Genomic DNA, 564,700 nt, shown 5'->3' with positions numbered 1-564,700 from the left:
TGCAATAAGTTATTGTATTCTTACAAGTACAGTGAGCAAACCCGTACCAATCCGTTTATATTGGTTCTGCAATAATTAAATTAAGGTTGGCTGAAACGCAGACAGATGACTGTCTGTTAAAAAGTACTTGTATTTAAAACACTGTGTAGAATAAGTGGAGTAACAGATGTTTGTGCAGACACGTTACAGTATATGTTTCTAACACTCAAGTCCACTCAAATCCATTAAAATTGTGAAATTACAATTCAGTCAGATTCAGTTTGTACAGACAGCCAAATAAAACTGTTTAAAATACTCATCTTAATTTGGGTGAAGCTACAATTCATAGTGTGTGTGTGTGTGTGTGTGTGTGTGGGGGGGGGGGGGGTAAACAAGCAGCTCACTCTGAGCATTATTTACTTTAAAGGTAATATTACTGTATTTCATGTATAGATTCTTTTTAAAGCTACTTGAAGACATTTGCAATGCAGTTAGTCAGGTCAGGATAGCATGACAGATGTTTACTTGATTACACAGACATTATGTAGGACTAAGATAAGTAATGGATAACGGGTATCGACTTTAAATAACTGGACATGAATAATCTGAGCTTCTTTAATATTATAAAACAACATATTTCAAACTTACTAGACAGCTCTTTCGCTTGACAAAAGTGCCTTTAAAGGTTAGAAGAAAGGTAGAAATGTGAAATGTAAAAGTGAAATCAGGGGTTAAATGTGCAAACACTAACTTTACAACATTAAAACTATATTGTCCATTATACAAAATGATACTGGAAGGCAGAGGTTAAACTTGAAATCTTTATACGGTGCATGCTTTCTATATTTTGAAAATACACATCACACTTGCAAGAATCTGCTGACAAGAAATTGTTCATCCCCCCAATATTTGCCCAACAAACCGTTAAACTGACATTGATGATATAAGGAAAAATTTAATGGATTTATGACCCTACCTAGAAAATTTTAATCAGAATTAAACTTTTTGAGCCAGAAGGTAGGACACACATGCAAACCTCCCACAAAAAAAGAAAAAAAAGACAAAAAAGACAAAAAAAAAAAAAACAACCAAAAAACCCCCCAATTTTTTCAGAAGTATACATTTCAAATATATATTATATAAATAAACAGCTGGATTCACTGCAATATCAAATTCTGCACAGTCAGCTCAGCTTAAAGAAAAAGCAAAACATGCAATAAAGAACACATATGGCTGAACTAGAACCAAAAGAAAAATGCAGGAAATTTTTATTAACTTCAAGACTGTGACCCTACCAAATCTCAAAAGTCTTCGTACAGAATAATGCAACACTGAAACAGAACAAAGGACATTTATCCCCATGCTTGTGTTTCCATTCTAGGAAGTTCAAGATAGCTCGACATCAATCGCAGTAATAACTGTGTGGATCCAAAGGTCCTGATTATCCACTGTGGTGTCCACTAGGTAAACTGTCAACCTGCGCTCCCAAGGCTCACCTTTGACCTCCGACACATCTTGCACACTGTCCACCACTGCGACCAGTGCACGATTCTCTACATGATTTCTGAATAACATCGAGGAATCCTCTGACCATTGGTGCTGTGTTACGCCTGTGTGATCAGGAAAAGGAAACAACTAGTATGTGTACACCACAGATTTCATATAAAACATGGACATGTCTACTACAACACCCCCCCACGGACTTTTGCATTTTGGCTTCCACTCTACTGATTGGTAGTAGTGACTATGTTTGGATTACATTCGTCACACCTCTCTGATCTTTCAACTAACAAAACCTCCAAATAGAACTCTCAGTCAGCTGGTAAGTTGCTTCTGATTTTCCTAGAAGCAGGCTAAAATAGACCTTTGCAATTGCGGCGCCCAAACTTTGGAACAGTCTGCCTCTTCATACTAAGATCTCTCCAACACTCGACATCTTTAAAACCTGTCTGAAAACACTCTTTTCAGACAGGAAAAGAGTGTTTTCCTGTTAAAAGCTAGTGAGTAAACACTCTTTACTTACTAGCTTTTAATTTTGACTGAGGTTTTGTTTTGTTCTTTGTGTTTGTTCTACTTTTTACCTTTTTAAAATGTTCAACACTTTGGTCAAACTGTTGTTTTTAAAACGTGCTTATAAATAAATTGATTGATTGGATACTAGGTTGGGCTGTCAAGTTAAGTCACATGCAACAAGATTTACTTGTTGAACACTTCTTTGCAAGTGGCAAGCTAATTGTACCTACCAATGGAAGAAATAAAATTCAACCCCACACACACCGATACTCGTATCGATATTGAACCGTTCGATACAGTGCTTTTGGTTCGGTACGCATATGTATTGAACAATACAAATTTTTTAATTTATTTGATCAACTTTTCTTCTGACGATGCTGTCTGTGTTGAGCGCTCAGTGGATCTGTGTTAGACTATTCCGCCTAGGCTGCACTTCGAGCGCAGATCCACTGAGCGCAGCGCAAGCTAGCAAGACAGAAGCTAAGCTCATTGCAACATGGCAAATTGAACCTCCCCCACCCTCATTCAGATCTGGCCTTTGGAACTATTTTGGTCTTCATGTGAAGCATGACAAAAGTCATGGACAAAAGTAAAACAGTATGTCGGATGTGCCCCGCAATGCTCAATTACATGGGTGGGAACTACTGCGTTAGCGCAGTTAGCTCGTTAACGTGTTGACGCTGTCCAGCCCCACGCACGGGGCGATCCGCGGTAGCTCGTTAACGGAGATTTGCCGTGTTGTGGCGTTAACGTCATTTCAGATTAACGCTGACAGTACTAGTGGGAACACAATGAATATGACTGCACATTTATGCCGACATCATCCTAGTGCAAAGACAAGTGGAAGCAGACAAAAACAACAAGCATGCATGCTACAAACTTTACCCGAGTCATTTAGACCAGCGGTCCCCAACCCCCGGACCGGTACCGGTCCGTGAGTCGTTTGGTACCGGGCCGTGAGAGTTAAGGCTCAGGTCTGAAATGTATGGTTTTCAGGGTTTTTATCGGTTTTCCGTGTTATTTTGTTATCGTTAACTCAGTTTTCCTGGGTCTTTTCACGTGTGTTATGAATAAATTTTCTTTTTTTCCCCAGTACCGGTACTAGTTTTATTTTGTTGTATTTATCCACGACACCTTAAAGGTCGGTCCGTGAAAATATTGTCGGGCATAAACCGGTCCCTGGCGCAAAAAAGGTTGGAGATTGCTGATTTAGACAGCCGTTAGCACATGATTCTCCTTATGGGGACCTGATATGTTTAATATGCTGCTGAGAATATACCCCAGAAAAAGCGTATAGTATAGCTTTTATTTTGGAAAGAGTCATTTCTCTGTAATAAACTCTTTTCCAAAGATGAGTGATTTCTCGATCAGATAGATTTATTTATTTTTTATTACTTTGTTTCAGCAACATTAAATTTAAAAACTGTACTTTTGAGTTAAAATATATATTTATAATTTTAATGAATGACAAATTAAAAAGACAAACATTTTTTGTATCGAAAAAATGTCAAACCGTGAAGTATTGAACCGAACCGTGAATTTTGTGTATCGTTGCACCCCTAGTATCTATCTATATCTCTCTATATCTATCTATATGTAAAAAAAACAAAACAAAACAGTGAAGCTATATGAAGACAATAACTCACCTGCCAGTTGTGCAGTCATAGCCTGGAAGGGCAGCTGTCTGAACTCCTCTATTAAGGGCCTGATGAGCGTACTGTGGACCAGCTCATGCTTACCGTAGTCCAGCTGGTAGACAGACACCAAGCCATTGGAAAGACTCCCCTTCACCTTCACACGGTGCCAACTACATACAGGTAAGCATCGGTTAAGCCAGTGACCCTGACACAATAGCAACCTATTGATTTTAAACTGTGAACCTTGGCATCACACAGCAAAGCAGTTGAAGGTTTTCTTCCTAATATAAACTTATAAAGGAAGAATTCTTTAAGAATATATTTTATAATTTTGGAATCTCAAAAATATGCTACAAAGACAACAATGTGTTAGGGAAGGAGAGAGAATAAATGAAGTAGTTGATTTGTTTCGGAAAAACTGACAGACCTTTAGCAGCCATGTGTCAACTTACTTTTTGTCTATTTTGGCAGCATAGATGTGTCCTTTCTGGATGGTGGTGGTTGGGTTGGTCTTCCCTGTCTGGTTGTAATAAAGCATCATCTCCCCCATCAACACCACCAGCTTATGCAGGTCATGCCAAGCTTGCAGCACAAAGTAACCAGGGTGGCATGCCACTGGTATGAACACATCTATATTCTGACCAGGCTGAAAGAAGAGGACAAGGAAAATGACTTCTTGGTACTCCAGCTTTTTTTGGGTCTGGAATAACCCCAAACCCATATTCTTTACAAATTTAATTTGACCATAATCTGTACACCGATGTGAGAAATTGCTTATACACACACACACACACATTACATACTTTGGACAAATTTGAACAGCAAGATTATGTTGAACTTTTAACTGGAACAATTCTATTCATTTTCAATGCTTCAACGTTACAGTTTTATTGTTGGACTGTAGTAGAGTAACTGCATGTTTCACCATGCAAAACAATTGTTTTATTTTAAACTAAGCCTTGATGAGCTTCAGTTTATTTCTCTGAAACAAACCACTTTGGCTTCACCACGCTCCCTTCTAAACCAACTTTTTTCAGATTGGCTTCCCCTGGGAACAAAAGCATTTAAAGGAGAGGTAGGGAAGAGTTTTGTGCTTAAAGCCAGGGCTGTGTGCTTGAGACTACTATTCTTGCAGCGATCTTTTACTCCCAATAGAAGGTTATCTCATCTTCACGCACCAAGGGGAGATCCAGCGGAGGTGGCAGCTGAAGTAGTTGCGTCTGAGTTTTGGTGGTAGCATCCCCGCCCCCTGCTATGTGACATGCCTGGGGTGAAGCCTTCACAGTGGGATCTGTAGGATTCGAGACTGAGCTGCTGAGAGACGACCTCTCCATCACAGGAGTGAGACCTACAAGTTTAAACAGCACCCCATTCAAAATATTATATTAGAGATTATGTGCTTAAATAAAAAATAAAAGGTCAGGTCAAATGTTGACTGCTGGTAGGAAGTATTTCAGACCCAGAATGTTTATGATGATAATAATAATAATAATAATAATGGATTGGATTTATATAGCGCTTTTCAAGGCACCCAAAGCGCTTTACAATGCCACTATGATGTGCACCATTACCTGTATTCATGTTGCAACTGGTGATTGTGTTGTTGTTTTGTATTGTGAGCTTCTTCCACAACTCTGACTGGGCCAAGTGATGGTTGATGCTCTCGTCCAAATGCTGACCGTCAACGCCAATGAAAAGATACATATAGACAAGCGTGTCCTTTGTGTCCTGGTTTAATTTCAAGATCTGAAAATGAAAAGAATGGTTCAAAGAATACATGGACAAAATGTACAAATTGAGAGCTTAAATTTATCGTGACTGCTTTACACAGTTGCACTTTGGAGTTAACTGATATTTAACTGCACGTCTACTAATGAATCAAAATACGACAACCACAAGTCTAACACACTGTTAGAACCTACAAGACCCGTGATTTGCCCTGTGATGTACAGCACTAATACAGTGCCAGCAGATCCTTTATTTTGTGCATTTTGAGTGAAAGAGCCAACACAAATCATATTTGGTCCAACACATTCTCATTATCCATCAGAAGTTCATGGTTTGTGGATCCCCAGACCAGTGCTAGTAGATGCTGTCCATAGCTCTTCCACTAGCAATGCTGGTTATGGTATGTCTCAACAGTCAAATCTTTCCTGTTTAGAGATACTTCATTCCATTTACCTGAAAATTTGTCAAAAATCACTCCGGTCTTTCACACTGGCCATTATTCCAGAATGCAATTACAAGTTACTGTGCTTCAAAGTGAAGATTTTATTATCAGCAGCATTTACCAAGTCTATTTTTTGATGTAGATATTACCTTCATTTTACAGGCTTCAGAGCCCATAACAGCCTCCTTGACCCACAGAATGGCCTCTTGGCTCCAGTCTCCCTCAGGAACAGGAAGGTCAGCTAGGCGACATTTAATAGCCTGGGGAAGACCCAATTACAAACTTTTACATGTGTTACAAAACTCGTGAAGCCTGTCTGACCACTGATTTCTCCATCACCTAGAACAAACACAAGTAACTAACCTGTGGTGGGATGATAATGAAGTCTTTCAAAAGAAGAGGGGGGATCTCCCGAAGATCAGTGAGTTCTAGTGTTGCTGGGACACCAAAGTCAATGATGGAAATCTCCATCACTCTGTTACCGTACATGTTGGTGATCTAAAAATAAAAGCAACAGATGATGATGATGATCTTACTGGTCATGATTTTTGATATTCTCAAAATATTTCTTTAAATTATTTTTTAGTCTTCAAACAAATACATTGCCAATATTTGATTCCTACCTCAACTCTGGCCCATTTTTCTTTGTAGCGAGCTAGACAGAACTTGCCAATGAAGGGCCTTGACACCAGGAACTCAGATGTGATCTAGTAGGGGGAGAAAAAAAAAAAAAAAAAAAAAATTAACAGTGTTAGAAAGCTTCGCCCATTCCACAGGTGAAACGGCAATTGCAAGGAACTCATATCTGAGAGAAGTACAAATAATGAATAAAACCCAGTAAATGACAGACAAGTGTCTGAAGTCTTTGGTGGGGATCAAATGCACTGTCAACGAGATAAAAGACAGGAACAAAAAAGGAAGCCATTCGTGCTCAAAGGTCATCCTTAAGGAAAAACTTCCAACAAGAACATTTTTTTAAAAACTAGATGTTTTTTGCATTCATTGTTCTTTGTATTTAAAATAAATGCATGCTTCTGAAAAGCAATTTAAACAGCCAATGTGAGGTACAACAACTGTACAAAAACCTCATTGTCCCTGAGGCCCAGTATGGGGAATGTATTTTTCCCCTCCTTATCTTTATCACTACACTCTCTCAGCTGTTTATAACTTCTCACAAAAACACAAGCCGAAAAATACAATCCTGCACACATAGTATGTGGAAATACCCTTATTCCACTGTCTTCCACTCTTCCATGAATGTATGTACTATAAAGTATTATATACCTGGGAAATGAAGTAGGCCTCTGTTTCTTCTAGTAACTTGCTCAGTCTTGCAGTTCCACGGGAAGGGAGCTGGCAGTACAAGGTGCCATCTTGACACACATTTGTGACAGACACATCCTGATAGGTAACATTTACCTACAGGCAACAGTATCATATTAGACAATGCTGGAAAAATTCATCAAAAACTTGTGTGATGCAGCAATGATGATAATGGTTAGAGTCTCACACACAAAACAGTCTTTGCATTTTCATATTATTTCTGGCCATTTGATGAGCTAAAATGAGTGCATTATGCTTCAATAAATGAAACCCAGATTCATTTATTGAAGCATAATGAACTAACAATAAAATAACAAGCAGCAAGCTCTGCCTGAGGGCTAACAAATCACTTTGCTCCAAGCTGAATATAAAACTGCAGTTTCCAAACCACCCACACACGCACGCAAACACACACCCCTACTGTAACATAAGACACAATAAAGTACGGGTAACACAGCACCACTTAGTGGTTATGTTGAGTTTAAAAGAAAAATATGAAAAGGGGAGGAAAAATAATTACAAATCTAAGTCTTCCCCACTAGAATTAATTGTCCGACCACAAAAAAAAAAAAAAAAAAAAAAGAGGTAAATCCTCAATAATATGTAAACCTACAGACAGAGGGTTGTTCATGGTCTTGTCCTGTAGAACCTTCAGGCAGGCGGAGTTGATGTTGAGGTCGTCATCCTGTGAAGTATCATAAAGTACTGCTGTAGGAACTTCACTCTCTTGGCATGGCTCTAATGTTTCCATCAGCAGGATCTTTCCAACTGCCACATTATCCATAAGTGAGCGCACCAATGGATGGGAGCTGAATCCTTCTAGGCCTAACAGGAGGATAGTAAAGAAATAGAAAAAGATGAAGACAATGGCAAGACCATCAGGGTAACAGTGATTCCTAAAAACATTTTGTTCTCTATCTAGAGATTGAGTTTGTTCTGTATAAAACAGTTAAACAGAATTTCCTAATGTTTTACGTACCTGCAAGCTGAACATTAGTGGCTTGAAAGGGCAGGGAAAGAAAGTCCCTGTGTAGTTCCAGCAGATTTTTCATGTTAGTCTCTACAGAGAAGCCATAGTCCATGTAGTAAACCTGACAGACACACAGAGAGGTTCTTTGGTTTCACATGTCTTCGTATACATACACACACACACACACACGTACACACACACACACGTTAAATATTATAAGACTTTTGGAGACCTTTTAATACACATTGTATTGTGATGGAGCTTAAACAGCAGTCTCACACATGTTGAGACTGAACTTACAATAAAAACAACAACAAAAAAACAAACAAACAACCATACAGAGTATTAATTTTAAAAAGTAAGAATGCCCTCTTTGCAAGTGTACATAAAGTTGGTTTAGTTTAACATTAGAACCACAAAGGGGGTCATTTTAACCCCTTGGCATTTAAAAAAATCCTTTTACCTCTGTTAAAATAAAACCCCATCATCTCATATTCCTACACAGGGCTTATTCATCAAATACTGAATTTCTAGGTGTGCTGAATTTTAAACAAATATTTTAAAGATGCTATAACATGAGCCAGAGCTAGACAGATGTTATAGATAAATAAATGTATACATTATAGTATTTAGATTTTTAAAAAAAGCTCCCAAGGTGAGCATGGGATTCTGAACTAAAGCAGAGTGGGAAAGAGGTGGGAGTGTGCGACCAAACATGTGGAGAACTGGCCATTTTACTGACTGTACAGAGCAGCGAGGAAACCATAGCTGAACCCAACTGAGAGTGTACAGTATGGAGAACTAATCCGAGGGAAATACATTTTTTTGTTGCAAGAGAGGTCAAAATGACACTGGAGAAACCCATGCAAATATAAATATTCCAGTGTGTCAAGGTTAAAACACTTTCAAAGCAAACTATGTTGCCTATCTTAATTTGCGTAAGCATGCCACTTTCGTAAGCCACTTGTCCTTAAACTTGCATTTTTTTTATTTACATAGACTAACAGCCACACTATCAAACTCATCTTCTTCAACTAATTCTTAAGAAAGGGAAACAGTAGTACCATTAGATTTTAATCCGCCAATATGTGGGATCATCTAGACTGAGAATGAAACAAAAAGAAGAGCTTTGAATGACCTTCAATATGCCTGGAGAACTCTTCCTGAGCACCACTTCCAAGAAATTCCAAGAAATTCCAAGAAACAGAGTTCAGTCTGTGTTAAAGAGTAACATGTGGGCATACCAATATGGACTTTCAAGTCTGTTCAAACTTTATATGCTTTACTTCTATTCATGTTTCATAAATCACTGCCACCATCTCCAATTTTGTCAGCAAAATATAGAGAAATGAGACATGGATCAAGACTTTCGGACAGTTAAATGCTCTTACACTTATAAAAACTGCCTGATGGTTTAGCCAAATTAAAAAGCTTGGCTCTATCAATATAATTTACTGAGACGTATAAAGGGGATTAAAAAACAACAACAACAACAAAAACAGTGACATTGTGTGTCAGAAACTCTCAGGGTGACTAAAATTGTAGTGGGTGCAACTAAATATTTTAAATATAAACATTTAGGACTTTAAGGACTCATAAACACACTAGCACAGAACTATAGTTAAAAATAAATAAATTCAAGAAATTTACCTTGACCTTGTTGGGGCCTGTGACCTCTAAGACCTGTCCTCTGGCCATCTCAGCTCCATCCTCACCTCTGACGGCTACAAGCTGACCAACTATGGGATTAGACACAGGATGCTGAATGGAGTTTTGGCTGTAAAAGGTTTGCATGGCATCCTCCATGGCTTCCTGGGCGTTGGAGTAGTTCTCACCTACATACCTGAAGAAAGACAGATTTTTATCAATTCACTCTTCAATTTGTCATAATTTACTGTGGGGGAAAACATTTTTGTATTTTCAAATTAAATCCAAATAATGAAGGTTGCAAGACATGATTTTAGTCATAATAAATCACAAACAAACACAAAAAAAAGACTGAATTGATATTATGTAATAATAATAATAATAATAATAATAATAATAATAATAATAATGGATTGCATTTATATAGCGCTTTTCGAGACCCTCAAAGCGCTTTACAATTCCACTATTCATTCACTCTCACATTCACACACTGGTGGAGGCAAGCTACAGTTGTAGCCACAGCTGGCCTGGGGCAGACTGACAGAAGTGAGGCTGCCATATTGCGCCATCAGCCCCTTTGGCCATCACCAGTAGGCGGTAGGTGAAGTGTCTTGCCCAAGGACACAACGACCAAGACAGACAGAGCTGGGGATCGAACTGGCAACCTTCCGGTTACAAGATGAACTTCCCAACCCCCTGTACCACGGTATGTTTATAACAAAATTATTTTTCAAAGGTTTTAGATTTTTCTCTTCCATTTTGTTGACTGGGTTTAAATTATTTTTTAGATTTAATAATGCATTAAGAAGTACAAAAATGTCTGCATTAATAAAGTCTGTCTCACCTTACAGTAACGGCATTGGTGGTCTTGACTTCAGTAACCAGCACTGATGGGTATTGCACTGAGGGAAGAACTAAAGAGGGAGGAACCACAGGACTCAGGACCTTCAGACCAGAAGGAAGAGGATGCCTTATACCCTGCTGGTTTTCTCGACCGTCTGTGGGTTTTATGTCTGCTCTGCTTGATTTGTAGAGGATGGCCTGATCACAGGAAAGAACGAAAACATAACCATTGTTAGAATCATTGTTGTTTTAACTGCAAACAATCACCATTTTCACCCCTACAGTTTCTGTATTACCCATCAGAACACCTACTGCTGTTTACTCAACTTATACGTCACCTACACTGCATCAATCTCTTACCTTCTTCTTGTCATGTGGCGAGGGGTACTCCACATTGCATATATCAAGCAAAAGAGACAAGTTGTCCAGCACATGCTCAGGGAATGGCACCTTGTATGTCTCCATAAAAAGTTTGGGCATAGCATGGGCCCACAGACCCTGGCTGTATTTGGAAAGGAGCTCCTTTATTTTCTGACGAACATCAGCTGAGACAGCACACGGTTTTGATGGAGGACATGGTGTAGAATTAGAAGTGGGATTGAATGTGACTTGTGTACAAGGGCTTTCAGGTCTTGAGGGACATGAAGAAAAATGTGTGCTGGTAGTGCTTAAATTGTTGGGCGATGCTTGCGGAGTGCTGGTGGTGCTCTTTAAAGGAACAGGATATTTCTTGTTAGGCAGAGGAGGGTACACCAGCCGGTCGGCTCGGTTGGTGGAAAGTTCCTCTACCTTTGGAAGAAGATAAATGAGACACACAAAAAAGTGAAAATCTTAAATAAAGCCATTAAGCATACAATCAAAGACAGTAACACACCTCCAACTTACCCCCATCTCTAACACCCTTCTCTGTCATTCTAACCCTCTCCATGACCACCTTCACTAAATCCAGGAATCTTACATGTACTCCTGCCTGGCAGCTCCATTAAAAATCTTTGTCTAATAAATCCACTGTACCTCATTTGCACAATTCCAAACCATCTCAACCTTGCCTCAAACTTTGTCTCCTCAAACTTTGACTCATTTTTAATCTTGTCTATCCTGGTCATTCCCAGTGAAATTCTGAGCATCTTCAACTCTGCTACCTCCCTCTCATCTTATACGTGTGTATTCTGTCTTGCATCCAACTTTCTTCTTCACTCCAGTGCATACCTCCATCTTTCCAGACTCTCCTTCACCTGCTCGCTACTTTTACTACAGATTGCAATGTCATCTGTGAGCACCAAAGTCCAGGGAAACTCCTACTTGACCTCATCTGTCAACCTGCCCATCACCACTGCAAGCAAGAAGGGGCTCAGAGCTGATCCCTGATGTAATCCCATCCCCATCTTGAACCCATCGGTCACTCCCATTACACACCTCACCACCATTTCAGTGTCCACATACATATCCTATACCACCTCACATGCTTCTCCTTGCCACTCCTGACTCCTGACCTGACTAGCTGGCACCTTATCATATGCTTTCTCTACATCCACAGAGACACAGGGCCTGTCTCAATATGCGTACTTGTGCGTACTTGCGTTCTCGTGATACGTCATCAGTCGAAGACCAAGTACTGTTCCAATTCAAAGTACGCATCAAGCCGAGAACGCGAAAAAGTCCCGGATGTGTTCTCGCTCCGCCTGTTTTATCAAGCATGCATTGGTGGTAACTTGTGTGGACTTGGTACAGCTAAATATCCCAGAATGCATTTCGTCCAAAACTCAAACGCAGCAATGGTGGACGACCGGGGCTAAAAACTTTTAAATATTACTCTTTCTGGGTCACAAAATAAACTTAAGTTATTTTCAAGCTAGAATGTAGCTGTGTAAGCTTCAAATATCTGCTCGATTTATCAATATATCATATATTTCCAAACGTGCTCTGATGTTTTTGGAGACGTCTGTGACCCGCCAGCTCTATAGCAGATAGTGAGGTCGAGGATCACTAGAGCCGACGAGAGCAGCGGACTCCTGGCACATCATTTTCAACCCCCCCACGGTCTTTTCACTACTCAGGTTAAACAAACCCCAAACCCCAGCAGCTGTCTATTGTATTGAGTGTCCACTAAAATATAAATAAAAGCGTTCTAACATCTCACCTGCTTGTTTTTATTAAAAGATACATGTACACTATTTTTATTTTATTTCGCTACTAAGGTTAAACATGATATACAAGTCACTTAGATCACTTCTAAATGTTAGGTTTATTACAGTGTTTTATTTGTTCCTGAGTAAATCGGTTTGGCTGTGATTAAAGTTAAGCTTCATAGCATATTACTCACAGTTAAATTAAGAGGGGACGGCAGTAAAAACTCCGGACCTGTGACATCATCAAGTACGCTGGTGTTCCAATTGTACAAATCGTGAGTCCGTGCTCACGTTCTCGGCAAGTCCGTACTCCCATGCGGTCTTGGCAAGTCTGGCCTCCCCGAGAACGCGAGTGCGTACTCAGAATTGAGAAAAGGCCACAGTGAAGCTCCTTCTAGTGCACTCTTCTGGCAGGAAGCCATACTGCTGCTCATTGACTGCCACCTCTCTTAAGCTAGCTTCAACAACTCTGAGGCATAGCATTACTTTTTCCTTTGCTATAGGTCTGAAAACTAGTACTGGTAACGATTTCAACTAAAAATACTATCACTTCCTAAGAGTTTGTTAAAAAAACAAAAAACAAAAACTTGACTAAAAGTACTTTTTTTAAAAGGCATCACGATACGTCCACAACCACCTTTACTAACCCTTTTTCGGCATTTTAAACTACAAGTTTTCAAAATAATTGATTCTGAGACTGCAGAACTGAGTGTGAAATTGAAAACTGTCACTGGGTTTACAACCTAATATAAAACAAGACATTAAAAAGAACAAAAAAAACCCAAAATACTCAACTTACCATACACACGTGTGTCCACTTTACCATGTCCCTGAGCACCTGAGGATGGAGGTTCCGACTGAACGTATCACAATAGAGTTCTGAGAGTTTTGACATCCACAGTCCACTGTAGTACTTCTCCAGGAGCTGACTTATTTGACTCTGCACCAGCTCCACGTCATACTCACTATCCTGCATGGAGGGATTTGAACGATCATGTGTTGCATTGCCACCTATGGGTTAAAACTTTCTACTATACCATATTATCAAAACTATGCAAAAGTTATTTTCTTAAACAGAAAGCATCGGATGTGACTTCAGTGATCAAATAGTTCAACTGAAATAGTATAAATATGGATTCTAAGTGTATGTATTAAGAAGTATTAAGATTGTCCTGACCATCTAAAGAGCACTTTATATTCTAATATTGACAAAATTAACAGCAACAGACCGTACCTGGGATTGGCTGGGCATAGATACTCTCTGTAGGTTCACTTCTGAAAAATGTTTGAAAAGATAGAAATTAAGTAAATACACTTTGATACAAGCCAGTCTCAAAAGCAGAGCACTGCTGTTTGTTGTTAATCTTTATACATATGCTGTATTAACTTCTTAAATCAATCATGAGCACTAGAGCAAAACTTTGTTTCAGATCCTATGATTATTGTGACCATGTATTGTTCTGAGCACTATAGCTGATAAAAAGTCAAACACTTCAATATGGTGCTGGTTAAACTGTCATCTGTGCAGCTGATTACAAGAGTGATATATTGTGATGCTGCACAGCCAAATTCACTTTAACAAGCTTGGTACTGTTTGTACTTTTCTTTAGTAAAAGCAAATATATGCAAAAGCACTATATTTGTGTAACTCTTGTTATACTTGGATTCAACTTAGAAAGTTGTGCTATGAGAAGAAAAAAGAAAAAAAGAAAGAAAAATCTCAAATACCTTTGGAGTTCAGCAAGTTCTTCTCTTTCCTGTTAGCAACATAGATATCTTAAAGCACAATGTGATTTCATAACAATAAGCTGTCACTCAACAGTGATATTGTTTTTCATTCAATAGTAAGCTAAATAACTTGGCCTGGTGTCTCACTCAAATGTTTCTCAATTATTCTTTTCTTGGTTTTGTCACATTTTCAAAGCCATCAAATCTGACTTTAATGCTGATATAAGATTACTTGGGTCATGTTTTAGTTTAAACTAATATTATAACTGGAGTAAGGACACAGACTTTTGCATTCATGTAGCTATGATTCTTAAAGGCTATACATACTAAAATTACACAGTACATTTTTTTGAGGAGAGCTTGAGCTTAATTTGCCCACAAGTGTATCTTCACCTGTTAAGTGTAACACATGCTGGTTTTAAAGCTGGTTGAGGAGCTGGTTGTCTGTGTTCAACTGGTGTGATGGAGCTTAAACCTTGGTCCAACTTCCTAGCATTTGAGAAGAGTATGACAGAGTGTGACAAAGAATTTCTGCAAAGCTGAAATTACAGTTACATAAAGCTATTGTCTAACTATTGCTTATAATTCCTTGAATAAATAAATAAAGCAGATATTATTTACCTGTAGTCCCCTGAGGCACTGAAAACTCTATAGCCACCATAGGTCCAAGAACGGTTTTTTGGTGAATAACATTTACTATGGACTGAAGGTTGGCGGAGTGAAGTCCTTGGCCTCACTAAAACCAAGGAAAGAAAAACTAACCACATAAATAATGACCAATGTTTCCCCACAGATACAGTGTATGAAAACCTGCCCAATCATTATGACATTAATCTTTTTTTTTTCTCTGTCTAAGACGAGACCATGATTAATTAGTTGTTCCAACTAAGAAACACCTCCTACCATTGAGCATGTATGAGGTGGGAGGCTTGAATCTCATCTTGCAGTTCACAATCTGGGAGCGACCAGATTTCTTCGAGGTTTTCTGCCTGGCAACCAACTGAGCAATGTTGGCAGTCTCCTCATACACTGCAGCTAAGCACTGTAACTAAGGTAAAGATTAATACAAATTTGTTTAATAAAAATGTCTAGCAGTTATATGTCTCCCAGTTCTTTGATGTTTGATGAGGCAGTAGTGTAGAGGGAAAACATTTTTTAAACAATACACTCACCTGACCCATGCGGTACTCAAGTTTCACAACGGAGGGAATGCTTCTGAGGTAGTCCTCGAGCTTTGAGAAGCCCAGCTTCTCCAGAGGGATGTTCTCTCCACACAGTGACCGGTACTCTGACTGAAGGTTGTCAATTGACACACCGTCTTTGCTGGACTGGAGGACAGCCCGCAATATCCTCTTGACGAACTCAGCATCTGCCATCTTGGCAAACTAAGACTTGTACAGAACTGAGAAAAACAGAAAGCAAAACATGTTCTTAAAAAAAAACAAAAAAAAAACAAACATAACATTGTAACAAAAAGGTGAGCTTCGACAGCACATTTCTTATTTTCAAAGAGCTCTGATATATTTTACAGTTTGGATACTTTAAAAATCTACAAATCTTTGGTCCCCAAGTTAACATACCAACACGTTTGGGGAACACTCATTATGTCCGAAATCTTTTTTTTCTCCACTCAGGTTCATGAATTTAGCCTGTAAAGAAAGTCACAGAAGTGACCAAAGATTAGGTAGGAGTTTCAGGTGTCAAAAACCTCACCAATAAGTTTGGTGTGTGAGATTTTGGTATACCGCGTTTGTATCATTGATGCAAAGAGCAAAATCTCAGTGCGTCATTACTGGACTCCTTTTTAATCCTCATGGAGAAAAATGGCGCAAAACGCGGGAGTTGGCTAACGGCTAACTGTTAGTACAAAGTAGCTCGTTCGGAGGTCGGAAACAGTCCTTCATTTCGGCCCACAGTTGACATAAACCATACACCAGCGAAAAAACATCTATATTGCGCAATTAACATCAACTTAAATTTGGTAATTTTATCGACAGGGAGACGGTTAAAAGTTAATAGTACCTGCACCTGTTTTGAGTCGATAACCAAACGCCTGGAAACTCTTCTCTCGCGAACTCAAAATCTCGCGCACGCCCACAACTCCCAGTAGTTAATTATCGTGAATAGCACAATTTTGAACCGCCTCATATACGTTTAAACATTACGTCGCTTTTTTAAAATTTGTCTCGTAAACATTTAACTAGCTAACACATATTTTCTTACATCACACAAAAAAGGTTTAATAATTTTTTTTGAAAAGATGCTTTTAAGTGTTGTGGAAAATTTAAACTTTTATCGCAAAAAAAGACTATTTCACTATTCTCAAAGCAAATGTTTCTTGTAAATTTATTATTAGTATGCTGTTTTGCATCATTCATACAATATACCAGTAATTTTGCATCTGGTATAATTGTTCAAAAGTATTAATCCAAATAACATCAACTCTAGGATTTCTGGTATCATTTTATTAATTTGTATTTTGATTTTATTTTCAGCTGACAACCTACACTGGCCTTTCTATATATGTACTACTATAAAAAAAATTGTATGAATGCTCACTATTAAACACAACCAGACATTTAAGGAAAAAGTAGTGTTTATTAGCAGTTAGATTTTATGCTGCCAAGACAAAATAAAAATAACAAGCACAATAGCTGTGTAGTGTAGGTCAAGTAACTGTATGGCCAGCTCCAACTCGAGATGTTATAGAGGTTGTGACAATATACAAAGGTTTGTTTATCCTTGCATTTATACATTTATATTTTTTTCATTTGCCTTCACAGCAGATGCTTTCATTCTGAGTCAGGGAAAGAGATGGCATGAACTCATGTTTGAATTCTTATGCCAAGTCTGAGTAAAAACTATGTATTTGTGAAAAACAATACACACATAAAACCCACAGACCCTAGGCCACAGAACTCAATTAAAAAGAAGTACATTCACTAACTAGCAAATTAGTGAAGTTGTTTTAAACTTATTTATGGCACTCTCAGCTGGTGACATAACAGGTAGTGAGATTAGGTTAGTCAGATGGCAGTGCTGAAAAACTTCCTTCTGCTTTATAGCAAGTCTCCATTAAAGGTCTTCGTCATTCATTGGATTCCAGCTTATATTTTTTTAAAGAACCGGAATCAAATGTGTTATTAACAGTCTTCTTCTGGTGACAATTTGATCTCTGGTGGCAGCTTTGACAATGCCTGTTGCCTCTGTGTTTGAGATGCCAAAATCCAAGCCTGCAGCACTGTGTCTGCTGGGGGAGATGATGAGGAGAGGTGGTGCTTTCTTAGCATGATCAGGGGAGGGTTCCTTAGTAATGTGTAAAGCAAAGCCCAACGCCTCCTGGCCCGACTGTTCACAGGGGGTTCTGAACAAATGGAAAGTGATAATAAAACAGAAGTTTGAGAAAGATTAGATGACAGAAAGGTCAAAGCAGTATAAAGGTGTCTATAAATGGAAGAGACACACAGACACACCACTGACCTGACACATTATTGTCGAATGTGGAGTAAGCAGATGAATTGTGTCTCTGCAGCGTACTTGACACCAGCATCTGACAGAAAGATACCAGGACTGGGTTGTTGTGATAATGGTCAGCAAAGATCATCCCAATCCATGTAGTGTAGCCTGGATAAAAGGGGAAATACAATTATCACTATTCAGAGATACAAATTCACACACCATCAGACAGGGTATTGCAGTAACATAAGAACAAATGAGCACAAAGCTGTCATTTTTACACGTTTTTTACATGTTTTATTGTGAAATAACATCTTTTTTTGTTGTTGTTGTTTTTTTTACTAGCTTTAATCAATATTTGACTGATACCAATATTTGCCTTGAGACAAAGTAACTTGTAATTCTCATTGAAATGCTGCCATCTCGTGGATGCATCTGAATGTGGTCTTCTGGACATCAAATAATATGAATGATAAAATTATTTTTTATTATTACTGCAGTATATTAAAAATACCAAAGAGTTTAGGTTTGGCTGTGATCTTTTTTTCTTAACTATATGTTTTTAGTCGAATCTAAGCTTACCAGCATCCATGTTCTCATACCCCCTCTGCATAATAGTTCGGTCTATGCGAGACACCAACCATGTTCCCACCACAATGCTTAAAAGAAGCCTCAGTATGCAGGTGCTCATCCCCATAACCACGTTGTAGAAAAAGAAGAAGTAGTTGAAGCAGTGAAATGCCTTCCTAAAAAGGGGGAAATTGTGATTTCAAGTTAATGTGCTTTGAGTTAAATCCTTGTGTCTTATCAATATTTGAAAAATAATTGTTAAGTGATGTTAGTATTGGAAATCAATATATATCTATTAACTATTAACTATAATTCTTTATGACTCTGGTGGTCATCTGGTTGCTTGTGAATATGCAAATCTCCTTTAAAAAGTGCCAATAATGCTTTCATACTACTTTAAATATTTTGTGTCTGCTATCTAATGAGCCACTTACTGAGTATGTGAGATTTACGAGAGATTTTTGGATTTTTAAAATGTGGGTTAGTGAAATTACATCAGCCTTTTGGCATTTTTCTACCACGACTAATTGCTGCCAAATGAAAGATCTGAGTGTTGGTGTGACTCAAGAACACACTTTATATGAGATACACCTACCTGTTGTTGAGGGCTAGAGGTTTCTCTTTGTCTGTGGCATCTATTTTGTTCTGAAGGAAGAAGATCTGAACCAAAATTATTTGAAGAATCACCAGGCTAATTACAATGCAGATGGTCAGACTAAAAGAGACACAGAAAAACATTAAAGGTCAGCCAGAGTGCACATTAATTTATATATGTAATCATAGCAACACAGTTATAGAAAGAAAAAACAGCCTTACAATATAGTTCCCAGTGTGGAGAGCATGCTAAGCACTTTCCCATTCATTATAGGAAGAACCACCACGTAAGCAATCAGCAAAGCAAACAGGAAGTAGACAAAATGGACAATCAGGTAGCCTAAAAAAAAAGCAGAAATAATTAACAACTGTAAAAATATTTTCCTTATAATAGCTGCCTGTATAATAAGTCAGACAGCTTTTCTGTGATTAATTTCAACTATTGGCATAGATTACATCTACATAGATTTGCATTTTGATGAAATCTATTGTATGAAAATGATTCTTAAGATTTGGTTCTCAAGTCCTAATACAGGATGTCCTATGTAGATCAGGCCAGTTGTCCTTGTTTTGAAAGTTTACGGTAAGAAAAGCTTACCCCACAGTGTGAAAGCGATTTGCCAGCCCGAGTATCTTGCAATGGAAGCCTGGTAAAATTCATGGCACAAACATTTTTGTGTACTTTGTTAAGAATGCAATAATTTAAAATCACTTCAGCTCTACAGTATGTGTGTTTGCATCCAAGTGTTTTGCTTACCACACTCGTAGCAGATCTAGGCTTATGAAACTTCTCAGGAAGAAAGACTTTCTGTCCTTTCCAGAGCCTCCTTAAGTGTTTCCTAATGCAAAAGTAAGCTCATTAAATTACAGACAAATTCAGATCTGTTTGTCTGCTTGCTGGTAGTAGAAATGGTAGTCTTGCTGTAAACTAAATATAGCTAACAGTCATTATACCCGTTTCTTAAATTTCTTACCTGTAACATGCCAAAACATGGAAGGTGTAGGCAACAGAGTTAAGACTGGCAAAGATGGTGGTGGCTAGCCAGGATTCTTAAATAAACAAACAAACATAAATGCAAACATGCATAACTTTATATTACTGTATATTACTTTGTATTCTTATAAATGGCAATGAGCATTGTGTTCCTAATATTTAACAAAAATATTATTTAATTTTCTAATACAGGTTTATTTGGTAATTCCTACTGGCAATATTAACTCTCAAAACAGCAGGAAATAAAATGTGTCTGATATCCACTTTACACATGATATGTGATATATTAATCACAGGGTTCATAAATGCCCCCCCCCCCCCCCCCCCCCTTTAAAAGTCTGAAGGAACAACTTACTCCTGGCCACGACGATAAATTCTTCCAGCCGTGGTACCATGTATCCCAGGGATTCTGTCTCGTTACATGCAGTAACCACATCTTTCAGTGTATTTTTCCAAGTTTCAATTTTGTCAAAAGTAGAACTACTGACACTGTAGTCTGCTAGTGTCATCTAAAGGAATGGAAAAGACAAATAAATATAGGAGTCCCCACAGAAGAAGCATAAATCATTTAAATAACACCAAACAAAGGGAATCAATTAGACGATTCAAGAAAATCATAAAATATACTTTTCCGTACCGTATATAGGCCTATTAGGGATATTACAACAGTGCCAATGATTCTGCTGGGAAACTTGAAGTAGGGGTCCCACTCATAAACTCTCCTTTGGAACCAGGTAAGTGGCATACTGCAACACAAAGATGGATTAAAAGTTTCAATTTGTCCTGTTCTTAGGTTCAATAGCAGCTGCAGCATTTTTTTAACAGCACTGAAAATTCTCTACAGAACTGTGGCACGTGTGATTTTCAATTAGCTGGATTGTTAACTCTCACATTTTTGATACTAAAACCTTTTGAAATGGCTTGAACACACCAGACTGGACTTTAAATCAGTCTGAAGCTCGGTTTCTATAAAATGCAATCATTAAAACTTAACATCCAATGTTGAGTCACATTTTATATTAGAATGAAACTAGGATGCCGTGAAGATTTGTAAAAATACATAAAAATTCAGGAAATCTCAAATATCTTTCCCTGCTTGGCTTCTCATGTCTTTGTCTAGTCTAACTCTAACCCTCTGAGAGTCTCTCAGTCTTGTTCTCTAAAACTTAAAGAATTATGAATTTGATCAACTGGTCCCTTAAAGAAATTGACACCCCATTGAGAAGCTTGGGCTCGGGAGAGCTTCTCAATTGTCCTGCAGAAGTTTGCTGATGGATACTTGATGGTCGGTTGCGTTGTGTGCCTGGTGACACTCTCGATGGAGGAGATTGAACGACATCTACCTATTCGGAACCATGATAACAGAGTTCTGGCTGATCAGACCTGGTTTATCGAAGAACAAAGGAAGAGGTTACAGCTGTTCAAAACCCCACAAGGCTGGCCGACATGACTGATGATGGGCAAGCCATGAGTACTCAGACTGTGTTTATTGAACACAATATGGATAAGATCTTGGAGAAGCTCACAGCTCTTCAGTGGGAATTGATAGACTTGGTGACCAGTAACTTATTAGACCAACTGCGAAACTGGAAGGCAGTTGTTCACAGTCTATGCAATGAGGGGGGATGTCTATTCTGTTCTCTACTTTGTTCTCAAACTGATCTCACTTTAGGAGCTCAGTATCAGTATGGGTGGAGTTCCTTTTTCTCCTCCATTGTTCTACCTCTCTGACCTGTCTTCCCCATGTGATTTCTGTGTAATGTCTGTACGGTAGGAAGGGTAAGATGGTGCTGGTTGCCGGCAGCCTTAAACCAATTTCATTCGTGTACATGAGTGGGTGTATTTACCTATGTCCGGGTGTCTTTCGCAGCAGTCTCTTAACATGCTGAACCTGGTGTCGCTCAGTTAGCTCTGCAGAGTCCTGGCAACAGATTCAGACGTTTATACTCAGACAAAATTCACTATATTCATAAAAAATTGTAACTTTCTAATCTATTATGAAATTTTTTTTATTAAGATAGCAACTGACATCGACTTCAACCAAGGCAGCTACTATCTGGGTAGTATTCATTTTATTATCTTTGTATTTTTAATGTATGAATTTTGTTTTCTTTGTTCTTTTTTTTTTTTTAAATGTAAGGAAGTTTGTACTGCAGGCTATTGTTGTTTGCCCTGAAGCCCATTTCAATAGAGAATACCTGACATAATTTTTTATTGTAATTATTTTTAGTAAAATGTGTATGTGTGTTGAAAATACAAACTACACTGGTAAGAATAATAGTTTGTGTGATGAGGTAATGAGACTTTTTGTCCATTTTTAACCAATAAATCATTAAGTTCAACTTGAAGACCTTGGTGAATGTAAATCTAATTTTAATGTAATGTTAACACATCCCCACTCTACACCCTTACAATGTTTTATCAGAATATAAAAAATATTTGAGCTATTGTGTTCACAGGCAGAATGGGGCACATGCACACAAACCTGCTACCAACAACATAATATTCTTGATGGCAGTAATGACGTTATGTTTTACACGTATTTAGTAGGAATCATCACAATCCATGTATTGGTATTTCTGACCTCTTGTTCCATGTGCAGGCGTATTCGAATAGCTTTGACCAGGATGTAAATAAATCGCCCGAAGAGGAAGATTAGGGAGAGCATACGGGGCCACTGGGAAATCACCTTCTGGTATTTACCCAGTATCTTTAAAACCATAAACACAGACAATCATAAATGCACTAGGCAACTTTATAGCTAAATGTTCAGCAGAGTTGAATGTTTTTAATTAACATGGGTCGAATATTATGAAAGCTTGATGGACGGTACATTGCTGGGTTTCTTACCTTACCACTGGGACAAGTGACTGTTTCCCAGGCTGTAATTCCTATCCTACAACATAAAAACACAAATATGTAATACGGTTTTTAATAAAATTAAATCACCCACACATCAACCAGTTAATCCATCTATTTAATCTCCAACTTTTTTATTATATTTTGTGTTTTTAGTTCCTTTTTTAAATTAACCATTAGTTTATTTTTGTTTTAGTTTTTGAGAAGCTTTAAATGATGTTGTAAAACATGCATACATAGACTATGTCTGAATATTTACCAAAATAGAGAGTAGAGTATTCCCAGCACTGCCCCTGTCATTCTGAATGGTGTGGACAGACAGGCAAAGAAAGGCAAATACACCAAGCCCACTTCTAAAGCTCCAATCAGGTACACAAAAGCTGAGGATAACAGTCAGAACAGTGTATCTGTCAACACAATTCTTGGAAACTCTACAGTAAAAAAGTAAGAGGATAATTTGCGCAACATCTCTAAAATTAGAAATATCCTGTCTCAGAGTGATGCTGAAAAACTAGTTCATGCATTTATTACTTCCAGGCTGGACTACTGCAATTCATTATTATCAGGATGTCCCAAAAACTCACTGAAAAGCCTTCAGCTAATCCAAAATGCTGCAGCAAGAGTACTGACAGGGACTAGAAAGAGAGAGCATATTTCTCCTGTTTTGGCTTCCCTTCATTGGCTTCCTGTTAAATCCAGAATTGAATTCAAAACCCTGCTCCTCACATACAAGGTCTTAAATAATCAGGCCCTATCTTATCTTAATGACCTTGTAGTACCACATCACCCTATTAGAGCACTTCGCTCTCGCTCTGCAGGCCTACTTGTTGTTCTCTGTATCTATGAAGCGCCTTGAGACGACTTTTGTTGTGATTTGGCGCTATATAAATAAAATTGAATTAAATTGAATAACAACGTACCTCTGGCCCAGGATGGAACAGTGAACGGGACGTAGTTTTCAGAGAACAGGAGCAAGACGCTGCTTGATACGGCCCCAAAAGCAAAGCCATAAGACCAACGATTGCTGAGGCTGCCTACAGTATCCAAAGGGCTGAGGCACAATGATTAATAGAAAAACAACCATAAGTACAGAAAAAGCCATAGTGATGCTGTAGTCATACATTACAGACACAAGTAAATGATTCTTAAAGGATGTCAGTGAAACTTAGTAGGGGATAACCCAAAAAGTTGATTCTGGTCATCTGGACGTAGCGTTTTCAGTAGGACAACGGTTTCGTCACCCATCCAAGTGACTTCCTTGGTCTCAGCTGAATGCAGGTTTCCCCGACATTATAAACAGTGGTTCTGCATAATGACTGAAACTAACACTACTGACAAACAACGGGCGGACGAGTAATTGTTCCCATTGTTCCTCAGTGGTGCTGGTTTCAGTCATGAGAGGGAGAGTGACGAAAACTTTCTCCCACTGAAAACGAAGAACAAAATCTACTTTCTGAGAATTCCTTACCTAGATGATTACGTAATTCATTAATTTTTACACTAATACATTAGTTTAAAACTACAAACTTATGACTGATATTGTATAATAAAAGATAAGACACTGACTTGAGGACCCATCTGTTGTTACTACTCCTGTCGACTTACACAACTATAGCAAAACGTCGATCTAGGAATGGCAGTCTGTCGTCGATGGCCAGCCTCTGGGCTCGTTTCTGAAGGAATGACAGCACCCCTGCAATCAACACCTGGATGAAAAGATATCACATCATAAATACTATAATAAATAATAATGTCACGTTCGCAACTGTGTGAACAAGGAAATAGGGTGAGCATATGGATCTCTTATAAAGGCTTTATTTGATCCTTATATATTGCTGCACCAGTCAGTGCTGCTCACTTATTGTGGCAGCAGTTTTTTTGTATGTTGCTATGCTGTTACCCTGCATTCCCAGTAGCACTGCGCTATTGCTACTCATAATCCTTGGTTACACAATACTATGCAAAAGTTTAGAGTCACCCCAGACTTTCTTTTATTTTTTTAATGTTGTCTTCAGTAAAAGTGACTAAAGTTACCATTCAAAGTTAGAGTGCTAAGTTTTCTGTTGTGAGCACACACAACACTTATTCATTTCTTGAGTTAGGTGACAGTTTTTGGCTTGTATTTCTGGCCACTGTTGGGTGGAATAGTAAATATAATATATTTTTTTGATAACGTAGTAATTTAACACATTACTTGCGTTACAAATGTTTTTCAATTCTCTACAAAAAAAGTTAGTAATAAAAAAAACACCCCACCACGGATAATAGACATCTTTTGAATAAAACAGGCCTGGCTGAAATTAAGTTGGGACACTACATACTTGAGTTGTTCAAATACAAAACAAATTTCAATTATTAAGGGAATTTCTGAAACTCTGCATTATTAATATGGTCTTAATATAGGCAGTGTTGTAGTTGACCATGTCTAAGATGCAGTTTTAATGAATGAATAGCTTACTGCTGGTATGAGTGAAAGATGCAAGATTAAAGACACTCTTTGGTGACAATCCTCATCCGGGGAGACCCTGGAGAAACAACGGTACTATGAACACAATGTAACATAATGCACTGTAACACATGACAAATTAAGGAACACCTAGTTTGTTCCCCTTTGTTCTGCTGAGTACAAATTAATTTGATAGACTAAAAAGACACCAACAGGACAGAGCCTATTTAAACTAAAGTGCTGATCTGAGTGGAACAAGCCTTGCAAAACCTTACCAAAGCTTTACTTACTAAATCAGATAGAGATAAAAGAGCATTTAATAAAAAGGGTTCATAGTGCACTGATAAAGTCAGTTCAAGTTCTGTCCCTGTGTCTTTGTTTCAAACTCCTAGAATCAGTTTGTAAACTCGAACTGCGCCAACAATATACAGCTGATTATAGCAAAGTAAAGATCTGTAATGTAACACATTTAACATTTAGTGTTTAAAGTTTGTACTCACTCATGTTCCAGCAAGTTTCGAATCATCTTTCAATAAGTTGGTTCATTACTGTCCAGAAAGCTTTGTTTCTGCTGTGCTGTAAAGATAAAGCAGGCTGTGGAGTGATCCCACTTCTCCTTTTCCTGGTTTTAGTCATGTGACTAATATGAAGTTGACCTTTGACCTCAGGACTCAACACTTTTATAACTCTGCTGTTTTACTGTCCTCTGTGTTTTTTCTTTTTTCGTTTGCTCTCGTTCTTTGTCTGTCCAGTCCTTCCTCTTTCTGTCACTCTTTCTGCCACACACATACACTATCGACCACTGTGTTACTCAGTGAAAGGAGTGTAAACAGTCAGCTCACCCAGTTAGATAACCAAGTGTTCATTCACCTTGTGTCTTGACTTTACAAAGGAATGTTACACTGATTCCTGTCTCTAAATAACAAATCTCTCTCTTTTCTTCCCCATGTTCTATTCAGCATTGTCTTCAGGGAAACATTTGTTTAGTGCCTTTAGTTATTTGATCTTTCGTCTGTTTCACCCTCCTTATTATTGTCTGCTTTGGTGAAATGTGAATTTGGTGGATAACAAAAGAAAATACCCCAAGCACACTGTTGAATGATATTTATTGATTGCGGTAAGTATTTAAAACAGTTGGAATCATTTCACTTGATTCTGATTGGGCCCTTGACAGTGACATCACCAGGTGTGGAGGTCAGCAGCTCTGCTCTTTGACAATCATAATGTCCATCTTCGTTGATCTGATAAGAAAATAATAACGACATGACTGGGATGATTTATGTCAGATACCTTTTAGTTTAACATATGATAAAGATTGAAAATGAGGTCATGTTAACCACAGGTCACATTTCATCTGTGAACAGAGATAAAATGTGTCAGGAGTTACTGGGTCATGAACAGACAGAAAGAGGGAGAAACAGAGACAGAGATCTTTTTTAAAAGAATGACATCATCCTAAAATAGCATTACTTTCCTGTAGCTAAACCTGTCTGTCATTTGAGGAAGATTTAAGCCTATATAAGCCAAGATCATGTTTTATTTTATTCATTATCTGATAATAAAAAAAAAAAAACCCTGTAAGGATTTTATCTTATCTTAATCCTATCTTCTATAGTTTTGTCAGTATTTTTTTGGCAATATTGAATAAGAGCATTGCTGCTAAATTACCTGTTCAAATGTAGAACTTTATAATTTCCCATGACATAACTATTACTTTCCTAAAAAATCACTAACATCTACATGCTTATTACTGTAAAAGTGAATCAAGACTGAACTGGAAAGCTTCATTATTTGAATCATGAAGCAATTATTTGTCTAATTTTTAATTTTTTACAAACAGAGGGATGTGCAAGTATTATATCCTCCTCAATGCAGGCTTGGGTGATGTTGAAGCAATGTGTGAATACTGGGAGTGTAGAGCAGCTGTGTGTACTCACTGTCTCTGGGCACACAGCTGACACTCATTTGCATAAGTGTTTCCATCGCTGCCACATACAGGAGAGAGGTTCAAAGGACACGCCACAATCTCTGCCGTGTCAGGACAAGTAGGCTGGCAGAAAGGTAAACATTTGTCATTTATATTCTATAATAGATACAATAATACTAACAACATTTCAGCAACAAAGTTGTAGCTTCAGTTAAAACAAATCCAATCTCCGAAAGTACTCAAATATAAAGTTTCTATTTAAAAATATGTCACCTTTCTCATGAGTCCAGACCTCTCTTCTGCACCTTAAAAAAGCCCAAAGAAAACTTTAAAAAAATTATATTAAAAATAGTTCATATAATAGTCAAGAAATAAAGAAAGGCCAAAAAAATAATTTGGCCTTCAAAGAAGTACCTACACTGAACTGTGCACTAGAATGAGAAACTACTACTACTGTATTGTTAATATGTAAAATGTTCACTAAGTGTATGAGTGCATAGAATTTAATAACTAAAGTAAAACTGACACACCTGACATAACAGCCCCATATTGCAAAATGCGTATGCATATGTAACTAAGTATTCTGTATTTCCTATTTATAATGAAGTCAACTTAATTATACTTTACAGATATTTTTTTCTGTGACATTTGACTGTTGTTTTTGGTGATCAGTGTTGAAGTGCATAAACCCTTCAACTCAGTGTTGTAAAACAAAACTTCATTATGTCAGTGTGCTTCTACAACTGCAGCTGCTCCCCAAACTAACTAACCCCGATCTAACACAAATATAATTTCATTTAAAAGTACCCCACATACAGAAGAATGATTGTTTGTTTAGAATAGAGGGCTTTTCTTTGTTACCTGCAGTCACACAGATGAGCAGAAGTCCCAGAAAAACAACTCTCCCGATCATGATGTTGGTGGATGAATAACTGACAGGAACCCGTGAGTATGCTTCTCTTTTTAAAGGCAAATAAAATGTGTGTGTGGTGGGTGTGTATACGTGTGTGGGAACACAGCAGATGAAAATGGACACACAGACGCATGAAATCTCTAGAAACTTAGTCACCAGCACACATTAACCCACACACCCAAACATAAACTGATCTTTTGTTCATCCAGTAGCTACAAACTTCCATGTGACAAGCCCACCCTTTTTTTCTTTTTTTAATCTAGCACACAGATACTGTGAAAGCAAAGTCAAAGTAATCACATCATGAGCCTTTTTTTTTGAAAATGTATGAATTTATTAATGTAAAGAATAACTATACACAATGGGTAACAACCACAAACGGCCATAATACTTAAAAATGTAAACAAATAATAATATTGAGCATGAGAAGAGAAAAATCCCTACCTTAGTACTGTCTCGCTCTTTCGTTAACTTGCTACTATCTCTGCTTTTGACTATTTCACTCATTTCTCGCGATCACATGTAAGCCTATTCTCTATTTCAAGTTTCAAACAAATCCTTTTATGCAGTGGATTAACTTTGTTTTGTCTGTATTCCAGTGCAGAGATTTGTTTTTACATGTCTCTTTTGCCATGATTTCCACTTTAAAATAGTTGAAATAAAAGACTATACTAAACCTATAAAGTGCTCAAATTTAAAACAGGGGTTTGGTGGGATGGGGATCAGACCCTTGGTGTTGGTAACAGAGTCAGCCCCAGAGCAGTTATCCCCGAGATATTGGAACCCCCTTCCAAGATTCCGCATGAAACAGAGCACCTGTTATCACCTTAAAGCCTGGATTGGACTTCTGAACTATAAAGCATTACAAGCAAAAATATTAATTGACATGGTCCTCGATTTTAGCCTGGCTTACTGACTAGCTCTTATAAACAAAATATCTCAACAGCTTGTCCTATATTAGAGCTACTGACAGCACAGATACCTTCAGTGTGGCAGTTTATGGACGTGGACAGAGTAGAATTTGGCAACATGACCAGAGGATAGAAAGAACTTGCAGTCTAAATAAGACTGAATGAGAGCACAAGTTTGTTTCACGCTGTTGACAATGAGAATAGGAGGATTTTGACTGAGCTGATGGATAAAAGCACAACACAAACTTTTAAAAACATTTGCCTCCTCCAGATTATGCTGGTTGGTTAAGGATACATATTCATCTTCATTTGGCACAGATACTGTTTGTTCACTCCACTGGTAACATCTTTTTTTTTTTTGACTTGACGTCACAAAATTGCTACTGTACATAATATCCACATCGGCACTGGCTCAGGTCTGAAAAGCTTCCGTGGTACCCTCGCACTGATGTTTATAAAAGCACATCCTGGTCACACTCAGATCTGGCGGCATGCTTTGGTACACAGAAAAAAGGCCGGACAGTCCAGGTGTGTGGCCCATTGGAAAGCATGCACTATATATTTCCATTTGACTTTCAAAAATTCTTCAGTAATCCTTAGCCCTCCTTTGTCCGAACAGGACAGAATGAGTAACAACAAGCCAGCATAGCAGACTGTACATCTTGTGCATATAACAAAGAACCACAAGATTTATTTTTTTTTGTTGTTGTTGTTGTTGTTTTTCACGATGAAGGACACACTTTAAAACAAAACAGTCAAGTTTCTCTATACACACAAAGAAATTGGGCTTTTTTTGTGCTATGATGCATGTTGGTATCTGTCTTATACATTCCTTGGCAGCCTACATACATTGTTGTTTTAATGGAGTGCTCAAATTTCTGTCTCCACCAGTTTAGGCACTATGCTGGATAATGTCAAGGACACCAAGTACGACAAATAAAAACAAAACAACTTGGTTAGCAGTTCTTAATTGTTATTTGAAGAAAAGTAACTCTGTCAAGGTTATGTTTGCCTGGAGGAATTAAATTACCTTTAAAAATGTAATTAGTAAAAATTACTATGCTGATGATTGCACATTTGTGACTGAAAGTGGATTGTAAAAGCGTTTTTTTTTTTTTTTTTTTACCATCATTTGACATAGAAAAAAATCCCCCAAACTGCGCTTGGTAATGAAAAGAAATCTAGAAAGGTTTGACCCTGAATAAAAAAGCAGTCAGTCTGTTTTTAACCAGGTTAAAAAGGTTGAACAGATTTAACAGCTGGCAGTGACTGATCCAAATTTGTTTTTTTTATATCATCCTGATTTCTCCATACAGGCAAATATATAAACACCCTCACTGACCACAGCTAACTACTTTAGGAAAGGGGTTTAAAACTGAGAGATCTTCTGCCATCCCCTTGGTCTTGCCCATTGAGTGGGTAGCTAGGCTACACATGCTTTCCAGTCTAATACAGCATTAAAATTCTGCTGTCAGTTCAAGTGTTCTGAGTCTTTCCTTTCTTTCTGTCAGTCTAGTGAAGGAGAAGCACCTGTCTCCTACCCTCACAGAAATATCTCGTCATCTTAAACATAATTATATATATATTTCTTGCATTGATTTGCATTGAGCTTTCATTGTTTCAGTGTCTGTCACAATACCTGCAGTCTCTGCCTTTTTAAGAGGCTGTGCATTGAAATGCAGGTCCACTGAGAAATGATGACAATTGAAAAAGACTAAAAAGTAGAAAAAAAAATGAACGCAGTCTGTCTCCCCAGAGTTTAGTGGTCCATCTTTTCTCGGTCGTGGGGAGGGTGGGCGAAGCATTGCAACTCCCACAGATGGTATGTTGTGGAATCAGACACAGCTCTCCCTGGTCTTGTTGTCTGTGAGAAAAGAGTTCAGCTGGGAAATGTCCACTACAACAGCGTCCCGCTTGCTCAGATGGACATCTTTCAAGTGGTCCTCGTCACTTTGGTCCTTGGCAAAATTTACAAACACCTGGAAAAGGAGGGCGAAGAAGAGGAAAAACAAATGAGCATGCTTAAATTGAAGTTGGATGTTCATAATGATTGTTTGTAAGTTGGCTTACTTGGTCTAAAGTGGTCTGAGAAACAGAGTAGTCCTCTATGCTGAGAGTCTCTTTGTTCTTTGAGAGCAGGGAGAAGATTCGGGCGAGAGAGGTGAGGGATGAGGGAAGCTGGTACTGGAGCATGTTGCGGTGCTTCTCCTTCAACGTGCTCCCTGGTAGCTCCCTTTCTATGAAGTCCATTACTGGCCTAAGGTCTGGGTCTGGTCCCGCCACCCGTAGGATGATTGTGTAGCCATCTCCAAATCTAACAAGTATATTAAATATATATATACATTCAGTTTTTTTTTCCCTGCTATGGGGCTAAAGACCAGTCTTTCCTTCATATGAATCATTACTGCAGCTAACAGAAATACAGAATCAGGATTGCTGCCATATATAGTCATGAACATAAAATAATACCATCAATCTTGCTAAAAGTGTAAAACGACTTTTTGTGAGCTACAATGTAGTGAGAGGTGATTTTTGTGGTCTCACCTGTTTTTGAGGTGCTGCACGCTGCCCAGACAGCGGAACCTGCCGTTGACCATGATGGCCATCCTGGTGCAAAGAGCTTCACACTCCTCCATACTATTACAAGACACATAAGAAAAATATTCATAAGGGGAAAGAATGTCCAGGTAAACAAACACATGGACCGGAAGGGCCTGTCGAACCTGTGAGAGGTCAGGACTACAGATCGCCCCTCTTTGATGATGCTCAGGATGGCGTTCCAGAGAGCACGACGTGCCTTGGGGTCCATGCCTGTAGTTGGTTCATCCTGCGAACATGTAAGAGCAGGTACTCAGCTGGTGCTACACAATCATATTTACCACACAGTTCACTGACTTTAGGAGCTTTAACATTCAGCAATGCTTTATTATTATTATTATTATTATTATTATTATTATTATTATTATTATTATTATTATTATTATTATTTTCACTGACCAGAAACACAACAGGTGGTCCTCCTATTAGAGCAATAGCAGTAGACAGTTTCCTCATATTTCCTCCACTGTAGCTGCCAGCTGCCTTGTCCACATACTTCATCAAACCCAGTTTACGGATGCCCCAGTCTGCCACCTAGTGGAGGGTTAGAGTTTTGAGTGTGTTAAACTGTCTTCTGGCTGAAACATGACATCATGGCTGAAAGTGTTATCATTATCAGGTAAATTGTCTAGTTGAAATACAAAATAGAAAAAAAAAAAACCCCACACAAACAACAACACTGCACAAGTAGAATTATAGGTGTAGTTTACGTGTAAAAGGCAAATATGTATCACGTGTGTATGCTTGTTGCTGACCTCACAGACTTCCTTCTCGGGCACTCCTCGCAGGATAGCATAAAACTCGAGATGCTCTCTGCCAGTCAGTAAGTCATTGATAGCATCAAACTGAGGACAGTAGCCCATGTTCTGATGGACTTCATCTATCTCTGTGGTTACACTGCAGTAAGAGAAAATAGATAAAAGTGGGTTTTTTAAGTGATATGAAGAAAGAAAAAGAAACCTGAAATGTAACACCTTTTCATGAATTAAGTAGTGTTGTAATCTACATAGTGTCGTATGATAGGACGTCTTTTCTTGTCTCTCACCTCTTGCCAGCCAGGTAGGCCTCGCCACTTGTTACCACAGAATCTCCTGTCAGCATTTTGAAGGTGCTGGTTTTTCCTGCTCCATTCACCCCCAGCAAACCAAAACACTGCAGGAAAGAGGAAGAATATATTCCACTTAATATTTCACATTCAAAATGCCATCTGCTAATCCTTAACTGAAAAAGAAATTACTCATCCTCATATGTATAAAAGCTAAAAGACAGCAATACCTCTCCAGGAGGGATGCCAACACACAGCCGGTCCACTGCTGGCTTCTGTTTACGCTTGTAAATCTTGGTGAGCTGTCTGAGCTCCAGGATGTCTGACTGTCCTCCACCGCTGAGGATCCGCTGTCGCTCTCTTGCCACATCCTCGTCTTCCTCTCCAATGGGCTTCAGATGACTAGTGGATGACCTGAAAGTTAGGGAGGAAAGGAGTTAAGTCTGAGTGTTGTGATATAGAGAACAAAGTTTAATGCATTTAAAACAGAATAATCACATGTATGTAATAAGTTTCCCCCACCTGGCCTTGAAGCAGAAGTGATACTGAATGAGAACGGTTATACAGAAGAAGACAACACCCTCAATGGCCATTGCAAACAAGTTCTTTCCAACCATGTCCCAGGCCAGAGGAGAGCGGAACCGGTTTTCACCTACAACAGGACATACATTTTAGAAACAAACACTTATTTTTCGTACCTTGTCAAAAACTAATAAGGACACATTTATTGCTGTAGTTAACAACTGCCTGCTGTGTTTACCGAATCTCTCCAGAGCATCAGCCATTGCTTGATTCTTCACCATGTCAATAAGTCCTCTTCCCAAGCAGAAGTGAGGGAAGATGAGGAACACATTCTTCAGGATATCATTAATGCCACCGATCTCCTGAAGGAGGAATGAAGGCAGCATTTAGCCAAGAAAGGTTGAAAATTCAATGTCAGTCATTCAAAAACCTGCAACTCTAGATATTTTTGAGTAATTCCTTATAAATTTTCAAGTCTCCTGCTACTAATAACTGCTTACATTGCTTCCAAACAGCTCGAGAACAAATGTGGACACGCTGCCGTTGATTCCTATCAGTATGTTGACGCTAGTAAGAACCACGTAGGCTGTGCTGGGTATTTTAAAGAAAAATGAAGCTGGGTACATCAGAGGGGTGATTGACCATCTGAAAAAAGACACAAACAGAATTTTATATGAAAACAGGTTAAAGATAAACAAAAACGGAAAGAGACAAAGAAATTGTGTTTGTGCCTAATTTACCCATATAGTAGCAGCAGCAGAGCCAGCACAGGCAGATTGGTGGAGGAGACGTAGGCGTCTTGTTGGAAACACACAAAGATGATGATCACCAGTGTGGCGGGAACGATGTAGTTACACTGCAAATGGGATAAAAAGAATTTAATTTCAATAAGCTAGATGTTCTATCACGACTGTAGTCTGAAATTTTCAAGTCTTTTTTACACGGACTTGAGCGAAATGAACCTTAAGTTTAGAAAAACTAAAATGACTTACCATATCCCAGACAAAGTTGGCCAGCCAGTAGAGGAAGGGTTGCACTCCACTAATGAAGTGCATGTGTTTAGCCTTGTTCACTCTCTCTTGGATGAGAAAGACCACAAAACTGGCCGGCACAAAGGACATGGCGAAGATGACGCAAATGGACACGAGCACGTCCACCGATGTTGTCATCCTGGAAAAGAAATAACAAAAGACACAACGGGAGTAAGAAGAGGCCAAAGAGATAGTTAAACCTTTGAATTCAGCACTGTAGTCACTGTAATACTCACAACGCGACTTGTGAGAGCTGCTCCTTGGTGAGGTTGAGTGGATGATTGTAGGCAGTGATGCCAAACTTTGTGGGGTCTTTTCCACCTGGCAGACTCACCCGTAGAATGGCGTTGTTCATCACATTGAGGAAGGAACCAATGCTGTGCCAGCCTTTGTTGTTAAACCAAATCTGCATTAAGAAAGACAATTGTGAGAGCTTCACTTGATGTAACATTAGAGACTAATAAAAGGAGCTTAGACATAAAACAGCAGCTTGGAGATCAGCTAAGTGTTACAAGTCTGTAAGAGTAAAGAAAGTCTACAGCACTCATTTATTTTACCCCCTCTTGAGCACTTATTATCTTTCCACAGTCAAAGTAGCACTTAAAAAAACCCCACTTAGGTTCTAACGTTATAGTGCATTTGCTGTTATTTTGGACACCAAATAGTGCCAGACACCATTTGCATTTAAAATGTGAAAGTACAAGTATAAGAAAAATACACATTACTTGGTACTCTGTAAGAAAGAAAACATAGGGCAATAAATCTCACCAATGTGGAAGGGAATCTATGTAATGTTCATTATCTATGACATACTCAACATAAATAGCATGTAGGTTGAGTACTACACATTTTGTGTGCAAGCTGCAGGTTTAACAATGGCATTGTTGAAGGAATTGATCAAGGAGGCTTAACTGTAATGTCCAGAGCCACGTGCTGTTGTATAACTGCTGTCTCGTGTGTGCATGTGTGCGTGTGTGTGCTAACCTTGACGTTATTCTTGGTGTCCAATCCTTGGATGAAACTGGAAAGACTGTGAAAGAAACGATCTGCTGCAGCTCCCTGGAGAATGGGCGAGGCAGCAGACAGAAGAAGTGAGCCAAGTCTTTTTTAGCACATGTGTAAACTGACACTGCTCAGACTTGTAATAAGATACCATGTTTATCATCAGTACAGCTGTAATTATAACAGCACAGACAGACCGCCTGTAAGAGTCTTATCCCGACAAAATCAAAGCAGGCCATTATGGAACGGTTTATGGATTATGTAGTACATAATGTAATAAAATCTCTTACTCTTTCAAGATGGAAACGTCTCCTCAGCTGAGCAATTGCCCGATCAGTTTCATCTGTGTGGGCCAGAAATTGTGAACTCCTTGCACCTAATGAGAATCCGCCATATCTGCAATAGATTACAGCCATTTTAATACTTTGAAAGGACACAGCGGAGAAGCACTCACTCAGTATTATTGATTTGTGAAGGAACTAAAGATGCATCATGTCTGTTACTGTACCTGAACTCGTTGACCCAGATCTTGTTCTTAAGGCTGTAAGAAAGGAAAAGAAATTACTCAGTGCTTGATAGTTGCTTGAATGAGAACAATTTGCATTAAAAAAAAAAATCAAGGTAAACAATAATAACATGTCAGAGGAGTGTTACCTCTTGCCAATGATCTGAGCGTAGGTCTTAACCAGATAGTCTGAAACGTTTCTGCCTGTCAAATTCTGCAGAGTGTCTGTCTCACTGAGCTTCATCTGGATACAAAAACAGACAAATCAGTTATTTCGTGTTCATTATTCATCTACTTGGTTGCTCACACTTATTATATGACTTTTGTTTTAACTGGTTTTAGATTATATTTGCCATCTCAATTTCAATTATTTATTTATACAGAGCCAAATCATAACCACAGTCGCCTCAAGGTAATTTATGTTGTAAAGTAAAGACCCTAGAATAATACAAAGAAAACAGAAAATATAATCATATGACCCCCTATGAGCAAGTGCTTTGGTAACAATGAGAAGGAAAGACCTCTAACCTGTGGTGGTGGAAGCCCCCCAGCTCCAGATGGACACTCGGGCAGCATCCTCTTGCGCCCTTCGCAGCTGCACTCACACAATGGAGACGGATTCTGCATGGTCCAATTTCCTTTGTCAAACATGTCCTTCACACTTTGAGAGACTTGAGGGACCGACCACTCATCTTGAACTGCTGTGCAGGGAATGTCCCTGGAGCATAAAGAGGGCGCTCATATTAAAATCTCCAATTTGTCCATATGCATTGAGCATTCTTCCTGAAATTCTGACTGATTCTTACACAATCTATAATATAGATCTAAATATTTTTCCTAAATGTAAGTTAACTCACGGTATTGGCTGTCCTTCCATGCAGCGTGTTCCAAAGCCAGGTTCTGCTGTCAGAGCTCCAAGCAGATTGTTGGTATGAGGGTCTTCAGGCATGTCATTACTGCAAAGGCACAAACAAAACGCATTCCTTTTAATAACACAAGACATTTTAAACTATCTCTAAAAGTAGGAGAAATACATGTTAAAAGAACATCGTCACAAAATTCTAGTTAGCATTTACAGCTTTGGTAAGAACACTTAAGGATAGGCACCGTTATGTAATGTTTTACATCTTTAATGGGCTGAGGAAAATGGGCTATTTTGCAAAACAATGGATTAAAGTTCTTTGCAGACAGATTTTATCTTACCTGATGAAGGTAAACTGTTCTCCATACATGCCAGGATCCAGAGCCAGGCTGGGGTACTTTCCAAATGGAGGAACGATCAGGCTGAAGACCAAGGCAATACACACAAACACTGCCGGAAGCACAATCTGAAAGATAACAGCACTGATGTTAAAAGAGAAAAATACAGCTATTATTTCATAGAATCAGAATCAGCATCAGAAAGACTTTATTTATCCCCAAGGGGCAATTAAGTTAGTAGTTAGGAAGAGCCTCATGATTGAGCGAGGCATAAACATTCATATAATGGCTAACAGTGTGTGTAGAGCCCATATATGTGGGTTTAATGCCAGTATACCTGGGCAAAGAAGCCCTTCCTAGAGCGTCGAGCATAGAGGAATCGTTTCCACAGTAGTGCTACAAACTGCTGTCTCTTCAGACTCCAGCCTTTCACTTGGTATGACCCTTTGCCATCTGTTCCACTAAGCCAGTCGGTCTCACGGGATTCTGGACACAGACAATATGATACCCATCAGCAAAACTGCAGTGTGACAACATGGAAACATAACTTGTGACACATGGATTGTAATAACTTAATGTCTGCAAATTTGTAATTTTGTTTATATGTATATATCTGGTAAAATGAAACTTTAGGTACAAGCATAGGCTGAAAGATTTGATGAATGATAGCAAAAAAGATCTTTGCTATCACTGCACTTCATGCTGGGTAATCCATTTCTACCTGGGTCACCTTCAGAGTCATTGAAATCAAAGTCATCCTCAGTGAAGGGCTTCAGGCAGCTCTGGTGATCTCCGAACGCATGACGACGACGGGTTCTGGTGGGCACGACTCCATCTGCAGCCACATGAGAATCAGTGAGTTAAGCTAAACTATTTAAATTCCATTGTTTTGTCTTCTCTATGTTCCCTGATGCTTCCTATTTAAGATTCAGTATACACAGCATTTAATTTCTAATTATTTCATCTAATGTTTACCAACAAATGGTGTTATAATGTAGATTGCATAGGAGACGTTAGGTGTGGAAATGTTGGAATAAATATCCCAGATTTACCTGAGAGCTCAACTGAATCCACTCCACTGTCCTCAGCCACTTTCAAGAAAATCTGAAGAGTTAGAGGGAAATAAATTAAAATACTGGCTAAGGTGAAAACAGACTGCAAAAAAAATAATGCAGATGACATATAAATATGTAAAAAAGTTAACTCCAACCAAATGAAAATGTAGTATCTTACTTCTTCTAGGGTGGTATCAGATATTCCATAACTTGAGATTCCCAAGTCAGTCAGTCGGTCATCAAGCTCATGAAAGAGCTCCACAAAGGCGCCATCCTTTGCAGCCTGGTAGGGCAAGACATAGGCGAGTTCATGGCCGAGATCCTCCACCAGGCGAGCCTCAGCGACATGCTTGAAAATCACATTGGAAATGAGGGAGACATCTGTGGGGAAGAAAAAGCAGAGAGAGTGAGAAGTTCGTAAATGGACAGAGGTCATTTTACATTACAGCTTTCCTTTTTGGAGCTCAAACTGATAATGTGGGCTTAATTTTATAAGAAAGACAGCCACTTTGTTATTGATTCTTACCAATAGTAGTGGTTTCACTTTCTGGTTCACTGCCAAGACCAGCATCTGAACTGCTTTCTGATACACTGTCCTCCTGTTTAAAAGACAAGACAATGTTAAGAGGGAAGAAAAAGACTAAATCAGTTGTCCTTCATTAGCAATCAGCATGTATATTTTCTATTTTACTATAGTAGAGTATATTTCTGTATTAATGATACAAAAAGGTTTTTTTCTTCATTTGAAAAAGCTTAATATTGCTTTTTACATTTCTTGTACCTTTTCTGTTTTCTTGCTATAGGAGACGGTGCTGGCAGAATTCCTGCATGACTGTAGTGTCAAGTCATAGTCTCTCTTGACCAGGGTCAGGTAGTAGCCTGTTCCCAAGTGGGTCTTCAGGAAAAGAGAGGAGCCTACGCAACACAGCTTCCCGTGCGAAATGATGGCAATGCGGTCACCCAGGATGTCAGCCTCGTCCATGTGATGAGTGGACAGGATGATAGTGCGGCCTAAGAATAGAAAAAACTGAATTTGTCATTTCATTCTTGGGGGTGGATTTCTTGACTCAAATTCTATGTAAAACTACAAAAATAATAAGCTAAGACAATATCAGTTCTAGTTACCTTGTCTGTATTTGAGCAAGAGATCCCAGATGCCCCTGCGTGCGTAAGGATCAACACCAGCTGTGGGTTCATCCAGAATCACAACCTTTGAACCACCAACAAAAGCCAAGGCCACTGACAGCTTCCTCTGCATCCCACCTAAAAAGACATCAAGAAATAAAAGTCAGAGACAGACTTTCTGTAAAAGCGTTAAACAGGAAATCCCTTTGCACAACCTGCCCACTGTAATAAATCAAATTTAAACTGACCGGACAGGGTGCTTGTGCGAGACTTTCGTTTGTGAGGCAATCCAACGTCATTCACAATTTGTTCCATTTCCGCCTTCACCTTCTCCTCTGAAAGACCCTTCAGGCGGGCGTAGAACCAGATGTGTTCCTCGACTGTCAACCTGCATTACAGCAAGCAACAGTTCACTTAACAGCCAAAGCACAAAAGACTGAAAGTTTCCACAAAAGTCTGTCCCCCAGTAACGCATACGTACATGCTGAAAAGTACGTTGTGTTGAGGGCATACACCCAGATTCTGCCGGATTGTGCTGAGTTCAGAACGAATGTCTTTGCCGAGAATGTAGGCTGTGCCAGAGGTGGGTGGAAACAGCCCTGTCAGGATTGACCTTGATCAGAAACAAGAAGGAAACACAAAAATACAGTCAGCACTTCAGCTGGGCAAACTTTTAAATCCTTTATCAAGTGTCGAACTCTCAGCTCAGCAAAACTTGGGAGTACTGTAGACAACATGTGCACTATCTTACATAGTTGTGGTTTTGCCAGCTCCATTGTGTCCGAGGAAGGAGGTGATCTGTCCCTCATAGAATCTCAGGGACAGGCCGTCCACGGCCAGTTTGTTTCCATGGCTGTAGATCTTCACGAGATTCTCAATGTAAACACCAGGCTCTATGTGGCTTGGCTCTTCCTCAATGCAGACAGCTGCAAATCAGACACAAAAAAACAGCATAATTTATCCTGGTATTCCATCCAAACTTTACGTAGTTTAAAGTGCAGATGTGTTGTATATCTAAAAATTATGATAATAATGATTATGATATGTACCATCAGCGTTACCCTTCTTTGACAGAGGGGTGGAGATGTTCTTGTTCTCTTTTTCTCCACACCAATATGTCCTAGTGAAGGGAAAATACCAGGGCCTAGGGATCCCATACTGACCTGTAACAGAATGTATTGCTTGTCAAATAATTCATATTGCTCATGTGCAATTTGTCCGCTAAAGGAAAAAATACCCAAACTGCAAAGTTTTTGCACAACTCACCAGGGAACACAGCTTCAATGTACCAGGTCATTATTCCGTACAACACAGCGTCAAACAGCATGAGGCAGATGGAGGTGGTCAGGTTGTAGCTGTCTTCCTCTAGAGGGCTGGCAAGTAGGTTTGACCACTGTATTCCCACTCCTTGCTCCTCAAAGAGGGCAAAGTACTCACATCCAAAACCGAAAGCCACAGGAGAAAGGAGACTCTGTGAAAATGAAAGAGCATTCAAATTTTAGGACAGAAAATTATGCCTGCATACAGCAAGCTTGTTTTTAATCCCTATATTCAAACATAGAAGTAATATTTTAAGACAAAGGCACGAGGAAAGAGTACAAAATGCAAAAGAATCATGTTTGTATTCATAAGTGTGTAATTAAATCTATTCAACACACCACAACAATTTTTGCTCCAAAGCCCACGTAGTCCTGCCAGGCAACACAAAGCACGTAGGGCAGGTAGAGAGTGAAGTATATAATGCCACCGCAGGCGGCTGCCAAGTTGGCACGAGAAAACAGCGTGCTGATGAGAAAGCACTGCATGATGGTAACTACGCCAAACGATCCCAGGAAGAGAAACACAACGCCGGAGTCACTGTAAGGCAGCAGGTTACCCATCTGAGAAGGACGTCAGACAAAAGAGACAAGAAGAGAAAAGAATGATGTCAGTTGTTTTCCACCTTTTAATTAAATTTGGAGACATCATGGAAAAAGAGTGACTTAATTGTGCTGAGTATGAACATCTGCAATGATCAGTGTGAGTATGTTCACTTGTTTTCTATAATTTGCTGACATTCCTTCATGGTGACATATTGGGCATACGTGTGTGTGTGTGTGTGCCTGTGGCTGCACCAACCTTCAATAACATCACCAACAACCCAGCGCTGATCAGCAGGGGGATTAAACTGCTGATGAACCAGCTGAGCCAAAGGGTGCCGTTATTCAGTCCCATGATTCTCATGGTCTCTTTGAGGCGTGCCTCTTTCTCGTATACCACTCCCTTGATGATGATAGCTACTGAGTACATCCATGCCAAGGTCATGAAGAGAGGCATTGACCGACTCATCACACGCAGGAATCTGAAAAAGCGCATTGAATGTTACACACATGTCCTCTGTAGAACTGAAACACATTCTTTTTTTAACCACAGCATTCACTTACATATCATCAACGTAGCAGGGGTAGGGCATCTGCTGAATGTAGATTCCTGTCTTCTCCTTGGTGCCGGTGACAGCTCTGATAATTCCTTGTTCGATTACATCCTGCAGGTAGGAAAACCCACCCCAGACATACCGCAGGTCCTCAAAGGGGTCTGCCCTGGGACCAGGGTCCCAATATCTGCAAAACAAGATGAAAATCAAGAGGGTAAATGGTAAATGGTAAATGGCCTGTATTTGTATAGCGCTTTTACTAGTCCCGCCTAGGGACCCCAAAGCGCTTTACACACCCAGTCATCCACCTATTCACTCTCACATTCACACACTGGTGGAGGCAGCTACAGTTGTAGCCACAGCTTCCCTGGGGCAGACTGACAGAAGGGTCAAAGGAGGGTCAAATAAATAAAAACCGTCTGTTCAACACGGCCACTTACCCGTCTTTAATCTTATTTGTTCTCTCCACATTATCGATGTCCATACGGATTTTGTAATTGACATTGGGTGGCAGGTCAGTGCTGTTGTTGTGGGCAATGTCAGGAAACACGATTCCAGCCCAAAACCTCTGGTTATCAAGAAGACCCATGGACTTGTTGACCAATCGCTCCTCATTAGCCACTGGCTCCAGCTTGTCCAGGTTCACACACTGAAGGATTTTGATAAAGAATGGATTTTATTAGAGTTTAGCTAGAAACAGGCACTTTTGCAATAACTTTTATCTGAAAATTGTTCATACTGAAGACGCCGTCAGCCTGCAGACATCCAGTTCAAGTGTTAAATCCTTAACAGCTCCAAAACAAACTACTCCACTCTTACGAATGCTAAAAAAGTTTCAGCTCAAGTAGTCACACAGTTTCTCAGAATTACATTTATTTAAACTGGAAAACAGCAATGAACTTTACACCCGATTGCACAAACTCAGGTGCTTTTGTAACCACACCAGGATTGTTTAGCTGATTTGTTGAGAGCTCCTACAGATTAGCTTCAGACTTTTTTAGTTGACAGAAGCAGACTTGTACCAGATCCTCCCACAGCAAGTCTCTACTATGCCAACAGAAAGCTAGAAAGCGGACGATAACAATTAAAATACACCATATGCTACATATGTATGTCATTTTTGACTGTGTACGGTTGTCCTCGACACAGTTCACAGTGCAAGAAGCTTCACACATCATATGATCTTAAAGGGTGAAACAGTCAGTAGGTCAGTGAGTTGTTTGTGATTTTGCGGAACATGTAATTGACCCTAAGTGAGGCTTTTTAAGTAATTTGTATTGCATTTGTGCATTTAATAACATTATCCACAGTGGCTAGAGACAACAGGTCAGACAAAACCAGGTCAGATTCACATTGAGATTCACACTAAAATGATCAATTACAGTAATAAAATTATCTATCTATGGGAAGTAAATAGCTGTGAGGATCTGAAAGCAGTTCAAATGCACTGAACAGTGGAAGATGATGGCAGATTTGTAATGTGATGCCAAAAAATGTAAAATTAGCTGGGGGTTTTTCTGCATGCATGAAGACCTATTCTACAGACACAACTTCAGACTCACGTTATTATGGCTTTAATCCCAAAATCTCAAAAAACATGGCAGCACATGACAGTTTGGTGTGCACTTTTTGCTAATACATGCTTTTATTAACACTAACCTCCATGAAACGAGAAATGGTCTGTATGGCGTGGTTGGTTTCATTGAAGACATCTCTCCAGGTGTAGACCGATCCTGCGTGTTTTTTGTTAACTGAGGTCTTAGAGAGGAATGCTGCTATATCTGACACGCGCAACTCAGTCCCAATAAGCTGGGTGTTAAGGAACATAGCGCTGGCATTATTCTGGAGCAGGGTCTACAAAAAGAAAAAACAACATTTAATAACAAATAAAATCAAAGTAACAATGCTGATTTTGATATAAAAAAAATATTTAAGATGCTGGAAAAGCTGAAAGTTCTTTTGTTTCATTTAAATTGTCTTTTGACCTTCTTCTTTTTGTGATGCAAAATGCCAAACTGTGAAAAAATCCTGCATGCATTCTTGCTTGTTTGGGCAGTTTATCCCTGACAGCAACTTATCATTAAACTCAAAATGCAGCTCATTATCAGTAAGTAACATCAAAGTATTTTTACAACCCTTCACCACCAGGTGGTGCTTTATGTAATTCCCACATGAAAATGCTGAACAGATTTCTCAGGCACAGCCATGTTATAAACTACATGTCTTCTTATTGTGATATATTTTTGAGAACATAATAACAAGTAAACTGACTCCAATAGGATGAATCCAGAACGATGCTCACTAATCTCGGCAGAACAAGTAGTCAACCAAGCACATGTGTGGTTGGTCCGGCTCTTTTCTTATTTGAATGAGAACAAGTGTGGCCTAAATGAGATCAGTTCTTATTTTTTGTTTATGAGCTTTTTTTCCTCAGCTGCCAAATTCTCATTTCGATAGCTTCAAATAAATTCATCAAACAAATCCCAGAACATAAACACTCTTTGCTATTGAGGTCACATCAGATATATAATTATACATAATTACATTTCAGTAAAGGCGATCCTTTCATGTAAACAGGAAGCACACAAAGCAGACAGCTCTGATGTGTGCCAAAGGAAAATGCCCCTGCACGCACTCACCCTGACCAAGTCCATTTCCTCGCTATTCTCCATGAAGTTCCAAATCTTGGGCTTCATCTCCTCCCACATCCCTCCAAGGTCCCTCAGCACACCCAGCTCCTGGAAGGTCTTATTAACCTGAAAGACCCACCGAAGATAATTTCATTTAATGGTTCATACACACCTCTAATGGGGATTTTATATGTTAAGCGATAACTATACCTCGTGGATGATCCTCTGTGTTGCCGGAGTGTCTGGTGTATAAAGGATCTTCCCCATGAGAAGGGGCTTCAGAGCTCGCCAGATCATTCTGGAAATGGGACTGGACTCCAGGTTCTTCATCAAATTGTTACAATAAGGAGCTGAAAAATAAAAATAGAGACATTTAAATGGTGAACCTTGTATTTGTAACAACAAAATACTTGACTAACAAACTGTACTATTGTGAAACTAAATTGATAGGTGAGCTCTGGACACTTACTGGAGGAGTTATCGTAAGTGGAGATGGGTTCACTGTCATTATCGTTGCCGTGGTTTCCAAAAAGGGCCTTGTAGTTGTTGTCTTCATACCAGTTGAGAGACTTGATTTTGAGGCCCCCTCCCTCAGGATGTCCACAGACGATACGTGACACGGCCTGGTACATCTGATTTGGAGACCCTGTAGCATTTGCGGTAAGATACAGGATCTCCTTTCGCATATCCTTCCAACTCTTCATGCTGGAAAGCTGTAGTAGAGAGAGGCAGATAGAAATGTCAACATATTGATGATTGCTAGGTGGCAGTAGGTCAAATTAGAGATCTACTTCTCATGTCCTCAAAAAATCGGTTGACAATCTTTGGTTTGTCTACACAAATAGAGATAATGCTCCTGAAAAGACCTATTTTAGACACAAAATATCATCATCTTAAATATTAGAACATTTTTTATTTTTCAGGCAGGAGGCCTTTTTTTTTTTTTTTTTACCATATTGCCTTTTTACAGTAAAGTAACTGCATATATTTAAGACTGTCACTTTTATTTTTTTTAATTGTGCAGATCCACATGGTTGAAATTAATCCTGAATGACAACATGAGCGTGTTTAATGCACCACTGATCACTTCAAGTGTCATCCCACACGTGTTCGAAGTTGCTCTGCACACGGTCAAAGGAGCTTGCAAAGAAAAAAAAGCGTCTGGACTTCTTTAAGTTACTTGAAGACGTTTCACCTCTCATCCGAGAGGCTTCTTCAGTTCTAAGGTCAAATGGTGGAGCGTCCCAGATATAACCCTAGTGGGAGTGTCCCCCCACAGAGGGACAAAAGGACCCCCTGATGATCCTCTAATCGCCTGAGCCAAGGTGTGGAACTGGGTGTGGGTCCCAATCAGCCAGAGTTTCGGGTGAGTTCATTGTGAAACTTGATTGGGACCCACACCCAGTTCCACACCTTGGCTCAGGCGATTAGAGGATCATCAGGGGGTCCTTTTGTCCCTCTGTGGGGGGACACTCCCACTAGGGTTATATCTGGGACGCTCCACCATTTGACCTTAGAACTGAAGAAGCCTCTCGGATGAGAGGTGAAACGTCTTCAAGTAACTTAAAGAAGTCCAGACGCTTTTCTTTGCAAGCTCCTTTGACTACGATGACCTGGATGACTGAGAACCTTCACAGACATATTGCTCTGCACACATTTCTTCTTCAGGTATTCTCAAATGTCCTGAATGAGTAAACAGATAACGAGCAAATTGAAAATAACATGCCCACATCCTTATTTGAAAAGGGATCGTTTGTGACAACAGTAATGTAAAATGTTTGAGTGCCTGTGTGTGACGCTGGAGGTGTGAAGATATTGAAGGTTATCATCTCCTCTATGGTTGGTATTCTGGACGTGGAAGTCAAGTGCTGCACTGAGGGGTGGAGACACTTAGCACTTAGCTGTCTGCCTGCCTCAGATAAATTTAACTGGTGTTCCTGGTCTATCATTATGCCTGCGTATGTGTGTGCATGAGGAGAGGTCAGATAAAATGTAACACGTATTTCTGCACGTGACTTGCATGCTACTGCTGAGCGTCTTACATAAAAAGCAGCTGTGATGATGATATTTATCATAGTGTACATCTCACATGTGTACGTTTTGTAACAAATAACACAGAACTTGCATTGCATTTCAACAGCAGTTATCTCTGCTAGTTTTCTGCTGCTTATGCATGTGTTTTTAATGTGCACACAGATGAAAATTGACTTTTAAGTTAGATAAAATTTGTGACATTCACTCATCATTCAGTTAAAGATTTGTTTGGCATTGGCACAAAATGTAACAAATCTAAAATGACCAAGATTATTTTCTTTTGCATATCCTTCCAGTTTTAATCTCCAGAAAAACTGGAATTATTGTGATGTCAACATACATTTGCATTGTTACATCAAACTGAAGGAAGCAGGGAGTTCATTCTGGTTCACACTGAGGTTACTACAGGTCATCAGACAAGTCCACACTAGTTCACTGTTGAGTTTCCAAACTGGTCATCAGCTACCTACACATGCAATTATGTCACCGACTCGTGACAGAGAAGGATGTCTTTTGTTAAAGTACAAAAGAAAGAAAACAGACGAAAACTTCAGCAATTCCAGCGTCACACACGCACAAAAAAAAAATCAAGCATTTCAAGTCAACTCAAAGGGGGACTTTTGTGAAAGGAAGAGGGGTACTAGGGCATACGGTAAGTTTGAGCTTTGTGCTTTAAGCGTGGAGGATGAAGAAATCAGACCCTTTCTTGAAAAAATGAGATAAAAATGTGAGAAAGAAAGAAAGCAAGAAAGAAACTGAAGACAAACAAACAAACAAACAAGACAGTGTGTGAGAGGCTGCAGCAGGAGGTAGAAATGAGCACAGAAAGCAGAGGAAGGTACGAGAACAAAGAAAGGTTACTATCGGGCGTTCTCGTAACTGGCAAACATCCGCAGGCTCCACAAGTACAGCCCTATTATTCTGACAACTATTACTGAGTACATGCTCATTGACACAGAAACACACATGCACACACACAAACGCATATAAACACATTCAAGCCAGACAAGTAGAAACGCACACGCCTTTCTGAAATGCCACGCATTCCTGCTTTAGACTGAAAACCACAATTTTCTCTGTCATCTTTGTCACTTAATATCAGCTGTTTCATGTCATTTTTATTCATTTATTTATTCGCTATTTGCCAGGCAAACAAATATTCAACGTAGTTTTCAAACAAGGAGAAACTGAGCCGTAATTTAAAGACCTGTTGTGTCCTACATTTGCACTCGCTGAGCTCGTTTTGCATGCGGTCGCTTTGCAGCTGATCCTGCAGCCACATCAAATGGTCACATGCTTTCCTGCTCTGTCATGTACAAAGAACTGTGGGTGATGATTTCTGTCAGTATGTGTCTGTCTGTGCTGACTGGGTGCATATCAGAGTCTTTTAGGAAGTTTTGTTTTGTGGCTGTCAAAGTACATTAAAAAATATCAGGCTGTGCATATGTGTACGTGTGTGTTTGTATTTAACACTGCATGTAGCCACCAGGCAAAATTGATATATAGTGCGTACTTGCCTTGTGCTGAAAACGCTTTTGTGTGACTAAATTAATGTCATTTCCCTAGTGGGTTACTGCCCATGTTATCTTGGGTGACTAGGTGACTAATACACACATCCATCCAGGAACTTGCACAAAAATACACACACGCACATCCACACAGACATGGAGGCAGCAGAGAAAGATCATCCTAGAGTAACCCCACAGCTGAGTCTACACGAGGTTACTAAAGTTCAAGTTTCCGCTCAAGCACACAGCTATTTAGACGAGAACAGACCCTCGGAGGGCAATCCTAAAATAATTGTGAACATCAAATCACAAGTATAAAATACATTTACATAACTTTGTGACCCAAAACAATAGAATAGGAGTTGCAGGTGCACACAGTTGTTCTTTCTAATAACGTAAAAACACATAACAATACACTGATCATTATAAAGCAGGAAAGAGTAAATAAGCTAAGAATGTTGCTGTATGCACTGTAAACTGGGCTTCTTTGTGAAAAATTCTAATGAACACTGTACAAGTCAAAAAAGTTAAGTTAAAAGCTTTTCTCTTGTTCGTCTGGTCATGTCAGAGATTCAGCTGACTTTACAAACTCTAAAAAGACTTTTAAATCAATTTTTCACAAATAGTCTGCATTTGCCAGGCTTGCCAGAGAAGACAAATTCATGACCCCCTTTTCAATAATTGCCACCAATCATAATGAAGGTTTTAGTATAAATTCTAAGGGGGGGATTCCAGATTATTAGTGCACAAATGCCTGCCTCCTCAGCAAAAACAAAATAATCTACTTACAAACTGAGAAAAGGCTTCAGATAAAGTACTTAAGTAATTAGTTTAACAATACATTAAAAATTTAAACTCATCACGGCTAGCAGAGAAATAAAAGGCAGCGACTTGTCTGATTCAGACAACGACCATTATGTAAGTCTGACATGGACCATTTCTTTTTGCATAATTTTCCATGTAGTTATGAGATGCTGGTTGATAAGAATAGTTACATCTCATTGCTCCATAATGCCAGGCTCGCTCACACTACTTATCCAGTGTTTAATGAAAAGCCACGAGGTAGCTAAAACCCTGCCCACCTTGCCCAGTTATGTGAATATTTATGTTTTCAATGCAATTCAATTCATACCGCATGCATTTTTCATGCTGCGTGTACTTTAAAAAGTAGACATTTTTGAAAAAATAAACCCAAACAAACATTTGATAGGTTTGTAGCATAAACCTATTCGCTGGAACGTTCAAGACAATTTAACTACACAGCAAAGCAAGACACGAGTAGGCAAAGTTCTTTATGTTTCTCGTGCATGGGAGAAAACTGGACAAACGCCGTTCCATCGCTTGACCCCAGTTGCTCTCGTCCGCTCCCCCGTAACACTGCTCTTTTATTGAGGTTACATGAATATACATAGGTTCATTAACATATGACGTATACATACACACAAAGAGTACCTTGCCTGTGTGTTGTGTAAGTGTGTGTGTGTGTGGGGTCAGAGTGTGACCCCATAAACGACTTCCCTAAACCTGCTGGTCTAGAAGTCCAGCAGTTCATCTAAACAAAAGGCACTTAGAGTAAAACAGATATAGATGTGTTTGCTATACCATATATCAGCAAGAAAAGATACAACCTTGCTCATGATCCAAAGAGGTGTGTGATCTATGTCAGAACACTCTGGAGAGGAGTGAACGCACCCCCCTCTTCATGCTACACAGAGTTGTTACAGACCTCCTAGGATGAGACATTCTTTCAATCTACAAATGATTATATACTTCTAAGCATATATGAGTAGATATTTCTAAGCATAAATGACAATCAACAACATAAACCTGACACATTAAAAACATTAACATCTGTACTTTTTTTCATGAGGTTTGTCACAGGGCTGGTAATGTGGAAAAGGGCTTTTTCTTTGCTCCTGAAGAGAAATTCTGAAAATGCATTAAGCTCTTTATGCCGTTCAATAGTGATAAGCCTTGGCTTGAAACGCAGGCTGTGAATGATTTTTGTTTGGGAACAAGAGGGTACATGATTGCACGTCTCCATTCTGGCAGCTGCATACCTCATCTATCAGCCAGCTAAGCAACGTCATATAATCTGCTTCTAACAAAGTAACAGACTGAAAAGAATTATAGTCTTTTTTTGGTCATTATGCCACTGCATGACAGCAGTTCATTCCCAATTTCAGCAACCTAAAACATAACCAAGTCTCCAGTGACGTGTAAAAGTTTCTACGCAGCTGTGGCCAAAATGAATATAAGCATGGTAAATCACAGAGGAAGTTGTGCAAGAATGATTTCAGTTGAAATTCTTTTTTTAAAAAACATTTTTCATGAGATTATGCTTATTAATCATTTACACAGAACAGAGAGTGGAATAATGCAGCATCAGCTGCCAAGAAGAGGAGAAGACAGAAGTACATTGGTGTTCTTGCAGCTGCTTAGGAGGAACATACACCAACACATACACACACTTGCATTTGTGACTGGATCTTTATGTTTTGCCAACTCACCAAGCAGGGGCCTGAGAGAAAGAAGGTTGTGTTGTTGCTTCTCTCGTTTCTAACTACACTCCAGCAACGCTAAGATACATTAGCTCAGACGCGGATGTGAGCGTGCATGCACGTGATTCTATACTGCTTGTCTGCAATGATGTGAGACAAGTGAAGACAGTGCACCTGGTTGCTGAGCAAAGCTTTTACAGGAATATTTCACAGCCTGCTTACTTTTATCTAAGCTTCAACAAGATGCATTACTGCAGTTTTTTATGCTTTAGACTATAACTTATTTTCTGCTGTTTGTACAAAAACGTGATCTGTGGTGCAAAATCGCTTAAAAACAGAGGGACCCTAGTAAATCAGAGCACACTGTGTCAGTAGAGGAGATCTGATTTTATATGAGGTGTTATAAAAGACTCATATAAGAACAACCTTTTCGAATCAAGCTGCACAGTGTGCTTTCTATTACTTATTACTACCTCGACCCTAACTTTTAATATCTTTAGTGAGATTTGGTTCTTGGTAAGCATTGATTTTATAGGGGACTGAACTTTGGACACAAATACCTCAGTAACCTTGTTTGTTCGTGTTATGTTAACATGGGGGGGGTTACGTTATCTGTATACATCGGCGGTGTGTTTACCTCAACGGCCAGTGCTCCCAGGCTTTCCAGAAGATTGTCGGTTGCAGCTGAGACTTCCTGAATGTCTTTTGGATCAGACCTCACATCCCTCTGTGAGATACAAAGAGGACAGTTACTGTGCTGTAGAGATTTCTAAGGTAGCCTGCACAAATAAAAATAGATTGGCTATTTTCTAATTGCTTTTGTTCTTGCATAATATACTACTAATGACCACAGGAAAAGATTTATCACACAGGCAGAGAAAGGTGAGAAAGTTGTGGGGTAAAGAGGAGGAATAACATTTGGGTCAAAGGTGAATGAAGAGGGACCCAAGAAAGAACAACAGGTCAATGTTAGTTTGACCTAGGTTTCCATTTGTCAGACTGCTGTGAGTATACAAATGCGTGAGAGTGTTCTCATATATCACACTTAGTTGTCAGCTGCTGGAATGTCTGAAATTCGATAAAGCACAGGTGCTTCTGAAGACAGAATGGCTTTCTAAGAAGAGAGAAAGACAATTTAACTTTCTAGTAAGTTCTTTCTCTCTAAGTTGCTCGCTCGTCTACCTGACTTTCTCTTGCCTTAACAATTTCTCCACTGTCCCTCTGTTTTACACACACATGCATGCACATACGCATGCACAAATGGGGAGAAACTGCCTTATGCAAGTTCCGGTCTTCATATGATGCAATTCAAATTTTTTCCCGTTGGAAAAATTTCCCAGTCTTGCATCACTGTTTTAAAGACTCAATTAAAAAGACATACACATGATTTTTTGGCTTGATAAAATCACGCTTCTCTGAGCCAGAAATGTTCCTTATTTACACGCGAGTGAGCAAGACAACACCAGCAATGATTATTAACTTTACTGACAATGATGACATTCAGAGATATTCTCCATTTCTCTCCTCCTGTGTTTGTTTCTTGTTTGAACATTCTGTGCTGCATAATGTTGGCTGACCTCTTCCCATCCTTCCAATCATGACTCACATTTCTATCATGGGTTTGGAAGGAAAGGGCAGGCTTTTTGGAAACATGCAGGGAGAAGGGAGGTTAAGCTGAAAAGAAAAAAACAACCCCAAAGCAAACAAAAAATAGACATGGGAGCACAAAATATAAGAGACTGTGGTGATAACTATAATTCCTTTTGACCACTGACTGGTCAAAAGGTGTTTTTATAAAGAACATTTGTGATTCAACTTGCAAAAGAAGGCTAGGGACTTCTAAAAAAAGTACTTTGTTTGACTGAAAAACACTTTGGGGATATCTGAATAAATACATGAGCACTAGTAATAGTTTTACTATAACCATGAAGCGTCACAGTTCCGTGACAATAATGCATATTTTCCATTTTAAACAGGAAGGGCATGTCTTCCTAGTTCTGGGCAGGTACACAAGATACCACATCCCGGTCAAATATGTAAACACAGCTGGCAGATTTATAGTGCTGTACTCTGACACACTATTGAGTTACAAGTTTGGTGCTTTTTTTCATCTGTTTTCTTATGTTTCATTTTATGCCAGAAATACTAAAATAAGACGTTATATAGGTATTATTAGCAATATTACATTTGATGTCAAAATTAAGATCCATTCTAAAATTATCATTTCATGGATTTCAACTTACCCGAACAGGTTTTAGGAAGTCCAAGTTAGACAGGAAGTGGCTCTGGGCCTTGTTCAGCCAATCACTGGAACTCTTACAGATGATCTCTTGAGTCATGCGGGACACGTTGCGGTCAGCAATGTGGACAAACTCCTCCAGTGGTGTGGTGTTGCAGAGATCTCTGAGATGGAAGCCGAAACCTTTTGTGAGGACCTAAAAAGAGAGGAGGGAAAAAAGACAAAACAGGATTGAGATAATATAGAGAATAATGAAAAAGAAAGCATAGGTGAGATAATGTAACAGAATAATTTTAATGTCTGTGTGTGTTTTATATATTGAGTTAAGCTACGATGGATTTACAAGTAAAACTGCATCAAAACTTGGTGAATAACAAAGTTTCCTAGGTGACTGTTACTGGCTCTTATATGACTACTATCCAAAAAACACGCACAAACTGATAAATTCCTGAAAGCTGACCATGTAAGCAAAACAATGATGTTTCCAGAAAAAATATTATTGAGCAATTATGAGGTAAGAAACGTTCTGAATGGCGATGCTGGGTAAGCCAAGAACAAACTGGACAAACGTTAGTACTTGGAGTACCAGTACTCCAAGCAAAACTCAATTCCAAGAAATTCATTTAGCCTTAAAAAATTATCCCTCTTTTTCTCTTTTAAAAACTCACAAAGATAGAAAGCAGCTGCAGCCACAATTAAGGCCCCTTTTCCTCAAGACTGTAGAAATGTGTGTATTTGTGTCAGTGTCTTGTTTTGTAAATGTCCTTGAACATTTTTTGTTATGCCATCATGTCAATTAGACTTCAAAATCTGCACAGACAGACACAACTTCCAGTCTTTTCACTGGGAAAACATCAGTGCTTACAGCAGACAGGTCGATGGACTGGGAATCACTCTCACTTTATACAACAAAGGACACAGCAATATATGGCAACACATACTTCCTTGAATTTTCTCTCCTCTCCTTCAATAATGCTCTTTAAGAAATTTCTGACCAAAAGGACATCGCCCTATCTGATCAATAGCTGTCTGGGAGAGAGGAATGAGATGAACAGATGGTAAAACATGATCCCAGAGTGGGAATTTGTCTCTGAGCTTTGGTCTCTGCAAATGAGGAGAAATGTGGGGAAGGGAGGAGTGAAGAGGAGCGGCCATGTGACTTCAGCCCTCCAACTGCTAAGCAAGGATGATGTGATGTGCTGAGGTGGGAGCTGTTGTTGAGGGTAGGCAGATCGGTCAATGTATGTTCTATGGAGTTTGTTTGCATAGAAGAAGAAGTGTTCTGTGTGTTGACCTGCGCATGAGCATGTTCTGAATTATGGAAAATTAAACACAAGACGAGAGGAATCGTTTAAAAGTGAGGGAGGTAACAACAGAAAAGGGAGTTTTGAATGTAAAAACAATGGAAAATAATTAAATTACTGACTTAAAAAAGAAAAAAAAAAAATATAAGCATACATGACCTCATTTAAATTGTTTCCATTACACTGGGTTTAGAGAAAAAACAAACTGAACAAAAAGACTAATGATAAGGGGACAACCTCTTCACCCATCTGCCCCTCACCCACTCTGATTTTTCTCTCGGGTATTAAGGGCTTAGCTGTGCCACAGCAGAATCCAGTGGCCCAATAGACGCTATGAAGCCAAGGTCATTGGATTTATTCACAAACACTGAGGCCAGGGGTGGTTATGATTATCTCATAAAAAAGAAAAAAAAAACAGTGATACAAGTATTGGTAGTGGTTCTCAGGTTGTAAGAGAAGCTGCACGAAAACATTTAACCCATTGGTGAATGTTACTGAAGAAAGATTTTAAAATAAATAATAATGATTCTAGACAACTGTCTTCATTTACCTTCTCAAGATTGACATCAGCCTCCACTATATGCTTCAGGGCGTGACGAGGAAGTGACGCATTGTGATGCAGGAAGTGAGAAAGGGTTTCATCATCACGCAAAAAGTCTTTCAGCTTGAAACCTAAAGGAAAAAAATCCAGATATACTGATTAAAAATAATAACAATACCACTTTCTAGTGGTTGATTCTGACATAAAGACAAATAGCAGATATCCCAGGAGAAGAGGTTTAAACAAACTGCTTTCAAAAAGTTATAAGTTATCTAAGCACATATCTGCAAAGAGACTGTTTTTATATTGTCAAAATTCAATCTCACAATTATAAAATTTAAAGGCCTTAATTAAAGATTCAGTGACTCAATTATAAATGACCTCCACACACAGATAATCCTTTTTTTGGCTAATTCCAAAAAAAGATAAAGGAAATGAACAATGGTGGCTTTACCCAGAAACACAATGTCTCATCTGCACTCGTTGTACTTTGCTGCATTCCAGTGAAGTCAAACCATTTCAGAAACTGGCTTGAGTAAGCTGTGTGGTTAAACACATGCACGCACACACACTGACTTCTCTCTATTCCTCAGCTCCAGGTTTGGAACTCAGCCGGGGTTACTACAGGGCATTCAACTTTGGACTAAATATTGTGTCTTCTTCTCCTCTATAAGGATTTAGCTCCCCAGATTTTCCCATCTCTCCTTTCACACAGCGTTCTGCACTCTAACTAACATTTTAGACCATTTGAAAGCCGTCTATTTACTAGCCGTGAATGAAACTACTAACTAGAATAATCATGTAGCAAAAACAGGAACTCCTTCAGCTCGCAAGAATAGATTGTTGGTGGAACGACATACTTTCATATCAACTTTTTTCCTTTAAAAAAAGGTTTACGCATTCTTTTACCACCCTGCCTGATTACTGGCCGTCTATTCTGTTTTTATCTGCTTCTCATCTAGTCTGTTCTCAACTATAAATCAGGAATGCTTGTTTAAAAAACATCTTCCTACAACCCCTCTCATCTTCCATTCCTTTCCCATCATCTTAAGTAAATCTTTTTCTGCTCTCTGGTTTTTATAACAAGCACAGATGCAAACGCACACAAACTCATGCAGACAGGAAACACTTGTCTCGACTGAACTGAACATCCCCCGAGAGGAAATGAAAGGGAACAGTGTGTTTCTGTGTGTTTGAGGCCACATGTGTGGTGTCACTTTTTTTACTGCCTGCATATCTACGCGCCATAGTGTGTGAATTGTTTGTAAGGGTGAAAGTTTTAACATCTACATCCTTTTAAAGTCCTAAATACCCTTACCAGTCCTTATGAACCTATGCATGTACAACTAATTGTGTGCCTTTGTGTGTCTTTGTCTATGTGTGACCTCAAGTCCCAGCTGGTAGCAGCTAGGGAGCATTAATAAGGTCTAATCAGTGCCCCAGTAGGAAGTCAAAGCTCCCATGGTGCACCGCATCCAAAGACCCTTTGGGACACATCAGTGTGGATGGTGCAACCTTGTTGAAATGGAAAATCTAGCAGTACTTTGTGCAGTCAGCAACTTATCACTTATCAGGAACAGGAACAGTTTTTGAAGTATTTGTTTGTGTGTGTTTTTCCTGCGTTGGTGTCAGCCTGATATGAGGGCGAGTCCCATATTAACATTTGCAAGTCTGTACATGTTCCTGGCATTACCTATCAATCTTGTTTGTAATTAAACAGTACTGACATCACACACCTTTGTGACCGTGGCATCACTGGTCAAACTAGTTCAAAATCAAGCTGACACCACTCACATTTCTGTGATACCAAATCTGTCACAAAAACTCATCTAACAGACTTAAAGTGAAATTAACCTCAAGGGGGAAAAAACTTCTGGACTGTCTACGAGTATGTTGGCATGTGAGCCTATTTGTGTTGTAGATCGCTCTCCATTCACTGATTATTGATGTTACGTAATAAGAACTATAATCACTGTTCTGAACGTTTTTGAGTGTCTTTGCAAACTGTTGTTAAAGTCTCTACTTCAAAAGCTCGAGCTCAAAAAACATAACAACACTCAAATAAAGTGTGGAAGATTCACTATGCAATTCCAATTAAGCTTTACTTCTGTGAAGATTAGCAATATGGTTAAGAATCAAAATCAAAATATATTTACCTCTCATCTACTCTTATGATATTAAACACATTTCAAAAACATATTGCATATATAGAAATGGCAATATGCAGCATATTGGATATTGCAAATTACTGCTGAATTGTTTACTTTGATGTATTTGTCCATGTCATCTCACACCACAGATATCTGTTAGATCTGATCAATGAAAATAACATACAGTGTCACCCACTTGTCTTGTTATCTAAAGTCAAAAAGCTTATCCGTGTCCACAACACTTCACAATCCACCTTTATCGGTTAAGGTCTTATTGAAATGACCTCCCTACAAGTGCTGAATTATTAACCAACATGTGAGAGGCTCCACTCTCAGCTCTTTGATCTAGGCTGTTATTCTTATAGCATCACTCTGAAGCAGCACCAGCTCTGTTTGCCCTCTCTGGCATCACACAGCGCTGTCTCTGCTCTATATCAGCTCATTTCCTTTTGTGGATTAAAAGAGATACTGAGTGGAATATGGGATTGACGACTATCAGACCGCTGCGCTTTCACAAAGCATGATGAAGTGCACAGATACAGAGAAACTGTGTTAAAAAGAAACCCCATGGCTCCCTGTTCACTCCATTTAAAATAAAATGTAATGTAAAAATGTAAAAATAACGCACAGATAATATATATCACTGGTTTTTAAGGCATTCCAAAGAAATTCTGACAGAAAAAAGGAATACGATATCACACGCCACACAAGGTGTGGAAACTGGGAAATCTTTACAATTGAAAACTGCCAGTCCATATTTTCTTTGTGTGAGCTGATTTGTTCACAAACCATGCTTTGCTTTGTAGGAATCATTGCATAATGAACTGTATCTCCAGGCTAACAAAACAGCAAAGTCAGCTAAGGTACCCAAAATAACAAGAAACTGATTGCCGTGTTTTATTGCATAATTTATAATTGCTTTAGCTTCTCAGTATACCAGAAAATAAATGTACTTATTATTGCGTGAGTATAAAAGCAAGGACACACTAATGAGTCAAACAAAAGAGCAGCCAGATTAATTAGACTTCCTCGTTTCACATCACCAATTAAGGGAGGTTAGTAGTTACATCACTGCTGTTTAATGTTGTTATACACTGTCCTGAAATGCCTTTCTTGTGATCCTCCTTTTTATCCTTAAATAATGTTTTTTTTTCACAACATCATTATATGTTTCCCCCCTAAATGTGCAAACTTTATCGGTAACAGACAGGAAGAAACAATACTCCAATCCAGACGAAGTAGAAAATCCTTATTATGATTATGCTGTGATTGTCAGGGCAGTTTAGACTTTGCTACCACCAGCGACACATAAAAGTGGAGAAGTGCAACACCCACTAGCTGCTCAGAAAACAGGCCCATGACATCTGGTGGACTGAGATAAGGGGCCTCTGAGTACTCAGGGTACCATTAGTTGCACGAGCTGGTACACTGCAAAAGTGATCTTAAGTCACTTTATCTACGTTTAGCATATTTTTGTCAGTGTATTGATCTGCAACGACTGAAGTCTATCTCACTGCAGATCACAAGACATTACAGCTCTTACTTGTACCTGGAAATATATTCTTGGGTCTTTTTCAGAGTAAAAAGGGAGGAGGAGTGGGTTAAAGGGTGATCAATGATCAGTCACCTGATCCTCAAACACTTACTAACACAAAAAACACCAAATAATCAATGGCACAAACTTACGAGCAGTGTTTTTCTGAAGATTCCTGAGGGCTCTTAGCAGTCCCTTGTAGCCTTCATAGCTCTTATCATTCTGAGTGTACAACAGGATCTTCTTGGCATCAGTGAACAGACGGGAGATTCTGGTGTTTAGAGAAGGATGAGGATGGGATGAAACAAAAAAATGTGTTGTTTGAATTCTGTGAATCAGTGCATAAATTGTTAAATATTAATACATTTGACAGCCAAAGTACTCACATAGAATCATTAAAATTTCCCACCACCCCGGGATTCTCTCCAGGCGTGGGATTACGGAAGCAGGGGTTGTTGGCATTACAGATGATACCTTGTACCCAGGGCAGAGTACCTGCTGAAGGCATGGCCTTGTTTGGGAAGTGACCTACAAATTCAGATATAATTTGATGTAATAATATCAGCTTTTGTTAAATGAAGTCATAAAACAGATGACAGACACTGCAGAAGAAAACCTGATAGCATTAAACTACCAACTGGGAACATATACATCATTGCAACATCAGTATTAAAGAGTGCTGATTTTATCTTTAACATAATTTGAACTCTCATGAGCTAACATTACCGATATAACCACAATTGACAGAGGCGAACCAGTTATTATAATACAAAAGATAAGAAGAGAAAGCAAACCATTGTCAGAAAGTTGACACAACCATGACTAACTTTCTGTCATGAGTTTATTGGGTTAATTGCGATGCAACTGAATTGAAAATTTGAGGAAATTCTGTTGGAGGTGACAACTTTCCTTTTCAAAAGTGGAAAAATTTTTTTTTTTTACAAATACTACCAGGATTATTTTGTGTTTTCAATCAATGAGTTGCAATCTTATTGACTTAAATGGGGCCAAAGTTGTGAAACCAGCTGTATTGACAGCCGGTAATGTAATTCCCCAAGTCTTATCACATGTTCACTCAGTGCAAGTAAATATTGGCAAGTCCAACAGATTCTTCTATGAATAAAACAAAAATTCCCTGGATGAGTAAAGTAGTGATCTAACCCATTTGGCATAGTTTTCCTGAATTTTTTTTTTATAAAACGCAGAACAACTGTTAGAAAGTTCAGACCGATGATACCCAGTTCACTTAAAAGTAGGAAAAACTTGCAGAAATTTTTAAGATGATGCTTTTAACAACACTTACATTCATGTTGTTCATAGGGTGGATAATATATTCGGACTGATATCAGGATGAAAAAGATGAACAGGGGCCAGACGATCTCAATCAGCAACTGGATCTAAGACACAATGGATGATGACAAAGCTTAATCAATGAAAAGAAAGCAGGCTTTACAATCTTCATGTGAAAAAATAAGTTAATCATCCCAAAACAATGGGTAATCTATTTTTTACCTTGCTTTTGTGTGTTTGTGTATTTACAGTTCATCTAAGGGTATTTCTACTGCTTTAAGACAGAAAAATATCAATTGCGTGAGGAAAGGGGCTATCAGCTGTTGCTCTTCAAACATTAATCCCAGCATGACTCTAAAGTAAAGTATATGGGTTAATAAGAGGAGACCGAGTGAGACAGAGAGATCTGCTGGATTTAAGGACTGTGGGTTTGTCCATCTGCTCCATATGGCTTCCTCACTTCATCTGCTTCTGACACAGGCTTTAACAGCATGCTAGACATACAATGTAGGGATAAAGAACAAAGCCAACGTCTCAGAAAATGTACTGTATCCCATTGTTGCAAATAATTGGACAGAAAGTCACGCAGCTAAGCCGTCACTTTGAGCAGCATTTTCGACTTGATGGACAAATGGCTTAATTGTACACAGAGAAGCCTCTCCATTTATAATGGAATACTATTCAACACTGGGGAACTGAATTTCATTTACATAACTTTGAGTGTGTAGGCATCAACCAACACAAGAGTAACTGGATAATGGATCTGACACATAATTGTGTCATCAAGCTGTCTTCAACCGATTCACAGTAAACAACAGAACTTTTCTTTCCAAGTGGCTCAAAGGACAATTACACTGTTGCCATTGCATTGGGCTATGCAATGCAATAACCCGTATAAACAAGCTTCTGCAATGCTTTTATGACTAGGCATGTGACATTGGAAGATCACATTCAAAGATCACATTTAAAGTAAACCAACTAAAAAGTGAGACAAAGCATTGCTGGGAAATCATAAACGATGTATCTGTCTTTTTTGTGACGAACAATACCATGGGCAGTAGTAGGAAATTATAGCAACGATAAAACCAAACTGAAAGAAGAAAAATAAAAGGTACACAATTTCCTTGTGGGTACTGAATAAAAGGTATTTAACCCCCCAAAAAATTGGTTTAGTGAAACACTGATAAATAAGAAAACATTTTAAGAGTCACAACAAACAGAAAAAACAAATACCCAAATACAGGATTAATCAGTCAATTGAGCTACACTGCTACTTACAGTCTGTCTCCGTCGGTAGGTGAAGTTCTTCCAAAGCAGTAAACCCAGCTGAGTGGAGACTGCCATGTTGCCGTCTTCCCAACCTCACTGAGCACGCTCCTGCTCCTCACTGTGAATCCACACAGACAAGAAAGAGGATCAAACACTGTATACAGGACTCATCAATAACAATCTGCTCTGCGTGAAAAGTCCACTAATTAAACAAAGTCAGCTAACTGACTACCTAAACCTCTATTCCCTGTGGATAAAGACACGGATGACAAAAAATATACCCCACTGACGCACAAAAAAAAAAAAAAAACAGAACAGAAAGTTGTTACATGTTACATTAGCAAAACCACGATTACCAAGATCACGCATTTGTACCGAATATGGCTGTAAACTCGGCCTCGTCATGTGACAGTAGGCCATGAACATAGAAACAAGAAATCAAAAAATAATAATGATGGCAAAAACATTCACCTATTTAACAAACTGTTTCAATCTGAAACTCAGAGCCAAGTCGAAAGTTTCGCTACAGTCGACAAATGAAGCCAACTCTACTGACTGAGGAAGGGTGCTAAACCCCGCAAACTCAGGTCCACTTCATGTAGCCCCGTCTGTACCAAAGTTAAGTGACGCTTCTTCTGGGAGAATGACTGGGTGGGTGGGGGGCAAATTCGTCATCTGGTACGAGTTGTTAGCTACCACCCCCCCCCCCCCCCCCCTTCTTTTCTTTAATCACAAAATAAAATTAATCCTGTTAACGCTCAGTATCGCACACAATACTGCATCTCATTTAAAAGTTAACGTTATCACCGTAAACCCATTTATTCCTATTGTTTAAAACAAAATAATCCACTGATTAATCGGAGTTTCTTTCAAATGCTTGTGAAAATCTGCGTGGGTGGAAACTTTTCCCTGCCTATTTGTTTGCTCTATCTGCAGCTCGAAAAGTCCTTGGATATTTGCTCAGATGTGTTTTATGCAACGCGATCTAATGAGACTACCTATAAAGTCACTTATAGTTTTATTTCAGTTTCTTTTTTTTAATACCAGGAACAACTGATGATAGAAAATTAATCAATGTGAATAATTAAAACAAGAAAGCCTTGGAAATCTGAAACACGGCATTATGAAGACTTAGTAAATTTGTTCTCCTGGTGATCAAAAGGTAACATAAAAACTCTTTAATAAAGAACTTAAGAGTCACTGCTGCTCAAGGCTGATACAATTATTAATTAAGGTTACTGAAATCTATTTTACTTGATGTTAACTGCAGTTAGAGAGGAAGACGTTGTAGCATGTTCAACTATATCTACTTTCTTCTATATATAAAATGACATATCAAAAATAGTATAAGGGCTCATTCCTGACACCTCAACATTTCACTGAGCTCAAAAACTATTAACAGTAATGCACTTTATGTATTTTCAGATTTGATGGTTTTATTGGTGATGAAGTTGGATTATTTTTGGTGGGAGAATTAATGATGTGCTGTTTATTACGCAGAAGTCCTTTATACAGAGAAAAGCTGGCTGGATTTCACAAAGAGCAGGATGACAAAATAACAATGTCAAGGACAGGGTGATGTTGAAACATGATCTTAACTGATCTGCCTGTGGGCTGAAAAACCTTGTCCTTATTAAGCCATTCATACACTTCTCTATGGTTTTACACCGCATTTTTGCCATTTCAAGCAAATAACATTTTAGTCAATCTAACCACATTCTCAGGTGTTTTGCAGAATGAAGCGAATTTATAAGTAATCAGTAAATCCACTTAAATGCATTAAATGTCGCAATAAAAACTAACATGAACTTTGGGAACAGCAAACAATACTCTAACCCCTGTCCTTATTCAGCTGTACTCCTACATCTGTTTTCTCCATGAGTCACTTAATTTAATAACAGAACTCGGGGGCCATATATAACAGTTTCAGAGAAACAATGTAAGATACCTGGAACTGACGTGTTGAGAGCCTCTTCACTGAAAAAAAAAAAAACTAAAAGCAAAACATCAGCTGTCTGATTTTTCGTTATTATTTTAACGCTGTTGACCATTTGTGATGACCATTCACTGAGGAAGCCGGGGAGAATTCTGAAAACCCCGAAGACAAACAAACATCAGCAGCACGATCTTGTGTTTTATCACAACTGATGGTGAATGCGGAGAACAACATGTTTATTACCATATCAGAGACAGCAATGGTGCTGTAGCAGATGGTGAACTATGCATACAAAGCATTCTTTCTATGCATTTCGTCATTTAACACACACAGTGAATAGATGTCACTATACTTTTCTACTAAATACATGGGATTTAAAAAGAAAAACATATGTTTTGTCTTTTTACTGGCAGAATTTATTGTTCTGTAACTGCCCCCCCTCCCCTCAACTGAACCCCGCGTTTGCGTCCTTATTGCCAATTACAAACCTTTGCATTCATTTACCTTTAATTCTATCTATATTTTCTCCAATAATACAACCAGCTCAACATGACATCCCGATAAATCATTATCGATCAGTCCACCCTTCGGGATTTGTATGATTCTGAGACACGACGTGGTGGAAATGCGTCGCATACAGAGAGACACGAGCGGTTCTGCTTAGTGATGAGAAGCCCGTACAGTGCAGAGCCAATGCGCCTCTAGTGGTAGACACACAAAAAATGATATTTTTAATACTTGTTTACCATCAATTCTCGCTCACGTGTTATATCACTCTCACACATGATTTTTTCCCCCCTTGACTTCATTGTCTTGCTTTGTGTAAAACACCTGACAAATCACTCAGAGTTTTTAAAGAGAGCGTTTTCGATATTAAGAAAAAAAGAAATATAAAATCGTCGATGCTTTACTGGAAAGACGCGTTTATGCTTAGCTAAATCACGAATGAAAAAAAACAACCTACAGTAATGCATCTCGTCATCACTGCGTACATAGCTACACATAAAAAAACCTACATTCTCGTCACCACTGCGCACATACACATAGATTTAAAAGAAAAAGACTTTTTTTTCACTGACAACAAAAAACTAAAATAAAGGAAGAAATTATAAGCAGCATATAGTTAATAGTCATAGTTGAAATTGGCCACCTTTTGCACTACAACCAAATGTCAACGATATAGCAGACTTCAAATCATCGTCTGACAGAGAGTTTTGTGCTTCTGTTTCATTGTGTTACTGAGCTGAGGTTACTGGCGGTCATCAGCTTTGCGACGCTGACCCATAGCAGCAGCATCAAGTAAGCCAAAGTGAAGGCAGAAGTACGGTGAGCAAACCTTCAGCATTAAGAGGCAACAAATGGAAAGACAAAATATCGATGTAATAAAGACCACCTATACATACAACTGTTACCATGCAAAGCGCTCTGTCGTGGATTTGCGTTAATTGAGGAAGAATGTAGATATTTTTTGTTTGTTTTTACGTTTTTAGTTTTTCTTTAAGGGATCGCAAAGGGTTGCAACAAACTGCCTTTTATTTTTGGTATACCTCACCGGAAGTCCTGTACTTGACTATAGCTACCTTGACATCGCTTTTTTTAAACACCACATAAGACACTTGCGCCACAAAAGAGCAAAAATAAGGAAAGAAAAAATGCATTCACTTGTATTAAAAAAAACAAAAAAACAACAGTACTGACTTAAACTTAAAGTGTCTATTCAGGCACACTAACGTCACTGGTTAACTCCGCGACGTTAAAGCAAAAACGTCGACTAATAATTAGCCAATAATTAAACAATATAGATTTTCATCAAAGAAGAAAACTACATTTTCACTCACGTCGACTGAGAATATTAAGATGACAACATCTTCATAAATAGTAATATGAATTTTTTTTTCTTTAAAAGAGATATTCTCACACTCTTTGTTAAACAAAGAAACGCACAGTTTCTCACAAAAGTCAAAACTGCGCTTCCAAATCACCGACCTGTATCCTGCACGGTGTTTATATCCACTCCTTCTCATAAATTGAAATCCTTCGTTCAAAGGGTGAATAAAATGTTCTCCTCAGTTGTTACGGTGCACCGTTGCTCTCTCTCTCACTGGCTGACAAAATGTTTTTTTTTTCTTGTCCGCCAGGGTTTTATACCGCAGCTCGATGCGGAGCAGAGAAGAGCAGCAGCAGAGGTAACTAACGGTCACCGTTTGTTGCTGCTCCCATATAAGGAAAGCACGTGCGGAGGCAAAACATGTCTTAAAGGGCCAGCGACACTCGCGCGCCTCTGTGCACTGTGCCGCTTTTCAATAAGTGGATGATTCATGGAAAAATTCAATTAGCAACAACACTTCTTTTAGACTTAATCAGATTACTGACCATTGTTCTATATCCATTTAATAATAATAATAATAATAATAATAATAATAATAATAATAATAATAATAATAATGCGTTATTATCTCTTTATCTTGATAATTTAAGTAAAATTATGCACAGTGGATTGAGTTCAAGAAATTTAAAATGAGATAAGGTATACAACATAATCGTAAAAATGTAGAACACAATATATGCATCTATTAGATTCTGTAAATATAACATTTCCATATCCATATGTTGTGTGGATAATTGGCATGGATATATTGATAATTTAGAGAATGAATGTTTAAAAGGCCTATACAAACACAGAACAGTTTCTATTTCAAAAGGTCCTGTAGATAAACAAGGGAGTTGCAAAAATATTGGATTTTTCAGTCAACAAACTGTACACTTGTATTCTTCCTGAAAAGCAATACTATAGGTGAGTATTAATGTGGCTCTATCTGTATATGTGTATTCTGCCTCCTGGCCAATGTGTGCACAGATAGGCTCCGGCCCTCTGTGACCCTGAAAAGGATAAGCGGCTTAGAAAGCGCATGGATGTTAGCTTGTCATTGCTTCATTTCTAATTGCTGCTTTCATCCTTCAAACCTAAACCGGCAGGCTAAGACCACTCCAGGTCACGTGGAGTGATGCGGTAATGCACAATAAACAGTAGATGCTGTACAGCAACTATGTGCTGTAGTGATTTGGATAAGAAATGAGATTATCCTCTTTCAGAGCTGCAGCAGTGCTATCACAGTCAGCTGGGATAACATTGCTGGGGTAAGTAAATAGATCCACTTCAAAGGGATGCAATCCATCAGAATCCCCTTCGAGATGAGTTTTGATGTCTTTCACCGAACTCTGAAACTAGGAAGCTTTTATTTGTAATTCTTTGCTTTGTATTGCACTGTGGTCTCTTGATGTGACACATGTCAGATATGTTTAATGTGGCCTGTTCATAACTTACTGACTGACTGAACAATGTTAATATTTAATAACTTGTGTAACTTGACTAATCTCAAAAGTTTAATTATAGCTGCCACAAGTTGCTGCTGGTCATTCATATGCGTCTATCTGGCCACCACTTTCACTTTGATCAATGACTGTGCCCAAGTTTACAAAAAACAACAAGTTTCACATCATCCCTTTTTAAATGTTCTTTTTCTTTGAATGTAAAGAGAAGCAAAAACAGAAATTCTTGTAGATTCTGTTTAATCTTAACAGAATCTGTAAGTATCTGTAAACTCAGGCTCTTTAATGAAATGCTAATAACCAATGCCTTCCAATACTTTGCCTGCTCACTAGCCCCAAAACCTTTGTCAACTTGCTAAGTGTGGTTAAATATGGATAACTGGATAGCTCTGCTGTCCAACAAACTTCCATTCAGGAACAACTCTAAAACCTTTGCATGTCCACAACGTCAGTGACAATTGGCAACAACTTCTGCTGTAAGAAAAAACAAAAACATTTTTTGACAAATTAAACACCATCACTGTCAATTTTTTGCGAGACAAAAGTTTGGACTTTTCTTTATCTCTCTCTCTCTCTCTCTCTCTCTCTCTCTCTGGTCTGTATCAAAGGGATAAAGACCAGCAATTCCCTCCAACACTGATTCTATTTGTTTACTGGTAAGCCTTTGTTGATGTTTGAGAATAGCTGCAAGATGGGTGCATGATGTATTACACAGATTCTCTGATGTACAAAGAACATGACAGTCATCTGGCAATGACATGTCCTTTGATATACTGCAATGAATTCTGACGAAATGAACTGCAGAATCTGTCCAGAGTCTTATCGTCCTTTGTGATCTTGCAAACTTCATATTACTCAGCTTTAGAAAATAAAAGAAACATTATAAACCTCTATTTAACTAACTATATAACTATAACTGTTCTCTAAACATGGGGTGAAATGAAAGCACCATCTCCTGTCTGTCACAGTAATCAGTTACAGAATCTCCAGAATTTTGTGAATCAATGAAGATGGATCACAGTTATCTAGGTCATGCAGTAACAGTAATTAATTGACTCAGTTATACAATAACCTGTTTAGCGGTTTATTTTATCTGAAGACTTTGGACTAACTTGGGACAATTTAAACTGCTTCTGGGCTACAGAACTCACCCAGCAGGCATTACAGAGATCTAAATGAAAGCTCTTAGAGTATTTAAAGACAAAACAAACGCTTGTCTGACAAAGCCAAGTGGATCCTAAGATGCATGTCTCCTTCTCAGTTTACTGTAACAACTCTGGACAGTTCATTGTTTCATTAGAGTCTGTGTTTACGTTTTGTTAACTCAGTCAGTGGTAAACTGAAGGCAGCGTACACAAACACTAAGGTAATTAGTCTTTCAGTTAGATACATATAATGGTAATTAGCTTTTGACTGAGCTGCACACTTTAAGTTCTCTGGACAAATCGTTGTTTCTTTTCTCTTTTAAACAAAGGGAACTGAAATAAAATGTAAGATGTGTAATCTCTTTATTGAAAACAGCTTATTTTATCCATAAAGAGACACATTGTGACACAGTTCTGTTGTGTAAAAAGATGTAAAAAATATAGCAAAACCTTGCTCAAGTTTCCATAGTTTTTAAAAACATGTGTCTGCATTAAAATCGAGAGTCCAACCACAGCAAGTGTTTTTCTCAAAACTGATATTTCCAATAATTGTCCATTTTCTTTGGCTATCCAAAGTAATCTTGAGTGAAACCAACAATAATCTTCTATCTTTATTTATTCCATTGAAACAAAACAAATCATACACCACAATGTTTGAGACGCCCAAATCACCTTCCTACAAAGAGACAATTATACCAGTGTTTTCACAATGAAGACTGATATGGTGCCAAACCTTAGATCCATTAACCTCCACACTGATCTCATTCTAAATAATGCTTCAAATGTACTGACTCCAGCAGTTACAAATGTCTCACATGCGCTGACATGAGTCAGCTGGTTTCCTCAGTAATATGAGCCTCATTATAAACTAAATGGTAAGCAGACTGGTTCTTATATAGTGCTTTTCCAATTTACCTGAGCATTCAAAGTTCTTCATACTTCATAAGCTACATGAAGTTTCTGTAAACTCATTCTCCTATGATTCATTCACAGATGAGCCATATAGAGCAATATTCTCTAGACAGATCTTCACTCTGTCTGTACATGCAATTTATGAGGATGTTTGTTTGTGTATACATCATCCGACATTGCTTTTAAATATCATTAGTGTTGGGGAGTAACGGAATACATGTACCGCCGTTACGTATTTAAAATACAAAATATGAGTAACTGTATTCCGTTACAGTTACCGTTTAAAAAGGTTGTATTTAGAATACAGTTACTTTGTTGAAATAAATGGATTACACGGCGGTACTTTCCTGTTTCATATTGTGGCGGGTCAGGCCTGTTTGGGTTTTGTTTGACAGCTATGTTCTGTTGTTCCAGGTGGCAGCGTTGCGGTTGCCATGGTTACAGGGTTACGCTCTCTCTCTCTGCGTGTTTCCTGGGCGAGAGAGCGCCTGTTGTTGTTGTGCTAAGCTAATAGGCAGAATGCTACCGGTATAGCTCTAAAGAATGTAGCATCATAGGCAGTGTAGTCCGTGCTGCAGGGAGAATGGACTGCCATACACGTTATGTGTCTGTGAGCGAGGGAGGGAGAAAACGGAAAAGTACGAGCTGTCATGGAGCAAAAACGGGAGCTGGAAGCATGTAAATATAATAATAACCACTGCAGCCAAGAAGAGTGCCTGACGAGCCCAGTTGTAAGTAAGCTATTAAGACTCGACTGTACACCGTGTTCGTGTTTTCCTCCAAAAACAATAAGTTCCGTTGGAGCAGCCTTTCAACGCCTCTCTCTGTCTCTCGCAAGAAAAGTTGACCCAGACAACAAAGTAAAATTAGTTTTCGGCTATGAGCCCGACACAGAACCCACCGTATTAGCCAGAGGTCCCTTTACTACGGTTCGGAGCCGCGGACCTTCAGTAACAGTAATAAATCACAGCAATAGTACATTCATGTAGTTGTAAACAGCATGATAATATATTAAGTAATCCAAAGTATTCAGAATACGTTACTCTCATTGAGTAACGTAACGGAATACGTTACAGAATACATTTTGGGGCATGTATTCTGTAATCTGTAGTGGAATACATTTTAAAAGTAACCTTCCCAACACTGAATATCATCATTGTTGGTCATTTGATCTGCAGAAAGATGTCTAAGATATTTAACCTTATTACAGACAGTAAGATTATTATCTGATTATTTAAACTTGAAAATCTTTGATATTCGTCCTCTTTGGTTGTACAAATCATTGTGCAGTGTTCTGGCATTGTGTCTGTTTCTCTGTATTTCTATACTGTTTTCCACACCATAAGCACAACATGTGTGAAGAATTAAGAGACTACTAGGACTAAATACCATAAGATCATCTGCATACATAATATTACCAACTATGCACTTAGTTTTATAGGCTCTGAATGCCTTTGATAATTTGTAAACATGCAGATTAAAAACTATTGGGGACAAAATTGCTCCTTGTTGAACTCTGTAGCCCACCGAGGGGCCAAAATGATAACCCCGCACCCCCCATTTTTCTTGCAAGGTTTGTTTTCCATATCAATAAACCAGAATTCTCACACATAAAGACTAATGAATTTCTAATGTTCAAAAACAGTTTAATAAATGCACTGTCAAGAAAAGTAAGAGTTAATTATACAGCATTTGTAGAGGAATGTGTCTTGAAATTACAATAGTATACATTGGTGAGCAGGCAACGCAATAATGTATATATATCACCGGTACAAAGGTAACTAACTAACTATTTTTTTTACCAATAAAGAACATTTAAATGATCCAAGCAAACGGTCATATCTTCATGTGGTCACACGTCTGAATTAGAAGAGATTCCAGAAGCACATTAATTTCCTAAGAGCTTGTAGTATTGTGATCAAGTAAGCAAACTCACACTGTGTCAGCTATGGCAAACTATTGTTCTCCAGTCAGTGGTAATAAAGACACCAACCCTTTACATATAATTGCAATAAATGAAGCGAAGAACACTTCACAGGAATGACAGATATTCTGTTCAGTTTTCATGAAACTAACTTTACATCACACAGTTTCTCAATCCTCCTACCTCAATCTAATGAAAACAGGCATCTCCAACTATCCCTCTGGACTGAGCAGAGCTGAAAATGTTGTACTCGTGTGCACTGTTTAGATTTTGCTGTGTGATTTTTGAGTCAGTTTTATTCCTCTTATTCTTGCTGTCTTAAAATACTCTGAAACCAGACACTGTGACTTCTTATTTTTCCTAAATGTCATTGTCATAGCATTTTTGTACTTCCCACTGAAAATGTGAAAAAGTGATGGAAGGGAAATATGCCAGAAAATACTTTTTCTTATTGTGACTCATTGTGACTAAGAAATCAAGCCAATGTTAGCAGCCTTGTTTGTGCTAAGGCGCAATTTGCACAGATACTGTGATGGAAACTCTGAGATAATAATAAGGGTCCACAGTTATGGTGCACATCTAGTCAGTCTCTTAAGAAAAGGCATTGAAAATGGTTAATTTAATTAACTGGTTAAGTCCTTGAAACCATTGAGAAAGACCATAGTTATTATTACACGGGACTAAAGCCTTCTTTGAAAACAAAACATATCAGTGTCACTGGTGTAGTTTGCTGTTTCAAAAACACAACACAATCATCATATAAAGCCTGTTATCTGAGACACTTACTTGTGTCTAAAATGTGAAAAACACAAAGAGAAGCACATGGACTTAACAGGGGAACAAGGCTCCCATGTCAAGGTTGACCTGAGTGATGAGGTGAAGAAGCCATAATCTCTTCAATAAGGACTTCTCAAGAATTTCTTGCGGGCAGTTTTTACTCTGGGTTTCTGAATGTGGGTTTCCATTAAAATACAGCTTGTTGATTCTCTCACTTATGCAACTGAAAGCATATCTACTGATCTTTTCATCTCCCATTTTTGTGAGTAAATATTTTAACGTGTCTTTGTCTCAGTTACTGAATCGTTTCTTTGTTTCGTTTTTGAATAAGGGACCGAATGTGTCTCAGCTTCCTCGTTTTCGGGTTGACCGATAGTAACCCGGGTCTCTCTCTTTTTGCAGGATTTAATTAACATGCAACATGTTTCACTTTCAGCCGTGCAGCTCGTAAATTGTCCTCCTTGGAAAAACATATCGTAATTTTTAAGGAGTACCTATGCTTGAAAAATATGCGGGTCCAGAAAAACAGGAATAAAACAGGTCAGGATGAAAATGAAGAAGAACAGGAGGAGAAGGAGAAGGAGGATGATTTTGTCCGATAGTAACCCCGGTAGTGGAGGAAGGGAGGTTTGTCCGATAGTAACCTGGGCACAGAGAATGATGGAGAAAAGCAGAGTAGGAGGGGGTGGTGTACATATCACCTAAATTTAACTCCGCATCGCAAAAATGTGTCACATCTGTTTGCTGTGCTTTAAAGAAATTACTGCCCTAAAACTGCATGGTTTTTAAAACCGTGTCAGTGCCACATTACACCCGTGGTCTTTTGCACTAAGCAATGCGGCGAGATAAACACGACACGGGAATTTTTATTTATTTTTTTATATTTGCATATATTTATCTAATGATTGTCACAGATAACATTGAATTGGTCTACGTACAATAGGACACCTTTCTCCTAACTGTGCAGCAGGCTACAAAAATGACTCCCGTATTCAGGAGTTCTGTTATATCGACTCCCTGCATGCAACGTAGACATCTTATGTAACATTAAGGAGCTGTGGGAAATTTGATTGACAAAAACATTAGTAACATAACATAATAATGAGGTTTTTTTCCCACTTGTTCTAAATTCCGGACTATTGTGTTTTATTGTCTGGTATTCGTGTAGGGCAGTATCATTTATGATTATGGCAGCAAGTGTCACTGTTCCTTAAGTGCTCCACAGAGTTTACCTTCCTCTCTTCTCAGGGAGTGAAAAATGCAGAATGGCCTAAAGAAACATGCATAACAGAATCAGCGTAGTCTTTAAATTCATATTTGTCAGATGTCAGCAGACATACATATTTAGCCTATCTGGAAAAATGAGCCCACGTTAAAGATGTGTGCTAGTATCTACATCTAGATGAAGGTACTAGCGATTTATCTGTGGACATCATTAATGGAATATAACATCAGTGTGGAAGTCATTGCCTTTAGTCATTGCCTAAAGCAGGAGGCTGGCTGGAGTTATTAAAAAAATAATAAATTAGAGAAAGATACTTTATTCTACTACAGTCTGTGCCCTGTGATATTTTTTGTGTTTGACTTTTGTGTTAGAATATGTATATTTATCATATTTATTGTGTATGTTATTCATTTAAATATTTTTTAAAGGCCCAACAAGGGACAGACATATTTCTTTTTCTATTTCTATCTTTATTCTAACGGTTTTCGGAGGTTAAGAACGGCATTTGAACGCATCGCGGTTTGACCGCAAGTTACCTCGCACTGCAGCCGCCGGAGAACTGGGTGAAAGGGGAATGATGTCACTGCTTAGCCGACGGATGAGAACAATAAAGACGCCAAGACTACTGGAAATGGTTACTGGGCATAAATACAGCAGCGAAGACGCTTGAATAATTTATCACTTAAAGCATGTTTTAAATCTGAACAGGACACAGATACTAAGTTTACATTTCTTAAACTTACAGTATCATTTAACGTGGAGTCAGTTATACCGGATAGTCTTAGAACAGTTTTGTTTCCCTTTCCCTTTTCCTGTTTCATAATCATAAACAAAGAGGCTTTTCATCTGTCAACTAATGACTTGTTAATAGTTCACTTAACATGTTTGTTTTTATTTTCATTGCCACACTTCAACACTTATATAAAGATCCATAGCTGCAGATAATTTAAGATTAAATCTCAGAATCGTTGCTGTTTGTTTCCTTTTTAAACAAGTTGCGTGTTGTGGATCCAACCAGGTCCCATCAACAGCAGAAACTGACACAAGCTCAGCTCAGAATGAACTATATATGCTGCGAGGTCAATCCGTGCTTCACTGGATAAGTAATAAATCAGATTTAATTGGCTCTGATGTGGCAAGAAGTTCTAAGAGGACCGGGGGTTTTAAATCACAAGAAAGGGTCGAGAAAGGATCACAGCTTTGAATCCTTGACCTATGACAGAGTCAAAGGAATAAAGAAACTTTTCTGTATTGTAATTTAAAGATCTAAAGAAAAAAATCACCAGGAAGGCACATAAGTAAGCTTTGGGTGACTGTACAAATTTTGTGTTGAGTACAGTGCAGTCACTGAGCTGCTTTCTTGTGTGTATGTAAGGTGTATATGCGTATGTTGTTGTTTTTTGATCATGTGGGCCATTATCAGTTGCTATTAAATATCTCAAAATCTTAGCGACAAAAATGCAAACTGCATTGTTTTCCTTTATTTTGTCTCTTTGTTGATTTATTGCATAAACTCATGACCAGTAACTCACACACTGAATAATGATTGTCCGTGTAGCTGCAATGAAGCTCTTTAACTCCACTGGGGACGACCTACATATTCGCAGTTGTTGAATGAGCCTGTTGTTGTTGTTCCACTGGGTTTCAGATTTTTGATTTCTTTTTCTGGGAACCATCTGAAAGAATGTATTCTCACAAGTCATGACCCAAACTAATTTGTATTCTGTTATGTGCCCTATGTCCTGCTTTATTTCTAAGCAAGCATTTCTAAGCAAGTGGTAAACAAGTGTTCCAGCTTTTGGGACCAACTGTACAAATAGATCCATACACAATTATAAAATGTTCTATTTTTTGGTTCCCATTATAACATCTCTGCAACAAATCCAGCTATGATGAAGCTTATAATAAGCTTATTGGCTTCACAGCTTGTTTATACTTTGTTTACTCATCTCTAAAATGATATCAAAGGCCCTTTTGAAGGGTGTGAAAAGTTAAGTCTTTGAAATAAAAGCATGGGAAAAATATAACATTAACTTCATATAGTAACAAAGTGACAAGTGGACAACTGTAGTTTCTGGTATGGCTACTGAGGGTTTCTTCTATGTTAAAACACCCAACTTTAGTCATGAGAAGGACATGTTTATAGTCTGACACCAAAAAAGCAACAAGAAAAGGTTTAATTTTGGTTGATTTACAATTTTTTTTTAACTTTTACATTTTGCTAAGGGTTAAGTTAGGTTTATGGTGTGGTTGGTGTGTGCAAACACAGGCAGCTGTAGACAGTATCTCTCTGTTAGGCCTCGCCTCTGCTAATGTGAGTCGTTGACCTGGACATCTCAACTGTGTTTGTGGTCTTTGTTCTTTTGGAGCCTTTTAATGAGATTATCTGATGGTTATCTCGGCCTGTTGCAAGGTGCGAGCCATCCTGATATTTCTTTATCTTATTAGTCTTTTACTTAGCACTAATTACGAGGTATTTGGTGCTAATGACACTTCAATCTTTCATCAAAAAGACAGTGATCTTTTATTAACACTATATGGTAATAATATGGAGTTAAACTGGATAAAATTAGACCTACTGGCATGAAAAGACTTTACATCTTGCCATGTTTCATTATTTTGTGTCACCAAGATGATACAGTTATCTTCAGGCAAGGATTTGAAAACCTTTTCTTTTTAATGTTTTTAGGTCATTCTCACAGGAAACTTTAAAGATCAGTACCTACAGCTGATGGCATCATGTATACCTATGTAAAACAGCAATGATGATGCAATTCACTGTGTTCTGGGAAAACACTAAACAACTTTTTTGAAAGTTTTTTTTTTTTTTAAATAAATGGGCTACAGTTAATGTTACAGATATATAAACTCATAAATGAAACATTCATAACACCTCTCCTGTCCTTGACACATTTTTTAGATAAGATAAGATAAGATAGAACTTTATTAATCCCTCGGGTAGGTTCCTCTGGGAAATTTTTGCAATATGAAAAGAAATGAAACACATTTCCTTTCAAGTTCGATTGATGATAATACGAAAACATTCATCAAAAGGAATCATCGGGGTAAATACATGTATAATACATGATTTAGCTTAGGTGAAACTTGTTTGCTGAATACAGTATGTTGCATAATGTGTTTACAGTGTGCTCTTAGTAGGCTGCTATTGTAGACTTTTCTCTGACCTGACCAGAGCGTATGTGTGAGAATTTAAGGATGTTTATGTGAACATATTTATATGTGCATTCATTGCTTTGATGACCTTCAAAAAAGTTGTAAAATATTTTCTCACTCACTGCCAATGGGCTGTAAACCACACCACGATGTTACTTTTTGTCAGTTTATTCCTGACCCTGTACAGGAATTCCTTTCCTTATAAATGTGGATAATTTATGGCCACATGATCAGATATCCTTTTGGAATGCAACAAGTCTTGCATGTTTGGATAACTCTGAAGAAGACTCTTCTGCAGGTCACAGAAAGCAGGTCACAGAGACAAATTTATGCATTAGAGTTGCACTTTTACTCTAAGCTGCTTGCATGTTTTATGTCGTGATCACAAAAAGGACTTAAATGTAGACACACAAAGTAAACTGGAAGGTGAAATAAACAATAGTGACTTAAATAAAAGTTTTTGGCAAACAAAAAGCCTCTGGAAGAACAGATAAGTCCCAATAAAACCATCAAAGAAACATCTGCAAGAAAGCTGAAAATCTAAAAAAATGCAAGAAATCGTAAAATGGCCTGAATTTGTATAGCGCTTTACTTAGTCCCTAAGGACCCCAAAGCACTTTACATGTTCAGTCATCCACACACACACACACTGGTGATGGCAAGCTACATTGCAGCCACAGCCACCCTGGGGCACCCTGACAGAGGTGAGGGTGCCAGACACTGGCGGCACCGGGACATTTGACCACCACCAGTAGGCAACAGGTGAAGTGTCTTGCCCAAGGACACAACAACCGAGACTGCCCGAGTCGGGGCTCGAACCGGCAACCTTCCGATTACAAGACGAACGGCCAACTCTTGAGCCACGATCGCCCCCAGAGACAAAACATAAATCATACTGGGAATAATAAAAATCAGCTGTTGTGGATCTGTGCCACTGCTTTTTAGATATAGCAGAATAAGAGAAACTGGAGTCTAGTTTACCCTATTTTTGTGTTAAATTAGAATTTTAATGTAGATATTTTATGCAAACAAACAAAGCAGTCACAATTATAGTAATGGTTGAGTCAGTAAAATGGACTTTCTCACAGAATATAATAATTCTAACTGACCTCCATTGTGCTGAATGTGTGAGGAATACAGGAAAGGGACCTCAAACATCTAAAATGATATAGAAGTTATTATATGTGATTAGTCAGACAGTGGGCAAGTTTTCATATTTTGTCATTTGAATGTGTAAATAGTGTGTGTGTGTGTGTGTGTGTGTCAGTGCTGACTAGCCATCTGCCGCCCTCTGTTCTATATAACGGTCTATTCTTCTCAAACAGCTGGCGACCACACTGACCTCCGCCTATTCTCTCTCTCTGTCTGTCTGCTTTTCTTTTCTCAGTCTAGCATTTAGTAAGTATTTAGGTCCCTACACTGCATGTGGTATCCCAGCCTCACCATTTAACGTCTGTTTAAATGCTCTTTACTTTTTCAAAGGTAACGCTCGAGATCACATTTGTAACTTTGTTTCACTACAGAGCGATCTCACTGAAAACAATAAGTTGCTGTTGTGTTGTTGTCCTCCCTCAGTGTTGTGCTAAATGTTTAAAACACTAAGAGTGAGCCTGTAACACAGGGGAGTGGAAAGTAACAAGGCGACAAGGTTACTGGGTTCAAGATTAAATGTAACAAACCTACCAATGTCACACACACTGATTTAACTGTGGTCGAGACAAAAATTAAGGGTGTTTAGTCATTTTTGCTCGAGAAGATTTGAAATTGTGTAAAATGCATCTAAGTAGTGGTCAAAATATGAGCCTTGAATGTTAAAAAAACAAACAAAACGTGTTTCAAAATTCTTTTCAAAAAGCCCAGTGCAAGTAGAGGTTGAAGGAAGATGAAGTAGAAAGACAATGGGTGTAATTTGTTTGACTGAACCCAGGAGACCTGCTGGCTGATGCCAGCTTTTATAATGTAGAAGTAGGTTCACCAGTTTTCCTGATAATTTTTTTTAACTCAAAACAGATGAGTAACCTGTAGGTGGTGTCATTATTACATTATATCTATGCATGCAAGCAAAGCTAAAGTTAGCTATAAAAGCATAAAATATGTTATTGTTTAAGTAATTTTAATGTATTCTATGTTAACCGCTGGTGGTCTCACAGTCTAAAAAGGTGAACAGGAACATAATTTAAGAATGTTTCTGCAGAGATAACCTGTTTTTATGTGTTCAGATCAGTTCTTTTCATTTCCTTTTTTTTGCTCCTGTCTCTTTAAACATTTCACCCCTGCTGACAACTTTCAGCCATTTTAGGAATCTCTGCACACTGTTTGCAGGGAAGTAATGCTATGTTATTTTGACCCCCTCTTTCTGTTCTGCCTCTTTCACCCCGCCATTTGGAATTCTTGTCCTATATTTTTCTTTCTCTGATTCTGCTGTCGCGGTTGTTTTCTCCTGTCAGGGCCTCTGTCTGCTTGTGCTGATCAAGCAACATTTATGTCCTGTGCAAGTTATTCATGCTCACAGACACGCACATGCACAACCACACGCACAACCAGCAACACACAGGGAGTCTCATCAACCAAGTTCAATGCCATGCTCAGAGATAACTTATTTAGAAAAGCTAATGGAATTTATTTCCTAATAGGTTTTGGTTTCAGCTGTGAAAGTTCCCCTGCATGTAATAAAACACAGCTGACAGCTATTCTTTCTCAATCTTAAATGATGCTGTGTTGGGGAAGATGTCTCTGTAAACGCTTTTGAAACTAGGCACACACAGATGCAAGCACACATGCATGTACACAGACATATACAAACAGATTATTACAGCAAAGCTCTGCTGTCGTTCCCAAAGGAGAACCCGTGGCTATTTTTGGCAGTGTGGAGGACTTAATACTGAGCGAGAGAGGTTTATAGAAAAAGGATTGAATAACCCCCGTGATCCTCTCTAGAGTGAGAGAGACAAAATTATTGCTGGTAAGATAATTTGCATTAACACAAATGACAAAACAGAAGTTTAAAGTTATAAATATAGCAAAAAACCAAACAAACAAACAGTCATTTTTCTCAAGTAATTTTCAGTAGATAACTGGAAACTTGAAAACCAACAAGTCTATCTGTAGCCAGTGATAAAAGTATCTGTCTGTGGTACCTTCAGAGGTTAATTATTAACATGCACAGCTCATTTTATGTAATGTACAACAGGTGAAAAGTACAACACCTTATACTAGAGCTGAAAATTTTGGCTGTGTGAGAAACAGCCTGCTTTCAAAAGAAAAACACATTTGCTATTAAATGCAATATCAATTTAAAAAAAACAGAGATAATACCAATGAGAGGCCCAATGACAGCAACCAATCTTGCACAATCAGTGGCACATTGTGATACATAAAGTTGAACATTTTTAAAAGGCTACTTATTAACTAGAAAAAAATATGCTAGTGAACCTACAAGTTGCTCTGCTGATTAAAGACCAGCTGCTAGTTGACGAGAGACACCCAGAATGGCTAACCAAAGGCCAGACGGTCCTGATCCACAAGGATCTGTGGATCAGGACCTATGCTGTTCTGCATAGGCCTTAACCCCCTCAGTGAGATAATTGACAAGACTGGCTACGGATACCGACCACGGAATAGAGCAGTTGTCAGCCACCTCCTGTACATGGATGACATCAAGCTGTATGCCAAGAGTGAACGAGACATTGATTCACTGATCCACACCACCAGGATATACAGCAAAGACATCGGAATGTCGTTCGGGCTGGAGAAGTGTAGTCGGATGGTAACAAAGAGAGGGAAGGTAGCCAGAACTGAGGGGATCAAACTACCAGAAGGCAACATTGCAGACATAGAGGACAGTTACAAGTACCTGGAATGGGAACCATAAACCATGAAGAGGCCGCTAGGAAAGCTGCAACTACCAGGTACCTGCAGAGGGTCAGGCAAGTCCTGAGGAGTCAGCTGAACGGTAATAACAAGATCCGGGCTATCAACATGTACGCCCTGCCCGTGATCAGGTACCTTGCTGGGATAATAGGCTGGCCAAAGGAGGAGATAGAAGCCACTGACATAAAGACAAGAAAGCTCCTTACCATGCATGGAGGGTTTCACCCCAAGTCCAGCACCCTGAGGCTGTACGCTAAGCGGAAGGAAGTGGGCCGGGGACTGGTGAGTGTCAGCACCACAGTCCAGGATGAGACAAGGAACATCCACGAATACATCACGAAGATGGCCCCAACTGACAGCGTGCTCAGTGAATACCTCAGGCAGCAGAAACCCAAGAAAGTGGAAGAAGGCGAGGAACCATCATGGAAGGACAGGCCCCTGCACGGTATGTACCACCGGCAGATAGAGAAGGTGGCTGATATCCAGAAATCCTACCAGTGGCTGGACAAAGCTGGACTGAAAGACAGCACAGAGGAACTAATCATGGCAGCACAGGAACAAGCGCTGAGCACAAGATCCATTGAGGCTGGGGTCTATCACACCAGGCAAGACCCCAGGTGCAGGCTGTGTAAAGATGCTCCAGAGACAATCCAGCACATAACAGCAGGGTGCAAGATGCTAGCAGGCAAGGCATACATGGAACGCCATAACCAAGTGGCCGGCATAGTGTACAGAAACATCTGTGCCGAGTATAACCTGGAAGTCCCGAGGTCAAAATGGGAGATGCCCCCAAGGGTGATGGAGAATGACCAAGCTAAGATCCTGTGGGACTTCTAGATGCAGACGGACAAAATGGTGGTGGCTAACCAACTGGACATAGTGGTGGTAGACAAACAGAAGAAGACGGCCGTAGTGATCGATGTAGCGGTTCCAAATGACAGCAACATCAGGAAGAAGGAACACGAGAAGCTCGAGAAATACCAAGGGCTCAGAGAAGAGCTCGAGAAGATGTGGAGGGTGAAGGTGACGGTGGTCCCAGTGGTAATCGGAGCACTAGGTGCGGTGACTCCCAAGCTAGACGAGTGGCTCCAGCAGATCCCGGGAACAACAGCGGAGATCTCTGTCCAGAAGAGCGCAGTCCTGGGAACAGCTAAGATACTGCGCAGGACCCTCAAGCTCCCAGGCCTCTGGTAGAGGACCCGAGCTTGAAGGATTGACCGCCCACAGGGGCGAGTGGGGAATTTTTTTCCTTTTTTTATATATAAAATTCCAATGATGATGTCCAAAGCACATCATCATCATATATTTGCTTTAAGAAACTCTGCTGTTCCACAAGGGACATTATAAAAAAAACTCTGAAATTCCAGCAAAAGTACTTAATACTCTTATCACTGAACAGTGCAAACTGGCTCTAATCTGGGAGGACCTGGTGTGCAGCTGAACAAAAAATGCATCAGACTCTGGCCTTCTTTGCAACTCCCAGGCAAAGTTGCTAACATGAGGAAAAAGTCAAAAATTAAATAAAAATAATACTGGATGGAATATCAGAGGGGGAGGGGGGGATTGTAATGTTTTACAAAGAGACAGCTTAAGGTGACTAAAAAAGAGCATTGTGAAAATTGTGAGTTTGGGATATTTTAATGAAGGTAAAGTGGGACGTTTGTGCTTGATAAAGGCTACTGTATCATACTCCTTTCTAACACAGCACCACACCCTGTGGACAAACATTAATGAGAGCTGTTTTCCTCCCATAACAGGGCAGTGACCCAAAGCACTGCTCCAAAACTTGCAACAACTATTTAGAAAGTGAAGCAGTCATCTGACATTCTGTCTCTAGTGAATCAGGTAGCACACCAACACCAATAAATCGTTGTGGGACCCGCTTGACCATATGATGCATAATAACAGACAGCTAGAATGCCAGATGTGTGTAAACATGTGACTGATCATCATTGTGATGGTGATAGCTGATTCTTAGATTAAAACATGATCTAAGAAAAACATTTCAATTACATTTTTAAAGATTAGTTCTTCAAGCTTCAGAAATGTCTTTTATACACTTCAATTTCATGAGTAGATTTTCATTTTTCCAGTCCAGCGACTGTCAAAAACACACAATTCACTTTTATTGGACTTGCCTGCACATGTTTCAGATCCGCTACAATGTTAATGAAAGCAATTTAAACGAAAACCTAGTTGAGATCAAAAAGACGAAGCCGAGCAACTCAAACGAGAAAAAAAACGAAGGAAGCATGGAAAAATGAAGAAAAAGAGCAGAGGTGTATAGATTGTGAGAAGAGAGGACACAAATAGGGGACAGCAAACCAGCACAGCTGCCCCAGTGAAAAAAGATGAGCCTCTTTTTCTTTTTTTAACGTTCCTCCTCATGCTGCTCTCGCCGCATCCACGTGAGAGACAAGGGGAAGGAGGGGAGAAGCAGAGAAATGAGGAGAAAAGGGCTAAAAACCACTTCATGGCAAACCTGCGCCATCTCTCAGCCAAAAACCCTCCTTAAGAAATTATTTGATTAAAGACTTAGGTTTAAAATGTCTTGGTATAACAGTGAGGTATCTAGAAAATATTACAATTGTGCAATAAGACACAAAAAGCACAAGTTAAAGCCAAATATAAGAAAAAAGTTGTAAATAAATGTTGAATTGATAATAGGATAAATGGAAAGAGAAGTCTAAAAAGGAAAAGAAAAAATGTTAAGAATGGATATATTTGATAGCAAGATGATGACCCCAAAAGACATCTAAACGCACGTGCTTGTGCTAGGTTTTTTTTTGCTGTGAACCTGAGCTGGTTTGCTGAAAGCTGGTTTGGCGATTTTTGGCAAAGCCAGTGATTTGGGGATATAAATAAATCTGTTATGTGATGGCTTTGGCCAGTGGAACCCGGGAACCAGCTACAGGATTCCATCATGATTAGGTCAGCCTCTTAGTCTCCATGAAACCTGGAAGAATCCCTTATCCTGGTGTCAAATCCATGCACAGCACACTGAACAAAACACACTGATGTGTATATAATTAAATATATTTAACAAGCGAGTCCAAAAACTTTTGACAACATGACTCAGGCTGAGGCTAGTTATTTCTTTTACAGGAAAAACTTGCAGCAAGCAGCAGTATCATAATAAAGCCTTACCTAAGTAGTCATGCGAGCAGTTATTTTGTGGGAGTAGGCCGTTGCCTCGAGGAAATGCCTGATATCTCATACTGAAACTCCATGAAATTCTCTAGGTGAAAAGCAGGAACATATAACTCTCATTTCTTTCAGCTACATTTACCAATAGGGTGTGAACGTCTCTGCTGTCAGTCTTGTATTTCATTTCCTTTAGCCTGATGAGAGGACGATGTGTTCTCAAAGTAGTTTGCTTTTATATTCCTAAAATAGAACTGAAACTAGAAGAATGGTCTCCAATTTTTCTTCTTTGCACAAAAGGACAAAAAAAACTATTAAACTTGAAGAATGATGTCTGCAGCCTCACTAATAGCATTTTCTCTCATCTGTTCAAGTAGTCCTTGTGTCTCCCTCAAAGAAGACTGTGGTTGTCTTTACAGTTTTTTTGAGTTCTCTGGTCACTTCTGTCACATCATAACATTTAGCTATATAAATAGACAAAATCTATTGGTTGACATATATTTACTGATATATGTCAGTAAATATATGGTTATGTCAGTAAATATACCTGCTGATTGACATGGGGGTCCATAGGGACTAAGTAAAGTGCTATACAAATACAGGCCATTTACCATTTACCATTTCCAAACATACATATTGCTAATCTGAAAAATCTCATACAGAAAAGGAAACATTTTTCTTTCCTCACCTCTTCTCTCTACTATGGTAACAGCGTCTTATTCCTGGTAACACTTCACAGGCAGCATTTTCCCATCAGTGCTGTTTTTGTATGAAGGCCACAGTATCTTTGTGTATTCTGCTCTGGTTGATCCCAGGTGCATTATGTCCTCTCATGAAGGGCAGTCTTTCAGTTTAGTGTGCATTTGTTTTCCTGTGTGTTCTTGTAGAGTTTACGTATATGTTGTTGTCCATATTTGTTACATAATATAATTTCAAAATGACCATGAAGGTCTGGATCCGTGGAATGAGTCATCTTATTCTCTTTGGACTCCAGCTGCAACAGCAAGACCAGCGGCAATGGCAATGCTGGTCTCTAGCGCCATCTGCTGCACCACATTTGGAAAAGCACTTTTGTGAAACAAAACATCTGTATACATTTTCAGTTCACTTGGTTATTTCTATTTGCCTTTTTTAAAAACTTGTTTCGACCTTTCCCACTTTCTCATAATACATAAAGGTACAAAGATATGACGTATGAAGTAATGAGGCTTATTTGATGTTGTCTTTAACTCTTTAACTCACACAGTGTCTTTAACTCTGATCTTTAACTCCTGATGATCTAGTGAGATTATCTCTTGCATCAGTGCGAATGCAGAGTTGACATCAATAGTGTGAAATTAGTCACATTTACAGAGAAATACTGTCATCCTAGAAAAATACTCCATTGATTTAGTGTATTACATACTCTCACAGCAGAGTTAGAGCATTGCTTTTACTATAACAACAGATTTTTAAATTTGATTCAGTTCAGCTGAAGATTGTCAACAAATGTAGTGTATTTTACAAATTTGTCATACAGCTTCGATTTGGTCAGCCTGCTAAAATGCGTTTTAAGAGTTAAAACAGCCAGGTGATATAAGCAGTCCTCAGTTTATTAAATATCTTAGACTTCATGTTCACACAATCCAAGGAAATTTAATGGTAATATACTCATGGGGCCTTTGATGGTTTGAAGTATTAATTCACACAGCGAGAGGAATAAAGTTACATTAGAGACTTGAAATAAGATTGATAGCTGTTGTACTTCGGGTAAAATGGAACACTCACTCAAATCATCTACTGAAAAAGAAAAGAATCAGTTTTCTTGCCTTTCCTCATCCAAGGGTGTTCACTCTGAGGTTTTTTTCCCCCCAGTTGCAAAAATGAAAGAATTAACCAAGCAGAACCAGGCATTGATTTTTACATTTTAAATAGTCAGTGCTGCTTTAAGTAGTACTGAAACTTTTACACATCAAAATGTTTACTTCAATGTAAAGCAAAAATTTAGAATTTAGATAGAAAAATGTGGTACCAACAGGTTTGATGCAACTTTGCTCTACAACCTTTAATGAGACTTCCACAAAAACAGCAAAATTCTGTTTTCTCTTCTTTAATGTCACACATCTGCAGTGGCAGATGTGTGGAGCAGAGGGAGACAGGACCCAAGTGCAGACATAACTGTGAGTGAGCCTTTATTTACAGTGAGGACAGAATACAAACAAAAACAGAAAAATGTCAAAGACTAAACTAAAGTAAGCAACTACAAAAGCAATATAAAGGAACTAAAAACCTTGAGAACCTGATTGGAGACATGAAACACAGACAGTGTTGGGAAGGTTACTTTTAAAATGTATTCCAATACAGAATACAGAATACATGCCCCAAAATGTATTTTGTAACGTATTCCGTTACGTTACTCAATGACAGTAACGTATTCTGAATACTTTGGATTACTTTATATATTATCATGCATTTTACAACTACATGAATGTACTATTGCTGTGATTTATTACTGTTACTGAAGGTCCGCGGCTCCGAACCGTAGTAAAGGGACCTCTGACTAATACGGCGGGGTTCCTGTGGGCTCCGAAAAATAGCTTTACTTTGTTGTCTGGGTCAACTTTTCTTGCGAGAGACAGAGAGAAGCGTTGAAAGGCTGCTCCAACTGAACTTATTGTTTTCGGAGGAAAACAGGAACACGGTGTACAGTTGAGTCTTAATAGCTTACTTACAACTGGGCTCGTCAGGCACTCTTCTTGGCTGCAGCGGTTATTATTATATTTACATGCTTCCAGCTCCCGTTTCTGCTCGATGACAGCTCGTACTCTTGCTCACAGACACATAGTGTATGGCGGCCCATTCTCCCTGCAACACGGACTACACTGCCCATGAGGCTACATTCTTTAGAGCTATGCTTGTAGCATTCTACCTGTTAGCTTAGCACAACAACAACAACAACAACAACAACAACAACAAAAAGGCGCTCTCTCAACCAGGAAACACACAGTCGCAGAGAGAGAGAGCGTTGTCCTGTAACCATGGCAACCGTAAGCTGCCGCCTGGAACAACAGAACGTAGCTGTCAAACAAAACCAAAACAGTCCTGACCCGCGACAATATGAAACAGGGAAGTACCGCAGTGTAATCCATTTATTTCAACAAAGTAACTGTATTCTAAATACCACCTTTTTAAACGGTAACTGTAACGGAATACAGTTACTCATATTTTGTATTTTAAATACGTAACGGCGGTACATGTATTCCGTTACTCCCCAACACTGAACACAGAACACGAAAACCTGAGACAAGGAACCCTGGAACAAGCAGAGGATGATGCACAGGCAATCCAGCAACAAACAGATGAAGACAAAGGGCTTAAACACACAGATGGATAACGAGGGAATGAGACAAAGGAGGAGAGCACAGCTGTGAGAAATCACACACAACGAGACCGGGGGAAGGAAAACGGAAAATGCTAACATAGCACACGAGACTGTCAAAGTAAAACAGGAAACATGAGAGACGCAATCCAAATTATGTTAATCATATAAACTCCACAAACTGCATCTCGACTCCTACAATTTCAATGACCCTAAGACTAGAAGGAATCACATGTAATGTTACTCTTATTTTATTGTCTTAATGGGGCCCTATTTGTGGCTTCTTTTCTGTCTGGTATACAGTGCTTTACAAAAGTCTTCTATCACCCCTCACGTGTAGCAAACACAATAGGTATACATTATATAAGGATTAAACGTAGTTTAACAAGCTTGAAGGTCAATATTTGGTATGACCACCTTTATTCTTCAACACAGCCTGAACTCTCTTTCTTTAAGTAGTCTTCAAGAATAGCTATACAAGCTTCTTGAAGCAAATCCAAAGCTCTTTTTTTGTATGTTGGCTGGTGTCTGGACTCTTTTCTGTCCAGTTGATCCCACACTGTTTCAGTAATGCTAAGGTCAGATTCCAGCAAAGCCAATCAATGACTGATAATGTTCAGCTGGCTGTTTTCTCCCATGCTTGATCACAGAGTAGGTGGATCGACTGAAGGGATGGAGCGTTCAGGTCCTGTGTCAGGTCTTTGTTGGATTTTTCTCCCCTGTTTCTTAAAGACATAACTTTCTGATACAGTATCATCTGCTGTGGATAACTTTTTTAGGCTTGCCAGTTCTTTTTAAATGTTTTCGGAACAGACAACACGCCAGACTGACAGCTCTTTGGGAATCACCTTGTTGATACAAAAATGCCCTCTTAAGCCAATGTCAAAATTTGTTATCTTTGACATTTTTAATGATTTCAACTAAAGAAACAAATTATGTTTTTGCATCAGACACTAGTAACAAAGTGCCTAAAGCTACACTTTAAAATGAGTGAGTTCTTTGCTATGTTTTCTGTTATGTGTAGACACAACATTACTTCATCCTTTGAATTAGGTGCCAATTTTATGCTTGAACGACTCAGAGACCATTGTAAAATAATTCCTTTGAAAACAGTAGCTGATCATTTTCAGAGGAATGGATTGAACTCAAAATGACTATAAAAGCAGCTGATGCTCAAAGAAAAACACTGAAAGACCTTTGAAAGGCCTGGAGAATTATTTTTAAATTATTACTTGTTTATAACTTAATTTCTTTAAAAACCCAAGACAAAGATTCCATAAAATACCATTGTTGCTAATTTGATCATTTTCTTTTCAGGCTTAAATGAAAATTAAATCTGCAAACTTTTCACGTACTTCTCAAATCTCTCATGCAGTGTTGTAATGTAACACACACACAGCAGCAACACATGTAAGACACAGCAACATATGACACATGTTGTGTCCAAGTAATGTGAAGTACGCATATTAGCAAAGTATTATTTCCTTGCTTGCGGATTGTTCACATCAGCATAACTTCAATTTTATGCTCGTTTCTTTTAGATATTCAGGTAAGAGCAGAAACATCTGTAACCATGAGGCCATGCAACCTGACAACACTGGCCTGATCATATTGGATTCAGCCTCGATGGAATGACCTCCTTCAATGCATGAATACAGTCACTGTACAGGCATTTCTTTAAGTGAGTTGTGCCACATCAATGGCCATGCACTTTGTAGATTGCTTTGCAAATTCCAAGTAATAATATTAAGAATGGCATTCTACTTCAGGGCCTTTGCCTTCAGCTAAACAGTCAGATTTGATACAATCAGAATCAGAATCGTGTTTATTGGCTGATTCTGATTACAAAGGACTACTTTTGGAACTTGAGCAATTTACAGATCTTCCAGCAGAGGGTATTTGTGAGTAGAATTAGTGGCTCCTCAAAGTGCTGTATAAGAGAATTAGAGTAAAGAGAAAATATCCAGTTAGTAACAGTTCTGGGGTGAAAATGTCTTGCTGATGCCAATGGTCAGAGAGGAATGGCTGAACTGCTTCAAGCTAATAGGAAGGAAAAAATAAATCAAAAGTGACCAAACAACAACAACAACAAAAAAATGTCAGCAATAAACCAGATTGTGTCATCTTCATGTGGGTCATGAGGATCCAGGGTGTTGTCTTGCTCAATGCCAAAGCAGAGCAGTTTAAATAGGGAGAAGTATCAGTATCACACAGGAATTGTGTGATCTTGTCTTTAATCATAACTCAGTAAAGTTTGATACATAAAGTTGAGCTATTTTTTTTTCTCTCCATGCAACACCACAGTACATCTTTTAAAAAATTAATAAACAATTGTAATTGGATTTAGAGTGAACGTTTTTGTACAAGCACACAAAGCACGCTTGTAAGGTATGTTCAGTGTTAGAGCCAATGGGTACAAATCCTTATAATAATTTCACAATCTTTTGGGGACATCTTTTTTTCTGCACCACACTGTATGTTAGATTCGCAAACAAAGTTCTAAAATGAAACATTGTGCGATAGTCCTACATTTAAACTGTTGCTCTAAGCTTTTGGATGAGGTTAGGCGACTGCATATAAAACTGAGAAAACTGAATTTTGACATTTTTACATAAAAAGTTCCTCCCAAGAAAACATGAAAGAATAAATCGACTTGAACTCCAAAATAATGAATATCAGTAAGGTCAGCACTTATTTTCACAGAACTTAATCTATGGTAAGAAGCCTCACACTGTCAATTAAATCTGTAATAACTGGCACGGACACATTAAGGTGAACATCTCATTTTCAGGAGCCAGAAGTCTGTTCGTACCATGCATGCATTTCATATTTTATGGATAAGGGTGCCCACACATAAATAGGTATAATTAGGAGGTAAGGTGCTGAAATTAAAAGATAAACTTTAAAAGTCAGAGATAAAAGGTCAGAAGGTTGAATCCAATATGAGAAAATTAACAAGGTACTAAGGCACCATGTGTGATTTCTTAACAAAAAAAATCCTTGCAGGTACTCTGTATCTATAGAGTGGAAAGTTTTAATAGTAATCTATAATTTACTGGTGCCTTATTAACCTGTCCTTCAAATTGGCTGATAACATTTCAGTAAGTCAGTAAACTTAGGCAGGTAGACATGGTTAGGACAACCTGCTGACATTCCCAGAACAGGAAAAAGAAAGATGGTTTAAATGATTTTGATCACAGCATGGTTTTTGGTGTCACACTGGCACCGGTGGTCTGAGTATTTCAGAAACTGATGATCTGCTGGGATTTTTCCACACAACCATCTCTAGGGTTTACTGATAATGGCCTAAAAAAAGAAGATATCCAGTGAGCAACAGTTCTGGGGTTAAAAATGCCTTTCTAATGCCAGAGGTGAGAGGGGAATGGCCAAATTGCTTCAAGCTAATAGGAAGGGGAAAAAAAAGTCAAATTACACTGCAAACACACAACCTTGAAACAACTGGGCCTGGAACACTCCTGTCAGATAAGAACTGAAAGCTGAGGATAACCTTTTCACTGGCTCACCGAAATCGGACGATAAAATGTAGGAAAAACATTGCTATTGGTGTCAAGAAACATTTGAATGGTATCATAATTTGCATTAATCACGTGAAGGAACAATTCCATCCTGGTTTGCATCAGTAGTTTAGTATGCTGCTGGTGCTGTAATGGTGTGGGGGATATTTTGTTGGCACCTCTTACTACCAATAGAGCATTGCTTGAATGCCTCAGCCTGCATGAGTGTTGTTGCTGACCACATCTATCCCTACAGTGCACCCATCTTCTGATGGTTACTTCCAGCGGGATAACACACCAAATCAGAAATATCAAATTATCTTAAACTGGCTTCTTGACCATGACAGTGAGCCCACTGCACTCAAATGGCCTTTGCAGTCACAGACCTTCCAATGCAGCCAATGATACCATGATAACATGGCAGATGATGAATCTGCAGCTGTGATGCTATCATGTCAATATGAACTCTTAGGATCTCTTAAGAATATCAGTACGTTGTAAAAAGGTTTCCAGCAGGTTATGGACAAATATAACTGATCTTGCATGGAATCTGCTAGTACCTCTTAAAAAAAAAGAAGAAGCACAGGACAACCTATAAATGGCATACATTTAAACTGGTCATACATTGAAGACATGCCGTACATGTCATGTCATTCCAACATTGTACAAACCTATATTTTTATGACTTTATTTAAGAACCTAAAATACAAAATATATATAAATCATGTTTTTTAAAACATGCTTTAAAAATTTGAATCTACAAGTAACAGGAGAACATAAGATTTGCAAAGTTAAATCTGACTTATCATTTATATAACATCTAGGACTTTCAGATCTAACGCTGAATTTCTTCCTGTTAGCTACTATTTCAAATCAAATTTATATGGCTTGTTTATTAATTCATGGAATGAATTAATAAACAAGTGAATGAATTGAAAACAATGAATTTCATTAAACCAGGGATGGGTGATCAAGGTCAGTAGAATCTACTACCACTTGTTTGTTTTTAGATTCAGGTCAGTAAGCCTGATTACCCACAAAAACTATTCTCAGTTGGTTTTTGGTACTTCAGAAGGCAGAAAACACATTAGAGTGAAAAAATTTTGTAAAAGTAAAGATACTAATGCTTTCAAAATGGGCTGGGAAGAATAAGAGAGGCATAGTGTTTAGAAAGTTTGCTGAACTGCACTTTGTATTCGTATAACTTTTAAACCACAATCCTGTGATGTAAAATGCCCCAGTTTTCCATATTTGAATTTTTTTTTGAAAGAAGGCAATTCTGAATAGCTCAAATTTGAGGTTTTTCATATTTTTTCTACACAGAGTAGATAACTATTATCAAGGCTTCAGTCATCACAACATTTAAATTAATTTAAATGTTGAACATTTAAGTGGTCTAAACACAATCTTCAGTCTAACACAACTGAAGATTGTGTTAGACTTTCAGAATTATTGTAGTGTCTTGCTTTACCAGCACTGTTGCTGTTTAGTCGTTTGTAAAAGATTGTACTGTTTTGGGCTTAAGGATCTGTGAACGCTTCTCATGCTGCTAATAATAATAAAAAATCCTCCTAAAAAAACTAAACAAAAACTGTTACAGACCAAAGTTGTTTTACCTCTGTAATTATTCTTCATCTTGGAAACGAACACAGAAATAGGATTTACCGTCCAAGTAAATCAATTTTACTCATTTTATGTGTTAAAATGGGGCGACCGTGGCTCAAGAGTTGGGAGTTTGCCTTGTAATCGGAAGGTTGCCGGTTCGAGCCCTGGCTCGGACAGTCTCGGTCGTTGTGTCCTTGGGCGAGACACTTCACCCGTTGCCTACTGGTGGTGGTCAGAGGGCCCGGTGGTTGCCAGTGTTCGGCAGCCTCAACTCTGTCATTGGGTGGCAGGGTGGCTGTGGCTACAACGTAGCTTGCCATCACCAGTGTGTGAATGGCTGGATGACTGAATGTGTAAAGTGCTTTGGGGTCCTTAGGGACTAGTAAAGCGCTATACAAATATAGGCCATTTACCATTTAAACTCTGAAGAAAATAAAACCAGAGAGTTTTAATCAGTTCAGTTCTGTGGGTAACCACTGCAAGTGCCAAAGTAATACATATTTAGTAGGTTTTATTGAAAATCAGAGCAACAGAGTAATACAAATAACTAGATCCTCATTCGTGCTGTCGATACTTGCAATTTTAATCAAAGTTAAACGTAAGTAACAGCTTTAAGATTTGATGAATAAAAGATTTTTAATGTCTTATATAACTCCCACTAACCCTAACAAACAGACACAATTCATGAACAAACAACTGCCCTGGGTTCCACAAGACCAACACCAAGCAAGCACTGAGCAGATAAGCCTAAAGGGTGCTATGAGAAGTTTGCCAAGTTTTAATATATTGAGAAGAAGATAGTATCGGCATTCAGTTTAAAAATATATATAAAATATAAAATAAATATAAAAAATTTAAGAAAATATAAAAAAATATAAATCTTTGTATATATATATATATATATATATATATATATATATATATATATATATATATATATATATATATATATATATATATATATATATATATATATGTATGGTCCCAGTGGTAATCGGAGCACTAGGTGCAGTGAATCCCAAGCTAGGCGAGTGTCTCCAGCAGATCCCGGGAACAACATCTGAGATCTCTGTCCAGCAGAAGAGCGCAGTCCTAGGAACAGCTAAGATACTGCGCAGGACCCTCAAGCTCCCAGGCCTCTGGTAGAGGACCGGAGCTTGAAGGATTGACTGCCCACTGGGGCGAGTGGGGAATTTTTATATATATATATATATATATATATATATATATGCCTCTGTCGCCTCTGTCAGTGCGCCCCAGGGCAGCTGTGGCTACAATGTAGCTGCCATTGCCAGTGTGTGAATGTGTGTGTGAGTGGGTGAATGACTGAATGTAGTGTGAAGCGCTTTGGGGTCCTTAGGGACTGAGTAAAGCGCTATACAAATGCAGGCCATTTACCATTTACCATATGTGTATATTAATTAATCTGCTAGCATCTGCTAGCATTAATTATGTATATTAATGTAGCAGAGACATATAAGGTGCATGTATTTCCTGATGTGACAACAGCATTCCAGCAGGTTTCACTGGGTGCTGTGGGGAGTGAATGACAAGATAGCAGTGGAAGGAGATGTGATAAACCTGTAATTGGATGAATGCTGAATATCTCACTCCACTAGGCAACAGAAAATGAAAAAGTCTCCTACTAGCTAACCAATCACCAACTTTGCATATGAATAGTAAGAATATGAGAAATCATAACCATGGCTTTAATAATAACTACATCTAGAACATGAATTATTTATGAGGTGTAAATCCCAGACTGTGTGAGGGAGCCGGAACATTATGGACTACACGTGTTACCTTCTCGCCTCCTCTTCTATTTTCTCATTAAGTGTAGAGAGGAACAATAATCACAATTTTTTAAAAACAGTATTATTTTTTTGGTGCAGCTCAATCCTTTACTCTTCACATCTGTTCTCCATAAAATGGGCTTTTGCCTCGGAGGGAGAGAGAAAAACAAACAGGCAGCTTTTTGTTGAAGTTGTGATGACAGAACGTGGGCCAACGTTTACTCATCTTGGGAATGAAAGACTCCTCTGACTTTACAGAGGATTTAGAAGTTAGACAAGCATGTCCAAACACACACACACACGTCCATACAGCGAAGTAAAGCCTTCTGACTGAAGTCCTTCTCCTTCTCGTCTCTCCTTCTGCCACTTACTCCTTAATTAGTTTCGTTTCTCTCCCTTGTTCTTCCAGTTTCTTTCTACTAGTTTTTCTCCACTCTCACCTGCTTTCAAAGCAATACTTCACTTTGCAACAAATAAGTTTTCATGCAGTTTCAGCTAGGGAAAATTGAGCACTCAAGTGACTTAGAATAGAAACATGGTATTTTTCATTTTCAAGATGGAAATAAACTTGTCTCTTGCCTCTTTGATGATGTTTACTATCCAGTCATTGCCGCTTTATCTTGGATGCCCCGAATAGACACTAAGATCTAACTGCAAACCTCTTATTGCTGAAGGTTATCAGCCTTCATCCACCAAGGCAAGAGCTAAGGGGAAATATATATTTCAGTGCTGCTGAAAGACAGATAGACAATATCTGTTATGCAAAAACCTGGTTGAGTTTGAAGAAACTTTGCGGAGAGGTGAAGAATAGGAAAAGAGGACCTTGCCATCTTTGCATGGTTATGGATCAGAGGCAGATTCAGGAATTATTTTACCTTTTCTATTTTACCTTTTTTTTTGCCTTTAAAGCGAATTATGAAGCTGCCTGGTTCATTTCATAAAAACATAATGAAGACATAGAGCAAAGTGGAAGGCCTAACCTATTGCACAGATCTAAAAGGCTTCTATAAAAAGGGCATTTGGCCTCTTTATCAGTATCATTCAAGCTTTTGTTATGTTTTTAAGGCTATTAAGGTCTATTTCTGGTCTTATATTTCTTTTTAAAAAAAAAAATGTATTTGATTAAAAGCACAAAACAAATAAATAATGAATCAATTTTTAGGCTAAACTGCTCTATGATGTTACATAAATTATCTTTGTCAATCTGCAGTTAAATAACAACAAAAATGTCCTTTAGCTAAACAATAGAAAACAATAGAAAAAAGTAAATAATTAGTAATGAACTAATAACAGTGTATGTTATAGAAATACAGTGGTCATTTTGAGTTAATTTTATTATCTTAATGATTAGAATACTTACCCTCATATTTTCATTTTTCATTACATAGTTTATGCCTCCATATATCCAAAACAAAACACATTTGAGGAAAACAAAAAATCTTTTTTTTTCATTTTATCTTTACAATTAGCACAATCTATTGAGTTTTGGAACTCAGAAAAACAACCCAAAAAAACTACACCACCAGTAATTGCAGCATGACTATATTAATTTGAAAAATAGATATTTGATTGATTGATTTGATTTAGTATCAGATACGCTAGCATGAACATCACTTTTGAAGTTTTTTCTTTTTATTATTGCATTTACTTGACTGCATTATTACTTCAATAATGTGTATACAGCATTAAAATGGTGTAAATTGATAGTTAAGACCAATACCACAAGCAGAGCTATCTACTGAAGTAACATTGGAAAAATAATTAAGCTAAATAGAATAAAGAATAAAACATAAGCAACATAACATAACGCCACTTGGTATTGGCTGCTGTGCTACTGCAAAACATCAAGTCCTTTCAGAGTACATTCATTTACATACTGGACATTTAAGTGAAAAACCTTTGCAAAAACTCAAATGAAATGAGATCAAATGCCATTAGTAATTACAAGATTAAATCACGTAAATATCATCATCATCATTATCACCGCCATCATCATAATCATTTCCATCATCACTGACCTTCAGAACTGAATTTGAAACATTTCAAATATTTATAGCATTCAAACAGGTAATCAGAGCCACAAGCAGTTTATAGCCTACACAGACACGCACACACAGCATGCCTCCACAAAGTACATGCAGGTTAACAGCTGCTGAACACAGAGCTGATAAATATTTTAAGGGGTACACAGATTTTCTCACCAGCTTGCTTCCCCTGCTGATGTATTAGGTGGTGTTATGGCCAAAAAGGATGTGCATGACTTATTGATGTGACCGAGGAGACTGCTAGATGATGAATGATGGAAGGAAATAATAAGAATTTATGCTCATTATGAAGGGAAGGATTGCTTTTGTGTGCTCATTAACACTGAGTTTGTTTATGCATGCATTATGGATTAACTTAGGTCTGCGAGTTACCTCGATAAACTGATAAACTTCACTCCGAATTTCAGATCTTTTTCACAAACTTCATGAGCAAACACATATTTATAACTGGTGTTCTTTCCAACTTTGTATTTCTATGATCTGATATTTACACAGCCGTTAAAATATAAGATTTTGCTAAAGTTGTTGCCCAGCAGAGATAGCACAGTAGTGTCATTTTTAGATAAATGCCTGGAAATTGGAGTTCAATCTAGGACTTTCATGTGCCCCTCACGATGAGTTAGGTTTAGGTAGGTTCCTGTCACTGCAGTTTCAGGAAATTACAGTGGCTCACATTCATTTTGTGGGCACAAACCATAACTGCTAAATGCCTAACTAAATCCCTTGTTCCATCTTGACATTAGCATGATTAATATGGTGGGGACTTTCTGGCCTCAGAAGGGAATATGTCCTCTTAATGTGCAATACACGTGCGTGTGTACACACACACACACACACACAGAGGGTACAGTACAGTTTACCGCTAAAGAATAACATTTGTGTCTTGTCAGCATTTTCTTGTCACTGTATGGGGTCAGGGCAGCTGTGAAGACACTTAAGCTGACTATAAAACGTACTGAATGTACTTTTATATTGAGGACTGGCAGCAGGAGGAAACATTTACTGCAATACCAGCTGAGTGAGTTGAAAAATGATGAGAAAAAGTTGTTTTTATGAATGTCTATATGAATTTGCAAGTATTGATTAAACTTGGATACAATGCTTCCACGTTCCCATAACTACAAATTCATTTTGATTTTTTTTTTGTCTTTCTTTCTGGAGTTGCCATGCAAATTGCCAAATAAGAAGCACATTTATTGAGACTACACTTCCATTTAAAATGTTTCCCCAGTTATAAGTGTGAAGTTACTGACAAACATGACCTTGGTCATCTCAAACATCTGTGGAGAACAAGGGCCTTGCTGCACTTTTCTCTGTTCTGTGTGCCTTTGATAACTTCAGCTTCAGCTTCTCTCAGGACCTCAGGAGCTATTTTTTCCTTTCTTTCCTTCTTTCATTTCTATCCCTTTGTCGGACCCACTTCCTGTTTTGATCTTAGTCTGCTTGTTTTAGTCCAGCTTTTTAATCATGGTATATGACACCTAAACCATCTATTTTTCTCTTTATCTCACTATGCGCCATTCATTCCTCTCCTTAGATTTTTACCTCTGTCATTTCAGTTTTGCTTGCTCCATGCTGTTCTCCCCACAATGCTGTGTTCTCTTATACCCGCCGGCCTTGTGGTCCAGGGTGATTACAGTATTTATGTCTTTGTTATTCTTGATTTGCAAAGCTGTCCACAGCCATTGCTTAAATTGTTACGCTTCGTGCTCGTGAATGCAAAATGAATCCCAAGTGTTTCTCAGCAGCAGCTGAAGCTCAGTTTTACTTATCGTGACAATTTTTCTTTTCTGTCCCACAAATCCAAATGTAGTAGCCTGAATGCAGTGCCGATGAAGAAATTTGTGCTTTATAGATATATGCACACTCTGCCATGGACGTACCTGTGTGTGGCACTACGCTATTAAATATCGAGCATTAGTAGTGCCAGGAAATAAAGAACTTGGCTCAACCCATTCATTTAGATGAAGCCAATTAGAGGAGCTGTCTGGGGATAAGGCCCTCACTGGGCCATTTATATATACCACTAATCAGCACACACACACAAACACACACCCATATGTATAGATATGTGTGTGTGTGTGAGCTTTTTCATAAGATAAATGAGTGCTGCTTAACAGTGCAGTAAATACTGAGGTCTCACAAGGGTATTGCTCTCTTTATTTCCTGTGTAACTCTCTTCCTTAAACACATGCTTACATTAGGTCTACCACACTCTCTCTCTAATTAATCCCTTAACTTTTTCTTGGTGTCCTATTTTGCCTCATCAGACTTTAAGGGATTAATTTGAGAATTTAGGCCTTTTTAAAAAAAATATAAAACTAAGTGAATAAGAATGAAAAATATTCTGAATGAAAAAATACAAACACAAGAGAATGTGAACTATGAGTGGAAAGATTAGTCTTTATTGACGCAGATGCTGCTCTCATTGCCCTCAAAGCTGTTTTCTTTTAATCAGAATTGTGAGTGGGGGGAAAAAGGTGAACTGAAAAGAATTCATAATTTTAGAGCCTGATGATTTATCCCAGATCTTTTCCATCTTAGGATCTGCGCCCACTTTTTGTTAATGTTCCCGTTTATCTCTTCATGACTGCCCCTTATTGCTCTTCCAGAACCATTTTTTCCCCTTTATCTAATATTACCTTTGTTTTTTTCCTCTCTCAGTCTGCGTCTCCTGTTTTAAGCTGTTCAGGCGTATCATCATTTATCTTATCAGAATATACCATCATCATCTGTCACTGTAGGTTTTGTGGGATGTGAAAAGTGAGTGCGGCGTATGTGCATGTTTCAAAAAGATATTGTAAAGTGGAGTGATAAAACAATATCAACCGTTATTGATGACGAGAACTCGGATGTTTATAAAGGAAGTAAAACTTTACCAACAGCACCAACACAGGAATAAAGTGATTAATCTGCTTGGGTTGGTAAGTGCTTGCATTTATTTCAGACTGCCACTTCAAAAGCTGCCATAGTTGACAAAAGACCATGTGAATATAAACAACAGTGGTCAAGTTAAAATGAATCCCTAAAGACAGGTAGCGTGAACATAAAAAAGAAGGAGGGAAATGTGATTTTATTCTTCAATCAAAGTGGCAGGCACTTCCTTTTTAATGCAAGGAGCAATTTCAACTCAATTTAGTTTCCCATTAAAAATGTAATTGTGTCACCAGACGAGAAAGTGATTCAATCAAAACTTCAAAATCAAAACTAAAATGATATGAAAGAAATTATTGCTTTTTCTTTACTAGAGTGCTGGGTGTTTTATACCCATAGACATTATTTTCATGCCAATCCAAGTGCCCCCAACTCACTCTCCAATCTAATTTCCTATCATTTTCTCTGGGCAGTCACAAGTGCCATTATTTTTATGGTTGGAAATCATCAGGCACATGTAAGCAATTTAAAAAGAAAAAAGAAAAAAAAGAAGTCAAATCATATGGCGTATAAGAGAGCAAAATTGGTTGAAGTGAAAGTGCTTATACCTTTGCAATGAGAGTTTCTAAAGCACATCAATTGTTTCTTGAACTTGTTAAAAGTTACAGACTTTGTTTCAGCTCACACCATGGAACTGCAATTACTGCTGGTGGCAGCTCGCCGCAATCAACACTACAGAAATTGTTCAGGGAGAAGGTGTTCCAACTAAAGGTGCAATCTGTAATATATCCTTGCACACAGTGCCTGTAATTTCAAAAAGAGACTTTGTAAATGGACTGGTTCTCATATAGCGCTTTTCTACTCTTCTGAGCACTCAAAGCGCTTTACACAACTTGTGCATTCACCCATTTGCACAAGCACATTTTTCTAGGTGCTTTCTAAGTAATATTCACACACACACTCATACTCCGATGGATGCATCGGAGAGCAATTTGGGGTTAGTATCTTGCCCAAGGATATTGCAGACTAGGGGAAGCCAGAAATCGAACCACCAACCTTCCGATCAGCAGATGACTGGCTTTACCGCCTGAGCTATTTTGTAAATTCTGCTGATCAATGGCAGTAACTCCTCAGTTTGCGACTGCTGCAATTTTAAGATTTTTCAACAGGCACATCCTGCCTAACTGAAAAAAAAACTTTTCTAAAGCAACAAAGGTCTTCGCTACAATGGTTCGTTTGGCTATTGTGCACAATTTCATAGATATTTTAAAAAATTCAACAAGTATTTATTTATTTATTGTCACAACTGCATAAGATTTTGTCACTATTGGACGAGATCATTATAATTACCTTATGGCTCAGTCCTTCCTTTCTCTCTTTCTATTACCCTTATGCTATATAACCCTTTGGTCTACCAGTTTGAGCCAGAACCAACCGAAACTGTGATCAGCTAAAAATGAAAATGAAATGATCCTTCTTTTCTTTTATCCAATTCAAGGCCACACTGGGCGCAGGGCTATACTAGGGCAACAAGTCAGATACACCCTGGACAGCTCGTCAGACAGACAACAATTCACACTTACTGAAAACTTAGAATCACCAGTTAACCTAACATGTATTTCTTTGGACTGTGGGAAGAAGTCAGAGTACCCAGAGAAAGCCTAAGCAGGCACAAAGAGAAACTGCCAACTCCACGCAGAAAAGCCCCAGCTGGCTGGTGGATTCAAATCCTGGTCTTGCTGTGAGGTGACAGTGTTAATCCACTGTTCCACTGTGCTTCCCAAACTAAATAAAAATTAAAGAACATTTTGGATGCAAAAACAACATAGGCATTTGATTAACAATCACACCTCTACAAAATAAAGGATGTGATAGTATCACTGTGAAGATTTTGATTATTTGTGACACAATCGAGCACAGAGCATTGTCATATTGAACTGCCATCTTTTTTTTTTTGGATTAGGAAATTAATTTAAAACTACTGCAGCCATTTTTATATTTTATTTTCAACCAGACAGAAAAGTACAAAATATGTATTTACAGCTGCAGGAAATACCAAGAGATGTTATTTTCCCCACATTATCTACCTAGAAAACTTTTTCAGTTTTCAACAGTCATGATAAAAATATCACAGGAAAAGGAGGCTTAAAAGGTCCCTGTAAAAATGAGAATAAAGAAGAAATGAAAAGCATCAATAAAAGAGAAATTTGACATTACGTTACTCAAGTCACTTTGTTTTGTGTTCTTATGCTTTTCTGGAGTTTATCGTGAACATGAAAGCCAATATGGTAAAAAGTAAAACATGGATGACTGTCGGTGCAGATGTTCATGTAGTTTATAATGTCTGCCACTAGATGCTCCTGAAGAGACATATTTCACTGACAGAACCTTTAAGGTCCGCACCATGTTCTCATCCCTTACTGTGACTCAGACTTGTGACCTTCCAATCAGAAGCTGGATTTTTCAATCTCCAGACTACAAACAACCCAGCCTGGCCCTCTCTGTGACCCACACGACTTGTGTATAAATATAGATGCCTCAAGCCACAGTGTATGCGAGTGAATTGATTGTAACAACATGAGGCTGCTCGTGGTGGATTCAGGCCTCACAAGGGAAAGAATACAGAACTGGACAGCAGCATGTCTCAAACATGTCTTGAACCCGACTTTAATTTTATTGAGAAAACAAAGAATCTTTTATTTTTTCAGCTGGACACAAGCCACTCTCAGATTAGAGTTGCAGCATTACAAACAGAGAGAAGGAGTTGAAATTCAGTAAGCAACAATGGCACTGCTGTGATGCTAGAGTAGACTGTTAGGGGAGGAAAAAAAAATCTCACTATAATCATCTCAAATCACAAAGTGAGTCTGCACGCAGAAGCAAGGCATCCCATTCTCGTTAATTGAGATACTACAGCGGCAACCTATTTACCCAAATTAAATTTTGATATTGAGCATGGGCAATAAGTGAGGATTTTCTTTGGAAGAGAAGTGATGAAATTAAACTGTTTCATAAGCAGAAACAAAAGCAGTGCACTGTTATTAGTGGCACACTGTGAAGCATTCAGCATTCAGCACCATTTTTTTGAATATCTTGGTGGTGATGAACTCTAAAACATAGATCAAATTATCATTCAGTACCATTTGGAGGGAACTCTGAAACCTCAGTGGTTCAGTAATATAATTATTTTTTCAGATTTCATTATTTGCAATCTGTGAATGTGACAGGGCGAGGTGGGGGGAGGGAAGGAAAAATGAAGGAGAGGGAGGATGCAAAGATCTAACTACTGACGTTGCTAAATGTCTACATTTGGCCATCACTCATTCCCTGTGGTGTGTGTCTGTGCCTGTGTGTTTTGTCCATTAGTCACTGAGAGCTTTCTTAACGAGGTGCTCTTAATTGCCAGAGTCTGTTGTAAGTTACTTTTCCTTCTGTGCATCTCACCATCTTCTTTTCTTTTCTTTTCTCATGTAAAAAAAACTGTACTATTTGTATTGGACAGATAAATGTTTAAGTCATATGCACTTAGGTGGCCTTTGGAGTTTTCTTTTAAAAAAGAATATTTGGAAACCATCAGTGTTATTCACCAAAATGCATTTGTATTGCAATGTATTTCGTTCCTCATAAAATATTCACAAACCTGAAATACGCTTTTCTTGAAATCTTGAATATATATTGCACACATATTTTTCTTCCCACTATCCCTGCCCTTGTTCCATTACAAATAAACAAAATGTTTCTCTGCTCTTCTTTTCTCTTTGTTTTGTCACCTCATCCAGGCTAGGCAGAAGGCTGCCCTGCTATCGCTTTTTGTTTTTCCTGTTAAAGAGAATTGTTTTATCCCCACTGTCCCCAAGTGCTTGCTTAAAGGGTTTTGTTGGGTTCCCTTGTATGTATCATTATGTAAAGCCTTTATCTTACAGTATGAAATCCCATGAGATGACTTGTTCTTAAATGGTAATAAAAGGCTAAACAAATTTGATGTAAAATGTTTAAGCTGTTAAATACAATGTGTAAGGTTAAGTTTTTAACAAGTAATGTTAAAAATACATTTTTTTTAGATAAATAATGTTATGTAATGATATGTAAACCTGACAGCTTGGGTGGAACAATGTAACATGTTAACAATATATTAAAATTCAGCTTACATCCACCAATGTTAATTTAACGATTCATTGGTTGAAAACTGAAAAAAAGCCTTAGAAACCCAAAAGCTATCATTCTTACAAGTGTAGTGTGTATTTTTAACATTGAGAAAGTAGCATTTAAAGGTTTTAAAAAAATTATGTCATGTTTGTCCTTTGATCTCTACTTTAAGGTAAATAAATTGATCTGAAGGTCAAAGTGATAATAATGCTATTTAAAACAGTATTTCTAACTGCCAATGTTTGTAGTGACATCATATAAGCGTACAGAGAATGATATATAGGAATTGTAAGTATCACGTTCCTTTGGACCTCTGACCACTTCAATGTCAAATAAGGTCAACTTTCAAATGTATTTTATCTTTATGCTTAAAATTGTACTGCCTGTTTTGTATTGAGAACGTTTATGGAATTACACTGATATCTGTGGATACTAAATATTCGTGGAAATATGTCACATTTGACCTATGATGGTACCTTTTTTTCAAGCTAACCCCAAAATGCATTATAGGCTCAATAATCTTTTTAAAAAGAGAATTATATACATACACACATCATAGCTTGATGCATGGATTAAGAAAAGCTAAGCCAAGTAATGCTTGCTTGCTACATTATTGCAGGCCAAACACCCCAGGCCCCATTCTGCCACAGGCCGATAAACCAGGATGTTATGCACTTTATATATAAGCACAAGCGAGTCTCTTCACAAGGAAAAGCCAAGTGCCACTGAGTGACAGTCTGTCAGGATATCACTTCATTATTTGCATTTGGGTACTTTGAGTATTAGCATGGCAGTGTGTTTACTTATGCGTGTTATTGTCTATGTGTACCAGAATTCCTACATATATTCATGTCCACTTGGCAAAAAAGTGTGTCTTGGTGAGTCAGATGGTTATGTAGCATTATTGCTCCATTTAGATGGTTGGGACATATCCTGGAGTTGCTGTGGAGAGATATAACCTGAGTCATTGCACAGGGCCAGAATATGAACTAAATTAGTAGACTGGAGGGACAGAGAGAGAGAAAGAGATGTCAAAATAACCGTTAGGGAGAAGTCTTAATACTGTCTTTCAGCTTATCCCAGCGCTCCTACCTTCTTCATAAAAGACTTGCCCAGTGGTCAGTGACTGGTGGACAATGGCATAAAAAAAGAGCAACCACATAAAGAGCTATACAGTCAAACGACACATACATCACATAAATACAGCACAAAAATGATTGATGGCTTTATGTGTATATGAAAAAGAAAACAGTTGAAAGGTAAAATGGTCCAAACTTCATCATCTACTCCAATGTGTTGGATAATCTCCAACAGCTACTTTGAATAAATTAACAACTACAATTCCATCTGCCACTAAAACAAACTTTAATGCTTATGCAGTTTAATTATAACTTGATTTCAGCAGGGAGTGAACATTTTTGATCATTTTACCTTCATGATTGCACGTAGAAATTGGTGCTGACTATTTACACAAACTAAATATGTAAAAGCTCACATTTTTATGCATCTTTTCTCCTTGTCTCTAAACCAGACTTTCCAAAAGTGCCTGCCTAATTTTTCTTTATATGGTAGCTTTATGGATGCTACTTACCACACAATAGTCTCTGTTTTATTGGATGTGTGTTAAGGCTTTGAGTTGGCCAACTTGAAGCTATGATATTCTCAGTGTCTGTTGTTTGGATCTTTTCATTGTAAGGACTGATTTTTTTTTAATAGTATTATGACTGTTAGATTCTGGAAATCCAAGAATCCTGCCCTAGGCATTGATCTCTGGGATAAAGTGCCTTGCTGAGGGTTTCTTTTTCTACACCAACACTTTTTTTCTCCCCTCAGGGCTTCCCTTGATTCAAAGTAATCTTGTTGACCCTTGACTCGACTTTGTACTTTGAATCCAGTGCAGTACTCGCCTTACCATTTCTATTTTTCTCTCATTGTCTCTTTCCCCTTGATGCAACACAAATCCCGAGCCAACATTACTATTCTATTCATAATGAATGTCAAAGCAATGTTAACTTAAGAAACTGAAAGCTCCGATTCTTGCACTATGGGGTTTGAGATGAAGCAAAAATTCAAATTACTTTTGATATTTGACAAAAGAGGAAGTAAATATTGCTTTCTTCCTTCTCCCCAAGAACGGTTAGTTGGCAAAAATAAAATATTTTTCTCCCCTCATTTGTCAGAAGTAAAAATGTAATGGAAATTAAAATATGGATGAGTCATCTTATGCAGCTGGGACTTGCCACGAGGGAAAAATCCTCCAGCAGAAGCCAATATGAAATCATCTTTTGAGTTAATTGTCATTTTTTTTCCCTGATATAAATTCCTTCTTGTTATTCTAATACGCATTCTGTCAGTGCACTTAGTGAGAACTCTTCCTTTGAATAAATATGTGGTATGCAGATTTAGCATTTTCTATTTTACATTTTCTTCTTTATATTATTTTAGAATGCAGCCCAAAATGCAAAGGGACCTTAGGAAAACATAATGCAGATAAATTACTAAATTTAGCATCATCATTTCCATATTACCACCATGAGAATGCTCTCTCTTTAATATTCATATTTCCATATGGCTAGAGAATACTTGAGTGGATACCATATAGAGCAGATAACAATGATGGGCAGATGATAGCAGAATAAACAAAAGACAGTATCATTATCATTAGGATGTTAGCTCTGTTTCACCATCTTTAATCTTGGTTATCACTTTTCTCTTCTCTGTAAAGCACAGTAAACACAAACTTTGCAATTATTTAATGTGTTGGCTATTCCTCTTTTGCTCTTCCTCAGCTGCAAAACACAACTGAATAGAATAATAAAAAGTCAAGAACCAAGAACACGTCAACATGTCTCCAAAAAGATGGGACAGGGCCATGTTTAGCACTGTGTAGAATCCCCTCTTCTTTTAAGCACAGTTTGTAAATGTCTGGGAACTGAGGAGACCAAACTTTTGGGAGAGAAATGTTTTCCCATTCTTGTCTTATAGCTGCATGGTGTGCCAAATGTTATTACTTCTTAAAAGGTGTGGGCTACAGGCAGGCCAGTTCAGCACCTGGACTCTGCAGTATGCGGTTTAATATTGTCTTGCTGAAATATACAAGGGGTTCCCTGAAAAAGACAGTATCTCCATGGAAGCACATGTTGCTCTAAATCATCTATATACTTTTCATTAGTCCAGGCCAAAGGTCTATCATTAGTTTCACAGCCTTCTTATCTAAAAGACCTTACCGAGACCCTGCAATTCCACACCAAAGGTAGAGAATTAAGCTGATATTTGTTTGTGTTACATTGTTAAATTAAAAGAGTGGCACTGATGAGACATGTTTGAATTTTGAACCAATTTTCAAGAAGACATTTTTCAGTGATGCTCATTAAATGGTCACATGATCAGAATGGACTTATACCCTTTACACTGAAAGAATATTATGCATGAGTCTAGCCTACTCTGATAAAATTCATCTGCATGTGTCCCACAAACAGAAAAGAGTTTGATATAGGTGGTCCTGAGCAGTAGTTCTCTGTGCTTTCTGAATGTCATTGGCTGCTTTTTCATTTATTTTCAGTCTAGTATTTGTCGCTAAGCATTTTCAGAAGTTTTTTTTCTCTCTGATCCATTAACAGGGGCACCTGCGGACCACTTATGTGCATAAGTGGTCAGCAGGTGCCAGACAGCACAATGTAATGTATCACATTGTATATCACTGGAGCTGCAGTGTGCTTTTGTTTGAGTTGCTGCTAGCTGGTAATTTCTGTTTTTAAAATAACATAAATCTTAGTTTTTATAGTGGTAGTACAGTAGCAATTGTTAAAATATGTTTGAAGGAAAGGACTGAAAACAAAAGTCTACAAAGCCATGGCATTTATGGTTAGGAGTTTACATAAACTCATCATGGGAATGAATGTCATGATAATTTTGAGCTTTTAATGATTTCTTTGAGACATTTTTTCCCAGGATGCATTGATTATAACCAGGGGTGCACATAAGTGGTCCGCAGGTGCGCATTCGCTGCCAAAATAAAAGACGCGCACCCGAGAAGAAGTTGCAACGCGCGTTTGCTTACATATAAAAGGCACTGTTTTTGTCCGCTAGAGTGGGATTTTCACGCCATATTCTGCACCACATCTCTGTGCGTTCATCATTTCTTTGAAGCCAGCTCACCTCCTGCAACTACTTTTCCGAAAATACGCGCTTCTTTTGCGGTCCGGACTCCTTCTGACATTTCTTTGGAGGTGGAGAAACACCAAAGTAATTGCTTAAAGGAGCTTGCTTCTTTGACATCTTTAAGAGTTCTAAGCAAATGTCTGTCCTCGCCCAGAAAATGTACGCAAATGTGCGTTGCAACTTCTTATCTGGTGCGCGTCTTTTATTTTGACAGCGAATGCGCACCTGGGGACCACTTATTTGCACCCCTTTCCATTAATCATTTAAGGATAGGGACCTAACTCAAGGGATGAACCAATGTTCATCAGACAACTTAGCAGAGAGCCAATTTTAAATTGTATCTCTAGGCTCTTTGTTTCTAGCAGCATATTCCAAAAATATGATTTGTTCTCATTTCTTTGGGGTAGCCTACAAAAAAATACACTTTCTCCTCTCTTTCATATCCAGTTTGACAAGCATAAAATTGTATTTTTGCACCAGCAAGGTGATTCCAAAATGCTATTAACTAAAAAAAACTTGGCATATCTTAGCACTGTGTGCAGTTTGTCTTTAAATTGTTTGATGAAACTGGATGGGTGGAAGACAAAGGAAGAACTTCCAGGGCTAATTAATATCTGTAGGAGATAATTGATTATTTAAATAGAAGGAAATATAAACACAGAAAAATCTGGTTTTGATCCCCCGTGCAGTTCCATCTAGGAAGTCTCTCATTGGCAGCATCTTCATTTTAATTATGAACAATCCCAAACGTATTGCCAATACAGTAATAGCATACTTGGAGAGAAAAACACCCATTGGAACGCCATTACTCCTGGACTTACTTCCCACAGATCTCAACATTGTTGAATCAATGTGGGATCATCTCCACAGAGAACAGAACAAAAGGCAGCCAAGATCCAAAGAAGAGCTTTGAATGTCCTTCAAGAAGCCTGGAGATCTATTCCTGAAGACTGCTTACAGAGATTACAAGAAAGCTTGCCCAAGAGAGTTCAGGCTGAGTTGAAGAATAAAGGTGGTCATACTAAATACTTACTTTCAAAATCAGAACTGTAGAACTTTAGGAACTCTCTTCTTGCCTTTTATTCTGTATTTCCATGTACACTTGCACATTTTTAAAATTAATTGCTGGACCTATTTTTCATTTTTCCTATTAAAATATGAAGAAAACAGGAGTGGTTCAAATTTTTCCACACTGTGCTGTACTTTCAACTGATTCTTTTTGTCTTTTGCTTTGTGCAACTTTGTGTTTACAAACATGCTGCATCGAGAAGCGTATAAATTGATTAAAAAGTTTCTGTTAGAAAATATGAAGGGGTTATTTTTCTGATATTGTTATCCCATATAGGGCTTATAAGAGACTAATGGAAAACACACATTCACACTTGCAGCTTCTTGTTCCATACTCCTTCTTTTTTCCCAACATTACATCTACTTTAGGCAATTAGTCCTGACTAAAGTGTTGTTAGTGCACGCACACACACACACACACACACACACACACACACACGTTGGTGGGGTGCACCATGGAGAACAACAGCATCAGTTACCTGCCAAGCCCCTGAGAGGCACAGCAAACTCCACCTCCCCTCCTTTACACTACATCTAGATAATTGCCATAGAGCGCAGGCATCTACAATCTTCTGTAATGAACTCCTGCATCCCCAGACACCTTTCTTCTCCCCCTGACTCCTCTTCCTTATCCATTTTCCTCTTTAAACCCCAATCTCTCAACTGTCATTTTGTTCCTTGGCTCACCATTGCTCCCTCTATTCTTCCCTTCAGACACCTTGTCTTTCTTGTCTCACCTTGTCCGTCCCTAAACTCCTCATTTGTTGTCCTCTACTTCTCCTCCTAATACATGTTATCCCCATACCTCCACCTTTTCCAGCTTATTGGATACTTTTCTCAATTCTTCCTGCTTTGTACTCCTCCACTACTTTTAATAGGATGCCATTTCAAGGCCATTATTGAGCTAAACTACAGGGCTGTTAGCCTTACAATACTCAACACTCTAATATGGTCATATTTCACAGACTTGATTGTAAGCATCCAATTTATTCAATTTATACAATGACTGCTTTACCAGTATTTTGCTAAATCAGCAAAAGATATAAGTATTTTGCTAAATCAGCAAAATACAGTTAGGACATTCATTCTTTGGAATAATTTCCCCGAGGAGATCATATTGGAAAGCTCACTTTCATCTTCTAAATCCCTCTTAAAGACGCATTTTTACAAGACGGCTTTTTCATTGCCGCCATCTTGATCTATTTCAATGTTCTTATTTTTATTGTCCTATCAGCTTCTCCTAGTGATCATTTTTAATTTATTTTAATTATTTTATACTTGCTTTTACCTGTCTTTTTAATTAAAATAGTCTTTATTCCTCACGTTTATTCATCTTGTGCTGACAGTATTTCCATACCTTCTCCTCTTAGTTGCTGTTTGTTTCCAATCTTGTCTTGTGAAAAACTTTGTTTTTGAAATTTGCGATAAATAAAGTTTCTTATTTTTATTCTCACTGTCATTCTAAACTGTGCAGAGTACTTTCAGCTCATTGTATTGGTGTTATTAACAATTTTCACTTGGATTCACAGTTTCCAGCAAAGTTTTTCATAAGCACAAAAATATATATAGTTGTATTTTTGTATATATAGAGACATATTAATAACTAGCTTGAAATCTTTATATGGGAAAGTTAAACTAAAGCAATATAAACTACTCAATAGATACATAGTTTCAATTATTGAAAAAACTCACTGTATATGTGACACAAAGTTGTAACAAAATACTGTAAAATAAAAAAACGTCACATGCAAAACATTCATAGTGAAAAATACCCACTTGTTCAAAGCATTTCTGGTTCTCTATGACTGCCTGGTGGTTGCTGCCTAATGAATGCTTTCACAACAGTCAGGATGGTGGAAAAAGGGAAAATGCAGCAGGACAGAATCTGAGAAGCAATGGTAAAATACAATGAAAACAATTTATGTTTTCTATGGTCCTAGTATAACAGTTAACCACATAAAAATTGCAAAAAAGTAATTTAATAAAGAATCGAAAGCCTTAATTACAGCTGTGAATATTAGCAAAGCAGTTATAGTCTCAGTTGCTGAAGTAGTTGATTAATATGATGTTGTTGCTGTTTGCTCCAACACTTTTTATAGTCCCCAGGAATGCAAAGAGCCCAAAGTAAGCTAAAACAAAGTGAATATTGAAGTACCATAATATTGTTAATGTTGTTGTTGGTCAGATTGATATGTAAACAGGCAATTTTTTTGTTAAATGTAAAAGTGCTAACAGGTGTGTGTGTGTGTGTCATGTGTACTGTGTGTAATGTTCAGCATGTTGTGTAAGTCTACCAAAATCATCTTTTATGTTTTGATGGTTAATAAGCCAGAATGGGTTCTCAGAGAAGTCCAGATTTGTATAAATCTTTGAGTTTCCATTAACAGTTAGTAAGGTTACAGTGTCCTTTCCTAAATACATTACAAAATAATATGCATCCCCTCAAAAGCCCTTGCTCTGTTAGAATCTGATTGTGTATCATATTCATCCAAGATGGGTTGATCAAGGTGACATTTGCAGAGTCGAGTTGAGCGTGGCTCAGGGCCAGTGTTAGAATTGTTCCTGTGTCCTGGATTTGATAATGTGTCTAAATAGTTAGTACAGGATCATTTATCTCAATAAAGACACCACTCCAAAGACACGTTCTTGCCCTGAGACAGGAGAGTGGGGATGTATTTCTGGTACACTCACCGTGTAGTGGAATGACAACCAATAATTGATTACAGTGGCAATTAACTTTTAAATTACTATAGAGATGCAAAAGGTGGTTAAGTGGAACTTGAACTGGAGTGGTTTTACACTGTCAAGGGAGAGAGCAAATTATAAAGTGGTGTGTGCAAGTGAATGCTTGCACCTGTGTAGTGTTATGAGGGCTCAAGCACACACACACACACACACACACACACACACACACACACACACACACACACACACACGCACGCACATATTTCAGTCTATCCCTACTTTTCCTAAATCAGAACCTCAGAGACTTCCTTCAAAATATCCAGCTGCCAGCTTGATGTGCTTCTATATAAAGAAATGAGAAAGAGTGTTTGTGCCAACACTCCCACGCAAATAGAGGTGCACACAAACACAGTGTGACAAACAGTATGAAGGCAAAACTAATTATTCATAGCAGGCAGGAAGATATTCACATGGAGAACACATGCGCACACACAAATGGAGGGACACTTCTTGCTAAACAACCTGCCATGAGCCTAAACCATCGAGGACTGTAGCCTGACAGCAGATGTGATACACAGGAAAGTCTGCTTGTGTTATGCATGTTTGTTTGTGTGGGCCCGTGGAAGTTGCTATCAGTGTTTTGTTATGAAAAGTGAAAAAAAAAGTCTGAATGAGGATGTTTTAAGTAAGTTCTGGACGTTTTTAGAGAACTGATTGCAATCACAGAAGCTTTCCCACATGACAAAGGAAGAGGATCTGAGAGACTTAGAGATCATAAATATTACATCACACGTAGCTTACACTGATCACACTCACGCTGCAACCACATGAAGACTTGTCAGTTGCCAGCTTGTTTATGCACCGATGTGTGGGGCAAAAGCCAGTCTGTCAATCATTTCAGACACGCTCTTTGATTAAAACAGAACATAAAACAGCAGGCTGGTACTAACTCTATGACTCCTGAAAAAAAGCAGCATTCCTCGATTAGAATACAAACCGTTTTTTTTCCCCCTTTCATTTTGCCCCTTTTGAATAATGTCCAACATTGCTCTGTTTACAGCTGAGCTGCTATCCTTTTGTCAGAAGTATGAAATCAAACACTCTGTTCGTCTTAGTGCTGACAGCTCGGACCAAATCACAGACCACCTGACAAAATATACATTTGAAGTGCAAATTTTTCAAGAATATTCCTGTGAGATCTTTACTCATTTAGTTTTTGCTTGGCTTTTAAATGACATGTCTGTGCATGGATAAGAGAAACTCATCAGAAAGCACAGAATGAAAATTTAAAAGGGTTCTTTTAAGATGTTATTATCTACGTCAACACTTTACCCGTGAAACTGTCACAACAGAGACTGAACCTGCAGGAGATAGAAGGGCAAAAACATCACTATAAGAGTCAAAGTCACACCGCAGCACATCACATGCACCAGGATAATAGCTTGGTGAGCCTGATGTTCCTTTAGGGTAACAAATTGCAAGTTTGTGCAATAATTAAGGACTCAAAGGACACGGAGTACCTGAGAGTCTAAACCCACTTAGGTGGTCTATCCATCCACTTTTCTCGCTGTGTGTGTTTGTGTGTGCTTTTTTACCTAACTGAACTGCAGGGTCTTTATCTGTCCCACCTTTGAGGTAAAAGGCAGAGACTGTCTATTTATTATATGTAGCTCTGGAAACCTAATCTTTAAAAAGATTAGGCTGTCTATTTATTATATGTAGCTCTGGAAGCCTAATCTTTAAAAAGGCATGTTGGAGTTTTAGCTCAAAAAACATTCATACGAGGAAGGGACTTCTCCTGATGCAGAAGGGAGCACATTGGTGGAATTAAACCAATGATTTTGTTTGTGCTTCAGCAGCATAGAGCTTTGAAAAACCCAGGAAGTATCGGTGGATGTCTTTTGATTTGCAGCAATTGAAGTCACTCTTCACTGTTGATATTAATAAGGCAGGCAGATAAAAATTTGACTGGATTTAGTGAAGGTATATGTTGAAAATGTGCAAGCCTAAGCAGTACGAGGAAAATTTTAAAAGTGGAACTTCTGTTAAGGTTATGCAAATTTTAGGCTTCAAATGTTCTCCAATAGTAGGTCTGTATGATTGACATCTGCACAAGAAGTGTCCTTATCCAAGTTCATTTTGTATAATTGAGGGGAAAAAATGTTCTCCAGGTTAATCATCATATTAACAATCTCGTTTTTGGCACAGAGTAAAAAGTGAAGCTAAACTTATTAAATTAGAAAGTAAAGTTATGATATTAGCACTTGTGTGAGCCAATCATCGTAACGGTTATAGCTAGCTAGCAAAGCTATGCAGCTGCTTTTTAAACTTGATGTAACTAAAAATAGTGAGTCAGGAAATGCGATTCTTCTTTCTTCCTTTGTGGAAGCCGATGGTAGCAGGGACTTCAAAGTCTCCCTCTACTCAACAATGTGTTTATTGATCCTTTTTTCTCTACTCAAACATTTATACTTCACTCTGAGGAGAAGTGTGTATTCTGAGTGTCACACTAAAAACATTTTAGTCACATCAGTCTGAGGAAAAGACTGACGTGGTAAAAGGAGAAAAAGGTTCCCTTCGTAGAAGACATGGAAGAGCATGATTATGCCCACAAAAGCCAAGCTAATCATAGCCAAGTATGAAAAAGCTTGATCTAACAACATGCAACCAAGCAACGACACTGAGAATGAACTCGTAAAGAGATAAGCCATCTTGCGCCCCTCAATTTCTTTTTGAATTATGGCACAATATTCATCAGAGAGTTTTCATATGTGCTTACATCCTTAGTGTATTTCATGAGAACAGCAAACAGTGAAGCTCTGCTAAGCTGCTCTTCAGCTCTACTAAACCTAACTCAAGTACAATCCAAAGACTGTACTCGATACTCTGTGTTCATCTCTACATTTTGGAATTGCTATTAAAACAAAAAGATTTACACTGCTACTAAAAATTTACAGTTGGCTCAGTAAGTATTTGTGTAGAGCTTAATGTTGTTGTAATACCTCAGAATCAAAACTGTTTAACTGGAATTGAAACTACAGAAATTGTTGCATTCTTGTTTTTGGCAGTAGAACTCTTCCGGGGGCTGCTCAATGGATTTATCTGAAATTCGATCATGTACATGTACAAAAAACAAAAAATTAAAAAATAAATCCAGTGTTTGCACTTTTTTTTAACCAACCTAGAAAATAGCAGTGCTTCCCTGCATTCTCAGGCTGGCTCCTAAAGTAATTGGGTTTATGAGAGTGTTCATTACAGAGTGTTCTAAGCCAATTTTATGCCCTCATTTTAGTTACCCAAATGCCAGTGACACATTTGCCTTGTCATGTTGATTTCCACTGCTGACCATGAGGTGGCAACACAAACCCAGATATCAGGCGTCAGAGTCTTATCAAGGCCAATTCCATACAACCTTCCCTGTAATTCCCATCTTCTTAAGGTGTATGTGGCCACTACGTCTGATTATTGTTTTTTTGAATTTTAAATCAGATAATATTATAATACACAAAAAGCAGTCTGATGTCGATATTAAAGTAAAGTCAAGCATTTATGTTTGTTATTTAAACATGCAGATTTAATTAACAATTTTTACATTACATGGAAAAAAAATCTACTTTACGTTTGCGTCACTCACTGACAGGAGAAAGGTTCATAACTCCAAAGAAAGAAAAATGAATGTTCATGTAGTGAATTAGATCAAATGAAATGTAAGTCTGCTTCTGGCTTTTGCAGATAAAAGGCTTACAAGATCCATGTTGTATGACCAAAACATACAACATAGTCATCCCATCTTTGGGAGCCAGTCACTAAGATATCTTACCAAATTTTTTCAGCAGCAGGAAAATCAGTGGAACTCAAACTTTTTAACTGCAGTGTCAGCTCTCCATTTGGTTAATTAGACATCTGTCTAAGGAGCTTGGAAAGAAAGCTAATAGACTTCTTTAAGTTTCATGATGATGTTTCACCTCTCATCTGAGAGGCCATTTCAGCTCTGAAACCGATGGTGGAGATTCCTAGGTTTAAACCCTAGTGGGTGTTTTCCCTCAAGAGGGTCATTGATCCACTATTAATCATGTCTCTCATCAAATGAGCCAAGGTGTAAAAACTGCCCCAAACCATTGACAACCAGTGTACACCCTGTCAAACATACGCTCAGCAGTCACTTCATTAGGTATACTTTTTCAGCTGCTCATTAACACAAATATCCAATCCGCCAAAGTTGGATAAGAGAAGACTCGATTACTGTTGCCTGATGTCTGGAGTCTTGATATCTGCTAGAACAGGGGTGGGCAATCTCAGTCCACGAGGGCCGGTGTCCCTGCAGGTTTTAGATGTGTCCTCGAACCAACACAGCTGATTTAAATGGCTAAATTAGCTCCTCAACATGTCCTGAAGTTCTCCAGAGGCCTGGTAACGAACTAATCATGTGATTCAGGTGTGTTGACCCAAGGTGAGATCTAAAACCTGCGGGGACACCGGCCCTCGTGGACTGAGATTGCCTACCCCTGTGCTTAAAAGTTCAGATTTTATGGGATGTAGGGTTTGGTGTAAACAAGCATGCTGACCATGTCCAACCCTTTGTGACCACAGCGTACCCAAGTTGCCTGCTTTTAGCAGGATAATGTGTCATGTCACAAAGCTGATATCTCAGACTGGTTTCTTGACGATGAAACTGAGTTTACTGCACTTAAATGGCCCCACAGTCACTAGATTGCAATCCAGTAGAGCACCTTTGGGATGTTCAAATTCCAAATGTGTTTTAATGTTTTGGAGGTCACATTATTTACACAAGAGATTAATATTAAATGGAAAGGCTTTATGAAAGCACCCAAACAACAAAACAGCATGTTTGTTTAAACAAACACACTAATTAAAGCTGTAATGCTTGTTGTTGTAATTAATTACATTAACAATTGATCTGGCATTTAAATGTCCCTGTAGAGAACTACATAGCATGTGCAATCTAAGTGCTCTTTAAATGGAATTTAAAGAAAAGCACACCAAAAAATGGATATTATCGAGCATGGTGTGTGTGTGTGTGTGCGTCCGTGTATGTGAAATCTCCAGGCAATACTTAGTTTCGTTGTCCTGCATTTGTAGTCCACAGGTGTTACGCAGAGCTTTGTAGACCACATATACATGTTGTTGCTATGTATGGTTCCCTGTGGGCAAAATAAAAACAAAAAACGTCCAATTATTCAGCCAATCAGCATCGATGTATGCATAGTCACATCTGGTGAATTGCTGTTGGCTCTTTAGAAGACACAAATATGCCTCCATAGCCACTGCATTGGCTGAATTCCCATAATCCTTCTCTCAGTGTGCCCAAAGAGTTATGCAAATAGACACAAATATGCAACATGGCATCGCTGACCTACATTATGGGTGTCAAGAAATGAAAAGTAAAGTAGTAATATTTAAATTTCTAAAAGAAATTGTCAAATTCTTCTTCTTATTATTTTTTGTTGTTGAAGAATTAAAGGCCAAGACACTGTCCTCTTGTGGGGATGTGGTCAATTTCGAGCTGCTCGTGAATATGTTAATGCTTGTTGACAGAGTTCGGGTAACGAGTGCACAGCCTGAATGGCCTCTGATAAGGGCAATGTTATTTAAAGAAAATTTCAGGCTATTGCAGAAAAACTAGAACTGTTGGAGAGCTTCTTCAGATAAGATACAACATATGGAAAAAACAAACAAACAAGAACAGAAAACCCCTCAGCAACATAGCAAGATATTTCAACTTTTTCCTCTTTCACCTGGACTAAACAATTAGACATACAAATGCTGCTAGACTAACTATACTTATGTTGGCTTTTTATAAAAAAAAACCCCAACAACTTATGTCTGTGCAACTGCAAGCCACACATGGCACTATTAAAGAGGAAGATTTATTCAAGGAAGCAGTTTTGGCAATGACTGACCCAAACCTGGAAAACTGGTTGCTTCTTATACAAACTGCAATCAGATGGTTGCTAAGGAGAAGCATTTCCAACCATTGCATTGCACAGTTTAGCGTGGCATACAGGTTCTGTATTTTATTATAGTCATCAAAACTGAAATTGTCACCATTTTCCAAGGCAGAACGTATAGAAATGACAGAGAGCGGACCCAAGCGCAGGCAAAATGTAGTGGAGGTGACTGTTTAACAAAAGACGAGCCTTTATTATTGGCTGGAAAAAACACTACAAAGTAAAATGCAAACAGGGAACTGAAAACATGAAGGAAAACCTAAACTGGAGTTTAGCTAAACAAAGGAACAAGTGCAACATAGAAAACATAGCAAAACCTGACAATCGGGAACAAGGAGCCTGAGACATGAAACACTGAGGAGGAACTGCTGAATGAAAACACCGGGATGACAAACAGAGGTAACGCAGACGATCCGACAAAGAACAGAGGGAAACACACATTATATATACATACACACAAGGAAATAAGGAAATGACAGACAGGCAGGGAACACAGCTGAGACTAATCCGACAAGATGAGACAACGGGGAAGCAAAACTCAAAACACTGAACACAGGATGCGAGACTTTCGAAAGTAAAACAGGAAACACACGAACTTGGAGACAAGGATGACAAGAAGGAACACAAGTGAGGCACAGGAACACCTAAATCAGCAGTGCTGGATCAGGACACATCTAAAATCTGCAGGACACTGGCCTAGAGTTGGACACCCCTGCTCTAAATTGATAGTTTAAAATGTTTAGTTTGCAACAGAAACTCTCGCTAAAGCTAGCAGTAAAACCTGATTTTATCTCTTCCAGTGATCGTTACACTAGCAAAACCTCACTTTGAATATGCCGATTTAGAAACATCAGTGACTCTTGTTCAGCAAATAGTTTCTGGGTCCTATTTTACAACACTGAATTCTCTGAACTGTAAACATCTAGTCTACTTAGCTAGTAATTCTCTGTCTCCAAAATAATTATAATTGCTTTTGCACAAAGAAAAGACTGAAATTGATGGAGATGTAACTACCAGTTGGTTAATACCTCCTCTGGCCATGACATGGCAGGACAGACAATGCTCCCTTTCTCACAAACACACATACACCCCAATACATGCAGAATATAATTGAATAGCACTGTGACAGCCCTCACAGCCATTTGGAAGCACATACAGTAAATATGATCAGTTTCATGTACCAGTACAATTTGCACAGTGACACAATGAAACATTCTTTGGCAGAGCAGCCGTAAGTAAAGCAAACAGATTTATTAATGTGACATTACTAGTCACTGAAAGGGAAATAATGAGCCTTGGGCTTTGTTTTCACACCGTCAATAACACACTCAATACACCGAGTGCCTATTATCACATGCTGCTCCACTTGATTTTAATTTATCTTTTTGAGACCCAAAAATAACTTGGCATTCATTAAAGATTGAGAAAAAGAAATCAAAAGTATTATCTCACAGCAGCTAATAACATTTACAATGGGCTTGTTCTGAGACCCAGTAAGCCATGATAAGGTATAGATGATCCCGAATGCAGAATACCTGAAAATTTAGCTGTTAATCATTATCAACATGTCAACAAGTCCTCCGGGTAACAGGAACTTTTTTCTATAAAGGAAAACAAAATAATTTTGCCTGCAGGCTCTAATTTAATGATCAAAGTTTAGTAGAGCAATTTTCTTTCTTTCTTTCTTTCTTTCTTTTCAGGAGACATTTTATGCACATTTGAGTTACCTTTGTTAGCAATTGAACACCTTTTTGATCATTTATTTGCAGTGCATGTTTTCATTGAGCGTGTACATAGATATACAGTGTGTGCGGTGCCCGTGCGTATGTACACCTGTGTGTGAAAAATTGCTCTGCCACTGCTTCTCTGTGGGGTGGTTTTCATTTAAACAGGCTCTTATTCCCTTACCAAACACTGAGGCTGATGAATGAAAATTGTCCTTCCGTACATAGTGTATACTTCTGTGTGTGGGTGATGTAGTTTCATTATCTCACTTTTGACAATAATTTAAAGAAATAAACTTTGAACTAATTTACCTTAATAGCTATTAAACTGAAAATGTCCCCCTGCTCTCTCCTACATCTCACATGTTTATTTCTCTGTGTCTGGCAAATTTGTGCAAGCTTGTGTAAAATGGCTTGCTCTGTGTGTAGAATAATGCACATCCAGAAATACACATGCATATGTGTGCTTTGTATGCATGTGTACTGTGTCTGTTTACAAGGTAGAAGCACTAACAGGTTTATTGCAGTTTGTACAGCGTCAGTCTGTCAGTGATTGCTGGAGTAATTATTTCCACTTTGCATTGTGTTTGTGAATAATTTAACAGTGCCGAGTGTATTTTAAGTGAATGCATCCTTTTGTGTTGTAATATTTTTGTGTAAACTTGGTTAAGGGAATGAAAGAGATAAATAGAAATGGTACAGTGAGATGCAGATGGATAAAAATGACAAGTGCCAAATGTCTTCATTAAATTCTCATTTCTGGGATGTTTCATTCCGTCTGCCTTTCTAAACCTTTAATAGCATCTGTACTTTCGTCTCTGTGTCAGCCTCTTTTGTTTTCTTCATCTGTATCCTCAGCATATTTTCCTGACTTTCTAAACTTTGATCATTTTTGTTCAGAGAAACCAGGCCCTTCTCTAACACTGCATTGTTTCTGGGCCACATCAACAGAACAACCAGGCACAAACTTTCTGTTGCAGATGGCAGTTTTTCATTTTACATTACAAATCAGCAAATCATGATTATAAAGTATTTATAAACAGTTCTGGTGTGTATTCGGCAATGGCTGGTAAGTGTTTGCTGGTGTATAATTAGCCACAAAGAGGTACTATATATGATTCTGCACTGAAAACCTCCATGTGATTGCTTTAGTTGCTAGCAGGTTTCTATGGTAGTGTAGTCTGCATCAAAGTGTCTGCCACCATTCGCCAAATGTAAACAAAGCCGTAGAAAGTACATTGCAAACTTGAGACCCTAGTTCTTCAAATAAAAATTGTGCCTTATACTTTGTCTCTCTTCTACTGGTGTGAGAGCCTTTCTGTGGATGTGTGGGATTTTGTGTTCCAGTGGCAGAGTGTGCCTGAGGTCTCCACCCTGCTGATCACACACCTGACCCTCATACCAAATCACACACCTACAGGCTGTTGCACCGCATGCGGTATTGCAAGCTTAGCTCAAAACTATTACTCGTCTGTTGTTCAATTATTATTGTGCGCTTTACTCACCTTCATGCGTGAACTGTCCGAAGAGAAGCTGTGGATAGAGGATCTCATTATGACAGACACGGAAAGGAGAGAACTGGTGGAATTTGATCATGTAGAAGAATGTTACAAGCAACATAGTGTTCGCCACGGCTTCTCCAGACCCTTTCATGTCTGTAACATGTGCTCAGGGTTAACCTGTTCTCATCTCTGAAAAGCAAAGCGCGGCAGTGGACCCGCCAAATTTTATATTCTATGGCAAATACTGGTTGGGCTCCATGGTCCCAAGCAGTGAGCATAAGGCCCACCACAAGATGTAGGGCCTTCAGGCAACCCTCGTGAAATTTGTTTCTGATTGTCTGGTCAGAGACTTTCGCACTAGCGACCTGATGGGGGACATTCTGTAGGGCTCTTAGAGTGCTCATCCCCTTCCTCTCTGTACAAAAGAGCAGATACTGCTCCTGCTGGTTACGGCACTTCTACGTTCCTTTCCAACTCTCCTAGAGAAACTTCTTGTCTCCTGGAATCTCCGTCATGAGACTGTGCTGGGAAACACAGCAAACTTTGTATTGATGTATTGATGTGTCATTCTGGAGGTGTTAGACTGCGAAACCTCTGTAGGGTTCAAGTATTCCGAGTCAAATACAGAACTAGTGACAAAACAGTCAGAAACTGGTTTTATAGTGGTCTCCACCTGTAAAACCAGTTTCTGTTTTGGGGGTCTCATTGTTTCCCCTGTACTGCACCTGTTGTTAATTTCAAGAGCACCAAAGCAGCTGAATCTGATTAACAACCCCCTCTGCTACTTCACCAACCAGATCAACATCACAGAGGTTTTACTGACTTGATGCTATAAGTGTTTCTTTATTTTTATTTTATTTTTGAGCTGTGTACAGCTACTACCTCAACTCAAGTTCTCCCCAGAGGAAAGAACTAGGTGAGGGATGTGATATTTGGAGTGAGTGGGTACATTAACTGACTATAGGAGGTTAAATGTAATCACCAAGAATATGAAATGTGTAATTTACGTAAGGCAGCGGAGAAAATACTCTGATGCTTTGATGAAATTCCCATCTTTCTATAAATTAAAATAATCACACAATCGCAATCTAATCACAAAACAAAATACTTTAAATGCAGTAAAAATACCAGAAGAGCACTTATAAAGAAACAGCTAAAATTCTCCTTCTTCCACAGGGTTGAGAAAGATACAAGTGATTAAATTCTGAAGGTTGTTTTTATTTAGCAACTTAAATCAGCCTGAGTGCAAGCAGACCAACAACTGATGGAGAGTGAGTTGAAAATATTTGTTGGTCCACGCAAGAATATCATCTGCATTTATATTTTATTGAGATAACTGGAATGACAGTATCAATCTGATAAGTTGCTCTTTGAATTACAACAGTTGCCGAAATTGCTCAGTTGGGAGAGCGTCAGACTGAAGATCTGAAGGTCCCTGGTTCAAGCTTGGTTTTTGGCATGGTGGTCCATTGACATAATTTCCTTATGGATTAATAAAGTATTGTGATAATGTTGTAGCTTACATCTGGTGGTGAGATTTACACGGCAGATAATTAAAAAAATTACGATTAATCTATTTTCTTCCACTTATCTATGGCCGGGGGCAGCAGCCTAAGCAGAGAATCCCAGATCTCCCTCCAGCCACCTCTTCCAGCTTATCCAGGAGAACAAGATCTTCCCAGGCCAGACTTGAAGGTGCTAATTCGCATTCTTTCCACTGCACATTGGGCTACAAACCACTAGTTATGGTCCTGTAATGCCAACAGGATCACAATTTCTAGCAGAGAAGCCTAGAAATTCTGTCCATAAAAATTATGAACAGAACCAGTGACAAAGGATACCCCTGTGGACTCAACACCCACCAGAAACAAGTCCAACTTCTTGCCAGCAATGCAGACCAAATTATTGCAGTTGTTGTACAGTGACTAAATTGCGCATAACGATGGGCCACACACTATATTACCAAAGTATATCTCATATGACAATAAATGAGAACACTGTTTGTTTCTATATTTTCAATGTACAAAACCTTTTTTTTTCAACTGGGATGTAATCATTTCTTGATCATTACCAAACTAACTGGTACCTGGTTTATGCTGAACTACCATGGTACAGTTCCAATCAAAAGTTTAAGACAACCTGAAAATTGGCAAAAAATCATATTTTGCAAGGTTGGATCTTAACAAGATTACAAGTAGAGCTTCAACATGCAACAAGAAGAAATGGGAGTGAGACAAAACATTTTTGAGCATGCAATTTATTAAAAATTAATCCCACCTAAGATGTTTTTTAAGCGCCACAGAGGAGGGGGTGCCATAATGGTGTGGGGTGCTTTTCCTTCAGTGGAACAATGGAGGTCCAGGGGCATCAAACGGCCGCTGGCTATGTCTGGATGTTGCAGGGAGCGTCCCTCATGACTGAGGGCCTTCGTCTGTGTGATAACAACTGGATTTTTCAACAGGACAACCCTACAGTACACAATGCTGGCAGGACAAGGGGCTTCTTCCAGGATAATGACATCACTCTTTTGGACCAACCAACTGAGAACCTTTGGGGATGGATGGCAAGGGAAGTTTACAAAAATGGACAACAGTTTCAGAGAGTAGATGCCCTTCGTTCAGCCGTCTTCACCACTTGGAGAAATGTTCCCACTCACCTCATGGAAACTCTTGCATGCTGCAACGAATTTTGCACACGCTTATAAACCTTTTAATATCATAATCCAGAATCTAACTTTTTCAGTCTAGTAATTGTAATTTTAAGCGTTCATTGCTTTAGTAAAATAAAATACACTATTTGGAACCTATGCTAATTAGGAATGTGCTATAAATGGTAAATGGCCTGTATTTGTATAGCGCTTTACTTAGTCCCTATGGACCCTAAAGCACTTTACACTACATTCAGTCATCCACCAACTGGTGATGGGAAGCTAAATGGTAGCCACAGCTGCTGGATACTGGTGCCACCAGGCCCTCTGACCACCACCAGTAGGCAACAGGTGAAGTGTCTTGCCCAAGGACACAATGACCGAGACTGTCGGAGCCAGGGCTCGAACCAGCAACCTTCCGATTACAAGACGAACTGCCAACTCTTGAGCCACAATCGCTCCGTGAGTATGAGTTTCTATAAATCATAAAAATCACCTCATAAACAAAATAAGACCCCAAATAGGCCCACATTTTCAAGAAATTACAAGCTTAACCCTTGGATGCACAACCTACCAGTACCTACACTCTTCCACGAGTGGGGTCAAAAATGACCCCAAATAGAAACAATGCATTTTGCTATAAACTCGGTTGTTATTCTTCAAAATCTTTAAAACAAAGAGTTGTAACATTCTCATATTTGAGGTATTCCTCATAAAACATGTTTGTGACATGAGGCCCTTTGCATTTTTATTTATGTTTTCATTAATTTTAAGAAATTGGAGTTTTTGTATCACTAGTATCACTTTTGTATGCTTGCTCTGCATATACTGCAGAAGCTGGGCCTTCCCTTTGAAAGGCACAAGTTGTTCATCCACTGTAACACAGTCACTGAGGATGAATTTCTGCCTGCATTTGACCAGGAACAGCCCCATATGTAGGGGAAAGCTGCCATGTGGTTGCTGCCAATAGTCTGGGTCCTCTATATCTTAGATGTCAGATTCTGAGTCAAAGCCTCCAATGGGCTCTTCATCCCATCCATCCTGGATCATTTGTAGGGCAAGGTCCACAGGGATCCTTGCTGGCCTCATAGCAGCCATGTTACTTTAAATATTTTTTTTTAAAAAAAAAACATCAGAAAGGACAATGTTTGAAATGCACAGGAAGCTATAAACAGGGCTGCACATAAATGGGCCGAAGGTGAGCATTTGCTGTCAAAATAAAAGACGTTAAAAGACGCGTAACAGATAAGAAGTCTTATCTTATATACGCAAACGCGTGTTTGCGTATATAAGATGTTCTGGAGGAGGACAGATATTTGTTCAGAACTCTTAAAGATGTCGAATAAGCAAGCTCCGTAAGCAATTACTTTGGTGTTCCTCCACCGCAAAAGAAGTGCGTATTCTCTGAATTTCCGGGAATACTTTTATTTTGACAGCAAATGCACACCTGCGGACCACTTATGTGCAGCCCTGACTATAAATCATGTACGTTACTGTGTAAAAATTAATTCTTGATCCATCAGAAGTGTAAGTGGGTCAGTCAGAGTTGCTAAGAATGAAAGTTTCATAGAAGATTCCATAGGAGCTGCTTGGGGTCAAAAATGACCCCACTTGTGGAAGAGTGAGGTAGTGATACAAAAACTGCATTTTTTTAAATTAATGAAAAAATAAATAAAAATGCAAATGGCCTCATGTTACAAACATATTTTATGAGGAATACCTGGAATATAAATATATTACAACTTTGCATTTTAAAGATTTCGAAGAAAAACAACCCGTGGGGTCATTTTTGACCCCACGGGTGCATCTAAGGGTTAAAAAAGTTCCAACATATTTCCAAAGTTATAAAAATAATTAATTGCCATCTGATCTTTGGTTTAAGCCCTCTTTCTGCGCTGTAAAATAAATGTTTTATGGGATACTATTGAAAGGCAGGCAGACACACCAAACAGTGAGGAGCTCATTACCTCCTTGAGAAATGTAATAATTTAGACTATTTTTCCCAGTGAGGCAACCACCTGACTAAATATTTATATATCATGAAGTTAGAAATTAAATGCTAATCCACATATAAAATTAAACAAAACTATGTTGAAAGAATGGAAAGAAGGCCCTAGACCTGAGCACAAGCCTGTGCCTAAGGCTGTGCAAAGATGTAAGCATATATTTAAACAAGAAGCTGTTCAAAATAATGATGTATAATAATTTCAGAAAAATCTAAGAGATACATTTGCAGAACCAACAGAATAAAACTGCTTGGCCTTGAATGATTTATCACACTTAAAAAGCAATAAAACACCAACGCTGGAAAACAGAGAGAGCACTGATGTTGAATTTTATTTGAAATGAGCCTTAATGAGCCAGAAATAGTTGCTAAGCAACATCTGTTTTGACATTCCCAGTGTACATTTTCTGTCCCTATTTTCTTCTACTTTACCCTTTCTTCGTCAAAATATCATTATATAAAACCTATAACACTATCCAGTGTACGCACAGTGAGTAATAGTTCCTAATAGCAGTTATCTTGAATTTTGCTGGCAAGTTTTCCCTTTGAAGTTTTGGTTCCATGGTATTGCACAAAAACTCATCAAACAGAATAAATATCAGTGGCTTCTGAGCATATTGGAATGATCAGCCAAAAACATTGTCTCTTTTCGTCATTTCTCCAACTCCAAACTGGATATGGCCAGAAATATGACTGAACAGAAATGCTGATGCATAAAAAGAAGTGATTTAATGCTAAGTATATATGCCTGCAATTCTTAGAAAAGTATGCTGTTGAGTTAGTTCTATGTGTTAAAACTCTGTGGGGCTGCATGGCTCGTTAACACGTTAGCACCGTGCAGCCCCACGCACGGGGCGATCTGTGCTAACTCGCTAACTGAGATTTGCCACTTTAATGCGGTTATGGCGTTAACGTCATTTTAATGAGATTAACGCTGACAGCACTAGTTAAAACCTCATGTAACCATGCAGTTGTAATGCTGGAAAAGTACATGTCATGATTTTTTTTTAAATTAAAGAAATTATTACAAATATCTCAGTGGTAGCATATTTAGCAATTGCCTAACATACAAAAAAGTGTAAATGTCTTGCCCCAGTCACTTGCACCCACACACTCACTGCAACCAGTTGCTAGGGAAAAAGTTATCTATTTCCTGACCAGTTGGTGAGTGGCTGCTGGAGATGACTCACTCTGAAATCAGTTGCTAAAGCCCGAGTCACACAAGCCCATAAACTAGTTAGTAAACCTCTGGCAACCACTGGACTCTAGGGAAAAACCTGCTAGTTGTGGTGTTAAGGCACAACTTTGTTTTTAATCACTATCAGATTTTTGATTGATTTAGCCTGGCAGCAACCACCAACTTCCAGCAACCATTCGCCATCCTGTTAAGCAATATGCAATATTCCTTGGATAGGGCACACAGGTATAGACAGGTTTCTATGCATGTGTGACTAAGGCATTAGCTTATAATTTCATTGTGGTAATTTTAAATACTGGTTTTGCAGATTTTATTATTTTGTTCTGCTATTCTGTTACATGCTCCAAAAACTCACTCAGCAGCAAAATCCTGTACAGAAATTAATGCAGACAAACTGAACAGAGAAAACAATTCCCTCATTGTCCTTGCTTCACCAGTTATACACATATATTTTTATTTTTTCAATGCTATTAATATGTAAATTGATATCATCCTTTCTGCACAGACAAACACACAAAGGAGACACCTTCATACAAGTGCTGATTGACAGACCAGTATGAGGCACACACTTCTTCTATTTGTCAGCAATCAATGCACTAAATTAAATAGCAATCCAGGGGATTAACTACTGCATGCAAGAAGAGAGGAGGGGTGAAGATGGTGTACACATACACAATGAAGATGCTGACTTTTAACATTTGAAAAAACTACTTAATCTTGCTGTCATTGCAGATGTGAATACATGTGCACACATACAGTCAGGGACAGGAGGTGATATAACTACTAGAAGAGAATACAACTTGTCCTGGCCACACAGCTATCTCTGTTTCAGCTGCAGGCCACACACACACACACACACACACACACACACACACACACACACACACACACACACACACACACACACACACACACACACACACACACACACACACACAGGCCTTCATGTTCTTGTTTTCCCTCCCTTTCAGGCTCTCTCATACACTAATGGCCTAGTTTCAAACTGCTGAATTAAGGGTTTAGTGACTAACAGACTGTGTTTTTTGTGTGCGACCGCTTTAGGTGAGCAGACAATCATCATTATACTGCCATAAAAATATGCCTTCTCTCACTATTTATTCTGATCTGTCCCAGTCTGGGAGAAATAAGATCAAACTTAGCATTGCTAAAGTCATACAAGGATGCCCTAATTTGGCTTCACACATTCCAAATTGTATCATAAAATGCAAAAATCATGCACTTCTTTCATGTGTTTCTCTGTGATTTGTGAAGTGTTTTGAAGCTAGAAGACTGATTTGATCTACATGTACACAATTTTCTCATGGGTATGTTACATTTTCATCAGTTAGTTAAAACAAGAAAATTTCGCACTTGTGGAAATAAAGAAGATTAATACTGGCAATTATTTCCAGTTATCCTCTGTCTAAAGGAAGCTTCATAGTATAGTTGCTTACACATTCGCCTAACAAGTGAAAGGTTCCTCATTCAGTCCCAGGAGCAGACACAAATCCCTCGGGAGTTACGTCAGGAAGGGCATTTGGTGTAAAAAAAAAAAAAAAAAAAAATCTGCCAAATCGAACATGCAGAGCTACCCGCTCTGGCCCTTGGGATCTACTGTAACAGATAGGCTTACTGTGAATGGGATTTTTTCCTCATGCGGTTTGGGAAATATAACTCTTACTTGCTTTTTTCCCCTAAAACATTGATACATGATAAAGATGAACGTTTTCCAATAAATTTGACATTAAAGTAATGTTAACTAAGTTTTTAAATGTTCAAAAGTCATCATATCTATCCAAAGACTCAGATCAGATGGTGAAATTGTGGTGCTCTCAGTGATGTCTCCAGATTTGTTTGACACCCACTGAAGACTATTGATGGAAGTGAATCTTTCTTCATCAGATTCATTATGTCTTGTCTTTTATTTCTTTTCGTGTCCCTATGAGGCTTTGCATTGCAGCTTATGAGGAAATCATAGCTTTGGTTCTGCCTTGTGAGAACGAATCTTTGATATATGGTTTGGTATGTTTCATAGAGAATTTCTCTAAAAGCAGAGTTCCATGAAGCACAGCAAAGTGTTTTATTCAAACTCTGGTCTTCTTGTTTTGGCAGATCAGACTGATGATGTTATCAAAGAAACATAAAGAGGCTTTTAAAGTGTCAGTGAAGTCAGAATTCCAACAACAACAACAAAGAAAAGGTAAAATATTTTGGGAAATACTGATTTTGTCTGTTTGTTTGTTTACTGCATGTACAGACAAACTGTTTAACAAAAAAATTATTGCATTGAAAATCCTAATTTGCATGACCTCAATACATTTAATGTTACTACCTATTTTGCTGTACAGTATTTCTGATTTTTTTTTATTGTATTTGATTTTTCTTGACGTTTTAAACTTTTATATTACTATTTCTATGGAAGTTAGATAACTAACTGCCCTGTTAACAAACAAAAGAAAATGATAATTGAACACACAGACCTTTACTTTTCAAAGCACGACATAAGTGATGCTGTCATGGCTGCAGAAGCAGACATATGGAGTGATGAGAGAAGGACCCAAGTGCAGGCACTGATGACTGACTTTACTCCAAGTGAGCTTTATTTACAGTGGGAGAGGGAAATACAAACAAATGCTGAGGGGATAGGAAACAGGAGGGACACACAGCTGGGGCTAATCAGACATCATGCGACAGGGAGGAAGCAAAGCAGTAAACACTGACATAGGACAAGGACTGTCAAAGTAAAACAGGAATCACAAGACATACGCAAAGACACAGACTCAGAGAGACAGGCTTCACACTGAGACATGGCTGACTCAGGAACACAGGGAAGATAGAGACAAGGGTGACTAGACATGAGACGTGAGACCAGGACAAGCACAGAGAAGACATGGGAATGGACACAGACTAAGAAAAATATAAAACTACAGAGGAAGGAAGAATTAAGATCACTAAGCACAACAGAAAAATAACCTAAACCAGCACCAACAATAGTCAAATAATATTAAATCAAGATCTGAAACATAAATACTGGGTCGCAGCACCGTAACAGATGGAGAGGCTGAAGTGCAACTGATTATTTATTATTTTAATCTTGGCATGTGACATGTCTTGTTTGACTATTATTTTTCCAAAAACTGGAGTAAAGATTAAGCAAAGATAAAATAGTAAAGACAAAAATTAAACAAATATAAAGTAAAAGATGTGGTTTCTACCCCTTTCATCCTGAACTGAAAGCATTCCCCTCTTCTACTTTTCCCTGTTTCATGTATGGTCGTTGATGGAGGGCAGCCAGCAGTGAACGACCCTTTCAGCCACTCACACTCTGAGCTATCAAAGACTGTGATAGATGATGGGAAAGAATTCTCAGTGATGGATTTGGATCACAATGTGTTGTGACACATTGTACGGGGCTGCTGACATAAAAATCCCATTTCTTGATTTACACACATATAACATACACACACGTATACATAGATACACACACTGAGGATGACAGTATCAACTCACTGTGTCATCTTTCTCATTGACAGCATTTTTAAGTGTCTCTGCAGTTTTGAAAGAAAGAGAATCTCTATGGGTTGGTGTTTTCACTAGAGATAAGTTGCAAGAGAATTTGAGTATCTCCTGTGACTCTTCCCTTACCATCAGGTTATAACACCATCTTCCACTTTGGGAAACACAACTGTCAACTCCCCCCCACCCACCCCCACCCCCTCCCCGCCTTTTTTTGTGAATACCATCTGAGCATCTTATATAAGGCTCTTGTGGCATTCCTTCTTTTCAGCCTCTGTCTTTTTATTCTCACCTGCAGGCATTTCTGAAGGAGCTTCCTCAAACAAAGATCAATGCTGAAAGTAGAGGGAATAGCCTCATGAGAAAGCTTTTGTGTCTTTTTCCTTTAGCAAAAGAAAGCAGAAAAAGTAGGAAAAAATGGGGGGGGCTTCATTTACTTTATCATCTACATTGGAGTTCAGTGGAAAACCCCAAGGGTAAATGCCATCCTTTGGACAGATAAATTAAGCACACAGCCATTCATCCACCGAAATCAGAAGGTTTCAAGTTGATTTTTCTGTATGTATGTTTAAAATAAAGTCTTTTAAATGTTTATTTTATAGGATGAAGATGGTATTATGCTGTATCTTTCTACAAATAATAATCAAAACAAACTAATCAAACTTGAGTTGTGTATTAGTCTGCTGATGAAAGCAGTCTTAGCATAGGGAATATGTAACCTTGCCTAAGATTACCTAAAAACTAACAACATGTTATGGCTCTGGTTTTGACCACTGAAGATGGGATGGGGGATTTGAAAAAAAGAAAAAAAATACACATTGGAAAAGTGTGTATTTTGTGTGTATTTTGTGTAACGTTTAGTAACCCTCCCTACATAAATAACTATAGAAATGAAAATAATACAAATGACATCCCTACATAAGAGCTAACCCAAAATACTGCAAAATCCAGGCTTGGATGAAGCATTAATATTCCCCTTGGTCAAAAAACATGATATTAACAAGGACAAAAAATAAAAAATAGGAGAACTCAAATTAATGCAAGCTATCAAAACAGGGATTTGCAGATATGCAATGTATACTGTCTATGCTGTTCACTAAGACTATGGATGGCAAGTTGCCCCTTTGCAAATGTTTTACTTAGTAATACACAATATAAATAAAATAATCTCTTCAGTGTAAACTGCATGAACTGTCTCCTTTTGGCTATCCCTGGGTAATAGATATATGATTGTAGTCCCTGTAATATCCCTTTGGATTGCAGAAGAAAAGGTTTACAGGTCTGCTACAGAACATGAAAATCAGTATTTCTGTAGAATGCTCCTGTAGACTCAGAAATCCAAACCTAATCTCATGCAAAATGACGCAGCGTCTTAAACCATGAATGGAAACCCAACTAAACTGATAGTAGGACACTGCTGACTTTCAAACCAATCATCATGCCTTCTTTGTCATAACCTTTGCCTTCTGGTTTATATTCTACCTGTGGTCATATTCAAATGGTAATGATTATCTGAAGAACTGTAGTTTGCTAAGAATGAAATTTTGTTAGAAAGAATGTTAGTCGGTGCCAGGAAAATACTGAATGATATTACTTGTAAACACTGAGCTTTTTTAACTTTATTCTTTCACATCTGTAAGCTGCATTACAAAAGGTTTCTCTAAAGAGTTGTAGAAGGGAACTGCTCTGCTTGTAATGATTCTTCAGCGGCAAACTGTGTGGGACTTAGTGTCATTCTCAGTAAATGGGATGCTGGGATGCTGAGAATCTAAGGAATGCTTCTCTATCACATACCCCCGCATTCATTTCTAAAGTTATGTAAGCATTCATTTAACTTTGGAATTGACTAGAGTCAGTCAGGTTCTGTCATCACAAACGCAAGCCCCAACTTTCCCTTACCAAAGGACACACGACAATGAATTTCAGCATCAAGCCTTGTAATTACTGTGAAGAAATTCAAGAGAAGGAGATTAATGCCCTCTACCATAGCACGTACTGATTTCTGCTCACTGTGTTACGCAAACTTCTTTCAAATAAACCAAGGGCAAAATATAAAATAGCCCTAATCATATTACGGCAACAAAGTATTTTGCTTTCAGAATAAAAATTAAGTCTGTGGATTGTTCTGTGTCATCTCCTTTAATACAATAATAATAATAATAAACAAAACTTCTCTCTACTAGACACAACTAATACACACACTTGTGCTGTACTTGCATATTTCTATACTTATTTGCCAAGATGCTTTTGTGTGTTCTGGTGTATAGATGTCCTTCTGTCTCTGTTTGGAAACAGAGGCAGAATTTACTCTGTGTGTTTACTTCAGTACAAACAAGGATTGTGTTTGTTTTCTTATCTAGAGTGTGTGTTTTTGCACACCGTTGTATGTATGTGTGTGATGAAGTTTGTAATTAAACTCAAATCCATTACATTACAGTGGGGAGTTTTTCAGGAGGATTCATTTCTACAAAGGCACCACCTCCTCCAAGTCCTTTTAATTTGACAGATAAGTTTATCCATTTTTTCCTTTTGGGGGATAAACTGTACACAATACATCCCTGCATGGTGCTGCACAAATGAAAACTATAATTAAAAGTGACATGGCGGGTTTGGAGTAGTCATGAAAGCATTTGTGTGCATTTTGTCTCTCATAAACAACATAGTCATAGTTGACAAACTGTCCAGCACTTTTTGTAGTTGACATTCAATTCAACTTTTTTTTATATAGCACTGGCTCCCAATAATTATACCCTAGAGGCAGTTTCTATTGTAAGTTCAAGACCCACAAATATTAGAGAGAAAACCTCAACAATCAGACAATCATCTACAAGCAGTACTTTGTAACAACGGGAAGTAAAAACTCTCTTTAAACAAAAAGAGACCTCCAGCAGAACCAGTCTTTGGGAGGGACAGTTGTGTCCTACTTCGGGATGAAGGGAAAGACAAGAAAAAAGGAGGGCACACAGAGACGAGGACAAAACACAAACTATGGGAGACAGAAGACAAAGTTTTTATGACATGTAGCAGCGGCAGTGAGTGAAGACGAAACACCCAGAAACCTGAGCCTATATCAGCATAACTGAGGACTGATCCAATCCTAACTATCGGCTGAATCACAAATGACAGTTTTAAGTCTAATATTAACAGTAGAGATTATGTCTGTCTCCCGAATCTGAAATGGGAGCTGTTTTCACAGAGGAGTGGCCTGATAGGTGAAGGCTCTGCCTCCCATTCTACTTTTAGAAACTCTAAGAACCACAAATAAGCCTGCAGTCTGAGAGCAGAAGTCTTCTACTGGGATATTATGTTATTATTAGCCTTATAGTAACATAATCAGGCCCCCTCACATCTTACAGATCTTAAAAAAATCATTAAGATGCAACCATGATGAGCCATGATGAGGTTTTGTAGATGATAAGAAGGGCTTTAAATTAAGTTCCAAATTGAATGTAGGGAGGAATCTGATCTTTCTTTTTAGTCCCTGTTAGTACTCCAAAAGTGGGATTACACTAGTGTGAATGAAGAAAGCAATTCTGCATATTTGGACACATCCTAGTTAAGAATAACTCCAGTGACTTCTCACAGTGTTACCGTAGGACAGAGTAATGCCACACAGAGTAGGTTTCTGGTTGGATGCCATGTTTCTGAGGTATAAGGGCAAAGTAGAATAACCTCGGTACTGTCCAGATTTAGAAGTATAAAATTACAAGTTATCCAGGCCTTTATGGCTTTAAGGCATGCCTGTGGCACTGTGTCTTACATAGTGAAACACAGAGCTGTTCCAGTCAGTGTTGCCAACTCCTCAGCAAGGAAAATCGCTATTGGCTGTCCTAAAAGTCGCTAGAAGACGCTAAATGACGTCATCGCCTAATTTGCATAATTGGTCATGCTAATGTAATTGTAACCTACGTTGTTGGAGAGAGAAATAACATCGTGGAAGAGACATAAAGTGAGTAAAAAACGTCCTAAATGCATTTAGAATTTATTTAGAACTACGAATTAAATTTATTTTAGCAATTATTGGTTTTTTTTAAATGTCACAATTCCAACCCTGCTCCTTTATCCGGACTTGGACCGGCAAAAGTGACCCGAAATAGGCACTCTGGTGGAGTTACTTTGTGTGTGTGTGTGTGTGTTTATAAGTAGTTTTAAACTTGATCCACAAAACAGCATAACAGTAAAAGAAGAACTGACTGCGTTACAGTCAGTGAGCGGCTTCGCTCATGCGCGATTCATTTGCAGTTTGGACGCACAGGTGTGAACATCTCCTGCCCTGATAGCAGCTGGGGGGAGGACTATCCTCCGCCTGTGAGCGCTTTGGCACGGGTGAGGTGCCCACGGCAGCACCGCTGCTTGTTGAGAGTAAAAGCGATACGCGCTTTCACGTCAAAAAGACGTCATAAATAAGTCTCCAATAAAACCAGAAAAAGTTGCCAGATTTGTTGCTTGTCGCTTTTTAGGAAAAAAGTCGCTAAGGGGGTCTGAAAACTCGCTAAATATAGCGACAAAGTCGCTAAGTTGGCAACACTGGTTCCAGTGCTTTTAATGGAAATTAAATAAAAAAGAATTCACAAATTTGAAATAAAAAAGAAATTATGTGTCTTATTCTGTAATTATAATTATAAGTATACAATGATATTACACCCTTTTGTTAAATTATTGAGGTTTAGCGAAAAGTACACTGTCCACAGGTCACAGACAAAACAAATTTACAAAGAAATATGATACCAAAAATACTCATTACACAGGGGAAATTGCAATACATGCATTCAATTGATTGTTTTTACCGTATCTGCTATTTTTACATGGTCACTCACTTTGGCCCAACTTCAGTCCCAATTTTGTAATCAAACCAATTTGCAACTGATTTTACAGTCTGGCAAACTTTCTGATAGTTGTTTTCCTCTGCAATTTACAGGGAGTGTTGATGCCTGATTAAGTCCTAAACCAATCATAATTTGGATCTTTTGGGTATCTGGCAAGATCCAAAGTCTGATTTCCCACAACCAAGCATGAAATTACCTCAGTGGCCTTGCACAATGACAGAAGTTAACAGTAAGAAACACTGTGTAGACCAAAGAGCTTGTTTTATGGACAGAACACAGGCTAACATTTTTACTTTTTATTTTTTCCTCGAGGACGAGGATACAGCTATCGTCTTGTAACTCAGCTGGAACAATCTTCTCATCATCCAGAACTAGAAAACAGTCTCGAGTGTGGGGGTAGAAGTATAACTTTAAAATTCACACTTATCTTTTAACAGAAGACAGAAAAATTATTTTAAAAAAATATGGTTATTGTTGAAATTTTAGTCAGCAGTGTCCTACTATCAGTTTAATATGCTGCGTCATTTTGCATGAGATTAGCCTTATTTAATTATATCTAATAACTCCTGTTGTGACGTGACTCTATGGGCCATGAAAAGAACAAATAGCTTAGTACACACTCTCTCTCTCTTTCTCTCTCTCTCTCTCTCTCTCTCTCTCTCTCTCTCTCACACACAAACACACACACACACACACACAGGGAGTCGGTGAGTGTTAAATAATGTAAAATGTGATGAGATCCATGTTGGTAGTTTTGCTCACTCGTATGTATGATTTATTCACAAAGCTCTCTCTTTCTTTTGATGTGATTTTGTGTGATGCGTTATGTGAGGTGAGAGACACACTTCCTTTCTTCACCCAAGAAGAAAAAGGGGATTTAGTCGCAGGATAACACAAGTGAAACGGAACGGTCGAGGAAGATGGGGACAAAGAGTTTTAAGGCAAAAAAAAAAAAAAAAATGCAGAAGCAGGGAGGACAGACAAAGTGCCTTTCAATTACTTTCCTCTAGAGAACATGAAAGAAACTCGTCAGTTCACCTAAATTGAAATTGTTCCAGGTCTGGAGAGACCTAAACCCAAAACATTCCCACCCACATTTAAATAAACTAAATCCACTTAAACATCTTATTAGCAGAGAGGTCCAAATAAGATTAGCACTTACTGGACAGCTGTTAGTGATGTTACGCATTCGCTCTTTCCATTATCTCTCTTTTCCCCACTCACTAAGTGACAATAAGAAGTAGTTGTTTAACAAAAAGTCTAGTTTCTGCAATTTTTACTGCCTGTGATTACAATCTACAATAATCCACTACATAATGCGTCCAAGACAAAAAAGAGGCAGAGAATTTGAATTGGGGATTTGTATTACTCCAGTTACTTTTATTTTGCATATTTTCATCTTAGCCTTACTTTTAAGCTCGCATTTGAAATGGAACACCATCTTAATCTAACTTTGCACTAATCTAAATGCTAAATGCGGACAGTTGAGATGTGAGGACAAAAACAGCAACATTAACAGGAAAATACACAGAGGGAAAGCAAGTCTAGAATTGCAAGTTTATAATACTATCAACATCGTTTGTTGTTTATTGACCATATTTGCAGATATTTATCTGTATTTGTCAGTGTGTGTGTGTGTGTGTACACCAGCACTGAGAAATCTGACCTTTACTGGAAGTTGTAATATGTTCCTGCTTTTCTCTCTGGTGTGCTTTAGAAGTGTATTAATCTGTGGTACTAAACCAAACTCATATAACTCCAATGTCAAGTACCAAAGGGTAAAAAGGGAGCACAAACCTCAATTTCACCAGGTTATCCTGGCCTTATGAAAACATGAAACAAAAAGGACATCATGTCATTTATATACAGCAGTTTGACAGATGACTAGTTTGAAGAGTCACATAGTAATTCACTTCCCAATTTTGGATATATTTAGTAATAACAATAACAAAAACAAAGTAGTACGTTTGAACAAGGTTATCTGTTTTTGTAGTAAACATGTATTTCTATATTTTATGTAGACTTGTTCAGAGGAAACATTTCCAACTGAGATCATCATTCAGTCTAGCAGGTGACATTGTGTTCAGTGCTGGGATCCAGTACATCTCTCTCTGTGACAGCAGCTTTGACAAATTGCCTCCTGTTGCAGGAAGAGTTACATATTTAACATCCAATAAATTCCTCCTCCAGCATTATGGATATTGCACTTATATGCAGCATACATAATGTTTTAAAAAAGTATTGGTTTGCAATGAATCATGGTGAAAGTTACTAGTCACAAATGGAATAAACTTGGAACAGTGGTGAACTTTCCCAGGAGTGGCTGATGTATCAAAATGATTGCATCAACGACTGTTCCAGGAGGCCACAAAAGTACCCAGAACACTGAGGTCACTTAAGGTCAGTGTTTATTATTCAAAATTATGAAAGAGACTGGATAACAATGGCATCCATGTGAGAGCTCCAAGCTGAAAACCACTGCTTAAGTTGAATTTATAGGAAGATTTAATGATCATCAGGACTACCAACAGTCAAAATTGGTGGGATTGTGTGATGGTCTGAGGCTGCTTTGCTGCTTCAGGACTTGAACATCTTTCCATGATGGAACCATCAATTCTACCAGAAAATCCTGAAGGGGAATGTCCAGCCATTAGTTTGTAGCATGAACCTAAAGCACTCTTGGGTTATGCAGAAGGACAATGATCCAAAACATGCTAGTAATGTCACAGCTGGCGAGGCAAGCCATGTGGAGGTGAGGTAAGGACCGAAATGAAGGCAGAGGTTGTGATGAGAGCGAGCTTTATTCACAGGGAATGCAGAATACAACAGGAACGGAGATGGCATATGCTGAAACTAAGGAAACTCTAGATTGGGAAAACTAATAAAACCTGAATACGGAGATAGACACGTCAGGGTGGAAACACAGGGAGACTACACAGACGAACCAGCAACAAGCAGGAGAAAACACAGGGCTTATATACTCACAGGAGTGGGAAACAGGAGGGGAACACAGCTGGGAGAACTCCGAGCTGACAAGACAAGGAAGCAAAGCAGAACGCACTACCATGAGACACAGACCTTCAAAGTAAAACAAGAAGTACACAGAGACAGCCTGGAGGGGGAAAGAGAACTTGGAGGAGCACATGTTGGGATGAGGAACACAAGGAGTGGGAACACAACACCAGAACTAACATCACAATATAAACACAGACACACAGAGGAGGACACAGAGGGCAACTATATGAGGGGAAACCTATTAAATATTAAACAGGGAACTAAACAGAGAATACAAAGAATAAACTTTGAACATAAACCATAATACAAAATCACAAAATCACAAAGACACAAGAAACCTCAAAACACTGGGTTGAGAGACCCAGGATCCTGACAGGCAAGTCCACCTCTGAATGGCTCACAAAAAAAGACAGTTTTGGAGTAGCACAGTCAAAGTTCTGAGTCGAATGACAAAGACTGGGCCACAATTCCTCCACTGCAATGTGAAAGACTCATTTCCAGTTATTCAGAACAGTGAAATATTATCACAAAATAGATTTGAATAATGCACTGTACTGCCTGGCAGCAAAACCAAATAGCTAGCATGTAGCTTTTGAGCGTGTTTTTCAAGAACTGGGATGTGCACAACTTTGGGGAACGCAGTCAATACATGGGATAATCTTCTGACCTTGCACTGACTATATATCTCATCCTTAGCAACAGATATGGGTTCAGACAGGGACCTTGTGGAGGCCTTTAGGGATTGGTACTGTTCTAGAGTTTCCCCCTCGAAACCACTATAACTAAGGAGATGGTGGTGGATCACAGAAGAGCTAGGCCATTCCATCCACCAGTTTCCATGGGCAGGACACTGAGGTGGTGCACTGTTATAAATGTCTGGGGGTCCTATTGAATAACAAGCTGGACCAGTCCCTGCTCTCTACATGAAGGGGCAGAGCCGCCTCTACTTCCTGCAGAGGCTGACAATCTTTGGTGTATGTGATAAGATGCTGCACATACTTTATTAGTCTGTGGTAGCCAGTAGTCTCTTTTATGCTGTTCAGGGTGCAGCCTGATGGACAAAAATAGCAAGTGGCTGGACAAGCTGATGAAAAAAACACAGCTTGGTGCTTGGCAGGAAACTGGACTCGCTTAAGACTGTGTTGGGGAAGAGCACAATGAATAAACTGAAAGTTATAATGAACAACAGAAAACACCCTCTCCGCAGCCTCCTGGCAGGGCAGAGGAACAAAGGTAGATGGCTCCTGTCACTGTGCTGCAGATCTGATCAGTTCAGGAGGTCCTTTGTCCCCACTGCAAAAAATCTTTCTAAGACTCTCTGTAAGTGTGATAAATGAGGAATGGGCAAATAGTTTCTCAAAGCTCCTTATGTACAAATGATTTTAAATCATTTGATTTAAAATCCATAGTGCTGGTGTACAGAGGCAAAATTACAAAAGTGTCACTTTCCAAAAACATATGGACGTAAGAGGAATTGTGAGTTTCTTTTGTTAAAATGTTTTTCTTTTTAGCATAAGAGGGATTAAATTGCAACAATTAATCTTAGTGCAGCCGAGCTGCTGTCATCCCTTTGCTGCTGCTTCTTTAAAACTTCGGTAGTTTATAAAACTTGACTGTTTTCACAAATGATGCATATGCGTGCATGTGTGTACATGTGGGTAGTTGTGTTAAATTAGCTGGCTGCTGAATGACACTACACTTAATATTGTTAATATATTGTTAACTTTATATTACCATAATCATCTTGCATTTTCCTCATTGAATCCTAATTTAATGCATCATTTAAATAAAATGATCACATTACAGTAACTTATCAAACAATTATAACAGTGCTTGCATTACATAAGTTCTCTGCACAATGAGAGGATAGCAAAAAAATACAAAAAAACCCTTCAGCTTCATAATATAGATATTAACGTGTCTATTATCCACAAAAAGGCAATATGATGAGACATGAGCACACTGCACCTAGACCAGATATAACTATTTACTGCTGCTAACCTGGCACCCTCTCTTTTCAAGCGTAAAACCCCCGAACCCAGAGTGGTGCTCAAGCTGAGTGTTTGCTGATCCCGACCAATCAGCAAAAGCTGGATTTTCAACAGGTATCAAAAGCAGCAATGAGCTGCCAGGTTTATAGTACTGTGGCCTCCACTGCTACCTGTACCTACTCAAAAAATATATGTTGTTTGTCCGTTGTCAAAGGTTTATATTGTTAACTTGTAATTATGAGACAATGCACCGCAGGCCATGTAATGCAAAAGTGATCAAATAACATAGAAGTAATGTTAGGAATTTCTTTTTAGTTTTAACTGTTTTGTGTAAAAAAAAAGTACAAAGTAGGAAAACTCAATAAATCTGCTTCTTAAATGTTTAGCCAGGAGATGTTTTAACACACCAGCTTCCACAGACCTCTAAATCAACAGTTTAGCATATATTTGGCTACTATGATAGTACATGATCATGGATGAAGTGTTGTGTAACTTTCTATCTCTTGGTAGCCAGTTGGACATATAGATAGAGTTAAACCTTATGATCTCTGAACTCAAATGCAATAACCGCAAACAAACGAACAAAAAATCAGCCAAAAGTACATTTATAAAGGATACATTAAAAGAAAAAAATATTTAATTTCATATTTTAGCACTACTTAGCAGAAATCTGTCTGTGCAACATGAAGATATAGTGCATGGGTGCAGTTTTCTCACTAAGGCTACGTCATGAATTATGGTTATGAGCATGTTTCTAAGAGATGTGTCAAATCAGGGGATCACAAATCAATGGGGTAGTGCAGTTCTAGCTTTGTCCTTCTTTTCTATACAGTCTATGGCTGTGACTATGTCAGCTTTCACCAATGCCTTCACAGCACAGACCGTGTGAGGAAATGTTAGAAGAGGATTACAAAAGTTTGAGGCGTGTTTGGGAAAAATGCACATGACCTATCCAAATTTTCCACTGCTTCTGTTTGTGCCAGAATGATACACTGGCACACACACACACACACACACACACACACACACACACACACAGAATAAACATTTTAATTATCTCTCTCCCACATATACACATGCACATAGAGATATGTACGCAAATGCAATCTCGCATCAACAGAGATACACACACTCATACATAAAGGCAAACTCAAAGAGTGCAGACTTAGCAAGGTAAACATAGGCACACATGCAGTTTAATATGTACCCACACACACACTCACATACACACACTCTCACACATGCACAGTCCCCCACAGCCCAAATCCTCTCTGGCTTGTTTAGACAACCCACTGCTTTCCAGTAAATCCTAAATAAGCTAATCCCAGAACATCAACAAATGTAATTTTCAGCTTACTATAAAACACATGCAAATGGAAGGCAACCCCTCTATGCCCTCGCTGTGACAATATGTGAGTGCATGGATATGGGTATTTTGTAATGTGCAGGTAATGTCCGGCAGGCAAAAATGATGATGAATGTAGGTGAAGAGGTGCATAAAGCTAAGAAGGTCATCCAATCATGGCATATATAGAGAAAAAAATATGGCTTTTGTTGGAGTGGGGGTAGCAATTAAATCCACAAATTTCTTAAGTAACCTTGACATTGTTAGTGCTGTCTATGTCATAAAGTCACTGAGTCGACACATAACCCAATAATAATGTGTTACAAAACCTGTTACAAAACACATTATCACTGAAAAATACAAAACTGGGATCAACTAGTCAGACAAAGACTATGATGTGAATATGAAAATGTGACATAGTCTGAGCTAGTTATTGTGTACTGTAGTTTGTTCTTCCTCTGAGTCCAGGTTGTGGGATGGGGAGGCCCTCCAGGTACCTGCAGGGCAGAGTCTGAGTTCCCATTCACCAGGAAGGCACACCTATTTCTCATCAAGCTGCAATCAACCACCAGTACTTAGTAGGGGTGCAACGATACACAAAATTCACGGTTCGGTTCGGTTCGGTTCGACACTTTGGTGTCACGATTCGATATTTTTTCGATACAAAAAAAATGTTCATGCCTTTTTAATTTGTCATTTATTAAAATTATAAATATATATTTTAACTCAAAAGTACAGTTTTTAAATTTAATGTTGCTGAAACAACAAAGTAATAAAAAAATAAATCTATCTGATCGAGAAATCACTCATCTTTGGAAAAGACAGTTTATTATAGAGAAATGGCTCTTTCCAAAATAAAAGCTATACTATACACTTCTTCTGGGCTATATTCTCAGCAGCATATTAAACATATCAGGTCCCCATAAGGAGAATCATGTGCTAACGGCTGTCTAAATGACTCGGGTAAAGTTTGTAGCATGTGTGCTTGTTGTTTTTGTCTGCTTCCACTTGTCTTTGCACTAGGATGATGTCGGAGTAAATGTGCAGTCATATTCGTTAGTGCTGTCAGCGTTAATCTCGTTGAAATGACGTTAACACCACAGCACGGGGCGATCTCCGTTAACGAGCTACCGCGGATTGCCCCGTGCGTGGGGCTGGACGGCCAACACATTAACGAGTTAACTGCGCTAACGCACTAGTTCCCACCAATGTAATTGAGCATTGTGTGGCACATCCAACATACTGTTTTACTTTTGTCCATGACGTGCTTACTTTCAGGGTCATACGTCACATGGAAACCAAAATAGTTCCAAACGCCACATCTGAATTAGGGTGGGGGAGGTTCAATTTGCCATGTTGCAACGAGAGCTTAACTTCTGTCTTCCCTGCGCTCAGTGAATCTGCGTTCGACTACTCCGCCTAGGCTGCACTGTCGAGCGCAGATCCACTGAGCGCTCAACACAGACAGCATCGTCAGAAGAAAAGTTGATAAAATAAATTTAAAATTTTGTATTGTTCGATACATATGCGTACCGAACCGAAAGCACTGTATCGAACGGTTCAATATCGATACGAGTATCGTTGCACCCCTAGTACTTAGGGATCAGTTTGAGCCTCCAGTCTTTGCCAGATAGTCTGCTGCTGTTCAGTGCTTAACCTTGCCTGAATCAGGAACATATCACTTACCTGTACAGTTTACCTGACTCCACAAGACTGGTCTTCTTTACCTTAAAACACTCACCTACATTCAGATTCCTACCCCTCTCTGCTGGCCCTCCTGGAACTCTCAAGTAAGCAATAGTTTCTCAATGTTTTCCCTGTCAACAATCATCTCTGCAGATCTCTCTCTCCTGAAACTGGAATAACTCCCCTCTCCTCTTTCTCAGTGTTCCTCTTCCTAACTGTGGATCCAGCCCTCAGTTCCTGCTTCCCGGCATCTGCAAATTCTTAAAAAATAAAGACTCTGAATTTTATAAAACTGTCTCAATCATGGCCGCATTCGAGCCCTCCCTTTTGTTTTTGCCTGTAATAAAATGGCATCTCTTGAAAAAGAAAAACAATCAGCAGATATTTATTTATTAATTTTTTAACAGAATTCAATTGAAAAGTGCAAATAAATTATTAATAAGGGTTTTGGTTTAGGCAGCAGTTGTGCTCCTCTCTTTAGCGATCCCTTATTTGTCAAAAGTGTTGGAACAGTTGAGATGCATTTTTTGTAAACACAGCATCTCCTTGACTTTTAAACCCAAAAACACCCGGTCCACCTCATCGGGTCCCCCGACACAAACATTGACTTACCTGGATGATTGAGCATGCATCAAGACTAATAATTATATTTATGCTATGCTGGAAAACCTCTTAAGTTTAGGCTTGAATCACTAGAATAAGGTCTTTTGTTATGAATCAAATACTAAGTCACTGATTTTCTTTTCTGGGCCATTCATTTATTAATTATCAATATTCATCCATTTCTTTTCAAGCTGCCAAAGAGTTGTGGAGCCTTTCCAAGATATACTCACTGGAGGGGAGTACTGACTGTTTGCCAATCATCACATAATTATGGCAATTGCATTCACAAGTATAGACTAATTAGAGTGTCTTGTTTACCTCACTTTGAATCAGCTGGTAGCAAGAAACAAAGGTCAATGCAGAAACAGAAATGAAAGTTTTAACACAAATCAAACTGAATATGCTGGCTTTACAGGTTATAATGTGTTAGTGATACAGAATCTGAAGGATAAACTCCATAAGTAGCTGCTGGTATGCACAAAGATACTTTAAAATGTGTTGACTAATCTGAGAATTTTCTTTCTACAACGTCCTCCAGCCTACAGTAAAGCACCAGAAGACTTAGCTCAGGATGTCATGCACCAACACAAATGGAATGAAATCTCATTTTTGATTAACCCAAAAGTGTTCACTAGATCAGCGGTCCCCAACCTTTTTTGTGCCACGGACCGGTTTATGCCCGACAATATTTTCATGGGCCGGCCTTTAAGGTGTCGCGGATAAATACAACAAAATAAAACTAGTACCGGTACCGAAAAAAAGAAAATTTATTCATAACACATGTGAAAAGACCCAGGAAAACCAAGTAAACGATAAAAATGATAACAAAATAATGCTGAAAACCGATAAAAACCCTGAAAACTATACATTTCACACCTGAGCCTCAACGGTCCGAGGCCCGGGGGTTGGGGACCGCTGCACTAGATCTAGGAAATTTGTGCATTATTGAATCTAAGGGCATGCGTATATCCCAGTGCACAAGTTTCAGTATCTACTAGGGTTATTTGTGGATGTGTGTCTGGAAACCTGTGTGTGCGCTCTGGCCCAGGTAAACATTAATCATTAGCCTCGCCATATGGTGGCCACGTTGATCACATTCCCCTGACAGGCAGGGCAGCTTATTCTGGAAAGAGGATGTACTGATTCAGGTGAGAGCAAGTACACATGTTCACGCACACGACACACACACACTCAGACACAAACACACACACGATCCTAAAGCCAACAGGAAACTCAATCTGTAACACAAATTCCCCTTGCTGCCACGTTGGGTTTGAGTATGTCTACAGATATGCTGTTGCTGTTATTAACAGTTAGGAAAAAGAAAAGGACTAAACAAGAGTTGAAGTTTCTTTTCCTCAGTGAAAACAGTGTCTATATTTCCTGTGAAGACAATTATCTGGTGTTGACAGAAAGAAAAATAATATATATATATATATATATATATATATATATATATTAAAAAAACGGGGGTAAGAGGCAGGCATACCCTGAACAGGTTGCCAGCTTGTCACAAAGCAACCAGAGAGACAGACAACCATTCATACCTATGACCAATTTAGAATCACCAATAAACCTAACCCCACTAACTGCATGTCTTTGGACTGTGGGAGGAAGCCAGAGTACCTAGAGCACAAAAACTATTTGTAAGTGTCTAGAGCTGTCTCTAATTCTTGGTGTGATGTAATGCTAATGTTTTATAGGCCTTTCTGTTATCATACAATACACCTCTACCTTCTTTTGGTAATTGTCTTTTTTCATACATACAAGTGGAAATATCTGGTTAGTGGCACAACTTTCATAGTTTTTATTTTCAATGCCATCCTGCGTATTTCACTGTGACTGCAGGTGATCTAACATACTTTGGATTATGAGCTGTTCCACTAATCTTTATCTGTCAAAAAAATCTTTTTCCAAAGTGATCTGAATTTTGTATTTGACTTTTCTAATTTTCAGATGGATAGCAGATTTTCATGTTTTGTTGAACCTTTGTATAATGATTTCACATTTCTAAAAATGTTCTTCACTTGGCTGGATATTGCAGAGTCTTTTTTCCCCTTTTACTTTACCAGGTAAAAGTCACTGAAAACATCCAGTACTATTTTACCTCATGAGCATTTTTATGTTGTTCCTTCATATGTGCAAAACTGTCCTTATATTCCCACTATCTCCCTGATAAATTTGTTTTGTTTTTGCAGTTTAAGGATTACCTTCATTTGCATTTAAATGTTTTTGGTTTACAGCAACAGCTTCCAAATGCAAATCCCACACTTAGAATCAACTTCAGACCTTTCACCAGTCTAATTTATGAGGAACTGCACACACCTGTCCATGAAATAGCTTTTTAGTCAGTTGTGAATGAGAGTCTGAAACTAGAGGACTGTGTTTAAAAGTGACTATAATTCCTTGACAGTGAATGTAGTATTGTTAAATATGTAAAATTAAAGCGGGCACTTTGTTTTCAATTAGGGCTGCCACAAATGATTATTTTGATAGTCGACTAGTCACCGATTATTTTTGCGATTAGTCGACTAATCAGATCATGCATCCATTGGACGTAAAACGTACGGCTTATTGCACCAGCATGCCTCTGCTCTTATATAACTATCATTAGTTTACAGCTTTAAGTGTTTCAGGTATGTGTTAACTAAAAATAAAGACAAGATGATAGTTTATTAAATTTAAATGAAATTTGCAGATTGTTTCGGTGGAGTTTAATAAACTCACCGGAGTATATTCTCGAGCATCTCACACTTCTGATGATCAGTTGTCTGCTTGACGTTTGTTCAGCTGTGTAAAAACTATAACTTTAATCTCAGCCAAACCGATTTACTCAGGAACAAATAAAATACTGAAAAAAGCCAAACAATAACATTTTTAAGTTATCTAAATGACTTATACATCATGTTTAACATGAGTAGCGAAAGACGGCGGTGGGTTTGAAAACGATTTGCCGGAGTCCAGTGTTCTCACAGTCTCTAGTGAGCCTAGCCCCCGGCTAGCTATCAAGCTAGTGGGTAACAGACGTCTCCGAAAACGTCGGAGCGCTTTTGAAAATATGTGGTGTCTTGATAAACTGAGCAGATATTTGAAGTTTACACAGCTACATTCTCGCCTGAAAATATGTTAAACGTTTATTTTGTGACCCAGAAAGAATAATAAGAGTAACATTAAAACTAACTAGCTGCCGCCATTGTTGTAAACTGAGCTGGGCTGCGCTATGAATTCTGGGACACAGTTTCTTCTTCTTAGGGGTTTAACGGCAGCTGGCATCCTTGTACATGCAGTGCTGCCATCTTCTGTTTCAGTCCATTATTACACTCTTAAATCCTACTACTTATTCCTGCGTCTTTTGGGATCTTACAAAGCTTCAAACGACGCGTTGACTATTAAATTAGTCATGACTAGTTGACTAATCGTGGCAGCCCTATTTTCAATTCAATTCAATTTTATTTATACAGCGCCAAATCACAACAGTCACCTCAAGGCGCTTTATATTGTAAGGTAGACCTTACAATAATACATACAGAGAAAAAAACAACAATCATATGACCCTCTATGAGCAACGACTTTGGCAACAGTGGGAAGGAAAAAAACCCTTTTAACAGGAAAAAACCTCCTGCAGAACCAGGCTCAGGGAGGGGCGACCATCTGCCGCAAGCGGCTGGGGTGAGAGAAAGTAGACCGGATAAAAGACATGCTGTTGACATGCATTTCAAGAATTCAACTGCGTACTGATTGTTTTATTTAAAATCTGTTGTGGTTGTATACACGGTTAAAGCTGTGAACATGTCACTGTTCAAAAAACTGTATTTCCCTGTATGTAGCACAATGTCTTATCATTGGCATCACATAACTGAATAAATGACTTTTTAGAATTGGAAAGCATTTGATTTCTTTTGTTTAATAGCTTGTATTGGGTGTTACTGTGACCTAGGCTGAGTATGTTTCAGTATCAGCACCCCAACTTCCTCTCCTGTTAATGACCTAATCCAGTGATTTTTGTGGAGGAAGCTGTACAGAAAGCAATACACTTTTGCTTCTTGAGTGTTCTTGTACTTCATATCCGACCTGTTCAAGCATGCTGAGGAATGGCATGCTTAAATATATCCAAGTTCAGTACTCAGTTATCACACTAGTTAAAGAAACTGTACTGTCAAACTAGCTTATGCCCTAATAGTGGTTTAAAATGGAACTGAACCACCCAGAAAAACATCAGCTGGTATTCTACACTATCTGGTATTAGTGTAATATTACTTTGCACTATGTATTATGTATGACATAGACTAAATTTTTGGGACCTAAAATGAGCCTATTTTCTATTTATTTTCACCTCAACCAAATTTGTAGTCTCCGTTACTTTAAATGTGCATTTATGATTGTCATGTCATAAATGTAAGAACTCCAAAGTTTCAAAGTCTTAACTAATAGGCGTTTTAACCTTTCATTTTTTGTGGTAGCTGCTTGATCTATCCACATCGTTTTCACTCTCTTGCCTTAGTTTGAATTGTCTGACTGTAAACCTATTTTCACAAAAAACCATAATGACTCATCAATGCAGGAAACACACAACTGAAACAAATTTCAGCAATGACGGGCCAGCTCCATTAAGTCATAATATTAATTGAGCACACACACTACCTAGAACCAGAAGCATGAAAACTAGAACTGTATTTACACACAAAGGCAGAGACGTGCTTACGCATTCTTATTAAATAAACACGTAGGGGTCCTCTTTCACAAATGTCAGTCATTATGTACAAGCCTGGCTTCCACTCCCGTCTCTAGCAATAAACTGATGTAGACAGTCATTTTTTTTTTAAACCGCATGTTATTAGAACTGGCAATGCAAAAAACAGCAAAGAAGTAGCATAATTTCACTGAATGTCAAATTCATGGAATTGCGAAACAAATAGAAACTACTGAATGGAAAAAATGGAACAAAATAGACTCGATCAACTCTGCAAGGTCTGCATTGAGGAAAGCAAAAAATATAAAATGGTCACAGCATAAATATATTGGCAAGATCCTCCAACAAAGCCTGAACAGCCATCATTTTGCACAACTGCGGGAATTTATAGCGTCAGCATTAGAATAATCATAATTAAATAAATAAGTAAATGTGAAAACAATAATAAGAACATGATAAATTCAATACACAGTCAATTATTTACAAGACTGATTATGAATGTTAAACTGTATATATCAATATTGCTGCATTTGTAAGCTGAAAAAACATTTAAATGATAATAAGAAATGCAATAAATAAAACTGGATGTTGTATTTGTGTTCAGTTCATCACTGTATTTTAATCTCCATAGCTTCTCATAAACTTGATTTACTCCAAAGCAATGTGTGTACACTCGTCCGCTTATTCTTGCTTTATATTTTGTTAATTCCAGCTTACCTGTGGCATGTTTTTGTGCATATATCAAGATGCTGCAATTAATGGAAATCAGAATTCATTGTCTTAAGATTTTCAGTTAAAAATGTGCTCATCCTGTTGCAGAACGTCTCTGGACAAAGACAAAGGTAAGCGATATATAAATGTACGTTTTTTAATAGTTATTTAGAATTTGCAAGAGTTATCTGAGTATTAGTTCCAGTACGATGAGTTTGATGTCTTGTGTTACATATCCCAATAGAAATCTTTACAGATAAGTATCATAAAGTAAATCAGGATAATAGTTTGATGCAAATGATGCTTAAGAAGTAGAGTGATGCATTTCGTGCTATTGCTGTCTACATAGGAGTAGATAGAAGCAGTAAAAAACAGTATTTCATCCACACAAGTGGATTTGTAGTATATTTTACCCTCAGGCTGTCAGACTCACGGGTCACTCTTGAGAGGCTCAGGAGAGAAACTATAATAACCCCTCAATACAGAAGATATCATTAAAAGCAAATAATAAAAATGATCTGTATGTTTTACATTATGCTTTTTCATTTTTCTTTGTAGTTCTTACAAGGACTTAGGCTCAGAGCTATTTGAGGATTCTGCTTTGTTTCTTCTGGTGTGAACATCTAAGCACATTTATTCTGTTTCAGGGTTCAGTCCGGGCAAAAACGAAAACAAAAAAATATATGTCAGTGTGTATGTGTGTGTTTGTATTAAATTACTTGTTTGCAGCACAGCACTACTGCAAATCATTAAATGTCAGAGTACAGACTTTATTATTATGTTTTAGTTTAAGGCTAAAGTAAAGTAAGGAAAGGACCATTTCTAATGAGAACTCCAACTTATTTTTTCTAGAGATATCCAAATTAAATTTAACTTTACAGCTTTTGAACATTTCCTCATAATTCTTAAATTCAGCTCCTGAGCTTACTCTCCCATAAGATCTTTTAAAAAAAACTCTTTTTTTCTGTCTCCACTGATCTTTTACTGGATTAAACAGCTACTCATATAAATATTTGTATATAAAAGAGAAATCTTGACTGGCTTATAAATGAGGCTCTATGTGTGTGCATGTGTGTGTGTGTGTGTGTGAGGTCTTGGCTACAATAAAAATACTGTAAGTGTCAAAGAAACTGTACTGTGTTGGTATTGCAGTCTTGTTGTATGTCTTGCTAATATATGCTTCTTTATCTGAACAGATATGCACATATGTGTGTTTTACCAGGCTTATGCCAGAGCCTAGTTAACCAGAAATAGCTACAAGAGCATCGCATCCCCAGCAAAGTGGTAATGGTTTCAATTCCTAAGTCATTTTTCAAAAGTGTGGTGTGATTGAGTCAGCCCGCCCATTGAATTCAGTATTTAATTTCCTCAAGGTCTCATGAGCCATGTCTCTGTTTCCAATTTCTCCTCCTCATGAGATCAGGACAGGAGACTAAATGAAGGGTTTTCTTTTTCTTTTCTCCCCTTTTTTCAGTCCATCGTTTCCTTTTCTTGCCTGTACAATACTGAAAGCTCAGGGTTGGATAGGAGGGGACAGGTTAATAGGTGTTCTTGGAGTGGAAACACTTTCCATTATCATCATTTCTCTTTCCCTTTTACTCTTCCACAGCATTTATCAGCCTTAATCCTTGTTTCCTTTTCCCCCTGCTATCTGTCACCTGATGCCATTTATTTTCCCCATTTTCTGTAATTTCTTGTAATTTGTATTAAATTATTTTTTTAAATGTGCATGCTATAACATAGAAGCAAAACTTTGCCCTACCTAGAATTTGTTTCTGTTCTCTCTCTTTAAAAGTGACCAAATTATAAATTTAAAAATAAGTAGAAAACATTTAAAACCTAAGGAAATCACATTTTCAACCTAAACAATTAACACAACCTAAAATTTTAAAGAGTGGTGGTCTTAATAGTTGCAGCATTTGAAGCTGGAAATCAAAACTCATATGTATGTGTGTACTGGTAAATGTGAAACAAATACAAATAAGCGTACTGTCTCATGGTTGAAAAGCCTGGAGGGAGACAAAAAGTTGCTATTTATGGTGGAAATGTTGGGAAGAGAAAATAAACTGACCTCAGTCTTTGTACTAAAGAATTCCACCAACTTAAACATGTATTACAGGAAGAATGACTGCACACAAGTAAAGGTAAACATGGCTTTTTTTTTTTTACTTTTTACTAAGAGGCCTACGTGACCAGGCATGACCAGGCATGCCTCTGGTCAATGGCATCGACCGAAAGCCAGATGACCGCTAATGAATCAAAGATTGAAAACACGAGTGGCTCTTCCCTCACAGGAGGATGCACTTGAAATGAATCACAAACACTTTTACATATCCATACAAGTTGATTCAAACTTCAAGGGATATACTGTAAAGTCATTACACATACAAACCCAATGCAATTAGTTTTCAGTTGTAGTACATAAGAACTGAATTACAAGTGCCAGAGAGCAAATTATAACTACATTAAAACTGTGAATAGGGATGCAAACAACCCCCTTGGAAGGTGACTAACTGAATATGGAGTTACTATATCACCCTTAGTCTTCAGCTGCTTTGACACCTCCTACAAAAGGCAAAAACTTCCACAGAAAACAGGCACTCTTAGGGGGTTTTCTTTCTTTTAACCAGATAAACATTCCTCATTTTGCTTTTTATTTTATCTCCTGTAGAGAAAAAATATGAAAGTTTTGAATGCAGAGGTTGGTATCACAGTATGACTTGGGAAGCTCTGGTTGATGGATGGTGCAAGCCCAACGTTAAGTATGTATAATTAAAAACAAAAACAAAAAGTAGAAGAAAGAAAAACTAATTGAACAGCAAAGTGGACTAGTAATTCAGTTTTCTCTAGCAACAAGGCAATTCACCATAGGGTGCTATGGGATCAACTCAATTATAAAAATGCTACAAACAATCTAAAAAATTGGGACTCCTGTGGTGCTTTCAATGAGCAGTACTGCTTCATTTCTTTTATTCCAAATGGGAAACACAAGTTGCATGTAAGTGTGTTTATGTTTCAAAAAGAATATGAACACTTCTGAACAATTTTTAACTGTAACTTTGTGTGCTTTGGATGCCAGTCCTGAAATGGAGAATTTTGGTTTTCACTGTTTTATCATTTAAGAAATTGTACAAGGTATTTCAGTAAAGATTATAAACTTAAATCACACATTGGATTTCAAGGAATAAAATATTAATATGTTCTCTTATTCACTGAACATTGGTTTTGCATGGAACGGAAGGGCATGGTGTGAATAAGACTGCAAAAGAGCATAAATATTTAGGACAATAAATATAAAACTGGACTTAGGAGAAGGACCTAGTATTGTGTTAAATTTAAATTACTAACAGACCTTGATATAGTGGCTCAACGACAAAAGGTCAATCAATTATTTTTTAAGATCTTTCTCAAATTTGGGGAAATACAACACAATAAAGATAAAAACATGATAATTGCTGTTTCCAATATAACACTGTGATTTTAAATGTGAACATCAAAACAGAGTTCCTAGGAAGGACTTTAATGTGTTTTTAAATATTTATGCCCTTTTAAAAATATTTTTCCCCTTATTTTCCAAGAGTCATCATTTCAGTAACACGTATGAGCTGGAAGAGTACATATTAAAGACTGCTAAAAGGATTCTAATTCATATAGATATAGGAGAATACCACTAAAGCACTTCTGTTGCTTGGAAAGACATGACTATAGTATCACTATCCTTCTTATGATTATTTTGAACTGTATATAAGGTAATCTAAAGCTTCAGAAATGTAGGTCTATGCTTGCGTGTGTGCATAGAAATGGATTGGCAGTAAAACACCATGAGCTTTTATTAGGAATAAACATTTAACTGATTGGATTCATATCAAAGCCATTTTTCAGAATTAATCCTTAATCTTTGAGCAAAGGCCATTGATCAGTGACAATTGATCAACGGCCATTAGTACCATTCACAGAGAGTTGGGGAATGGCTGCAATGGTCTTTGATCAGTGGTCATGACAATTATTATTAATGACCAAAATACTGACCTCACAGCCCGTTGTTTGTCAGTGGTGCTAGTTACAATCATTATGCAAATGTACTGTTTATAAGGTTGGGGAAACCTGCAGTCAGCTAAGACGAAATCATGAGTGATGAAATGTTTCTCCCACTGAACATCCAGATGAACAGAATCCACTTTTTGGCATCCATCCTTCCATTCTCTTCTGCTTATCCTTTTAAGGGTTGCAGGGAGGCTGGAGCCTATCCTAGCTCCTATAGGGCAACATGCAGGGTACACCCTGGGTGGGGCTAACACATGGAGACCATTCGCACTCACGTTCACACCTATGAGCAATTTAGAATTACCAATGAACCTAACTCCACTTACTGCATGTTGTTGGACTGTGGAAGGAAGTACCCAGAGAGAAACCGAATAAATACAGATGCAAACATCTACACAGAAAGGTGGAATCGAACTCAGGACCTTCTTGCAAGGCAACAGTGCTAATCCCTGCACCACCATGCTGCTTGACTTTTTGGCATGTAGATGAACTTTTAAAAGTACTTTTATTGCACTATGTTCATTCACTAATGAGCTTCTGTAACATGAATCAAATGGCTGAATTGCCACTTCAGCATTTGGTTAAGTTCTATAGAGTCTTGCTAATGATCTACTAATTGTATTCAGGCGTGCTGCAACAGGGGAACATGGAAAAGCTGCAGGACACTGGCCCTTGAGGGCTGGAGTTCGAGACCCCAGGTCTAAAAACAGCAGAGCTTACTGACGGGAATGAATATCCTCAACAACTCACCCCAGTACCGGTGTCAGAAGTGAGCTTTACTGACTTACTGATAAAGTCTGACAGTCTCTTCCAGAGTAAATAGAGGTGAAGACCCAGCCTATGTGCAGTAGGGATGGGTATCGTTTAGGTTTTATCCGATACCAGTACCAAAACGGTACTTTTGAAACAGTGCCGGTGCTTAAACGGTGCTGGAACCGGTGCTTAAAGAATGGAGAACACACACTTTGTCCAAAAATCTCTAATGTTTAGCTGTTTTTTTGTGAAAAGATAACAATGTTAGCTTTTTCGTCATCTTTTTCGTTGTTTTTTGGTCATTTTAGCCATTTTGGCCAGGGTGAAGGGAGTACCTGCCATCAAACAAGAAGACAGCCGCATGTAACTACGATGATGTTTGCTAGTTTACCTTACATGCATTAATTTAATAACGTGGTTAGCCTACTCAACGTAAATTACACACGAACAACATTAAGCTACTCACGCAGAGAGGAACGGCTGCTGCTGCCATCATCATCCGTCATCATTTCTGCTACACTGGCAGGGCTAGGGGCCAGGACTCTCCTCTTCGAGTTTTTGGGGGATGTTGCTAACTCCGGGTCCGATAACAGGCACCACACCCGCAGTAGATGTGCACAGTGTGAGGTCTTGCTGCAAGCTATCAAATACGGTGCATTTCTCGGCTTTTAACAAAATGCTATACGTTGCCAGGTGTTTCATCAGATTCGAGGAGTTAACTCCTTTGCACAGTATCACAGTATCAGCGTAAAGCACTTGTTGCAGGCTGCTGAGTTTGCATATTTTGCTGTAAAATACAGCCAGACTTTTGAGTGCTTCGCCTTGGGCATTTTTAATCTGTAGCTCTGCTCTAAAAGAACGTACGTACCTGGGCCCGCCCACTACGCTTGCAAAGGTAAAATGATTGGCTAAAATTCTAAGTGTATGACATCTCAGGAAAAAAAAGCACCGAAATAAAGCACCGAAATGTGCGCTGCTTTTCGGTCTGGTTACTACCGCTTATGTCAGAACCGGTGCCATTACCGGTACCCATCCCTAATTGGCAGCTGAGTTAAACCGTAGACTGACAGCTTACCCTCACTACAGATGAAAGGTGGCTAGAGTTTCTGAGGTGACTCAGGGATTAAAAACATAAAATGCTGAATAATATTTAATTGACACACTCTGGTTTTTGTCTGGTTTTTTTCATCCTGGTGCATTGCTAAGTTTTTATATTATTATTCAAATAGTATGTTACAGTGCACTAGGGTCAGTTAAATTAATATGCACAATATGCTTTTGTCTTCAGACACTGAAAGTCAAAAGCAACAATACAAACAATTTAACATGCCAGAATTAAATCCCATGTCCACTTAGCACTATGTGGTGAGATGTGCTATTTAACATCAATATTTAATATGAAATCATCTCAAAACGCAACAGCACAAAATGCAGTCAGTTTAAAGAAAGAATGAACAAATATAACTGAGTACATTTCTAAGAAAACAGTCTGCTGTGATGAGGGACTTTTTCTGCTTTCCTGCAGTCGGCATCACCACTGTTTTTTTCTATTTTTTGTTTATTTACTTTTTCAACACAAATTTAGTAATATCCACATAGGGAAGGAGGCAACTTGTTCAATTTACCAATATCAGTAGACAGTTTGAAAAGTAACGGATATCTTAAGTTTATTTAGCTCTGTAATGTGTTTTACAGCATCATGGATCACAAATCTGTGAATGATATAATAATTTGGGGTCAGGATAAAGTCGATCTTTTCTTTTAGGAACGTTGCTGTTCCTCTCCATTGGCCAATCACAGCAGCTTCACCATCATTTGCAAAGCCAACAAACCATACATATAACATTTGTTCAAAGATGCTCCTCAAAGCAAGGCATTCTAACTGTGGGATGTCAAACAACAGCCCTAGTGCATAAACCCATCTCCATTTACCATGTAAGAGTATTTTTTTAAACACTCGGATCGTTTGGAAAATGAGAGTGATTGTCAGGTCAATACATGGACCCTAGTAATTTTTAACATAAGAGTTCAGTCTTATATCATATAGACATTCACTTTTCCTCAGTTTTCTCTCATTTCTGTGAACAGACATACTGTTTAAAGCAAGAAACACATGTGTAAAACACATGCTTACACTGAGTACATTACCTTCGCCATCATTTTTGAGCCACAAACTTGCAGAATGCTGGTCATTATTAAAATGAACTTGGTGCATCTGTTTGTTTATAAATTTAGATATGGCCTAGTCTGTGGCTGAGAGAGTTGCTTCTGCCGTGTTGATTTCATGCGATTCACTGGTAGTGTCCATCCCTGGGTCTGTACAGCACTACAAGTCTGATGCAGACGAAACAGCTGAATTGCAAAGGCAACAGATTTGAGATTTATCACAAGTAATCACAGTATTATTGCAAACAGATTGAATGTAATTACCAACTTGACCCCATTCAATCGAAAAAAACTGGTGGCAGATGAATCCCTGTCTTATAGCCATTTTCTCGCCACGTTCATGCAACAGTGTCATTTTGAAAATAAAGTCATCTCAGACCTAGTCTCTGTCTTTAAAGTGACCACTTCAAAGGCAGGGATCTGTGTGTTGATTGCACACGGTTGCAGTAATTCTAGCTCTGCTGCAGTCACCAACCACTGTTTTCTAAGTTGTAACTGAAGCCTGGTATATTTACCTGGGGAATTGTGGTCTGGCCGGGTCTTCCGTAGCCTTTCACATCCTTGCAATGTATGAAAAGCTATGGACAGGGTGGAATGACCCATAAGTGTATTCACATAGTGTCGATGATTAAATAAAGACACCAAGACATCTCACTGCATAGTTTGCCTGTTTGTTAAAACTGATGATAACCTTAAGACAATGACTCAACAGAAAGTGCTATCAACCCACTTTCCTTCCACCTTTCCACAGCAAGAGGACCCAATGCATTTCCAGAGAGCTTGCCTCTCTGCTACTGAACCTCGGTGGAAGATCCGAGTGGGTGAGCACCTTTATTGCATCAGAATGAAGCTAAAAAAGACTCACGCATCAGTAATGGCAGGAGTACAGACTTGTGGCTCTCAAATAAACTTCCTGCCCTTTCTCCTGTTATCTGCCTGACTCTGTTCAGGCTATAAATTCCTTTCACTTCAGACTTTGGTTGACTGTGGTTTTGAGAAAAGTTTTCTAAGTAAGAAACAGAGCCACATACTCTCTGAAATGATGACAGTCACAACTTTAAACAAAGATTTTTTACTTATATCACCTAATATAATTTCCCTCATCTCAATAATCCTATCATTGATCAGCTGGTAGGTGGGGTAATTTCTTTCTTGCTACCTGTTTCCCATCCACCCTGACTTCCGTTAAGAATCTTGTTTGAGCTGAGTAGTTGCTTTCCTTAGAATATTCCAACCTTGAACAGGCCTTCAGCAAGGCTTGGCCACAGATGTTACCTCCCCACTGTCCATACAAGTGCACCACAGATGTCCTCACTTGGGCTCTGTTTCCCTCCAGCCAGATTTATAATCTATCATGCAGTAAAGATGAAGCCATGGAGCAGTTCATTTTATTCTCTTTCATTATTCTCATATCATGTGTCCCCTGTCCTCAACTCTGTATTCAGGAACGTTTTTTGTTTACAAGAAAGAACAAAAACCAGCACGCTTGCAGTTTTTGTCATTGGTTATACTATTATAATAATTTTTCTACCATTAATCAGTTCAACTTGTTAGTCTCTTCACTGTGGCCACCATAATTGTTGAGAAAAACCCAACAATCATATGACACCCTATGAGAAAACACTTTGGCAAAAGTGGGAAGGAAAAACTCCCTTTTAACAGAAAGAAACCTCCAGCAGAACCAGGCTCAGGGAGGGGCGGCCATCTGCTGCGACCGGTTGGGGTGAGACAAGGAAGACACTATAACAGACATGCTGTGGAAGAGAGCCAGAGATTAAAAAGAAGTATGATTCAGTGGGGTTAGGGTTAGTGCGTAGGGTGTAGCTAAAAAGCTGCAGCCGCGTGCGTAAGCTGACAGCTGCAATAAAGAAGTGCACTGAAAAGTGTGAGCATGTGGTTCGGTCTCTTGTGTCCCAGTCCTGGGTTTCGGCACTGATGCACGACAGATTCGACCACATGTTCACACTTTTCAGTACACTTTTTTATTGTGGCTGTCGACTTACACACACGGCTGCAGCTTTTCAGCGGATGCGCATATTATAAATGTAACTGCTGTGAATTTCTTTGTTCCGACATAAAAGAGATTCCTATGTTAAACATTAGCTCTCCATGACTTTCCTGCCAGGTAACTTGTTCCCCACCTGTCAGAACTCTGCGCCGCACCAGTGGGGGGGCGCCACACACTTTGAGAACCACTGCATTAATCCAACACGTCACACCATAATCACTGCATTTTAATAGACAATCAGCATCATATATCACTTTGTTAGGACATGACATCTATCAAATAAAGTGAAAAAAGAAAAATAGAAGTTGCGCTGTGTGTGCACCGCTGAGAAAAGAAAAGAGTTTTTAGTAGAAATGTTACTAAAATCCTGAAATACTGGAGCGTGCTTTGTCCACTGTACAGAGAACAAAATGTGTTGGGATTCTTATCTCATCACATAAAGTTCAGTTTAGTTCTGTTCTGTTTTAATAAAATACTAGTGTTAATGCAAAGCAGAAATATGTGGGGCTTCACTCTAAACAGAGTGAAGAGTGAGTAAAGAGTTAAGGCACAGAGCCAAACTTTTAGGACTGTGATTACAGTTTTGAGCCATTCAGCTGTGCCAGTAATGTCTTTGTTATGATAACATCTCCCTGTCTACTTTCTTTCCCTAGCTGTAACTATCACATATATATAAGGTGCTTTTTGGTGCTAAATCAAGCAGAGTTTGCATTTGTGTGATTGATTATATTCCATGCTCACTTGGGGAAATAATGGAAGAGCAGATGAATTGCACTCACTGGTGCAGACGGACTCTGAATGACTGCAATCTGAATTGCCTTCCACCAGGTGACCTGTGCAATTGCCTTGCAACTAGGGATGGGTATCGAAAACCGGTTCTTGTTGAGAACCGGTTCCCACTGTTTCAATTCCTTGGAATCGTTTGCCATTTTTGCAAACGATTCCCTTATCGATTCCAGTCGCCCCGAATGACGTCACCACGTTGCGGAGCGTCATTTACCTGGCAGGAAACATGGCGGCTCAAACGCTAAAAAGTTTGGTTATACTTTATGGGAACGGATGACAACAGGGCAACTTGCAATACTTGCAAAGTAGATATTTCATTTAAGGGAGGAAACACTACGAATATGCAAAAGCATTTGCTCACAAAACACGCAATGACCTTAAATAAATGTCGTGTTTTTAATTCCGCTCCGGACTCGTGAATCTCAACCCAGCAGCAGCGATAACGTTTGTACGTCCTCTCCCGTTAATACGGCAGGTAAATAATCAACTAACAGTGCATATTATGTTAGCGCGATCTGCCTCATTACAAAACCTGCCATTACTGTGCATTTAGGTGACCATGATGAGACAGACAGAGTCTGGCTCAGATGCTGGCAGTTCTCGCTGCAGTCTACCGGTAGCGTCTCCTTTCAGGCCAGGATAGACGAACGTCACCGAGCAGTGACTAAGTTTGTGGTAAAAGGCTTGCACCCATTTGCCACAGCAGATGCCCCCGATTTTCGGTAAGTGAATGTGTTTAATTGTAGGCAGGGACATTATTGGATATTCTTGTGTAATTGCTACAGAATCATTTATGTTATTCTTTGTTATTGCTACAGAAGAATATTTATTTTATTATTTTACATTCACAATTTTTTTTCCTGGGGACCCTGTGACACCCCATTGAAGAGCTGTAGGCTGGATCTTACGGTGGCCCTGAGAGGCCAAAAGCGCTGCAAAAAGAAAAACACTTGCAAAAAGAAAAAGCGCTGCAAAAAGAAAAAGCGCTGCAAAAAGAAAAACACTTGCAAAAAGAAAAAGCGCTGCAAAAAGAAAAACACTTGCAAAAACAAAAAGCGCTGCAAAAAGAAAAACACTTGCAAAAACAAAAAGCGCTGCAAAAAGAAAAACACTTGCAAAAAGAAAAGCGCTGCAAAAGCACACACAACACAACGGAAATAGGAAAAAACACAACGGAAATGTTTCTGGGGAGACAATAACCGGACGGACCAGTTGACCAAAACATGCTAACAAGTGCACTGGGACTGGGAGACACTTCAACGAAGTGGAAGCAGAGCGGCCAAAGAGTAAACTTCCAAAAGTAAGTTCTGAATATTATGTCACTTATTTATGTGCAAATGTTTAATAACGAGGAGCATTAAAACATTACTGTTGGCCACATGCCGGCAAAGTTATGTGACATTAGCGATGTTTGTACTTTCAGCGTTTACTTTGTTTTAAAGTCTTTACTTTATACGCCGTTAGATAGTCGACCTTAATCTTACAGAGAATCTGATGATTTTGTGGATAATTAAAATCAGTCATATATCCACAAACACAACAGGCTGAAAGTCAGTGATGCTGCTCGGTTTGCAGTCCTGAATATCACGGCACAAGCAGGATTCACTGCACTGTTAATGTTAATTATGTCATATTGCTGCCTCTGTTCGGTGGTGTTGAGCCAAACGGACTTTAACGTGTGTTTGAACGAGCTGACGGTTCACTCATTGTAGCGACTTCCACAGTCGCTAGAGCCCGGGGATGGAGCCCGCCTATTTGCCTGACGCGCTGTCAACTTAAGCAATAATGCGAGAGGTGGAATTGTTTGCTTGTTTATTAAAGTGTTTACAGAGTAATGTCATCTCAAGATTTGGACTCTTACAACGTCACAGGCTCTAATGTAACAAGACGAAACATGTTGTGCAGCGGTCAACAAAAACTACGGCTACCCAGCCCTCCTCTCTGTCAAAATCAAAACCAGTGAATGACAGACTGACAACGCCCTCTTAATGTCGCCGCTAGCACCCACGTGACTCCCATTACACATCACCATAGCAACCAAACAAATGAAAACCCAGTGATCATCAAAAAATTCAATACATTTAATTATGGTTCCTACACTCATTAAGCTGAAAGAAAGATGCTTTAATCACAGCAGTCACACATGTGTCCACTGTACCAGCTGGGAACTCTTCTTGTTTAGCACTCGTAATAACACTAAATCCTTCTGTTTGTAGCAGTGTGTACACCTGAGACTGTCACCTGTCTGTCTGTCCTGCACTCTGTCTCTGTTTCTTTCTCTCTGATTGTGGAATAAAAGTATGAACATGTATTTATAAGTTACACTTGTGTTTGAATCCTGCAGCTTATCACACATTTGATTTCCATGTGTGACGACTGCAAGTGTCCAGAGTGAGGACAGACTGAGGGACCCACAACTGCACATCATCTGTGAGGCTTTGCACCCCTGATGATCCACCAGGAGAAACTCTGTGTGAGGAAGAGGAGGAGGAAGAGCCAGCAGCAGCTGACAGATGGAGAGAATAGACAGACTGTTCCCTGTTTGTGAAGGACTGCTAGGAAAGTTTAGAATAACTAATTGTCTGTCCTGAATCAGTCTTATTAGGTAATGTTCAAATAATGTTATCATCCCAGTGTTTGCAGTGTGGGAGAAAGTACTCAGGGCCTTCAAGTTACACACTATGAAAGGCAGCAACAAGTTTAATGTTCAGAAACCTAAAGTATGTATCAGCAGCTGAATGGAGCTAAAAATAATTGTTTGTTTCAGTTCTATGAAGCTTTGAGTATTTTGGATCAGTAGTACTACTGTGTTTGTTGCATCATAATGCTTTAATTGTTTATATGCTTTATATATTCTGAGGTAAGTTGATCTATAGTGTTACATCATATTCTATAAGGATGTTATGTGTTTGTATACTTTCTGCCCAGTTTGACCCATTTAGCAGAAGTCAGCCTGTTTAAGGCTCTGATATCTATTCTGTATGACTTAAAGCAGTTATGACATGGTCTGATTTTCTCACCCAATAAAGGAATATTTAATATATCAGTCTACTCTTCATTCTATCAGAAACAGTTATCACAGCTCGTACATTTGCTTCTTCCACACATATATGTAAGCATTGAGCCAAATTTAGTAATAATGCCAACATATTAAAAGAACAATATTTGTCTCTTATATATAATACATCTATATATACACTGTCACAGATACTTGTCTTTAAGTGAAGATTTAAGGTGATAGGAAATATAAATAAATGCAACTTGAATCTTTACTGAAGCTCAGTGTTTGACACAGAGTTCACTCACATGTGCTGTACCAGTGTACCTGCACATGTGATGTGACAATAGAAGTGATTTGATTTGAGAGTTCAAGCTCACTGCTGTAATAACTTATAATGATTAATATAATAACTATAATATTGGCCATCTCATATTTACACTGACTTTAGTCTCATGAACAACATTAACTATTTGTTATTTACTAGCTAATCTTATATGACTGTTCAGTACAGAAATGAAGCCCAACTATCATGTTTTACAGTCCTGTGGTCTCAGCCTCAGATACTTATCAAATCACACAAAGCTCGTGTAGAAACAAACAAATGAACAAAATATGTTCTCCTTCATTTCTGTCAACCACACGTTTCCCGCTATCATGGTTGCTAGGTAACCTGGGCAGCGCGGGTCGGAGGCTAGACCATCCCATTTCAGACCCTGAATTGGGAAACAGTCCCTGAATTGCTGTATCCCAATTCAGGGTCTGCAGCCTTAAAGTACGCAGCCTCAACGGTCCTCAAGGGCCGCGTACTCAAAGACCGCTAAGGCCGGAAGTGTGAGGCTTGTGAAATGGGACGGTCTAGCCTCCGTCGCGCTGCCCAGGTTGCCTAGCAACCATGATAGCGGGAAACGTGTGGTTGACAGAAATGAAGGAGAACATATTTTGTTCGTTTGTTTGTTTCTACACGAGCTTTGTGTGATTTAATAAGTATCTGAGGCTGAGACCACAGGACTGTAAAACATGATTGTTGGGCTTCATATCTGTACTGAACAGTCATATAAGATTAGCTAGTAAATAACAAATAGTTAATGTTGTTCATGAGACTAAAGTCAGTGTAAATATGAGATGGCCAATATTATAGTTATTATATTAATCATTATCAGTTATTACAGCAGTGAGTTTGAACTCTCAAATCAAATCACTTCTATTGTCACATCACATGTGCAGGTACACTGGTACAGCACATGTGAGTGAACTCTGTGTCAAACACTGAGCTTCAGTAAAGATTCAAGTTGCATTTATTTATATTTCCTATCACCTTAAATCTTCACTTAAAGACAAGTATCTGTGACAGTGTATATATAGATGTATTATATATAAGAGACGAATATTGTTCTTTTAATATGTTGGCATTATTACTAAATTTGGCTCAATGCTTACATATATGTGTGGAAGAAGCAAATGTACGAGCTGTGATAACTGTTTCTGATAGAATGAAGAGTAGACTGATATATTAAATATTCCTTTATTGGGTGAGAAAATCAGACCATGTCATAACTGCTTTAAGTCATACAGAATAGATATCAGAGCCTTAAACAGGCTGACTTCTGCTAAATGGGTCAAACTGGGCAGAAAGTATACAAACACATAACATCCTTATAGAATATGATGTAACACTATAGATCAACTTACCTCAGAATATATAAAGCATATAAACAATTAAAGCATTATGATGCAACAAACACAGTAGTACTACTGATCCAAAATACTCAAAGCTTCATAGAACTGAAACAAACAATTATTTTTAGCTCCATTCAGCTGCTGATACATACTTTAGGTTTCTGAACATTAAACTTGTTGCTGCCTTTCATAGTGTGTAACTTGAAGGCCCTGAGTACTTTCTCCCACACTGCAAACACTGGGATGATAACATTATTTGAACATTACCTAATAAGACTGATTCAGGACAGACAATTAGTTATTCTAAACTTTCCTAGCAGTCCTTCACAAACAGGGAACAGTCTGTCTATTCTCTCCATCTGTCAGCTGCTGCTGGCTCTTCCTCCTCCTCTTCCTCACACAGAGTTTCTCCTGGTGGATCATCAGGGGTGCAAAGCCTCACAGATGATGTGCAGCAGTGGGTCCCTCAGTCTGTCCTCACTCTGGACACTTGCAGTCGTCACACATGGAAATCAAATGTGTGATAAGCTGCAGGATTCAAACACAAGTGTAACTTATAAATACATGTTCATACTTTTATTCCACAATCAGAGAGAAAGAAACAGAGACAGAGTGCAGGACAGACAGACAGGTGACAGTCTCAGGTGTACACACTGCTACAAACAGAAGGATTCAGTGTTATTACGAGTGCTAAACAAGAAGAGTTCCCAGCTGGTACAGTGGACACATGTGTGACTGCTGTGATTAAAGCATCTTTCTTTCAGCTTAATGAGTGTAGGAACCATAATTAAATGTATTGAATTTTTTGATGATCACTGGGTTTTCATTTGTTTGGTTGCTATGGTGATGTGTAATGGGAGTCACGTGGGTGCTAGCGGCGACATTAAGAGGGCGTTGTCAGTCTGTCATTCACTGGTTTTGATTTTGACAGAGAGGAGGGCTGGGTAGCCGTAGTTTTTGTTGACCGCTGCACAACATGTTTCGTCTTGTTACATTAGAGCCTGTGACGTTGTAAGAGTCCAAATCTTGAGATGACATTACTCTGTAAACACTTTAATAAACAAGCAAACAATTCCACCTCTCGCATTATTGCTAAAGTTGACAGCGCGTCAGGCAAATAGGCGGGCTCCATCCCCGGGCTCTAGCGACTGTGGAAGTCGCTACAATGAGTGAACCGTCAGCTCGTTCAAACACACGTTAAAGTCCGTTTGGCTCAACACCACCGAACAGAGGCAGCAATATGACATAATTAACATTAACAGTGCAGTGAATCCTGCTTGTGCCGTGATATTCAGGACTGCAAACCGAGCAGCATCACTGACTTTCAGCCTGTTGTGTTTGTGGATATATGACTGATTTTAATTATCCACAAAATCATCAGATTCTCTGTAAGATTAAGGTCGACTATCTAACGGCGTATAAAGTAAAGACTTTAAAACAAAGTAAACGCTGAAAGTACAAACATCGCTAATGTCACATAACTTTGCCGGCATGTGGCCAACAGTAATGTTTTAATGCTCCTCGTTATTAAACATTTGCACATAAATAAGTGACATAATATTCAGAACTTACTTTTGGAAGTTTACTCTTTGGCCGCTCTGCTTCCACTTCGTTGAAGTGTCTCCCAGTCCCAGTGCACTTGTTAGCATGTTTTGGTCAACTGGTCCGTCCGGTTATTGTCTCCCCAGAAACATTTCCGTTGTGTTTTTTCCTATTTCCGTTGTGTTGTGTGTGCTTTTGCAGCGCTTTTCTTTTTGCAAGTGTTTTTCTTTTTGCAGCGCTTTTTGTTTTTGCAAGTGTTTTTCTTTTTGCAGCGCTTTTTCTTTTTGCAAGTGTTTTTCTTTTTGCAGCGCTTTTTCTTTTTGCAAGTGTTTTTCTTTTTGCAGCGCTTTTTCTTTTTGCAAGTGTTTTTCTTTTTGCAGCGCTTTTTCTTTTTGCAAGTGTTTTTCTTTTTGCAGCGCTTTTTCTTTTTGCAAGTGTTTTTCTTTTTGCAGCGCTTTTTCTTTTTGCAAGTGTTTTTCTTTTTGCAGCGCTTTTTCTTTTTGCAAGTGTTTTTCTTTTTGCAGCGCTTTTTCTTTTTGCAAGTGTTTTTCTTTTTGCAGCGCTTTTGGCCTCTCAGGGCCACCGTAGGATCTGTTAAGATCTCACTGTTGGGTTTGTAAGGCCATGTTACTCCTAAATTTCTATCTTGTTCAAAGAGAAGATATAAAACAAAGATCTAAGCTAATTGACCTTAGTGTTCTCCTTTTTTTAAAAAAAAAATAATCGATAAGAGAATCGATAAAGAATCGAATCGTTAAACAGAATCGAAAATGGAATCGGAATCGTGAAAATCTTATCAATACCCATCCCTACTTGCAACCCAAAGTCTAAACCTCTGGGCAACCAGTGGATCACTGCAACTACTCACTTTCAGTTTTAGACAGATTGCAATGATTTTTCCTGGTTGCAAGGAGGTTGCAGTTCTATCGTGTGACGGAATCTTTAAAGTTATTTACATTATACATTATATACATTTGGGAGCATGGTGTTCATTTCACATGAACCATGAGATCAAGTAGCTAATTTTATGTCACTGCAGGGAGATAAAATTAGCCCTTGTTACTGCTCTAGACAGATGACATACTGCACACTGAGTAGCAATCTCTTTATAATCTTTATTCTATTTCAGTGAAATTAAATTGAGTTTAAAGCGCAGGATCCTGATCAGAGAGCATATGCATGGCCTCAGCTGGATTGGAGGCAGGGAGCCATATTTAGGCTTTGATAGCTGCTTATAAGAGGGTTTGACCTACGAAGATTTGGGGAGCGTTGTCATGACCCCCCCCCCCCCCCCCCCCCCCCCCACCCCCCCAGCTTCAGAGTCCAGGGAAGTAAATTAACTTAATTGGATCAAATCATTTTGTACATGCAAGATCAGAAATTGAAGTCTGGGCAGGCAAACTGTAATTATGAGCTTAAAGGATTTTAGGTATGCTTGTTATTGGGTTAATCTAATTTTAGAACACAGATTGGGAAGGTGTTTATTAGCTACTTGATCTCATGGTTCATGTGAAATGACCACCATGCTCGCAAATGTATATAATGTATAATTCAACCAGCATGTGTTGTTGTAAATAAATAAGGATCTGAAAATTATCAGAATTAGTTACCTTGGGGGAGTTTAAGTCCATCTTAAAGGAACGGGATAACTCTTTTACTCAGTGCGATTGTTTTTCATGTCACTCTTAATTGATTTGCTATTGTATATTTTTCACATGTTTGAACGGGATATTGTATTTGTTTTAAATTTTATGTTTTAAATGTACTTATGTGGTACATGTATTTTTGACGTTTGTGGCCATGATGCTAGGTCTCTCTTGGAAATTAGATTTTTAATCTCAAAGAGATTTTTTACCTTGATAAATAAAGGACTAGTAAAATTTGGCTGAAGTCCTTCAAAATATTTCTGCAGATGAGTCAGAAACAGGATAATTTAGCAAGACTGGGGGTCCATACCAACTGGAGAGAAAAAAGAAACTTATATGTAATACTGCCTAAAACAGTCCACACTATTAATTTGGCAAAGAATATGAATGAATATTTTAAAAATGAATAAATATATTTTAATAACCATTGTACCCAAGGCTATCCTTCATAGTTTAATAACCAGTCATGTTTTTAAAATCAAAAATATCTATTTGCTTTTTTGTTGTAAATTGCAATTAAATGTAACAACACATCTTCTGGTATCTACTCTGCACTCTTGAGACTGCACTGGGAGACACAGTAAACCTTGCAACTGGCAGATGTGGCAATGGTATCTTAAAGCATTTGGACTCCCTGGGTACACCTGAGTGGCTGCAGGTAATGTCTCATGCAACAGAAGCGAGAGGAACATTAGCAAATAGCAAAACTATAGAACAAAAAGGTCAGGAGAGAAAAGGAGATGCTAATGGTTTGTGGCAATCACCTGTAATTTTTTTTTAGGAGTTGTGTTGCCGCTGCTTTTCCAATGACCTGTTGCCACTTTCATTTCCATGCATGTGAAACGGATTCATAATGGTTTACACTTTCAAGCTGGACTAATTGATATCCATGAAGTTTAACTGACTTGGTGTTTCACTGTGACGATTAAGTGTTCTGTTAATTTTACTGAGCAGTGTGTACCCTCAGGCAGTTTTCATCTCACCTACTTAATGAATCTACCTTAAATTTCCTTGCACCTTTCTTCAAACAAAACCAGTATAGCGTATGGTTGGAAGTGACTGAGAGTGAAAGAAAGACAGAGAGAGAAACAGATGGCTAATCCTTTTCACTTAGTAGCAGTGTCATTGACTGTCACTGATAACAGAGTGAACATCCCAGGCCAACGTACTCTTTCCCTGGTGGGTGATGTACACAACAACAATAACAACATCAAGCTGCTCTCACTCTGAGTCTGACAAGATCAGCTACTGGAGGGCATACCTGCTGCCAAGGTGACTTCTGCTGCCTCTGTGTGTGAATGAATCTAGCAAGAGTAAAAAAAAAACCAAAACAAAACATACTGGCAGAAGAAATACAACAGAAATTCATAAAACAGCCAAAACATCTGGCTGTGTATTACTCTGAGCATTTTGGTTTGTTACCAAATCATTCATCAAAAAGGGAAATGTCAAAAGAGAGATTTAATGTCATCTTTAATATTCAATAAAAAAATCTAAAGCTTAAATAGGCTTAAGCTTAAATATAAAATGAATGCAGGTATTATTGTAAAAGATGGTAAATATTTTTGTGTGTATTGTGATGTCAGAGAAAATGTTCAGCTGCATGTTCAGTAAGTGGTGCATAGGGCAGTCTGGATCCATTAAATATCTACAGCCATTCACCACAGCCACATTAGAGCGACTGTTGCGTCAGTTAATGGAGGAATGCACATATTGTTGATTGAAATCACATTCAGATTGAAACAGAAAGGATGATTTCTCTCTGTGAGTAATACGAGTGCATTTCAACAGCAGTTCAGTCCTGAAGCCACAAAAATGTCACTTCACAGTTACATATCCAGGTTTACACAACTTTCCCAACTAGTGTAATCCACATTTCTTCCTACAGCTCAGATTAAAGTCGCTGTCTCCTGAAAAGTTTTGAAGCCAGTTATGGTCACATTGTGGTCCAGGAAGTGTGAGTATTGTCACGTCTCACTGCAATGCTCCATGAACTTAATCCTTTCACTGTGCTCCCATTGGTCTTAATCAGCTCACCAAGCTCACCCACAATATTGCCCATATAACACCTTACAGTCTCCATGTTTGCAGGTGGATCAGCACCAGTGCCGAAAACCCATCATTTCCTCCATAGTTCCTCCTGGATTGCAGTGTAATGTGTAGAAGACACATGGATTGGTAAAATTTGACTTTACAACACTTGCAGAACAAAAATAACCAATTAACCTTCACAGAAATCACAAAGCGCAAGAAAAGTAAACTTTAACAGGTGATAAAATAATTTTTTAAAATCAAGGGATCTTCTGCAAGAGCTACTCCCAATTCAATTCAGTTTTATTCATATAGCACCACATCACAAAAACAGTTGTCTCAAAGCACTTAATATTGTAAGGTAAAGGCCCTACATTAATACAGAGAAATCCCAACTATCAGACGTACACATATCAGCAAGCATTTTGGCAGTAGGAAGGAAAAAACTCCCTTTAACAGGTAGAAACCACTAGCAGATCCAGTCTCAAGGAGGACCAACCATCTGCCGTGACCAGTTAGGAGTGAAAACCACCGCAACAGGCCAAGAAAAAAAAAAAGTCACATACCTGAGCTGAGCTTGAGAGATGCTGTCTTCATGCAAATCTGAAACATCTGTCTTGGTCTATCTTGTGCTTTTGGACAGATAAAAATAATATGGCGATCGCAAGAATTTCAATAGGAATGTCAATTCATGAAGTCAGTTTCACAAAAAATATAGAATCAGTGGAGACAATTATACATCAGAATCCAGTACAACACTCAGATTTCAAATTTATTAGGAAGACGCAGCTGTCAAAGTTACACTGTTAAAAACAATTCTATTTATGCTTGGTAACATGAGTCTACTGTATAATGTCACTTTAATAAATACAAAAAAAACTATCACTTGAAACTGAAGGCCTGAGCCCATACTACACAACAGTAACTAAATAACAGAAAACATCCTACTGATTATAATGATTTCTTTTTTCTTTTCTTTTTTTTTTTTTTGCAATGAGTCCACAATAAAAGGACATTTTCAGTGGGTTCAGTTTTGAGCTAACAGATATACATATTTAATTCTTGCAGTTTAAGCCCAAACAGTCAGGCTGACACATTTCTTTCATTTACCAAGCAGTATTTCTTTATCATGTTGGAAGACTGAGACGTACTTTTGGAACTGAAATTCTTTTTCTTATATTGAGGCATTTAATGTGTAATGAAACATCTTTACACTGACAGAAAGGGGAGTTTCACCGGTACGGCCCACTTAGCATCAAAGTGGTCTGCATGTTGCCCTCGATATAAAATGAGTTTGAGTCCTGCTTTTATTCACAGCCAAATCTCCCTGACCCTGGTCGTGCTAAAGGTCTCTTCCTGTTCAAAGGGAGTTTGTTCTTCCTACTGTGCCAGTGTATTTGCTAATCATCTGATTCTCTGTAATACTATAGAGTACTTAATATCAAGTGCTTTAAGTTGACTCTTATGTGTTGGCACTATAAAATCGAGTTGAGTTGAACTGAGTTGAATAATTCGGTATGATGTATTTTTTTTTACCTTAAAAAAATATCTAATTTTCCAGAACAAGTGAATGATTACTTTAACTCTTATAAGTTAAAAAGTTTTTGATGATTTTGTGCTCATAGCACTGTGCTGTTTTGTGCTTAGATTTTGTGCTGTTCAGTCTACTCACTAAGAAACTATGTGATGTTTAATGCACTGTGCAGGATATTTGTTTGTGCTGGTAAATATTTATTTTATACATCTTTGAGACCGGAATATGAATTAAAACGTCTTGCTCACCTTCCTTATCATGTTCTCTTTTTCTTGTTCTGCTTGTGTTTCTGAAATTGACGTTCATTTACAGTATAATGATGGAAAATATGAAAATGCTTATCAGTAACAGAGGATAAAGCACATGTTTGATGCTCTGTGTACAGAACATCTGTCTGCTTGCAGGATTATTTTGATTGTAATCCTTCTTCCAATCCTTATTTTGATCATTTGGAATAGACGTGGACTTAATTTTTGGAATTATTTGCATTCATACACGCATTACACAATACACACTGCTATATGATAAAGAAAAGAAAAATTAAATTTTAACAGCATTCCCTTCTAATTATTTCCTGTCACAGTTGTCAGGTTCAGGTTGCCTGTGGTAGGTACCCAAGGGAATATATAGAATCACTTTTTTGTTCATTGTGTTCAGTTTTATGTTTGAGTAGTTGAGCAAAAGAGTACAATGAATCGTTTATCACTGCTGATTGACTGTTTTGGAGATAATTTGCATAGAGACCTTCAGAGTCACCATCAGCATTCATTCTAGTGAGACTTGCACTCAAGACCAGTGGCCTCCCAGTCTGCTGGTCTTCAGGTCCAGTTTCATCATATGTAAAATCCTTAAAGTTTTAAAGATAGAAAAGAGAAAAAAAGTAGTAAAACATAAAAATGCTATTACCATGCTGAAAGCATTGACATAAAAGTCACTGCCATCCTTATTAAACACAGCTGGTGTTATCTTGTTACTGAAGATGGCATTATAAGGTTTTAGCTATCAATATTTTAATTTATGAATTAAGCTTTAGAGAGTTCAGTAATCAAGATATTACCTCAATAGACGTTACTGGTGAAATAACAAAACTGTTAAGTGAATAATATGCATGCAAACGCACACACCAGCCTGCCACCCCCACCCACAGACATCTAAAGAACACCAAGACATCTAAAGAAAAGAAAAAGCAAACTAACTTACCACATGTGCATCTTCCTGTGGAAACACAATTTCTATAAACGTACAACAGGAAATGTGTCATGGACGTTGTACCACATTTTGCATGCACAATGTCTGTGGTGGTGTGTGTGACCTTACCCATTTTTCTTTTAAAAGTTTGCATAAACTTCAACATGACCATCAATACTATCATCAGTGTTATGGCAATGATACCTAAAATTAAATATGGCACAATTCCTGGCCAACAAAGAAAAAAAAGAAGTTATTCAAGTTATTTATCACATTTCATAATATTAAGTATATTCTTTATCATGCTATCATTGAAACAGTTCATCAGAGAAATTTATTTGAACTCACATCTGAAACTACTGAAAACTGAAGAAAATGCAAACATCAAACTCTGACATGATAACGCGCATGCACAGAATACAACATGAAGAAAGCATGTGAACCACTGACTTAGTTCATGTGTGTTCTTACCATCTTTTTGAATGGGTGGTGTAGTTGGTGTTATATAGGATAGGACAGACAAATTAGTAATAATATCCAAATGGCTTGAAGGCATAGTGGTTCTGTTTAAAACAGCAAAGGACACAGTTGACTCAGAAGTGACTGTCTTAGCAGGTTTTTTGGGACCTGGAACCACAAATGCAGCATACATTTATAAATAAATTAAGATTGTAAGTTCCTTCTGATTTGAACAAAGGATTTGTTTTGTTTAATTCTTGAAAGAAAAGAAAGAAAATAAACTCACCATGTACAACTTTTAGATTGACCTCTATAAGTGGATCAGAGCCGAATCTCTCAACTCCACAGTAATATTTTTTTGAGTCTACCAATTTAAGATTATTGAAAGTCACTAACAAATCATTCCCTTTGTTATTTAGGATTACTCTGTTTACAGATTTAGTCTTTCCAGGCGCAGCAGTGATGATTATGTGTTTTTTATCTGAGCATGGACTTTCACAAAGGTACTTATTATTAGTGGTCACACTGAACCAAATGGTCCAGTTTGAACATGTGAATGACACATCTCCCCCAATTTCACCTCGTACATTGAGTGTCATTATCTCCACAATATTGAGAGCTACAAACAGAAATAAAAAGAAAACGTTTTCAGTGAATGCATACCTTCAAATATTAACATTTCTATCAATAGTGATATGAATTATATTTTAATATTTGCAAATATTACTTGACAGCTACCACGTTTATGCACCTGCTTATTGTCTAGGTGCAAATACTAAAAAAAAAAGCTATAAAAATAAATAAATAGAAATAAAAAAAAACAACAACTTACCAGAAAGAATAAAAGCACATCCACTGATTTTTACCATATTTACAATGAAATCATAAAAAGGATCAATGACATAAAGTGTGTGGCAGTATTGACAAATAGCTCCACTGTCGATAATTTCCACTTCCCCTTCCTGTTACTCTTTTATGAGCTAGACGCTCCTCCCTTTTGCAAACACACACAGACACACAGTCCATTCTCCCAGTATGTTTTAAAGTTGAACGATGTTTTGTATTTACCGTTGTTGACTTTAGAACTTCACTATGAAAAACTAAAAAGACTGACAACAGCAATTGAGAATACACATTCAGTGATAACAGCAATCAGTATTTAATCAAACAATGTGGAACACTTCACGGTCGATTAAGAGTGCTATAAACTTGAAACACTTTTTTACCTTGTTTAACACTCATACCACTTAATGTATGAATGTATGAATGTGAATGTCTCAGGATCACTTTGAATCACTGTCAGAACTAATAAATTGAAAATGAGCATTAAGGTCACATACTGTAAGAATAAGGTTAAAAAAGTAAAAAATATTTTTTTCCAGGGTATGGCTATGATACGCTATGATTATTTATTTGCGATCGTTAAATGAAGCCACAAACTGTGTTTCAGAAACTCACAACTAAAATAAATAAAAAATCCTGCCCTCATGCCTGAATGACTACTGGCCACTTGCACTGACTTTGGTGGTAATGAAGACGTTCGAAAGGCTGTTGAAGAACATCATCTCCTCCTCCATGCCAAACACCACAGATCCGCTCCAGTTCACATACCGACCCAGCAGATCCACAGAGGACACCATCGCCTATGGCCTGCACACCACTCTCAGCCACATGGACAAGAAACTAATGTGAGATTGCTGTTTGTTGATTACAGCTCAGCGTTTAACACAATAGTGCCCATCTAGGACTCAACAGCCATCTATGTGCATGGGTGTTGGACTTCCTCACAGACGGAACTCAGGTGGTGAGGGTCGGTAGGTGTGTCTCCGACAGCATCACCATCAACATGGGAGCGCCACAGGGGTGTGTACTCTCACCACTGCTCCACTCCCTCTATACTTCTGACTGTGTGGCCATCCATGGCTCCAATACCATTGTGAATTGTGACGACACAGTGGTGTTGGGCACCATCTCCAACAATGATGAGGCAGCCTACATGGATGAGGTGAAGAATCTGGTATTGTGGTGCCAGGACAACGACCTCCAGCTGAACGTCTGCAAGACACGTAACCATTTGTGTTTTGCAGTGTACGTGACAGTAAACTTCTTGAATCTTGAACATTCCACTCACACAATGTACATTTTCAGAATCCCAATTTAAAATTTCCAGATTATTTAATTTAATTTACTTAATGTATATAATTCACTTACCTACTACACATAATGTCCTCTTTTGTATATAATTCACTTACTGTATACAGTTTTCTCTTTTTGCACAGTCGATGAGCGTTTCAGGACACATTTCACTGCGTGTTAACTATACATGTGACAAATAAAGAATCTTGAATCTTGAATCATCTACATCATAATTCTTTACAAAGATGAATTCTGCATTTTCTTATCTTTTAGATGACTATCCCTTCCAATCTATTGAACATGGACAAATATTTATTCTCATAAACTAAACATCTTTAAAAAATCTTGGTGGACTCATTTGAACATGATACAAACACATGCTCTGGATACCATGCATTGTATAGGTCATCAGGAAATGTCAACATTGTAATATATGTGTATCATCATGCCTAATCAAGAGCGCAGTTATTTCCCTTTCTCATTGAAAGGAGGCAGGTTTCTGAAAACATGTCATTTTGTTTTTTATAACAACAAAAAATTTCCATAAGTCTCACTGAATAGTCAAACTAAGTACAAAATCACTGTGCCAGTCATGTAAATCGAATTGTTTTGAAACGTCATCAGCTCTGGCATTCATGAGCAGATAATTCCTTTTTTCCTATTAGTCACATAATTGTAGTATTTTTGCATGCTCTCTAACATCAAAAAACAAGCTTAATCAAACATGAAAATAGGCAGAATTGCAACAGAGTTGTTGATGCCTGTCATTACAAAGAACACTGTGTATTGGTTTTTTGGAAGTGCAATTTGTGTTTTTAGACTACAAAGAACCATAAATAGCTCTTTGTGGTGTGTTCTGGGAGCCATAAAATCTTTTTTTTCTTTAAGTTTATCTTTTACATTCGTCAGCTGGGACTGTCATTTAAGAACGTCAGAATGCCATGGTGATTTGCTATATTTGGAAAGGATAACAAAAGCTGATTAATGCCGCCATGATTGAAGGCAACCTTCACTTCACTGATAATACCTGTGGTTTAAAGAATGACCAAAAATATGTTCTATATTCATGGAAACATAGGACCTTTATCTAACCAGTGTCATTCTTCTTCTTCCCATTTCATGTCCATTGTGCTCTTTTCTTTTCTCATATGTAGTGACCATAGTGGCTAACCATTCTCCTATTATAAGTAATGTGTCTTAATGTACAAGGAAGAAATTAGAGTATTATCTTGCACCTCTGTTGGCAGTGCTTGTCATTCAAGCACACACATTTATCACACACCGGCAGTACTAGACCTCTTCTTTGTGCATATGTACAACTTGGGTCATCGATAAGTAGAGATTTGTTGGAGCATCTCAATAAATGCTGTCACTTGAGTACATGGCAAGTCATCTACTGTCTGTTTTGTAATGCAGTGTTCAGTTCAAATTTAGACATAGAAGTGGGCAGGCAAATGAATAAAACTTTTTTAAATAAAACTTACACTGTGGTGAAAATAAAGGTAGCCAAACAAAGATTAGCTGGAGATCCAGAAAAAGTAGGTAAGTCCAAGTAATAATCAAGCAAAAAGGGAAACAAAAACAGGGAACATAGGCAGGTAAACACAAGCTGACAAAGAAGGGAAAAAAACAAAAGGCTAAAAAGTAATGAGTGTTGGGAAAAAGAATAATGAGCCTGTTATGTCTCAAACTCTAACACAGAGCGCAGAGGACAGAAGGAGTGCAAAAAATATGTGACATCAAGACACAGTAGAGACTCTCTGCATTGTTTTTTATTACATGCCTATTTTGATGGATGCACCTTCCAGTGTGGCCTTCCAAGATTTACTTGCCAAATGGAAAATCTGCCTGGATTTTGCAGTTTGTGGACCCCACATAAACACCACATTTGGCCCATTCTCCTTTTTTTGTTGAGAAACTGTATCTGAATTTTCTGCCACTACTTTAGGGAATTAGGAATAGGTGGCATAAACAACTTCGAAACCACATTAACAAATAATAAAAATTACTATATTGTGCAAATCTTGACAGAATTATACAAGACACTCCACTGAACATTATGTCTTGCTCGCAGCACGGTCCTGGAAAGAGGTGACATCCAAATAACAAAAAATGATTAACAAAAAACAAAATATAGAGGGAGAGCACTTTTAATAAGAAAAAGGCTTCTTTAATTGTTAATATAACTTTTTATGTTTTGTTGCTTAGGCAAGCAAGTACATTCCAACATATTAATAGATCATTATGGCTTATTTGTCCACTGAGCTCGTTAAGAGCTTAAATGAGACACAATTGTGTTTCAAAGATAAGTGACATTCATGTTGGGGAAATAAGTTCATAGAAATATCCTCATCCATCAAAAAAGGTAAACGATTTACTAGTTCGGGATATTTTTTAATATGCTTCACACTATATTGCAACTATAAAATTTTGGTTCTGATTTACTATTGTATGCAGCACAATGTAATGCAAATTGCACAAAAAATGCAGGTAAAAAAAGCACGTTTTTTGTTGCAGCTGTTGTGGTTGTGATAGCTGCTGCTACGAGTGTCTGTTCAATTGTAACAGCAGAGAAATATCTTATCAGAACAAGTGCAAAAGTGGCTCAAAGCTGCATGTGCACAGCTAAAATTTTCATTGTCCATGTTTAGAGCTGAGTCTCATGCATTATTGTGCCTCAATAATACTGATATTGTGGTGAAATGGAACAGAAAGTAAATAAACTGAAAGAAATTTAAAGTGAGTTTTGGAAGGAGGAGCAAAATTCCAATACAATATCCAGAAAGATGTCTTTTCTTAGGGGTGCATATGCACAGAGTGATTATTTTAAAACTTTTTTCTGGTATTTATATACAAAACGAAAATGGTTCATATTGTTATAATATGAGAATATCATCTTTAATAAAAACCTACAGCTTCAAACAGAAATCAAAACCAGTAATGAAATTTAAGCTTCACTAGCCTAGCATTAGCTCACTGACTGCACGAACACGGCTCTGTACTTTTATTAATTGTAAGAAAACAAACAAAGTAACTTGACTCACCGTTGAGTGGATTGAATGAGGGCACAATGCTGAATCAGTTGGTCGTGTTATTTTATACTGTAAGCGGTATTGTGTCAGTAATTAGTCAACTTCTGACAGAGCACGCCAACTACAGGGACAGCAGCAGCGATGAAGCAGGGGAGATGCAGCCGATCGCCCCAGTACTTATGAAAAGTTCACTCCCACCCACTCCCACTCCCACCACAATAACCAGATTGCTGGAAATGGGGTCTGATTTCAGCTTGTTTACATGATTCTCCTTCAGCTGCCTGCTATTGATCTGAATTGTCACATTGTTTCACTATATTACATTATATTCTAAACATTTGCAAAACTCAAAACCCTGGCTCACCAGGCACCATGACAAATAAATTACACACAAAACATTGTCATTTTTAAGATTGTAACCTCACACTAATTAGAGCCAATTTGAGTAAATTTGGCCTCTTTCATAAGTGCCCTTCAAAACAAACTATAATGCAAGATAATAGACTTCACTCCCACAAGTTGTCATTGTATCTTGCATCACTATAAGGTTCTATACAAATAAGGTTTAGGTACAATAAGGTTCTGAATTACTTGTCTTTATAGGACCACAACACAATTTTAAATGGTTCTACCTGTACATTTTTAAAATAGGCTAGAGCACATAACATCCTTCCATTACTGTCAGAAAGCCTAAGGGTCATGTGACCCACCGGCCTCACTGATAAATGACAATTGAATGTGCTGGTCAGGGTTGCTCTGCCCCAAAGCATCCATGTGGTTACATGTGTCTGTAAACAATTTTTTTCATGATTTTTGAAAGACACAAAAAGAAAAGTTTAGAAGGTGAGTTTACCTCTATAGAAAAATTTGTATACTCAGGGGTTACAGTGGCAGAATCTTAAGATCTGTTTTAGTAGCTGAGCAAGGTGAAAACGATCACAACTCTCATTCATTTCTATTGTGAGCTCTAGCATGTTTTCTTAGTGTACAGGGTGTGATGAGCTGACCTGCTTCTGCTCTGAGGTTTACTGCTCTTTGTGGAGTCACACAGCTGAATTCAACAAGATGTAAGCAGAAGTTTCAGGAGCAATCTTGGCTGATTTCCATCCCCTGCTCTAACAGTATACCATTTATACCATGGATGTGAAATGCATTTTGAAGCCAACGTACATACCTCAGTACAAGCTGATCGAAACATTGCATTTAAAATTACCTGTTACTTAAAAAAAAATTACTGCCTTAATAGTTGCCCTTCTTTGTGCCTTTACGTGGTGAAAAGACTGAAAAAAGACACTGAATCAAACCGTACACGTTTCTCCTCGTATTTGCTAAAAATAGTTCTTTAACTTTACTTAAAGAAATCCTGATCAACATGCCTTTGTCTCAAGTATCCACCCTGTATTATAGTAAAAACTGTAAAGATTCATTCTGAATCTTTTTTTTTTTTTTTTTTTTTTTTTACACGACAATACGAACTGAGATGTGAAAATGATTGAATATGTTTTGCCAGCAGCATAGTCCATTGCAAGGGGAATATGTGTGATATTATAATTGGGGGCTTGGCTTCCATAAATGTTCGATCCTAAAATCACCCCTGCTTGAGCATTTAGTTGAGTTAACACAATACCCAAGGGGAAAAGACATCAGCAGTGATCTTAAAGAAGTAATTGTTCCTACTCATCGATCTGGGAAAGGTTATAAGGCCATTTTCAAACAACTGTACATTCTACAATGAAAAAGATTATTCACAAATGGAAAACTTTCAAGTGAGTTGCCAATCTTCCCATTAGTAGACATCCGAGCAAATATAAACATTGGCTACAAGCACAAACACCTCATACCACCTGTCAAGCACAGTGGAGGAGGGGGTGATGATTTGGGTGTTTTAGAGCCACAGGATCTGGATACCTTGCAGTCACCGACTGATTAAAATCTGACACAATTTGATTGAAAGTATACCCTTTATCCTTTGAACGCCTACTAGGAGTAACCCTCAAAGCTCTTTTCTGAACCAAGCAGTTTCTTCCAAATTTCAGGCATGCTTACATAACAAAATAACTAGGTGTGCATCAAAAGTTAGTGTGGGTGGTCACTGCCTGTGCAGTTACCCCTAGAAAAACCTGGAAAGTATGCTAAGGGTCGTCAAACCACATCTTTATTGATAAACACTGAGAGGTCAAAATGTGAAATCAAGGGTACAAGGGGACGATGTCAGTTGTGATCTTTATGGGAGAAAGGCTTAACCTTGTCTGAAACTGGGTCATGCAACAGGACAATAATCCCAAGCACAACAGCAAATTTACAGCAGAAGAGCTGACAACGAAAAGCATCAAGGTGTCACAACTGCCCAGTCAAAGTCCATCTGAAATAATGCAATGATAGTCATTTAGTTTTATTCATGTTCAATTAATAATATAGCAAAAAAAAAAAAAAAAAAACCCCAATAAACTATTTTCTTTGGAATGACGTGGCAAAGTGATGGTGTCCTTAACAGACAGTTATATTCTCAGCTTATCTTTGGTAACAGTTCTGGCCATGTTTGCATTCTAGTGCAAGACCAACCTTTCTGCTTTATGTATTGTTAAAGTGAGTTGGCAGACTGTAATTGAGCGGTACAGCTGGCAGCGGTCTTTCATATTCTTCTCCTGTTGAAACCAAGTTCTTCAGGTCAAAGGTAGCAGACAAAGAAAAGGATAAAAGCAGGGTTAAATATGGTATAGCCTTCCCAAGATAAAAAGTCCCAGAAGATTGTTGTGTTCCTATCTGACCAAGTGCTTCTTGATGTTCTATATACCTTAAAAAAACATTGTTAGGAACATAAAAAAGTGATGGTTACATACTAATTACAACACCAGTTCAAGAGATTCTTTTTAAAAACAATACTATTTTATTTTGTATTTTATTGGTATTGTTATATACATGGCATAATTTGTGCTTTTTTATTATCAAGAATAAACCATAGGGGAACACATCAGAAAATTAAACTTTAAATGATTGAATTCTTCATTGTTCAGCTGGATATACTGAGAGTTCTACAAAACCAGGAGGGAAGGGGCAGAAAGGGAAAACAAACTAGATAGGTAGATTGATAAAATAGATAGTTCAGAGACACTTGCAGATGGTCCACTGAGGGTAGTGTGAATGTTCAGACTGTGATGTGCTTTTACCAACAGTAGCAAAGGCACCTGTGTATCGCTTTGTTTAAAAAAGAAAGTAAGCTGCAGGGCCTTATTCTCGTTGAGTCCATACACATATAAACCAAATCCATCCATCACTTCTTGCAGGGGGATTTCTTCCACACAAATTTGTTGATTTGAATTTTTTTCTCCCCCAGCCATTACAGATTTTGGGCACCAGGTTAACCAGCTCATGGCCATTCACACTGATCCCCCTTCTGGGACTGACTGAATAATATAAAAAACAAAAATACACCCCAAAATAGTATTTCCCAAGATTTCCATTTTTTTTTGCCCAGATTTAGAGATATTTTGAAAGGGAGAATACTATGACTATAGAGGGACTTTTCCAACTTAGACTGGAGAAAGCATAACGGATAGGATGTGGGAACAACATTAATGTATGCTAGTTGATTGATGATTGGGATAAAAATATGAGATAAACAAATGAGATGCTTCTTAACTGGGAAGATAAACAATGAATAGTGAGTGGCAGGTATACTGCAATAAAATACAGAAAGGACAAAATGGACTGAGCACAAAGAGTGAAAATGTCTCTGGGTGGCTGAGAAGGAAGAGCACAAACCTGGCATGAAGAGCAGAAAGGTCAAGCAAAAAAGATGTAAAGACAGTATGACCGACAAGACAGCCTGGATGAAGACGTATAATACCCCATAAGAGGACTAAAATTGGTCTGTCTTTCAGCTGACTGCTGCCTCTGCCTGGCGTTGGAAGTTTGGCCCTATACCAGAAAGTGGTCTGTCTGCTACAGCACCTACCTGAGTATGATCGAAGACTGATATCTCATTTTCTCCTCCTTTTTTATGTTCCACTTGCTGTCTGTAGCTAACCATCATATGTCCACAAAGAATAACTTGTGAGAAACAAAAGACGTGGAGACAAAGGTGAAGGGGGAAGTCGAAGCAGTCTGTATGTGGCGTTTTTTTCATTTTTAAACTACACTGCTAGAAGAAATAGATAGGCCTTTTCCTTAACTGAACAGTGCTAGTAGGTGCATAGACAGAACAAATAACTAGCGCATGGAGAGGGGCACATTCGCAAAATATGAAATGATAAAGGAATACAAAAACATTGATTGGGAAAAAAGAGAAGAAGTAAAAGATTTCATCTGAAAAAACTAAAAGAAAGTAAAAATAGATATGAAGAATGTAAAAAAAATACTAGGAAAAGAAGCTAGTGAATACAATGGCTAAATCACAATAATTTGCATTAGTTATCATATGAAAAGTGGGGATAGAGAGCATTTTTACTATCGGGTGCGGATTAATGCAGAAGAGTCACATGTCAATGTTTGAGTTGAAGGGCTGGAGAGGAAATAGAGGGAGAAGGCCTTTCTGGTATAGATTGGTCCGTTAGCTAGCCTTAGCTTCCCTAGAGACAAAACTATATTTTGATGTTCTTGTTAGCTACCCACTGGGGTAAACAAATGTCATCATTGATGTCTGTTAGCCAACTGATAACCAAGTTTTCATGTCCATGTCACTGCCAAGTATGTGTTCCTTCATCATATTATAGCAACAAGTGTAAGTTTTGTCAGGACATGTCGGCTATTTTCTGAACACACAAAGGTTGCTGTTCATAAAAAAAACCCAGTCTTTGCGACCTTCAGCAATCATCATGGCAGCAATTAAACAATGGGAAAGACACTCAACAACAGCCCCAGACTGAGACTGCTCACATATGTCCAAGAGTGGTCTAAGCATGAAACCCATCAGCTGATCTTGTTGGCTTTTGTGTCCCACAAAGTTATCCATGCTCTGGACTGGCATTGGCTACCCACCAACACAAAAATTCAACCAGTGAGCTGGTATTAGCTTTGCTCAAGCTCTAGTCTCTGTTGATTTAGTCCTTTAGTTGGCATTAGCTTAACACCGAGCTACAGTCCATGTTGATTTGGCCTGTTAGCAACCATTAGCTTCCTGCCAAGCTGTAATCCATATTATTTGATTGGTGAACAGACATGAAATTGTCGCCTTGTTACAGTTCATGCTGATTCAGTCTGTTAGCTGGCAAAAGCTTCCCATCAAGCCATAAATCCATGGTGATTCAGTCTGTTGGCTATATTAGCTTCAAACTCAATCGTCCATATGTCCCGTGTGTATTTCGACCTCCCGCTTTCAGCTCCAGAGACAAAAGTTACTGGTGGTTTGGCAAGTAGAGCCTTTCTCAGCAGGGGACAGGTAGAGCTTGCCGTTAGCACAGGCACAAAGCTCGTACACAGTCTGTTTGGTGTAGGTGGTACCTGCAGGCGCTCCCTCCAGGGGATCCACAGCACTACCAAGGGGAATGTTGCCCAGTCTGATAGTGTTGGCATCTAGAAAGATCTGTAAACATAAAAGAAAAAACATGCATAAAACATGGAAACAAAAGTTACAAAGAATCCAGCTGTAGGGGGCAAAGCTCTTAGGGATGGCCTTGGTGCTGAAAGTAATGCACAAACAAAGAGAATTTGAAAAAGGGGAAAAGAAAAAAAAGGGAACCAAGGAATGCTTGGTGCGTCGAAAGAGAGGTCACATTGCTGAAGGCAATGACTACTTCTTGCTGTTGACTACGGTTGTCATCATGAAAGATCTATGCAGACACAAAAAGGAATTTCTATTTAGAACAGGTCTCTTTTGATAAAGAGGTAGGGTGGGAGTGAATGAGGCAGAGAGCAAGATAGATTATGAGAAATGGAAGGAAATCAGTGGGAGAAAAGAGAAGTGAAGTAAAAGCATGCAACAGAAAAAAAACACACTGGAAACAGCTCTTTTTTTCCAGGTGATTTGATATTGTATCACACTTATCACAAATCAGACTTAAAAGAATAAGACTTTCTAAGATAGATCATTTAAGCGCCACATTTAATTAAAAAAATGATCACAAACTGTTGAATCTGAATTCTATAGTTTCTTTTAAAAACATATGCTTATTTGAAATTTAACAGACTTCTTAAAGGGTTGAAAGGCCAACAAAATTTTCTTGCACAAGTTCATCTACTTCTAAGGTGCATGGAGAAGACAAAGATCTGATGATGTGAAGACTCCAGAGACACTTAAAGTATTAGGGAACAACTTTATTGGGTGACCAACACATTTCGCCTTGTGGCCTTCATCAGGTTTATTACACAATATCAAACAGTTTGTGTTTAAACACAAAAACAGGAAACAGAAGAAAGTGGACCAATCCCACATTCGCAAATGCTGACCAATTAGCATTTAACAAGGTGGTACTAGCTGATTGGTTAAGCCAGTACCACCACTACTGGACTGAACCACTACAGATTGAAAGGGGGAAAAAATCTCAATAAGTCCAAAAGTAGTTCATACTCAAAATTACACAGAAAAATGCAAACAAGCTAAAATAAAAATAAAGTAAGAACAGGGTCAAAAGGCCAGCAAAGTTCCATGTGTCTTGCTTCTAAAAGAGAATAATTTGATTATTAGATTAGTTGGCAAGGTCAGTAACATTATTGAATACTAAAAAAGCATCCAACAAATATTAAGACTTACAGGTAAAGTTGAGAAGATAGATAAGAATAAAATGTTCTTATCTGAACATGAGACCACTCAAAAAAACATATTTTCAAATCTGTGTTTAGTGATTTTTTTTGTTGTCGTTTATTTTGGATTCTCTAAAATCAAGTAAATATTTATTGATATTAACACAAAAATAAATATAAGGATAATAATATTTGATACTTAAACACTTCTTTGCTATATCTGGATGTCAAGTTAGCTAAACAAATGATTTCCAGTGTTTGAACCTTTGTACAGTTTTCAGCAAGCTGATACAAAAAATGTACCCCGCCCAAAAAACAAACAAACAAATGAACAAGCAAGCAAGCAAGCAAACAACCCCCCCCCCCTTCTCCCCCCTCAAAACCACCCCAAACAAAACAAACAAAAAAAACCAACAAAACAAAACAATAAAGGCCACTTTTAATTGATTTTAATGCACCCTTTGATGGACTTAATCACTGTTTTTTAGCAGCTTCTTGTTGGTGTCACTGGATCTGGGTTATGTGTCCAGACAAGCTTAGTGAAATACCCAGTCTACTCCCGCATTTACAAAGCTCTCCTAATTACAAGAATCAAAAATCTATTGCACTCTAATGTTGGAACATTATAAGATCAGAAGTAGTTCAGTAGATTAACATGATAACCTTGGTTTGATTTTTTGAAAATACATTTTGAACCATAATCAAGCACAGTTACTGAAAACATACTGTATAATCCACTATCAGGCTGCACAGAGTGATATGGCTTCCCAGTCACAAAAATCATGTTCTAGAGAATCACAAGAGATTACAGTAATCAAAAAAGAACACAGTTTCATTTTCAGCTATTGAGGTATTAGCCTTAATTACAACTTTGTGGACAGCTAAAAAAAACACAATTGTTTCTAAAAACTATCTGTTTTTTCCTTTGCTCTGTCTGACTTATTTTCTCCTGTCTTCATAAGATACAAGGTGAGTTTTAAGCAATAATCATTAGACAATCTTCGCTTCTATTGACAGCTTCACTTGCCTATTTATTTACTCTGTAATGTTCAAGGAAGCTCTGCTTGTTATTTCTCGCTCTCTCACACATACCCACAGGCTGGACGGTAATCTCAGCAGACATCTGCATCCCTGTTATTTGTCTACTTCATTTTAGAAATGAGGACAGGGGAAGTGAAAAAGTGTGAAGAAAATTGCCATGAGTGCAAGAGTAAGGAAGAAGAGATGGAAAGGAGGGTCAGATAAAAGAGTGAGAGACAAAATGTCATATCAGAAGTGGTTTGAAGAAGATAGGCGACACAGAAGGAGGGAAATAGATGAATGTAGGAAAAAGAGGAAGAGAGGAATGAGGGATTAAGATACGCCGGTAGTGAGGAACCAATTAGTATAACTAATGATTTCACGTTAGCTGACGGGGCACATCTTGAGCTGTATAAACAACATCCGTACATACAGTGTATACACACACACACACACACACACACACACACACACACACACACAATCAAGCTCTCTGTGTGATGGAGCAGAGCAGAGGTGCTGCTTATGTTTCCTTTGAGTATCTGTTTAGATAAAAGCAGTACATGCATTAACATGAAGACAAATCTGCAGAACTTTTGAAATGATTGATTTCTTTGATACTTAAGAGACTCAAATTCATATAAATAAATAAAAATTGGAATTTCATAAACTCAACATTAATTAATCATAAAAATAAAACGTGGCCTGATCTCTATCAACATTACACACAAGAGACAAAATAAAATAAATTAAAAAAATCTCTAAAATGGTTTATAGTACTACCTTTACCTACACTTGCTGTCATAATCAAATCAATTCAAGAAATGAATCCTGATCAATGTTTTAATAGTCAGATTACAGTAAATGCTATTCGCAGCCCCAATGCGCTCCCTCGTGTCTTAATAGGCTTCAGCATCACTTAATAATTTCATTTTATTTAAAAGAAATTCTTTTTTTTTTTTATTCGTATTTTCAGTAACTCTGCAGTCAAGAGCCTACCAAGTTGTAGAGTGGGGAGTGATCGGTTCCGTTCAGACATTTAATTTGGAAATTACAAGCGGAGAGTCAGTCTGTTCTGTTACTGTAGGGCAGTTTGACATGGGCATTGTGTTTGTGAAAAAGGGTATAATGATTCTTCTACTAACATTAAAGACAAGGCACACAACCGTAACCATGGTAACTGGTCTCACACAAAAAATGGCAAACCGCTTCGAACCGCTTAGCCTCCAACAAGTGTTGATAAAATGACTTTAATAGAAACTAGAAGTTACTAATATCATAGCTCATATCGAAAAGAAATAGTAAAAACTTATATGATTTACTCATGAAAGTGGCCACTTTCTCATTACTTTCATATATTGTTTTAGTAAGTATCCAAAACATACAAGTTTCATTATATAATTTTTCAAGGGATCTTATATCTGTTTTCACTCTTGTATGCTTTTCATACAAGTTTCACACAAGAAAGATACAAACTTTATAAGATTTATATATATCTTTTCCATATGGGTTCTGTCTCTGTAGAAGATTTAGGGGGCAAAAAGAAATAGATGGTTTTGTGTTAAATAAAATGGGCAACCTCTTTAACAGAGCTGTGTAGAGCTATCTCATTAGCCTGTCATGCCTATTGGTTTTAATGAGACATAGTAACAATGAAAAGGAGACACTTTAAGAGCCAGTGAAAAAACGGGTGTGTGAACTTCTTTACTTATGTATAGAACAAAAGAAAATACCGCAGTATCTCTAAATGTCAAGGTATTCCTTTAACAGGTCCCTGGTGCACACCTGTCATCTTCCCTTTGGCTTCCAACAAAAGCTGCCAGGGCTCAGTTATAGCCTTGCAGGAGCAGGACTCAGTCACGGTTGGCAACAGAGCCCAAATCTAATTCTAACAACCTACTTGCCATAGTAACAGAAAGCTACATCTAAAACAAACTTGGGTATGGCACTCGAATGTGGCAGCGACACGAGTTGGGTGCATGCATGTTTAACAGAGGAAATGGAAATTGGTTCGCCTCTAAACAATAGAAACATCAATGCAACAAACTGGTGCAGCAAAAAGAGAGGATGAAGTTGGAGGAAATAGAGGTGAAGAGTAGGAAATAATGGGGAAGAAAACAAGGGGAGAAGAGGATATGACATTGGAAAGACAAAAAGGCAATTAGTGGGTGACAATGGCTTACAAGGAAGGGTAGAGCGCGGAAGAGATCAATAAAAAAAGGAAGTGAAGAAGATGGAAATTCAAGAAAGAGAAATGTATGTAGGATGATTATGTGAAGGAATAAGGATAACAGAAGTGAGACTATGGATGGACAGACAGATGGATAGATAGAAAGGGGAGAAAGTCATTTGATGAAGCTTAAGATCGGATTAGTGATGACATTCATTCTAAATGAAAGTGTCTGTAAGTATTAGGTGGCTCGACGTTAGCTGTCTATACACGTGAGACAGTGTGTGCTTGAGAACAAGTAGTGTGGGAAAGGATGTGTCTGTGAATATAATATTGTTTGTGAACAGGTACGAATAAGTGCTTTTCATTCTTACTTCTGTTTATACGTGTACTTACTTACATGCCTGCATTACGTTAAAATGTGTGTGTTTTACACATTATTTTTATGATTAAACTATTAATTTTCATGGGGTGCACTGAAGTTACTACCATGACTGCACAAAGTACACGTCGTCATGATTAAATAGCACTCCAGTTCAGATTTCACTTATATTCATTGTTATTAAAAAAAATGGTATAATTATAAATAGAAGAGTCAATATTCTTTCTTCTGACAAACACTACCAATTTAATTTAAATATTAAATAAAATAAAAGCGAACTGAAACAGTAAAGACTAAGAGTTTGAATCCATCTCCAGTGCTTCTTGCCTTGCTTCACACATCTGTCTAGTCTCTTGCGCACACAATTTATCTACCTTCTCTCCATCCTATCAGCAAACTCTCTCTTTACCATCATCATTTAGCCTATTTTTAAAGTTGTTCCTCTCACCTTTCTCTCTCGCTGGCACCAAACATGCCTTCTTCTTCTCCCCTTCCTTTTGTCTTTGGCCAACAGTTACAGCTGTTTTTTCACCTAGTTAAAATAGTCCTCAAAGATAAAACATCATTTTGGTACAAATTTGGTTTTTATGCTACTTCTTTTGGTAAGCTACATATTCCATCATTCAAGTTAAATGTACAGAATTCTTTAAAAAAAAATGTAGTCTCCAAAATAAAACAAAAAAAATTAAAATAAAATATAAACATTGTCATCTTACAAGTTAATCTAAAGCTCTAAAAATAGCAATTTTGGTTTTCTGTGTGTCACATGCATTCCTTGCACATTTCAGTCCAAATATACAAGTCTGTGTGGGTGGCTGTTTATGTGGATACAGTATGAATGGAAATGTGTCTACACCCATCTCTTTCCAGCAGCAGTTTAGCAAGCACATTGCTCCGGCATTGAGAAGACGGAAACATGCAGGAAGTAGCAATTATGGGGGTTCAAAGCATTTTTCATGGATGATTTCCTTTGGCAAAACAAAGGAACAAAAGGGTTGAAGGCAAGTTAGCTGAAAGAGAGAAGGGGGACGTGGTGGCGGTGAAAGGACAAGATTTTTCTGGGATTAAAAAATAAAGGGAGGTGGAGAGAGCAAAACATCAGAGGACATATCAGAGATAGAACATCTGGAAAGAGACCAGGAGAGAGAAAAAGAGCTCTCTGTGTACAGTGGAGTTGTTTCAAAGGAGAAAAAACATCTTTTTAGGACACCTTTTTAGGTGTATTTAAGATGAAACCAGATGCATGAGGAAGAATAGTTAAGGACAAAAACGAGGGAGCAAAATTGCATCTGCAAAAGTAAAGCACATAAGAGTAAAAAAGCCAGAAAAAAGTTTTTTTCAAGAATGTATTTCATTACCGCCATAAGGTTTTCCATTAAATGCAAACAATGCCATCTTTCATTTTTGGTCATATTTCATTTTCTACAAATACCTAGAGGACACTTTCTGCACTTGAATGTGTGTAAGTAGCATGATACTTCTCAGTTGTCAGTGTCCTAAAAAGGTGTATAAATATAGTTTTTGGTATCACTGTCATCAAAGCAGCTGTCAAATTATTATTATTATTATTATTATTATTATTATTATTATTATTATTATTATTATATTAAAAATGATTTTACACAAATACCTTTTTCTTTCAAACCATTCTTGGCTGTCTTTATCTACTTTTTTCATCTGCTAAAAGCGAATCCTTACTGGCACGTCCACAAAACCAAGTGGTAATTTCAAAATGAATGGGCTCTCTTTGCAATGGGTTTATGGATTCATTCTTGCATTTATTTATTGTATCGAATGCCCCAAAGTACTCATATAATGTATGACATGTATAGGAAGAAATGAGCTGTGGCTATTGGGAAAATGAAAGCAATGTAGCTGCCTTCATCAAAAATATAATAATAAATAAAATGGTAATAGATAAGTTTTTTTAAAAATTATTATTATAATAACCATGTGCTAATCTGAATTTGATTAGTTCCCTATGAACTTCTCTTTCATTTTGCAATTCTGTCTGGCACCTGCTAAGAAATACCCCGGGTTAATAGGGAACTGATAAAATGAACTGATAAAATATGGAAACTTGTGAGTTCAGGTAGTCATAGAAAGTTTTTTGTCTGTTTGTTGAAAGATGTGAGAATTTTACTGATCTTCATATCAACCTTTTCAGTGAGAAATTGAATAAGCATATTCGGTTTCCAGTGTCAAAATATAATCAACTGACTTAAACTGAATCAGAACTGATTCAGAAAAATACTAAAAACTGTGTTAACTTGATAATCTTTGACTGAGAGGATAAAAGAGTAGAAGAAGAGAGGTTTCATAGAGGTTGAAAGGACACTAGTACTACTTCACAACACACACAGAATTCTGCCCACACAAATAGATTCAGTTCAACCTCTATGTTCATCTAGCCTTAGCTCACCTTGCCTCCCATTCTCTTTTTATTTTCCTCTCTTGCTCCCCCTGCACTTGGACATGGAACACACACACACACACACACACTCCAACAACACCAATAGGTGGGAGGCTGTGAAGCTTTCTGAGTGTATTACACAGACCATTAGGCTTGTTGAATGGACGGACGCTGGAATGGGAGCTGACAACAGACTAAATGACAGAGGCTGGAGAGAGACTGAGAGTTTAGTAACCCAGATGTATCAGGGACATAAAGCAATATCAGCCTACTCTACTGTACCATACAAACAAACACATTCAGAACACACACAGGTGCAGGCATAGACAAATTCATTCACCCAAACTTCTACAGGTATACAAGAAGAGAGACTATAAAAATGATGTGTACAAACACACAACAAATGCAGGAAGTAAGAGCTGCAGAATAAATGAGCCCCCAAACATATGCAGTGACAGATGGTAAAACAAATGAGAGAGAGACAGACAGACAAAACTCCCACACACGATGAAACACTCAGACCGAGAGTGACAAAATAACAAACACATCTATGATGATCACCTCAGGGAGTGTGAAGTAGGCTAATAAATTTCCATTAATCACACCTTTGAAAAAACATACACTACTTAGTGCTATTGGCAGATATCTGTTAATCTATCCCTCACACTCTGATGAAAACAAGTTTTGGAAGTAAACAGAAAGGCTCTGGAGACCAAGAGAGCAGGGGGGCAGCTGTGGACGTGTCCTTTGAGTTCATGTTTGTCTGTATGTGTGTGTATCAGTGCATAAAAATGCATGTGCGTCTCTTCATCTGTGGGTTGAAGATTTTGCGTGCATGTTTTGCATTTAACTTGTGTATAGTTATATGTTTGTGAGGCTTCCACAGCATTACTTGGTTCAACAGCGAGTTACCCCCTGCCAGCATTCTAATTTACTTACTATTCTGCCTTTACCCGCAGGTAAAACATGAAGTAGTGAGGAAAAAAATTTTTTAGTCCCAGTGTACCACCCCAATAATACCTCCAGGCTACAGTTTCTTAATAAGCCCCATCATTGTGTCAACAAACAATAAAACTCCATGGTAACCTAACTTTGTCAAAAGTTTGGGTAAGCTGACCTGATTTCACCTCGCTGAACTCACTGGATGAAAGCACATACAGATGCAAATGTGCCATGTTGGGTATTGTAGATATCTTTTGAAAGAGTTTAAGGTGATCAAGAAACTTTGCCAAAAAAGCTGCAAGTGAAAAAAGTTGTCGGTTTTTATCAGGTTTAATTCTGCATTTAGAGATTTTGGTCTTCGTTTTTTTAATTTGTCTTATTTGTTCAGACTGCTTCAGACTTCAAACAGCTCTTGCTCCTGAGGTGAGAAAATACAGCCCACACTTAAAATACATGTGGTTTAACTAATTAAATTAAATTCAGTTATCTAAAAATTGTATTTAAACATAGTAACTAGTTCCTATTATCACCATGATAACAAAAATTAACGTGCACTCCCTATATAATGATTATAGTAATAATAGCAGTCATAGTAAAGACCAAATGGTTTTGTTGTGCCAACAACATGATAATACAGCTTTGTGGATTCCACTTCCTGGTGACAGGGGAGGTGTGAAATTGGTATACGACATTCACAGCTTTACATATAGAATAAATTATATCTTTAACCTCCTAAGACCCGAACTCTTCCATATCATGCATTTTTAATTTCTCTTTGATATTTGGGCATATTGGGAACCGAAGAATGTAAAAACAAAGAATTGCCAGATTTTTATTTTTTTTTTACCTGATTTTTGTTCCTGACAAAAATGAGATGCACATCTGAGGACATTGGTCTTAAATTTTGATAGAACAGTGCAGTATAATGTCCTCGTAAGTGGATATCAGGCCCTTGCAGAGCAAAATTTAGTATTTTGGTCTAGACAAACCAAAATGTGATGTCCACATATGTGGACGCCAGGTCCTAGGAGGTTAAATAAACAAATGCAGTAATATGCAACATGCAAGCAGCAATATGCAACATGAAGTCACTTTCTATTTCTCATTATTACACATTTTGCAAATGAAAGCAAAACTCTACACCAATGTATGAGCATGCAAAAGCGTCTGCAAACCAGTATGTAAGCTACAATGGTTTGTGGGATTTCTACATGTAATAAGTTGTTAAAAATGGGACTAACACCCTGCCCACAGATGGGGAAGTCATCATGGAATTTATATGTCTTGCATTTATGGAAAACACATCACTGCAGTTGATTTTGTTCCCACTTAGTAAATAAATGAATACACTATGATTTATATTTACAAAGTTGTAGTTTCACTGGAAAACTGCCATTGTTAGAACTCATAGACCTTACTCAAGGGCATTCTAATTGTTTGTAGCTTCCCTTACTGGAACACATTTCTGTACTTTTTACTTAACAACAAAAGTGTCTTATTAATTTTGCTCACCTCCAACGCTATGCAGCACAGTCTTCATGAGGACTTCTGTGTCTTCCTTTCCATTTCTTCTTGCCCCTGATTTTTTTCTGTGTCTGTATTTTGCCCTGTGTAGCACCTCCTTCCAGCTCTTGGCAACTACCAGTTTGGCACAGATGCATTTAATCACTCAATCAGCCTCAGTAGCATATCTACCCCAGTGTTTATTCAGTGCTCACTAGATTATTCTGTGTGCTTGTTTGGTAACAAACTTGGCTACTTATGTCAAGTTTGTTGGTTCCTTGTATGTTTACTGCTCCTGACTGAAATGTTGAATCCTGTATGCCTGGTTACTCGACTTCATCTGTTGTTTTCCGCACGTGCTTACTCTGCGTCTGCTGTGCTCCCAACAACCCTCGCGCTCTCGGTCAGGCTTTGTCTTTCCACTGTTTTCTTCTCAGCCAGACCTGATCTAGTACAAATATCTCCTGTGACTTTGTTCACTGCAAACGTCAGCTTACTTCAGACACTTCTCACTTTTTTATGTATTCATTTGGCAGTCTTCTCTGCTCTGAATTTTTTAATAACTAGTCTGAGCTATTGAACTCCCACATCTAAGTGCTTGCGTGTTCCCTATTTCAAAGACACTCACCTACCGAAGTTATTTGTAATTCTTTAACTAAAATGTTAACATTAAAGCAGTCATCCAGATAAAATAAAGTGATAGAAGTGATAGAAGTGCATTGCTTTAGAAAATACAAGTCCAGTGGTTCAAAATGTTGGGAATTTACTCACCATTCATTATGTGAATGGTGAGTAAGGGTGAGTAATTTTACTCTAATTTTACTCACCATTCATTATGTGAATGGTGAGTAAAATGGTGAGTACCTCCTGTGGGACAGGAGGTACTCACCATTTTCTCACCAAATGAAATTGAATAGACAATTAAGTAAGTGCAAATTATGTGGCATACGTGTCTTCTTGCATCATTTATTTTATGTTCCTTTTAACTTGACTCCTTCCAAACTGATTTTAGTGGTTAGTGGTTACTGTTATGCTCCCTTATTAGGGCCAGGGTGTCAGCGAAACGATAACAAAGTATCTGAGTAAAAACAATGTCAAGACTTTCTTTCAAGGTTTAACTTGCATAGAAATTAACTTGAATATGTTATTTGTCTCTTCCTTTCAATAAACACGGACATTATTGTAAAAGACTTTTCTGTTCCCGGATAGAAACAATCTCACTTATAACTGTAGACTGTATATAAAAAGATGGATATGGATATGCCCATTGGTTATTAAAGTCTTGATGTGCAGCTTCAAACTGAAGATATAATGAAAGGGAGTTGATCTGACTCAAAAACCGAGGGACTCTGCATGCTAATATGCTAGCAATTTGACTATCGCAGTAACTCAGTACTCAGGTTTATCAACCTTTTATGAGAGGGGAATTATTTAACCCTTTAAGACCTACCACAGAACCAAGTCCGCCAGAGCTTATCTTTATACTTTTACATGTTGTAGTGCCATTTTTGGGAGCATTTCAAGTTGCTATACATCAATACAACTGTTATAGCCCGCATTTCAATAATATTTATGTATTAAGTCCATAATAACTACATAAATTGCAAAAAAGTGCAATAAACTACAAAAAAATTAAAAATCGTTTTTCTTTTTTTTCTTCTCAATATATAATCAAAGGTTTATCCCTCAAAACTGTAAATACAAAAAAGTTGCACAAAATAGTTTCCAACAACAGGAAATTTATTTTGAGTGTCTTCATAGTTTTAATTTTGAGATACACCAATTTTTATGTCCTGCAGGAAAATTTGCACAAGAACAGCACATGCATCAAAATAAATTATTTCCAGCAGTGCAATTTGAGTTTTAAGCATCCCAGAAACTATTCAGAAAAGCATCAAGTCAAACATGACTTTTAAAAAGGCCAGTATAGGCTTATAAGGCCCCAATGGTAAAAAACTACATTTTCCGCAAAATGATGTCAGTTCTGGTTTCGGGCAGGTAATGGCGGACATGCGACAGTTCACGCTGACGTCTATTCCAACGTAGGAAGTGTTATGAACAGCTGATTGGATCGGCAAAGCGTGTTTCTGGAGTATTATGTTTTTGTTGCTGCAAGTGCTTTTTATGCAGATTTTGCAAAGCTATATGTGGAAGGAAACCATGACTTAGGACAAGCTGATGGCATAAGATGTAAGTACAACTCCTCCGGTTTCATATGCCAAAAAAATGATTGCGCTAGCTTACGTGGTTCCGGTTCTACAGGGATTTAAAAATAGTTATGCAAAACGGAGCGTGCCCGCTCCAACCAGCTCTAAAGGGTTAATAAATGGTCATGTACTTGTTTTAAATAAGACTTGTGGAAGTCCACAAAGTCAGGAAAGTTTCTGGTGAGGTCACATGCAAGGGAGCTGAAAGGTGATTTTCCAAAATACTTATAATACTTCAAAATAGTTTTGCAACTAGAGGAGCGGCTTAGAAAACAGGTTTAGGGACTTCCTTCTTTAGCCCCAAAAGCTCTGTCCATCTTTTACTACAGTCTGTGGTTATCACAGAGGGACAGTGATTACTGAGTTATGAAGACGCGAAGGTGAGAAGAAACAATAATTAAAAGAATAGAAAGCTCACACAGACTAAAGTGTCGACAAAGCGAGAGTGAAAGAGACAGAAAGAGAGAGAGAGATGACAAGAAAAGGGGAGAAGACAATAAAAAAAACACAGGAGGACTGCAAGAATCCTGAGAGGATCTGTCAGCTCTCGTTGGCTTTGATTTTAATGGAAGCCAGCGCTCCCCTACCTCTAACCCATTTGGCCCTAATTCCAGCACTGCTTTCCAAACTTTTTAAACTTTAATGGCCTCTTCTTAAGTGCCAGCTGCTGACAACATTGATTTGGCTTTAAGCCTTGCTGTCCTGCACGCCTTTATTTTCTCCTGCAAAATCGACAGAAACATCTATTTTCTGCCATCCTTCTCCACCTCCTGCTCATCCGATCCCCCTTCTATCCTCCCTTCATCCGCTCTTCTCTGTTCATTTGATGGTGTCAGCAGTCGAGGAAAGCTTGTATGAGACTGCATGAAAAGGAATGCTTTTGGATAAAGTCTTCTTTTTAGAATGTATGTATTTTTTGTTTTTAAAGAAAAGCTTGGTTGCCATTCAGTCGTAAATCTTTATAGAACAGAGCTGAGATTCTTTTTTTCTAATGTATTTGAATGTACCTGTGTGGTATCACTGCAATACCTTTAGGTGTTGCCCAAAATGGAACACAAAGGAAAATACGGGTCATGATAAATGTTTTTTAATAAGTAGGTGGATTTACCAGGAGCCCATGTAAAAAACCCAAACAACCTTTATACCCCACCAAACTTACTACTGAAGGAAATTCAGGGATTCAATCTGATGGTAAAGTTTAAAAATTTTAAAAGTTGAAAATATTAGTTGCTTAAATTGAAAAAAAAAAAAACCTAACTAAAAAAAAGTCCAAGTTCTGTATTAGAACAAGACCTCAGGTCAAATTTATAAAGAGCTGAGAATATTGTTGAGTCAATGTGCATGCGGTTCATGCAGATATGAAAGAAAACACTGTAATATGTTTATTTTCTTGATCTTATAACCAGTATAGACAATTCTTTCGGTTTCACGGGGTCATGTTGAGGTGGATGTGGTTAACTGGGGATAACTGGAAAAGGTCATGTGAAATGCAAAACCACTGTTGGATCAAGCAGTAAAAGAATATGAAATTTATATGAAAAATGTCACTGATTGTAACATTCATAAATGTCAGAAAAAATGGTATGAACTTGAATCTGTAATCTAGGTATCAATCAGATGTTCTTCTAACACATCTCCTCATAATGGACCGTTTTCAAATGGACTGTCTGATAAGGGAGCTTCTCTAGACATTGCATCATTGGGCTTCATTGTGATAAAATGGCTCAAGGGTACAGTATGATCTTTAGAATAAACCCTGGATGCCATTTGTTAAAATTATTTTTTTTCCTGCCTTTCAAGCTGCTTATTATCCCGTCTCTTTAGGGGCCAGATTTACAAGGGCAAATTAACATAAGGTCTGATGATGTGATAATGTGAGTAATCTAACATAACAGTAATCTGTCAATCATAATATATAAAGGCATAGGTTCTACAGATGTGTTTCTCTTGGGAAACAGAATGACAGCACAGACCAAGGAGAGACATCAGAAGGAGAACATTTTTATGAAAGAGAAACTACAGAAAAATACTTTGCAAGTACAAACTGCTTCACAAAAGGTACGTCTGGAACGTCATTGTGGGAAAGGCCAGTGTTACCCATATGGAAAATAAATAGTAAAAACTTATAAAAAACTTGCATAAGTTGTGGCCTACTTCATATAGGGAATTATATAAGGCTTATATGATTTACTCATGAAAGTGGCCACTTTCTCATTACTTTCATATATTGTTTTAGGAAGTATCCAAAACATACAAGTTTCATTTATATAATTTTTCAAGGGATCTTATATCTGTTTTCACTCTTGTATGCTTTTCATACAAGTTTCACACAAGACAGATACAAACTTTATAAGATTTATACATGATGTGACGGAGTTACACCGTCCCGGGCCCCAAACAGCTGATCTGGGCGCATACACGCACCACCACCATTAGTTGTACAATTACCGTGGCTGCGCGTCTTTTAGTCAACCGGGCGGATAAACAAAAAGGGGTGAGAGGTATATTTTGAGCGGCGCAGAGGGTGGCCAACATATTCTTTTTTGCTTACCTTTAATAAAGCCGGTCTTGAAAGGTCACGTGAACTGCATTATTTTTGTTTGTTTTTTTTTTTGTTATTGTGAAACACTGTAGGCTGCCTGGAAGTGGCCATAAATGTCTGTATATACATATATATGTATTGTAGGAATACAGCTGGAAATAAGCTGAGGAAAAAAACAGTGTTTTGGGAAAAGAAATAATAAAGGGATGACTATTATGCCTAGTGGGAGGGGCAATGGGGGGCCTATAGGGCCTACCTGGGCATTATGTGAGATGTTAGAGAGAGGGTAACATGCAGACTGGCTCAGCCGCTTGTGTTTTGTATACAGATGTTTGTTTTGTGTTGAATTGAGTTAGTTTTCTATTTTCTTTGTAAATAATCTTTTTGTGCACCTGGGAGGCCGGCGGAATAAACTATCCACACTGAATGCTTCCTGACTACGCCTGCATTTGTTCGGGAGAAGTTTAGGAGAGGCCCCCGTGACACATATATTTTCCATGTGGGAAGGGGCACTCTAGATGAAAAAAAGTGAATAATAATTGTTGGAATCCTGTAGATGAAGTTATTTGGAAGAAACAATACGAAGGTGGTTCATGTAAGAGCAAATAAGAGAAATTGGCTAGACAGAAAACACTGCGATACACACTGATGGATGTTGTAGGTTACATTTAAAAAGTTTAACATCATCATACTTAATTTATAGGCTTATATGATTTTAAAACATTAACAGTGGTACACAGTTTAGAACCAGATTTGGTGACACTGACTTCATTAAAAAAAAATAGACAAACTGAGTAGATGAGATTGACATTGAGGACACAGTATGATAGAGCTATCTGGCTATGCCTGTGTGTGCTCTGGTCAAGGCTCAACAAGCCACAAATGAATCCCTGATGCACTGAATTGGCTGACTCAGGATGACAGCAGAGACTCCACAAGCTCAGGGGGGTGAATATGACCTGGCTGACCAGCATTTCAGTGTCCCAAAGGCCATCTAAGGCAATCATGAAGGCAAAAAAGTAATGCAATAAATATGCCACTTTTTCATATCTTATTTTACCTCTTTTTGGGTATATTTATCATCTATCTTCATAATGTGCTCTTAATTTAATCTATTTTAAAAAACAGCATATTTTTTTAATCTTATTTAAAATACTGTAAGCCATGAAAAATTTATTAAGATTTGAACAAATTGGCTTCATTTTACTGAATGCACTACTTTGGATAACCCTTTACTTTTGTTTGTTTTATTCTGAAGATTATGCTCAGCACATTTCATCATGTGTGCCTGGTTGTGTCAGAATTTTTCTAGTTCTGTATATTATATGATATGTGATTTGCAATTATGAGATTGCCACCTTTTATGTTTCAGAATTTTTTTTTGCCCATTTCCAGATCCTTATATAGCATTTAGGTTTTATCATCCCACAAATGAAAAGTCACTTTTGTTTCTGTTCAAACCAGACTGGTCTTTATTTAACTGCAATCTCTCAGTTGATATTTCTGTGTTTGATCCATGTACTATATCCACCCCAGCCTATGTGGATTTTGTCACTTTTATTATACTGTGGACATTATCACTCTCTTGAGTTTAGCAAGTCATATGAGGTAGAAATAAAATGGAGAATGGTACTTAGGAAGCCAACCCTTATTTCTTTATGTTTTTCTTCCAGGGATCTATACTTTCTTCTAATTTTTTAAGTGCTCTTGAGCAATGGTTTATTCACTTTTTTGGTTTCTTTTTTTGGAACTTTCACTCATTTTCAGTCCAGTCCTTGTATCTGACCATTTTCAAGGGAATATTTTTTGTTTGTTAGGGCACTTAACACTGATATATAAATTGTTAAACATAAAAAGGCATCTAACTAAATGACACATTCTGATGTCTAACGCATTATAGATGAAAAAACTGTTTTCAAAAAACTGGACAAGAGGGGGGACAAAAGAGGAAGTGGCAGGTTTAAAAAAAAATTCTACAGTAAGTGAACAGCATCTGAAAGTCATTAAGAAATAGAAAATCCAGCAAAGACACTGGACCTGAGAGATACACCTGGCCCATCTACTGTTTACTAAATGTAATGGTCTCAATGGAAGTGTTACTCCCTGTTTCTCCTTAAGGAAGGAAAAGGCTGAGGTAGGCTTACACAACTTACACAAGAACTGGACTAAAAATCAGTGGGAACTGGTCTCATGGAATGATAAAATGAAATGTGAAATTTGGTTCAGGTGGCAAGGCAAGGCAAGGCAAGTTTATTTAGCACAATTAAACAGCAAGGGGATTCAAAGTGCTTTACAGAGACATTAAAAAACAAAAACAAATAAAAATCACGATTTAAAATGGAAAAAAAGCAAGAAAACAGTAGATAAATTCAGTAGTTAAAATGTAAATTTTGAAATTAAAGCTTAAAAGTCAAACAGTGCGGATTTGGTGGTTTATTCAAATGCAGCTGAGAACAGGTGAGTCTTCAACCTGGATTTAAGTACACTGAGTGTTTCAACTGATCTGAGGCTTTCTGGGAGTTTGTTCCAGATATATGGAGCATAAAAGCTGAATGCAGCTTCTCCATGTCTGGTTCTGACTCTGGGAACTGATAAAAAACAGGATCCAGATGACCTGAGGGATCTGGAAGGTTCATACTGGGTCAGGAGGTCACTGATGTATTTTTGTCCTAAACCATTCAGAGCTTTATAGACCAGCATCAGAACTTTAAAGTCTATCTTCTGACAGACAGGCAGCCAGTGTAAAGACCTCAGAGTTGGACTGAGGTTTAGGTCTGCCTCCATCAATACACCCAAATTTCTCACCCTGTTGGTGGTTTTTAGGTGTAAAGATTGAAGTTCTCTGGTGACCTGTAATCGTTTTTCTTTGGCTCCAAAGACTATTATTTCAGTTTTGTTTTTGTTTAGCTGGAAAAAATTGTGGCACAACCAGTCATTAATTTCCTCAATGCATTTACCAAGAGCCTGTACAGGGCCTCGGTCTCCTGGTGACATTGAGATATATATTTGTGTGTCATCTGCATAGGTGTGATAGTTTATTTTGTTGTTCTTTATAATCTGTGCCAGTGGGAGCATGTAAATGTTAAACAGAAGGGGTCCCAAGATTGAACCTTGGGGAACTCCACATGTGATACTTGTCTGCTCAGATGTGAAGTTACCTATTGATACAAAGTATATTCTGTTTTCTAAGTATGTTTTGAACCAGATTAGTATAGTTCCTGAAAGACCTGCCCAGCTCTCCAGTCGTTTGAGTAATATGTTGTGGTCAACTGTATCAAATGTTACACTGAGATCAAGTAAAGCCAAGACTGACATTTCTCTTCTGACAAGAGGTCAGGAGGCTACAATACCACGTGTCTAAAGCCATATAGAAAACTCGGTGGAGGATCTGTCATGTTTTGGTTGGATTTCATCCAGTGGTTTTGGAGATCATGTCAAACTTGATGGAATTATCATTAAGTACAGTTAGCCTTTGCTCTACCATACAATGCCAGCATCTGATTGGCCATGACTTTATTATTAAGATTGACAATGATCTCAAACATACTCCTGAAGAATATAAAAACACAATGGAACACTATCATTCATGGACTTCTGCAGAGTTTGGAACTCAACATTGTTGAAGCAGTGTGGGTTCGTCCTGACCGAGAAGGGAACAAAAGACAGCCAACATAAAAAGAAACCCTGGATGTCATTCAAGAACTACTTTATGAAATCAGAAGAAATTTTGCTTAAGACATTTCAGGCTGTTTTGAAGGATAAAGGTGGTCCCTTTAAAATACTAACAAGCCTCTTCAAATTAAAATACTATAGTTTCATCATTTTGCACCTATTCTTTATTTTTGTAGTAAAATGTAAAGAAAAGATGATTGGCTCCAGACTTTTGCAAGGTATGTATTTCAGACTGAAATCAATGCAGGCAAACCTAATCCATTAAATAAGTAGGTGGAAACTTTGTAAGCTTCAGTATTGACCCATGATTAATGATTCCATGTGAAGGTTGACATGAAGCCACAATGTTTTTGACCAGGGTGACACCCCAAATATAATGTACTTCTTACAGGAAATAAATACAAGTTTAATAGGTTAATTAATTATGAGGGGTTCCCAAAGAAAAAAAAAATCATATAAAAACCGCTACCACCATCTTTCATTTTCTGGAAAAAGGTTGATGATATTTCAAAATGAAGGAATTGTAGTTGGACCCCGGGTATTTAGCCATGGCACTGGTAATTACAGTTGTGGAGTTGCACCGTACTTGGACGTTGATGGAGTATATGTGCTTCCTGCTGTGGAACAGACTCACTTTCAGATCAGTGATCAGCTGAACATGTGTTCCCTTCGGCTACTCCGTAGAAATCTGCAAAAGCCTGCCACAGCCTTAGACCCTTGCTTGAACCTTTTGGCTATTCAAAGCATTATGTGCTCCTGCACTCTAGTAGTAAAAAAACTGCAGCTTCAGACTGTTCTCTTAAGGAAACTGTTTGGAGTTTAGATTTTACCATGATGACACGTTTTTCACAGCAATTATTCTTAGATTCATTCATATCTTCTACCCAAGCTGTATTCTTTTCAAGTATGACCTTATTCATTTCTATATTTTGATAATTTAAAGCTTTTTATATAAGCCCTCTTTGGCATTTCAAAACGTATACCTTTGGTGAACAAGGTTTTTCTTTCTGTTAATCTAAAGCTGACAAGTGCTGTAATAAAGGGTGAGGAGGTTGAGAAGCAGTGCACCACAAATCCTTCATTTTCTCAAGCCTTTCATGGTATCAAGTCTTGCTAAAGGCCCACACCAAAACCCTTGTTACACTCTGCCTCATGCTAATGTTCACCATCAATAGGGAGACATCTATTTATGCAGGGATGACAGACAGAGATGGAGACAGAAACAGAGAGAGATAATGGATGAACAAAGACCACAAAGAGACCAAAGACTAAACATATGAAACAGAGGGAGTGAGAGAGAAAGGAAGAGATGACAGAAAAGAGGTAAGAATTAAAATTCCCCTCCCCTTTTCTTGTGAAGTGACAGCTACAGTGATGTATAACCCTGGCAGTGGAAAGTTAATTAGATAGGCTGGGTTACTGAGAGATGAAGGACTGAGGGGCTGCAGAGGAGAAGAGGGAGGTGGAGGAAGAGAAGAAGATGTAGAAAGAGAAGGTTACACAAAAAACAAGAGGAGAAAAGAAAGGAGAAGTAGGGCATAGGAAAGGTGAGGAATGAGACAAATGATGAGAGAAAGGAAAATAAGATGAGGTAATAATTCAATGATAGACAGAATGAGAGACTTGCTGAAAAGTAAAGTTGTAGAGGGAAAGATGACATAAGAGGGAAAAGCCTTGTCAAAATTATTTTCTTATTCTTTGAAGCTGTAAAAATGTACAGAAACAACAACATGGTAGTCACACAAGCCACATCAGAAAAAAATCAGCAATATGCACATATTCAAAATCATCTGTCTCGCAATACAACTTTCATGATGCTCTCTGACAATGAACTTGGTTAAAAGACAATCTTAAATATATCATCGGCACTGCAAGGCAGGCAATTGAATGTCTCCTCTCCATGCATGACACACATCCTAACAACAGGATAAAAACAAATGCCACTGAACTTGCAGACTCACGCACTCTCTGTCCCTAGAAATGTTTCACTGTTCGAATGAGTACCCACTCACTGGAACCAGACAGTTCTTGGGGATTTTTAATACTTCTGAACACTCAATAAGTTCATAACCTCCTTTAGAACTCCCTGTAAGCTTGCCATGTATGTCACACAGACTGCTGTCAACTGAGTGAAAACCATATGTTCTGAAAATCTCTTTTGAGTGGAAGTTACAACCCATGGGTAAAATAATAAACACACAAAAAAATAATAAATACAACATAAAACGCTTTTTTATTTAGTAGCTGAACATTCTGGCTTCCCTCTGGCACTCCTCAAAAAATTTATTCATATTATTTTAATTATTAGGATGTTTTTTGTTTCTTGTTCTAGTTGAAGTAAAGGGAAAAATATCCTGCTTCCAGGATAGATCCTTTCCTTTCAAAAACAATTTTGACATCCAGACTTTTTACTTGTCATCATATTACTGAGCTGAAATGCCTTTTCTGAAAACAACAACAAAAACAACAACAACAAAAAAAAACATAGCTTGGTGGGATTATCATTCTGAAAAATTTCTTCATCTTCATTAACCCAAATTTACAGCTAATGTTTGGACAGAATGAGAACATTTCAGCATGTACCTGTGCATTTACTGATAATGTAATGATTCCCACATGCTCTGATCCTTTATATGGCATAAAAAATCTCGATCATAAATGAGTGAGGAAAACTGCTGGTTTTCTCAGTCAGCTTTAAAAGTTTTAGTATCACCTCCGCTGCTAAAGCAGATTTGTTATTCATCACTGTTAAACATTACTTTCATCCAGTCATCCGATGACCAAAATTACTTCACTTTAGTCCACTGATATCCTTTGATATCGTTTGTCTACCTGAATATTTTCCTTTTATAACCCTCTCATTTTGTTTGTATTTGAACCAAATCCTAGATAGAACTGATTCTGTGTAGTAAATAATATTGATTTTTGATATTGGTTTCCTTCTTAGACTAGATGGATAATCCCTTCCATTGTTTCACCTGACAGCTCTGTTGTTGTGGTCATGCTTTCTTTCAGCGAGGTGCAATGTCTTGAAAGTACTTTAAATGCAGCATATTAGATTTTTACAGTATTTATATTAGAAACAGATTAAAAAGTTATATCACAATGCTTCCCTCTATTTGTTCTGGAAAAATATCATTAATTAAAATAATAATTTTAACTTAATCTGTTTGCTTGTGTCTTTCACAGTGCAGATTCTTGGGTTGTTAGACAAAAAACTGTTTGGATGGGTTAATTGTAGAAGCTTTTGATAACTGTCACAACAAGAGACAGATGGTAAAAGTTTTTAACTGTTGCCTGTATAACGAACAGAGGTCCAAGAGGTTATTACAAAAAAGGCTGGTCAGAAACTAGAATGTAATGAGGACAATGTGATTAAAACCAAGTTGAGTTACCAAGTGAAGTGGTGAACCGAGAGTATGAATACACGTAGCATAAGTAAAGTGGAACAAGTGAGCTGATGGGGCAAGCTGGGGTGACTGGGAATTGTTAAAAACACTGACAGCCTCTGCTGGGTGGAACAGGCAATTAACAGAAAAGTACTAGTAAATCTGGTTCATCAAACTCATGTCTTTAAACTGAATTTCTACTGTGGTGGTGTAGGTTTAAAGTTAAAATGCTGTTAGCCTAAAAACTAAACATATGCCAGGTTTAAATAAACCAAAGGTAATTTAGTATCTATGAAGTGACTGTGTTTCCAGTTAGCTGGAGATACAAACATTTTAAATAATTTAGTGCTGGCAATAAAAAATAGTATTGTGAAATAACAGACACTCTTACGATTGTGCGGTTAGATACCTACATTATATATTTCATACGTCATTAAACATGACTTCAAAATTTGCATAATAAAGCACAATACTGTGGAAAATGTCTGTGCAATTTGTCAAAGCCTGATCTGCAATTACTGTTTAGATAAATGGACTATTGTCCAGATACAAACACATTGCACTGTCTGCAAAACAGGTGTTTATGTTCATTTAGTTTTATTATGCCATTTTTACTATAATGACCATACAGTGCACTAAACCTCACCATGCCCTCTACACATCATCAACAATTTCACTCCTGTATAGTCAGTATGACTACATATATTGGGGTAATCCTATAGATGTTGTCCTAGCTCTCCCATTTTGTTATTATGACTACTGTATTCTTATCATATGCTAAAGTTAGAATTTGAATCCACAGTATCATGTTATATGTAGCTTTTGTTATGTACTTTTTCCAAGTAAGGCCCAGTGGAAGAAAAAAGATAAGGAAATGAGAATAAGGCGGTAAGAATCAACAGCAGCAGAAGGAAAGAGAAGAAAGAAGAGAGAAGATTGTGATAAAACACAGGAAATGAGAAATGGAGAAGAGAACCCAACTTTTACCTGTTTGTGTCTGTTGGTGTGTGTGTGTGTGTGTGAGAAAATGTGAGTGTGTGTATTTGCAGTAGAAGTCAGTTTGTGAGTGTGACTGACAATGACAGTGAGTGCAACGAGTGGGGGTCATTCTTCTGTTAATTAGTAAGTTAATGACACACTATGCTCCAGCGGACATGCAATATGGCAGGCTGACACACACTTACATACACACACTTACAGCCACACATAAGGATAATGGCTAAGTCTGCTTCGGTGCTCACGCAATGTGGCAGGCTGCTATGCAAAGAGCTTGACAGTGAGATAACAGGCTAACAATGACACTTCACACATACAAACACACACACACAGCAGCAACAACTGACAGGGAACCTCATCAAACCTGCTTTAATGAAGTCACTTTTCCCAAATAGAAAAGAGGAAGAAAGGAGTGATGAGCAGAGGAGGGGAGAAAAAGGAGGACAAGGTCGCATGGATTGATGACGCTCATTAGCCTAATAAGGTACTTTAATGAAGCGGGCCCAACACTATAGAGTGCCACAGAGTCTAAAGAACACACACACACACACACACACACACACACACACACACACACACACACACACACACACACACACACACACACAAACAAAAACACCCAACTGGTTTGTGTTCTCTTGTATTCACATATAAATATAGCTATTTTTGTCAGCTTCTAATAGAGCTGGGCGATATGAGGAAAATCTAATATCGCAATATCTTTTGGCTATATCACGATACACAATATTTATCACGATAATTTTAAATAACCTCCAAAAAGCAATGTTATTTTCAACCACATGGTGCCTAAAATTGCACGTGTGTACTCATTCAAATCAACCGTTCAATATTTTTTTTCTACTTTAAATACAAAAAAATCTGAATTAATTAAAATCTTTAATTTTAACCGCTTTTTAACCATCCGTTGCCCACTAAGGTTTTTCACAAATGACTATACTGTCACAGTATGTCTCTCTCTTTAACAAACAAAAGATCATAGTAAGAAAAAAAAGGACATCAAGCAAGAATTCACTAGGCAAAATAAAACAACCGAAATTAAAAAGGTGCTCTTTTGAGCTCATAACATATAAAAATTGTAAAATAAAAAATGTGATGACCTCAAATTACAGAAACAAAAGTCGAGACAGTGGTTATAAAAATGACTGACCAAGAACAGTCACAAGTATTACTGCTGGTTTATTTAATGTTTTCTTTGGTGTGTGAAGAGACTGAATTTTTCAGTGGATGAATTTTTTTTCAGCTGGTGGAATACATTTCTGGTACTCCTACCTTTTGCAGGAATAGTTTTACTGCACGTTTTGCAAATTATCGGATTTTGTTCAACATCCTCCTTGTAAAATCCAAACGACAGTGAGTCTCATTCCCTCACTTGTCTGAAACTCCTGCTGTCACCATATTTTCCCTGTCTGGTAGTATATAAACACACATGTTTAACGCAGTGTGTCAAGTAGAAAATTTTACGGATTAATAATACATTCGCAGCATTGGCATAAAAAAAAAAAAACCTCATTAAAAAAACTCATTAAATTACCTGCAGACAGCTTAATATTTCCATGGCAACTTATAGTCGATGATTACAATAAAGCCATTTTAACCACTCTACGTGGAAAAATCCACAATACATTGAGGATATTCGATATATTGCCCACCCTAGCTTCTAACTTCCATTTCTCTTCCAAACACTCACAGATACCCAACACAGTAAAACATAACAGTATGTACACAAACAGTTTTACATGCAAACACACACATGCATAAACAAATACAATGTAAGCTCACACTCACCTCTCCTTCTGAGGACTGCAAGAGGAGGTCTTTTCTACAAGATGCCGTAAAATCTCCCACTCCAGCACTGACCTCCACACCTCTGGGGGCCTCTAGAGTTAGGGTCCGAGTTGGGGACTCCAACCTGAGAACCATTAGCACAGTCTAGTCATGCTGGAAGCACTGGAAAGAATAGACACACGCACCTGCAAGGATTTGTAGTATGAACATGAGCAGGGTGATTTTAGGTTGATGCTTCAGCTGCCATTAGATGATTTTGTTTTTGTTTTTTTTAACTTTCTCAGTGACTGTTTTGTGAACACAGTTTTTAATCCACCAGCTTTTCAATCAAAAGCAATAAAGGTTCTTGTATAACAACTGAATATTTACTCTTGAGTGAGTATGGAGCATCGTACTCTGTAGGTAAAAAAGGTAAAACATTCAATAAAATACAACTTCTTGAACACAAAATTTGAACTTTCACAGTTACTCATTTAATGATTTTGGATAGAGCCCTACTATATTCTTAAGAAATTTCATGAAATCAATGAATTTGTGATTACTTTGTAATAAGCACTAACATAACCATGTATTTAGACTTCCCTGTTTCAGCGTTATCAAGTAAGCTCTTGAAAAGCTTGTTGAGACAGACATTTTTGCTAATCAATGAATAAAAGTACACTCCTTTTTTAGTATTGCACAGTAAAGTTTCATAGAAAATGTATTAAACTTTTAATTTAGTCTTTTGCTCACATGTTTAATACACAGAATAAACAGAATGTAATGTTTACAGAGCAACACATCCATTTTCAGGTTTTGATTTAAAAGAAAGTAATTTAATTTTAGTGAGCAGAAACGTATTTTTCTTTCAGAAAATATAGGTGCATTGAAGGGTCAGTAGGTAGGGTTGTGTGAAGCTGAAAAGAATACAAGGTGATTAAACAGTTTGGTGGAGTAAGATAAGCACAATGCTTCGCTCAAGGTCATATTGGCAAATTAAATCGAATAAAGAGCAATTTTTGATGTGGAGTATAACAAGTTACACACCACATACACACCAAAGACCAAATAACAAACATGTTTCAGTATAGGGGAAGTTTTCCAGACAAGCTTTGCTCAAGGGCACTTCAAAAGATTGGTTTCCCAATCCATACGGAGATGCTGAAAGGATAAAGTGTTCAAGCCAAAGACTAGATTAACTGAACTCATGATATTTGTCAGATCTGTGTTCAAAAAACAGATGGACGTAAAAAAGAAATAGGAAAGAAGCCCTTGGCCAGGAGCACTTTGGTGATGATATCAAGCTTCCACTGTTAATGTCCTCCACTAGACTACAGTCCCCGGGCTAAAGTCATTTACTTTTACTGTGTAGAAGCTGAAAACTGTTTATTCACACAACTGACACAAGCACTGTGGTGGGAAAAAAAATTAACAATTGAAGATTCAATCTGAAAAATTAAACATTCTCTGACAGAAAAAAAACTACTTTAGTAGTGTCATGGTGTCTGTGCCTTCAGTCCCTCACATTTTCTCCCTTATTCTTGCTCATGAATGCATAGCAGGTTGCCACTCTGGGGTGTGGCAGTTAATCAAGACTGGGAGGCAGTGCACACCTGGTTTCCATTATTCATCCTTTGTATATAAAGACCACCTTCTTTCATCCACCTTTACCAGGTTGTTCAGCTGCAATAGCAGTAATATCAGGCTTCACTTGTTTCATGCTTTCTTTCATTCCTTGTAACTTATCTGTTGTTTCCGTCTTTAGAAACCCCTTGGTATGTGCTCCAGACCTTCAAGGCTTCTCTGAAAAGGTTTTGTGGATCCCCCAATCTCACTGGAACTGGACACTGAACACTGACCTTCTAGCCCAGTCATTAGTTGTCTGCAACAATTATTCACTGCTCAGATTAGCCTCTGTTAATAAACAATTTGATTTGCAGTTGTGGACTACATATAAAGGTCTATCCATTTTGAGTTCATTATGACAAAATGATCGAATGAGACACAGGAGAACCACAAAGACACTCTGGTCATATTTGAACCAGTGGGAAGAATGGACAAACACAGCTGCAATGATCTTGAATATGAACAAGGGGAGGGTGGTTTTAGATTGATGCTTCCGGTACAGGCTTGGCATCAATTAAAAAATTACCTTACTAACCAAGGATTATACTCAGTCAACAGATTATCTGCACATTGCTGGAACAACATCACAAAAATAAATAAATAGATACATTTATTCATGAAAGTTTATTTGGCCGTTAGGACCCATGCCTGTTAATGATTTGTTAGCTGAGTTTGATGACCCCTTTACTCTGGGAGAGTGCTGCTCATAGACATGTCAATCTCTGGCAGCATATCTGATTATTCAGCTATATCTGATTATTCAGCTATAGCTGATTATTCAGCTATGCTACTGCAACTTCATGTGACCACTGGATCGCAATGGTGAAATTTTGCTCTCCGAGATAATTTTAACAGTTTTAATGGACAATTTAAGGATTAGCTAGCCACTAAACAGCTCCAATGTAGGCTCTTGTGCAAGTTGTAAATTGGGAAGGATTGCCAGTTGGTGTTACTTTTGTCTTTCCACTTGCTTTCAGTCAGCCATATCAGCTGTTGTTTGACTTTAGCCACTCTCCATCCTGACCTCTGTTCTGTGCCAGAGGTTTACTGTGGTCTAGGTGCCTCAACACACTCTCATTTTCAACACATGACACATTTTCACTATGACTGTGACCCCTCCTGACGACCAAATTATAGAATCTGTCACAGCCAGAGAAAGACGCTATAGAAAAATAGGTTAAGGAGTCCTTAGAAGCAGCAATCTTATGGCTATCCTCTTCACCAGTGGAAGCAAAACATGTATTGACTATAAAAGTTTAAACCAGATCACAGTCAAGAATAAACACACCCTGCCCTCAAACAGTGCAACTTTACAGCCTTTGCAGGGAGCCACCATCTTCACCAATTTGGGTCTCAGAAATGCTTATCATTTCTAGTATGTATTGAAAAGATAAATGTAAAACTGCAGTCAGTACCCCCAGGAAACTTTGTATATGTAGTCATGTCATTTGGACTAACCAATACTCCAGCAGTTTTCCAAACCCCAGTAAATGACTTTTGTGAATCAGTGTTTATATACCTTGATGACATCCTCATCTTTTTCATACTGGGTATCAACAGTATGTGAGGAAGCTATTGTAGAGGCTCCTAGAAAACCAGCTCTGTGTCAAAGCTCCATATTTCATGTAAAGCTGTGTGGCAGGCAGGTGAATGACTCAAACGTAGGACTCAGAAACAAAGGGAGTGAACTAAAGGAGGCAGCTTTATTTGCTGTAATATGGTACTTGAAATAAAATATGAAAACACTAACAGAAACAAACAAAAGATAAGCTAGGAACTATGATTTTGCAACTAGGAATGTACGACTATGAAATACACACAGGATCACAACAGGATGGGAAACAGGAGGGAACACAGCAGGAACAAATAAAGACTAAAAGGACAGGGGACGAAAAACTCAACACACTGAACACAGGATGAGAGACTGACAAGAAAACCCAAAAAGTATGATACCCATGGAGACAAAGACAAAGGCAGACAGGCTTGACACTGGGACCGGGGAGAAACAAATATAGGAACATGACTGATTGGGGAGACGGAAAGAGTCTTCCCAGATGTCTCCCCAGAATACATAAACGCTGAATCATAGAACCATTACCACATTTCTTCTTAGTCTCATTTTTGGGGTATATAATTCAGAGTGGGTAAATGAAAGCACATCCAGAAAAGATGAGAGCAGTGGCTAAATTCCCTCTCCCAGAAAACAGCTTCAGTGAATCCTGGGTTTTGCCTTGTTATTAAAGAGTTGTAGACACGTTCTCAAAGACACGTTCTCACTTTACTACTACCCAAATTGTCCTCCACTGCAGAGACAACTAATTTATCGGTTCACTACAGCATGTTTTCTTCTTCCATAGTTTCCCCAGTGACACTGTTTCTGACAGAGGTTCCCAGTTTATCTCTCAACTGTAGAAGACTTTTTTAAAGCACTACATGCCAAGGTTAGCTTGAGTATCATCCAAAAAGTAATAGGGATGATGCAAACGATCTACTCACAATCTGCAATCTACCTAAAGCTTACATTGGCCTTGAATTGAGTATGCACACAACTCTATTCTGCAACTCCTTTTGAAGCGTCCCCAGGCTGCCTGCCTCTTCTGTTACCAGCCCATGAGGATGACATAGCAGTGCCCTCAGTCCATCCCCATTTATGATGCTTTTGCAGGGTGTGGAATCAGACCAAGGTTGCAATTCTCTGGACAGCGGAGTGAAAAACGCAGTTTATATCTATCTATCTATCTATCTATCTATCTATCTATCTATCTATCTATCTATCTATCTATCCCAGCAATTCTATTGCTTTTTGTCTTAAGTTTCCTAAGACTATGCGACTTACCCCACTTTCTATGTGTCGAAACTAGAACCTCTCTCATCCAGCCCACTGCATTATAACAACAAGCAGAGGGTTTTCATGTTTAGCTGCACTCAAGTAATGAACATTTAGAATATATTTCTGTTTAAACATTCCTTCGACTCTCTTATCAGGTTTATATTCAGGATGTTTATGCTTCAGCTGATGTTGTTTCTGTAACAGAAAGGTGTTCCTTTTAAAATTACTCTGGAGAAGTAATTTTAGGTGGACATTGCTTTTCCAAACTCATGTTTAGAGACAAAATAAAAACAATTGTCTTAATTACACTAATTTCAAATGCAGATTCACTTCATTTTAGACGTTTACTTCATTAAGTGTTAAAGTAGAGTAGATCACTAGCATCACGATAATGTTTCCTGAATTAAAAATACTTGAAGTAGGCTGATTTGCATCAGAATTAAGTAATTTCACCACAATTTACTACTCAATACTTTTTAGACTAAATTACTCCTGGTGTGTTGTTCCCATTGTGTGATGTAATGAAAAGCTACATTAGAGCAAATTGTCATTGTTTCTCAGCATTGTCTTTGTTGTTTTTACACTTAATCACTTTTATTAGCATTCAAAATGTTTGGCTTTGTAATGGAAACCTAACACAAAAAAGTTGTCATGGTTTTTCTTTTTGTAGCTGTCTCTTAAAACCTTCATAACTGAGTAAATGTCTTCTGTCGCACCGTTAGATGTTTCTTTGAGGTCAATTTGGTATTTAGTCTGGGTTGAAAAGACTGGCCCATCTGGAACTCTTTGAGGTAGGCCACTTAATTGTTAAGCCAGTTTTCAAATGGTAAGCAATACAGCTTTAAATCTGAGAGTCAACTCATTAGTTAATCTACTCTAATACTAGGCATGTTCAACTGACACATTCTAAGATGTTGGGACAATGAGGAAGGAAACGAAGGATACAAGTGACCACTCTGTAATAAGTACAGCAACACAAGAGTCTGCCGAAGATTAAAAGCCCAGTTAGCCCAAGAGTAGCAAGTGCGCTAAGAGTGCTAAGGAGAAAAAATAGAGCTCCAAATTTCATTGGACCTGGACATCAACAAGAACAGTTACTGTGTATCATTATTGCATTGCATTCAGCTGTTCCTATCGTATTGCATGTGGTGAGGAGTTAGATATCTGTGTGTTTTTGCTTTTATTATTTTGAATAAATTATTATTTAAATAATAACCAGCATATGATGGTCTACTTTATGGTGTAAAACTATGGATGCATCTGCCATTCAGAAATTTCAACCATACTGGTTACTTATTAATTTTGGTGTTAAGATTTTTAGAGCAAATATACACTGAACAGAAGCCATAAATCCAAATTTTGATTTGCATTTATTTATTTTAGTTTATTAGTTAAAAATTACTCTTGCCTAGCTGAAGGTGAAGGTATTCAAGGTGAAGAGGAGTCATGAGGTGGATTAAATGTGATGGGAGGTTTGCTGTCGTGCAGTACTGAGCATCCAAGTGATATAATAAGTGTTGTAAGCAGACACTTCACACTGGGTCTGACTTATTGATCCGTGCAAAGAGCATACGCTACTTCAGTCATAGGTTGAGAAAAGGATAACCAAATGGTGGTACAGGCAGGAAACCAAATGGCTCAATAGATAGATCATGATATAAGACGGTACATATGCATATGTAAAAAACAGAAGATGAAACAGACATATAGCAAGGGAGAAAGAAATAGTTTTAGACCCAGTCAAATCTGATGATGTGAGAGTCTTTGGCTGGCTTGACAGCTGAAGCAATTATAGTGATGCTTCTGCAAGGTGAAACCAGCTGTGATGGACAAGCAGACACTTACATACTATCCCGCTACGACTCGCACCTCTTTCTTTCATTTCTAGCATCATGCCTCATTTTCGTTCACTGAAGGAACAAGTTAGCTTTACAATTTTAGCTTCACCCCACCCCACGCAGCCCAGCCCAGCCCAACACACACACACAAACACACACACACACACACACACACACACACACACACACACACACACACACACACACACACACACACACACACACACACACACACACACTAATGTTCCATGGATGGATTATTGGGAGAATGACCAGGATGGATGGGTTTCATAATAAAATTGCCATGAACATCGATTAACAGCTGAAAAATTGAGTTTGTGATCTCATACAAGTTTCAGCTTGATTAACCTAAGAAATTCTACGTAATAAAGGATATTCTGGAGGTCAATTACTCTTTGAAAAATTATTTTCTTATTTATGATTGGGTGTTACACTTGTATATCACTAGGGCTCAATTTCTGCAGGATGCTGGACCTCCATTGTTTCAAAAACTAAACAAATGCTGTGCAATTTTAAATTATTAATGTGTTCAATGGTCATTGGCATTCTGTGAATTTAAAGAAAGACTCTGTGACAAAATCTGTGACAAATAATGGGTGGGTATCAAATTCAATCTTTAGATAACTCACCTTATTGCGTGTTTCATAATTCAGGGATTAGTGATAATGGATGGATCAATTTGATGTAATAGTTATAAAACAAATTACATCCCAAGGATATGTAGCTTGATTATCAGCTATATGACTGATCATTTACTTTACCTACATTTTTACCCACACTGCATTAAGACTGTATATACTACATATATTTTTGCCGCTGTCCTCTTTTTTGACCGAAGTAAGTCTACCTCGGAAATATTGACTGATACAATTGTGTTTTACATAGCTTTGGTTCCTCATTTCAAGGACTTGAAGAGCCTCCCCAAGAATGACAGAGAGAGTGGATACATATTTTGAGTGATAAATGAGTTTTTTGTTAACATGAACGTTCAAGTACCATAGTACCATCATAAAATTTCGAAAACAAACTAAACAAACAAACAAATTTAAAAACTTTAAAAACATATCCCATCAATGTAAGCTTTACTTTGTTTAAATTGTAGCTCGTACATGTTAGCAGGTTGATACTGATTAGGGTAAGAATTTTTCAGCTAAACATCATCAAACATAAACATCAGTGTGTTAAAATGATCATTGTGAGCATGCTGCCATGCTTTACACTGTTTCACAATGAGTAAATACAGCTTCACAAAGCCCCCACATTAGTTTATATGCATTCTCTTTGTTTTTTGTCAAACCATATGGACATTCAATTGAAATACACAGAATTTACTATTTTCCTTTCTTGATTTAAAAAACCATAATCAAATACAAGATCTTTAATATGAAAACACACACGGCATAGAACTTCGGGTCAGCGCCCTAAGGTTGTGTTTTTCATGGTGCAGATAACAGGAGTCTGCAGCTATGCTGTTATCTTTGCAATTCATTATTATTACAGAAAACTGCCTATCCTCCTTCTCAGCTTCCAATTCGTATAGTATTCCTCCCCTTTTTCTCTCTACCAGCAATCCCTTCCTGCCTTTCATAGATCTGTTTTGACCTTCAGTTGTGACAATGCCTTTTTTAATGCACTGTCCATATTTGTCCAATCTGACAAGATAAGCTAGATAGAAATAAATCAACGTGATTTTTTTTTAATATTAGCATATAGAAAATAGAAAAACAACGCTGCATGGGCGCTCACACATGAAAAAAATATATATTCTAAATACATTTATCATAATTTTCATCTGCAATATCTAACACTAATAAAAAAAGAAGACTAGGTTTGACTTTTGATATCTGTAGGAACTTCAATAGGATATATACTGGCAACTCCCTCAATTGTTTGGCTATGAAAGCATTAGTAAAGTGGAGTGAACGACTGATTGAAGTAAAAACATCATATTGGGCGAAAGACTGAAAAAAATATATAATTGCAGGACTATTAACAAATCTCTAGTTTATGTGTGTACCAGTGAGCACAGTGTGCTAGTATTAATAATATGAAAAAACTAAAGTGGATTACCTAGATGAAAATCAGCCCTCATAATTATTTACTTTTCTGCTTTTATGACTCCGTACAAGATGTTGAGCCACTGAGTTTAATTTTCTTGTATTCTGGGCACTCATAACATAAATCCATTTCTGAAACTTGCATTGTAGAAAAATTTGCAAACCACACTTTAAGACAATTTGTATTTGTGTGCCATTGCAAACTCTGAAGGTAGATTTTTTTCTTCTTTTGAAAAGGCCAGTAGTGGGTTTGACACTATACAAAGCGATTTGTTTGTAAAGCATTTGTAATGCACTCATGTAATTAGCAGTCACATGTGTTAGTAAACATGCATTTTTTAACAATTATAGATAAAATTAACTCTAATAATAAAACTCTAATACATCTTTGTATACATACTTGCACAACCAATGGCTGACCTCAGACAGGAGAAAACACAAGCATGCCAAAGCAAGCTACAGTGGGGCAAAAAAGTATTTAGTCAGCCACCGATTGTGCAAGTTCCCCCACTTAAAATGATGACAGAGGTCAGTAATTTGCACCAGAGGTACACTTCAACTGTGAGAGACAGAATGTGAAAAAAAAATCCATGAATTCACATGGTAGGATTTGTAAAGAATTTATTCGTAAATCAGGGTGAAAAATAAGTATTTGGTCACCTCAAACAAGGAAAATCCCTGGCTCTCACAGACCTGTAACGTCTTCTGTAAGAAGCTTTTCTGTCCCCCACTCGTTACCTGTATGAATGGCACCTGTTTGACCTCATCATCTGTATAAAAGACACCTGTCCACAGCCTCAACCAGTCAGACTCCAAACTCCGCCATGGCCAAGACCAAAGAGCTTTCGAAGGACACCAGGAAAAGAATTGTAGACCTGCACCAGACTGGGAAGAGTGAATCTACAATAGGCAAGCAGCTTGGTGTAAAAAAATCAACTGTGGGAGCAATCATCAGAAAATGGAAGACATACAAGACCACTGATAATCTCCCTCGATCTGGGGCTCCACGCAAGATCTCATCCCGTGGGGTCAAAATGATCATGAGAACGGTGAGCAAAGATCCCAGAACCACACGGGGGGACCTGGTGAATGACCTGCAGAGAGCTGGGACCAAAGTAACAAAGGTCACCATCAGTAACACACTACAACGGCAGGGAATCAAATCCCGCAGTGCCAGACGTGTTCCGCTGCTGAAGCCAGTGCATGTCCAGGCCCGTCTGAAGTTTGCCAGAGAGCACATGGATGATACAGCAGAGGATTGGGAGAATGTCATGTGGTCAGATGAAACCAAAGTAGAACTTTTTGGTATAAACTCAACTCGTCGTGTTTGGAGGAAAAAGAATACTGAGTTGCATCCCAAGAACACCATACCTACTGTGAAGCATGGGGGTGGAAACATCATGCTATGGGGCTGTTTTTCTGCCAAGGGGACAGGACGACTGATCCGTGTTAAGGACAGAATGAATGGGGCCAAGTATCGTGAGATTTTGAGCCAAAACCTCCTTCCATCAGTGAGAACTTTGAAGATGAAACAAGGCTGGGTCTTCCAACATGACAATAATCCAAAACACACCGCCCGGGCAACAAAGGAGTGGCTCCGTAAGAAGCATTTGAAAGTCCTGGAGTGGCCTAGCCAGTCTCCAGACCTCAACCCCATAGAAAATCTGTGGCGGGAGTTGAAAGTCCGTGTTGCTCGGCGACAGCCCCAAAACATCACTGCTCTTGAGAAGATCTGCATGGAGGAATGGGCCAAAATACCAGCTACTGTGTGTGCAAACCTGGTAAAGACCTATAGTAAACGTTTGACCTCTGTTATTGCCAACAAAGGTTATGTTACAAAGTATTGAGTTGTATTTTTGTTATTGACCAAATACTTATTTTCCACCCTGATTTATGAATAAATTCTTTACAAATCCTACCATGTGAATTCATGGATTTTTTTTTCACATTCTGTCTCTCACAGTTGAAGTGTACCTCTGGTGCAAATTACTGACCTCTGTCATCATTTTAAGTGGGGGAACTTGCACAATCGGTGGCTGACTAAATACTTTTTTGCCCCACTGTATATTGTTCTATGGGTGGAGATAATTAATTAATAGAAGAATATCTCAGTAAAGTGTAAACTATGACCAGGCCAGAAGCAGCTATCAAACTGAGAGCCAAATGACAGGAAAGTATATAAAGCGCCTTGAGGCGACTTTTGTTGTGATTTGGCGCTATATAAATAAAATTGAATTGAATTGGATTGAAAGGGCAACATGCTACTAAAAAAGCTAGTAGCTAAAAAAATAAATAAATAAAAAAATCAATAGAACATCAGCAATGCTCAAACTGAGTGTATGCATTTCAGAAGGTCAGAAAATTAGTTTCTACAATTTTATTTCTTTTTTCAACATTTTTTTTCTCTAAAATGCTCCTTGGAGTTGTTTGAAATAACGTTGCAATGCTCAATTACTGAAAAAGATTTTGAACATGTTTTTCCTGTAAGGGCAGGGATTTGTGTCATGGATATATAAGATCTGATGCTATAGTGTTACTGTGCAAAAAACTGTCATTTTTAGTTTGGTGAAATGAACGTCTGTCCAACTGTGTAATTTTGTAAATTAAGAGTAATTAAGAGATTGAGAATGTGGAGGAGCCCAGGATTAATTTCCTTTGTCCTTCCTGCTTCTTACCACTGGAAAGAAGCAACACTTAATTTATTCCAAGAGTTCATACTCTCCAAGTGTAAAAGAAATGTCCAAGAAGTCTGACAAGATGGATATTATAGAACTCCATCCAATGCCTTAGATGAATCTGCATTTCAAGAGAAATTACCCAGTATGGTGTATTTCTGAAAGCAATGAGTGAAGTTGTGCAAAAAATATTCAAGTTTGAGTTTTTTAGTGTGATTTATATTTCCCAGAAGACTTGGCTGACATTCATCCTGCCCTTTTCCTCTTCAGAACTATGAAGGCCAACACCTTATCGCCACCTTGCCATTTGGGACGCAAACCTTTAACCTTTTCACGCTAAATGCTCCATCATTTGCCTCAGTGCCCCTGTCGCTGTGGTCCAACCCCATCCAAGAAGCACTTTAAAAACTTTTTAAATTTTAAAAAGTGGTGTTGAGTGATGCATTGAGACAGGACTGAAAATGGGGAAACGCGTCAGTCGTTGACTTTTAGAGAGTTAAATTGAGGCAGAATCCAAAAACATGGCATTTTAAAGCCTCTCTACCTTTTTCTTTGTTTTTTTCAGTGAGTCTGTGTCTGGGTGAAGGAGGGCGATGCAGCTTGTTTAAATCGCACCATGAATCCTGCAGGTGTGAAAAAAAGAGTGGGAAGAGAAAGCCTTGGGGTGTTTTAAAAAGTTATCTGAGTCCCTACTGAGTTATTGAGGTGGGACAGGAGAAAGTTAAGGTACATTAGACATTTGTCTTTGTGGAAAGAATGTGTGTGTATGTTTGTGTGCCATAAAAGATCAAGAAATATATTTTTTTGTGCAGCTGTGTGTGTTTAAGCAAGTTAAACCTGATATAATAAAAATGGAGATAAAAAATACGGGATGGAATTTGACTTATTAACAATGGATTTCAGCTCATCACCTTTTTTTTTGGTTCGCATTCACAAATTAAGTTATAAATGATCCATCCGTCCATCTCTTCCATTTATCCAATTCACTGTCATGAGGGGGCTGGAGCTGATCCCAGCTTGCACAGAGAGAGAGGCATAAATGATTAAATGAGTTCTAAGTAATTTTATATTTCATTTAATTGTTTTCTTGAAAGAATTAACTATAGGTGATGATGGCTTTATTATTGGACAACCTACAAGAGAAATCTTGACAATCTGACAAAATATTGTGTAAGCACATTTGCTTTTTGATATACAGAAAGTTTTAGCAAAGTTTTTATACATCTGGCTCCTGATGGTAAAATTACATTTTATATGTACGCATATTGTGAGAATAGACACATAAAGATTTAGCAATGGGTGTTAGCGTATTTATTTTCAGTTAGTATCTTAACAATCAGCCACTTAATCACATACTTCCCAGAAGTTAGTGCCTTTATACAGCTGTCTCATCATGATGTCCCATACTTCTATGTCCCTATGCATGATACACACTGCTTGACAAATCCTTAGGTTACTACTAAAAATGATTTTCTGAAGCTCTCGCTGTCCTCCTTGCTGTGAAATGTAGCTGAGGAAATGGCTAATGGCAGAGTGCACAGGGAGAAAAAATGTCAAGCAATTTCATGCCTTTGTGCCTCCAATGGGGTGCCAAGCTGATAATTTAATCAGTAGTGAAAGACTAGCTTCACTCCTCCACAACTTTAGCCATTCCATCCATTGTTCATTGACTTGTTTTTGCAAGGAAAAAGGAAGAGTTGGAGAGCAATTTACATGAAAAAGATGGCAAGTAAGAAAGAAATAGGGTCGGCAAATGGATATGTCAAAAAAAGAAAGGTTAAAGTCATTGTACAATGTGTGTCTCCATTAATACATGGTGCTTCTCCATGTTGCACAATATGAACTAAAATTTCAAATTTCAGAATAACTATCTTGCATTTTTGTTCATGTTCTTGATTCACAAAGCAGTGATTGCTAAAATTATTGTGCATTTTTACAATGACATAACATTGACTCACTTTGTGACAGTAACAAAAGTAACCTGGGGAAATCATGCACTTACGGGTGCACTACTTGGAACTGTGATAAAGTCTGACTGTGAATATTCAACTTAAAATATATGCGATAATGTGAACAATGAAAATGAATACTGAAAATCCCATAAATAACTCTGCTTGTACATTGAAGTCCATTTCTCTCTGAACAAAACTTACATTAGTGGTTCAACTTTTGGAATCCTGTATCTTTTGTAGAATATAAACTAATTCACCCCATGAGAAAAAGACTACTGAGCTATAGTGCAAAGCTACATGCGTGTTTGCTTAAAAACAAAAAACAAAAACAACAAAACAAGCCTTGTTTTTCCAGATGCCTAAAGATATAACAAATGAAGAAAGGTATGTGCTTTTGCTTCTCTCCAAAGACTAGACATAAGGTCAGAAAAACAGCAGGATATCTTATTCTTTGGTTCATTATTATTGTCTCACAGTAAAACAAAGGAGCATAACAGACAACACAGAAAAACATTAGACTGTCTCACAAAAGCAATAAAAAGGCTACACTGCATTTAGTCTCTGGAATGTGTATTCTCTTTACCCATCTGTGGTTTATTCCTTCTGTAATGCCACATGGCTTTTTTTTAAAAAATTTTTTATAATGAGTAGGTAGCATTCCCAGATAAGAACAAACATTTAATTTCATAGGTCATATTCTTAATTTAATAGGCTTTAAAAATTAAAGAGATAAATTAAATGTAGCTTTTCTGTTTTTATATATTTAGTCTAGTTTATTTTGTTATTTATTTATTTATTCTTATCTAAGGCAAATTTGACATTTTTATGGGACTGAAGGTGCAAATCATTAGCACCAGTTTGGTTCCCCTTTTGCCTTAATTCTTTATGGCATAGATTACACAAGGTGGTGAAAATATTCCTTAGAGATTGCGGTCCATACTGAGATGACAGCTTCACACAGTTGCTGCACATCTGTCAGTTGCACATTCCACAGGTAAATCCCTCATTCCACCACATCCCAAGAGTGCACTGTTGGATAGAAATCGGGTGACTCTGGGGGCCATGTGAGTACAGTAAATCTATTTTGATATCCAAGAAACCAGTTTGAGATTATTTGAGCTTTGTGACATGGTGTGGTATCTCTGTTTCCTACTGCAAGAAGAGATGAGCTGTGGTGATCATACCAGAAGGCGATGATGTGCTGTGGTCACAAAGCAATAGAAAGCAAGAGCACCACCATTCAGAGTGGCTGTAGCATTTAAACAATGGTCAAGTAGTACTAACATGGCCAGAGTGGGCCAACAAAATATCCCAAATGTCACTGCACCACCACAGACAACATTTCTTTTTCAATTTTCTATTGTCTTTATTTGGTGCGCTTGTGCCTGTGTAGCCTCAGTGTCTTGTTGTTAGCTGACAGAAGTGCAGCATTAAGTGTGGTCCTCCCCTACTGTAGCCTGTCTGCTCCATGTGTTATTCATTCACAGATCCTCTTCTGCGTGCCTTGGTTGTAAAAAGTAATATTTGAGTGACTGTTGCCTTCCTATTAGCTCAAGATAGATCATTCTCCATGACTTTTTGACGCCTGCTGAGAAAACTGCTGCTCAATGGATATGTTGTATTGTAAACCCTAGAGATGGTTGCGTACGGAAATCCTATAGATCAGAAGTTCCTGAAATACTCAGGCAACCCCATATGGCATAAACATCCATGCTCAATTTCATGTCAGTAAATCATCTTCACTATTCTGATGCTTTTGTGTGCACGTCAACAGGTTGTTTTGACCATGTTTACATTCCTAAGGTGCATCTTTTACATGTAAAAATAAGCCTTTCTTAAAGTTTTAGAAGTCACACAGTTGCTTATGAGGAGACAAATCATGTTAGCAGACTTTAGGCTCAGTGTGACAGTTGGAATAAGACATCATTTAAAGAGGCTACAATCCCTTGCTGCATTAGTGACATCTGTAGCTATTGTATTTCAGTCCTTGTTATTTAGTATGCCTGGCAAATGTAATCTTGTATTTTGCATGGATTGGATGAAACTTTAATTATCCCTACGGGGAAGCCGAATATTTACTGCAGCAGTGAGGAATAGATCAATAAGAACAGCACAAATAATTATTAAGATACAAGCGACATGGACGAGGAACTGCAAAGTAATGATAAGACTAAATGGCAATCCCGAAGAAGCGAAAGTTGTGATGATAAGAGAACTCAAAGACTTAGAGCAATATAAATAATCAGGAATCTGCTCTGGAATCTATTGGAAAAGTGACGATTGGATAATGAACAATGGGTATGGAAAGTATTTCTGGCCTTACGGCTCAAAAAACAACAACAAAAACAAAAACACATAAATGACAAGTTTGGACACAGATTATAGGTTTCCATTCAGAGATATTGAAGAGGAAGAATTTGATTATGAAAAGGACTGTCAAGGTGGTTATTTTGCCACACACGCTGAGAAAACGAACTTCAAAACGTTTAACTATGCAGAGCACAACATGCATGACCCTGAAAGTAACATTGACCCAGATACCCACTTCTACAATAACACCAATAATACTTGTGAGTACTATACGGATGACCAATTCAATATGAATATTAAAATGGCAAATGCATTGTCGGTCATACATTTCAATAGTAGAAGCCTGTATAAAAATTTTTCTAAAATTACAGAATGTTTAAGTAAGTTAAAAAAGTTTAATATAATTGCAATATCAGAAACATGGCTCGATAATGAGAAAATTAGTGAAATGGGACTGGAAGGATACGAATTATTTACAATGAACAGGGTGAATAAAAAAGGAGGCGGTGTTGCCTTATATGTAGATAAAGTTTTGAAATGTAGTCTGATTGAATGTATGTCAAGCACCATAGATAACGTATTGGAATGTGTCACTATTGAAATCCATGTTGAAAAAGCTAACAATATAATTATAAGTTGCATCTATAGGACACCAGGTTCATGCCTTGAGACATTCAATGAAAAACTTGCTGCTATGTTTAGCAACCTAAATGATAAAAAAAGTGCAAATAATTTGTGGTGATTTTAATATAGATTTGCTAAACCCAAATGGACATCAGAAAACAACAGATTTCATAAATACAATGTATAGTAACTCCCTTTTCCCTGTAATTATAAAACCAAGTAGAATAACAATTGATACAGCTACATTGATAGATAATATATTCACAAATAAAATTGACCATGAAATAGTAGGTGGACTTCTTATAACTGATATAAGCGATCATCTTCCTGTTTTTGCAATTTTTCAAAATTATTTTGGGATTAAAACTAAACAAAAGAATCAAATATTTGATATGATACGACTTAGAACAACAAGAGCCATTGCTGCCCTCCAGGTGGACTTAAAGGAACACAATTGGAATGAGGTTTTTGCAAATGAAGATTCAAATAGTGCATATGATGCATTCTTATCAACTGTAATTTCACTATATGAAAAACATTGTCCTTTAATGAAAATCACTAGAAAGCATCACAGATCAAATAAGCCATGGATCACAAAGGGGATAGAAGATGCATGTAAAAAGAAAAATAATCTATATAAGAGATTCATAAAACAGAGGACAAAAGATGCTGAAATAAAGTACAAGTTATATAAAAATAGATTAGTAAATATTATAAGAACAAGTAAGAAAGAATATTACCACAAATTATAGTTATATAAAAATAGATTAGTAAATATTATAAGAACAAGTAAGAAAGAATATTACCACAAATTATTGGAGCAAAGTAGAAGTAACACACAAGAAACATGGAGGATATTAAATAGTATAATCAAAAAGGGCTCAAAAAATAAGAATTATCCAGATTATTTTAAAAAAGATAAAGATATTGTGCTTGATAAAACTAAAGACATTGCAAATTAATTTAATGATTTCTTTGTAAATGTTGGCTTTAATTTAGCAAAAGAAATTCCAGAGTCAAGAAATAATAACGACCTAAATAAACATATTACTCAGAATGTGTCCTCCATGTTTATTGGTGCTGTAACTCATAGAGAAATAATTAACATTGTGAAGACATTTAAAAATAAAAAGTCCACTGACTGTTTTGGTATTGACATGATATTAGTTAAAAGTATTATAGAATATATAGTGCAACCTTTCGCATACATTTGTAATCTGTCCTTTCAAACTGGTGTATTTCCCTCACAAATGAAAATAGCAAAAGTTATTCCAATCCATAAAAACGGAGAGAGAAGTCAGTTTACCAATTATAGGCCAATATCACTGCTCCCACAGTTCTCAAAAATTTTAGAAAAGTTATTTGTTAATAGACTTGATAAATATATTGAGAAGCATAATCTCCTAAGTGATAACCAATATGGCTTTAGAGTGAAAAGGTCCACTTCGATGGCAGTGATGGAACTTGTAGAAGGGATATCTAATGCTATAGATAATAAGTAATATACTGTTGGTGTTTTTATAGACTTAAAAAAGGCGTTTGATACGATTGATCATTCTATATTAATGAATAAACTAGAGAGATATGGCATAAGAGGGTTAGCATACAAGTGGATGAAAAGTTACCTGGATGACAGATATCAATATGTCGAATTCAATAATGTAAAATCTAAGCAGTTGAAGGTAACTTGTGGTGTTCCTCAGGGCTCTGTGCTGGGCCCTAAATTATTTATATTATACATAAATGACATTTAGCATTTCCAAACTGTTAAAATGTGTATTGTTTGCTGATGATACCACTCTGTATTGCTCAGGTAAAAACCTGGAACAGCTTCTGACTACAGCGGAAAAGGAGTTAAATATATTAAAAAACTGGTTTGATGTAAATAAGTTATCATTAAATATAAAGAAAACAAAATTGATTATTTTTGGCACTAGACAAATGAAAAATGTATCTAAAATCAGGGTTAATGGAATTGAAATTGAAAGAGTGTACGAAAATAAATTTCTTGGAGTGATAATTGATGATAAGCTGAGTTGGAAGTCTCATATAAACCATGTGAAAACAAAAATGTCAAAAACCATTGCTATTCTCTATAAAACAAAGCATGTCCTGAACAAAAAATCATTATACACACTCTATTGTACTCTGTTGCTTCCATATATGACTTACTGTCTGGAGATATGGGGTAATGCATATAAAACGAACACTCTTCCTATTTTCAAGTTGCAAAAAAGAGCTATAAGAATTATAAACCAATCAAACTATATAGAACCAACTAACATTTTGTTTATTAATCTGAATACCCTGAAATTTTATGATTTAGTTGAATATAAAATGGCACAGATAATGTATAAAGCACAAAATAACTTGCTTTGCCCCAGTACTCAGAAGCTGTTCAAAGTCAGAGAGAGTCAATATGACTTAAGGGGAACAGATTTCTTTAAAAAAAACAAGATAAGGACAAATATAAAGCAGAGATGTGTTTCTGTTAGAGGAGTTAACCTGTGGAATAGTTATGACAGTGATTTAAAAAGGTGTAGTTCATTTTCCTTGTTTAAAAATATGTTTAAAAATAGAGTATTAGAAAAATATATATATCAAGAATGAAAAGAGCAAAAAAAAAAACAAAAACAAAAAACAGAAAACCTCTTGATTCTTTTGCTTTGATGTAGTTACTTACTAAGGTGGTGGTGTTTTTTCTTGTTTGTTTGTTTGTTTGTTTTGTTTTTGCTTTGTTTGCCTTCTCTCACCCCAACCGGTCGCAGCAGATGGCCGCCCCTCCCTGAGCCGGGTTCTGCCGGAGGTTTCTTCCTGTTAAAAGGGAGTTTTTCCTTCCCACTGTCGCCAAAGTGCTTGCTCATAGGGGGTCATATGATTGTTGGGCTTTTCTCTCTGTATCTATGAAGCGCCTTGAGGCGACATTTGTTGTGATTTGGCGCTATATAAATGAAATTGAATTGAATTGAATTTTATTATTTGCTTCGAGCCCTGTGTACAGGAGCTGCATGCTAAAAGATCTTTTGTTAAAAGGGTTGGCGTAATAAGCAAATGCTTCAGCCAATACCTTTTGATTAGCCTTGTCTCATGCTTTCTTGCTTTGTGGTAAATCTTTGTTCTGTCTTCACTGAGATATTTGAATGCTAATCAATAAACATATCAATAAACAAACAAATACAGAGCACTGAAGGTAATTTGATAAATAATTGTCACAGCAGAACATACTGGAATTAAGGCAACTGATATAAAATGAAAAGACAGGGTGTCCTCACCAAGGAAAGTGAGGGCAGGTCAGAAGTGTATTTGCAGTGTTTGACTTTAACTGTGCACATTACTGATTATATAGATGGAAGAGCATATGTTGGGTATGAGACTGTGAATGTCACTCTGGTCCCATAAAAACTGATAAAGTGCACCTGGGATGGTACCTAACCCCACTGTTCCACTTTAATGTACAGAAAACACTGCCTTGACCTTTGGTAGTGATAATAAGAGCACATTTTTTTATTGCGTGTATATTTATTGCATCACACTTATACGCTAACCAGAAGTTGATGATGTCCTGAGGTTTCTTTAACATAAAATCAACCATAGTGACAAAAATTAAAAATAGAAAGTGGAAAATAAAAAAAAAAAATAGTTAGCTACAGTTTGTGTTGTATTGATGTTAGATTTTTTTTGAATTCATATCCTTTATATCTTACCCCCTTTTGGTGACAATTAGTCCGCATTAAAAAACTAAAGAGGATTCTTGTTTTTAACAACTTGAATACATATCCCTATTTGCACTGATGGATTTCCACGTTTATTTTTTCTACATTTGTAGCCCTTATTCATGATTACATATTCAATCATTGTAAAATTGCAGGTGGGAAAAAAAACCCTTTTGGAAATGATGACAATATATTTGTGAGCAATTTTCTCAGATTTTTAGAGAAAGTAGGTACAGGCAAAAGTTTAATAAGTGAAGAGAAAACATCTACATCTTTCAAGATTCAAGGATCTCTGAACCTCAATGTTATTATTTAATTCAGAGCTTTAACAAAAATGAATATCAGTAGAATTTATTATTTCAGTATTCAAAGAAAACTAATTACAGAAAGACATGCTCGATGGATCGATGAAGCAAATGAAGGATTTGAACCAAACAATAGGTGAAAAGATTATATACATTCCTCCCTCTGGTGGACACAAAGAAGAGTCAGAAAATGCTTGAGGAATCAGACCAAAGCATGGGGAAGTGAAGAAAAAGAAAAAAACGAGAATACTTTAAAATGGAGAAACAAAATCCTCCACAAAAGCAATAGCAATCACAAGATCAGCTCTGTGCTTAGTTTTCTTCATTTCTCTGCCTCATTGCCTGCCCTCCTACAGTCATGCTATCAGTGTTTCTCTCATTCTTCCTCCTCGTCCCTTACCTCCTGGCTAGATTCTGGCTGTGCTCACTCTCTGTTAACTAAAATGTACAAACAGATACGTTCTGGTGGTATAATAACACGCCTTCCCACCTCTTCATTTTCCTCTTTTGTTATTATATATTTTATTTCAGTCGTGCACTCATTGTTTTTTGTTTTAAAGGGAGTTTTTAATTTAATGTTATAAAAATTGCTGGTAAGTCAAAATTATTTTGACCCGCAATATATTCCTCTACTCATTAGTCATTGAACATTCCACTAATTTAAACATATTTTCATTCATTCATTTATTGAAACACATCCTATTTAAAAATGAACTTATACATGCAATATATCTTATTGCAACTCAAATAATAGAATTAATTCAAAGTCAGTTGTAAAATTCCACAGCATTACACGTTTTGTTTGAGGGCCTACTGCAGAATTAACAATAACTACATGTGATCTCAAAGGGAACAAAGGCCAATGATATATTTTGCAATTTCAAGCAAACTGAATATCCAGAATTTTTTCCCCTCATGTTCCACTACTTCACCAAGTTTCATGAAATTTAGCCTGGTACTTTTTGCATAATTTTGCTGAGAAAAAGACATACAAATAGTAATGATCACACAATGCTTGGCTTTGCCAAGAAAATGCATCCTTTTCAAATTTTAGTTCTAAAAACTTTACGGCTACATGAGGAATGATACATTTTAGAGTCCCCAGGGTGGTCTTTGTCATGTTTTTACTGCCTTTTCTTTGTTTTTTTTGTTCCTTTTTTAAAAAACAAATTTATTCTCCTGCCTTGAAATCCCACCATGAACACAATAAACCTCTCTGTTGCTCTGTTTGGAACAGGAGCATGTGTGTGTACGAGGTTGAGGTTTTTGAATCTGTGATGTCTGCGTGTATTTATGTGTGTGTAAGTTCAATAATTTCTAATGTTATTTATTTTCTGTGATGCCAGTGTCTAGCTGAAACAGCCTGTAGCCATTTACAATAGTCTTTATCCACAGTGGAACATTTGGCTCTGTCACAAAATCAGATAACAAACACCGTCTATCTTTGAAACCCACACATTCAAATGCACACACAGTGCACTATTGGCACTGACACGCACACACACACACTTAAATTTCACAAAAGGAACAGATGTGTTGCAATATGGTGAGACTGTTGAATATTTACTTGTTGTTCTTCCTTTTGCACATCCCCCCAAGATGTCTACAGCAGCAACCACTGATAAACAGCAGTTGATAAACAAAAATAAACAACAATCAGCAAAGACAAACAATGACAGAACAACACTGTTCATGAGGAAATGCTCCAAAGCTCTGTCAAAAAAAAGAAGCTCTAATTGGAAGAAGGGCATCCATGTTAATCACTTCAGTGCTTGTTTGCAGCAAATGTAAAGCAGCATGCCACATTTAATTGCCTTGTTTATACAAATTGTAGACATTTGGCACAGGTTGCAGTTACCAGTGGTTGCTGGAGGTAGCTGGCAGCTGCTAGGTGAAACTCGCCACAAAGATGTTTTGAAATAGGTTTGATTTTGAAACATGACGATTGTAGCGATAGGGGGATAACGTTTGCTTGAGTACTGTTTTGATGGCACAGAGTAACTGACATATGCAATGGACTCAGCCCTAGAAAGTTAGGTTTTATTTCAGTGCAGGGTATATATACATATATCTTGATTGTAAAAGACTAGACCGATCACTCCTAATTTGGAAGGCACTGGTGACCTATCACATGACAAGGACCCTTTGGTATCATATACACATTTTATAGACCTAAAAAAATCTGAAAAATCTGAAACAGACATAGCTAAATTTTCTCTGCTTGTCTTATAAGAGCTGTGGCACAGGTTCTATGTTAAGCTTTCTGCAGATAGAATTGCCATTTAACATGAGGTTAAAGGGTGTGTATATATATATATATATATACAGTGGGGCAAAAAAGTATTTAGTCAGCCACCGATTGTGCAAGTTCCCCCACTTAAAATGATGACAGAGGTCAGTAATTTGCACCAGAGGTACACTTCAACTGTGAGAGACAGAATGTGAAAAAAAAATCCATGAATTCACATGGTAGGATTTGTAAAGAATTTATTCGTAAATCAGGGTGGAAAATAAGTATTTGGTCACCTCAAACAAGGAAAATCCCTGGCTCTCACAGACCTGTAACGTCTTCTGTAAGAAGCTTTTCTGTCCCCCACTCGTTACCTGTATGAATGGCACCTGTTTGACCTCATCATCTGTATAAAAGACACCTGTCCACAGCCTCAACCAGTCAGACTCCAAACTCCGCCATGGCCAAGACCAAAGAGCTTTCGAAGGACACCAGGAAAAGAATTGTAGACCTGCACCAGACTGGGAAGAGTGAATCTACAATAGGCAAGCAGCTTGGTGTGAAAAAATCAACTGTGGGAGCAATCATCAGAAAATGGAAGACATACAAGACCACTGATAATCTCCCTCGATCTGGGGCTCCACGCAAGATCTCATCCCGTGGGGTCAAAATGATCATGAGAACGGTGAGCAAAGATCCCAGAACCACACGGGGGGACCTGGTGAATGACCTGCAGAGAGCTGGGACCAAAGTAACAAAGGTCACCATCAGTAACACACTACAACGGCAGGGAATCAAATCCCGCAGTGCCAGACGTGTTCCGCTGCTGAAGCCAGTGCATGTCCAGGCCCGTCTGAAGTTTGCCAGAGAGCACATGGATGATACAGCAGAGGATTGGGAGAATGTCATGTGGTCAGATGAAACCAAAGTAGAACTTTTTGGTATAAACTCAACTCGTCGTGTTTGGAGGAAGAAGAATACTGAGTTGCATCCCAAGAACACCATACCTACTGTGAAGCATGGGGGTGGAAACATCATGCTATGGGGCTGTTTTTCTGCCAAGGGGACAGGACGACTGATCCGTGTTAAGGACAGAATGAATGGGGCCAAGTATCGTGAGATTTTGAGCCAAAACCTCCTTCCATCAGTGAGAACTTTGAAGATGAAACAAGGCTGGGTCTTCCAACATGACAATGATCCAAAACACACCGCCCGGGCAACAAAGGAGTGGCTCCGTAAGAAGCATTTGAAAGTCCTGGAGTGGCCTAGCCAGTCTCCAGACCTCAACCCCATAGAAAATCTGTGGCGGGAGTTGAAAGTCCGTGTTGCTCGGCGACAGCCCCAAAACATCACTGCTCTTGAGAAGATCTGCATGGAGGAATGGGCCAAAATACCAGCTACTGTGTGTGCAAACCTGGAAAAGACCTATAGTAAACGTTTGACCTCTGTTATTGCCAACAAAGGTTATGTTACAAAGTATTGAGTTGTATTTTTGTTATTGACCAAATACTTATTTTCCACCCTGATTTACGAATAAATTCTTTACAAATCCTACCATGTGAATTCATGGATTTTTTTTTCACATTCTGTCTCTCACAGTTGAAGTGTACCTCTGGTGCAAATTACTGACCTCTGTCATCATTTTAAGTGGGGGAACTTGCACAATCGGTGGCTGACTAAATACTTTTTTGCCCCACTGTATATATATATATATATATATATATATATATATATATATATATATATTAGGGGTGCAACAATACACAAAATTCACAGTTCGGTTCGGTTCGACACTTTGGTGTCACGGTTTGATATTTTTTCGATACAAAAAAAATGTTCATGCCTTTTTAATTTGTCATTTATTAAAATTATAAATATATATTTTAACTCAAACGTACAGTTTTTAAATTTAATGTTGCTGAAACAACAAAGTAATAAACAAAAATAAATCTATCTGATCGAGAAATCACTCATCTTTGGAAAAGAGAGTTTATTACAGAGAAATGGCTCTTTCCAAAATAAAAGCTATACTATACACTTCTTCTGGGCTATATTCTCAGCAGCATATTAAACATATCAGGTCCCCGTAAGGAGAATCATGTGCTAATGGCTGTCTAAATGACTCGGGTAAAGTTTGTAGCATGAGTGCTTGTTGTTTTTGTCTGCTTCCACTTGTCTTTGCACTAGGATGATGTTGGTGTAAATGTGCAGTCATATTCATTGTGTTCCCACTAGTGCTGTCAGCGTTAATCTTGTTGAAATGACGTTAACGCGACAACACGGCAAATCTCTGTTAACGAGCTACCGCAGATCGCCCCGTGCGTGGGGCTGGACAGCGTCAACACGTTAACGAGCTAACTGCGCTAACGCACTAGTTCCCACCCATGTAATTGAGCATTGTGTGGCACATCCAACATACTGTTTTACTTTTGTCCATGACGTGCTTACCTTCAGGGTCATACTTGAAAACCAAAATAGTTCCAAACGGCAGATCTGAATGAGGGTGGGGGAGGTTCAATTTGCCATGTTGCAAGGAGAGCTTAACTTCTGTCTCGCTAGCTTGCTCTGCGCTCAGTGAATCTGCGTTCGACTACTCCGCTTAGGCTGCACTGTCGGGCGCAGATCCACTGAGCGCTCAACACAGACAGCATCGTCAGAAGGAATGTTGATAAAATAAATTAAAAATGTTGTATTGTTCGATACATATGCGTACCGAACCGAAAGCACTGTATCGAACGGTTCAATATTGATACGAGTATTGTTGCACCCCTAATATATATGTATATATATATATATATATATATATATATATATATATATATATATATATATATATATATATAAAATCAACATAATGATAAAACATAATGATAAAATAATATCAGTAGATGGGAATACAAGCTTTATTCTAACTTTTAAAAAATCTAATTATACTGAGACTGAATATAAAGAAAAATAAGGAACATAAAAAATATATATCAGTTTTCTATTGCCTACATTGTAGAGAGTGACTTTGCCTCTAAATAGGAAAATGTGTACAAGTTAAAGTGCGATTAATCATGTGGGGGAACCCTAAAATTGGTTGTACTAGCTCAGTATAGGGAAAAAAATCACAACTCCCAATCATTTTTATTGAGAGCTCCAGTAGACTTCCTTAGTCTACAGGCTATACACTACGACTTTAGTCAGGGATGGTCTGCTTGGACTGGTGATGGCACCAGAAATTACAAAACTTTAAGCCGGACTCTGCTAGAGGACACAGGGCCGTAATTTGTGGTTTTAAGCCTTCAATGCAAAGCGTTGCCCTGAGGCAACAAACCCCTTTCTGCAAGCTGCACGACATGAGAGACATCTCCATTAGGAGGTAAGATAAAGATCACTATCTTACATGTTTATAGTGAAATAAATGTATATAAAAAAATACATGCATGCGCATCCATATGTTAAGAAGTATATTTGATTGTTTGTTCTACTTTTTAAAAATGTATTTATACTGTTAATATAACACTGTTAATTTTCCTTCGTCAAGGCAACACTGTGCAGTTAGCCTCATTTTTTTTAAAGCAATATAATGCATTAGCATATGTGTGTAGAGATGTGTTTGTGTGCATTTATATGATCATAGTCAATGTGTTGTACTTTACAATCTACTGATAATTACAGGATGTAAAAACATTTTATGGAAGGAAACCAAGGGAATGTGCAGTTAGGGATATTCCCTCAGAAAGTGAGGACAGTGAGCTTTCAGGGAGTGACAGGGAAGTTGAGGAGTGGATCCCTGAATGAGGTTTGAGGGACACTTAGGAGCTCAAGGTAAATCATTAAATTTTAGAGTGAAGACTTGAGTCAGGGTTAGGGTAAGGTTAGGTTTAGGATAAGGTCAGGGTTAGGGTTAGGTTCAGGCAGGGACTTGTGATGGGTAGGGTCAGGATAAGTCTCCAGGAAATGAATGTAAGTTAATGTAATGTCCCCAGAAGTGATGGAAACACAACATGTGTGTGTGTGTGCGCGCGTGTGCATGTGCATCTTCTTGTTGCATTTCTTTCTTTCTAATACTTTTTTCTTTTCGATGCAGGGTGCCAGGGTGCAATGGTGCACCAAATGCAATGTGCACCTCTGCTTCACCCTGACGGCAACTGCTTCCGGAGGTTCCAAACTGAATGAACAAGACAGATCCCTGAGAGATCCCTGATCAAATGTTTGATGTATTTTGGTGTTTTATTGTTCTGTGAAATGTTTACATTGGTTATTTGTTGTTTGTTTATTTGTTCATCCTTGTTGTACTACTAAAAGTTATTATAGAATAACTTGGTGTTTGACTACCCTTGTCGCACAATGTTGCCTTGAAGCAACAACCCAATATCTGTTTGGGTGATTATATATTATTAGGGACCCTAAAGCTCCCCCAAAATAGGGTGAAATATTTTTTTCCCAAAAAATTAAAAAGCCATTCAGTAGAGGGTTAAAGAAGCTCCTTTGCCTCCCTATCTCTTCATGCAGGCTTGATCAGAGGGCAAGAGGTCGCTGCCATGGTAATGGCAGCATTGCCATGGTGATGTGAGAAACATCATCTCCTTATAGGCAGTGTCCGAAGGTGCATGAGATGAAACGTGAGCCTGACATGGGGTCTGAAAGCTTTCCTCCAACATTTTGACCAATCATGTTAATATTCTGTTGTTACCACATGCAATAAAAGTGTTTGTTGCGTGCGTGTGGCAGCACTTGTCTCTGAGCCAGAGAGATGGAAGGTCCATGGTGCCATGTAAAACTAATCTGAAATTCTAACTGTTCGATAATAAATTGTAAAAGCTTATCATTTCAGTATATTTGTCTTCTCTCATGAAAAAAAATGAACAAATGTAAGCTTTAAATAGTTTATCAAACACCACTGAGCAGTCCTTACCTTTAAAACTAACCTCTGTTCCTCCCCTTCTGTCCTGTCTTTCTTATCTTTCTCCAACTCTAAGTGAAGTTAGCTGTTTCTTTAGCTCTTTGTCTTTCTTTTCTCTCCCACTGAAAAACAGCAGCTGGACCTTTAGCTAGCAACACACTGTGTGACAAACTACTAACTACAGTTTTTGTGTTTGCAGATGTTTGTTGAGCTGCATTTGAAACACGAAAATCATTTCCTTTATGTTCGCTACTCTTATGTAGGACTAGCTAGATGCCGAAGTACCGCAACTGCAACTTACAGACACCTGCAGTCATTCTGGTGTTGTGGAACCCCCCTCAAAAGACCAAACACCGTCCCACTTTTAACGCCTGACTTTGGCACATATCAGGTCTTTTTGGAGGCTCGAGGTGACAAAATAATAACTTATTTTTAAAATGTAAGGAGTGGAAAGTACAGATATTTGTAGGAAGTAAAAGTAAAAAGTTCTCAAAAAAACTACTTAAGTACAGATTTCTAAAAATTTTTCTTAAGTACAATAACGAAGTCAAACGTACTTGACAGAAAAAGAAAAGAGTAAGTAGGTAACTGAAATTGTACTTTGTTACTTCCAACCTCTGCCTAAATAGCTGCTGAAAACCTAGAAGTGAATAAAATGTGAGTTAAAAGTTCAAATTCTAAAAGCAGGAGTCCTATAGTGGACCTAGTAAAAACAAATGTAGTGCATTGCCCCTAGCCATATCATCATAACATCTGACTGTTTTCTGCAGTCATTCGGCAACTTTTTCTTTATTTACTGATGTGAAAGAAATAATTACTGCTTCAGTTTACACAACATAGCAGTATAACCAACATAAAAAACAGAAATTCAGATATGTTATGGATTGTTCCCATAACCATCCTTGCTTGACAATTGGCTTGCCTTCCCTCTCTCGTTGTGTTCTCAGTGATTTCCCTGTGCATGTACTCAATAAGAGATGGATCAAAGGAGGGCAGGGCTGATTGTCCTTGTTGTACCAAGGAAAAGAAAGTGATCGATGCATCCAAAATTCAATCACAGCAGATTGTAAGTGTACGCGTTTTCTTTAAGGAGCTCAAAATTGGTTTTGGTTTACGTGATTACTGAAAACTCTAGAGTTTGAGAGAAAGGCTCGGGGTATATTGAGTACTAATGCTAATGCTACTCAAACTGACAGGAGGCTGCAACACAAGTCAACAATTCAGTTATAAAATAGGCTTCATAAGCAGAATTCTAATGTTTTTTTTTTTATAAAAAAATTATTGTTAAATACAATCAGCATCACAGTTGTAGAAGTCAAATATTGTTCTTTAAATTGCTCTGAAGACAGCACTGCTTGTTGTGGTCATGATTGAAAACTTAAAGACAAAAATGAATTGAGTACAAACAAAACTTTTTTCTTCTGTCAAACTTTTCAGTTAACCTGTCTTTCTGCTATTCTTTAAAGAGAACTGCAGTCTGAAAAGAAAAGTGCAAAGAGAATGTGGCTCATCTGAAATTTCAGTGATTTCCAGTGGCTTTGACACAAACCTCAGTCTTAATAAAACAAAAAACTGAGCTAATTAGGTTGTGTACTTTGTCATTCCACACCATGCTTCTCAATCAGGCTGCTTCACGGAAAACATGGTCAAAACTCTGCTGTGAGAATTTGCACTGGAAGACCGGGTGGTTCAACACAGACTGTGTTGCAGGTTTTTCGATGAACAACTGATCTTTGGCCATTAAAGTAGAAATAATCTTTTTTTTAATAAAAAGAAGAATATTACAGAACTAAGGATACATTCTGATCACAAAACTCACCTTTAGTTGAGTGAAACATGAAACATGTTTTTTCTGTGATCTATTAGTTGTGTAGCTGGGGGAGGAAAATGTGAAGAACCAATTTATTTTCCCCCAATTTCAAATATTCATAATAAATAGTTGCATGGGGGGAGTAAGTATTTTAACATAAAATACAATGGCTTCCTTGATGAAAGTGTGTATTTCCAAGCATACCAGAAAAACTGATCTTAGTTAAGTGACATAATTTATTGTGCTTTCAGAAGTTTTCATTGTGTATGTGGCAACTTTTAGATTCCAAATAAAGATGATTCAAATATAAAATGCGCCATAACAAAAATTTAAAAAAAAAACTACTAATGCCCTAATACTGCTTATTGTGTGGGTAAATTTAACTATGTTATATTTTAAGATATAGAAGCTATATAAGAAGTCTCCAAGGTCTGTCTGTGATAGGTGTTTCTGTGTGTTCATCCTGATGATAGCTGTTAGCTGCCCTTTCACCCTGACTTTGTTTTTGTTGGCATCTTACTGGACAATCTTATAAGCTTAATGAGTCCATTCCTATGAACTGTCCCATTTACAACTTCAGTGCAGTGACATTAATGACTATGTTTTAGTCTTACGGTTTGTGATTCTAATGATTCTATTTACTTGTCACTAAAATCCTGTAATACTGCTCCTGAAATGTAATGTATGTAAATATGAATGTAAATTAATGAAAACCTGTTTTCAGTGTGGCTTTAAACTGCCACGATGTTTTCCCTCAGTCTGGAGTTTAAGGATAGTACTTGCATAGATTAGTTTTAGCTCAAATAATTTTTTTTTTATTTTTTATATTTGCAACTAAAGCATGCTACTACTGAAGGAGCATAAAAAACCCTTGTTTTGCAAGAGCTTTAAAATTCTTTGACATATCTATTGTTAGTATCCCATATGGAAAAGAAATAGTAAAAACTTATATGACTTAACTCATGACAGTGGCCACTTTCATGAGTAAATCATATAAGGCTTACATGATTTACTCATGAAAGTGGCCACTTTCTCATTACTTTCATATATTGTTTTATTAAGTATCCAAAACGTACAAGTTTCATTATATAATTTTTCAAGGGATCTTATATCTGTTTTTACTCTTGTATGCTTTTCATACAAGTTTCACACAAGACAGATACAAACTTCATAGGATTTATATATATCTTTTCCATATGGGATAGTGCACAGTCTTTTGGCTGTTTTTCTTTTAGAAAATGTAATTCTGTTTTGTGTCTTAGAAACTTGCTGCCAAAGTCCACTTTTGTAAACTGCTGTCTGTCTTATCTTTTCTAAATAATCAATTCTAAATAAAATCCTTTCCCATACCCCTTAGCCTGACGGGGCACTGAGTTCCACTGCAGTCTTCTTGACTTTCGTGGATGGAAGGCTAGATAGATGCATCCAAATAAAGCAATGACTAGGAAGAAGGAGCACTGTGCACAAATCCCTTTCCAATGCCCTTGTCTGAGTTAGGGCTAACTCTCCCTAGAGAGCTCCCTTATGACCCTAGGACTTGGGCAGAGGAGAAGGTGGCTCAGAGGGAGGGATAAGAGGATGAAAGGTGTATAGAAACAGAGAATATTGACAGCAGGAGCTTGTTTCCCTCTGCTGTGGAGCCAACTAGATGATACTGGAGACCTGCAGTAGCCTGATGTCAGCTAGAATCTGCATGATGTTTTTCCTGCATGAGATTCCTTCAACTTTTTTGGTGCATTGTTTGTTGGTGTATTTATTTATTTATTTAGTATTCTCTGTTGAATCATTACTGGTTAAGGGATAAAATATATCTGACAAACTGAACATGGTTTCAGTCAAAATCATAGCACTAAAATAGCATTACTAAAAAACTACTAATGAGACTGTTATGGTCTCAAATAACAATTACTATTCTGTTTTAGTTCCACTTGACTTGCCTGTGGTCTTTGACATCATCCATCAAGGCATTCTAACAGAGAGATAATTTAACTGATCTCAAGTGGTTTTCAATAAACTTATTACCACACATTAAAATTTATATGTTTTCATCCACTCCTCTCCTGTGTGGGGTAACCAGACGATTAATCCTTGGATTAGTTATTTTTTGTTAATATGTGTTTCAGTGGGTCATCCACTTAACATCTTCAGTGTTGTTTCTAACTAGTGTTATGCTGATGATATGCAACTATACATTTCTGTTAAGCCTAACAACCTGGACAGCCTTTTCTACCTCACTGACTGCTTCACTGATATTACTAATTGGATGTCTTTAAACTGACCTGGCAACCTTAATCAGGAAGTAAGTCCTCTCTGCAGCAGTATCAAACCATCTGCAAAGAATCTTGGTATTACTTTTCAATTCAATTTCATTAAATTCACTTTTATTTATACAGTCCAAAATCACAACAATGGTTGCCCCAAGGTGCTGTATATTGTAAGGTGGGCCCTACAATAATACAAATACTTACTTCTTACTACTTCTGATGAACATTTGGGTTTTTATTTCTAAAATTATACAATATACACTGTAACTTTCTGTTTCTGTCTGGATTATTGTAACTCTGTTTTACAACCATTTCTCAGTGTTTCCTAGCCTGACAAATGAACTCAAAACTGACAACCACTTGCCACAAGATTCCCATCAAATCCATGTTCTCAAGTGGACCTAAGAGGAGACCACAGCAACCTCCTGGAACAATAACCAGTCAATATCACAAAGACAAAATTACAGCACGGGGCTGAGATACTGGCTCTAATATTGAAAACCTTACTGTAGAAAAAAGTAGCCAATTTCTCAGTGAATAAACATTAAAAAACAGAATGACACAGATTTATGTTAATAAGTTAAGACATAAAGGATTGGCTGAAGAATTTGACTTCATTGTTGCAGGAATGGAATGCATTTGTATGGATTTAAAAAAAAAAATCTATATTTTCTCTTAGTTCTCTTTTTGATATCTTTACCTTTCTACAGTTTATCTAAGGCATTTTAGGTACCACATATATAAACAGCTCTGATGGGAGCAATAGGATGGATAATTTGAGAAATGGCATTAAAAAAGGATTCATTATTTCATCATATGGTGATAGATAGTACTAGCAATGTGCCCTGCAATGTGTCAGCCATACCTAGATCACACTTAAACTATACTTGCCTTGATGTCATGCTTGATGCATGATTTATTTTCACAAATGAATAGGATACTTCTGAAATTATCCAATGATGATCAGAGATGGCAACATTTAGAACAGTGGTCCCCAACCTTTTTTTCGCAGCAAACTGTTTTTTTGTCTGACAATATTTTCACGGACCGGCTTTTAAGGTGATAAATATAACAAAATAAAACCAGTACCGGTACCCAGAAAAAGAAGATTTATTCATAACACACTGGAAAAGACCCAGGGAAACTGAGTTAACGATAAAAAATTTTTTTAAAAAAATAACGCTAAAAACCAATAAAAACTCTGAAAACCATCAATTTCACACCCGACCCTCAACTCTCGTGGCCTGGTACCAAAAGGTACCGGTCCGTGGCCCAGGGGTTGGGGATCGCTGATTTAGAACATTTCTAACTGTGACATCAACAGGTGACCTGTTGTGTGGGTGGGTTCAGTCACATGTTTAAAATCAAATGATTTTACTAAACTCTAATATATAATAAGGATTAATATAGCAGGAGATAGAAGTAATTAATTATTAAACCTAAATTATTCAAATTCAGATAATTGTGAAATAACACAGACTTACAACTGTTTTAGGTATATAACTAATGGGCACTGTTTCAGTCAGGTCTGTGGTACCTGTATAATCAACACAGGTTTCCATTAAAGGGATAAAAGCCAGTTTATTACTAATGAGGGTGTCATTAATAAGAAATTACTCATTTGTTTAATGTGTACAAAAGCAGTAAGTATTTACGGATTGCTTACTGGTTGCTTGTTATTTGTGGAAAACTGGTGTGGTATTTGCAGAATGTCCTTTAGGTGTGCTGCAATAGTCCTCCCATGATGCACTGAGCATTTCTCCCTTATTCACCTTTTTCACTTTATGTCTTTTTTGCCCTGTCCCTGATAAAACTGAGATTTTCTTTCCCACTGTCATCAGTTGCTTGTTCATATGGGTTTGTCTGATTGTTGGGGTTTTCTCTTTATTATTGTAGGGTCTTTACAACATATAGTACCTTAAGGCGACTGTTGTTGTGATTTGATGCTATATCAATAAAACTGACCTTTATTGAATTTTGGTCATCATGCACCACAACAGTGGGGAACGTTGATGAAGCAGCTGAGGGACAGAGGTGTTTACATCGTTAACAGTAGCACCTGGGGTGCATGAAGTGAGGCATCTGATCATTTTTATGTGATGGACTATAAATGGTCCAACAAAAATCAGACAGGGTGGTTTGGAGTGACTGTCTACAGCAAAAGGACAAGGATGCAAAAACCACTCAACCATTGGCTGAGAATGAACTGGGCACCAGTACATCTCCCTGGGTAGCATGTAGACTGGTCCAGTGCTACTAGAAGAGCTGGACAACACAGGGACCTAAAATGATCCATGCCTAATGGCCGAAAAATATGCCATGAATGACGAAAAGCACCAATAGGTGGGCTGCTAACAGCAGGTACTCATTCATCTAGAGTGCCTAAGGATAGTTGAAAGGACAGCACAGAGGCTTTGATCAAGGCAGCATAGCAACAGGCCCTAACCACTAGAGGCCAGAGTCTTCCAAAGCCAAAGGAACCCAAGTTCCACGTTGTGCAAAAGTGCCCCAGAGACTATACAGCATGTACCAGGATATAAGCTGCAAACTGGGACAGTATACACTGAGAGGCATAGCTAGGTGGCTGGGATAGAATAGATACATATGTGGTTTCAAAGTCCCCAAATCCCGGTGAGAGTCACCTCTGAACCACCTTTGGCCATTGTCCTGTGGCACTTTAATCTCCAGACACACAAATAGCTGCTGGTCACCCAACCAGAGATAGTGATGGTTGACAAGGAGCATAACACTTCAGTTGTGATAGATGTGACAATCCGAGTGGACAACAACAAAACCAGAAAGGAGCATGACGAAATAGAGAAGTACCATGTGAAAAGTAGAGTACAAAGAAATAGGTTTGATCTTGACGGCTGTTTGGTTTGATAAAAGCCTTGCTCAGTCAGACAATTTCAATTCTATTCAGTTTTATTTATATGGCACCAAATCAGGACAGTTGTCTCAAGTTACTTTATATTCTGAGGTCAAGACCATACAGTAATATAAAGAAAATAATAGCAACGTATACAATGAAGTGTTGACCACTACAACCACAATGATTAAAACTTTATCTCTTTATCTTTACTTGACCTGTACCTGGTCTTTTTATGTGAAAACATTTCTTTGAATCGTTCCCTGCAATTTCACATTTTTTCTTAATTGAGTGCCAGTGGACATTTGCTCCTGATATAAGACCATTTCCTCCTAATAAGTGCTGCAGAGATGTCTCACTAACAAAAACTACTGACCATACCTTGTGAATGAAGTCACTCAGACTTGCTGAAAACATGAATCCTTGGGTCAAGGCTAACAGACATAAAAAGACACAATAGCAAAATCTGAAAAACTATGCATTTTTTATGGTGAATGCAACTGTTACTGACAGTGACATTTGCAAAACGCTGGTAATATAAAGAGTCTTCTAATATGAGTACTGATACATGTGATCATATGATTACAGATACTGACTCATTGAAATATAAAATATTTGACTGGTGAAAGGAAAAGGAAAAAGAATTTTTGTCAACAATTGTTCTACAGTTCAGCCATTTTACTTAGCCATCCTTGTTTTGTTGTGGCAAATGCTCTCCTCTATCTAAGGATGTGCGTGTATTGTTGTGGTTCTCATAGGTAAAGCGCTGCCTCAGCAACATGCTGTGCTGATAATGAAAAGCAGTTTTCTTATCACAGTGACCCTTTGCTTCTATCAGTAAACTGTACCAGCTACAACTCTTAAACATTTAGAAATTCCCACATTACAGTGAATGTGCTCCCGTCAGAAAAAAAAAAAAACAACCCAAAACATTCACCAGTTTTTTTCTACAGCTACTTTCTCCATTTTCAGTTTTTGTTGTTGTTGTCAGCAGCATACAAATTGTCAAACCCAACTTCCTTTTTCATGGTATTTAGTCAATCACTGTCGTGAATGCTTTTATAAGATGTTGAACTGAGCTGCTTAAAAAGATGCCAGGCACAGCACTTTTTTTTAAAAGCAACTGTTTTCCGTTTGCCTTGCGGCCGCATACACTTTAAAGTGGAAAAGCAGTTTGAAAAAAGCAAAAGAGTTTGAACGTGGCTTAGAGTGGTGAACACACTAGAGGCTTTGAAAACACACGGCATAGCTTTCCTTGAATGTTCTCTGGCAGGCAGACTTCTGAGCATTTTGTTTCTTTACCACTAGCATAACCCAGTTCCTGCTCTTGTATGATGTCTCTCTAGCTGCAGTCACATCTGCTATCCACTGAAAGCCTCCTGAAGCAAACAACACAGACAGAAATCTTAACGGCATTCTGCTGTGGTCACTGTGAAGGCACTTTCCATAACGTCAAGTGTACTAACAGTTACCTCTAGTGTGGCTCAGTAATGGACTGCAAATGCAATGGCTAAACTTTTTCCTTTTTCAAGATGTAAAATGTCAATTATATAACTGAGCAGTTCTTTAAACTGTCAATAGCCTTTTCACACACTGAATGTTCCAACTTGATGCTATGTGTTTCGTCCAGTCTTTAACCTATTTTTGTTTCTGCTGTCCTGTCATTCTGTCCAAAGAAGCGAAGTTACTCACAGAAAACTACGTGTGTCTGTAAAATATTAATTTGCAGAGGTTATATACCAAATAGTTGCAGATACACTCCTTTTATTGACAGGGATTTTTTGACCTGCACTTGATCATGTAAAGTGTGTGCCATATTTTTTTTAAGGTTTCCCTCTTTACTTCTCTCTCTGTCCTGCTGTTAAACGCTAAGATAGATCATTAGCTTTAAATGGACTTCAGTCCTCTCATTACATGTCCCATTTACCTTCACTGCATAACACTCTCCTTTCATAACAAGAAGGGGTGGGAGTGGTGGGGTGGGGGTCATATTTAGGATGTGAAGATTTGGACAAAAATATGATTTCAAAATAAACATTTGTTTAAAGAAAGAGTTGGCAATAGAGACTCTTTCTGTGTTGATATCCACCAGTAATCTAAAAGATCGACTTATATTGAATACACCTCTGTGCTCCAGCAATTTGTTTCTTTCCGTACCATTTGACAGCTAATGATGGGACGGAGGGACTGGGGGAGGGGTATTATTTGAAGCATGTAATCACCCTTTTTTCAGTGTTATTTTTCTTTGACTTCCATTAACCCATCAGTAGATGCAAAGGGTAGTCTATGCTTTCATATGGCTGCACTGCTGTGTGAAGGGTGATAAATGGTTTCACGTCATGCATGCCATATGTACGTGTTATATATGTGTGTATAAAAATTTGGCACTTTAACGTGTGGGTTGCCTTTTATTTTGTGCTTTCAATGCTGTGCTAACATTTGTTAAGTGTATATGTGTTATCGTACGTGAGTAATGCCATTGTGCTGTGTTTGCATACAGAGTTAGATGTATGTGCTAATTGTTTTTAGTATCAGCGTATTGATATTGTACTGTACTAAGGTGACACTGATGATGACAAGGTCACTCAAGCAACACTAATACATTAAGTGTTTCTTAAAAGTTGTCATTTGTTCTCATTTTGTCATGTCTATCATGCTAATTAGATACGGTCTGTTAAAACAGCCCAAATACATTTTTTGTGCTGATATTTTAATATCATATACTGGCATGCTAAGCTTACTTTCTTTTCCCTTTACCTTCATCACAGACGTCATCGTCTTATTCGTCTGCATTGACCCAGTGTTCTCACGCCTCCTTTTCTCAGCACCTTTCTATCCTCACCTAACCTCCAAACTTTCCTATATCACTTCTCAGTTTACTTCAGCTAAGCTAACTCCTTTTAATCTACCTTTCTCCAGCACTCCTCTATCTCCCCTGCTCTCTTTTGATCCCTGAGACTATATGGGAACCTATTTCATGTATTACATTTGCTTTACATCCAACTATTATTTAATAACCAAATGTATATCTATCCCACAGTCCTTTAATATCGCTCTTTGTTTCAAAACTTTAATTTTTTTCTAGAACATTAACTTTCTTTAGTCTTTAGTCTTTAGTTAGATTTTTTGCTTCAAATTCTCCTAAGAAAAAAAGAAAAAAGAATCAATCAAGGGGAACCCCTTGTAGTTTAAAAACAAAGAAAGAAAAAATATGTGAAAAAGAGTTATCCATTCAATTGTGGTGATATATATATATTCTTCAAAATACAAACCCAATTCCCAAAAGTTATGAAGCTGTGCCAAAGGCAAATAAAATAAAACTTAATAATTTGCTAACTGCATAAAATGATTTATTTACAACAGAAGACAGAAAAAACATCAACTGTTTAAACTGAGACATTTTCATGAAATATATTACTTCATTTTGAATGATCTGTTGGCAATAACATGTTTCAAAAAAGTTGGGATAGGGAAACAAAAAAATATGGAAAACTTAATGGTACTGAAAAGAAACAGCCACTCATGATTGTGTGTAAAAAGAGCATCTTAGAGAAGATGGGCAGAGGTTTATCAATCTGCAACAACATGCATCAACAAATTGGAACAATTCAAGAATAATGTTCCTCAATGTAAAATTACAAACACTTTGAATATTTCATGACAACAGTCCAGCTCTTTTTACCATAAAAAATGGTGCATTATGAAAAGAAAAATACAAAAAAGAATACACAGGACTGTTGAGCAGCTAGAATCCTATATCAGAAAAGAATGGGACAATAACCCTTTTCCAATTTGCTGTTGTAATAATCCCTACTTATTCTTTAAGCCATTTAAAACATTCCAGTCAGGTATTTTTTTCAGTTAAAAGTTGGTCTCTTAGTCTGATTCTTGTGATTCAGTGTTTCTAACTTCTTTATACTTTTAATGTAAAAGAAAGGTCATTATTTTGCACTCACTAAAAGCTTGCATATTTTGCTGCATCCTATTATCTGCTGTTGCTACAACTTAGTCTCTGTGTCAGAGCCAGTTTGATTTTATATATTCTTCTACAGCCTGACTTCCAGCCTCACCTCCTCCATCCATCCATCCATCTTCATCCGCTTTGTCCGGGGCCGGGTCGCGGGGGCAGCAGCCTAAGCAAAGAGGCCCAGATCTCCCTCTCCCCAGCCACCTCCTCCAGCTCATCCGGGGGAACACCAAGGCGTTCCCAGGCCAGCCGAGAGATATAATCTCTCCAGCGTGTCCTGGGTCTGCCCCGGGGCCTCCTCCCGGTGGGACATGCCTGGAACACCTCACCCAGGAGGCGCCCAGGGGGCATCCTTACCAGATGCCCAAACCACCTCAGCTGGCTCCTTTCGATGTGGAGCAGCAGCGGCTCTACTCTGAGCCCCTCCCGGATGGCCGAACTTCTCACCCTATCTCTAAGGGAGATGCCAGCCACCCTTCGGAGGAAGCTCATTTCCGCCGCTTGTATCCGCGATCTCGTCCTTTCGGTCACTACCCACAGCTCGTGGCCATAGGTGAGGGTAGGGACGTAGATCGACCGGTAAATTGAGAGCTTCGCTTTTACACTCAGCTCCCTCTTCACCACGACTGACCGGTGCAGCGTCTGCATTACTGCAGCTGCAGCCCCAATCCGTCTGTCGATCTCCGGCTCCCTTCTCCCATCACTCGCGAACAAGACCCCGAGATACTTGAACTCCTCCACTTGGGGCAGGACCTCATCCCCGACCCGGAGTGGGCACTCCACCCTTTTCCGGCTGAGAACCATGGCCTCAGATTTGGAGGTGCTGATCCTCATTCCCGCTGCATCACACTCGGCTGCGAACCGCTCCAGTGCGAGCTGGAGGCCCTCACCCGATGAAGCCAACAGAACCACATCATCCGCAAAGATCAGAGATGAGATCCTGAGGCCACCAAAGCGAAAGCCCTCCTCCACTTGGCTGCGCCTAGAAATCCTGTCCATAAAAATTATGAACAGAACCGGTGACAAAGGGCAGCCCTGGCGGAGCCCATCACCCACCGGGAACGAGTCCGACTTATTGCCGGCAATGCGAACCAAGCTCTTGCAACGGTTGTATAGGGATCGAATGGCCCGTAGCAATGGGCCAGACACCCCATACTCCCGCAACACCTCCCACAGGACACCCCGAGGGACACGGTCGAATGCCTTCTCCAAGTCCACAAAACACATGTAGACTGGTTGGGCAAACTCCCATGCACCCTCAAGTATCCTCGAGAGGATGAAGAGCTGGTCCAGTGTTCCGCGACCAGGACGAAAACCGCATTGTTCCTCCTGCATCAGAGGTTCGACTAGCGGACGAACTCTCCTTTCCAGCACCCTGGCATAGACTTTCCCGGGGAGGCTGAGGAGTGTGATCCCCCTGTAGTTGGAACACACCCTCCGGTCCCCCTTCTTAAAGATGGGGACCACCACCCCGGTCTGCCAATCCACGGGTACTGCCCCTGATCTCCACGCAACATTGCAGAGGCGTGTCAGCCAGGACAGCCCTACAACGTCCAGAGCCTTCAGGAACTCGGGGCGGACCTCATCAACACCAGGGGCTCTGCCACCAAGGAGTTGTTTAACTGCCTCAGTGACCTCGCCCCCAGAAATTGGCGGGTCATTCCCCTCATCCCCAGACTCTGCTTCCTCCTTGGAAGACGTGTCAGTGGGATTAAGGAGGTCCTCGAAGTATTCCTTCCACCGCCTGACAATTTTCTCAGTCGACGTCAGCAGCGCTCCGCCAGCACTATACACAGTGCAGGTAGAGCACCGCTTTCCCCTCCTGAGACGCCTGACGGTTTGCCAGAACCTCTTCGAGGCAGTCCGAAAGTCTTTTTCCATGGCCTCTCCGAACTCCTCCCACACCCGAGTTTTTGCTTCAGCCACTGCCCGAGCCGCATTCCGCTTGGCCTGTCGATACCTGTCGGCTGCCTCCGGAGTCCCACAGGCTAACCAAGCCCGATAGGACTCCTTCTTCAGCCTGGTGGCTCCCTTCACCTCTGGTGTCCACCATTTGGTTCGGGGATTACCACCACGGCAGGCACCAACCACCTTGCGGCCGCAGCTCAATGCAGCAGCTTTGGCAATGGAGGCGCTGAACATGGTCCATTCGGACTCGATGTCCCCCGCCTCCCTCGGAATGCTGTTGAAGCTCTGCCGGAGGTGTGCGTTGAAGATCTCGCGGACTGGGGCCTCTGCTAGTCGTTCCCAGCACACCCTCACTACGCGTTTAGGTGCACCAGGTCTGTCCAGCGTCCTCCCCCGCCACCTGATCCAACTCACCACCAGGTGGTGATCAGTTGACAGCTCAGCCCCTCTCTTTACCCGAGTGTCCAGAACATATGGTCGCAGGTCTGGTGATACGATTACAAAATCGATCATCGACCTACGGCCTACAGCGTCCTGGTGCCACGTGCACTTATGGACACTCTTATGTTCGAACAAGGTGTTCGTTATGGCCAAACTGTGATTAGCACAGAAGTCCAATAACAAAGCACCGCTCGGGTTCAGATCAGGGAGGCCGTTCCTCCCAATCACGCCCCTCCAGGTCTCGCTGTCGTTACCCACGTGAGCATTGAAGTCTCCCAGCAGGACAACAGAGTCTCCAGGTGGAGCACCTTCCAGCACCCCCCCCCAGGGACTCTAAGAAGGCTGGGTACTCCGAACTGCCACTCGGCGCATAAGCGCAGATGACAGTCAGGACCCGTTCCCCGACCCTAAGGCGCAGGGAACAAACCCTCTCGTCCACCGGGAAAAACCCCAACGTACCGGCAGCAAGCCGAGGGGATATTAAAATACCCACCCCAGCCCGCCGCCTCTCACCAGGGGCAACTCCAGACTGAGACAGAGTCCAGCCCCTCTCCAGGAGACTGGTTCCAGAGCCCAAGCCGTGCGTAGAGGTGAGCCCGACTATATCTAGCCGGTACCTCTCGACCTCACGCACTAACTCAGGCTCCTTCCCCACCAGAGAGGTGACATTCCATGTCCCTATTGCCAGTCTTGGCAGCCGGGGGTCAGTCCGCCAGGGCCTCCGCTCCTGGCCGCCACCCGACACACAATGCACCCGACCCCTATGGCGCCTCCTGCGGGTGGTGGGCCTGCGGGAGGATGGGCCCATGTCTCCTCTTCGGGCTGTGCCCGGCCGGGCCCCATGGACTAAGGCCCGGCCACCAGACGCTCGCCCTCGGGCACCCTCCCCGGGCCTGGCTCCAGGGCGGGGCCCCGGTAACCCTATCCCGGGTAGGGTAAACTGTTCCCTCTGTGTTTTTTTTCATAGGGGTCTTCTGAATCGCTCTTTGTCTGGTCCCTCACCCAGGACCAATTTGCCATGGGAGACCCTACCAGGGGGCAAAAGCCCCCAGACAACATAGCCCCTGGGATCCCTGGGACACACAAACCCCTCCACCACGATAAGGTTGCGATTCACGGAGGAGGCCTCACCTCCTGCATTTCTTTATTTCTTCCCCCTTCTAGCCTCTTCTGTCCTCTTTATTGCTCTTCTTGTATCTTTTGACTGTCCTCTTCATCACCCCTACTCGGCCATCTTCACCCACTGTCTATCCTATTTAATGTCTAATCTCAGTGTTTTTTCCTTCCAACATCATCTGTCCAGTCAATTATATCTCATCCACAATCTGTAATCCTTTCTGTTGTATAGAGCATTCAGAGCATCTTTGTTTCCACCACGCCTTATCTGTTCCTCAGTTTACATCAGTCCTCCCTGACTCCATCTTTTTCACCTTCTCCCTCAGTTTGTGTTTTCCTCTCTGGCAAAAAGCCCCTTCAGCCTAATCCTGTCTGACAATTCCCAAATGAGGCTAAGACACTAGTAATAAAAAAAAAATGCAGCATGCCCCTTAAAAATACCTGAAACTCACTTCACAGGGTGTATGAGAAAAAGATATGCACAAAAGTACACAGTTAGCTGGTGTGGCCCAAACGAATGCAGTGGCAAAGTGACCAACACTCAAGCTTGACACCATTTTAGTTTTCCTTCCATTCAGTTAGTCAATCATTCAGTGTGCTTTGTGTCCTCCAGTGACCGAGCTCTCTTGTCATTTCAGACCTTGCCACTCCCAGCTGTCTGTCTTTTCCACCAGTCATCTGACCTGCCCCTTCTCTCCACTCAACTCCATGTACTTCACTGATTAGTCCTTGCAGCATCACCCCCGCTTACCATCTCTCACTTGCCAGATTGTGTCTTTGTGTGAAGTGCAATTGCTTTCTGGCATTGTGTTGTTTTCTTTTTCTTTTCTACCTCGGCTGTGATCTGGATTTCGCTTCTGTCTGAGCACTGTGTTTAGTTTGTCTGTCATTGTCTCACACGTAAAGTTTGCTTTTTCTTTTACTAATTTGAATTTTGAATCATGTTCTTGAGCCTCCACCATTTCTGAACCTGAGAAAGTGGGAAAAACAGAATGTGTCATAAAAGCACATAAACCTTAGCATCTGGTATCGTTCTGCCTATATCAAGTACGCAAGTACCAAGTATGCAAGTACCTAATAGAACCGTTAGTTTAGCTTGAGCAGCCAAAGTGATTTGAGCTTTAAACCAGAAAATCTCCAAGTTTTGTCTTGCGAATATCAAGTCTATGTTCCCGATCGTGGCTCAAGAGTTGGGAGTTCGCCTTGTTGGTTGCCAGTTCGAGCCCCTGCTCGGACAGTCTCGGTCGTTGTGTCCTTGGGCAAGACACTTCACCCATTGCCTACTGGTAGTGGTCAGAGGGCCCGGTGGCGCCAGTGTCCGGCAGCCTCGCCTCTGTCAGTGCGCCCCAGGGTGATTGTGGCTACAATGTAGCTTGCCATCACCAGTGCGTGAATGGGTGGATGACTGGTTGTGTAAAGCGCTTTGGGGTCCTTAGGGACTAGAAAAGCGCTATACAAATACAGGCCATTTACAACACTTTTCTACAATATGAATAGCCACATCCTGGTTAGAGGTCTTCTTGTGCATAAGAGAGAAAGGATTTCAATTCTCTTTTCACATTGGGAAAGGAGCGGCGGTGAAAACTCAGTGGAGTGAAATCTGGGGAGCGAAAATAAGACAAACTGCAGCAGGCTTGGAATGTTAAATGCAATGTCAGTGCAGGCTAGTGGGTAGTGGGTAGAGGGACATTATGCTTGGGAACGGTGCAACGAAACCATGACTAGTGTGAGTACAGCCTAATCCAATCCAGGCTGCTATGTTTTAACAGCAGAGACCTGTATTACTAGCTCACCTTCACCTTGATTAAGCACATCTGTGTGTGTGTGTGTTTGTGTGGGTAGGGGATCGGAACAGTGAACATGTGCTGTGAGACTCACAAGAAGAAAACTCTGGTGTGTCCCATTTCGCTGTAGGTATGTTATGCATTAAAGTTTCAAGTGAGTCGTTGAAGAGTGACCTCTCCTTCCTTTTTTTCTGTTTCCCTGTGTGTTTGCCGCCTTCTTCTTCAGGTGCCGTGGTGTTAAAGCAGAGTTTGGTTTTCTCAAGGCTGAAGTGCTCTACCAGCCCAATCCATGGGTTGGCTTGGCGTTATTAAGTCCAGTTCAATCTGTTAATGTTGATAATCGTTTCTAACGGACATTAATAGATGTTTTACTAAGCCCAATAACTTAAATAACAAGCTTGAAATGTACCCGTCTCATTTTCCCCTTTATTGTTTTTTTTTTTCTCTGTACTGTAAATCTTCTGTCTAAGAAGAAATCTGAGGCTGCTGTTCTGAGAATGAGCTACCAACGCTTTTTCTGAATAAATCAATAAAGATCCATTTATGGAAAGCTGTGATGAAGGCAGTTTTGTCTTTAATTATATTCAACAATATAACCCATTTGACCACTTTTAAGTGATTTTTCTAACTTTAATACAGTAAAGTTAAGGTTATATACCTAATTTCTAGTAAGTGGCACAGCCCCTCCTATATTTTTATGTATGTGGCCCTCAGTGAAAAAAGTTTGGACACCCCTGCTTTAAGCCATTTAAAACATTCCAGTCAGTTAAAAGTTGGTCTCTTAGTCTGATTCTTGTGATTCAGTGTTTCTAACTTCTTTATACTTTTAATGTAAAAGAAAGGTCATTATTTTGCACTCACTAAAAGCTTGCATATTTTGCTGTATCCTATTATCTGCTGTTGCTACAACTTAGTCTCTGTGTCAGAGCCAATTTGATTTTATACATTCTTCTACAGCCTGACTTCCATCCTCACCTCCTGCTTTTCTTTATTTCTTCCCCCTTCTAGCCTCTTCTGTCCTCTTTATTGCTCTTCTTGTATCTTTTGACTGTCCTCTTCATCACCCCTACTCGGCCATCTTCACCCACTGTCTATCCTATTTAATGTCTAATCTCAGTGTTTTTTCCTTCCAACATCATCTGTCCAGTCAATTATATCTCATCCACAATCTCTAATCCTTTCTGTTGTATAGAGCATTCAGAGCATCTTTGTTTCCACCATGCCTTATCTGTTCCTCAGTTTACATCAGTCCTCCCTGACTCCATCTTTTTCACCTTCTCCCTCAGTTTGTGTTTTCCTCTCTGGCAAAAAGCCCCTTCAGCCTAATCCTGTCTGACAATTCCCAAATGAGGCTAAGACACTAGTAATAAAAAAAAATGCAGCATGCCCCTTAAAAATACCTGAAACTCACTTCAGAGGAGTGTATGAGAAAAAGATATGCACAAAAGTACACAGTTAGCTGGTGTGGCCCAAACGAATGCAGTGGCAAAGTGACCAACACTCAAGCTTGACACCATTTTAGTTTTCCTTCCATTCAGTTAGTCAATCATTCAGTGTGCTTTGTGTCCTCCAGTGACCGAGCTCTCTTGTCATTTCAGACCTTGCCACTCCCAGCTGTCTGTCTTTTCCACCAGTCTCCCCACTCAACTCCATGTACTTCACTGATTAGTCCTTGCAGCATCACCCCCGCTTACCATTTCTCACTTGCCAGATTGTGTCTTTGTGTGAAGTGCAATTGCTTTCTGGCATTGTGTTGTTTTCTTTTTCTTTTCTACCTTGGCTGTGATCTGGATTTCGCTTCTGTCTGAGCACTGTGTTTAGTTTGTCTGTCATTGTCTCACACGTAAAGTTTGTTTTTTCTTTTACTAAATTGAATTTTGAATCATGTTCTTGAATCCAACCCAGTTATTATCAGAAGCAGCATTGAACTGGACTAACGTCAGCTATCTTCTGCTGTGTAATTCACCATAGTAAAATCTGTTTATCATGCTAGGAGCAAAACTACGGTCCAAGGTTCAAAAATGTACCTGTTCCTTTGCTTTAATTTACGTCTATCTCCATTACACCATTTCATATAACACCGAATCTACTGTCACAAAACCAAAACAGAATTGTTTTAAGTGAAAACTCTTTGCCAAGTATTTGCCAATAGCAATATACTGTACCTAATTAAGGATCGAGCACCATTGACACTTTACCTTAAGTGCAGTAAAACTGTAATTGAGTGATATTTAAAAGCTGAACAAGAAACAATTTACGTCATGACTTGCAAGTGACCCTTGTTATATATATTTGTTATAAAGACAACAAACCCTACAGCCTGTTTCATTTTGGTTTGATTTGTTTGTTTTGTTGTTTGGTTTTGTGGTTCCAGCTTATACAAACTAAAATTGACTATTTGGCAGGGAGATGAGAAGAACGAGCTGGGGGAAAAAGTCCCAACAAGTCAAAATAAAATAACATTTTGAAAGGTATTTACATATTAATATAATCATTCAGTTAAGGTTAACAAAACCTTTTTTCATTTAGATTCAAATTTCATCATCACCATCCTCATCATCACCATCAGTATCATCTTTTGAAATTCTATGCAATAATAAACCCTGCTGATATACCCTGCGCATGTATATACCTGTGTATACCACACATGTATATACCTATACATGTGTTCAGTGCTTGTTTCAAAGAAACAGTCCATTCACTGACTTGTTCACTGGCTCCCAAAGGGCCTTTGTTTCCTCCGTAAGCCCTGACGCATACATCATTCTGCTGTATACTACTTAAAATCATGTGCATGCTGTACAGCAGGACTGGCTACCTAAAACACCCACTTAAGTTTAAAACCACATTTTCACTAAATTGTTTTTTGTGGTGTTACTATCTTAGAAATTATTCACAAGAACATAGACTTCATGAATAATAAAGCACAACTAAAATATTAACAAGAGAAACTTGTTAAGTGGACCAATGTACCAGTCTCCCTGTCTGACACACACACCCATACAAATCCATGCTCACAAAATTATTTAGACTACTTACTTTAGGTCCTGGGAAGGTTCTGCTCTTACATGTGACGTCTCTACAGAATGACTGAACACTACTCCTTCATTTCCTGCCGAGAGAATGAGAACGAATTACAAAAAGGAAAGCAACCACTGAACTCTTGAGTTATAAACTTAGCAGACATTTCAAATGCATGCCAGGGTGCTGAGATATTCTGTGTCAGAAACACAATTTCCTTCAAAAACAAGGTACCACTGGGTTGTCACTGTTACGAAGTATGTGTTCTTTGTGCTGACAATCAGAGTTGATTTAATGTTTAAAACACTTTAGTCACAGGCATCATATGTCTCTCTTATTAACAAAGTAATTTAAAGTATTTAATTATATCTCAACCATCTTTTTTCTCTGTTTTCAGTATTTTTCTGTTCCTACATGTTAATAACAATAATAACCATATGGCATTACTTTCCTCCAAAAACAAAATTTCCTGATGCAGAATACATTCAAGCATGCAATTGATGTGCATGCTTTTTTCTTGTAAGAAAAGTCTGGCTCTGATATAATGCAATGTTTAACCCCCCGTGTGCGGTAGCCACCTTTGCAGCTGTGAACAGATGCTCATTTTTGGCTCTTGCTGAGACCACAGACAGCATGTTGGAATATCAGCACTGCTGCGAATTTAATACTGCATGAGGCTATCTTTCCCATTGGCAGGCACACAGATAAGAAACTGCATAGTCTGAGCTGTTTGATACTGAAGCAGCATATGCCAAGTTTAATTCTAGAAGATTCAAGGAGGTCCCGTAGGTAGGATGAGAACCTACATCTCCAAAAAGCTGCAACTGAACCCTCACAGGAGCTAAACTTGGAAGTTATTGTGTACTGTTGTATTTTTCAGTTAAATCTCACTTTCTGTGGTTCATTCCAGGGAACACTGAACTATGCCTATGAACTGCCAAGTAAATGAAACAACAGGGAAAATGGCAGATAAGGGCAAACCTTGCTTTGTGTTCTCCTGTTTGACTGTCTGCCTCTACGATGTTCATAACTTAGTCAACCATGCCACAGCTTCTGGCTGATATTACTTTTCCATATTATTGCTACTCTGTCTTTTCTACTATTGTTCTGCTCTCATGAAAACTTTATGAGCTTGTTTGATGACACTTGTTCTTGAACACAACAATCCTTGAACTATTTTTAAAGCGGATAAACTGAAATCAACTTTTCATACTGGGTTTACAGTTTCAGACGCGTCAACTGAGGATAAGCTCGGTATCACTCCAAACTTGCTGCCATGGTATTGGCTTGCATTGGCTGATTCATTATCTATTTACACCTTGCTACTGCAAAGGGCAGCGATATGTGGAAATATGATCTATCTTCATTAAAAAAATACATCAATCTATAAATCTAAAATTTAAACAGTAGCACAGCATAACCCGGCAGACCTCAGTGCCTGAGCTGAATGAATGATGTGCCCATATTTGTATTCTTTTTGCTATCTACGCTCTTTTCGCTCACCTCCTTCAAACAGCAAATGGCAGCAACAGTGACCTATAAACCTCGATCTCCTCACCCTCCCCTTGTTCTTCTGCACCCTTATTCCTTCAGAGTGCCTCTAATGAACAAATTACCCAGGTTAGTGTGTGTACGTGTGCTAAGGTGTGAGTGGTTTGTATGAATTTGTGGTTTCGTAGCAATATACACTCAAAAACCTTTGGGTGTACATGTTGTATTACATACAGATTTTAAGTGTACAGGTGAACAGACACGAGCGGACTCATAATCTTCTGTCAGCTTCCATTTGATTTTCTCACTTCCAATGATTGAGAGAACACAAATGAATAAATGAGAGAGACAAATAGATGATGCAGAGTGAGAGTATTTTCCCCTCTCACTTTTTCCACTTTTTAATTTGAGCTAACTACTTTCCCCCCAGTGATGCTTACATGCCATGTCACATATTTCTCATCCATCTGCCTCTTTACCCCTTCTGTCCGTGTCATTATTTTAATTATATATATATATATATATATATATATATTTTTTTTTTTTTATTATTATTTTTTTTTACTGTATTGCACTGGCCTCTTTGTCAACTCTGCTAAAGCTGCTCTGCTTGCTGACCCGTAACTTGTTTGGCTGCACTCATCAACAGCACTCTGTTCAACTGCTTATTCTGTGTCTGTATGTGTGTATATTCCTGTAACCTTGTTACTCAACATGAATAAGTTTGATTTTGCTGTCCACTACTGAAAATAAGCATGAAAAAAAAAGAAAAGAAATAAGTCCCTTATGAATTCATGTATTCATTCAAATTGTACACTTTACATTTAGTATGTTATAGAAGGTGGGGAGAAGGTGCAGTGATGTCAATGTCTGTTTTATGCTTTTGTGTAACCCTACCTGTGACTTTGAGTTTCTCAGTACCGATGGTGATCTCTTCTTCATCTGCAGAGAACAGAACTCTCTCTCCATCAGCATTCCTCACCTCAAACCTCTGACACTGAGCCTCCACCATTTCTGAACCTGAGACAGTGGGAAAAACAGAATCATAAAAGCACATAAACCTTAGCATCTGGTATCGTTCCGCATATATCTAAAGTACCTAACAGAACCGTTAGTTTAGCTTGAGCAGCCAAAGTGATTTGAGCTTTAAACCAGAAAATCTCCAAGTTTTGTCTCGCGAAGAGCAACAGCACTTTTCTACAATATGAATAGCCACATCTCGGTTAGAGGTCTTCTTGTGCATAAGAGAGAAAGGATTTCAATTCTCTTTTCACATTGGGAAAGGAGCGGCGGTGAAAACTCAGTGGAGTGAAATCTGGGGAGCGAAAATAAGACAAACTGCAGCAGGCTTGGAATGTTAAATGCAATGTCAGTGCAGGCTAGTGGGTAGGAGGGACATTATGCTTGGGAACGGTGCAACGAAACCATGACTAGTGTGAGTACAGCCTAATCCAATCCAGGCTGCTATGTTTTAACAGGAGAGACCTGTATTACTAGCTCACCTCCACCTTGATTAAGCACATCTGTGTGTGTTTGTGTGGGTAGGGGATCGGAACAGTGAACATGTGCTGTGAGACTCACAAGAAGAAAACTCTGGTGTGTCCCATTTCGCTGTAGGTATGTTATGCATTAAAGTTTCAAGTGAGTTGTTGAAGAGTGACCTCTCCTTCCTTTTTTTCTGTTTCCCTGTGTGTTTGCCGCCTTCTTCTTCAGGTGCCGTGGTGTTAAAGCAGAGTTTGGTTTTCTCAAGGCTGAAGTGCTCTGCCAGCCCAATCCATGGGTTGGCTTGGAAAGGATTTCCATGAAGTGACATTTCAAATCTGTAAACACTTTATTCCCCTCTGTAGTTTACTGAGACACTAACAGTGTCTAAGACTGTACAGCGTACCAAAATAATGACGACGCTATTCACCTGAGAGCATAGTCAGATTCATTACACTAATTTCATGCACAAAAACTTATAGCTAAAATCAGGACTAAAGTTAAACACTTCTTATTTCTCTTCATCTTCAGTATAGAAGTTATATGAAATGTGAGTCGAGACATACATGTGACTCTTTGCTCAGTCTAGCTTCAGTTTACCGTCTTAATAACTACCTCTCCTATTTTACCAGTGTCCAAAATGTGTGTACCCATGCACGATTTTCTGTATAGACGCACATATTCTCCACTCTTATTTATCCTTTTAGGACCCAGCTGTGAAGTGGCATGCATGTTTCCATTTATATAGACTTTGAATCATTTAAAAGCATTTACTCATCAATGTGCTGACTTGATGTAATGTAACAAAGAAGTTGGGCTGCATATACTATGCTGCCCGGATAAAGATGATTTCTAATCTTGGACCTTAGTGGTAACCAGAGATGGGCATCCGATCCAATTACTTTTTTCAAGTAACGAGTAAAGTAAGGGATTACTATTGCAAAAACGGTAATTAGATTACCGTTACTTTCCCGTAGGAACGCTGCGTTACTGCGTTACTAAAACCGTGATTTTCTTGCGAGAATGTCTCATGACAGTGACGTAAGCGAGTGCGACGTGTGTGACAACAGCTGTGTGCAGATCAACAATGGATCATATATCGAGTGCGGGAGAGAGTATGAGCGTGCAGCGTTTAAAGCGTGGACGTACTGACCTTATTTTGAGTTTGATTCCATAAAAAGTGACAAAAACATTAGTGTCCGTTGTGCGTGGGAAGAAAACTTCTTTTTACAGAGAAAAAAACCCCTAAACTTCCAAACAAGCACCGAGTGCGCTAGGACATAATGGGAAACTCACAGAGAAACTGCCATATCCTTCCACTGACCGCTGCGACACACCTGCACCAGGATAACCCTCCGCCTACCCTACTCCTGCTTTACAGGTGAAAATAGAGCAAAAGGACCGCTAGTCTTTGACTTTATTTATTTTCTGCTGTGTTTTACTTGCATCTGAAAGAGTGAGTGTAAACACAATATATATATATATATATATATATATATATATATATATATATATATATATATATATATATATATATATATAATGTGCTGGAATGTGCAGAAAATAGGTTTAAATGTTAAACTAATTTCTTCCAGTCAGAGAATGGTGCATATAATTAAAATTTTGCTTCATGCATAAAGTTAAAAGATTAAAACTAACAAAACAAGTTTTAAAAAGAGACTTTTCCATTTGATTACATTTTGTATGATGGATTATGTAGAAAAAGTAGAATTGGGCTGAAAGATCTATCGCTTTATCGCCTATTCAGGTTGTAAATCATGTTTTTAAAAAGTAACTAAGTAACTAAGTAATTAATTACTTTTGAAAATAAGTAATCAGTAAAGTAACGGGATTACTTTTTTGGGGAAGTAATCAGTAATTAATTACTGATTACTTTTTTCAAGTAACTTGACCAACACTGGTGGTAACTAGGGATGGGTACCGGTATCCGGTGTCATGATGGCACCGGTTCTGACATAAACAGTAGTAACCAGACCGAAAAGCAGCGCACATGTCAGTGCTTTATTTCGGTGCTTTTTTTTTCCTGAGATGTCATACACTTTGAATTCTAGCCAATCATTTTACGTTTCCGAGGATAGTAGGCGGGTCCAGGTATGTACGTTCTTTTAGAGCAGAGCTACAGATTAAAAGTGCCCGAGGCAAAGCGGTCAAAAGTCTGGCTGTACTTCACAATAAAATATGCAAACTCAGCAACCTGCAACAAGTGCTTTAAGCTGATACTGTCAAAGGAAGTAACACCTCAAATCCGATGAAACACCTGGCGACGCACTGCGTTTTTTTTAAAAGCCGAAAAATGCGCCGTATTTGATAGCTTGCTGCGAGACCTCACACCAAGCGCATCTACTGCGGGAGTGGTGCCTGTTATCGGACCCGGAGTTAGGAACATCCCCCAAGAACCCAAAGAGGAGAGTCCTGGCCCCTAGCCCTGCCAGTGTAGCAGAAATGATGACGGATGATGATGGCAGCAGCAGCCGTTCTTCTCTGCGTGAGTAGCTTAATGTTGTTCGTGTGTAATTTACGTTGAGTAGGCTAACCACGTTATTACATTAATGCATGTAAGGTGAACTAGCAAACACCATCATAGCTACATGCGGCTGTCTTCTTGTTTGATGGCAGGTACTCCCTTCACCCTGGCCAAAAAGGCTAAAATGACCAAAGAAAAAGTGGAAAACAGTTAAACATGAGAGGTTTTTGGACAAAGTTTGTGTTTTTTCCATTGTTTAAGCACTGCTTCCAGCCAAGAGTGATACCATATATGCCCTATAGCTGCAGAAAAGGATAACATTGTTATCTTTTTACAAAAAAAACAGCTGAACATGAGAGGTTTTTGGACCAATTTTGTGTTCTCCATTCTTTAAGCACCGGTTTGAACACCGTTTAAGCACCGGCACCGTTTCAAAAGTACCGGTTTGGCACCGGTATCGGATAAAACCTAAACGATACCCATCCCTAGTGGTAACATTTCACAATTTTAAAAAAAGGCGGTGTTCCTAATAATGAGGAAACAACAGCATAAATAAATAAAAGCTACTTAAAAAGTTGATTAAGTAGTGGCTTTTTAATAGAAATGTAAAACGTATACAATTAAGTGCTAGGTAATTATTCAGGTGATTTTGTGATTTGGCCTGTGATTGGATGGCTTTCCATCCTTGCTGAATCTATAAAGAGGTCTCTCTCCATTTCATTCTATCCCTTTTCTTCACTGTCTAGGCTTCCCGGCTATTTTGTGTCAATTAGAAAGTCAGAGTGCCTTGTCAGTCATAATCAAACGTTATTAGCACCTATCAATCTGGGATTAAGCTCTATTTCTCATCTCATTCTGACTGCCTTTATCCTGTCCAGCTCTATCTCCTTAAACCCTCTCACTCCTCCAGTGACTGTGTGAAAAAGCAATTGAGATTTGTGTTGTCAAAAGCTCACGCTAAAGTGAGGTGTGTATGAGTGTGTTACAAATATATGCAAAGACGTAGCAGATAGAAGGGAAGTTGGCAGTTAGAGGTGGGAGACGTATGCTGAGAGAGGAATCAAAGGAAGAAAAAGGAGGGTTTACGTTTGAGACGGAAAGATGAATAGAAAATGAAGCTAGTTTAAATTGGAGATGTGCTGTGCTAGTTGCTGTCTCAGGCATCTAGCTAGTTCTCTTTGGCTCTTCAGCTCTTGCTCTATAATACATCTTGTAGTGCAGATTTCCAGTATGGGCGCAGGTCAGCATATTTCCAGAGATTTGTGTTTTATTCACAGAAATTGCTCTTCTTGTCTTCTCAGTAGGGGTGAATAAAGGATTCTAAAATTGCAGGAGATGGGAAAGTTTATTGATGGTGAGAACTTGGCCAAACTTAGTGAAAAGGAAATAAAAGGAACCTGCTGATGCTCCTGACAGACTTTAGTAGTGCAGTGGCACCAGCAAAGACAATACCAAGGTATAATTGAAGTTACATAAAGTCTATTTACAGGTGAAAACAGCAATTGACAAATAGCCAGTGTTACAGTTTCATTCAAGATCTTTAAAAGGCAGTTTGCATGGAAGAGGAAATTCAGGAAATTGGACTTTGCATTAAAACTGTGGTTGTGATAAACTGCTGTATATATATGACTGCATCAAAGTACAAAACATTTTCGGACAGTGTTGAGATGACAGGATTGCAGAGTTTGCCGGGGGAGTTGTGTTTAAGTGAAACAATAAATGCACCCAATGACATTAATGCTCACTTCAAAACTAATAGGAAAAGGAAAAAAAATATGTATAGTCAACTTAAAGCTCTGAGGCAACAACATGATGAGACAAAGTAACCAGAGGTTATTCAATTCAAATGATCGCTTAGAGGACTGACAGAGATTGGCAGCTATAGCTTGCAGAAACACCTCTCCTGAGTTGATGTGTTTTATGCAAATGAAAAGTGATGTGGTGTAGCTAAATAATATGGCAGATGTATTGTGTGTTCAGGGTAACTTTTTTCTGCTGCAAAATATAGTGATTATGGCTTTAATAGATGTGACAGTCGATAACACTAGACTGCGAAATGAAAGAAATGTAGTCACTTTTAAAATGCATTGTTAGTGGCTGTTAGGACTAACATAAAAAGCATAAAAAAAAACCACAGTATGCATCTCCTTCATTTCTAATAATTTCTAAACACTTTGAAATGACACAAGCGTTTTGCATTAACCTGCTAGGCTATTACCCAATGGTGTTATTTTAGGTTCCTTTCATGTTGTGCTTGTTTTTTCAAACATGTCTCTAAGCCTTTGGGTAACACACAGAATTATCAAGTGAAGAAATATTTAGTTACAAACAACCTAGGGAGTACTTTTATAACTAGCTGATATTTGTTCATCTTGTTAGTGATCCCCAGTTAGAAAATGTTAAATCTGTGTAAATGAAGTGCATTTGAACAATTAATTTGCTCCTGCAAATGTCTCTCCCACTGATAACACTAAAGTAATTCTGCTGTCACCAATAACAGCACGACTCCTCGTTAGGCAGACATATTAATTGATGCACTGATTTAAATAATCACTTCCTGACAGGATCTCCTCTGTTGTCACAAGTGCCTCCCTCAGCAGGATCCTTCAGCAATAATAATGCTTTAAGAATACCTCACTGATGAAAAGAGGTGCTACAGATAAAATAATGGGGAAAAAAGCAGCAGCGCGTGTGTGATGAGTGTGCTCCTGAGTCATATCTGACTTGTGGAAAGACATTAATGTTAAGAAGCATGGTGAATGATTACGCCACAGACTGCTGTGCGTTACCTATACAGCAGCAAATAGGAGACAGGAAGGAATAGCAAGGGGATAATTAAGATAGTTCTGTTATTCTATTATTTATGTTATTATGATTTTGGTCAACCTACTCCCACAGACATGAAAAAAAAAACCTTAAGGCGCCAGAGGCTACTAGATGGTTTAAGTCTGAAACTGATGTGAATCATATGCTATGACCTTTGCAGTCAACATCTCTTAACCCAACCAGGAATTACCTACCAGGAATATGACTCCGCTGCACTATAGCTCATTCTTATTGTCACATAGATATTTCCAATTTTTTTTTCACTATAACTGTCAGTTCAGTGTTCTGTCTTTGAAGTCCCGATTGGTGTTTAAAAAAAAAAATAATTTAATAAATGTTCCACGTAGTAAAATTTTGAGTTCCCAATTTGTATTCAGCTATTAATGAATGGGGCACATTAAAGAGGTGCCTGTGTAACTTTTTTACTACTGCACATAATAGCATTGAGGCCATAATAAAGTTATATGGATTTGCTCTCCTGGATTTTTAATTCAAGCCTTTAAATTAGAGCTTCTAGCAATGAAGTGATATGGCGCAAGAAGAAACTGTAAAAGGCCCGAGGCATAGGTACAAAGAAGAGTATGGCGTAGCCAAGCAAACACTGCATGCATGGTTAATTTTCCCAAGCAGGTCAAGATGAATGTTTAATTAAAATCCCTTTTAATGTACTTTTTCATCATGCCATCCTTCCTCCACACCTTTTTTTACTTTACAGTCCTTCACTGATATTATTCACAATGTAGAATGACTTGAGTCAGATAAGCAGCTTTCTTCCTATAGTCCAGGCCATACTGATTTGACTTTGTGACTATGTAAATACCAATGACATTTTCAGCCAAGAAATCCATCTAAACTTAGATTGTTTTTGTCCTATGGCTTTATAGAGAAAGGTGACAATGGTTAAATCTCTACAGTTTTCCTAAGGTCAAGAGTCTGTGAGTAAAAATAAGGTTATATGAGACAAAGTTATATAACTCATACTCAAATGTCTTTTTACTGCTTAAATGTGAAGCAGTGAAATGCAATGAAACATGCTGGTCGGTATTCTCTTCGTCCGCATGGCTACTTGTTGCTTTCTGTTCCATTTGCCCGAACTGAACTTGGTAAAAGAGCTTTTGTCCATTTAGCACCCTCGGCTTGGAACAAACTGCAGAAGGAATGGAAAATGACTGAATTCATTTCATTAAGTGCTTTTAAATCTAAACTACGAATCCTTGAGGCCAAGTCCATAACATGCAACTGTTTCAATTAGATTGATTCTCATTTTAACTGACTTTTTTATTTTTATTTGAATTTTATTGGATTTTATTTTATTTTATTTGTATTATTTTACTTATTGTTCCATGTGTGTTGTTGCTGCCTGTGTTTGAGTAATTTCTGTAACTGTGAGACACTTGCTGCTGCCTATCTTGGCCAGGTCTCCCTTGAAAAAGAGGTTTTTAATCTCAATGGGATCTTCCTGGTTAAATAAAGGTTAATAAAAAATAATAATAATGTGGGCTTTGGTTTTGATATTTCTCTGCTCACTTTCAATGCCTGGCTGGTTCTAGCTAATGGCTATATCACTTTTCACCTTTTACGAATCGGAGTACAGCCTAGGAGCTTCAGGCAGGTCCTGTTCTAAAGCTACACAGGCTAGACTAAAAGGTTAGAGGAATTTCAGGCATTTTCAGGCATTTTCAGGCATTAGCGGGAAGATCTACTAAAACTGAGGCCACGCTACTTGGCCCAGAAAGATTTGTCCAGTAACATAAGGTACAAGACAAGGGCATTATTGTTGTACCTCCCACACACCTCCTTTATTTAATTGAAATTCAACCATTAAATGTCTATGTGCATATCTAATTATTTATTAACAGGCATCCAAATAATAGAGTGACACAAACAGACAAGGAAAAAAACAGAAAAACAAAAAATAAAAACCACCGCTATATCTATTACATCTGACACAAAAGTTTAGTTGTAGACACCAAAGAACATGTCAAATTATTCTTCTATCTATAGCAATGAATAGAAATGTATATGAAAAGCATTCATAGCGTTTTCCTTTATCACATTGTGTCATGTTACAACCTAACAAAGTGAAAAAGGTTTGCTTGAAATTCTTGCAAAATTATTAAAATTGAAAAACAAAAGCACAACACATAGATGAGTAGCTGTTGCCATGCCACTCAAAACTGAGCTCAAGTGCATGCTATTTCCACTGATCTTCTGTCAGATGCTTCCACAACTTCATTGGAGTCCACTTGAGGAAAATTAATTTAATGTGATTCGACATGATTTGGTCACAAGGTCACATAGTTGACATGTGTCAACTATGGGCATGTCAGAGCACAAATCAAGTCATGAAGTCCGAGGAATTGTCTGTAGAACTCTGATATAGGACCATAGTGAGGCACATATTGTGAGAAGGATCCATAAAAATGTCTACAGCATTCAAGGTCAGAAAGACCTAGTGGTCAGTAAATGGAAAAAGTTTGGAGCCACTAGGACTCATCCTAGAACTGGGGCCCATAGTCAGAGAAGTGACCAAGTACCCAATGGTTATTGGTTACTCTGACAGACCTCCAGCGCTTGCTCTGTGGACAGAGGAGAACCATTTCTGCAGCACTTCAGCAATCAGGCCTCATCAATCAGTGGCCAGACAGAACCCAGTCCTGAGTAAAGGCATATGAGAGCCCACCTAGAATTCGACACCTGAAAAACTCTCAAACCATGAATAAAATTCTCTGATCTGATTAAAGACTGGACTCTTTGGCCTGAATGCCAAGTGTTATGTCTGGATGAAACCAGGCACAGCTCATCACCTGGCCATTATAATTTCCTAGTGTGCAGAATGGTGGTGGCAGCATCATGCTGTGAGGATGGTTTTCAACAGCAGGAACTAGGAGACTAGTCAGGGTCGAGGGAAAGATGAATGCAGCAATATACAGAGAGAACACTGACGATAGCCTGTTCCCGAGTACTCTGGTCCTCAGACTGGGGTGAAGGTTCGTCTTCCAACAGGACAATGACCCTGAGCACAGAGCAAAGATAACAAAAGAGTTTCTTTGAGAAGACTCTGTGAATGCCCTTGAGTGGCCCAGCAGAAGCTCAGACTTAAACCTGATTGAACAACTCTGGAAACATCTGAAAATGACTGTGTATCAGCGTCCCCTATCCAACCTGATGGAGCTTGATATGTTCTGCAACGAAGAATGGGAAAAACAGCTATGCAAATATTGTAGCATCAGACTCAAAAAGACTTTAAGCTGTAATTCCTGCCAAAGGTGCTTCAACAAAGAGCAAAAACTGACTGCGAATACTTATTAATCTTTTAATGTATTAAAAATTTAAACATTTTTTATACATTTGCAAGAACCTTAAGCACTTTTTTATTATGGGGTATTGTGTGCAGAATTTTGAGGTGAAAAATGAATTTCATCCATTTTGGAATCAGGCTGTAACATGATAAAATGTGGAACAAGTGAAGCTTTGTGAATAGTTTCCGGCTACACTGTATGTCAGGCAAATAAGTTTGACAGAATTTCACTCATTAACAGTTCTAATTAGTTATTCAGACATGGTACAACTTATCAGTGGATTAAGATGAGCATTCTGTTGAGTGAGTCAGGCTGATATGCTTGTCAGCTCCCCTCCTGTCTGGAATGTCAAATTTAATGAATATTCAAAAGCCCAGTGGGTCCTTTTGTGAGTATTGCGAAGGGAACTGCTCCTATGGGGTAATTTTGCATTCTGCATTAAGCAACACACGATCCATGTCTTAAAATATTTAGTCAAATCTTGAGCCAAATGTTTCTTTGTTTTCGAACGGGATGTGGGAAGGACTGGTTGATTGATTGTTTCATACTGATTAAGTGATAGGGTGCATTTAGCTCCATACTTGCAGGTGAAACTACATTGCTCCCACCAAGAAAATATGTTTCTACTCATCACTTCTTGCCATCTGTTAACTTAAAACATAGGCTTTAACTTTTTAATGATAGCAATAACAAATAAAAGCTCTTGAAAAGAAAATCTTCAATATTACTGCATCTTACCGAGTTACTGAAAAACATCTTGCACTACTAAAGTACTTGTTGCATTAAAGCCATTTATAAATGCTGGTACTTGTCATGCTTCTCTCTGGGACCCATTTTATACACTAGCGATCACTTGATGAACCGTACTCTAGAACCTTCATAGTGTCTTTGTTGCCATTTTTTGTCATTTAAGTCCTATCAGCTTCAATGTTACTGCTCTTCAGCTGTGAATCACATTGAACAGGCTTTATCAACATTTTCTCTTTCAGTGAATGACACTTCAAAATGCTAGTATACAGCTACTTTTTATTCCCATAATATACAGAATGACAGTTGACCTTACTTTTATCTGACAATTTTGCTGCTATGAGTGACATCTGCAATTGTTAAGTGAAGTTATGCTTGGACATATGAGCTAGGATTTGCCAAAAAAGTCCTAAGACACACATGACACTGTTGTGGATTATTATTATTACCCATGTGTTACGCGCTCCATGTCACGTATACTTGAGTATCAGTAAAACGGAAAGAAAATTGACTTGGTTGTGACAAAGTAGCCAAATACTTACGGCTTAAGGGCTATGATTTAGCTACGCATGATGGCTACAATATGGCCACTAGTTGTTGACTTGTTGACATGTTGTCAACCAGTCATTTCAACAAATTTCACAATATGATTTATTGCAAGAAGTAAATATTTCAGAGACACACACTACATATTTTCTTTGAAATATTTAAAAAATGCTTCTAATCTAATTAAAGTATAGAAAATAATATATAAATAAATGAATAAATATTTGATTAATGAGCAATTTAAAAATATTAACTGATCTTTCATGCTTGCTAATGACCATTTTTTGTTTTTAAATATTAACTATCCATAGAGCAAATATGAATGAACATATAAGCTATCAGGAATTTTTCTTTTAGGTTTTTCCTGTTTCATAATTTAAATATGTTATTTTCATTAAATTGGTGACAACTATGCACAAAAAACCAGTCTGGGGATAAAACAGCTTCCTGTCTGACAGACGCCAAGTGGTCAGACTGGGCAGCATCACCTCATCCCCCATCACACTGAACACTGGTGCTCCAAAGGGGTGTGTACTGAGCCCTCTCCTGTACTCACTCTACACCTATGACTGCACAGCCACTAACAACTCCAACATCATTGTGAAGTTTGCGGATGACACTACAGTGGTGGGTCTTATCACCAACGGTGATGAGACGGCTTACAGGGAGGAGGTCAGCACCCTGACCCACTGGTGTCAAGACAACCATCTCACCCTCAACGTCGCAAAGACAAAGGAGTTGATAGTGGACTTCCGGAGGTGCAGAGAAGTACACACCCCCATCACCATCAACGGCGCTGCTGTGGAGAGAGTGAGCAGCTTCCACTTTCTTGGTGTACATCTGGCGGAGGATCTTACGTGGTCAGTACACATAAACAAAACAGTGAAGAAGGCGCAGCAGCGCCTCTTCTTTCTCAGGAGACTGAAAAGATTTGGCATGAGCTTCCGCATCCTCAGGACCTTCTATCGCTGTGCCATTGAGAGCATCCTCACTGGATGTGCTGTACCAGTGTACCTGCACATGTGATGTGACAATAAAAGTGATTTGATTTGATTTGAAACATACAGAAAACGTTTTTTATTTTGACTGCCAGTACAGAAACTTTGCTCTTCTTGCCTTTTCAGTGGCAAAGCTTTAGATGACCTTCTTATTAAAGTCAGGCATGTCTCTGACGAGTTTCTACTCCATGGGGAGCACAGCCAGAGCATTAAGACGATCCTGTGTCATGGTGTTTCTCGTGAAAGTCTTGATCCTTTTCAAAAGCAGAAAAGTACCTCTTGGATTCAGTTATTGTCAGGAGTGTGGTGAGGAGAATCTTGAGAAAACTGAATGTGTCTGTGAAAGTGCTCTGTAGGCTGTTCTTGATGAAAAAAACCCCACTGATACCAGGCACAGCAGCACTATGTTTTGAAAGCAGCTCTTCATGCTCAATGCAGAAGAACCGTTCCATGGCATGCTTCAGGATTGCATCACACGCCTATCAAAAATACATCACAAGATTAAATATGCATTAAATCTTTTTAGATGGAAGAAATTCTACCTGAACACATGCCCATGTCCATGTGAAGTATATGAGTCATAATGTTTAAGCACTATTATTCACACACTTTACAGTATGTTTACTTTTTAGTTGTTTTGTTTTTAACTTAATTCAATATTGGTCATTAATGAATCATTGTCTACATAGTCCTTTTATTACATTAATAATTTTTTCCTATTATATATTATGATATATTTTATACAGAATATATATCCGATGTATGAAGATGACAAAATAATCTTACTAATAATAATAATTGATGATTTAAAATCTGCATCACAACTCTAAAGCCAGCCTCTGCTGTTCTACTAGTCCCAACAAATAACGTAAATTTAAGTTGTTATCATTATTCATTCTTGTTTATTTTATATAATATTTCTAAGTAACATCAAATTTTTCACTTGGATGCTTGTGTTGTGTATGTTCTGAATTACAAAATTGATCCTGAATCTTCCATCCATCTTCTACTGCTTATCCAATGCTTCAATTCAATTCAATTTTATTTATATAGCGCCAAATCACAACAAAAGTCGCCTCAAGGCGCTTCATAGATACAGAGAAAAACCCAACAATCATATGACCCCCTATGAGCAAGCACTTTGGCGACAGTGGGAAGGAAAAACTCCCTTTTAACAGGAAGAAACCTCCAGCAGAACCAGGCTCAGGGAGGGGCGGCCATCTGCTGCGACCAGTTGGGGTGAGAGAAGGAAGACAGGATAAAAGACATGCTGTGGAAGAGAGACAGAGATTAATAACAGATATGATTCAATACAGAGAGGTCTATTAACACATAGAGAGCGAGAGAGGTGACTGGAAAGGAAAAACTCAATGCATCATGGGAATCCCCCGGCAGCCTACATCTATTGCAGCATAACTAAGGGAGGATTCAGGGTCACCTGGTCCAGCCCTAACTATATGCTTTAGCAAAAAGGAAAGTTTTAAGCCTAATCTTAAAAGTAGAGATAGTGTCTGTCTCCCGAATCCAAACTGGAAGCTGGTTCCACAGAAGAGGGACCTGAAAACTGAAGGCTCTCCCTCCCATTCTACTTTTAAATACTCTAGGAACAACAAGTAGGCCTGCAGAGCGGGAGCGAAGTGCTCTAATATGGTGATATGGTACTACAAGGTCATTAAGATAAGATGGGGCCTGATTATTTAAGACCTTGTATGTGAGGAGCAGGATTTTGAATTCAATTCTGGATTTAACAGGAAGCCAATGAAGGGAAGCCAAAACAGGAGAAATATGCTCTCTCTTTCTAGTCCCTGTCAGTACTCTTGCTGCAGCATTTTGGATTAGCTGAAGGCTTTTCAGTGAGTTTTTTGGACATCCTGATAATAATGAATTGCAGTAGTCCAGCCTGGAAGTAATAAATGCATGAACTAGTTTTTCAGCGTCACTCTGAGACAGGATATTTCTAATTTTAGAGATGTTGCGCAAATGGAAGAACGCAGTCTTACATATTTGTTTAATATGCGCGTTGAAGGACATATCCTGGTCAAAAATGACTCCAAGGTTCCTCACAGTGTTACTGGAGGCCAAGGTAATGCCATCCAGAGTAAGAATCTGGTTAGATACCATATTTCTAAGCTTTTCAGCGCCGAGTACAATGACCTCAGTTTTATCTGAGTTAAGAAGCTTCAAAGAATATAGATATTAATAGGCTGAATAGTTTCAGTGGTCAAATAGGTCCATTGGTCTTTATTGTCCCCAATGGGAAATTAATTTGCAGTATGTCCACACATCAAACAACAAACACACACACACACACAAAAAATTGTAGTATATCATATGTTGCATGATCTTGAAGAAGAATGACAGGAAAAAGTCAAATTCTCATGTTCAAGGATCCTCACAAAGCTTCCAGCCTTTCAGAAAACCAAGGTTATGAAAAGGTTATAAAAATGTGTTTTTTGCTTGCGAGTTACGATGAATTGGGCAAGCCAACAACTTTATCATGTTTTATAAGAGACAGTAGCTTTCGTTCAATATTATAATATAGTATTTACTTTAGAGCTTTGGTTTTGAGTTTTTGTGGGGCTCATAAATTGCTCCTGTAATCAACATGCTGTCCAACAGCTCAATCTAGAGTTTCAATGACTGAGGGTTGGGTCTTGTAGAAGTAGGGTTCTTGTTTGCTATTGTTATGTGGTTAATGTATTCTCTTTTTAGTTTATCTGAGGCTCAGGGGTGATAAAATAATTCACCTTTTAGTATAAAATTTAAGCACTGATTGGCTAGGTTTGGATTTCTCTAGACCCCAGTGCTGAATTTCGGCTAGTCTGAGAAGACATACACTATATTACTAAAAGTATTTAGTCCCCTACCCAAAACATTGATTTAAGGTGTTCAAGTTACAGGTGTATAAGATAAACCACCAAGGCATGCAGTCTGCTTGCATTTGCGAAATAATGGGTCACTCTCGGGGTCTCATTGGATTCCAACATAGTGCCGTGATAGGATGCTACCTGTGCAACAAATACAGTCGTGAAATTTCCTTGATACTAAATATTCCACAGTCAGGATAGCCCCATCCTGTTCCAACATGACTGACCCCCAGTGCACAAAGTACAGTCCATGAAGACATGGATAAGCAAGTCTGGTGTGAACTCAACCCGACAGAACACCTTTAAGATGAATTAGAGCAGTAACTTCGAGACAGGCCTTCTCCCCCGGGTCTGCCTGCACAAATGCACTTCTGAAAGAATGGTCAAAGCTTCCCATAAACACACTCCTAAACATTGTGGCCTTCCACAAGAGTTGAAGTTGTCACAGATTCAAAGGGTGGGCTGACAGCATATTAAGCCTTTTGGATTAAGAATGGGATGTCCCTCACAGCCGAATACTTTCGGCCATATATGTTAGATAACATAAGCCTACCTGCAAATTACTTGAAACCCAATATAGCAGCTAGTGAGAAGACAAAATGTACCTTGCTTGCTTGTTCTCTGTCACTAGCAACATACTGACTAGAGCACTATTAGGTTTTGTTTTGCAGTCCTTGTGTGTTTCAGTATGTATTATGCCAGTAGTTTAGTAGTGATTAGTGGGCTCCATTCCTAAAGAAATGTGATTCATTTTGTCTTTTGTGGAAGGCCTGTTGTTCTTCCCATTTGATGTTTGTTATATGTAAGAAACGTCATAAGGAATGAGGAATGTAAATGGACTACTCTCCCGGAGTACTGAAAGCACTGTATACAACATGCCACATTCACACCCGTTCTTCCAAGACTCTAAACTGAGTGCTTTTCTAACGACATTCACACTCCGATGGACGCATCGGAGAGCAACTTCCATGGACACTATCCATGTATCTTTCCTTTATTACCTCAAGTTAGACTGCAAAAATGATCGTTTCCTAATAGCTACTTTCACATTAGGGTAGTGTTGCAAATTTTAATGCATAAGCAGGCTTTGGTTAACATACACAAAAATAAAGAAATAAGTAAAAATAAAAATGTTTCTTTTGACTTGAAAGTCAACCACAATAATTTTGAGATATACAAAGTAAACTGTGACAGTGTTTGTGGAGTGAGAGAATAAAAGTGGCAGAGCAGGGGGGAAATAGAAAGCAGCTGCATTATTTTGGCCCTTTGAAAGTAAACAGCATGCAACATGACCATGATGCAACAGCAGGAAACAAGAGGGTCACCATATCATTTGAAGTGTTTCTACCAAAGACAAAGACGGGCCCTCTGGTGCGCCAAAGCTCAGCTTAAATCTCTTCGAGGTATTTTTTCGATGTTTTGTAACAAACAGACACTGATAAATCTGGAAAGAAAACATACAGAGGGTACTAGGGAGAATGGGAGGAACTGCACTGCAAAGCAGTTTTTAATTCAACTTCTGAATTTGCTACAGGTGGGAGGATGAGATTCATGCACGGAGGGACACAAATTATTTATTTAGAGTTGATTATAGTCATTAATATAGTAAGAGAGGAGAGAAAGCGACAGAGGGAGAGATAAATGAGTGCCATTTGTTATCTACATTAATCAACACGATCTCTGGTGTCAAGGCTGTGGGATGGAGGGAAAATGAAGTGGTAGAAGTGCTGATGAAAAGACATGCAAAGGTTGTGCCACACAGCTATACATATTTCTTTATAATTTAAAGCTTCAAACACAACCAAACAGCTACTGCCAGGCTTAACACAATTAGTGATGTTAGTAGCTTGGGGCAGGCTATGCGTGAAAACAGAACTTATTATTCAGTAAACAAAATATATAGAGTATATATTCCTCTACACTTTATATTCAGCAAAAGATCAACTGAGGATTTATGTTTAAGGTAAATGTGATGTAATCAGTTCTTGTATTTTAAAAAAAATCCATGATTTTACTCTTTTCCTTGTCTTGGTTGGGTGCTACTCTCTTTAAAAAATGTGATGTTTACCGTAAAAGCATCACACTGAGCAGTGCATGTCTTTACACGGCCTGCTTTTGAAGACTTATGTGTAACTTAAATATAATCTATAAAGTATGTGTTCATGACTTAGGCATCAAACACATATCAAGGTAAATATAGCATGAATGTGAAGTTGATATATGACTCTCATGGTCACAGACAGATTCACATTGACACAGCTAGTGTAAAGAATTTCAATCTGACGGCTAATCCAATGTAAACAGAGCTAAGATTTTACAATGAAGTGTGGGCCCTTGATTTGTTTTGGGTTTTTTTTGCAAACTAAAAGTTTTATTGATATTATATTTCACACACCAGCTAAAATTAGAACAATTAATTTTAAGCAAGATGATGGCATATTTACTTATTAAACACATATTAATGCCATAGTTCCTAAACACCAGCTCTCTTAGAAATGATTTTATACAGATGGAAAATGGTGTGCTAAGAAAAAGTGAATAAAGAAATATTATATAGCTTATAAAATATAACACATATAAAGTTTTAATTATTTCCCAAAGAGACACTTTTTCATCTGGTTCATGCCACCAAGCAGCTTTTTGTGGATATTTTATTGTCCACAAATAACAAATGTGTATTGTTTATAGCTCCATCCACTGCATAAACAATAAAATAATCTTGTAGCTTTTATAATGTTCTCTTCAAGGCATAGTTTACCAGGGAAAATATTCTCCAGTACCCATAATGTTGAAGCTACACAACATGGACAAAATAAAAAAATGTGTGCCATATAATATAATGCATCCCAATAAAACAACACTATACGCTATTACATGAGACAATTTTTCTCTCTCTCTTTTTCTAAGAGTCTTAGAGTTGTGACTATATGCCCGTCGGGCAGTTAGTCAGATGCGAGTCTGGGTTTTGTAGAAATCTTTTTATTTTTTGAAATGTCTACCATACCCGAGTAAACAAACCCACAAAGTATGTCATTTAGCCATGGATACAATCTATATTGTAATAATCACCACTCCTAAATAAAACTGAAAACATGACAGGCATTATAAGTTTTTTCATTTAGCGCAAATATTTATGTGGGTCTTGACTGCTGCATATGTGGATAACAGTTTAAATTGTTTTGATTACTAACTGGCTTTATTAAATCCCAAAATTGTCACTAACTTATTATAATAAAAAAATCATAAGCTATTCAAGATGTCTTTATTGAAATTGGAAAATATTATTAAATCCTGCAGTGCTGGAAGCAAGGAGAGAACGCTGATCTTTATAATACAACATAGCTGTTATTTTATTATTGTGTCCAACCACCAACAGCATGAAGGCCATAATTCAGTGGTGCAGAAGAATGACTTCGTATGGTCCATTAAATCCATTCCTCGGGGCATGCCTACACATATGAGCAAGTTACGAAAACAATATTTGCCATATTGAAACCCAAACTGTATGCAGACAATTACACTTTGTGCAATTAAAGTGCAATCAAAAGGATAAATGACAACAATGCCAGTAAATCCATGCCTTTATTGAGTCCTTGATGGTCCCTTAAGTGTATTACAGTTTGTTAATGTGCTGCTCTATGTATTTTTAATTGCCTCATTATAGCCATTGATTTGATCTTCGAGCTGCAGCAAAATGAGGAAGACGTGCTGTCTGAACTTTGCTGGTTGGGTGAGGGGAAAGTCATATGTAGAAACAGACTATTTGGTATCTTTGTATTTCTCATCCAGCCAAGCCAGGAAGATCTCTCTTTAGTCGATAATATGATCCCTGCTTAATACGATTGTTATGTACGTCATTTGTTTCTCAGAGGGGGATTTGAAAAGATGTAGATTCATAATTAGACTGTGTGTAATGGAACAATTGAATTTTATGCAAGGCTTTGCAAGTTCTCATTCCGCACACTAATCAGAAACCAATTTTAGCTGGCATTCAACTGTTTAACTACCATGGAAACACCATGTTACTGAAAAAGAATGAAAGCTTCTTTTTTTTAAAGTTTAACAGCTATATAATTTGTAAGGCCAATAACGCAGAGCTAAGTGCAATAACTCTTACTTTCTATAACAAAATTCCCACCAATTTTACTACAAGTTGTTAATTATCATTAATATTCTGTATGGCCTTTGCCTTTTAGCCCTCTAATTTTACTGCTTTGATAAGCCACTTTTTGAGCTACTTCAGCCAAATGCCAGAGTGATTCTGCTAAGATAAAAGGGAACATAATTAGTATAAGAAGGTAAAGATAATGAAGTGATAAATGCAAGTCTGAGTTTAGATGAAGGTCAGTTGGGAAATCATTGGTTTAATATGAGATGGAGGTCCATGCATGTCCAAAACGTGAAAGGTAAAAATAACACAAGAAAAAGGAAGGAGAACGGCAAAAGAAAGAGGCATGTGTGTGTGAATTAGAGGATGTAAAGGGAGGTGGAAACAAAGAAATTTGATATGGAAAGTTTTTTATTAAAAAAAACAGACATGTAAGCAACTTTTCACCTGCAGAACAGTTTTTAATGTGCTCTTTCTAAATCACAGATTTTTCTTCACCCAAGACTAACTGTGACTGAATAAGAATATTAGCAATAGTAAGAGCAGCAAGAATATTAGCTGTAATATAGAGAGAGAGAGCGAGAGAGAGAGCTACAGACAAATGCAGCCACATTGGTAATGAGCGCTATCAGTACCTTTGCATCAAACAGCACAACACGTGTAGGAAAATGAAAAGTCAATAGCCAGAACCTAAATGTACACCCACATAAGTTGTAATGAATGCCAGCTTTCCCAATAGACAGATGCACAGGTAAATTAAATGGAAAATGTGCTGTGAACAATAATTGAGCTGACCAGTTAATGTAGATGTCAATATTATAGATGCAGTCTTTTATTTGTGTTTAAGATTTAGGTCACAGACATTTAAGAGCGTTGCATAATATTTCAGAGAAAGTTGTACATTTTCATTGTTGTACACTTCAACAAAAAACACACTTCCCAGCTTGCGTGAGTTTCGAATAACTTTTAATTGTTTCCTTTTGTTCAGGTGCCTGCAGTGTGCAACTTGGCTGCACTCTGCAGGCTGCGTACCAAATGACACACACTTCATAAACATTTTGAAAGTTGTATGAATCATAAAATGTCCTCTATACTACAGTATACTCCTCTGTACTACATAGAGGAAAGAAGCTCCTACGTCCTCTGTACTACATCTTATCAAACTCCCACAGGCAATACTATGTCCACTTACACGACTTGGAGAATATGCAACAGTAGTTGCATATTAACAAATATGCATTAACAAATTACACTACATTATTTTTTTTCACAAATGTCCAACATGAATGTGTTCTTTACATTCAATGTAGTGCATTGGTCTAACGTATTCATTATTCATCTGTGTCCCTGTGTTTATAGAAATTCTCTCCATTTTTGCTAATTGGAAATACAAAAACACAACCACATTAGTATAACGTGGGTGCATTCTGCAGACCCCTCCTCTCCTTCCCGCACATCCCACTCAAAGAAAGCCTAAGCTGCCCCAAGTGCCTGTGTGAGCTTCACTCATGCAGGCAATAATTAAAATTAGTTTACTGTCTGTCAGACTGCAAATGGCCAAGATAATAATAGCAATAATAAGCCCAGACAATAAAAATAATAACTGGGAGGTGGGATGTCCATTAATGTGTATTAACATGCCTTACAATTCTATGGGTCCCACACTACCACCACTACAGGGTAATTAAAGGATTTGGTTCTATACAATGTATAACAATGTAAGAATAAGCTCTTCTTTTTTTGCAATCAACCAACTACGACCACTTTCTCTGTACTGTTATATAAGTAATGTACACATTCTCAGCTTAACTCAACCACTCACAATGCAATAGGAAATATTCTTTCATGCTGCACAACTGCTTCCACGATGCTGTTTAGACACCACTCCACAGCCTGTAATGTTGGAACATGATCACCTAGGTGGGTGAAAGGGTATGGCTTCAAAACTCCAAGTTCACTCATCATCTTTATGGTTGGCCATTGAGAAGACAGAGATGACAGGTTCTCACTCACATTAACGAGCTGACAGCAACACAGCGGATGAGAGGGGATGGAGGGATGAAAGAAAGAGGGCAATAAAACGGAGACGAAAAGCCCAAGGCCAACAAATGTACTCAGATCTTCTCAATCAAAAGATGAGGCTTCAGGGGGTTGCAAGCTAAAGGTAGAAGAAGGTCTGTGTGTTTTGTACGGTATTTCTCATTTAAAATACAACTAATTACATATAATGAGCGCTACCTGAATAAATAATATTTGTTTTAACATCACAACACATTTTTTTTCACCTAGAGCTAATATATGACTTTGATTATTTATCCCAGTCTTGCTATCCATTCATTTTTAAATATTTGGAGCTTAGTTTTTGTTTTTTTCTTATTCTTCTGTGCAGATTTAACAATCCAGTATATAATGAGGTGTCAGTGTACCTGTGTCTGGATATTAATGCACTACTCCAAACATTTGTGGCCATTTTACCTTTCCATACCACTAACCATGATGAGCTTGTACCTCTTGTACAAGCTAAAGCAAGCTGTTCCTCTGGTGAGTTTTAGTGATGAATACTAATAAGGAGGTTGCTCAAGTGGAACTTTTCTGCTTCAGATTTGGCAAGTTTCTGGTGAGTGGAAATAACCGCCTTACTTTAAGAACTGCTGAGAAGCCGTATGAAGAGAGTGAAAAGAAAATGAGGATAGAGAGGATGAGTGTTTGTTTTCGTATTTGTGTGTTTTGTGTTCATTCTGGTGATGAGTCAACACAGAAGCAGCAGCAGGATGAGACCAAACGGTTGTGCTGCTAGACAGAAGAAGCTCCTCAAGAAGATTCATTCCGTCCCCTCTTATGTTATTAGTCAGTCTGTGAGAACTTCAAAATGTGATCATATCTGTGGGGGGTTTTCTGTTATGTGGTTACTGCTAGAACTCCTACTGGCATGTGCCTTTGTTTAAGGAGTCGAAGCAATAAGCCAGGGGTGTCGAACTTCAGGCCTCGAGGGCTGGTGTCCTGCAGGTTTTACATCTCACCCTGGGACGACACACCTGAATCAAATGGTATAAATAGTTCATTAGCAGGCCTCTGGAGAACTTCAAACTATGTTGAGGAGGTCATTTAGCCATTTAAATCAGCTGTGTTGGATCAAGCATGGAAGCATGGAGTTCGACGCCTGTGCTCTAAGCTGCACCTGCAGTTTAACTGTACAAGTGTGTGTAACAGAGGGTAACAAGTACATGTCTGACCGAACCTGACCACTGACCACTGTAAACAGCCTGACTAGGCTGGTTGCAGTGGGTTCTCTAGCTGTATAGTTTGAAAACTGGCTGATTCTACTGACTGCAAGACAGGCACACGGATACTTATTCAGACACACATAAGCATTAACATGCTTTTCTTAGTGAGGAAGGGAGCTTTAGGGGGAGTTTTCACAGGAGGAGGTGATCTGTCAGGAATTTCAAGCCCTTGAAGTGTCAGAAATGGAAAGTCTGTGTATATCGATACTGCAAGTGCCCGGACGACCTACAGGAGATGAATATCTATATGCTGCATTAACATCAAATGGAAGACTTTGGATGAGAAGTTTCTGCCTCAAAATACCATTTATGTCACCTGTCAGACTGCAAATGATGTTTCATGTCTGCAGCAACCTGAATTCTGGCATCACCACCAACAACCCAAAGTCAAGTCTTGCTTTTAAAACACTGGTCTTCTAGAACTGAACCAATATAGACTTGCTGACAGCTCCTTTGGAAGATATAGTAAAAGTTATTTCCCTATACCTTATTTGGTCTGTGACCTGGTAATTCTGTCATTATGGTTTAGGTTTTAGTTTTACTATTATTGGTCTTATAAAAAAAATAAAAAAAGAAAACAAAACATAATACTGATCTCGTGATTCATTTTAGAAGAAAACAGATGATCAAATTGTTGCTTTTTTAATTGTTTTTTTTATTGTGACATTTGAAAGTCGCTACCATGAGAGGACACAGTACTTTGGTTTATTCTTTGGTTACACGTATGCCCCAGTCATCACATCCAGTTTTAAAATGCCACAAAGTATCTATTGTGAACAAAACCAAAATGAAAAATAATTAAAAATAGATCCTACTGTGTTTTCCATGTTCCACAACCATAATATATAACAAAAATAATTTGTTTTTCAAAAAGAGCGGGAATTGTATATTAGAAGAACAGAAAACAATGAATTGTAATAACATAAATAATAACATAAAATAACATAATAACATAAAAAAGCTGACCAGGGCCTTCTGTGATCTATTTTTAATTTGATTGTGTGCCAAATATTTTCAGTGGCTGACTGGTCTAGACTGCAGCAGCAGGCTCTTTTACCAAAGAGACATGCTGTTGTAAAAGGTTCAGTCCTGCTATAATAGGCAAGGCCTTCGCTTAAACTTGGCCTTCTAGTCATTTGGATGGTACCACATACTGATCCAAAATGTATTTATATTTCCATATCTTAGCAACAACATTCTCAGTCTTCTGTTTTAGAATGTGGATCACATGTAAAATTAGGACATACATAGTTGTCACAAAACACTATATTTTATTTTTTTTAGAAACACAGTTGCATATCAAAATATGATGTCAGCTATATCTTGTATAAGCATGAAAATGGTGCCAATCATATCTTACATTAGGTTATATTTTGGAATCAGTGCACAGCCAGACCTCATCAAACATTTCATTTAAACCAATCAGACCGAATCAAAGCCAAGGAACGGGGTTACCTACTCTTATTCTAAGTTTTAGGGGATAAAAAATGCCATGGGGTTAAAGACACTGGGAATTGGGTCAGTATTAAATTGAAAAGTCACACAATGAAAGACTGGGGAATTTATATGGCAAGTAGCAGGACCTTCAGTCAGATTTTTCCTTTTAAAAGAATCAGCATTACAAACTTTGGAGACGAACTAGCTAAAAAAAATTATTTTAATTTAATAATATTGTTTTTTCATTTTTAGATATTACATTGACGTTGACCTCCCTACACTGGTTAACCACAGAAAGATAAATATGACATCCAGACCAGAAAATAAATTTAAAAAACATATTTATCTTTATGTATTAACTTATTGCTTTATGGGTATAGTTTCCCACAGCTTTTCATTCATGACCTTTTTAGTGAGTCCCCTGAAACATGCTATATAGACTACATGTGCTTTGTGTTCTGTATTCCTGTAGGACATTCACTAATTCAATAAGAGCTTGGAAAGATGATATAGTCAAGACAAAAGCCCAAAAAGCCCGCCTCTCAGCCTCAGTGAAACACGCCAATGGAAACAGATAGCATTCGGTTTGCAAAACAGAAAGCAGTGGAATGCATTTAGGAATTCAAGTACAAACAATGTCTTAGAGAAATGATCTGGTTTGGAGGTTGTTTAAAGAGAAAATCTTGTATGTCTTTGGTGTATGTCTTACCCACAGTTAGCTGACCAGTCAGTTGTCCCTGTTCATTCCGAGCATTGACAGTCACATTTCTGTCTGACTGGAGGATCAGTGGACTGTCCTATAGAGAAGAGGAGAGAGAGATGACTAAAAGAACATCAAAATGTAGATTTATTGGACTCTCACAAACATAACCACGAATACCAAAATAGCTTCATAGTTTTCATTTACACCTATTTACTTTACTTTCTGTCTGTGCCTTGTGGGCTCTTGCTTCTCTGGACACCTTTCAACCAACCAGCCAGTACTGTCATAACTTGTATCAACTGTCACATTCACTCTTGACTCCCTCTCCTCTCTGCCAGCACCGGATAATCCATTCAAAATGGCATCCATCTGTGATTGTGTTTGCTTGTTTTGAATTGTGTGCCTGCGAAAAGCCAATTATTCTCAACCTAAATGATATAAATACAGCTGTGACCCTGACCTCTGCTTTCCTCTTTTAAAGTCTGACTGGGCCACGCGCTGACGACTTTGGTTTACATTGAGTGGATATGTGTTGCAATGAATGCAAACCTGATGTCTGCCATTTTCATTGGCTTACAAAAACAATCTAACATCGCGCTCTCTCTCTGTCCTTCTCTCAGAGCCACCTCGGCTGTCGCTCCCAGCCCTTCCCAGTCTGCTGACTCTTCCCACTTATATACTTAACCAAGTTTCCACCTCTTTCATTACATCTCTGCACTTGCATCATTTTCTTTTTTTATTCTCTTCCTCTTCCCTGCGTCTCTCACTCTTACCCTTTAAATTGCTTATTTGTTTTGGCTGCATGAAATGAATAGCTCACAGGTGACCCAATTTCTCTGTTGATTTCCCCAAATTAATATCTTGCTGCATTCTGGTCTGAATTCCAAATGAGTATTGTGTTAAAATTGGAAAGTCGTTGATCCGTTGAAATGGGGGGGAAAAAAATCCCCCCCCCCTTCCATCCTCTTCTGACTGAATCTCCCTCGTTCACCCACCCATTCTCTGTCGTGCTATTTGTTATGGATGGATATTTATTGTTCTGCTTATGCAAGTGAAGACCAAATTCCTAATATGTCACACCTGTCTGTGTTCTATTTTAGAGCATCAGGGGCTCCTGGGAGTCACAAATGCAAGCATGAACCGCTGCATGAACATAAGTGTTATGGGTACACAAAGTTATGAACAGACACACAAACACATACAACAGCCTTACACATACACAAGACAACATGTGGCAAACAACGTTTGTGTTTGACTGTACACCTCACATACACACTTTGATAAATGCACATTCTAGATATGAACACATGCAAACATTAACACCTGAAAGGGCACTTAGGTGCAGTTCAAAGCACTCAAGCTTGTGTGCATGTGTATGCAGACACACATAATCCACTCATACAGACTCGGGTAACAAATTTGCCAAACAACAAATGAGTGCTCCACTCAGTTTATTGTGCAATGCATCTCTCTTCTATTTCCTAACACATGTACGCTGGATTAATTATTTTCAACGGGGCGTGTGATAGGCTTCACTGTATTATCTTTCCACTCTGTTAAAAGCGAAGGGTGCTTTGAAAAGTATGACAGATGTAATATGCCTTGAATCATTCCAGCTCAATGGGCGGTGTGGACGAACATGCCTGGTCTTATTGTGTTAGCGCAGGACTCTTTTAAAGCGCAACCATTGATGGGAAGTCTTATTCTATTAAATGCTTATATACAAATCTATGGATATAAGATTTCCAAATAATGACTACATGTTAAACAGTTGCTAACGTCTTTATACGACAGCTGAATGTTGCCCACAATGTATGAAAAAGTAACAATACTGGCTTGTCCTTCTTGATGAGAAAATTGTCAGTTCCCCCTAAAAGACATTAGCAGTAATCAAAGACTGAAAATCAAAAGCTTTCTGTCACTTGCATTCCTAATTCTATTAAAATAAGATCTTTTATTCACTCATTTGACACACAATACCCCAGTGTGCAGCCTTTATTATCTCTGTAGAAAATAAAGGCAACATTTTTACAATGTATTATCTACCCATAGCGCCCACTGTACTAGTTCAGAGCATGTTCCTACCATCTGAAGAACGCTCTACAGACGCAGTCTTCAGATAATTAAAGGCCCATGGCAGCTGCTTTATAAATACTCAACCTGCTGTTACTGTTTGCTTCCCTTAAAGCTACTAAGGGAGTGCTGCAGATCAAGTTTAAGAAAAACCTCAGTTTCAGCAATCATAGTTCATATTTAGTATGAATACTAATTGAGTTACCATTTGGTGATGTTCAGCTTTGCCTATCGCCCAAAAACTATGCCACAAAAGCACACAAACAGCAAACAATAAGAGCTGTTTGTCTCTTTGCTAGCAGTGACACCTAACACTGATCAAACTAGCTCTAATTTACCCAGAACAAGAAAGCACCACTAGTAGCCTGAACAGTATAAAAGACAATTATATGCAAAAACTGGCTCCTTTAAATATGAGCTAGGCCTCTAGCAATAAACAAATAAATAAAATTTTAGTCTTGTTTGCATGGAAAAATACACACATTTATCCTGAGATAAATTTTGTTCTTTTCACACTTTTACCACAGAGTTACACACGCACACACGTATACACACATATAAAACTAGTGCTTTTAAAACACAATTTTAGGGGGAAAAAAGTTTACAATGAAACAATAATAAGTAACAAACTTTATTTTAGTGAAGTAAATTAGCTATGGTTGTCAGATTGTGCTTTTTAAAATTTAAAGACATTGTTGCGGTCCACTAATTAGAGGACACATTTTGGTTGGAGCAACACTGAACCCTTACACCAGTGTAGCAAGAAAAAGAAAAACAAATGTATACAATGTGTATCGTATCAAATGCATAGAAAACAAATCCACCATTACTAGTGCAAAGGTATAGCGTGGAAATATCCATACATATCTCACATATGCTTTGTGTTGGTCATCCATTATTGTCCCTCTGGTTTTGTTGTTAACGTCTCACTCATAAATCTCATCGAATAATGCAAACTACGCACTGAGGAACAAATACAGTCACAAGCACCATACTCTCTCTTGCGAGCTGACACAACATACACCACCGCACCATTAATTAAGTTAATAGTTTAATTTTTGCTTTGATTATATATACAGGCATAGGGCTGTCAGCCTGAGGTAGCCAATGTAATTAGTCAGGTAATAATAAGCTGTAGACGGGTGGCTCATCATCACAGCCTCCAGCCCCCAGTACAGATGGGTCCTAAAAGCAGCTCTCAGCTCTCCTGTTTCATTGGTATGTCACTGACTGCCTGACTAGTCTTGTCAGGACACATGGTTCAAAAGTGATTTTTATTTACTTATCACTCCAGCTTTCAACTCTCCTATCTGTCTCTCGTGATTGGTCTCACAAGCTGTCTAACTTCATACATTAGCTGTTTCAATAGTAATATAGTCAAGCCTCATACAAGATGCATTTGACTGATTCATCTTTGCCGTCAGCATCATAACAGCTTTTAGCTCTCCTGACTGTCTTGCTGATTGCTTGTCTCACTAACAGACTGACTCTAAATGGCTATGGATGTATGCTGAACAAGCGACACTTCTGGCTGTCATGCTAATAAAAAAGCTTTAATCTCTCTTGTCTCTGGTCAGCTCGATTCTCATGTTTGTCTCTCCGACTATCCAAGTGACTGCCTCTTCTGCAATATCCCCTCAAACTCAAACCTTTAGGAATTGAAGATGTTACTTTTTGAATGTGATGCAACATATGAGGAAACTCATTTATGGAAAACGGAGATCTCAACATAGTAGAATGATTATGTTTAGTCTGCTGTGTTTTTATGTCTCTCTATTGATATGTGTGGAACCTTTTCATTATAAATGTCCTCTAAAGCTCTGTTGTTGATGCGGTTAAAATTACAAAGTTGTTTTAATTTATCAGTTAAGTCAAGTATATAGTAAATCGTTCAGGGCTAAACACAATACTAATCAAACACTGTATGATAAAATGCCTGTGGGGTTTCCCCAATTCCTCTTTCAACCTTAATTCAGTTATCTAGCATAGACTATTAAATAAGTAATGTGCTTGGTGGCATGCAGTGCTAATGTGCTGTTTTCTGTTCCCACAGCCAGAGACAATAAACTAGCAGTGCCCTTATGTGTACTCTGGGTATTTGGACTGAATATGTTCAAGCTTCTTAATGGCCATTCATGAACCTTATCATCTATTTAACTGGTCACCAGCGTTCGTTACAAGACTTTTATCTACAGATGTGAGATCTGTGTAATCTGTTCAAATCTCAAGACAAGAATGAGATTGAACCGATTAAAATTTAGCAGTTCGTCCTTTTCTACTAAGTAGCCAGAATGGTGACTATAGAGCTCAAGAGATAGGTTATGTAAGTAAAAACCTCATTCATATTCTCTATTTGGAATTTTGATAATCCACCACAAACTTGTATCCATCCAAAGAAAACTTGCTATTAGCTATGAGAGTGATTAAGTCAGGAATGGAGCACTGTACCACACTGATGACTAGAATATACTATTAATATTATGATACGGATTAAATCTGAGAAAGTTAGAAGTCCTTTGCCGTGGAATCTGGGAATTGCAATGCATTATGGGATGAGCAGTTCCTTCACTGTCAAAAGGAAGGACATTTTTTAAAGCAAATTTCTTCATTGGTTTTATTGACCTCATGGATAGTTGTCTCATTTACATGAGAATTTTCTGAAATGTCCATGAGGAGAATCAATGGGAAATTAACTTTGTGACTACAGCTCAGTCACTATTGACGTTTTTGGGTCATGTGTATAGCATTCTACTCACATCTGATTTACCGTTGTCCCGTAAACCCTGCTTGTACTCAGAGCAATGCATCTACTGTGAATGCACTAATGCACTTAAAATAGCAAGTGCAGAAGTATACCAAATGAAACACAGCAACTGTGTCACCAGGTTTCATTGCAAGACTAGCCTGCACAAAGCAGGTAATTACTCACCACAGAGAGACAAAGAAAAATTAAGAAAACATGAGAAAGCCTGAAGGGCGCGCCTCAAGAACACTGATTAAAAGGGGCGGAGGGTGGGACGAAGAGGTACGGGTACAGAGGGACAAGAGGTGTATGCAGGGACCTCCCGGCTCCAGGGTTGCAGAGTGATAAATCTTACAAAGAGCAACGAGAGAAAAAGAAGAGTGGGAGAAAGATAGAGATGGGAGGCAGAGTAGGGTAAACCGCAGAGCATCTGTTTTAGAGATAGACACACCAAATAGATCTATAAACTGAAGTCGCTACGTCAGCCCTCTGCTTTCTGCTTCTTCATGATAATGTATGGTGCTTAAGCGACCAGTCAACAAAGTCACACAGCTCAAGGAAAATAAATGCCAGCTGAGAAAGAAATACTTCAAGATACTAAAGTTAGATGTACCACTTTTTACAATACTGCATTACAAACTGGAGCTTTCTTAAAATAAATAGTGATTGTAATGTTTATTTTATTTACTCTTTTTTGCTCTCCACATTGGTCTGTATAACTGTATGTCCTCACAACCAAGGCATTTATAATAAAGTATGCCGTTGATATTGAAACATTAACAGGCTTTGAGAACCTAATTCAGAGATCTCATTTAGGGAGACACGCAGAACATCCATATCAGTAGTAACAAATGTGTTTGGCTACATCATGGCCATATAAGTAAATTCTCCCTCAAGTCCTGTGTCCTGTGGAATGCTTGAGGACAGGAAAAGAGAAAAGATAAGTGCAGAGGATAGAGGTAGTGAGGAGAGCAGAGAAGATAAAGTTGCAATGCTCCATTTACCATGAAATATTCTCCTGTGGTTCAAATACTTGAGGTGAAAGAGAAATAACTTTACTCTGTACAAGTTTTTGTTTGTAAAAGTATGCAGGTGGTGACGGTGACTGCCGTTTGCCCGAGTCAATATGTGGAAGAAGTGCACAGTGTGTGTGCAATGTGTGAGACAATATATTTTATATTCTGTCCATGAATATTTCTAAATGCATATGTTGTGTTTGCTTGCATGCATTTCTGCCTGCCTACACAGACGTGTTGGTGCTCATAGATTATTGATCAGGGTCAGTTTCTTAGACCTTCAGCGGCGCACACACAGATACACACTTAAACACGGACTTGCAGTTTCTGAATACTTTTTACTGAAAACAATATAATATGGCTACTTCCTGATTTGACTTTTCACTCTTAAAGGACTCGTACTTTGGTAGTTTCCAATACCTGGGTTTAAGCTTGGTTCTGCAGAGTCATAGATTCTGCACAGCAATCTCAGGAATGAAACTGTATTAAAAAATTAATTGAAGATTTCATACCAATCATTATATCTATTTCATTCCTCTGGTATCCGTCTTTCCTCTTGTGGTTTCCTTTCTGTCCCTGTTCAACTCAATTCTCCAAGGGATCATAACAGATCCCTTTTCATTTGTGCTAAACCCATGGATGTGTGTGTGTGTGTGTGAGTGTATGAGTTCTGCTTTATATATATGTGTGCGTGTGTGAGAGAGACAGAGAGAGAGCAAGCGAGAGAGTCCTTTTTTTTTTTTCTTTAATGGCCACACAGACGCTTCTGTTTAACCCCGTCACCCCTGCAAAGTCAGGACAATCCATTCCATCAAAGCCAGACAGGATCAGGTAGCAGCTACCAGAAATAAATACTTACATCTCGGGTCTATGGTTAGCCTACAGGCGGCAGGTTTACTGCTAATGTATATCAGTTATCATTGCTGGTTTATCCTTTGCCTCAAGGTTATCCATTTCGAGCCTAATGTGCAAACGGTAAATTGCACATAACTGAACCTCATGTGGAAAAAAGTAATAGCACCACCGCTGTCTGTAGCCGGATAGTTTTGTTTTTCCAGTCACTGATGTATGCAGTCAGAGAATGAAATTATAATAATATAAATCCATCTGTTCCAAAGTGACCAGTGAGTTAAATGTCTTTCACTTTACCCTCAGTACTTACTTTTATCCTGCTCAACGCCACAATCCTATAGTAATAACCACTGAATAATGTATGCTAGGCCTTTCCTACTTACCCTAGAGAAGCAGTGTTGGAAGGATATGGCTGCTTCAAATTTAATACTCTGATTCACTGGGGGCTTGAGGCTGGTGGGAATTTTCATGTTCCTATTTTCTATAAAGACCCAAGCCTTTTAAACAGTACAAGAAAAATGCTGTCCAATTCTTTGTCCGCTTAGAAAAGCTTTGAAGACGGAATCAGGCAGAATTTCCAAGATGTTTCAGAACTTTTTTTTTTCCAATGGACCAAAGTTTTAGAGTGTTTATCTTATAGGATTTGTATAATTTATTCTGTGCCAAAAACCAATTAAGTGTAACAATTAGCTCTTTGGCTGCAAAATGATAAGTCACTAAGCTTGTTTAGCCGTGCAAATTCCATGCAATTTTATCACTCTTTGCATGAAGACAATCAAGCAAGGAAAATAATTGTTTTTTCAAACCCCATCTCTAACATCCTTTTGTGGGGCAACCTTTGTGCTTGCATTTCGTTTCCAAACTGAGGTTTTAATCAGAGCTCCTCTGGGCTTTTTAGCTCATTTTCTAGCAGTTCAGTATATCTTGTGGTTTGTTAGTGTCTCATTGCTGTGACAGGGATTTCCTGATGTTGGCCTCTCCACAGAGCTCTGAGCCATGTGATGAAATCCCCAGTCGAGTTGCTGCCTTCATAATTACTGGGAATGGTTTACAAGGGTGGGACATAAGAGAGATGAAGTGGATTCTCTTGATGGCAAAACATTGAATAAAATGGGACATGGGAATGGTTTACAGAGATGAGAGGAGAGTGTGAGAGCGACAAGTGGGAATTTACATACTGAGGAGATATAAGATATGACAACGACAAAAAGGACAGAATATAGTTCCAACCCGTGGACTCAAAAAAAAAAAATACCTGTTGGAAATCATTTGTTTTTTAGTAACATGCACTGAATACAATGTTTCATTACGTGTCACATCATGTTCATACTAATTCCTGCCTGCCATCTAAGTACCACAGAGATGCAAGAGTGACTTGGACTTAATTTGTTCATAATATCTGCCTCCTTACAGGTAAGTGCAAATTACAGTTGACTTGATCCAGATGACATGAGGAGTCACTCAATAGTTTAATGAATATAAAATGATTCTGGATTAAAAACATAATCTGATTATTATAACAAGTTACAAAAATTAAATATAATGTATAGCATTGCTAACCTTCAGAGTACACAGTACTCAGTTTTATTCTATTTCATTCACTCATTCATGAAAACCATCTCCTTGCAACATATGCTGTTAAAACATAGCAAACCTGTGGATGTTGTGATTATTTTTTTCATTTATTTTTGACAAACTGCAATTGGAGTAGATAGTAAACTACTATTTGCATTTCAGCATAGGCTAACAGCGCTTTTTAAAATTTTTTTATCAGTGCACCATAAATTTAAAAAAAAATACAAATACAGTGCAACATTGTGCTGCTTTTGTCATGATCCAGGTCTTTGACGTGGCATTTTTTATTTTTGGGGGGCTTTTTTTATAATTTAAGTTCATGCTCTGTATTATACTGTTCTGAGTTCAGTATTTCCTAGTGCTTCAAGAACTATAGTTCTAGTTCTTGGTTTCTTGTTTGACGATGTTGGTTCCCTTTCATGTCCTAGTCTCGTCTCTGTGTTTTTCTCTCTGTCTGTGTCAAGTTCATTTCCTGCTTTATTTTGATGACAAATTATCTCTTGTGCTTTGTATTCAGTTGTACTTCCCGTCTAAATGATGGGATATTAAAGAAATTCAGTAACAATGACCCAAAGGTAAGAAAGTCGAAATAGGACACAATACAAAGACACATTTCTTTTATCTGTCTTTTTTATTTTCTTCTTACTGTCCTCCAACTTTAACTGTTCTCTCATCACTTAATTTTTTTTAAGTTGTCTAGTGACAAGCTTCTGCTTATTTATTTCTTTGATATATATTGCTTTGATCTCTATGTAATGTTTAGCCCTTACTTTTTATTCCCTTTGTTGTGTTACTTTGTTTCTAGTCTTTATTTTCTTTACACTGTGAATCTGCATTCACTGCTCTTTGACATCTAAACAGATTTTTTCTTTTTAAAAAGTAAGGAACTGAAGGATTTTAAGTGCATCAGAGATTGTACATAACTTCCATGTGGGTGGATAGATAAGACTGCATGAAATCCAGTCCTAACAGATGAAGTTGTCCCTCTCTATCCCTCTCTCTAGTTTAAGTCTTTGCTTTCTTTATATTAGGACTTCCTATAAGTTTTTGGTTTATATAGTTTTACTCTACAGCATATCATACACACTAATCTGGGTCTTTATCTTCCTGGAGTCCTAACCAGCAGTTGTCCTGTATGTCTTAACAACTGTTTATGCATTACCGTTTATCAGGACTGCTATTAAGCAGTGCTTACTTAGTCAAACCAAAAAATAGACATCAATTAAAATACACCAAAGTAAACTGATCCCTCTCCTTTCAGCTCAAACAGTGCTCTGTCATAAACCTTTTTGCTTGTTTGCATCCATTCCTATTTTTGCATGAAGCACGCTTGCTTTGGATCCCACTGGAAACCGTAGCGTGTCTCCATTTCACAAGTTTGTCAGTCCCACATTAACAATGACTAGAACCTTCCAGCAGCTTTTTAAGGGTGCCTGTACATGTGTATTGTGGATAAACCTCAGGTCTTTGGCCGGAGACTGACGCTAGACAGACTGTAGTTGGCTCTGCTTTCACAGCTCTTAGATTAGCTAGGAGCTGTGCCAGGTGTGGAAACAGAGCTACAACTAGCAAACAGATAAACTTCTGTGATTTATCATTGTAACAGAGGTTTTCTCTTATTGACCACTTTGGCCAACATATGTGTAGAGAAGGAGGAGAGCAGTGTGAAAATCTTTTTAATAATACCTTTAGCACGTTAGGAAGGAAAACCTTGATGATGCAGAGGAGATATCGCATCAAGTTTAATAAAACAGGCAACAGGCAACAGGAACAGGCAAGCCAACGCTTTCATACTAGTGTCTCTGAGAAATCATATTATGTTCACCAGTTGCTTTGTCAACACCCCACCTGGATTTTGATACGTTATGTTTGCCAATAATAGTTTAGGTGTAGTCAAGTGTTTTCAAGTACCGTATTTCCCAGACTACAAAGCGCACCTGAATATTAGCCGCACAAGCTAAAATCAGGGGAAAATCCTGTTTTGTACATACATTAGCCGCACCTGACTAAAAGCCGCAGGTGTTTCAATGTTGACTTATCATATGTAAGAGAATATGCACAAAGGGAATTGTCAGGAAAGAGATGGCTGTTTGGAGACACACCCCTTTTATTAATATTTTGAAAAACAAGTTACGGGTACATATTTGCATAACTTTTTAGGTATATGTACAAGTACCGGTAAATACAAGTACGAAACATGTACTGTGCTTCATAAACGAGTAACAAATGTAGTACATAACAATAACCTACAGCACACCAGAAAAATAGATTCAGCCTACCTTTTAGGCTCAGGTGCAGTGACGCGGCTTTAACAAGAAGAAAAGTCAGTCATTCACCACCATCTTCCTGCGCACTAAAACCACCAAAGTCCTCTTCTCCAGTGTCGGAAACGAACAGGCTCAGGGTGGCTTCGTCATCCACTCTCCGCTTCTCTCCTTCGTTGTCACTTTCAAAACCAAACAAATCCTCGTTGTCAGTGTCAGAGTCGAACACCCTCTGATGGGCCGTGGCGGTGTCCTGCTCTCCATCATGCAGCAGTCCAGCCCTTCGAAATCCGTTGGTGATCATGGATGTTTTCACACTTTTCCACGCTGTCAGAATCCACTGGTGGAGTTGGGCATAACTTGCTTTTCGCAAGTTTATCGCCGCTCATCATCCACGCCTCCCGCTGAACGCGTTGCGCTACTTTCAAGTTTGTTTTTCGCGCTACTTCGTACGGCCTGGCGGACGGACATGTGACCAACATACCACTCTTGAACCCCGATCCTTCCACCAGGCAACGTAGTGCCGGAGAACAGCTGAACAAACAAAACAAATCCTCTTATGATATCACAAAAATCATGGACAATCCTTAGAAAAGCCGCACCTGACTAAAAGCCGCAGGGTTCAAAGCTTGTGCAAAAAGTAGCGGCTTATAGCCCGACAATTAAGGTAATTCTCTTGTGTGTGTAATTCACACACACAGTGAATTTCACTGAATTCAATTTCCAAGTGTCTCATATTTGGCCCTTGGATTAAAGTTTAAGGGCATTTTCATTTATTCTCCTATGTGTTGTAATTTCAGAATTCAGGTTTGTTGCATATGGAACAATCCTCTGGCTAAGCTATGAATCGCCAGTTTAATTACAGACAATTTATTGTTGGCTGGAATACTGAATTTCCCAAACGCCATCTTTAGAGCCTCATACTCATAGAATTTTTCCATTGTTTTGCTATGATAATTGGCTTTCCTGTTTTACAGTTCTGCCAAGTTCCAACATCTTAAGGGAAAACAGGCTCTTCAGTTATCACCTCAGTTGTACCAGTTTGGCATTTGAGTACAGCACAGGGATTCTCTTAGTGGCAGATCTATTGCTATGTTACTGCGCTGGCTCCAGATCTGTCTGTCTGTCTGTCTGTCTGTCTATCAGTCTTTCTGTCTATCAGTCTGTCTGTCTATCAGTCTTTCTGTCTATCAGTCTGTCTGTCTATCTATCTACGTCTTCATTCCTTAATTCCTTAATTAAATTAAAAATTAAATCTAAAGTAGCTTAAATTACCTTAAATCTATCTAAGCACTGAGGTCAGTAGAGTCGAAAAGAAAGACTTCAGCTATTCTGGGGATTGGATTAGACCCGCTTCAAATGAGACATATATGGTTGGCCATAACCTTTCCCCATTCAGTGTGCAATTCTGTTATATCTATTTGATTATGTATATATTCAGTCTTTTCTGAAAGGTTGTCTGAAGTTCCTCAGAACGTTTACATTTTTTATGTATATACTTTGCTAAAAGCACAAACAAGAAATTGTTGATAGCATCGATTCTACACGTAAAAATTTTTGGGGGCAATATGGAAAGATCACATAAGAAATGATGTTGGTGTTATCTACATAAAAGTGTTATGTAGATAACACCAGCTTAGATAAATCACCTGGCGAAAAGACTTCAGGAAAACTGCACACATACTCCCTCATCTAACAAATCTTTGTACTGGAGAATTGCAACAAACCAACAATCCCTAAAACAACAAAACAGCAAAAAGAAGTTTTACTGCTTTGATGGCAGGGAAAAGACACACCAGAGTCTAAATATGGCCTGACCTGTATTTGTATAGCGCTTTACTAGTCCCTAAGGACCCCAAAGCGCTTTACACATCCAGTCATCCACCCATTCACACACACATTCACACTTAAATATCTTGAATTTATTTATTTTCTTGAATTACTCACTAGACCTTAAGCATTAACTGCTGTCCCTTCAGTTTACATTAAGGTTTCTGCCCATGCATTTGTAAATGTATCACTCAGACTGAGGCTGTTTTTTCATCATGACAGGAAATTTGCCACCTGTAATTTCCAGAAGTTCTTAGCAAAATATTATTAACTTTATTCCCCTTCTTGCACAAAGCATGCTACTATAGTGGTTTTAAGATTAAATGGGTCTGCCCAGGACAGGACAGGACTTTGCTATAGGCAGCTCAAGACCTATTTAGCTACGGAATAAAGGCGTCACAGTGGTGTATAATAAGTATAGCTTACATAGCTTGCATGAATGATATTTACTTCTGTGTAAAAGCAAAACCAGACCTGCAGAGAACTTGCCTAATGTGAACACATCGTTGAATTTCATGGAAATTTGATTATGATGAGTATGCAGACTCACCGGTGGACAATGGGCTATTCTGTACGAGTGAGACAAAAGTTTTTATTTATTTTTGTGTTGTGCTTTTGCTGGGAAACTGGGTCATAATTGTAACGTCAATGAATTACAACTGACTAGAGCTGCCTATGCTCCAGTGCAGAGCAGAAAGTTGCCTTTCAAGCTAGTGGGTGGGGGAATTGTGCCCTTTTTAAACTGAAAACACAGGTATTTGGTCGAATATTAGCTTCTGGGAATTTGTGTGCTTCAGTAATAGCTGCCTGCCACTTCAGCTAAGTTAGCACATACTGTTGTACTCACATTAATGTTACATACACACGCATGCAGCCATAGTACAATATGTAATTTGGGATGATCCACATTGTACCAGTGATCTGCACACTGGTAATTAAATTGAATCTGTGTGTCTTCTTACTGCAAGAATGTGTGTGTATGTGAGTGTGGGTGTGTTTAATGTCATAAGGCCAGAGAAGTGTAATGCCACACTCCTAGTTAATTAATTCAAATGTCCACCCTTAATTAATTTCACACGGTGGAGTGTTCCCATGGAAACAATGTGTGAAAACATAATACCTGTAGGCCCAAGGTGTGTGCTTGGGTGTGCGCAAACACAATGACTGTCAGTTAGGTATATTTTAACAGCGGTAGGCCAGAGAGTAATTTTAGCACAAGCACATCAAAATAGAATATATGAATGAATGGTAGTTGAGTGTATAGGCAGATATGTCTGTATACATGTGGAAGTGTGTGTAAATGGAGTTTTTTATGAAGACTAAATTTCATATTTATTGTATTACTTTATATGTACTTTAAAAAGTGTGTATATATTTATGTGCTGAATGATAACTGGCTAAGCAGAATCTATAACATAGTTTAAAGAAGACGTAAAGGAGTGGATATTGCTAACAGGATTTGACCATACCAAACCAACCGCTCTACTTAAAAGTGACCATGCTGTATTCAAGCCACATGTAGTTACCGTATTTCCCGGACTACAAAGCGCACCTGAATATTAGCCGCACAAGCTAAAATCAGGAGAAAATACTGTTTTGTACATACATTAGCCGCACCTGACTAAAAGCCGCAGGTGTTTCACTGTTGACTTATCATATGTAAGAGAATATGTACAAAGGGAATTGTCAGGAAAGAGATGGCTGTTTGGAGACACACCCCTTTTATTAATATTTTGAAAAACAAGTTACGGGTACATATTTGCATAACTTTTTAGGTATATGTACAAGTACCGGTAATTACAAGTACGAAACATGTACTGTGCATCATAAACAAGTAATAAATGTAGTACATAACAATAACCTACAGCACACCAGAAAAATAGATTCGGACTACCTTTTAGGCTCAGGTGCAGTGACACGGCTTTAACAAGAAGAAAAGTCAGTCATCACCACCATCTTTCTCTTCTTCCGCACTAAAACCACCAAAGTCCTCTTCTCCAGTGTCGGAAACAAACAGGCTCAGGATGGCTTCGTCATCCACTCTCCGCTTCTCTCCTTCGTTGTCACTTTCAAAACCAAACAAATCCTCGTTGTCAGTGTCAGAGTCGAACACCCTCTGAAGGGCCGTGGCGGTGTCCTGCTCTCCATCATGCAGCAGTTCAGCCCTTCGAAATCCGTTGGTGATCATGGATGTTTTCACACTTTTCCACGCTGTCAGAATCCACTGGTGGAGTTGGGCATAACTTGCTTTTCGCAAGTTTATCGCCGCTCATCATCCACGCCTCCCGCTGAACGCGTAGCGCTACTTTCAAGTTTGTTTTTCGCGCTACTTCGTACGGCACTACGTTGCCTGGCGGACGGACATGTGACCAACATACCATTCTTGAACCCCGATCCTTCCGCCAGGCAACGTAGTGCCATACAACAGTGGAACAAACAAAACAAATCGTCTTACGATATGACAAAAATCATGGACAATCCTTAGAAAAGCCGCACCTGTCTAAAAGTCGCAGGGTTCAAAGCTTGTACAAAAAGTAGCGGCTTATAGCCCGACAAGTACGGTAAATAAATTCCTCTCATGACAGATTATGCAGTCTACATGACCTGGTGATTACACTCAACACATGCTTTAAAACACTTCAGTAAACGGGCACTCCGTGGTTGAGAATGAAACATCTCTATCTTGGCTGTCCCTTTACCCAATATAGGCCCTCATTTTTCCACTGATGCTATCATTGAAAATATCTATGGGCTAAAAGATAAATTTGACTGTACAAAGCTATCTGCTCGCCTGATCACTATGCCAATTACTACTCAGAAACCAAGATTGGAGGGTATTCAAAGTTGAAAATACAGAGAAATATCAGCTCTTCATGCTTTAAAGCGAAGCATTGCGATTCTTCTTTTTGCATAAATTATGGCTGCCATAATATATCTGAGGTCATGGTTTTTTACTGAAGGATAGAACAAGCACAGTGCTAAATGGGGCTAACTTTAGATTTAGGTAATAAAATCGAAAATAAAACAGCACTCAAGAAGAAGCCCGGCCAGCTATGAATGACCCTGAGTGTGTGTAGTTCACTAAATCAGATGTTAACTGGAGTGCTGGCACAGAGTTGATAGCCTTGTGCTCAATAGTTACTACTGTCTTTATGCCAGCAATGCAGCAATTATGGATGTCGAGGGATGTGCTGCCTTGAGCCAGGACTGGTTATAAGGAAATGAGTTGTTCAAGAGAAGGTATTGCTTTTTCAACATTAGCACTAGAGTAAGCATGTTGAGTCAGATTTAGAAAGGAAAGGCTTAGGAAAATACCCCAGTCTTATTTTCCCCTTTTTACATTGTGTCAAGGTTTCAATAATATAGGCCAATATTATTACACTAATCTCCTTAGCAGGCTTTTTTTTTTATTAAATTATATTCATCCTTGCAGTTTTCGTGGCTATGAAAGTGCAGTAGAGCTCAGTACTCTGCACACAAATTAAAAGTTCTATGCTGAGTTAGTTTAATTCACTTTGATGTTGTCCATATAAATATGTAGGATAAAGCATTTGGATGCTACAACACCATCTTGTTGGCTAATGCAGGGTTTTTGGTTTGCTGCCAAAGGCAGAGTTACAACTTGACAAGAAACTTGGAAGAGTATTTTGATGGACTTTAGGTCAAGCGATTTTCATTTTAATGACAGCATTATTAAAATTCTTAGATTTAACATGGTATGGCATGATGTGCCCTTTCTCTCCAGTCAAGTTTTGTGATGAGGGGATTTGTTGTGGCTTTTAGATGATGTGACCTCTGAGACAGCAGCTCGAGGGAGGAATTGAATGGTCTTTAAGAGCAAGGGATTAATATTCTTATTCATTTTGTCTCGTTTCCTCTCTCGTCTCTAGGGCCAATGTGACTTTCATTCTTCTGACATTCTAAAAAATGCTATTAAATGTTAATGGAGTCTATTTTTACATGGGTCATGACCACATCTGGGACACACATATGTATCAGAGACTTGTACAATGGACACACAGGAATTTGGACATTTGCCCAGACAGGACAGACACAAACATAGAATCGAATATAACAGCACATCTTGCAGTGACTCTATGCCGGTTAACACGGGGCTTGCCCCACAGTTTGAGAGCGACTGTTCTAGCCTGGCAAAATTTAAGGACCTTGTAAAGTTAGTCAAATATGTTCTGAATTTAAAAAATAAAAATATTGCTATTGCTATGCTGTGCATAATGAAATACTGACCGTGTCTAATATCCCTCAAATTGCATCAGTCTCTCTCTGCTGTGCACTTTCAATGACCCATATCACAAACAATTCAAATACAATATTTCTAGCTATTGTACTTGACAGTGTGTCCAATTTTTATCATGTTTTATTTTATTCATTTACTCATTTTAATGAAAGGTGACCCTTTGATGGAACGACAATGAACAAAGATAAATAGCGCTGTAGACATAAAAGCATGCCGAGCTCTATCCCAAATAAAATAGCGTAATGAAAAACTATAAAGAAACCAACCTACACCATGTGCTTCAGGTGATTTTAATTAAAATCAAGTGTACTTGACAGCTGAGCTTTGAAACCTTTTCTTAATTATTAACAAAAGATGTAAACACGAAAACAAATGAATAAAACATTACATGCAGTTATCCTTCTGAGAAAGTTGTGAGCGTGAGCTCTCGTAAGTCACATGCTATCAACGTCAAGCAAAACCGCGTGATACCAGCCACAGTGCAACAGTTCCACAGCAACAGCCTCAGACTCATAGTTTATACTAAGGTCTGCATCCGTTCAGTTATATTTATCTGAGACTGTTTACAATGCTGCAAAGTCAAAATCAATAGGTCCTGCCAAGACAGGAACAGCCTAATGCTCCATTAGAACTCTCTGCTATTCAATTACAGCGCCGGAGTTGGAGAAGTTTCAGCTAGCTCAGGTCCCCAGAGGAGAACCACAGAGAAAGTATGAGGCAGAAAGAAGGAGTAATAAATCTAAAACTGACAAACAGCAAAAAATAAAGTTATGGCACCCATCCCCTGTATGTTTCAGCATTCCTTGAAGCTGCAGTACAGGACATGGAAGACTGGAGTTCTTTAATGATTGCTGCTTTGAACTTTTTTGTTGTCATTTTATATCATTGTTCCTATTTTTCAATCTCACACATCTCTTTTCCATTTTTTTTGTTTTTTTTAATAGGTTTTGCTCCATATGACATGATTGTTCCTACACCTTACCTAACTCCTTTTACATATAGATCTCCACTGTGTGTGCAGGTATTTTTTTTTCCTTCCCAGGAAGTGAAGCCCTATCCAGGCAGTCTACTACATCTAACTATGCCTGTCTCTGGGGAGCTAGCATCAGTACAGGATTGAGAGAGAAATACAGACCAAGAACTGACGTAGCAAGAAGGGTACAGTGCCAGAGAGAAAGAAATGTCATAGACAGGGGGTAGAGAGAGAAAGGCCTAATAAAAGGGAACAGAGGCACATAAAAGAAAAGCTGAATCAAAAAGAGAGGGACAGCAAGAACAGAATAAATGAAGTTTTCTGTGTGCCTCCCGTGGTGGTGATAGGTCCTCATGGGGTCCCTGTGGGGACAATTATAGGACCTACTGGCAAGAGTCAGTGTTTGAGTGTGTATGTGAACGGATGCAGTCATGTATCTGTGTGTCACTAGGGAAAGATCTTTGTGGATGTAAAATAGAAAGAGTGAAATACAGAAGGACTAAAAGTTGAAAAACACCAAAACACCATGAAGCATCCCCGAAAGCTACTTTTAACATCATCCCAAAGCCTTTGACTTTTAGTCTAATAAACACCGAGTTTTAGATTCAGGAGGGAAGTAAAAGGAGATTTTGTACTTTAAATTTGCTCAGCTATTAAAGCTAGGATATTTTTTGCTAAAATGAGTGTGCTCCAGGTGCTGAAACAGATTAATGGTATTACCTTTGATTATTAAAACAGTTTTTTTCCACAGGTTTTACATTTAATTTCTTTTTGTTCAATGTCGTTGTGGCGGGTTGTGGTTTGTGGCTCAGCTGCAGGGGAGGGGTGGAGCGGTGGGCTGGGGTGGGGGTCAGGGGAGGCTGACACACACCTGAGCTCCATCAGTTGATCATGTCTCCCCTATGAACGATGTGCCAGGACCTGAGCTGTGGTTGTGCGTGTGGCTGGCACACACCCACATCCGACCGAGTGTTGGAAAAAATCCACAAACAAATAAAACGTGTAGTAACATGTGAACTGTGTGTGCGGGTCCTCATTCATGTCACAGTCATCTTTGCAAAATGTGTTCAAATATGTTGCATTTTTGTTTGGTATAGGCTGTTTGACTTGTGGTTTAGGCTCAGTGTTTAACTTTTTTCTTTATATTGCTTCCGTGACACAAGCTGGATGGGGTGGAGTCACATGACAACATATCCACTGAGGAAAACATTAACAAAAAAAAACAGAAGTACTTAGATTAGTCAGATCACATAGATTACTAATTCTGAATGTTGGGTTTAATTAATTTTTGATTAATTGCTCAGCAAAAATTAAGTGGAAGCAGCAAGTGTCCTACACTATGCAGCTCTACATTTACTGTCAGAATGCATACAAACTAATGTGTCTGGTGTCTTCCAAGCATGGCTGGCACCTGGATTAACCATTAATCTGTTACGGGCCTCATTCTGTGCCCACACAGCCTTTATATGTACTGGGTACACCATACAAGTATGCTGGGAAGTACTCAAACACTGGGAATGTGTGCTGATGGTTTAGTTGTGCTCTAGGTGTTATTTTCTTCCTCATTTGTTCTTCTGGTATATGATCATGACCTGCAAATGTGCATGTGCACATACACCCCCACACACACAAACAGCATAACCTCCAACTGTTTCTCCCCCAAAATCTCTGAGCACATCATTAAAACCTGGCTTAAAAACAAATCTAAATAAGTTTGCTAAAAGGTTTATTTTGCCAAATTTGTGAGCAATGCTGATTTATCTGACCTCACACTCAGCCTACACAGCAATGCAACAAAAATACACTGTATTTATACCATTTGTCTTTCCCAATGTACTTCAAATTTAAAGCCAGAAAATAAAAATGTGAAACACAATCAGAGGTCTACAAACAACATGCTAAAAATTGCAATTCATGTTGGGATGTTAAACTTGGCATAGTTAGATCTGGTATTTTCAGTCTTTCTGAAGTTGTTCTTTATACCTGCATGTGTCTCTTTGCCTCCCTCTCACTTCTTTACTTCACTGTGACCTCCTTTCCCTCTTTTTTCTATTCCTTCCCTTCCTCTCTCAGCGATTATGTTTGTCTTTCTTGCACTCAGCTTATACAACCCACCCCTCCAATCTACTTTCTCCCCATGTCTCTCTTTCTGTTAGTGTGTGGTTTATATGCAGTTTTCTGTATTTAGCTCTCACTTGGAGTCACAATGTTCCATTTAATGCTCTGACAATGCACTGCTGGGGGATGGCCTCGATTATGCAAAATGTTTGTGTGTAAAGATGTGATGTTTTTGAGCAAGACATAATACAGCTGTGTGGGAGGGATGTCATCTTCATCCTTTTCCTCTGTTCTTTTACATTTCTTTATATCATATATTTTTTTCTAAAATTGAAAAAGCTATTAAACTTTTCATATTTGCAGTATGTATTTACTTTTTTGGATTATCAAACTGTCTTTTGGACACCAAACAGTTGTGTTGAAAATTAGGCTCATATTATGGGAACAAATCATTTAGTGAAAAATAAATTTGTCACAGTTCTGATTGAAATTTATTCTTTATTACAATCAAATATTTTTCCTCTTCAGATCCTAGACTTTTTCTGGTGAACAGCTAAACACATATCTGAGCTGAAGCCTCCCACTGATCCCACAATTTCAGGCTCTATTTTCTATTTTCTCCCCTCTTTTTGTGGCCCCATTTTTGTGAGGGTTTTTTTTCTAACTCTTCCCTTCTTTTTGATGGCTTGTAGAAATACTGTATCGCCCAAACTATACAAAACCTCTGAGTATTAATTAATGTAGCAATCTCCTACCATGGTTGCCAACACTTGAATCTTCTTTGTCTAAGGAGGTTTTTTTTGTTTGTTTTTTATTGCAGAACTTCGTACAGCTGACTACTCATTTAAGTTCAGTTGGCTGAATAAACTTAAACCAAATCCTAATTTAATGTATCTGTGCATTTCTTGACCATTCATTTACATTTCATAGATTGGAAGCACCTGGTTGGAGAAAAGGGATGGTATGTATTTAATAAAAAGTTTTGTTCTGACAAAAAAAAAAAAAAGTTATCTGCAGTTGAGAAATATTAGCAAAATAATAAATGCTGAACTACATCACTATCTGCATTAATTGCAGACATCTATTTTGGAACACTCTGGAAAACACCAATGACAGAACCCTGATGGTTGTGCATACATAAGCATTAAAAAGTCCACTAAGAGCACTAAGAATACTGACGTTTTCAGCTGCATAGATATTTATGGATTTTTCTATATACATTGCATTTTATTCTGCAGAGCAAATACAAGCTAAAATAGGCAGTGTTGTCAGAGCAACAGATGTATTTCACATCATTAAAATGTTCAAAGTGTCTTAGATTTGCATTATAATTTCGCAGGATAACATATCCTGTACACATCTGGCGTAAAAATCTGTCAAATCAAAAATGTGGAGCTACCCCTTGAGAATAAGGGAGCAGAAGAAAGTCACTATATTTCAATATATTTCAGTTGTTCTTTCAGTGAACAATATTTTCTTGGTTGTTTTTTTTAAACAAAATGTATGCTGATACATAGTAATAACTTTGCTGTTCTTTTGTCTTTAATGAGCTTTTAAGTTTTTCGTACTACTATAGCCACGTGCCAATAAATAAATACACAAACAACACAATTTGTATTTACAAAGGTTGTGAATGGGTGTGATTTGAACTATTACATACTTGCAGACTGTAGAAAAGAGACAAGATGACCAAATATCATGTATAACAATTCATAATGTCCTATGTTTATGATTTCAAAGGAAGCTTATTCCATTATGTAATTATTAGGGCCAGCTTATATAGTAAAGGCATTAGTATTGCATATTTGTTTATTCATGGTAGTTTTTTTTATGGTTAAGTTTGGGCATGCTGTGTCATGGAAAGTTATGGATATTTATTCAGTGATCGTTTCGATTCTATGAGAAGTTGTGGGGTATGTCATTGCACAATTTAAACTTTGGAATGACTGTCTACTAGAAAAAACTTTTGAAAAGGAAATTTGTCATCAGGTGCATTTTAGCCTTTGCATTTGGGGGAAATGTTTTCTCTTTAAATTAGATGCAACAAAATTTCTGTTATGTATCCAGGAAAAATCATATGAGTTGTACTGCCCAGCAGGTGCTAAACAGTGTAAGATAAAGCGACATTTGTAGCTTTTTTTTAATTAACTTTGCAATATAATCCCTTATCACAGCATTTTCTCCTGCACCTTATTTTTCCTCCTAGGCTTATTACTTTTTCTATTCCTTACTATGGTTCTGTATCTGTTCACAAAACAAGCAGTAGAACTAAGGTCCTTAAGGAGATTATTATTATTAATTTTTTATTTATTTTTTTTTTTTTTGGGGGGGGGGGGGGGGGGGTACTTCTTATGCAACATGCTCTCCCTGAATGCAACCAAACTTCACAGTAAAAGTGTGGCAACTGTCAATATTAAAATAAGAGCATGCATGCTGTTTAGAAAATGTGAGGGCAACCTGCTGTTTGCTTTCATGTAAAGCAATGTATTCATACAGCTCAAGCACACAAACTTGCAAATACACAACTATACCTCGGCCTTCACAGAAACACAAAACATCAATATCTATTCAAAATAAAGTAAAGGAGAAACATTTGGGGGTAAACGTATGAAAGCTATTTAAAAAGGTGCACATGATGACTCAGAGACACAATAGTAGAAAATCACATACAGCCAAAGCACACAGTCTGTTGCTAAAAAAACACATATAAGCAAACTGTTATCACTCTGTCAACAACATAGTTTGTCACCTGTTGTCATGATGTGTTTTGTGCTCAAGTGACTTAAATTGGCTTTATACCTACCAAGAAAATTTTACTAAGGGACTTCGTGAGACAAGGTTAATAACATGTACAGTGGTCCCTCGCTATAACGCGGTTCACCTTTTTTGTTTTTTTTGTTTTATAGCGCATTGTGTTCTGCGTCCTGAGTGGCTGTAGACCATTGTCAATCAATCTTATGCCGAGTCTCCTGTACAGTACGGGATGCGTTCAGCTTGTCAAATTTACATAAATCTTCTATCCCTAGCAGTGTGACTATGATATGTTGTACTGTATGTTTGTCAGTTTTCTCCAACAAACACAACAATGTCGACGAAATGTTGTTTGGTTTCATTCTATAATACTGGATTTTACTACGAAGGTTTGAACTTTGAGAGTGTTTAAACAAGAGAGAAAATGTTTGTGCCTTTCTGAGAAAAGTGTCTAAAGTATGTAGTGAGGGGTTTTACAGCCTTAAAACATCTATAATAATCGTAAAAAATAAAGTTGGCTACTTTGCAGATTTCACCTATCGCGGGTTATTTTTGGAACGCAACTCCCGCGATAAACGAGGGACTACTGTACTTCAGTTTCTATGTTCAGATTAGACAATACTGCGTCATTCATGGCAATACTAGAGAGAGGACATTGAGATAAAGTTGCTGATGTGAGTGCGTAATAAAGTATTCAGGGGAATACAGTAAGATGGCAGATTACACTTGATAAATATTAATGCTGGAATACATTAACAGCAATTTCTCTGACATCTCTGAAGATATATATTGTTGAATAGAAAGAAGCTACAGTGTTTAGAAACAATATCCATCAAGTAAATCATTTTACTTTCGGAATGCCATTAGGAATTATTACATCAAACTACTGAGTAGGTTAATTCAATAACTTCAGCTCATGTATGAACTCAAGTGAATGAGTAATGAGGACAAAAAAGCAGAAAAAATAGCAATGCACATTATTAGTTTTTGATTGAGATGCCAAATTATAGTTTACTTGCATTCCTGAACAGAAAATTGAATAATTGTTGAATATTATGCTGAATGTTATGGGATCAGTCAAAATGAATGTAATTTTGAATATTATCGTTGCTTCATTTCTCAGAAGTTCAAATTTGGGTATAAAAATGTGAGCTCAGTTTATTATTTGCCTAATTTATGACTAATGGAATTTTTAAACAAGCATTTGTCAGATTTCCTCTTTGTGACAAGTGATCAAACGCACTTTAAAATATATATTGTAGCGGTTCAGGGCTGTTTGGGGTTTGACAGCTATGTTCTGTTGTTCCAGGCGGCAGAATTATGTTGCCATGATTACAGGTGACGCGCTCTCTCGGCGACTGTGCGTTTCTGGGTGGAGAGAGCGTGTTTTTGTTGTTGTTGTGTTTCTGTGAATGCTAATAAACGGCTGTGCTCCCTGGCTAACTCGCGGGAAGCAAGACCAAAGGACACCTCTGTTTCCTCCTTGTCTGAGCTCGCCACAACATTTTTTTTTTCTTGATTCTTTCAAATTTCTTCGGATTATCATGCCATATTATGCAACAATGTGAATGTGAATCCAACTAAAAACATTTATGACACTTCTGCCTTTTTCACTTCTCTTCTTTGTTCTCTCCCTTAATTACTTTGTTTTCCCCTTCATTTGTGTTCATCCCCCTTTACTTATTCTACAACCCTACTTGTCACACTTCATGTGAAGAACCATTAGCTTTATCTGGATAATAGAACATCTCTGAGCAATGTTGGGATTATACACATTTATCTTAGAATTTTAGTTGAACACTAATAAAACAATAATAAAAAATGGGGTATCATTCATAAATGTATTGTCCTGTTTCTTTCTGTTCTACTTTACCGTACCATTAATCTCTTATTGTGCAACTGAATATCAGCCTCTTCGAATCACATTCGCTCAACATGAATACACCCATACAATATCTTTGTGGCAGTTTTCATATAAAAACATAAACAAGCACATGTGCACACACTGACACAAGTGTCGTTGTAAAGTAAGTTTCCATGTTGCCTTAGCTGCCGAGATCAATGATGACTCTGTGTATGATGAATGGAGACAGCTATATTATGTTACACACCTAACAAATAGACCCTGACTGCAGGGAACATCATCTGATGTCTGCTAATTATAGAGGCTGGAATACAGAGGTGTACACAGAGCCACGCAATCAACTCATATATCTTTCTTCTATAATGGGGCAGGGCTTTTTTTTTAGCAGTATCGAGCACAGACACACATAATGTTATATATACATATACATGCAAATGTTCACACACAAATGGACGTGTTCTTACCCTACGAGACTGGATCTCTTTCACATATAAAGGCAATAAGAATTCTGACACTCCTTCAAGTCTCACTCCTTCTTTGGTCACCCGGAGATTCCCCATACCATCCTAGAAAAAGGTACGAGATAGAAAAATACAGTTTTTAAAAAGTTGATGACAAGCCAAAACAATACAAATGAAATTCTCATCCAGTGTTTTGCTTTGCTTGTCTATTATATATATTAAAAATGGCACAACAATGTATTATTAAAGTGTACAATGATATTACACACAAGCAGACAAACACACACAGTTTTTTTCCCTTCATTTTATTGCGCATACTGTGTCAGCATGGGAAAAACACTCCCATGCTGGCACAGTTGGAGTGTTTTCCACAAAATTGCATGTCTACTTAAACAGTTGAATGCCTATAGTTAATGTGGTTGCCCCTTATTCATCTACTAATAAATATATTTCATAAAAACATACATTTAAGGGAGCTAAGTTTACAAAATCCAAGCTCCTATGCAACACATGGAGGATAAATAAATAATTTTAAGCTTTTTTTCTTTTGCTTTATCAATTAGTGTGAATAGCAGTACTTGACACAATTATATATACCTGAAGATCTTAAATGGAAATAATTGAAAATATGTTGACAGCTTTTAAGGCTCTGTAGGTACCAAATACTCAGTAATATTAGGCACAGCATTTATTCTCAAATCCTGGGTTCATCAACGGTCAATATATAAATATTATATTTAATTATCAATGGAGAATCATTATCTTTTATCATTTATTACGTTAGCATTTAATTCAACACCAATTATGTTATGTAATTATGAAATAACTAATGACAAACAATGTGTAACTGGATACACATATTCTATTGATTTGGCATTCAGCAACAAAGTCTCATGAGAGCTCTAGTTTTTCTATGCTAACGCAATAGTTGCTTTATCCTAGTCAACGCAATGGAGTGGCAGATAACCATATAGTTTACAACACGGAAACAAAACAGTAGAAACAAATTTTAGCTGGTCAGAAAGACATATGAAAGAAATCCATGAAGTTTGGCAAATGAAAAAGAGGATAACTGTAAGAAGGATGTGTTGTGGTAACCCTCTTCTAAGAAAGGCTTTGTACTAAAATGAACCTTCTTTCACTTTGCATTGACTGTGAACTGCTATTAACTTGTATTGCCATTACAATAACTGCCAAGAAAGATTTTGATGATTATAAATTAATGTTTTCTTTAAATTTCTAAAAGCTCTTATGATAACTAAGGGTTATATAAATATGCGCATCACTGCTCTGACTAAATCTGGTTTTATGGTCTCACGAATGTGTCTATATGCATACATGATACGGGCCAGACAGGGGGGTTTTCACCCCCCCCCCCCCCCCCCCCCCCCGACACCCCCCAATGCAGTTCTCCAAGATCCTGACTATGCGACGCTGGAAGCAGATGACAGAAGCGATTGTCGAATGTCAATTGGTTGACAAGTGGGCTGAAATAGAGAAAGGCGCAACAGCGGAGTTCGCCCGGAAGAGTAAAAACTTCAAAGATCAAAAATTACAGCATCAAAAGCACAGACAGAGGCTGCAGAGGAAATTTTTGTTGTTTTTAACACTCAGTTCCACTTCAGCACTTTGTATGTCATAACTTTGCTCTCCTTACAAGAATGGCCCACAGACCTGCTGTACCACATACTTGGTACAATGCCTCCATCTGACAACAAAGCTCACTGCAGGCAGACGTGCTGTCCTACTTCTGCTCGACCATAAAAGCAGCTTCAGGCTTGTGCTTCTGCTCACATCAAAGCAATGTTTCTGATGAGCTTGCTGACTATGTTTGATAAAAATGGCTTAATACTTAATCGACATGAATGAATACTCAGAATATCGTTATATCAGACTTAAATGGTTAAATTCAGTTCCTTTAAAACAGACATGCCGGGTATGAAGAAAGTCAAGCCTCTAATAGAGTAAAAAGGCAGCTCCTGTAGTATGTCAGATCGGTGGTTAGGAGAGTGCAGAGTCCATAAATGTGTAACAGATGTGTTGAATATAGCATTGTTAGAGTTTGGTGAGTCTTTTTGATTCCGTAAGAGTTGTTGAGCATTTATTATTGTCAGTTATTCAGTTATTAAGCATAAAAACAACTCTGAAGGGTTTACTAATCAAAAGAAATGAGTTAAAATGCTTAAAAAAGTAGGTTTAAAAAATTACAAAAATTGGAAAAATGATCAAGAAATTTTAAACAAAGTAAATAGAGGCTGGGGAGATGGCAACTGTCTTACTGCCTCATTACTTCGCAGTGCAATTGCTATTTGAAGTTTTATGAGTCAGACAGTCTGTGAAGTGACTTTTTTTCAGAGGTGGAACTAAAACATTCTGTATTGAACCTTTTCCAGCTTCAACTGAAATATGTGTTATTCAGTGACAACAGATTAGTCTTGCCTGCTTGGCTTCCAGTTTTCTTTTCATGCTCAAAATGTTTGACAAAGTGTTCATGGAAATAGTGATTCTGATCCCATTGATTATCATTAATTGTTAGCAACAGCAAAGCAGCAGAGCCTTTCAAATTGTAATAGTGCAAGTTGGTTGTAAGAGCAACTTGGAGAAATTTGTAGGACAAAACAATGAAAACAATGAGTAATGGTATAGAGTTGATCTCATACAACATGTACGGGGGGGGGGGGGGGGGGGGAGGAGGGGGGGGAGGGGGGGGGGCATACATGAACCCCCCAAATAAATATATAATTACCGACCTTACTGTTGGATAACTGTTGGATAACAGTAACCATTCATTAATGAAAAAAATAATATTTTCCAAGCCATGCCTTATACCTTCTTTGTTGTAGGTGCAAGTATAAAAAGATCATTTTAGCTTGGTGCTATGTGGTTGCTAGAGAATATGAAGATGTCTAATATGTGATATCAATAAGAACCTTCAGCAGCTGAAGATGTATGTGTTTACCAATTCTCATCCTGTAGGAAGAGTTAGTGACCAAAGAAACATTTTATCTGCCAACATTCTTTAATTACAATGGCTAATAAGAGAATGGAAATCTACATGTTTTGTATGTCTTTTTCAACTAAGTTTGCTTCATTGCTAAGAAATCTACAGGTGCTTGTCCCCCAAATACCTACTGGAGATACATTTTCTGTGTCATCATTACACAGTAAGGTACACTACCTTGCCTCTATACTTACTTAGTACTGACTTATTTTGGAAATAAGTGTGAGCTTATGAAACGTCCGAGCTATTGTTGTAGATAGTTTTTTGAAATAGATATTTTTTAACGTTATTTTAACCCTGAACCACGATTGTTCTAAACCTAACCAAGCCATTTTCTTGCCTACATCAAACCAAAGTGTATCTGAAAACCAGATGCAAAAGAACAAGAAAATAATTCTGTTAGAAAGCCCTTAAGGCAATCTTCTCCCACTTGCACTCTTGGCCTATATTGAGAAAGACCTGAGGGAGGTTTTCAGAATCAATAAACCCTTAAACACAAAACACTTCAGGGTTAACTACTTTTTCACCAATGCTATTTACTTTAAATAAAGAGAGTGGTTAAAGGCAAATATACAAAAAAGGCTGCCATATATGAAAACTTTAAAAGATATATCAAATGTCAAAGACACACTTCCTTAAAACCGCAAAGTCTTTGAAATACAATAATGAAGGGTCTTCTTGTGAAAGAGTAACAACCATAAATAAGAAGTTGCCAGGTAGTAATGGTGTTGCTTGCACACAGGTATGATAAATGAAAAAGCATGATATTCAAAACATGAACTACTGTTTCTTACTCAAGTCATGAAAACATGATGCAGCATTTCAAATACCAGAATGTTTTTAAGACCAGTTAACCTATATTTCTAAAGCAGGGATGTCAAAGTGATTTTACATCGAGGGCCAAAGTGGGCTGGACAAGTAAAACTTCAATTTTTAACTATACACTTAATTCATGGGATATCTTATATTAAGATAAAGAAGTGCAATATCAACAGCATATGTCAGTTCTTTTACATGATAAATGTGTGAAAAACAGAAAACGGTCTTGTAATTGACTGCCCAGATTGTCCTCTATTTATAAAACCTAAAGTTTTTGTTGTTTGATGAAGATTTTCTTGTTTTAACCAAAATGTCTATACTATACAGTAAAAAAAAAAAAAAACATGAATTTTTCTGTCATTTAACTATTGATCTATTACTTAACCACTCTGGTTTAGTGTGAATAGCTATGGGGGAGTTCTTCACCAGCAGGAAAGGCTGAAAAACTTCAGCCTCCTTCATGTTTTCCAAACCCACCTAGCACCTCTAACTGGACATTTTGCCAGGCCAATATTGACACTGCTGTACTAGAGCTTAATAGAGAAACAGTGTGATGGCCTTACTTGCAATCACACATCTATCCTGTCGGGAATCCCATGTAAAGCTGTGGTAGGGGTGCTGTTGGGTTGATGCAACATACCTAGAATGGGCGTGTTTGTGTTCCCTATAAGTACGGTAAACAGAATGTGCACATTTATAGACGTCCTATTCAACCCAGTGCCTTTAAAGGGAATGATGGATTCCCTCATCATGACGAGGTTAACTAGTAAACTGTCCCATTAGATGAAACAATACCATATGCAAGGTTATGCACACAGTACACCCACACCAGTCGTATACAAACGAAAGACATGTTTACCACAATGACGTTTCAGTGTCCAAACATAGACATGCACGTGCAAAGACACATAATAGGTCTGTGTGTCCCTGCGATGATGGATAGGCTGGGAAACTATTTTGCAGGGGCTTCTAATATTCAGGAGTGTTGTAATTTTTCATACAACCTTTTATGTCAGCAAGTAGACCCAGAGAAAAACAGAGAGCAAGAGGGAGTGAGTACAGTGTCACCTTTGGTTAGAAAAAAACAGCTGGAAAAATTGCTTAAGGGATGCACAAATTGGGAAACTATAAAACTGCTTTGGTTGCTCCTTGGCTTGTTGAACTGAGATACTATGTGAAGGTTTTAAAAAAAGCGTTGTATGGCAAAATGTTAACTTTTTTAAAAGTTAATTTGGACCTTTTAATTTTGATATACCACTGAATAACAGTTGAATTCAAAAGAATTTCTGTGAATGCTTAGTGAGTAATATAAATGACCATTTGTAGGTGATAGTTTGGCATATCTATGAATTTTTACAAACTGCAAAATCCAAGTCACATTACAGAATTTCTTTCAATTTTTCACATGAAGCATTAATAGCTTAAGAGCTCCTTCTGGAACACATGGCAAAAAATATGAACTTATAGCATTTTTTATTTTTATTTATCTTTCTCTTCTCTCACTCTTCCACTGCACCTCTTATCTTTCTTTCTTGCTTTTTCCACATATTACACAACTCACTCGATTTTATGGCGCACCAGCACAACTCTAACAGTGCCAGACTCAGATTAAAGGATGGAGTCTAAAAAGGTTAAACCACACACATGATATGCAGTGCAGCCAAAGTAATTTCCTTTATCAAGTGTCAAGTGTTTTGCATATATGAGCTGAAATTTTGTTTAAAGTAAAGCTTTAATGTCTGCAAATTACCAAGGTGTCCAGTTAGCTTTCACAACAGCCAAGTAGCAAAGCAGCCATTGAAGAGTTACTAAAGAATTCAACCATAACTGTCCCTATTGCACATTAAAAAAGTATATTGTCCTCCTTCCACTTCAGGCTTTTTACTGTACAATAAATAAAAAAATAAAGCCATGTGTTTATTATTGGAGACATGCTTACATATCGAATTCATGCTGTTTTAAAATTAGCCATTGTGGATTCCTCTCCCATGTGCTCTGTTAATTTGCTGTTGCTGCTGCCATTTGCTGTTAATGCAAACTCAGCACATTCCCCATCTGTTTCACACTAAAACACTTTGAAAGAATTCAACCCGCTTAACTGCTCACTTACCTACAAGGCCTTTTTTTGTTAAATATCAGCAGACAATTCTCATCTATCAGCACTGATGTAGAAAGGTCAGAGACTAACCACTATTATAAAAGCGATCATAATTATAGCCATCAATGATGTAATGTGTTAATAATATATAAAGTCTAAAATGTACTTTTCATCCTTTCCTATTTGTTTCCTTTAATCTAGAGTAATTTTGCATATGCTAGACCGCATGTTGGGAAGTATTTGTTGTTAACTGAACAATCAGTTCTCATACTTACCATGTGGAATCAAGAAGATTGACGAGGGAATAACAATCACAGCCAGATGAAAAGGCATATTTTTAAACTGCAAGGCTTCTACTGTGCTTCTGGTCAGAAGTTTCACGTTGCTATGATTATTTTATCTGCATATCAAGCAGATAGAAAGAAAACAAAAGTCAATTAAACGAGCTTTCTTCTTCTTGAGCACTTGTGCTAAAATCAGCGGTAGTGCTGTGCAGTACTAGAAATTTTTGTATCAGTTTGATAATAAGTAAATAGAGGGCCAGTATTGCCAATAGCGATACTGATACTTTTCACCTATAAGGGTAACTTATGTAAGGAATAGAATTGTGTCATGATTTATGAGCTGTATCAGTAACTGAGTTTTTTTGGAGACTTAGAATCTGAATGTACCTCTGTATCTCTATAACACTCTGAACACTCTGTGTCAGTTTTCATTATTTAAATATTCTATAGGCTATAAATAAAGTAGACAAGACAGTCACCACAAAAAGGTTCATGCTGGTATTGATCCAATACCAGTGGTGGTGTCAATACTATTTGTTGATGTGTGCGACCATAGCTGTACCTGTTAATTGAACACCGTAACAATAAAGTAATGTAATGTAATGAATTACTTTCTCTGTGGTGTAATGTATTACTTTTTTAAATAACACCCCTAACAAACAACAGAAATAAGAAATTGACAGAGTTCAAGTTAAACACACTAGTAATTATAGTACTGTTCCAAGAGAGTGTCTTCAAAATATGCTGGCCTTCCAGCAGCTCTGACAGGCTAGAGAAACAGCTTGACGAAATGTCTCTTTTTCTCAGAATGTGAAGTCTTTTCATTTCTGTGTTACATTAGTTGTTTATTGTATACTGAAGGTGCAGTTGAAACTGACCATTTAACATCATCCTCACCCACACATGGAACTGAAAGTTTTCTATTATAACCTAAGGCACCAGATCAATACCAAGCACAAAAATAGATAGTTAAACTAACCTTGAACTAAAAGTTCCAACCACTCTCATGCAATAGTATGAACCTTAATCATGGTGTATAAATTAGTATACATTTTCAAGTTTTGGAATCTAAACGCATCGTGATGCAGTGGCGCTGTCATCTCAAGCCAAAAGCATTGTGGGTTCAAACCACCTGGTCAGCTTCCTGTGTCTACAAGAAATGGTTAGATACTAAATTGTCTGTAAATGTGGATGCATGTGTGTGGTTGTCTGTCTGTCTCTCTTTGAATGAACTGTCAGCCTGTTAAGGGTGTACCCTGGCCCCACGTTGTGGAAGGGCTTTTCTTTCTTTAGTAAGTGAACTTTCTGTTATGATGATGTAGCTACAGGGGAGAGACTGCTTCACACAGATGACAAATATTAACCTTTCTAAAGTACTGGGTTGCGTTGACCACAGCTGCACACAAATAGACATCCCTTAGTGTCCACAAATGATGCACTTGCTCTGTCTCCTTTGTGTGAGCCCCCACCTGCGCCCTGAATCACCTTTGACTGACAAATGACAGCAAAGAGTTTCCTGCTGCTTTGCCCAGTCCACACAAACCACTCATCCACACAAATTGCACAGAATATCACAAAGGGACAAGCTGACAAGTGCAGTTAACATCACCTTGCTTTCACCAACAGCTGTGCCCCACTTCACCTCTATAGCCTGAGAGACAGTCTGACTGACAAATGACAGCAAAGGTTTAATGCCTTCTCACACTTGTGTTTGTCTACTTGCCCCACAGCTGTCACCCCACTCACTCTTGTTGTAAAAAAATCAAATAAATCTAAAGTGTTAGGTCAATGGGGAGAGAAAAGAAATAATCCTGCAAGGCTCAGTGGTTAGATGAATGCTTGCCACTCACAATTGGACAAATAATTAAAAAAAACTTGTCAGCGACTTTCAAGACATTGGAGCGCCGAAAACTCACATTACTGAAAGGACCCGTGTATTATTTTGAGGTTTAATGAGTGCAAGATCAATGTATAACTTGTGCATATTTTTAGAAATTCATCATTTAACTTGTTTCAATACTTCAACAAGTCTCCATGTTTCTGTTATGCAATTCTGCCTAAACTTTGCATAGGTTATTTTAGTTTAAGAAAGATTAATGTTCATAGCACAGAACATCAATCATAACAGTCTTAACTCCACTATAATGGAATTAAGACTGTTATTGATAGAGCTATCCTCAGGGGTTAGAGTGGAATTTGGCAGGTGGGGAAAGCTTAGGTTCCGGTGTGGCAGTGCAGCGTAGAAAATCTGACTCAAATTGAAATCGAGTCACTTAATAATTTATTTTTAAAGCTCCAGCTTAATCAGCTACCTGTGCTACTAGTGCTCTGAGGTTTATTGCTCTTCATTGATTTAGCTGAATGCTTATTACAACACATAAGCAGATGTTACATGAAGCATTATTACTTTTCAACACCTCCAAGCCAAAATAGCAAAAACGGGGAATTAGGTATCAGCTGTTTAAACTGATGACTCCTCTCAAAGTCCCTCCAGAACCAACTCCTATTAGTCTGCAACTATATTAAAACACATGTAGGCATTTATTTGGGCAGTTATTTTAAAATAGTAAATGTAAATGAACTCCATGTCAGTGGTGAGCATGACATTAAAACTCCTTCCAGTCAATGATTTATATATATGTGTTTCTGTCATATATAAATATGACAGAAACACTTCCTTTTTGCCTGGAAGTTATAGTTCTAGCACAATTTCACAGTTGCAAAATTCTGCAATAGTCTCCATTTCTTCCCTTAACCCTTTAAGACCTACCATAGAACCAAGTGTGCCAGAGCTTATATTATATTTTTACATGCTGTAGTGCGTTTTTTGGGAGCATTTCAAGTTGCTATACATCAATACAACCATTATAGCCCAAATTTTAATAATATGTATGCATGAAGTGCATAGTAATTACATAAATTGCAAAAAGGTGCAATAAACTACAAAAAAATTCAAAATCTTTTTTGTTTTTTTTAACATATATTTCTAGTTAGAGAAATTTAAAAGGCTTATCCCTCAAAACTGTAAATACAAAAAAGTTGCACAAAATAGTTTCGCACCACAGGAAATTAATTTTAGGTGTCTTCATAGTTTTATTTTTGAAATACACCAATTTTTATATACTGCAGGAAAAACGAAAAAAAAATCTTACAATGCAAATTTGCAAAATAACAGCATATGCATCAAAATAAACTATTTCCAGCAGTGCAATATTAGTCCTAAGCATCCCAGAAACGACACAGAAAGTCATAAAGTCAAACATAACTTTTAAAAACTCCAGTATAGGCTCATAAGGCCCTGATAGTAAAAAAAACCTACATTTCCGCAAATGACGTCACTTCCGGTTTCGGGCAGGTAATGGCGGACATGCGATAGTTCGCGCTGATGGACATAGGAAGTGTTACAAACAGCTGATCAGATCGGCAAAGCGTGTTTCTGGAATATTATGTTTTTGTTCCTGCAAGCATTTTTTAATGCTATTTTTGCAAAGCTATATGTGGAAGGAAACCGTGACCTAGGACAAGCTGATGGCATAAGATGTAAGTACAACTCCTCTGGTTTCATATGCAAATAAAATTATTGCGCTAGCTTACGTGGTTGCAGTGTTACCAGGATTTAAAAATAGTTATGCAAAACGGAGTGTGCCCGCTCCAACCGGCTTTAAAGGGTTAAGCCACTTCAGTCTCTGACTGTAGAAGTCACTTGGATGAGAGATGAAACGTTTCTCCCACTGAAAACGTTACGTCCAGTTGAACAGAATCGACTTTTTGGGATTTCCTTGCCTAGATGATTGAGCATGCATCAAGACGTCCCTCACTGAAAACTGTACTGCTAATTACCTAGTTTAGCTTGCATTTACTCTCTGGTATAAATTTGAATTACATGAAGTTATTATCATTTAATTTGTTGCCAGGTGTGTTTCTCTCTGGATCTGTATAATGTCAACATATCCGACCCAGTGCCTGCTTAAAACAAAAACAAAAAAACCCAATCAAACTTAAAAAAAAACAACAACATAAATTAGGACCAAACTGTACATGTAAGCTTTAAATTTACAGTTGGGCTTGCTCAGCAATCCCTACCTTTAAAAACAATCTCTCCTCTCCACTCCTCTCTCTCTTCTCTCTTTTTTCCATCTTTTCCCATCATTTTTTTCCCCTTTGGAAATAAAGTAACTGTATCTATTGCAGGCACTCAGTGCCGAACTGCACTAACATGTGCTGAGCTGTTTGAAATGATGCAATTTAAATTACCTGTAACTTTAAAAAAAAAAAAAAAGAAGTCACTCTGTTTCCTCCATTAAGTATAACTCGCTGAAAGCTGAAGTTCTGGCAGTGAGTGGGAAGAGAAGGAAAAAAAGGACGTGTGCAAAAAGGACTATTAACTGTCTCTACCACATCAGCTCGAAGGACCACCGAGATGCAGTCCATGAAAAAGTATCTGGCTTGACAGTAGCCTTATCTGTAGTAATGCTCTCAGTTACACATTAATTGAAGGTTCTACAATGCTGTTCCAGATTATTCCTTCTATTTTAACCTCTTCCTATTCCTCTATTCATCTTTCATTTTACTTCAGTTGTTAATCCTTTACTCACTATAGTTGTACATAGCAGGTTTAGAACCTTAGACAAAAGAGAAATAATAATGTGCACTGTTCTTGTCAATAGCTCCTTCCTCTTAATTTAATAGTCAATAAATGCCAATGCAGTTGGGTAATTAAAATGTCATTATTATATTTGGACAACACCCAAGGTATTCTCAAGCATTTATAGTTACACATATGAAGCTAGAAATAACACAAAATGTGGTTTTATTTTTAAAAAATGCTTTAAAAATCACCTCCCACACGCATACAGACATTTAGCAAACAAGGTTTAGCTAAAGTTTATCTAAGGTAACAGCAGCATCCAAACAACTGGAAAAAAAATATCTTGAATAGGAAGTAGTGGTGCAACGGATCAAAAATCTCACGGTTCGGATCGGATCACGGTTTTAAGTCACGGATGGGATCAATTTTCGGATCAGCAAAAATAGAAAAAAAGACAAAAATTCGACTCGCCATTTACTTATTTAAGTATTTTTTGCCTATTAAAAAACATTCAACTGAAGACTCATTCCATGCACTTATATAAAAACAAATTAAGGTGCAATATGGACATTATGGACCATGCTGGGCATCCTCTGCATCCTCTGCAAAAGGCCATAAACAACCAGAAGAGTCTGTTCAGTGTGTATAGGAATTTCTTTACTTATGTATTAATCACATTATTTTATTGTATGATGCCTTGGTGCCACTGGATTTTAACAAGTCTCACACTCATACATTAAGACAAATGGTGGGGGTCTAGTAAGGAAGTTGGGGGAAGCAGACAGCTCCACAGGAAGAGTCTTTTGTCTCTTTGAGGACTCTGGGAGGTAGCAAGGGAGTGTGAACCTTAAGGTGTGAAACAGCTGTGTACTGCCTTTTGTTCCTGAAGAAGGTATTTAACTGAGAGCCATGCTAGGCTCAGGGAGACTCTGCTGACCGTCTGCCCTGCGGTCATGGAGGCTCTCCACAAGCTTGGTTGTCTGTTCTTTGTGTGTTTTGATTAAAGAATGCTAGCTACCGCTCACCGCTTGTCTGCACGCTTTATTTAAATGTAAAACTTCCAGAACAAAATGGCGACGAGGATGGGATGGTCCGTGTGGTTGCTGAACAACGGTTCCGTGGACGGGCTGATCACTCCTGAGGGAAAAGGTACCTTTGTCCTACCAGCTGTTGAAGCAAAGGAAATGGAGGAGTCACGGAGCTGTGTGTTTTAGCCACCACCGAGACCATCAAGTTTGAGGGGACTCCTGCAGATGGGTGAGTTGTAGCTAACTTGTATACAGTCATGAGGAGTTTTTTGTCTGGCAGAGACGTGAAGTGCCTGCTGCTCCGGAGTTCAAGTCTCCGGAGGGAAAATCCTGGGGTTCGAGTCCCCAGGCTTGTGTTCAGTTCCGGTGTTGTGCAAAAGAAAAGCAGTTGTCTGCCAGAAAGTAATTGCAAAAACACCGGTTCATCACAGGGAACGGTGGTTCGAGTCCACCGTTGATAATCACGTCTGCACAATACAGTGTGCGGAGTGACATTATTTTAGCACTTTTCTGCCGAGAAGGAAAGAAGGCCATTGCAGGGGACGCTCTGAATGTAAATATGGGATCTAGATCCAGTAGCGGCAGACGTTTCAAAAAAATAAATAAATAGGAAGAGGGTTTGGTGGTTTTCAACGTAGAACAACTACAATCTCTCTGGGTTTTAAGAAAGGGGAGTTCAGAACCAGAGAGAGGAGATGTGTTGTTTTAAGCAGTGAGAACAATGATCAAAATGTCTGAGTGTCACTTGCAGGTGAAGAGCAGACCCTGATCAATTTTTCACGTGCAGCAGTCGGAAGAAAATTATAGGTTGAAACCATTAGAAACACTCAAGCCAAGTTTTGGCTGAATTGTTTTACAGCTTAACTTCCATGTGTTTGTCACCCTGAGAACACAAGCTCCAAGAATCTCTCCCTGAAGGCAAGAAATGCAGTTCCAGAACAACGAGATGGATATCAAGAGCTCACAGCAGTATCCTGAGCAGTGAAGAAAAGGTCCAGCAGCAACAGCTGTGCAAGACAGCGACAGCAAGGAGGAAAAATGGCATCATCATGACTGGATGGATGGATGTGCATTTCCAACGAGCTGCAACTTTACTGTGTGTAAATGGACTTTTGAAAAGACTGCCTGAGTTGGACATTTTGCCACTTTTGGAGCAAGAGGTACACAAAAAATTATTAAAAATGCATTAATCCTACTAACACAAACACACATGCAATGAAGCTCATGAAGATCAAACAGTATTTTTAAGCATGCATTTCTGTTACCATCATCTTGTCCGGTTCACTTAGTAGGTTAAAAAGTGATACATAGACTAGTGAACTAGTATTATTTTGGGAAAAAATGATTGAATCCTAGCAGAGGTGAACAGAATGCTGCAGGAGGGTCAGATGAGTGGAGACTAATAGATTATTGAGTTTCTTATTTCTGATGTGTGAGGGAGGTCTTATCATGACACACATCTGGTTACATTGGAAAACAAAAACTCATCATCTAATAGAATATTGCTGTTGTGTGAGGTGTGTGACTGGTGGATGAAAGTTTTGGAGATTTACTGATGCATTTCCTTTGGTACCACTTTTAACCTACCAGTTAGTTGTGTTTTGATCTATCATTCTAAAAGAGTATGCTTAGACAACTTCTAAAAAGAGGCCTTCATATTTTTTATTTTTAACAGTGCACTGAGATTTTTTGTTCGGCAATTTTCTCTTTTTCAAGCAGGCCTGCAAGATTGGAATCGAAAGTGCTACACAACATGTTGAACAATCGCAAGTGAGCTTTTCCAAGATTAAAATGGGCTCAGGAGAAAGCCACTTATTTGGGGCAATCAGAAAACAAGTCCCTGTCAAAAAGGATTCAGCAAGGTAATCCAGTCTAAATTCTTTTTTTCTTTTTTGAAATGGCGTCATTGCTGGCAGTAGAAACGTATTGCGTTGCGAGAGGTTCTACTGTCAGCAAATAAAAAATGGACTGGACTGACAAAAGCTTGACTGACTTGACACCAGTATGCAAGATTGCACCTTCACCTAGACAGTGACAAAAGGGTGGATGTATGTATGTATGTTTCTTTTTACAGGAGCAGAAAGGTGACAGCAACAGGTTGCATGAGCTTTTGGGCCGTGCTGACTTAACCTTTTAATTGCCACTTTCTGTGTCTTTGTGATTTTGCCAGCAGTGTGTTATTCATGACCTTGTATTGTTTACAGTGCAGAGGTCACTGTGAGAAAATGTGCATACAGATGCGCTGCGCTAACATCTACATCACTTTTTCCACAGCAAAGGGTTAATCGTGGGATCTAATCACATGATTTACAGCAGGACACACCGCTGGCTAATGTTTTACTTTTTCTTATGACAGGGCCTGGAGTGAAGCTACTCCAGGGGAGAATCCCTGGAATTTTTAAGAGACAATGCACAACTTTATTGTGCATGTCTAATTGTGCTAAGCTGACATAGGACAAAAGAGGGTTTTCCGGGGAGCTTTCATTTTTAAATTGCAGGAACCGTGACATGAGGGATATGGAAGGAGAGACTTGAGGTGCAGATGCAGACCATGACTGGGAGAGAAGGCTTCAAGAGGACCAGTGAGAAGCAGGAACCATCTCCAGGACAACTGACAAACGACAGTAGGCTGCACCACTGGGCTTCCAAAAGATTGTCACGAGGAGATTTTGAACAGCAAAATCTTAAAATAAAACAAAAGAGTTTCTACGTTGACGTTGAGGAAGACTACAGGAGTGTACGACTTGCTCTGCTCCTAATCTACAGCCGCGTTGGAACAGAAATCGAGGGATGAAGAGAGCGTGCCAAGCTCCAAAAGTGACAGCGCAAAGGGAGATCAGCGTTGGAATTATGACTCTGTAGATGGCACAGACACCAGGAGCCATGACCGTGACTGAGAATGACCACCTAATGCTGTTTCACTTTGCCATGCAAAGTACTTTGACACTCTGGAGAAGGCTTTTCTTCTGTATCATTGTTGTTGCCATTTGGATGTGAGAGCTTAGATTGTGGGGAAGATTAAAGATGAACAAAGGGTGGTGGGAGAACAATGAAGTGAGGATACACAGTGTGAAACTCATTTAAGTGTACAATAATGTTGATGTGATATACAGAATGTCAGGAAAGAAATTCTGGTATTAATGTGATTCTTGATTTAAGAATCAAAGGGTGGGATTGTATAGGAATTTCTTTTACTTATGTATTAATCACATTATTTTATTGTATAATGCCTTGGTGCCACTGGATTTTAACAAGTCTCACACTCATACATTAAGACAAATGGTGGGGGTCTAGTAAGGAAGTTGGGGGAAGCAGACAGCTCCACAGGAAGAGTCTTTTGTCTCTTTGAGGACTCTGGGAGGTAGCAAGGGAGTGTGAACCTTAAGGTGTGAAACAGCTGTGTGCTGCCTTTTGTTCCTGGAGAAGGTATTTAACTGAGAGCCATGCTAAGCTCAGGGAGACTCTGCTGACCGTCTGCCCCGCGGTCATGTAGGCTCTCCACAAGCTTGGTTGTCTGTTCTTTGTGTGTTTTGATTAAAGAATGTTAGCTACCACTCACCGCTCATCTGCAGGCTTTATTTAAATGGAAAACTTCCACAACAAGTGACAGGTTGCTTCTCCCAAAGTCAAGGACCAGCAGACTTAAAAAGTCCTTTGTCCCACACGCCATTAAACTGTTTAACTCCTCACTGGAGGGGAGAGGGAGGGGAAACAGGGACAAAGGAGGGGGTAACAAGTAGCTGTAGTGCCTTTTCACTGTGCAATAGTATTTGTTAATATCCAACGGTGTAATAGACTCACAATACTTGAAATGTGCCATTCCCTTGTATTCTTATTCCTATTTATTCTATTTATTCCTTTTGTATTCTCTGTATTTATATATGTGTATATATGGTATATTTCTGCTCACATTCTGCAACTTCTGTCGGTGCTGTGCTACTGGAAACTGAATTTCCCGGAGGAACCCACCCGAAGGATAAATAAAGTTTCATCTAATCTAATGTAATCTATAGGGCAGTACAGGGCTTTGTATCTACCACTCCACTATGATATAACGAGTGGTCACGGTCACGTGGCTTTCCATTGCCCTGGAGGTCCACCCATTTGTAGTTAGAGCAACAGAAGATGCCTGGGATAGTTCAGCCATAACTTTAAACTTCTCCTGCTCATACATGCTTGGAACGATCTTGTCACACTGAAGTGGACGTGCAACGAGCTATCATAGCATGGCTCAAGCACGTTCATCACAGTTTAAACCCCTTGTTTTGCACAACGGAATACAGCCTCCCGTCTGCAGCTAAACACCCCATTAGCTTTAGTAATAGCTTTATCGGTCAGACTGGGCAGCAAAGGGCTGCTTAAATGCCGCAAACTTCTCTGCTCCGCCACTTGGGCCGCTAGTGCTGGCCATAACTACCGCTTGACAGACACACCACGTGCACCATGCACATACTTTTCTTTTTCTTTTTCAAATCTTCGCATCACGTGCGTGCCGAACCGTCGGGTGGGATTGGTTCGGATTTCGGATCAACCGTGATCCGTTGCACCACTAATAGGAACTGTTATTTAACTTAATCGTATTGACAGTGAACAAATCTACTGCAGAAGTGGCCCGGCTCTGTTGCTGTTTTCACCAGTCCAAGAACTACTTCAGAGAACTCACACGCTTCTTTAACAATTTGAACTGGGTTTGTGTAAAGAACAAGCCCAATGTATTAGGCGGGGTACAAACTAACATAAAGCAAGATGAACAAATAAATCAACAACCAGAAAATGAAGACATATGTACACAAAGGGAGCTAATATTGACCTGAATGCAGAAGGAAAAGCAATTATCAAAATTAAATTGGAAGTAACAATAGATAAGGGAACCCTACAGACAGAAAGATGCCAAGGAGGAAACACAAGAGAGATGGGGAGGAAAGAAAGACAAATGAACTAAAACCAGAAAACAAAACTCAACAGATACTTTAGAAAAACACAGCAGTCTGCATTAACAATAATGAAAAAATGTTTTAACTAGCTTCTCAGTTGTTAAACATGTATAATATATTCATTTATATTGTACAAGGTGCTAAAATTTCAGTCACCTGAAGGGTGTTTCCACAATCACTGGTAGCCCAGTATTGTTTTTATTTCAAAAGAGAAGCAAAACCAGTCGTGGGAAGACATACTGTCTGAATCTACAGCGACTTGGTTTCAAGGGTAAAGCCTTGAAAGCAACACACAAATCCCAACTGCAGTTCAGCCCCCACATTCATGTACTGCATTAGCTAAATAGCCTGAACAGGGACTATTTAAAGGTACCAAGTGAGAAGCACAGAAATGCTAATATTGACTTGCAGATATTCAGAACAACTGCCGTCATTTATTTGCCTTCATAACACAGAGATCATATTTAATCAATAGCGCATCCATGTTGGAGAAGACTGTGAGTCTTCTGCATCTCAGTGGTGTTGTGGGGTTATAATAAAATAATCTGGCCCAGGTAAAACAGAATCAGATTTACTGCTATTTTAATGCTAGCAGCAATCTCACGTTTCAGCATTTATGCAACATCTGCAGGAATCTGTAGGAGTCATGCACTAGGTTGTTGGCAGTGCTTACAAGTCATCTTCAAGAGATTAAGTATTTTCAACCTGAACAAACTCAGCAAAGGTCCCTCTTTCTTCCTTTTTTTCCTTTCTTTTTTTTCTTTTTTTGACGAAAAAACTGGATGTTAATCTTCTTCTTATATTACTGCGTTTCTAAACTTTGGTTAAGAGTGCAAACTTCAGTGAGAGGGCAATACAGGGCTGATGCCTGCTATTGAATCTGCTGGCATGACTTCAATCCTTCTCCCTGAATACCTGAAGAGAGTAATACTATTTTCAACAGAGTTTGCTCAAGAAAACATGCCTGAGGGCTAAAGTACTTTAGGGAATGCTAGTCAAAATCCCAAAATGAAAAACATAACCACAGCCCAGTAGAACTTGTGGTATGAGTATGTCAACTCACTCTTGAAAGGCTGCTTGACTTACATGAAGTGAAGCCTTATGTAAGTCTAGGGATAATAAATATCTCCATAGCCAGAGAAGCCACCACGTTTTATCTATAACATACATATAGTTTACACAGTAGTCCCTGTTATGTGATCCTAGTCTGATCTGAGCCGCTACATCCCATTTGCCATTCATGTCAACAGCCTTGTTCAGCATAGGTGTGCTAGCAGATGAAACTTTTTTATAGCTAGAGTACACAAAATAATGGGCAATGTTAACTCTAATTCTCATTAAGCCTAAATCAAATCACTGGAAGCTGTTAATACATTTCTGTAATAACCATGCCATTCAATACAATTCCACAGCTGATTTAGCAGCAATTCACTACATTCTGAGTTTAAATTACACTTGATGCACATGTGATGTGATGTTGCATGGCATGGTTTATATTAGAAAAAACTGAAACCTCATCCATTGCCTGGAGTTGCAAAGACATACTCTACTGAAAGCCAACACTGTGTCATATTCAATCACATCTTTTACTGACTCACTTCAATGAAGGCAGAATTTGGAAGTAAAACCACTTTTATGTGTCTATGTGACTCGAGTAATGCTTTTTAGCGTTCAAAACATGACAAGCATGACTAGAACACAACCACCACTGAAAGGATGAAAACGCAGAAAAAAAAATCATGCTGTGAAAAAGAACCTAAACCAAACTTTCCAAAAAATATTTTTCTCATTTTATTTTTTATTTTTTGCATTTGAGTAACAATGACATTACATCTGTATCACCTTCTTTAAATTATTATTAGCAACTCATATGACATGATGTCTTGCTGCAGAGTCAGTGCGTCTGTCTATATTGCTTCACACCCTTCACTCGCAGACCGAAAATAAACTAGGTGACCGGCATCCATCCTACCCTGGATACCACATATGTGACTGGTTTAATGGTTTGTGGGTGACAGATCATCATTGCTGGATCCTGTGGCCACTAGCTCCCCAGTCTGCCAATCATTTGCCTCCAAAGAGCACCCACACAGAGAGCATGTCTTCTTCCACTGTTGGGATTGTTTCTGAGTGACAAGCATAACAAAAATACATCTACTTTCATCCACAGAGTCTATATTGATCCATTGTTGGCAAACAGGCAGAAAATAAAGGGACAAAGTTAAGTATTTTACTGTCTGTGATGCGTCTGATTTTTGAGTGACACAGTGAGTAACAAGTGACAAAATATGTCTGGTTTCATCCATCACCCATCCATTTCTGTCCTTCTTTTCTGCCCAATCTTTGTTTCTGACATTTTTTTTTCAACCCTGTCCGAGACATTTCCTTGTCCTCCACTGGTGGCATAACAAAATAAAGAGAAGAGGATAAGAAAACAGAATAATGTATAACGATGCATAAATTATTTGTGAGCAGACATTTAGTAGTAATGGCATGCTTTGTAACTACATAGCCAGTGTACTTTCAACATGTTACACATCTGCACTACAACATAACAAAAATAGTGCGTGACAGTGGCTATCTTGAATGACAAGTGACTGTTGATATGGCTGAAATCCCATGCCTACTACGTGGTCACTTGTCTGCCTGGAACTGATATGACCTGAATATCAAATAGAGTGGAAAATATTACTGGCTTCACTGCTGACAGACAAGTTATAGTAGATGCTTGTGTGCTGCTGTCCATGTTAATATCCGGATGCATTATTCGTCTCTGCACATGTCCTTCGTCTTGTGTTATGGGTAGATGAGAGCCCACCTAAACCGACAACAGTCTGTGTGTCCGGTTCACGTCTATGGTTACAATAATGGTATGGTACAATAATGTTATTTTAAATAAGAGCAGGTGGCAGTAAAAACAAATTAACATAAATCAGTTTATGCAGGTTAAACCTTAGTACAAAATTGTAAAAGTTGTTAGATTTTGTCTGTATAAGTTTTTAGTCATTCAGGTCATGGTAGTCTAAGGAGCCTGAAAAGAAAGCCACTGAACTTCTTTAAGTTTTTTGAAGATGTTTTACCTCTCATCTAAGAGGCCTCTTTGGGTCTAAAACCAAAATGTGGAGAGTCCCAGGTATTAATTGATGGTGCACATGATTAATCATGTGCACCATCATGTTTGTATGCTGTCAGTCACTGCAGACTGCCACTGGGTAAACAATGCGCAAGAGAGATAAATTGGGAGAGATGCAGAAACATGTGGCAGGAAGGAAGTAAAGATGAAAGGAAACAGGGAGATACACACATGGGAAAAAAGAGGAAGAAAAACTGAGACACAAAGGAAGTTGGAGACAGAGAGAACGAAAGGGCATCAGTTGCAGAGAGTGCACTAGCAAAAGTGTCGAGAGAGAGACAGAAAAAGTGAGGAGGGTTTCTCAAGGGTGTGCACTCTGTACATTATAAATGATGACTCATGTGCACTGAAGCCATACACACAGAGACGTATATAAATGTAGCATCACCTTGGTGATATAACATTCTTTCCCCAAGGTCTACTTGTCACTTTCTGTAGTGTAAAGGTGCCACATACCCTGTAGAAGAAAGCACTGATAGAAAATCTGAAACTTAAATAATATAAACCAGATTAAATAAATCATTACAGATTGTATGAATATAAAGTAGTTTAAATCTATGATGATTTCAGAGAACTGATCTGATGTTCCTAATTGTTTTTTTGTCCTTCATAAAAAGTCAGAATTCACACAGAATTTATACCTGGATTAAAATAAAGTGAACCAGAAAAGGTGCAATATTAAAGAGTAGGAACTGCAATTTTAGGAAAAGCGTTCAGTGCAGTGTAGCCTTAGTATTTTTGTGAGAATAAATCCAATGAAACTGATAGTAGGACTCCCTAAGTGCTCCCTATGTCTTACTGATTTGTCTATTAAGTTAGTAGACCTTTTCATGAATCACTACCAGTTCCATAGGTGCAGTTGGAAAAAAGGTTGTGACATAAATTCATTTCCACCGGGGAAAGTAAACTGTAATCTTATCATAAGACTCTAAAAAAAAATTAGAGAGGCAATTCCTGAAATAGCTTAAGCCTAGCTTCAGCTGGATTCACTGGTCTTTATGACTCGATTTTATGCTTTGTACATTCAGATTTTATTTTATACCAGTGCAATAAAAAGGAATATATGTGTAAAGACCAATCCCTTGTTGACAACAAATATCAGATGACAATTAAACAAATTCAGCAGAATGAGTAAATCTCCTGTAACACTGTCTTAGTGGATGTTGAGAAGACATCCAGCCATTGGATGGTGGTGGTGGGGGGTCTCTCTCAGTGTGATTGTAAAATAAAATTGTGCCAACATGCAATTTTAGTCTTACAGGCAGTGGGTGGTTCAATCCAGCCTGCAGTCAGTTCATGACAATGAAGCAACAAAACAACCAGAAAGACCTTTGCAGCAATAATGAGGATGGTTTTCGCAGAAGTGACAAGAGAGGACATGTCTTCTTTTTCATCCTTTGTCATTGTATTTCTCTCATTTACAGACTTGCACAAGTTCACATAAACATGCTGACTGACTGATGGCTCTTATCAACATACCTTAGCCAGAAGTTCGAGCTACGCCTAACCTTTACATGTTCAATTAACCTACAGTAATTTGTACTGTCTATGTCTGTGTGTACATACAAAACAAAACAAAAATGTTCCGTTTGATTTAATGGGGGAAATACACAACTATAAACCTGTCAGTACCCATCATATTCACAATAACTTGCTGGGTTGAATGGCAATTAGTTTACAGAGAAACAGTCCCACAAAGTTCAAGGATTTCCCTTGTTTCTTCATAGAAAAGTACTTATTGTCACATCCCATCTGTCAGTAGTTTGTTTATCATCTCTGAAAACACAGTGGTTCCAAATTCTTTAACTCCATCAATCTGTCTGCAGTTTGTCATATAATATCTAACATTAAAACCTTCAGCTGTTCCCTCAATATAATTAAAACTAAATTCCCATTTTGGCATTACTGGAATTGTGCAAATCATCGAAACCTCATGGTAACTGGCTGTGTTCCAGAATCATTCACAAATGCAGTTGTCCAAACACTTGGACGACAGATCCTTCACTGTTGAATACAGATCAATCTCTAAATCCCATTTTCCTTCTAAACTCCTGAAGAAGAAAGAGGTCCTGTTCTCAGCTGCTTTTCATCATGGTTAAAGCTGGTTTCAAAGCTCTTCACAGTGCAGAGTGTGCGTTACAGGGAGTAAGTAATGACCTCCTACTAGCTGTTGACTTAGCTCTGTCTTCTTATTCTTAAATATATGTGCAGACCACTTTACTGTAGATTCAATCTTAGGTTAAATCAGGGTAGGGGTTTCCAGTTCTGCCGCAGCTTGGTGTTCCACATTTGTCAAACAGGTAATTTGGTGATTTGTCCTTATCTTCAACAGCAATTTTCTTGGCTCCTTTACACCTTAATACAGTTAAAACAGTCGTCCTGTTTTGTATATATATGCTTTCATTATTTGATATAATTTAAAAGCACATTGTTTCTTTTAACTGCTCTGTGGAAAACTTCTCTGATGCACATAAAATTCAGTAGGAGATCAAATACTTATTCTCCCACTCTATGTGGTATCTTCATCTTTTTGCTACCATGTTTGAAAATTCTGTCTGACAATTGAAAATAAAGATGTATTTTAATATTCGTAAAACTTTCTGATTAGTGTGATTACTGCAAACACTGTACAAAAAATTGTAACAGAAATACTGATTTAATGTGCAGTAAATGCTTAAAATGGGTGCTGAGTAAAAATATTCAGCCTTGCAGGGTTAGCTGAATGTTTTGCCAGACTGAGCAGGATTGCATTTTTTTTTTTTCTTTTTTAGCTTTGGTGCTGTGACTTCCCTTAAAGGCACATAATACAGATTGATGACACCAAAGTTTATAGAGCAGGTCATGACTTCTGCAGCGTAACATCCCTCTTTTCCTGTCACTCTTCGCTGGCTACTGAAGAATGGCTGAGAAAATAAAACGATACCAAGAAAATTCATATTCAAATGCCCTACAAAGAACTATGTGGCAAACAGAGTTATCTATTTGCTACTCCTATGTGCCAAAAATCAATCATTCATTAGATTTACTGCCAAATTTATCTTAATTCATATCTTACATTGTTTATTGATTTTAGAGTTCTTCTCACATACTGATAGTATTCAATTGTGACACTGTCTATAATTATAATAAACAGGTGTTTGACATGTACAAACTAAACAGAAGGTGTAGTCCAGATTGTTGGAGCATAAACATCTGCAAATGGAGACTGAATTTGGCAAGATGCTGTATTACTACAAAAGAACGTTTCCCAGCTCATGCAAATCCACTGTTACTTTGCTGATATTTAAACTTAATATTTAAAATATCGTATAAGAAATCAAGGGGTTTCTCAGGCTATTCAACCATATGCCGAGGAGATTTGAAGGAACATTAAATCCCCTTAAGGATTACAGGGCTGTTATATACACTTTACCTGAGCATACTTGAGTCAGTTCCAGTAGGAACTCTAGTGATAAGTGTTAGAGTGTTCACTAAGTAACAGCTGAAAAGAAATTGCCTATGTGGAAATGCAAGAAACTGCAGTTCCTCTAATGTCTGGACTGACTCCAAAAGAGATTCAGTTCCCATAAACTGTAAAAATTCCCAGATTAAGCTATGAAATTCAGGTGGTAAGAATCAATCTAATGCCTGACTCAATCAAGCTTTTAGCAAGGAGATTTTGTTTTAATTAATGTGAATTAGAACTAATTATTAACCAATTGGTCTATTGGTTGCACCGATACTAAGTGCTGCTTTCTATTGTTCAAAAATAGTCATTTCTGGCTAAAAAAGGAAATCAACATGGTGACTGGCCTTTGCAATATTTCTAAAGCTGCTACTTTGTTTGTTAGTTTATGTCAGTCTTCTTTTTTGGTTTTTATTTTTTTTCTGTTATGCTTCTTCAATCTGAAAATTACTTTACCCCTGTCCCTCTCTATCTGACATAAAAGAAATAAATATGATGGCAGTAAATGTCAGAAAGATTCTCCTTCCTTTCTCTAAGGGGAAAAAATGGTAAGTTTCTCGCTGTTGGATGTCAGAGGGATGTCTTTATCATCTTTATCTGTCAAATGAGAATTTCTGGTGTCTAAGCTGACTTCTAAATGGCACAGAATGTACTCTTTGACACATTTTGTCTTGTTTTGCAACAAAGTCAAAGTGGCACAGGCCATTTAGAAGTTGAACCTTGCTGTTACCTTTGCTGTTTCAAAGAGGCTTGACTGTGCATACATCACTAGCTGGTCAGGCTGTACAATCCTATTGCAACCTTACCTTGTGTGGATTGTTCCTCTAGAACCTAGCAAAGCGAACATGATTTTAACAATATAAGAAAGTCAAGCAAATCTTTTTTCTGAAATCCAAGCTAATAAGTACTAAACAATAAATCAAAGCTAAAGTATTTAAAATCTCACTCTGAATTAAGAGTGATTTAAAATTCAGCTGAAACAGGGGACAACAAGTATAGATACAATTCAGCAACAAGTTTCAACAAAGCATTACACATTCCGCTTCAACAAATAAACGGAATAAATGACTTTGGCTTGATTTTCAACCAGCAGTGTATGCTTAAGGTCAAACTTACCTAGGAGCAGGTTTATTCAGTGTAAACTAACTGGATAATGGACTTAAAATGGCTTTTGTATTTGAAAATTCCCCCAAACATGGCTGCTTCAATCTTATGAGAGGAACCTGTAATTTATATATGTATAGTTACAGTATATCAAATAGAATTTTATATAATTTATTACTTTAAGAGATGGAGGAAATTATACCTTATTATCAGCCAAGAGTAACATTTCCTGGAACACCGCTTACATATTTATGGGCAACATAAAGACATTAGGCTACATCACAAGCTCTTTGAAATGGTCTGAAGAAATGTCCAACAAGCAATTTTTTCTGTTACAACTGATTGCCACACTATTGGAGAGAAAACTTTTGAACAGCACGAGGACTGCATACATGTTTATTGTTCTGTCAGCTATTTGTGTGATATTATTAATATTACAAAGCACCTTGACTAATTTTCTACACCACTACACAGAAATTCTTCTTCCACTGAGGTGAAATTTTGAGCTCTTCCAACTAGCCTTGCTTCAGTAGTATAATTAGCAGCTTGAGGAAATTGTTGTTGTGATTTGGCACTATATGAAAAAAAAAAATTGAATTACTGATCATGTTTATGTTGATCATGAGAGCGGGTGGCTAGTTTTAGCCATCTTTGATGACTGAGTACAGCTGTTATAACTCATTCTTGTGGTCTGTTTTTGAAGTACTAAACTTTTTGAAGTACTAAACAAATCACATTATCTTAACCAGGCTAATCAAAACCTTAGATTCATTGAGTAATTTTGGAGAATAGGCCTTTGGCGAAAGGTGTCACTTAAGGAGGATTAACAACTGTTCCACCACCGTATTAAACTGGACTCCTTGTTATCTTGTTTCATGACAAGATGAAAGAAACTAACTCTGTTTCCATGAGGTAGCAGTGGGGAGCTGAAAACACTAGAACAGACTGTTCCATCCATCCATTCGCTTCCGCTTATCCTTTTCAGGGCCGCGGGGGGCACTGGAACCTATCCCAGCTGTCATAGGGCGAGAGGTGGGGTACACCCTGGACAGTTCGTCAGTCTGTCGCAGGGCCAACACACAGGGACAGACAACCATTCACACTCAAATTCACTTGCACATTCACACCTAGTGGTAATTTGGATTAACAGACTGTTCCCCAGTGAGATATTAAAAATAAATGAATAAATAAAGACAATTTAATAAGTTTGATTATATGTCCCATTAAACTTAAAAGAAGTCCTTTTAGCCCCTAATAACTTTTTTGTTTTAATGTCTTTACATTGCTTTGTAACCTTTTGCATTGCATTAATATTGTTAGAGCAACTTTAAAAAAAAAAAAAAAAGTTCAAGTGTCTGTAACAATATGAAACTAAAATCAGCCATAACAGAAAATGAATGAGAGATGAATGTGCTCTTGTGTTTTCATTGGATTCGCCTTCATGACTATGGATAAATTCTGAATAGGGGTAATGCAGAGAATTCTCAGCAGAGTTATTCAGTAACTGCCAATATATTGTTCATGACAAAGACAAAGCAATAGTGATTCCCTTGTTAAAAACATGAGCAGCTCCGATGTAAACAGTTCTTTTTAACTCGATCTCATGCATCCAGTATCATAGAAAACAATTTGTAAAGGCATATTTAACTTCGTAATATAGTGTAGACTGTTTTATCCAAGCAGGTGGCAAATTTGTCCCAAGAACTAATCATTCATAGTTTGCTGTGTTTCATTAAGTGCTATACCCTTCAGAGGTTAATCATGTTTTGAAATGTATTTTTTATAATAATTACTTACCACACATTATAGGTGGCATCCCATCAACAAATTCCGGTTATATAATGCCACTGGCATTGTTGCAATAGCTCACACTGAGCAATATCATTACATGAGAATAATTCTCTCTTACAGCCAGGCAGGGCCTTCTGCGATTCTTACCCTGCATGGGTGTGTCCTGCCTTAGGTGCCACTTTTTCCAGTACAGCTGACTCTACATAGCAATTAACCAGAGAACTTAAGGCCAACGAAAGGAGAATCCAGTGCCAGCGAGCCTTTTTGGTTTTCAGCTAGTGAGCTGTGTGTTATGGTTGCTTACTCTTGGTCTGTGGAGATGTGTGTTTGTTTTGGTTACCTATCCTTTTTGACTTACTTTTCAGTTTAGTGACCAACTCCTGGGTTTTGGGTTATGTTTCTTTTTTCATAAAGGTGATTAGTGGCCTGCTCATCTCTTTCAGTTTAATTAATAATAAAAATATTAATAAACCATTTTCTTAAATCTGTGATGAATATGACCTATAACACCTTAAAAACTGTAGTCATATAAAAAAAAAAACCACAAGTATGATTGTATGCAGTGTCTAGAAAAAATAAGTAGACCACATGCAGCCTGTAAGGTCACCTTTAACAGAAATAACTTGAAGTAATCATTTTTTGTATGACTTTATCAGTCTTTTTATTATTTTTCTTGCTTTGCTTAAGTTCATTGAAATCTGTGGGAATTTGTTCATGTACATCTCTCTTAAGGTCCCTTCAAAGCAATTTAGCTGGATTAAAGTCCCGACTTTGACAGAGCCATTGCAACGCCTTGATCACTTTTGATCACCCCTTAGTCACTTAGCTGTAGATTTCCTGGTGTGCTTTGGATCATTGTCCTGTTGCAGGACCCAGTTTCTGCCAAGCTTAAGGTGTTGAACAGATGGCTTCATATTTGACTAGAATTCTTTGGGACAAAGAGGAGTTCATGGAAGATTCAGTGAGTGCAACATGCTCAGATTCTATGGCTGTAAAAACATGGCCACGTGATCATCACTCCACCACTGTACTCGACAACACTTTGGAGGTGTTTCTGCTGAAGTGATTTTCCCCCAACATGGCACTGTGCATTATAGCCAAAAATAATCTAATCCACTTTTATAAAGGTGGTAACTGGGGCAGGGGACTGAACCAAATCACAACAACAGTTGTCTCAAGGTGCTTTATATGGTAAGGTAAAGACCCTACAGTAATACAAGGAAAACAGAGAAACCCCAACAATCATATGCCCCCCTATGAGCAAGCGCTTTGGCGACAATGGGAAGGAAAAACTCCCTTTTAACAGGAAGAAACCTCCAGCAGAACCGGGCTCAGGGAGGGACGGCCATCTGCCATGACTGGTTGGGGTGAGTGGATGAAGACAGGACAAAGACATGCTGCAGACAAAGACATGCTGTAGAGAGGAAGAGATTAATAATGACTAATAATTACATGCGGAGATGTTTATAAAGATACAGTGAATGAAAAAGGTGACTGAAGAATAAAAAGTAAGTCATGCAACAAGTTAAACCCATCCATCCATCCATCCATCCATCCATCCATCCATGCGCTTCCGCTTATCCTTTTCAGGGTTGCAGGGGGCGCTGGAGCCTATCCCAGCTGTCATAGGGCAAGAGGCGGGATACACCCTGGACAGGTCACCAGTCTGTCGCAGGGCTAACACACAGAGACAGACAACCATTCGCGCTCACATTCACTCCCGCATTCACACCTATGGGCAATTTAGATTTTTCAATTAACATATCCCCACTAATGTAAACCTAAACAAAAAAATAGGGCAATGGCAGCAATGAAGGTGGTCTCAGGTATGGTTAAACCTTTCAAAAATTAAACCACACCTGAGTGACCAGCTTTAGATTTTGCATTTGTAACACAAATTTAAAGCTTGTCACAGTGGCACATCAAACCTTTGAAAACCTCATCATCATACAAAATATATCTCAAAGCTCAAGAGTGTACTATGTTTAATAGCCTGAATGCCAACTGATTGGACCTGCAGCTAACTTTATTACACCTGTCACCAGTGATGATGATGAAACTTAAAAGATTGTTCACATCTAGTTGCATAAGTTGTCCATGGGCAAAACAGGGCTTTTAAACGCTAGCATTATTGACACTGGCTTCTTCATTTTGCTGTTTACAGTCAACAAAAATGTTATATGGGATAGCATATCCAAAACCATAGTATGTAACTAGAGTCAATAATAGTCTAACATTAGTATTCAATACTGCAGTATATCACAGTGACAAGGATGTCAACATCATGTACATTGTCAGACAATGACTGGGGCAGCTCAGTGTGATGTAAAACTGTTAAACAAATAACAACATGTTTCAAATGAGAAGTCAGCATACTGTTGCCATGTTTAAGGGTGGAACAAGATCGTAAATATTTTACTCTATATGATACCGTGAATCTATTCCTGGGTGTTACGAGGGAGAGGGTTTAGCCATTCAAAGAAAAGAGCACTTACAAAGTCAAACGTATGCTAATTGATAATGATCTGCCATCCCCTAGCTACTAAATAGGCCTTAATATTTCAACTGCTGCAACAAAGGAAATGTCTGTATATGGAATATGGAATGTTAAAATGTATTTAAATTATCATCTTATTATTTTATTTGATTATTTAGAAGCTAAACATTATCAATCACAGACATGGTGAATATTGAGAAGCTTTGATTAAAAATATTTTTTTAACCCAACAGTGTTTAAGTAGAAGACATCTGAACTTCTTTTTGACTGAACTACTAGGATGCTTCCTTGGTTCTAACTGGCCCGAAGTTAGTAAAATTCTTTCAAGAATAAAACTAATTCAAAGCTTGTTACTATCCAACACTTTAATGATTCAAAGTGTAAATGGTGGTGAAAAAATGTGTTGTTAACAGTCAGATGTCTGGTTGAGACATTCTTTTCTTTGACATGCTTGGCTTTTTTCTCACTTCTCTCTCCTTTGTCCAAAATGTCCACACTGCTGCCCTCGGAGGAGTTCCCCTTATCTTTTAGATGCAGGTGGGCTTCTGAGTAGTAAACTGAAGAGCACAATCTCCTGTGTTGTACCATGCACTTGTAGTTATTTAGACTCCCTATAGGTCTATCTACCTCCCCTTGCATTGGACTGCATAGACAACATTGTGTTTGGGGTGAACCTTTTTTTCTTTTTGTCCAAGTGTTGTTGGGTCTGAAGTGAAGCAGGATGTTGTGTTGGGGACAAATCTTTTGGCACTCAAGCCTGGTATACCTCAAAAGTATTTTTTGTTCTTTTTTATTGAAGGGGTGGTGTCTTTCTTTCACTTTTCTAATTCTATGCACATAATGAAGACTCTGTTGGGAGAACCACATTAATACCTGTCCGTACTGCTTTTCTTTCCTTCTGTAGGGGCAGGGATATGCCTTGATTTTCTAAGGTTTTGCTAACCCCCAGCTCATGCTGAAGTAGTTGGAAGGCATCGAAAGCAGGTTGGTCCGAGTGTGCAGTTCAGTAAACCCTAATCATGAGTCTTCTGTTTTCACTAGCACAGATAAGAAAACTGAGATTGTTTTTCTTTACTTTAATGTATTTCATATATTTGCTGATATTTTTTACGTTGTGTACATGTTAGCTGGTATGCAAATTAAAGGAAAGGTGGGACACACAAACTACTCTACGGTTCTGTTAGGAAAATGTTGTAATAAATAAAGACTACTCAAGAGAACCACATAATCACAATAATCAAACCTTTGGTGGAGACTATTGTTTGTAGTGTTTAATACTTTGTTTCTACTGTGGACAACATTGTCATATTAAAGGCCGTGTGTCTGTCTATTTATTTGATTTACACAGTAGCCAATACGATACTACTTCCCCAGTAAAAATTAATTTCCCACAGTGTGAAAACACAATAATGGCAATAATTTGGTAGTCATCAGCAATGATCTATCAAGGGTGCTGCGTTTGCGTGTGTGTATTTCTGTGTGAGCAAGACAAAAGGCGCACAGAGGAAATTGACTACAGAACCAGTTCAAATCAAATGCTTTGAAATCTTCGCACCGGGTTTGTTCCGCTGATACAATAGATGCAATCAGATCACTTTTATAACTTTTCCTCTTCCCCTCATAATTTCCTCTTATAATGTAACTTCATCTACTTTTCTCTCCTCAACCACCAATTATCATTTGTTCTTTTCACTTGCCCGTTCTGTATCTTTTGATATCATCTTCTGGCTCCCTGCGCCCTCATTTTCATTCCTCACTTTCCCTTTTCAACAATTTTGATTTATTTTTATTGTGTTTTAAACATAAACCCTCGTTGCATATTTTCTTCTTCCACTTTTGTCTTCTACCAGAAGAGGGCATCTCACAAAGAATATAAAACACTCTCCAATCGTTTTCTTTGTAGAGGTGGAAAAACAGGAGGAGGACTGAAAAAAAAATCACTGATCTATTTTGATCCCCGCTGTTTTCAGGCAGGAAGTCTGGCAATCTGTCCTATATAGACACACACACACACACACATACACAGACACTGACAGATTTCCCACAAAGACCGTAGACTTTTGAGCTTCCAAAGACAATAACGTAAATGGAGAGAAAGGCAGCCAGGGATATGGATAAAAGACAAGTAAAGATTAAGCATGAAAGAAAAAGATGGGAATCAGGAGCCCCGGAAAAAGGAGGGAGGAAAGGAGTAGCGGGAGGGGTGTTTGCAATGAGTTACGGCTGAGTAAGGTATTTTGGGCAAGAGGAGAAATGACGAAATAACAGACAGCGAAAGTACATAAACATTATGACCACAGGTGATAACTGTTTTTTTAATTTGCACAGCTTTAACCCATTATAAAATGCTTTTCTATTTACACATATAAATGAAATGATGGCAGTGTACTATTGACATTAAAGATCACCATTTTATGATGAGTGCTTAGTGACACCCTGGTCAGATATTAGTTTATAAGTCAGTGTTTAATATGTTTGCCAAGTGTGAAAAATGTGAGACCTAGAGCAAGTATAAGCACCCATGAAATGCACCAGAATATGAGTTTGGGTGTTCATTTTGCTTATGGTAAGCATCTCATGTCATTTTTTTGTGCTAATGAGTTGAGGTTCAGCCTCGCTGAATGGACTATATACATGATTTATGGTTAACAATGATGTTAACTGCGATGATTTTTGAACAGGTTACTGGTCAAAATTGTATTTGTATTAATATTCTTAACTTTACACGCTTCATTGCTGCAATAATTTTCTTTTTTTAACCTACACATTTTATGTTCTTAGTTACTGTGTCTAATCTCTGCAGTATAAATTTTAGATAATGAGAAGAAATGATAGAAATGGATAGGCAAATCACAATCATTATGATTGGTGGCCAATGAGAACTGGTTTAATTTAATTTGAGATGTGAGATTTTAATGTAAAGGAATAGTTTCAGTTTTGGTTTCTAAATAAATTGATAACACCTTAATACACTTCAGCAGATGTGATCTAAATTTGGTCTAACTAGCTAGACACTTCAGGCACATTTTAGGTCATTCAACACTCCGAAATGACTGAATGGTTAGGGTAAGAGTCATGGATAGAGGGTCCTTAGTTGGCACCACATGGAGTGAGATGCTTAGCAAAACCAAAAAATTTCCCTGGAGAACCTCTGCCAGGTCTTTACTGTAGCAGCCTTCAGTTGCTGCTTGTTTATGAGTCTCTCTGCATTCAGTTTTGTATTTAATAATTGAAAGGCATGCTCTGTTGCGCAAACTTCAGTTTACTGACTTATCCATTAACGAATATCTCATTTCTTTACCTTGGGAAACTCTTGGGCTGCTTCTACAGAAGGATTTGGTCATTATCCATTTGCACTGTGAAGTGTTGTCTGATCAGGTCTGAACCCTGTACAACTCAGATACTCATACTGCTACTTCTATCAGCACTCACATCATCATAAACACTAGTAACCTGGTTCAATTGGCACCTATACAAGTCCATGCCATAACACTGCCTCCAACATGTTTGACAAATAATATGGTATACTTGAGATTATGCTCAATTTTCCCCTTTTACATATTTTCCATTTTCTTCTCATGATTCTGGTACATGTTAATCTTGGTTTCATCTGAGCAAAGAAAAACATTTTTAGAGCAGACTCATTTAAACGTTTTCTGGATAAGTCTAAGCTAGTCTTTCTGTTCTTGAGGACGAACAGTTTTTCACCTTGCTGTAAAGCTTCTGCATTTATATTCCTGGAGGCTTTTCGTTGCAGACCTTGACAATGATACATCAACCTACTCAGAAGTGTTCTTGACTTGCTTAGATGTTGTTGTTTTTTTCAACTTGAATATAATTCTGTCACCATGTGCTTCACCAAACAAACAATGCAAACAAACAAAGTACCACGATTGAAAAGAAGCTCACATCCTAGTTCCCTTAGAAAAAGAAAAGAAGAAAGGGAAAAAGAAAGTTAAAAAAGATTACTAATCATTTAAACTTGCCAGAAAGTCAAACCTTTATTTTCAAAGATCATTCTAAGTCACCTTATTGCGCAAGAACAAAGAGAGAAATCAAAGGACATCATGAATAAGAAATCATACAGGGTGAGAGATGAAAGAAATATCGAAATACAGAATGAGAACGTGTGTTAACTTGTGCATTAATTTTAGTAATCCAAAGTCCACACTTTGATCCTCCACCAGCACCACTGAGAGTACAAATGCAGAAAAGTTTCATATCAACTAAGGAATAAAATAGTACATTTGAAAGTACAAACTTTGTTGTCCAGACTTTGATCACTGGAGAACAAATATGGTAGATGATAGTGATGACCATGTACTTTAAAATACTATATTGTTTTTAGCATTAGCATTGAACCTGAAGATCTTAAAAAAACAAAAAAAAACCCAAAAACAAATACAAGCTTGGAAACCTAGATCATGAAATCCTCTTTTTCCTGGTTTACTCTGGTAATCAGTTCTGACCATGTTTGATCGACACATATATTAGTGCCCAACAGTAGCGGTTTTAGATACGGGCGACACGGGCGGTTGCCCGGGGCGGCATCGTGGTGGGGGCGGCATCACGGCTCGTTCTCATGCTGCCCCGACATCATGCCAGCGCATATTGGGAATGGCATTGGTTTTCTATCGCCCATTTGCTGGGAGTAAGGGCGCCCTCCGTTTGCGAGGTGCGCCTGCTGCTTGCGGCACAGGGAGGAGAGGGCGGGGCGGCGGGGGATGCTCTGGCTGGCTGGAGCAGCAAAAATTACCAACTCGCAAAATAAAACAAATTACAAACAAACCAACAAACACGAAAACACCGGACATTATGATACAGACTTGTCATTTGCACCGATGTTTTTTCAAAATTCTATACTCGAAAAGTGAGCGCGAGAGCCCTCGGTGCGCCTGCTTGCTGCTGAAGTCAAAGTAAACTTTATTGTCATCTCCGCTACATACAATCCAGTATATAGAGAGACGAGGCGACGAGGCTCCAGTTACAACAGTGCAAGTAAACAAACAATATATATAAGAAGAGTAAGAAAATAAATATACACTTTAGGACCAGGGGTAAGGGATCAATAACAATTTAAAATGTATATTTTATATTTTGTTGATCTAAAGTCTCACACACAACCCGTTTTTAAACTCTAAAAAAAGAGAAAAGAAGAGGAGGAGTGTAGCGACTTCCACAGTCGCTAGAGGCCGGGAACTGAGCCTGCCTATTTGCCTGTCAACTTTACGCAATAATGCGAGAGGTGGAATTGCTTGCTTGTTTATTAAAGTGCTTGAAAAGTTTACAGAGCAATGTGATCGGCTCGCGATTCAAACTCTTAAAACATCACAGGCTCTAATGCAACAAGGGGAAACTCGTTGTGCTGCGGTCAACAAAAACTACGGCTACCCAGCCCTCCTCTCTGTCAAAATCAAACCAGTGAAAGACAGACTGACAACGCCCTCTTAATGTCGCCGCTAGCACCCACGTGACTCCCGTTACACATCACCATAGCAACCAAACAAATGAAAACCCAGTGATCATTAAAATTCAATACATTTAATTATGACTCCTACAAGGAGAAACGAGCAAAAGATACAGGTAAGCAGATGTGTCATTGGATAATGGCAGGTCATGTATCCTAAAACATTAAGAATCAGGATACTTTCTTAATCCCTAAGGAAATTATGTGGGTTACAGTTCCTCCAAGAAGAAATGGTAAAAATAGCAACAGTAACAGACTAAACTCCAAACAATATATACAATAATATAATATTAATTAGTCAGTGTCAATTGTTGATTTGTCCTGTTCTCATTGTATGACGAATTATGATGTCTGTTTAGTAGCCGTTTGCATACAATGCATACTCCGTCTCTCTCTGCGTGTGTGAGGGGGGGCGCGGGGGGGGGGGGGGGGGGGGGCGCGCCAGAGGGGGTGTTCGCCCAGGGCGCCAAACAGGCTAGGACCGCTACTGGTGCCCAATATTAGTGAGAATATTCAGTGCTGGAAATGTTTTGACAGACACACACACTACTAGTAAAACGTTTGTACACACCATTTCATTTAATGTTTTTTCTTTAGTTTCATGACTATTTTAAATGTTTTACAATTTTACTAAATTGTAGATTCTCACTGAAGGCACCAAAACTATGAAGGACCACATATGGGATTATGTAGTGAACAAAAACGTGTTAAATAACTCAAAACTTCTATTATATTTTAGATTCTTCAAAATAGCCATCCTTTGCTTTGATTACTGCTTTGCACACTCTTGGCATTCTCTCGATGAGCTCCATGAGGCAGTCACCTGAAATGGTTTTCCCAGAGATGCTGAGCACTTGTTGTCTCTTTTGCCTTCACTCTGTGGTCCATCTCATCCCAAAGCATCTCAGTTGGGTTTAGATCAGGTGACTGTTGAGGTCCGGGCCAAATAGCCCTTACACACCCTGGAGGTGTGTTTGGGGACATCCGTTCACCTTTTCTGTGTCACACAAAGACACTACAAGTGGAACCAAAGATCTCAGATTGTGACTCTGACCAAAGCACAGATTTCCACTGGTCTAATGTCCATTCCTTCTATTTCTTGGCCCACACAACTCTCATCTGCTTGTTGCTTTTGTGGTTTCTTAGCAGCTACTTGACTATAAAGACCTGATTGAACAGTTAATGTAAAGACGCATCTGCTACTGCAACTGTGGCATTCATCTGGGCTCTAATCTGAGGTGCTGTTAACTTGTGATTTCTGAAGCTGGCGGATCTCTGCACAACACAACTGATTGTCCCAAGCCCATTAAGAAGGCAAGAAATTTCACATATGAACCCTGAAAAGGCCCTGTGACGTGAAAAACATTTCAGGTGACTACATCATGAAGCTCTCCGAGAGAAGGCCAAAGCGAAGGGTGGCTTTGTTACATAATTCCATATTTCTTGCTTGCATAAATTCCCCTCTTGGCCCTGCAGGCTGTCTATCCTTCAAGCTCGGGTTGTCTGCCAGAGGCCTGTGAGCTTAAGGGTCTTGTGCAGTATCTTTGCTGTTCCTAGTACTGCACTCTTCTGGACAGAGATCTCAGATATTGTTGCTGGGATCTACTGGAGCCACTCACCTAACTTGGAAGTCACTGCACCTAGTCCTCCATATTGTGAGAGAGAGAGAGAGAAAGAAAGAGAGAGAGAGAAAGAGAGAGAGAGAGAGAGAGAGAGAGAGAGAGACTTTTTTTGGTTTTATGGTAGGAGATTTTGGTTACACCATAACTCATACAGCATTATTATACCTGACTGAGCTGAATATGCTGACACACTGTATTTATCTGCTTTCTTATACTTGATATCTTGTAATTGGCTCTATTCTTATTTATAACCCTATTTTTCCTTTGCTGTATCTCATTTGCCGCTGCAATGATCCAATTTCCCCTTGGGGATTTTCAAAGTTTCATCTCCTCTAGAAATCATTTAATGCACAATGGAACAGAGAATGCATCTGTTCAGTCTATGTGGAATACATCTGACACCAATTCATGATAGCTCTCGCTACAAGGCCATACCGGTTATATCACATCTGTATATTTTCTACTAATGGATAAATAAGACATATGATGGTTCAACTAAGGAATTTAATGCAAAGTGTAAGCTGAAGTTTAGCTCCCTTCCAGGTACACTCAGTCTTAGTACGTTTACTTCATATGGTCATCTGTTTCTCTTTAAATAAATATTATTTTCATTGAAAGTAGAGATCTCTCTGTCTATTTATATATTTTTTATATCAAGTTTAAGATATTTTTCCCAGTCATAAGGCATTGCAAAACATAATAGATATTTCAACTGTTCTTTCTTTGTTTGTTTTTTAACTTCTCTGCTTTTACTCAGATGGGAATTTTAAATCTGGGAGTAGAATCAGAGTAACAGCTGTACGACAGCAGTGCCACAGTCACAGTGAGTGCCTGTTTGAAAGTGAGTGTTGGTTAGCATCTTTACAGAACTTCAGTTTGGAGACCAATACAACATGCCCAGGCATGCCTATGCATTTTCTGCAATAATTATCAACACAATGTAAAAGAAAAAGATTCAGTTTAAAATGTTCTCAGCCATTTTATCCTTTTATATTTGACTGCTGCCTGTTTGCAATGCCAAATTTAAAAATACTCTTTCATCTCTCAATAGTCAAAGTAAGGTAATGTTCACAATAAATGTAGGGATTGTAGTTTATTTTTCAACTTTCTATGTGATGTCAAAAATACAAACATCTAAGCAAATAACCTGGGACGTCAGCATAAACGTTAACAGCAAACCTCTATTTCCCTGAAGATGCATACACACAAACAAATGTGCCATTTCAGAGGATCTCCATCGAACACACACACAAACGCACGCACGCAAACAAAGTCCATTAACATGAGTGTGTGTTCATTATTTATCATCGTTTATATCTTTGGTTGAATGCCAGCTAAGATAACAAGGCTAAAACTGCTGACTGTTGGGTAATTTGCTTTCACACACTTACACACTAGATTGAACAATCCGGTTTCTTTGTTCAAGCACTCACGGACTGAATTTACAGAGCTGGACAGAAAACAAAGAGGTCTCCTGTGATTATGTCTGCATATTCGTTGTTGGGGTTTTTTTTATTATTATTTTAAATATTGCTACTGGAAATACCAGGACTAAACTGCTGACTGATTCACATTTATACATTACATAAACACGCAGAAACTCCATGGTTGTCTTACAGAGCCAAAAATACTCTTGGGTCTATGCATAAAAATACACATCACAGTGATTCAATGTTATATTTCTTGTCTCTCTCTAAGTTTAAACTTAAAATGTTGCTGACTCTATAAAAAGATGTCTTTGTTCTGTCCAAAGTGGTAATCAAGGAGATTCTCTTTCTTTCCCTCCCCCTCTCCCTGGTGCTGTGCATTCTTTGTTGGAGTGGTTTTCTCAGAAAATTGTCTGTCAAACTGTGTGGCGACAGTGCTTCGATGAGCTTGATGAGCTTCAGTATTCTGTGTTCACAGTGGCTCACAGTGCTCATGGAATCCCACCACTTGTATTATAAGCTTCATTTATCAGTGCAACATTGGAATATTAAAACCACTTGTCTAATATTGTGCAGCCCCCCCGATTATTGCAAATGAAGTGGTATTTACATAATGTCTGGCACCAGGATGTTAGCAGGTGATCACTGAGGTCATGTAGGTTGCAGGGATCGGGCCACGGTGGACTGGTCTTGATCTGTTGTACCCTGGGAATACTCGATTAAATTAGGATCTGGCAAGTTTTTGTATATTGCATGAGGTGACACTGACCTGCTGAGGCATCACAAAATCAAATAGAGTTTTGCAACATTGTGTTGTACCTTAAATTGGACATTTCAAACATTTTGTTTATTAAATGACTAGAAATGACAGAAAAATGTGCAGTATCCTTCGAAGTAAGTTATCTGTGAGAGTAAATCACGTCTTAGTCTTCCAAATCTTCCAAAAGGCCTACTTTGAGAAAAGAAACAATATAATTTGTTTAGCTCTCTCATCTCTCTTTACCACACTAATCACTTTTTTTACAGTAATTTTTATTGACATAAAATTTACTTCAAATGGGAAAAATATCAAACCTTACTTATATTTCTTTCATGTAAGAATGTGCACAGTATGTGAGTTTGGGTGTTTACTGGACATTCGAGAGATTAACATCAGATATGTCAGCAGTCTGATGGATATGTCACATTAACTCTATTTTTTGTTTGTGTGTGTGGGTGTTTGTGACACCAGAAGACAAGGTATTTCATGCTGGACTCTTCCATTACCTGAGGTCAGCACTGTTACTGACAAAGTGAGAAAAATGTGTGCATGCATGTGTGTCTGTATGTGTGTGAGCAATAAACTGCACAGTGCAGGTGTGAAGAGCCACGAGGACAGTGGCTGGTCTAAATCAGGAGCTACAGTACAGCTGGTCTGGGGCTCATGGGAGTTCACTCTAACCTCCCACACACAGGAGGGTCCTAACAACCTAAAGCCTTACCTGATTTAAATTTACCATTCATGGTCAACTGTTTGGGCATGTCCAGACAGGTGCCTACCTAGCTGCTATTTTTAAATCTCTCTGTGTACTGTGATTGCAGAAAAGAAGCAACTTCTGGTTTCTACTAAGTCGACTTTTTGTGTGGAAGTTACATTCAAATCGTTTTTGCCTCGGGTAAGGAGTGAGACCAGGAGAGTGCTCATTACATTCTTCACCATTTGCTGGGTTGTGCATCATGAAGTAGTCTCCTAGGGTGAGACTAGACTTAGGGAAAACATTCAGTGTAAACGATATTAACTGTGGTGCATGCCAGCATACCATCTCGAGCTACCTGAGAGAACATTAAAAATACAGGAGGTTTTTGGTCATAAAAACATTCTTCACCCATCATATGTCTCCTAGTGAATTCATCCTCTGTCCCAAAAAAAGTAACTCAAGTTTAGGGACCATGATTTTGTCAAAATGGAGGAGGTCCAGTACCCAGACACAAGTCTTATGGGGCATGAGAAGACTTTCATTAAAAGAACTTAAGAGATATAAAAATAGCATCCACGCAGAAAATTGTCCAGAGGTGTAGAAGATGATGACCTTGAATTTCATACATATATATATGTGTGTGTGTGTGTGTGTGTGTGTGTGTGTATATACATATATATATATATATATATATATATATATATATATATATATATATATATATATATATATATATATATATATATATATATATATATATATATATATATATATATATATATATATATATATATATATAGAGAGAGAGAGAGAGAGAGAGAGAGATCTATCTATCTATCTATCTATCTATATATATATATATATATATATATAGATATATATATACATATATATATATATATATATATATATATATATATATATATATATATATATATATATATATATATATATATATATAGAGAGAGAGAGAGAGAGAGATCTATCTATCTATCTATCTATCTATATATATATATATATATATATATATATAACCATAACCATAACCAAGTGGCCGGCATAGTGTACAGGAACATCTGTGTCGAGTATAACCTGGAAGTCTGACCCAGTGGTCAAAATGGGAGCTGCCCCCAAGGGCGGTGGAGAATGACCGAGCTAAGATCCTGTGGGACTTCCAGATACAGACGGACAAAATGGTGGTGGCTAACCAAAACGGACATAGTGGTGGTAGACAAACAGAAGAAGACGGCCGTAGTGATCGATGTAGCGGTTCCGAATGACAGCAACATCAGGAAGAAGGAACACGAGAAGCTGGAGAAATACCAAGGGCTCAGAGAAGAGCTCGAGAGGATGTGGAGGGTGAAGGTAACGGTGGTCCCAGTGGTTATCGGAGCACTAGGTGCAGTGACTCCCAAGCTAGGCGAGTGGCTCCAGCAGATCCCGGGAATAACATCGGAAATCTCTGTCCAGAAGAGTGCAGTCCTGGGAACAGCTAAGATACTGCGCAGGACCCTCAAGCTCCCAGGCCTCTGGTAGAGGACCCGGCCTTGAAGGATAAAACCGCTGTTTTATATATATATATATATATATATATATATATATATATATATAGGGAGGGAGAGAGAGAGAGAGAGAAAGAGAGAAGAGAGAGAGAGAGAGAGAGAGAGATAGATAGATAGATAGATAGATAGATAGATAGATAGATAGATAGATAGATATAGATAGATATAGATAGATATAGATATATATGCCACACTTTAACAGCCACACATCAAGCTTCACACAATTGTCTTTGTCAGCCCATCATCCACTCCCTTCCATTTCATGAGATGGTGAAATACACACCTCTCCAAGTCCCAAAGGACCCCAAAGTCTGCCAATAGGAGACTGAGGCTGAGAATGGATGATGGGACGATATTTAAACGACACGAACACATACTTCCTCCTTTCACTCCCTCTCCTTCCTTTTCCCGTCTTCTTCGATACATCATTCACCATCTCCTCTGCTTGCCTCTCTCACTCAAACCTCCCTTTGTTTCCATCTCTCTTCTCTCTTTACCACACTAATCACTCAGATTAGGTTTTTTTTCCTTTGGTAAAGAAATTAAGCTTTCAATGTCAAGCCTAGTATGAAACACACACACACACACACACACGCACGCACATCTGATCAACATAAACTGCAATGCAGCTGTGACAGCAAAGAGCAATCCATCCACTAATTGAGATCATGTGCCTATTGCCCTGTTTGCCTGAAGGAAATGACAAACATTCTGCTAAACAGCACTGACTAAAAGCTTCAGACAGAGAATGCTTTCCACTCTTTCTCGTCCCTTTAATCTAATTTGGCATAGAACAACACATCTTTATACACATATATAGACTTACCTCATTTTCAATGAGGTAAGTCTAATTTCCCTTTAGTTGAAGTAGTTGAAGTAAACATTTTGAAATAATTTGCCAATAATAAAGATTTTTTAGATAAGAAATGAAGGCATAAACATTTAAAGGACCCAATGCTTACTGCACATCAGATCTTCTGAAACTGTCTTGCATCTCAGTAACTCATTGTGGAGATGTGAGCATCAAACATGATTGGTTAAACATTTTTCTTGGTAGGCAGCTAGTATATATATCTTGAAAATGAAAGAAATCTCAAGTCAATGAAGACGCTTGCTCAAATCTTTACTCTGGAATTCATGCTGAAACAGTGTACAGCGCACATTCATGAAAGGGTGACGTTAAGGCCCAAAATCTCAACTTAGTTTTGTAGTGAGTATTCACATACAAAGAAAAGATGGAATGCAGATAAAATACTGAAGTCAGGGCTCATAAACAGGAAAATGTGCATCAGCATTTGATTACATCGCATCATATGAGACTTTATAAACTAATTTCCCAAGTCTGACTGTTAGATCCACTTCAAATAAAGTTTCAGCAACACCCATTAACAGTCGTCAACTCTGGCAAAAACGGCAGCACTTACTGAAAACTCACGATATCCTCAACAACTCAACTCAGTATCACCATCATCAAAGAGTAAATAAACATTTACACTCTGCACTGTGCATGGTGATAATAAAGGTAAGCAGAGGAGTAATTAATTCAGATGAATGCCACCCAGAGCATTTGTGGTGACTAGGAGGTAAAAATATAAATTACTGCAAAATATCTTATTGACACAGGCCCATTTTTAAATTCCTGATTCATTGCTAAGTATTGATATTCAAGTATGTTAAAATATAGTATGTACTAAAATGCTTTTATCCAAAAGACAGTATTAGAAACTTTCAGTCACAGGCCTTTAAGGAGAAATGTGGAGTGCCTGGCTGGGATCTTGGTGGGTTTCAGGGGGTTAAAGTAAATTGGCTGAGTTTACAGCAAAATTAAGCCATTAACGGGAGTCACATCAGCCCAGACAATGACAATCAAAGCTGATGACCCTGACCTGTAGTCATTGCTGTCTTTGTCTGTCTGTTCCCTTAGTTTTATGAGATACATGAGCTAGAATTGTTCTGGCCTCTTTTATACCCTGTTGTATTTTTTTGTCTCAAACTATTTATGTAGCTATAACCACATTGCTAATTAATGATGGCGATTTTTATAGATTTTCCAATTGTTGTTTTAAAACCTTTTGTGACACTGATCAGAGAATACCACAAGAATACGATTTTATTTTATGACCCCACTGATTGGCAGCCAATCAGGACTTAAAAACAATAAAAGCCCACTGCACTCACTGCCAGTAAAATTTTTATCAGCATAAAAGCTGTGTGTGTGTGAGTGTGTGTGTATGAATGCTGAAACACACTGCAGACCTCTGACAGTTTTATAGTTATTCATAGACTATTTATCGCTTCGGTGTGGTGAAAGAATAAAGCTTCTGCACAAAGTTACACATAAATGTTTCAACTCAGGAGTTTCAACCACACTATAAAAACTAATTCTGCTGTTTTAACATACACACTTAGCAAAACTTGACAATGGTTTTGTAAGGCCAAAGTTGAAATGCAATTCTCAGTGTTGTAAAATCGCATCTGGTTTATGGCTTAATGTTGTAGCAGAAGTATTTTAATAATTTACGCACATATTAAAAGAGGTCATTATGGAAACACACAAGGCAGCACATTACAAATTACATTATGCTTAGCCAAAAAGAATAAGCAGGTAAAAAAAAGAAAACACTCACTCTACACAGCGCACACTCTAAGACACACACATGCACACAAACACACCACGCTCAAGTCCAGACAGGAATTAGGCAGGCTGATTGGTGAGTGACAACTGAAATTGAATTTCTCTGCTGTGAAGGCCCAAAGGACTCAGGGGAGAACATAAACACAATCACATGTGGGTATCGGTACACACAGGCATGAAAAAGCACACACACATCAGACATACACACACATCAGCATGAACAATTGCTGAATAATTGCTGGCGCACACACAAATACACGCACATATTCTTTCTCCCTCAGCTTCGCTTTCTCTCTTGTTCTCTTTCTCTTGAACAAATACAAATACAAACACACACACACATATAAACTTATATCCCCACCAGTCCCTGCTCTCTAATTTACTGCCAAAGCTGTCTCTTCAAAAGCAAATCTCTTTTTTTTTTCTCTTCCCAAAACATCACAATGGCAATCACATCTGGCAGCTCCAAACAAAACAACAAGTTTGAGAAAGTCCATCATTATACTGTGGCCAGTTAGCTATGATTTGAATTGTGATGATGAAAATGACAATCACTGGGCCACACATGATGCCAACTCCCACTAGCCAAATTTGGAAGAGAAATTTAGGAATCATGAAGGGAAATTTAGTTGTGCATTGGTGTTTCTGAGCTTGTGAGTTAAAGAGTTTTTATTCTTATAGCATATGCCTTATAAAATAATAGCAGACAACTGTGCTTGCAAAATCAGTCAACATAATACACCCCAGAGAATCTTCTGCTAACATCCACTGACCGATACCACAAGATACCTCTAGAGAATCTGTGACCACGTCTTGATGATTCAGAGCTGTTTGGGTGCCACAAAGGGGACCTATGTAAGAATAAACTAGTGATTTCAAAGTTGTGGCTGAATGGTATATATTAGCTACCTCTGAACTTACTTTGCTGTGATTACAATGATACAGTACAGGCACATTATTTACATGATGAAAATAGTGTTGTTGTTTTTTTTACTTCTTTAGCAAAGATTAAATAATTTATCGCAAACATTTGATTTTAATGGAATTTTTAAAGCCATTGTATTTGAATTGCTCACTAATACAGTAACTGCACTAAATGCAGCTTTTTTTTTTTGGAATACAATGGAAGCTCGCTGGTAAGCACAGCATGAACACTTTTAAGTACACTTTGTGCCAGATTGCAACTAAATTACTAAAAACTCATATTGCCAAATTTCTCTGCTGGCAGACTTAATTTGTCACACAGCTGTGCTTCAGTAAATATAAATACACATCTTCGAGTAAGCAAAGAATTATGATGGAGAATTGCATCACTTATAAATTCAGTCTTTTTCCATTTAGCTATTCGCACCATGATTTGAGGTCTAAATCACGCACTGCGCATTTTAAGCAATATACTTGATGGTTGCATTTTTCTGTAAACAAGTTATAGTCATCAAGAAAAAGGGTGCTGCGTGACCATGTTGCTGCTTATTTTTTCAATTATTCATTTATTTCATAAACTAACAAACTACTCCTCTCAGATAAGTCGATCCATATCTCATAACCAGCTGAAGACTCAGAGCTGGCTGTCAGCAGGGAAATTAGTAAATCATAAGAAATTCCAAAAATATATTCAGATTTTTCCTGTGAGCAACAGTTGTCTCCTGGAATCTTTAGAAGGCGATGTAGAAATTCTACACTGTTCACTCTTTTATGCACTATAATGTTTTTTTGGAGGAAATTAGTAAGCGCCCGAGGTCTTCTGCTTCAAAACTGCAGTCAACACTAATACTTCACAGTCTAAACTATATCTTTGCTCTGCTCCAACTGTGATCTCATCTATCTATCTCTAAACCAACTGAAGAAACAGGCTTAAAGCTGGCTGCTGGCAGGGAAATCATACAGCTATTACACTGGCACTTCATAGTCTAAATTGCTAACTGTAACTTTCCTCTGCTCCAGTTGCCACCACCCTTTTTTTTCCTGAGTAAATTCCCACCATTTCTGGCTTTCTCTTTCTCCATAGGCAAATCACAAACTTACTAAACTTACTTTTCTGTGAAAGAAAAGTGCAGCAGCCAGCAGTGGGTTAACAAGTAACAAGTTAATATGTCTTCTTTCTGACATGAGATTCATGTTTACTGTGACAGTTTTAAAAAGATAAAATAATATAATACTGTGTATAAGGTGTGTTGCTCCATCTCCTGTTATTTATTTAAACAGATCCTAATGTGGTATACAGTCACTATGTTTTAGTCTGGATGCTAGATAAACCTATGTCTGATTTATTTATCTATCACAGATATAAGTAACTTCTTTCCAATATTACATCTGTGTCTTCTTGACTTAGCGTTTCCCTTATTGCTTTTTGCTAAAATCGGACCTGAACTGATCCAAAACAATTCAGTTTCTGCTACTTTCAGACTGGAATGTGTTAGTGTATACTTTGGTAACAAGTTTTACACCAGTGACTAAATGTCAGACTATATGTCAGCTCATCCACCACCCACCTCCCCCTCCATGAGACACTGAAATAGCCATGCTTCGAGGCCATGAAGAATCGTCCATTTAATATAGAAAAATTAATTATTGTCTTTCTGCAGCAGCAAAGACAACATCATGTGTATCATATGCACCATTCATAGACATAGCTGATAATTGGTGCCACATATAAACAATACATAAAATAGATGGCTTTTAGTACAATTAACAACCTGAGTCCAGTTTACTGACAAAGCTTACTTAGCACCCACCTATCACATAACACAGTCACACCTCTAATAGGCAGTTTGAACCAACTACTTTTTTACAAGACTATGAATGTATTTATTTTGATATATAGAATTCTTTGAGGATTGTCTGTGAAAAGTATTTGTATCTGCCTCTGTTTTTTCACACAACGGCATGGCCTATGCCATATCTTCATCTCTTTTATGCTTCTTGCTTGCTGTGTCTTCCCTGAGGCATTTACCCATCCACCTCTCGCACCCTTTTTCTCCATCTTAATATTCTGAAGTTGCTTACTGAAACATAAGGCATTATGTGGAAATACTTTACTAGAGGTTTACAGGGGTCAAATCCTGCCTCATTTACATTCTACTATCACAGTGTAGTTTCTTAGGCCCCAGGGCAATAACGGATATTGCATGTGTGTATGATGTAAGCCTTAGAAAGTGTTTACAAAGCAGGACATGAGCCTTGGTGTGTATATATTAACAGGATTAATAAAACACACAAAAATAAGGACATAGTTAAAATTACAGTGATGATGGAACAGAGGAGCAAAGTCTAATACCACCTATACTGAATACACAATGAAGAAAACAGGTTTGGGGATGAGCCTTCAATGTCTGGGTTGATTCTACTGGATCACTTTATTGTGTCCTCCCACAGTGAACATGAATCTAGAGTTTATAGTTTCAATGTCAGCCACTATTCAGGTGTTTGCTTAGGTCCAAGAGATGTGGACAAAGATATGAATAATGTGTTCATGTGTACGACAATGAAGTGGAATCAGTAACCGTAATAATATATGTTTGACTAAACAAACTTCATATAGAGTGAAGACAACTGATTAAGATTTAATTTGAAGAAAGAACCCCCACCCCCAACACACACACACATAAATTATCATCACTCCCATGTTCCATTACATTACAGAAGCCCTTTTAAATGCACTCTCTCAGATTTTTCACATAAACCCCCACATAAACACAAGCCCATATAACATCCTGGCACTTTAATGATAGAAACACACACACGCGCTTCTTACCGGAGTGAAGTTCATGACTTTGAGAATCCAGATGGTCAGTGCCAGGTTGACAATCATGGTGACGAGGAGGAGGAGGATGAAAAAGTACAAGCATCTCTTTCTCCAGCCATAGATTCCCACTGCTGGATAAACCTGCGCACCACAAACTGAAGCCCCTCTCTGGTGGAGGGGGTTGGGCTGTGCTGCAAGGATATACTGCTCCTGGGTCATCTGAGGGAGACACAAATATAATGTTACATGTAAGATGTAACATTTTTTTTTTTTTAGAAATTTCTCTCATTCTTCAATTTTATTTGAAGAATATCTCTATACTGACATTTTTTTAAGAAATGGAAATGCAGAGGGTTTATTATCCCTGTTTGTCAGCTGTAGATGCCCTAGTAAAATACTGAACATATTTTTTCTATTATTGTGAATGTTTGTATTCATTTATATTATACAAGGATGATAAACAAATGTGATGACTGGGAAGAAACAAATTCAAAAACAAGCAATTAATGGAATTTTTATTTCTCTCTTTTTCAGTCAGTGTTGTGGCCATTTTAAGGCATAGGTAAGCCTGTATCAGATGCCTCCAGTTGGAGGAACACTGTTAATGTACAATCGGTATTAGCTATTACACCATATAACTGTGATTTGTCTTTTATTTGCAGGTGCGTACTAAAATACAGTCAGATCTAGCCAACACATAAGATAAATGGTCTCTACATTTTGCATCCAAAATAAGAGTGTTTGGAGCTGATCCACAGGCGCTAGATCCGGGCCAATCTCATACTGATTATAACTGCAGCTCATTAAAAAGAAAACTAGAAATAAGTTACCCTGAGATGTGGATATTTAAAAAAAACAAAAAACTCCAACATTAGACCTTATCATAATAAAACTCAATGATAACTTGGAAATGGCTAAAAGAAAGTCTTAGTCGTTATTATGAACTGTTACATTAAGTTGTGTAGGGCATCAAATTGTCCAGAAATGTCTCTGTATGCAGCATAAGCAACAACAGGAAGAGGAGAGGCTAAACTTTCAGCGTTTTGGAGGAAGGAAGAACGGAAAATACAAAAAACATAAGATAGCAAAAAAGAGGAAGAATGGAAGCATTTTAGAGTTTTGAGAGTGAGATAACAGGAGAGAGAAAGAGTAAGACCAAAGCATGATAAAAATGAGATAGAGGTGGAGCTGTAAAGTGGAAAGATAGCACAGCATTGAGTACTGAGAGATAGGAAGGGAGGCTGGAGAAAGAGAGAGAGGGCAGATAAGATGGTAGAGGAGGACAGAGTCCATTAGTTGTAGTGCAGCAATTGGAGTCATTGGTGGCAAGAGATATGGACACTGGCTGCAAGGCACTATTATCTCTGTCCATCTGACTCTCTAACTCTCTTTCACTCTTTTACCCCACTCGCTATACCTCAGATTCCCTCTTGGTTCCTTCATGCTTTCTCCCTAATTCATCTCCTATCTCACTTTTGCACATCTCTCTCTTCCTCTTTATCAGTCTCTCTCTTTTCGTACACACAACACAAACACACACATACACACACAAACACACATTAAGTCTTTATTTGCTGAGACTGCATGACCTTAACACCTCAGTGACTGTTGATTTTTCTTTCCCCCTGCAATGCCTTTTCTCTATATAGTCTCACATGATGAAACCCAACAAGCCTTGATGATAAACAAAAAATGCTGACTTTTGCCTTAGCCTGCAGAAAAAAAAAGGAAATGCAGGCTTTGCTTGTCTAAGTTTTATTGTTTCATTTTGGGGAGAGGAGCGTCTAAAACAACTATCAGCTTGTGATTGGTGTCTCCACAGGGGTCCTGTTTCTTATACGTAAGAGGCAAACCCCAAGGTCTGCTTGAGTTATTCATGCCATGACAGTGTATAAACACCATGGAAGTCTAAAAAAAAAACATTAACAAGCTTTTAAAGCTAACAGATTAACCTTGAGGAGGATTGATAGTGGGGCCTCAGGTCCTCTGTCTCCGTAAGGCTGGGGCTGTCTGACCCATGAGTTTTAGCACTGAAAATAATGTAAAAAATGACTCTTTAATATTTATGAGTCAGAATAACAACATGTTGTGGCTGAAGATTTACTTTGATGTCTTGGGAAACAGCACTGTTTTCTTCCTCTTTCCATTAAGGATTAAACTCCAGTTCTTAGATGGTCTTGTCCCTCAAGCTGATGAAGATTGCAAAGTATAAGATGAGGCATAAGATGAATTTTAATTTAAATTATTCATTACATAGTATTTTTATTGGAAATCCAGTGTATCTGTGAGGGACCAAGCAGCAAATGCATAGAGGACACAGGAAAAATATCTTCAGAATGGTTTTTTTTTTAACCCCAAAAAAGTTTAAAAAGATAAAATTCTAAATATAATTAGCGGGCCCATGAAAGAGGTCAACTAAATATAACGCTACTCAAAAGTAACTTCCAGAAACCTAATCACACAAAGTAGACACGACCTAACTCACAAACTGACGTAAACACAAAGACACAGGAGGGTAACCTTTATAGTGGTTTGGCCAAACCATTTACACACAATAGGAGGAAAAAAAACAAACACCAATACTAACTAAGCACAAAATAACACAAGTAAACCTAAAACACCCCCGTTTCTGACAAGCACTTCTGACAAGCCAATGCCTACTGAGCAGGCATTGGCTGTGTCACAATTCAGGGGCTGCATCCTTAGGAGGCCGCATCTGAAGGCCGATTATGTCACAGCAACGCAACGAAGGCTGTCCCAACAAATCCTTAATTTCCCCGAATTTGAAGGATGGGTTGATGTATCCTTAGTGGCCCAACATATCCCAGAATTCATAGCGCAGCCCAGCCAATTCCAGTTTCCAACAATGGGGGCAACTACTTAATTGTAATATTACTCTTATTACTCTTTTCAATACTTTATAAATTAAATTATTATTTCTAATATTTGTATAATAATATAAAAATACTTTTCAAATGCGGCAATGGCAGAGAAGCGCAGCTAAAGAGTTTGAAATATTAGTCTTTCTGTGTCACAAAATAAACTTTTAACATATTTTCAGCCGATAATGTAGGTGTGTAAATATCTGCTTGGTTTATCAAGACATCACATATTTGCCAAAGTGCTCCAATGTTTTCTGAGAGCTGGCGAGAACACCGGACTCCCAGCACATCGTTTTCGGACGGTCTTTTGCTAATCAGATGAAACATGATATATAAGTCACTTAGATAACTTAAAAATGTTGTTGTTTGGCTTTTTTCAGTGTTTTATTAAATACCCCCCCCCCCCCCCCCCCCCCCAAAAAAAAAAACAAAAAACAAAAAACAAAAAAAAACAATCAGGTAACTCAAAGAAAGAGAAACATAATTAATATAACAGAAAACATTTTTAAAAACCACACAATGCTACTTTGTGCGTGCTTCATAATATCACTGTTAGGTTTAAGTGAAGACATTAATGAATTATATTACTGAAATAATTGCAAACCAAATTAATGAAGCAAATGAATGGACTGATTTTACCCATGTGTGGCTGATGCCATCACAGTATTGAGGGATATATAAGCACTTTGCGATTGTTATGGATAACCTGCCTACACATATTGTTAGGGCTGTTCGATATAACAATATATATCGGATGACGATATAAAAACGTCTATCGTTTTGTGGTGTCGCAAAATAAACTGCTAACGGCAATATTTTGTCATCGTTTTGATGGTCACTGTAGTGTCTATATTGATTTCTTAAAGTTCTTTCTTTCTCGTATATTTAATATAACCACACTACCGACGGACAAGTGCCTGTTTTTATGCGTTGTGGTTAGCAACAATGATGGTAACAGCATCGCGTGTCCGCTTGTTTATGTTGCACATAAACCTTTCACAATAAAGCTCAAGATCCCGTTGAGACTTTTCAAAATAAACTGAATCACGTAAAAGAGCAGATTATTTACAACTGAGAAGTAAAAAAGAGCCGCCAGGTGCTAAAAAATAAACCTTAGACTCAAACGTTAGAACAGGCTTTTAAGTGCAGCACGCTGTGTAATAAATACTCACAAAGAAAACGGCGGCCGTTACAACTTATGCCTAAAAAGGTATCGTTTAATGCATCTGTTAAAACACTCGACTCCAGCTACATGACGCACAGCTGGAAACACTTCCCGCAAGTCAAGCTGCCCGAGATTCACAGAATTTACAGAAAATGTTACATTTTTGTGATTTATATCGTTATCGGACGATAGAATTCTTATATCGGGATATGAGATTTTGGTCATATCGCACATGGACCTTTTCCAGAATTTTAGGATATCAGCAGAACTTTTTAACCAAACCGATATTAACTAATCTGATCCAAAATCTTACTCTAATTAACTATAATCTAATAGCGTCATCACACGGCATTATTACTGTGCTTTCCTTTACATGGCAGGAACCCTTTTCCAACTAAATTAACAAAAATACTGGATGAATAAACTGTGATAAGAGAAATCAGAAGTACATCAAAATGAGGCAGAATTGTGCCCAAGACTGAGTCAAGAGCAGATCAACAAAAACATAGACAGAGGTGTGCAGAAATGTTTAGTACCATTAGCATCTGTAGCAATAATGTCAGTTTTAAGGCCAATATTTGCTTAAATGGAGGAATAAAAAAACACTTTTGAATACCTGATTTAAATGAGGTGATGAAAGGATGTGATAGATATTGCAATCTCTTTTTTTTGGCAAAAGAAAAGCTGAGGCTACTTTAGATGTGCATAAAAAAAAAAAAAAAAAAGCATTCAACCTTCTATCAAAATGTAGCCCAAGTGATTTATATCCAAGCATAATTTGGGTATGCGACACATATTAATGCCAAGTGCAATGAGGGCTTAATATCTGTCAAATGGGCTAATGGATTAAAATATTTTTTGCCTTTTCACAGTGAAAAGAAATCTCCTGCAATAGGCACAGCAGTTTCAGCTATTTCTCTTTTTGGGTGCATCTGTTCAGTGTGTGCAGACACAATGGATATGAATCAATAGCACAGCATCGCTGTAGAATAGGACAGAGAAATGGGCTGCTGATGATTTTATCTCTGAATTCAGAGTCCACACTTAATCGATAGCACACCGTGTGTAGCTCTGTGCTGATATGTTTGCTATGTGTGTACTGAACTTTAATGAAGTCTGTACTGACCAAGAGTGCTTATCGTTTTTCTCCATGCATGCATCAAGAATGGGAATCAATAGATATTCTTGTTCGTTCATGTGTATATATATCATCTTTGCATGTTTCACTGGGGCCACACTGTCACTTGGTAAAAAGAACGTAAGATGTATTTTTGTTTTTTTCTTAAATTCCACAGGTGGCAGTCAGATGCATAATGTCACTGCTTAATTGCGTGTGGTCAGTTTTGTGACTGTGAAATTTGTCACTGTGTATTTTCCTGTGAACACCCCGCATTACACTCTTTCACTGACACACTCATTGTCTTGCAAGTGTATTTATGTCTCATTTCACTCAGAGATATCCAAGGTTATCAATCTAACTCGGCAGTCTGACAAAATATTGTCTGTCCGCCCACTCGGCCCTTTGCTACAGAAAATCCAAAAGAAAAACAAATTGTTGCTTAATCTTTTCTTTTTTTTTATTATTCTCCTGTTCACCTCTCCTTCACTTATCTCCTTCAGTTATCCTTGCTAATGCACATTTCCTTTCTTATCAAGTAACATAAATTAAGCAAAATAACATAAAACAAGCTTGTGCTATATATAAAACTATTTTTTATTTTCCTTTTTAGTAGATTATTTTAAATTTTCCTTCTTTTCTTCCTCACTGCATTTTTTCTTCTATTTTCATTGTTGCTAATCAATCAATTTTGTTCCCCCCTTTTCTCCCCCTCACATCTTCTGCCCTACACTCGTCCCTTCTTCTCTTCTAATGCATTTTGTAGATTGAACTGACAAGAGAGCCATCAATCAATCCTATAGTGTACCACAGCCTGGAGGCCTTGCACTGTGCGACCTAACTTTATTAATATCATAATGCCATGACAGCTGTAAAAACAAGAGGCACTATAGCTATATTGCAAGTGATACCATTATAGCTCACTATCAGCTCCATAACAGTGATTTCATTCAATTCAGTTAGTCTGCTTAATTTTCTCTGTGTTGTATGTGTTGTTGAGGTTCGTAAACAACACTTCGACTTTTACAATTGACAAATATTCAAAAATATAAGTTCAACTATAGAAATTAGAGGTTGCACACTTATGAACAAAACTGCCAGCATGATGAGGTTGGTGTGGATGTGGTGTATATGACAAAAGTACATACTACGATAGCACTCTCATATTATCTATCTTCTTAAGCAAGAGAAGAGAAAATACGAGAAAAAGCTGATATGAGATGAGACGTGGATATGAACAGTGGGGAGAAGAGACGACAAATGAGAAAAATGAACAGAAGAAAAATATGATTGTGATCCATCCATGTGACATCTCCACCCCCACAACCTCCCAGAAGAAGCAGCCCAAAATAAACAACATTAGTTTACAAAAAGCTAATAATGAGAATTAGAGGACAGGAGATAGTACTAGAAAAAAATCTTTCCATTATATTGTAGTTCATCTTTCAAGCAGTGACATTTTGCATAAAAAGAGACATTCAAAATCCATTATGACAAATGGGAAATCGCAAATTTGTCTTCATATGGAGGTCTTGTGGGTTCCTTGCAGATACCAGATTATAGTTTAGTACAGACTGAAAGCAATGTGATAGAAAATATTATTTTAATAATGGCAAAAATAGCCTTCAGTACAAGTTGTGTTTTATAGTCCCAATAGATAATATTTTTTTCTACTTTGAAAACGAAAAATCTGAATGAATTGAAATGTTTTATTTGCACAATATCAGTTGCACACAGAGGTGTTTCACAGATGACAATACTGTCACAGTATCTGTCTCTCTGTGGTCAACACCTGACCTCTAACAAAAGTTAGAGTTTAAAATAGTCTTAATTGTGCAGTGGATGACTTTTCAGCTTGTGGAATAAATTCGTGGTACTGCTACCTTTTGCAGCAATAGTTTTACGGCATGTTTTGCAAATTACCGCATTTTGTTCGACATCCTCCTTGTGGAATCGAAACGACAGCGAGTCTCATTCCCTTCCTCGTCTGCAACTCACGCTGTCGCCATATTTTTCTGGCAGCGTATAAACACGCATTCTCGCTGCAGTGTGCCAGGTAGAACGTTTTCCAGTGGGGGCGGGGGCTTAATGATGCATTCGTAGCGTGTGGGAGAAAAAAACTCACAGTGAATTACCAGACAGTTTAATATTGCTATGGAAATTTATACTCAGTACGTAAAGCCTTTTTAACCATCGTGCGCGGAATAACTCGCGATACATCGAGTATATTCGATATATCGCCCACCCCTACACTAATGTGCAGTGCCATCCTTTGCCACATATGTGACTAGATTATTTTAATGTATGTGGATTGTAAATGTTAGAAACAACTGACTACACTGTGCATGTGAAAGCAGAGGGTGGGACAGACATACAGACGGGTTTGACGGGGTCCAAGGGTGGATAATAAATAGAAGAGTGAATGGACTTGCCAAAAGAAAATCAGGAAACGTTGGAATTTTGGTTCACAGCTGAAATCCAGATCAAAGCGTAATTTAACATGCATGCATAGCTGATTGGTACTGCTGCTGTGGAATGTCAAGTGCTGTGGGCATGCCACTGTATCTGTCAGAGAGCCATGAATGAACTCATACTCAACAATACATCTGCTTCAATATAACTCAGCACTTGGCGTTAAAGATCTAGCACTGCATTTTTAAGACAATCTTATAAGTGTAAATTGACTATGGAGCAGTAAGTATGGTATTATATGGCAGCGCCATCATTGTGCCTAAAAAAAAGAATTGCTATCACAAATGTTGAAATGTTGCTTTTCATATTTTTTTTTCTGTTTATGATAAACAATAGGGACATTTTTTGCTTGTTAAGAATAAATATTGTAAGGAAGAAACAGATTCTTTTTGAAGTTACCTATTGAGTTTAAGAAAATAGTTATGAGTAATACATCACAGGCTTTTCTTATCTCTTATCTCTTATCTCTCTCTCTTCACAGTATTTACTAGATCGTTATTGTGCTAAAATATTCTACTACTTAAAGATCAGACATTTTCTCAGTTGTTCAAAGTTGTTTGGTTCTTTAATTTCAAAGCAATATATTTAAAAGCTTTGTATGTTTTGTTTTGTTTTGTTTTTCACTCATCACTCTTTGAATGTCATATTGCCAGCCCATGCACTTGAGTAAAATACATAGATGCACATTAACACCCCCCCCCCCCCCCCCCCCAAAAAAAAAAAAAACAAGAACAACAAAACAAAACAAAACAAAAAAACAGGCAGGACAGGGCCATGTTTACCATTACATTTTAGAGTTCTGAGGAGACAAATTGTTTTATCATTAAAGCAAAATGTATTACTAATTACCAAGGTTTTCAAATTTTGTGGTCTTAAAAAATGGAAGATGCAACAATTATTCCAACAAATGTAGAAAGGTTAGGTAAGCACACAAAGTCTTTAATTATAGAAACATGTGTCAGTATGTGAAAACAATATGGTTTGGCATTGTGCTTCTACTACATGTGATAAACCACTTGCACTTGTGTACCATGATGGATGCTGGTTTTTGAAGTGGTCATTCATACTAAGTTGAACTTTACGTTATCACTTTACCCTGAAAAGGAGAGTGTCCATGGTTTCAAAAAATAGAATTTCTAAATGTGATCAACCATTCAATCTCGAATTCATCGATTTCTCTTGCAAACAAAGATTTCACCAGATTCTCCGGAGAAATGATATGATACTGTACATAATTTTTCAGACGGGCAAAGTGAACCCAGGGTTTTGGGGTTTTTTTTGCTTTTTTAATTTATTTTTATTTTGTTTTGTTTTTTAAACCCTTTTCCATTTTATAAAAATTGGCCCAGGTAAAATTAAACTTTAAAGCATGTATACATTTCTTCACTCTATCACAGTCGGTTTTGATTTCATACCCAAAGCAACCAGTTTTCTCACCATCCATTATCGTTTCATCATTCACTATGATAGTTAAAAATATCGGACTTATTTGCCTTTTAAAAAGACCATTCTCCTTGTTAACTAAAGATACACAAACAAAATCAGTAGCAGCACTGTAGGCATCAGTTGTTATGATGTGTGCTGGTCATTATAACAGGGGATTGAATGCTTACTCATGCAAAATATAATGTTGCAATGCTACATTTGTTTTTTGTTTTTGTTTCCATGTGTTTGTGTGAGTGTGTTTGCACTAGTGTGATAAAACACTAAGCCAACTGAATTGGGAGCACTCGCTGTTGGCTGTTGGTTGTTGGTTGTTGGTTTGGACAGCCTGCCATTCCTCTCTGTCACTGTGGGCATTCAGGTGTTCAGCCACTGGAATGGACAACACACACACACCACCTCTACCACACACACACATGTATACACCAAAAAAAAAAAAAAAAAAATCCACACAAACAAGTATACACATTTGGGCAGACAATCACAAAATCACACTGCAGCTACATGCACCAGCAAACACACAGGGATGTATTCAAATATAAACAATGTGGTCACACCTAAATATATTCAGACACACAAACGGGGCTCTTTTGCAGTGAGCTGTTCAGTATTCCAACAGATTCAAGAGGTTCTGCTGTAGGCCGAGTGTAAAAAGAGAAGACTAAAAAGGACAGGTCTGGTTCTCCTGGTCAAACGCATTCTTAAGTAAAAGCACAAGCAGTTGCTTGTGCTTCAACCCACCACATTACCATACTTCTTCAACTTTACCACTTGGCACCAAATTAAAACATTCAAGCCATCGTTTATAACAATGTTGGATTGTTAGCAAACTCTAAAGAAACAACCTTTTTCTTTTTTTTCTACCCTCCTTCATTGCTGTTTATCCTGTTGTTCTGATGTTTATGCTTTTTGAAACCCTGCTTTGGAGCTAAAGGGATGTTTTACAGTCATCTCTATTTATAGAAACGAAACTGTCTCTAGACAGAGATTTGTCTCTGTCTAGATTTATCTACCTCGAATGATGTTTTTCGTTTGTTCGGGGCCCACGAGACTAATTAGTGGGTGATTAAAATGGAGAAGGAAAATGGTAAAAACCAGAAAAAAATATAGATTTTGAAAAAGAGCTAAAAAAAACAGCAGGCAGAGAATTAAAAAAAAGAAATCTGCATTGTGTTCTGATTGGCAAGTTTACTCCCCCCACTGGGATGTTACCCCACTATGGAGCAGGTGTCCTCTCATGCTATTATATAATCATGTGCTGCTAGCAGGTAGATGATTGAAGAAGGTCTTTTTACACTGCTTGGCTACTCAAAATTGTTAAATAATGGTTAGAAACATGTTATCTTTTTGCCACACACTCACAGCAGACCTGAACTGCATGCTTACACCAAAAAGACACTGTACTGTTTCAGAATCAATTTTAGTTTCATTTTAGAGGTAGCGCTAAGCCAGGCAACATTAAATGAGGCTTGAGTTATAATGTTCTTGCCCACCAACTTATCATCTTTATTAAGAAGACACATTCCCACTTAAATATTTGAATGGATACAACACTTTTTTTTCCTGCATAGTGCAAACAGCGATACCCATACAGTTAAAGTCTTACAAACTGACTTAACGCTTTCTGTTCTACAGTATCTGCTCAAACCTCCAGTATCTGTAAATTATTAAGGGATGACAGCTTTGTAATAATAAAGGGAGCAAAATATGATTGATAGCTGGTTAGACAGTAGCTATGAGCTGTAGTTTAGAGGCTCAACAATCATCGCTCATCTCACTTACTCACTGGCAGCTGGCAAAGATTCCCACACACTGATTCATGACACACCATGACTTTTCAGATGTTCAATATTCAAGTTGAACAATTTTTATTATTACAGTATATCTTTCTTAACTCTGAACAAAACACCCCACGCAGAATTCTGTAGAGTTTGTCCACTAGTATTTCAAAGGCTTGAGCAGCTCTGTCACGAAGATGTCACCAACGTCCTAAGATAGAATCTACTTTTCTAATAATATGATGATTTGGTTTTAACATACAGCTCCATTTATGTAGTTATTTAGAAGCTGAATGCTGTACTGAGACAGATATAACACTGAGACAGAATCCACATAGTCCCATATGCAAAATGTGTAAATGCAGTGCTCTCCAAAATAAGAGTAATGTTATTTTGGTTGTCATTATGTGTGCATCTTTGTGAGTAAGATCTGTAAAGCACACTGTGGTTTCCCTTTTGTTTCTTTCTCTGTCATTATGTTTGCCTCTCTCTCTGCTTAAATTGTCTTCCAGCCCCCTTCTTGCTCTTCCAATATTGTTGATTTCTTTTTTCCCTTCCTCCCTCTCTTCCCTTCTCTCTGGCATGTTGCCTCCCGCTGAGTCAGTATCTGTCAATCAAGAAGCCGACACTGTTAAACACCGCCAACACCAACAGCAGACTTAAAATCCCTTCTCTCTCGCGCGCGCGCTCTCTCATCACGAGGAGATAGATGGAAAGCTTCATGGAAAGAGACTTTGCTGGCAATGTGGCCTCTTTTTTTTAAAACTCTTTGAAAACCACCAAAAAAGATGGTGAGAGACTAAACTGTTTTGTGGGGTGCTTTTTTAGCTCGGTAGCACATTACACAACATAAAGAAATCATTATGATTGGCTGTGATTTGCCAAATATATATTTCAGTGTATAACCCTAACCCTGTCATATGTTTTTTGTGAGCAATAAGTTGCATAAAAATGTTGCATTTTTTATGAGGGTAGAAGTAGAAAATACCACCAGTATTAACATAGTTGAATTAAGCACTTTTTGAAGGAAATGAAACATTTATTTCTTGATAAAACATAAAAAAATGGAAAAAAATAGCAAGTAGTCATCTGTCCTGCAAGCTAGTTTACCACCACAAAAACAAGTCAACTCACATTATCACTGTCACACAGTCATGATCTCATATTTGTATACGTCAATGAGAAAACGCTAAAGGAGTCTTCACTTCTACCATGTAAGGAAACCTAGTGAAACCCAGTGTCTCTTGGCTGGTGTCTGTGTGCGTGTCTGTGTGTGGCATTACAGTCGAGAAGATAATCGCTGTGACTTTGAGAAAGGGACTAAAAAAAAACTGTTTCTGTTACCCACTGTGTTATTACTAAGAGGGGGTATAACAATGGTGTAGACCGCTCTGTGTGAATGAGATAGCGACACTTAGAGAATAAAAATACAACGAGGAATAACAAGGGGGAGAGAAAGACAATTTCCAAGGGCAGTCATACTGTGAGAGATGTGATGGACGCCTTCTGTAAGTACATCACATGCTTGTGTGTGTGTGTGTGTGTGTGTGTGTGTGTGTGTGTGCGTGCGTGTGTGCGTGTGTAAATCTTCTGGTGACAGAATCAGCACACAGGCTTTATGACCCCGTTCAGGGCCTCCTCTATCATTACCCCACCACCCACCCCCACTACACATTAGCACATACTCACACACACGTCCCTCATATTGCGCAGCCGTCATGCTTTTGGAACTTTAAGCAAGTGTAAGCAAGCTTTCTCCCCAGCTTTTACTTTAAGAATGTTCCTTTTAAAATGATTTTTGTCAATTTCATCATGCCTTTGATAGAAAAGCAAAATAAATACAGGCCAAAACAGCAAAGAGGCATATACACAATAAAAAAGGGAACAACACAAAATGCATCTGATTATTCTTTATGATGCATGCATTAGTCACTGATGACATCATTTTTTTAAACTACTATGTCCTAGTAGCTTCTTTTTATTCTATCATTTCATTTCATTGGATTTTGTTTTGTTTTTTGGATTTTTGCCCGTTTCCAAAAAACTTTCAAATTAGTAACTCAAAAAAAAAAAAAAGATAATTGATGAGTTTGATTCGAAACTGCCATAAATTATAAGGCAAGTGCATTGTTGCATTAGAGTGTTAATGTCTTTGAACTCACAACTTTAAACTGCACAAATTTATCCCTTGCATGTTACCTACAGTAGTAGTTAGACCATAAAATGTAAAAGTATGTACTAGACATGTTTAGTATTAGCATGAAGCATAATTCACTGCATCTTGTTCTTCTATGCTGGTCGTACCATCACTTAATCCTCATTCTCCTTTGAACACCAACTGCAATAACCCCCCACAAACACACACACACACACACACACACACACATCTCTGTTCACTGTATTACAGTACTTGCACTTCTTTATGCCTTCTATCCTAATTGAGTTGTGTGTTGTCAGCCAAGCAGCTCCACTCAAAGCTCCCTTTGATGCTTTTGACCAAAGAGTGTATGTGTGACTGATGTATGTGATGAATGTCCAGCAGTCTCTCATGTCCAAGTCCCTCTATGGAGCACTCATACATCAACCTCTGAGCCCCTGCACCATATAATGGAATGAGGACAGACTGGCTTACAAAGTGGGGATGAAAAGAGAATGAGAAAAGAGTTTGGTGATATGGAAATTAGTGAGAGGGAAACAGGCAATTGACTGTACGATCCCCTCTCTTTCATTTCTTTATCTTTTGTTTTATTGTCGAAAAAAACATCTTTAGCACCTTACTGGAAATCTTTTTTCTACTCTGAACACTGTTCAAGTACTTTACACAGCACTTTCAACTCTTTCATTTCTATAGGGCTAAATGCTGTTAGTCATTTTCTTTTCCCAAGTTTTTAATCTTTATTGGATTACCCCGTCAAGTCTCCATCAACTTAATAGCCTTTTTTTCAGGCAGCAACATGGCGGTTAGCACTGCACAAATCTGGATGTGATTTCCCATTTCGCCAGGGCCTTTTTGTGTGGAATATGTGTGTTCTTCACACGACTGCAGGGGTAGTCGGCTTCCTCCAACAGTCTAAACACGTGCAGTTAGTGGGCTTAAGTTAATTGGTGATTCTACATTGGGAGCAGGTGTGAATTTAGATGTGAATGGTGGTCTGTCACTCTGTGTTAGCTCTGCGACAGAGTGGCAGTCAGTCCAGGGTGTACCTTGCCTCTCACCCTATGGTAGCTGAAGTAGCTCTAGTGCCCCTGCCACCCTGAATTGAATAAGTGGAAGAAAATCAAGGAATGGATGGACGTTACTCTTTCTCACTCCCCTCTTTTCAGAGAAAATCACAAGACATATTAATTAAAAATTCATTCTTGAACAGGTACATACTGTTCTCTGGTATTTGCTGGCACAAAGTCAGACTTGGTTGCTCTCTGATGCTTTGACAGCGTGTGAACATCAAATCCATGTTTACCCTTTCAATCTCGCACTGACTTGTCTTTGAAAAGGTCTCTCCTTCTGCTTCTGAAACCGTATGAAAATGTATTATTTTTGTGAGTTTTCAATGGATTTAATGGTAATTTAAATAAAACTTATGACCACTTTAACTCCATAATTAAGCCAAAACTCACATACAGTAGTGTGCAAAAGTGCATACATACATAAACCACACAGGAATAAGAAATAAAAAAGAAATAAGAACAGAGCTAAACCCCTGAGCACTTTGTTAAGATGTGTTACTTTGCCATAAGTCTCCAGTACTTTATAAAAGTTTGGAACCATGCCTCATTTCTTTATAATTTGCTTCCAAGGAGCCAGAAAGAGGCCTTGAGCAACAGTTCTCCAGGCTTTCTGAAGGTCTTTCAAAGTTTTTCAAAGGACATTGGCTGTTTTCTCCACTCATTTTCAGTCCAGTACCAGAACATTTTCAGTTCAGTTTGTTGTTTAATATTGACCCTTGAATCAGTGAATCATGAAAAAGACACCAAACTCAAGAGCAGCTTCGTGGGTAACTTAGCAAAGAAGCTGTTCATTTTAGGAACTAGAAACTGTGTGACCTGGGGTAGGAAGAGACTGAGTAAGTCCCCCCTGGTTGCCTCTACAGCATAGCAAAGAAAGGTTAAAATGTCTTAATATCAAGTTTTATGTGAGTAAAACTGACCAGAGTGCTAAAACAGAGCTTTTCTACATTATCTAATAATAAAGCATTTTTATTCTTAATCAAATAAAAATATAAAGTTTTGATCAATATATAAATGAGAAATGTACTTTGAGTAGTGAAAAGTGTGGTGCAGGATGGGCATGAAAGTGACACACTGGAGCCACGAACTGCAGAGAATGTTTGACCTACACAATGTATGATTTAATACAAGTTTCATAAAATGCAAAAATAAATATATACATTTATATATCTATAAAATACATACATAAATAAATGATAATTGACAAACACTGAGTTTAAAAAAATAAAAGTATTACTCAGTATTTGAATTGCAAAGGGATTATGTTATAATAAATGTTGATGTAAAAATGTCCAAAATGTGAAGATGTGACATCCAGTGAAGGAAGGGGAAGAATGGGTGAGCAGGTATAAAGTGGGGTATAAAAGAGATTTGGGATTCTTCCCTTTTATCCTCTGCAAGATGAGCGTTTCAGAAGTTTGGATCTAAGAGGTTCACAGTTGAAAATTCCAGCAGAGACGCTAGAGGGGGAACAGAAGTCCAACCTGTAAATTGAGTTTGGAATTTTTTGCTTTTCATCTGCTCATTTTATGCCGTGTTAGATGGTTAATTCAGAAGGATTTTGATTTACATCATACTTCCACTGGATGCCCAGCTGCTTTCGTGTTGGGTGATTATCATCAACTCGGAACACAGGGATAAGTGCATCTTTGGATCCAGATATGCTCATCCTTTCTCAAACCTTTTCTGACTAAAGACAAGAACAAACTCAGCATTAGCTCAAAGTAAGTTCATTAGATGAGTATAGTTTAAGTGATTTGATTATTGTTTTGTGATTTTTATAATTTCCTTGCCATTGCCCAGATGATTTCTAGGTGGTTAGTACTGGAGGAGTCCCCTCACCCACATTGGCTCACACTGACCGTGCCTAATGGGTAAGATTAACAGGATTGGGATTAGGACTTTTTTTTTATCAACTTCCTGTAAACTTATCACTAAAATATGCATCAGTAAGGTGATTCCTAAGATGTTAATAGCCAAAATCTTGACATATTTTTGCATGGTGGGATGTATGTCCTTAAAAACTTTTAGGAAACTGGAGAAGTGGAGGAAAAAATCTGCCATCAGTCGATGAACTGTATCTGAAAGTTATGTTATTAAGAAATAGGGGGAAATTTTTCCAGCAAAGACCTGACACAAGACCTGAGAGATGCATCTGGCCTGGGTACTTTGATTTGCCGTAGCTTCATCAGTAATGATCTCAGTGGAAGGGTTGCTGTCAAGAAGCCATGTTAAAGAATGGAAACGGGGTATAAAGGGTGAGGTATGTCAAATTAGACAGAACTGGACTGAAAATCAGTGGCAGACTGTGACAGAAATTTTTGGATCAAATCATCATCTTTATGAGGAGAGAGGTAAAACAGTGAGCATCTACAGCAGTGGCTGTAGGTGTCGTGGTTTGGGACTTCATTTCAGCCAGTGATGCCATGGATCTTGTCAAAATTGACAGAATTACAAATGCAGAAAAGTATGGTCAGATTTTGATCCACCATGTAAAGCTTATTTTCAATTTTCCTAGAAAAATATTAATGAGGGGTGGGTCAAGACTTTTGCATAATAGTGTATATTAAATGAAAATAATATAATAAATATTGTTGCCTAACCATATTATATCATTGTTTTACACACCCATTCCCAAAATAACGTGTTATACCAGTTTATTTAATTAGATAAAGATCTCATTAAGTTGTTCAGACCTAGTTTTGTAAGATAGTCATTGGTCCTTCTACAGTAAAAGTTAATGTTATATAGTAGTTTTGTTTGGGACATACATGAATTTAATAAAAACATGATTGAAATAGTGCATGAAAAATGTGATTACTGGACAAAGTGAAAATATTTAGCTAACTAATTAATTAAGTAATCAATGCATAGACATATGGCATTATATCTACATTTAATCTGCACCTATATCAACTAAAATAAAAAAAATAAAGTTTTCTTAGCTACACAAATGGGAACACACACACACACACAAATACACTTGTTTCTAAAAGCAGCAAACAGATGCCTCTTTCCCAGGATGCATTGACCTGTGGCTGTTGTTACCGTGGTGATATGACTTATTAATTAGAGTACTGTTTGATTGGCTTGTTAAAGGACAAATCTAATGAGGTACTTGTAAATGAGAGAGGTGGAAGTGATTTATCACTGATGCCAATCACCTTCACACAAAAACACACAGTTGAGATAATCTTTGCTCACAGACATAAACACGGATACAAAAAATCGCACACACGACACTTAAAGAGTGTTAACCTTGTACTCCGGCAAGGTGTTCTTGTTTGCGTCTGGGTTCACTGCGCATGAACCAGGATCCCGTCTACTACAGCAGGATCTTGTATCCAGAGCACAGCAGTTTAAATAGAACTAAAAAGTGAAGTTGTGATTAACTGCAGGAGAATAAAAATTGGAAGAACTGTTAAATCTCCAAATGTAACAACGCTTTTTTTTTTTTTTTTGTCAGAGCAGAGTTACACATTGGTGCAGTGGCCACAAAGCAAGAAGGTTACTATTTTGAACTTCCTGGTTGTCTGGGCTCTGTCTGTGTTTGCATGTTCTCCTTGTGCCTCCAGGCTCTCTGCTGCTTGTTAGGATAATTGGTGATTAAATTGGTCATAGGTGTGAATGTAAGAGTCTGTGGTTGTCTGTCTCTCCGTGTTAGTCCTGTGATGGCCTGTCAACATATCTATAGGGACTACTGTGGCTCTCACTGCCTGTCAGTAGCTGGGACAGGCTCCAGCCAGTTGCCACTGTATTGGATAGGAAGAAAATGGATGGATGAACGTTTAATACGTTTAATAATACATGGCAAGCTGGTACATGCTTTTTTTTCTTAATTAATAATAAAGTAATAATGTGTGTGATTAATTCATAAATGGCCATGCTTATTGAGTGGCATCTTAAAGCTGAACCAATACACCAATTCATTTCAGACCATATTTGAAATGACAAATCCACAAAAAAATTCCTAAAGAGCTTAATAATATATGAAATATGTAAATGAATTAAGTTGCATTGCCAAAAGTAAAAAAAAAAAAAAAAAGCTCACACTCATGTGACCTATTTGCAACAAGCTGTAAACTACTGACACAAAACAACTGTAGATGCCTAATCTTTACATGAAATGTGCAATTATATAAATGCTTGACTTATATTACAGATGAAAAGTGTTAAAAAACATTTCACCTTTTAGTGAATTTCAATAGGAGAGAGGAGGTAAAGGTCGGAGTAAATCAGAACTATCTTGAAAACAAGTCATTTTTTTGCTGCTTGTATACAGTATATACAGAAACGTACACAATGATACCAAGACACATATGCAAAAATCATTGAATCATATCTCAGTAAGTATCATTGTACTTGAGTGAATATCAAAAATACTAGACAATGTTAAGCATCAAAGAGATGTCCCAGGATTGGCATAAAATAAACCTTCTAACATTTTATTTTCCCTTCGGCAATCTATTGTGGAAAAACATGTAGGTGGTATGAATATACTTAGGATAATCTAAAAGCATCAGGGTAAGTAAAAAAGAGGAGAATGTAAAGGAAGAACATACAAAGATGCTGTGAAAAAAGAAAAATCTCCCTTTCACATCCTGGGGTAGTATGTGTGCAGTCTATCAAAGGCCTGGGAGTTTGGTCCTGCGCAGTATCTTAGGTGTTCTAAGGACTGCACTCTTCTGGGCATAGAGCTCTGATGTTGTACCTAGAATCTGCTAAAGCCACTCTTCCAGTTTTAAGGTTACTGCTCCTAATGCTCCTATTACCACTGCGACCACTTTGGACTTCACCTTCCACATCTACTCAATTGTTCCTTCAGCCCCCGGCACTTTTTTGTGCTCCTTCTTCCTGATGTTGATGTCCTCTGGGATCACCTCAACTGCAATTTTCTGCCCCTTCTTAACCACCACTATGTCTGGTTTTCAGTGGGCCATATTCTTGATGTATTTGTGGATACTCCAAGTCTCAATCTGGATTGTGGTTCTGCCACTTGTAATTCTTACCCTCTCTCTTTCTGTTTCTCAGGATCCTGGTAGGTGATGACTTGTGTGCATTTTGAAGAGTTTTCATGTCTTAATATAAGTGGCATACACCTCTTCTTGTTGTTCACATTGGCCTGTGGGATATCCGGGTACTTGTAGCTGTCCTGCATATCTGCTAGTCTGCCTTTTGGCAACTCCATCCCTTCAATCTGGATCACCTTCCCTCTGTTCTGCAACAATTCAGCCACACTTTTCCAGTCTGGACAACATCCCGATATCTTCACTGTAGATCCTGGTGAAGTCGATCAGTGAGTTCATGACAAACTCATGCCTGGCATTCAGCTTGATGTAATCCACATATATGAGCTGTATCACTTCTAAATCTGCTCTTAGAATATATATATATATATATATATATATATATATATATATATATACACACACACACACACACACACACACATACATATATGTGTATATATATATATATATATATATATATATATATATATATATATATATATATATATATATATACATACATACACACACACACACACACATACACACACACACACACACACACACACATATATATATATATATATATATATATATATATATATATATATATATATATATATATATATATATATATATATATATATATATATATATTAAACTAAACTGCATACAGAATATGGGGAAAATAAAAATATATATATATAAAAAAAAAAGTAGTGAGTATTGCAACGTGAAAGATAACTCTTCAGCTCTACTGCAGCGCTGTCATGGCAGAAAATGTACATGGCTGTTTTTGTGTGTGTGTGTGTGTGTGTGTGTGTATATGTCAGGCATGTGATCTAAGGTCTTCAGTGTCACTACACTGCCGTTGCTGTGATAGCAACCCATTCATCATCTGAGCATCTGGTGCCCTTGCAATAACACACACACACACATACACACATGCAATCACACGCATGCAAGCACAGGGAAAAACAGCCACACAAACTACTTCCTAAATTTCTTTTCTTTGCCGCTTTGTGCCATTTATCCCCTATGCTCTCTTTGTTGATCATTCATTTTGGTATTTCTTGTTTTTCTCTCCGTTACTTTTCTTTCCTTCGTTTTTAATGTTCTCCTGTGACCTTTTTTTCTCCATCCTCCTCAATCCATCCAAAATATCCCTTCCAGCTTTCCTGTTCATCTTACCTGCCTGCTTTTCTCCATTTTTTCATCAATAATCTTCTGACAGAGCACAACAGGCATTACCACATAAATAAATTCAGTTGAAAAAGTTGACAACACATGCTCTTGGCAGGTAGATATCTGAAAAAGGAAATGAAAAATGATCATTTCAGAATAATCAAACCAAGAATTATTAATATATTCAAGGTGAAATAATTAAATAAATAAATAAAAATACCCTGCAGATTTTATTTGAAAACCTATTATATCCTACCAGTTTCTAATAGTATTTTTTAAATGATTAGCTCTGTCTGTTTTTGGAAGAACTTGTGCATGTATTTGTGCACATAATCCTAACAGGAAAAACACTGAATGTCAAATAATTTATAAGACATAGAAGAAACAAGAAAGTTTGTCGCTGATCAATATGTAAGGAATTCACATAACTAACTGAAACCAGTGCTAATATAAGACAATACAAAAAAAAAAATACTCCTCTACTCTATACCTCTATGAGTTTATTCCTATGGCAATGAGTTAAGGAGTATTTTAACATTACTGTCTACTCAAACTCTTGTTATATATGTAATAATTAGTGGAGATTTTGAAGGACTTTATATTCAGGTGCCATCTGGCTAAATGTTTAATACTGTCACAATGTCCCCTGTTGCCAAAATATAGCACTAAATAAGTGTTTTTGCAGAATATTATGTCAGTATGAAGCTGACCATCAACACTTTGCATGTAAAATGTCATAAATTAATTATTTGGGGTAATTTTCTTAAGCATTAGGATATGAATTTTTGAGTTATGGCGCAAATTTGCTTTGTGATGCTACGGGGATGCCTGCAAAACCACTTTTTTTCACACCCTTAAATATCAGCATGTGTCAAATTGATAAGTTTAACTTTTGGTAATTGAAAATGTATTTGACACACTGAAATGAAGGAGTCAACATTCAAAATTTGCCACATAAGAGCTGCTTGATCCAGACACTAAAAGTTCAAACTGTAATTATAACAAAGAAGTTATTTGGTGTGTGTCATTAATTGACCTATAGGTGAATTTGTCATTTTCCTAGCTGTGGGATCAGCTATCTAGAAACCAAGCGAAAAAAGAACATCTGCTTGTACACCACTTGATGATACTAATAGAGGATGGAACAGCTTACATGTTTGTTACTGTTACTGTGTTTTTTTCTAACCCAGGTGTCAAAACAGTGTCAGTCACTGGTGATTTAGGAAGAAAATGCTTGCAGTATAAAGCCAAGCTGTTTGTTTTGAGCTGCTTAATGCTAACCAAGCCATTAAACAAAAAATCCAAACGATCATTGCCATAAAATCTATATAAATATCTATCCTTAACAGGTCCGAAACAGAGAGACAAACCACTCTTACATCCACAATACGGGAATGAACCTAATGAGATAATCATATACATTGTTTCTCATTTGTATTTTTTTTAGTTATGTGATAAAATGAGATTAACATTTAAAATGTGTTTGGCCCTGGGTGATTAGGTATGCAGCATCTTACAATTTTTAATATTACCTGTGGTTACATAAAGGTCACGAGATGCAAGGGTGGGGCAATTTTATGTTTACATAGTGATATGATGATGAAGATGGCATTCTTGTACCCTTGTTCTAATTAGTTAGAGAAAAAAGAGAATTGAACAAAACCTGACTACTTTGTTACATGTATGATGTGTAAAACACCATAACTTGTGAAGTTTAAGTAAGAAAACAATTTCATGAGTCCTTTTTGAGATGAACGAAATTGTCCAGTCTTCCTTTATCCATCCAGGAATATGTTTAAAAATGTACTCTGTGACAATTCAAAAGCAATGGTTTCATATGAAGATCTTAAAGTTTCAAGTCACTTTAATGAAAACAAATATGGTGCTGTTCATGTGAATTCAAGACCTAGAAGCATTTCAAGTATTTTCACATGCTTGTGTGAGTCGTTTAAAGTATGTATATAATAGAAACAATTAGGTATGTATGAAAACATGAAAAATTAAAAGCTAGAGAGAGCTAGTAATCATGCATAAGAGCATAAAGTCACACACATTTACACAACGTTGGTTTATTGCTAAGAAGCTACCAGTAAAATAGACGGGCACAAAATGACCGAGAGCAAAGGGAACGAAGAAGTGATGTTTGTGTGAGTGATGTTTTATTGATTAGCATTCAAATATCTCAGTGAAGACAGAACAAAGATCTACCACAAAGCAAGAAAGCATGAGACAAGGCTAATCAAAAGGTATTGGCTGAAGCATTTGCTTATTACGCCAACCCTTTTAACAAAAGATCTTTTTGCATGCAGCTCCTGTACACAGGGCTCAAAGCAAATAATAAAACAAAGCAAAAACAAAACAAACAAACAAACAAACAAACAAACAAACTAGATAAATAATAAATACAGCACCAGGCTACTGTAGATAGTAGCACAAAAATCAAAAACTGGAAGACAGCAAAGATATAGGTTGACCACATTGTTAAGCTTTACTGGAACTAATTATATGAAAAAACCGAAGTGACAAAACCTTCTCAAGGGTTCAAGCAAGTATACATTTTTTGACTGACAACTAAGCCGACAGAGTCATGGAGATACAACATAAAGAGACTCGCTCTATTAGTTGGTGCTTTACAAGACAAGGAATAGACCATGTAATGTCAGCAAGACTATTTTAAACACCCCACCACTTTACATTTAAACTGGCCCATCTTGACACTTCCAGGCAAGTTAAGCTCTCCACTGCTGCAGTCTATCTGACAAAGCTAGCGGGCAAAATTGCATTAAGTCAGTACACTTTCCCCTGGTGGACATTTCTGTGTCTGCCCATTAAACATGCCGAGACAGAATATGTGTCCATGCCTTATGCTTTCAGCAAAAAAATGTGTGTAGCAGCTAACACTCTGTGGCTTTTTATGTCTGTGTGTAGTTTGCTGTTAGTTAGGACTTTTTTTCTAAAAGGCATTTTTATATGAGTCATGAGTATTTTCACCAATGAATATGAAAGCAGTGTGATGAAGATTACTGTCAGTTCACTTACACACAAGAAGAAGGCAACCGTATCCCTTCATTTATTAGCAAAATTAATATTGAATGTCGGACAGTGGCTATGACCCTTTGTTACATCTGTTACAATTACTAATTTATGTAATAATTAGGTATGTTCATCAAACATGTTGGCTCAGCAGCATGCTGCCACATGGCTATAATCATCCAAGTTATTGGCCTAATTAGCACTGGTGAGATGACTGTAATGAAAATCATTCTCTCTGCCAGTTCTGGAGATCACTGAAGTACCAAACTAATTCTGAGGAGTGTCTGAGCATGTGAGGACCTACGAAACATTTGCTTTGTTGTAGGAATATCCACATCTGTCACTGTCATCAGAGCACTGATTTGTATTTTTCATGCCTGGGAAAACAGGTCTTCATCCTAATATTTATAAATATGCTCCTATTAAATAGGTATTGCTATAACAAACTATACCCAGTTTTCTCTAAATTTGATCAAATTTAGCAGTGCATTAGAATTACACCACTAAATTACGCAAAACAAATATGAACAATGAAATACTAAGTTGTTTTGCTGTTGCGATAAATAAGCTCTACTTCGAAATGCTTGGCTAAACAGAAACACCTTCATATAATTATGTAATACAAAGTAATAAAGAATAAAAAAAACAGTCCTACTATTAGTGAGGCTAAATGTGGAAATACATTTTGAGGAAATATTGCTGTTCGGCAAGCAAAATAGCGTCCTCTGATTTTGTTCATACTGATCTCTTTATTTGTCAGACACAACTAATCGAAGCAGGGATGGAAAAAAATGTAGTACTCATATATGTTTTTTTATATGTGTTTGTTTTTATTTAAGCAACAATGCTGAAAGGATAAAATTTGACTAAAATTATGAACACACAAATATTGTAGCTTTAATTTCCTAATGGACAGTGCATTCACTCCATTTTTTTTGGTCTTTTTTCATTTCTTGCATATATTGGAAGCATGAAGAAGATATGTGTAAACTGCAAGGGAGAGGAAAAAACAGCATATGAAAGAAGAGAGCATAAAAAAGCTGGCAGAAAGGAGATGACAACAGGGCTAGATGAGGACAGAGATATAGCGCACATGGCACAAACTCAAACACACCCACCCACACACACAAACACACACAGAGTATACCCCAATGTTCCAGCTCATTTCAGTACATTCTGACAACAGAGAGGCTCCAGAAGCATGTGGTCTCACACTGGTTTCACAGCCATGGGAAACAAAATCAAAAAGCCAATTCACTTGCAACACTGGCCAAACATAAACTTTCCTATGTGCGAAAGAACCAAACAGTCATGCTATAATTTAAGTAATGATCTTTTCAGGTTAGAGAAGCCATGCATGGTCCTTTAACTCTAATTTCCTTGTAATGTTCATTATAACTGAAAGTGGTTCCTTTACTTCACCTGTGTTGCTTCTTATCCTACAAAATGTTCTCCCAAACTCGCTTTGTACTTGCCGTTATTTTAGTAAAAACTTATTTCTTGCATTTCTTTTACGTCGGCACTTTTTTATTATTAATACAATCTTGTTTATATGGCCTTTGAATTTTTTAGTTTAACAGGATTGTATGTTGAGTGAGAAGATGATGTGTAGTAAAAGCTGCTGATTTAGATGTTATGGATCAGTTTACAGAGGTTTTAGTGTGTGTCAAAGACGTGTGTAACCTCACTGAGAGCACAAATAAAACCATCAGTAGGAATCAAATGGATGAGTTAACACTTCTTTTCAGGGCTGTCTGTTCTTTGAAACATAGCAGAAACGTGAAACTGGCTTACACTCCTTTCTAAAGACATAATAGTGACATGATAATTAAAGACCGATGAATATGTATAAAGAAGCATTTTTCAGTTTTGAAAACTGTAACTGTATCATCTAAAATATATATAAAAAAAACACGTTTTGGTGAAAATAAATATTTTTGAGGTACTAACATATAACTGCTTAAAGTACTGTTCAAAACTCTTACTTCTACATGATTTGATTTCAGTGAGCCAGACTTTATGATATTCTTAATTGATTTTGAAGAATCATGCGCCAACCTTTGTAGAGGTCCAGTCTTACCTCAGTACCTGAGCATTTTTAAAGAAACAAATTCATTTTTTTTACATTTTTGTTAAGGTTTGTTAAGCCTATTAACACTGACCTATAAATCATTCAAGTATAAAAAGGCACCTAACTCAAGGATTAACCAGTTTTGTGTCTACACATAACAAGCTACTTTTCAAAGAACAAATTTTAAATTGTATCTTTAGGCACTTTGTTATTAGCAGCCACTGAAACGAATAACTCTTTCACATTTCTTTAATTGAATCTACAAAAAAAATGCCAAAGATAACACAGTCTGACAGGCATAAAATTGTACTTTTACCACATTAATGTAATTCCTAAAGAGCTATTAGCTGAAATCTTGGCATATCTCAGCTTGGTGCGCAGTCTGTACATAAAAAATCTAAGGCAACTGGAAAAGCAGAACAAAAGAAGGAATGGCCGGTCTGAAAACTATTTGCAGCAGATAAAGAGTATCTGAAATTCATGCCCTTAAGGAAGGGGGGAAAACTCAGCAAAAATCTGACACAGAAACTGAGAGATGCATCTATTGTTCACTAGAGCCTCATCAGAAATGGTGTCAGTGGAAGAGTGGCTGTCAAGAAGACATTCTTAAGGGAGAGAAGCAAGGAGAACATGCTGAGGTTTGCCAAATTAGGCCAAAAATGAGCGGCAATCAGTGGCGGCAGGTCTTATGGAGAATAAATCCAAATTTGAAATTCTCATTAAAGAACACAGAAGAACACAGTAGAGAGGTGCAACAGTGAGTGACTACAGTGAACTGTAAAACACAGCAGAGGTTCTGTCATGATTTGGAGATGCATTTTACCCAGTGGCATTAGGGACCCTATCAAAACAGATGGAATTTAATCAATTTAATTTAATCCACTGTGCAATTCCATCTCTGAAGGATTTCATTGGTATCAGTTTCACTTTTCAGCATGACAAAGATCCTAAACACTGGCAATGCAGAAAAGAAGATAACATAACATATATGGATAAAATAACACATAGTGGAAGAGCCCAGATCTCAACATTATTGAAGCAGTGTAGGACTGTGTTGAAAGAGACAAGAAGCCTGGAGAACTATTCCTGGAGACTACTTAAAGAAATTACAAGAAAGCTTGCCTAAGATAGAACACTGTCCTAAAGAATAAAGCTGGTCAAACTAAACACTGACTTTCAATGTCTTTACTGTTTCACTTTGCCTTACATAATATGTTTCCATTACCATTTGCATATGTTTCTCTTTCTCTTTGTTTTCTCTTTGTTTTGTCCCTAAAAAAATATTTTTGTCCCTCAATGTATCAAAAAGAACATAATATTGGTAGGAAAGAAGAGCATGTATATGTGCATCCCACCATAGAAGTTGGGAAATTACAGTTAAAACAGTCAAACAAATAAACAAATTATCATGAAATTATCAATCCAAAGAGTGTCAATTTCACCTAACATAGAATGTGACAAGTATCTGTCACTAAATGGATGTTTGATTTTTAATTAATTCGCCTCCTCTCTGTTTTTAGTCCCCCCCCCCCCCCCCATCTTTCCATCCTGCATTAAAAAATAGCAAAAGCTTGGCAGATAGGAGATAAGGTGGGGCTGCAGGGCTTGCAGCTGGTACCCTGGATGAGGGCCTGGCGCAAGACAAAAAAAAAGAGCAGATAGAGAGAGAAAGGACATTGAGAAAGAATGGAAATTGGAGATGGACAGATGGAGGGAAAAATGAAATAGTGGCTAAAGGGAGAGAGAGATAATGATGATGAGACTTCAGCTGGGCAGCATAGAGCTACTGGCTGGATAGAAGTGAAACTGATTGGGTTGAGAGAGTTATGGAGGGTGAAAAGAGGAAGAGAAAGCGAGACAGAGAGGTTGGGCAGCAGATGGGTACACCCATACTCTCAGCTGACCACTTGGTTTTCATTAAAGAGATTTTTAGGCACAAAAGAGAGGCACAGAGATGGACAAAATAAAGAAGCAAGAAGTGAGAATTGTGGCTGTACTTTTGTTATTTCCTTGGTACATTTTGATTTTGTTGGAAACATTACGAATAGCGTGTCTCCACCCATCTGTCTACATTCCTGGTCTGTCTCACTCACTATTCCTGAGTGCTAAGGGCTTATTAATCAGCTACTTGCAGTAACACTTTGAAGGATCTTTCCAGGTTATCACCTGTGTCCTTATCATGGCTTAGACCTAAATCAACTAATTAGTTTATCAGTAGTTGCTTATTACACCTCCAGCAGACAAATAGTTGCAAAATCAAATCATAATTTCAAACAAACATCTAACTTTCACTTACGGACATTCCACCCCATCCAAACCCATACACCTCTTCCTCAAACCCACCACCAAAAGCTGTAAGAGCCACACACTGTCGTATTGGCTGTATGTGTTTGGCTGTCATCCTGGACATCTGTCTTTCTGTGGTCAAAATGTGCCAGACTGGACTGGATTCACCCAATTCCAGGGTCAGCAACATACAATACATCACAGACCTCTCGCTATCTCTCTCTCTGTGCTTCTTCAGCCTGTACTCTCCCCTTCATCTATCTTGTACAGCGGCTGTCTCCTCGTTTCGCTATCTCTGACTACAAATGCAGCCCAGCTCAGGGGGAGCTTCATGCTCTACATTGCCTCCTTTCCTCTCTGCCTCCGCGACTCACTTTTCTTACGCCTTAGCCTCTGCTCTTAATTTTTCTTGTTTTGCACCATCATCTCTTTCGGTTTACCATGTGTTTCTTGCCCTCTTGTTCTTTTCCTCACTCAACCTGTATTGGCTTCCCTCCCACCTTCTCTTGCTTCACTCCATCTTTCTCTCACCTTCTCCTTCTGTTTTCTGTCTACTTGCCAGCAGAGCCCCGGGGTTAAAACATGCTGGCATCCACTGGATTGGTAGTTGTGTGCAATTGTGAGTGTGTGCCTGTGCATATGCATGTTTTTTGCATGGATTTGTGTTTTGGATAAAATTAGTACGTTATTACAGAGTCAACATCTCTAGTGTCCTGTATGCTACTTCTGCATCCATTTTATATAAAGCTTCACAAACCGTGTAAGAGGTACCAGTATGTGTGTGTGTGTGTGTGTGTGTGTGTGTGTGTGTGTTTTTACCAGTCTAAAGATTTTGTGTGTTGTTTCTCTATGCACAATATCATGTAAACATACTTCAAAGGTGTCATTTGGGGTGTTCGTTTAATCTTTTAATATATGGTATATAAGTGTTGTAATCATTAGGTGACATGACACACAGTCCTGCCAATAGCATTTCAGTATTTAATAGTTGGAGGAAGTAGGATGCCAAGAAATTTGGTTATGCCCCAATAGAAGCAAAGGAAGTGACTTTTAACATGTTTTGTTCACTTCATTGTTAAAACTTTTAAAAGCATGTTTGCCACTTAAACAGCAAATGCTAGCTCTTTGACTTGCTCTTAATAACGTCACTGTATGTTAGGCAGGTGCTTTCCGTTGCTTCCTTATTACCAAGAGGTCACCACAGTGGATGGAGTCATATTTTTATTTGGCAAAGATTTTATGTTGGTTGCCCTCCCTGCCCCACATTTATTCTAGTCTGTCATCAGCCTCAGGCGGTAACAATATATAAATAACTACAACAACCAGTGTCACAGTGTTCGTAACTATTCAGAGAAGGATAAAAAAACCCTCAAAAATGCTAATTTATTAGTGTTCTTGGAATCATCAGTCCATCAAGTTTGACTGATGTGACAACCAAAGGAGCATTTTATAGGTTAATTTCACACATAGCCATCTAATAGCACCCTCATCTTTTTGACTCACTACAACAAAGGTTAAAGAACCTGCATTTTTAGAGAAAGGGGACGTTTTTTAAAGTTTTAAATGAAAACATTAAACTCGGTCTTGACACATAAACATAAGTTTAATCACAATCTGTACCCAGGTAGACACACATTCTCCATCAGCACACATCCTAAAATGCTTCAGGCGCACACTCAGTCACACACACAAACGCACACATGCCCCCCCAACACACACACACACACACACACACACACACACACACACACACACCATGATTAAAGACCAAGGCCATCTGGCGCTGTAAAACAGAGTGAAGGGAAAGCACCCTCATGGATGCTGATGCAAGCCTTGAGACATGTCCTTTGTATCCTCTCCTTCCTTCCTTAGTTCTTTGCTTCCTCTTTTTCTCCCTGTATCTTCCTTCCTTTGCTCATCCTTCCCTGATTAAACACCATCTTTAAAACAAATTATTCATATTTTCTCATGTTTTTGAAACGGATGTCAGAGATAACCTATGTACCCACCAGGTATCACTTTTCAGCCAGCAGCACTAAACAGATGCTCAGCGAAATTGCTGGTACTAGCTTCTGCTGTTGCTATGAGACTAATGAAAATGTGTGAAGCACTCAGCCTTTCACTAAAAGTTAGAATATTATTCATACTAAAACACTAACACTGTTGAGATTTTACATTTAAAACAACAGAAAGATGAAGATGAAAACCCAAAGTTCCCACAAGGAAGCAGTTCAACAGGTATGTGGGAATCAGATGTTTTAAATGAGCTACTCAAGCTTTCAATTTACTGGATGATTTATGCTCCTACCTTCACATATGGCCACGAGCTGTGGCTAGTGACTGAAAGAGAAAGATAACGGAGACAGGATGGGCAAATCGGTCTTTGAGGAGTGTGTCAAAGCCGTTGGTGTTCTGCATCAAAAGGAGCAATCCTGTTGTTCAGGCATTTGACTGGGATGCCACCTGGATACCTCCTATATGATAAGTTTTGGGAGGATGCTTTTGGGACAAGACATGCTGCTAAGATGATGTCTCTGGGAAGGCTTAGGAGGACTTCGGCCTGTGCTGGATAAAGTGGAAGCAGTGAAATGCAGTTACTGCTGCTTCTGTGACATAGACCTGGATGAGCAGCAGAAAATGGACTGATGCATGCACCAAGCTCAAGTGCAATGCACTTATAACAATGATTATCGAGATATATTTTTTTGTTTTGTTTAGCCTTTGTGTGTTCATTTTGCATTTCATTGCAGCTGAAAAACAAACAAACAAATAAAAATATATCTGTTCCACTTTGGACTCTTTGTTTTCCCTAAAGAAAATCATTTGAATGTGGCAACGGAGGACCACGGTTTGTTGAGATAATACTTTTTGTTAGTATGATGAAAGGCAGAGAGAGTCGGTACTCAGCATGGTTCCAGAAGACTAAAACACTAACAAAAAAAAAGAATTATTCACAGTTAAAAGAGGATCAGCTGCACTTATTTATTTCAAAGTTGAATAATAACAGCAAAAGTTATCACAAGTAAAAAGCATAATTTAAGAAAAGCAAATCCAAATGATCGCAAACGGTAAAGTCACACTTAAAAAGCTTAGATGTCTGTCACTTGGGTCATAACAGCTTTGAGCAGTTCTGACATGTTTGCCATAGCTTTCAGTCTCTTATCAAAAGTATTTTAAAGTATTACCATATGATTGTTATTTGACTCATTCATTAGTTAAGGTCTGTGCAATGTACAGCCGGGATCAGGCACATATGTACATGTGTGTACATACACACAGGTATGTCATGGCAAGCTCTGAACTGTTGTTTTTCCAGAGTGAAATGATTGTACAACATATGTCTTTACTGACGTTTAAAAAACAAGAATTGAGTGCACAAGTTTGCATTTGTTTTGGATATATCATTGGAGTGTTTTTGGCATAACTTGACCATCTTCTTTAGTGTGAATTGTAAAATAAATAGAAAAATAAGTGCATACTATATTACCAATAATAATTTATATATAATAAATTAAAAATAACAGGTGGTGGAGATTTTTTCAAACCATTCCTTTAGGTAAAGAAATAATAAAACACTATGAACAGCTCACTACACATAATTTATTAACGGAAAATTATGCATAAAATATCAAAAGTAAAATGAATAATTCTACAGAAAAATGTAATTCATCAGTGTTAAATAGATTAATATTACTGCTGCATGTATTTAAGACAAAGCTCATTTCAAATAATTTATTTGTTTGTGTTTAAGGTTCAGCATCATACTCTATAAATCACGTTTGTTGTGACGGTCCTGTGAGGGATACGTATCTCTGAAAAAAAAAAAAAAAAACCCCACAGTTATTCATGCACTTAGAAACACAGGTCTACAACTTGATTTTTTAAGCATATTAAAAGCAAATATTAATAACAAAGAATTCAGCTGGATTAAAATGGTTGATCTATGTGTGACATGGTTAACTGTCAATTTTCACAGGGGGAATTAAAATATGAATAGAAATGTTGGCCAACCAGCTGATTAAACTTATTACATGCTAATCTGAAAGTGCTGCTTAGCCAGCACCTGGTCAACCTGCCTATTTTATTAGACTGGACGTGTTCAGAGTTGCTTTTCCCTCCCCATCATGGTCAGAGCTTTCCTTGTTAATGTCCTAGAGTAGGTATTAACAACTCCACCTTGTTGCGGGCTTAAACCTTGGGGGTTTCTGGGTTTTCCTAAATGTCCGAACCAGTTTCCTCTAATCTGAGGGTGACAGTTTAGGTCTTTTTCCAGACCTTGGTAACACATCCAAATACATTGCACCGATGTAAAGTTGTTTGCAATAGTTTAGTGATGGCAGAGAGAAATTACCAGTTGTTCTCAATCATGATCACTAAGAAGAAGCTAATAGGCCTCGTCCTTGTCAAGTTAAAATACACTGTGGAAACTTCAGTGCCACCACTAAAAAAAAATTTAAGTGAATGTATGTATACTTCTGACCCTCTGCAGATTATCTGATTACAAACCTTTCCACCTAATTCATATTTTTTTTTTGTTATGTTTTGTTTTTTATTTTTAAATCTTCACAAAGTGCGGCTTGCAATGAAAGCAGAGCCATCAACAGCTTCCCTCTCACACTGGTCTTCCTGTTAGTTTACAATGAAACATGAGAAGTTTATCCACAATGTGCAAACCACCACAAAAAGCTGCTAGCCTCTCAGGTTACTCAGCCCAAGGCATTGTTGATGGGAAATAGACACGCCCATGAAATGGAGAAAGCAACAGCTTCTTATGGGCACGAAACAAGCTGAGATTTAGGTGACAATTGTGAAATGCAACCAATAAAAGGAAGGAATATAAAGAATGGGTGTAAACAGGAAAGGAGCTTTCTGACAGCACTGTCTGAGATTAAAAGTTAAACAGAGAGACCACTTTGTTTTAATTTATGTTTAATTAAATTTACATTTTATTATATATTTTTTATATCAAGAATAAAATATAGTCTTTCTGCATTTAAAGGAACTGCTTTAGTACAATAGACACTTGTTTTTCTCCTGACCACTGTGCTCTCAGAAGAAAATTATGTGTTTTATATGACCACACTGATTTGCATTGTATACAGATGGTTCTCTCATACACATTTTAACCTCCTGTTGATAATCCCACTAGTGATTCTTTTTCTTCCTAAAAAAAACACACACACTGCAGAAGCTATGCTTCTCTAATTTAGGGTACATTGCATTTTAATATGCCAACCTATATGCTAATCACGAGGAAAGTGATAGTGAACATCTACTTAAATGCAAACATAGGACCCTCCATCTGTCCCTGAGGCAAAAGAGGAGGAGGTAATTTGCATGATTAATTACCTATACCTAACAAGCATTGGCAATGTTCGTGGCACCTCAAATAGTGTGCTGAAATTTGTGTCTATGTGTTTGCAAGCATTTTCCAGACTTTATAGTCTAATCAGGCACGGATCAATATGTAACAATGCAGTCATATTTTGTTGTCTGTCAGAAAAAGAAACTGAAAAAGTTAGTTTTAATTCAGTTTCAACATTTTCAACAATGATCACTGCATGAAAGTTTTGACTCAATTTGAATACCATGGCCAAAAACATCTGAATAATAAGGCATATCACATAACTCTTATAACTGCAGACTCTCATTTAAACTAAAATGCTCTGTAACCATAGAATCTGTAAAATGATCATAGATGAAACAGTATCCAGTGTTATAATCCACTTATAGGAGTTGAGCATTTTAAGAAATGTAGAAACTGCTGGAGGATCCCAAAAATAAAAAGGTCCTAAAAGTTACAAAAGTAATGATTAGTCCACTTATTTGTACAGTATTATGAACATCGGGTTTTCATGTTTGTGTGTTTTTTGGTAAAATTACATGAAGATTTTTTTTTAATTCAACAGATTTATGTAATTATCTGACATTCGTTACTGTCATTTTCTTCTTATTTAATCTGTCTGTTGAATGAACGATATCCGAATGATACTGCAATTTTCAACTGGCATGCCTAAATAAAGCATATCTATTACCCTAAAGCTGAAATGTATATTTATGAAGCTTAGGAACCTCCACTGCTTCATTTAACATGTAATGGAATAACGTTGTGTAAATATATATTTTATTATTATAGAAAAGCCTAAACGATATCTTAAATGCTTGAAGTTGCTTAAGAGTGTGTCCACCATTAACTGCATCTTGTAGGCTTGCACCAATTAAAAAAAGAAAGTACTGTACTTGAAGATGAGATTCTTTAGCTTTGAATGCAAGTGTCAACACAAGAAGTGATTCACAGTAAAGTGCTTATTAGAAACCTTTAATTGGAGATTATGTATTGGAATTTCGGAGCAGGACCACGCCTCCAAAAATGCTCCTTCTGGTTGTCATCTATATAGGTTCCCCCAGTTCTGCAAGCTGTTCATTCTCGTTTACCTGCCCCACGGTCGCTCCCTCCTTGTTCTCAATTCTTTAACTTCTTCACTCCTATTTAGTGCATGGGGATCTGCCAGGCCCGTGAGCCGTCGCCAGTCCCCTTCGAGGCTTTCCCCAAACCGCAGCTCAATTCATGTCCAAGCATTCACCTTTACCTATTAAAATGCTGTCAAACCTAAAATGAGGATGTGGGCCCAGCTAGTGAAAGTCAATATTATTCAGTGACTAGGTCCTCAGTTAAACTTTTCATACTTCAAAGCAACCAGTTGATAAGCTAGTGTTAAATATATTAGAAAGTAACTAGAAAGTAACAAACCATCTTGCTTCTAAGCAACACATGATGATTGAATGATTGGTTGTGCAACCTAAGGAAGCACTGAAAGTTTAACTTTTTAAAGTTTAAAGTCAGGCAGAGCAACCATGATTAGAAATGCGATGCACAGAAGTGATAAAAGGGAAAAATATGGGTTTAAAACAGAACAAAAAAGTTAGTGATACCAGCAGCATGCTACCCTCTCACTCACTTTGAAACTGACTAGGAGCATATGGGCTTCTTCATTACCTGTAATATGACATAATAGCATCTTCCACAAGGGGTGCACAAATGTGTCTGCGTGTAAGTGCATGCAGCTGTGTATAAGTGCTAACCAAAATGACTAACCATGTGTGCATAATATTGTGTTAGGTTTCTTCTATAAATGCCTGTTTACATACGCACTGCTTCTATATGCACAGGTGTGTGTGTGTGTGTGTGTGTGTTATAGTAATGGACTGCACCACGATGCCACTGTTGTGATTAGGCAGCAATCAGAGCAGAATAAGCCATAGATATGAGCTATCAAAAGGCACACACCATGGAGAGGACATTGTCATACACTCTCACTGAGATGAAATGGCTTTCATGTACATAAGCCGTGGATTCAATTTCATTTATGCCTGTTTATTAACACTCACACATGCTGACATAAACACATGAGCGCATACAGTGAATAAGTGGCGTACATATTGTCAGTAAAAGTCAAAACTATGACAGAAAGACTGGAAAATATTGTAATGTGTTTTACAGGAAATCAATTCTAAATAATTTATCCACTGCTGTCTTTTGGGAAATTAGCAAGGAAAACTGCACAGATCCATATTTAGCTTGAAGCTTTGTTGTAGGATCAATGACAATTTGGAGATTTCTTACAAAAATACCCAGCCAGACCACCTTAAAGTGACATTATGCTTTCACAGATAAAATTTATAAAGTGAAACATGACAGAAAATAAAAACAATCGCTTTTATGGTGTAGTTTATGGTGTAGTGAATTAAGTGCCTGAGTTAAAGAAGGCATAATTTAGTGAGATGTCTCTGATGAAATCCTAGTCTGCAACTTGTTCATGATTCCCAATGCTGAGTGCTCTTGGAGAGCACATAAGCAGTTGTGAGTGTGTGTCTATATTGTAAGTTATAACTGTGTGACTGATCCTGAAAGTTTGCTAAATGTGACAGATGGATTCTGAAAAGTTTATCGTAGACCTTTAGGGGTGGAATGTGTAAAACATCTTTATCTTTCAGAGATCTATGTTGTTTTATGCCAGTGTATGCATACCCTGATTTTTAGTTAATTTCTTGATTTTGTTGTACTTTCTACAGTGCATAGATATCAAGTTGTCCAGTATAGGACATATAGTTGTCCATATAAGGAAGTCTACTTGTGCCGTACCAGCTGTGGCAAAAAAATCTTGGGTAAGAAAAAAAAAGACTACCTCTCCATCAGCATAGATTAACATAAACTTGATAATCACAGGCTGCATAAAAGAAAATCGACTCTCTGGGCAGTGCAACTTGTTCTTCCACTCATATTAGACAAGGGCTAGATTTGATGTTAAACTGACTCACAGCTCCACTGTGAGGTATACAGTTTTATAGTGGGTGGACACTAGACATATAGTTTGCCAAAGTCGTGAAATATCTCTGCAGCTCGATTAATAATATGATAATCAATGACCTATACCCTCAACCTGCATGTGTTCCAGGTCCCTGGTGGGTGGAGCTGGATTCTTTAGTGCTATCTGGGAACACCTGGGCTCACAGAATGTAAAGCTGTGGCTCTCACTTCATTCTCTCTTTCACTCACCTACTATATTTCCCTGCCTCCATGCTGTGTGTTAACTTTATTGCAGTTACAAGAACTATACACACCTTTACACCCTACAACACTGATCTTATTGATTCCCACACCTCATTAGTTGAAAGTCAAGTTAAATGTACTTAATAAATGGCAAAGAGTGCACCCACCCCTTCTGTCATGGTCTTACAAGCAAGGCAGAAGTAATTAATAGCACCATAGTTAATTCTTCAAAAAAAAGATTCTATGAGAAGATTCTTTATAATTTTAGTAGCATTTTGAATGATGAATAAACTCTTTTTAAAATTGCAATTTTACAAATTGTAGCTATGAATTAATTTGGCCTATTTATAACACAGTAGATCACTGCCCGTTTAAAACACTTAATGGACTCTGATGTAAACATTCTCAACACTCTGGATACTTCAAAATAATTTGAAATAAAATGAATTCTTTGAGTTGCCCATACACTTAAGACTTATGAAGCAGCCTATTGCATTAGAACTAAAGCTGAGGATGACGTTAATATATATTTTATACTACTAACAACTTAAAGAGAAGTCAGAAATGGCATCTGAACAGACATTTATTGCAAAACATATGAAGCTAAACATAGGAAAGTTACAAAATAAAACCTCTCATTAGTTAAAGGTCAAACTTTTTACTTATTCTCTGCTACGCTGTCAGCAATGACTCATTCACACAAGTCACTGTCTGTACCTAATTGAGAAATGTTCTCAGAACAGTGCAAGAAAATCCAATATATAATGTTTATAGACAGCAAAACTTTCTCTAAGGACCCATATGAAAGGGCTGAAAAAATCTTTACAGTTCAATTGACAGGCAGCAACTTAACCTCTTAACTTCATCTAACATCCAGTCAGCAGCAAATACAATCTACTGTTGTCCAGCCACCTTTACAGCTCCATGCATGCTTATTTTCTCTATGAATCATAGTCGACTGATACTGTAATCATGTCATCTCTCATTGTTTCAGAGGGAGAGAGAGAGAGAGAGAGAGAGAGAGAGAGAGAGAGGGAGAGAGAGAGAGGGAGAGAGAGAGAGAGAGAGAGAGAGAGAGAGAGAGAATAAATAGGGGTCTCGAGTTGCTGCGTGGGAGTGTGTGAGAAGAGATTGGGCCCATACATCATAGAAAATGCACAGGTAAGACAAACCTAATGCTCTCCCAATGCTATAAGGAGTTTTATAGTCATTCTCTGTTGTCTCACTCAAACAGAATATACACACTGGAAAAACAAAAGTCTAACCTGGGTGTAAGAATATGTAAAATTAAAAGTATGAATATGTGAAGGACACATGTTTGGTAATAAAAGACAAATGTACCAACATTTTACTTATAAAATAAATATAGTGTAGTCAGTCCCCAAAGTCCTTAAAAAAGAATCAGAGATACAACCCTTGTGAGGCAGCAGCGTGTTTATTTAACATTGTGTGGCCATTGCTGTGGGAAATTACAGGCATATTGGTTAATATTCCCAAACAGACATTAGTGCAACAAAAGGTGCATCCAAATGTGCGGGTATGTGTGTTCCTTAAGAGCACATTGAGTGTTCGGTACAGATTCTCCAACTGTTAAACCTTGTCTTTCTGCCAGTACCTGCTGTCATCTCCACCTGTGCCATGAAAAGGCACACACAGACACACAGCAGCTGTCTCACAACAGTGCACACACTGAAGGAAAAGACAAATTTCAAGAGAAGAGACTTAAACAAAATAAATAAATAAATAAAAAAAAATAATAATAATACAAAGTAATAGTAAAAAAAACCAAAAACTGTACAACTGCAGTTTGACATATGTTTGAATTGCTACCATTAGGACTTTCAGAAGGACAAAGGAAACTTTTAGATTAAGGTCTTTGAAGTTAGTTCTCTAAAAAAATAACTTTGACCTCTCTTATCTCTCGTTCTCCTGGATTCTGACTTTGTCATCATCTGCCTTGGACTATTTCTCTTTTCCTGTAAGAGGCACAGATATGCAGATATGTTCCAGAACAGTGAAACTGCTTCAAAGTAATTTACAAGTCTTAACATTTTTCAACATTATCTCTCTCGTCACTGACTTTGTCTCATTCACTGCTACTATATTTTTCTTGCACACAAAGACACTGTCAAAAAAACCAAGTTGAGCATGCTTAACTTGGCACCTTACATGAATTTTATCAAATGCAATAGATTAGACTAAATGTACTGAAACAAGGTGTATCCAAAGAGTCATAGTCTTTGTACAGTGTACAGTAATTACTGAATAAACTATTTGTACATTCTTCTATAGTATTGACAATATAAGAAGTGGGCCTGGTGTCCTGCTCAGTAAAATTAAGTGAAAACATGAATGACTAAAACCTTGGAGTCTACCAGATACCAAATCTGTGGTTGCAAAAATTATTTTGGTCCTACAAAAGTCTATGAGAAAATGGCTTTCTGCCTTGACTTACGTAAACACTTTCATTGTGAATTTATGGGCTCACTCACTTGTTATGAGAGACATTGAATGCAAAAAAAAGTTAAATATATTTTGCAAATCTTGGTCAGTGTTATGAACCCACACACTCACTAGCTAAAGAGCTGTCAATCATTAGCCAATAAGAATGTGGTTTCACAATCAGACCTGCCCTCCCTTCTCACATCTGTTTTTTGGCAACCAAAATGGCAACAGTGGAAAGGCTTATAGACCCTCAAGGCTCCAAAAGAAGACTTCAGAAATCAGTTGGTGATATCATGGCAGCTGCATCCAGCTTCTAAACTGATTATACATTTCATCTGTAAAGTCTGTGTGACACAGTTGTAGTTTATCTACTTACTTTTCTACCAGGCCTAAAAAACTAGTAGTACCATTTGCATGTGGTGGACTTGTGGAATCCATTACTTCAAATAATATCTGTTTCTTAAGGAGATGTGGCAGCTGAGCCAGTGGAACCACCTCAGTTGTGTTTCCCCTAATCTTAACCCAGGGGTTCTCCATTTAATTTTTTCTTACTTAAGAACCTGAAAACAAGTTTATGGCCACAATCTATCTCATGATCAATTAAAAATAAACCAAGTTGAATTTTAATTAAATGAGGGTCAACACATGCTATCAGCAAATGCTTGTTTTTCTCAGTGGTAAAGCCACTGTTGTGGGGATAAAAGGAGACACTTGTTGTAAATGGGAGACATTTACCAAATAGCTAATGCTAGGTAAAAAAAAAAAAAAAAGTAGAAAAAAAGTATTTTGACCTAGAGTTTTTCCAAAGATGAATGACATTTATGTGTAGATAATTAAAACCTAACCATTGTTATGGCTGTGTGAAGGCGGGCAGGAATGGCGGACCCAAGAGCAGGACTCATAGAAGCAGACGTAAACTCAGAAACACTCAGCTTTATTGCTGGATTGCAACAGAACAGAAAACTGAGAAACCGAGAATGCAGGCGAGCTAGCAAACAGAACACACGCTGTAAAATGAGGGACGATGCGACGACGAGCAGGGGACGACGCAGATACTAAATACAAGAGGTGAACAGGACTGAGAGGAAACAGCTGGGAGACATGGCTGACACTGACTACACAGATGAGACGGAGAAGCACACAAAACTGAAAACACTGACGTAAGACACAGACCTTCAAAGTAAAACAGGAAGCTCAACACACATGCAGAGACAGACTCAAAACTGACTGAACAGGAACAGAGGGGGTACAGAACCAAAACCTAACAAATAGCAAATCTAAACAAAAGACATAACCAGAATAAACAAGAACATAAGATAATATAAACAAACACAAAACACTGAGTCATCAGACTCAGGACCATGACATCCATGACAGTATCCTGGAAAGAGTTAGTCAAGGTAGCTGACGCAGCTGCACTGTCATGGTACAATACGGTTCAATAAGAAGAGAAAGAACAGATGCTGATAAAAGTGTACAAAACAGACCAAATCTCGGCCAGAAGGAACTTACTACAAAATTACTTCCTTTTAGTTTAGGTTTTTGATCAGTCAATCAGATTTTGTACACTGTGCATTCTGTTACTGTTATTTTGTTTCATAAAATTACTCTCAGAAATATGCAGTTGGGATATATGATTATAGAACAGCATTACTTGTGAGGTTAGGTTAGCTGTTTTTTGTTTATAGCACTTGCATTACTATTCAACCCATACTAAAATAAAGGAATTCTATCACAAAAGGATTAGATCCATTAGAAATAAATTCCTAAACCCCAGCAATGTTATTTCACATTATTCTTATGCTGTGGAGAGCAAACAAGCTTCATTCATCCAATGTTTTAAAACCATAGATATCAGAAAAAATGTGCCGTGAAAGAGGGAGTCAAAATTAATGACACCTTTCTACTAGAATCAGCATGAACGTTTTTCTGCACACATGATCCTGTTGCTGGTTCACTAACTATTCTGCTCTTTTGATAGATACTGACCACTGAGAACGAAAAAGCTGCAGTTTTGGAGATGCTCTGATCCAGTCCAGTTGTGAAGCCATCACAGTTTCGCCCATGTCAAACTCGTTCAAATTGTTCTCTTTCTCTAGATGTCACCCACCAACAGGTGCCATGATGGAGAAATAATTACTGTTTTATATATATATATATATATATATATATATATATATGTATATATATATATATATATATATATATGTATATATATATATATATATATATATATATATATATATATATATATATATATATATATATATAGGAACAACATAGGAGATCTCTGTCCAGAAGAGCGCAGTCCTGTGAACAGCTAAGATACTGATACGGCACTTTTTTGTATACATTTGTACATTACCTCAGTGGATTGTAAATCAAACAGTCAAGTTGTGTTTAAAGGGCAGAATTTCAACTTTAATCTATAAGATTTAACAAAAGTATTTTACTCATTTTTGAGAATTACAGCCATTCTTACATGTGGTCCAGTTAAGTCTCACGGAGTGCACAGAGGGAATATTATTTTTTAAAAAGAGAATTTGTCTATACATTATAAATCAACAGCAAAAAGAGTGTCTACTGTGCTATTCAGTTTCATTTTTAAAACATGTCAATTTTATTTTCATCTACTAAAGATTAAAAATTAAATTACATGAGTGCAAATCAGGAAGCTTTGCACTCACTTTACTTTATTTTACACTGTTTGAGCTATAATCTAACATTTTGTTGTACAGTTTGCTGAAATTATCATACAGGAAAACCATCCGTTCTTGATCTGCTATGACTGCTAGTGAGCAAAAATGCCTTTGTTCAGTTTTAAGGCCACAAACTGACAGAACAAAGCCATTTCCTTGAATGCTGCTAGCTTTGAAGAGTCATTTAGAGTTTTATTAATGTCTGCCTCTTGATTTATTTCTCCCTTTTTCTAGTTGGTTCTTTTAGTTTTTTGTAGTGTTTTAAAAGCGCAGGACTTGAACTGATATATAAAAGCACTATGAAAGAAAAGAAAATGTATCTGCATACAGATTGTCCTGTTAATCGGAAGTCCTAACTCTTTTTTTTTTTTTACTATCTTGGTTGTCTCTATTGATGCCAGGTGATACTTCTCCACTTTCCAGTGTGCTGATTACAGTCAGCCAGTTCACAGGAAACTAATCACCATAAATGGAGGCACTACTATGGGGTAATTTCTTGCTTTTTTAAGGCCATTTTTGCTCAGACAATGTTTTTTTCACAGTGGAGTAACTCAGGATGGCATAAAAGCATAAAAGATAGACCGAGGTGTCAGGGTGATAATATAAAGAGATGAACAGAAAAGTACAATTAAATAGTGACAACATTTAGCATGCAACACACATCCATGCATTTGCATTTCAGAGAATGGGAACTTTTAACATCCTGAAAGGTAACACACACACACATAACAGCATACCTGTTGGACAGGCTTCCATCCTCAACAACTGTTTGCTTCATAGTTACAGAATCTTTCTTTCTTAATCAGATTAACTGGTGAGTTTATCTGATCAAAGAGAAAAGGGAACACAAGAGAATTAATGGTAACTTCTTACTGCTAAATTGCTCTTTATCTCCATCTATTGTTGCAGGTAATACATATATGCACAAACACACATCTGCTCACACACACCTGTCAAAGGAGACCATTGAGGATGGTAAGTGAGTTGGCTGCTGCCAAAATGGCCGCCTTTTGTTTACAAATCTCATTATCCTCTTCAGTTCATGGAGAATGCGATGAGTAATTACTCCACCAGTGAGCAAGTCACACGGTTGGTGTGAAATTCACACTCTAGTAGGGATGGATAATAGCTCTTGGTAAATACATACCACTTGCCGATGACTAGGCCATCACTCACAATAGAAAGTAATAAGGGTGTATGGATTCACAATATTCACCTGAATGCAAAAACGTATGCCGAGGGTTATCACCGAATATAAGCACCACCATGAATGTCGCTTTGCAAACGTATGTACTAAAAAATGGTCTTTTTGTTTGCAAGGGGAACATTTGTTCTCTCATCAATAAAAGCTCTCACACTCTTATAACAGAAGTATTAAAAATAACACTTTCTGTTCATTTTGAACACACCTGTGTGTCTGCTTAATGAAAGAAAAACAGGCTTACACACAACCACTGTGCAAGCACAATGAAATTACTGTGATTTTTTCCCCATTCTTTTAATATTTTAACACAACATGCATTCAAGTAAACACAAAAAGCATGTAAAATTTTGAATGTATACACATTAAAGACACAGAAAGTCTATGAAAGAATGTGTAGTGGGAATATAAGTAAGAAAACATTCAGGCTAGAGTTATTTGACCCATAATTAAATTTTTGCAATCTGGCAAACAAACCAGGAAGAATTATGTTAAATTTATAAAACATGTTTAATAATGCAGGCAGCGAGCTTTGCTCTGACAGATTTTCATTTATTGTACATTTGTAGCTTATACAAGCTTATATTTAAATATGGGTCATACCCAATGGAAATTGACCTTGTAACAAGAGCAGTGGTAATATCTTGCTGTACTCTGTGCAATAAATTTGCTTAAAGAATACAAAATGGGAAGTATTCACTCTTACTCACTTGATTACAGAGTAACAATTTATTGTTGCATACTAAAGCGGGAGCTCTCAGCAAATACTCACTGATGTCAAAACACTAACTTTAACTGTAAGATTAAGACTCATAGCGCTTTAAACTATAGTGACAAGGCATATGCAATAAAATTTTACTATGTCTCAAATTATTTGCCATGAAATTAGCAGGATTTTATTCGTATTTGTGCATTTTTTTGGTGTCAAAAGCAACAGGTGACTGCCTGCATCAGCGTGGGTAAAAGTATGAGTGAAAATAATGACTACCTCAATGTGTAAAGCGAGGATGTCACACATTATGTGTGTTTAGAGATGCAGAGTGCATAGAGAACAAAAGCTAACATGACAATGTGTATGTGAGCCATCAGAAAAAAACACTAACAATGTATCAGCAAAAATTCAAATAATGTCTTGTGCATAATCAGCTAATATTTATGCTCCAGAGGATTCATAAGAGGGGTTTCCTCTATTGATGTTTCACTGTATAATGTCAAGCCTTTCATACATGCTGAAATGTATGCAGGTTTCTTTTCTTTTTTTCACGGAAGCTCAGGCTCATGCTAATAGTTCAGAAAAGGGTATTCAAGATTAGGAGATTTGTCGGCAGAAACACACTCTAGTTTTGCAGTTTCAACTGTTGTTTTATTTTCTACAAGGTACTAAAAGTACCTTGTAGAAAATAAAACAACTGCATTGTGCTAAAAAGCATCTGACACCAGATTGTTAACGCTGCAGCTCATCTAATTCCATCACTGCCTTGACAAAAAGACACCGACTACAGCTGTGACGCAAACTTCAGAGACATTCAGTCACAAAGCTTGCAAAACAGTTTATATCTGTAGGTGATGTGCAGAAAGATGATTGGATTTGGATTCAGGACACAGTGTTAGATACAAGACTTTTTTTTCAGAGCAGCTTGGAATATCTGTTATCTCAAGCCTCCAAGCATGGATTTTTAACTTGCACTGTAAAGTTTTAATAGGGTGAAGTGGTCTTGGAAAATTTGATTTAAACACAGAAATATGCATGCACAAATTTGTTTGACTTCCAGTTTGTGTAATCCAAACCATACAGAGAATACTTAGAATTAGAATATAAATAGAATTTTAGCCACACTGGTGTTGTAGCTCTAGGCGATGGCAGTGCCTGTCCGTCAGTCCTGTCCACTATTTGGTAAAGACTGAAAGCTTAAGCCCACAGGGTGAAACTTAACATTATTTCTTTTTTCCTTTCCAATATTTTGGTTTGTGATCACATTCCTGCTACAGTAATATCGCTCACATCAGCTTAACCCTTTGTGAAGAGTAGGGTAATATCAGCTAGTGGGTATAATGGTCACACCTGGATGGACGACAATACAACGTTTTTGGAAAAGGTTTTTTCCACATTATCCAATTTTTCTGAAATAAATTAGAATTTTATTTATATTTGCATTTCTTTTCAAACAAGCACAGATAATTAAAAAAGCTGGCAATTTTGCCAGAAACAAAATGTACAAGTGTGGCTGTCAAAAAGTCAGGGAAAGTAATTACAAAAGTAGCTACCATTGATATGGGAATTGAAGGAAAGAGTGGGAGAAAGGGTGAAATAGAAAGAAACAACACTAATGGACTTTAGGAGTCTACCCATTCTTCCATTTTCTTATCTAAGTAAGGGGCCTTGGATTGGCTGGAGCCATCCCAACAGTCATAGAGTACAAGATGTTTTACATCCTGTATAGCAGTCATAATGTTTTTGAAACTTACTTTAATGCATCTCACATACAAAAAGCAGGTGTGTCCTTAAAAAAGATTGTGTATTTTCTATCAGACTTTTAAGTGAATTAATTCATCTGCGTGTTTATTTGTGTATTACTGTGCATCTGTGTGTTTATTTGTGTATTACAGTACATCTGTGTGTTCTCCGTGGACACATTCACTGACTCCCTGCACTGAGTTGCATTATTGAATTGATTAATTGTCACTGATAACTGATGGCTGCAATGACTTGCTCTCTTGTTCTGTGTAGCAAGTGGAGATCTACTAGAAAATGAAATATGCCTTCAGTAATTGGTTTTAAATGGAAAAGCTGACTTGGGTGGTTTGAGAAGTTTACTGCATTAGCACAGAGGTTACTGTGTGTGTGCGTGCTACGTTGTGTGTAAATAGTGTAGCAATGTTTCTGCTTATTTGTTTGTGCGTGTGCGTGTGTGTGTGTGTGTGTGTGTGTGTGTGTGTGCGTTCTATATGTCTCATCTTAGGTGGACTTAAGACACTCATTAATTGCCTGAGGACTTCATTAGCCAGGCTGATTACCCCTGCATCAATCTGACAGCTTACGAGCTTACACACACACACACACACACACACACACAAACTTGCAGAACCTGTGACAATTCTATGGCACATCACTGAGAGCTATTTGTGTACTAAGAGCCAAATTCAATGCACAGGGATTTAACTATTCAGCCAACTGCCAGATCAAAACGCTTTCCTAGAGGCATCTATGGAATGCTGAAAATATCCTTAATGTCTACGTATGGATAACTTGTGGTAAAACAGAAAAAGAATGATGTGAGGTAGAATCAGTACTTCAGTTCTCAGAAGCTTTGCCAAATATTTCCCTCTGCTCTTACATTATTTGAAGACTTCCTCAACCTTTACTTCTCTTTCTTTACTTGTTCTTTTCCTTTAACCACCTACCTCTTTTCTTTGCACCTTATTCCCTGGTAGCTGGACTTACCCATTTCTGTTCTGCACCTTTCTCACCTTAAAGATGATAAGTTCCTGTTCACCAGAAGAAAGAAGAGCAATTGGGGGTTGAAGAGTCGAAAAGACTGGCAGATTGTATCAGAATGAAGAGGGGCACACAGAAGCAGAAGAGGGTGGAGACAAAAAACGTGCTTGTGGATGATGACAGAAAGTGGCAGATATAGACAGTAAGACAGAGAGAACTACAAGTAAGTTAAAAGGACTGCCTAGGTTTTACTTTTAAAGGGGAATAAAGGCAATCTTATGTGCCATCCAGCTGAGATACTTTGTCAGACAAAAATTGACTCATATGTTAGGTGACTATTCTTAATCACTATATTTGCAAGGCCTTGTGTCTCTAGTTCTCTTGTTTACTTTGTCACCTTTTCTTCCCCCTTTTTATGTCTGACTATTACTTTGTTCCCAACATTTTTTCTTAGGACTTTTTTTTTTACAGGCTGCAAAGCGTGTAATATTCATGGGAGGCTTCTTCATGCTACCAGTGTAGTTTCTTATTAAGGACAGTGTTCTGAATGTTTCAAGTTCAGTAATGTTCAACTCTAGAACTCCTGAACACAGTGCCCATTGTAATGGACAACCTTAGCCTGGAACTGTTCACTTCCTTCTCAGTTTCCAAGGTATAAACAGGTACAGATCAACCAATCAGAGCAATGTCATTTGGCATAACAGTAAAGAAAAAATGTAAACAGTAAAGAAAAATGTTGCAGAGATGAGCTGTGACCTGTTACAAACATTTAAGTACTTCATATTTAAAGAGATTCTGAATCCACACAAAGTAGGATTCATAAATTATTTTCTCATCACTGGTTGTTTTTTTGGTTGTTTTCTAAATATGTGTCCATGTGGAGTGTCTCTTTACAGTCATTATATGTAATCTGCTCCATATTAGGTAAAAGTTGGTCCATCTGGCTTGGGCAAGTATGGGTGAAAATCTGCTCATTTTGTTCATTTTTAGGTTACCTTCCTCCTAAAGTCTTAACATTTTATAATGTAGTACTATTTACTATATTCAAGACAAAAATAGTTCAAAATAGCTGTGAAGAATAAAATAAATGACTCAGACCTTATTTTCAGTTTTACTGCTACCCTCTCAGTTGCTCTATAGACTCCATGATTTAGAGTTATTGATGAGGGAGTAGGATCTATTTTACATTGCACTGCATTTGTTTAAAAGATAAAGAGGCTTATGAAATTACATTTACATTTTAAAAAATGAATGGGATGGGTTAGGGGTTATGTTTGTTTGTTTGTTTGTTTGTTTGTTTGCTTCAGTTACCATCAAGGGTGTTTCACATAGCCACTAATTGATTAGCAGCTTGCATGTTGCCCATTTATGTTTTTGATTAACATGTGGAATAACGAAAAAGAGGACAGTTTATTTGTATAGTGGAAAAGAAAGAAAAAATAAAAATAACCATTGACAAAATATGACAAAACCAATTAATACTTGGAAAGCACACCGCCCAAACGAGAGGGGAGCAGAACCCCTGGAACAATTATTCATTATTCTACCATCAAAGTAAAGAGAATTCAGAGCAGCTGAAATATTCATTTCTCTTTGTTTTGACCCTCAGTTTCTGAAAGAAAGAAAAAATATGGTCTTTTTCTGCTTCGTCTCTCACTGCAGGAGATCATCACCTGTTAATGACCAATGTCAGCAGGACTGCTACAGTGTCTGTGTAGTGTGTGTGCTCGTGTGTGCACTAGGTTATTCACACTATAGACTGCCAGTAGTTGGAAATGTATGCATTTTTGGAGAGGCTATGTGCTGCAACATATTCTAAATTAAATAAACAGATATGTACTACAAATGGAGATTTCAGCTTTAGCTGTGATGGAAAAAAGGAAAGTGCAAAGAAAAAAAGGGGAATTTGAGCTTGAAACCAAACCACACAATGTTATCTGTCAAAAATACTGTCATCTGTGAAGACTTGGATGTATATGGGATGGGCTCAGTCGTACATGATATTTCAGCCAATTACTATTCGAACTGAAAGAGTAATGTTCCATTTGCCGGAGGAAAATTTTAGTGTTGTAAAACAATGGCAGCATGTAAAACAATTTTAGCTTTTTTAATGTCCTGTTGCGTATCAATTTCCGCATTTAAACACAAATTTGGCTGAAGCCATATAAAGTCTTAAGGTTTACTGAAAAAATTACCACACATACACATATTTTAACCAAGCTTTACAGTGAGGTGGGGGAAATGATGAGATGGAAAAGGGAGAAAAAGCTTTTCTCTTCAGGGCAGTTCCAGTCACATGAAAAATGTAAAAGTGCAAATGGAAGTGGACCATTTTCTGCATATAATGAAGGACACAGACACAGGTAGTATCAAAGAATTTCGGAAATATGTCTTTAAAATTTCGAGCCATTACTGGATTTAATGTAAAATTTCTAAATCCATGGATTTATCTACTCATAAGACGGTGCGAGATCATAAACATAAAGCAATTGATAGCAGCTCCTGCAATGAACATGCAGTTTATATAAGTGAAAATACAGAGCTGGAATATTTGTGTCCCTTTTCCCCAGATTTTTTCTTTTCCGAGAAAAGCCTTAATGAACTATTCCTACTACAAAACCAAATCACTAGAGCACAAAACATTCTTTGAGCTTTTACTACAGTACAATAATTACCTATAACAGCCCCACTGTATTGATTTAGTGGGGGCTCATTTGACCCAAGACATGTTTTTAAGGAGAGTGATGGCATTCCATTGGTAATATGTCAAATCCACTGCCACAGTCACTCATTGATCTGTGCTCAATCATTTCATCCCAGGAAAACACAAAGGAAATCAAAACATGCTCAGACCAAATGCAAATAAGAGCAGACAGAGTGGATTGAGGTCATTTAAGGCTGTCTACTAGTTACAGTACTCCAGCTGAAACCTCAAATAGTGTTTTGTTGCAGCAACACAAAGGCACTTTTTACTTAATCTCTATGGGCCTCATCTGCTGTTTGCCTCTACATTACAGCAACATTGTGGAAAAATGAGGTGAAATTAAATCAAATTTTGTAATGCAAGGATTTTCCATACAGTAAGTCTCCCTTTTCATACAAGATTATGTGAACAGCAGGCACCTTGTAAAGTGGCACTTTGGTGAAACTAAATCTTCCAATCAACAGATAATTAGGAGTGCAACAAGACTTGAATAGTCACTCTCTTGGATGTTTGGAAGAAAGAAAAAGCATGGGAACATGTTTTGAGTAAGAAATTGCAAATATGCACACAATGTCAGTGTGTCTGATGATTATGAAGAAAAAAAGAAAGAGATTCAGGAGACTGAAAGGTCATGAAGATCCAGCAGCACTGTTGACAAAATGGGAAAGACATAGAGAAGCAAAATGTGTGTAATTTGAGGTGTTTCCCCAAAGCAAGGTTGCAATTACTAGATTACACTTACAAAAGATCTTTAATTTTTCATTTTTATCACCTGTCTCAAAGCACCACACACACAACTAATTTTGTCTTCCTATGAAACTGCAGCACACAAAACACAGGGACAAAACTGTTGGACTTATGTCTTTAACCATATATTCTTCTTGCTGATCTAGAAAACTACAGTCTGTAAGGTAATCTTTAATGTTTCATTACTTTATGTAAGTGTGTGTGTGCGTGTGTACGTGCCTATGTGCGCATGTGTGTGTGTGTGTGTGTGTGTGTGTATGTGTGTGTGTAAATATGAATTATGTTTTATTTATATACGGTGGTAGGGTGCTGAATGGAGACGTTCCCCAAACAACTATCCATGTGGGTCAGCAGAGATGACTGTACATGTTTAATATATGAGTCATGTGTGCATGGGTTTTGCACGTGTGTGTGTTTTCCCAATAGAAAAGTAATCTTAACAACAGATGAAAAGTCAAAGATTTTAAAGAGAAAAAGATTTTAAACTGAATTTAAATTGATCAGATTACAGTTTATGATAAATTAATAATAATAAGTTATTTATTTTTTTGTAATTGTGTACATCTGCATAGGTATACAGAGACCAGTTGTCAAAAACAATCACTCCAGAGAGTAGTGCGCTTTGTTGTATTAAATCTTGTTGTGTGATTTGTTTGTTTGTTATATTTGTTTCACTTATTTTATTTTCAAAACTGTATCGTGTGAGACTATAATCCAATAACAGATGCTGACAGTTTAGACATTATATCATCCAATTTTATTGCTTCTGAAATTAGCAGTGATCTCATTTTGATAAACTTGCATTTGGGAACCATTCCCCAATGCAAAGATAGTTTCGGAGATTTCTGGAAATGGTCCTTTTATTACTAGACTAGCATGAGTAGATTAATAGATTCCATTCCATTGGATAAGCCATTTCTAATTACTAATTCCATCAAATTTTAATTAGTCTGGTATTTACAACAGTTTGTGATTAAATCTGCTTTGCATAAGTATAATTTTAAATTCACTCCAAACTTTTAACCATACCGACATGAATATCTGAAACATTAATTGCTTAATTGTGGAATTCTGAAGGAAGTACTTTCAATAGGTGGACTTGGATTTTACTAATAGTGATGTTTTACGCTCATGTACTGTAAACAGTAAACGATGTGTGTAGGTACGTGTATTTAAATATTTAAGATACATCATGTAAACTTATAGCATATGTCATTATTTTGTGATACTTTTTTTGCAGTGTTTTAGATAGTATAAAAATATCTAGGAAAATTAATAAATAAAAGGGAATAAGAACATGGGGTACTGTTCTATACTGTTCTATAATATAAGTCCTTTGACCTCTACAGTATATTAAGTTTAGTGACCTTGTAGACTTAAGATGGTTTCAATTACATTTAAACACTGTATTTACTAAAAACATTGATTTATCTATGTGGCGGGCGTGGTTATGGCACGGCTGCAGTGGAAGCTGCATCGGCTCATCACCCCGCCCTGCATACACGGTACTGGGTCCTGAGTGTGGTGTGGGTGTTGCTGATGGTGATGTGCACGGCTGCGGGAGAGCTGCAGCCGTTGAGTGTACTGTTACAGCAACCATGTGTGGGAAAAGTGGTTGAATAAAGATGCGACAAAGCATGAATGTACATCCGGGTCTGCTGTGGATTTAACTAATATTGCTGTGGATTGTTTTCCTGTGCTTTTTGAGTGGAAGCCTAACTTTGAAGGTAAAAAAAAATTCCCCCGCCCCCCCCAAATTTTTTTTTTAAAGTAAATTATTGTATAGATAATTAAATAATTGATACGGTATTTTAATAATATGATGGGTGAGGCTGACAGTAAAAGAAATAAAATAAATTAATGATGCACTGTTTAAAAATAAATAAATTTACATTTAATTATGTATTTGATTAATTTTTTATTTCCAATCTTAATTAATTTATGACACATTGAATTATTTATTTTTAATTTGATTACTTACTTTACATATTTAGTCCTCCATAAAAAAACAACAATATCTGGATATGCATTAAACTAATGATAATAAAGAAATGATTTTGAGTTTACTTTTGTGTGATGAGTCCGGCATCCTGGGTCCTGTTTCTGTTAGGAGGTGGTGGGTAGGTGTATTGTTGTTTTTTTGGGTTTTGTTTTCTTTCTTGGCACAGGTAGGCGGGGCGGGGCTTGATGGTATTCTGGCACACCTGCGGCGCATCGGACGTCATTAGGGAGCGCTTTTATGGAGCTGAATCTCGGACGTCTGGTGTCGGAGTATTGTCGTTTTCATAAGTGGTAACGTGTTGGTGCAAGCTGAATCTGTTGATTCCACGCGATTGAGCTGCATGTTTTAGGATCCATCATCTGCCTGCTTCTCCTTTGTTTTAGCCTGTCCCGCTGCCTGTTCGCCTGCCTAGTTTTCTGTGTGTGGGCTTCTGTGGATCCGTGACGGAGAATTACTTCATGCCAGGCTGTGACCACCGCTACATCTGTATGTCGGTGTTGCAAGTAAGCTCTCCAACTCTCCGCGTCCACTTTTAGTTGAACTCTCGGCGATCGACGTACTCTAACTTTGTTTGTCCCTCGCTTTTAGGTAATTCCGGTGCGTCATCGGTCCGCCCGCATACCCCGGCTCCGTCTCATCCTGTCAGCGTTGCTCTCCGTGCACATTTTTATCTGTCACTGTATATAGCCCCTTCCCTTGTAAATATTCCCTCATCTGTGTACATAAAACCTGCATCACTACAACCCTGTGCTCGTGTGTGTTTCTGCCACTAAATCCATTCGGGTAAAGTCCCCTTAACAGTTTCTGTCTGCAACATGCCTGTTCCAAGACATTCTGGCTCTCTTCCAAAGTTTGTCTTTTGTCCTGCCTTCAGCTCGCCACCCCCAACGAGCCGCAGAGGTTTCTAACCATTAAAAGGGAGATTTTCCTTAACACTGTCACCAAATTCTTGCTCATAGGGGGTCATCTGATTGTTGGGGTTTTCCCTGTACTTTTGTAGGTCTTTACCTTACAATTTAAAGTCTTGATGCATGCTCAATCATCCGGGTAAGTAAATCCCAAAAAGTTGATTGTCTTCATCCTGACGTAGTGTTTTCAGTGGGAAAAACGTTTCGTCACTCATCCAAGTGACTTCTTCAGTCTCAGCTGACTGCAGGTTTCCCCAACCTTATAAACAGTACATTTGCACATGACTGAAACTAGCCCCACTTAAAGAACAATGGGCTGTGAGGTCAGTTTCTTGATCATAGATATGCAAATTATCATGATCATTGATCAATGACCATTGTTCAAAGGCCACGAGTACCATTCACAGAGAGTTGGAGAAATGATCCAACAAAAAATGTACTGTTAGGCCCCCTCCTTGATTCAGAGATGGTCTTTCCCTTTTCACGTAAATGGCCTCCTTGACTCTGCGCTCAAACTAGCGTTCCTCCCTGCCCAGGATGTGTACATCCTCATCACTGAAAGAGTGTCCACTGGCCTGTATGTGTAAATAGACTGCAGAGTCCTGCCCTGATGAATTAGTTCTTCTGTATTGTGCCATCCGCTTAGCCATAGGTTGTTTGGTTTCCCCGATGTATAGATCATGGCCATCCTCCTGGTACTTAACAGCATACACTACATTACTCAGTTTGTGTCGGGGGACAAGATCCTTGGGGTGGACCAATTTTTGGTGCAGCATGTTTTGGGGGTTTAAAAGCCACTGAGACACAGTGTTTAGAAAAAATGCTCAGCTGTTCTGATACTCCTGACACAGACGGGATCACTAAGGGTTTTCACTTAGGCAGTAGTTGTGCTCGTCTTCTGGATCACCTGGAGCTTTCTTTAGGTGCCTTCCCAGCTTCGCCAAATGTCCAGCTGGGATAACACATTTACTCAGGGCCTTCGTGATATGATGTTCTTCTGCTTTATCTGCTTCTGCTGCTGTATCTGTGGGGATGGTGTTCGGTCTGTGTTGTAACATCCTGAAACACCCAGTTTTTACTCCAGTGATTCATGAGAGTCAAACCATAAATACTGATCCACATGCAAAGGTTTACGGTACACATCAACTTTTAACTGTTCCCCATTTCTGATGGAAAGCTCACAGTCTAAGAAGACTAACATGCACTTTTCATATCATTCCTGCTAAAATTGATGTGTTGGTCCATTGAGTTAATGTGAGCAGCGAATTGTGGAACATCCTGAGATTTGATTTTCACCCAGGTGTCATTCACATGCCTGAAACAATGACTTGGTGGTGTTCCAGAGTAGGATAACAAAGCTCTTTTCCACTTCTTCCATTTACAAGTTGCCCGCAATGGGTGAAACTGGGGAACCCATGGCACATCCATATTTCTGCCTATAGTATTGACCCTTGTATGTGAAATAGGTGGAATTAAGACAGTTCCAAAAGCAAACACACTTGGTCGGTGCTGAGAGTGGTCCTGATGCTGAGGTTGGGGTCATCCTGTAATCTCTTACAAAATACCTCCAATGCTTCAGTGACTGGAACACAAGTGAAGAGAGATTTAACATCTTACGAGGCCATTGTTTCATCTGCCTCCATAATGACATCTCTGACCTTCTCAACAAAATCCAAGGTGTTCTGGATGTGGTGTTAAGAACTGCCTACCAACACGATGAAAGCCAGAAACTCCAAGGTGTTATTGGTGGTAGAGTTTGTCATACAGACAATCAGTCTTAAAGGTACACCCTCAGTCATTGTGCAAATGTACTGTTTATAAGATTGGGAAAATCTGCAGTTAGCTGAGACTGAAGAAGTCACTTGGATGAGTGACAAAACGTTTCTCGCATTGAAAACGCTACGTCCAGATGAACAGAATCCACTTTTTGGGACTTACAATATAAAGCACCTCGATGTGACCTCTGCTGTGATTTGGCACTATATAATAAAATTAAATTCAATTTGAGTGAATTAAACAAAGTGTTAAAAATAACTATTTTGTCATTGTAGATGGAAATTTACAGTTAGACAAAGCTAAATGATCAAAACATATTTATTTTATTTTTCACATTCAAGTGTTTAACAGTCAATCTTTTTAATGAAAGAGATTCCCTAAGCTCATAAGTGTGGTGTGTGTGTGTATGTGTGCAAGTTCATGTATTATGTAGACATATGAACACCAGCACTGTGTCATGCATGGTGTCTAACTGAATAATCTGAGAAGATGCAAAAATCATTAAAAGAGTCATTCCTCTGAGAAATTCCTCTCTCCAATTTTGTACCCAAGCCAAATCCTCCCAAAATACTTCAAACATTCACTCACTCTTTTTCTCCCTCTCTTTATTCGTACTTTTTCATGCAATACAGAAAATATTTTGCAATATCTTTATGCTAATTTTTCACAGCTGGAGTCAAAGGAATTACAATTAATAGTAATATGTGAAAAGCCAGATGGAGAACAGGCAGTCTTATCCTGATTTTGGGCACCACTGCCAACTGCCCTGCTAAATAATTGGACTGTCAAAGCACTGTGCCAAAGGGACAAAAGAGGAGGTTTAACTGTGTGAATCCATTCTGATGAGCACTGGTCAAAGGGTGATTTGTTCCAGTTTAACTAGCATAAAGCTGTTTGCCTTTCTTAGAGGTAAGGATACAGCAAAACAAGTAATCAGCTTTCCACAACAATTTTGAGGCTGTTACCGGGTGTGTGCCCTTGTGTTAAATGAGTGTGGGTATTGGTGTTAAAAAGCACAGTTACATCATCTAATGTGATCATGCTATTTTTACTCTGCTATCATTTTTTTGGAATTGTTTAGTAGCTGGTGCCGGCTCAGCTTGCCTAATGGGACTGTTTGCTCATGCAATCTAGCACTCTCACAGGGATGAGACTGAATCACTTCTGAGAAACATCCAAAATCTGCACAGCAGAATGATTTAAACAGGCACCACAGCACTGGTTTTGTGGGAGGCTCCCAGTCTGCCATGGTCAGTTTAAAAAAATGGCCAAGGAAGGAACACTGATGAACCAGAGACAGGGTCATGGGTGACAGCCAAGATTCATTGATGCACGTAGAGATTGAAGGGTGGCCTGTCTGATCCAACAGATGAGCTACTGTAGCTCAAATTGTCAAAAAATCTAATGCTGGTTCTGATGGAAAGGTCTCAAAATACAAAGTGCATCACAGTTTGTTATGTGTGGGGCTGCAAAGTTGGAGGCCATTGTGCCAAATGTGCCAACAATGGGCACCTGAGCGTCAACATGCTTGCAATAACATGCTTTTGGTCAATGTTCTGCTGGGAAACCTTGGGTCCTGCCATATGGATGTTACTTTGACATATACCACCTAACTAAGTATTTTTGCAGATCATGCGCACCCTTTCAAGGAAACCGTGTTCCCTGACAGCTGTGGCCTCTTCCAGCAGGATAATGCCCCCTGCCACATAGCAGGAGAGATTCAGGAGTGGATTGATAGGCACAACAACGAGTTTGAGGTGTTCAACAGGCCAAATTCCTCAAATCTCAATACAATCGTGCATCTGTGGGATGTGCTGTACAAAGAACTCCCATCCATGGAGGGCTCAACCTCGCATGTTACAGGACTTAAATCTGTTGATGCCATCTTAGTGTCAGATACAACAGCATACAGTACCTTCAGGTATCTATTGAATTTTATGCCTCAATGCATAAGGGCTGTTTTAGCAGCGAAATAGGGCAAAGACAATATTAGGCAGATCGTTATATTGTTATGCCTGATTTGGACTTTGGACATCTCGAAGATCATACAAAACTACGTGGTAGTGAGCAGTTCTGCCCTTTCCTTTCTTTACTTTGTATATATAAGGTAATAACTTGAATAAATCACAGGATGTCGCTGTTGAGCTGCATATACACTGTAGATTTGTGCAATTTGTTCAAGTTTCTCGCACGGGCGCCATATTGGCTCAGTGTTTGGTAAGCACCATCAGTGACATCCCGCATGGGTTTGTTTAAAAATAAGTATTCTACTTTGTAAGATGGCGATTGTCCAGTCAAACTATGTATATGTTTATTGATTTGGTCATGTACTGTCCGATTAGAGTGTGAGGAGTTTGTGTTTATGTTTTATTTGGAAATTTTGGCCTCCATTTCCGCTTGTTAGCAGAGCACTTATGCAGGCAAAGTAATGTAAGACGAAGCATTAGCTCTTCAGCTAGAGTTTGGTAGTAGTCTTGTTATGTTAATTTCATGTCAAATGCGTACCTGAAACCAAGGAATGCTGTAAAGGTGACTTAATTACATGTTTATACAATGTGGGTTTTTTTTGTTGTTGTTGTTGATTTGTTGTTGGACTTAAGCAGTGTTTACTGTGATTGCTTTGCAAGGGCCAACAGGAGAGTTGGAGGGGTTTATGCCCCAGTGTCTAAATAATGGCGCCGTCCGAGCCACAAATTGAACGCCTGTGTCCGACTGGTCTCTCTACTCTGCACCCCAATCCAACACAAAAATTACACAATGCAGAGTCCGGAGTGTAAGGAGGCCCCTGCACGGTTGGGTTGCATATATATTACCTACACATGTGGGTTGGTTGTTCCAATTTTCTATGTAAAAAAATAATATTGAAACCTTTCAATTTTTTTCCTTTTCAAGTTATTTCAGTGATGCATCCACCAAATACAGTCAATAATAAAGCTGCATTTTTATCCACAGAGCATGAGCTAAATTATAAGCACAAGTAATATCATCCAATGGAATGTAATAACATTAAAAGCCTCAAAAAAGACTATAAAAGAAAATCAACACCTCAGTTACACCAACATTTTTTCTTACTATCCCAACCAGTGTAACCAGCTGTTGTTATTTTGTGCACCAACTTGGATAATACATACAGTACAGTCATTAAGTACCATCCACGCTGCATCTGTGGACACCAACTGCTGGGCTCGTCTCTGGCTGTGATTCATTTCTGCCCAGACACAGAAACAGTTTATTGATAGACAGTCGCACCGCATCACATCATGTCGACACTTTGATAACAAAGTCATCTGCATTGTGACATTGCTATCCCACTGTGCGGCTGTGCCTGCTTAGATGGGACAAATGATGCTGAGAATGCATGCTGTGTTTTTGCTCATGAGGGTGGCATTTCAACAAACAACCCAACATGTACCAAGGTTATTTTGCAGCAGTAACCCTACCATCTATACCACCTGCAATTTTCTAAATGCTGTTATGTTACATACCCTCTAACATATCCCCAAATTCTGGTGTATTTTTCTGTGTAGACTGATTTGTGTAGGTCACAATGTGAACAAATTGAGGATCATTAGTTCATAATTATTTCAACTTCCATGTTATGCCCTATTTCTTTTAGGTTTCAGAAAGTGGAGAAATCACACAGGTACAAGATTTCTAAAGGACATTATTCTATATCAGCCTGACATGTTGTACAATGCAATCTTTTTGTCCAGTCAAACATTCACATTTTACAACATCTCAGCATATTCCCAACTACTCTCATGTCTAATAGTCATCCAATATTTACTGTGTGCCTCCAGCAAGTTAATAATATATGCTGTCTTGGCAGCCACTGCTGTAGCCTTTATACATGGATTGATTTTAAATGCAGAGTACAATAAATAGTGCAATGATGTACCTCACTGATGCTCATGCAGTTTTCTCAGTCTTTGCTTTAGTTGATCACATATTACATTACTCTAAACTGTAGACAAGGTCTACCGTGAAGTACAATTAAAAGAAAAAAAGATACAAGAAAGTGGATCTTTTCTTCAGGATGCTGACAATATGCAGAGATTAATCTGTCATAGTCTATTACCATATGTGTAGGCTTTCATGCAAAAAAGTGGCATTTTCATGTTTGAACTGTCTTTACGATCTAGTTTATCACTTTGTAGTGGCATCAAAAAATATTCTCTGTGACAATTCAGCGTGCTAGCACATCACTTTATATCACTGCCACTATATGCAGATAAGTCCCTCAACACAGATCAGTAGTTCAGCCGATCTAGCTATCTGTCCTGTTCAAAAAGACAACTCATCCAGATGAGCAGTTCAATCTTTTATCACAGTATGTTCCTATCAAGAATGTACTGTTTGTGAAATTCTACAGGGAACTTGATACATAAAAAAGTCAGCAGCTGTCGATATTTGTCAGTTTTAAAAAAATTTGGACACCTCATACAGTACTATCGTTGTTCATAGATGTTACATTTTCAATAGCTTTTATTATTGGTATTCTATACACAACCATTGTATGGTTTGAATTCCAGAATTGGTAGGAATTCATGCAATCTGGTATTCTTTGCAGTGTCTTTATGTAAGAGATTTATGTTAGATTTATATTTAAGAAGAAATGCCTGTTGAATTAAAGTGAGATTTGTGGAAAATCTTAGAAATGGGGAAAGATGTTTTTTTCTTTGTGTTTGTGCCAATACAAAAATCTTCCATTTGTAGTGGCATATTACATTATATGTCTAATAATAGAAGAAAAGGTTTAAAAAAACAACTAAATTAATTGTAAGTTAATTGGCTCATTTACTGTAAAGCCTAATATTGTGCTTAATAAAAAATATTAAGTAGACTCTTTTTAAGAACTTGTTATCAGCACTCATTTTAAGTAAGTTACCAGTAACTTTTGTTCAAAAAGCTGTTCAACTCAGTTTATTTGAGTTGGCCTAAATTATAAAAAAATAAGTAAGCTGGAAATGTTGCTTTTCTGTGGTGGAATGTAACTAAGTGCATTTACTCTATATTGTACTTAAATAGGTTAAAACTCAGGTAGCCTGCATTACCTGAGCTTTGGCTCCCCTTTTATGCATCTGTCTGTTGTTGCTTCACTATAATTTATATTTTACTTCATTATCTGACAGTTTATATTACTGTTGCAATTTTGTATATAAAACATACAAATAAGTCTTCCAACAGAGCTGGGCACTGGGTAGTGCGTGAGGCTGAAAGACGTTGAAAGTAAACAACTTGGGTATCTGTGGCTGGGGGGAGGATGCCAGACAGCCAAATGTAAAGGGTGCACTGGGGAAGGCCCGGTTCACGAGATCTTCAACTCTTGGTGTTTTAGATTATGATTGTTTCCTTCCAAGACATCAGGAGAGATGAGCGCTCCGTCACAGATGGTGTTTTCAGTAAAGATGTTCACCTGCAGGATCAAGGTCATTGCCTCTCCAACCAACATCCACTGCCACTGTACTTAAGGGAAGTTGGGACAATGTTAAAGACTTTCTTGAGGCAACTGCATTTTGGATCACCTAAATCCATGACAGTCATTCAGGCAGTAATGCCTGGTCTGGGAAACAAACCACTCTTAAAATATTACAACATACCAAGCTTCTGTGTCTGAATGCAAAACAAAAGTGTTGTTTGCGCTAAAGACTTGTGGCTGAACAATAAATACATTTTATATTGATTATATCAGTAATGTAACTTGCAATACAAAGTTATTGGAAGCTCAAACTTAGTTACAGAATAATTTGATCTTTGTTTTATGGTAAGGTTATTAAAGGTGTAAGCTGTGTAACAAACAAATATAAATTGTAAATTTGATTATATTTAAAATATTATTAAATAACAACAGCTACAACAGTGGAAATATACTTTTTTGTTGTTCAGCAGAACAGTGTCCAGCATGTTGGCTGATATACGTTTTTGCATTTGAAAATAAAGTTGGGCTGATTTTAACTCCGTTACAAGAAGTGTTTATAATTATTATTATTTTTAATTATACATACAGTGTTTATATTAATTGAGCACTGTTGCACCAGAAATCACTTAAGCTCAAAGATGACAATATATGTAATGTGATTTAGTTGAAATTAATTTAGATGTAATCAAAGTAAAAAATGGTAAGTCACAAAAAATTGTTTATTTTAATTTAGTAAGTTAGTTGAACTTGAAATTTTTGTCATTTAATATTGCTCACTCAGAAAAATCAAGTTATTCTTAGTACTGTGTACTCACAATAAGTTGTCGTAACTTAAGTACACTCTACTTTGTTTATTTGAGGTAACGAGTTTGCATAATGTTTTAAAGTTCTGGGAACTAATTAGATTTTTAGAGTGTTATAAATAAATGTTTTGCTCATATTAACATCCTAAAACCCAAAATCTTTCATGGCATGCATTTTTAATTTCTCTTTGCTATTTGGGCTGATTGGGACCTGATGAATGTAAAAACGAAGAATTGCGTGATTTTTATTTTATTTTTTTTACCTGATTTTTGTTTCTAAGAAAAATGAGATCCACAACAGAGGACAGTCACTTTAAATTTTGATAGAACAGTGGCAATATATAATGTCCTTGTAAGTGGATATCAGGCATTTGTAGAGCAAAATTTATTATTTTGGTCTAGGAAACCCAAAATGCGATGTCCACATATGTAGATGCCAGGTCCTAGGAGGTTAAACCAAGTGCCTTGTCCCAGTCCCAGTCCCAAAAAAATGTTGAAGTGAATTCTTGATGAAGTCTCAGCTAGTGTTTGTACATTGTAGGTAAATATTTCTAAATGACCACAGAATGACAGAATGGCCACATAACACTTGCTGACTTTATGGGCTTAACAGTTTTATACTTGCACTTCAAAGAAAGTACTCTATTGCAGCAATAATATATTAAACCTGAAATGAATCGGGATAAACAGAGTGAAATTCATAGGACTGAGGACTAAAATGGGCTGATTGAATGAATAGGATTAGATAGATTGGGTTGAAGCCTTAGTTTGTTATTTGTACTGATAATAGAGGACCATTTTAAAACATTTCTGCTGGTGCACTTCTAGGTGTTTATTAAACAACAGACCTATGCACTAGATACACTATATTTTGCTTGCCTGGTGTCTGCTAAAGAGCAAGAAAGCACTAATATAATTTATGTAATGGCTAAGATGGAGGAAAACAGATAAGGCAAGCCAGGACTCAGACATAGAGAGTAGCAGAAACAAAAAAAGCAAATGAAGCAGGTCTATCCAAAAATCGCAAAAAATAGTAACAAATTTTTTTCCCTCTGTACTTTTATGGCTTCATGAATATATATATATATATATATATATATATATATATATATATATATATATATATATATATATATATATATATATATATATATATATATATATATATATATATATATATATATATAAAAGGCTGTTTTATCATGTATTATGACTTATCAAGTTCAGATTGCTAACACATGCTACAAATTAAACAAATTTTACTGGCATACTATAAGCTTTATATACTTTATAGGATGTAAGGCCAAGTGGAGGATCCTTAAGAAATCCATCATTAATATATTTAAGTTTGGTTTTCTTTAGGTTCTTTTGTATTTTAGTGTTTGATCTTTTGATTCTCATCGCTACTCATTAGGTCTCTTTTCATCCCTGTAATAATCCTTAGTTTTTATTGTATTATTTAAGTTCTGGTTCCTGGTTTTTGTTTGTTTTTTCTTTCATTTTTTCTTTTCTTTTGATTTGTTCTTGTTTTTTTAATGACTTCTGCAAGCCTTTCAAGATGATTTACCATTGTCATTTGTCTCAGTGTTGATATTTAATGTGAATGTTCTTGTGTCTGCATTTATCCCTTTGATAACTCCTTATTTTACTTTGAAGCAAGTGCAGGATTAGGAATTCAATTAATTTTTATTTATTAAAGGCGGGTACATGGTGTGTATAAATTCTTAAAACAATGCCTGATCTATCATTATAAACTTTGCTGTGGATTGTGAAGACCAGTATATGCCAATCTTTCACTTAAAACACCTAAATCCAAAGTATGAAATCCTATGGAGGCTTTTGCCAGGCCATAAGTGCTCATTCACGTTGCTCATGTGTGAAAACACAGACATGAATGTTAATTTTGTCATGTTATTCTTTTTATGTTCATTAAATCAGTATATATAGTGGGATGGCAAAAATGTCTCTTCATAAATTCCAAATAAACAATAAAAACATGCATTTTTTTTCCTTTGCAACCTATATATTTATTGTATAAAAAAAATCCTAAATTCCAGGCACTGTTTGATGAATGTGCCTAAAATTACTGTGCGAGGAAGGTAAAAACAAATAATTAATTCTGATTGGGTTATTTAGAAATTGATTGAATTTCATCTCTCCTAGAATATTTTCATGTTATTTTTATTCACTGACAAGATGTCAATACATTTTATCATAGTTTTTGTCAGTTTTTTTGTAAATTTTGTATTGTAGTTTTTGTGTCATCTTGCTTTTCTCAAAAAGTAATTAAATAAATAAAAAGGTTATTAATAAAAACTGATGAAAATTATTGGTCATTGAGATTTTTCAGTAAGCTACATTCATATTAACACAGAGCGCATTTGTGCATTGCACTGTAAATTCATGAACTTGTCTCGTGACAAATGCACTGAGGTTGAGTTACAACCAAAACCCTAAACTCAGACTTAGTAAAACATACACCTCACACACAAAGTTGCTTCATCCTGTGCTGAGAAACTTGATAACTGAACCAGTATTGATCAATGTGAAATGGCTTGTTGGGGTTAGTCAGAATTTGCAAATGATAACTTAATAAACACTGCCTTTTGTTTTCATTTTAGAAAGGAAAACACATTTAGAGTTTTCATATTATGGTTTAAATATTTAAGTCGTATTCATTGAAAATAAGAAAATATTTCATTGGGGCTATTAAAATGAGCCCATTGTTGAAGCGGGTGGGCCCTGGCATTAGGCCCACTCTTTCTTCTTCAGTGTTAGCTTTAATTCCAGTGTTTTCCACTGGTTCCCCTCAGCATTCTCACCTGGTTTAATGGCTGCCATCTGTGTTATTTCCCAATGATCTATCACTGTATGACGAGACCTGGCCTGTTGTTTTTTAAATGTGGTGTGTGTATGCATTCTGGCTCGTGTTCGTCCTTGTGCTGCTCTATTCACATTTTGGATATGTTCTCTGTTTCCTAGTGTTTACCTACCTGCTTTGTCTACCTTGTCATGTTTTTTGGACTTTTGTTAGCTTTTCTACTTTACAGTCAGTTATTAAAAGCCCCCTGCACCCTCCACCTTCAATATATAATTATATCATCAAATAGTGACACACTATGCCTTTCCTGAAACAAGAAGAAGAAGCAGATCACTGTACTCTATTATCACCAATATGTTTAATTGTTCAGCAGTATTGAGGAGACAAAGCACACTTAGTTGAGATTCCATGAATACATTAAGTTCAACAAGCTTCTGTTTTACATAACTTTGCACAAACAAACAAACAAAAAAACAAACAAAAAGATTTTAGAAAAAAAGAGAATGGATTCAATATTCCAGCCATGTCATTAGAACTCTCAGACTTCATACGCACCCCCATAAAGTATCCAGGGCAATTACAGGATGCTATTATTTCACGCCTATGCAGCGTAAAGTGGCAAGGGCTTCATCTAGACCTTGTGGGACCCCCGCCAGCTTTTCATTACAGCCTCTCAAGCCACTAATGGCTACCCTGGGAGTGTTTCCGAACTGCAGTCAAAAGTTAAAGAATTGGGACAGTAATCTCAACCTATTTCCTTACTTGACTCACTGAAATATGCATCAACAAAGTGATTATAGCACAAAACGTGAGAAGCTTGTGATTAGTGCATGGGTAATTTGTTGTTCTTCGTGTCGGTATAAATATTTATGTCAACAAAGCAGATTACGTTCTGCTCACTGATCCTAAACTGGAAATGCAAAAATGTCGGCTAGAACAAGACTGGTAATAGCGTGTAATAATCACAATTTCATTTTAAAGAATAATAGGGTTACAAACTGGGTGATGAAATAGGGCACACTTCAGCATACGAGAGGGCTCACATACTGACCAAGACTTCCTGCTTGAATCCACACAAGCAAACAGTTTTTCACAGCTACCTTTCAGAGTTTAATTAGTGCATGACTGAGACAAGATAACATTTCACTGATTTTGTGTATTGTGTAAAAAGCAGTAAGAACTTAATAGCAATCTAATAGCAATGGATATTTTCAAACTGAAATGCATGAATAAGCATATAAATAAATATACTCCCATGCTGAGATATACTGTAGTTAAACACAAATAGAACAAAGTAACAAAGCAAAAACACATTTAAATCCAATCAAACACCCACCACGATGCACTGAAGTACACAGAGTTGCAGGTAACGTGATGTTGCCATTTTACCCCTGTTTGTATGTGTGTGTATGTGTCCTAATCAGAAGAGCCCCATAAACTTCTCATTGTCTCAGTGGGTGTATTCTAACACCAGATGTGCTTCCTTATTTCATTTTCCATCCACCACTTTGTACCTCCCCAGTGAACTCAAATATTTCCAGAATAGGTTTCTTTTTCTTTCATAAAAGTATCTACTAGTAATTAAATAAACAGAGAAGGGATAGGGTTATCAAGTCTTTGCAAAGTATCTAGGAGCTGCATGTTTCTTTTAACACTGGAAGATGTAATTCTACTTATACTCTAAATTGGATAGTGGATAAAAGTTGTTTTGATCCCAAACTTTTTAAAATTTAATCACAATGGCAGTGACTCTATTTAACTTGAAAGGCAGTAAAAGGAGACATTCTAAAGAAATGAGCAGAGAAATATAATTGTAGATATTTTCACACAAAGCATTACTGAATCCTTCCATATAACGTAGTACTGACGTTACCATCCAAAGCAGTAAAAGACCATTCCTTGTCCGGCTCACATGTTATCTGTTCTAAGGCACATTGTTTTTTCTGTACCAGGGAGGTGAACCTGTCTAATTTCTTGCCTTCTTTTTCAGAGAAACCACAGCATCAAATGCTGTATGAAGTGAGGCTTTTATACTATTAACAATTTAATTCGCTTCAGTTTTATTTATATAGTGCCAAATTACAACAACCGTTGCCTCAATGGGCTTTTTATTGTACCCTACAAAATAACCATGCTGTAGAGAGTAACTTGGATCCTCTGCATTGCGTTGGCACATGGTGTGATGTGAAAATAATACTGAAGTGTCCTTTACTTAAATTTAGTTAGAGCACTTTTAGATATACATCTACTGTTATGACATTTTCCCCCTAGTGCTATAAAGTCAATTTATGTACATTTAAATTTAAATAATTGAGAAATTGTCAGACAAAAGAGGGTTTTGAGGATAATGTATTAAATACAGAGTTTTTATGTGTCAAGACAAACTCAACAATGTGATTAAAAAAGATTAATTTACATTTTGAGAGAAACCCATTCACATTCATCCTAACAATGAATTAAATGTACTGTAGTATTGAGGCTGTTGTATTCAACATCAACATGGATGTTAAAGTCACACACAATAACTAAACTGAACACTAAATCCAATAAAATAACTGTGAAGCCAGATTAAACGTGAGTTAGGGACAGCCAGATAATACATTAAATAACAACAAATAAAAATTTGTTATGTTATTTCTAGTTAGGGTGTAGAAGACTGTGAGTCTTCTACACCCTAACTTAGGGTGACCATATTTTGATTTTCAAAAAAGAGGACACTTGGCCAAGTTATGAAGAACTTTAATAATACTGTTTGCTTAAAGAAGATTTTAACATATTTAAACGATGCCTTCTCTGTGCGGTTAATGAATGGTGAAACAAAAATGTCATATAGGCTTTTACAAGTCAACAAGGGAAAGAAAAATAACTTAAAAACCTCTGGAATTAAATAATGGTACAGAAATAAGGCCTCATCTGTATAAGAAAAATTACCAGATGGTATGAGGGAAATTTCTTTTGCAGTTCGTCTGAAAAGCTGCAGTTGCGCTTTGGCATCTTTTAAACATCACCAGGCGCGCTGCTGCACGGTCTGTCCCCTCTGTGAGGGCAGAACAACAACTCACAAAGCCGCAACTCGGGGATGACGTCACACATATGGGTCCTCTGTAGAAAAAACCCGGACATTTTCATCAATCTCGAAAATCCCCCCGGGTGCCCCGGACAGAACGTGAAAAGTAGACATGTCTGAGGAAAAGAGGACTGTTGGTCACCCTACCCTAACTGGAAATAAGGCTTTGGTTTATTGCTAAGGTAGCATGAAAGACTGCTGCCAGTCCTACTGGCTTTGGCATTGAGGATTCTAACATTAGGAACCTTATGAAGAGTGGGAAGGGGCAGACTCAAGTTTGAATCTTCATGGGGAGAATCTGTAAGTTGAGAAGACAGTATTTCTGAAGGCAATCCTGTTTTTTTGGACACTTGATGGTTGAAGGTAATGTAATGGTTGAAGGACAACATGCAGAGGTGCGCATAGTTTTAATTTTAGTGATCCCCAATTGAAGCAATTAGGCATGATTATTGCCAGCATCAAGTACAATCTTATTTGATCTACAGTCATCCTAAGCCAACACTTTTAAATGGGATTCATCATTGTCTGCTCTCCTTTAACTAAAGTAGTTTCATGAGTATGAAATCACCAAGATCCACAGTTTTTTCTAGACTGACTAGAAACATAAATAGGTCAGTGGTGATGTACCAAGAGCTTTTTTTTTTTTCTAGATTATTTGTTTTATATTTTTTCTAGTTTCCTAGTTTTTTTTTTTTTTTCAACAGCGGGGGGCTGTGCTTCCAACTCACAAAACCTAGCCTACAAAACTATGGAAAGTCTGCATTTATAACAGGTACCATCATCCTTAAAGGGGACTAAGGAGTAGCTAAACATTTGAAACAGCTGGAAAGCTAAAAGCCATTGCTAATGCTGTTAGTAGCTAACCTAAAAGTTAAGCAGGTGGACCCAGTAAAGCTTCATAGATAAACACTGCATCTACAGTTTGCAGCTGATTAAGCAGAATACATGCACGATGCATGTGCCTTTTACAGTTGACTAACAGCAGTTTTATTGCTTCATTATCTGCTATGATTGGATCTGTCTCTGATTGGAGATGTGTGAAATCTTTTCCTGATTTTATGGTCTGAATTTTAATCAGTAAATATAATTCCTGTGAATGAAAAGACTAAAACTGTAGGACAGGTTGTGTGTCTGTCAGGTTGTTTTGTCAAACACAGAGTGACAGAGAACTGTTCCCACTTCTTCTCATACCAAAGGGAAATTTCTTTTAATATCCTACATTGCACAACTCCAGGCCCTGTCTGTAATCTGAATCATCTAGAGTAAGCCAATGTGAACACACAGGGTATAAGAATTAACTGAACCAGATTTTTATCAGAAAACCCAATGTGAAGTCATTAGTGCACAAAATGAGGTTTGTAATGAAACAGTTTATTAAATTTTACAAACAGCCACATTTTATGTTAAATTTGTATCAGATTGCACATATAGACCTCGAACAGATGGCAGATGCAAAATGCAAATCAGATTCATGTCTCTGAATTCCGAGCTTACATTGGCATTACACGGGCTGGGCAAACGCAGAACCATATGTAGAAGGACAGATGAGATGACAAGATGGTGAGTAGACCCCTTTCTCTCTGTCTGAATACTTTTACCTTCCTCTCTCGCTGGAGTCATACTCTTCTTGCTTTTTTGTTTTAACCAACATTGATGATAAGAACCAGCAACATCACACCATTGGAGCATTTTAGGTTTTGTCACATGTTCTTAGTTCTCTATATGAATATATCCGGAATGGATATGTAAGCTGAAACTATAAAATACAACTTTTGTGTGTTTATGTCTGTATGTTTGTGTGTGTGGATGAAAATGTATATTTCATTTACATGAATGCTTGCACTTAAAATGTGGATGTGTTTCCGTGTGTTATCATATTTAGCAAGGGTACATGTGTCACTTTAAGCCCGATTTTGATTCAGGTGCAAAATAAGAGTAATGTATTTCTACTGTTAGCCAAGCTTGATTTTGCAAGTATGACACAGAAGGATGCACTACTCTGAAAAAACATCATGAGCATTCACACTTAGGGACTCACACAAGCATGAGCATAGAACAAATCAGACAGAAATTTAGCCACACACACACACACACACACACACTAACCAAAATGTAAATAGCTGGACAATTACCAGCAGACTCCTGCGTGGCTAGAGGCTTCATGAGAAAGTCTGTATATAAACATAGGCAAAAACAAACAACAGAACTCACATATGTCAGTCTCTCTCTTTCTTTCAAACACACACACACGCCATCTGTGTTCAGCCCCTAACCAGCTCTTAAGTATCCATGTCTTTCTAGGAACACATCCCATTAGTTTCCGGAGAGACACAGCCTTAGTGTGTATGTCTGTGTGTGTGTGTTTTAAGAGTGCAAGCAAGTGAGAGCATTAGCACTGTGTTACAGCGATAATGGCATTGTGTTAAGGCCATAACGGCGTCTCGGTTGCATACCCAGTCATGCTATGTGCCAGCCACTGTTGGAAACTCTATTTGGTTCTGGGACACGGGGAGAAGCCATTACCGAATCCCCTTAGTCAAATATGGACAAGCAGCAGCATGGTAGAATAGGGGAAAATACCCCCAAGGCTCAATTTATTCTTTCAGACACATTCAGGGTTTGGTCAGATTATTAGTTATGTGTTAAAACCAGGTTTTGGTTGGTTTTTTGTTGTTTTTTTTTCCAGAGCTGACATTTTAGCCTCCTATATTTTACCCAAGTGCAACAGATAACCTTTGTAGCATTTAATCTCATTGGATCAAACATTCAATTCAATTCAATTCAATTCAATTGTATTTATATAGCATCAAATCACATGAAGATAAAGACACTACAACAATACAACAATTCCCACTGTCGCTCTTTGGCGACAGTGGGAAGGAAAAACTCCTTTTAAACCGGAGGAAACCTCCAGCAGAACCAGGCTCGGGCAGTGGTGGCCATCTGCCACAACTGGGGGTAGTGGATGAAGACAGGACAGACATGCTGTGAAAGACAGCCAAAAATTAATAATAACTAATAATTAAATGCAGCGAGATAAACACACCGTGAGTGAAAAAGGTGACTGAGGAAGAAATACTCAATACTCAGTGCAACATGGGAATCCCCCATCACCATTGTAACTAAGTGAGGACTCAGGGTCACCTGATCCAAAGCCAAAGGTGCAGGAGGGGCCGGTAAAGAGGCCATGCTGCTAGTGAGTCAGCTACTAGCTAAGCTAAGCTAGCGAATCCCTAAAGACACAGTGAGTGAATGCTGTGAATATAATTATCTAGTAAATTAACAGAGAGTGTGTTTTGGACAAAGCACGTGAAGATTACACAATAAAATAAGATGTTATATGTAAGTTTTTTCATTAAATTGGCTACGCAGATAAGCTACACAAAAACACTGTGTGTTGTAACAGGAAAAGGAAGTGATACTCTACTGCAGCGACTCTACTGCCATCAGACCGACTGGTTTATCTTTCCAACCTTCTCCTTGCCCAGCGCCTGGTTGCTCTGTTTGCTCATAAATACCCACACACAGTCACACAAATGTGACATACTTGTACTCGCATACGTAATAAAGTAGAAATATTACAGGTGACCATCTGTAATACATAATCCATCCTATGCTAGCTCTATGCTGGCGTTGTAAAATAAAAGTTTATTCAATAATCTGTAAACTGATGTTGAGATATGTCTTTTATGTATGCATTTATACAACAACAGGCCACAGAAAAAAACTTTTTATACCAAATGTTGTTTAATTAATCTTCTTGGCTCTAAAGCTATGAAATGCTGTTGTTTCAAAAAAGTTTATAATCTGTGTACATTAAGCATTAAACCCACTCCTCAATGTAGACAAACTGTTAAAGAGAACAAGGAACTGGTTGGTGTCAAGAATAAAACAAGTAAAAAGAACAAGAAATTAACCGATTTTTCTTGTTCAAAATTTTAGTCACCTGCACCTGGTTGTGAAGCAAAACTGCAGAGCCGTGACATACCGTATTTCCCGGACTACAAAGCGCACCTGAATATTAGCCGCACAAGCTAAAATCAGGGAAAATCCTGTTTTGTACATACATTAGCCGCACCTGACTAAAAGCCGCAGGTGTTTCAATGTTGACTTATCATATGTAAGAGAATATGCACAAAGCGAATTGTCAGGAAAGAGATGGCTGTTTGGAGACACACCCCTTTTATTAATATTTTGAAAAACAAGTTATGGGTACATATTTGCATAACTTTTTAGGTATATGCACAAGTACCGGTAATTACAAGTACGAAACATGTACTGTGCTTCATAAATGAGTAACAAATGTAGTACATAACAATAACCTACAGCACACCAGAAAAATAGATTCGGCCTACCTTTTAGGCTCAGGTGCAGTGACACGGCTTTAACAAGAAGCAAGTTTATCGCCGCTCTTCATCCACGCCTCCCACTGAATGCGTAGCGCTACTTTGAAGTTTGTTTTTCGCGCTACTTTGTACGGCACTACGTTGCCTGGCGGACGGACATGTGACCAACATACCACTCTTGAACCCCGATCCTTCCGCCAGGCAACGCAGTGCCGTACAACAGCGGAACAAACAAAACAAATCGTCTTAGGATATGACAAAAATCATGGACATTCCTTAGAAAAGCCGCACCTGACTAAAAGCCGCAGGGTTCAAAGCTTGTGCAAAAAGTAGGGGCTTATAGCCCGACAATTACGGTAATCTTTTTTTCAGTCACTAATGGATATGAAGGACAGATTGTCATATTTTTAAATTCCATCATTCTCTATTTTTGTACCTCTTCATTCACTCCTTCCTGCCTCGCTCTATTCAGACGGGTCACACGTGACAGGTTTAATCAGTTGTTGTGTGTCTGTTTCAGTGTGTGGCCTTCCTGAATGTGAGTTGATAAAAATCACTTGCATAAAGTGGTACTCCTGTTTTGTCGTTGTTAACATACCTGCATGAGTCAGCCTGGTCTAGTTCATTCAAATGACTGTCGACATATGTGTTCCACGAGTTATCTGTGCATTTGTTTGTATATTTATGTAGGCACGTGTAGGCATGTGTCTATGAAAGTAAAGATGGAAAAAATAAATGAATAAATTCTTGAGCAACATAATGCTATTATTACAACAGACACAGAATATAACACACATTGGACTGAGACACCAAACTATCCAGCTTGTCTAAAAATTATATCTTAATTAAGCATGTAAATCTCTTTATGTAAGATTACCCCACAAGTGTCTTACGATGGCAAACTGTGCTCTGTGATAATATTGTGTTTGTGTGCTTGTTTCCTCAAATTACTGTGAACCGTAATATTGGCTCTAAAATAAACAATGAAAACCTTTTTTGCAGTAGCATTCAATCCACAGCTTCTGAAAGTATTTTCAGATTAAAGGGTGGCTCACATTGTTTTGGAGCTCTGATCCCAATCCTTTGTAAAATTTAATGACAAGTAACCAACATAAAAGGCTTTTCCTGTCCTTAAGTGCTGATAGTACAGCTCCAGGCACATTTTGTAGAAGGCCCTCTTTTGCACAACAGTGAAGAAGAAAAAACCAAGAAAAAAGAGCAACGAAATGATTAAATAAGAGTGGAAAAAAGTGTTTGTATGCATTTATATGACTGTGAGGGTTTTTAACTGGGTCCAAGGAGGTTTGGCATGCAAAAAAGGCTTTTGGTTTGCTGTTTGCTGTTCTTAAAAAAACAATATCTCTCTTGTTGTTTCTCTCACCAAAACAATACAAACAATACAACAATCTTCACAAGAAACCTGGCCATACCCAAAAATAGGAGGTCCAACACAGATTTGCGTAACCTCTGTCAGTATAAATAAAAATTAGTAGTTTCCTGAGTCATAAGGGCAGCAGGGGTCCCCAATCCCAGTCCACGAGGGCCAGTGTCCCTGCAGGTTTTAGATCTCACCCTGGGTCAACACACCTGAATCACATGATTAGTTCATTACCAGGCCTCTGGGGAACTTCAAGACATGTTGAGGAGGTAATTTATCCATTTAAATCAGCTGTGATGGATCAAGGACACATCTAAAACCTGCAGGGACACCGGCCCTCATGGACTGGGATTGGGGACCCCTGGTTTTAAGGATCTGTGGAAATTATTAGCAGCATCTAGTATCCTGTTCTGAAAAGACATGGACTCCTAAGTTTTTTATTTTTCTAATAGTTACTGGGTGAGCAACTGAATTTTTTAACAACCAGAATTTTTTATTTTATTTTTCTTTATTCACCAAAACAATCCTTAACAGTCCGAAAGCAGTCTTCACAGATGGTTAGTATGTCCAAGAAACTTGGACATACTTGGAATATGGACATCAAACACAGATTTTTGTCACCGCTCTCAGTACAGATAGCAATTAGTTGAGTTTTCTGAGTCGTGATGGTTTTAAGAATCTGTGAATAGAAATAATTAGTCGCTTTGAGTATGCTGTTATGAAAATGACGTGGCATCCTACCCCATGGTACCCCATAAGCTTTTGTTTTTCCTAACAGTTATATTGGAGCCTTTCTTGAGTAGCTGAAACTGTAACAATCAGACTTATTGTGAAAGATCGACCATTGTCACATTATCAGAGACAGTAAGGAAGACAAGATAGAATGATGGAAACCAAACAAATGAACAAGAATGAACGGCAACAGGCATTCACTTGAGAGAGAGAGGTACAGTTATCTGTAATCTGGAATTATCCTCATATTAACATGTAAAGCAGGGGATAAAGTAAAAAGATAAAGGAATGAAAACAAATTTAAGGGGTTGTTTGCAGGAGATGGAATAAATGCAAGGGCAGGCAGAATAAAAAGCCCCACATTAACCTCTGCAAGAAAATGGGTGGGTTGGCACACAGCACATTGGGATGTTACTGTCATATTAAGAATTCTATCTGTAATTTTTCCTCATTATTAAATCACTATGAAATTAGGGCGAGTGACACATTAAAGCAGTGGAAAACTGTCTGTATTTGCAACTTTACCCTTTAGGACCATTGTTGGCTCTTTGAGCCTCTTTTGGAGGTTTCTGTGCTCAATTTCTATTTTTCCACTGCCTGTTAACTCATTGGCAGTTTGTATCAGAAGCAACTAAGAACGCTGAATTTCAGAAAATTCAAATTAAAAGTATTCAAGCAGTCAGTAGCAAATTGGCAAAAACACTGTATACTTATAGAAAACCCTGCACAAACACAGGGGGAAAACAAACAATGTGGAATAGCAGAGGAAAATGAGTGAATAAACAACAGAATTGATGACAAAGTGAAGTTAATCTTAGTTGAAAGATTCAAACCTGCACATTATCTTGCATATTTTAAGGGTGAGTAACCACAGCTCTGAGAGTGGTACCCAGTCACATAAGCAGACAACAATGAGATGATGAGAGAGCCTGAAAATGAAAGACATGTTTGAAAATGTCAAGTAGGAGAAAAGCAACAGTACCGAGAGGGGAAGTTAATTCTATCAGCTAGAACTAAAGCCATACATTAGCCTTTCTAGTGGAAGGGTGAGTAAGCAAAGACAAGCTATGACTAGGAATCACAATAATTGTGCAATTGTGTTAGTATATATATGAACTGAGATATGCATTTTAAGCGGGGATGAGTAAGAGAACGATCAAAAGGGTCACCAGTGACTGTTTCACAGATGGCTGTACAAACATTTCTAAAGCACAGCAACTTCCGCTGACATTGGAAGTAGAATTTGCCAACAGCAGCAAAATGGCTTCATTACTTTTTGTTTAATATTGTTGTGCAGACACACACACAACAGATACTTTATTAGGTACTCCTTGCTAATACTAGATTGGTTCCCCTTTTTCCTTTGTAGCCTAGATTCTACAAGGTACTGTAAATATTCCTTAGAGGTTTTGGTCTATCGTGGCAAGATAGCACCACACAGTTTTGGCAAATTTGTTGGGTTCACACCTGTCCACCACATCCCTAAAGCTTCATTGGACTGAGATCTGGTCACTGTAGAAGCCTTTGAGTTAAGAAAAAAAAACAGGTTGAGATGATTTGAGCTTTGTGACATGGTGGATTATTCTGCTTGATGCCATCAGAAGATGGTCAGAAAGCAACAATATTCAGGTAGGCTGCGGTGATTAAGTTGTGCTCACTTGGTAGTAAGTGCCCAAAGTGTGCCAAGAAAACACACTTTGGGCAAACCATTAAGCTACCTACAGCATCCCAGAATGTTAATACAAGGCGAGATGAATCCATGCTTTCATGTTGTTTACGCCAAATTGGAGCAGAAATCAAGTCTCATCAGACTACAATGTTTTTCCAGTCTTCTACAGTTTGCAATGGCTCATCATGCAAAATGTAGAAGACTGGGAAAACATTGTCTGTATCCTGTTCTTAGCTCACAGGAGTGTTACACAGTCTGTCCTTCTCCCATTCTGTAATCCATCTGTTTCAAAGTTTGATGTGTTGTGCATCCACAAGATGCACTTCTGCATATCTTATGTGGTATTTGGTAAAGTGTGATTATTCAAGTTCCTGTAGCTTTCTTATCAGCTCTGACCATTCTCCTCTGGTCTTTTGCTGCATTTCATTTTTGTGTAGAAAATGGACACTTATTGAATATTTTATTTTTTGTTTTTGAAGCTGTTCTCTGTAAACCCTGGAGATGGTTGTGTGGGAAAATCCACAAATCGGGAGATACTGAAATACTCTGACCAGCCTGTCTGGCCATGGCACGTTCAAAGTCACTTAAAAATCTTTTTTCCCCATTCTGATGATTGTTTTATCTTGACCATATCTATATGCCTAAATTTATTGAACTGGTGCCATGTGACTGGCAGATTAGATATTTGAGTTAATGAGCACCTGAATAGATGTACCTAATATGGCCAGTGCTAGTGCAAGTCTGTTGTTCAGCATGAACATGCACAGCTAATATATTTTTCCTTTTCTTTTCTTTTTTACATTTTGCTATACTTTCCACATTGATGGAGGCTGTATATAGTGACATATGAAATACACAAAAATGTGTGATCATTAAAATAACCTTATTTTGTTTAGATCTACTTTCACATTGAGGTGGAAAAAGAAATTTCAAAGGCAATCGTTGTTTTCAAAAGGAAACAATATATCAGTGGGGCAACATTTTAATAAATAATGATGTTGACTTCTCAGACAGTAGCCAAGACTTTCCTAACCTCTAATATCCATTCAGAGTACATATGAAGCCATAGAAGAAAGAGGAGAGAATACAAAGTGCTGTTATTATGTGAAACAGAACAGAGAAAGTGATTCAGGCATGTGATGCTGGTAGGGGGGGTCTGGCTGGATGAGGGGGTTGTGTAGACAGAATCTTAGAGAGATGAAGGGATCAAAAAGAAAGCTGGAGAGAAAAAACAAGCAAGATTTCTGGTTAGCTGCTGTCATGAGTCAGACAAGATGCAGCCTAAAAGGGATTATAGGAAGTTTGACAACAAAGTGTGCCTTAAGACCAGAGTGTAGGAAAAACACAGGAGCTTAATTGGGAAGACAGACAGCAAGTCATGCAGAGAAAACTCACATTCATTCAACACGCGCACATGCACATGGCACCTTAAAACTCGGCAATAACTGCCGTTAAAGCATATATTTCTTCATTCATCTCAGAAAGTAACACATTAAGCTGACATTTAGCTGACTTTTCAACAAAAGACACTGACAAGGAATGTGAAATCACCGAGCATGACTATTCAGAAGACTAAAAATCAACTTTAAAAGTGCAGCACCACAAAAACTACACATACTGATATTCACATAAACCCACGCTCATAAATATATATGGATAATAAAAACAAGAGATTCTTATTTCTGCAAAGAGTATCGTGCTCCCTGTGACTGAAAGAGAGCAGTTTCGTTCTCTTTTAGTAGACAAATTACCCTTTCAAATTACTAACACCTTTTTTGGCATTTCTTTCTCTCCTTTTCTTCATTTTACATATCAAACTTGCCGCTGTCTACACCTTTGTCATTTGCTTCTGTCTCTCCTTCTTAACGTTAACAAATTCTTCCAGTCAGAAGGTTCTTCTCCTGCTTTTGACGATCTCCTGCATCTTGTTTTTCACCACTTCCAGTTATCCTTCTATCGCTTTCTTTGAGTACTCTCCAAGTTCAGCTGTGGTCATTTCCAGTTGTGTCAGTTTTACTTGTGACACTCTCACTGTCTATTTGTAGACACTGGAGTTATTATCCTCTGCCTTATCAAGGTTCTGACCAACAAATGCTGCTTTGATTAAGCTACTCAAAGGAAGGATTTTTGTCCCTCCAAAATCTAACATGTAGTAGAAAATTAAAGAGGAAACAGAGAGTATTCAGGACTATGCTAAATATATATGTTTTAGAACTTTATGTCAAAATAATAAGTTTGCTGTTGCAGTCACTTGGGATTCTGGCACTGTAACAGAAATCTCCTCCATCTAGACTTTCTGCTTTGTAACACTTCATTTTATCAATGTTAATAATGATGTTTTGTTAATTCTGCTGCTTATGGTTTCACTCTGTCTTATAAAGCCCCTGTTTTCTTCCTTAATTCAAGCCCTCTTCCCTCTGTCTTCTCCAGCTATTCACAGTGGCAGAGTAGTGCTAAGATTTGTTAGACATTTTAAACTGTTACATAAGACTGCAGCTCAACCAGACTCTGCATACTGTACAACGTCTAGTGTGTATGCATGATCATGTGTGCCATAATCAGTTTGAACATAAACATTTCTGCCATGAGCTAAAAGCAAACTTATTCTTGACTGAAATGATTGGTCATTTAAGAACAAATATTCAGGAGTTATAGAATTTATGATCAGCATGGATACCTGCTGATTTATTATAGGTTTTATGTTAAAAGCCTCAATGTGATTCTGAAGGTTTTATGGAAAAATATTGGATTTAACAAGTGAATTTTCCCACTCTATCTATATCATTTCTTTATAATTATCATTTGTGTCATGTTCTATTTCTTTGATTTCAAGACAAAAACTATCCATTTTGCCCCAATAAGTGAAATACACAGAAATACACATCTCAGAAATAATGAGTGGGTTTTTCACAAATGTGCCTTTATACTTGTGACCGTGTATTTTTTTGTTTTGTTTTTACCTTAGTTATTATGACTTTGATTTTTATCAAATATTCCAGCACCACAGGCTGTTTTGGGGAGATTTCTGGTTGTTTTTGCCAATACTCAAATTACAGTTGCAATTTGTAAAAACAATATGTGAAACTCTTCACAACATTTTGTTACATGTGCTCAAACGGAAGAACATAAAATAGCACAAAATATGTTTTATTCCTCTCAAAGTCAATATTGGTTTAAATAAAGGAGAAAATCTCATTAAAAAAAATAATAGTATTAAGATAAAGTAAGTCAATAAGATAAAAATGACATAAAGATGTCATTGTTATTTATTTTGTAGCTCGGCAACGTAGCTTGCCATTGCCAGTGTGTGAATGTGTGTGTGAATGGGTGAATGGCTGAATGTAGTGTAAAGCGCTTTGGGGTCCTTAGGGACTAGAAAAGCGCTATACAAATGCAGGCTATTTACCATTTACCATTTATTTCCATTTGCTGATGTTTTAGCATATTTATGAAATAATTAAATAAAAATATCTACTTTTTGAACAATTACAAGTGGTATGAGTCTTTGTGACAAATATGATGATGATGTTCTTTCTCAGTTGTATAGTTTTAAGCTTAAAAGTATTTATTTATTTTTTTATTTTAGAGTGGGAAAATGTTTAACTGAAACTATGCTGTATTAACTTGCTTCAATCTGCCAATCTTTCCTTTACACTTACAGTTACTGACATGTTAACTAACAAAAGAAAAAAAGATTTCACTAACAGTGACAGCGTGAATGGTTAATTGACTGGTTAAATCACTTTCTACTCTAACTGAGCCCTCAAAGTTCTTTTTTACTACAACCCTCATTCACCTAATCACACGTTCATGCAAGCAGGGGTTGTTTTTGTACCTACAGTAAGGGCTTTGTCTAACATTAGCACATACACTCAGACTCCGATGGATCCATCGGGGACGACTGGCTGCTCCAGTTGGGAGGCAACCTGATCTATTTCCTGAGCCACAGCTGCTCCGATGTGTCTTATCTCCTATAACTAAATTTGGTAGTGTTACTTTCAGTCAGTAGCTGTTGTAGAATATATTAACAGCCAGATTTCACTAACATGAGCAAATTAGCCTCATCTCACTTGTACTGGGTGGAGTGGAAAGACATGAATTTATAAAAGAAGTTGATTTTAAAAATGACCAGCATTCTACCAAGACTGTGAAAATGGATTCTTGCATGTCTTGTATGCTCCACCAACATTGCACACATGCTTCAGCATAATGAAATTTACAGTAGTAAACACCTGTTGTAAATGGTTCTGCTAATAAAGAAAATCTGGCCTCGGGAATTATTATTAATAAGATGTTTATAATTTGCAAGGATGCACATTTTAATAGTTACAATGGAGGCATCTGAACTTAACACATTTTGGTATTTTGCAGACTAGGAATAGGATCTAAATGGTACTGGTATCTTAGTGTCTTTTCACACAGAATAATGTCAAGTGTTTAAGTTTGAAATGATGAAATGATACTAAAAAATGAAGATGGCAAAAAAATGTATGCAGCTGAATCAGCTACATGCACATTTATGTCATTTTATGTTAATTTGATCCTCTTTGCGAATGTCTGATGATAAACTGTGTTAGAAGTCGAGAGCATGCTGCCTGTGTGCAGCAGCAAGTGGGAGATCAAGCGAACACAGTAAGAAGGAATAATCATTCCGAAAGCAGCTCACATCTACACAGATCATGACATGGCAGGCATTAATGATTCAGTGGGAGACAAATGAAAAGGGCGAACAAGGGAGATAGACAGAAAAGATGCCAGGTGGTGGGAAAAGGAGGAGACAAAGAAACGAAGAAAAGAGAAAGGGGGTTGATAGAAAAAGCGGAGTTAAGGAAGGAAAAAGATGAAGAAGAGGGGTGAGAGGCTGATGGGAAATAAAGTGGCAGAGGAAAAGAGGAAGCCTTAGAGACTTTTTTTCTCCCCTTCTCAGCTCCGAGCCATTTTGGTTGGTTCACTTGTTGTGTTATATTTTAGGAAAGCGTGACGAGACAGAATGTGAGAGTAGAGAAAATGCTGTTTGACATTACAGCAGCCTGAACACCAGTTTGGGCATTTAACACCTCATTTTCCAATATTTTATGTGGCTGCGCCTGTATTTTTTTTTAGGTATTTAGAACAATTGTGGTGATTTCTCCTGCAAGAAATCAAATAAATATGGTAGAAGAAACTAATTAAGAACTAGATAGATAGATAGATAGATAGATAGATAATCTTTGAATCTAATTTAGCATCAATTGCAGGCTGAAAATAATACACTGAAAACGGCTGAGCCACACTGGCATACAGACAAGGTGGCAAGGGCCTGCTGCCAACCCTGTCAACCCGATTACACACATACTACACTCACACACATAGAGACAGACAAACACACAAACTTGTGATGTTTACTTAGTCCACAGGGCACACACATAGACACAAATACACAGCCTGGCACAGCATCAAGGTGGCATGGCAAGGCAGTGCTAGTGGCCTTGTCAACTCTCGTAACTTCCCATAGGAAACACAGAGGCATTTAGTCCTGAAAGTGTACATCATTTGTAAGAAGTTGAAAAGAAAGAAAGACAAAGTGAATTTTGGAGGTAAGAAGAACATACAGAGTCAGCAGAAGTAAAACTGGAAAAGAAGACAGACAAAAGACATTTTCAAAATAGAGAAGAGACATAACTCAAGAAAAACAGTAATACGAAAAAGAGCATACAAGAAAATAAAAGACAGCAAAAAATATTGTTGGCCAAGCAGCACAGCAACAGATGGACAAACTAAGGAAATCAGAGAGGGAGAAAGACTGAAAAGAGACTGGTGGAGTGAACAACACAGACAAGTAGAATGGGGGAGAAAGGTGGAGTAAAAAGACCATCTGCTGTTATTGGGACACTCCAGGCAATTTTGTATGTTGCTGTGTGCGTCTGTGGGTGGGTAAATCAGTATCTCACTGTCACTGCATGTGTACATGTGGGTAACAATTGTGTGTTAGTTTTTGTCTGGCAGTGTTTTAACAAGAGAGTCATCTAAAATACACATAAAGGTTCAACACATTAATGAGCATGTTTGCAACAGACTACAAATGCAGACTGAAAAATGACTGCTCTGTAACCTTTTAGAATTTTACTGAAGCTTTTAAATGACCAGCTTTCCAAAACCTTATAAAGAATGATTTTACACGTTAATCCTAACACTTATCAGGTTATGTCACCATAATAAATCCTTTTATAAAACTGGTATGTACAAATTCTTTCAATAAAAAAAAACATGCTTCTTTTTTTTTATTACATGAAAGGTTCTACATTTGTAACTTTTAAATTTCTGAATTAATTATTACATATTTATTTGTAAAGTGTAACCAATGACACACAATCTTATTAGCTTTGCACTACAACACAGAAACCGAGTACTGTCCTCAAGGCACAAACAGATTTTAGGTTTCTGTTAATGGCAGATGGTTGAACAAGTGGATGACGGATGGCAAAATCATTTCCAATATGTGCAGCCTCTTAAATAAAGCCAAAGATAAAAGCGAATACACATCAGTGCTGGAGACAAGCCTGGGAGCTACAGTGTTTACTGAACCATTTGCACAAATACTGTTAAGAGGAGACTAAAGTAAGTTTGACCAGTGTACTTTTATTTCCAGAATTATTTTCTATTTGGAATGATTGTACACTATACAACTTTACTGACTTGAAAAAGAGAATAGGGTGGAGAAGTTTGAATATCATTTGGATTTTTTACAATCCACACATCGAAAATACGCATATAGGCTCAAATAAATAAATAAATGAATAAATACATAAGCATTGCTAAGGAACATTTAACCAAATATTAGTGGAAGTATATAGATACTCCCACTAATATTTGGTTAAATGTTCCTTAGCAATACTTATACATCAACAAGCTTCTGGCATAATTCTGGCTGGACATTTTATTACTAAACTTGTAAGAATTGATAGATTTAATTTAAATTTTAGACAAAATCCAAATTTTTCAATAGGGATGATGTCAGGGCTTGGGGAAAGCAATTCAATAGAGTTTATGTTATCCTACTTTATTTGTTCTAAAAACGAGTTTTGATGTGTATTTGAGATTATTGTCCTTTTGGAATTGTGTCCAAGTTTCAACCATCAAGTTGCTGATCTGAGGTCAAGCTGAAGACTTTGGAAGACTTCCTTCTTTATTATTCTATCCACAAATACTGCAGTGATCTTGCTTTAGTTCACTTTAGTTTATTTTTAGTTGCGTATGTACTTTTTAATAATTATCTGAACCGCATGTAAATTTGTACGTTTCCTCACTTACAAAGAGATGAACAATCATCAGTTTTTATGGTAGTTTTATTTTAATCGAGAGAGAAAGAATATCAAATAAGAATCCATAAAAAAGTTATAAATGGATTTTCCTGTCATTGAGTGAAATAAGTACTTGATCTTTAAGCAAAACATGACTTAGTACTTTGTGGAAAATTCTTTGTTGACATCACAGCAGTAAGATGTTTCTTGTAGTTCGTCACCAGGTTTACACATGTGTCAGCAAGAATTTTGACCTAGTCCTCTACTCTCTAAATCCTTTAGGTTTCTTGGCTGCTGCTTGGAAACTCAAAGCTTCAGCTCCATTCACAGCTGGACAAGAATAGATTTTCTATAGGACTGAGGTCTACACAGTGACTAGGCTGGACACCAACTCCATGACCTTAATATGCTCCCTATTTTGCCACTCCTTTGTTGCAGGTCACTGTCATGCTGGAAAACCTATCTTTAGTAACCCCAATTTAAACAATCCAAACAAAGTCTTAGCTTTAGTCACCTTTCTCACTCACTACATGTTAATAAACCTCTCGGCACTGAATCATACTTGTTATTAATCTCTGTCTCTCTTCTACAGCATGTCTTTATCCTGTTTTCCATCGCTCACCCCAACCAGGGCAGATGGCTGCCCCTCCCTGAGCCTGGTTCTGCCGGAGGTTTCTTCCTGTTAAAAGGGAGTTTTTCCTTCCCACTGTCGCCAAAGTGCTTGCTCATAGGGTGTCATATAATTGTTGGGACACTGTAGAACTTTCAGGGACTGAAATAAGTGTATGTATATATTTGTGCCAGTATGTGTTATAAGATGTGTAGACTGGCAAGTTATTTACAGACCCAAATGCAGGACGGAGGAGGCAGGAACTGAACTCAAAGTGAGCTTTAATATTTCCCAAGTCAAAAACAAAGTCCAGAAATTATTTGGCAGAAAACAGGGAATCCATAGATCAGGAAATGCTAATAATAACAAACAAAAGGACCACAAACACAGGAGAACTCAGAGCTAGGTAATTCAAGAAAACTAGCGGGTTGACTCAACAGAGGATAAGGGGAGACTGAGACAGTAAATACTGCAATTTCTTCATGTAATCAGGAAGTCTTCTACAGTACACAGAATTTAGTCAGGGTTCTGTGCTGGGAACATTTCTATTTTCATTATACATGCTTCCCTTAGGCAATATGGCAGCGCATGTACATGCAGTGGCTCAACACTCCAGTGATAGTGGAGTCATTTATGCTAAGGCAATATTAGGTCGGTATTCTGACTTTGCACCATAATTTCATTGTACAGTCTTGTCTAATGACAATAAAGTATATTATTTTATCTTATCTTATTACAAGACACTACATACATTTCACTGTCACGTAGACCAGCTTTATCTCCATGAAGACAGATAATAAACACCAATTATTTAAACTATAGTTATATATTAAAGACATAAAGGTCTGGATTAAGGCTTCAATTTTTTCCTTCCTTCTTATAAATTCAGACAAAACTGAGGTTATTGTACTCAGCCCTAAAGATGTTAGAAACACAATGTATAACCAGATGCTTACTCTAGATGGCATTACCCTCGCATCCAGTAACACTGTGGGGAATCTCAGAGTTATTTTTGACCAGAATATGTCCAGAATGCTGCAGCGAGAGTACTGACTGGGTGTAGAAAGAGAGACTATATTTCTTCCATATTAGCTTCTCTTAACTGGCTGTAAAGTTAAATATAAATTAATTAAATTAAAAAATTATTTTCCTCACATACAGGGTTTTGAGTAATCATGACACATCATATATTCAACTCCCAATTTGGTTTGGGGAGAGTCAAATATCTTCTCTATTTTTAAGATTAGGATTACCGTTCTATTTGATTAAGCTTATATTCACGGCTTGATCAGGTGACACTGAACCAACACTTATGGGGCCATTAAGCTCACCGGGTTGCCTGTGTCTTGTGGCACATTGGCTGGTTGTGCACCTCTTGATTTTTGTAACCTGGCACATACCGCCACAGCAATCACAGCTGGGTTGAAAACACGTGTATACGATCGTGTTGGTTTTTACCACCATTTCAATGATATTCAGTACAGAAGCCCAGAGACATACAGATAAAAACTTTTATGGAAAAAACTTTGTAAAAAAAAAAACACTTGACAAAGTCTTGACTTCCGGTTTTGACTTCTCCGACAATAGTAGCACTTATGTGGCCTTATTCACTGAGTGGCAACACCTCTCATTCGGGAGAATACTGCAGTTACTTCCTGTGCTGATAACGGAGGTTATAAAAACAAGTGACTGTGAGACGAGGTTGAGGCGGTGAGCGAAGTGACCATTCTGGCAGGTATACTGGCGCCTTTAATTACACAGTAGGTCTAGACTGCTGCAGGCTTCCCATGATGCACTGATCATTTCTTCTTCACTGACTTCTTTTTCACTCCATGTGTTTATATACAACTATTGCATTTATTCATTAATCATTCATTTTAAACTTTCTATTATGTGTATCTTTTGTCATTTTTCCCTCTGCTCTCTTGTCTTTTCCCTCAGCCACAACTGGCCACGGCAAATGACTATGCCTCCTGAAGCCTGGTTCTGTAGGAGTTTTCTTCCTATTAAAAGGGAGTTTTTTATTGCCACTTTTGCCAAGCACTTGCTCTGTCTGATTGGTGGGGTTTATCCTGTAATATTGTAGGGTCTCCACATGTCAATAAACAGCAACTATACAACAATACACAACTATTGCAATGAATTAAATGAAGTCTTTGAAAATACTACTTAAAGAGGAAAACATAAAAAAGACAAAAAAAACCTTGAGCTGTAACTAGGGCTGCCACAAACGATTATTTTGATAGTCGACTAATCACAGATTATTTTTGCGATTAGTCGACTAATCAGATCATGCATCCATTGGACGTAAAACGTACGGCTTATTGCACCAGCACGCATCTGCTCTTATATAACTATCATTAGCTTACAGACTGAAGTGTTTAAGGTATGTGCTAACTAAAAATAAAGACAAGATGATAGTTTATTGAATTTTAATGAAATTTGCAGATTGTTTCGGTGAAGTTTAATAAACTCCTTGCTATCTAAAATAAAACAGGACACTGGAGTATATTCTCGAGAATCTCATACTTCTGATAATCAGTTGTCTGCTTGACGTTTATTCAGCTGTGTAATAACTAAAACTTTAATCTCAGCCAAACCGATTTTCTCAGGAACAAATAAAATACTGAAAAAAGCCAAACAATAACATTTTTAAGTTATCTAAGTGACTTATATATCATGTTTAACCTGAGTAGCGAAAGACGGCGGTGGGTTTGAAAACGATTTGCTGGGAGTCCAGTGTTCTCACGGGCTCTAGTGAGCCTTGAACCCCGGCTAGCTATCGAGCTGGTGGGTAACAGACGTCTCCGAAAATGAAAATGAAGTTTACACAGCTACATTCTCGCCTGAAAATATGTTAAACGTTTATTTTGTGACCCAGAAAGAATAATAAGAGTAATATTAAAACTAGCTGCTGCCATTGTTGGAAACTGAGCTGGGCTGCGCTATGAATTCTGGGATAGTTTGGGCCACGAAGTATACACCCGACCCATCCTTCAAATCTGGGGAAATGAAGGGCGCATTTGTCGGCCGCGTTTGTCAGAGTCTTCGAATTTGGACAGTCTTCGTCGTGCTGCTGTAACGTAATCAGCCTACAAATGCGGGCACAGGAGGATGCGGTTTCTGAATTTGGACACAGCTACGTTACCGGACATTGCTTCTTCTTCGAGGTTTAATGGCAGCTGGCATCCTTGTACATGCAGTGCTGCCATCTTCTGTTTCAGTCTGTTATTACACTCTTAAATCCTACTACTTATTCCTGCGTCTTTTGGGATCTTACAAAGCTTCAAACGACGCGTCGACTATTAAATTAGTCGTCGACAATTTTGATAGTCGACGTAATTGTGACTAGTCGACTAATCGTGGCAGCCCTAGTTGTAACACAGTCAAATCAATCCAATTTTCCCCCAAAAAATGAATATTCAAATTACAATCTAGCCTATAGTTTTTTTTATTATAGGAGCAACCTTAATTTATTTCTATAACTATGTATGGATGACAGTCTTTTACTCCAATTTGTACATGCTGCCTGTGGCCAGATAAAAATATCAACAAGTATAGGTGAGATATTATCTTGACAATAGTAATCAAGTCTTTGCCAACAACATTTGCCCACTCCTCACACATACACAAATAGTTTGTCACAGAGATGTTTTACCTGACTCACATCTTATCTGTCTGTTTTTACTGTTACTCATACTGTCATCCACACGCTCACTCTGGTCCTTCTCTTCATCACTCTGTAAGCCTTTTAACCCACTCATGTGCCCGTTTATACAGAAATATAACAGAGCTCAGGCTGGCATACAATAAGCACACACACATATTTCAAACTGTACATCAGTATGCCAGTGATAAGGAGGCACGGCATGATGTTAAAACATTCTGATCCACAATTTTATGGTAACACCTCTGCATCATTTACAGGATTTTTTTTTTACATATTATTGACTTGGTTACCACTCTTTTAAATAAATATCCAGCCTCACAGTCAGAAACTGACATATAAAGCATAAGTCAGTACACTCATATACATCCTGGTGCATACATAAACACAACACTTGCATACAGAAAAACCTGAGAAAAAGTTGCTGGGATGGTTAAGAAAACCTAAGGTAACTGAAAAGAGGTTGCTTAAAGTTCCAGTGATTCTATTATTACTGTGGTTAATTGCCAATAGCTTTCTTCTGAAGGTAAATCAAATTTCAATTAAGGGATTAATTAGGGAATTTAAAATAGCTACAACTTGATGGCTATCCATTGAGTTCAATGTTGATATCTGCTGTTTCTTTTTAAGGGGCATTATTCACTTTTTGACATTCTAGAACTCTACATTGGGAGATTTTGACACAGTAGTAATAGTGTTAGTCCTAAACACATCCTATGTTCAAAACTTTCTAGTAATCTCCATCTTAAGTCAGTTTACCCATGGGTATGTTGTGTTTATCAAAAAACAGATAAATGAAATTTTGTTTTATTTTTTATGGGGCCTTAATTTTTTTTTATGATGCTTTCCTTTTGCAATTTATTGGTTCTAGTGCCACCTAAACAGGTGTACTTGCATCTCCCCATGCTATAGTATTCTTTGAAATGTTTGTGCCGTTGGCTGTGAAACAAAATGTATATTTTGGTCTTAGAATGAGTTATAGCCACATAAATGTAGTGATGTCAAAGTATCTTACTGTATATTTTACAATTTTGTACTGTCTTTCTAGAATATCATGAAATTTACATAGACTGTGATTTTACATGTCAAAGGTAAAATAACATAACATCACAGTACATATAGTAAAACACAATTTACTTGTTTTTTAAATATGTTTTTTGTACATATGCATATTTAGATTGTAAAAATACATATAGAAATGTATCATAATTTCACAAATATTTGTCTGTTATGTGAGAGAATGATCTGTTAAATCCAAATGTAATACTATGGAAAAATATATAAAATTATCGAAAATTAATGAGAATAATCAATAATTAAAGAAGTATTTGAATTATAATTGTGCTGAAAATTTCATGTCATCTAGGTCTGATTCAATAATTCAGAGGTAACAAGTGAAAATATAATTAATAGGAATAAAAACTAAAAAAAAACATATAAAACATTGCATGGCCACACTGTGCTAATTATATATTTTAAAAAAATAAATGTAGAGGTAGGAATTGCAATTAATATAAATATCAAAGTATTCACAACATTCCTGAACAGAAATAGGCCTCTGCACCTGGGGTGAGGGTGTGGCCATGAAAACAATGTGACATGCCATTGGATGTTGGGACAGATAATAACATGACGCTAAGCATCGACCAATGAATGTGAACTAACAACCACAAGGTCGCGGGTATGGCAGCACTGTAGGAAAAAATCCTAATATAAAAGTATTTTACTGTGCATTTCACAGTTTTGTTCTGTTCTTCTAGAATATCATTAAAGTTACGTAAATAGATTGTGATTTCACATTTCAAATGTAAATTAACGTTAAATCACTGTAATGTAATAAAACATAATTTTCATGATTATTAAATGTATCTGTCTGTACATATGCATATTTAGATTGTTAAAATACATTCACAAATGTATCATGATTTCACAAACATCTGTCCGTTATTTGAAAGATTGAACTGTTAAATTCAAATGTAATGCTATGGAAAAGTATATAACATGATTCCTATAAGCTTGTGTTACATCACATAAGTATTATTATTATTATTATTATTTCTGTACATTTATGTATTATGATTCACATTGCCACATTCATTGACCTTGTTTATAGGTAATTTCATTGTTTGATCACGTTAAAATGTTCCTAATTTAATGTCTAAAAGCACTTGGAAAAGGCAGAATCCCATGTAAAATTAGCGCAACAAACTCTATTTTCATTACTGAAAATGACTGTATTTTCATGAGAAAGTTATTTTCTGTTATTTTACGGTAGTATTTTGGCGCCCAATCTGCCGGAATATTACTGTTTTTTTAGGATTTGTTTTTTTTTTCCAATTTATAGATAATTTTATTGTTTAATCACATTAACATGTTCCTAATTTAATGTTTAAAATCACTTGAAAAGGCAAGATCCCATGTAAAATTAGCGCAACAAACTGTATTGTCATTACTGGAGATAACCATATTTTTATGAGGAAGTTATTTTCTGTTATTTTACGGTAGTATTTTGGCGCCCCAGCTGCCGGAATATTACCGTTTTTTTAAGATGTTTTTTGTAACAGTGTAGTTGTAGAGACACAGACTTTACCCCTTGTATTTTCTGCTTGTCTGCACACACAGAGCCTTCTTTTTAATTTTAAAGTTTCACACAGACACACGCATACAGAGAGACATAAACAACAACACACACAACTGCACCTAACTATCCGAATGCAAATAAAGCCACCGTCTGTTTGCCATACACACAAAGAGCTTACCTTCCATTCATATGCAGACAGAAGCCTTCTCCATCAGCCCCCACTGTTATTTTCAAGTAAGTTTACAGTGCTCATAAACAGGTTTTATGTAGTCAATATGGCTGACTGTCTGGTACACGGTGTCCTCTACTCACAAGGCCTGACTGTCAATATAACAGTAAAAATCTCTGTAAACACCCTCTCTTCATACCACGCTGAATCAAATTTAACTGCCAAGTTAGTTGTTTTCGTCTAAGGTGTTCCAGATCCATTTTCGAAAAGGTTAAAGAAACAAATCCATATTTAGCTGTAGGCAGTTTTGTTAAGCTTAAAATCTGTATGTTTATATTTCTATTACCGGTCATCACATTTTACAAGGAAACTCAAACTTTGAGCTACACGTTTGTCTATTACTCTTAACCCAGGTATCACAGTGCATTTTATATGTTGTCTTTGTGGGTACTTATATACTGTGAACAGCCAGGTGTTTCATGAATGGCTTTCTGTGACATACCCTTTTTCTGGAGTGGATCACTGATCCTCATTTGGACAGGTGCAAGTGCATATTCTAAAAAACTGAGATAGTGATTTTCTGATTTGAGCATGAACATGAGCAATACCTCTTTTGCCTGATATCTGACAAAACTGTCACAATCAGTTTGTGGCATTAAAGCCATTTTTCTAAGTGATCATTAAAGATCAATTAACCTTGCCAATATATGCAGGGAGGGAAGTATTAACTTAATGTAGTATCAGGCAAAATTTTATATGCTTGTAAATACATTTACCATGCAGTTATTAGTCTTACTATTATTCCCTGTTGCCCATTACTTTTTCTTCTGTTGTTATTACTCCACTTTGACTGAAGCACTAAGCTTGACAATAGCTTCACAACTGTTGATTCTCAAAGTTTACTTCAGTGCTATTACTTTTTCATTTCAGAAATTTATTTAATGCTGCGATACCAGAAGAATCACTCATCTTGAAGGAGTAAAAAGATTCAAAGGTCTGGACCCAGGAAAGCTATAATTTTCATTGTAATAAATGACCATGTAACAGACTTCAGCATTGTGGCTAATGTGTTTTCTCATCAATGGAGCTTTGTGGCACAAAGGACTAAATTATATCACATCATAGATTCAGCAACACTAATTAGTAATGTAACTTTGGGCTTTGATCTTTTCAAGGAAACTGTCGACCAAAGGAAAATGCAACAAATCAACAGCCTTACCCTTTAATGCACTCACTTTATCCCTCTTCTGCCTGACCAAATCTTTTCTTTTCTTTTTTTTTCAGAAAGCCCTGAACAGGAACTTTTAACATATAATTGCCTCAGCTGCCCTGTCCAAGAAAAGATTCAGACCAAGGCCTACACAAACAGACACACAAACACACATAGCTTCTTCTGCTGGTCTTTGAGTGGTCCCTAAGGAGAATCTACTGTTAGTAGATAATTGGTTTCCAGCCATCACAATACAGCCGTTCCTCCCTCCTATTTCTTTCTCTAAAGCAGTCTTAGCCTCCCTAGGTCTCTCCTTTTTACATTGCTGGTGCAGCATTTTGCAGTGATACTACGGACATAAAACATTCTCATTTTTTGTCAGATGTAATACTACAAGTCTACAAGTTATTTAGTTCCACAACTTTATTTAACAATATTTAGGTGTTTTGTCATTAATGCTCAATTAACATTAATGTTAAAGCAGAATGACTTGCAGAAAGCATTTAGGGCCTTGACAGTCCATCTGTTCTGCCTCTGTAGCCTTGGCCCACTTTCTGTAAATGTGTGGAGGGAAAAAAAAGTAACTGTAATATATACTGTTACTTTTTTTTTCTACTAATTTGACCAGGAACTGATCATATACAGTATATGACAAACCCATGCTAAAATGCATTCTAAAACGCAGTGATTACAGACTCGGCTATCTGAATTCACGCACACATGCACTTCCTCAGTGGCACCATCACTTTTCTACTCACCTGCTACAGCAGGCAAAAATTTCTAACTCTAAATATGGCATCTAGTTTTCAGCATTCCATATGGGCCAGTTACTATGACAACCCCTGCATTCATGTCCAAGCAGCCTAATATTTACTGAGTAGATACATGTTTGCGGACTGCCTCTGAGGTAGGTGATGATACCCACCAGGTGTTTTCTATATAACAGTCTCAATCTATAATACATGAAGTAAATACAGCCTTGCAGAATTCAGGTCATGTGAATGCACTCAGCTTAACTTAACTTTTTCAGGTTTTCTTACTCTTACATAGTGGTAAATATGAAGATGAGAAATTATAACCATCAGTTATCCTAAAGGATCAAGTTCAGTGTAAACATGCAACCAACTAAACTTGGCATCACCCTCAACTGTTTTAAGCCCGCCATAAAACCAAGACCGCCAGACTTATCTTTATATTTTTTCCATGCTGTAGTGCCATTTTTTTGGAGCAATTCAAGTTGCTATACAGCAATACAACTGTTATATCCCAAATTCTAATAATATATATGCATTAAGTCCATAGTAACTACATAAATTGCAAAAAAAGTGCAATAAACTACAAAGAAATTGTTATAAATAATCAAGGTTGAATTAAAACGCATTGTGGCAACATTAAAATTGCTAAGTAGTTCATATTTTGTCATAGCTACAATGCGCAAGTGAGTACATCCAATACCTTGAAAGTAGGACATGCCTCATATTAAATTTGCTTTGAAAAATGTTGCAGTCAGACATGAGAAATTAGAAATGGTGTTGCTATTTTCAGGGATGGCTGTAACTCAGGAAGCAGAGCAGGTCATCTGTTAATTGGAAGGTCAGTGGTTTGGTCCTGATGAAGCACCCTTGAGCAGGATACTAAACTCCAAATTGCCGATTTAGCCAATCTGTGATGGAAAGTGCTTAAAGGTACAGAATAAAATGCTGAACAAATTTTGTTGAACAAATTTGTCGACCATGACCTCTTCTCTATTCAGCCTTTTTGACTCTATAATGATGCCACCCAGCATGCTTTTATCTGTTATTTCACGTCCTTATCTTAGAAAAGAAAATATCAAAATGATTCTCTACTGTCTTCTGTTTCTTTCTTGCTTTTCACTTTAAAAAAAATACAATAAACCAAAAATGTTCATGTCTTCAGATTTTGGAATTCAAATATATTTACTTAACAGCATAACAGTAAACCTACACACACTTTTCGAGCAGAAGAGCATATGTGATTATTTCTGGTTCCACCCTGTCTATTCTAGGCAGGTCTTTGGAAACAGCCAGACACTGCTGTGTGGATGTAAACTATGTTTGAGAAACAAAAAAAAAAAAAAAATGGGGGTCAGAACTGATGGAAGAAGGAGGGGGAAAGAGAGCAGAAGATGGAGGGGGAGACATGGAGTGAGAACAACAGTGATAAATTTACTCTCTTGAGTGTGAGAGAGAAGGAGCAAGTAAGGCTAGGGATGAGTATAAAGTCATTAAGAAGCAGCTATAGCAAGAGGCTACTGGTCAATAGGTCAACACTTACCTGCAAGTGTCAAGCATTAAGCCGGCACCATCTGCACCTTTAGGGGTAATCTTTTTGTGTGTCTAGGTGTGTGAGTGTAAGTGAGTGTGTAAAATGAGCAAAAGAGCTTTTTATGATATTTAGCTAACGGACAGCAACAGTTAAAAGACACAAACACATATTTAAACACCTTCATGGTCAAACAAAGGATAGTGATGAGGATTGAGTAGCAATGGTGAAACATTAAAAATGGAAAAGACCATGGATTGGAGAACAGCAAGAAAAGGTTTATGAGACAGATTTAAAATCATTTGACAGTGAGAAAAAATTATGTAGATAGTAACAAGAGAGGCAGCGATGGAAATCACAAAGGCAGAGATAGAGACCATAAGAGAGGAAGAGTGAGACATAAAGACAAAGGAGCAGGAGGGTGCAGGAGAAGAGTATCCGGGAAAGAGAGAAAGAAACAATTTGATGCTTTTAGAGCTTGCATTTACGCACATCACATGACAACTATTGATTTTCCATAGACTCTAATGGACATTATGGGTTCTATACATTCTTAAATAGCTGTTAAACAATTTCCTAGTAGACTGCACACATATATACACAAAAATATTAAATGCACTCACTAGCATAAGGAAAGAAAATCTTATAATAATATAATAGTAAGCTTTGGCATTGGTATTGTTTGCTATAATGCGCATTTGTATTATTGAAGCCTTATATTTGCAGACATTTTGCTGCATTACTGCATCTGTTGTTAATTTGGTAACACAAACTTGGGGGTCAGTGTTAAAAAACTTTTTTTTTGTAATTCTGTATTTTATGTTTCAATTTACTATAGATTGCAAACTTTGTCAACTATTTTTTAAGAAAATCTTTGCCTTTTTTCCCCTCATGCTGATACACACCAACACGCCATTTCTGCTCTTTGTGTTCCTGCAACATTTGACTCTATCTCAGTCTCTCTCTCTTATACACGCATATACACACATATACACGCATGCACCGACACACAGCCACAAAAACACTTCCATTCTGCTCCTGTCAAGTGTAATAGAAGACACTGGAGAAAGACAACAGGATAATAGGATTATTATTCTCCTCTAATCTCAATGAGTCAGCACCAAGCAGTTTGTGTGTGAGTATTGGTCCTGACTATGTACGTGTATATTATGGTCTGTGTATGTTTGCATTCAGTTTTTCACTTTAAAAAATTATGAACAATTGACAGAGAATAAATACACAATTACTTAATTAAATAACGAGTGTCGCCACAATACTGGAATTATTCATCACCAAAGCTACATGTAAAATTCTTATATTCAAAGAAGCTAAATTTTACAACTGACCTGATAGTCACGTTTTCTAAACCTGAATGTTATATTTAATAATAATTTATGGCTTGCTGTAGATTAGAGGTCACCATTTTCTCCAACTGTTGACAACTAGTTAAAATATCTTAGCAATAGGAGATTTTCATTTGCAACCAAAGTAGTGACCATGAGAGTAAAAGTGCTGTTGATTCTGCTTCCTGCCTCCAAGCAGGACCAAATGTAATTACATGGAACACACATGAGTTATTATCTATTAATTATTTCACATAGACTATTCAAAGCACTCATGACTGCTTTGGTGTCTCACTTTATGCTTTCTAGCTAATAAAAAAAGTGTCCACTCCAGTTGTTTAGCTAGCTGTCCACATCTAACACTATTTTCTCTCATTCTTTATTTGCAATCTTCTTGTTGATGAGCTGTTTCTTCACGTGCACTCTCCTGTGCACACAGTAATTTAATAAGCTCCAAAGTAACACGTGAAAATATTCCTCTCAGTAATAAGTGTTACGCTATGTAATATAGCAGGTAGCAAAATTGTAAAATACAACTGTATTTGTATCTGTAGAACATCATGTTTCTCTTAGCTAGTACTGTGTACCCTAAGTACTGTGTAAGTTATCATGTTACTATTCATCCAATTTTTTCCAAGTACTTACTTACTGCACTAATGACTTTGATGCTTTGGGGTCTTTACTTGATAAATTATTAGTAACCATTTAATTTAGTTTCATTCCAAGCAAAACAGTTTGGCTTTAGCACATTTTCATCTATCAATGACATGTTTTCCTGAGAAAAGACTGATGTTCTTTAGCTAAGGGACTGTTGAATCTTAATGAATTAGTAACATTTTAGTTGAAGAAATAATAGGTGCAGCTCTGGCCAAGGGAAAACTCTACACTCTCAAGTACTAACAAATTAGTTCCATTTTATCACGCAGAAACTCTAGCCAGGGGACTATTTAAGTTGTAATGGGTTGCACAATTTTATCTTGAGAAGACTGATTTGACCAAGGGACTCCAGAACTCTTTAGAAATTAGTATAATACTGAGCAAACTGTGGTTTGGGACTATTGATTTCTTGATGAATTAGTCTCACTTAACTTTGGAAAACCCCACATCAGCTTTAACTGAGGGACTATTGCATAAAGTCAAGAGAAGTTACTAATATTTAGAAGTCAGAAACAACTTGTGCTGGTGGAGTATGATATGTATGAGTCAGCATGCCAGAGTTGGCGTTAGAATGAGTCACAATGGATAATACTTTTATTAATAGAGCTAGTGTAGGTGGTAGTTGGTCACTTGCATATGCACACACATGCACGTACAGAAGTGCAAACGCAATTGAGATAAATTTGATTGCATTATCATTCTCAGCATTCATCATTTTAGATATTTTACATAATCGGATACGTCTATTAATGTTCTGCACAGAGAAAGCACTTAGCAGTAGCCAGCATAACTTATTTAAACATTGCATACTGGAGGGAAACCTGACATGATAAAATGGTGTTTCAAATGTCTTTCCCACAAGAAACATTGCTAGGAACCATACAAATGCATCCCTGCTTCTGTGCCTTGCTCAAGGACACATTGAAATTTTCCTAACACTACAGTCCTGTATCTTGGATTGGTGGGGTAAAAACAGGCTCTGGAATGTCTTTAGCAATAATGAATCAGGAGGAGGGGTTGTTCATAGCACTGGCTTAGAGAGGGCAGGAGAAGGACACACATACAGACTATACCTTGTATATTAATTATTGTAGCCCTTGTAAGAGTGTAGACCAGTCATGTTTTACAATATTATAAATACTTCATTCACATTAACTTCCTGAACTAATGAAGTAAGTGTTTTAATTACATCAACAGAACCCAGAAGACTCATACTAAATCTCCACTATCAGTTGAAGCATAAAATGCTTGCTCCTATACTGCCTAGTAAATAACCACATTGTGAACATGCTTCACACCTGCACACTGGAACAGAAGCTTTTCAGCTCACTATTCCAGTCTCAACTCCAAGCTGACATTTCTACAGTGACATCAAACCACAGAAGATATTATACAATTATTTTTCAGAGGCTGAGTAATAGTCAACTAAGCTGACCTTTATGTGCAAAAAATTAGAATGCTACTTTTAATTTAATCTAATCAATCAAAGGATAAATAAACAGGATTTTGAACGTGACCAGTCATTTTAAACCTTTGGTATTTGGCATTTTTGACACAAGTCTTTGCTATAAAAACATAGTAAACCTTAGTGTGGAGCACTGCTGTGGGTTTTGATGCTTATGAGAGCCCCCTGAACAACACATCAATTTATACACAGCTCACACATGCAAACATTAGATTTCTACTTGGTCGTATCTTTTCCCAAATGAAAACTTGTAGGACATACCCATCAGTTTCACCCATCATTCTATCCATTATTTGGATATATTATCTATTATTCAGACTCTTCTCAGTTTCATCGCCCTATCTCTTCCCCTTCACTTACTCAGCAACAAGCTCTTATTCCTCTCTCTCTCTCTCTCTCTGTTGCTCTCTCACACTCTCCCATACACTCTGCGTTATCTGCTGTAAAGTAGATAAGCATCAGTTTTCAGCAGCAAGAGAAGAAGGATAATAACACACAACATGTTCATGAGAGGTAGAGGGTAGCAGCCAAAGTCAAGGTCAAATTGCATCTGGTGCATGTGTGTGTGTGTGTGTGTGTGTGTGTGTGTGTGTGTGTGATTTACAGTCCCATCTACCTGCCTTTATCTGTACCCTTATCTAAGCCTTGGCACCATTTCCACACAATATAAAGTGTTCACACACACACACACACACTTTTCTGAGGACATGGTAAATCATGAGCTGGTGGATATGAGAAGATACCGAGTAGCCTGACTGACATGAATCACAGTTGTTCTTTACTTAGCAGCCCCTGTCGTTTGTCTTTCTTCTCCCTGTTGTTTATTTATTTCATTATTTTGCATTTCTTTTTCTCATTATCTCTCATTTAGTCTCCTGGTCACTCTTCTCTTTATATCCCTGGCATCCACTACACAAATCTTACACTTTTTTTCCTTTTTTGTTATCTTTATTCATTTCTCATTTCCTGTTGATTTGTCCCTTAAGGTTTATATCTTCCTTCTTTTTTTGGGACTGAATAATAACTTCTACTTATCTAGGGACTTTCCAGAAGGTTCAGTATAGGCTCATATTTTATTGTTTATGATTTTGTGTTTTGATTTACTCACATATGATCGCATATCACTTTTTAAACTCAAGGGGATATCAGCAAAAATTGAGGAAAATGTTTAGACAGATCTTTATGGCACACTATTTGCCAGCAAAAACACTATAGGCTGCATCCACATGTACACAGGTAATTTGGATAAACTTAGCTTTATCTTTGTGGTTTGGCATTTTTATCCACATGACACTTAAAACTTTTGATAAAAACTCTGCCAGACTCAAGATTTTCATAGGTTACATTCCTACATTTACATGTGGACAAGGAAAACGTCAAAGTTCACCATAACCTCCTTTTCTCATGTCAGGCTGTGCACCATGTTATTGATTCTGGGCTTTTGACTGACCAACATGTCTTCACAGCAATATATCGCCACCTATCACTTAAGTTGTTTGTTTTGTGTTTTCATATAGACTCAGATATTTTTTTCTAAACAAACTCAGAAAAAAATCACCATTTCAAAACATATTCTAAAAATTACAAGTAAAATTATTAAATCCAAAATTGCATAATAATGCATATATTTTATCAATATTAGATCGCAAAACTCTGCTGCAACTGCACTTTGTAAGTTTTGCTTTGAATCACTGGCTGTATTTGGAATATTTGGACTATATTTGCCACATAGATAGATAGATAGATAGATAGATAGATAGATAGATAGATAGATAGATAGATAGATAGATAGATAGATAGATAGATAGATAGATAGATAGATAGATAGATGTTGCAGTGGTTAAGACTTCTTGATTTTTATTCATTAAATTTGAAAAACTTCACCCATAGAGTGAAACTTGTTAAGATTTACATTCTTATAGATGTTTCACTTATTGCATCAAAGTAGCAGAGTTCACACTTCTCTTCTAGTATTCATAGAAATATAAAGGTCATTCAACTGAGAACAATCTATCGTGTTTTGTTGTTTTTTTTCCTTTGCACTGCTGCTTCTGCCCATTGCTTCTGCCCACCAGGTCGCTTAGTGAAAATGCTCTATTTGATTTTCTAGGAAAATCAGTGTACCAACATCACAATAGGTGAAAACAAGTAAGACGCCATTTATCTCTCCTTTGCAGGCATTCATTGTAGAGTTGATGACCCAAATCTAAGTCCCCACGGTTCAGAGGCATTGCATTGCTTTTGTGTGTCTCTGTGTGTATCTGTGTGTTTACAAGGTAAACACAGTGTTTTAAAACTTAGGGGGTAGGAGGTGAAGCTTTTCACTGAGGGAGAAATACAAAAAGGTAATCATTGTGCACCTGTGCCTCAGATGCATATGTCTGTACAAGTAGTATTTGTGCTTGTATGCATGAATTTTGCATCGCTCCACATTCTCTGTGTGTGTGCGCAGACATCAATGCCTGGCTGTTTTTAGACATGCTGAGTGTAGACACCTCACTGCATGTTGTTGCACTTTCTTATGCAATTGTGTGACCACGTATATTCACACACATATATCCAAACACACATACTCACAAACACAGTATCGGGGAGCTACTTATTCTGTGATAAAGGCCGAGCCAGAGGGAACCCAGTAATTGAACTCCAGTGAGCGAAGCTTGAAAGCACCGTGCCGTATCCAGGGTAATAAGAAAAAAGTTATTATTCACCTCAAAGACACACACACACACACACACACATTCACAACAAAGCACATACAGTAGAATGTGCACAAAATGCCAGACTTAAGCAGAAACAACAACATACCATACATACAACTAACTCAGAGGCCTGCAGTTACTAGGTTTAGACTCTACTACTGAGCCAAGTTTGAAGGATGATGAAGATCAGAGCATGGAGCTGTTGCATAAGCAAATAAACTTTGAAATTATTGACTTTCACACTCTCTACCTCCTGCTGTTCTACTGAATAAATCAGAGCTCTCTCTCTCTCACATTGCCTTTCTTTTTTGTCTCCCTCTCTGGATGTATTTAGTACATTCGCAGGAAGGAATCCACAATGTGTTCAGCTATCACTTGGGCTGCAGTACTGCAGTCTGTACTCACACACACAGGCACATTTGCACACAGCATAAGGCAGGGTACGAGTGCTTGTATAAAAACTCTGAATACATAAATGTGCAGCAGGCCTGTATGGTGGTGCATGGAAGTTCTTGTGTGTCATTTTTACTGCAGTCTTTTTTTTTCCTAAATCAGCCACATAGGCTGTCCATAGGCTCTTTGCTCCTTTGAATCCATTCTTCATGGCTGCATTCTCATGGAACCAAGTGCCAAGTGAACCCAAGCGCTGACATGTTACGTGCTACTTGGAGGAAAATGCAACCGTCTTCCCAAAATGTAATCATCCATAGTCCTCTTCATTCCCTGTCCACCTCACACATCAGTACATAACAGCCTGAGCGTGACTATCTGTGGAGTTATTGACCCTCTGTGACTAAAACTGTATTGATTTATTCATCAAGATTTCTTGTCTGTTTGTGTGTATGTGTGCCAGTGTGTGCTTGTTTGTGTGATCTGTCCTCAATGCTGGGTTTGTATGTTAAATATCACAAAGAAAGTCATTTTATAAATGTATCAAGGAATTGCCTCATTGTATATGCTGTCTTCACGAGTTTGGGCCTAATGTGCATGTGCGTGCTGATAATGGATTGCATTTATATAGCGCTTTTCAAGACACCCAAAGCGCTTTACAATTCCACTATTCATTCACTCTCACATTCACACACTGGTGGAGGCAAGCTACAGTCATAGCCACAGCTGCCCTGGAGCAGACTGACAGAAGTGAGGCTGCCATATCGCGCCATCGGCCCCTCTGGCCAACACCAGTAGGCACCAGGACAGAGAGCCCAGGGATCGAACCAGCAACCTTCCAGTTACAGATGCGCTTCCCAACTCCCTGAACCCAAATGACAGAACATGTGTTTTACCTTATTTGCTGATTTTTTAATGGGCTCATAGTGGTGCAACGGATCATAAGTCTCACGGTTCGGATCAGATCACGTTTATTTTGTCACAGATCGGATCAATTTTCGGATCAGCAGAAAAAAAGAAGAAGACAAAAATTTCACTCGCCATTTACTTATTTAAGGAATTTTTGCCTATTAAAAACATTCAACTCAAGACTCATTCCACGCAATTATATAAAAACAAATTAAGGTGCAATATAGGGCAGTACAGGGCTTTATATCTACCACTCTGCTGTGATATAATGAGCGGTCACGGTCACGTAGCTTTCCGTTGCCTTGGAGGTCCACCCATTTGTAGTTAGGGCAACAGAAGATGCGTGGGACAGCTTAGCCATAACTTTAAACTTTTCCTGCTTGCAGTGATCTTGTCACTGAAGTGGACGCGCAACGGGATGTCATAGCTTGGCTCAAGCACGTTCATCATAGTTTAAACTATTGCTGTCAGCGTAAATCTTGTTAAAATGACGTTAATGCCATAACTGCATTAACGCAGCAAATCTCCATTAACTAGTTACCGCGGATCGCCCCGTGCATGGGGCTGCATGGTGTCAATGAGTCCACTAACGCGTTAACTAGTTTAAACCCCTTGTTTTGCACAACGGAATACAGCGTCCCGTCTGCAGCTAAACATCCCAATAGCTTTTGTAATAACTTTAGCCCGGTCGGATTGGGCAGCAAAGGGCTGCTTAAATACCGCAAACTCCTCTGCTCCTCCCCTTGGACCGCTAGCGCTGACCATAACTATCGCTTGACAGACTGACCACGCGCACCATACACATACTTTTTTCTTCTTTTTCGAATCTTCGGATCACTTGCGTGCCGAACCGTGGAGTGGATTGGTTTGGATTACGGATCAACCGTGATCCATTGCACCACTAGCATCTAATCATCTAGTAATCATTTTTATAACTTTCATGCATACATACTTTCACACAGACAGACACACACAGATGCGCACATATAATGAAGGACAAACATGTCAGGACACAGATGGCATGTGTTACGTCAATACTACCTGGAGACTTGTTGGGACTGTATGAGTACCGGAAAGAAAATGACATGGAGTGAAAGCGGACTTTATTGGAATTCAACAACAATGCAAGGTAACAGGTTCTTAATCAATATGTAGTGAGGCACTTAACATGGAGAGAGCTGGAAGTGTGACATCAATTGCTGCTAAAATGCCAGGAAAAGATACATCAGATGGTAAGCACTGGTGGAGATAATGATGTTGTTTGCCTAATCATAAGATGAAGGGCAAAGTCCAATCTGTTCTCTCTCTAGAAGTATCCTCCTTCTACAGTTATTTTTAAATGAGAAAGATAGTCAGACAGATGTCAGGGGAATTCCCTCAGAGTCTGGAATAGAACTTGAGGAGGCTTTAGAAAAAAACAACAAACGTTTGTGTGACAAAGTGGGTGAGAAGACCATTTGTCTATATTCTTAGTTAACATTCTTGTTTTGATTTAACCATATTTCACATGTAGTCTGCAATAGGCAAACATCTACTATCCCGGGTTTGTTTATGTTTTGCACTTTTACAGATTATATAATATAACATCTTGGTTTAAATCAATCCCTACAAGTTTGTTAAGTTAACATGTTCTTTATTTGTTAATTTGTATTGTTTATAACTTACTATACCTACCTGTCTTCCATAAACAAAAGGAGTAAATGTAGTTTTACTTCCTGCTTTATAGCTTCTGGGTTCATCTGAGGTCACAGGAAGGGGAAGTGGGAAGGGGAAGACCAAGTGCAGAAGGGGAAGAACTCTTATAATTTAATAAAGTTGATTTTAGAGGGTTTATGAAGAAATAGATTTATTGTTGTAATATGTATTGATTACACCACAGAGTTTATGTTGCCAGTAAAGAGGAGTAGTAGAGGTTTGAATATAATCATGTTCATCTTACCTACCTACTGAATGGAATAGTCCAGAGGAGAAATTGTTTGGTTAAGTGGACTATTTAAGCAGAAGACCTCAGGTGTTTCAAGAGAAAGGTTCAGGTCAGTGTAGCTGTGTGCAGTTTGACCTTAATTTCCGTTGATTTAAGTTCAGTTATGTTTATTTGAACTGAGTTAATTATAGAGTTGAGTTTCTTATTTGTTTCTTTGTAAATATTGTTTGGGTCACAAAATGGTGAATAAATTTGGTAATTGGTAATTTATTTATTTCAACATGTGAACAATATACAAGTACATTTAGAAAAGAAAATAAAATAAGAAAGAAAAAAAAATACTGTATAAATTACATACAAAAAAAATGATTAATTTACATGTTGAAAGGGAGTGGGAAGAAGTAAACACTTATTTAATCCCACCCCTTTGCCATAAATTATCAGTTAATATTTAGTCAGCTTCCTTACTGATATAATTTGTAATAAAAACAGCGAACAGATTTCTGATATACTATATACTATAATATCACATCATGAGTTGTTTTGTTTTGTTTTTTTTGTTTTTTAAATAGAGACACTCACTTAATTTCAATATTTTCCTTTTCTTTATAGTTCGAGAAGATCATATTTTTATAACTCTTTTTGAACAGTTTTATGTTTGGACATTGCTTTAATTCCATATTCAGACTGTTCCATAGTTTCACTCCATGAACAGAAACACAAAAGCCTTTTCTTGTGGTACGTACCTTCATTGTTTTGAAGTTACAAAAACCCCTTAAATTATAACTTCCTTCTTTCAAAAAAAACATACTCTGAATATTACGTGGCAGTTCTTTATTTTTTGCTTTGAATAGAATTTGTGCTGTTTGGAATTTCACTAGATCGTCAATTTTCAATATTTCAGACTGCAAAAATAGTGAGTTTGTATGTTCCCTATAACCTGCATTGTGGATGATTCGAATTGCTTTTTTTTGAAGAGTAAAAAGTGAATGTAATGTGGTTTTATAGTTATTGCCCCAGACCTCTGCACAATAGCTTAAGTATGGTGAAACCAGTGAACAGTATAGAATATGAAGTGATGTTCTGTCGAATACCTGTTTTGCCTTGTTTAGTATTGCAATGCTACGTGATACTTTGAAATGAATATATCTTAAGTGAGCTCTCCAGTTAAGTTTTTCATCTATTATTACCCCCAGAAATTTATTTTCACTGACTCTTTCAATATCAACACCATTTATTTGAATCTTTGCATTTGTATTTAAACTACTATTTCCAAATAACATAAGTTTAGATTTATTCAAATTTAATGATAATTTATTTTTATCAAGCCAGAACTTCACTTTACTTATTTCATTAGTCATATCCTCCAATAAATTCTGCAGATCATCACCAGTGCAAAAAATGTTTGTATCGTCAGCAAAGAGAACCATTTTTAATACTTTGGACACTTTACAGATGTCGTTAATGTACAAGTTGAAGAATTTTGGGCCCAAAACTGACCCTTGGGGTACACCACAAGCAATGTCCATACATAAGGAACAACCACCATTTATTTTCACAAACTGCTTTCTGTCACTTAAATAACTCCGGACCCAATCTAAAACTACCCCTCTGACACCATAACGTTCCAGTTTTCTTATTAATATATCATGATCTATAGTGTCAAATGCCTTTGTCAAGTCTATGAATAACCCAGCCACATATTGCTTTTTGTCTATGGAATTTGTGATGTATTCTATTGAATCTAATAGTGCCAATGATGTTGATCTGCTTGATCTGAATCCGTACTGACTCTCAGTGAGTAGTTTATGTTTATCTGTAAATTTTTCCAGTCGGTTTTTAAACAGTTTTTCAAGAACTTTTGAGAATTGAGGTAGTAAAGAGACAGGTCTGTAGTTTGTGAAATGGTGTTTGTTTCCAGATTTGTATAAAGGTATAACTTTTGCTATTTTCATTCTGTCTGGAAATCGACCAGTTTGAAATGATAAATTACAGATGTATGTAAATGGTTTTATAATAGCCTCAATGACTCTTTTAACCACTATCATATCAATGTCATTACAATCCAAAGATTTCTGATTTTTACATTTTTTGACAATTTCAAAAACTTCACTTTCATCAACGGCTGTGAGAAACATAGAATTTGGATTTCTGTCTATCAGTGTATCCGGTTTTTCCTGTGCTTTCCCAGGATGATTGATTGTTCTTGCTAAATTTGGTCCAGCAGTTACAAAGAATTCATTGAGACTATTTGCCACAACATCCATATTGTATTCTTCATGGTCATTACAAATGAAATACTTGGGATAGTTCTTTTGTCCAGCCCCACATTTTATAACACTGTTCAGGATTTCCCATAATCTTTTATTATTATTTCTATTTATATCTAATTGCTTCATATAGTATTCCTTTTTACTAAATCTAAGTATATTAGTTAACCTATTTTTATATCTTTTGTATCTGATTTCAGCATCTTTAGTTCTCATTCTTAAGAACTCTCTATATAGAGCATTTTTCTTTATACATGCATTTTGCAGACCTTTTGTTATCCATGGACAGTCCATATATTTATGTTTCCTACTATATTGCTTTATTGGACAGTTGGTATTGTACAGTAATGTAAATATTCTAAGGAATTCATTATAAGCACTATTAACGTCCTGTTCCTGATATACTTCACCCCAGTTCTCTTTCAATAAATCTTTTTTAAATGCATTCATTCTTTCTTCTGTTCTTACTCGTCTGTACTCTTTTTTACTGTCCATTTTATTGATCTTGTAATTCCTATCATAGATTGTAAAAATTGGAAGATGGTCACTTATATCGTTAATCAGGAGTCCACTTACAGTCTTATTTTCAATGTCATTTGTAAAAATGTTGTCTATGAGAGTTGCACAATGTGATGTAATCCTGGTAGGTCTAGTAATTTTAGGGAATAGATTCATACAGTGCATTGTGTTTATAAATTCCTCAGTGGTTATATGTTTATTTGGGTTTAGCAAATCAATATTGAAGTCTCCACAAATGAAAACTTTTTTGTGAGCTAGTTCAATAAATGTTTCTTCTATCCAGTCTTTAAATGTCTCAATACTACTACCTGGAGCTCTGTATATACAGCTAATGATTACATTTTTACTTTTTTCTTTACAAATTTCAACTGTAATACATTCTAGTACATTATCAATCACCATCGTCATCTTTTCCACCACATTAAATTTCAAGGATTTGTCCACATACAAGGCCACTCCTCCTCCTCCTTTGTTTTGCCTAGTTATAAATGTGAATTCATAACCCTCCAGTTCAAAGTCTGTTCCTTTTTCCATATTGATCCAAGTTTCTGATAAGGCAATGACACTAAATGGATGTGAAAACTGGTTAAGATATTCTTTGATATGATTAAAATTAGCATAGAGACTTCTACAGTTAAAGTGGATAATTGATAATTTATTCTCAGTTTTAATCCTCTGATTGTAGTCTTTATTTGTATAGTAGCAGCAATTGTTATTGTTAGATGAGAAGAAGTTGTTGTCTGGATCTATTTCATATTCCAAGTCCTGTGTATTGTGATCCATATAGTTAAATGTTTTCAGTTCCAATTGATCATATTCTGCAACTGTCTGACTGATGCAGCTGTTTCTTCCAGATGTATCTGAGTTCTTCCTTCCAGTGTGTGTCATAAGTGAGTGTGTGGTTGTCTGTTACCTTGTTTGCCGTCCAGATCGTGTTGCTCACTGATATTTTTCGAGATCCGCCATATTTTTAATGGTCAGAACTTTGGCTTCCTCTGGTGATCCGTTTAGTTTAATGAATATTTTACAGTTTGTCGTCCAAGTGCTTTGGATTTTTCCCAGCTTCTTAAGATGTCGCGCTTTTTTGGCTATTTCAGCGTTGTGTTTGGTTAGATGTTCATTGATAAAGACATTATATCCTTTTAATTTTCTTCCTTGTTTCAGCAGCATAATCTTGTGCTTTCGATTTACAAACCTTAATATAATAGCCAGTATGTTGCCGTTCCTCCTGGGAAGAGGGTGGCATGCTTCGACAGAGTTACAGTCCAGGGCAATCCCTTTGGACCGCAGGAAAGCAGCCACCTGTTGTTCCGTGTAGCTAATGTCAAGCTCTCCAGGTTCCTCATTGCTGTCAGCGGTCACCGCCTGAGCGTATGACCGGGGTTTAATATGGAGCCCAGTGACGATAACGTCGTTTATCCTGGAGTATTGTTCCAGGTCAGCGACCTTACTTTCCAGGTATGCAATCTTTTTATCTTTTTCGGCATTTTGGATGCGGAGGAGCTTTACCTCCTCCACAATTTCAATGATATTTTTCTGCTGCAACCTGATAGTAGAAATTTCCTCCATTATGAAGTCAAGAGACTTTTTAATGTCCTCGACTTCCTCAGCTGTCGGTGTCCTCTTCGGCCCCATTTTATCTGGTTACCCTGGTAGCAGGTTCAGTCAGCTGATTCCTCAGTCAGCTGTTAGCCTGGTAACGTGTTGGCTAGCCTGCAAGTACCTCGTTAACTCCGTTAGTCCAGTCCAATATCCTGTATCAAAGTCGTAATCCAGACAGGGTTGTACCAAAAGTTCCAACAATTTGAGTAGTTTTTGCTCCAGAAATTGATGGCCAAAAATTCAAAAATCCACAGGACACGATCAAAACACAACTTCCAAACAAATGGCAAACAGGAAGTGACGTTTTGCATTTCCGGTTCAGAAATCACTTGCTAGACTGGACAGCATCAGTCTCCTGCACTTCTTTGACCGCTTAAGTCAAGTCCTACCACAGTTTGTCTCATAACATGTGGTTAACATTATGATATATATGTTTTTCTAAATCTTGCCAAGTAGTTTCCAATTCTTAAATCAAACCAAACAGTGACAGGAAAAAAAGTTAAATGTTAAAAATGAACGTATAAGAAGAGTAACCCCAGATGGTATTGAAACATGTGGTCTTTGCTTGGAAGTCATGTGATCATGCCATCTGTCATCCCACCTGCAGACTTTTGGTGATTGTTCTTCTTCTTTATCTGGAAAAATGGTATGGTGCAGCAGCAGTGTTGGGTAAGTTACTTTAAATTATTAACTTAGTTACATTACTAGTTAGTTCTATCAAAAGTAACTCAGTTACTTCAAGTTACTCGTTACTTTCAGAGTAACTAGTTACTAGGGAAAGTAACGTTGGTTTCCAAAGGAGCTTGCAAAGAAAAGCGTCTGGACTTCTTTAAGTTACTTGAAGACATTTCACCTCTCATCCGAGAAGCTTCTTCAGTTCGAAGGTCAAATGGTGGGGAGTCCCAGATTTAAACCTAGTGGGAGTATCCCCCCACAGAGGGACAAAAGGACCCCCTGATGATCCTCTAATCGCCTGAGCCAAGGTGTGAAACTGGGTGTGGGTCCCAATCAGCCATCAGAGTTTCGGGTGAGCTCATTGTGAAACCTGGCCCCACCTTATCATGCGAATTCCTGAGGTCAGATGGCCCAGGATGTGAGTGGGCGTTAAGGCATCTGGGGAGGGAACTCAAAACCGGATTATAGATGGCAGACAGTTGGTGTCGTAAACCACCGCCTCTGTTCAAAGATGGTCGCTCACAGTGGACATAGATGGCTTCTTTCACTCCTCTTTCAAACCATCTGTCCTCTCTGTCCAAAATGTGAACATTGGCATCCTTGAAAGAGTGTCCTTTATCCTTAAGATGCAGATGGACAGCTGAGTCTTGTCCTGTGGAGGTGGCTCTTCTATGTTGTGCCATGCGCTTGTGAAGTGGCTGTTTGGTCTCTCCAATGTAGAGGTCTGGGCATTGGAGAGACCAAACAGCCACTGGGACTCCCCACCATTTGACCTTAGAACTGAAGAAGCTTCTCGGATGAGAGGTGAAACGTCTTCAAGTAAAGAAGTCCAGACGCTTTTCTTTGCAAGCTCCTTTGACTACGATGACCTGGATGACTGAGAACCTTCACAGACTTAACTTTGGTTTTACTCAGAATTCTCTTGTTAATGTGTTGCTTCCATAACTGGATACTCAGCAAGACTGCCAATCTTCTAGCTTGCTTACTTGCCACAAGTGCACTGTGCCACCTACCAATAGAAAGGAAAAATTTTTTTGCATATTTCCACGAGAGGAATCCCACGCCTGGACCGTCGTTGTTCGCCGTCATGATTCAGCATCATGTGCGCTTTTTGTTGTAAGATTCAGATAATTATTTTTTTGTAAAGCTAGACATTTTAAATGAGAATAAGAAAGAAAAGTACTTCTTTGTGCCCCCCTTTCCCTGTTAATGCCCTACCTGGCCCCCCTAGCAAAACTTTGCTAGATCCACCCCTGCACAGTTACCAGCTGTCAGCTACTTAGAAAATGATCCTGGTGTTATTTGTCTCTCAGAAACAGTTCATAACTTCCCTTCAACTCATTCATGTCACCCAAAAGATAAACCTATTTCTCCATCACCTGTTCAGCTCTGGTGATTCAGTAAGGACGTCTCCTGGTTTCATCTTCATGTTTCCCTCTCACCAGATAACCAAACCGACATCATGACCAGCAGCTTTTACAGCTGTGGCTCCAGCAAACATCAGCTGATACTAGAAAGTAATATTAAATAAATTCTAACAACAGCTTATCAAACTTAAACGTGCTGCTGTTGTTCAGCGCGACATCTGCTGGTTTCCTCTTTCTGGCGCAAAGTGAGCGATAAACAAGAGAGAAAAGCTGATCAGCTGATCATTGATCAGTTTCATGATTGAAGTAGCAACAGGAGAGGGAAGGGGGGAGAATGAGAGGAGAAGAAGCAGCTATGCAGCAAAGATGCAGAATAACTCCAGCTTTGTGTCTTTTTCAGTGTAGCTGAAGTGTAGGACAAACTGCGTTCCTTTTCACCTCAATACGAAACGCGTAATATTTTCTTTGACTATGAGACGATTCAGTTTTTTACGGGATGGTTAGCAACTCTAATAGTTAACCTTATGAACAAAATAAAGTTCAACATCAGTAACATCATAGCACCCACGCAGCTGTATAGAAACTCCGTCATGCTAGCTAGTACCCAGTACGAAAAAGTCAGCATAACGAAAATAAACTCCACCCAAACTTGGTTTATATCTGACCCAGATAGACTGCACTTCATAACTTCATACCTGAAGTTCAGTTCACCTGACACTCGGGCCGGCGGCCGCCTCGGGTCTCTGCTCCTGCCTCCGGTTTCCCTTTCCCTCATCCACCTGCTGGCCTCCACCACTTGCTAATGTTATTGAAACTGTGGAAGTGTGGAATTTCACCACACGAAGTAACGAATAACGAGCCTATCTAAATCCCAGTAACGATTAACGCGTTCCCTATTTTGGCATAATAACTAGTTACCGTGCTCGTTACCACAGTAGCGTAGTTACTGTAACACGTTACTTTATAACGCGTTAGTCCCTACACTGTGCAGCAGTGCACGTCCCACATTGGATGGAATCCTGACCAAACATGAGTATGTATAGAGTTAGGAGTGCATGAGGGTTTGAATCTCCTCTTGCACAATGTGTTCAACCAGCCATTAGTAACCACACTCATATCCTTGTGCTACTCTCTGTTGATAAGTGGGTGTACTTCACTTGGCCTTTATACATGTTGGGGTTTGTGGCAGAGCTGCAGGGGAGGGGAGGTGCAGTGAGCTCAAGCTGGCAGTGCCAGGAGGCAGGTGAGGCCACAGGTGGTGATCATCTACCTAACGAAGAGTCTCTTTATTGATAGTGAAGCTGGAGACCGGAGCGAGAAGAGTGTGTGCTGAGACCGGCTGCAAAGTCGGCGAATCGTGTGTTGAACCGAGAGACACTGCAATAAACACTCCCAAACGTGAACACAACAACAGTGTGTCAGGTCCATGTCTACAGGGTTTTTTCCCTGTTTTTATTTTCTGGTTTTTTTTTTCAACTAGCACTATTTATGTATTATAGCTGAAACACTTTCATCTTCCCTATTAAGAAATATTAAGAAGCATACTTATCAGCACAGCCAGTATTCTGTTTTCATATGCTTCACATCCCCCGCATCTTCTTACCAAGAAAGTGAGGTCATACAATATCTTTTTTTTTTTTTGCCCTGTACTTAGTTGCTTCCTATCACATCAAGTATTCTATATGTAGTCAAAGTTACACACATTAGATTGGAATGAAGTAATACCCAGTGTTGGGCAAGCAATCAAACACTACCTCCACACACGGATGTACAATATATATTCAATATTAAACAAAATACATTGGAACCAAAATGAATAAATAAACGCTGGAATTGTCACAATGTATTTTCTTCCACTTTTGACTCAGACAAGCTATTCCACCTCCAAACATTACACCAAGCAAACACACAGCAGAAGATGCAAAGAGGAGAAAGAGACTGTACCAGTCTTTGAACCATTCTCTCCTCTGATATGTGATGTGTTATTTTTTGGCAATGTTAAAACTGTCTTAAAATTGAACTACAGAGGATGTATTTGCACGGCGAAAGTCTAGTATTCACCATTTGATTCAAGATCTGAGGAGTACTTTGCTAGGGGTGACGTTATTAAATTATTAAATGAATAAGCAATGTTTATTTTTAAAATGTCTGTTGATCTTTTCTTTTATTATTATTATTACTTCAAATTCATGCTTATGGAATTTGAAAAGAAAAACAGTTTATTGGTGGCATCTTAAAAACTGTTGCCTTTCACAGTAACACCAACTGTACTTCATCTCCTCTAAAAAGGAAAAGGGGCATGCTCACAGTGTTCTAATGTGTTTCAGTAATTATATTTAGGGTTGTAATACTGTCCATGAAACATTTCTAATTGTAATTACATTGGTGAGAGTTTTGCTTGCTCTCACTAAAAAAAGCCAGAGGTCAGAGTTAACTACTGATTAATAAGGTATTCGGACTTTTCCTGGACACTGCAGACTGGGTTGTGTCCCCTAGCTCATGACTTTGAACATCAGCTGTCTGAAGATGATCTTTAAAATCACTAGGCCACCCAGCTTCTTGTAGCAACAATGGGGATATCAAATCCCATTTAACACTGAAGATGTAATTTCATTTTATTCAGATTTAATTAAATATGCTTAAAATGATATTTTTCCTCAATTTCTGCCTTATCCATCAACTCTTTGTGTTTGCTGGCCCTCTTGGGTGATCCCACAGGGTTTCTTTTTCTTCTTTTTTTCTGTGACATTTCAGAGCAATTAAAAATTTGGCTTATCTCACAATTTTCAACTTACCACACCGCCACTGCTGTGACTACATCAAAAGGTTGAGTGCAGCCTTGAATAGTGTGAGTGTGAATACGAAGGTCTTCGAGTGAAAAGTGGAAAGGTTAAGCAATTACGACTAAGCTGAAATCACTGGATATCATGAAAGAAGAATATGTTTCAGTGGAGCTTTGAATTGACTTCTCAGTTACTCTGAGTTTAAGAATTAAATTGTCTATGCTTACTTTTTTTTAAGGCTCTTGCAACCAAGAACAAAAAAAAAACAAACATGTGATTGTCTCATTAGGCACATCAACAGTCACATACATCCATATCCTTAAATGCAGTGCTTGAGAAAGCACTGAGTTTAACAAGTCTATTGCTATTTGAGAAAGGATGTACTGTAGAAAATAGGATGATGCCATAGATGGATGAATTTGGAAGTAACCTTTGGTGCTTGAAGATGTTGGAGCTGATTATCAAGGGCTTAATCTAATAGAAGAATATATTTAATGGATAGCTACTAACATACACTGTGCAAGGTAGGGCACCTTAAGCTAATGGAAGACAATCTCACACACGTATTTTGTAATATGTCAAGCCCCACTTTAATATTATTAAATTTAATGATTCATCACCTCACAGCAACATCCTAAGTTAGAATACACCAGCCAGCTGGGGCCTTTCTTAGTGGACCCTGCCTCTATACCCTATGACAGCAAGGAAAAACTCCAGCCCATCACTTCACCAACTGGAATCACTTTCCGAGATCACGCCAAAGACCCACTCTGGGTTTAAAATGTCCAAAAGTATTGCTTATTCATGAATCAAAACACTCTGTGCAGAACAATCCCCTCCTTTGTCATCCTGGAGTCTCTCCTGAGATTGAAGGATGGCGAAGCTGAGTCAGGAAGTAAGCTGTGACAGTGCTGAGGAGTAAAACAGTTTTAGCAAACACCTCTGTTGCTATCCAGCAGTAAGTAGAAATATGACTTATGTGAGGAGTTCAGTGCTGTCAGCACTGAGGAAGTGTAAAAAAAGATCACCCATATGGTCAGTTTGAAAAAGCTGTGCTCAAAGCAAAATAAAATGGACTGTAAAGTCACCTTCGAAAGTACATCTAAAAGAAGTCAAGTGCATAATGTGAAAAGTACTGAGTGTGCGTGTATCTTGACATCTCTTGCTGTGTCAGGGGCCTCTGCTCTGATCCCTCTCCTCCTCCTTTGAGGGAGCGAGGGAAGGATCACTCCTTCTTCAAAGTCTCTCTTTCATCTCTACCCCATCACACCATCCTCTGGGGGAGGGGAAGCGGCACAAGCAGACAGGACTGGCTTTTTATACATCATTCTCCTCCCTCCCTCATTCCTCTTCTCATTCGCCTTTGCCTTGCATATTTCCAGGGGACTCTTAGCCCTCTTTGGCCTGAAAACTTTATTTGATTTGGGTTTTTGTTGTTTTCTCTCCACATTTGGTTTACAATTTACATTCACTTCACCCTCCTTCCTTCTTCCATTGGCCTTCTTTACTTTATTTCATGTAGTAAACATATATATAGATAGACTTTTAGCATTTTTTTTCAAATATGTATTGCTTTTCCTGCTTTGGGACTCAGCAACAGCAACTTTAGCTGCAGCACCTGTTTCCCCCAGTTTTCAATCAGAAACCTGCCATGTGTTGTATTTTGCATCTAGACATTAGCACATTCATGAATTCTCAGAAACGATTAAATTACCAATACTTTACTCCAGGAGGGAAACACACTGTTCTAAAATGGCACACTGTACAAAGTGTGGGTGGCAGGCTGTTCTCTAGTGTCTCCTCACTTCACAATTGAGCTGTATGCTTTCAGAGCTCTCAGAACCCCCAACACACCTTCTTTCCTCTCCCACTTCCCTCACTCACCACCCCTGGGGACAGACTAAATTTACAGCCTTTGGTTCCCAGGAGTTTGTAAAATGCTGTTCCAACAGACTAACACAACCTCAGGGATGGTTTACACTCAACTCCGGGATTTACACTCTGCATGATCACTTAGCCACATTATGCCACACAGGCACAGACTCACACATACTCTATACACACATGGCTGTGTGATGGTGCCAGTCTCATTGCTCTCCAAAGGGATTTGACTGGGATTAGTGTGCAAAAGCCAGTATCCACTTGATAATGGTTATGCCTGTTTATGGTTTTAGTCTTCTCACTGTGTCTTTATTTGAGACAGTGTTCTTGTGCTTTTGTGTCCCTCCTTTTATTTTGGCCACTAGTCAAGGAGGGCACTTCGTTATCTGCAAGCTGCCTTTCATCCCGTGGAAAATCTCATTTAACTCTCTCTTTGACTGTCTGATCCAGTATATTGATGCTGTTTTCTCTAACTTAGACTAAGTAATTGTCCTTGGTACTCAATCCATTTTTGATTTACTCCTAGATTATCATAAATTATCTCCGCATTAAGCCACATCTATCCATACTTATCCTACTAACATTAGTTAGTGGGATTAATGCAATAACCTCTTATAATTTCTTTGATCTAATTAATCAGCATGTTATCAGTTGGGCATTTTTTGTCAGTTTACAGTTTCAGAGCGAGCGTTATTACTTTAAATATTTGCATCTTATTAGGATATCTTTGGTGATGCAAGTCATCATGGTTGTCTAGTTCTCTGGAACATCTTAAAAAAGAATTTCAGTCCTGTTTCACTTCCAGAAAGATAGACAAGATTATCAACACAACTCCTCTTTCTATATTATTGTGAGAGGTAGGGTTGGAAGTTACTCCACCATATTGTGAAGATGATTATTTTAAAAAGGGATATGAAAAGACCAGACTCACTTACTGAGGCAACGTGACCAGTGATGTGAATATAATAGTTCAAGAGAGCAGTTGGATGTATGATGGCTCTCTGTACACAGTTACAAGAGCATTTGTGTGAAAGGTGGTTGAGGCTGGAGCTATTAAGCTTGGAGAAAAAAAGGGAGCGTTATCACCATTCGGTTGTGTTTAACATTAATGCACTGCCATTTGTTCTTTACCGTGGCTGCTAACACAATATATGAAGTATGAATGATTGTGAAAATGCAGTGACTATCTGCCTATGGCTATCTTCACCCTATGATTTGTTGGTTTCCTCACATGCTTAGATTGGGGTAATGGTTATAGTCATATTATTAGATTCAAAAATCAGATGTAAAATATCCTACAACCAAGACATCACCAACATAAATGAAATGTGTGAGTAGCACTGTTGAATAAAGTTAATGAAAAGTTTCCTACTTGTTTGTCATAGAGTTATGACATATACAGACGTCAATACATGCATGCTCAATAGGAAGCTCTTTTTTTGGTGGGAGAAAGGTTTCATCACTCGTGCAAATGACTTCTTCAATCTCAGTTGACCTGGTAAACAATGACTGTTGTCTAACAGGGTAGTGGCCTATTCTTCCATGATAACGACTAACATCGTGAACAGGGAGGAACGCTGGTTTGGCCATTTTTGTGAAAAGGAAACAATCATCCCTGAACCAAGGTGGGGGTCTAAGAGTTCACCTTTCACCATTTTACAGTGCTGTGATTGCAGCCATTCTCCAACACTATGTGAACAGTACTCATGGCCACTGATCAACGGTCATCATAATTTGCATATTAACAATTATGAAACTGAGCTTGTGGCTCATTGTAAGGCACTCGCGCTAGCTTTAGTCATTATTTAATAATGTTGTTTATAAGACTGATGAAACCTGCTGTCTGCTGAGACTGCAGAAGTCCTGTGGACGAGTAATAAATGTTTCTCCCCCTGAAAACACTGATGAACACAATTAGCTTTCTGGGAAAAAGTCAAAACACTTTCATGAGCAAAAATAATGCTGCATGAGTAACCCAAAGAATTTCAAAGCCTGCAACTAGCTACTGTAAATTGACAATTAAAACCTTGACAGCTGACGTTGTGTGACATATGAAGTGTTGAGACGTAACCAAGCCAAATAACTGAATCTTATCGAACACTCTCATGGCTGTCAATGGAAAATTTAACCAGATATTGTGTATTCTAAACAATCTGTCACTTTAGAGATTCCAGATTTCTGCAGGACATCACTGAAAAGCAAATCTCATTCATTTCTTGGAGCATCTGACAATGGAGATAGACTGCCTTTCATAAAACCTGCCAATTTACCCTCACACCAGCACAAGTTATTTACATTTTCTGCTATGATGTCTTGCCAAGGCACATAGTGTCTACCTCTTTCATCGTCTGGGATTGTGCTTTCTACAGGTACGCCAAAGCCAAGGGCCGTGCTTTAAATTCATTATCAGCTGTCTTAAAGATGAGAAGCCAATCTGTCTGAGAGGTGTCTGGGAGGCTCAGTAACGTCATAACAGAATAAGCTGTAGTGAAATGCCAATACACTCCCTGGAGTGTGATGCGTGTTGCATGTGTGTGTTTGTGAGTGTGTTTGTGGATTTGTGTGTGTGTTGTGTGTGAACGTGAGACACAGACAGCAGTATGAGTAAGAGGGCAAGTGCTTATTGTTTGACACTGCAAGTGTGTTGTAAGATGGGTTTTTAATGCTAATGTTATGGCTTTTGCAGTGTGGAGAAAAGCAATATTTTGTCTGCCAATAACACTGAATAAAATAAAGTAGCTAAGCATCACATTATATCACTTGTACTTCCTGTCCTATCGCCAATATGCGTAACCCTGACTTGATCAAGGTGTATGCTTTGCCACATACAGCATTGCAATAAGCTCTTTTTTTGTAATGTTAATAGGCTTGCATCAACATGAAACAACACATTTAAGAAGACACTGGAACACCCTAAACATAAGCATTAGTCTTTACCATAGTCTTAAATGGCAGCCCTCAAACAACATGCATTTGCACAAGAAACAATTATTAACCAAGTGAATAATTAAGCTTCAGCCTTTGCAATTTGGACACTACAGATTTACGAAGTGAGCCAAATTAGCTTGAAGCTGCAAATCCCAAAAGATATGCCAACGGAAGTGGAAAGTTCTGTGTAAGAACTACTAATAATGTTTGAATTTATAAACAAAAGCATAGTTTATTTCAGTAATGACCAATGCAATCTACCAAAACTACAATTTAGTGGGTCATTATCAAGTAGACCCAATGAGGGGCAGCGTAATCTACTAACAAAAATAACACAGTGCAGGCGCAGACTTTTAGCATGTGTTCCTCGCCAGAAACAGTATGGTAATTGAGATCAATGAGATGCAACCAAAGGACAATTAATATATTTTTGATAAAAGGACAAACGCATCTCTTAAGAATTGACAAGAATTGCATGTGTTCTTGTAAATTTAGAGTGCATGATAAAAAAAAAAAGCTGACAGTCGAGATGGAGTGAGGGATTATAAACCTATGTGATTATAAATCCATGTGTAAGAGCTTATTTGCAAAAGATAAAGAGAAAACATTTTGTGCTGTCACATCCTTACTCATGCACATAGTAATTAAGGATTTATTAAAGCAGTCTTAATCTAAAACACGTTGGATTTGAGTAACAGTTTTATGTTAACAGGCATTTTAATATGTACCAAGTCTCTACTCTGCTGTCTGTAGTGAATGGGCAGTGTAATGACAGGAACAGTTAAGCTGATTTGCCAGGGTGATGGTAGCACTCTGAAAAACCTTTCAAATGTCACATTACCAGTCAAAAGTTTGGACACACTTTCTCATTTAATGTTTTTTTTTTCCGATTGTTTTTCTACTTTCTACATTGTAAATACATACTAAATAAATACATGACACAAGATATACGTAATTATGTAGCAAAAAAGAAATTAATAAATAGCTCTAATTATGTTTTATAATGTTGATTCCTGAAAGTAGCCACCCTTTGCTTTGTTGACAGCGCTGCAAATACTTGGCCTTCTCTTAATTAGCTCAACAGTGTAGTCACCTGAAATGGTTGGTGACACAGGTGTGCCATGTCATTTCTAGAATTTCTTGGCTGGGGTTGGGACTATCAATTGTGTTTTTCAGAAGTCAGGCTGGTACACAGCTATTTGACAACTGTTAGAATTCATATTATGGCAAGAACCAATCAGCTAAGTAAAGCGAAACAACAGTCCATCATTACTTTAAGAACTGAAGGTCAGTCAGTCCGGAAAATTGCTTTATATGTGTCCCCAAGTGCAGTCATAAAAACCATCAAGCACTACGACAAAACTGGCTCACATGAGGACCGCCCCACAAATGGAAGACCAAAAGTCATCTCTGCTCCTGAGGACAATTTCAGCCAAGTTGCCAGCTTCAGCAATCACAAGTTAACAGCAACTCAGATTAGAGCCTAGATAAATGCCAGACAGAGTTCAAGTAGCAGAAACATCTCTACATCAACTGTTCAGAGGAGACTTGGTAAATCAGACCTTTATGGTCAAATAGCTGCTAAGAAGCCACTACAAAGGAAATGCAACAAGCAGAAGAGATCTGTTTGGGCCAAGAAACACAAGGAATGGAGATTAGACCAGGAAATCTGTGCTTTGATCTGATGAGTCCAAATATGAGATCTTGGGTTCCACCTGCCGTGTATTTTTGCAATGCAGAAAAGGTGAATGGATGGTCTCTACATGCATGGTTCCCACCGTGAAGCATGGAGGAGGAGGTGTGATGGTGTGAGGGTGCTTTGCTGGTGACACTGATGTTGGGGATTCAAATTGAAGGCACACTGAACCAGCATGGCTACCACAGCATCCTGCCATCCCATCCGGTTTGGGTTTAGTTGAAACATCATTTATTTTTCAACAGGACAATGACCCCAAACACACCCCCAGGCTGTGTAAGGGTTATTTGAGTTATTATTGGGATGCTGCCCCAGATGGTCTGGCCTCCACAGTCACCTGACCTAAACCCAATCCAGATGTTTTGGGATGAGATGGACCACAGTGTGAGGGCAGTGTGAAGGCAAAGGGGCCGACAAGTGTTCAGCATCTCTGGTAACTCCTTTAAGATTGTTGGACAACCATTTCAGCAGTAATCAAACCCAAGGGTGGCTGTTTTGTTGAATCTAAAATATAAAACATGTTTTGAGTTATTTAAGGCCATACTTCAGGCCAAACTCTGTGCCAAGTATGGCCTGAAAGTCCCAAGGTCAAAATGGGAGACGGCCCCTAGGGTGGTCGAATGGGACTCCCAGATACAAATGGACAAACTGGTGATGGCTAACCAACCGGACATAGTAGTGGTGGACAACTAGAGGAAGATGGCCGTAGTGATAGATGTAGCAATACCGAAGACAAAAACATGAGGAAGAAGGAACACGAAAAGCTGGAGAAGTACCAAGGGCTCAAAGAAGAGCTCGAGAAGATGTGGAAGATGAAGGCATGAGTGGTCCCAGTAGTAATCAGAGCGCTAGGTGCAGTGATCCCCAAGCTAGGTGAGGGGCTCCAGTAGATCCCAGGAACAGCATCTGAGATCTCTGTCCAGAAGAGCTCGATGACATCTTACCCCTGACCTCAGGGGTAAGATATCATCACCCCCACCCAAGACTGTGTACCAACCCTAAGTACAACTGAAGGTGTGTTGAGTGTGAGAGCAGCTGGTAATGGAGATCATGGTGAAGCTGGGATATTTAAATCTGTTTAAGACTAGAACTTCCAAGAGGGTGGTCATGCCCACTTTTCTCCTTAAAATCAAGCTGATGATCAATAAGAAATGTATCTATTTTTCTATGTTGTTTTGTCCTTACAGAATTACCTCTGACTAACTTGAGGGATGTTATGTACAGTGGGGCAAAAAAGTATTTAGTCAGCCACCGATTGTGCAAGTTCCCCCACTTAAAATGATGACAGAGGTCAGTAATTTGCACCAGAGGTACACTTCAACTGTGAGAGACAGAATGTGAAAAAAAAATCCATGAATTCACATGGTAGGATTTGTAAAGAATTTATTCGTAAATCAGGGTGGAAAATAAGTATTTGGTCACCTCAAACAAGGAAAATCCCTGGCTCTCACAGACCTGTAACGTCTTCTGTAAGAAGCTTTTCTGTCCCCCACTCGTTACCTGTATGAATGGCACCTGTTTGACCTCATCATCTGTATAAAAGACACCTGTCCACAGCCTCAACCAGTCAGACTCCAAACTCCGCCATGGCCAAGACCAAAGAGCTTTCGAAGGACACCAGGAAAAGAATTGTAGACCTGCACCAGACTGGGAAGAGTGAATCTACAATAGGCAAGCAGCTTGGTGTGAAAAAATCAACTGTGGGAGCAATCATCAGAAAATGGAAGACATACAAGACCACTGATAATCTCCCTCGATCTGGGGCTCCACGCAAGATCTCATCCCGTGGGGTCAAAATGATCATGAGAACAGTGAGCAAAGATCCCAGAACCACACGGGGGGACCTGGTGAATGACCTGCAGAGAGCTGGGACCAAAGTAACAAAGGTCACCATCAGTAACACACTACAACGGCAGGGAATCAAATCCCGCAGTGCCAGACGTGTTCCGCTGCTGAAGCCAGTGCATGTCCAGGCCCGTCTGAAGTTTGCCAGAGAGCACATGGATGATACAGCAGAGGATTGGGAGAATGTCATGTGGTCAGATGAAACCAAAGTAGAACTTTTTGGTATAAACTCAACTTGTCGTGTTTGGAGGAAGAAGAATACTGAGTTGCATCCCAAGAACACCATACCTACTGTGAAGCATGGGGGTGGAAACATCATGCTATGGGGCTGTTTTTCTGCCAAGGGGACAGGACGACTGATCCGTGTTAAGGACAGAATGAATGGGGCCAAGTATCGTGAGATTTTGAGCCAAAACCTCCTTCCATCAGTGAGAACTTTGAAGATGAAACGAGGCTGGGTCTTCCAACATGACAATGATCCAAAACACACCGCCCGGGCAACAAAGGAGTGGCTCCGTAAGAAGCATTTGAAAGTCCTGGAGTGGCCTAGCCAGTCTCCAGACCTCAACCCCATAGAAAATCTGTGGCGGGAGTTGAAAGTCCGTGTTGCTCGGCGACAGCCCCAAAACATCACTGCTCTTGAGAAGATCTGCATGGAGAAATGGGCCAAAATACCAGCTACTGTGTGTGCAAACCTGGTAAAGACCTATAGTAAACGTTTGACCTCTGTTATTGCCAACAAAGGTTATGTTACAAAGTATTGAGTTGTATTTTTGTTATTGACCAAATACTTATTTTCCACCCTGATTTACGAATAAATTCTTTACAAATCCTACCATGTGAATTCATGGATTTTTTTTTCACATTCTGTCTCTCACAGTTGAAGTGTACCTCTGGTGCAAATTACTGACCTCTGTCATCATTTTAAGTGGGGGAACTTGCACAATCGGTGGCTGACTAAATACTTTTTTTCCCCACTGTACATTGTAACCATCAACTTTGCAAAGTTTCAAAATACATTGCCATTTCTTCTCCTCATTGAATCATTTTTATCGAGTTCAGTATGTCAGATTCTTGCTTGCTATCACAGTTTAGGTTACCTTTTCTCCCATATTTTAACCATCCCTCAGCATGCAATCACTCATTAGTCTTTCAGGAGGGTAAAAAAGGAGAAGAGCATGAGAGAGACAGCAGGCAAAATGACAACTGGCTGACAAAATGACATTTACACACGACAAAGGGAGGGAAGAAGGATTGAGACAACTAAAGAAAGACAGGCATGGTGTAATAAGAGACTGACAGGGCATGGAGAGAAAAGAAAAAAATCAACTGAAACAATGAAGGGTAGAGAGAAAGAGGGAGAAAGATAAAGAAACAGAGGCAGAGCCCTGTCACCTAAGTAGTGCTTTTATTTTGCTGTGTGAGCAGTGATACAAACAGCATTATGGCACAGTTACAACACCCTGACAACAGCCTTTCACAGCATGATAGCTAAGTGTCTTTTTCATACTGTGAGTGCATGTGTTTCAAGAAATTTGTGTGTGCACACATCGTATTCAGTCTTCTAGTTTCCCCATGGCTACTCAATGGATAGGCAGCACAGTGCTTCACACAGATTTGCATTTGTATGTGTGGCAAATTCTACAGCAAAATAATTAGCTGCCTCTCCACATACAATATGTCTCATCTCAGAGATGAATTCCAACTCCATGATCACAGACTGCGGCTGACAGTCCTTGTTCTGCTACGAAGGTTCGGTGAGCTTGGTGCAGTGATACATGAACCAGCGCTTTACCTGCTGCAGTTTTTGGAGTGGGATTAGAGATTCTGTAATGAAGTAGAAAGAAGGCATCAAGAACAGCTACAACAGTAACCTGACCACCTTGCTGTGAGGGAATCACAGTGAGGGAAAAGCCAAGCCAGCCTAGCTGACTACCAGCACTTGGGCAAAAGGATCTTCCACAGGTAAAACTACTGCCAATGATTTCACAGTCTTGGAAAAGAAAGGACATGGTAGACGAGTTGGCAAAGATAATTTGGCAGACAGTAATTTATGTTTGCATTTGGGCAAGGAAAGTATATATGTGGAAACCACTGTCAATAGCATGAATAATGCGTACCTGCCAGTATGCTTTACTCATTATTCCCAAGAAACTCACAGAATGTGTGTGATCCTCAAATTTTGTTTTGAACAACTGAAATTTTTTGAATTTAATGTTATTCTGAGAGGTGAAATGTACTGCAACATAATAAAACACCAGCAAATCGAAAAAATGTTGCAAAAGCACTTGAAACACAATGGACGTTTAATAAAATACAACGAAAACAGAAAGAAAAACCGCAACTAAACCTCACACACACAAACACACACATGCACACACATACAAAAACCTGTCAATAACATGACAGAACAGCTGCGGAAGTAACAAGCTAACATATATCTACAGTATTATGTGAGCCATGATATTAAAACACACAGTACCACATATCTTTTTTTCCATAATTTCTATCACTTCCACATTCAACTTTCGTTGTTGTTTGTGTGCTTTTGCAGAGCTTTGCAGTGCTTTTTTCATTTTGCTGGTGTTTTCTTAAGTTGCGTGTGTTTGAACTCTCAAGGCCACCATGAATTGAGGAATATTTAATGTGAATATTTACACATGTTAATAGCTGACCAGCTACAAAGTAATCTCACAATGAACATGCTTATGCTGCCTCAAGGTAAGATTTGCCCAGTGACAATTCAATTCCCGTTAGAGGGCTTTGTTTGTTCTTTGTAAGGCTGACAACGGTTTTTGTACTGACATGTAAAAAGTTTCAAATGTTGCAACAAAACAAGAAAATTTGATTCATTTAAAATAAAAATAAAAAAATAAAAAATTCAAAAACTTTAGGGAATGTAATTGTTTCCTAACCCTAAGTGGTAGGTATTTCTTCCTTGGGATGTTGAGGGATTTGCAAGTTGCTTCTTAAAATGAAATTAAAGTCACAAAGAATATATCTTTTTGGTTGAGACCAAATGTGTTCAGTACTCATTTTTTAAATTTTTTGTTTGTTTGTTTGTTTTCTTGGTTTTTTTTTTCTTGGGGGGGGGGTTGTTTGTTTTCGGGTTCATGCCCTTCTTTCTTTCTTTCTTTCCTTCTTTCCTTCTTTCTTTCTTTCTTTTTTCTTTTTTTCTTTTTTTACAAAAATGTAAAGCTGCATTATATTATTCATATCTTTATTTTGTACCTTTGAGAATTTCAAACTATGCAGGAATGCACCAGTGCAGGAATGTCATCAGTGCCCTCAGAATGAACTATAAAATACTTTGCGTTGATAGACTAATTCAGTATCGCTTGATCCCTTTTGTCAAAGGTTGAAATGGAAAGAATTTATAATTAAATATCTGATCCACACATCAGGTGTAAAATTGTTATGAGACAATATTCAGAAAATGTATTATATATATGGATGAAGGTTATTTTCCAGCCATACATAGATAACATGGTCATGGACTTTTATGAAGGCCACAGCTGTATATATACTGAGCTCAGTTTTTGACCTATTCCACTTCCCTCTCATTATGTTATGATACTTATTTTAACTTTGTATACACAGGGGGCAGAAGTCAGTGTTATTTCCAGAAGAGCACCACTAATGCTGGAAGTCATTCAATGTCATACCTGAGGACATATAAGAAGGTTGGATGACTGCATATATTCACTTTCAGTAGATACTTCCAGTTGGCTAAGAGAGGCATTGTTTTGGTGTTTTTCATTGTACCTTTGATATGTGAAGGAAAAAACAAATATTCTCCACTTTCCCTTATCAATTACCACTGTGGCAGCATATTCAACTCTGAATAACAATTCCTTGTTCTAGATTATATATTTATCTTTTTCAAGTAATACAAAAGCCCCACTGCACTAAGCAATTACTATAATAATGAGGAGCTGTTTACAAATGTCGGTTTCACTCTACTGTTAAGGAATTTCAAGGTTACAGTTTTATATCGGACTTGTTCCTTCTTCAAAACTCCCAAGGTTAGAAAACGTATTTTCTGGTGAATCACCTGTATTACCTTGAATGTCAATGAGCCTCTGTGGAAATCAGGTTGGAAAATCTGAGAATCCTGCAGATTAATGTAGGTATCGATAACAAACACTCAAACTGAATAAATCAAGTCAACTTGCACACATTGTACTCGCTCCTGTATCCAATACTTTGGCTAATGCAGGGTGTGAGAGGAAGAAGGGAAATGTACACTTTGCTCTCTTTCAACCTAAGGTGGAGAGGACACACTCATGTACCTCCCGCCCCCTCCACCACCACCGTCACACACCCCTCTTCCGGCTTAGCTTTCGCACACAAACACACTAACAGGGGGGCAGCCACACTCAGGCCTAAAAATGGAGCGAGTGAGAGTATAGAGAGACCCTGTAATGTCAGGTTTCTTTGCTGAGAAGATGAAAGAAGGAAGATCAAACAGGCGGTGGTACGTGATACAGGAAATGTCACCCCGTCACCACCCCACCCTAAAATACCCACCCACCCACACACACACACAGCACAGACAGACATATGAGCCCCCAGAGGAAGGGATGATGATCATGGAACATGTGTGGGTCAATTTCAGTGTAAATATGTGCAAGCTATATCCATGTTGTCTATGTACTAATTAATCACCAGAAGCTCAGAGCAGCTACATAGAACAGCAGTCTGTGTAATGTATATAATATATATATATATATTTATATATATGGTTCCAGTCTGCACTGGGAAACAAGGCCACAACAAGCTTAAAATTAGTTTTTTAATTACACAGTCACAACACCGTACCACAGTAAAGATGAACTACTGCAACCTCTGGAAAAGCAGTTGGTGACTATAACCCACTGTAATGTATATAATTGCTATGTTTTTAGAGCTAAGAAAAATGATGTTATTGCACTGTGCCACACTCTGTTTTTCTGATCATGGATGGAAGTCAAAACTAATGTAGCTGAAGGCAGACTTTGCTCTAACTGCCATTTAGCCAGTCGCTATTTGAGTGATCTCTAGGATGTCTGCACTTTCTGGCTTCTCTTTCTGGCTGCTCAGGTAGGAGGATGTAGTAAGAGCACACTGATTGCAGTTGGTTTGAAAACAAAAATCGAGGCCATTAAAGTGTTTATTCCCATTGTTGATTTTATTTAATAATTCATTTAACAGCATTAATATTTCAATATGTAAGATTACTTATTTCATATTCTTTTACTTTACAAAGTGGCTTCTGTGTGCTTTGTGGACCAACCACAGGTGTAACTTTGTTATAGGCCCTGAGGTAACAGAAACTCCATCTCCCTCTTTTCTCCCTGTCTCTCTCTTTCTCCTTCACACACACACACACACACACACACACACACACACACACACACACACACACACACACACACACACACACACACACAAATCATATCAATAGCATCATTCCAGGTTTTGATCAGCACCATGGGTAATGTGGATGTTAACTGGGCTAGCAATCCAAATAATTTAATGTTCCTAGTAGCAACTCTCATATCCATAGCAGGAACAAAAATAACATATGTTTTTCATCTGATTTAAATAATGATGCAATTTGTCCAAATTTGTCAGTCATAAACTTTAGAAAATTACATTTGAATTATTTCTTTAATTTAAAAAGAAATTGAGGAAGATTTGTAGGAAACTCCTACAAGTATTTGTAAGGAGTCCAGATGGAAATATAGCTTTCCACTCGTGCCTCTCCTAGCCTCCTTTTTTTCCCTCCACTGACACAAATTAAAAGTCTGAAAAGAATGTTATTAAATCATATCTAAAGTAGTTATGGTACTGTTTGTAGCTGTTGAAACAACAGACATGCACACAGACCTTATTTACAAATAGCCACTTTTTAAATAAATGTAACACACATGTCCCGATTAGCAAATGTCACCTGCCATTCCCGCTGTTAAAGTCTTGCCCAAAGGCTTTGTTAAGTGAATGTCACCCACCTACTTTATTTGATGAGTGAATCACATCTAACCTGCCTGATTTGTTTGGTAAATGTCTGGGATCTAGAGATGCCTATCACCATGCAGCCCCAACTGTGTCACCACCAAATCACACACCGGAGACCATGATGAGACATTTGAGGCTCAATAATCTTCTGCACATCAGTATGTGGAAAAAGTCAACTATTATACTAACACAATGACACATCCCTCAGCAGAATTCAGGCACTTTCTCAAGGTCCCGTGCACACAAAGTCTCAAACACACACTAACTGGTTAATATATCTTCTACTCTCTGTGTGTGCCTATTGGGTTGTGTATGTGTACAAGCTGGTTTGGTCTGACAGGTCTCTATTTAAAGGGTCAAACAAACCCATTCAGCATATTCAATTTGCTTTCCCCGCTGAAAGAGGGCCGAGTGAGAAAGAGATGAAGAGAGACAGAGAGAAAGAGAGAGGGAGAGAGAGATGGCAAGCTAGTGCTTCCGACTTCTTTTACCTGAAAAGGATGTGATGTTATTAGCAATTAGACGATCAGTTCCGATATATTAAGAGAAATTACTTTTTTTGATTAAACTACCATGAGCTCTGTAGAACCGAGGGCCTCGATCCCAATATTGAACAAGGTGAATATAACTTTGCGTGCCATTGTGTAAACAAAAAACGACAAGCTTTTTCAAAGCTGTTTAAATTTTTTAGCTAAAAATAGACCCCGTTTCAGCCATGCAGAGCCATGTCACTATAATGCTACTGAGAACGACATATTGAGATACACAAATAAAATTCCATTCAGCTCCACAGCATTGGATCAGAAGCAGGAAATTTAAGGGCATATGAAAACCTGAACAAATATAACCAAGTCTACCTACCATTAGAGTTACAGTAACCAGCTTGTAAGGAAGTAAAACATGGATGTAAATTGTCTGAAAGCACAAGAGTGAAACGTTACTAATGTGAAACTCGACCATACCCTTTCTGAGACTGATGCTGATCCGTGTCATTTGAAAGTAGAGTCAGCAAAGTATGACAAATGAGGGTACAATGGCAGTGGAGGAACTGTGGTTTGAAAAGGTCGCTCCATCTCCCCTACCTCAAGTACAGGACTCCTCTGTTCGTCTCCTGCTTGTAAATTCTTTATCATCTGTCTTTTGAATACCAAAGCTCATGATGTCTTCTGTAACTTTAACGCCCACAGCTTACTGTGTCACTCACTCTGAATTAACCTTTATGCAAAACCATGCAAAAAAATTCACATGAAGGCAGTTAACTCATTTGTTCGGATCATGCCATGCTTGTGTTGACCTTTTATTCTTGGTCTGTGTTGCGTTACCTTGAGTGGAGCAAGGAAAAAAAATGAAATTAATCTAATATCAGCAATGTGCTTGCGTGCCATAGAGTTGCACAAGACCATAACCCATTTTCCACAAGTAACATACAAATGGTTTGTGTGTCCGTCATTGTTTCACAACCTCTTTGTGTAGTTACAGTATATGTGGAGAGCTAAGAGATGCAGGTGTTTCTTAAATCTAATTGCTTTATGCTCACAAGCACTGGAACATACTCGTACACACACACACACACACACACACACACACACACACACACACACACACACACACAGAACCCTATTCCCTTATTACAAGAGTATAAAGTGTCAACTGCTTCTGCTCTACATGACTAATGAGTTGAAGAGCTGGGCATAGTGTAGTTATTTTGTGTGTGTGTGTGTGTGTGTGCGTGTGTGTGTGTGTGTGTGTGTGTGTGTGTGTGTGTGTGTGTGTGTGTGTGTGTGTGTGTGTGTGTGTGTGTGTCCCACTGAGCTTAGCTGCAACCCATAAAGTGAATGTCAGATAGTGTAGTGTGTGGGCTTATCAGTTTTCCAGTTGCCTTGCAGAAAGTTTGTTAACACTGCTGAAGCATTAACAAAGCCGCTTAAAGGATTTGTAAAATCTTACACTATCCACAAAAGGTAACTATGAGACAGATGATTGATGGTAATAAAAAGGCAACTTGAATATTCCACATCTTAATTTACTGAGCTGAGAAAGGGCAATATTGGCCACCTTTAATACTGCTTATCACGGCAGGAAAGGCATTAAACTTTGAACATTACTCAATTATATGTAGGCTAGAAAAGCTAGTTTTAGAGTCTGGGTCACTGTCATGATTCACTCGGATACTTGAATTCTAAGAAATGCTCAGCAGTATACATTTGCCTTTTAATATCATCAGTTACATCGTTGCTTTCTCTGTTGAGACATGCTGAAAAGTCTACAGTGGAAAAATCTTGATCATTTTGGTGTACCTTAATAGTGGCTCCGTGGTTTACACATTCACCTAATAAGCAAGTGTCTTCTACTGGGACTGAATCAGGGGAAAATACAAGTTCCTAACTTTTTCTATAGCACTTTTTTAAATAGACTGTTCAAATTCTTTTGAACAGTGTAAATAAATAACAACCCAACGCATACTCCAAAATCAACCCAAGAGTTTCTCAGGGCAAAAAAATGGGATATCCTTCAATACCCACGTCAGTCATCTGATCTCAATCAATAGCCTATTCTTTTCAGTTATTAAATGATAAGCTGAATGCAGAAAGATTCACAAACCGGTGGCAGTTGAAGGCCTGGCAGAGCATCTCAGGGAGGAAACACACTGCAATAAGAGTGTAGCCATCACTAGCATTTGGTGATGTCTATGGGTTGTAGACTTAAAAAAATGATAATCTGATTTTTTTTTTTTAAATCTTTATATTTAAAATTGTGTTAATTTCTTTTTCCATTTATTTTAGCTCGTGAAAGAAAGGGGACTATGTACAACCACCCCAAATTAAAGCTGCAAGTCTGCACTTCAATCAAAACCACTCTGTTTGATTTAAAATTCACCATGTTAGCATACAGAGGCAAAATAATAAAATCTGTGTATTTGCACAAACACTTATGGCCAAAAGCTTAAGGAAAAACTCACCTATAATTTTTTTTTTTAGCAGATACTTAAGACAAGCCACTGATTCAGATGACCTGGGCTTATGTCCAATCAAAGTTTTGGTGCTACGACCTCAAAACAGTGGTGACCTTTGGATTTAAAATAAGTGTGTAACAGTTAAAATCCTTGATTAGGTGATCAGAGAGGAACAAGGAAAGGAAGAGGGGAAAAAGTCCTCAGCAGGTCTGCTACATACACAGGGTCCACGTCGTTAAACACCCTGGCCATTGTGTCTGTGGCGCATTACAGAGATGCATTTGATTCTGTCTTGTATTTTAAATTAATTTTTATAATCTCTATACTATCTCTGTAGAAAATTCATATTTGTCCCCTTTATCTCTTTGGAAGAGCCCCATGTGATGGAGGCTAGATTTGAGAACAGAACTGTAGTGCCATTACGTCAGAGCTGGCACCAACATTTACCATCATTTGACATTGAGAAAATAGCGAGGGGGAAAGAAGAGGTTGGAATAAAATGAAAGAGTTTATAGCTGAGTTTTATTAATTGTTGAGCCTGGTGCCTAAAAGGATTGCAGCGGTTGAAAAAAGGAGAGTAAAGTGATGGTGTGATGAGGTAGATTTATGCCAATGTAAACAGGCAGGCTTGGCCCAGTGGCAAGGACTTCTGGTAAGGATGAAGAAGCGGTGGGTGGGGATGGGGTGGGGGCAGGGAAAGGACAGAGCAAGAGGCAGAATAGAGTAAGAGCAGGGAATAAATGAAGGGAAGCTGTAGGGGAAAAAAAGAGCATGTACAGAGATGTAAGGGTGACAAAGGAAGAGGAAAGGCTGACATTGAAAGGATGAAGAAATCAATGAAAGGAAACAAACAATAAGACAGTATTGTTTGTTTAAGGGAGGATGACTGAGAGGACATTGTTAAATAAGCACAGGGGAGGAGAAAGTAAAGGGATGAACAAGAGCAATGGAGGAATATGAGAAGTCAATGGAAGAGGAATAAAGGTCCTGACTCTTCTATATCTGCATGTTAGATAAAACTGTAATGGGAAGAGTGATAAAATAAGTCTATATGAAACGACAGGGGGGAGAGATTAAAGAAAGGAGTGGAAGAATAAGTAATAAAGTGTCGCCTGTCAAAGATAACGAGGAGTAAAATAAGGTTGCAGAAAGGAAGGAAAATGGCAGGTGTTGTGGAATGAAGTGAAAGCACCCCTTGAAATGAAATGAAAAAGTATGAGAAGGAAGAAGTTACGTAAGAAGAAATAGTGGCGACAGAGGAAGAAGAATTAAAGCAGGAGGAGGTCTCATCAGTATCTAAAATAATGAATAAAACAAAGGAGATAAAGACAGGAGGCACTGAACACGGGACAACCACAAAATATAGGGGTTAACAGTAATCTACTGCTAACAGTACGAAAACGGGCATCATCTCCTCAGGTACTAAATCCCAGTCTAGTAGAAAAGGGGATTATCATGATCATCATTAATAAGCAAAATGCCAGCAACCCTAAGCCTTTCTCTATCTAATAAATCCTCCCTGATCCACAGAGGAGCATAATTAATACAGACAGCAGGGGGTAGGAGGTTAGCACCAACAGAGCACGAGTTAATAAGAAGGTAGTGAAGGAGGTATCAAAACCTCCAAGTTTGGATACCTCCAGTAAAAGTTCATAAAGCACAGAGTAAAGAGTTTGTGCCAGTGGGAGATATATAATATGCATACTGCTGCTTAGAAAAAAGTACACCTGGATCGACTGGAAAGTTGAAAATTCAATTTTTTTTAATTTTATGTATTCATTTATTTATTTATTTTTTAATTTTGGTTTTCTGTGGGAGAAGTGTCTCATTTGCCGTGAGGTCCACAGAAGCAGCGTCTTGTCTCCTGCACAGCTGACTGGGATGAGCCTGAGCATGGATAAGGGCCATCTCAAAATGTTAATTGCACAAAACCAGAGTAGTGAAAACTAATAGCACAGCTTGCAAATTATTCCTGTTGGCAACATCGAGGGAAGAGTAATTGTATTTTGTTTATGCATGTGCATATGTTCAAGTTCAACTTGTGTATGCCCAAGTGCATACGAAATTAAAAAAAAGAAAAAGCAGTAATTTGTGTTAACTGGCGTTTGAGCCCATTTTGGGTGGTTTTGCATCTTTTTCAGCCTTTTAATTACAACAAATGGAGGAAAATTGTCACCAACCAGTTATGAAGCATATTCAATATTTAAAAAAAAAATACATTTCAAGAAAACTCTTATATTAGTATGTATTGGTTAAATCTGTGGTCCTATGGATGCACACCTGAAGTGAAAATTCTCAGAGTGCAATAAAGACTTGATGAGCACTACACATTAAGTCTCAAAGTCCTTGTCAAAGCCCTTTACTCCATGCTCCCTAGAGAGAGATTAAAAAGGACTAAAATAAATCTGATAAAGAGGAAAAAAAATGTTCCCAGCAGTGTAGACCTTGACATACTCTTTAATAACGATGGCTATGCTCTTTGACTGAAACCTTTACTCGAGTAAGTAAGATAAAAATGCATCTCAGGGCAAGGGTCAAGGTGAACATCTTTATCGGAGCTCAATGGAAAGGAAGATGAAATACCTGAAGGTAATGCATAATAAGGGTCACTTTTGCATTGATGTGTTTTTTTACAAACTTGCACATTTTTACATTCAAGGGTTTTACTGAACTCATTTAACAAAATGACTATCCTATTCTTTTACAATTCGTGTATTTCAGCAGGTGCGTGACCCACATCACTCTGCACTCTGTCAGTAAATGACTAAGAATACCTAGCTTTAGCAATATAAACTCCTCAGCCATATGTTGTTTCTGGTGGTACAGATAATTATTTAAGTATGAACTGTTTGTTAGGATGGTGCTGAGTGTCTGTTTCTGGATTTGGCTCCGGCACGACTTCTTGTTTGTCCACACAAACAGTTTAAATGAAAAAGAAAAAAAGGCTAAAAAAGTTCTTCAGTCAATCACACACATATTCAGAAATCCATGTTGTGATATTTTAAAGCATTGAGTGCACATTTAGCATTAGGTTTGACATAGAAGGTCACCGGACTGTTGCCGGGAGTTTCTAAGACAGAGGGTTGTAAAAGAATGGCTACAGTCTAATGGTGTTTATTTCACATACTGAGGGACATCTGCTGAAAAATGTTTTTAAGTTAAGTTCAAAGGGTACCTAGCATTCAAATGCAAAGCTGAGAGTACTGCACAACAATTAGTATGTAATAAATCTGTATTTGATATTCAGATGTCTTTTCAAGGCTGAAGCTTTTACACTGCTGTGTTAGGCAATCAAATATTTATGTACGCTAAAATGGCTTTGAAAAAATAAAGGACACAACATCCAAAGTAGAATAGAACAGTAATGGAGAAATTATTTATTTCAAATAAATGTGGAAAGGAGAAATTCAGGAATTAGTATTCCCAACAAACGTATGAATGTGACACTGATTGTACCAACTCACAGGTCAACATTTCACTCATTTTTTAATTCTTATGATGGAATGCTGATTACAGCACATATAAACAAATATACTGGCTCACATGCAATATGTAGTGCAGAAAAAAGTAATTTTCCCCCTTCCTGATTTTTTATTGGATATTTATCACACTTACATGTTTCAGATCATTGAATAAATTTTGATATTGGGAAAAGGTAACCCAAGTACATACAAAGTGATTTTTTTCTAAATGATAATTTCATTTATTAAGGTGTTAAAAAAAAGTTATCCAAACATACCTGTCCCTGTGTGAAAAAGTAATTGCCCCCTCAGCTAAATCCATCCATCCATCCATCCATCCATCCATCTTCATCCGCTTTATCCGGGGCCGGGTCGCGGGGGCAGCAGCCTAAGCAAAGAGGCCCAGACCTCCCTCTCCCCAGCCACCTCCTCCAGCTCATCCGGGGGAACACCAAGGCGTTCCCAGGCCAGCCGAGAGATATAATCTCTCCAGCGTGTCCTGGGTCTGCCCCGGGGCCTCCTCCCGGTGGGACATGCCTGGAACACCTCACCCAGGAGGCGCCCAGGGGGCATCCTTACCAGATGCCCAAACCACCTCAGCTGGCTCCTTTCGATGTGGAGCAGCAGCGGCTCTACTCTGAGCCCCTCCCGGATGGCCGAACTTCTCACCCTATCTCTAAGGGAGATGCCAGCCACCCTTCGTAGGAAGCTCATTTCCGCCGCTTGTATCCGCGATCTCGTCCTTTCGGTCACTACCCACAGCTCGTGGCCATAGGTGAGGGTAGGGACGTAGATCGACCGGTAAATTGAGAGCTTCGCTTTTACACTCAGCTCCCTCTTCACCACGACGGACCGGTGCAGCGTCTGCATTACTGCAGCTGCAGCCCCAATCCGTCTGTCGATCTCCGGCTCCCTTCTCCCATCACTCGCGAACAAGACCCCGAGATACTTGAACTCCTCCACTTGGGGCAGGACCTCATCCCCGACCCGGAGTGGGCACTCCACCCTTTTCCGGCTGAGAACCATGGCCTCAGATTTGGAGGTGCTGATCCTCATTCCCGCTGCTTCACACTCGGCTGCGAACCGCTCCAGTGCGAGCTGGAGGCCCTCACCCGATGAAGCCAACAGAACCACATCATCCGCAAAGATCAGAGATGAGATCCTGAGGCCACCAAAGCGAAAGCCCTCCGCCACTTGGCTGCGCCTAGAAATCCTGTCCATAAAAATTATGAACAGAACCGGTGACAAAGGGCAGCCCTGGCGGAGCCCATCACCCACCGGGAACAAGTCCGACTTATTGTCGGCAATGCGAACCAAGCTCTTGCAACGGTTGTATAGGGATCGAATGGCCCGTAGCAATGGGCCAGACACCCCATACTCCCGCAACACCTCCCACAGGACACCCCGAGGGACACGGTCGAATGCCTTCTCCAAGTCCACAAAACACATGTAGAGTGGTTGGGCAAACTCCCATGCACCCTCAAGTATCCTCGAGAGGATGAAGAGCTGGTCCAGTGTTCCGCGACCAGGACGAAAACTGCATTGTTCCTCCTGCATCAGAGGTTCGACTAGCGGACAAACTCTCCTTTCCAGCACCCTGGCATAGACTTTCCCGGGGAGGCTGAGGAGTGTGATCCCCCTGTAGTTGGAACACACCCTCCGGTCCCCCTTCTTAAAGATGGGGACCACCACCCCGGTCTGCCAATCCACGGGTACTGCCCCTGATCTCCACGCAACATTGCAGAGGCGTGTCAGCCAGGACAGCCCTACAACGTCCAGAGCCTTCAGGAACTCGGGGCGGACCTCATCAACACCAGGGGCTCTGCCACCAAGGAGTTGTTTAACTGCCTCAGTGACCTCGCCCCCAGAAATTGGCGGGTCATTCCCCTCATCCCCAGACTCTGCTTCCTCCTTGGAAGACGCGTCAGTGGGATTAAGGAGGTCCTCGAAGTATTCCTTCCACCGCCTGACAATTTTCTCAGTTGACGTCAGCAGCGCTCCGCCAGCACTATACACAGTGCAGGTAGAGCACCGCTTTCCCCTCCTGAGACGCCTGACGGTTTGCCAGAACCTCTTCGAGGCAGTCCAAAAGTCTTTTTCCATGGCCTCTCCGAACTCCTCCCACACCCGAGTTTTTGCTTCAGCCACTGCCCGAGCCGCATTCCGCTTGGCCTGTCGATACCTCTCGGCTGCCTCCGGAGTCCCACAGGCTAACCAAGCCCGATAGGACTCCTTCTTCAGCCTGGTGGCTCCCTTCACCTCTGGTGTCCACCATTTGGTTCGGGGATTACCACCACGGCAGGCACCAACCACCTTGCGGCCGCAGCTCAATGCAGCAGCTTCGGCAATGGAGGCGCTGAACATGGTCCATTCGGACTCGATGTCCCCCGCCTCCCTCGGAATGCTGTTGAAGCTCTGCCGGAGGTGTGCGTTGAAGATCTCGCGGACTGGGGCCTCTGCTAGTCGTTCCCAGCACACCCTCACTACACGTTTAGGTGCACCAGGTCTGTCCAGCGTCCTCCCCCGCCACCTGATCCAACTCACCACCAGGTGGTGATCAGTTGACAGCTCAGCCCCTCTCTTTACCCGAGTGTCCAGAACATATGGTCGCAGGTCTGGTGATACGATTACAAAATCGATCATCGACCTACGGCCTAGAGCGTCCTGGTGCCACGTGCACTTATGGACACTCTTATGTTCGAACAAAGTGTTCGTTATGGCCAAACTGTGATTAGCACAGAAGTCCAATAACAAAGCACCGCTCGGGTTCAGATCAGGGAGGCCGTTCCTCCCAATCACGCCCCTCCAGGTCTCGCTGTCGTTACCCACGTGAGCATTGAAGTCTCCCAGCAGGACAACAGAGTATCCAGGTGGAGCACCTTCCAGCACCCCCCCCCAGGGACTCTAAGAAGGCTGGGTCTTAGGCCCTCAGCTAAATCATGAATTAAAACATGAATAACCGTAATTAACCACAATCTTTGGAAAGCTGTGTTCATTTTCACCAGCCTCATCCAGGCCTGATTACTGTCACCTAATTAGAACCCTGTGTGGCAAAGTGAAGTGGGCTCAAATCTCTCATGAAGCAACACATGATGAAACTGGTAAGGATGTTGTAAAAGTGGCCGTGAAACTTTGTGAGACTGCAGATTTAGAGGGATGCTGTCAGTAATGTAGTATGTTCTATAGAATGATCCCTAATCACAATGGGGAGGGGTTCTGTGCCACAGGCTGTTGGTGGTGACCATGTAAATGGTGCATTTTGGCATGATGTGACATCACATTCAAAGCCTTGCTGGAGAGTGTTTATCTGTGAAAAGCAGTGTGTAAACTAAACGCCACTTTCAGAATTATATTGGAGCATAAATGTACTACAACTATGCTATAAGAGCACCATTCTCACTGTAGGCAGTGACACATTTAAGTGATGGCACTGAAAGCAACTAACAGTAAGGAGTGTAAAGGCCAAACTCTCTCTAGTTTATCTTCAAGTGGGCCTGGAAACAGATTAAAGCTTCGACCTTTGTAGTTTATCTTCATGCATGTTTTCTTAAGTGCTGTGGCAGTTACTGCAGTCCCCTAAAATACTGCTAAATGCATTTCTTTTTTTTTCTTTTTTTTTGTATGTGTGTGTTCTAATCCAAATCTGGCAAATGGCACACGAAAAGCTGGTTCTAAACAACAATGTGGGAACAAAACGGGACATCGTGTACTGGGTTGAAAGAAAACAGATTTCTTTATAAATGATACCCGTAGGAAAAGATTTTAAAAGTGCTAAATAGTAAAACTAAAAAGTATTACAAAAGACGGTATGTCATGACAGCATTTTTGCCAAATTTATATCTTTTTTTCAGATAAAGGGAGAATTAAAACTCCACCAGGATTTTTTTTTTTTTTAAACTAAAGCATATCACAAGGAAAAAGGAAGGTCAGTGGAAACTCGTGAGACTGAAAATTGGTTGTAATTTAAACTGGTGGGCAAGATAGAGGTCCCCAAACATGCATATATCTTGTAACTATTTTAAACAGCCAGCCACAGTACTCTATCCTTTTTCTCCCAAGAAGCCACTCTTGGGTCACACAAGACTATTTGCTTCTTTATCACAGGCAGAAGTCTTAATGTTTCATCACAATACCCCAGACGCTATTTCAAATATACCTGTGCCCACTTACGCACATGCACACACACATTCACCTCTGCTAGCCCACAAGGCTCACTGAGAGCCTTGATTAAAATTTCCCCAATGTTCTGCTTCAGTTGGTGGCATGCTGAATGATGTGTGTCCCCACACAGATGGAGCTCCCTCCATCCACGCATCCACACAAACACACACGCACACACACACACACACACACACACACACACACACACACACACACCTAACATCTTGTAGTGTCTCAAATTCTTCATCTGCATGTGAAAATGGGAAAACACCTTTAATAAAAATGCCTTCCCACTTGCCCAGTCAACTGTAGAGAGCCTATGGAAATCACCTTTTTTACTTCACAAGCCAGCTGAACAGATGAAAGAAAGGTGACTTTTGTCTTCTGTGTGTATGGATGAGTTCAGGGAAGCATTAAGGTAGGATAGAAAGGCAGGGCCATAAAGAATGTTCCTTCTGACAGAAATACTTGAAATAAAACTCAACAGAATGCACGTTAAAAAAAACTGCTTTACATGAATGCAGTGGAAACATATGACTGCGACATATCTTAATATTCCAGAGTCAAACCTCACTATGTATGGGATAAAGTAAACATCAGTGGGTGCACCACATAGTTGACCTTATGACTTACATACACTGCAGATAATAAACCATGTCCTTTGATATTCAGATCCTAATTCAACATTAATTCCATTGCAGATTAATTCAATTAAAATTTCACATTAACCTTACTCAGACATACAAAAGAGGCTGTGCATATCAACACGAAGAGGGAAAATGTGCATTGGAGTTATATATTTATACTTATTAAACACTAAATAAATAGTCTAAGGAGCTTGGAAAGATAAATATAAATATAGAGATTTTTTTTTGTTTGTTTAGTAAAGGGTAAAAGTGAATATATAGATAAGTGATCAATTTAATGAAACCCTCAGCTCTGTTATGCTACATGTTGCATTTTACAGTCATGATTTGGGTCAGGTTTGCCCCTTAGAGGGAAGGGTCACTGCCAACCCATCCAAAGTAGCTCTGAGTGATCACTTTTGTTCAATGATGAAACACTTCTACACCATAGTGCTCCCATCTATAGGGCACTAGGGGTCACTGAATGGTTTGATGAGTCTGTAAATTATGTGAACAATGCTATGCTCTTCACAGTCACCACATCTCCACCCATCTGAACACCCATGGAGACTTTGGACCATTGTGTTTGACAGAACACTTCAACACCATCATCAAAACACAAAATAAGGCAATATTATTTGAAAGACTTTTCATTCCTCTGTTAAAGTTCAAGAGTATCACAAGATATGAAACACAAATGAACTAGAGTGAGTCAGGCTGATCGAGATAACAGATGAAATCAAAAAGCCCTCAATATGCGCTGTAATGGTAAAAAGAAATTACAAAATGTGTGAAAGTCTAAAGATTTAAGTACCAGAGCAAAAATAATATATTAAAATATTTAACAAAGCATAAAACCATTCCTTAGGAGGTCTTAAAATTGGGTAGAAAAGCAATCATCAGCAATGATTTTAAAGAAGCAATTGCTACTGTGGACCAGTTTGGGAAGGTTTATAAGAACATTTCCAAACAATTTGAAGTCTATCATCCTACAGTGAGAAACAGGAAAACATTCAAGAAAGTTGCCGGTCGTCCCAAGAGGGATAACCCAGCAGATTCACTCCATGATCAGAGAAGTCTGGCCATATTGCACAGCCACACTTTTGGCAAAAAAGCAAAAACAGCATATCAGCACAAACACCACATACTAGCTATCATGCATGGTGATACAGAGGTGAAGATTTAAACTTGTTTTGCAACCATTAGCTCAAAACCGTGCGGTAAATGAGTTAACTATAAACCCCTCTGTATACCAAATTATTCTAGAGTCGGATGTGAGGCCAAAGCTTCCAAGCACACAAGCAAATCTGTAACAGACTGGCTGAAAAAGAAAGTAATTAAGGGTTAGAGTGAGAGACCAATAAAGTTATACAGAAACATGTTACTTCAAGATATTGCTGCTAGAAGTGGCTAAAAAAAAGCTACTGAATCATGGAGTATACTTAGTTTTTCCAGACACTGCTTCTGTATTTTGGATTATTTTTTAAGTAAATAATGACATGGTGCAATAGGTCATGTGTTGTTTCACAGAAAATACAAAACATCTTTTAAGACTGTAAGATCTAAGAGCTCAGATTCAGGATTAATTTAAAAGAATTGCCTTGCTTGTGTTGAGATCTCTGCAGTTGTGATCATTTGAGGCCTTTGTGGTTAGATTTTTTTTGGCATTTCATTGTCAAGACAAGAGACAGTCCAAATTGGGCAGACATTCAACATGCCTTTTTGATCTCCCTAATTCACTGGTGTCATATTTTATGCTACAAGCTCAGACTGCAAGATTTCTGATTGTTCTGTTTCCGACTAACATTTGAGATCTGACAAAAAAAAGAGACAAATCTCTGCTTGTGATTCTTTAAACTTAAACACATGTCTTCTCCAAGAGTGTGGCTTTCAGGTGTCTGGGGAAAAATACACTTAGGCAATTGGTGAGCTTTATTTGCATTTGTATTATTGGGTACTGTAAAACGATATCAGAAAAACATACAGTAAATGATAGATTGCTGCTGAACATGGTTTCAGTGTTCATATATTTCACTTCAGCTCATTTCAGAGGAAGCACCCTGGTGTCAGTCATGTAATATTAAACAGTTTTTGTCATGACACATCACAACACGGGGTGCATAAGATTTTCTCCTCCTACTCATTTGAACTTACATGTAGCTATTTAAGAGAAAGCAGCCCCACTTTTGAAAATGAAAAGTGCATCTCCATAAGTGGAATTAGAAGATAAATCCCAGAGCTATAGATCTGAAAAGGTTATAGACAAAAATAGGAAAAACAAAAACAGAGAATCATCGGTTGAGTGATTACAGATGAGCTGCTGTTTCTTTTACAATCTCAGTATACCTTCCCTTAAGGAATGGTTCAGTTCATCATGTAGAGTTTCCGTTGTACTACATTAGACAGAACTAATTCATTCTACAAATGTCTACATTCTAGGCTCACTTCAGTCCTGGTAGCAAATTTAAGTCCAAATGAAAGTAGGAAAGAAAATCAAGGAAATGCAGTTACAGTATGTGGTACAGTATGATTTTCAACACTAGAAGTGCAGTTACAGACATAATATTAACTGCAGTTTCCATAATTAATCATCATGGGGCCAAGCAACTCATAATATCCAGAAACAGAAACTGCAGTCATTAGATAACATTGGTAATGGATTTCTGCTACTCTGCCTTCTCTTTTTCTGCTTGTAACTAAGGGAAAAAGTCAAACTACGCTCATCCCTCTGCCCCTTCACACTGCTTTTTGTCTCTTGGAATATTACTATTCAAGTCACACCCAGTAGCTTCTGCATGCCTCTGATCTTTCTGCAGCATTTTTTTCCTTCTTATTTATTTATTTTTTTGCATGTATTGCTTTCTCTCTCCTTTGCTCTTCCAAATCACCATTTCAGCACAACCACCTACCCTCTATTGATACCTAACCCGTTCTTTGATCAACATTCCCATGGTAAAATGTTGTCTTTTAATAAAGATTTTTTTGAAAAGCATAAAATTCTAAATAATCTAAAAATAACAGAAAACAAAAGTTTGAATAACACAGAGAAGAAGAGTTTTACAAGTTTTACAATTCATTTTCTGCTTTCAGCTTATATAAATAAATATATATTTATATAAATATATAAACATCAAGGCTCACAAGGCTGATTAATGGTTATTAATAATATAATTTTATGAAATTAATTATTTTAAAAAATGGATTGTTACACATTATTATGTATTAATTTACATTATTTTTAGCATTTCTTTAAGTACATGTGTTGACACGATTCAGCAGCATCCACACTGAATTATAGCACTGAACTGAAGCACAGCACTGGGTTTTTTATGCACAAGTAAAACAAAATATGCATGAAAAAATCAATACCCATAAGTAAGGAACCACAAGCTTAAAAGATATCCTTTTCAAATTCTCAACAGAGACATAAACAGAACTCACTCCTCCCAAAAAACTGTGTGGGTGCCCTTGAGCAGGACACTTAACCCCTCAACTATTTAAGGTGCCAAGAAGACTGCTGTTGTTCAGAGCTGCCTTGGGGTTATTTAATGTTTGGCAGTATGAATATGCAGAAGCGCTGTTTTAAAAGGAAGGCTTACTTAGTTGGACGAACAGAAACATACAGCTATAAAGAAAAGTGTTTTCATCATCATTGTGTTGTTTGTGTTTACTTTATTTATCTGAAATACTCATAGCAATAATTCCTGGTTCACCTTTACAACAAAGGATGTTTGAGGAAATTGATGCTCTATAAACAGATTGCATTTCTAAAAAGAAGTATTTCTAATCTTTTCATTAATTTTTTCATTGCCATGTCCTTTATTGTCTTTGAATAAGTATTGAAGTACAAGCATACTCTGAGATCATGTTTTGATATCGGTTTACCTTAACAGAAGCTGTCATTTGTTTACCTCATGAAACGCACACACACAGACACACACACACAGTGTGAGTCACGGATTACAGTCTTACTGAGGCGTATAAGAACACATCTCTATCCTCCCACCCAGCTAGCTGGCATACTGTTTCACATCACAAGAGCCCATGTCAAAACCACAGAAAGGCCTCGAGCTGCCTTATAGCATGGAAATCTGTGTGTGTGTTTGGTGCTTGCTGATGCTTTAACTATATAACTGCTGATATAACAGCTGTAAGTGTGCAGCCTGTGCTATTTGTATGAAAGACAGTCACTGCACTTAAGCTGAATGCAGGCTTTGGACCTCCTGTCAGGGGTTCCTGCCCTCCCACACCCTGGATGCTGATACTGAAAAAGACTTCAGTGAGAGTTATAGTAACTGTGTGTCGACACATTTTTTATGCTCTGTGGACTTACAGACAATCTTTTTGCATGAGGGGAATGGCTTATCATTTCAGGAAAAAATGAGGGCCACTAAATCTTACCACAAAGGTATGGCTAGGGTGAAGGTGGGTTACTGGTTAAAGCTGGTAAATGTTAAATGAGTAGTAATAGAGGCTAGGATTGGAGTTTCAGTATAATTCCATGTGAAAGATGGAATTATATTTCTCGCTCTCTCCCGTGTGTGTTTGTGTGTTTATGTGTGCATGCATTATAGAAGTTCAAGAGGATTCAAATTCAAGCTTGTGTTTTGGCAAGCATTCACTTTGATAAATTGTCCTTGTGCAAAACACTAGAGCAGTTCCAGCTGCTGGGCACTGCTCTGCTGCAAATATTGACTTTTAACCTTTTTTATAAGAAGTGCAATAGAAAACATAATTTGCTCAGTAATTTTGCTGTGAGATTTAATGAAGAAATACATTAATCACTTTGAAAGGTATCTGTGTAGTGTTAACCCATAGCAAAAGAGGAAAATGTTGGTATTCCCTGTTTATAAAACACACCAAACAACACAGAAAAGAGTGTTATGGTATACAGGTGTTGCAGGTCTACAGGTGCAAAGTTTTACTAGTTAATTTTAGCAGCATCTGTGTATTTTTATTTCATTTTAGAGGCTCTTTCAAGGGTATATGTGGTCAGTTTAATAATCAGAGGGCTGAAGCACTATAAATTCACGACTGTGTACATCCTATGCTCATTAACCAAAAAAATTAATGAGCACTGCAGGATGTATGGTAATTATCTGACAACAACAAAAAAACATTCCTTTTTGTGATACTAATGTACAGTAACTAAGACCTTAGGATATAGTACAATTTTAATCAACTATTAAATTGTAGTTAACAATAAAATGTTGTATTGTTTTTTAATAGTACAGTTCTTATCAAACTAACACATTTACAGTGGCTTGCAAAAGTATTTGGCCCCCTTGAACTTTTCCACATTTTGTCACATCACAGCCACAAACATGAATCAATTTTATTGGAATTCCACGTGAAAGACCAATACAAAGTGGTGTACGCGTGAGAAGTGGAACAAAAATCATTCATGATTGCAAACATTTTTTACAAATAAATAACTGAAAAGTGGGGTGTGCGTAATTATTCAGCCCCCTGAGTCAATACTTTGTGGAACCACATTTTGCTGCAATTACAGCTGCCAGTCTTTTAGGGTATGTCTCTACCAGCTTTGCACATCTAGAGACTGAAATTCTTGCCCATTCTTCTTTGCAAAACAGTTCCAGCTCAGTCAGATTAGATGGACAGCGTTTGTGAACAGCAGTTTTCAGATCTTGCCACAGATTCTCGATTGGATTTAGATCTGGACTTTGACTGGGCCGTTCTAACACATGGATATGTTTTGTTTTAAACCATTCCATTGTTGCCCTGGCTTTATGTTTAGGGTCGTTGTCCTGCTGGAAGGTGAACCTCCGCCCCAGTCTCAAGTCTTTTGCAGATTCCAAGAGGGTTTCTTCCAAGTTTGCCCTGTATTTGGCTCCATCCATCTTCCCATCAACTCTGACCAGCTTCCCTGTCCCTGCTGAAGAGAAACACCCCCAGAGCATGATGCTGCCACCACCATATTTGACAGTGGGGATGGTGTGTTCAGAGTGATGTGCAGTGTTAGTTTTCCGCCACACATAGCGTTTTGAATTTTGGCCAAAAAGTTCCATTTTGGTCTCATCTGACCAGAGCACCTTCTTCCACATGTTTGCTGTGTCCCCCACATGGCTTGTGGCAAACTGCAAATGGAACTTCTTCTGGTTTTCTGTTAACAGTGGCTTTCTTCTTGCCACTCTTCCATAAAGGCCAACTTTGTGCAGTGCACGACTAATAGTTGTCCTATGGACAGATTCCCCCACCTGAGCTGTAGATCTCTGCAGCTCGTCCAGAGTCACCATGGGCCTCTTGGCTGCATTTCAGATCAGCGTTTTCCTTGTTCGGCCTGTGAGTTTTGGTGGACGGCCTTGTCTTGGTAGGTTTACAGTTCTTCCATTTCTGAATGATCGCTTGAACAGTGCTCCGTGGGATGTTCAAGGCTTGGGAAATCTTTTTGTAGCCTAAGCCTGCTTTAAATTTCTCAATAACTTTATCCCTGACCGGTCTGGTGTGTTCTTTGGACTTCATGGTGTTGTTGCTCCCAATATTCTCTTAGACAACCTCTGAGGCCGTCACAGAGCGGCTGTATTTGTACTTGTATTTGTATTAGATTACACACAGGTGCACTCTATTTAGTCATTAGCACTCATCAGGCAATGTCTATGGGCAACTGACTGCACTCAGACCAAAGGAGGCTGAATAATTACGCACACCCCACTTTGCAGTTATTTATTTGTAAAAAATGTTTGGAATCATGTATGATTTTTGTTCCTCTTCTCACGTGTATACCACTTTGTATTGGTCTTTCACGTGGAATTCCAATAAAATTGAGTCATGTTTGTGGCTGTAATGTGACAAAATGTGGAAAAGTTCAAGGGGGACAAATACTTTTGCAAGCCAATGTATAACACAACTGCAGAATTAATCTCAACCTTAAGTTGACATGAGGAAGAAAAAACGGTGACATTACAGATTTTTTGACAATGGAAGGCTGCAAGCCCAATTATGCAGTATTTCAAAATGTTGCTAAACAGAGATCTTTTTGAACCCGATCATTCAAAAAGCTTCGTAGAGTGTCTGTGAAGTGGCTGCAAATCTAATAAAGCAATGTCCATTACCAAAGCTCCTCCTGAGCTGAAAGCTTTGAAAAATGTCACTGAGCTCAACATATTTCTGACTCTATTTGTGATAGTAAAATGAATCCAGACAGAGCTCACTTAAAAGGGTCTCTTTTTTCATTATCATTGTTCAAATATCACAGTACTAGTACATTCAAAGCACATTCAGTGTATGCCTTCAAGTGTTCGGTTCAATATGTTTCTAATCCTCACAGAATCAAAATCAGTGTGACTTTTCATTTGGGACAATATGATAATCAATGGATTTTCATTCTGCCTAGCCTGAATGTTCCACTTTACATCAGTCCCTTTGGAATAAAAACAGATTTGGCAACAGAAAAAGTAAAATTGATTACAACCTGGGTGATACAGCCTGTTCTAACTAGCAAACTGAATCTACGGATAAACCCTAATACTTCATAACACTTTCTGCTCACCCTGCTGACAGTCCATCTACCCCACAGCTTCTGTGCTGTGAGTGATTAGTGCAGGGTAGGTTTGTTGCCAGCTACGATGGCAGGTTACTATGGAGTCCTGCAGAGAGAGACATCTGGAGCTGGGTCGCCAGGGCAACATGGCAGTACAGGTCAGGACTGCTGTAGCAATGGTCCTGATCACAGATCTCAGAAGTGCATGTCTGGGCAGTGCCAAAGTGTTTTGGGGAAGTGTTACCACCAATGCCCACCTGCAGATACTGAGTACCAGAACATAAGGTTAATCCTGAAGGCCAGCAAGTGAAAATATTGTGGTTGGTACACACATCTTTTAAATTGGTAGATAATGTCCCTCAGGTTTGTATGAGCAGAAAGCAGACACATTGAAAGAGATCGAGAACGATAATGACAAAGTCTCGCTGCAGTCTTGAACTATACATTGGCTGCCCACAAATAGCCCATCCACTTTTTACAACCGCACAAACTTCAGGCACCACATTAAGACATCTGAATTTGACTCTAGGAAGCTATATCTCAAGTTTTCTTCCAGGAAGCCTTGATGCACTGATTTTCATTTTCAGCTTAAGAAACCAATATGTACATTTTCTGGGAGGCAAACCTGGAGGATATTCAGAGCAACACCCTCAAATTCCACCATGGCCAGTGAGGAAATGTTCATTGTGAAATCCTTTAAGTCTGATCCTCTGCCCGGTGCACTGTGTCGACTGGAAGCTTCCAAACTCAAATGATGCCAGGCTTAAATTCCCAAAGGTTGACACAGATGCTCTTCCTCATGTAGTGCATTTAATTAGTGTTAAATGAGAAAGTGTTAGAGAACACAACCGTCAGCAAAACACTATACTGCAAAACACTCCTATAGTGTTCTTCTTTTTTTCCCTGAAAACACTGTTTGGATGACGTCTCTATCTTTAGATACAAAAGCATTTCAAAAGCGGCTCAAATAACAAATACAAACACCCAAAACATGACTTTTAAAAAAGCCACTAGTATATCCATCAGTAGTTTTGGGGTTTTTTTGGTAATTTGTGCTACCAGACAAAAACATGAAAGTAGTTGTGTTAAAATTGATCCATAGTCTTGTATAAACAATATTTATCAGAGAATATTTTAATGTAAAAATTTGTATCCTGGTGCCTTTTTGCTGAAACATACATAACATATAACACATACAGCATATACAAGAGTCAAATTTCCCACTAATGCAAATATGGTGATACTGAAACTTAGAACTTAGCATAAGACTTCTTAAGACTTATTAAACAGATAAGTCATTGCCCATTTCTGTATAGCAATAAATCATTATGTTGACTATAACTAAAATCTGGGGAACCTCAAATCAGTTAGAGGCTGCATGAAAGGAAGTAAATCTTGTCAGGTCTTGTTTTTTCAGCATATTTATTTAAACGTGTTATTTTATCTACCTATTACAAGGATGTAAACACTCTTGACCTAATGTGTTCTTTTTATCTTATCTCCTGCTGTTGCTGCAGTAACAGTTTTCCCACAGGAATCATTTAAGTATCATCAGATAACTGTCAGACATATTAGAGACACTCGGTGTCTAAAGAGGCCCTCGTGGAATGATGAACTAAAGGGCTGCTATTTTCTTAAAAGTGGCCTTTAATGGAAGGCTTTGCTCTTTGTCCTGGGAACATCTATGGTAGGTCTTGATAAATGAGCCACTTGTGATGTACTTGAATGTTTTAATCCAGGCACAAAAGAGGCCTCTGAAGAAGGACATACCTCTATCAACAAAGGATGAAGATGTTTCTGGCACTTTACATTGGACATATAAGTCAAACAAGGTGAAGGACAAAAGGAGTGAGAGAGAGGACCTGAGAGGAGAGGAGGCATGAGAGGAGAAAAAGAGATGAGTGTGAGGATAGCAGATTAGACAGCTTAAGGTTTTAAAACAGAAGTCTGAGGAGGTGGGGTCATCTCAGGAGTTCGGTGGGGAAAGAAGAAAAAGGAGAGCGAGAGTAAGGGCAGAGAGGAGTGTGAACGGGAATCCATTATGGCATTCAGTAAGCTTACTCTCGTCACTCCTGCCTCTTGGGCTCAATACCATGTCTCCTGACCCACGCACACGTACGTGCGCACCTGCAGACACACTGCCATATTGTAACTTTCCCTGAGAATTCACTACACCAATTCTCTGTATTGATTTTGATGGAGATGCTGAGCTGCTGCTGAGAGAGTCTCACTTTAGACCAAGCAGACCTAAGCTTTAACACAGACAGACTTGCCCAGCCACGCTCTGTGTGAGCAGGTATGTGTCAAGAAAAACAGACAAGGCAAGAAGAGAAAAAAAGGCTGTATGGCTCGTGCCACGTGTGTGCCATGTCAGTACATTTGGGTGTTTGTGTGGTTATATTGTGTTATTGTTTCTGTTGCCTTTTTTATTTTTTGTTTGTTGTTTTGTTTTAACGTAGACATGAGACCCAAAAGTGTGTCTGAGTGAAGTCAGTGCCATTTAAACAGGCAGATGTAACATTTCATACAGGGCAAAGAGGGACACAAACACGGAGACATTTGCAGGCCTTACATATACAAGCAGGCATAAGACAGAAGTATTTGCAAATTTACAAATGTGACATTAGAGATGAGAGTGAGGAATAAATGGAAGTAGCTATAAACCAGAACCGATATACCAGTGTAGGCAGCATAAAAATAACTTTCACACAATCATGTTATTGAGTAGATAACTTCTATTCTGGGATATTTAAAAGAAAGAAAATAAAAGCATCGCTTGAAGCAATTGAAGAGTGCAGCACATTCATCCATCACTTTCTCCAGCTGCGATGTGCTTAGACATCTGAGGTTTCTACCTAATGGGCTGCTAAATAATGCACATGCGTGTGTTCATTGGTTTCTACAACATATACCAGATTTTGCAAGCTAAAGTTGAACTCATTCATGTGTAAAATTAAACATTTCTAGAGAGGACAAGCATTCAGATTGTGCAATGTTACATTATATATAATATAGCCGTATTCAACAAACTTGCATAAAAAGTGATTTCAAGCAAGGATAAGCTGAGAACTCATTCGCCAGCATGGTTTTACTTAGGGTCATCTACACTAAAAAACAGTAAGAACAAATAACTCCCAAGAACTTGTAGTCTTGCAACAACTATAATGCAATTTCTTTAAGAACATTTTTTTCTTTTTAGGCTGCATGAGGCAGAATATATAATCTGCACTGGTTAACTGGCCCGTCGTCTTTTCTCCCCAGGGCCAAGCTGAGTCACAAAGCACTAACCCTGAAATCTCAACAAATTTGCAGCTTGACAAAACACATAAGCTTACCTTCTCTCTAAGGGCAAGGTTGCCTCTTCATGCTACATGTGTCAAAATGATACAGCACACAAATGGATTCATAACTGCTTAAACGCATTCATTCCCATGCAAAAACACGTACACTCCCCCCTGACCTTTTCTCCAGGCCTTTCTCCAAGCATTTCTTTGAGATACACACAGTCCATCACAATGACTGCAAATACCTACAAATAGAAAGAGAATGCTGACCGTAGACCTCCTCACTTACACAAGTATAATATGAGCCATATTTTATCACGTGTGCGTTTTGATATTGGCTCAGGATTTACTCACGCACATACGCGAGTACCATATGGTTGCACAGTGAAGTCAGGTGTTACAATGAGTTACATCAGACAGGTGAGCCAAGACAGTGAGCCAGCTGGCCTGAAAACAAGCTCTGACTTCATACTATGAGAAGGTATAAAACAATAAACAGAAATTCACATGTAATGTCAGCCCAGAAAATGGATATTTATCAACATCCACATAGCTTTTAAGTTTTCATTAATAGAAATGATATATATACAAAAGATTTAAAAGATTATAGACGTTACTGGCATAAGGAACTTCAAGTGATTAAGGTGAACAACAGCTCAAAGTGGTGGATGAACTTTATGTGGCCTCTAAAGTGTTTTATTTTTTTTAGTTCACCATCTGTTTTTGCTGTGTTGTTGTTTTTCCTCATCACCTGACCTGATCCTTGAGCAGATCAAAATACAGTTCCTCTCCTTCTAACTTCTCTTTCCCATATGAAGACACTTTTCCGTAACCTCTTCCTGTCACACTGTAGGATTTCAAGCGGTAAAATAAATAGCACAGTTGACCCCATTAAGACTGACTCAGTGGCAGTATTGAACTATCAGTATGAGGCTACATGACACGTGATAAAAGGAAAAGGGGTCTGTCAATATATTATAAAAAAATGCTTTAACTTTTTACAAAATCTTAGATTAGGTAAAAAGAAATTGTGTCAGCTTGGGTGGGTGATATATATTACGGAGGAAGAGAACAATTTGTCCTCAAAGTTGATGTGTAAGAAGCAGAAAAAACGGACAAGCATAAGGTCCAAAACTACAGCTCATGTGGGGTGTTCCCAGTTTGCAGTGGTCTAACAAAGAAACAGTGGTGAACCAGCGACAGGGTCATGAGTGGCCAAGGCGCAGTAATGTAGGTGGGAAGCAAAGTCTGGCTTGTGTGGTGTAATGCAACAGACAAGCTACTGTAGCTCAAATCACCATAAAGGTTCATTCTGATTCTGATGGAAAGATGTGAGAATACACATTTGTAAGCCGCAGATCAATGAGGATGCCCATGCTGACCCCTGTCCACTGGTGGATGCACGAGCAATGGGCACGTGAGCATCACTCACGGAAACTGGAAAGAGGAATGGAAGAAGGTGTCCTGGTCTGACATTTACATTTTCATTTTGCATCATGTAGATGATGTGTGTGTTTTTGGCGCTTTTCTGAAGAACAAATGGCACCAAAACGACTATGGAAAGAGGCCAAGCAGGTAGACAGTGTTATACTTTGGCCAATGTTCTGCTGGGAAAGCTTTGGTCTTGGCATCCATGTGGATATTACTTTGACACGCACCACGTACCTAAGTATTGCTCTTTCATGGAAACCACATTCGCTGACAACTGTGGCCTCTTTCAGCAGGATAATATGCCACAAAGCAAAAATGGTTCAGAAATGGTTTGAGGAGCACAACAACAAGTTTGAGATGTTGACATGGCCTCCAAATTACCCATATCTAAATCCGGTCAAGCAGGAAGGAAAGTTGCATGGAGCGTCCACCTCACGACTTTCAAAAAATTGAAATTAAAACTCAGGGACCACAGTGTTTCAATAGAGCTAAATCATCATGACTGTAGAATTCCCCTCCTTCTCTGTTAGTACATCATGATTCAGCTAGCCACCTTGAAACAAGTGAGGAAGTATGAGTTGACAAGTGAGACATGCTGCATTGATCCTAACAGTCAATGGATGTCCCCTATTGTATTTCGGACAACAGATCATATGTCCTCACTTTAGTCTCAAAGGGGCCAATGGGCCTCTAAAGAGCCAGGTATCAATAAAGTCATAAGGGGGCCTCTGGGTAAATGAGTCTAGTGTTGATTAGTTAAATGGCCTCTTAATGCGTCACCTGCAATTGTATTGGTTGAGCATCAGCAAGGAGCTCAAAAATCACAGTTCAGGTTTGTGGGCACTTAGTCTGATTTTACCCCATTAGTTAGAAAGATACAAGCAGTGATAGAGAAAGATTTTGCACACAGGGTGATGACAGAAAAAATGTCTTACTGCATCACTCTGTCTATTAACAACAAACACACACTAACAGGCATACACACACACACACACACACACACACACACACACACACACACACACACACACACACACACACAAAGCAAAACTGCTGGCTTGATGCTGATAACAATGACAATGAACATCTGAATTTCCCTGCCTATATTTACTGTGTGTGTGTGTGTGTGTGTGTGTGTGTGTGTGTGTGTGTGTGTACATATATACATACATACAGATAGATAGATAGATAGATAGATAGATAGATAGATAGATAGATAGATAGATAGATCTGTGATATACATGTATCAAAGGGACTATATATAGTCCCTGTGATGAGTGTACATACTGTATTTCTTTTTGTGCAATGTGGGTGTCTGTAGTCCCAGTTTAACTGGCTGTGGTGTTTTATTCCATTTGAAGCTGTTTATGCTGCCTGCTTAAAGTTTGATGAGACCTCTAAATGAACACAGTTAGGAATTCTGAGAGAGACGCAATGCGGAAAATACATCAAGTCTGTGTGTGTGTATTTGTGTGTCTACCATACTCTCAAATTTTGTTCCTGCCAAAAACACACTGAACATAGTATTTTTATTAGTATGGGATGAGTTCACATATGTATTTGGTAAAGAGCCAAGTATCATTTCTTGTACTGTATGTAACTGTAAATAGTGTGTTTGTGCGTGTCTGCGTATGGTGATGCCGGAAATGAGAGTGTGTGAGATTGGCATGTAATTATCAGTGTGTCAGCTCAGTGATACTCCTCTGGGTCATTTATCCTCTGACTGTCATCACTCTACTCACTCTTGGACTATGCTATCCTTCAAAGTAGTGTGTGTGTGTGTGTGTGTGTGTGTGTGATACATACCTCAACTCTTAAATTGCAGTTGGACACAGGAAGTACAGTTACCCTTAAGAGAAAAGGAAAACATTCTGGAGTGATTTGTGGTGGTTCATCCACTAAGTTGGGTGCAAAATGTATCCTGTAGCTGTTCTTATCTCATTTAATTATGCAATAACCCACATTATTCTAAAATATAACGATAATCTCAGATTGATCTGAGAGTGTTGAATGATCCTGCACCTGTTCAATTTGGGTTTTTTATTAGTCGGGATTAGATATACCCTCCCCTTCATCGAGGCTTTCCTTGCTAACATGCTAAAGGAGTTATTAAAATGTTTTCACTCTATACTCCTCTTCATCACATAGGTTGGATTATTTGTTAACAGGAAACCTACAATCATAAATCACAGACTGCTCACTTACTTGCTAATGCTAGCTGTGTTTCCACACCATGTAAGATTGTAACTGATCTCATAGCAGATAAAACAGAGCTAGTGACAGCTTGTCTAGCATGCTAGTCACCCATCAGTTTGTTGGACTGATGGGTGACTAGCTGGAAGTTTATCCTCAAACAACCAGATAAAGCTACTGGCCTCTCAGATTGACATATTCAAGCCACTTGGTGATGAAACATATACCACAACGCTGGCCCTGTACAGATTTCAGTGTCTCTTTGTAAAGCAATAGCTAACAGCGACAGAGACAATAGCTAACTGCAGTGACAAGATGGCAGTAATTTACAGAACGGGGAGAGACTGCTTTCACTTTGATATATCTTAATTAGTGCTGTCAGCGTTAATCTTGTTAAAATGACGTTAACGCCATAACCGCATTAATGCGGCAACTCTCCGTTGGCGAGTTAGCGCAGATTGCCCCTTGCATGGGGCTGCACGGCGCTAACCCGTTAATGAGCTAATCGTGGTAACGCGTTAACGCCGTGCAGCCCTGCGCTAACTCGCAAACAGAGATTTGCCACATTGTTGCGGTTCTGGCTTTAACGTCATTTTAACGAGATTAACGCTAACAACACTAATCCTAATGGATTTTTATTTTTTCGTTTCACTAGACAAGCGCTGTTTACATTGCTTGACTTGACAGAATTCTATTGTGTTAACCTTAATTTAGGATATAAAAGATGTGGGGGAAATGAAATAACAAAATTGGCATAAACTGTAAAACTAAAGTTGATGAAATTGGAAGTAACTCTGAAGTCTCATTTTTAGACAAATGAAACCAAAAATGGCTGTGAGAATGAATGCCATATTTTTTATTACTATTTTCAAGCAATACTGCACTTCCAAAAGCACCAGTTATTACTACTCCATTCTTAAAATCTTCATTATCACAAATAATACGTTTCTATAACACTGAGTCATATCCGTCAGTAATAAATGTTAAGTGTGTGATTTCATTGGTATACTCCAGCCCCTAAATAATAGCGATTTATAAATAATTTAAGTCCATTGTCAGAGGATACACAATTCTAGCTGAGTAGACATACTACAGTATATATTGCCTGGGCCACTCTTTGGAAAGCTGACAGTCTCTTCCCGTTTTCATCCTCTGTGTACTGCTTCTTTGCACTGAATATTATTTGATAAAATAACTGAATATTTTTTGGAGGCAGAGTCACACTCAATGCTGTTCATGTAGTATCGAAGTAGGATTCAGTAAGCTTGTAATATTCGTGCTAGGAAAACAAGCCAGAACCCTTTCACCACATGATAGAATCTAAAATACTCACTCCTTAGATATAAAGGAAAGCCACCAAAAACAGTGAGTGTGCAGTATTTGTGATAACAAAGACTGTCCTGTTTTTTGTGCAACTCAGCCATAAGCATTGGTCAGCAAATCAACATCTCTAATTCTCAATATGATGACTGTGAGAATGTTATAGAGGTACATTAATATTTGAAATGTATTGGCAAACATTGCAGGGAATCAGCTCCTCTGTTGCTGACGCATGTGGAATATAGTACCATTTAGTAGACAGTTGGGTGATTACCAAGTACACAAAACAGAGTTGTTTTATTTTACCACTCTATGTATATCAGTTGCTACAAACATTTTATTTGTGTTATGAATAGCTTACAATTGTTAATAAAATGTGTAATTACTCTGTAATTCTAGCTCACACAGATGGATGACAATGATAAAAAATCTTGCAATGTTTCATAATATTACCCTCACAGTTGCAGTCATTGTGATGTATGTTTTATATACCGAACATTCAACCAGCTTGCATGCTATCATGCTTTGTGAACCATGAAGAAGAAGTAATTACATAAAACTAAATGGAGTCAGATCTTTATTGTTAACTTCGAAGAATCCCTGTGGACACATTGAAAAGATGAATGGATTTACTGAGCGTCAAACAAGTGTTTTTAGATCTGTGGGAACCCCATCAGGCATCATGAAAAATAAATACCAAGCAATGAGGCAGAAATGGAACAAACTGCTTTTCCATGTTGATATCAGACATTACAGCGGCAGAGAAAGCTGTTTTTTTGTCTCGTTAAGTTAATGTACTGTCACGCTCTGTGAACAAGTAAAACTACCTGAGATTTTAAAAAATGGTCTATTACAAACTAAAGTAGCAATAAAAATATGGCAGCTTAGCTGAATATCTTAATTTGCATTTATGAAAATAACTTTCTGGCAGAAAAAATGCAACTCTAGTCGCTGAACACAGGCAAAAAAAGAGAAAGGCAATCACTTTTTATTCTTATACATCATCATTTTTAAAGGTGGTGTATTAACTGGTGTTTAAAATGTCTATTAGTCATACAAAGCAAGATTGTTATCATGCTCAATGAATAGTAAAAGCACAACTCAGCAGAAACGCAGCAAAGGAAAGAGTCAGTTATTTAACTTTATGGTCCTAATGTCTGATTAACTTTTGGAGTTTGCAATGCATGTGCTTCAAAAATGGCTATAATCATAACTGAAAATTTGTAATCATATATTTTCAGTTATGATTATAGCCACCAGCAGGTACCTATATGGTACCTGCTGGTGTGGTCTGCTTATATCATCTAACCTTGAGGCGACTTTTGTTGTGATTTGGCGAAAATTGAATTGAATTGAATCTAACAACTTTTCAATTTTGTTGGTTTGACAGTTGGCGTGTTTGACATATGAAATTCAATTCAATTCAATTCAATTCAATTTTATTTATATAGCGCCAAATCACAACAAATGTCGCCTCAAGGCGCTTCATAGATACAGAGAAAAGCCCAACAATCATATGACCCCCTATGAGCAAGCACTTTGGCGACAGTGGGAAGGAAAAACTCCCTTTTAACAGGAAGAAACCTCCGGCAGAACCAGGCTCAGGGAGGGGCGGCCATCTGCTGCGACCGGTTGGGGTGAGAGAAGGAAGACAGGATAAAAGACATGCTGTGGGAGAGAGACAGAGATTAATAACAGATATGATTCAATACAGAGAGGTCTGTTAACACATAGTGAGTGAGAAAGGTGACTGGAAAGGAAAAACTCAATGCATCATGGGAATCCCCCGGCAGCCTACATCTATTGCAGCATAACTAAGGGAGGATTCAGGGTCACCTGGTCCAGCCCTAACTATATGCTTTAGCAAAAAGGAAAGTTTTAAACCTAATCTTAAAAGTAGAGATAGTGTCTGTCTCCCGAATCCAAACTGGAAGCTGGTTCCACAGAAGAGGGGCCTGAAAACTGAAGGCTCTCCCTCCCATTCTACTTTTAAATACTCTAGGAACAACAAGTAGGCCTGCAGAGCGGGAGCGAAGTGCTCTAATAGGGTGATATGGTACTACAAGGTCATTAAGATAAGATGGGGCCTGATTATTTAAGACCTTGTATGTGAGGAGCAGGATTTTGAATTCAATTCTGGATTTAACAGGAAGCCAATGAAGGGAAGCCAAAACAGGAGAAATATGCTCTCTCTTTCTAGTCCCTGTCAGTACTCTTGCTGCAGCATTTTGGATTAACTGAAGGCTTTTCAGTGAGTTTTTTGGACATCCTGATAATAATGAATTGCAGTAGTCCAGCCTGGAAGTAATAAATGCATGAACTAGTTTTTCAGCGTCACTCTGAGACAGGATATTTCTAATTTTAGAGATGTTGCGCAAATGGAAGAACGCAGTCTTACATATTTGTTTAATATGTGCGTTGAAGGACATATCCTGGTCAAAAATGACCCCAAGGTTCCTCACAGTGTTACTGGAGGCCAAGGTAATGCCATCCAGAGTAAGAATCTGGTTAGATACCATATTTCTAAGCTTTTCAGCGCCGAGTACAATGACCTCAGTTTTATCTGAGTTAAGAAGCAGAAAGTTAGTGGCCATCCAAGTCTTTATGTCTTTAAGACATTCCTGCAGTTTAACTAATTGGTGTGTGTTATCTGGCTTCATGGACAGATAGAGCTGGGTGTCATCTGCATAGCAGTGAAAATGTATGCTATGTCTTCTAATGATGCTGCCTAGGGGAAGCATATATAATGTAAACAGAATTGGTCCTAGCACTGAACCCTGTGGAACTCCATAATTAACCTCAGTGTGTGAAGAGGACTCTCCATTTACATGCACAAATTGGAGTCTATTAGATAGATATGATACAAACCACTGCAGTGCAATACCTGTAATACCTACAGCATGTTCTAATCGCTCTAATAGGATATTATGGTCAACAGTATCGAATGCTGCACTAAGGTCGAGAAGGACAAGCACAGAGATGAGTCCACTGTCAGAGGCCATAAGAAGATCATTTGTAACCTTCACTAAAGCTGTTTCTGTGCTGTGATGAACTCTGAAACCTGACTGAAACTCTTCAAATAAACCATTCCTCTGCAGATGATCTGTTAGCTGTTTGACAACTACTCTTTCAAGGATTTTTGATATGAAAGGAAGGTTGGAGATTGGCCTATAATTAGCTAAGACTGCTGGGTCTAGAGATGGCTTTTTGAGTAAAGGTTTAACTGCAGCCACCTTGAAGGCCTGTGGTACATAGCCGATTATTAGAGATAGGTTGATCATATATAAGATCGAAGAATTAATCAATGGCAGGACTTCTTTGAGCAGTTTTGTAGGAATGGGGTCTAAAAGACACGTTGATGGTTTGGAGGAAGTAATTATTGAAGTTAACTCAGAAAGATTAATTGGAGAAAAAGAGTCTAACTTAACATCAATGGTACTAAGAGTAGCTGTAGATAATATTACATCTGTGGGATGATGATTGGTAATTTTTTCTCTAATGATAAAAATTTTATTTGTGAAGAAGTTCATGAAGTCATCACTAGTTAACGTTAAAGGGATGGTTGGCTCAAAAGAGCTCTGACTTTTTGTCAGCCTGGCTACAGTGCTGAAGAGAAACCTGGGGTTGTTCTTATTTTCTTCAATCAGTGATGAGTAGTAAGCTGTTCTGGCTTTGCGGAGGGCCTTCTTATAAAGCAACAAACTATTTCTCCAGGCTAAATGATGATCCTCTAAATTTGTGACACGCCATTTCCTCTCCAGATTACGAGTCATCTGCTTTAGGGTACGTGTTTGAGAATTATACCACGGGGTCAGGTACTTCTGATTAGAGACCTTAGTTTTCACTGGAGCTACAGTATCCAGAGTCGTACGTAGTGAGGAGGTGAAATTATTAACAAGATAATCGACCTCTGTTGGGGTAGCGTTCAGATAGCTGCTCTGCTCTGTGTTGGTACAGGGCATTGACGATGATAACAGTGGCTGGATTATATTCTTAAACTTAGTTACAGCGCTTTCAGAAAGACATCTACTTTGATAAAGTCCACTCTCCACTGCTGCATAATCAATTATTGTAAATGTAAATGTTATCAAGAAATGATCAGACAGGAGAGGGTTTTCAGGAAACACTGTTAAATGTTCAGTTTCTATGCCATATGTTAAAACAAGATCTAGAGTGTGATTAAAGTGGTGGGTGGGTTCTGTTACATTTTGAGAGAAACCAATTGAGTCTAACAACAGATTAAATGCCATGTTGAGGCTGTCATTTTTAGCATCAACATGGATGTTAAAATCACCCACAATAATTATTTTATCTGAGCTCAGAACTAAATTAGATATAAAGTCTGAGAAATCAGAGAGAAACTCTGTGTAAGGCCCAGGTGGACGATAGATGATAACAAGTAAGACTGGTTTCTGAGTTTCACAGCTGGGGTGGACAATGCTAAGCATCAGGCTTTCAAATGAATTAACAGTCTGTCTTGGTCTTTCATTAATTAATAGATTGGTGTGAAAAATTGCTGCCACACCGCCCCCTCGACCTGTGCTTCGAGATTTCTGGTAGTTAGAATGACTCGGGGGTGTTGATTCATTTAAACTAACATAATCATCCTGCTGCAACCAGGTTTCTGTAAGGCAGAGTAAATCAATTTGTTGATCAATTATTAAGTCATGTACTAACAGAGACTTGGAGGAGAGAGACCTAATATTTAATAATCCACATTTCACTGTTTTACTCTTTGGTTCAGATGTGGATACTGTATTGTTCTTTCTTTGTAAATGTTTAAGTTGTTTGTTGCTGGTTTTTAGTTTGTTTTTTGTCTTTTTGGAAGCAGACACAGTCTCTATGGAGATGGGTTTTTGGGGGGGTAGCAGGAGGAGAGAAGCTGCAGAGAGGCGTGTAAGACTGCAACTCTGCTTCCTGGTCCCAACTCTGGATAGTCATGTTTTGAGGGGTTTAATAAATTTGTCGATATTTCTAGAAATGAGAGCTGCTCCATCCAAAGTGGGATGGATGCCATCTCTCCTAACAAGACCAGGTTTCCTCCAGAAGGTTTGCCAATTATCTATGAAGCCCACATCGTTTCTGGGACACCACTCAGACAGCCAGCAATTTAAGGAGAACATGCGGCTAAACATGTCACTCCTGGTCTGATTGGGGAGGGGACCAGAGAAAACTACAGAGTCCGACATTGTTTTGGCAAAGTTGCACACGATTCAATATTGATTTTAGTGACCTCCGATTGGCGTAACCGGGTGTCATTACTGCCGACGTGAATTATGATTTTATTGAATTTACGTTTACCCTTAGCCAGCAGTTTTAAATTTCCTTCAATGTCGCCTGCTCTGGCCCCTGGAAGACAATTGACTATGGTTGCCGGTGTCTCTAGCTTCACATGTCTGAGAACAGAATCACCAATTACCAGAGTTTGACCCCCAGCGGGTGTGTCACCGAGTGGGGAAAAACGGTTAGACACATGAACGGGTTGGTGGTGTACCTGGGGCTTTTGTTTAGGACTACGCTTCCTCCTCACCGTTACCCAGCCGTCTTTCCCCAGCTGCTTGGGACCTGCCGGGGAACAGCTAGCGGGGCCTACGCTATCTTCGGCTGCACCAGCTACAGGGGCCTGGCTAGCTAAGGGTGATAGCAGGGTGCAAAGCCGAGTCTCCAGTTCAGTAATCCTGGCCTCCAGAGCTGCAAATATGCTACATTTGTTACAGATATCATTACTGCTAAAGGAGGCCGAGGAGTAACTAAACATCTGACACAATGAGCAAGAAAGTGCAGAAGGGACAGGTGAAGTAGCCATGGTGCTAACGGGTCGGCTACGAGCTAAGCTAGCGAAACAGTACAGAGACAGTGAGTGAATACTTTGGCTATAAATTAGGTAGTGAGTACACAGAAAGTGTGCTTCGGATGAAGCACGTGAAGATTATACTGTGAAAAAAGAATGTATTTAAAAGTTGTTAATTAAACTGCTAAGCAAATAAGCTACTCAGAAACACCACTGTGTTTGAGCAGGAACAGGAAGCGATACTATACCACAGAGCGAGCGAACACCAAGTGACAGCGCCGTTCAGTCTGATTCCACATCCCCATCACAGGTGCACTTGTGAAGTGCCAGTGGAGGTAGTGTGAACATGGGGAGAGGAACAAACACACTGTAAAACAAATCAAAAGAAGTAACTACAGTCCTACTCTAGGCTATTCCCACCACTGTACCACTCTACACAGTACAGTGTCGCTGTCCCTCACAGCATTATTACATTACATTATCTGCTTCTCCGCCATAACCTGTGAACCTACCGAATTTTAACTTGAAAGTCTGCATTACCAGAAAAAAGTGCTGACAAATTATGTAATTCTGTCTCTTCTATGCAGTTTCTTTCACTTATCCAACTTGAAAGTCTGCATTACCAGAAAAAAGTGCTGACAAATTATGTAATTCTGTCTCTTCTATGCAGTTTCTTTCACTTATCCAATTCAGGTTCACCACCAGGCTGGAGTATTGAAGCTGTCATATCCTCCTGAGAACCAAGGAAGAAAAAGTATCTTTCAGTTTAACTTTCTTTGTGATTTGTGTCTCCAGTATAGAAGACATAAAGAATAGGCTGGGTCTCAGGAGAAGTGGGGTACACACTGAACAGGTTGCTAGTCTGTCACAGAACTTGACCGCAAGATTAGAAAGGAATGACCGCAGTACTGATGTCCCCACTCCCAGTCACAAACCCCTTCACTGGATGGGGGTGACTGTCCGAGACCAACCAACTATCCAAAGTACTATGGTAGAACTATGTTCAGACAGGATTCTGACGCGTCCAGTATGCTGCATTGAGGCATTCAGTGATAATAACACAGTTGTGCTGTGCTAGCTGTGCATTATTGGTTCCTCAGCCAAGCACATCACTTAATGTTTGAACCTGCAGTTTCACTGGTCCTGGGCAGCATTGCTATTGGAACAACACATCATCTGTAAAACAAATCAGGTTAACCGTGGTCTTAAAAAAAAGCCAAATCAAAAGCTGCAATACATAACAAAATGCCATACTGTGTTGTTTCTAGAGTGCATGGACACATTTTTGCATTTACTTCAGAGGACCTTTTAAGGAACATGTATTCTTTATTTTTCCAATTTATTGTTCTTTTCCAAGTCTGTCTGCATATAGTAAAACAACAGTGGTGATCACATTAATCTGTGTTTAGCTAATAATATCTACCTCATGATGATATTTCTCCAGATGCGTCAGTCCTTGAACATGCACTTCTTACAAAAGTTCAGTGTCCGTGCATGCCTGCATTATTACTGTCTCTTTACCTAAGTGATTTACAAAGCACTTAACAGCGTTTGCCTTTCCTTCAGTGATCCACACAAAACCTTGCAAATGCAAGGTACTTGCCTGCCATTGGGGGCAACTTGAGATTCCATGTTATGCAGGGTCAGGACACAAGAACACAAGAACTCAGCTTTTCATCATAATAGAGGACTACATGAAAAAAGATGACAGTCAGCATCACAAAGTTGCTGCACATTTGTCGGTTGCACATCCACGGCTCAAATCTCCTTTTCCACGACATCCCAAAGATGCTCTATTGGGTTGAGATCTGTGGAGCCCATCTGAGTACAGAGAACTAAAGAAACCAGTTTGAACTGACTTGAGCTTTGTGACAATCCACACCATTACACCAACAGCAACAGCCTGAAGCGCTGATACATGGCAGGATGAATCCATGATTTCATGTTGCTTATGCCAAATTCTGACCCCACCATCCAAATGTAAAATCAGAGACATCAGACTAGTTAATACTTTTCCAAGCTTCCATTATGTCATTTTGATGAGCTCATGCAAACTGTAGTCTCAGTTTTCTGTTCTTAGTTGACAGAAGTGGCACCCAGTCTGCTGCTGGAGTCCATCTGCTTTAAGATTTGGTGTGCTATGCATTGAGAGATGCTCTGTTGTAACAAGTATTTGAGTTGCTGTTGCCTTCCTGTCAACTTGTAGAAGTCTGGCTATTCTCTTCTGACATCGGGCATCAATAAGGCATTTTCTTCCAGAGAACTGCCATTCTCTGTAAACCCTAGAGATGGATGTGCATCCCACATTCAGAGTCACTTAAAAGTTATATCATTGTCTTTCTCTCTCTCTCTCTGTCACTCACCCACACAGATATATATTGACTTCACCACTTAGACATTGAAAATAACGTGAAAAATAAAATATAAGTTGTTGTTTGCTTCATTACAGTGGTGACGATAGTGAGATGACATTCACTGAAGTTCTCTTTTACTCATGTAAAGTAAGTCAAAGAGGCAAGCTAAGCTAACGAAAGTGACCACCGAAATCTGCAGTACTGCAGTCAAAGCATGAATAGACACCAGTACAATGTTATATAGAGCAGCTACTTCCAAAAAAATGTAACTTTCTTTGCAGAATGACTTTTTAACAAAGGAAAATAAAGCATACTAATTCTTTTCCCACATGGCCATTAACACTCTTGGAAGGAAGATGTTAGCTTAGCAGTGTATACTAATTATCTGTTGGAGAGCTGTGTATGTCAAACTGATGGCGATCGATAAAAAGCAAAAGGGGAAAACAGCTCTGGCAGAGATAACTGTTACTGCAAAGCAACAGAATGTAACCATATACACAGAGACACACAAACATGCAGAGGGAGAAGGAGAGACAGATGTGCACATGCACACAGACACAAACACACAGCATCCCTTTTTCTTGACTTGCACTCATTTCCATGACTCTTAGCCATAATTACTTTCAACGCTAACCTAAACTTTACTTTGACTATGAACCAAGTTTTAACCTTGAGATTTTACAATTTATATTAGTCACAATGTTACTGTCATATACTTAAAACAAGTATTTATGATGAGCATATGTGAACAGCAATACCTTTAATATAATCAACAACAACAGGCCAAACTGATTTATTAAAGTTTATATTTACATTGCATAATGTAGAAAAACTTGGTGTGAAAAGACAGATGACAAAAAAATGTTAGATGAGATTTAAATAAACAGGTGGAGAACAATAGAGGAAGCAGAGTCAGGTAATGCACAAACATGCTCTTTCTTCTCTGCCCACAGTTCCGTCTCTCTGCTCTCATCTGTACCTCTTCTCCCTCTCAATTAGTTCTACTGCTGCAGCTGTTTTCTCGTAGTTCATGCAAAAGTCACTCTCGCCCTTCATTCTGTATCCTCTCTTTATTTCTTTATCCTCATGTCTTCTCATCATTTCTCTTGCTCATCTCTTCAGCTCTCCCTTCCTCTCCTATCTCTTTCTCCCTTGTCATCTCCTTTCATGTCTCCTTTCCTCTACTTCTCCCTTCACCTCTGCAATGAATGGCAAGCATGGAAGGGAGGTTTATGCCTGACCATTTTTAGTCAGATTATCATCCTGCTGATTTATCGCCTTATGTATTAAAATGAATATAACATACGTATGTGTACCTAAATTTCTGTAATGGAGCCTGCACAACTAGAGCCAGCAGTGCACAGGCAGGATTGCATTTCTTACTTGGAAATTCCGACACCACTTCAAATTTAAAGGAGAAAGAGACGGGCAAAATCTGACCGTTCAATGCAAAACAACCAGCAACCAAGCTGCACTCGCCATCAAAAGACTCCACCTCCACGTGGAATACATTTAAAAGTAACCTTTCCAACACTGCTTACATGCATCACAGATTGAGGATTGCACAGGGTTTTTGATATTGGGTTGGTTCATATTGACAAAGGCTGTAGATAGAAGTAATTCATCAAAAAATTAAGAACCCACCCACCGAGTTCATTTACTTGCATGACATTAAAAAAATGCATTCCACCCTGCAGGACCACAAAATAACAAAAACCGGTCTTGTATATTTTTACAGTGTGTGTGAAAACCTTCCTCAAATCACTTTTCTTACTCGTCTGTTCTTTTCCCCTTCATCTAATGTCATCTCCTCTTCCAATCTTGTCTTTTCACCCTCATCACTGCTTCCCCAGTATGCTCTTTTACTTCAATAGAAGGACAGTAAAAAGGCAAAATTCTAGATGGCCTTTGATGTGCTGGCCAGGTCTGGCTATCTGCTCTCAAAGTAAAATGGGAACGGGATTGGGAATAAGGAGGAGAGTTATCACTTGTTCGTTACTCCCTTCAATTTAAGTCGAGATATGAGCATTGCTGGCCTAAGACCATCCTTCTGACTTATTTCACTGACTCCTGCTTCCTTCCTTTCTCACTTTTATTCAGCGATCCTCTCATCCAGGCTGTACAATCGATCGAGTAGTTCTTACTGCAGATCTTGTTGATGTACTAAGACTCACTCTACTCATCAATAGAACCAATGATCACTAGGGAAGAGGAAGATCGAGTGAGACAAACAGAGGAGAAGCATTGCAATCCTCAGATTTTCTGCAGCACACTCATGGTTTAAAAGAAAAAGAAGCTTAAATATAAGTAATTGCCTACTATGGCCCGAGTTACATTTAAATTTGCAATCGACTGACAACGATGTTGCACCCAGGCTATGATGGGTCTTTTTAACTGGTCCCTAAAGTCAGAAGAGAAAAATATAGTGCAGTCATTATGTATCTGTGGTGCTGAACTAATAGATGTGATGTAGAAATATGACAGTTAAAGAGCTTTGTAACATTTACTCAGCAATCAAAATCAAGAGGAAAGACATTATTTAAAATGCTAATTAAACAGATTGATAATTTTACCATTCACAATACAGTGTCTGTCCTGGTAGGACAGCATGTGTGAGCCTTTAAAGGGACGATATTTCACTTTAAGTAAATCAATTCACTTATAAAAAAGTTACACAGGCAATGGCTGAAGTGGACTGTCTGTAGCTTCATTCAGCTGCCTATTTTTGGAGACAACTTTAGAGCCTTTAATATCCTCTGTAAAAAAAATATTCTTAATCGCTAACAGATTTAACACACTGTTGCTCGTTAACCCTATAATTAACAATTTACACCCGAAAGTGTTATATCTATTAAAAAGTCAGCATGTTTAAGGTTAAACACTTCATAAGAGGGATGTTTACCACTGAAAATAAGCTGATGGCCATGTTTGAGATAATATCATGACTATAGCATTTTTTTAAAAAATTTATTAACGTTTTAGTGAAAGCTCATACCGATGTCGCTAAACTTCATAGTACATAGTAGTAAATATTTGACTTTGGAGAGAAATAGAAAATAATTTCATGTATTGGAAGTTGCTGTGATTCCTCCATCATAGACTGTCATGCAGCACCTGCTCTTCATCTAAACTCACTAATAGCTTACTTTTATACTTTTAGTGGTCAGTGAATAACTATTCTCATAGGCAACTTGGCTTTCGAAATGAACTCCACAGCCATGTCACAATAAACTGAGAAAGCTGCATGTTGCACCAATCAAGTGTCTTTCTCAATTCAATTCAATTCATTGTTATTTACCTGTCACTAAATCACAACAACAGTTGCCTCAAGGCACTTTATATTGTAAGGTAAAGACTCTACGCTTTCTGCTTCTGAACCAAGCTTACTCCATATATAATGTGCACGTGTAGTGTACACGCTCATGAATTTATAAATAAATCCTAAGTTATAAATATGAATACGGTGTTTTATTTTAGTTTATCTCACTCAAACCTTATGTTATTCTTACATCTTTTAGAAACTGTTACAAAATTATAATTTTGTGTCAAATTTAATGTTACAATTTGGTGTTTCACAAAATAGAATTGTGGAGCAATCTACATTCAAAGTTTATGTTAACTAGGTAGATTGTCCATTTCCTATTTCCCATTTCCATTTAGACAAAAGCTACTCAGTTCATTTTCTGTGTCAATGCATCTGAGCAAACAACCTCTACATATCCAGTTGTTACTGCTTTCCAAGGGGCACATCAAATTAATATAAAAAAATGCATGTTTTAAAGCAGAAATGAACAAAAATTACACACAGAACAAATGTGCATATTTGTACAATGTATGTATGCTGAAAGGTAAAAAAGCTTTCGTGCGTTTTCTATTTTATGCTCAAAAGCTGCTATATGCACATTTGTTCAATGCTTTGTTGCATCAAAGTGGCTCAACAGGTTTTGGAAACACACGCACATATGCAGAGCGCTGTATGTGTGTAAGAGAAAGTTTAACCAAAAGCACTTTCCCCAGTTTCCAGTTTAGAAAGAGATAGAAAGCCTACATCAATACTAAGAGTCAAAATGCTGAGTGCCACATCACACGTGCACACACACACACACACAAATATGTGCATGCACAAACACACACACACATACACACAGCTCTGGATCTGTACACAGCATAGCGAGCTGTCACCAGTAGACTGTAAATAATAGGCTGAAGATGAAACCGTTTCCAAACAAAAGCTGTATAGTTTGTGTGTGTGTGTGTGTGCTGGTGTTTGTGTTCTGTATGTCTGAATACCCTGTAGAGGTCCAGGCATTTGCCCAGTCCAATGCTCTTTCTTCCAGTCTGGCAGGCAGACAAGGGGAAGTGAAAGAGATAAGTTGAAAGGAGAAGTTCCCGGAGTCCTGTATGGCCAGGATATGGTCTGATTAAGATAGACGCTGACTGATTGCTATTTGGACACAGCTTACATCATCAAGTCAGTTCTCTGTCTGGGGTCAATTCAATCAATTTGAAATACAAATCAATTTAGGAGCAGCCAGGAAGAGATGAGATTTGCGAGCTATGTTATGTATTACAGTATGAAAGTTAGGCATCTGTGGAGTATGTGAGTCTGCACCCTTGCACCTATTTCTTTTATGACTGACAGTCAGTATAATGCTATAGTGATTCAGCTATCAGACACCTAATATGGAAGTCTTATAAGGAGTCACAGCCTTCCCGAAGTGTCTCTGTTAGTCAGCGTATATGACTATACACTGCAAAATTTATGCGACTATTACCTGATGATTTATGCATTTAAAATGCTTCCAAAATACTGTATGCATTTGTGCCATGATGTATAAGGTATGTATAATATAATATAATATAATATAATATAATATAATATAATATAATATAATATAATATAATATAATATAATATAATATAATATAATATAATATAATATAATATAATAATATCCTATTGTATTATATAACATGTACATATGTTATATGTACATGTTATATAATACAATAGGATATTATAAATACAACTAATATACTCATGCAAATGTAGTCTTTTAACTTTTTAGCTAACAGTTTAAAGTTGTTCAGTCCTTAGAGCCACATGATCATCTGGGAGAAACTTAAAAATAATTACATTTGTAATGACACACAAACAGGAACAGCCCTGTTTGTTGTTTCAAACTCATCTAATTACCTCTAGCCTTAATCAGAGGAAAAAATGTTCATGGAGAGCTTATTCTTCTTTAGACTTCTCCTTTAGGGGTCACCGCAGGGGAATATCTGCGCCCATCTCCCCCAATCCATAGCATCCTCCTTTGTCACACAAACCCTCTGTGTGTTGTCCTTCACTATCCATGAATTGTCTGTGTGGCGTTCCTCTTTTCCTCCTGCCTGGCAATAAAGTTTATCTTTGAAAACCAAATGTTGTTGATGATTTCTTTAGACAGACCGCATCAATTATTATCTTTATTATAATAACTTGTGTTTTAATATCAAATGACTAATATGTTATAATGCATGAAGTTTATGTAACTTTACTGAATGTTTTCTAACTTACTCAACAGAACTACTGTCAGCAAGTGATTCAGATTAAGATTCATTCATGTAGTTAATTGGCATTTTTTGAAGGTAAAATACATAGTGGTGCTAACCACCTGAAGTTATGTTCAAGGTTACTTGTGGGTCATTTAAAAGTAACAGACAGTAATATGACAGATAATGATAGCAGAAAATAACATTGTTATGTTTAAAATCTTTACAGTAAAATATGTGCCTTCATTAATTTGTTGAATTGTATTTTCTTGTGTGGTGTAATCCCATATCAGTTCTTATTTCTTCTGATTGTCACAAATAAGAATCCATCAAATGAGCCATGTATTCTTTCAGCTGCACCTGCCTCTCTTTTGGGGCTGTAGAGCTCATATTACACAATTAAAAAGTAATATAACAATCATTGAATCATCACAGTTTTGTGTTTGCTGTAAAAAAAAATTCAATTTAACATGTATTTGTGTGGATTTTTTTTTATGTTTGGAGGTTTTTTGGTTGGGTTGGGTTGGGTTGGGTTGGGGGTTATTAGGGTAAGATGCACAGTGCTGCTGGTGGTAGAAAGTCCTGCAGGTGATCTAACTAACAACATGCAAAATTTATAAACAGCCTTCATTTGAATAATGACCAAGGGCAAGCACAAATTAGCAGGTCACAAACAAGCAGACCTGATGAGAATATATTTAAGCTGGAAAAACGTATGAGGGCTGGTGCTGATTCACAATGATGCTGAATACTTAAGATGACCCACGAGGACTGACATAAATAATACGGAACTAAAACTAAAGAAGAAAAGATACCAAATAATGTGATAGGTGTGTGTGTGTGTGTGTGTGTGTGTGTGTGTGTGTGTGTGTGTGTTTGGTAGAGTTATGATAAGTCTTGACGCAACAGTTTAAAGCCGTGTGTTGTTACCAGTAAAGCTGTGGAAAGAACAAGGATGAGTAAGTGAACCCACGGGTGCTGTGTGGTCAGTGATGGGTGAAAGTCTATAATCTGCAACACATGCTGACACACAGAAGTACACATATATTGGCAAAACCACTTTCCTACATGTGGGTATCTCAACACACACACGAGAATATCGAATCTAACACTGAAAGAGCTGCAAAGCCACCATCAGGGGGGTTTGAGGAGTATCGGTGGCATGAGCCTTATGGCTGTGATGTTTCTTTTCCACTTTGTAGACTAAGGTTTAAATTGTAAACTGGTAATTACGTGAAAATGCATCTACATAATCCATTACTTACATTACTTTTTTTAAAAAAAGCATCAAGGAATATGCATCAAATTACTTTCTCCAGTATAACCACCCTAACAAGAGAGATGACAGCCTTGAAATTAAAATCGCAATTAACTGCTAACTCTTAGGGGTCAAGAAGTTAAGTGGCAAGGATTTTTACAAGTTTCCTAACTTATCTTAATATTATTCTGGTGGTAGTGCGGCTGTGAGAAAACGTTATGTAAGATACACATTTGCACAATTACAAGATCAGAAATATATCCGCACATACAATGGGGACTTACATATGCATGTGGAGGTGCCATTATTTTAGGTGCATAGGAGAACAGCTGGACAGTGCATAAATGAAATTTTAATGTGTGTGTGTGTGTGTGTGTGTGTGTGTGTGTGTGTGTGTGTGTGTGTGTGTGTGTGTGTGTGTGTGTGTGTATTCTCCTCCAAAAAAAAGAAATGAATGCTGAGCTTCCACATCTTTCATTGGCTCAGACAAAAAAATAAAATAAACATATAAAAAACCTAACTGAAGTCAAGTCACAGTACAGGAAAGAAAGCAACAGCATGAGAGAGGGCAAGAAAGAGAGAAAGAGAACATAGTAGTGTTATTAGGGCAAGGTATGAGGACACAGACAATTCACTACTTATTCTCCTGTTTTTCAGTTTGTGTCACAGGAATTTTTGTAACACAATGACAGCATTGTGTTCAAGTGTCTAATACAAGTTAAACACATGTTTTAAGGGGACCTTATAGAATATTCTACAGCAATACCCATCACACATAAACAGGCAAAAAAGGCCGACTAATAGGAAATGAAATTGAAAAGATTAAATATAGCTTCTTTGTTATAGGAGAAGTGCCTTGCTGCAGGGAGCATGGTGGCGTAGTGGCTAGTGGTGGCCTCAAAGCAAGAAGGTCTGGACTTTACTCCACCATCTGGCCACGGCCTTTCTGTGTGGAGTTTGCATGTTCTCCCTGTGTCTGCGTGAGTTCTCTTTGGGTACTCCCGCAGAACAAAGACATGCAATTAGTGGGGTTAGGTTAATCAGTGATTCTAAACACTTACATTGTGAGTGTGAATGGTTGTCTCTCTTTCTGTCTTAGCGCTGGATCAGATTGGTGACCTGTCCAGGGTGTAACCCAGCTCTCGCCCTATGGTAGCTGGGATAGGCTCCAGCCACCTGGCGATCCTGATAAGGATAAATGGAAGAGAATGGATGGATGGAGTGCCTTGCTGCTAATTTCATAGAGGGAGGGGGAGATGAACTGCAAGCTAGGGTGTGGGATGGATAAAGAAGGAGAAGATGGAGATAGTGATAGAGGGACAAAGGAAGGTTTACGAGCAAATGTCAGAAGCTATGAAACAGCAATCAAAGGTGATTGATTTTAATTTACCATGGCTTTATTGCATACTTCCCCTGATCCCCAACTTCTATGAAGCGTGCCTGCTGCAGAGTGACTACTTCCTTCCAGTATAAAGAGAAGTCATTTTAACGAGATGTGGATTTCCTTTATCATTTGAAGCCACATCCTTCTTCATTACTCCTGAAATAGCACCCTGCAGACGCATTGAGCCTATTTTCACAAACAAATTGATCCTTTTGTCATCAAATGCCTGAAATTAGTTTGACAATGCAGGGAAAGTGATGGAGGCGTTGCCTGGGTTCTATTTCCTGTGACAAAACAGGACAAGACTACAGCTGCACTTGATAAGCTAGCAACCAGAAACAAAGGCATGCTGACACGCATTTCGTACGGCTAATTAAAAAGAAAGCATTTTATGATAAATGTACTCACCTCCTCATGGAGTACCGCTGAAGGAGTCTGAATTAATGTGTCTTCTAAAACAGCTCCTTACAGCCAGGAACCTTAGTCAGCAGCCGAGTTACACTATTCCCCCGTGTGCCTTTTTACACCACAGACTCAGCTGTCTTAATCAGGTGAAGGCCAGAGAGAAATGCAGCATCTGCCATGTCAAGCTACACTGCTTAATGAACATCAAGTTGGACCACATTATGGTGACGGCACAATGTAGTTCACTACATCAAAATGGATATCACTCGCAGCATTTTAACATGGATGTCCTACTTTGCAATAAGAACTAAGACACAGATTCTCAATATGAGACTCAGGGTTTTTCGAAAAAGGGTCCAGTCATATTTGGCTGCCTGCAGGTTTTTCACAACTACCATCTTAAATGTTATGTAGATGAAATACCGTCTAGATTACTGATGAAAAATGCCTTTAAAATTGCCTTTAATCTCAAGGCCAGAGCAAAGTGAGCTGGAGTATAGAGTTGGTAGCTTTGATTCAGGCACTGCAACAAAATTACCACTAAAAGTTGAAAAACCATGAATATGGATCATACCGAGTTAAGTGCACATACTTGGAGGCTTTTTATGCTAACAATGTAAATGGTATATTTTATGTTTAAATGATAAAGTTCTGCCCTTTTACACCTCAAGTTCCAGAACCCTGCACACAAGTCATGGATTTAGGTTTTCCAACAAGAGAACGATTCTAAGCATAAAACCGACACATATTATTATGTGTGTATATATATTTTTTAAGCATTTTCCTAAATTTAAATTACCCATTTAGATAAGTAATATTACTGCTTCCTGTAGGGTGAGTGCGGCACAGCTGCCCAGGTGCTTTTGTTGGTATTTGATACTGAGGCAAGAGGATACTCTGTGATTTTTAGCTGAAGTGAGCAGAATATTAATTAGATTGAAGACAGGACTAAGATGACGGAGAGTTGTGAATTCATTACCTCTGTGTTTCTGCTAGATTTTCTTTTCAGTTCTTGTAAAGACACACTTCATAACATTGAGCCCAAGGACACAGAGAAGCGTAGAAGACCTGCAGCTGTTTGTGTATGAGGTAAACATGATATTTTAAAATGTAAATCATTTCAAAAGTCCTGTCTGTGGCTTGGCACTCAGTATGGCTACTATCAGTGTCTGGGTGATTGCCTTATTGTTCAAATAAATGGTTTTCTCCCTATCACTTGATAAATGCAATTTCCATTTAGTTTTTCTTTTTAATTACTAACAGAACAAGAATATGGAATGCCATTAACAACATGTCTCTTTAAGGGATTTTTTTTTCATGTCGTATGTCAGGAGGACTAATAAATTCAGAAAACATTGCCTAAGGCTTATTGGAATTAAAAAGCATAATTAAAGAAATGAGAGGTGGAAGCTCTGTCCCGCAGGAACAGAATGAGAGGGAAGAAAACGAACAGAGAAGGAGATGAAAGCCAAAATGGAAGAGAGTGTAGCCCTGGAGATGCCTAATATGAGACTAGATCATCATGGTCAGATGTGACAAACATACACAGACACAGGATGCTGGTTTATGCACACGAACATGTTTGTGAGCATTTGTGCATATGTCAAAATGTCAAAGTGGGGACCTAATCATAATGAGAGAAAAGTAAATTGGAGGGGATGAGATAGGGGATGAAGTGGTCACATGCAGAAAGTTACCAATTCAATAAGTCAATCCATGGTTTGCTAATTTAGCTACAACTGTGAATGAAGAGGTTACACATACACACTACCAGACCATTCATATGAATGAGTGCATGTGTCCGCACTTTTGACTGGTACTTTAATACAAGGTGGAAGTGGAAGTGAACTAAATTAAAAGGTAGGTCTACATGCAAATGCAAAGGTTCAACCCATGGGTTAACCATGAAGTTACCCAGATAAGCCCAAATCCTGCTTCACAGTACAGATCTCTGTCAGTATTTGCCTTGGTGACAAATACCCATCTATCAAAAAAAATATCATAAAAATGTAAAACGTTTTCAGTGTGAGTAGCTAATGTTTAGGTGTTGTGTCACTTTAATTTTAAACTGGCTACATGTGCAAAAGCAATGAAACAATGAGCTGAAAGACTTTGAGCTCAGCTTTGAGTGCTGCAGGTAACTCATTACACAGCCACTTCTATTTATGCACGCTGTGGCGATGCAGGTAGCACTTGTCGTTCTCGTGAATGAAAGGTGTCACCACTCAGACAGTACTGCAACATCAGCGCTGATACAGGAATAGAAGAAGAATAGCAAAGAACTCAAAATCCGAATCAAAGACAATGTTGAGCCTTTTTGTTGTTGTTGCAACATCTCCCTCTGTATAATGAATTTCTGAATGTCTGCATAATGTCATTAAGATAGCATTTAAATTCAATCTGATTCAATTGTATTTATATAGCGCCAAAACACAACACAACAGTTGCCTCAAGGCGCTTTAAAAGGGACATAATCACACAAGCGTATCATCATCAGTTTTTAGCTGTGGCTCCAGCAGCACAACGTGCCAGGCTGAAAAAATTGAGAGATGCAATTTTGGCTAAAGCAACACCAACATGGCAGCTCGTGTAAGTGGATGTAACATCATTATTGTCCCACAGCACCGTACAACGTGATGAGTGGCAAGCATATAAAGACCTGCAAGACCTGCAAGACCAAAGAGCTGGTGCCCATCTTTTAAGTTCTTATTTGTAATAGCTTCGTATTCGTGACATTGTGGTTTCCTAGCTACTATCATCTCAGATAGAGGGCCCGGTGGCACCAGTGTCCGGCAGCCTCGCCTCTGTCAGTGCGCCCCAGGGTGGCTGTGGCTACAACGTAGCTTGCCATCACCAGTGTGTGAATGTGTGTGTGAATGGGTGGATGACTGGTTGTGTAAAGCGCTTTGGGGTCCTTAGAGACTAGTAAAGCGCTATACAAATACAGGCCATTTACCATTTATCATAAATTTTTCCTATTTTAATATTATGAGCATAGAGGTCATCAAAAACAAAACCCATAAAAAAGGTCATTTGTTCTTACCTACGTTTTCCTAATGCTGCTGCCTCTTTTGTAAGTGTACAATACGCACACTCCTTACAACTGTTCATGTAATCTGCCCTACCTATTGTTAAAGTTTACTTCAGGTGAGGAGAATATTGCAGCTCTGGGTAAGAGGAAAAATAAAAACTACCAGGAAATATAATATGAACCACAGCCTCCTGTGTCAAGGTCATAGGCGTAGTTGCTGACCTCTGTATTAAGAAAAAATATTCACACTAGTTCTGCAATTGTTTTTAACAGACTCATGAATCACACTGGCATAGACGGTTCTAATCATTTGATCCAGTGAACAAAAAAAATGTATTTTCCCTTGATACACACAATAAAAAATGAACATGTTGTGTATTTATCAAGTGATAGGGAGAAAAACATTTATTTTCATGTTGAACTCATCTTACAAACTACTGGCTCTTCGATTTGTGCTAATAAAGTTATAGACCTGAACTAAGGGAGAGAGAGGACAAAGACAGAAGAAGAAAATAGAATATGTCTTTTTGTCAGAGGGCAGCAGTGACAGATTGGGAATGCACAGGAATAGACTCGCGCCTTCGAGAGAAAGCGAGTGGGGGCGAGAAGGGAAAAAGGAGACTGGCTGTCTCAGTTTTAAAAAAAAAGAGTGAGAAAGAGTGCTACATGATGATGAAGACGTTGATTTAGAATGAGAAAAATAAATTTGCCAAATGGGGAGTGGTCATGGGGGAGGAATCTGGGGAAGGGGGCTAGCAATGAAGAATGATGAGTAAAGTGGGGGGGGATGAGGTAAAGAAGCAAGGAAAATGATCTACACACCAAGAGCAGGATTTGATGAATGAAAGGAAAGATAAAAAATGGGAAGGGGGAGAGTGTGTAACGATAAAGAGAGAATTCAAATGAGGGACTGGTTTGGATGCAGAAGTGGGAAGAGCCAACTGAGAGAGAAAATGTGGTACAAAGGGCAATCACAGAAGAAGGGAGGAAGATGGAGAACAACTATGCATTGCTGACATATTGATCCATATCGTCACCACCCTCCCCCCCCCTCCTTCGTCCAGCCCCAACATGGATTACTGCTACAGGCCTCAAACCACATAGGTCACTGGTCACACGACACGCAAACACACACACACGCAGACATATGGACACTCACAAAAAACACGCCAGCAATTCCAACTACCACAGAGTTGACAGGAAATATGTTAGATACACTTGTTTGGGGAGTTCAATCCAAACAAGACACGCACGCACATGGGCACACATGCACACGCACACAAACACACACACACACACACATACATGAAAGTGCATACAGACAGACACACACACAGATTCCTAGGGGCAGTGTGGGACACCAGTCTTTGTGTTCATTGATCCACAGCAAGAAAAGTCAGACCACTCAAGCTGTGACAGATTCTTGGCTCACACACACTTTTACTTACACACTTACACACACACACACATACAATACACACTCACACACTTGGCCTTCTCATCACACCTTTGTGTATATGTGTCGTGTGCCCAGGGTGGAGGTGGGAAGATAAAGGGATGACAGGAAGACAGAAAGGTGGTGGGATGGATGAAAGAGAGATTAGATCGGAAAGGAGGAAGCGGTGGAAGAGAAAGCAAGCAGGTGGAGATGGCTGGGGTGCAAAGACAGGCATAAGGGTGAATTAGAGGACAGAAAAGAAGAAAGTCGGCAAAGGATGAGGGGGGTGTTGTAAGATGCAGAGCTGGACCAAGGGGAACGTATAAAAAGAGAGAGAGAGAGAAAGAAGAAAGGGAAGTAAGGAGAGTGCTAGCTGACATATTTAGAGGACAAGACAAAATAGTCTATCTCACCTAAATGCATGTTAGATTAAAGTGTGATCTTCTCTCCCTCCCTCTGTGTGTGTGTGTGTGTGTGTGTGTGTGTGTAGGTGTGTGTGTGTGTGTGTGTGTGTGTGTGTGTGTGTAACAACACCAATCCCTACTCAAGGCCAAACCTATATAGATCATATCCCAATCATCATATTATTGCCTTCAGCCCAAGATAGAATAGAGAGGGAGATAGCATACAACAGTTATCTCTCTGTCCCTCACACAAACACACACACACAAACACACACACCGACACACACACACATTCTCTCCACCCTTCTGATATTTTCTCTTTTATTGCTGTTTTCTTTTTCTTCCTAATTTTCATCACCCTCTGTAAATCTAAATGTTCTTGTCCCTTCAAGAATTTGAACTCAAATTCAACCCATACACTTACAGCAGCTGATCACAGCAGAGCTGGAGAGACGCAGGAACTGCCAAAGATAAAATCTCTGGGTGGTGAGCAGCTTTGAAGTACAGAGAAACTGCTTCCTTGTGGTTCAAAGTATTACCTGTTTTTAGTTTTTTAGTTACATTAAAAAAAATTTCTAAAAATTATTTAATGGGTGAAGGCAACAGAAAGTTATGTTTATATTGTAATATGGTATTGTATGGTATAACTACAATGATAATTTAAAAAGAATAAAACAATAATGCTGAAACTAATTAAAACTAAACCAAAATGAGCAAACCTATTGTAAAAACTAACTGCAAATAAATTGAATTATAAACAAAAGCAGAACAATATAAAATAAAAACTAACAAGAAAATACAAAACTATAAAACCTATATATAACTTGTAATTTACAAGTTGATATGAGCATATGAGTGTGAGATTTCTACTGTTTTTCCCAGCCAGGCCCACTCCTCAATCATAATAGGAAGAAAAGAGAAAGATCACAGTGTGAGTAAAAATTACTTTATAAAGGTTATGGTAGCTTAGTCGTCATGGTTACCATCATAATCACTTTTCATGAGTATGTTGGAAGTTTCCCGTCAAAGTCTGATATTTTGTTGACCCATCCATCTGCTGTAACCTTGTCTTTCTGTGGACTTCTTTGTCATTTTTTAATAACATCGACTCACTTCCTCCTTTGCTCACAAAATAAATATCATGGCTGCTACAACTTTTTACCATTTAACATAAAAGTGTGTCAACGTGATGCCCTAGCGAGAATATCCATTGCTGTCGCACTTCCAGAGATAACAGTCTAAAATAACCAGGCATTTGGTCCCCAAGGGCAACACACAACAATTGTGGGTAACATGTCACAACACCCCTGCCTACTTCTCCTATGCAGGCTCACACACCAGCAGTGTCTTAATATGAGCTGACAAGCGCCAACACATCAGCATATGCCATCATTCAAGATCAAAGAGATCGGGTGTGTTCAGGGTGGTATGGCCGTAAGCAAGGATATGCCATATCTATTTCACAACACCAGTGGATGGTAGCTATTCAGAGAAGTAGCAAATGCATTTAGTTACTGGAGTGGCGTCACAGCTACTGTATACAGAATACTTCCTCTGGCTACATGGTCACTGTGTGTTGCACTTCAGAAATTTTTTTTTTCCTTTCTTCTCCATTTCCCTTTTATTTGCTGTTTATCTGTTACTGCCTCTATAATTTTACACAGTTTGCTAGTATCACTTTGTGCTCAGGCCATTCCCTCTCTTCCGCTTCTCTGTCCTTCCTACCTTCACAGAGTGTTTCTGTTGGATTTGTTCCCAAAACAGGAAAGCGGTTTGCTTTCAGTTTGTAATCGCAGTTGTAATTGCTTATATAGACAAAAACCTGAAATACCAAGCATGGATCCATACCATTAACAGAAGCTTCTCAAGAACAATGTTGCAAACTAGGCCTATATGGAGGCTAAATGCAGGTAAAATTAAATATTTTGAAATGTAAATAAAATAGCTAATGACACTAAACGGCACAAATTACCTCTTATACCACTTTTCTTCTATTATGGGTTAATAGGAACCACCTTTTATATATTTTATGTATATTTTATTTTATATATAAAATATAAGGTCAATCTATTACTCTTTGTGACAAAAGGAAAAACTGACATGTTTGTGTCTGAATTCACCAACGGTGACAGGTTTGCTCTTTAGATTTTTTTTAAACATTATATGTTAGAGTGGGGGGGGGGAAACCTAATGCTTTAAACACCTACTGTAACTAAATAATAATTAATTCCATTTTCATAGTAGGCCTCCAAGAAAAATGATTGCCAAGAACTTTCAAAAGTCTACAGCTGGTCCTGCAAAACCCCCCTCTTCCTGCTTATTGCTCTCTCGCCCCCTCTGGTGAGACCAGCTGTCTCATAGCAACAGGATGACACTGTTCCTGATTGCCTGACCACCTACACACACAAACGCATTGTACATATAATCATGTATCCCTGACAACATTAAATTGCCTTACATTTAATTCCTGAAAACCAACATCAGCATAACTACTGCTCTCACTTGAAACCAACCCGACAGATTAATCTAACCCTAACTACTGAATTTAAATTGTATTGTTAAGCAGAAACTGGCTATAAGTTTAACTCAAACATTGCCTAAACTATACTGTCACTAGTTTAAAACAACTCTAAAAAAAACAAACCAACTTAGTGTCAGGCAAGCTAGACAGTTAACTCCAATCAGTTAACGTCTTCATCAAAACAAAATTATTCTGAAATCATTGATGTGAAACAACACTGTTCCCCATCTTAATGAAGATGGATATAAAAGACAAAAAATAATTCAATGGGTAACATGGGCTGCAGATAACACACCACTGCATTGCCTTTGACTCTCCAGTTTACGACTCACTGCCTGGACTGGGAGAGGATGAACAAGGTTACACTGTCTAACTCTAACCTCACTCCAAACTTAAAACATCAACCTTAATTTTAAGGATCTACGTGTTAGGGACTTGCTTTGAATGTGAATGTGAATACATTCCCATATAAATTTATTTTCTGTTTTGCCATTTCAGCAAACTTTCACAAAATACCCACATATCTAGAAAAAAGCATGAGGGTAATGCGTTTACATGTGTTTTTGTGTAAATGTGCTTTTTGATGTTAAGGTGGACTGATAAATAGATTCAGCAAAAATTCCTTTACAGCTAATACAAGCAGCAGATCTATTTTCAACCAGACCTTGGTCTCTGAGAGGCAAGTAAAGCATGCTGCTGTGATCAATGCTCATTCATAACAGCAAAGTTAAAAATAATAATAATAACAATACTCTTTGGGCTTTTTCAAATAAAGTCTTTATCTGACATTACTTTTAGTTGAAAAAAGGCAAGATGGCCTCTTTTTGGTGAAATTACAAAATATTGTGTGCATAAAGATCTTCAAAGTGCAGGAATGCAGAGCATACACACATACTTACAGATGTAAACTGAAAAAGAAACACACACGTCGATGCATGCATGTGCCAAAATCCATCTAAAACAGAAACTATCTGCACTTTCTTTCATGTCTTTGGAAAAGTCAATACAGACAAAAAATATGCAAGAGGAAAAAAATTAAATGAAAAAGTTTGAGAAAAAATTCCTTTTTTCTACTGAGCTGGTCCTCACAAGGAATAGCAGAGTATCTATTACACATCAAAGGCGCAACACACAGTTTTTTTCCTTTTGACTCTGTTTCCCTTCTAATAAAGAGAAAAGGTTTGAAACTAGCAATGAAAAGAATAAAAAGGGGAATGCTGTGGTAAGGAGCTACGGTGGAAAGAGATGCTCTTTAAACTTTAATAGATTGTTTCTCTCTCTTCCAGGTAGCTTTCTTTGCTGATGACTTTGTTAAGACGATTTCTTTGTATAGAAGTTGTGAAAATGTACTATGCTACACTGTTGCACCCTCAAAAATGACAGTAGAGACTTAAATTTGAGAATGCCTGCTGTTTAAATTTATTTGCATCGTGCTGGGATGATGGAAAGGGCATAAAGATTTTTTTAAAGGGTCTTTTGTAAAAAAAAAAAAAAAAAAAAAAAGAACAAACACCTGATATCAAACTATTCAGACACTGGCATTCCCAAAAATAAGCACACACACGTAGCCTGATACCATCAAACATTAATATTGCAGAGACAAATGCACACAAAGCATCAAAAGCAGGTAGAATGACAAGATCAAGAGAATCCCTGCATGGAAAAAGAAATAACATCACAACAAAATATCAAAAATAAGTCTCTTTCATGTCATGACAAAAAGGAATAAGTAATTTTACCCACAATGCAGTTTTTAGGTTCAGGAATGAAAGACGCATAAGCTGTCCATCTTCTTTTGTGACATGAACAACATGTAAAGCTATTTCTGAGCAAACAAGTGAACAAATAATAAGCTCAAGTCACAACATATGGATCAGGCTCTGATCAACACACTGGAGGTTCAGTATATTGTTGTAGTTTTGCTTTATTTGATGTTGTATTGATCTTAGAAGAGAACAACAATCCTTATAGTTCTCTCTATGAGCACATGCGTACACACAAAGACATTCATTTAGGCCCCAGTTACACAGGCCTAGACCATCTGATTAAACCAGTTACAGTGGCATAGCGTGCATTCTTCGACTGGTCGGTTGGTTATTGGAGCTTGCCGGCTGGTCCATCCGGGAGAACCCTCTTGGCACTACTTTTAGTTGGAAGAAAAGAATAAAGGTGGCCACTTGTTGGTGAAATTATAAAATATTTGCAGACGAGTTGGCATGGAAGATGCTAACTTGCCAACTAACCCTTGCCAACTACTTGGCAAGTGATAGTCAAAGTGTGACACAAATCAGAACCAGTCACATTTCATAGTAAATTTCCTTTTGAAGTGTGTTGACACAACAACTGCTTCAGTGTACTCTTTTTCCATTTTGCATTTCGCATTATTTTTAAGTTTCACTACAGAGTAAATGGTTGAAGTTGCAAGCCTTGGGTTTCATCAAAACCACAGGTCCCTACGACATGAGCGGGCCTAAAACTGGGACTTTCTCTCTCAAGTAACTTTATATTTAAGATGCTAAAGCATATCGTTAGGGCTGGATCGGGTGACCCTGAATCCTCCCTTAGTTATGCTGCAATAGGTGTATGCTGCTCGGGTATTCCCATGATGCATTGAGTATTTCTTCTTCAGCCTTCACCTTCTCACTCACTATGTGTTAATAGACCTCTGTCCACTGAATCATACTTATTATTAATCTCTGGCTCTCTTCCACAGCATATCTTTTATCCTGTGTTCCCTCTCTCATCCCAACTGGTTGCAGCAGATGGCCGCCCCTCCCTGAGCAGGAGGTTTCTTCCTGTTAAAAGGGAGTTTTTCCTTCCCACTTTTGTCACAGTGCTCGCTCATAGGGGGTCACATGATGTGATGCCATTTGATATTATACAGCAATTTAATTCACTGGCAACATGCTATTAATTTGTAGTTATCATAACTACAAAAAAAGACACACACGGCTCTGACATTCGAAATCAAAGATGTGATGCCAGAGACCTCCGTGGGTGGTCAGATCTCAGCCAAGAGTGTGTGCACATTCACTACTTGATGTTCTAATTTGTGTGAGAGTCCTGCCTTCTGGGTAGAAGCCTCACTCTGAAGTTTTCCAGCCACTCAAGAACTCCTGCGTGATCTGCTCCCATAAGTCACCACTACTTTCCTTAACTATAGTGAGGCAATTGTGCGTCTTTTCTCCTCACGCCTTCCTAGGAATGATAAAACAGAATGTATTTGTCAGTCACACTGAAGAATATCAATTGTACATATGTTAACGAGCATAAGCTGCAAATTCAAAGGTATTGATTTAAGTGATTATTACCCTGATAGCGCATTCAGAGACAGATATCAATTAGATAAGATATATGGCACAAGACGCATGGTTATCTTAGCTGCCAGTTTCAGGATCTGAATCAATTTAGCAGATAGAATCAGGCTTAAATCTGGCCAGCAGCCAAGAATATTTTTACAGGAGTTTGGGTCAAGAAGTTAAAAGCTAGCATTTTTAAGTCAATTTTACAATTTTAGGAAGCATCCATTTTCTTTGTCTCTGGCTCTTTTATGTTCATTCTGACCTTCACTTTCTGCCTTTAATTCTTACACTCAGCTCTGACTTTCTTTTTTACCTTCCTCTACACTTCTTGCCTCGATCTTGCTTTCTTCTTCTGTTATGCGTGCTCTTCTCTCTGCCCTCTGTCTATTGCTGCATTATCGTCCATCTGTAGCTCTCTGAGGTGAAACACAGTCCTCTGTCCTCCTTTCCATCACTCCATCTCTTTCTCTCCCACTTCTGAGTTACGAGAACAGACAGTGACAAGGACCTTGTCCTATTCTGCTTCATTTCTCTCAATTTATTTCCTCTTCCCCAGCCTTTGGGTCCCCGTTTTTATTTAGAAATAACATTGGCTCTGGAAGCTCACAGTCATAATCACAAACTATAAATACTCCAGAATTACTTTCAAGATTAGTTGATTCGTTAGTGACATGTGACGGTACATTTGGCCACATTTTAAACCCAGCACATGCACAAAGCTCAAGCTCAGTATTTATATTAAAGCAAACTGCTAATCCAAATCAGGCAGTACATTGATACATGCATAAGAAAAATAACATTTATTCACTATATGATGGGAAAATTGTAAAGTAGGTGACATCTACATTTTGTAAAATGGAAATGAAATCCAATTTTAATGAGTTTAGAAAAGGCATATTTTTCAGCTGTGAATGTAATCCAAGCAAATTGAAGGAGAAGCGTGGTGTGGAAAACATGTTAATGTTATCTCTCTCCTTTTGTCACACTTGCTATCTCAATTAGACTAAGTTCCTCACAGTCTTCAATGAATTACTGCAAAAGCTGGCACAAATAAGAACAGCACATAAAGGAAGCGAGAGAGAGAGCGAGAGAGAAAGGTGTCTAGAGGTGTCTGTACCTGGACTAGACTGGACACTTCATTCCCCCCATCACCTCACTTTCTGTCTGTCCCTCTACATTTCCCAGAGCTTATTTCATGCCCCTGAAATCTAGCACCAGGTGTTGGTCGCCTTGCTGGCATATAACTCAACTCAACCTCCTCCATATTACTCTGTCGTTCCGCTCCATCCAGCCCTCGATCTCTCCTCTTTCCCTCCTCTTCTCTGTGCTGCTCTTGCTTCATTTGGCTCATGATGAGGTGTCACCACTCTGTCCTTGAGTAGACGAGAATCCCCTCTGACAAAAAGTGTTTGTGTGTGCGTATGGATCCCAGCATGTGTGTAATGTGTTTGCCTGTTCCTGCCTTTCGCTGCAAATGTGTATGTGTGTATGTGTGTGTGCATGCGTGTGTGTGTTCAACATGTGTGTGGCCTAACCTAGCCTGCAGAAGTGAAAGACATCAGGATTGTGCTGTCACAGCAGGAGAAGAGATGATTTACTTGTCAGGGGGCTGAGGGACAGGAAGGCAGATACAGCTAACAGATAAATGCACTGCTGCTGGTGGGATAATGTAAAGATGCTAGGCAATACTGCAGGGACAGTACAGCTGAAGGACCATTGATGCAGAGCGAGTTAGGGCACAGGTTGTCTGGCTCCTGCAGTCATGTTTGTTTCAAATTATGATTCATATGGTGTCACCTTCGTATCTTCAGCATTTTTGGCTGTACCTTATTTTCCAGCTTAGAGAGTTAGAACATCCTGTGGTCATGTGGTTCTAACACAATGCTATCCAATTAGGCTGAACAATCTTCAATTCACAAATGCATATATTGGATCTTAGGGGCAATCTTAAGGCAATGCCCTACAATGTCAAAAGTCATCATGTTATATATTAAAAACAGGCTGAAGTCATCATGTTGTAATAAAAACATCATAAAACATAAAGATTTTGGTATAGCCAGTGGCCTTCGGGAGGAAATGCACTCTCTGAGTGCTCTTTGCATTTGGGTTGGACATCACCTGCTTCTAGCATTTCCTACTTTGTTAAAATTATAATTAATAGTGCATTTTTTATACAGGTGTCATATCAAATCACAGTTGATATGATAAAGCACAATGTAGTAAACTGATATTTAAATAAAGTAGAAAAATTAACAATATAAGAACATAATAAAATGTTCACAAAACAGGGAGCGTAATTAAGCTATTTTAATATAGGCTGTGTGTTTTGGCTGTTGTGACACCACAACTGCTGGGATGAATAAAGTAAAACATACCTTATTGAATCCTATCTTGTCTCATCTTAGAGATTCAAATTTGTCACTGAAAAATCAACCCAACGTAACCCATTTACCCTAACAGAGAATTTTGCTAACAAGATTGAAGTATCGTGAAATTCTTTAAATAAGATTTGTTCAGTACTTTTACTGTTTGTTAATAAAATTAACACAACTGAACTTTTTAGAGTGTTAACAGTGCAAAGGCTGGTATTTATCAACCTGGGTCAAAATCATTTAACCCTAATATTTAATTCAATTGTAATATTGAGCTAAATTTATCTCATAATGGCATCAAAGTCTGTGCTTTGGGACGTGACAGACAGGACAAGATGGTGTATAAGGAGACGAATATTACCCTGTCATTTCAGTGTCAGTTCCACAGTCTCTGTAAATGATAACCAAGCTGGGGCACATGATAGCTGGCTTGCTGCAGGGAAATGACAAAATAAATGTTATCAAGGAATAAAGGTTATGCCGCATGTGCAAGTTGGAGGCTGAGGATGCAGGGAGTGAAAAGTCCATATCTGCTTACAGCATTTTGGAGGTATAGCCTCCTGCACAATCATGAGGTAAAAATTAGAGAAAAATGTGTTGTCAGTATAAGATAATCAGATTTTCTGAGTGGCTAAGCTAAATACTGCACTACCATTTAAGTGAAGTTTAGTTTATGGCCTGTGTGCATTACAGAATATGAGTCCAAGTGCAGCCCTAAGGCTTGCCCAGTGTTAAAAATGTTATCTCAGCCAGATTTACACCAAAGCCACGACAAAGAGCCACTGATTTGTGTACCTGACAAAACAGGTGATCATTAGCTTGTCATAGCTGGACCACATAATTACCAGATCATGATTACCTTGTCATTACAACATAATTCAATTTTGAAATAAAATTGTTGTTGAGAAACAGAGTCATGTTGCAATAAGCTACAGATGATCATAGCAATTTGTGAAGAATTTAATGACTGAGATCTGAGACTGTTTAGCACCACTGTGCAAAGCAGCATATTAACTTGTCATTGCTGGACAGGGGGACATAGCCTGCAGCAGTGCACATGATGACAAATGTAAAGGTCCCTTCATGGTGAGCTACACCTCAAATTAAAATCTAATATTGAACAGTGAACAGCCTTGTGACATTTATGCTGCAGATGAAATGGCACCACATCGTTTCATTCTTTCGGACAGAGACAAATTTGTACATCTCTCAAAACCACTATCTCTGAAGTAGTCACAGTGGACAGAGGAAAAATGTACAAGTTAATGAAAGTCTGCAGAACAAATGCACACCCGCTATTTCCTTGATTGCAATTTTCAGTGAATTAAGGAGAGACTGTTGTGGTCATTCGCAACACAATTTCAATAGTGTTGCAATACTGAAAAGAATTCATTCAATGTGTCAGTGACAGGTCAGCTGAAACAAGCATTTGAGCGTCAATGCCAGAATCAGGGGTATAGAAAACATCAAGGCCATGTAGTCGAGCTATGTGACATATCCAGGATGAACTGTGCCATGAGCCTTGATCATGATGCTGATACTGCGATGTATTTTTCATATGCCACATTTCATGGTAGAGCGCTGATAATACTGCTCCTCATAAAAATGTTTCATTAAACTGAGGAAGGATCCTTTATGCACTGACATATCATGGCACCTGTTGTGTCTGCTGTATAACATTTAAAAATGATATTGATATTTACACTGATACAGTGTTCAAAGTGATATTTTGCTTTTAGACATTGCGGTGTACATGCTGCTAGTATGGGCCACTATTCTGGCCAAGACTAAAAATGCAGCAACAACTATTAGATTATTTAATATGAAAGCTTGTAAACGTATTTCCTTTTCTCCCACTGGGGCTGAATCTTAATCACTTTGATGATTACCTGATTTCCCCCTTGCATCACAAGTCGATCAGCGTTTTCAGTTTACCAGTGAAATATGTCTACAAAAAGCAATAGATGAATGTGATTGCTGTTTGATGTAATTCTGGATGATTTCACTAAATTCCACTCAGCTCAAAATATCAAAAAAAATAAGAATGATGAATCTGGTGTTGCTGAGCCACTTTTTCTCTGTTTGCTGTTCTTGCTTAATGCTGTGTGCAAAGTGACAGGTTGTGTTTTTTCACCAGTTCTTATTATTTCACCTTTTCTCAGTTATACTTTGGAATTTAGACAGATAGATATCAAGCTGAAATAAAAGATTTTAGTAAACGGTTTCAAAGAAGTAATAAACATACCACTGCACTACAAGGTTTTAAAATTGTTTACTGTTATTAGTGCTCTTATTTCGGCCTAACTGGAGAATAAAAAGAATATTTAAAAAAAAAAAAAAAAAACACTGTAACTTTGGAGGCATTGCGTATGCTGTAATGCTGCTGCAAAAATGTGTATAGCTTTATAATATACACTCACATTATTAATGCAGCAAAAACCCAAATTTGCTTGCTTTCATTCACACATTCTACAGTAAGTGCAGATGTGATTGCTGTGGAAAAGGAAGAAAGTAGTTGCAAGAGTATGAGAGAACATAAAGTGGACAGAGCATTCCCTTGTGCAAAACTGGCTAACATAGGGTATAAAGGTCACACAATGAGAAACAAATGCACAACACTGTCACGCACCCCCTGAGGCTTTCACAGGAAAGGTTGAGTGGCAAGTAGCGAGGTGCAGCATCAGTCATTGTTAAGACTGATCGCTCGTTTGGAAGCTTTTGGGCTCCACGGGGATATGTGTGCGTGTGTTGTGTGTGTGTCTGAGTATGTATGTTAGTGATTACTGCCATGAGTGGTGATCTGGGGACAAGTACACAGTAAATGCACCACAGGCAAACACAAATGGATTCGTTTTTGTATCCACATGTGGACGCAAAGGGTTATATAGTAATGCATTCACACATTTACACCTATTTCCTCACTGGTTATTATATGCATAAAGTGGTCGTCTGCAGGATGGCCAACTGTGTGTGTTTGTGTGTATAATTGTTTAAATCATATAGTGATGCGGACCCTAGAGTCTCCCCAAGGCCAAGATCAACCCCACTATGTTTTCTCTCTGCTAACAAAACATGTCTGCAGTCCACTCTGCCTTTTTCCCCATCTATCTACTACTGAGTAATGCATCCCCAGACAACTCTCATTTCATGATTTCTTGTATATCGACGAATGTGACTTAGGTATGCTGCATGCATTCTTAAAATATCCCTGATGCTTAATTAAATTCTGCAGGACTCACTTGCCTAAGTTTAGCTTTGTGATTCAACAAAAGGTGAAAACCACTGCTGACCATAAAGATCTCACATTTTAAAAAAAAAAAAAACATCTTGATGATCTGCAAGCCTTTTAGTAAAATATACTGTGGACCGAAGTTGAACTTTTTGGAAGGTTTGAGCCCCTTTACATTTTGTGCATTTCGTGTAAATTTCTTAAAAAGAACATTGTGCCAACAGTCCAACATGTTCGCCTAAGGCTGCTTTGCTGCCTCGGGACCTTGATGACTTAATTGGTGTCATAACTGATGGAATCATGAATTCTGCTCTGTGACAGAAAATCCTGATGGATCTGGCCATTAATTAAGTTGCATAACCCAACTCAAGCACAGTTGGGTTATGCAACAGGAAAATGATCCAAACCGCACTAACAACTCAACCACAAAAAAAATACAAAAAATAAAATAAAATAAACAAAACAAAATGAAGATTTTGGATTGCCCAAATCAGGCACTCCTAATTGACGTCCAATTGAAATGCTTTGGCATGATCTTAAACAGGGCATTTATGTTTGAAAGCTCATCAATGTGGCTGAAGTAAAACAAAGAAGAGTGGGCCAAAATTCCTCCACGCCAATATGAAAGGCCCAGAAAACTGCTGTTCTTGCTCCCAAGGGTGGCACAACCAGTTATTAGATTTAGGGCTCAATTGCTTTTTCACACAGGGCCAGGTAGGTTTGGATAACTTTGTTCCCTTAATAAAAGAAATCAGTATTTAAAACTGTATTTTGTATTTACTTTATTTTTACAGGAAAGAGGGGAAATACATATTGGTAAGGTTCTCTTAGGGAGCCTCTGATGGCGCTAGACCAGCTGTTTCTAGTTCTTGTTTCAAGAAATATTTTTTAAGAAACATTTTTGCTGAGAAAAAACAGTCCATTTTAAGTCTAAGAAGAAAGAAAACAGCATTACTTTCCAAAATACAAGTGTATTTTCCTTAATTATTACGCAGCACAGCTGTGTTAGCTCACCTTCAAGCAATTCATAATGTTGGGTGGTTTAAAGTTCACGTACACATAGAACAGAACACATACATGCCTACAAGCAATGTGAAGGAGAGGGGTTCATACTGTGAATTACTTTACTGCTCAGCAAACATAACAAAACTCGTAAACTTCAATATGCACACACATTCACAAAATCTAAACACTGTAAATTAACCTTTAAAAGGCCAATTCTAGCCCCATAGCTATTAGACCTTTAAACACTGCTACCCAAGCAGTACACACACGCACACCCACCCCCGCACACACTCACACGCACACAAACATGAATAAACATAAACACAGAAAAGCCATGATTGCGAGTGAAATTCTATTTATGTAACACACACACACATGCACAACCACACTATGTTGTGTAATGGAAATATTCTTTCTGCAAAATTGGGTAATTAACTGTAAAATGAACTGATGTGGATAAAGAAGGTTACTGACTACTTCACTCTGCAACTTACCTTCAATATGGCACACTCCTGCTCCGGGCCATCTCTAAGTGAATGTGTGTGCATGTGTGCATTATTGAATTTATAATGAAATTAAAAAACACTGTGGTAGGAGTAAGGAAAAGGTTAAAAAAAAAAGAAGCCTAGAATAATTTGGGAATCGTTTTAACCTGTACTCATTTATATACTGTAATACTGTAAAAAGTATTCACAAGTCTGCCTTTACACACATATGAACATGAGTGAAATCCCATTCTTAATGCATTTGGTTTAGTATGATGTTGGCCCACCCTTTGTAGCTCTAACAGCTTCAACTCGACCATTCTTCCAGAAGTGCATTTGTGGGGTTGAACACTGATGTTGGACGAGAAGGTTTGGCTCACAAATTCCACTGTAATTCATCCCAAAGGTGTTCTGTTGGGCTGAGGTCAGGACTCTGTGCAGGCCAGTCAAGTTTTTCCACAGCAAACTCGCTCATCTATGTCTTTGTGGACCTTACTTTGCGCACTTGTGCGCAGTTCTGTTTCAACAGGAAGGGACCATCGTCAAACTGTTCCCACAAAGTCAGAAGCATGAAATTGTCCAAAATGTCTTGGTATGATGAAGCATTAAGAGTTCTTTTCACTGGTACTAAGGGGCTGAGCCCAGCTCCTGAAAAACAACCCCACACAATGATCTCTCCTCCTTTACACATGACACAGTGCAGTCTGAAAAGTACTGTTCTCCTGACAACTGCCAAACCCAGACTCGTCCACCGGATTGCAAGCCACAGAAGTGTTATTCGTCACTCCAGAGAATCCAGTGGCAGCATGCTTTAAAACATTTACAACTTTGCATTTGAGTTGCTGCTATTCCCAATCACTTCCATTTTGCTGTAATTCCATTAATAGTTGACTATCTTTTTCGATATTTTTTCATTGTTACTCCAGTATTGCAGGTGTAAGAAAGTAGGGGAAAAAAGTAGACGACTGTTCAATACAGAGGCAATGGTAATATTAATCAACTGAAATACATTTTTAACTCTGCATACATGAGAACCGAAGTATACTGGCTAGCTACTAAAGGTTGCCTCTGTTAAGTGAAATTAAAATACATCAGTACCTTACCAGTCAACACTGATTATCACTTTAACCCCAAATGTAACATAAGTCCGTGTCAAATTTATCAATGAATGATAGAAGGGAGGGATTTATCTTAGTTCAAAATAGTACAGGTTATTAAGTTACCTTGATTTGAGCAAGTGTTGATTAGTTTAATTAGACAAACAATTTTGTCTAAATACCAAAAGTGAAAAAAAAAACAGAAATATTAATATGTCAGTCTTGTGTTTTCTATTCATTTGCACATTATGCAATGCCGTGTGATGTTCCAATTCCAATGGCTAAGAAACTTCAAAGTGGTTAAATTCACATTCAGCTGCCTATTGCAGTGGAATAATTTGCCACCCGGAAAGGCTTTGTTATTAATGTGATGCCACAGTCAGGAATCGTAATGCATCCCAGCCTATCTGTTATGGATTCAAAACTGAAATGAGGATGCATGCAAATGTTTGGGAAGTCTCCACTACAATAGGAATGAAGTCAGTGTGGCTGAGAGTGAGGCCCCCACTTTCAAATTGTGCAGCTGTCACATTGGCAACCTCAACAAACATGACTGTCACTACAATATAATGTATTTCACACTGGAGCACATTGAGTAATCAGTTCATGTGTGTTTTTGCACTTGTAACATAATTGAACTGAACTGGTGATACACAGATGAATAATTGCACTCTCTAACTTGGAGGTTAGAGAGGCAAGCTGCAGCCCAGCTCACTTAAATGAATGAGTAATGTTCTCCCATCCTTCAGCAGCTACTTTTGAAGTGCCCTTGGAAAAGGCAGTGAACCCCCAATTGCTCCAATTGAGCTGCTCAGTGGCCAGAAATGCAAAACTGTGGCTGCACTGGGTGGTTACCAAATGGATTTAAGTGAAAGAGTGTAACCAAGGTGGGAAAACAGCCACATTGCAAATGCTGTTTCATTCAGTTTCAGGCTTGTATCATAAGTTGGTTCATTTGGCTGTGCACTTTGGGATTAACTAACCATAATTTAGAAGTTATGTTCTATGGTGGCTAGAAAAAGAATTACATTTCCTTGTTTTTTCACTAGTCACAAATTTGTAGACACTATTTATAATGTATAGTTATAGTTATATCAGTGTTAACTCATAATCTGTAGACTTACGAAAGATAAGCTCCAGGTTTCCTTTGCCTGTTACAAGTCCAGAGCTTCTGATCTAGAGGGTCAAATTCAATCTGACTGCCCTTATTATACTGTATATAATTTATGGTGCAGCTATTACTAAAGATCAATACCACTTAAACTGCTCTATTGATATTGAAACCTGCACTGATTTATGACCCCATAGGTCTTTGGTTAAAAACACACACATTCACATGCACACACAAACACGCACACACATACCAATTGTAGATTTGATATAATGCAGTGTCTTATCAATGTCCCGATGTTGTCCTTGTTCTCTGTTCATTTCCTGAGAGTGCTTTTTGAAACACACACACACACACAGGCACTAGACACACACACATTTGACTAACTGAAGAAAGAAAAATCAGGTTTTTCATTAGATTGGATTGCTGTGTGTTACCTTATACGTGGTCCAGAAGGCTATGTGGTCAGTAAGCCTGTGCAGTTTCTCTCTCTCTCTCTCTCTCTCTCTCTCTCTCTCCCCCTCTCAAACACACACACACACACACTTTTGCTATATTAGAAAAGCCACTATATTCATTTGCAATTCCTACACTTTTCAGCATTTAATCATGAATTATGATTTCTTGCATATAAACTCACTCAGATGTGCATACCTTCTAACCTTCACTATACAGAGCATACTGCAGGAGTGTGTATGTGTGAGTACTTCTGAGTGCCAAAACCCAATGCACTCAAACTTAGGGACTGTCACCATTGCCAAGGATATGACACCAGCTCTGCAGAAAACATCAAGCAGATAGATAAAGAGATGGACGTAACAGAACTAGATGGAAATGCTTTAAACTCAATATGTAGTGTGATGTACTAACACCGCTAGGGGTGAGATTTGATTAGTTACCAAGCGCTCTTACGTGGGATGGGAGGTACAGGTGATCATTATTTTTAGGGAATAACAGCTGGAAATCCTGCATGGTCATTTACTTTTATATGGAAAGGAAAGGTCATTATTCTTTTAACATAGCGCTATAAAACTAGGGCCACCAACTTTTAATATGCAATCACAGTAACATTCAGTAACTTCAACTGTACAGAGATTAACAAAACATAATCTAATGACCGCAATGACAGCTTAACTTAATTATTTACCTTTAGTCATTCAGAGAGAATGGGAATAATACATGCGATGCTGAATTTTATTCAAAAAGCTCAGTTGCATTAGAGGCAACCACATTGCTGTTTTAATGTTTTAAAAGTTTTAAAACTACACATTTGCTTTTGCTGTTTAGGTGTGTATCCAACACAGTTGTGATTGTTGGTGAGCTGGGCAACTTACAAAGATTCATAACAGAGATGCACATATATATGTCTTCATATATATCTTTGCATAAATGTAACTATCAGATTGCCATAAAATTTTTACACAAAGTGCCCAGAGTTCTTATTTAAACTTGTTATCAATAATTACCTTTGCCGATGATTCATGATGAGTCAGTAAGTGATTCATCAAATTAACATAAATGTGTGCATGTCTAATAGGAACAAACATCAAAAAGACACCAGAAAATAGCAGAGACAAAAACATTAGTACTCACAAAATTCTGCAGGTCAGTTTCATTGGCTAACAGTTAAGGTCATTTTAAAATCCGAACGCCAATTTTGATCTTTTAAACCAGCAACCAGCCAGCTGAGTCCAAGTCCATCTGGAGCTCTGCATCAGTGCAGTATCAAGGTCCCATTCTCAGAAATTTGATCACATAAAATGTTGCTTGAAATGTCAAACCTCGGAGGAATTTTATTGATTTTTTAATTTATCTAGTTACTGGTCACCAATAAATGCAGCAGCACGCAGTAAATAGACATTTCCACCCACAGTCTGTGTCTACATTGTATTCCCTATTGAAAACTCAGTGGTATAATAGGTGTACAATGTATGTGGCCATTAATGGCCATTAATGTGTATACTACAGTGAGCTTTCGTAACTACTATTATTTACTTATCTTTCAATACATGTCCATGACTGCTAACAGTGACTTACTCTAGAGTTAGAGCGAATATATTTTCATTATATAATTCAAATGTATAATGAATTGAATTAGCATCTATAAATAGAGAACCGCATTAAAAACAGCCAAGATACTGAGTAAAAGTTGAGTGATAAATGACTAGCAAACATTAACGGAGGTGGCAAAAGTACAAACATTCTTCACTTAGGTAGAAATACAGACACTTACACGTGCACATTGTTTAAAAAAATGATCTGGCAAAAGTAAAGTACTGATTCAACTTCTTTATTCAAAGTGAAAAAAGTTCTGAAATTCACTCAAAGTATAAAAGTAAAATATAGTTCTTTGGAGGACATCAGCTACCAGCTATTTTGTTCAAACGAAACTGAACTTCATGTCATATAGTTAAAAAATAATAATACAAACTTTACTTCAACCCAAATTCTAATTCTAAACTATTTACTCAGCTTGAACAGGTGTTATGTAGAACACACACAAATTAAAAGAAAATGGAGTTCATCTCTATTTTCTGTTTCCTACAGTGTGAGTGACTTTGCCTCTGCACCAAAACAGAAAAATGAGTAAAGTCGAGTGTAGTGTTGTAAGGTGGTGAAAAGAATTCATATGAACAATATTTTCGATATTTTCTATTCTGAGCTGCAGTGGATTTTTTTAATGCATCAGCTGCCATGTGCTGGAGCTGCTGCTCCAATATTCACTGCTCTTTCTGGATTTACCAAACAGAATTCAACATAAGATGATGTTACATGAGCAAGTGTAGCTGATTTCTGACACCTAAACATTATAAGGCTGGTATGAAGGTGGAATTCAGTGCGTGAATCTAATCAGCATCCCAATCTTTACCTTAAATTTAATATGAGCTCTCCTACCATTGATGTAACCTAACATTGACCATGAACATCTCAGCTTCTCTTCACCAGTCCAACACAGTTAAAATAAATAAATAAATAACTTCACCCCTACCATCCTGTTTGTTTTCAATTTATTTTACAGGACATTTCAAAATATGAAAAACCATAATTCTACACCACATGCTGATCTAATATATGATTAAAAGAACTATAAAACACTATTGCCATGTAAGCTTTAGAGGTATAGTTAATCAAATATCACTGAGCAGTCCTTACAGTTAAAAAGTAATCTCTTATCTATCTTGATGCATGCTCAATCATCCAGGTAAGCAAATCCCCAAAGGTTGATTCTGTTCATCTGGACAGAATCAGCCTTTTGGGATAATATCTTATCTCCTCTGTCCTGTCTTTTTCACATATTTCTCCATCTCCATGTAAAGTTACCTCACATTTTTTTCTCTCTCTGGAAAATACAGCAACTGTACCTTTAGCTAGCAGACACCTTGTTTGTTTGCTGATATTTGTTGAGCTGTTAGAAATGTTGCATTTGAAATTACCTGCTGCTTCAAAAAAAAAAAGTGATTTCCTTCACGGGGGAAAATAATTATTTGATTTCTTTCTCAATTTGTAAGTTTGCCCACCGTCAAAGAAATAAACAGTCTTTCATTTTCATGATAGTTAATTTTGATGGCGAACCAAAATCAAGGGGGAAAAAAATATATGTAGAAAATCTGTGGAGGGAGCCAAAGCTTTGAGTTGCCAATCAGCAGCCAAGAAATCTAAAGGATTTAAAGTTTATTTAAAGAGGAGTGAGCCAAAATTCCTCATTTGATGTGCAAATCTGGTAACCAACTTCAAGAAATGCCTTACTGCTGCGCTTGCCAACATGGGTTTCTCCACAAAGTACGGAGTTATGTTTTGCTTGAGAATCAAAAACTCACTTCACTCAGTGACATCCATGACAGGATATAGAATTTATGTAATGTGCTTTTTGTAGAGTTTTTGGTTAATATTCTGTCTTGCGCCATTAAAATGAAACTACCATGAAAAGAGACTGCATGCTTGGTTCTCTTCTGAATTGCTCGCGCGATAATATCATGAACACATCTTTTAAACTTGTGCCAAAAATGGACTGTTCCAGACTTTAACCCCTGAATATAGTGACTACAGTTTTAATTGGTTTGATACTGGGAATTCCACAGTGATGTGAAATAACAACACCCATCAAATGCATTAAACCTAAAGTAATGAGCCTGTTTTGAAAATGTAACAAGCAGCAGAAAGGAAAGATATCTGTGTTAAAATATGAGGAGTAAAAAGTAAACAATTGTCAGAAAAACAAATATTCCAGTAAAGTACAAATACCTGAAAAGTCTACTCAAATAAGTAACAAAGTAGTTGTACTTCATTAATTCTTACCTCTGGTCAAACGTTACTATAGATAGAAGCAATGTCTTCTTATTGTTTTTTCCATTATGTTGCTCTCATTGTGAAGTGCAAAAAGATTCATCCCACAAAACACCGAATTTGACCTACATGGACATGCAAATGCCTAAGAAATTGGACACAAATGTCAACGGTTAGAATAAAAGGATAGCAAGAACTATATAAGCTTCCTCCACTAATATAGTCGGGAAAGGAATGTCTACACAGCCACATAACCTAAATCTGTGTGCACAAGTACACACAGGTATTTATTTCTTCCCCTTGACATTTAGGAATCGCCAGCTTCACTTTTAAGCCAGTAAAAACCCTGTATTACACCGAGGGAAATGAAAAGTAAGAAGTAACAAAGTAAGAAAGGGGATAGAAATGACAAATCTGGTGGCAGTCTTACTTCTCTATCTGTTTCTATGAATGTTTGCTAATTCATTTACACGTCGGGCGCATTCGTCCCGTCTATCGAATGTCCCAACACCGCACAAGAGTTCACTGCAACAAATCTTTGTGCAAGCAAAGCTTAGTGAAATTTACCTTACACGCTGAATGCTGACACACGCTCGCCCTCACACTCCTCTTTTAACCAACATGCACGAGTGTGGTTTTATACTTAACAGAAACAGAAACAGAGAGAGGGAAAGGAGATCTTCGATAGTACTGCAACTACATCCGTTTACTCGACCCGAATGTTAAACCCCATTTGATGACTGTACCTCAAGACTTTCAGATACCAGTTAACCTCCCAGCATCGAAAAGTCACTTGGTCCCCCCAAGAAGAACAAACAACCTGCTGGCCGCCCATCCAACTAACCAACAGTTAACAAGCATCGTCTCATGATATCAGCTTTACCCTTCAGCACCAGTCAGTCATTTGCGGATTAATCCAACCAGCCAATAACAGCCATAAGACAATTCACTCATCATTCCAAGTCACCCAATACGCCACCAGTGTCTCCACTCATCCACCCATACAGAAGGGTATTGCAACTCTCTCTGCAGGAATAAGTGCGCGTCTATACTGCGACTGTCTTACCTTGAGCGCTTCTATATCCAAAGACGTCGAGCGGTCCATGACAGAAAGTGAAGTAGCTTACTGCTAATCAGTCACGAAAATACAAGTCCCACAGGCGGAGAAGATAAGAGGGAAAGAGATTAAAAACGGAAACAAAAAAAGGAAGAAAAAAAGTTGGGGTGCTCTCGAGAGTCCCAAACTCTGCTGCGATATCCCCTTGATTATTGTTAGGATTTGGCTATTAATATTCCAGCACGGCACGACGAATTTTCTCAGTTTCAAGCCTCCCTCTGGGTCGCTTGGTAAAATCAGGACTCCATAGCATGGAAGTACCCCCCGCCTCCAGTCCCCGGTTTGTCCGTGCAGAGAATTGATGGATGAATTTGAAAATAGATAGAAAAAGAAAAGAATTCGCCGTGCGTAATGTTTTAAGCTGCGGCTTTTGCGAACTTGGTGATCCGTTACGTGTTTTTGTGTTGTTACATCTGAGTGAGAAATATCGCCCCTCTGCTGGAATGAAGCCGGGATTTAGACTCTCCTGATAGTCGGTCAGCGGATAAATGCCGTTATATCCCGTGGAATCCCGGTAAATGTGAGTGTGCTGTGTCTGCTCTTGCAGAGGTGGACAAATGGAGAGAAGACGTCCGGCTCAGAGAGATGATATTCTGCCTTGCCTGGGCGACTTCCATGCGGCAAACCGCCAGAGATATCAGCTCTCCCTGAAAGAAAAGGGAAAGAGAGAGAGCGCGAGAGAGAGAGAGAAGGGGGAGAGAGAGTGAGAAAGAGACAGAGAGAGAAAGACCCGGTGGAAGAAATGCTGAAGATAGGAGATGGAAAACTAGAAAATAGGCAATGATGTTGACGTATATAATTTCAGTGTCTGACGCCCCAGAGTGTGATGTTAGCTGTTTCTTCTCTCTCTCTCTCTCTCTCTCTCTCTCTCTCTCTCTCTCTCTGTGTGTGTGTGTGTGTGTGTGTGTGTGTGTGTGTGAGTGAGAGATGGATTGGGGGGGGGGGGGGGGGGGGCATTCTAATCAATTAGATGAATGGACAATGCTGCTTGCCACAGAACTCAAGAAGGGTATTTAAATGCAGAGGCTGTTGGAAGAGGGTTGTTTCAGAAAGTCTGGGGAAGCTTGTGTGTGGTTTTGTGCGTGTCTGCATTTGAAGTGTGTTTGTGAGTACAAATGCAGTGCAAAAGCATTAGCCTGATACACTATCAGTCTTTTAATATTGCAGAACACGAATCATACTGTGATTGCCTGGGAACAGAAAAATACTGTAAAAGAGTCAGTGAGTAGATCATATTTATAGATTGACAAAATTTCTTTCTTTTTTGTCCTAATTCCTTTACTTAATAGTAAATTGTCGCCGCCTGCTGACTGCCAGGGCTTTTCCTCATCCATAAAACACCTTTTAAAAAATGTTTGCAAGAAGGTGTAATCATAAAACGAGGTGAGGAAAAGAAAGTGAAGAGAAGATGATGACCAGACGAGAGCAAAGCAAACTAATACAGAGCTGACGGGGAAGAAGAGCAATGGAGTTGGATGAGAGGGATGTTTAAAAGATGTGACGATAAAGGCTTGTCAAGCACAAAGTTGCACAGAACAGGAAGAAAATGGGTAACATAGGGTGACAAGGTGGTTATGATACATAATATTGTCACAGAACGCATTCCCAAGTGAAGCAAAACATATAGCCATACGGTTACAAGAAAGGTTTGTTTATCATTTTGCACAGTCATATCATATTTAGCAGTAGTGTATTATTGTTGTACAGAGCTAAGACTGAGAGTTGATGAACACATAATCATAGGAAAACACACAATAACTCCCACTCTCTGTTTCTTTGTCTCACACACACACAGCCAAAGACTTATTGAATGGCACACTAGAGAACAGAGGAACATTTGTTGAGGGAGTCCGTCAGAGATAACGAACATCATATTAATGAATGCCTCAGTCAATCTCTTTGCTCCTCCCTCTCTGTTTGTCTGACTCTTTTCTTATGTACGCTCATTCGATACATGACTCGCTCTAACTTCCCTGCTGCTATCTTTGCCTCCAGTTCCTTCATATTCCTATCTCTCTGTCTCTCTCGGTCCTCCATTCTCTCGTTTCCCTTTTATTGTTGCATTCTCTCAACCTTTCTGTCGGCTGCACTATTTTCCTTTTTCCTGCAGCTCTGCAATTCAGAGACCACAACCACCTCCATCTAGCTCCACTGTTTCTGTTTTTTTCTGTAAACTTTGTGTTGCAGAGCAATTAATCACTTTTCTTAGTCCTTGTGATTTTTCATATGGGAGAGTCTGACCCTTGTTGCGGGTACTCGCTACTGTGCTAGCTGGAAATGCCATCACCCATCTGTCCCCTCTCCTGTCTGTGCTTCCAGGCTCTCTCTTTGCCTCTCATTTACAGTGGAGGACATAATTATTTGATCCCCTGCTGAATTTGTAAGTTTGCTCACATATGTCTGTGAAGGTTCTCAGTCATCCAGGTCATCGTAGTCAAAGGAGCTTGCAAAGAAAAGCGTCTGGACTTCTTTAAGTTACTTCTTCAGTTCTAAGGTCAAATGGTGGGGAGTCCCAGATTTAAACCTAGTGGGAGTATCCCCCAACAGAGGGACAAAAGGACCCCCTTATGATCCTCTAATCGCCTGAGCCAAGGTGTGAAACTGGGTGTGGGTCCCAATCAGCCAGGGTTTTGGGTGAGCTCATTGTGAAACCTGGCCCCACTTTATCATGCGAATTCCTGAGGTCAGATGGCCCAGGATGTGAGTGGGCGTTAAGGCGTCTGGGGAGGGAACTCAAAACTGGATTATAGAAGGCAGACAGCAGACAGTTGCTCACATACAAACAAATGAACAGTGTCTCATTTTTATGGTAGCTCCATTTTAATGGAGAGAGTAAAAATTTCAACCAAAAATACAGAAAAGAAGCCACATTACATGAAAGTTATAAATTCATTTGCATGTCACTGAGTGATATAAGCATTTAATCCCCAAGAAAAACACGACTTAGTACTTGGTGGATAAACCCTTGTTGGCAAACATAATGGTAAGATGTTTCTTGTAGTTGGTCACCAGGTTTGCACACAATTCAGGAGAAATTTTGGTTCCACTCCTCTTTACAAAAACATTCTCAATCCTTTAAATTTCTTGGTGGACACTTGGCAACTCAGACTACAAGTTTTTTCCACAAATTTATATATAGAACCTACGTCAGGAGACTGACTGGCAACTTCTCGTTGGCCTCTCCTCTCTTGCCTTTGTGGCCCTATGAATTGGGCTCTCAGTGCAGCAAATGCATTCTGTGCAAAATCGCCCCAGATGTCTTCAAATAAAAATGAAAATGGATTAGCACTGTATTGAATGCAATTTTTACTTTACAAAAAATAAGCAAAAAAAAAAAAGATTTATTTATTTAAACTTAGTTACAGCACACAATCTTTCCTTAAATGAGATGGAATTCATTTTTTCCATCTTTCACACTAACCTCTCTGATTCTATGTATCCCCCCTTGTTGCTTTGTGTCAGTACACAAACCCCCCATCCAAAACATGCAGTGTGTAATTTTACCTGTCACACTGGTCTAAAGAAGCATGACTGAGTTCTGCAGTAGCAGCAACTGACTTAACATGATTCTCTGTGTCTCTCTCCCTCTGCTCTCCCTCTGTTCCTCTAGCTTCAGATCAGACAGGAGTTTTATTCTACTTAAATGCAAAGTGCGGCTGCTTGCTTTGCTAGATGCAAAGAGAGCAAAAACTCAGGAGAGGGTCACTTTTTCCCCCTGCCTCGCAGTATAAAGTTTGACAGCAACTTATAGGTCACTGCTGAGTGCTAGATACTTTGAGAAAAACATAGAGGATTGACATGAAAATGCTTCAGTGCCCCAGAGAAGAATTATGGGACAGTGAGAGAGTTCCAGTAATCCTAATTTAACTAAAGCAGTGCTTCCTTATCCTTATCCAAGAAAAATGGATTTTAAAAAAAATGAAATTGCATTTCCTGGCACAATACAATGCTGTTTTTCTATATCTTGAAATAAAGATTTAAGGAAAACAGAAATATTCCAGAGGTCATCTGATCAAAACTTTTACCAGGTGCAATCTGCAGTACAACTTAAACAATAACCATGTAAGGTAATTCCCATGAAATCGTTTTGCAACCACGGCCAACAAGTCTGGGAATGTTTCCATGATTGAGCACTATCGAGTGAATGAACTGTGAATTAACAAGTCTGTAACATGTACTGATTGTTTCATGGTGCACTGGCTTTAATAGTCCATTATGCATTTAATTTAACACACAGACACACGCGGATTTTTGTTTGTGTCTGTGTGTTTTCATATACTCATTATTTATTCATTCACATACACATATATTCATGTTCCCCTTAAAAACAGTGGTTTAGATGAGAAACATTGGGGGAGGTTTTTTTTCTCCAGAAAGCCATTACAGTCTGCAACAGCCACTGGAACTGAGCTAGTAACGTCTCTCAGTCCTTAAAAAACACATGCTTCAATTTTTGATTAAATATATCTTAACTTGACAGACTGATTGATTTATCAATCTTTTCATTGATTTATAAGGAATGTTTACTCGCCCTCTGCTTATATTTTACACTAAAAATAAAAAAAAAAGACTAACGTTTTTGGTAGGCCAACCGGAAGGCTGGCGACAAAGGCAGGGACCCTCAGGCGACAGGACAAGAAGTCGACAGCGGCAGCGGAGACATGACCCTTCAGGACCTCGGGCGAAACGGAGACCAGGCAGAGCGGACACCTTGGGTAGAGCGGGAGCAGGCTGGGACTGCGCAGGGCACACAGCAAGCTCGGGCTGCTCTGCCTGGGGCTGCACAGGGCACATAGTAGGCTCCGGTGACCCCTCAGACCACAGGTTCAGGGGCCCTCTGGCTAAGTCACTGAAACATGCGATAGAGTGGAATCTGCAGGAAGCTGGAATGGGTCGGCTGAGCACCCAGCAGACGCAGGAAGTTATGTTCAAGGACTACTGGGGTTCCAGAGTTGGCTGAGGCCACAAATTCAGTCTCTGGATAGGCTCTGGGCAGAGCCTCAATCTCAGGGGGAATCCAGTTTTCGCAGCGGGGGAAACAGTCTCAGAAGGATCTGACCAGGAGGCACAAGCATCATTACTAGTCTCAAAATATACAGTTACAGGAGTAACAAGCTTAGGAACACAATATTCAGTCTCTGGGACTGTTGGCTGATACACACGACACACAGACTCAACTTTCTCAGGCTGACCAACACATGACAGAGTGGTGTAATTGACTCGCTTAGGAATATGATTAACTATTTCACATAGTACTTGCTAGGAAAAAGCAGTTTTAGGCAGAGCTGGCTTGACAACAGAAACAGTTTTCAAGGTAGCTGGTTTGGTAAAGCAACAGAAAGGATTGTCAGCAATTAGCAGAACAAAACATAGTTCTAGAACTTACAGATACAGTCCACTGGGTCAAGCCATTCTGTCATGAACTACAGTGTGGCAGGTGGAGGTAGGACACAATTGCAAGACTCGGAAACAAAGGAGTGAACTAAAAGAGGCAGCTTTATTCACTGTAACATGATACTCAAAAGTACAAACATATGAAACTCAAAAACTAGAAAATAGTAATAAACTACTAGCATACTAGCATAGTACATTATCTATCAAACATTGTGGAGGCAACGTCATGGCATGAGCATGTATGTATCACTAGTGTTTATTGATAATCGATAACTGCTGATAGAAGTAGCAGAACTCCGGAAGAATACAGGACAATTTTTTAATTCAGCCCAATGCTGCAAAACAGATCTGATTTCACTTCACAGTACAAATGGATAATGACCCAAAAATGCCCTGCAAAAGCAGAATAATGGAGTACTTTTGTTATCAGTGCTAAATTAAAGCAAAATTGTTATCTTCAATCACATCTTAATTGTTTGACTTAAAATCCAGTGGGGTTCTGTACAGACACAAATTTGCAAAAAAATGTGTAAGTGTATCTTAAGTGTATCTTAAGTGTATCTTGCACTACAGAAAATTAAGATAATAAAGCAAAACGTATTACAGAATTTCTGTAGCTTGCCACTGCAGCTAAGAAATTACAGAGTTAAGTTTGTGAAAGCTATTAAAATGCATAAAGTGACCAAAAAAGTTAAGAGCCATGTCCGGTGCAATCCACTCTAGAGACCTCTATTCTCCTTCTGACAGCGAGAAAGGAAAGCATCTTCACCCTAACACGCTATGTTGTACTGGGCAGCGTAATGTTTAATTTATGCTACCGTGTTGTATCTGATTGGGTGACTAGGGGACCTGTCAGGAAAAGAAGGGACAGCAGTTTAGTACAAACGAGAGACGTGCAAAGAAAAAAAAGAAATCAAAGATCAAAAATTACATTAAGAAAAGTAGGCAGAGGCTGCTATGGACACATTTAATTGCTTTTAACACTTGGTTTAACCTCAGCTTCTTATATGTTTTAACTTTGCTCTTCTCTTTAGTTGTCTGACAGATCAAAAACAGCACAAGGAAACCCACAAACCGGTTGTACCACATTTATTGATACTTCCACATCAGAAAACAGACTCTCTCTCTCTGTGTAGATGGGCGGTCTGAAGCCCACAGACTGCCAACGGACTGTGACTTAAAACCACAGAATGAATAAACAAGTCAATTATAATATAAAATCCATGCATGTATTTTTTGATGTATTCAAATAAGTACTTATTTCATATATGTATATTTTTAGCTTCACTTGGTTGCCCTGAAATCATAATTCTACAGAATAATGATGTGACTACAGCCTGGCTTTTTTCATTAACTACTTAGGTCAGGGTCATAGATTATAAATGAGAGGCAAACCTAAATCATGGAAATAATACAGTTTTTTGGCTACGCCTCCTCCAACGCATGGATCAGAAACGTATTAGCAGGACAGTACTGTGAACGTTAAAACTACAAACCCCAGAGGTCTCCATATTCAAATCCTTTTCCGCTGATTGGATAACGTAGGATCCAATCGCTTGGTCGAGACGTGTCTCGCATTCATAGCATCCTTCCGTCATGGCGTCTGTTTGGGCTAAATCCATTGTTAACCTGCAGGTCTTGGCTGTTTTTTTCTGCCTAATGGTATGTCTGCCACCGGGGGGAGGACAGAAGAAGAAAGAGGTAATGTTTCAACCGTAAAAATGTGTTTTTCATGTAAAATGGCCACGCTACTCACTGAAAGGGATGTGCAGGTTTAACCTACCGGTGTTTTTTAAGCTAGCCTGGGTTAGTCAGAATTCCCAGGAAGTAACTCAGAGAGAGGCTCTTGACATGCCGTTTCTTAGTAGCAATAAATTCCATTGGTGCCAATATGTGTTTTAAAGAAAAGTCTTATAAAAAGGTGTGCTTGTCACGTTTTCTGCGTCACTACGCCCTCCTGTGTTTCTGACGATGACAAAAGGATGAATAAGCAGAGCAAGCTAAAGCGGGCTGTCAACAGCTGCTGTATGTAAAGTGTGTTTTGTTTGGAAACAGTTTCTATTGGTGCTTTTTGGCACTGCTCACTCAAACACTGGTGCAGTGTGGCGAGTAATGACTTTATTTTGAAATCTGTCAGAATAGGAAGTGTTACGGTTTACTTATCAGTAGTTTAATAATGCTGGTGAGGATGCCAGAATAACCACAACTGATAGCAGCGTGCTGAGGTTTCTGTGATGTGCCGGTTGTCGGATTAGTAAAAGAGGGTGATGTGGTTTTATTGAAGTAATAGTGGAACTATTAAAGTTGATTAATAATTAAAGAATATAAAGCCATTCATCGAGTAATTTGAATAATTTCATTACAAAAAAATTTACTTAGATGTTTTGTTTAACACAGGACTCTGTAGCGCGCTGTGTGTTAAGCGATGTATACGTGAGCGTTTCACCCACATTTGTGACTTAAAAAAGACCTGCAATACAAACGTATTTAAGATCAGTGTGTGAATAAAAAGTCTGAAAACATTAAGCCCACATACCCTTCAGTTTTAAACAAAAACACTGATAATTCAACAATGCAAATGATGGAGCCGTTACTGAGATGGTGAGCTAAGGCTGAGTGAAAGAAAATGTTTTCTAGCATCCAAAACAGCACTGTTGTTCCTGTGCTCACCTTTCAAATCTTTACTGGAAAAAAGTCAGCTAGAGTCCTTCATCAAACCACCTCATCAATAAACTCTGACATGAAGAAAAGCAACCTTTGTATCTGCTCCAATAGTATTTATTTCAAGGCTTTCGTAACATTTTCAGTTTAAAAGTGAAATCGTATAAAACATTGTATTATTTAGATTGCACTAATATTTAAAAATATAAAAATTAAAGCTCTTTTCATAAGCAAGTAACACTGTTCATGGGCCATTAAACTCTGAGCCAAGACCTGAGGTTTGTTAGATTGGAGACTGAATTATTATTAATAAAGGGGACTCGAGCCTGGAGCCTATTCCAGTTGTCATAGCGCAAGTATCATAGTTGCAAGTATGTCACAGGGCTAACACACAGAGACAGACAGCCATTCGCAATTTAATATTATCTACTACTAGTAACCTAACCCTGCATGCCTTTGGACTGAGGGAGGAAGCCAGAGTATCTGGAGAGAACCCACGCAGACATGGGGGCAACATGCAAACTCCACACAGATGGTGAAGTCGATGTCAGGACCTTCTTGCTGTGAGGCAACAGTGCTTTTTTTGACAGATGTTGTATACAGTTAAACTTACAATTTCTAAAATGGAAAAGAATAAGCAGTTCATTCTGAAAGATCTGTTTTTTCTCTCTTGAATATTCATCATTGCTCATTAAAAAAAAAGTATTTCTTATCTGATTAATCGATGGAATAATTACTTGAGATTACTCAATTACTAAAGTAATCGATAGCTGCAGCCCTAATAAAGTGAAGAAGTTTTTAGTGTTTTTACTGGTTAGAGTTCCTTCATACAAAACATCTTATTTTCCTTGACATAAAATTTGAAATTTGTCCATATGTCTGCTCTTGTCTTCCTCTCGATCACTGATATTTTTGGGGGTTTTCATGAGAAACAAGGAGCATGACAGCTAGCTGAACCACCCTTCCAACACTGTTTCCTGCATGCAGATTAAATTACAAGTGTCTAACCTTATTGCACAAGAGATTTCTTTTGATTGAAGCACTTCATCTTGCCTTTCTACTAGGGATATTCGTAGTGACTTTCTTAATCAACTAAATGTGAAAAAAGAATTAGGCTAACTGACCAGTCAAAAACTAAGAAACCCTGAGCTATCAAGTTAAATCTGAGAACTGTTTAATGAACATGTTTAATGACAAAGTCTTAAGTTTCCTCCTTAATGGCATATGTGTCAAGACTTAAAATTTTACCAACAGGCTTTAGTAGTTTTTGCTTGAACATGTAGTTTTTATTGCTTTTGCTGGCATCAAATGTAGATATCTGTGATGCAAAAATCGAGAGAAATAAAAGTGTAGAACCTCATGCTTGTTTGGTCATAAAATCTTGAGCACCTTTTCTAAATGCTCTTGACTGCACTGTCAGCCAAAATGGTTATCATATTGGGTGGTGGTGCAGGAAGTGGAGTCAGCATCTAGTCAGATTTAGAAGTAGTTTTAGGTAAACTCGTCAGCATTCAGCTAAGAGTATCGGACTGTGTAGAAAAGAGCTACAAAGCACAGCATGTATCAGGCTCTTTTTCCATCATATGTTTTCCTATTTTATTTATTGATAGAACATCATATTTTTAAATATATGTAGCCAAACATTTTGTGCTACCAATCTACAATCCACACAAACACAGTAAAAGCCTGATACTCCCAGCATCAACTAGGGAGTTGAAACAGGAACACTTTATTTTTAAAACCTTAACATTCTGTGAATTTAGACCAAGCCATGTTTAAAATTACATTAATTCTGCTTTTGAACCGTTTGCAGTAAATTCATCTTTAAACTAGCACTCCTTAAGTTTTTACCCAACAATTAGAATCAGTGATAGTGCCACTGGCACTGAAAATGCAAAAGTGCAAGTTTTATTGTTTTACATTTTGACCTAATATAAAATACAAAAAAGATGCAAACTTTTTTGTATTGTACTTTTTAAAACATAAATACAAAGGGCATGTTAGATGCTTGCCTGTGACTCTAGATGCTTGCCTGACAACACAGAATACAGAATGAAGCATTAAATAAGCAGGTTCAAATTTAATAAGCATAGCCACAAAAGTATAAAAATGATATATCAGCACTCTGGGATATCTAGATGTTCTAGACCAGATTGGATTTTATAGTCCTTTGCCATTGTAGGAATTTTATTTGTCTACATAGTCATGATCAGTGGATTTGTATGTGGTAATGTATGTGGGTAACTTCAGTTCAATAATAGGTTTTTGTTGGTTTATCTGCAGAGTTGATTGTAACTTGTGTTGTGATTCTATCCTGTAATGGTTTCCATTATTAAAATTACAAGATCATTTTCTTGCCTTTCATTTCCTTTAGCTATATGTGGTGAAGTTATTTACCTAAAGTCTGATGAACCCTGCTGACTATAGTATGTTGAACAGTTATATATTTTTATAGACCACGGGACTTGGATCAAGTCAGAATGCTGTTGTGCCTTTCCTGTTGGACCACCTCATCAACACCTTTCTTCTGAGCTGACTTTGAAAATGAATAGAAAATTAATTGAGTGGACTAATTGTGGAATGAGTACAAGAAAGAATGCATGGACAAATACATGACAGGTGAATGAACATCTGAATGAATGAATTGAATGTGTCAACTAATGAATGAACAAAGAACTGACTGAGTGTAAGAAATTATGAATAAATGACTGATTAGCCACTGATGAAAAAGTAGTTGAATGAGTGAGCAAATGAATGAATAATTGAAAATGGCAAGTTTGCTTTGCAGCTTGCTGTAAACCCTTTCTGTCACTACTCCTAATGGCTTGGGAGGTGTATCTGTAATTAATGTGCCGTATTGCGTCTAGGAGACTTTCAATAATTATAAAGTAACAACTTCAGGCTTGTGTATCTTTATGACAATTTTAAAATGAAAATGTGTTACTATATAAATAATCAGTTTTGTGTAGTTTGTGGGAAACTGTGGCTGGTTGAAACCAAATTTGTAATGTCTTGTTAAGTGGCAATGACAATGAATAGATTTAAAAAATAGATTATTATAAAATTCTTATTTGTAACATTATTCATGCAAGGGTAGTAAGTGCATCAGTGCTTACTTGCAGCAATGCTTTGCTTCACTTTCACAAAAATGCACAGGGGAGTTGCCTGTTATAGTCACAGTCTGTTAGACACTGACCGGCTCAAGGACACCTCTGCATTACCTAATGAGTGGCAGAAAAAGCATTTCTCAATTACTTACCCGGCTTAAATTTATCCAGCTATTATTAGTTTGCTTCTCTGACATTGAACCGCCTCTCTTTAAAACTTTGGAGTTAAAGTATTTTTTCTGCCAACATTTAACTTTGGACCATCCTTTATAAAGTACCAAATAGAAGAGAGGAGGTAGTCACACTTACATACACGCACACACACAAACAAAACACACAGCACACACACACACACACACACAGAGTGAGAGACAGCCATACTTTCGATGAGCCACAGGAGAAATATTGAGGGGTTATAATGTGAGAAATGTATTTTCCCAGTTGCCTGCCAGAGGCCATAGCAGGAGAGGTGGAGGAGGCGGAGGAAGATCTTATTTAGCTGGAAATGGACAAAATGGTGAAGCAGCACTTTGTATTCCTCTCACCAATTTCTGCTCTCCCTCACTGCCCTTTCCTCTGGCTCTGGCCAATGTATGATTTAACTCTAAACTGTAGTGAAGGATAACATGATCTGAATGTTAAAGGTAAAGCTGTTAAATATTAAAATTTTGTTTTGTTAACTAAGTACACATAGGTTTGCATATTTGTTTGTTTTTTGGCTTTAGTCACTTAACTGGAACTAGATCATAGCTTTAGCTAGGGCTGTGCGATATGACCAAAATCTCATATCCTGATATAAGAATTCTATCGTCCGATAACGATATAAATCACAAAAATGTAACATTTTCTGTAAATTCTGTGAATCTCGGGCAGCTCGACTTGTGGGAAGTGTTTCCAGCTGTGCGTCATGTAGCTGGAGTCCAGTGTTTTAACTGATGCATGAAACGATACATTTTTAGACATAAGTTGTAACGGCCGCCAATTTCTTTGTGAGTATTTATTACACAGCGTGCTGCAGGCAAAAGCCTGTTCTAACGTTTGAGTCTAAGGTTTATTTTTTTAGCACCTGGCGACTCTTTTTTACTTCTCATCCGTAAATAATCTGCTCTTTCACGTGATTCAGTTTATTTTGAAAAGTCTCAACAGGATCTTGAGCTTTATTGTGAAAGGTTTATGTGGAACATAAACAAGTGGACACGCGATGCTGTTACCGTCGTTGTTGCTAACCACAACGCATAAAAACAGGCGCTTGTCCGTTCTGTAGTGTGGTTATATAAAATATACGAGAAAGAGAGAACTTTAAGAAATTAATATAGCCACTACAGTGACCGTCAAAACGATGAAAAAATGTTGCCGTAAACAGTTTATTTTGCGACACCAAGAAACAAGCGATAGCGTAAAATGAACCGATAGACGTTTTTGTATCGTCATCCGATATAAATCGTTATATCGAACAGCCCTAGCTTTAGCTCATATTTATTATTATTATTTTATTTTATTTTTTTATTGAAAGTTTTGTAATTATGACAGTCATCCACATGAAAAAAACAAAAACAGCAAAAAACAAAACAAAAAAAACCAAATCAAACAAACATAATATGCACTGACAATAACATAATGGCACAGTGACACCCTCAGATCTGCCCGGTCTGGGGGAGCTCCCCTCCACCACTTTACAGGTCCCATGTTGTCAGGTTTTTGCTACTGTCCACGCAGCGCTTTACAGTCCATCCCTGATGATATTCGGAAGGGTATTTCCAGTCTCTTTTACGAGCTGCCTTCTAAAAAAACAGTGACCATGTCCTTAGCAGGCCTTCCTTCATCCAGTAGTTGCGTGAAAATACTTTAAGCTTAAACGTTAAGCTGTGGTTATATAACCCACCACCCATCATCCCACATTACCACCTTCAACAAATCTCTCCCACTTCCTCCAGTTTTTATGAAATTGGTCCATTTTGAGGTTCAAAAAAAAATGTTAGCTCATATTTATTAAAATAATTTTTTGAGATTTTGTCCAGTCTGCATACAAGGAATCTCTTATTGATTCTTAAATAATGTAATTGAATATTCTATTTAACCTCCTAGGACCTGGCGTCCACATATGTGGACATCACATTTTGGGTTATTTAGACCAAAATACTAAATTTTGCTCTACAAGGGCCTGATATCCACTTACGGGGACATTATACTGCTACTGTCCTATCGAAATTTTAAACGAATATCCTTATATGGGGCTCTCATTTTTCTTAGAAACAAAAATCAGGTTAAAAAAAAAGCTCAGGTAATTCTTTGTTTTTACATTCATCAGGTCCCAATCAGCCCAAATATCAAAGAGAAATTAAAAATGCATGTGATGAAAGAGTTCGGGTCTTAGGAGGTTAAGGGAGGACGTTCAGGCAAGTTAGGATGGTTTGCAAACTGGAATTGGAGATTGGCCTTTTGGTCATTTGGCCATCTAGATGTGTTGGTTGGCATGATAAGGTGCGGCTTTTACTTTGAAGGAGAAAAATCTCTGTTACACTTCAAGTTTTATTATCACTTGGCCAGTGGTGTTTGTAGAGAAGTCTGACTATGCAAGCTATGGATTAGAGCAGCAATTTGCTAGTAACCAAAGCAATCAAGAGGAGGTTTTTGGTGCAGCCCTTTGCCAACAGGTCAGGAATGCACTTTTATCCTAGCAACCAGAGATTGCCAGGAGGTCATTGCCCAGTTTCTTGGCCTGTGTGTCAGAAGGCTTTGGAGATTCTTGAAAAGTATATTGGAACCTCTGTTTGGAAACATGTTTGCATCCTTCGTACAGAATGAAGTAAATCTCCTTTGTCACTATGAGTGGAAAAAAAACAAAAAGCAGAAAAATAGGTCTAAATCTGTAGCTACTATAAAAACTTTGTGACCTACTGTACATTTTGCACAAACTGAACGTTGTTCTGGCACATTTATTGTTGGCATGTATACTGCGTGGACAATCGGGCTGGGATTTGATTCCTCAAAACCAATTCTTAAGGTGTGCTGGCAGAGCACATCAAAATTGTATTTATAGTTGATTTAAACAGTCACACTGGTTTGCAGAGTTAAAAGACAGCTATCATGGGGTGTATGCAATATCCTTTAAAAACAGCACACGCTGTCCGATAATCCCTTCAGAGTCAGATCAATAGCTTTGCACTGGGAGTGACACATGAAAAGTGCCACAAAATTTTTGAGCAAGTGATGAAAATAAAGGACAGTGAGAGAGTGCTAGAAAGAGAAGTTCAATGTCTGGCTTATTTATCACCTCCACACAGCTGCTTTTGTGGGAAGTGGGAATGAATGATGGATCATTGTTTTCTGAATGAAATAATTGCAACATAGACAATATCTGATGAGTGTTGGAAAAGTGTAAGGAAAAGCATTAAAAATGTCTGTAGTAACTCTGATAAATTATTCTTTAGTGGTAAAAGGAGAAGTATTTAGACCGGGGGTGTCAAACATAAAGCTCAGGGGCTAGAATAGTCCCGGCAAACCATCTGGCTTACTGGAAGGTTGGAAAATGTAAAAGACGGCAAAGATTGTGTGACTTTAGACTGTATTTTCATACGTTTCTAAGTTATGTTTCCCACAATGTAAAATGAGATTGAAATTCCTGATCAAGACTGATGATAACAAAAACAAATGAAAATAAACAAACAAATAACTTATGGCAACAGTGCTGAAGCCTGCCTTGTTTTTAATGCCTACTTTTTGTGACTAAGCTAGAGGAAGAAATGGTCATTGAGAGAGAAAGAATATTTATATCCCTTCAGTAAGCCCTTGTTCATCACACCGGCTCTGCTAGATATTAGAGCTGGTTGTGTTTCTGTCTCAAGGCTGACCGCAGCACAAAGAAAGAACCGGTGTAAGCACTTCCTATACCTAGGTATGTGGAGTCAGGGGAGGTAAAGAGAAAAAAGTTCAGGGCGGCAGGCAAGAAGAAATTATATATCAAGAGAATTATATATCTTCAGAGAGATAGAGATTGCAAAGTAGTGGGCTTGCTACCACACCCAGGGACCAGTCTAATAAGTGGATGGGAATAATAAGAGACTGCTACCTCTGCACACAGAGGCCCAATAAACTACTGGGTAGGCCCTTCAGGGCATAACCCAAGCCACTTTCACAGTTTAGACTGGGGTTTATAAAGCTGTGTAAGCAGTATTGACTCTTGGTTTTCTGTCTGACTTGGTCATGGGAAATGCTAGCTTACAAGTTACAAATTTTGCTGATTGATTTTTAAGAACCAGCAGATACTGAGTAAATGTGTGGTTCTTTTTGTTGTATCATGTTATATTTTGATGTTTAATGCACTGTGCTGATTTATGTTCTTGAATTTGAATCCATTATCATCTTAAAATATTAAAATATTAAATATTAAAATTTATATGAAACACTTAAGAATCTAGTCAATAGGGTTTTATTTTTGAAAAGGCTGCAGTAGCTTTTGACATCATGCATTAGTCTCTGATTAACCCAGTTTAGCTGGAAACATTATTTATTTGGCACATTGCTGGATTAATTAGAGAAAAACAGACTAAAGACTGTCCAAAAAGGGCTTAAGCAATTTCTGTTAAAAATAACACTACATGTCACGGAATTGTGATTGTTAAGAAGTGCAGCTTTGTGTTTGAGTCTAATTTTAGTCTTTTAAGTTAAAAATAAATTAGTAAATAAAAGAAGATTAAATTCTGGAAGACACAAACAATTTCATTACTGGGAAGAATGTATGCTGTAAAGATGATGCTTCTGTCACAGTTGCTTTATTTCTGTCAGAACTTCCTCATCTATCTTACTAAAAACTATTTTATAAGACTGGGTGACTCAGTGATTCTCCATTTTATATGGAAATATAAACCCCATAGAATTAGGAAGGACCAATTCTGCAAGAGAATGAAGTAGGGCTGGCATTACTTAATTTCATTTTGTATTTATTACGGGTCCACTGTTTCTTGCTCTGGTTTTCATTGGATAGATGAGAACTTCCTGGATGGTAAGAGATAAGGTGTGCATTGTCCGCTATAGCAATCATGTCCTCTGCTCTAGACATAAATCTTGTTATAGATAAAATATGTGTTCCATACAACCCCATGATCTATAATGCAATCCATAATACAGGGTGGGCCATTTATACGGATACACCGTAATAACATGGGAATGGTTGGTGATATTAAAGTCCTGTTTGTGGCACATTAGTATATGTGAGGGGGCAAACTCCTCAAGATGGGTGGTGACCATGGTGGCCATTTAGAAGTCGGCCATCTTGGATACAACTTTTGTTTTTTCAATAGGAAGAGGGCCATGTGACACATCAAACTTATTCGTAATGTCACAAGAAAAACAATGGTGTGCTTGGTTTCAACGTGACTTTATTCTTTCACGAATTATTTACAAGTTTCTGACCACTTATAAAATGTGTTCAATGTGCTGCCCATTGTGTTGCCCATTGTGTTGGATTGTCAATGCAACCCTCTTCTCCCACTCTTCACACACTGATAGCAACACCGCAGGAGAAATGCCAGCACAGGCATCCAGTATCCGTAGTTTCAGGTGCTGCACATCTCGTATCTTCACACCATAGACAATTGCCTTCAGATGACCCCAAAGATAAAAGTCTAAGGGGGTCAGATCGGGAGACCTTGGGGGCCATTCAACTGGCCCACGATGACCAATCCACTTTCCAGGAAACTGTTCATCTAGGAATGCTCAGACCTAGCACCCATAATGTGGTGGTGCACCATCTTGCTGGAAAAGCTCAGGGAACGTGCCAGCTTCAGTGCATAAAGAGGGAAACACATCATCATGTAGCAATTTCAAATATCCAGTGGCCTTGAGGTTTCCAATGATGAAGAATTAACCCAGTATCGTTGTACCCCATATACCACACCAAACCATCACTTTTGTTGTTCCAAAAGTCTTGGAGGGATCCATCCAATGTGGGTTAGTGTCAGACCAATAACAGTGGTTTTGTTTGTTAACTTCACCATTCACATCAAAGTTTGCCTCATCACTGAACAAAATCTTCTGCGTGAACTGAGGTTCCTGTTCCAATTTTTATTTTGCCCATTCTGCAAATTCTGTGCGCCGATCTCGGTCATCCTCGTTGAGATGCTGCAGTAGCTGGAGTTTGTAAGGTTGCCATTTGTGTAGCTAATATCCGCCGAAGGGATGTTCGACTAATGCCACTCTCCAGTGACATGCGGTGAGTGCTACGCTGTGGGCCCTTGCTGAATGAAGCTAGGACAGAAACTGATGTTTCTTCATTAGTGACAGTTTTCTTGCGTCCACATTTTGGCAAATCCAACACTGAACCAGTTTCACCAAACTTAGCAAGCAGTTTGCTGACTGTAGCATGGGAGATGGGTGGTCTCGTAGGGTGTCTTGCATTGAAATCTGCTGCAATGACCCAGTTACTACGTTCACCAGATATCAACACAATTTCGATCCGCTCCTCACGTGTCAATGGCTGAACAAAGAGAAACTTGTAAGTAACTCATGAAAGAATAAAGTTACGTTGAAACCAAGCACACCATTGTCACCCTGTACAATTAAAATGTTTGAACTGGAAAAAATATGGAATACTAATAAATATTGGACCACTCTTTTTTTTCATTAATTAATTAATTTTCTTTTACATTGAATATAAAATGGTCCATTCCTCCACTTTGTCCTTCATTACACTCTGTTCAGATATGCATACTAAGAATGCTCATTTTTAGTTGGTCCTCTCTGTCATTTCTTTCTTGTGAAAATAAATGCATTTTTATGTTTTACAGGTCAAGAGAAATAAATATTGTATCCAATTGCCAGCTTTTCTTCTGTTGCCAATAAAACCCAAACCCAAAAAGGCATAATGGTGCCACATTTTGCACATAGAAATGTTTCATTGTACTTCCAGTTAATTCAAGGGTTATTTTGTTTGGATCTTGCTCATTAGCCATAGTTATCTGAATTATTGATGCACTAGTGTCAGGCCTGCTTTCGGAGTGACTGATGGCCCGTGCTGCTACGTCATTTTCCACCCCTGTTATTTCTCCCTTTCTATCTCTGTTCCCCCCCCCCCCCCTTGAATTTTCAGCATGTGTATCTAATTTCTGAGTGGGAAAACGATCTTCCACTCTTCCTCCCATTATCCACCCTCTTTCTGCTCCCTTGTCATGTCTCGTGTTTTTTTTTTTCCAGTAATCACCCTTTTCTGCCTTGCCATGTAACATTTTCATAATTATGTTGCTAGAGATGAAATGGTATGAAAATTTTATTTGATGATTATTGTGACCAAAGTGATCACAGTTATCATAATCATGGCACAACTAAAATATGTGGAAAATGTTCAAGAAGTACTGATGCACACAATGATTTATAATTAATTCTTCATACTGCATATAAAATGTGCAAAAGTGCTGCTTTCGTAGGAAACCAAAAGTTTGGGTTGTTTTTTGACACATAAAAACATTTAAAACATTAACTAAAAGACATTCCTTTCCCGTTCTAAAAGTTGCATTTAAGCAAATGCGATGACCTAGGCCCACTTTACAATATGGAGTCACAAGATGACGATGATGCAATGAACGCAAAAAGTGACAAACATTAACAGTCATTATTTGAGTCTACTTTTTCTGTTGAAGCTGTTTTTTAAACAGACTTCAGTATTACCGGCTTTTAAGGAACCCTGTATTTGTTTGGTTGACTCTGCAGCCTGTGACCATTTGCAGTCAGCAGAACATAGTCTGCAGACATACAATGAGAAAAGTAACACTGAACTCTTACATTATTGACAAGCTTTTCACAAGTTAGAGAAGCTACGATATTTCTGTCCTGCTATGAAAGTCTCTACATCATACACTGAACTAAAAGTTAATTTAGCCTGCATTCACTATAATGTGGAGGTTATGAAGAGATTTTGTATGTGTCTGTACACAGGGTGACCATTTTCTCTAAAGTTTCTTGGCACTCTAAAAATCCAAAGTAAGACCAAACTTTAGACTCAGTCCATTTCGACAGCTGCAAAGCCTTTGATACACTTCTACTGGCTCCCGTGTTTTTATAGACTCAAAGCAACCTCATGATGCAGTATTTCTTTGTTTGTTAAACTGTAACAAAGACATTGCAGTGTGCCCATAAATTACACAAAAATGTGGTAGATGGCATGTTTTTGTTTAATTAAATTACTATTTTGGTATAAACATAACCTTAGAGATTATTCACTTACTAAACAGAAAATCTAACTGCATTTGGTGCTTGGCTGTTACTTTTGAACCCTGATCCCTACATTTCTTCATTACTCATTATGGAAAATGCATTGTTGCTATATTGCGTTATATCTTTATGTTTTATTTTTTCCTGTCAACTCTCTTCTCATTCCATTTTCCTTTAGAACCCCCCCCCCCCAACAAAAAAACAACTTTATTCCTGAACTTCTGTCTCCCTGCTTCTGTTCCCTTTCTGCACACCCCACCACTGCATCATCCCACCATCCCACCACCACAGTGACAGGGCTTGCTACATAGCTGACATGAGGTGCCATATTATTCTACTGTGTATTATGTGTGTATGTTTGTCTCAGAGCGTGTTTGTGTGTCTGTCTGGCTTGGGGCTGATAAGACGTCATGGTGTTATCCTCCCAGACAGACCTGTGTGACACTGATGTGTTCACAGGCCACATACGCACTCACACAGAAACATATTCAAGTCCATATTATATGGACTAACATGTATACATTTGTATACACAAAGTCTTCATTATGTACTGGATTGTTATACTGAATGCCTTTAGATGTATACATGTATGTATTTATTAATGTTAAATTTCACAGATAACTTGCTATTCTTTCTTATTTTTCTTTCTGCTTCAATGGATGAAAGCTAGTGTTAAAACGGGGCTAAAACGGTGTGTGTGTTCTTTTGTGTTCCTCTGCATGAAAAAGAGATTGTCATAAGTCTGCCATATTAAAAACACTTGTCATAAGCGGGTAAGTACAGATGTGTTAGGGCAGATAGTAGCTAGGAGAGACAGATTTTTTTTTTGTTTGTTTTTTGACCTGGGCACAATATTAGTTAGTGTAGTCCATGTTAGGGAAGGTTATACCAAGAAATTGAACAGATAATGCGTTATTAAATTATGTTAACATTGCCTTTTGAAAGAATGTATTTGTCCAGAGGATGTCAGGTAATTGCTGTCGTGTTTCTGGCTACTTCTCATTTGCTCAGTCAAATAGTCTTGGAGGCCTGTCATGCAGCTGGAAGAAGCTGTGTTGATGATTATGTTTGGGGTTTGATTTTTGTGATTATAATAGCAGAAAAAAACACCTAAAAGTACTGTGAGACTAATGTTAGAATCTGCTCATCTTTCTCCAGTTAAATATATTTACTAAAAAATTCAACTCTGTCTAAGACTCCGCAGTCCTAGAGATCAATTGGCGACTCCCTTCAACCACCACTTTCTAAAAAATTGGTAAATGCACTATATTTTTTTATAGCACTTCACAAGTGCTTTCTATCTAACAGGCACACACTTTCATACTTCAATGCACGCATCAGAGAGCAGCTTGGGATTCAGTGTCTTGCCCAAGGATACTTCATGAGTATTCCCCAACCAGTTGTGACTGGTTATTGGCAGTTGCTGTAAAATTGACTGCTAAGCCCCAGTCACACAGGCCTAGAGACTGATCAGCAACCCCCTGGTAACTGCAGGTCATATTCGCCCAATTTGTTGGTAGGAGGTTGCTTCGTGTTGCTACATGAAATTTTTATATATGGTATCCATTGCTGCGCTGAAAGCATCACCGTCCTTGCGATCACTTTGGTCACCAGCAAATTGCTGCAGTGGTCCATAGTTTGACCATAGTTTAACTCAAAGATGTTAATGTTAAGTAGCAATGGTAGTGACATTCAAATTAATTGCATGCTGTGTGGTCAGGTGTTTGAACATGTTGGAGATATTTCCCCTATTGTGTTCAGTGATGAGGTTATTACACAAAAAACTAATTATTACACATGTTGCAGAGAACTCTTTTCTTAAAAGTAATGCAGTATGTTACTTAATTACCCCCAGGAGAAAATAAAATAATTTTCTTTCACGTTTCTGCATAAAATGACCCCAAAAGTATAGTCTCATAATTACCATTTAACAATATAAACCTCAGGCTACAATCCCACTAGGGCTGCCACGATTAGTCGACTAGTCACGATTAAGTCAACTATCAAAATCGTCGATGACTAATTTAATAGTCAACGCATCGTTTGAAGATCCTGAAAGACGCAGGAATAAGTAGTAGGATTTAAAAGTGTAATAATGGACTGAAACAGAGGATGGCAGCAATGCATCTACAAGGATGCCAGCTGCCGTTAAATACCAGAGAAGAAGTAGAAGCAGTCTCTGGTGTTGTAGCTATGTCCAAATTTAGGGGCCGCATTCCTTCGAGGCCACATCTATATGCCAATTACATCACACCAACGCGACAAATGTCCAAATTCGAAGACTCCTCCAAATGTGGCCAACAAATGCGTACTCCTTTTCCCCAGATTTGAAGGATGGGTCGGTGTATCCTTCGTGGCCCAACCTATCCCAGAATTCAGAGCGCAGCCCAGCCAGTTTCCAACAATGGCGGCAGCTGCTTAGTTTTAATATTACTCTTTCTGGCTCACAAAATAAACTTTTAAGATATTTTCAGGTGAGAATGTAGCTGTGTAAACTTCAAATATCTGCTCGATTTATCAAGGCATCACATATTTGTAAAAGTGCTCCAACGTTTTCGGAGACGTCCGTTACCCACCAGCCCGATAGCTGACCGGGAGGTCAAGGCTCACTAGAGCCGGTGAGAACAGCGAACTCCCGCCACATCGTTTTCATATGGCGTTATTTTTGTGCCACTATTCTGATTGCATGTAAAAAAAAAATTGCAGGTGCAAGTGTCGCATTTTGAGGAAAAATTTATATTGATCGAAAAAAAGCTAAATTTGAGTGAACAAAATTCATTGCTGCGTGCAAAAAATGTATTTCAGTGTTCCAGCTGACCGGGTGGTCACTCGGGTTAAACATAATAT

General features: G+C 38.2%; 7 protein-coding genes across 10 annotated transcripts in view; 1 reads left to right on the top strand and 6 right to left on the bottom strand.

Moving 5' to 3' along the window:
• Positions 1-567: 567 nt before the first annotated feature.
• On the bottom strand, positions 568-16,546 carry tdrd7a (tudor domain containing 7 a). Of its 3 annotated transcripts, XM_006790832.3 has the most exons (23): positions 16,185-16,409; positions 16,020-16,088; positions 15,612-15,841; positions 15,343-15,487; positions 15,061-15,175; positions 14,833-14,928; positions 14,440-14,468; positions 13,946-13,986; positions 13,511-13,681; positions 10,943-11,371; positions 10,584-10,780; positions 9,743-9,935; positions 8,102-8,213; positions 7,736-7,947; positions 7,084-7,218; positions 6,423-6,506; positions 6,163-6,297; positions 5,949-6,059; positions 5,201-5,375; positions 4,808-4,977; positions 4,082-4,275; positions 3,639-3,799; positions 568-1,589 (listed from the first exon to the last, which is right to left on the bottom strand). In XM_006790832.3, the coding sequence occupies exons 3-23, from the start codon at positions 15,813-15,815 to the stop codon at positions 1,366-1,368; spliced, it is 3,333 nt and encodes a 1,110-aa protein (XP_006790895.2). In that variant the 5' UTR covers positions 15,816-15,841; positions 16,020-16,088; positions 16,185-16,409; the 3' UTR covers positions 568-1,365. The 3 variants fall into 3 exon arrangements, with proteins under 3 accessions (XP_006790895.2, XP_006790894.2, XP_006790893.2); XM_006790831.2 differs by lacking the exons at positions 16,020-16,088; positions 16,185-16,409 and adding an exon at positions 16,468-16,546; XM_006790830.2 differs by lacking the exons at positions 16,020-16,088; positions 16,185-16,409 and adding an exon at positions 16,462-16,545.
• A 452-nt stretch (positions 16,547-16,998) lies between these two features.
• Positions 16,999-26,123, bottom strand: stra6l (STRA6-like). Its single transcript, XM_035907713.2, has 18 exons — positions 25,859-26,123; positions 25,371-25,437; positions 24,518-24,618; positions 23,833-23,963; positions 23,172-23,292; positions 22,904-22,949; positions 22,638-22,763; positions 21,901-21,974; positions 20,691-20,799; positions 20,409-20,562; positions 20,034-20,109; positions 19,817-19,898; positions 19,658-19,706; positions 19,282-19,399; positions 19,061-19,180; positions 18,478-18,641; positions 17,920-18,063; positions 16,999-17,803 (listed from the first exon to the last, which is right to left on the bottom strand). The coding sequence occupies exons 1-18, from the start codon at positions 25,882-25,884 to the stop codon at positions 17,583-17,585; spliced, it is 1,929 nt and encodes a 642-aa protein (XP_035763606.2). The 5' UTR covers positions 25,885-26,123; the 3' UTR covers positions 16,999-17,582.
• A 330-nt stretch (positions 26,124-26,453) lies between these two features.
• Positions 26,454-28,249, bottom strand: spink4 (serine peptidase inhibitor, Kazal type 4). Its single transcript, XM_006790833.3, has 4 exons — positions 28,147-28,249; positions 27,559-27,590; positions 27,296-27,408; positions 26,454-26,599 (listed from the first exon to the last, which is right to left on the bottom strand). The coding sequence occupies exons 1-4, from the start codon at positions 28,196-28,198 to the stop codon at positions 26,554-26,556; spliced, it is 243 nt and encodes an 80-aa protein (XP_006790896.1). The 5' UTR covers positions 28,199-28,249; the 3' UTR covers positions 26,454-26,553.
• A 1,562-nt stretch (positions 28,250-29,811) lies between these two features.
• On the bottom strand, positions 29,812-64,719 carry LOC102784245 (phospholipid-transporting ATPase ABCA1-like). Of its 2 annotated transcripts, none has more exons than XM_006790834.3 (49): positions 64,528-64,719; positions 60,615-60,723; positions 59,350-59,443; positions 58,433-58,574; positions 58,199-58,317; positions 54,372-54,493; positions 52,522-52,713; positions 50,916-51,005; positions 44,705-44,948; positions 44,446-44,585; positions 44,245-44,361; positions 43,265-43,459; positions 42,046-42,254; positions 41,616-41,792; positions 41,311-41,533; positions 40,851-41,072; positions 40,459-40,663; positions 40,242-40,355; positions 39,944-40,118; positions 39,674-39,805; positions 39,441-39,580; positions 39,193-39,330; positions 38,849-39,078; positions 38,594-38,666; positions 38,246-38,448; positions 38,065-38,116; positions 37,734-37,847; positions 37,350-37,498; positions 37,016-37,140; positions 36,670-36,768; positions 36,341-36,530; positions 35,962-36,056; positions 35,816-35,848; positions 35,598-35,703; positions 35,290-35,364; positions 34,542-34,711; positions 34,267-34,444; positions 34,015-34,130; positions 33,775-33,919; positions 33,513-33,636; positions 33,275-33,404; positions 32,983-33,166; positions 32,753-32,859; positions 32,463-32,604; positions 32,107-32,241; positions 31,833-31,936; positions 31,654-31,746; positions 31,180-31,423; positions 29,812-31,088 (listed from the first exon to the last, which is right to left on the bottom strand). In XM_006790834.3, the coding sequence occupies exons 2-49, from the start codon at positions 60,678-60,680 to the stop codon at positions 30,945-30,947; spliced, it is 6,816 nt and encodes a 2,271-aa protein (XP_006790897.2). In that variant the 5' UTR covers positions 60,681-60,723; positions 64,528-64,719; the 3' UTR covers positions 29,812-30,944. The 2 variants fall into 2 exon arrangements, with proteins under 2 accessions (XP_006790897.2, XP_006790898.2); XM_006790835.3 differs by having other exon boundaries at positions 37,743-37,847.
• A 112,917-nt stretch (positions 64,720-177,636) lies between these two features.
• Positions 177,637-543,285, bottom strand: LOC102784717 (zeta-sarcoglycan). Its single transcript, XM_006790836.2, has 8 exons — positions 542,436-543,285; positions 348,315-348,524; positions 301,672-301,773; positions 276,957-277,044; positions 253,063-253,185; positions 250,693-250,765; positions 204,444-204,567; positions 177,637-180,244 (listed from the first exon to the last, which is right to left on the bottom strand). Exons 1-8 carry the CDS (start codon positions 542,472-542,474, stop codon positions 180,038-180,040), a joined length of 966 nt encoding a protein of 321 aa, XP_006790899.2. The 5' UTR covers positions 542,475-543,285; the 3' UTR covers positions 177,637-180,037.
• On the bottom strand, positions 451,282-454,546 carry LOC148102555 (uncharacterized). The gene has a single exon (XM_087841893.1). The coding sequence runs from the start codon at positions 454,290-454,292 to the stop codon at positions 453,597-453,599; it is 696 nt and encodes a 231-aa protein (XP_087698019.1). The 5' UTR covers positions 454,293-454,546; the 3' UTR covers positions 451,282-453,596.
• Positions 543,286-549,440: 6,155 nt separating the features above from the next.
• Positions 549,441-564,700, top strand: part of LOC102781458 (dolichyl-diphosphooligosaccharide--protein glycosyltransferase subunit TUSC3) — an 83,940-nt gene continuing 68,680 nt past the window's right edge. Inside the window, exon 1 of the mRNA XM_087841892.1 lies at positions 549,441-549,581. Coding sequence (XP_087698018.1) covers positions 549,477-549,581 — 105 coding nt within the window. The 5' untranslated portion in view covers positions 549,441-549,476. The remainder of the gene's footprint in view (positions 549,582-564,700) is intronic.

This window comes from Neolamprologus brichardi, chromosome 6 (assembly GCF_056152115.1).
Source record: "Neolamprologus brichardi isolate AB-2024 chromosome 6, ASM5615211v1, whole genome shotgun sequence".
Lineage (NCBI taxonomy): Eukaryota > Metazoa > Chordata > Actinopteri > Cichliformes > Cichlidae > Neolamprologus > Neolamprologus brichardi.
The sequence above is the reverse complement of the archived record's forward strand: the minus strand, read 5'-3'. Positions and strand labels throughout refer to the sequence as shown.

Bases quoted from the DNA above. Each gene is read 5' to 3' on its own strand.
- tdrd7a (XM_006790831.2), bottom strand. From the start codon at position 15,815: ATGGCAGATGCTGAGTTCGTCAAGAGGATATTGCGGGCTGTCCTCCAG. The intron at 13,987-14,439 runs GTATTTGAGATT...AACATTTTTCAG, and splicing joins GAACTTGCTGAACTCCAAAG to AAGTGAACCTACAGAGAGTA. The intron at 4,978-5,200 runs GTAATGGTGCAC...TTAAACTTGTAG, and splicing joins CAGTTGCAACATGAATACAG to GTCTCACTCCTGTGATGGAG.
- stra6l (XM_035907713.2), bottom strand. From the start codon at position 25,884: ATGATTCGAAACTTGCTGGAACATGA. The intron at 23,293-23,832 runs GTACGTTGTTAT...TGTTATCCTCAG, and splicing joins TGTTCCATCCTGGGCCAGAG to CTTTTGTGTACCTGATTGGA. The intron at 18,064-18,477 runs GTAAGCTTAGAT...CCTTTTATCCAG, and splicing joins GTATGAGAACATGGATGCTG to GCTACACTACATGGATTGGG.
- spink4 (XM_006790833.3), bottom strand. From the start codon at position 28,198: ATGATCGGGAGAGTTGTTTTTCTGGGACTTCTGCTCATCTGTGTGACT. The intron at 27,591-28,146 runs GTAACAAAGAAA...GGCTTTTTTAAG, and splicing joins GCTCATCTGTGTGACTGCAG to GTGCAGAAGAGAGGTCTGGA. The intron at 26,600-27,295 runs GTGAGTACACAC...TTTTCTTATCAG, and splicing joins CAGCTGTGTGCCCAGAGACA to ATCAACGAAGATGGACATTA.
- LOC102784245 (XM_006790834.3), bottom strand. From the start codon at position 60,680: ATGGCAGTCTCCACTCAGCTGGGTTTACTGCTTTGGAAGAACTTCACC. The intron at 44,586-44,704 runs GTAAGTGTCCAG...TTTATTTTTCAG, and splicing joins CACTTACGATAACTCCTCCA to CTCCTTATTGTAACAATTTG. The intron at 41,073-41,310 runs GTTGGTGCAGCC...CGTCCTTCTCAG, and splicing joins TGTTGGTGATGTTATTGAAG to ATGGGTAACCTGCTGCCTTA.
- LOC148102555 (XM_087841893.1), bottom strand. From the start codon at position 454,292: ATGGGGCCGAAGAGGACACCGACAGCTGAGGAAGTCGAGGACATTAAA.
- LOC102784717 (XM_006790836.2), bottom strand. From the start codon at position 542,474: ATGGACCGCTCGACGTCTTTGGATATAGAAGCGCTCAAG. The intron at 301,774-348,314 runs GTAAGAAGCGCG...ACCTTTTTCTAG, and splicing joins AAGTCATGAACTTCACTCCG to GATGGTATGGGGAATCTCCG. The intron at 180,245-204,443 runs GTGAGTGTGAGC...TTATGTTTACAG, and splicing joins TGCAGTCCTCAGAAGGAGAG to ATCTTTCTAGATGCCAACAC.